Consider the following 472,500-nt stretch of genomic DNA (forward strand, 5'->3'; position numbering starts at 1 on the left):
AAAAGTACACTGAACTAATAAATTCCTACATTATCTTGATTTTACAGTAATTCAAATATCATCTATTAACTGTACACACCTGAAAATATTTCTATTTATTGCAAGTAGTGCTATTTAGATTCCCAACTCCAGCAAATTTTGGTTATACCTCTGCTCACACACACCTGAGTCAACTCATCTGTTAATTGCCAGGTTTAAGGGGTGTGTTTTAGCAGAGCAATCACCAAACTTTGCTGGATACCGGCCTTCCCGGACTGGAGTCGGGCACCCCTGCTTTAGGCCAGAACCCAAGTCTAGCAACTTAAAAATCTAATCAGTTTACAGATGTGTGCGAACATCAGTGTTAAGAGTCTTGTCCAAGGACTCATGATATCGCTGTAGAATGTTGGGGTAGGGAACTGAACTCTGGTTTGCTACGCTGAAGTGTTAGCCACAACATCGATCAAATGTGTGGGTAATGTCTTATTTCAGCAGTCATTTGCACGAAAGTTGAGCTATTTTACAGTGTACCAAAGTAAGAAACCTGTGCTGAGATCAGTTGTTACTTATTATAGCATCATGAATGCAAACATATGGACACATTGGATCTGATCCAAACTCAGCACTCTCCCATCAGGGCTAGATTTAATGGGTGTGGTTTACAACACATAAAAAATATATGAAGTAAATAAAAATCCCACTCTAAAACCATTTGGGTTAATATTGTTACACCCTTAAAATGGTGGTCTAATGATGGTAGAAGCGCCAAGACCTTAACACGTTTTTTGGTGTGAAATGTCTAATGAAATTTAATAGTTAATTGTAGAGAAACGTGCCGAGTTTGATGTCTTCACAGTGATGGTGATAGGAACCAGGGGTCACCGTGTCTAGACCTGAGCTACTGCCATTTTATATACAGTCCAAAACCATCAGTGAGCCTACTCGTTTCTTCTTTTCAAAATGAAGTAATGTAATGCTGATAACACTCTGTACAAATCTATCTATCATGGACGGACATAAAACTCGTGGTTCATACCACCACCACCGTGACCGTGACTCAGTAAACAGAGTATCACAGGCAACCACTCTGAGTGAATTCATTATGCATATCCTAAACTCTGGAACAGGTTGTCATTCAATTGGCATTATCAACGTTAAACACAATACTGAGTCTCACACTCAAGATGTGGCCAATAAGAGAATTCCTCTCTGATCCATTCGTACCGGTGGCAGTTTTATACGTATTCTTTGTACTCTTTGTACTAAATGGGGTGTAACAGGATCCTGGCACAGCACTCTTGTTTGGACAGGTTTGATTAGATGGGACCAAGTACTGTGACAAGATGGCTGCTAAAGATAAAGGAATATTTCCATGACACTACATTGACTTTAAACCTTGACAGCAGAATAAGCCTCTGGTGTGGATGACATGTATCTCTTGATGAGAGCAAGGTTTCCAAAGTACTTCCAAATCCATGTGTCTGCGTTCGACAAGGTGACAGTTTCTCCAATGATTCTCAGGGCTGGATGGTCACCCACGTTCAGCGTCTGTTTCTGCCCTTGGCCTTTGCTCACCAAGACTTCCCCTGAATCCCTGAAGCTTTTCGTGAGCTTATTATGAACTGTGTATGATGAAAGAGATGGTAAGCATTGGTAAACGTTCTGTTTGGTCAAAACACTGCCCTTTGAGGCACTGACTGATGAGACAGGGGCTACCTTCTGTTTCAGACACAGCCTCTGTCCTTTCAGAGTTCTCCCGCTCCTAGTTCACCTGATTCAACTCTTTACAAGTGAATCCGCCATGTCAGAGCCTGGGGAATATGGAACGTTCCCAGGACCGAAGCAGAGAAAAAAGTCATTTGTCCCTTCATCTTTTCCCCCTAAGTCCTGGTTGACCAAATTGCCGTTTATGTCATGGCCTGCTTTTAGACGACGTGAGTCACCCGCTCTAAGTCTGCAGCGAAGGAGCCGGAGTGCTGTGTGATTCCTACGCTCCAGGCTTTTCTTGGACTGTGCACAGGCTTTTTCGGAATTGTTCTCCTTCCTGTGCCTCAGCTGGCCCTTTGTCTCCGGAGCGCCGGTTGCTAATTACGGAATTCCGTCAGCACTCGGAGTTCTCTTGACTCTGCTCCTGTAACAGCACGGGTGCAGGGGATATTTTTGGCTCCAGCTGTTTTGTGCTGTTTCCTTGGCATAACATGACAGAGGCGGAATGTAAATCATGCCACTGCAAAATGGCACATGTAACATTCCACAATTGACTACTTAATGATATAATACATTATGATATTTGACCAGTTTTGGGCACTGAGATGTCTTCGTCTGTCATCTGAATATTCTAAAAGCAGATCATTCAAAATGGAAGTGGTTGTAATAACCTAATAAACTACAGGCTTATGATTCAAATATAAACCATTTTAAAAATGCAGTAAGAACTTTCTAGAGAAGTGTTCATGTGAAATGTCCATCTTTCCATTGTGAGAAGACACTATGAGAACTATGGGTCTGAAAGTATTAGGTGTACAAGTGGTGTAATATCAAACTGACAATACATATAGGATACACAAAACTCATTTAAATCAAGCAAAGTTCAATGAAGTGGCCACCCCAGAGCCCAGAATTCAATATAACCGAATTTGATTATCAACAAATTGAATATCAGTGTGAAAAAAACTTTTCTGAAAAATCTCATTCTGAAAAATGTGAAAATATGAAATTTGGAAAATGATTTCAGCAATTTTTCCTGATTTTGAAACATAAGCTTAGCTTGGAATTATATACACGTTTACTCAATTAGTTTTTTGGTGCCGTACACTTATGGCAGTTGTAATTTTGCTACTTATTTCAGTAATAAGTCAATATCTCAGTGCATTAATTACTGCAAATATCAGTGTGTTCGTGGTGATTCAGTCTGAGGGTGGCCGGCATGAAAACCTCCAGTTCCTCTGAGTATGAGTGTGCTGCTGTGTGGAAAAAGTGTGTGTGTATGTGTGAGAGAGTGGAGAGTGTGTAGAGTGTTGCAGAGACCCGCTTGCCACTTTTATACTCACCCTCAAAATAACTGCTCTCCTATTGGCTGAGAAGAATTACACACACACTCTCTCATTGAATCACACATAACCAATTAGACAGCAACGCTTCCTGCCCAGCGAAAAGATGTTTCCTGATGATAATAGGTGATAGAGAGAGAGAGAGAGAGAGAGAGAGAGAGAGAGAGAGAGAGAGAGAGAGAGAGTTGAAACATGTCTATGTTTCCCAAACCTTTGCCACTATAACGGAAACCCTTACGCTGGTCTGAGAGAGTCATGTCCCAGGGATGTAAACACAGAGTTAAAGCTGATTCAGGATCAGTGATTATGGCCACAGTCGCTAATCTTATAAACACACCACCAACATAGCACTGATGCTAATTCCTTGCCTTATTCTTATCAAGTCATTATAGACAACAAGACTGTAGTTGGTTCTCAACTAAGAGATAAGAGCGTTTTAGTTAATAGCTAATTTTCTCAAAGCACATGTCTTAACGTACATTTACTGAGGCACATGCTAGCCTTGCTAGTTTTGCTTGATGTGAGGAGAGTTTACTCTCCATAACTGAATGTTTCACACTTATGAAATGTTCTTTTGCACCTAGCAGTGGTCAGCAAAATATGCTGAACATGACAAGGAAGACGTTAACTAATTTAGTTAATTTATTACGTAAGTACTGTACAAATATTCTATATGTAGAGCACATTTGCATATTATGTGAAAAGTTTAATGTAATCATTAACTAAATATGATACTGTGTGATACCTCTCACGTTCAAAGTGCTCCACCAGGGGCACTATTTAGTTTGTCACTCCAGTGACCGTGTTTATCTGTGTTTTTTTTTATAGAATGGTTAATAAGGTAATGTTTTTAATGTCTTCAATGTAGTCTGAACAAATGTAATGTTGTCAACAATCAGTGGAGTTAAAGAACTTCCGAGGGTGTGGAAAGAGCTGTGATTGTAGCTCAGTGGCAAGTTGGATCTAATCCATAACCACAAGGTTGCAACTAAACCAAGGGGAAATGAAAATGAAAATCTTCCTACTGCAGGTTATAAAACCTCAGCATTCCCACTATAGGTGTGGTGACATAAGAACACTGAATTAATGTTAAAAGGACCCCTATATTCAATTAACCTTCTCTGAAATTTTTGTTCTTAGGAAATCGAAATGAAACGCCACAGTCATTCTAGGTCCTAAACATCTGGGATATACAAAGGGTTTCCCACATACAGTAGTAGGGCTAATCCTGTATTATATATTTTTTATTTATTCATATGATATGCTGGCTCTGATCCACTAAAGTCGGTGATGCAATTTCATTAAACAAGTTTTCCAGTGTATATCTCTCAATGAAATTAACTAAAGTTTGTCCATCAAATTTGGCCTTCATTCTCCCATGGATTGTAATGATAATGAAATAAGCTTAAAATTACATAGAAGCTTACTGAGTGTCGAGTTACAGAATCATCAGGTGATGGCTGATGGAATGAGGAGCAGCTCTATAGGTGTGAGAAAGCAATATTAGTACACAACTCCAGTTCTTTGCTCAAGTAGCTGCTAATTATGCTAAAATGGCACACTAGAAACTAAAAGTCATAATTGTATGTCCACATGCATATTCATAATTGGAATAAAAAATCTACAACAAAATATATTAATAAAATTAAAGACGTGTCCTATTACACAGTTAACTGTTAGTTTTTATTCTACTTCTATTTACTAAAGCTTGCAATGCAGTAGTCATCTGACACTAAGGCTGTGTTCAGGTGTTTATCAGAAGGACGTATATATCAGCTGGTTAAGTAGTAAATACACTCCATTCAGGTGCTTGGCTGAAGATCTGCCCACTGTACACAACATGTCCCAAAAATGATTTATCATTAAATAACAACTAATTGCTCATATTTTTTTCCTTTCAAAAACATACATAATGAGACAATACACAAGCAAACATGCACTTTCACCGGGAGAAGAGTTAAAAGGTTGAGATTTTACCATTTGGATGCTATTTACAAGTGGGAAAATTGGTATTTCCTGGTTTTCAACATCACTCAAATGCAGCATAAGTTGTGTCCCATCTATTGGCCACGCTGGTCGAAATATTGTGGATTTGTCACCGTTTAAGTAACCACAAAGGAATGCTAGAAAGAAAATCAGTGTAATACAAATAGTAATCAAATACAGAGATTATTAAAGAGTTAATTAAAGTTTGTAGAGAAATGTGTTTTTCTGAAACCAGTATAATTTCTTCTGTTAAGCCTCTAGGGCTAGCTATGTTCACAAAACAATGCCCTCCCCTGGGGTCTGTTTGCATAATGCAAATGACTGGCTATTCACTTTCATGCATTGTTAGCAACATTAGCTTTTAACTGATTTCTTTAAATGCTGAAAAGCAAATTATAAACACACTGTATCTCTCAGGGTCCTATTGAGTTCACAGTCAGGGAGCGTCTGGCGTCTGGAAGGAAAAGTACCGTCAGCTGAATTCGGCATGCTTCAGGAAAAAGACAAACACACACACTAACATGGATGTGCTCTGAGGGCTAGTCATGTGCCCAGACGTACACATACACACAAAGAGAAAAATGGCACCATTTCGCACCGCCATTTCCTGTGTTTTCATAGAGTCGTGGAATGGAGTTCACTGGGCGAAGTGAACAAAACAAACACAGCGTGCTGGAAAGAGCTAATGATTCCTTCCCTTGAGCCCAGGCCCCATCCATCAGTGTTCCTCCACCTTTAACGCTAATGTCTACATGCTCAATGCTAACATGCTTCTACACGCTTGTTTCTTTAAGACAGATCAAAGAAGAGAATGAAGACTAGATTTGGTGCCAGGACCAATTTACAAGAGCCCTCAAAAATGTAGAGCAGTATATAAACTGCTCTCTCTATTTGTCCTGGTTGTGTCTTCATTATTTTACTTAACTGGAGTGCTCATATCCATGATGATGTTTGTACATCTATAAGACTTAAAACACATTAGCTTGTGTTTACTGGGTTTATTTGCAGAAGTAAGCTAACTTCCATCTAACAGAACCGGGATATGCCAGAAGCCAAGCCAAGCTAACAGAAGTATAATAATCTTAGCCAGACAACCCAGGCCAAACTGAGTTATTTAGATAAATTCAACTTTATAGTAGTTTTTCCAAAAGTTCTACCTTCTACATTCAACTTATATTTTCAGAACAGAGCTTTTCTTATCCCCTTCCTTCCTTAAGTTGAAAATCACAATAGAGGACACTGCAGAACCACAATAGGATATAAGTAACACATTTTACCATAGATAATCTCTTATCTGTGTGCCTTTAATAAGAGACTTATCTCTCTCTATATATATATACACACACACACTTAGTACACCTAATTGCATTCAAAATAATCATTTGGATTTAATCAAAACAATATTAATACATAGAATCACCACTATTTAGTTGGGCAAGATAATGGAGCTGTTGTAGGCTAAATAACCAGGTTCTGATGAAAGGTCTTGGATGAAGGGTATGGGATAAAAAGGGCCACAGTCAGCCGTAGCAGGCTTTTAACAGGAAACGCTGGAGTCAGGAATAGCTTGGGATTGTGAACCTCTCACAATATGTCATAGTGTACGAGTAAGAGTGGCCACACAGAGCCCACTGTATGGTCCTTACACCAGACACATTCCTCTCCTAGCGTTTTAAAGTGGCAGGAACCAAACACCTTTGTGTGCAAGAATGAGATGTTATTGCAAATTTTCTCGTCACTGAAGAGAGTGGTATTAAAGGCAGTTGTGTGTTACTATTACTACTGTCTACATGGCTACGTGGTAGTAATCTAGTATGCAGATATACAAGAATATAATAAACAATTACTGGGATTTTAATACAATATAAAGCACATTAACATGGTTTTAATTGTTAGAAATTAATATGAACCACTCACTAATGTATTATTACTAATCCTATGTAGATATACAGATATGTACTCAATAGTAACTGGGATTTTAAAGCTATAAAATTGTGGGACAGTCATTGCTATATTTCAACAGCCGTTGTTATTCTATAAAACAATGAGATGTTATTCCAGCTATGTTGTGGCTACAGGGGAACGGTAATGATGTTGTGTGTTTAGACGCAGCAGAATTAGAAGAATGAATGGCAGGCCATGGTTAAAGCTGTAGGATCTGCTTCAGTTCTCCTGAACCAAAGACGGATTTTACCTCTAAACCCTGACATTGATGCCTTGTGTTTACAGTGCACCGTTCAGCGCTTGAGCCTTGAGAAAATATGAAATCATTTCTTCATTATCCCTTGCAATCTCACTTCATGAACTTTTGAACTTTGTAGCTTATTTCCAATGTGTGAACTTTGATTGGCTTTTACTGTTACGAATGCAGAGTGTATGAAAACATACGATGCTGAAATCTTCACTGTTCCTCTTAAATCAAAATGAATCCACACGAGAAATATCTGATCTGAGTAATCAGTAAATGAATATGACTCTATGGAAGAAAGTCATAGACGCTTCATGTTAATCTATAATTGATGTTTCTCAATCAGCTACTTGGAAGGGGTTCACGCTGTTTCTGGGAATGGTTTTCAACTCTTAAACCAAACCAAATGAACCCATACGTAAATTTAAAATTGATTGACACAGGCTCCGCCCACAAACACGTTCTTTCATAGCACATATTTCTTAGGAATATTATAGCAGCTAACATTCCGGTTTTAGGTCTACATCAACTGCAATGAATGCCAAGCAAGAAAACATATATACCATTTACTGTAGTTACTGTCAATTAATTATCATTGGATTACAGTAAAATTACTGTACAAATGCGTATAGTGTAATTCAATACACTATTTTAGCAATAAATACTGTCATTTCTAAAGTATTGTTAAGTGTAGATATGACTGTAGTTTCTATTGTTACTGAGACAGAATAGCTAGCTATTACTGTTATTACTATATGAGCAGTGCAAGCACATTCTGGGCCATGGCGGCCTGGGATTGGTTCCTGTTTTAGATCGGTGTGTTCTTGCACATCCATTACCCAGGCATTGATCCTGATGCAGGTTCCGGGCCAGCTGTGTGTATTAACAACCAGTTTGCTATGTTGACCCCTACTATACTTACTTCAGTGTATTGCAACACTGAATGGTAGAATATTAATGCTAAACTCAAGGGACTTGAGATGAATTACAGAAGCCTGGGCTGTTGGGGGAGGTTAAGAAATCACCAGTTGTACAACATGTGATTATGTATGATGACCGGAACTGATATACATGTTACAGTATGTGCTATAGAGTAGATGTGTCAAAGCAGCGTGACGATGATTCTCAGCTGAACTGCAGCCTGCGTGGACTTCCAGAGAACAGATTCTCTTATAGAAGAGCAGAAGTAGAGATGTGCAGATGTTTTGCGCAATAAAACATGTCCTTAAAATCACTGCTGCTTTTCTGACTCACACATAATCAAGACGACCTCCTGTCCTCACTCCTTTTCCTTGGTACCAGGGTTTTCTGTGGTTTTACTTCACAAACCACTATCTACAGCTACCTGAATGTCTGCCGGTAAAGGAATAACCCCAGGTTTTATTGATAATAGGTCTTGTGGCTTTTAGTATGTTCTTTGACCACTGTAAATTAGCCCAAAATATTTGAGAGTTGCTTTATATTTTTACATTTTTCCTATTAAGTGCAATTCACATGATGAAGATCAAACGGTCACTGTTTTAACACAAACCTTAATTTGCATATTGTTTCTTCTTTGCTTGTTTGTTTTGTTTTGGTTTCTTTTAGCCTTCAGCACAGAAATTGTAAGTGCTCCTGTGGTTGTTTATCACATGCCCACTGGCTTTTATTTGACCATAAATCAACATTTCTTTTTGCTTTCCTTAGTACAAGAAACAGGTCAATAACAATAAATTGTGGCAAATTATCCTATGATACAGATGAAGATAATATGTATTACATAATATTAGAATATCCCTTTAATCTACATGAGGGACAGGTCTGTTTTAATAGATAATGACCTATTCACGGAGCTGGTCATGTTGGTGATTAGTGATCACACAGTGCATAGAGTCAGTACTGGTGTTACATCATTTCCATAATCACCAAAACTCATCAGTCTGTTATCAGTAGCATTATGATCAAAGACAATGTTGAGAAGAATATAAAAGTAAATTTGAGTAAAATCAAGAAAAGATTTAACAAACGTATATTTAACAAATTCGTTCCTCAAAAATATGCCCATAATATGAATATATATTTTAACTAGAAACCAATGATAAAGGATTAATATCTCAATTGTACAGTACTATAAATAAAACATTAGTATTAGTAGGAAATAGAAAAAATAGTAGTGGTCTTAATAGTAACTGTAGTATGTATGTAATGAGTAGTAGTAGTAGAAATAGCAGTAGTTAGCATTAGCAGATTAGCATTAGTGGACGTAATAGTAAAAGTTATAGTAGAAATAGTAGTAGTGGGTGTTTGTAGAAGTAGTAGAGGGCAACAGTAGTAGTAGAAGTTTTAGTCAAAGTAGCAGGTGTTATTAGAAGTAATAGTTGCTGTTGTAGTAGCAGTAATGCTAATTACTTTTATGCAATGCTTTATACAAAACAAGCTGCATATGAAGTGTGTTTTCGCATTTTTCATTACTATAGCTCTAACAGTAACCCTTGTATGCAGCGCTCGCTATCCCTGAACAAACCGCTATCCCTTTACAAACAGCAATTGCTCAACAGCAATTGCTTAAGACACCTCATTTCAGCGAAATGAATGCATACCCTTGTTCCATATATAGTGGTTTTTCACTTCTGGTCAGCAGCATTTCTTTGGCTCATAGAGTGGAGTTAGGAGCTTTCTGATCTGGGTTAAGGCCCTGCTGTGCTTGTTTGTGGCCTGCCCTCGATCGAGCCACCGGCCTTCGCTATGTCCACATATCCTCAGTGTCCACACACACACTGACCTCAATCTCACCTCAGTGTCACAGACAAGCATTCAACACATTTGGGAATTTTTTCAACCTGTAGCCGGAAGAGTGTGTCTTCCTGTTTTATTGCTGTTTATACATTATTATATTTCAAATGGTTTTTGTTGATTTTGTTTAAATAATACAGTGGATCCTCTAACTATGAACTTGATCCGTTCCGTGACGCGGTTCGTAAGTGGAAAAGTTCATTTCTCGAGTCAATTTTCCCCATTAAAAATAATGGAAAAGCAATTAATGCGTTCCAGCCCCCACCCCGAGAGTCACCCTTTTTGCACTGATATATGTTTACAACACTCTCAAATTAGTAAAAAAATACATGTAGCGTTACTAGTAATAAAAAAGAAATACAGTGGTAACAGTAATAAAAAAGAAATAAAGTTGTAAGTGGTTACACATCGCTACCTTGAAGACGTGACGACTGGCTGGAGGAGTAACACAGGCACTGGCTGTATGACGGGAGGTGGGGAGGGGGTGGAATAACGGAGAGTAGGTGGTGAATGTGGGGAGACGAAGCGTAGATACGGCTTAACTTAGCACGATGTCTGCTAATTACACTAAAGCAAAATTGCTAAAGCTACAATGTGCTAATCTTAAAAGCTCACTCAAGTCTGGTCACTCAGGTCAGTGGCCATTTCCAGCCGCCGGCTCGGCGGAGGCTCGGGTTCATGGTTGAGCCTTGATTTGGGTCTCTACATTTCGATTGTTGTGTGGGATGGCCCTCTCTAATCCCCAATACTCAGCATGATGCCAGCCACTGCAGGCATCTTTGAGCCGACATAATAGAGAAGGGCTGTTAGTGTTCTCCTGCAAGCGTGCTGAGCCCTGTGAAATCTTTGAATAATGAATACTTTCAGTCACTTTTCCTGTTTCTGAAATTAATCTACTCTTAGATTTTCTCACTTTGCTCAAATATCACTAGCAGGGAAACTAAATCATTTAACTTTTTAAATAATGAACTCTCAATTAATATATATATTAAGGAGATATATAAATCTGAAGGAGAAAATGATGCTATATTATGTTAAAGTTAACAAATGTATGTGAAACACTGCTCATAGATTCAGTGATGTCTCATTAATGCAATATTGAGAGCGGCTCTATTTCTCATGGGACGATGAAGAAAGACAATTTTCCTTTGGGAAGATCCTCAGAACACCACATTCTGAGCCGTTTTTCCTTTGGGAAACACTCTAAATGTATATCTAAAGGTTATGATTGCTCTTTAGCCTTTGTATTTTGTGTTTGAAGGCCTGAGTTGGGGGGTAGTGTAAAGTGTATTTTTTTCCAAGCCAGTCCCCCTTCTCTGTAATCCCTACAATTATGGTAAGAAGAGGATATAATTAAGAAGTGAATCCAAGCCACGGACACATGTGCAACAGCTGGATGTTTAAATTTCATCTCTAAATTTGCTTTTATGGGTCCGGCGACTCGAGTTTGTTTAGTTGGGAATAAAGACGGAGTGGTCGTGTTTTTATAATGTCACCCAAATGTGCAGGACTGGCATCAGTTTTGCTCTGCGTGTGTGTGTGTGTGTGTGTGTGTGTGTTAGAGAGAGAGAGAGAGGGAGAGTTCACACTAGTCGCACTTGTATTAAAATTTATGAAATGTTAGGGCAAGGTCAATACAAGGGCTGGGCCATTTTTATTATGATCTCATGCAAATAAAATCCTACAAAATAGCCCTCTTGATTAGTTCTTTGTGATATCAGATTCATGCACTTGTCCTTACACGTGCTCGCAAACAGGTTTTCTGTAATGAGAGCATAGCTGCTGATGAGTAAATGATTCTCTGTGTGGATTTACACTTCATAACAATTCAAAACAAGACAAGGACAATCAATGCTACGTAAACTGCACTGCATTGCTAGCTCCTTCAGCATTTTACCCCAAATCAAGTGTATTCATAGGGCATCTGTTTGCCTTTTGTTGCAGTCATTGTTGTGAGCATTTGATTGCATTCAGGTACTGACCTTTTAAGGTTAGTTCTGGACGATAAAGAACTATGTGACATTTTTGTATTAGCAAAAATGGTTCTTTATGGAACCAAAAGAGGTTCTTCTATGGCATCGCTTGAAAAAACGTTTGGTAGAAACTTTACTTTTAAGAGTGTATCATCATGTGTTTTTGGAGTGTGAGAGGAAACAGCAGCACCCGGAGAAAACCCACACAGACACGGGGAGAACACACAACCCCAGGGTCCTGGAGCTGTGGGACAGTGACACTAACTGTTGCGTCACCGTGCTGCCTGTACGTGTAGTGTATTCATTCATTGCTTAGTCTATTGATTTATTTTGCTTTATTGATTCTGTTGATTGCTTTGGCCCAGGTGGCCTTATGGATAGAGGTCCAGTGGCCTAATGGATAAGGCATCTACCTCCAGAGCTGGGTTGATATTAATTTTGAGGGCAGGCATGGAGTTTAGAGAAGCGAGTTTGAGAACGGAGGATCTCCAGTTCAATTCCCAGGACCGGCAAGAAAAAAGCACCCTGCTCTGGTTGTGTGTGTGTTCACTGCCCCTCCTAATGTTTGTGAAGAAATGTTCACTAGTGTGTGTTTGTGTGTGTTTACTACCACGGCATCAATACAGGTGTTTCTTCTCCTTCTTCTTCTGAATATGTTAGCAATAATTAAAACTTAAATATATAATCACACATTTAAAATCTACGATTGTGGGGAAAAAATCTGGTTTGTTTACGTTCAGCCACGTCTTTTAAGGTGTAATGGTATTTTTGGGGGGAAACACTGCTTTATTTTAACCATTTACAGACTCTGTGAACATATTAGACTGGTTTCAAGCGTGCAGACAGACTGGAGAGTTAACAAATAGTGAGGAAACCTCCTTAGAATGTTATAAAAAGTGTTTGATTAAAGTCCTGGATGTTGTCTTTAATGATAGAGTAGTACACAATGACATTTTCCATTTTAGTGTTTGTGTGTGTTAAAATTTGTGTGTGTTAAAGCTTATCATCAAGCTGCACTACCTCTCTGAATAAGAAATTTGTGTGTGTGTGTGTGTGTTTTCATGCTGAGTAAATCTCCATCTGTCATAAAGCCATGCTCTCAGGGTCTCAGAGTGAGTGTGCTGTGAGTCCATGATAAAAGAGATTTGTTCTATAATTAATTTCCTAGTTACAGTTTGTGTGTGTGTGTGTGTGTGTGTGTGTGTGTGTGTGTGTGTATACTCATAAGAGATAGTAAGAGAGCCCCTCCCTTGGTCAGTCCACAAGGCTTTGACCTCTGAAGGATCTCAGCTCATTCCACAGAAACTGGAAAGAGAAATCACGCACACACACCCACACACCAGCACAACCGTACATAAACACAAACACACACCTGTCTTCAATCACATCCTCTCCATCACCACATCCCACTCACCTTCTCAGTGCTGCACCAGAGCACCAGACACACACACACACACACACGCACACACACATAAAGCCTGGAATGTTGTGAATAGAGCCACTGGCACAGCTCAGCTGGCACGCTCCTGTCTCCTGTCAGCTCTGTACACATTTACTGTGTTTAACTGGCTGGAAATGTTCATGCCTTGTCCTGTCCATGTTACCAGCTTCAGCATGTTGTTGTGTGCAAAAGTATGGGCACTGCAGCTCAAACTAAATTTGCTGTTGATTTTATTAAACTGCACGGTGGCGCAGCAGGTTAGTGTCGCAGTCACACAGCTCCAGGGACCTGGAGGTTGTGCGTTCGATTCACGCTCCGGGTGACTGTCTGTGAGGAGTGTGGTGTGTTCTCCCTGTGTCTGCGTGGGTTTCCTCCGGGTGACTGTCTGTGAGGAGTGTGGTGTGTTCTCCCTGTGTCTGCGTGGGTTTCCTCCGGGTGACTGTCTGTGAGGAGTGTGGTGTGTTCTCCCTGTGTCTGCATGGGTTTCCTCCGGGTGACTGTCTGTGAGGAGTTTGTTGTGTTCTCCCTGTGTCTGCGTGGGTTTCCTCCGGGTGACTGTCTGTGAGGAGTGTGGTGTGTTCTCCCTGTGTCTGCGTGGGTTTCCTCCGGGTGACTGTCTGTGAGGAGTGTGGTGTGTTCTCCCTGTGTCTGCGTGGGTTTCCTCCGGGTGACTGTCTGTGAGGAGTGTGGTGTGTTCTCACTGTGTCTGCGTGGGTTTCCTCCGGGTGACTGTCTGTTAGGAGTGTGGTGTGTTCTCTCCGTGTCAGCGTGGGTTTCCTCCGGGTGACTGTCTGTGAGGAGTGTGGTGTGTTCTCTCCGTGTCTGCGTGGGTTTCCTCTGGGTGACTGTCTGTGAGGAGTGTGGTGTGTTCTCCCTGTGTCTGCGTGGGTTTCCTCCGGGTGATTGTCTGTGAGGAGTGTGGTGTGTTCTCCCTGTGTCTGCGTGGGTTTCCTCCGGGTGACTGTCTGTGAGAAGTGTGGTGTGTTCTCCATGTGTCTGCGTGGGTTTCCGGTTTTCTCCCACCGTCCAAAAACACATGTTGGTAGGTGGATTGGCGACTCAAAAGTGTCTGTAAGTGTGAATGTGTGTGTCTGTGTTGCCCTGTGAAGGACTGGCACCCCCTCCAGGGTGTATTCCCGCCTTGCACCCAATGATTCCAGGTAGACTCTGGACCCACCGCGACCCTGAACTGGATAAACAGTTACAGATAATGAATGAATGAATAATGCCAATAAGTACATTAAGAAAAATAATAAATAAACAGACGTTGCATATTTCCCTTGTATTTACGTCATATTATTTTGAACATTCCCATTTTTTAGCACTATTAGCACACGCTAGCTAATACGCCCCTGAACTTGCAGCCCTCCATTTTGTCTCGTACTATCCTAACGCTCTTCCCAAACTGAACACTAATGTCTGTGACAGAAATGTAGAAATCCTGTATTTTTTTGTGGCTTTGATATCTACGCACAGGGCACTTGTGTAAGGAAGAGCAATTTTACATTCTCTGTCAACATGACAAACTGGACAACTCAGTGTATTATTCCAGATAGGGTTTAATTACCAGAAGAGGTTGTGGAGGAGGTCTGAGTGGTTGATGCATACAAGATTAAGTATTTGTGTAATTTCCTCAAAATCAGCCCCGATTGCAAGGTCATAGCTGGGATATTCGTCATGAAACACAATTAATACCACATTCATCCAATTATTAACCACATTTATTATTTTAAAAAAAGTTAAAATATTGATTAATAATGGATTTAAAACCTGCAATTTTCCGATAATCACTGATGTTCCAGTGCTTGGATTTCACATGTGAATACTTTAAATGTTACTCTTCATGTGAAAAAAGCGAATTATTATTGGCGAATTCAGCAATTTTAAGGTGTACAAATTGGGGACGCAGATATACGGTTGTGCACACACCCTTTGTATAATCTCCAAAGTAAAGCATACATTAAAATGGCATGCTCTGATGCAGCTACACAAGAGCCTAGGGATATTATGCATATGCATTGGACAGAAAGATATGAAGCACCCTAGACACTGTGATCTGTGGTGTTTACGGTCTAGTGTTATTTACCAAAAAACCATTACATTAACTTCAGCTCCAAGTTGAGGTTTTTTTGGTTTAATGACTTTGCTGTGGTTTTGCTGTGACATTTCTGTAAGGCCAGGTGAAACCAGTCTAGCTTCAAATCATCTTATCATGTCAAGTGAAGATTTTTTATTCTGAACCATCACAGCACATTACAGTCTGAGTGAGCTGGAGGGCAGCAATAACTGGAGGCGCGGTGGAGATGAGCAAGAGCTTTTTTTCCCAGGCTCACGCCTTTGTGTACGGGTATTTGGAGGCCTGGCCAAGCCAGTATTGCAGGTATATGTGTGTGTGTGTGTGTGTTTGACTTGTGTTCTGTGGATGGATGAGTGAGTCATGTACATTTTGGATGGGAAACGTTTACAAAAAGAAAAAAAAGCTTCTGCTCTTGTAGCTGTGGAATGAGTCACTGGTGTCACAAGGACATATTTTACAATAAGCCCGAGGCTCACCGGGAACACAAGGTGAGCCTATGTTGGTGTGAGTGTGTGCATGAGGCCAGTACAGTTTGTGCGTATTCAGTATCCCTTTCCTCATTTCCAGGACAACGTTTGTCTTCGGGGCTTTTCCCCAAATGGAGCAACGCTTGCAAGAAATTCAAGGCTGTCAAAATGACTCAATTAAACGACCTTACTCAACTTTAAAAGGATTGCTTTAAATAAATGCAGTGGTTCGACACGGGTTTGCATGGTGACTGTGAACAAAGTCACTTTCCAAAAGTGTATCTGTCAAAATTTGCATATCCAACAAAAACGCCACTGGGGTTCTCAGAGCACTGAGCTGTGGACTGGTCGCCCTAGACTCCGCACCCCAGCATCATTCAAAGTGTTTGGGACTTCTTGGATCTTGCGAACAAAAAATGCAACCTATTTCTTAGAGTAAACTTTTAAAGAACAGAGAAACATTGCTGTAGATTTTCAAACAACTGAAAGCAAAGGTACAATAAACAATAAAAGTATTATAAGCACGGATGCCATCTCTGGCTTGTGTCTTGTTTACTGCCACTTCACCAGACTATGAGCCATAATTTCAGACATTCTGACGATCATCTTATCACTATCAGACTGCTTTCCATCTGTGACACTACACACACACACACATACACACACACATTCATGAAGAGATAAAGACCATAATAAAAATTGAATGATTGACTGATAACTGTCTGTTTAATGACACTCAGTAATTACAATATGCATTGTGCCCACTGCAGTTCCAACCAGCACACACACCCACAGTTTTATAAACCTCAAAACAGTGTGATACCTATTTGGATTAAATATATCTGCACCCTAGAGCTCCCATGCTTTTGGGAGAACCTTGCTTTCCATTTCTCATCGTTCCATTATCTGCTCAGAGAACAGCAGAAGTGTCTTTGATTTGCACATTACCTGTGCTTTTGTCTTTTCATTGTCCCCTTAACAGCTTCTTAACAGCAACAAATCATTCCATACCCAAGGCACTGAGTAGACTTATCACAGCAATCGGATGGACACACACACGCAGATCTGAAGTGGTGTGGAGTGGAGCTTGTCCATTTTGGTAGCTTTCCAAGCATGGTTCCTGTTCTCTAAGAACATTTAATACATGTTTTTAAACTCCGGTTTCTTTGTCCCTTGTCGTTCGTACACTTTCTTCCTCCTTATGCAAGTGAATTATCTCTTAAATAATCTCAGCAGAAGTATCTGCTTATTACTTATTAATGCAAATTTAAAAGTGTGTGTGTGTGTGTGTGTGCCCTCTAAAGTGGAACGTTGTTTCAGTTCTCTTTCATTGGCCAAAAGGTCTTACACTGTGGCTGTTTTAAAATATGTAACGATGTCTGTAAGTCATGATTTTCCCAAAAAATACTAAGAAACAAAAGGCTGACATCATAAAAAAAGACCATTCTGTTCATTTTGGATCAATACATTTTATGGTACCATACCAATGCTCTGCCAACGAGTTCAATACGCTCTCAAACTGTAGCTGTCTGCAAGGAAACTCATCACAGCGTCTACGATAAGAAAATCATTCCTCCTTTTCTCTGAGAAGGACTGACGTTCTTGCTTTTTTACTATTGACACAGCTTTCTGGAAAGAGCTGCTTTGTTTGCTTTCCTCACACATGCGCTCGACGTATTATCTGACCCAGGTATTTGGGAGAGAAATCTGACTTGAACATGAGCAAAAGTTGTGGCTTGTCGCTGATGACTGCTGCTAACAAGACTTCACGGGCATTGCATTATTCACAGTTCAGTGCTGTGTTCCAAACTGTGGGCAAGTGAAAGACAGGATAAAGCTTGTTAACTTAATTCACGAGGGTTCCAGCTTTATCCCTCTTCAGCTGTATTTGTGAATTGGCGTTTTCTTCAATGAACATCTTCAAAAAGCAGGACAGGAACAGACTAGTGCACAGTTGGATCAGTGTTTCCTCGCCTCGCTACTACAGAGCTTTGCCACAATTTCAGGGCTCTTGTTTCAACCCGCCACTGTCAGTTTTCTTCTTGGCGTAACGATTGTCCGCCAACACACTTGTACTTGATCATGGGTTGCCAGATTAAAGGCGTCCACTGACCCCACATTAGGGTTTAAGCTGCGAAGATCTGACAACCCTTATGCTGTTTATTTATTTGATTGTCCTAATCTGTGTTGTCTAGGCAACTGGTCCCCAATGGAACAGCAATGGAATGATGTGCATTCACTGCTGACGTGTTTTGGATGCTGAGAGATGGATTGTTTTCTTTCTTTAAAGATGAATAATCACAGCCTTTGACAGCCATTATTGATGTGGCCTCACCTTCCTATTTATAGAAACAGTCTTTCGTAATGAGTCACTAGTATTTAAGCTAACGGACTACATCCAGTGCTGTTGCATAAAGTCGTAAGCTCATTAAAGATGGCGTCTTTCAGCTCTGTTTCTTCAACGGTCGGATTTTACATCAATCATGACATTTCACCTTTTGCAGATGGTTTGCACTGATTTCATGTGCAAATGTTTTCCTTTTCTCTTGACTGTGGTTGAAACTTTAACCTACTTTAGTCTTTGATATCAATGTATACACAGTCCTTCTGATACTAGTATCTAAATTTGCTTCTCTATCAGAAGGTACACAAAGATATTAATGTATTTATACTGGAGAACCAGGAGCCACACACCTGTAAGGTCTGAGAGGGTGCACAAGGAATATATTTGCAAGAGCTCTTTGCTAATAAACACACTATGGCCGATGTCTGTGAAATTGGGGGGGATGTCTTCCCTTTTCTACTCTTCTAGGAAGGCTTTATACTAGATGTTGGACCACCTTTTTGTGGAGTTGATGGCATTTAGCCAGGAGAGCATTAGTAGGGTCAGGCTCTGATGTTTCGGATGATTAGTTCTGGGTCATAAACACCACTCCAACTCATTCCAAATGCTCTGAGTGGAGCATCATCGCTCCAGGAAACATAGCCAAACGCTTACGGTCTTCATACTCCTCTAGCGAATGTTTGGCACTGGGCATCATGGCCTTAAACTGGCATTGCTTTTCCATGGAAGTTATACAAACTGTGCGCTGGATATCTGTGAAAACAGTGGGTGCATCTTAAATGTCTGAGGTTAGTTTGTGCTGCAGTATTTTGAGTCATTGAGTCAACCCTCTGAATGACATTTAAACTTTCTACAAATTTAACTCCTTTTTGCGAATAACTTGTCTTTTTCATGACTGTGGAATCTTGGAGGGTGCTCAATGTTTTCCACTCCGGACTCTCGGAGATAGAGCATCCGCCCATGTTCTCCTGCGATAGTGTGATGGATGAGTCACTTGGTGCTGGTGCACTTGGGGTGAGGCATTTGCTTTCAGACATTTGTGTGTGTGTGTGTATGTGTTTTCGCTGACTTTAGCCTTAGTGTTGGCTTTATGGCTCGTGCAGTTACGGCTCAATTGAGGACCCATTAGCAGCAGTTTGATAAGATAAATGGCGCTCCTGATACGACGGCGTTATCGTGAATGCCCACAGTGATAGAGGAGCAGGGGCTCACTCCAGATACAATGGTGTACACACACCTACGCAGGAGATTGTGGCTCAGCGCAGTTGCATGCTATTGGCCATGCTTGACATGATTCACCACAGGGTGCGACGATTTGCATCAAATGCAGCTTATGGTGGTGGTCTGTTTGCAAAAGCTAAAAAGTCAAATTCCCAAGTTCCTAAGTGGTAAGAGTTTGGCCTGAAGAGAGTGGACAGAATATATTTGGTTTTCTCAATGGAAATCCTTGGGCAAGACTCCTAACACTGCCTACACGTGTGATAGGTTTAAATATTTAAATCCTTCTGGATAATCATAAAGGCAACTTGGGCTGTTGGAACGTAGCGGAATGCATTGTGGGTAACGTTAAACAACAGAGGAATTAAACACACAGATAAGACACAGGGAAGAACCAATAAATATAAACCGCTTTACATATGAGCAGACAAGTACCTTGGTCTTCCTTTACCATCTGGTCAGTGTGCGGAGTGTAACTAACACACACGAACCCATTTACTGTGTTGTCACAAATATGATAAGCTAAAGAAGGCACTTCTCAGGAAGACCATACACATAGGGAACTGTTTTACTTTACTTATGTTGTTGTGTAATGAATAACATACCCCCCCTAGGCTCTTTTACAGTGGCCAGTGTCTCCATGGTTTGCTCATTCCTGATCAGGATCATGGTGGGTCTGTGGAGTCACTGTGGACAACACTTGTGTACAGTTTAAAACACTGGAACCTGACTAGATTTCCTTCTTTGTAAGTGCTTTTGTTGTATTTAAATGCTACATTCAGTTGGTGTTCAGCAGCTCATCACAGACTCAAATCATTGCACACTCGTGCCAAGAGTGTCCTAACAGATCTGTTTACAGGAAACACTTTTCTTTTCTAATATTACAACTAATGAGAAGTTTGCTGCACAGATGTGGTTCATGATTGCAGCAGCGATCTCATTATTTTATTTATTTTTTTGTCTATGCTCAGGATCATTCCAACAATTCCTCTGGATTCCCAAAAGAAAACACAAACACAGAGTTGCCAGAGCTGTGGAGAGCTGTTGCAAAACTCCTTTTACATTCCTCACATCATCCTGTCAGAGGCAGACACACCCACTAAAACGTGACTGGTGATGCAGGCAATTTGTATGTCTGTGTTTGTGTGTGTGTGTGTGTGTGTGTGTGTGTGTGTGGTTAAAGAAACACAACAACACTCCTACAAAATTCTTTTACAGAGGTTTTCATTACAAGACTTAAGACTACATGACTATTCAGTAGATTTATTTACTAAAATAGGCCTTTGCTGGAACACACTCAGTGAGAATAAGACTATAATTAATCCTCTGTAATGTGTAGAATGTCATTTTAATAAAATAACTTTTATTGACATCTACATTTACATGCACCCTTTGCAGACATTAGAAGAGGGCACTCTGGAGCAGCTGCACATGAGCCCAATGTCACCACACCCATTGTAACGTGTTGACTAGAGCCAAAATCAGTACCTGAATTCACTTTCACTAATGTTTATGTGGCTGAATGCTATCAAATCCTCACAGAAATGATCCAATGTCTAGTGAGACGTTTTCCACAATGGCTTTAACTGAGTATCAGCAGGTGGTCTCCAGTCTCTACATCAGCAAGGTGCAGCCCTAAGGTAGGGGTTTCTGATAAAGTGGCAGGGTGTTTTCCAAAGCATAGTTCATATGATAAAGTCTCACTGGGTATAAGTTCAATTTCTTCCAAGAATGAGAGAAAGAGAGTCTTAAAAGCTGTGCACATGTGACGTACGAGGCCAGCAATAAGATTAGCTTTACAGAAAGGCCTCAGATTAGACGTATTGATCGAGCGCAGAGAGATAAGGCCTGCAATTTGCCACACTCAGATACGAAATGCCAACACACATCTCTGTCCCTGTTTCCACACACTCTGGCTTTGCGTCTCTGTGGTTTCACACCTGTGTTTGGTCAGTCAGGCCTGTCACTTATAGGCCATTTGGAGTGAATGGTGGCTGATTGAAATCTAGAAGTGTGGAGTGTTTGTTTTCCCCAGCAGTGCCACGCTTGTGCGACAAGCCAGAAGCCTATCACACTCCCTGACAAAGGCCTGTGTTTGCTCTCTACACATTTATCTGCTGTGTGCTTGCCTGTACGAGCCGCCTCTGGTGCTTTGAGGCTGATCAGAGTCAACACTTCCTCAAGTATCAAAAGTTGGAACACCTCTAATTTTCTAGTAGCATCATGACATTAATGAATATAAATAGAAATAATGCCCACATTCCAAAAATGTACCCAGTTGTGATTTGACTATGAATAAATGAAGGGCTACTTCTGGCGTTTGCACTCTGATGTACATACACAGTATGTAAAACAAAATGCAGAGCAGGAGAACACTCAGGCCGGCTCAGGTCAAAGTTCTTCACAGTCTCTGAAGGAGGAGGACAGTGTAGGCGGCTTTCTTTCAGTCTCTGAGTCACGAAACAGTGTGTGAGGACACTCACGTCTGCGAAAGGCCAACGTCCACCTGAGGAGACTCTGTAGACGCTGGGGTCATTAAGATGTGTCCTGGGCCACTGCTGTCTGACTCGGACTGATGTCACCTCCGCCACTGTCCCACAGGGCAACGCGCAGAGTCACTGCTGGACTTTGGATAGATCTGAAGCCACTCCTTAGTTTGGTTAAGAATGTAATTTAAACAATCGTCTTTAACTCCTGCTAATTATGCTGATAGTTAATTTAACATGTAAGGCCTTCTGTTCAGCTCCTGAAGTCCTGCCCATTAGGGGAACTCACAATTCATTCATTCTGTAACATTATTAATAATATATTAGCATATTAATAGTTGAAAAATGTATTACATCTCTGTAGTCATCCACACTGTACCTCTCTGTCTCCGGGTGACCCACAGGAGCACGGCCTCCAGGCCCAGACGGCTGCCCTGAGGCACTCCTCTGAGTTTGGTGCCCAGCTCTGAGCTCACCTGCTGGGCCACTCAGCCGGGACAATGAGCTCTGCTCCACCTGACACAGAGCAGACACTGGGGCACTGGGTCTGAAAGGAGAGAAAGCTGAGAGAGGAGCCGAGGTGAACTAGGTGAACACACAGCCCCCAACGGTGCATCCCCTGGGGGACAGTATTCATAGACTATAACAACAATGCTAAACAATAAAGGGGGGGGGGGCACTCTCTCTTTTCTCCTTTTTTGCCAGTTTCCCTCCAAGATTGTTGTCTACTGGGCCCCTAAACCCATTTCTTTCAGGGTCCACTTTTTTCTAAATCCAGTTCTTTTCTCAATACCATTATTACCCTTTTAACTCCTATTTTAGTCATTTTTAAACCTTAACTGAGGGCAGTTTACTTTTGAAAGTAACTCTTGCCTCTGATTAATGAAATGTAATTAACTCAATAAGAGAAATGTTTATATAAGATATGATTAATATGATAGATGCATTTTACAGCGACAACGCATCTGTGGCAGTGAACACACACAAACACACAAACAAGTGCACTCGGGGCGATAAGAACACCACCCAGGAAGCAGGCATCCCCAGTGGCCAGGGGGCAGCAAGGACAGTTATGCTGTGAATGTTGAGGGAGAAGAAAGCACTGTTCCTTCATTCCTCTGCTCTCAGTTTCCTGCTCATCCTGGGAATCGTACCGGCGACCTTCCAGGCCCAATCCCGCTTTTCTAACTATTAGGCCATGAGTCTTTCAACCTTCTGAAAAACTCTAACCAAAATATAGAGCAGGAAATAATCCCCCATGATTTATTGCTAATTAATAATTAGTAAATAAGACACGTTTTCTCAAAAATCTGACTCAGTAACTCAATACAATCTGAACATTTGGAGTTATTTAGTTCATTATATTTTGTAGTTAATTATTAGTATTATTAGAATTTAATTTCAGAGGTTTATTTATTTGTTTTTCAATAAATAAATAAAAAATCTTGATATTTATAACAATAACAATTTTTTTTTTCGATAGCTGCAACTTCCTCAATCACACATAATGTCACCAACCAGGCACCACACGTTCCTCTCACACGTTACACCAACCACAGCTCCTTTACACTGCCATTCACACAATACCACTGCACAGTTCACCAACTGCACAACAGCCAACAGACACTCACACTGGATACACAGCACACAACGTGATGATGAGGGAAGCCTGGCCATCTCACGTCTCTCTCTCTCTGTCTCTCTCTCTCTCTCTCTCTCTCTCTCTCTCTCTCTCTGTCTCTCTCTCTCTCTGTCTCTCTCTCTCTCTCTCTCTCTCTCTGTCTCTCTCTCTGTCTCTGTCTCTCTCTCTGTCTCACACACACACACACACATTCACCCATCCTGTGCCTCTATTACAGAGGCTTGCGCCTTTAGTTTGTGCAGCAGTTGCCACTCAGCAGATGTTAAGGTGCTGGTTACACAGATTACTGCCTTTAGGGCCTTGATTACAGTCATGAGGAGGGAGAGCTGCACATTAAGGCTTGTTTGGGGGTGTATTTAGGGGTGTTTAGTGTTACTGTAACAACAGGACAGAGACGTCACACCAAGGCCTAACTCACTTTGCCTCAGAGAGTACATACTAACTCCAGCTCATCCCCCTTGGATCTCGGTGGGCTTTCTTTTCATGCGGTCACTTGTATGTATTCAAGCATCTCACACGTCTGCTCTCAGGCTCCAGGTTCAAGTTGGTTTTACTCTGAGAGGAGGTGAGGAGGGAGAGGTTTAATGGATGTTCTTTAATGGACAGTGGTTATTCATCTGTCCCACGTGTCCAAGGATTAAAGACCTGAAGCGCTTCAAGTCTGCCAAGAGCGGGGGCAGGGGATTCCTCAGATGCAGTTGAAGCAGCCTTTAACAAATGTAACATTTGGTATTCAGAGTTGTATGCGATGTTTTAGGCACATATACTTTAGGAAAAAATACAACAACTTACTTCATAAATACTCTAAAATTACGTTTTAATTAATTAAACATCCCAGTAAATATTTAGCCGTTGATTCAACGTTGAAATAACGTAATGACTGCCGTCTAATCAACGTTCTCTTAAGGTTGAAAATGAAAGTTGAAAAGACGTCCAAACACAGACATAGAAAAGACGACTGTTAGATGTATTTTGGACGTCCACTGACGTTATCGATTGGTCACCACTTAACTAACTTATTAAGATGGATTTTGGACGTCCATTGACGTTTAAAATACGTCATTGACGAACAGACTACTTTTAGACCTATTTTGAACGTCCAGGGACGTTCCTTGTTTACTGGGGTCAGTTACGTTAAAGAAATGAAATTGGTCAGCACCTGAATGCCTGACTGACTCGCCCAGTCCAGTAAATCCCAAAGCAACATTCCTTCTGCTGTCGTGCACATCATATTCTTCAACGTTCTCCATGGTTTCAGAGGAACCAAAACAAAGAGTAGGTAAAACGTTTCAAGTTCAAATGATAACCGCGAGTTCTTTGGAAATGATGCGATCTTTGTTTTCCAGACAGTTCCACGGAACTCGTCTTGGGCCTTGACTGTGACATGATGCTCAAGTGTTGTGACGGGACGGTGTTATGATGGAAGTATTTGTGTATATATACCTCCGAGATGCAGAGTTGTTTCATTATAGCCCCTATAGTACAGATTTAATGGTGCAGGACTTCCTAGGAATTACAGAGAATATCTACTACAATATGCATTTTAGTGGAACGTTGATGGATAAGTATTTACAAATCTGAACATGATCATAAGCTTTCCCGAATGTGTGATTGTCGACACTTCCCCGAATGTTTCATTTCCACTTTATTAAGGTTAACATTTTTTTCTGTAATCAAATGTATTCATCTAGAATCAGCCCCCAACCTTCTCTCTAAGTCAGTGAATATGAGTAAGTGATCAGTCTACACTACGAGGGGGTGGCTGCTATTTCCCAGCACAGCTGTGATAGCAGTGATAAAAGCAGATACCAACCCCAAACCAAAATATTATTAATGCTGTTGTGTTTTATGCCCCAATGTGACTTTCCGGCCCTGAGCTGTGTATTTAAAGCCTATGTCAACTATTTATGCCCACTCGTGTGTGTTTGCCATTCCTTTGAACTTGAGCTGAGACTGGCATCAACTCATGAGAGGAAATGGCTACAGAGGCATGTTTACTAATTAAGATGGGGGAAAAACCAGGCAGGAATCTACTGAACTAAGCTTGTGTACCAGATCAGGCTCCTGTCTTTTTTGAAAGGGGAGAGATTATTAAATTATATGTAATTATATTGATGTTTAAATCAGCAAAAGTAAAGCGCATTTTTTTGATTGTGTTGAATCTATGCTAGTGCTGTGTAGCCATGTACTCTACACTGTACCTTACACAGTAGTCTATTGCGCACCTCATCAGAAATGTAACTACGCGTAATGGTGACACACACCACAATAAAAGTGATTGGTTGTCCATTAGATGAACATGGGTCAAGTTGATGAAAGATTAATTGAGGAAGTCCAGAAATATTAGGTCCTCTTCGCCACATTACAAAGACGGATAGATAGGGTGACCAAATCTGAGATGGTGAAAAAGAGGACATGCTCCGGGGAGGGGGGGGGAGTGATGAGCTCTCGCCCCTCGCTTCCGTTATATGCTTAGCTGAACCTATGTGTGCTTTTTGGTCCTTTACACCATTATTACACATGGGAAAACATGGGAATTTCTTTTTTAATTCATCCGAGAACTTTCATTTACGTTTCGTCATAGCTGCTCGAGCTGAGGATAGGTACATGAGCTTTGCCTGACGTAAACAAGGACTACTGACCTGCAGACTGACCAATTAAATGTTTGCAGAGGTTATCGACCAATAACGGTAGCTCTACAGTCAGACCGTCCAATCAGAAGATTTTAGGCTACTTCACTACGCCCCCTTCTCACTCAAGTGAACCAATCGGAGTAGGGGAGGGCGGGACTAGTTTGTGAACGAAACTTCTCGAAGTTCTATGTAAGCTCTAGAGGAACAAAATCCTGGATGTTTGTGAAATTCCGCCCAGACATTTCATGTCTAAAAAAGAGGACATGTCCGGGTAAAAGAGGACGTCTGGTCACCCTACGGATAGAAGGTAGCAAATTCATGGCAAGGGATTTCCTCATACATCAATTTGGACGATTTGGACAAAATTGGATTGAGACGAACTTTGTTGCATGACGTGTGATGTAAGCTTCCATGTTTTGTTAGCTTTAGCCTTGTAGCTTCCGTGCAAAACTAAAGATGCAAATCTGAGTAAAATAGTTCCTGGCTAATCAGCTAGGAGCAATAAGAAGTAAACTGTATATGCTTGAGTTTTACCGTGCTATAATTGTGAACACTCAGTACTGTATTCTTTTATTTATTCAATAAGGCTGTGTTGTAACCTGTGGACAGTGTGCAAAGCATCCGCTGCTCCTGTTACAAAGAGACTGTAGCATAGCAGGAGATGAGAAAACAATGGACACGCTGCATTGTGTTGCATGGGAATGGGGACAGTTGGAAATCTATCCACACAGACACACACACACAAACAGATGTTTGCATCAGAATTATGGGAGACATCAAAGATCAGCTTTTGTTAGTGAAGAGCAGAGCATGGAGCTCCCATTGAGCCAGGAAGTCACCTTTATGCTATCTAATTGATTACAAAAGAGCCATAACACTGACGTCAAAGCAGGGAGACCTTCCATGTGTTAGGTTTCCCCTCAGCTTTCATTTGTGCTATTCTGAGACGCTAAGAACAACAAGCTATTCAGCATTAGCTGTAGCATAATCCTCTTACGATACCCATTGCTATAATGTGAGAATGGGGTGGTAATAAGCTTGTTATATGCAGGCAGGACCCTCATGTAACAGGATCTGATGAGTCAATACAAAGCTCATGTCCAGTTAGAATGAGAGCAAATTATGCTATGGGGTTAAATAGGGCTTATAATGGAAACAGCACCTTTTAGTTTAGCACTCTATGGCCAAAATTCTCCACAGTGGTTGTGCCATAAAATAGGTGTATGTACAAATATTTGGACACAGTGTATGTGAGGTTTTCTGCACTTCAGAATATCATCTTCAAGCTATCTCCAGCTAGCTAAAGTTAGCCATTTTGGGGAATTTTTGCAAATTAGCCAGTGGTGGATCTAGGGGTGTAGCCTAAATGGCATTTGCCATAGTCGAAAAGATTTGCCCCAGACACGTCCCCATCTTGACACTTAATTGGTTGAATCTTGAACACATTTATTTGACATCCATTTCAAGCATGTTCTCTACCTAGATTCCTTCTGCAGTGCATACAACAGCCAGGCTGCTAACATGACCAAGCATTTTTTTCACTAACCACAGATCTATGGTGAGTTAGTTTAACATGTCAGCAGTGCTTCATTAGAATAAATATGTAAGGCCCTAAGCCCTAAAAACAAGCTTAAGACAACAATGAGAGATTAGCATTTGAGACATCTTGCAGTTCTGAGAATTGGATCTCAACAAATTTGATGAGTTTGTGACACTTTTCAGCAGCAAACCTGTGTCTGGATATTCCTCAAATATAGTGAGCTATTATGTTACTATTGATCATAGTCACATGGATATCATTTATATTTCTTGAGCATTGAATGAATCCAGAATGTTAAATATATAAATTTATATTAAAAATAAAATAACGTGTCCATGTTAAACTTAAAATATTGTGTTTGGGAAGATAAGAAAAGTTCCACCCATGCGTTTAACAAAGCAATAAACAATTTCAGTACACAATGTGAATGGAGTTTTATTATGTTTGGAAACTTACGTAAGCCAAGTATAAAAATTGTGGGGTTTATTTTCACCTATGTCAGAAGTTACACTTTAATCTGTATATGCAATCTAGCTAGCTAGCTATGCTAGCTTACATATTTGGGACTGTAATACCACAGCAAAAACAATGTCAACAATCTAGGCTACCAAAAGGTAAATGGAACGTGTAGAACATTAATAAACAGTGGCACAAAGCAAAGGAATTATGCTAAGCTTCACAAGATAGACTAGCATTCTTTCCCTTGCTAACATTTAGTAAAACACTCTGGGCAGTGCTCTAGGATCATTCCTCAGAGGATTTCCCACTGTCTTCTTGGGTTTCTGAGGTAAACTTTGCCGTAACAAATTCCAGTGACAGCATTCAATGACACTTAACTACCTGAACTGTGAAATGCTGCTCTCAGGGCAAGGAAGACTGTGCTAAAACAAGTTTCATGCCTTTGGTTAAGATCTGTTTTCTTTTCATCAGCCCATAATTGAGAAGCTCTAACCAGAGATTCACCTGCAAGCTGCAATGGAGGAAGTTATGGGATCTTCTCAATACAGGAAATACAGGATAGCACGAGAGGTTTTACATTTCAAAGCGTTTACATGTTGAGACTGAGTTGTTACAGCTCATTTCAAGCAGTTAGCACAGGTAGTTGTATAACTGTATTGTTAGGTGTGCTTTTCAAGGTACTTGGAGGTATGTGCAAACATGAGAACACAGAATAGCTGCACTGTACAGCCAAAAGTTTGCAGACACCCGCTCATTTCTGCAATTTCTTCCGACATCAGTCGGTTTGTTATGTAGTCTGCCCCCTTGCAGAACTACAAGTCTCTTCTTTTCCTAAAAGGTATTACACTTGTTCATGTTGAAATGTGCCTGTGAGGATGCAGTGGTATTCGGAAAAACATTAGGGAGGTCAGGTGACGTTGGATTATTATTACAGGATCACAAAAGCCATTTCCATTGTGTAATGTGTTTTTAATTAATATTAATCAACAACACGTCCATTAGTGTAGAATTAACTGGGTGGGGGCTTGTAAATCAACAAAGTAGCAACATGATTCTTTTATCCTTGAGGTCATTTTAGAGCATTTATTCGTCATGAAATGTTCACAGAAATTTAAAATCCGTGGTATTTCAACAAGAGGAGAGGAAAAACAAACAACAAAAAACAGCTTAATTTGAATGTAATCTTTGTTGTTATTTGTTTACCCAAGGCTCATATTTACAGCTTTTTTTTTTAAAGGCTCATTTGCATTTCTTTTGAAGCTGTATGAGCAGTGTGTGATTAAAGGGTCTCTATCATTAGTTCTGCTTAAGAGTCTCGTACACATCCATCACAAACCCACACACACACACACACACACACACACACTGCCCTAAGCTGTATACCTGCTCACACTCTGTGATCATCAGCTGGAACTTCAAAGCTGTGAAGTGATTAACAGAAAAGAGAAAAGGGTGAGAGAGTGATTAGTGGTCTCTGAGTAAGAGAGAGAGAGAGAGAGAGAGAGAGAGAGGGAGAGATAAAGATTGTGTGTGTGATATTTAATCATTGGTGTTTACCTACAAGTATTGTTTAGATGTAATTGAAGAGCTCAGTCAGTCACCCCCCCCCCTCGATCCTCTATCCTTTCCTCTTTCTATTTTATCTTTCTTTCTCTTTCACAATTTTCCCCATTCCTATCTCTTCTTACTTTCTGTATCTCTCACTCTATTCGATTTCAACATTTCACTTTTCCATTGTCCATAGCTGAACATTGCAGAGCATTAAAAATAACTGCAACATTCTGGCGCATGTTCATTTTTGCCAAAATGATGTCTCCATGCTCGTCCAAAAATGTCCTAACGAATACTAATGTATCTAAGTGATGTGTCTTTGTTTCCTGAATAAACAAGCCCTATTTCTGGCACCTTCTCAAGTACTGAAGGTACAAAATGTATGGAATTGTAATTCATGAATATTTGTATAGTACAAGTACTGTACATGATGTTCATGATAATGAGCCTTATATCATTAAGGTGCGTTTTTGTTTTTTCTCTCGTGGGCGTTGTCATGCGCCTGGAGCAGGTATTCTGGATTAACCGCACAGTTACTGTACTCTTCCTTCAGTGGATGTTCTTATGTAACCACAGTGTTTGGGAATCATTGCAAAAAGCTGGCCAAGTTACTGATTTTATTTTCTCCTTTGGCCCCGAAACCACACATACACCGTTTTCCATTTCATTTAGACAGAACGTATGAATAATAACTTCTTGGAATCTGCTGTTTGCTCTTACTCCTGCAGGGGTTTGTTGACAGGGCTGGCATTCGCACCCATTTTCATAAAACACCCTGGCACCGCACGGGCTCTAAATCAATGCACACATATCAGAAGCGGAGCAGCGATAAGGCTTATCTCATCCAAAGCAACTTTCCAAGAAAGAGCTTTAAAGCTGGCATGTTCCACCACTTTTCCAGCTCTGTCAAACACATCCTGTTAGGAGGAGAGTGAGGAAGAAGGGGCTTCTGTTTTGGAAAGGGAAAGGGTTGGTTAGGGCTCTTCCCCTTTTCATGGTGAGACAGGCATTGGAATGTTATTCTGAAAGTGAAACTTTGTGTGTACGTACAGTCTCACTAATACAATATTAAGGAACAGTGGTATTGTGATAGTAAAACTGGTTACAAAGCCGCCAAATGTTCAATCCCAATTAAAATTGACTCATCAGTCTACTATTCCAGATGTTTGAAATCTGTACCGAGGATACACTGATGTCGTTACTGTGCATTGATATTAAATATCATTGTGCTGTGTATTTTCATCGCTGAGATGCTTGGCAAGCATTGCCTACTGTTAATGAATTTCTTTGCTTGGCTAAAGAGGCTAACAACACCCCACGGTTAAACCACTGTAATGTGTGGCTTCTTGGTTTACTGACTGTGTATAGGGTCAGGTCAGGGTTAATGTTAATATTAGGGTCAGGTTTAAGTCCTGGCAATACTGCCCCAGCAGGTCCATATGTGGCTTTATTAGTAGGCCCACTCTGTGTGTGTATGTGAGTGTGTGAGTGGTGTCTGTGAATCCATGTGTGTGAGGAAATATAAAAGTGTTGATGTCTTTGCAGCTTGTTCCCTGCACTCATACTGTAAAACACACTGTGACGCATTCAGTGGTTAAGAGCTCCCTGCAAGTTCCCATTAAACAGCACTCCATCATTAAATAAAAAAAACGGCCTTTGCACTCTCTCTCTCTCTCTCTCTCGCTCTCTCTCTCGCTCCTTTCGCCCCCTCTTTCTTCAGTAAGCTGCATTTATAAGAACTGAACGTCCACTGAACTCGGAGGCAATCACATCTGAAACCAAAATACATAAACATTTATGTCACAGACACACGTATACACACACACTAGGTGGTACTATGTAATATTTCATATACATCTATGTAATACCTATGCATATAAATGTCGTAGATATATTGCTGTACTCTGCATAAAATGGAGACTCTCCTTTTATTTAATTTGCCTTTTTTTTCACAGTATGTTTATAATGTTGTCTTATTATTAACAGCGCACACAAACATTCAGAGCCATTACATAGACTTCCATTCATTTTGTGGAGACTTCCCCTGGTATTATCTATTAGTACTAATGGCCTAACCCTGTCCCTTACACCAGCCCTAACCATAAACACATCTCCACCTTAAAATGGAATGATTTACATTTTGGAGATACATTTTGCTTGTGGTCCCCACAATTAAGACAAGCCCCCACAATGTCAGTGTCTAAACAGGTTTTGGTCCCTACAACGAGAGTAAAAACTGCTACACACACACACACACACAGAGTTGATAAGATGGTCTGTTTTTAATCAGCCGTGTAGCGGTTTCTGGTCACGTAGCTCGGCCAAATGCAGCTGTGACAATGCAACAAGCCAGTGCTGTTTTCTTTTTCCCTTTTTTCCAAAGAGCTAATTGCATGTTTACCTATTTCAGACAAACCCAATTCATTCTCTTTGAAAGCACAAAACTGATGCCAGGGCGCATAATAAAACATGTGCTGTGATGAGAAAGTCACTAAAAGTGTCCTTTAACAGTGAAATGTGGCACTGTGGCATTGCTTTTGTGTGAAGTTACTATATTATACAACAGTGCCATCAGAGTGATGTGGAACATGCATGGCTCAGATTTATCACAGAATAAGGGTCTAATTTACTTGCCAGGTGAAGTAAAGGGTCTTTGTGTTTGACTGGCACTGTACAGACGTTAATAAACTTTGCAGTGATCAAATCTAAATGATTTATTCGTCATTGTATAGAACGTTTTTTTTTAAATGTCAAAGTCCTGTTAAACCTGATCTACTTCATATTTGCTAGAACGCATGTATGGGTGGAGCATGAATGGGGTAATTAATTGTAAACTCATTGTTCCTAACTGTACAGAACAAGCTGTGCGATCAAAATGAATTTAATGTATTTATTTACACGTGACTCTTTTGGAAACACTCAGTTCTTCACCTTCCTTTTACACGGAATGGGAACATGGGGTTCTTTCACATGTAAAGATCTCTAGGGCATGTCATGGGTGTTTGTGAGTGTGTGTGTATTGTGTGTAGGTCCAGGTTTGAGTTGTACAATCAAATTGTCTTTCTGGGTACATGAAGAACGGATAAACAACACACGTCAGTTATAATCAGAAGGTGAAAATGATGTGAATTATACTTTCCCTGTCCTTTCATTAGCACTGAGTGAGTTGACTGGCGTGTAAGGACAGAGTGTTAGAGGATTAGAGAGAGTGGCACTCACCTGCTGCACACACACACACACACACACACATTCAGCCACACTCACACATCTCTTCATGTGAACCCAGTACACCTGACATGTGTTAAATACTTTATGAGACCTTTGGTAAACAAAGCTATATCTGTAACAGTGTCTCCTTACTGGAGTTAATCTGCAGCCAAATGTATCTGTGTGTGTGTGTGTGTGTGTGTGTGTGTGTGTGTGTGTGTGTGTGGTGTGTGTGTGTGTGCGTGTCTATACAGGTCTCTCTGGCTGATGCTAATGCCCTGAGTCTCGCCACTGTAAATCCTAACCCATATCAACAGACTCATTTCATCACAACAGTAAAACAAAACCAATACCTGCCTGAAATTCAGGATCTCTATCATCTACAGTTTATGAAAGAGAACTGCAGGACAGTTCTGTTATATGGAATCAAAAATATGTAAATTGGTATCAAATTATAAGTTTTATTTAAAAATACTACCATTGAAACTCTCTGATGTTGAAAAGTCCTAACATTTTGGAGGATTAGGTGAAAAAAACACTGTGGAGCTGGAAAACTACAGCTATGCTAGGAACCCTAAATATGAAAAGAAAAAAACTCCTCACACTTCTCACAGACAGTCACCCAGAGGAAACCCACGCAGACACAGAGAGAACACACCACACTTCTCACAGACAGTCAACCTGGAGTAAACCCACGCAGACACAGGGAGAACACACCACACTCCTCACAGAGTCACTCGGAGGAAACCCACGCAGACACAGAGAACACACCACACTCCTCACAGACAGTCACCTGGAGTAAACCCACGCAGACACAGGGAGAACACACCAAACTCCTCACAGACAGTCACCCAGAGGAAACCCACGCAGACACAGGGAGAACACACCACTCTCCTCACAGACAGTCACCTGGAGGAAACCCATGCAGACACAGGGAGAACACACCACACTCCTCACAGAGTCACTCGGAGGAAACCCACGCAGACACAGAGAACACACCACACTCCTCACAGACAGTCACCTGGAGGAAACCCACGCAGACACAGGGAGAACACACCACACTCCTCACAGAGTCACTCGGAGGAAACCCACGCAGACACAGAGAACACACCACACTTCTCACAGACAGTCACCGGGAGGAAACCCACGCAGACACAGGGAGAACACACCACACTCCTCACAGAGAGTCACCCGGAGGAAACCCACGCAGACACAGGGAGAACACACCACACTCCTCACAGACAGTAACCGGAGCGGGAATCAAACCCATAACCTCCAGGTCCCTGGAGCTGTGTGACTGCGACACTAACCTGCTGCGCCACCGTGCCGCCCTCAACCACATTAGCTTTATATTATTACAAACACAGAAGTAATCTTTTTATAAAGTATACATCACTGTTGGAAAAGTTGTCACTTTCTTATAGTATTTTTTAAAAACAATACTAAAATGTTGATGCAAAGTTTGTGTGGGCAGTAACAAAGCGTGGATGCACTGCACATTTTCAGAAAAAAAAGGTACTGTGCAAGTACATTATGTCAGTTAAGGGACAAACAGTGTGAAGATACCTTTAACGTTACAAAAGTGGTGTTAAAGTCCAGTTGTGTTCTTTAAAAGTACATTAAATTATCTTTTCCATTAAGAACACAAACCCTAGAGAAACTGGAGTGTGAAATGAACAAAACTGTAAAACTTACAATTAATATAGAACACGGGACAATTATATTCCCTACATATAGTGAACACGTACCAGTGAGGGCACCACCACAGTGTACCGAGTGCAGTGTGCTGATATTTAACCTAAAAGACAGACAGAATTCCTATGTAAAGTTTAACTCCAGGGTCAGCAGCAAGTGCAGTGAGATGCTCCGACTTTAAAAACTGACCAGGCTTAGACTGGAACATGCTGAAACCATCCTGGAACTCTGCTCCTCAAAAGTCCACAGCCAAAACTCAAACATTTACAAAGCCTAAAAATAAATGTTTTCTGCAGATTGTATAATTACATGGTGGAGGGCACGGATACGAGAGAGTGGTGTAATGCGATGCCTCTTTTCACTGAGTCTGTGTGTGTGTGTGTGTGTGTAGAGGGAAGGGGGTCTGGAGAGGGGAGGGCACTGTGGTATTATATAATTAAAGCAGGATGGCCTGCCAGACTGCACTGCACTTGTTATTGTAAATGCAAACTGAAAGTTAAAGTGTTATAAAGAAGACACGAAAATAGCCAGTGGATCCTGAGAAATGAGAGAAATCCTGCCTTCACATGCCGCTCTACCGGAATGCAGGAGATTTCAGAAGCTTCCCAGTGAAGTCGTGAAGAAGCAGAGATGGGAATAAGAGAGGAACTGTGTTGTTTCTTCTCTGAAAATCACATTAAATTACCTTTACAGGAAAGAAAAGTAACTTCTTGAACATCTAGTGGTGGTTTCCCAGACAAGGAACAAGCCTAGTCCTCAGGCCTCGTTTACAGTATATACCTGCATCTCATCTTAAATTAGTTCTAGAGGTAAGTTTGCAAGGAAATTATCTAAAATAACTCACTGAAATGCCTATGGCGCAGACGGTCAACATTCATCAATCCTGGGTTTTCACGTACATCAAACTCACATTTAATAAATCACTACTTTTTAGATTCTTTTAAAATGAAATCTGTTCAAACGTCATATAAATAAGGCCCTGAATACAGAAACTCTATCTGTAAATGCTAGTTACCCCTCAACAATCCAACTCTGTAAGAAAAGTAACTATTCATTAATAACATTTAAAGAACCTTCACAGACATTATGTACAAGTTCAAGACCATGAGAACTTTATGAAGCTTTGTTATTAAGAATGCTGTTAAAGTGTTTCCAGGGGACTGTGAGAACTTAAACTGTAATAATATTTGTGGAGAAATCGGATGGAGGTCGAAAAATGTCAAAAATGTAGCTTTTACTATGGGTTCAAAAACACAAAAGTCACCTTAGGCAGTGGTGTTATTTTTGGGGGGAGGTGGTGGTGGTCAGGGCCCCCTCCGAATGTTGCGCTGTCATTAACCGAGTTATTTTATTGAAGTGGCGGTGTGCTGGACGTTAAATGAAAGCGGCCGGGGGAATGTACAGGGGATGTGTGGTGTATGTGTGTGCGCAGAAAGAGCTCATTCAGAGCCCACGGCCGCCTCAATGCCTGCATTTGTCCCTCAGTGTAAACAGTGATGCTGGAATTCCTCTAATGTGGTGGCTGTGGACTTCGTGCCTTCAGTGTATCACTACAAACAGTTTGGATGCTCCAACATCGCTGCATTTGCCCTGGAGACAGCGGGCCAGAAATGGCAGGGAACATGAATGTAGGCTCTTAAAGGCTTTAGAGGCTGTTTGAGATGTAGTTTGATGATGAAGGGCCAGTAGAAATAAGCTCAGAGATACACTTTACAGAGTCATTATTAAACTTGTTTAAGCCACATTAAAAGGCTTTAAAGGGTGTAAGCTTTCTACAAAATCAAAACAGGATGATTGTAAAAACCTGAACTGGGTTATTAAGAAGAGTACAGTTTTTTAATGTGTTTGTACAGGTGCGAATTTGAACTTCCAACAGATTTGGTATAAAACTGATTACCCGAGATTGTGGGCAAACCCAGTTCTCTCTAGTTGTTTACATTCAGAAGCAAAGTGTCTTTTAATGTGGAAAAGTGTGTTTGAGGGGAAATAAAAACGTCTGTTGTTTGTACGCGGCTGTAACTTTTTATTTGAATTTCTATGTTTGAATTACCATAGAAACTCATTTGTTTAGTTTGGTAGCACTTTCGTTAATGCAGTTAGCTATCTCCCGATGTTTGGAGACATTTCCACCTTACGTGATCAGAAACAGCGAATATAAGTAAATATTACTCACCTGTGGAGCAGGAATCATTTCGGTTCATGGTTTTCAGTGTTTCAATGAGGTTCTCTCCATTGTCTAAAAATACTCCATACACCTCTGCCATGAGCAGAGAGAGAGTAAAAGACTAGCATACCAGACCAAGCCAGTTTGTCTTTTCACTCACGTACAGACACAGGGCTTCGTAGACACATCAGAGCACGTAAACAGACTGAGCTCGTAAATGTTAACTAAATTTTATTTGATTACAATCATGAATTTAAAGCGTAGCTTGATTCAGGAATTATCCTAGCAGCGTTTCCTTGTAACCACGGTTACCGTGTAAGCAAATCAGAATGTAGCTTTAAAGCGTAGCTTGATTCAGGAATTATCCTAGCAGCGTTTCCTTGTAACCACGGTTACCGTGTAAGCAAATCAGAATGTAGCTTTAAAGCGTAGCTTGATTCAGGAATTATCCTAGCAGCGTTTCCTTGTAACCACGGTTACCGTGTAAGCAAATGAGAACGTAGCTTTAAAGCGTAGCTTGATTCAGGAATTATCCTGGCAGCGTTTCCTTGTAACCACGGTTACCGTGTAAGCAAATCAGAATGTAGCTTTAAAGCGTAGCTTGATTCAGGAATTATCCTAGCAGTGTTTCCTTGTAACCACGATTACCGTGTAAGCAAATCAGAATGTAGCTTTAAAGCGTAGCTTAATCCAGGAATTATCCTAGCAGCGTTTCCTTGTAACCACGGTTACCGTGTAAGCAAATCAGAACGGTTTGTTTTGAAATGCTCTGTTCTAGAAAAGAGTTGGAAATGTTCACACTGATGTTGATTGGAACCAGACATCCCAAACATTTAGGTCTGAGATGGAACTGTAATGGAGGGGTACACGCAGGGCACTGTAAGGCAAAACATTCCTCAAACCTATCCCAAAGCATTCCAAGTGTACTACTAATATTTGATCCTGCTGGTCATGTCGCCTTATAAATTAAATGGCTGTATTAGTTTAAAACCTTTAAACCCCAGTCACCACTTCTGTAAAGAGAGAGTTGATTCTGTGCTTCACACTGAAAAACTGTCAAATCGACTGATATTAAAAACCAGAATAAGTCTAATACGTCCCTAATCTTATCCTGCTTTAATGAGAAAACAAAGTTGGCATGGATAAATAAATAGGCAACTTTATCCAAAAACAAATGTCTGATAATCCGATGTGTCGTGCAGGTCTTCAGGAGGAATGTCAACAAAACACACTGTCATTCCTGATAAAATCAAGAAGACAATGGTGTCACGAGCAATTAAATGTCTGCTCACACTCCCTACCTTTAAACAAGATGTTTTAGATACAACAGGAATGTTTGCTCCATTGAAATATCTGCATGTGACCGTGGGCATCTTCGCAGTCAAAACTAAATCTGTGTGGCTTTTTCCACTGAGAAGTTTCCTATTCAGAGTAGGCGTGTCACAAATAGCTGCTTAGCATATTTCTCCATATTCTCACAGCGCTAGATTAAACTTGTCTTTTGTGTGGTTCACTCGTTCCCACGTGTGGGCGCTCGGCCAGACAGTTCCCAGCTATTCAGTCTCCATCAGCCGTGACTATCGCCCTGAACTCGTGAGGAACACATCTCCTTAACGTCCGCCAAACATGCGTTACACGCGCATCACATCTACGGAAGCTGAAACTAAATGACCTTGGTTGATTCTGGAGATGTGGATATCTAACCTGAACTTGACTGTTTTCTTATTAGCCACATTACACCACTGCCACTGCTGATGTTGTAATCCTTCTAGAAGTTATGGAACCGTGCCTGATCAAGCAACCTCACTGTTTACACGGGCCGCTATCATGAAGCTATTGGAAAAGCCCCTGGTCCATTGCCACTTTTCATGCTGTAAATCTGTGATGTTCATGTACAGATATTTGTAATCAGTTTGTGCACTTCTTCTTCAAAAGTAGCTGGGGTTTGGTGAATGTCTGAGGGCAGACTGCCTCATAAATCTGTGTGTACAATCCAAAACCAGTTTAATCCCCAGTGCTTAGAGCTTGTAGTGAAACTCACTCATCTTGAGCAATGTAGCTATTGTGTTTTTCGACAAAGTCGCTACGTAGTGGCTAAAGGATGCGTTGCAACCTGTTTGAGTAAACAAAGTACACGTGAGATGGAGAGACGGAGGATTTTGGTGAATGAGTTCTTCGTCTGCTTGCTCAAGCGGCGGCACCACGTTTGCTCAACGAGTGGAAGGAAGATTGGTTGGTTGCATTTCTCACACGAATATTCAGCAGCAAACATTGCAACCTGCTCAGGAGGGTGGGCATAATTACGGTACATGACCAAAAGCTTGTGGAAACCCACTCATCTAATGTTTCTTCGGAATTTAAGTTTATCATCTGAGCGTTGGCCATCCTCCAAACCCCCACCCTCTCCCCTCTGCTTGAGTAACAGCCTCTACTCTTCTGAGAATGATTTACAGTAGACATTGGAACATTTTAGTGAGGATTTGACTGCATTCAAATACAACTGAACTGCAATTCCCACAGGTGTAAGATGGCAATCCATCATTCCAGGAGACACTGCCAGTTCCATTACTCTTTGTCCAGTGCTGGGGGATGTATATCCCTCTAACCCATGCTTGTAATCGTAGGTTCATGTGCTGCCGCTCCAGTGCTTTGCATTCAGCTGGCACTGCTTTTCTGCGTGCACACAAATTGAACACCTGTCTCAGCAATGGGTGCAACCTCTGAATATGTCGTGCTATTTTATGCCTCAGCCTGACTGTGTCTTGATGTTTTTGCTTGAGAGATTGTACAAATTTGCCCACATGCTGCGTGTTTGCATTTATTTTTGCAAGCGAACCAAAATAACCCATAACAACCTTTACTTTGCGCTGCCTCGTTCAAAAAAAGAGATAGTTTGCTATAAAAATGTAGGTTGGAGCCGGGACGTAAACACAAATTAGAACATCAGACTGAGCGAGGTGTAATGTTTGGTTTGGGATCCTTTACTGAGGTTGGAGTCCATTTTGAAGGCTATGCCGTTGACCGCGGGTTGGTTCCACCACAAAAACTGATACAAAAGTTGTTGTTTTTTTTTTTTTTTAAGACTTTATTGTGCAAAACCTCACTCTGTGAAGTCAGGCCTATTTACACCCCAGCTCCTGAAGCAGGTCACATGCTGTAATGTAAACAGGGTCTATTGTGAATGCCACGTAATGCTCTTTTTGAAGAGCCTTTGTCTTAGGCTTGTGGCTTCTCTTTTGTTCCACACTGCGGCTTGACTGGAGAAACCTAGCCTTGTTACGGTGCATTGCGTCTTGTCGATACCAGATCTTTTCTAGCTTTCTAGAATTTTCTGCTCTAACCCCACCTCCGACTCCCAGTCCCCTTCCAATTCCAGTTCTTGCAGTGGGTTTTGGTCTGTATTGTTTAGGATGTCCATCAACGTCTAAATCATGCTAATTGTAGGGAGGGGTGGGTCTGCATGCTGTAATTTAAAAGGAATATATGCCGTATTTAGCCGAAATGGTGGTTAGGGGGCAAATGTACAGAAAAGGCAGAATTCCGGGCGCTGATTGGTCGTGTTTGTGCGAAGAGCCGGGGCCTTTCCACTGGTCGCGACCGTGGCCTGTGATGTGGCTGACCGCTGGGGCCCAGCATGGCCCTGATGACGGGTTGTGATGTGTTCTGTGACCCAGACCATAATGCGCAACTTTTGCTCGCCGGAAGAAAATTATAGCCCTTGCAGGAATGTTGCAGTTGTTATTATTTTTCCGTCTTATAAAATGCAGAGAAAACGTTCCTGCAGCCCTGGAAAACAAGGATGTGCTTCAAGAAACCAGCACCAGGGAAGTTCTCTAGAGAAATGCTTAGACCATCAAAAAAAAAACAAAAAAATAACACGAATACCAGTGCAAAGATGGGCTGGTTTGATCGAGAATGGCCATAAATCAGGCTGCTTCCAGTACTGGGATCTGGTAAAGCCTACACTGCTCAACATCCAGAGGCCTAGTGTAAGAGTCCATTTGAAAATTGAATTTAAAAATGAAGTCAATTAAAAGTAAGTAAGTTTATGGTAAACATTACGAATTGTTCAGAACATCACTAACTACTAACAGAACTAACATCACTTACTGAACTCACCTGTGAGTGTGTGTGCATGCGAACGGCTTCAGGAAGAGAGGCGGGGGTTGGTGGGTAGGAGAGAGTGGATTATACCATGTGGTTGGGAGGAGGGGCAGGGGGATGGCTCTATTTTCCTTGTTATATTTTGTTTAAACCATATGTATTTTATATGGATTTTTGTTTTTTTTGGTTATGAGAGCTTATGAGAGATAAACTTACATATATTTATGGGTACTTAGGACTCAAATTTGGGGTGCTTCAGCACCCATGAAAATGGGCTATGACTGGTTCTATTCAAAGGGGCTCACTCAGACTTTACTTATTGTATTAGTGAGCTGCCAGGATAAAGTCCAGGTAATGTTTATTGTTATGGACATTTGTGTTCATACATACAGCTCCTCTGGGTAATGGCTAGAAATGTCTGGGTTAATATACATGTGTAAGGCTTTGGCATTATTAGGGTTCCATTAGCTACATTAGCAAGTTAACAGAATGTACATTAACAGAATGTAATCCACAACTGTAGATTCAGTAGAGAACTGCCATGCTTGTCATTCTAAAACATCCATCCATTATCTGTAACCGCTTATCCACTTCAGGGTCACGGTAGGTCCAGAGCCTACCTGGAATCACTGGGCGCAAGGCGGGAATACACCCTGGAGGGGGCGCCAGTCCTTCAAAGGGCAACACACACACTCACATTCACGGACACTTTTTGAGTCGCCAATTCACTACCAACATGTGTTTTGGACTGTGGGAGGAAACTGGAGCACCTGGAGGAAACCCACGCAAACACAGGGAGAACACACCAACTCCTCACAGACAGTCGCCCGGAGTGGGAATCGAACCCACAACCTCCAGGCCCCTGGAGCTGTGTGACTGAGACACTACCTGCTGCACCACCGTGCCGCCCCATTCTAAAACAACAAAATAGAAATGTAATATTAAAGGCATTTTAGCTAAGAATAATTAGCCAGACCCTTAATTGGGTCCTCGGTCTGAAAAGCAGAGACTGTTTAAATACAGCAGAGCTCAGTATTTAATAGGAATAAAACAAAAAAAACTCAATTTTAAGTAAGCTTAAGTTTAAATATAGTTAAAAATCAACTACAAATACACAATGATACCCAAGAAATGTTAGATCACACGTAGACTTAAATGACAGTGTAAACGTATACCTCAGATTATGTTCTAACCCCAGTGAAAATGCTGAAGCTATCTTATACTGAACAAAGCAGTATGACCCTACAGGGTTGGATTTACTCGACTCTACTTAAAGGATTTCCAAATAGGAATTCCCATTGACAGTGTAATTGAGTCCAAGATCCAGCTAAAAGTGAGGTTGGAAAACAGTTAAACGTGTCAAAGAGAATTATCTGAATATGGAAATGGCTTTAAAAGCCTCAAGGGCCAAATTCTCCCACTGGGATTGTAGAGTTAAAAATAATTATACCTCAAAAGTAGCACATTAAAATGGTGATAACGTTAGTGTGGCTCTGCTTCTGAAGTCTGAAATGACCAAGTAATAAAATAATCTCAAAGTCAAAAAGTGACTAAAATGCCTCGATTCCACTGTTGGGCAGATTAAGGGAACAGTGTGAGATATTGAATTTATTAAGAAGTGAGAATGAAAATGCAGAACTCACGGTGGCTTTGACAAATCATACATTTTGAAAATGACTCTTTTTCAAAACAGAACAGACGTGTTGTCACCTAAATCTGCTGGGATGACTTCATAAATGCTCCGTGTATCATCTCCAATGGCTGGATATTTTTGGACTGCGGAGAGCAGAGATAAATTAATTTTATAGGGGCTGCATGAGCTAAACGCTCTCACCACGAAGGTCGACGGCGAGAGTGAATCTGGTTTGGCCCGGCAAAGCTTCACATCTGGGGAATTACTAAAGACTTACACCATCTCGCTCTCTTATTCAAGGCTCTTTTGCCAGAAATGCTTTTACAGATGACTGTGGCAGGTGCTTTTGACTAGTTATTCTGTCCGATCCAAAGCCACAAGGCTGAGGAAACCTCCAGACTTAGATGTAGCATTAGCTACATGGGATCTCCCAGGCTCCAGCCAATCCTTTGAGTCAGCCAAAGGGTTTGGTGGTCTTTTCAGCCTTGAAGGCCCTTGATGAGAGATAATGATCAGAGCGATCTCCACTGGCTTTAATTGTGTCACTGCTGGAGGGGGGCTAAGAGGCTGTGAAGTGAAGCCACTGATACCATCTGATTTACAGGATCAAAGCTGCAGCTATAGCCTGGAGACATGCTAATGACAGCCCTTCTGTGATCTCCAGTACATCTCTCTCTTACACACACACACACACACACAGAGAGAGAGCGAGTGAGAGAGAGAGAGAGAGAGAGAGAGAGAGAGAGTCACACATGAGTGAAGCCTAAAGAGGTTGTGAATGTCTATTAAAAAACATATAAACAGTGAGCATGCTAACAGCTACTGCATTAGAGGATTAGCCATAACAAGTAGTGCCACTGTTCCAGGGTTGTGGATTCAAATCATATCTTGGGTCACTGTATATGAGAGGTTTGGTGTGTTCTCCCTTTTTTTTTGGTGTGTATTTGTGCTTAAGGAAGTCTAGCACGACTTTTAATCTGGATGAATAATGGCTGATATTGAGACAGGAGGAAATGAAGGTGCGTGAGGAGCAGAGGGAGTGTAGCTGGCTCAGAGCCTGGTGACTAATAATGGATCAATATTTACTTCTGTGCATGAAGGCCACCATAGCCATGCCTCTGGCACCCTTCACACTCAGTGGTACCAGGCTCAGAAAGGGCTGGCAAGCGTGGCAATGACGCAAGGCGACACTCCCCCGGTATGACCTGTGGCACAATGAGTGAAGCATTTCTGAAAGACTGCTCCAGTTCCTTCAACTTTCCTGTCTTTATTTATTACTATTTTTATGTAGTTTGCCAACCACGCCATGAACTAGGTCTCCCCCAATTACATATAATGCTACCAAGCTGGGAATAAGAGTACAAGAGGCTTCTTCTGAGACACGTGACACCAAATACCACTTGTAAGACCCAGGCCAGTTGTGATCTCTTGGACTCCTGGTCTCAGATGGCTCTCATCAGCCTCTTTCTAGTGACCCTCTCTATGGCCCCAACACTCCAACATCTCCAGCATGATCAGTCTTCGTTTGAGCTTTGGGCGCTGCGTTCCCTCGTTGACTTCGGCCCCTAGAGCCGAAAGGAACTGAATTGTAACTGATGCATCCAAACTCTGAGCAGATAGTGAGATACTGAGATAGAGAGTGCATTACGGCCGCTACTTAAAGCACTTGAAAGGAGAAGACTTAATTTGGTCAGAACACCTGTGTGACATGTGACGTGTGCATGAACTGCTTTTGACCCCGAGTAGAAAGTTCACCAAGTCGTCAGCCAACAAGCTTTCTGTTCAAATCCTGAAGACTGTGATGTTCCAGCTTTGTCTCAATTTACTTGCTGTACCTTATTGTAACTGTCAAATAAAAACAGGACTTTATTCTCAGGATTTTAAACCACTTTAGTGTCATCAAATACTGTCTCAGGCAGCAGTGGAGCAAACATTGCATTATTTTATACTGAAATGTAGAGACGTGAAAGAAAATCTCTGAAAATGTAGAAGCAATTTAGTAAAGAGATGTTACAATTTATCACCTACATGGAGTATGTTACTGACCACCATTGAAAGCCAATGAAAATCCCTTATTTATTTCAGTGTAATCCAGTTAAATTACAGGAATATGGACTGGTTTAATGAAATGATTGAAGATGATAGAAATGTCACAAGGCATGACTAATTCCAGGACTCTTCCAGGAACAATTCCAAGACACATTCTATGAACTTCGCAGTCACTTTACACTTGCAGTGAGTTTTCTGGAACCTGAGTAGGTCTGGGAAGTTGGGGAGGTAACATGACTTTGCTTTTCTTATCTGGTCTAACAGGTGCTGATATATTCCTTCAGTGTGTCACATGGGGCCATAGCATGATATAGGAACTCACATGCATCTAAACTATACTGACCACGCTCATCAGAGAAAGAGAGTTGATGACTTGGCATTGAACTTTGACCTTTGGTGTTCACCTTTAGGCCAGACTGGACCTTCTGACCCTGATATATTACAAAACAACAGTTTCTGAACTGACAGAAATTTCTGGAGTTTTATCCGGGAATCAGTCGATTGAAGAAGACCTCCACGGGGGATTATTCTTCAAGCGATATACCCTTCCCTCATAAAAGGCCCTTTTTTTTGCAGCCATGTCGGTAGACCCCAAGCTTGAGGCGCCTGATCATAAATAGCCTTTTTTGTGGGCGCTATTTAAGGAGATCCTCCTGATGTGGCTTGGATTTTTCTATTTTCGCTTCACCCTTGAATTTGCCTTGACCAGAGAAATATCTGTTACCCCTCTGACCGACCTCTCAAACATAATTACCCCGTTCTGAGCAAATCGTCTATAGATTGCTACTTTCTTTGTGCATTATCAAAACAGCAGTGAGTGAACGGGGGAATCTGGTTGGGTTGGTGGGGGGAGGAGGGGAGGGGGGAGTGATGGGAGCAATGCCCCTACTCTTGCCAAAACCCCATCAAATGAGAAGCATGTGTCTCTGGGGGTTATTTTCGCTGGGTTCTGGGGGCTCTGTGGCACACGCTCGGCAGTGGAGAGGCGCGGGGCTTCAATTATGGCGGCCGTACACATGTCGCTCAGGCAGTTAACTTTGCTGTCATGTGGTGGAGGGACTCAGGACTATAAAAGAAACAGATGGGGAGAGGGACTGCAGAGAGAAAGAGAGAGAGAGCTTTAAACTTTATGACTATTTATTTTATGCGAATTTCAGTTATGGGGCAGACAAACTTTTGATTTAAAAGACTTTGGTGAGCTCTTACTATTTGCTGGAATATTAATGATGACAGCAATAAACAATAAACATGAATTGCACAGATCTGTGGTCTATTCCAGAAAGCAGAATTTATGAGTCAGAGACAACTTAAGCCCAGATTTGAGGAACGTCCCTCCGCTCTTGTCGTATTGGACACATCTAACTCGAGGCATAGGTTATCTGAATAAACTTTAAAAGCCTGCTTTGAAGAACACCTCAGATGAGGTTTTGTGTTTCTATGCCAATAACACACACGCTGTTTGATTTGAGGGAGAAAAGAAAGAGAAAGAGAACTGAAAATATACTTTTAGAAACGTTGACAGCTCTGTGCTGCTTCCACTGAAGATGACTAATTTGGCAGAGAGATGAATAACATCTGGATTTCTTAAGTCTAAAATATACTTTTGTTATCATTTATCACAAAGCCATTGCAGGTTTCTGTCACCAGTTTTCACATTGCATTCCAAAGTAAACTGGCTAAAAGGCTCAAATTTCTGATTTGCTCCTTCACAATTGGTGATGGTCATCTCGGAATGGTCGTTATTCATGCAGGGATTGACTCGGATGTCTCATTTTTCTCCAGCAGGCCTGTTCAGTGTCACCGCTGGACGTCTCGCTCAGCCAGGTTGGCCTGTTTTGTATGTGCTGTGTATAAAATTAGTAGGTTGACAGTGGTCAATTTACTTGTGATTTTGTTCCAAAAATAACTTCCTGATTGTACCTTTAAAATACCCCAGTGTACCACCAATGAAAGGCAGACAGCGTGGATACACTCACGGCAAGGGAATGATACGATCCACAGCAGTGACTCACTTATGGGAATCCAAATAAATCTGTGACCATAAGTGTGTGGCGTGATTTCCTAAAGTTCAGCTACAGCACCGATGTTGCAAAAAAAAAAAAGACTGGTTTATTATTTTATGCTGCAATGGAATAATACACCCCCAGAAAGACATAAATTGGTTGGTGCTGGTGTCAGTTAAACGAGTTTCACGCAGCTAAAAATGACATGCAATGTTTTATTGCTAACGGCTAACAACTCGCCAATGCCTCAACTGATTTAAGCCTTTGTCTGGTCAAGCTGAAGGGACAGAGACCTTCTGAACCAGCTCTGAGGAATAGGCCTTAACTTAAATCATTCCCAGCAAAATGTTTCTATATCATTTTGGCCAACCTGCTGTTTTCAGTTCACTTCAATTTCTATCGATCCTCTGTTGTTAAATGTGGCTAGAGGGGCACAGAGCTCCCTGGACAACTAATTAGAAAAAGTCCTGCAGTGTCCATGCAGGCCGGCGAGGTCTCAGGCCTGTCCCTGATGTCAAACACATGTGTCTTGGGCACGCTACAGAAACAAACAGGCCTATTTCAGGGCCTGGTTTAGCATGCTGCGTCCCCACGCCGCCTGTTTGCAATCTTCCAGCCGCAGCGGCTTTTTACACCATCAGTAATTCACAAAAGTGGTCGGGGCAAGAATTCGTCCACCCTCTCGTCTGTTTTGCTGTTGCTATGCACTTGTGCTAAAATATCACCAGGGGTTTTGTGAAAGAAGAGAGAAGGGGAGGAGAAAAAAAAAAGAAAATCCCAAAGAAATTCTGCAGAAGGAAAGCAGTATGAAGAAGTATGTCGGATGCCATCCAAGGCCAATCACATTTCCCAAGCGGAAAAGCAGGGGGGGAAAAGAATCTCTGCCGGTAGCAATGAGTAAAAACCAAAAAAGCGATTTTGCGGCCCATTGGAGAGTGAATTAGGGGTTTTGACAAGTGACTGAGTCTCCTCCAGCTGTCGAACTGCTCATAGCTTCCAGCTGGAGAAGAATAGGCCGAGATCCGTCCTAATAAGAGCGCTGAATGGTGGTTAGGCCCCTGATCAGAACAGGCATACAGGCTTTTACAAGCTAGCTGCTGTTTGAGTGCAAAAGAAGGGCAAATTGTGATTGACTCAGACACTCATTCTTGGCCAGGGCTTCAAATGTCCTGGAAAAGCTGGAATACCAAGCCAGATCCAGCCTTTCCCAGGCCTACTGTTCAAATTTGAATGTGTCTCACATCTCATCTGCATATGAAACATGGTTATGTGTGCATGTTTTATGAAAACATGCCAAAAAATAATATTTTCTACACAGAGCGTGATCTACCCAGTGCTTAAGCATTGAAAATTAGGAAACCCAGTTCAAATTTAAACGTCTGAAGTCTGGACTGGCTGCACCTTGGATCTTTCATTCGACACAGCTCTGGTGCTCTTGCTCTCTTCGTAGTTTACCGTGTAGCAAACTAGCATTAGTGAAATCTCTTAGCTTATGGAAGTCTTACTGAGTCTTAGTAAAATTGCGTGTAATGACCACAGATTAACAGTGTGCTTGTCTGAGGTTTAAGATCTTTAACATGTTGCAATGTGTCTACTGCCGTCTAATGACCATGCATTCTAATAACTTCCTAGCCAGGTGTGTCTGGCAGACAGATGTTTGATCATATTCAATTGTCCAGTACAGAAATGATAAAAGCTGTGCATACGAGATGCGCCTGCTTCAGCAGTGGGCAGACCCTAACAACAGTTCACTTGACTGAAATCCTAGTCCAATCAGTGATTAAACTGTACTGTAATCTGTAAACTGTACACAACACAGTGGCAAATGGTAATGCTGGAGTAATTCAGTCATTCATGTTGAAACCAGAAACCACCAAACAAAAGGTCTGTCCCAAAACCTAGTGTGCTGTCTAACTACACTGTAAAAAATTTCTTGTAAATTTTACAGTAAAATACTAGCAGCAGAGTTCTGAGGCATTTACCATATTTTTACAGGAACACTACTGTATTTCAAATTTACAGCATATTACTGTAATTGAATAATACAATAATTTACTGTAAATACTGTGACTTACAGTAAAATACTGTAGCTGTAAATTTACAGCAATTTCTTACAGTGTAAAGGGCATTTTACGTCAGTGTGCGTGCTGGTGACATGTAGGCTGTCCCGGTTCTTAGATACCACATTATGCTGCCTACTAAAATATCTTAATCCGGCTGTATTTAAAGGCAGCATGGAACCCTTCCTCCAAGAAGGCAATCCCATGATGCAACGCCAGAACAACTCCCGTCCATTTCGCTGTCCTCCCAGAGCGAGCAAAAATAATTAAAATCAGGAAGATTAGAATCCACCACGCTGAAGAGACGCTAGCCCCCAAGGTTAAAAAAATAAACACCGGTTGCGTGCGGTGGGCGGGAACATACCGTGATGCAATTGCTCTCTAACTAGAGCACCTCAATAATCTGCATCATGAAGAACGCTGCCAAATTAAACAGCTGTCTATGCAGTCAGTTCCTACATAGGCAGCTGACTAGATTTTGGGAGAGGCCTACAGTCTGGGGAAAAGTTCCATGAAAGTTACACAAACAAAGCCCTTAAACTCACTAACTCACTTCTCCTTCAGCAACTTTGCACCTGAAAAAAAACACGTCTCTTCCAACGTTTTAAAAGTACTCAAACTTCGCTTGCAAATGCTCTCCTCTGGCTTCTCCACACTAGCATTCTGCTAATCATATGGAAATCAATTCCCACAGCTGGTTTATAATTGTTTATGACGTAAGAAACCCTGATTGTTTGATTTCTCCCATTCGAGTTTTTGGAACACTGCAGATTGTTAGTGGAAATGCTCAGACATGAAGTGGAGTGTCCAGGGTGTGTTCCTGTCATGCACCCAGTGATTCCAAGTAGGCCCCGGACCAGCAATGAATGGAGGAATGGAGTGGACTGCTTATCCCTCTTGGCATACATCTATGTGTAAACAACATATTTACATATTGACAAAGTAAAAAGTTGTTTTGTTTTGGGTTTTTTTTTCCATTGGGAGTGGTCTTTAAAATATATTTGAGCAAACGGTGTATAACATTGTTCCTTGTAATTCAGGGGTTCTTGTGAGATTGAAAACAGTTTGAGCCTCTTCCCGGATTTCCTTATATGGGTATTGTGTCAACAGCAGAATTAGTGTGACACTACGTCTATAAACTATTTGTGTTTGTAGCTGTAACCTGCTGAGTGTGGGAGTAAAAGTTGTGCTAATCAGTCAAGTCACCTGATAAAAAAAATAGCCTCCTTAAGGGCCATAAACCTGTTTATGGACCGGAAGGCTTGCGAAAGCGGGCAATGCAGTGAGTGGCATAGCGTTATCTCCAAGCACACGGAAGCCCCATTTTTGTGTGTGTTTGTGTTTGTGTTCATGCTCCTGTTGCCTAGCAACGCTCTGAGGGAAGCCCCGCGTGCCTGAGGCTTAGCCACTCTAAGCTCCATCGTGACGTCAGCAGCAAGGGCCCTGGAGTAAAGGGGGAGGGAAGTCTCTCACCTGTCTCTGCTGAGAAGATAAAGACTGGCAGAAGGATTCATGACTCACTTAAAAAGTAGCCTGAGAAAATGGTGTCGTTTGAGGTCTGTCTGGAAGAAGAATGTTCTTCTGTAGGCAACAGGTGGACAACCCCTCATTTACCGCGTGCTGTGTGGAGAATTCTGGCGTGGGATTGAAAGGCTCTGCCTTAGGGGACAGTGCTCACTGACGTGGGTCTTCACTGTGAAGTAGTGTGCTGGGGCTAATCCTGCTACATTATAGTTTAACAGGATGTCTGTCATGGTTTTAAACACTATTTATTTAAGCAAACCACCTTAAATAATGCCATAGCAATAGGCATACTCTCACTATCATTACAAACACTCGGTTTTTATCTCCCTCTGGTAATTCATTTGAAATATCTGAGCTAAGTACAGTTCTATAAAAGCCTAGCATTACAAGAGACCATTACAAATGGGATTTTAAATCTTATATTACATATTTGTAACTCAACAGAAGAAACATTGCACAGCAGTACAATGAAATTTGGACATGCACACGGTGGGAAGCAGCCTTGTTCAAAGGTACTTCAGCCATGGATGTTGAGGGAGGACAAAGCACTGTTCCTTCACCCCCACACCCCCAGCCCATTGACCTTTTGGTCCCAAGCCCCCATCTCATACCTTAAGACCAATGACAGATAGTTCGGTCATAGTTCAGATAACCCAGTGGATCTCAAACTAGTGGTACATGAAGCAGCAGGTGTGACTACAAAATATTTCATGGTTTTCATAAATCAAAATGTTTCATAATTAAGCTTAGTTTGCGTAAAGTCAAATACAGCATGCGCTAAGAATAAACAATATGTCAAAAGCCCAGTTTCAGTTTCTTAATTAATGTAAGCAAAGGCAAGGGACTGACGTGAGTAATTTTGATTTTATTGCAAAAACAGCAACATGGAAACGAGAAAAACAACCTGAGACCAACCCCACGAAATGCTCCTAAGCCCAGAAGGATTAATCTAGAGGCATAAATAGAGAAAACACTTAACCGAAGGAAAAGGATGTGGCCAATCTGTGTGTCATTAGAGTCCTAAAACACTGTTTAACAGCACCACGCCTCCTTCACCTACTGATACAAGTGCTGGGAGCCGCTGGGAGCACCTGTTTCAAGCGCCACTCTGTTTTCACCTATTGTATATGTGCTCATAAATGTATAATTGTGTTTAAATCATTCGGTTTATGCCTAATTATTTGTATTCGCTCTATATTTTGTGTAAGACATAGGATTGATAGGTTGTACGTGGAGGCTTTGATTTGACAGTATGTGGTACTTGGTCTAAAAACTTTGAGAACCACTGACATAACCCACTCCATTGAGTTTTTTCCTTTAATATCATATCATTGCATTCCAATCAAAAACATGCATCTCCTTTATTTATTTATTTATTTTTTTAACTCTGCAGTGTTTCTGCAGCTGGTTTCTTCCAGGTGGGTGTGGCCAGACCCACAGGTCAAGGAGCATCTACGCAAGTTCACAGTGATATCGGCCTGATTTCATTCATTCATTCATTATCTGTAAGCGCTTATCCAGTTCAGGGTCGCGGTAGGTCCAGAGCCTACCTGGAATCATTGGGCGCAAGGCGGGGTATACACCCTGGAGGGGGCGCCAGTCCTTCACAGGGCAACACAGACACACACACACACACACACATTCACTCACACCTACGGACACTTTGGAGTCACCAATCCACCTACCAACGTGTGTTTTTGGACCGTGGGAGGAAACCCACGCAGACACAGGGAGAACACACCACACTCCTCACAGACAGTCACCAGGAGTGGGAATCGAACCCACAACCTCCAGGTCGCTGGAGCTGTGTGACTGCGACACTACCTGCTGCGCCGGCCTGATTTCAAATAGGGTTCAAATAGGTAGACACCTCTCCACTCAGCGTTGCTGTATTTATGCCCCTTTAGTGTTTCCACACAGTGTATGTTTTGATTAGCCGTTGCCTTGGGAACCAAAGGGCAGGGCTGGGACTCCGCGTGTTGCAGGGTTTGTGACGTGAAAAAGGCAGAGCCGTAGGGGACTCCTTTGTACGAAAATCCTCACGATAGCACATACCTTAACATCACTTCCAGCCTGTCGTGCAATACTAGGCCTAATCCGCAAACAAGCATCAGGTTACTTAAAAAAACTGCAATGCACAAAAGCTTTAAAACGATCTGAAGCATTGTTTGGCTGGTCACGGTCTTTTTATGCAGCTCTGCCAAAAGAAACCGAGTTAGACCACATAGCCAAACAAATAGCCACATTGACGTGTTACCAAAACTGTTGCCAGTCCAGTTTTCATATGACTCTACTATGTGCACTTAATCACTTTCAGGTTAGCCATGCTGTAACCTGCACTGTGTACAGTTGCGTGTGTGTAAACTATGGAAAAAGTGACGTTTCTAGAACGGCTGTTGTGTAATCTGCAGGGCCATGCTGTAGCGCTCTGTTTATATTTGATATGTCTCCATGGAAATGGAGATATCCTCCATAAACTCATAGTCTACAATACGTTTCCCGTCTGGCTTAAACTCTGACCTGGCCTTTGACTTACTTTAACTAGTAATGACCTGAGATGGGTTTCTATTACCCGAGTGTAACACAGTGCCATTCACAGTTCAGATAATGAAGAACACTGATATTGAGGCCGCACCGTACAATGTTCAGATACTGAACACTTTTTAACAAACCTTTAACTTTAGATCACCATCTGTAACATAGGGGAGTTGATTTATTTAATTGCAACTCATCATCCAACATCAGTAACTATGACTGGAAAGTCATTTTGTGTTGCCTTATGTAAAGCTGTAAATGTTGTGTGATAAAGATGGTAAACAAGTTTATTACGTTTTATTCAACATGTAATTAATAATCATACATTGTTATTTTAGTGGAATATTTGTAGCACAGACTAAATTGAAGCCCCCTTTTAAGAGGCATGTTTATTTCAGATAGTTTCTACAGCACAAAGGAGAATGCGTTTGAATAACGTTAAACTATAACTATTTAACGAACTTAATGTCAATATTGGCAGCAGAACTTTACTGAGTTCTCTTTAAGCTAAAGTTTCTCAGAACATTTTCACAATTTAATGTGGAGGCAAAAGCATTTATAAACACCTATAGAACCATTTAAGGTAGAACGGGGCTCTTCACGATTTAAGATGGGATGGGTGGCTAGCCTGTAATTCTGGCTAGAATGCGTTCATTTTAAATGCATGCGTGTTGTCAGACGTTAAAAATAAAAGGAATTGAATAAAACAGCACAGTTCTACAGCCACGTATGTGTTTACAACTCTATCAACATCAGTAGCCCATTAGCTTACCCTTCAGTCTTCAGTAGCATGCTAATACTATTCTAATGCTATGCTAGGCTAATAATATTGAGGTGAATACTAACTGTAGTTTACCAAGAAACCGGTGGCATTTTCATGTCTAGTAACTACATTATAAGGGCCTCTTTGGTGGCTCGTGGAGTCTAAGGAGTTACTTATATTTTTTATTTAAAAAAAAAAAAAAACAGCTCTGGATACACATGCCTACAGGACTTGTACATGTTTAAACAGTGTTTTTACTATGTAAATCAAATTAGGCCAGTGTTATTCCAGCCATATTCCATGCCATATTTTTTTTTCTTCTCTAGTATTTGCCAAATGTACTTTGCCAAGCATCACAAAGTCACAGTCAGAGTTCCAGTCCCTTATTGCTGGTTAAAGTGTAGCCAGAAGGGTCTGCATTGTTGTGGGCTTGAATGTGTAACCTTGTATTATATCATTTAGTGGGGACCAGATATCCCTATGATTATAGAGAACCAGAGCTTTGGCATGAGGACTCTATGAGATAAAAGACATGTTTTTCAGGTTTCTATCTGTAGGTATTTGTATTTTTAGGATTCATGTTTAAGAGCAAAGTCAAAGTGTATTGCATTCATTGTATTCCTCGGCTGCTGTTGTATAGGAAGTATAACACTATACAAAGTTTGGGTGTGTTTGTGCCATAAGAACTTTGGCCCACTTGGATCCAACATGAACACAAGCTATAAACATCTTGCACAAACATCATGTACTCAAGGTCTATCTGCGCAGCACAGGTGAAGATACCTTTCTCCTTATTCACACCCACACACTGTCTGCTACTAGAACAGGTGCAAATGGGTGCAGCTGCTCTTTCATAAACGCTTCACTTTCCTGCTGATGATTGGCAGTTGACCTTTGGTGGAATAGTCATATTTTTAAAGAAGTATGTGAAATATTTTTCAGTGTAATTCTCTCAACCTGCTGAGCCAAGCCCTGGGCAGTGCTTGTGTTAGTCTCAGTCCATGGGAACTAACTACAGCATTCATTACATAGATCTGAGAATTGTATTAGGACTGCGTCCAATCCAAACTATAAAAAATTTGAATCATGTACACATTATTGCCACTTGCTCAATAAAGGGTATTAACAGCCCTGTGAGCACTGATAGTGAAGGATTAATGGATAATAAATACCTCTGCAATTCATCCCAGAGGCACAGGATTGAACTCCAGGATTGTCACCCCAGACAACACAGGTTCCACTGCTTGAGGACACAACGCTGAGAGGCTAAACACTCCTTTATTCCACACCTGGCAATGGGCATACTGACCTTAGGCTCATGTGCAGCTGCTCCAGATCACCCCACTTCATTTCCAAGCAATCTCAGGTTGTCCAGTGTGACTTTATAAATGTTTTATTCAAAAATATTCCATGAAAATTTGCATTTCCTTAAAACCAATGGTGCCACAACACCTCCCCCAACGTCTCTGTTTTCCAAAGTCACAATCCCCCACGGCATTTGAAGGATTCTACAAAACACAAGCGTCATCAGACAACCGCAACTGCGTTCTTGGCTTTAAAACATGGCTACGGTGTACAATATAAATGTTTGTTTATTTATTTTTATTACCTCTATTTGGCAGAACATTTATTATTTTACTTTGTTGGAGGGAAAAGATTCCAGATAAAAGTCCGTAAATCCAATAGAACATGTACCGCCAGTCTGTTCACATTTTTATTCTAACCACCAAACACACCCAACCCAAGTAATAAAGAACCATAGAATACTGGTAATGATTCAAGTCAATCTGAACACAACAAGAGATGAAGCGGGGCTCAAGGACTGAACTGAGAACCCGCTGCTTTTGAACATGATGTGCATTCCAGGTTGATTTGCTTTGGCTTGTAATACTGAAAGCTGTGCACAGATTACAGGTGCGGTGGAGCCAAGCATCAGGAACAATGGCAGAAGTGAGAAACTCCTGGATCTTCCTTGGCTGAAGTAACCGAAAGGGTTCATCCAAGGAAAGGATTGTACCTCTTCAAATTCTTTTCATTTTATGTCTACAGTTACTCAGATTTACTCAATGGAAATGATCGGAGTCCTGATTTAAGAGTTCAAAAGAATGGAATGGAAATTTTTACAGGGGGGGGGAATGAAAAAAGTGAAAACGGGTTTTCCCTCTGCATTCAAGAACCAGATCATCACATCAGCGTAATAAACACCCACATTTAAATGTGTGCCTTTTTTTTTAAAGAAAAATAAAGTGTTGTCAATCAAAGACAAGTCTGAGTGACGTCAGGACGTTGGCGTCCAGCAAGACAGCTGCCAAGTGTGTTGCCCCAATGAGTACATTTCCTCATGAGCCAAATTCCACACAAAATATGGAGTCTGCAATTATATCTGGTCTACAAGTGAAAACTCCTGGTCACAGAGGGCTGATACTGTGATCAATGAGGGACACGAGTGTCAAATATCTCTGTCGCCATCAAAACACGGCCTAGAGCAAAACTAAAAGATCGGTAACAGTGATGTTCATGTGATAATTATGTCTTGTCAATCAAAAGATGCATTACAGTGAATAAAGATAGTCATTTATAAAAGTAGCTGTCTGTACAGCATGTTACAGGCCAAGTTCAAAAGGAAACACGCCTCGCAGGTGGATACATGTGGCTTTAAAACAAGATTAACCCCACACTGCAAAAATTGCCAGTTAGATATAAAACACATGTTCCATAAAGAATCTTCCAATGGATTGATGCACCAACTTTAACAGTTCCTGACTAAATAATGAGGTTTGATGCGCGGGGGCCATTTTGGTGCTCACCAATGCTAACGCTAACGTATGCAGCAGTTCGAAAAGAAGGATGCGGCTGGCTTCACATGCCTTGGAGGAAGCAGATCGTTGCTGTTCAAAGAAAATCATGTTTATTTTTATATATATCAAATGCCTATACTAACGAACTTTCCAAGATACGAACCGGGCATTTGAATATTTTCCACCAACGAACCATGACTCTAGAAACGAACCCGAGCCTCCTCCGAGCCGGCGGCTGGAAATGGCCACTGACCCCAATAGGCGAGTCTCCCAGCGCCCCCAGACTGGAGTGAGCTTTTAAGATTAGCAAATTGTAGCTTTAGCAATTTAGCATTAGTGTAAATAGCAGACATCGAAATTCGTGCTAAGTTAAACCGTATCTACGCTTCGTCTCCCCACATTCACCCACCACCCACCTCCCGTCATACAGCCAGTGCCTGTGTTACTCCTCCAGCCAGTCGTCACGATAGCGATATGTAACCACTGTATATGTAAATCTTTTTTATTTCTTTTTATTACTGTAACCACTGTATTTCTTTTTTATTTTTAGTAATGCTACATGTACTTTTTTACTAATTTGAGAGTGTTGTAAACATATATCAGTGTAAAAAGGGTGACTTTCGGGGTGAGGGCTGGAACACATTAATTGCTTTTCCATTATTTTAAATGGGGAAAATTGACTCGCGAAACGAACTTTTCTACTTACGAACCGGGTCATGGAACGGATCAAGTTCGTAGGTAGAGGTTCCACTGTGTGTGTGTGTATATATATATATATATATATATATTACTTTGTGTACTACACCAGCTGTCTTTCAGTGTTCAAATTAAAAGTTGAATGGACCAATAGAAATGCTCCAAAATTACTTTGAATCATTTTTTTTTTTTACATTGACTTTCACTGAAATTTAAGAATTGTTTTTCCCTCTTCTGCTGTCAAGTTACTATTTTGGAGATACATGCTTTTCTTTGGACAGCGACAATATGCAGCCTTCCAGCTTAGTAGCACTGTGTGATTTGGAGAGAGCTTGCTACTAGGTGGAATTAGCAATGACTAAAATTGTACAGACAATAGACAATGACAAAAGCCTGGAGCTGCTACTGAGATGTGGGAATGTGAAGAGCAAAGTTTAAAGAACGTCCACAGATCATAACCGTCTTATACTGATTAAACATTTTTAAACTATAAATCTAAAATACATTTTCAAACAATTCAAACATTTGAATTATCAATGTTTTTAAATAGATCACGATGTTCTTTTTATAGACCACAACGTCCTTTACTCATCTAAAAGAACAGCTGCATTCTTTCCCCAGGCCTGGAGAGCTAACTTTAACAAATATTCCAACTACTAGAGCAGAGCCAAAGAGGATTGTCCATAAGACAAAGGTGCGTGTTTGGGGGGTGGGGGGGGGTGACGGTAAATTACATCAAAAGCCTTGAGCTACTATTGTCCAACAGCTGCTCATGGCCTGGAAAGAAGAATGACCTCATGGCAGACCTGAGTCCAGCAGCGTGTGAACAATGTACGTTCTTATAGAGGACGTCCCACCACTGCTTGACTAAGATGCCATTCTTCTAAACTTCCCTTTTGCTGCTACACTTCATGTCTTAGATTAGAAAGTGATGTAATTAAATGACACAAGAATTCAGATAAAGTCAGACCCCACTGTGAATACTAAAGCACACTAATTCTGGAAGTGAGTAATTTACATTATTCAATATATGAGGTCAACCAACAAAAATGTCATTCATATTTTTTCATGCAGCCACTGTTTAGACGTCTTAGGAAATCTAGTTATGACATTGGCCTCTAGAATTCTGATGTGACTATACAGTAACTATTCAATTATACAGTTATACCCGACATTCGTTTTCAGTTAAATTACATTACAATAGAGGACAGGTGTTTCTACAAACATGGCACCCATCTCTGATTAAGGGACTGCATTTTTAACAAAAATCCCTGGCTTGTTTTTAACCAAGCTCCATCTGAGGAATAAGACTGAAGAATATATTCAATGTATTTTTTAAACCCAATTTTCCCAACAATTGAATCTTGGTCGATTCCCAAATTTGAACAAATCTCCATCACACACTGCTACAGCAGTTCCTCTCAGACATGTAAAGTGGCACAGAAGCCTTCTGCTACCTCAAAGTTATCGCTGTACAGTTGAGTAGCTCCACAGCTCAAAAAATACACCTTCTAAAAGTCGAAGAATGAATCAGCATTTTACATTCTGATTTAGATGATCATTTTAAACATAACGGTGAGGACCAAACACGATTAGACACGGAATATTGTGAAAAGAGCTTTATCTTAGTTTCAGATCTACAGACATAATGTTTCAGAGACATGAAAAATACAGAACAATGCCTTTCAGGTTTGAATTCAGCTGCCAAACAGAGGGCATGCGCTATTCGTCGTAGCTGTTTTAACATTTCCCATATTTAGGACTGTGGATAGATCAGGAGAAGTTGTATTGTCAGCTCAAATGTGTGCGGCACCACGTAGACATAGATATACATATAGCTAGCGCCGCTAATTTGTAACAGAGTGCGCAGGAAAAGAAAGAAAGAAAAATTTAATATAATCATAAATCCTAAATGTTGACATGGCACTACTATGTTGTTTCTTTTTAATGGCAGCGAAAACCCATTTATTTTGTGAATAATTGTATTGTCAAGATTAGAAGTAAACATAAGGGTGGCACTGTCAATGGTGACAACAAAATATTATTAATAATAATAATAATAAACTTCACCTCCCCTACCTGCAGTAATACTGGAACCAAAAAATACTTGAAATAATTAAAATAACTAATAAACACAGTGTAACCACAATAAACAAAACATGAAAAATACATTAGGAGAATACTATGAGAAAATTGGTATCTGACGATTGCATGCAAATGCGACTAACTGACATACACGCTGATTATCTGTAACCGTGAGACAACGGAAGTCTCACATTTCTCCAAACGGACTGATTGATTTCTACACTGCTATAATGGCCGTTTATTTTTAACCGAATAATCTTACACTAGCAGGAGAATGTGGACGTAGGACCCTTGGTATATGCTTAGTTCTGCCCTCCTGAAATAGCATCGTATACAGTTCTGTAAAGTGTAGAAGTAAATGATAAAAGGCCCTAACCATTGCCACTGAAATGTTGCAGAGAATGTTACTGTATTGTTTTGAACTGCATCTTAGATGAGGCTAAGATACAGTCTAATCATAAATGAACATGATATCCGCTGACTGACACACAGAGAAAGACACTGGTGGTCCAGGAAACAGTCTGAGCCACAGCAGCCCTGAGATACTTGCAGTGTTTGAGGGACTTCTGAGCAGGAACATGAAAATGTGACTACTGTGGTCACACAGGTACAAATGCCCCATTAAGATCTGTGGTATTCTGTCTCTTTTCTATTTAGGCAGGTCATTGTTGACACACAAACCTTCAATTGATTTATTTCCTGTATCTTATTAGGCTTATTAACCAAAGGGGAATATTTTACAGTGTGTCCCTCCCCTGTATGTAATGAAAGGGGGGAAATGTCTAATTTAAAAACACATGTAATATATCCTAGAGGACATATGCTGTATTTTCCACTCAACGCTGTTTGTCCGTTTACAAACAAAGTGTAGCATTCAGATATCTTACTTTGAAAAAACAAAACCACTTGTTTCCCCTCCTCAAACACTGCAGAGACAGTAGTAGCTCAGGTCTAGACAGCAGCACAGACAATGAATGAATAAAAGACGGGGGGTTGGAAGAGAGAGAGAGAGAGAGAGAGAGAGAGAGAGAGAGAGAGAGAGAGAGATACATCCAGGCCCACAGACTGCTGCAGGAGACGGCTGAGGTTCTACTACTGGGTCCGGAGTTGATAGTCTGCAAAGAAACAAGGAAATGAGCCATGTTTAATTAAAGTGTTCAGAATGGCAGGAAATCGAGGGGTGGGGGAGAGAGGGGGGGCTGGTTTAAAAAGTTAATTGTAGCAGCTGAGCTTTTCCACCCAGCCGTCCAAGAACACACTGCAAAATAAGACTGGGTTTTGAGACACAAGATAACCTGATGATACTGGCTTCAATTCAGGATATGAGAGGTGGGTAACAAAGGCAAGAGGAAACAAGCTGCATCTGCCTCAACTCTGATGATTATGCTGATGCTTTTTTATTATTGTATTACGTGTCTAAGGAGGTTCCAATTTTTAAATGCAAGTATTTGTTCCAGCAGAAAACAACATGGAGTTGTGATGCACAGATAATGACAATAACTCCTTCCAGAGCTTATCATTTAGTTTCATGTTAAATTCTTATGATTGATTACATTTTAAACAGCTTTTAAATTTACTGTTAAAATCAGAGCATTAACATTTCACAGTAAGATGAGAAACCTTACATTTATTACTAGAGGGTTTTGAATGAAGTAAAAACGCTGACATTTCAGGACCAGAGCTGTCTAAACATCCTCAACTGCTCGTCCAGGGAACAAGAGCCATTTTAAATATCATTAAAATTGCTTTGAAATATCAGAAATATGTCCATAATGGCATTAAATATGAGATACATCTCTTACAACAATTTATTGGTTAATTTAATTATCTGCCGACACCAAGCTGATTCTAAAGCCTTGTATATATTATTTAAACATTGAAGGCTTGGTATTTTCTTTCTAGAGTAATTCTCTCTGAGACAAATGATCTTTCATGAACAGTGCCTTATTTATTCAATCTGTCATTTCTGTCAAATTGCACAAGGTACAAAATTTACTTTCTTACTCCATCTTTTAAACATCTGTCAGCATGGCACCGCTGCAGGGCCCAGAACTCTACCTCTGTCTCAAACATCCTCTTTTCACAGAACATTACATCTCAGAGTTTAACTATCATTTGACTTTTACCAAATTGCTTAATTGTTGCCCAATACCTGCAACACTCTTAAAAACAATGACAAATATAGATCTGGAGAAAGTTGAGCGTGAGAAATGGTACATGCATAGGAGGATGTGTTTGTAGTAAGCACCTTTTCACACTCTGCATTACACGAAAAATAAAACATTATTCGCGCATTATATCTAATATAAACATGAGCGGACTGAAAAATTCACAGCTCTGTCCTCTAGAACCGGCGTTTTGTTTTGGTTTTTGCTTTATCAGGAATCTTGTTGTGATACGAGGAGTGAATTATCTAATCTTTATCTGATATGAGGAGGATTGTGTCAGAGTGAGCACATGAGCATGTGAGCAAATCCATTCTGCTTACCTCCATTCTGGGTGATGTATCGTACCCACGGAAGTGCCTGATATCCGCTCTTCTCAATGATCTTCAAGTAACGCACCTGTTGAATATAAACCACTTCAATAAGAACCCTATTTACAAGTCAAATCAACAGCATATTGCATTACAATAAGTACCTTATATGTTTAGTCACGTATGAATTAAACCTGATATATTAAGTGTTGAGCTTGTGAACTTCGATACGGACACATTACGCATTCAAGCTCTCCAACAATGCGGGTGTGATTGAGCTTGACTTACAGAAAATAATATAATAAAATGTCAACACTGGCCAAAAACTGCCATTAAACATTTTCCTCTGAATTGCAATAACACTATAAATGATAATTTGTTTTTTCAGGAACTCAAAGACTATGCATCAACGTGGATTGTGTGTACTCAAAGAAACATCCTTTAGTGGCCATGACACTGGCACTGGCACGAGAGCCTGGGAAAATAGTACAAATGTGTACGAGCAGAGGAAGTGTTTGAAGAAGTGAGATTGAGGAAATGGCACCTTCTCTGTACAGAGATATTGAGACACCCACAGTGCCCTTCCAGCCATGCGTTGCATCACTGGAGTAGTTGCACAATTGGCCCAAACAGGGGAAGAAAAAAATTAAAATGCTGAAAAGGCAATATGAAGCTTGGGAAGAGCTGACAAACAAATTCATGATGGAGTAAATGGATCCCGAGTCAAGAACAGAAGGCATTTTGAGAGAATTGTTGGATAAAGAGAGATTTTCAATGTCCTTCCAAGACATATGCATGCTCTGTCATCTGTAGAAAAGTTTGAGGCTGGGATGTTTGTGTTTGTCCTTGGAGAATATAGCCCAAGCGTCTGAAATAGCATCTATATGGGCAAAATAGCTACAAGGACTTTCTGGGGCGAAAAAAAAAAATCCATATTCTCAGTATGCATCAATACAGGGCTTTAAAAAGGCCAGTTTAAATATGGCCTTTCTCAGGACTATTTCCAATCAAAACTGGAGGAGAACCCTGGACAACCACCTCCGCGGAGACACTCTGGCGTATATTTTGGGCTGGCTGTGCACGGAGTAGAGTGGGTCGGAGCAGTGCCACCCTTGGGTGCAGTGGGGCACTATTTAAAACTTAACGGGCCTCCCTTTTTAACCTACAAGTGGAATGGCATGGTGGCCATACAACTCTAAATATCTAAATGTAGCTTTCACTTTCACGGCATTTTGGGCCAGAGTGTATGTGAATGTAGCGGTTAGGTCCTCTAGGTTCTCGGCAGGCAGCGTTTGGGTCATGGCTCCACTCAGGTCCTGTAGTCCTGTGCCAAGTTTGTGCTGGGGTTACAAGAAAAAGCCATGAGGTACACTGTCAAAAGGACTCCAGAGGATTAAGTCTGACTTTACTGGAATTCTCCATACAAGACAAGCTCAGGGACACTGTGTGTAGCCCTTAAGGTGGCTTGGCTAAGACTGTGTGTGTGTTTACTGTGCACCGGTCTCTCATTAGCGCGGCATGTCTTAGTAGACGCTGCGGCCTACAGAGCATGCTCGCAGTCGGGAGAGAGACCGCCAGACTGTCACTGTCCCAACGGTCACAGACAGGCAGTCTAGTCACTCATACATATACTCCCAAAAGCCTGTGCTTGTAAATCTCCACCTCAGCACTGGAGAATACTGCTGCTGAGTCAGCGTTCTAGGGCTGCTTGTGTATGGCCAGTGGGTAGAGGCTATTTAAGAGATGGCCCAAGTTCTAGACACTATAAATCAATGTTCGCAGTAAAAGTAAGCCTGTAAAACACAGCTACACTGTTTAAAACATGTCTAAAAAGAAAACTGTTTACAGTGTGTAGCTAATATTACTGTCATAAAAATTCATCTGGACTTAAGAGATGTCATCTATAGTATGATTACTAACTAAGGCATAAGTAATACAGTGACTAAAGTGACATCATCCATTAGACCCAAGAATCGGGACCAAAAAAAAAAAAAAAAGCACAGAGGCATGGGAGGGCGCAGCGGGGCAAATGAATGAAGCATGTTGGAGCATCTACTGCACTGTGTCAGAGTGGGGGGGCCTCATTCTTATTTACAAAATGGAGAGACAAAAAAAAAGTTTGGAAACTACTTGATTTGTACATCTACTAGTTGACATTGTATGTAGTAATGAGCCAGTTGGAGGAAGGAAAATAAATAAATAAACAAATAAAGACTGCATGATGAATGAGTCTAACTCTGGTCACTTCCAGCCTCTTAATTATTCCCATCTTTAATTGAGTTTGTCAATCTGCCTCTTCTCCTAGCGTGCTGGAGAGGATCAACTGCAGTTGCATCATCCAGGTGGGTGATGAACACTGGTAGCATTGGGGAGTCCCTTTTGATAACCACTAAAGGCATTTTTATTTGGGCAGCAACAGTTCGCTACTCGATGTGTTAAGTTACATTCAAGTACAATAAAAGCACCTCTGCAATGATTAAACCCAACAGTGTATAACCACTAACAATGGTAACAATATGGAACACACTAAAACGGACTGGAAGGCCTCACCCGCTCATGGTTCATATCAGATGAAAAACAACGATTCTGAAAGTCAGTTGAGTGTGTTTTGTTGACAGCACAGGAAAGAGACTTGATTCCTGTTTAATAATATAACATTAATATCACTACTGTTTGGTGTTGTACTATCCACTGAGGAAGAACAAAAGGCCTTGTGTAAATGTACCTTTGCACCTTTATTTGTTTGTCACTTTTTAGAGTGGAGCCTTAGGACACAGTTTATGTTATAGTCTGTGTTTAGGCTGTTCATTTAAATATGAATAACTGCACTAACAAGAAACCTTTGTGTTTATTTATGGAGATGTTGACTAGGTGCCTTTTAAAAATGTCTAGTTGTGCAGTCAATATAAAATTTACCTGAATGCAATAAAGGGGAAAAATGGAAAAGTATTTATACTAGTTAAGGCAGTCAAGGTGCCCTGGGGTTTCAGTGGCCAAACTTTAACCTCAGACCAGCGCATAAAAAAAGCAATTAAGATGTCGAATCTTAAAATGCATGTTTAAAACCCCATTGCGTTTTTCAGCAACTGCACGAAAATGACAGGTCTCTAATCTAAAGCCAGTCTCAGCCCTGGAGACTGATTAGCTGCTAAGGGTGACGTCTCACTGTGTGAGAGAAACTGTCATTTACCACATTTTTGTCCTGTCTGCCCTCACCAACGAGACCAATCGGTAGCTCAGTGTGGGGAAAAACCTTGCCAATCGCTTAAAGCAGTATCATGAATTTAAGACCTATTCTGCCTCGCACTGTTGTTACGGGATCAGTAAAATGCCACCCATAAAGATTTTAACCTGCACTCGCACGCCCACAGAGAAAGCAGGTTAAATATAGTAAGGTTTGGAAGAAAATAATTCAAAGAAAAGAGAAAAAAAAAAACCTAGCCTGTAGTCAGTGTCTGCTGATGTACGAGCATGTGTTTGTGTGTTCAAGAGCCAAGCGAAAACACCAGTAAAGGTCCCAGGACATGTCAGACACCAGCGTCAACCAGTCTCCTCGGTTCAGTTAGTGCAGGGCCTGTGGCCTGCATGCTAACCCCAGACGGGACGCTCTATCTCAGGCCACTTCAAGGCCAAAAAGGCTGGGGCCTTGACGCCTGGCCTCTGGTTTAGTGGCTGGCCAGGAGAACGCCGCCTCAGGAGCGCTCCGGCGGCTCGCGGGTGGGTGCGGCAAAGGCCGGGAACGAGAGAGGGCAGACAGACGTGCTGACCGCAAGAGAGAGAGACAGAAACAGAAAGAGTGTAAAAGGGGTAGAACACTAAAAGAGGCAAAGAGAGACGAAAGACAGAGGGAGAGAGAGAGTGTATATGAGTGTAAGGGTTATCAAAGCATCCCTGAGGTTTCATCTCATTCCACTCTCATGGGAACGGGGCAAGTCAGCAAGTTCACACTGGAGAGCGCTGCCATGGCGACCTTGGTGAACCTGCCAAGGTTGTGGCAAACACAAGGTAAAGAACTTGGCCTTAAAAGGCCAGAGGTCTCAAGCACAACGGTACAAAGTACTTTGATGTGTTATTACAGTGATGATTCAGTGAAAAGATTCATTTGCACAATTGTCAAACAAAACATGCTTGGCGTCCTAAGTATTCTTTTTAAGTTTTTGCCCTGGAGCTGAGATGATAAAGGAGCTAACAAGCTTACTGGATTAGCCTTGTGCAAACTGCACGCCTAAATTATCACTTGCCTCTAACCAAGTCACATCTCAAACAACTTTATGTAGTTAGAGCAGTGACACTGCAGCTGATTACATTATCTAGAAATGTCAAATCAAATTACATGCCCATCATTCCCCTCAGAGTAACATTAAACATAAAATTACATTTGTACAGAAAAGTACGTGAAGTATGTGGAGCATATCCTAAAGACGAATTGTGAGTAAGAGTCGCACGACAATTCTAGGAGGTACTTCACTTCTTAAAACTTTCCTACAAGGACAGGCCCATATTTCATTTGCCCAAAGTAAAGGTAAGCAATGGCTGCTTCAATCTGAAATATCATAAAAGAAAAACAGAACAGACGAGCACAACAGGCAGCTGAGAGCGTATAGTGGAAAACAGCAATAAATGAAGATTGGAAAAATTAGGAAGAGGAAATCTCACATAAGTTAACTGCTTTATTAGATTTGACAAATGACTGATTTTCCCCCTCATAATCCTGCTCATTGATGGGAGAAAATCAAGTTAACAGAGAGGTTTGGTGACTTTGAGTTCCGTGTGGGATGCTTAATACAACTTGGTCCACAAAAGAGAGGAAATCTCCTCTGGCTCCCCAATTCATTCATTCCCTTTCAAAATCACATAAAATCAACTCTAATTGTGTTGGTGGAGGAAGATCAGCCGCAGCAGCAGATCGGTTGGCTCCTTTAAGATGATCATACAGAACTCTATAGAGTGAGGCAGGGCAAACAGGGTTCAGCCAAACTTTCAGCTGCAGACTCACAATCAGTCTTCATGATCAATGACTGCAGCTTTGGCTGGGGGTCACTATAACATTCTTCTTTACTCCATTCATCCATTTGTCACATTTATAACAGCCCTAAACCTTAGTATGCTGTACAGCTACAAAATGTGTTGTTTGTTCATAATTACTGAGACATCTGCAACTATGATACTAATATTGCCAAGGGCTATAGCATGCAGCCACTATTAGTACGAATGGGCAACACTATATCGATCACTAGGTTTCGTTTTTCTAAGGCTAAGGATAATATACGGTTCTACATTTAATTTTTTTAAAAATTCACATTTCTCATACTGTATAACACAATCAAATCAACAAATATATTCTTCAATTTTTAATTTTAGCTACCATTAAAGTCTTATCTAGTTTTAAATAGGAACAGTTAGCTTATGTATAAGTGTGTGCCCAGTCAGACGCACACAAACCTAATTACAATCTAAATCACTATTGCAACAAAGGTCAGAAAAATCACCAAATTACTAGAATATTTTAAGAAATGAATTCTAAAAGATAAAATAAGTGCCCATCTAAACAACAACAAACAAACAACTTGGGGCTGGCTCAAACTGCTCTTAAAGCACTCTCACATTCTTTAGTATTTCTAAATACTTAAATACACGTCCTCAAAGTATGTCCATTAGTCTAGTTTTAAATATATCCAGTCGACTGAATCAATCAAAGCAGTGCTGGTGGAAGCTCAGCTGCTTACAAGCTGTATGCTGATATAGAAACATGTACTATTGTCCTCTCCTTCAAAAGCAGCTTTTATTATTCAAACCTCTAGTCTTTTTACTTCAAGAATCACATAGAATGTAGTACAGCGTGTCGTGTCTAAAGGCAATGACATGAACGGTGAAACTAAGCTACAATAAGTTTCCAAAATAAATACACAATGTGATTTTGTCATTTTAAAGGTTTAGATTAGGCCACAACTACCTTTGAATAATTTGCAGAGAACCAAAAACCCACATACTACTCTGTTATGATAAACCAAGTTATTCATGTACTTCAACAAATGGTAATTATATTCACCAAAATACCACAGGCTGATCTTTAACCATGTCACGCTGCTGAGTCAACACCACATCTTTAAAACATTACAAAATAATCACAAAATAATCAAAAGGTCATTGATACTTTTGCTCATAATGTGCTGCTCTCATTCAGGTTACAGAAGAGTAAGTAAGAGTGTCTACAGGAACCGGCCTATTATTCAAGCTCTGTAATAGAAGGACGAGTGGATAATTGGTTTAGTGCCAGCAGTATGGATCATCACTCGTCTCTTGTTGCGTGAGTTTGGGTCAGTAGTTGTCACCTGCGGCTAAACCAAAAGAGTTCATGTGGTTCATAGCAACAGCCTGCGAACATTTACCACTAAGACCGACTTCATCACCTTAAATACACCCATGGAACACGTGCCACAGAGATTATGTAATATTACAGCTGACTGAGGCTTGTTACAAGATGTCTTTTAGCAAACGTTTAAATCTGCCAAGAGAACCTGTAAAGACAAGATATAGATGAAAGGTGTCTGCCAAATCTTTCCTGTTTATCACACGATGAGAGACATCTCGAACTTTTGCTCAGGGAACACGCATACAAAGCCGTCGTCAGACCAACTAAACATCGGGACTATATCTAAAACTTATTTCTATAATAATGAATAATTCTGTGAACTATTATTTGGTTAATAACGTAATCAAACCATTAAGCCCCTTTCCTTTGCTGTGAAATGAAACAGTCCATGTCATTCCTATGATTCCTGTAGCATTCCTGTTGGATTGACAGTGAGTATCATATGAATATTACACATCATTACAAAACACTTTACTCACACCACAGCTGACAGCACTGACGACTGTTCACAAATCATCCAATTAAACAGTGCACCGACTGCTCTTAGAAGTCATTTGTTATTTTAATCCAACAGTTCTTACAGGTTTCAACTCAAGTACCTAAATGAGAGAGCTCACATTAAACTGATCCAAGCAGAAAATCATTACTTATCATGTACAGGTAAATTAACTAACCAAATGTGTCTTGCTACTTTACATCACATCACTGTTGTCTCCCTTGTGTTGATGGGCCGATGAATGGATTCATATAATACGCTTGATATATTTCACCATGAAACTTTGCAAGCAATCCCAAAGTGAGGGAATCCTTAGCAGTAACAGCAACAAACTTCTAAAACTCATGGACAAAGTGCAACAAACCTCAAAACTCTAAGCATTAAAAAAAAGTAAATAAACCCTAGGGATAAACATGTGGTTCTGATTGTTCTGATGTTTAAGGCATCCATAACAAAACATATATGCCACTGGGCCTGGTTACATTTTTTTTTTTTTTAATATAAACAGAGCTTGAGAGTTTCAGGCCAGGTCTGAAAAAACAGCATTAACATGCCTGTGTACACTTTAAGAACTTCATCTATGTTTCCTTGGTCTTCAGAGATCTGTGTAAAGAAGCCCATTAATCATCGCAAAATTCACCCATGGGCAACGTACTGCCATTCCTCACCTGGGTCATGACCAACAGTTAATAAGCACAGTTTAAGACAATTCACATCTCGCTTATTTAAAAGGAAAAAGTATTAGCACCTGCTGCATAAGGAAATGAATAGAAAAAGTGAAAGTTTTCTAAAATAATTAAAATTTTAGAACAGCAACAAATAACATTTACTCTTTTACTGTTCACTACTTCCATTGTAATATTAGAAAGAAAGATCCTAAAGAAAGCAGAGGCATCCTTGGGCTTTAAGCTAGCTGACACTGCCAAAGCTAGACTGGAAAAAGGCAGCATATGCAGATTCCCTGAAAGCAACGTACGAAGGATTTAAGAGAAAATTCTAAAGTTCATCTGAACTGCCATAAAGCCACTGCAGTGGAGGAGTCTCCTAACAGTCAGTTCAAACATGCTCCCAAACTAGATAATTTCACAGCGGTGTAATTTTCTGAAGCCGGGCAGGACACAAACTTGGCTCAGGCATATAAACACACACAGACTTACAGACAGAGAGAGCTCTTCTGAGCAGCATCAGAATGAGCAGTGCAGCAGCGTTTCAATACTCAGGGCTTCCAGGCCTCACACTGTGCCTAAGGTACAACGGCACCTGCCACAAGATCAAGCGGCACATTTGCTTAAACAAAATGGGCTAGGGTTTCAGGCTAAAAAAGATTTGATAGTCTCAAATCTATCTATTATCTCGAAGCCTGCCAAACATACTGCACACCAAACATGTTATAAAGTAACATTCCAGTTTCTGCTTGTATAAAACTCAGTGAAATGCACTAAACACAATGGGAGACTCACAAGGAAATGCAAGGAGTTTAAAGCTCACTAAGTGTTGTCTAGAAAAGTACAAAGCCCTCCAGCATTGAGCTTTAGAGCAGTCACACTGTGTTCTCTAGAGTGAATATGTTAATAACATTTAATACCTTTGGGACAAGTGGGAGCGTCCTTTGTGATCCAAAATTACACATCCAATATTAGTACCTGACCTCACTAATGTTTATGTTGATCAATTAAATCTAGTTAAAAGCCTACAGAGGAGTACCTGTTGTTAATGAAGCAACCCACTGCTTAACAGCTTTCATTTCAAAAGAAACACTAGGTGTGCAACCTTTTACAAACATTGACTCTTATGATATATAAGAAATCTGCTGCAACGTGGTCACGGGTAAATCTTTAAAAGCTGATTCCAGTGCTTATAAAACAGCCAGATTAGCACAGTCCAGGAAAAGACTTGCTTTCTGTCTGGGAAACTAAACCATGATGCGTCTGATTTTCAGAGCAATGACTGGTCAGATGTGCCTAAGCCCAGAGGGCAGAGAAGTTGACCTATGCCATCTAGTGATGCCAAACATAAGATCACTACACTCCTATTTCATAGTTGTCCTACTGTGATCCACTCGCGACACACAAAGAATGAGACAACGGGCTATGGCGCCCTCTTCTGTCAGATAAAGAAAAATAAATCCACTACAGATGGCTGAATGAGACTAGTATTTGTGACACACACCTGTATTCCAGAAGTGGTGAAGTAGGGGATCTCAAACTTGACACTGATTGGCGGCTTTCCTTCTTTATCCTCCGCTTCCACACTTGGTAAACCAAAATGAGCTCTCATCAGATACTCCTTACCACCCTGCGAGAGTTTGAAAATAAATTAACAGACCTCAAACTTCACTAGTAAATCACAATCCTTTGTGAGAATGAAAACTATTTATATTAAGCCTACATTAAAAATATACATTAAAGACAGAATGTGATTAATAGTTAATAAAAAGAGGAATTGTAATGAACAGTTTTCCCAAACACATCTGTATTACATGCACAAGATAAACACATTTCATTCCTGTTTATTTTAATGCAGAAACACAAACACTTCATTTGCTGAATTTAAAAAACTTATATATGTGGTCTATACAAGAAGTATGGCTGAATGGATGTACAGAAATAAGCACTTATCTCAAACTTATCTTAAAAGTGTTTGTGTGTGTGTGTACTCACAGGAAAAGATTTGATGGACCAGACAATTTCACTGTTCTCTGGGACCCACTTCACGCTGCCCACGGTGGTCTTAAACTTGGGCGAGTCTGCATCTGTGGGCACAGGGATATGGATCTCCACATTGTTGGCTGTGGAGCGCCGCTTAAACTGAGACTTGGCCTAAAAGAGAAGAAAAGAGAATCAATCAAATATATTTAAAAATATTTATTTAGTTAAAAAAAATAAACAAAATCTAAAACAAAAACCCTGAATTGTAAGACAATAAGAGATCACAGAGCACAAACTGACTTTTATCATGTACTCGATTCTGCTGTGCGAATGCTTCTCAATCACTGACTCGATCCAGATCAGTGGCTTTACCTGGAAAACAGAGTACAGCACTTTATCAGCGTGTGTGAGCAGTTTGAAGAAGGGCATGAATCAAAATCTGATGTAGAATTTCGCTTAAAAAGCTTAGGCAATTCAAATTTGAACTTGCTTTATACTCCAAACAAGCTGCAGAGCAACACAACATCCCCCTGACTCTAACTGACAGCAATCATCACAATTTTCACTGTGAGGCGTCCTCCTAGCTGATTGGTTATAATGCAACTCAACTGCTGATTTGTGATTGGTCCACTACACAAGAGTGTCTTCTACTGGTGCTGAGACCTTCAAAAGTGCATTTTAAGCAAATTTATGACTGTATACTCAGTAGTAGTTCAGTTCATTCATTGTTTAAAATTTACTGCCAGCTTTAACCTTCACTAAAAGCACATAATGCACAGATGAACAAAGTTGTGGTTGTATGATACCATTGTATTTCGTTGGCCTCAAAAGTCATTAATCACAGAAACACCAATTGCCATAGTTTTAATGACCATATAAATGGCCAGTATATATAGCATACGAGCATGTGTGAGGGATGGGGGATTTGTCTGAAACTTAGCCCACGCAGTGTATGTCGGTGTGCTTAATTGGCAGGGATACCCACGTGTGTGTTAAGGCGGTAAGACATGAGTTCAAACTCTCCGTCTGGAGGGATGAAGGAGATGGTGCGATCATTCTCGAAGCGGGAAAGCCGCACGCACTGATGGAACTTCACGTCCTCCAGCTCCACAGACTTACTCTTCCCTCCTGAAATTGCCAAAATAAACATATGTATTTTAGTAAAGAACAATAACATTTCAATAGCTCACTAAAACCTAAACAAGAAGCTTATATTACACTTATTAGCACTAAGTAAACTCAGTGTCAACGTCCTAACACACTATGGAATCAAAACTATGGAATCAAAAAGGCTAAAGGTTCTTTGAAATCAATTTAGAGGGCAAAAGCCTTGATAGATATGATTGTTTTCATTGTCAGGCCATCCACTACTACATTATCAAACATAATCTTACAAGCTAAAACAGAATGGTCAAAATACATAAATAAATAAAGAAATCTTTTTATTTTTAACTTACGCCCGGTGTTTTCGAATAAAACCTTGTCATTGAGTCCCAGGCGTAACTCAGGCATGCCTGAGAGGAACACCCGCATCTTTATAGAGCCTACAATCTCACTCCGCAGGACATTTCCGTTGGCACTCACCTGGAAATTTATATCAGAATGAAACAAATTTTACTGCACAGCTCTCAGTGATGGAAGCACATAATGAAATTCTTTCAGCCAAAAAAAATATAGGACTGCTGACACCACAAGAGGATCAAATACATGGAGCATCCTACTAAATATGTTTCTGCTCAATTATTAAAAATAATTTAAATATATATATTATAATATAAATATATACATAAACCTGTGAATTGTTTTAATTTGGTACCATCACAGTAAAGACACTACACCAACGTACATCTAAAAGAGAGGGACTGTTGGAAAGATTCCAGCCAATTCAGGAGGAGAAAACTAAGCACAGATTGTGGCCACTTGGTCTGTTACACAATACACAATACTACAAGCTTCTCTCCGTTTACTTTCCTCTCCAGTACAAAAACAGCAGTGTCCACTTTGTTGTGATGGATTTCTGTGTTTGTTTAGACTGTGAAGGCTTTCTAAATACAGCGTTCCTACCAGCAGGTTGACAGACTCAATGACGTCCAGGAAAACCTCATTCTTCCTGTACTTTATGCCCTCTGACCTCCAGGAGACAGCATTGGTCACTGTAGCAGGAGGCCGTGGGGCACCTGTGTCCAACTTGTGCCCTTCTTGTGTTATATATCTGAATGCAAGTTAAAAAAAAAATCCATAAATATCCAAAAGTCTATGCACAACTTCCCAAAATACTTCACAGCTAATATCGCTGACGTGGAAAAAGTTTAAAAAGGATCTTCCGTTACTTGTCAGCTACATTTGCCTCAACGCTCAAAAGCTAAACTAAAGAAGCAAACATGTTGCAGGTGGTGTTCATTTAGAGGGAAAACCCTTCACAGAACTATTTTAAAATACTGACTCCTGAAGGATCTTGCTGTCTGTTGTTTGTGGGTAGCCAAAGTCCATCAGCTCATCCAGCAGCTCATAAATAATGACAAAGTTATCTCTGATACTCTCCTCCTCCAGCTCCTTAAAATACTCCGAGAACACCTGCGAACAGAAGCAACAGTTAGACATTTAGAGCCAGTAAGAGGCATTAGTCCTAGTTTCAGGCCACTTGTCTTCACCATTAAAAATCATGCTTAGGCTAGGCATAATCAGTCTAGGCTTAACTTTAATCTTTGTTTAGGAAACTGGACCACAAGGCTAAGGCATTATTTTAAACTCATGACATGGAGATCTCATAACCTACGCTTACCAAGCAAACTGGTACCAAACATTGGATGACTCATTGGGAAATAATGTTTCTCTTTGGATCCAAAATTAAAAGAGGTGTTTTCATTCATTATCTGTAACCCTTATCCAGTTCATGGTCACGGTGGACACAGGGAAAACACACCACACTCCTCAGACAGCCACAAGTAACAGGAATCGAACCCACAACCTCCAGGCCCCTGGAGCTGTGTGACTGCGACACTACCTGCTGCGCCACCGTGCCGTGTAGTTTTATTACTCCAAAATATTAATGATCATTTTCAGGCAAATGTGTCTAATAATAGTAATACTTTTATTTCAATTGCAAGTAGTTTCTATAAATTAAAATCCAGTTTTATTTTAATATTCAAACCAACAAGGTACTGAACACTGAATATAGAGAGCTAGACTCATTATTTGGGCTTCATTTAATGTAAACAACAACGTTTTTCACTGCCCCTGATTGGTGTAACTCTCAGATTTAAGAAGAATATCTCCATTTTTTCTTTGTTAATGTATCCTAAAAATTTAAGTTGCAGATAGTGCTATTTGAAATCTGCAGCTCAAATTTCAATTTCAGTATAAAAAGCTATTCATCTTTCAGCCCTAATTTCTACTTAAACAAAACAGAATTGTTGATATTAATGTAAACATACCTGCACAATTTTATACAAGAAGGAAAAAACCAAGGAAACCGAGGCGTTTTTCTTAGATGTAGCAACAACTAGAAGCCAGAGTTAAGGGAAATCACAGCATCCTCCTGAAAATATACATTAGCAATTAAGCTGAATATAAATCAACACTCCAGGTCTCCAGGCACTTGGAGATGGACTAACAGAGGAAGGATACGGTAGAGGTTGTTGTGTTTAATCCACATGAATCTCACTCCTCCATGGGCAAGGATAGGAGACAGAGTTCCCTCTTCTTCTTTATCCATCAGGAGTGTCATGAAGTGCTCAATCTCAGACATGTCCACATCACCACGGTAGTTACGGCAGATGAGGACCTAAACAGACAGACAGACAGAAAGAGAGAGAGAGAGAAAGAGAAAGAGAGAAAGAAAGAGAGAAAGATCACATGAAACAAAACTCCAGCCCTGTTCATAAACATGAGAGCTGAATGTAGAGTGTCAGACTGTCATTTATTTAGTGATTTAATGAACACAGGCCACTGTTTGGTTGCCTCAGTTTTTAAAGTAAATATCCTTGTTTAAAGCTTAGGAAACTGTTCTTGATAAGGTAGTCTATAATGTAACAAAAATAAATAAATAAAACATGCAGCGCTCGTAATTAGAAAACTGCAATCTTTAAATTTCTATATGAAAACTATTTATCTTTCAGTCCTAAACGTGTCCAGTATAAACAATGTACTAAGGATTGGGGATGTGTGTCTCTTTATTAGGGGGAAAAAAGAACAAACTTCAAAGAAAAGTGGCTGCACAAACACCATCTGTGGTCACAAGACTCACAATCCTGCTTCAGTCAGAACAGTCACAGCTTGAACTGACCTTGATTTATTGGGTCAGCAGTGCAAGGAACTATGCAAAACAATAGAGTAACCACAGTGATATATGGCAAACAAACCAGCATGGGCAGTTTATCACTACCGTGGGTCCAGAGCCTACCTGGAATCATTGGGCGCAAGGCAGGAAAACACCCTGGAGGTGTTTATTTTAAATAAGTGTTAAATATATGAGGTTTGTCCCACACAGTGGAGTTCCAGATTATACTTTGTGGCTTTTTTGAAGTTGTTTTGTTGGCAGTGACTCTTGGCAGTCTCACATGCCTAGATAGATGTATCATTTATAAGTTGCATGTATTTTCCTTTAATTGGACTGCAAGTGGGGCGGCACGGTGGCGCAGCAGGTGGTGTCGCAGTCACACAGCTCCAGGGACCTGGAGGTTGTGGGTTCGATTTCCGCTCCGGGTGACTGTCTGTGAGGTGTGTTCTCCCTGTGTCGGCGTGGGTTTCCTCCGGGTGCTCCGGTTTCCTCCCACAGACCAAAAACACACATTGGTAGGTGTATTGGCGACTCAAAAGTGTCCGTAGGTGTGACTGTGTGAGTGTGTGTTGCCCTGTGAAGGACTGGCGCCCCCTCAAGGGTGTATTCCCACCTTGCGCCCAATGATTCCAGACACACCGATTCTGGACACTTACAGATAATGAATGAATGAATGTACTGCAAGTTTAGGAAGATATTTGGAGGCAAACTGTTGCAAATTTTATAGAATATCTCAGAATATAATTACTACCATAAAACCCTGCCCCTCAGCCAGATACTTTTGACGCGGTGTGTTTACAGTGAAACTGTAGTGTAACTCTAAACCTTTGCCTCCACTCAGTGATCTATTCATCAGGGATCTATGAATTTGTAATTAGTCTCCGTCTCTATCTCCACTCCACCGCACACCTGCAGCTCAGAAGTCCCAATCCGCAGGTTGAGGAGGTTTGTAATGTCCTTCTGAATTCACCCATTTGAAAGCTTTTGGAACACTGCAGTTTGAAAGTGGAAATGTTTAACCATGATGTCGACTGCTTATTTCACACGTCTTTAAGTACGTAAAGAACATAACAGTGATATGTTAACACGGTTCAACATTTGATTTTCACTGGAGGGGAACTGTATTGATCTACTGAGGAAACTACTTAAGACTAATATATTAAATATGTGTTTTAATCCTGTAACATTTGGATTTTTCCTTACTGAAAATACTACATCAAAATTACATGTCAAAAACTAAAGGTAATATTAAGATTTTGATCTGCTGAAACGTTAAAACAAAAACAAAAATGCGTTAAAGGCTTCCACCACACAGTAATGCGTTTTGCGTGTGCTTTTTGTGACTCATTTTACCAGAAAAATGAGGAAGAAATGTCAGCTAACGTTAGCGCCGCTAGCCAGTGGGTAACGGACCGTTATGCTACAAATTTACCTCAGCGAGACTCTGTATGTAGAGACGCCGTCTCTAATATGCAAGTCAATGGAATAAAAACACAAAACTAAAAGTACATAGTGGTTGAAGACGCTTATCCTGTTTCTACAAAAGCAGCAGTTTGTGTCTGTGCGAGTTAACAGCGTTCCGTTATCTCACCTTCCCCTTTAGATCCAGCACATACACCGCGCTCGCCGACATGGTGCCGCTACTGTCCGCTCCTCAGCGAAGCGCGGGATTCAGCTCCAAATGCTCGAATGTCTTCTTTCCTAATTCATACAGATGTGTTAGCCTTTCAATCTGGACTCGGACAAATCTCTGAATCAGTAAATGTTGGGATTTTGGGGGCCACCGGTTTACAGTCTTCTGTACCGGCTTCTTGTGCTGCCCCCTGCCGCCGCGGAGGACTCAGTGAGCGGCCAACATTCGATAGTTAACCTGTTTTTAACCTGTAACTCATTTCTGAAGTAGCAAACTTATGCTAGCTCTGTTAAAGTCTGATGTCTTGCACCCATTAAAAAGTATAATCATGTAAGCAATGTAATTTGTTCTGTTATAAGCACACTTAATATATTATATGTGTCTATTCATGACTTTGGAAAAGACGTCAACAAGAGTGTGTGTTTTGTTTGTTTGGTTTTTTGTTTTGTTTTGTTTACTTACCATTTGTTCACCTTACTGATCTTTTTTAATAGGTAATAATCTCTTGAGTAAGTTGCCATGTTTCACCATTAGGTGTCACCTAAAGTTCAGTTTTCTTGATTTAAAGCCCTTGAAAACGTGTCTGTGTGGTATTGTTCATAAACTAGACGACATATAAAGGAATAAAGCAATCAGTGCCATTTCTAAACATTAACATTATTAACTGCAGTGTTACAAGACCATCTCCAATGGAAGAATTTAGACAGGGTTTCTTAGGTCACAAACCCTAGGAATGAGTTAAATCACTTAACACCTAGGCAGTATCTTTTAAACTAACGCTGTCCATTCCAACCTTTCTGACCTTTCTGACATTCATTCATTGTCTGTAAGCGCTTATCTAGTTCAGGGTCGCGGTGGGTCCAGAGCCTACCCGGAATCACTGGGCGCAAGGCAGGAATACACCCTGCAGGTGGCGCCAGTCCTTCACAGGGCAACACACACACACATGTTTAATCACACCTATGCACATATTTGAGCCACCAATCCACCTACTGACCTAGCAGGACTTGAACCCAAAACCTCCAGGTCCCTGGAGTTGTGACTGCTGTGCCACTGTGCCACACGTGAATTTCAGCAGTTTCTGCAAAAGGCTGTTTCGGAACAGAATGCTATCTCAAGTTTTACGCAGTTTTCTTCTAAACATCTTTGTGTAATATCTTCCTGTGCTTGTGTAACAAGTGTTCAGTGTGAGACGTTTGGATCCTGTCACCATCACTTTGAATAGTTCTGTCTGAAAACCACATTACATCTTAGAATGGATCATTCAGTTGTGAGAAATCAGTAAAATTCTCTAAGTTGTTTTATGTCAGTGGAAGAATCAGTGTACACTCTGAACTATCTGGGCGCCAGCGGTCAAGTGGTGTGCATGCAATTGTTCAGAATAAGTTACTTGTCTGAAGTCAGAGGTGATTTGTGGGATTCAGGATTTTGTAAGCATTCGTTAACAACTTTACCTGACTGTACATGCCGACTTAAATTGGCACAACAGTAACTTCAAACATAGATAACACAGTAAAGACTAACATTTATTCATTTATTCATTCATTATCTGTAAGCGCTTATCCAGTTTAGGGTCGCAGTGGGTCCAGAGCCTACCTGGAATCATTGGGCGCAAGGCAGGAATACACCCTGGAGGGGGCGCCAGTCCTTCACAGGGCAACACAGACACTCACACACTCACACCTATGGACACTTTTGAGTCACCAATCCACCTACCAACATGTCTTTTTGGACTTTGGAAGGAAACCGGAGCACCCGGCGGAAACCCATGCAGACACAGGGAGAACACACCACACTCCTCACAGACAGTCACCCGGAGGAAACCCACGCAGACACAGGGAGAACACACCACACTCCTCACAGACAGTCACCTGGAGGAAACACACGCAGAAACAGGGAGAACACACCACACTCCTCACAGACAGTCACCCGGAGCGGGAATCGAACCCACAACCTCCAGGTCCCTGGAGCTGTGTGACTGCGACACTACCTGCTTCACCACCGTTCCGCCCACTAACATTTATGTGAAACTTAAACTCATTTATTCAGTTGTGCTTTCAAGTAACAAAATGAGCCACTGTTGCTTTAATCCGGCTTAGAGCACTAAGTCTTTGGCTTCGTAACGGTTTTCAAAACTTAGCGCAGCATACAGCAGGTATTTGTTCTTGCATTAGGAAACTAAAATGACTAAGAAGGGACCTTTCCCTGCACTGTTTCTCAAAGACCATGTATGGCCAGCATGTCCACACCTTAAAGACCTAGTCTACAGTATAGGAGAAGACCTTTCTGGTTTTGTCACGTTATTATAGCTGTGCTCAGCCAAATTTCAAAGGGAATGATACTAGGAACATATAGGGCACTAGTTTTCAGGATCTTAGATTTTTTTCAATGTGAGGTGCATTATTTTCACTTCTCTAGAATAGAAGACACACACCAGATGTTTGATTTCAACAGTGTGTTCTTACTGTGTGTTTAATTATCTCCAAAACAATGGCTCAGATAATCTCTTTAAGAAGCCATGTATGCAACTTCAACAGGTCTGGTCAATATATTGGCCTATTTCTCCTTCTGCAGGTGTAGACCTGTCAGAATAATCAACAACAAGGTATATTTAAGCACGTGTCCCACGACACAAAATGGAAGCTGGATTCCTATTTCATGTGTTACTTAGAGCACAGTGGTGTTTTCCAGTGAAATATGACCTGCTAAGTCATCAGAACATTTTAATTGGAAGTGAAAGTCAACGGAAATAAGTCATGTGGCATTATATTGTGTGGTTATCTTCAGAACACGAACTGACTCAGCCTGCTCATTATGAAAAAACCATGTGATAAAATTTAAATATATTTATGGTTTTTTTGGGAGATGTGTCATTGTGAAAACACTATTTAAAGTTTTAAAGGAAGCAAACAATTCAAACAGCTATAAGAACTGACCCAATCATGCTCCAAATGTGTTTTTATAGAAATGTTGCCAGACTGCACAAGCTTTCCAGAATGTTGGCAAAATAAAAAAAAAATCATAATTGCATTATTGTAACTACTGTCTGTGAGGAGTGTGGTGTGTTCTCCCTGTGTCCGTGTGGGTTTCCTCCGGGTGACTGTCTGTGAGGAGTGCAGTGTGTTCTCCCTGTGTCTGCGTGGGTTTCCTCCGGGTGACTGTCTGTGAGGAGTGCAGTGTGTTCTCCCTGTGTCTGCGTGGGTTTCCTCCGGGTGACTGTCTGTGAGGAGTGCAGTGTGTTCTCCCTGTGTCTGCGTGGGTTTCCTCCGGGTGACTGTCTGTGAGGAGTGTGGTGTGTTCTCCCTGTGTCCGTGTGGGTTTCCTCCGGGTGACTGTCTGTGAGGAGTGCAGTGTGTTCTCCCTGTGTCTGCGTGGGTTTCCTCCGGGTGACTGTCTGTGAGGAGTGCAGTGTGTTCTCCCTGTGTCTGCGTGGGTTTCCTCCGGGTGACTGTCTGTGAGGAGTGCAGTGTGTTCTCCCTGTGTCTGCGTGGGTTTCCTCCGGGTGACTGTCTGTGAGGAGTGTGGTGTGTTCTCCTTGTGTCTGCGTGGGTTTCCTCCGGGTGACTGTCTGTGAGGAGTGTGGTGTGTTCTCCTTGTGTCCGTGTGGGTTTCCTTCGGGTGACTGTCTGTGAAGAGTGTGGTGTGTTCTCCCTGTGTCCATGTGGGTTTCCTCCGGGTGACTGTCTGTGAAGAGTGTGGTGTGTTCTCCCTGTGTCCGTGTGGGTTTCCTCCAGGTGACTGTCTGTGAGGAGTGTGGTGTGTTCTCCCTGTGTCTGCGTGGGTTTCCTCCGGGTGACTTTCTGTGAGGAGTGTGGTGTGTTCTCCCTGTGTCTGTGTGGGTTTCCTCCGGTTGATTGTCTGTGAGGAGTGTGGTGTGTTCTCCCTGTGTCTGCGTGGGTTTCCTCCGGGTGACTTTCTGTGAGGAGTGTGGTGTGTTCTCCCTGTGTCCGTGTGGGTTTCCTCCAGGTGCTCCTACGGTCCAAAAACACACGTTGGTAGGTCGACCGGCGACTCAAAAGTGTCATAGGTGTGAGTGTGTGAGTGAATGTGTGAGTGTGTTTTGCCCTGCAAAGGACTGACGCCCCCTCCAGGGTGTGTTCCTGCCCTGTGTCCAGTGATTCCGTGTAGGCTCCAGCCCCACCGTGACCCTGAACTGGATAAACAGTTACAGACAATGAATGAACGAATGAATTGATTAAACTGCTTTTACTTAGAAGACTGATGTTCTAAAGCACTGTTGTTCCTTCTCTAGTTGTGTGAATCCAGTCAGATCACCCAGAAACCCAAAATAAATGGGAACAACTCCTAGTGAACTACTTGCCATTGAACTTGTCATGTACAAACTGTCTAAAAGCCAGCCTGCCTCTCTCTCTTTCACCCTATCACTCTCTCTCCCTTTTTGACCTCTCCCCTTGTTTTGAGGCCCATGGCGTGACTAAAAAATCTGCCCCCATTACCCAACGCCCTTTAGACCTCAGTAGGTCACCAACACCTCTAATTTGGGGAGCTATGGGAAATTTGGTATTCCTTTTACTAGTAATGGTGTTTTATCAAATAAAAAAGGAAACTGCATTAAGAAAACAGTCAAAGTCCCGGTAGCAGGCTGTACTCTTCTGGGAAATCATACACAAGCTGCTAGAACATTGCTGTGAGGATTTGACTGGTACTGATGTTGGAAGATTAGTTTTGTATCATAAAAGCCAACTCCTCCCAGAGGTACTACACGGAGCTCCATCATTTCAGAGATCACACTTCCACTGCTCTACAGTTTAATGTTGTAGGGCTTTACAATAAAGAAGCATACCTCTGACATTAACCAGTTTTACCCTTCCATTGCAGCATTAGACCTCTGGTGCAACATTAGCCTCCCTGTCTGTGGCCAGCAATTTCGTGGATGTGTGTCCATCCTCTCACCAGCTTTCCTAAGGCCCTTGAGGGTGGGGGAAGTGATAAGAGAGAAGCAAACTAGAACAAAATCTGATAGCAGCTACAGACAACATGGTGATGGATTGATGGAAGCATTGCACACACATTCCAGTGCCAGCAGCTGTGGCCTGCTGAGAAATACAGCAAGGTAAAATGTTCAAGATTGTATGACATACTCTAAGTGTCACCAGAATGTACAATTATATTATAAATACATAAAATATATTTTATAAAGTATTTATCTGGGCAGTAAATAACATTAGCTTCAAACATGTACATAATTTCCACAATTAATTTCAGATTTGCATTAGGGATTTAGGGATTTGTTTGGACAATATAATGCATCTTGGGACCCCTAGCAACCACATATCAACATCTTAGCAACCACCTGGGATGCTACTGCAACCTCCTCACAATATCATTCTGAAAATGGTTTAAGTTGCAAAAACACTGCATATTCTTTAGGAAAGGCATTTTCAAGTTACTGAATAATGTTTATGAGAGTGTCTGCATGTGCGTCGCACTGAGGAATGAAACGTGCCATTCATGTTTCAGCTCTCACATTGTAGACTGACCACCTGTTCCACAGACACACCCCCAGAACACACACACAAACACACACTAAATTCCAACCTGCTTCCTGAACCTTCTACTAAAGCCTCATATGTACATCAACACAAGCAAATGTGCCAGTTTTGTACGAACTTACGTTCTGTTTCTACTGAGCATTCACTCAGACAACAGCTGTGAATTTACAACAGTTAACCATAGCACATGAGATTTCACTTAGTTTCCTTTTCCTTTTCCCTTCCCCTTTCAAGTGCTAGCAGATATATGTCATATCTAATCTCCTCAGATATATTCCCTGAAAATGAATTCCATGTATTTATTGGCTTTGATTGGTGGATATTTTACTACTACATATGCATGTGTGTATATGCATAATTTGACCCGAAGAATCCAAACATTTTTAACTTATACACACATATGAAACCTATGTGCAAATCCATGTCCTCACATACTTTCAAAACAAGTGTGTGTGCCCCACATACCCCACACATGCGTCCCCATCACACACACACCCAAATCCCCTCATACACTATGTAACTGCTTGAGTGCAGTGACAGCACACATGCTGAATGGAATCACAGGCGTGTGAAATTCTCAAGAAAAACAGAGGGAGCATTCATCCGTACATTCCTTTATTCTCACACACACGCAAATACTACACACACATCTGAGCATGTGGAGGGCTTTCTGAAAACCAAAATTATAGCAAAGAAATGTGGCCTGTTGATGAAAAAATGGTATGGTGTATTTTACATTTGATGTTCTTTCACCCCCAATATTTTAAAAGCTGCCGAATCATTGGAATAGAACTCTAAAATGACTTTGAATGTGAGGTCCACTTCTGACCTAGTGTTTTCTTACATTGCCATGAAAAGAAAATGTTGTTCAGTATGTTGATGTATGAACATGATGTTCAGGTGAATGTAAAACATTCATTCATTCATTATCTGTAAGCGCTTATCCAGATCGGTGGGTCCAGAGCCTACCTGGAATCATTGGGCGCAAGGCAGGAATACACCCTGGAGGGGGCGCCAGTCCTTCACAGGGCAACACAGACACTCACACACACACACATTCTCTCACACCTACGGACACTTTTGAGTCGCCAATCCATCTACCAACTTGTGTTTTTGGACTGTGGGAGGAAACCGGAGCACCCGGAGGAAACCCACACAGACACAGGGAGAACACACCACACTCCTCACAGACAGTCACCCGGAGGAAACCCACACAGACACAGAGAGAACACACCACACTCCTCACAGACAGTCACCCGGAGGAAACCCACACAGACACAGGGAGAACACACCACACTCCTCACAGACAGTCACCCGGAGGAAACCCACACAGACACAGGGAGAACACACCACACTCCTCACAGACAGTCACCCGGAGGAAACCCACACAGACACAAAGAGAACACACCACACTCCTCACAGACAGTCACTCGGAGGAAACCCACACAGACACAGGGAGAACACACCAACTCCTCACAGACAGTCACCCAGAGCGAGAATCAAACCCAAAACCTCCAGGCTCCTGGAGCTGTGTGACTGCGACATCTACCTGCTGCGTCACCGTGCCGCCCTGAATGTAAAACAAATTTTGTTCATTGTGTTTTTGTCATTTTTCCCATCAGTGTGTGTCCTGTGTAATATTGTGTATTCATGTTGAAATTAGGTGCACATTTAAATCTAATAAATTCAGTGCATTGTTATTAAGTGGTGGATTAGGTGGATTGGCGACTCAAAAGTGTCCGTAAGTTTGTGTGTGTGAGTGAATGTGTAAGAGTGTGTTGCCCTGTGAAGGACTGGCGCCCCCTCCAGGGTGTATTCCCGCCTTACGCCCAATGATTCCAGGTAGGCTCTGGACCCACCGCGACCCTGAACTGGATAAGGGTTACAGATAATGAATGAATGAATGTTATTAAGTGCAGTGTATTCTGGTGTCCAGCTGGAGTTTCTGTGGCATTTCTGGAAATATAACATGTCCATATAGATATAGCATGGTTAAAGTTGTCTAGCTTTATTCACAGTTCAAATATATAGGTATACATATGCACTAAGAAGATATTAAATATGTAGCTATCAGGTGTTTTAATCATTTGTGGTCACATAGAAATCTATGCAAAATGAGTGTGTTAGGATTAGACCAATGACCATAAAACGTCCTGTAATAAAATCTATAGCAATCTATAACACATTACGTTTGAGACCTGTACGTATATTTTTCAAGAACCACGTTAAATATTTTATAAATATCAAATATAGAAACCCCAGTTTTATCCATTTAGAATGAACATATTTACATCAAAGAAACATGGTTGGAGTACAAATATATATTACAGATATATTACACAGATAACATCATACATTATACATGTCATGAGCAGAAGACACTCTACTATTAGAGTTGATTGTACTGATATTGATAACTCAATAATAACATTCAAAATTTGGAATCACCATCAAAAATATTTAAAATGTATATTTTCCCTAATATAAATATCTGATACACAGTAATGTTTAGTTTTAATAGGGTTTGAATGATAAAATGATATGACCTCAGTGACCTATTAAGCAGAGGTAGCAACAGTTACATATTGAATTGTTTACATAACATATACCAACTTTGTTGGTTGATATGAAGAGATTTGAGTGGAACATGGAGAGTGCATTGTATGATGTTTAAATAATAGGATGTAATGTGTAATATATAATACTAAATACCTAAAATAGTTTTCTAACAATCTTTCATTTTTTGCAAAAGCTGCCATTAAGTTCAAACTGTCATGCTGACTCCCACACAGACATGCAGCAAGAAACGTACTTCTGTGTCTAATTTCAAGGTTCACCACACCGTCTTCTGAGAGAATGTGTCTGAAGTAATGTCTTTAATCTGACTGCAAATGGTGTCAAAATTCACAGCAATTATTAAGACACTAATCATGATCTGATCAATCAGCATCAAAAAATGTCCTTCTTGTGGTCACAACTACCATTTTCTCTGTTGACATTTCTTCAATTGGCTTAGTAACTAGCTCTTTATCCCCACATCTGGAGTTAAGTCTGTGTCCTGTTTGAAGAAGCTGCCATTCATTTTCAGCCTGTGAATCCTGAAAGGAAAGAAATCCATTATTTGCAAAACTGTAAAATTTGAAGTTTACAAAATTGAACATTTCAAACAATGAAACACTGTAAAATTGAAACGTAAAAATTCCATATTCTAATACTGTCCTAAAAGGTGTTCATCTGAAAAACTGCACAATAAGAAACATTATTCAATATTACCTTTCCTTTCTCCTGCTGTGTTGATTCTCACTGGATTTCACGAAGATCACAGAACCACTGCCCTGTATCAGGTGCGCAAACTCTGTATCTTTGGGTCTGAAAACCACCCTGGAAGGTAAAGGCAAACAAAGCAAGCATAAACTACTAGAGTACTGTCTGTTCAGCTGGAACACAGGTTTTTAAGACTTTTAAGGTTGTTACACATTGTCCATTTATGGGGTTTCTGACACATCCAAATATATCACTATAAACATAACACCCAACAATCTATCGGTAGATTGATCGGTAGATTTGATTCCTTGTTAAGTGTTAAGCCTTGTTTAATGTTTAGTGTTTAGCTTTGTTTAATGGTTAGCGTTTAGCTGTTTAGTGTTTAGCTTTGTTTAATGGTTAGTGTTTAGCTGTTTAGCTTTGTTTAATGGTTAGTGTTTAGCTGTTTAGTGTTTAGCTTTGTTTAATGGTTAGCGTTTAGCTGTTTAGTGTTTAGCTTTGTTTAATGGTTAGTGTTTAGCTGGTTAGTGTTTAGCTTTGTTTAATGGTTAGCGTTTAGCTGTTTAGTGTTTAGCTTTGTTTAATGGTTAGAGTTTAGCTGGTTAGTGTTTAGCTTTGTTTAATGGTTAGTGTTTAGCTTTGTTTAATGGTTAGTATTTAGCTGGTTAATGTTTAGCTTTGTTTAATGGTTAGTGTTTAGCTTTGTTTAGTGGTTAGTATTTAGCTGGTTAGTGTTTAGCTTTGTTTAATGGTTAGTGTTTATCCCTGCTTATAGTTTAGCCCTTGTGTTTAGTGTCCCTCTGTCTAGTTTCCTTTTAGGTATTGTAATAAAGCATCCTGCATATACCTCCATCCCTTACTCCTACACACACAGTATTATTACATTTTGTTGGTCAAGGGTGCTGCATATACGTTTTGAAATATTGTTTTTTATGACTTGCCGTGTTCTCTTGTTGTTCAGGAACATTTTTCCTAATGTATTTTTAAGATGAGTGTATTACTGCTCTTTTATACTTTGAGTGTCTAGATGCATTGACATAATAAAAATATATCTCAATATATTCAATAACTCCATTCAATTCTCTAGAACACACAACTGAAAAAATCATACAGTGGTAGATTCTTAAGGTACTCCAAAGAGGTTCTTCAAAATGTATTTAAAAAAAAGTGTTATTTAGTTTAGAGAGATAAACATAGATAATGATATTAAATATAAGACTATGACACCTTAAAGCAGTTGGCCATTAACGATAAGTGTACTCACTTGCTTTGTGTCTCGCCTGATTTAATTCTCATTCTGCGGATCTGGAACTCATTGGTGCTAAAGAAGTTAGGCAGATATGAATCCATCTCCCACTGGATCAGCAGCCGCATCACCTCTCCTACGTCCACATCCGACGTCACTAGGAAGGAGATGGTGGAATTGGTGACCATACTCGGCCTAAAGAAGAACACAAGGTGAAGGTTTGAGTCGTATAAGGTAAGGAATAATGTATTACCAGTGATATCAATATTACTGGTTAATGATTAATGAGACATGTAAAAAGAGAAAAAAAAATACTGCAATCTCACACAACTACGGGGATATCTTCTCTCTCACTGAGAGTTCCATACAGAGAGATCTTTAATGGTTGGGTTTCCATTGTCATATTTTTCTGGCTGAAGAGATGCAGTTTAATCTGGTAATGAAACACTGCAGGGAGACAGATGCTAAATTAATTGACTGTGTTACACAAGTCCACAGAGGAAAGAGTACACGTCTGCTACTACAGATTTGTGCCGTCCAAAAGTGGGGGACCATCAAGTATTTAATTTCCATTGCACAGAGGTTTCTGTCCACAATTCAGCTGTAACAACTCAGTACTATGAGTCTGAAAGGATGTTTAACTGACAAGAAGCTCTTACTAAGAAAATGATGGCGCTGCTGGTGTTTTTACAATAATGGAGTGGCCACCCAGAACGCAACCTCAGTTTTTAATTACTTGGATCTTCAGAAGCAGAAAATGCAAACCACATCTAAGATTTACGTTTTCTGGGTTTCCCCCTGGTGCTGAATGTTTTATCAGAAAAGTATGACCACATAATGCTTGAAATCTCCCACACTCACCCTTGTAAGGCATTATCTCGCGTGTTTTGAGGTACATCTTGACGCTCCTGGTTGTCCGGACCTTGTTGACGTTGTATCCTAGTTTGTTGCAGCGGTTCTTGCGGCAGCTCAGGCAGAGGCCCTTGTAGAAAGCCTCTCTGGAGCTACAGCGAAAAGCCATGCTTGCTTGATCCTGATTAACCAAGGAGTCGATGAACAAGTGCACTGAGCGCTCATGAGAGCACTTCACCAGCTGGTCCATGTCTGTTTACAAGGCAGAAGAGACACAAATGTTAGTACTCTTTCTGACTTAACTTTTATCACCTTAACAACTAGTTTACATTTGCCTTCAGTGATTAAAACAGTCTTCTGAAACATCTGGGAGTTCTGGGAATGCTCATACAACATGGTAAAGGACACTATATAAAATCAATGCAGTGTTTTGCATGTTTCAGCCTTCATATGACTATAAATAAGGCCTGATAACAGAAATTACTATAAATTATTTGGTTAGTGTTATGATACTCATCTCTAAACTCTGAGTTCTGAGTGTGAGGAGCTTTAAATGAAACTTTAATGTGGAGGACAGCTGCTGTGTTCAAATTAAAACTGAAAATCCACAAAAATGGAAAGATATTTTTCTTTGGATAGCAACTTCATGCTTCTCTGGAGTGAAGAACACTGTCCACTTCTGATTTTGTGGTCATATTAGAGCCTGAACTCACATGTGCCCACTCTTTTCAGTTAGGTGTGTCATACTGAGATTACTGAGCTGATTAGGGTGTAAACTGAAAAAAGAAAATCCCATTAGATACTGATCAATAGGAGCAAAAGAAAAAAACCACATACTTGAAAAGCCGTAGGTGGCAATCATCCTCATGGTGTTTTGTAGGCTGCACCCAGGCTGGAAGGTGCCCCCATTGGGGTAAATGTCCACATGGCCCACTGTTCTTTGGATGCCGATGCTCAAGTCTGGACTGCCTCTGGTGTTTGTGTGTAAGACGTCCACAAATCTGGCATCGTCTGGAGACAAACGTTTCAGAGAATCTGCATGCTCAAAGGTCGGGCCAGCTGGGTCAAGACCTGTGGTTCAAAAGTCAAGAAATCAGTGCGTGCACGTCTGAGAAACTCATGCACCTGGAGGGCATTAAAATTACTATCGGGCGAGAGGCTTTCTGGTGTGTTGTATTTTCTACCAAACCAGATGTTTGCATCACGTGATCATGTGATCTCTTTACAACATGGTGTCCAAATGTGTGAAAGGACACTGAGATAGAGAAGAGATGCCAGGTTCCAGGTTCATTATCATGAAGTACGGGAGTCATTACGGACAAACGTGCAAGATGCGTGCCGCCGTCCATGACTATGGCTGGTGTAATGTGTGTAATGACTCCTTGAAATTAAAGTAAAATGAACAAGAACATGGAATTTGAAAGTTCTCTTACATTGAAGAAACTGATACTGTCTTTGGTAGGAAACTTCAGCAGTTTCATTTATTTAATGTTAGTAAATCTGCTTGCGTTTTTCACAAAGTAGGAAGGAGAAAAACACCAACATGAGATATCCAGATGGATATAAAATCACAGAGGAGCACATTTTCCTGTCTGAAAAATACTTTGAGTAACCTACTGAAGTATATCTGTGCCACATGTATGTTACATGGTGATTTTTCGGATGCAATCATCAATTCATTCATTCATTCATTATCTGTAAGCGCTTATCCAGTTCAGGGTCACGGTGGGTCCAGGGTCTACCTGGAATCATTGGGCGCAAGGCGGGAATACACCCTGGAGGGGGCGCTAGTCCTTCACAGGGCAACACACACTCACACATTCACTCACACACACTTTAGAGTCGCCAATCCACCTACCAACGTGTGTTTTTGGACTGTGGAAGGAAACCGGAGCACCCGGAGGAAACCCACACAGACACAGGGAGAACACACCAAACTCCTCACAGACACTCACCCGGAGTGGGACTTGAACCCACAACCTCCAGGTTCCTGGAGCTGTGTGACTGCAACACTACCTGCTGCACCACTGTGTCGCCCATCATCAATCCAATGACCTTTAAATATGCAATATCCTTAAGGAAATTCAAACAACAATTTAGAGAAAAATGCAATATATTTGTTTCTCTAAAACAAAAAAGCCTTTAATCATGTTTAAGGCTGATGTTAACTGATGGTGCTGACCTGTGATTCTGTTCACTTTGTTGTTGCTGAGGTTTCCGGCAATGCCTGCCACGTGGGCACCTAGACTATAACCCAAAACATGCAGCTTCTCAAGTGGATAACCTATACTCTGTACAGCAAAACAAAAGATTCACAAGAGATTACACAAGAGAACACAACAGAAATTATGAGACAATTACAGCCATCAGCAAATGTGCTCAAAGATAAGTTGGTAATGTAGTATTTTATATCCATGCAAAAGGGTTGTACACAAATTCAGTACATCCGTTTAGTTTAGAAACTGAACCTCTCCTAATCTGTTTACCTCCAGCCAGTTAATGAGCTTGGCCACATCTTGCCCCACCAGTCGGGTGTTCTCCGCTGAGGTGTGGTAGTGTTGGCTGCCTCTGTCCAGCCAGTCCACCACCACGACATTGGCATTGTGCTCACGCACAAACAGAGCAGACACCAGTTTATGGATCCAGCTTTCAAACAGGCCTGCAACCTGAGAGAAAGGGAGAGAGAGAGAGAGATACTTATTACTACTTATAATAGTAGTTATTATGAACGTATCATGTAGCATATCATGAACGTCAGTAGTAATAAAGAAAATTGAGTCATTGTTATTGGAGTGCATTGGAAAATTAATAATGAATAGAAATCATTGCATTGGGTTCTAAATAGTTTTAAAATATGCCTTTCCAATGCAATGTAAGATGAATGTACTGTGGAATGGAATGTGTATCTTGGAAAGGTTGTGATTGTAGGTTTAAATCCAGAAGATGTCTCAATCATCTGAGGCCAAGAGACCTAGACAAAACAATTGGCCATGTCCTCTTAGTGGGTCAGCGGTCTTTCACCCCCATAGGTGCGAGATAGCTTGGCCTCTGTCAGCTGATGTGACATATCTTGACAGTTTGCATTCTCCTATGACCTGCTAAACCCGTCAGTGTTGTTGCATCAGCGGCATTTCAAAAAGAATCAGTGAAATGTCTTCGTGTATCTCAGAGGTAGCCTATATTCGCCTCCACCTTCCCAAGGCTGCTCCAGCACTGTGTGCCAGTGAAAAATTGGAACTGGAGCAACTAATAATTGGGGAGAACATTTGGCAAAACTCGAGATTAAAAAAAAAACATTTAAATATGTGTTTTTTAGTGTTATGACACTTTTGCTGCCAGCCTTTTCAACAAGCAAAGAGCTGCAATCTGTACTAAACTCACCGACCAGCCATGGATGACCAGAAATGTTGGGCCGTCAATTTTGAAGTTACAGTCTGAGAGAGTGGTTTTAATTCCCGGAATAAGGTAGCACAGATCCTCATCTGGAAACTCAGGATGTCGCACTGAGAACTTAGTGTCAATGTTACTGTAGTCTTCAATCCAGTCAGTTGTGTTATCTAATACATATAAAAATTAAACAAGACATAATTAGTCACACCTGGGGGTGACATGAATGGCTTCTTTACAGCTAAACTTGAGTGACCTCATTACAATATGGTGACCAAAATGTGCACGAGCTGACCACAGAGCTAATATCCAAACAGGAATATAAATAGTGGGTCAAATAATAGTGACATTCATGGTGTGCAAAAATTAACAAATTTTTCACCGCAGGGGAAAGTTTTTTGAATTTATTTTGAACTTAATGTATAAACAACATGTTCTTGCACAATAAAAATTGGCCACTAAAATTAGTAGGTAATTATTCGACATTAGGTTTGTTACCTGCTAGTTACATCCCTTTATAATAACCTTAAACGTGAGAATGTCTTAATAATAAGTGTGAACCATTTATTAGGGTATTGGAATACGTTATTAGATATGGGAACCCGTTATTTATTGCGTGGGAACGAGTTATGTACACAGTAGCGCAGTTTAATTATATCACGGAAGTGTGTCACTGGCAGGACTCCGTAGCTCCAAGTAGGAATTTTTTTATTTTTTTTTTTAATTAAAGGAAAAAACATACGTTTATACCATAAAACCTGTATACAATTTGTACATATTATAAAGCAGTCATTTTAAAAACTGTGAGCAAGACTGGCGTAATTAAAAATAAAAATATAATAAATAATTAAAAACAAGACAATAAATAAACTTACTTGAAAAAGGAGCCTGAGTAGAATTAGAGAAAGAATCACATGAAATGAGAGAAAATCCGATGACCAGCAGCCAGACACTTTCTTTTCCCATAGTATAGTGTGCGAACGGGTTAACGGAGCTTTACACTTAGGATTGAAACCACAGTAAATCAACGCGCGTTTCAAACCTAACTCTCCAACAGAATAATAACCTCTGGGGAACCTACTGCTGCCCCCCTCTGATTTATACCAAACAAGCGGCTCGTTCTCGCTCCCGATTGGACCAAATTGAGTAGGGGGCGTGGATAAGCATCCCGAAAACCCAAGTGCCAGCAAAGGGTAGCTGCCTAAAGACAAACAGCAGCAGCAAGGCACGGTCACGTTCACTCCAGTTCGACGCTGCTATAAATACGTCATAAACAAAATTAGCACTATTTATCAACAGCATTCGTTTAAAAGCCTTACACTTCATCACTACATTGCCAAAAGTTACTAAACAATTACTCATCCAGTATGTCTTCTGTAATCAATAGTGTCAGTGAGTTTGTAAGCATCCCTCACTCTGGACACAGACCTTCTGCACATGGTATAAAGTCCTCCAGGACCAAGCTGTGGAGCACTGGAACTGTCTTAAAACACTGCAGCACTCTCCACCAACCAATACGTTTGGGATGAACTGGGCAGACATTTGTGAGCCAAGATGTTACCCAACATTAACGCCCTGTCTGACTAATGCTTTTCTTAATGAACGCAATCGAATCTTCACAACAATGTGGTGAAAGGTAGTGTATGGCTGTACCACACCACAACAACAAAAAAGCTGTTACTGCATAATAAATAAAAGCCCAATTCATCTATTGATACTCTTAATTTCAGAAGAAAGAATGGATGGTGTCCACAAACCTTTGGCCATATAGTGTCTCTGTGTTTCACTTGTTTATCTATTTCAATTTCCATTCCTGTGCCTCTGATTCTGTACCAAGGGTTGCCCCTGACATCCAATAATTTCACATTCAGTTTAGGTTCAGTTTATCATGTGGTCCTTCCTTGTCACGCACATGTGCAGAGTGAGACATTCCATAAAAACATATTGTACTATTTTTGCCATTGCTGACATCATACACAATAAATAACCAATGAGATTTTAGGTCTACTTATAAAGGCTATGTGATTTATATTCATGTAGTTATTTAAAATGTTTTTTACTCATATGTTTTGGCCTAAACTACTACATTAGTTTCACAATGTAAAGAATGTGTACCTCAAATTTCTTACTTTTCTAAGAAAACAGGAAACACTGCATGCACAGCATTCTTTAAAGAAACCATATCTTACTTTTTGTTTGCATTATTGCCCCTGCAGTTCACAATGACGTTTGTGTGTCAAAAAACACCAGCAATAATTTTTGTAGATTATTTCATCAAGTTCTGATGGATAGGCACCTTTGTCAGCTGTGTGTTCCTGCTTGCACCCAGTGAATCCAGGGGGCTCCAGACCCACCAGGACCCTAGTGGGGATGAAGTGGTTACAGAAGATGAATAAAAGAATCTCTCTCTTATGGTGCCACATATATACTCATTAGGGCAGCACGGTGAAGCACAGCTCTAGGGACCCGGGGTTGTGGGTTTGATCTCCGCTCAGTTTGTGAGGAGTTTGGTGTGTTCTCCCTGTGTCCGCGCGGGTTTACTCAGGTTGCTCCCATAGTCCAAAGACACACATTGGTAGGTGAATTGGCTACTCAGACATATGCCAACCAAAAAGCATTAACCCCATAAGAGTTTAATCTTCTCAAAAATAGCAAATGTATAGAAGAAGACAATCATCTTCTCAAATTTCAAAGGAAGTCAATGTAAAATTATTTGATGTAATATTATATACTAAACTACAAATGGTCAAAAATGCAGATACACGTTTTTCATTGCAGATGTAACCCAGAGTTGGCAAATCATTAGGAAATCAAATGCGGCTATGTTTCCTGATGTTCCTTTATGTGTTTTTTCAGCAGTACCTGGAAAGATTGAGTAATCGCGTTCAGTGAAGAACACACTGAGTTCCAGTGGTATCTGGAGGGCCCCAGCCCTGTCAATCAAAGATCTCCTATCCAATAAGATAAAAGGAATAGGCCTCTACCCCTGCCCCTCCTTCACATCACATGAACACAATGAGCACATTTCAGACAAAGCCCCCCAACTGTTCTCAGAACACCTTCAACTGAGTGTAGAAGTGGCCAAAACCCACCACCAAAACAGACAAGCGTTGGAAAGTCTCTGTTGGAAAGAACACTCAGGGGGTTAAGTCAAACTTGAACTGGATGACCTGAATAACTCAGTAGCGCTGTGTTGTTGAACTCTCCCATTAAAACTGATGTTTGTCAGTGTGCTATATACAGACAGTCAGACAAGAAAACAAATATTCATTAAAAATGCTCAGACTTGACTCTGCGGTTTATTTAATGCTGAGTTACTGTGAAATGAAACATTTAACAACATTTGACATATATATGAAACCTTGGCAAAGTGCTGGATGAAGTCTAAGCAGGTGGTGAAATGTTTTGGATACGTATTTACAAATAATTCTTATACAAGTTAGCAATGTTAGCCTTGGAAAATTGTTAATTATTTCTGAAATATTCCTGCACATGGCCCTTGTGGCAGTTATTAGGCTATACACATTTTATAAACCTTATTAATAAATCTATTATGTTAACAAAGACAAGCACATCCTCACAAAAACAAAATCTAGCTTGTGCTATTAGCCTTTAGCATATTCCTGTTAGCCTCACAGAAGCACATTTCTGTGATGAAATGAAGGAGCTGTGCCAATCACTGTAAGCAGCAGTTTATTTCATAACTGATAAAGACAGTCGTGAAAGATTGCAATCCACATTGCAATGCTAGTGTCCAGACCCAGTCTACTATAAATCATGATCCAGAGCATTTATTGCTAACAACTGTCATTAAATCAAACTGAAATTGAATCCAACTAAATGTGGCAGCTAGCAGAATACGATTTATATACAATTTGTTAATAAATTTCATATAAATGTACTGCTGGCAAAACACAAACACACACACAGTCACTGTTACAACAGCTGGGGCCTGTTCGCCGGTAGAACATGTTTATAGAAGAGGGTCCTTATTTATTCAGTAAATGTAAAGAGTGGAGAGGTGGAAACCTCAAACCAGAGGTTAACCCGTGGTTGGTGTTAAACCACTACCTCAGTTCTTCAAAATACACTGAAGTTAAAAGGAGGAAGGAAACACCACCATCGATGATGTTTCCTTCATGTCATCTGTCATGGCCCACCCACAGAGCACTGAGTAATAATGCTTTATAAAAATGGGCTATTCAAATATTCTAAGTAAAAATAACGCTTCCATATTAGATAATGTCAGGCTATAATTGTTCCCAGGCTTGGTGCATGTCTTTAAAGGGACACTGTATAAGGGTCATATAAAATACAAAGCCAGTTATCCACATGAAAGCATTGTATTTCACAGATTTCAGCCAGGTTCCCTCAGAACAAAATGAACCCTACACTAAGACTACTGTGAACTACACTATACATCCAAAAGCCTGTAGCTTTTAGGGATTTATCTGTGCACAAACAGCTTGAATAATCTCCACAGAAGAGCATGAAACAAAGTGAATGCTCTGAAGCAGCTGCACATGAGCCAACATCACTATGCACTGTCAGAAAAACAGTCACTGTGGTGGTACTAACCAGCCATAATATTATGATCACTTCCTTGTTTCTACAGGAGCACTTTGTAGTTCTACAGTAGACAGTAGTCCTTCTGCTTTGAAAGCCTTTTAGCCCTCTTTCACCCCTGATTTTCAATGGTCACAGGGTCTCCACAGCAGCTACAATTTGGCTGGTGGATCATTATCAGTGTTGCATTGACATGGTGGTGGTGGCGTGTTAGAACTGCTGTGTCTGATCCACTCCTACCAGTGCAACACACACTCAAATAACTTTTTTCAACTTAAATGTGATTAAGTTCAGACTTCAGTTTAATGGAGAATGTTTTATATATAATTCAATGTATAATATTTTTAAAAAGTGTTCTATATAGCTTCAAAAAGTGTTGTGCTCTTTTGCTAATGTGCTAATGATGTGCTAATGATGTCAAGCATGTAGCAATGAATGCTCATGGTTCTAGATAAAACTAAAGAACCTTTGAAGAACTAGCTTTATAGTGGATAGCAGAAGGCTAAAAGTTTTGCATGAGACAACGTGAACGGTCCGGCACTGTTTATCCTGTGGCGCCACCTGCTGGGCTGTATTATATGAAACGTACATAACTGGTTTAAAAATAGTAAAAAAAATATCATCTGCTCATTAAATTCCTTATTTTATATGAATTATATAATTATTATCATTGGTTGATTCACTGAAAGCTAAAAAAAAGGAAACAAGCCCGTGCTCAGTAAACATTTAGCCGTTGATTCAACGTTGAAATAACGTAATGACTTCCGTCTAATCAACGTTCTCTTATAGTTGAAAATAAACGTTGAAAAGACGTCCAAACACAGACATTGAAAAGACGACTATTAGACGTATTATGGACGTCCACAGATGTTATTAATTGGTCCCGAAATAAATTACTTGTATAAAACGCATTTTGGACGTCCACTGACGTTATCGATTGGTCACCACTTAACTAACTTATTAAATTGGATTTTGGACGTCCATTGGACGCTTAAAATATGTCCTTGACGGACAGACTATTTTTAGACCTATTTTGAACGTCCAGGGACGTTCCTTGTTTACTGGGTGCGAATTAGAGAAAATTGTTGGTTTATATTTCACCACTAGACGGCGTCAGACATTTGGACTAAATTGAGGGTAAAGCACGAGGTCCTACACCAGGGGTCACTTGATTTACGAATGAAGTCATGGGGAAACGGATAGTGTCCACACCATTTTATGCATTAATATTTTCAAAACTGCTTTTATTAATATTTTGTAAAAGATTAATCTACATCAGTGTACACAGATCCTAGACTGAATCATTGAGCACAAGGTAGGAATGTACCCTGGACAGGGTGCCAGTCCACCACAGAAAATCACACACTCTCACCAATCACTCACACACTCACCTGTGGATAATCGGACACCTCCATTTAATCTTACAACGTGTGTTTTTGGACTGTGGGAAGAAACCGTGGAGGAGGAAACCCACGCAAGCACAGGGAAAATACACCATTCAAACCTGGACCTGAGACTCTGGAGCTAGGAGACACTGACATGCCCTTCAGGACCACCATGCCATACTCAGCTGCAGATATACTTTAGTAAATACAAGATCTGAAATAGGAAAAAATGTGGGATAATAACATAGGGTCACAGAATACTTACAAATGGGGTCATTTTCTTAAAAAATTGCTCCTGCGCTAAAGGAACATGGCAGAAAAGGATTGGTAGTGGTCAAAACTGATTTAACCCTCCACTGATGAACCAGAACTAGGCCGAAACATACTGACAGCAAATGAATAAGAAAATGTATGTGTACACTTACTGATGTTGCATTGGAGTCTATAAGCTCCCCTTGCCTTTTATAACTCAGATGAAATACTAGGATAGTACTCATATGATAAATAAACTAACCCAAGGCTTGTACTGAGCTTAATGAGTCTAATGTGGAACTGTATCCTAAGGTTTATGCTCCCGTGAGGCTGTGGGGCCAGACATCCAAAGCTCTGCCTTAGTCTGCGCTGACAGCTGCTGCTACTGTGAAGGATTTGGCTGTGACAAGCGCATGTTTATGAGACCGGCCTATTTCTGCTGGACACGGGAATCCCAATTCTCCTTCAGGGACAGACAGCGATGGGGCGATGATTTCAGCACAGTGCACTCCTCACTCTACAGCACATCCATCCTGAAATAGGCCTGATTAGAAAGAGAGAGAGAGAGATAGAGAGAGAGAGAGAGAGAGAGAGAGAGAGAGAGAGAGAGACTAGTGGAGAGTGTTACAGACAGAAAACACTGCTGTGAAGTGTTGTAGAGAAATAATTCTAAGCTCATTACATTTCAGTTCAGTTCAACAATTTACAAAACCCTATAATCTCTTTCAACCCTCATGTAGTCAAATGTGACTAGATTAACTGGTTACATGAAGTCTAAATATTGATAGCAGAGACAATTCAAACTTATACTTGTGAAAATAACATTAGAATTTGATGTCCTGGGCTGTTTGGTGGCGATGCAGGTAGTGCTTCTGCCACACAGCTCCAATGTTCTGGGGTTGAGGATTCAGTCCCTGCCTCAGGTCACTGTCTGTGAGGAGTTGTGTGTTCTCTCTGTGTCTGCTTGGGCTTCCTCCATGTGCTCCAGCTTACCTCTCACAGTCCAAAATAAACATTTGTAGTTGGATTGGCCTTGGGAAAGTGTACACAGGTGTGAGGATGTGAGTGACTGGGAGAGTGTGTTGCCCTGAAGTGGGCTGGTACCCTCTCCATAGTTCATAATATATGCATATATGGGTGGGCCATTTATATGGATACACCTTAATAAAACGGGAATGGTTGGTGATATTAACTCCCTGTTTGTGGCACATTAGTATATGGGAGGGTGGAAACTGTTTAAGATGGGTGGTGACCATGGCGGTCATTTTGAAGTTGACAATTTTGGATCCAACTTTTGTATTTTCAATGGGAAGAGGGTCATGTGACACATCAAATTTATTGTTTATTGGAATTTCACGAGAAAAACAATGGTTTGCTTGGTTTTAATGTAACTTTATTCTTTCATGAGTTATTTACAAGTTTCTGACCGCTTATAAAATGTGTTCAATGTGCTGCCCATTGTGTTGGATTGTCAATGCAACCCTCTTCTCCCACTATATATATATATATATATATATATATATATATATATATAGAGAGAGAGAGAGAGAGAGAGAGAGAGAGAGAGAGAGAGAGAGAGACGATTATTGTGTATGTACGTATATTAGTGTTGCTAATGTTAGCGTTGAATCCAATTGTCCATCCAGACTTACCAGCAGAAAGAAGAAAAGCGGTATGTTATGGTAAGGGAACCTGGCACATCATTGTGTTTTTCTGGGGTGTCCATACTTATTTTTAACATGACCGTTCTTGAGGTTTACAGAATTACCATGATCTAATCATGCTAAAACAGCCCAGTTACAGAATACATTTGGAGTGAGGACAGTGGGTGTATTCTGCGACCCTCTAAAAACACTTATGAGGGTAACTTGAAGATGCTCTTAGCGGCAGTGAGCTTTGAGGCAAGACGTCCCTGTGGGGGTTTCTTCTGATAGATGTCTTCTCTAATGTAACTCTAGCCCCTTGCTCTCTGAATCAGAGGCTACACAAGGAGATCACCACACTCCTCTGGAATGCCTGGAGCAATGTTAGCCTTCACTAAAGCCTTCACACACTAACTGCTGTTCTCTTGTGTGAGGTATGATCAGCGGTGTTAGGCATGATGTACAACACAAGCCTGTGTTTTATGTCAGAGCTTAAACTTGAAGATTCACAGGGAGGAATTCATTCTTAAAGCATGTGTTTGATTCGATATTCAACCCCTGGACAAGCAGACATGAGTAATAGATCTGCCACTGGAGCTTCTCTGTAGAGTTCAGCCAGCGCTTTCCCTCTTCACATGGAATGTGGGAGGAAGTCCTTGTTGAAACTTGGATTTGAAAGGATCCATCTGGAGTGTTCTGTGGACTGCTGCATGTTGGAGTCCATCAGCAAACAATCTGACATAAAACCACAGGTCAAGACACAAATATATTAATGTATTGTGCAGTTATTTGTCATTGTACAATGTACGAACTGTATCTATGAACGAAATGTCTCTTCCCCATTTAACCCATCTGTAGTAGTGAACACATACACACTCTAGTGCACTAAGGCCTGTGAACACACACCTAGATTGGGAGTGTTTCGGGGTTCAGAACCCTGCTCAAGAGCACTTCAGCCATGGATGTTCCTGTCAGTCCTGGAGATCGAGCAGGCAACCCTTGGGTATATATATATCTTACTTACATATATGAATACAGTATATATGTACATGTATTTTGATATATATGCCCCTTCCTTTAAGATATATGTGCAGATATAGTCATATAACCTGTCTCCACATGGCTACAGACAGCCTTTGTGCTGCAGATACATTTTAGGGCTCTGTTACAGCTCCTGTCTTTACAAGTATCCTCCTAGAGTTCATTCCACCAAAACAAGACTCTAACCTCATTTATTATGTTACGTCATGAAGCCTGATTTGCTCTTATTTGGGTCTGGAAGCAGAATTTGGTCCAAAAGGCCTATTTACTGGTTGCAGGGAGTAAGAAGGCTGGACAAGATAATACTATCTGATCTCTGCTGCGTGGATCCCAGTGACATGTTTATGACTGATCTACCATCTTTGATTTCCTCCCTCCAGGCGTCTTCTGTCTGTGTCTGCCTGGGAAATACTCTCTTAATTTAACACCATTACTTATTTAAACCTGTAACCAGCGAGAAACAGCCAAAAAAATACAAAGTTAAAATAAAATAGGAAGTGGTATAAACCCCCCAGGCTTTAGGATGTGTGGCAGTGGAACCGAATTCTTCATACATTTGGGATGAGCTGGGGACGGAAATTGTGATCCATAACTAATAATCATCACCATTATAAATCACTAATGTTCCCCCTGGCGGAATGCCATTAAATCCTCACAGAAATTATCCAGCTGTCTAAGATCTTCTTGGAAATGTAACGATAATAAAAACAAAGCATTTATTTCAGAAGAAATGCTGGTTGCGCAAGTGTCAACAAACCTCGGGTCGTGTAGTACAGGCTGAGATTTTGGAGGTATTGCATATATCAGACATCTGGTTCTTATCAGCACTGCTGTGAAGAATTCTGGCTCTAAGATCCTTTATATCAAAGCACTCAGAATGACTTTATTTGTATGTCAACATTTGATTATTGTATCTAAAAATTAGAATTTTTTTGAAAATAGTTTGAATTCTCCTTAAAAAGAGGACTGTTTTTCACCGTGTCGGGGTTCCACTTTATATGCTGTGGTCTGTTCTCAGGACCTATGAGTTGCTCTTTACTCTGCTTATCCTTACTCTGCACAGTATTCCCAGGATGATTGGACACTTTTTAGGGAATTTTGGCCTTAAAAGGAAACAAGGAATAGGGCAGCACTTCCTGTGGGAGGTCTTTCTCTCCCTTCTCTACCCTCTCTCCTTTACAGCAATGATTTCTTTACATTCTCTCTCTCTCTCTCTCTCTCTCTCTCTCTTTCTGTTTGTACCCTCATTCATTCTTTCCCTCCTTTCCCTTTCTTGATTCTGTTCCCCTTTCTGCATTTTACAGTTATTTCCCACACTCTCTTGCAGGGAAGGTGTCGTCTAATGAACAAATCTGTGGGTCAATGGGAACTGCTACTCTTAATCTATCACATCAGACAGCTACCAATGATGATGTAATGTAGCCTAAGATCAGGTCTGTGCCTAGAACTGTCTGGATTTAACGAATACTTGTCAGCCAAGACATGCTTAGTGATCTGAAGAGGTTTCTTAATTTTGCACTGGAGCTTTATGGTTAATGCAGCTAAAAGCATTTAGCTAGGGTGACCAGACGTCCTCTTTTACCCAGATTTAACGTCCGGGATTTTGTTTTTCTAGAGCTTACATAGAATTAAGAGGAGCGTTTCGTTCACAAATTAGTCCCGCCCTCCCCTACTCCGATTGGTTCGCTTGAGTGAGAAGGGGGCGTGGTGAAGTAGCCTAAAATCTTCTGATTGGACGGTCTGACTGTAGAGCTACCGTTATTGGTCGATAACCTTCTCTGTAAACATTTAATTGGTCAGTCTGCACGTCAGTGGTCCTTGTTTACGTCAGGCAAAGCTCATGTACCTACCCTCATCTCGAGCAGCTATGGAACGTAAATGTAAGTTCTCGCGAGAGCTCATCCGAGACGTGTCCTCTTTCACCATCTCAGATCTGGTCACCCAAATTTAGCATACCACCTTAATTTGTGAATTTATCTTAATGATACTTGATTATGTGGTTTCTGACACTGTCTCATACATACACACCTCTGCAGTTTAATTCTGTATTCATATCCAGGTCAGGTTAAAGCACACTGTATGAGAAAACAGAAATAGTGTTTAGAAATCATATTAAATCAGGTTTATTGTCACGTCATATATAGCACAAGTGTAAGGGGAGTGAAAAAAAAACTCCATCACACATTGTATAAAACAAAATTGTTTTGTGTCGAATGTCATTTGATTCTCTGACTTATTAAGTCATTTGAGCAGTCAAAATATGAATAATGCTACATCAATGCTACAAGCTAAGCTAACACACACTGAAGTGGCACTACTCTTACACTGTGGACTGTTGTTACTGTTGTCAAAGCAACTTAGATATCACACTGGATAAAGTTGCTTTTGTGTTTGGTATCATGGCAAGTTTTATGATGTCATAGTGCAATGTGCAATAGCGTTGACCTTATTGACCTGGCATAAATCTGTTTTAGGGACATGCAGTGGAAAATGTCAACACGACAAAACATATCAAACATATATTGTCTATAAGAATTCATTTTGGGTAATGCAAATATTGTCAAAATGGTTTTGGCCAATACCCCTTTTTATGCATGTCACTTTTTAATGAAGTCTGAGGACGCATTATTATTCAATTTAATACTGGTATGTTTTAAGTGTATTTGTCTTGCTAAGATTTAATTGAAGCCAAAGAGTTCTGTGTCTTCCTCTTGTTACTGATGCATCTCTTGGGTCATCTGATACGTTTGGGTCTGATCCATCAAATACATCCCATAAAAAAAAAAAAACAGAATAAACAAATATCAGCTGCTCTCTGACTTATGGAGTATATTTCTAAACAAGGAAGAACTTGTTTGTAGTTGGAACCATTAGCTGACCTCAAGATATAAACTGTATTCCAAAGTTAGTTTTATGGACATTTTATTACTAAACACATGTTTGTCTTTATTAATGTTTATGTGCAAGGACCTAGCATAGTTGCTACATTAGCTCCTGTGGAAGAGAACTGGATTCCCTAATTGTTGGATTATCTTTAAAAACTAATTTCAAACCCATGAACTGCATGTTTGTAAGAACACCCCTTCATAAATGCTTATTCATTAATTAATTAATTCATTATCTGTAACCTTTATCCAGTTCAGGGTCCAGAGCCTACCTGGAATCATTGGGCGCAAGGCGGGAATACACCCTGGAGGGCGCGCCAGTCCTTCACAGGGCAACACACACACACATTCACACACACACTCACACCTATGGTCACTTTTGAGTTGCCAATCCACCTACCAACGTGTGTTTTTGGACTGTGGGAGGAAGCCGGAGCACCCGGAGGAAACCCACGCAGACAAAGAGAGAACACACCACACTGCTCACAGACAGTCACCCGGAGGAAACCCACGCAGACACAGGGCACAAGCATTATGCTAATAAATTTATGCTGTTTCTGATTCGCTTACATTCTCTCTTTGCATAAACATCTACAGAAACCAGGTTCAATCATAAAATAATTGTTGGAATATTCCAACAGTCATTTATTCATTCATAGAATTCTATAACCACTTCCTCTTGATCAGGGTCATGGTGGGTTAGGAGCCTATAATTGGGTGTAAGCATGAACACACCCTGGAGAGGGCACTAGCTCTCTCACACAGGCTTCACACTTACCCAGACACTCTATGTTGACAGCGTTACACAGCCACTCCACTAACAACAACCTATTCAGACATGGGCAGAACACAACAAACTCCTAACAGACAGTGTAAGGCAAGGATCAAACCCAGGGCCCTGAGACCCTGGAGCAATGCAGCAGCGAATGACCAGGCACTGCACAAATTTGCTATATTAAAAGGTTCTTTATGGAAGCAAGACTTTTTACAGGGCATCGATCTAAACATTTTAGACTTCTTTTCAGTTGTTTGTGGTCCAGGGCCATAAGCATCCCATGTCCTGGTAACTGAATCTGGATGAAGCTCACACAACTACAACTTGATAAGCATGTGCTGAGATGTTTTCGGGAATGAAAGGCCATGATAACACTGGTTGCATTTAGGGATTTTCATACAGTATAATAACAGCTGTGTACCACAATGGATACTTAGCTGGGAATAGGATTTTTGAAAGATGTAGAAGCTTATAACATCTCATTCATTTTTATTATGGGCCCTATTTTAGGAGCTAGCAGCTGCTGAGCTGTGGACCAGGCAAAAACCCCTGATAACAGTCCCTCCAAATCCCTGACTGTTCAACAGCTCCCGAGATTACCCTTAGATTAACCCTTAGAGTTCAAAGTTATTGCAAGCTTTAAATAAAGTGTGGTGTGATTTTATTTCTGTTATTTCTACCTTATAGAACGTTGAATGAAACAGAGAAATTCCATCAGAAGTGCAGAATCTGGGAGGCCATTGGGTACATTGGTCTCAACGTTGACCCTGTCATCAGGAGATCACTGTTTCAGTCGACAGCGACGAGGAGGGTGGGGGGATTCAGCACAAGTGACTTTGCTCTCACTGATGTAGCACATCTGGGCTGTTGCATTCTCCTCCCACATGTTAGCTGTCCAGTGGTGTAGCAATAGTTGCAGTTCAAAAAGATTTGGTGGCTGGCATTACGTCTCAAAGGAAGCATGCGCTTGCCTTTGCCGTTTCAGGTTGCTGGCATTGTGTGTGACTGGAGTGGCACAGTGGTGCAGCAGGTAGTGTCGCAGTCACTCCAGGGGCCTGGAGGTTGTGGGTTTGATTCCCACTCGGGGTGACTGTCTGTGAGGAGTTGGTGTGTTCTCCCTGTGTCCACGTGGGTTTCCTCCGGGTGCTCCGGTTTCCTCCAACCGTCCAAAAACACACATTGGTAGGTGGATTGGCGACTCAAAAGTGTCCATAGGTGTGAGTGTGTGAGTGAATGTGTGTGTGTGTGTTGCCTTGTGAAGGACTGGCGCCCCCTACAGGGTGTATTCCCACCTTGCGCCCAATGTTTCCAGGTAGGCTCTGGACCCACCGTGACCCTGAACTGGATAAGGGTTACAGATAATGAATGAATGAATAAATGAATAGGGAGGATTAGCCAGCTATCAAATGGAGTTCACAATGATTAATAACTGGGGATAACAACTGCAAATTCTAAATATATTGAGACCACTATTTATTTATTTAATGTCTTTGGTTCATTTGCAAATTTTCTCATTTTTTGTATGCTTCCGCTTTTTTTGTCGGTGATGGCTCCACATCCTTGCAGACCCTTAGCTGACCTCTCACAGTGGAATGATAAACAGAAACACCTGTGGGTTTTCAGATCTGAAGCAAGCGTGGGGCATGATCTTACCTCTCTCTCCAAAATGGAAGCATTTACGTACTGTTTAACTGATGGGGAATGTTTCTGTGGTCTACCAGACCTTGCATGGCTGTTAGAAGTCTTGATTTTTAAATACCTTTTAGTCATTTCTTTAACACAAGGAAACTCTGTGTCATCTGATAATGTGCAGTAAGTTTATTAACAGGCGCTATTGTGAAAGATCCGGCATCAATAAAGCTTCCAGAATGTGAATGATTAATCACAAATGAACTCTTTGCCTCCGGGACAGAGTGAAGAACAATATGGTAGTGGTTGATGAAAACCTCACATCTCAGACTTTTCCTTGGCATGCTCTGCCTCTTTTTCCATCCGCTCTTAAGTCCCACTGAAGCAGAAACTGGGGGAAAAAATCACCTCTGACCAACCCAGCTATTAACATACATTTATACATTCCTTCATGAATCCACCAGCATGTGAACAACTCAGAATTTGCAGCTATTCACTTATTTCACGGATTTACACCAGTGTTGAAAAGAAACATTGATGTAATTATTTGAAAACAAACTTTGTTGATTCCGAAAAACTGCCCAAGCTTTGATTTCTCATTGTTTGCAATGGTATTAAATCTATTTCAGATAAATGTCTAACTTCACTTTAAATTCACCACAAAAACATACATAAACTTGTAAACAGTTATGGAAGGTAATAACTCAAAATATATGAATTATTAAATGAAATATTCCTTTATTCATTCATCATTTAGAACTGATTCATCTTATCCAGGGTCACAGGGTTCTTAAGCAATGACGGCCAATAGAAAACAGCTAATATATACACAATATATACTCATAATATTATATATTATTTTGTGTAGACACCATAAAACAATAAATAAATCCATAAATTGCATCATATGTGATGTTAATGTGATAATGTCAGTAGTTTATTTATTCAGAAATTGACCCTAAAGTGACCTCACACAACAACAAGAACAAGCACCCTGAAAGGCCTTAGCCTCCAAATATGGAGATTGGTTGTGAGAGAGGTTTTGGATGAGGGCTTGAGCTCTGGGGGCTGCATGTTCGAAGAGTAGTGTAAGTGTGTGTGTGTTTAGAGGGGTATGAACAGGGAGGGGGTGTCGCCAGGGAGCAAGGGCTAATCTCCAGGACCTCAGGTTTAAACCCTCCTCAGCAGCGCTGCTTTCCACTCGGAGTGCTCCCATCTCTCTCTTCTCTCCTCTTCTCCACTGCTTCTCTCTCTCCTTCTCTTTCTCATTCTTCATCTCCCGGTTTCACGGAGGAAAGCCGCTATCCTCTCTCTCTCTCTGCTTGCCATCGAAACACTTTTATAACTCTTGTTCGTTTAGAGTTCGTTTAAAGTCCAATCACAGTTGGTAAAAATGGAGGCAATAAAGAAGAAAATGCAGATGCTGAAGCTGGACAAGGAAAACGCCATCGACCGAGCAGAACAGGCTGAATCAGATAAGAAAGCAGCAGAGGACAAGTGTAAGCTGGTGAGATATGGAGAAGGGGTGGATATGGATGGGGGTGGTGTTTGGAGAGGTGGATGGATGACTGTATGGAGCGATAGATGATAAATGGATGCTAGGATGAATAGGTGAATGTTTGGATGGATGGATGAAGGTTAGAATGGATCAGTATGGATGGATGGATAGCTGATGGATGTATAAGTGAATGTTAGGATGAACTGATGGCTGGCTGAAATAATGAATGATGGTTTGAAGGGTCCTGGTTTGGATGTATTGATGGATGGATGGCTTATTTTTCAATGAATGCACAAATAGATGTTAATGGGTAGATGTTCAGATGGATGGGTAGATGCATGAACAAATGGAAGAACTGATAGATTAACGTTTGGAAGTAAGGTTTTAATGGATGAGCTAATGAAGCACTCTATGATATGGTTTTAGGAATGTAATATTCTTTTTTCCACGTGTGAACACAGGTCTGGTGTCTCAATGAAGCATCTGTGACATGTGTTGGTCAAAATACCACAAGGATCAAACACGACAGCAGCGTCCTCTCCCTGTCTAAATAGCCTTGTTCAGAACAGCCGATTTCAGCATCTGTTGAGAATGCGGGGGCACAAGGATTGTTTTTTGTCTTTTTTTTGTTTTTGTTGTATTTAATCAGTGCTCGTATTTCTCATTGTTCTTTCACAGTGTGTGATTAGGCAGAAACTCCACATCCTCAAATAAATGGGTCAAAATTAAGTTTTTATTTATTTTAATAATTTGTCGCCTTCATTATTAATAATGAGACATGCTGTATAATGTCTGGGACCTCCCCCCAACTCTCTGCTTTGGAGAAACCCAAACATGGCAGACCAAATCTCTGCTGCTGAACCACTCCTAATGAAGAATACCAGTGGAGAAACAGAGCGGCGAGTGTACAGTTCCCAGGAACTTGGCATCGCCAAATCCCACTAGGGAGAGGGCAGGGAGATCACCAGGAATAACCCTAAGATATGTCAAATGCCCACTGGTTCACTGGTGTTACTTACAAGGCTCCAGGGTGCCCTTAATAATCCCTTAATAATTCCCATCGAACTTTTTAGAAGTTCTCTCATCCATAATGATGTCACCTCTGTGTACTGCGTGTTAGGACATGTTGTGTTTTGAATGCTGGTATAATGGTCAACCTGCATTACCCTGCACCAACATGAACTGCAAGGACTTCGTGCTGATCCATGCAATTTTTTTCAGCACAGAGTTTCCTTTAATAGCAGCCAAAATAAGGGACAGCAGCCATTTTGTCATCATTTTAAGATGAGCCCCGCTTCCAAATGTAATTCTCCATTAATGATTTGAGAACTCTGATGCTGAGGTTGGAGCTGGTGGGTGTGATGGAATGAGTGTGAAGAGAGGAATCTGAGTGTCTGGAGAAAAACAGATACCATATGACTTACCAGCTCATATCTAAAATTCCATCTGATCTCCATTAGGTCAGATAGGAGGGTACCGCCATTCCATGGTGACCATCTGGAGATTAATTACTCTGATGACTTCCAGTTGTCTCTGACTCCTGTACCAGAATTAGGTAGTGCTGGTCGGGCTGGGATTAAATGTGCCTCTACAGAGAACCGAGCATAACACAGCAAACGGCGTCATGTTGATGAGCAGGGTGTTGATATTTTGGACCTGTGAGGTTTGGGGCTTGGGGATTGAGGCAGGCAACAGTGTGACTGGGCACTATAAATACATCTATCTGTCCTCACCTGAACATCTTGCCCCTGAACCCTTTGGAAAGGGCAGGGTACATTTCTGTCTAAGATTTTTGATGTTAAGGTTTAAATCAGTCAGACAGACTTCAGTGCATTGACATTTGGCACATTCAGAGACTGGGAGTCCAAGGGAGCACAATTGGTCTTGCCCTTTCAGGGTAGATAGGCTGGCCCCTCCTCTCTTCTCATCACTCAACACAATGCTAGCCAGCATGTGCATCTGTTATAGCTGATATATCAGATCTGGGCAGTTTGCATTCCCCTCCAAGAGTACTGAGCTCTCTATTAGTGCTGTTTTAGAAAAGAAGTTATGGCTAGCTTCAAATGTGCTTTATTACAACTGTGTGATTGGAGAAGTGTTAGCTAATAGGTGGAATTAGCCCTGCTTAAATTGGGGAGAATACTGGGTACATTTTTTTATTATTATTGAGGAGTAATATCAAGTGTGAAACACAAACACAGTGGTGACAACAAAATGTCACCTACAAAGTCATAACCTGGGTATAATAAAAAATAAAAAACAACAACACTCTTTAAAATCTGTAATGTTGTTGTACAAACCTGACATTCGTATGTGTGTGTGACTGTATTGTTGTTGTGTTGTGGTCAGTTAGAGGACGAGCTGCTAGCGCTTCAGAAGAAGCTGAAGTCAACTGAGGACGAACTGGACAAATACTCAGAGGCCCTCAAAGATGCCCAGGAGAAGCTGGAACTGTCTGAAAAGAAGGCCACAGATGTGAGTATCAGAACATTATACAGGAAGTCATTATGGCCGGTATGAGATACTGTATCTTTATCAATATAAAGATGAGTATGACAGTGATAGTTATGATGAAGATAATGATAATGATGATGATGGTGGTAGTGAAAAAGATAATGTGTGTATAATAATGTATGAAACATATGGCAAGTTGTAAATGTATGTATGGGATGGAAGGAAAGAAATCTGTTCACAAACTATATATTACATTTTCCTATTCTGTTCATGTTTTTTTTGTCCCAAATATTCCTTAGCTAAGGAAATGGCACCAGAACACGTCTATTGTTTCCTTGTTTGCTACATGCAACATAAGCTGCTGAGCTTTTAAACTTCAGAATGGTTATAAATCCTTCTGAGGTTATGCAGACAGCTCTTCTGCAGAAAAACTGTGGTTTTTAACAGTGAGATGCACCTTTGAGGCCTGCAGAGAGATAAATTACAGACTGTGAGCAGACACAGTTGACTGCCAGCACATGACTCAAGGGGACAGTTATAAAAGAAAACAGTCTGGACATGACGTCCACTGCAGTTAGTGTCATTCATTCAGAGCAGAGTTTGAATAGAGTTTGTTTGTTCAATTCAAGCTCAAAATCACTGGTAAGGATTTGTTAAGCCTTAATTTGTGCCATTAAACAACTATGATAATGTAAAGGGGTTATTTGTATTTGCATAATAATGCACATATATTTTTTAGATTATATACCTGATGAGTATTAAACATGTATAAGAAAGTATATGTAATAACTTTTGTCAGGTTTGTCATGTGTTTAACACATATACAAGTGTGAATATTGGTAGCTTATATATAAATGTTGAACATTTTCTTTAATAAAACAATCATTTTTACTAAAACTATACCAAGCACACAACTGACTTCGACTGGAATCAGTACCAGAAGGTCTATTACTTGTATTAATTATTTTAAGAAATGGTTTCCTTTTGGTTCACTGGGATATGCCACCCCCCCCCCCCCCACACACACACACACATAGAGGGACAGACCCCAGTGGGTCATGCAGTGGCCCAGGAATGGTTGGAATGTGTCTAAAGCAAACAGTGAAATCTCCCCTCCAGAGTGTAATGAAGCCTTTCCGCTGGGGGGAGAAAGCACATTCACACACACATTCCTGTTTTCCCGCAGCTCCCATAACCAACCACACACACACACACACACACACACGTTCAAACCCATACACCTTCTAAAGAAAAATAGCATATTAGAAGCAAAATTCCATATTTTTACAAGCATTAATCCACACCAAGTCTCAATTATTGGTTCAATTATAGATGCTATTTTAACTTCAAAATGGCTGCTGCTACATCATTCATTCAATCATTCATTCATTGTCTGTAACCTCTACCCAGAATCACTGGGAACAAGGCAGGAACACACCGTAGACATGGCGCCAGTCCCTCTCAGCTACTGCTACTTTTTAGATGTTAGGTGATTTTAGCATATGTTAATTGCTAATAATCTTTTTTAGCTAAATTCACCTCAACTTCGGTGCAACCAAGGAAACAAACTTCATACACTAAACATTTTTCCATTGACTGGCTGAATTTAGTTTGAAGGGAAAATTCAGTACTGAAGGAGTACCTCGGTAAATATTTTTTTGTGAAGTAGAAACCGTAACTCATTCAAGCCACTGCCAAAAGTGGATCATAGAGTGGCTTAGTAACCACTTAAATGCAATTCACCCTTGTCTAAACAAGAAGACAGAGGGAATTCACCGGGCATCCCAAAGTAAACAGAGCTGGGACTTGATAATAAAGGGGAGTTGTGGGTCACGGCACCATGACCATGAGTTATGTCAGCCACTGAGGCCTATTAACATTCCATTAGTTTAGAAGTACAACTGCCAGGAGGGTATACATGTTCACAGTGCAGCAGTGATTGCTGATACTAGCAGGCTAAGTGGTGAGCGAAATCCCACTGCCAGCTTTCAGCCAGGTCATTTGTCAAGGTGACGGCTCCAAAGCCACCTTTGTTTCACAGAGTGCACTTCACTTTGTGCACTTCAGTCCTGCAATCTTGCAAAGCCCTGGTGGGCATTCACTGCACATTAAAAGGTTCCTGGGTAACAGTCTTTTTAAACAGCTCTCTTTATTGAATCATGTGAATCCATTCAAACGTTCGCATGCAATTGATTCAAAAGAATTTTTTCCATCCAGAAATAAGGCTGCCTTTGAGTCTTCTAAGTTCTAAGGTAGTAATTATGACATGATATGAGTTCCAGTGGTTTTAGGTCAGGAAAAAAGAATGTCATGAAGAAACCTATTTGGTTTTTATTTTAGGTTTGTAAGTTTATATGCCTTACTGAAAGAAAATGAAGTGAATAGTACCCTCATTGGATGAGTAATATTTTTTATCCCGTTAGAATCACATATAGACTATTATGATTTTTGCATATTGTTTTGACTAGCTTTGTTGCTAATAAACATTAACATAGTCACATATATAGGGGATTGCAATTCGTGACATAGTCGCATATTTTCGACATTTTATGCGGCAATATCACAATCATAAGTGAATGGGTAATTACCAAACAAACCGTCATATCAGTGCCTCGTGTTATGCGACAGTAACACGACAACTCTTCCCCATTAAGGCGTCATTACCATCCGTTAATAGCACCGTCTTAGTTTTATTTACAGAAAATATAACCTTACTAGTTCATTCATTATCTGTAACCACTTATCCAATTCAGGGTCACGGTGGGTCCAGAGCCTACCTGGAATCATTGGGCACAAGGCAGGGATACACCCTGGAGGGGGCGCCAGTCCTTCACAGAGCCACACACACAGACATTCACTCACACACGAACACTTTTGAACACATACCAATGTGTGTTTTTGGACTGTGGGAGGAAACTGGAGCACCCGGAGGAAACCCCACGCAGACACGGGGAGAACACACCAACTCCTCACAGACAGTCACCCGGAGCGGGAATCGAACCCACAACCTCCAGGCCCCTGGAGCTGTGTGACTGCGACACCTACCTGCTGCACCACCGTGCTGCCCTTACTAGTTCATTATTTGCTAAAATATCAAAGCAAATAATGGCTACAGAAATGTCCTTTTCAGTATTAACCTTTCGTGAAAGAAATGTTCTCGTTAGAGTTAAAGCTAATGTAGGACACCATTAATAAGCATTGCTTAGGGGAAATATAATAAAATACTTTATGCCTTTGTTGGAATAAGAACCTATGATCTGTAATGACGCCTGTAATGAGGAAGAGTTTTTGTGTTACTGTCACATAGTGTTTCTATGGTAATTACCCATTCACTTATGATTGTGATATTGTCGCATAAAATGTCAAAACTATGTCTCCTATATATGTGACTATATCACGAATAGGTGTGAGACCAGGTTGTAACATAAGTGGTGCACAAAATACATACAAGCTTAAAATGTATACTTAATGCAAACTTATTTGTGTTATTTTTTCATAATTCTCATAAAATGATTCAAAAATTTAATTTACACTTTAAATGTAAATATAATGTGTATTCGCGTTAAAATAAAAAAAATATTTTCTTTTTTTTCACGGGAGTTGTAAGACTATCACTTACACAAGCAGTCAAAATTCAACCAAATTTCTTTTTAAATAAATCTCCAGAATTTTTATAAATCTGCAAAAATGGATGCAGCACTTTATTGGGGTAGGACAGGTGGTGGGTCAGTGTAAAGAGTCTATGTCAAATTATGACTTATGGTGGCCTTAAAACAAATTAATTTTAGAGTTTTGGGGCACTCTCATCCTCTTGACTGTTTGGTGTTTTTGTACCATTTTTAGCAGTCTTAAATAAGTTTTTGCAAAATCACAGCCTGTGTCTAAAAATGTATTTTCTTTAAAAGTCTTCTAGTGGTCAGCATTACTTTAAACTACAACTTTAATTATATTAATGGTCAAACCCTTATGATCTTTTCCAGCTCTCTGATTCCCAGTATTATAGTTTGATTTTAAGATCAAATTTTATCAAAAGTGTTTTAGTTCTGTTCTATTCGTATGAATAATCGTAAATAAAACATCGTACTCCAGCATTTTGTGAATTACTCCTATTCAAAACATCCATCATTAAATCAGACGTTCGATTCATTTAAAACCAAGAGTCGGTTCATTAAGTCGACTCCCTCGCTCATTGCCTACAGCTGTGAATCATTTATGGGGGGATACTACCCCCTCCTGCGGGCGGGATGTCTCCAGAAATGAGCTTCTTCCCAGGATTGGAGGATTTTTAGTAACTTTTCCTCAATCCTATTTCCCCCCCCTTTTCCCTCAGGCTTCCTCATTCCTTCCATTTCAGACTGAATGGGAGTGGGACAGTGAACTCTGACGGGGACGCGTGAAGAACAGTCGAAACAAAGTCCGTTAAATCACAGAGTTTTGAGTTTAACGGTTGGTGAGGATTCTGAGGGTTATTGTCCAGTTTTGACAAAGGTTAGTCGTGAAAGCTTCGGGGGTTGTTCGGTTTGAAGAGCTGGTGCTCAAAGGAGGGTTTTAAAAAAAACGTTATTCTTTTAAAGAGGGTTTGTTGTGCGGATATCTCGGTGTAATGTCGGTAAACTCGTTAGACTCGGTGAAGAGAAAGATCCAGGCGCTGCAGCAGCAGGCAGACGATGCCGAGGACAGAGCTCAGCTGCTGCAGAGAGAGCTGGACGATGAGAGGGACCTCCGGGAAAAAGTGAGTGAAACTTAACTCTGCTGCAGTTTCTCTTTTCTTTCACCCTTCCGTGGAAATGCTCAGCTTGTTTTACGAGGATGAACTCGCCTTCCTATTCCTATTTATTTCCAGCTCCACCTTAAGTCACTACAGAAGAATATGGTAAAGGCCTGTTAAGAGTCGCCTAAATGCATAGTCTACTCAGGTAAAACCTCCCTGAGTGAAATAACGGCACAAATACATGTATTGCTATCGTTAAATTAAAGATTCAGGTAAAAGTTATCTTACTTGGTTAAAATATTCATGTAAATAGGTCACAATCATGTTATTTGTTGTGCAGAATCACCAGTGAATCCCCACAGGTCTGAAGTGTAAGTTGAATCTGTAGAATGGATGTGTTTTTAAATTGTGTTTTATGCCCAATCCTTTAAAGATTAACTAGAATTAATTAATATCTCAAGTAACAAGTAGTGTATTTTAAGCTATTTTATGTAATATCAGACTGCACTATAAACGTTTCCGAAATCCGGTTCCATTCACCACTACTGTGAGCAGTTCTTAAAAGCATTTCACGTACACACACACACACACACACAGGCACGGTGGCGCAGTCACACATCTCCAGGGACCTGGAGGTTGTGGGTTCGATTCCTGCTCCAGGTGACTGTCTGTGAGGAGTTGATGTGTTCTCCCAGTATCCGCGTGGGTTTCCTCCGGGTGCTCCGGTTTCCTCCCAGTCCAAAAACACACGTTGGTAGGTGGATTGGCGACTCAAAAGTGTTCGTAGGTGTGAGTGAATGTGTGTGTGTGTTGCCCTGTGAAGGACTGGCGCCCCCTCCAGGGTGTATTCCCGCCTTGCGCTCAATGATTCCAGGTAGGCTCTGGACCCACCGCGACCCTGAACTGGATAAGGGTTACAGATAATGAATGAATGAATGAAAAGTAAGGGACAATTAACTTGATTCATGAAAATTTAATTTCAGCATTGATTTTTACAATAGGTTTTTTGCACTGAAATCACATTCTTAGCTCTCTTACAAAACTATACACACTGTTTAAGTTCTGTTCTGTTCTGCATGGACACACATTTCAGATCTGAATCCAGACTTAATGAGTGTGGACTTGCTACCCAATGTGGCACTGAGCTCTGTGAGATGTAGTGAAGAGGTGGTGTGTGTTTATGCGTATGAGACGTCTCCTCAGGAGGCTGAGTGGAGAAAAAAGGAACCAATTTCCTGTGTGGAAAATCTCACAGAATCTTCCACCTGTTCCCTCCTCAAAGCTGCTGCCTTCTTAGACCTTTTTCTTTTCCACTGGAGGGAAAATCTGAGTTGAGTTGACACGTGGGAGTGGATTTTAACAAAATTCCTTGCAATACAACAATGTTTATTCTCAATTATAGGAATTTGACTTAATATCCTGTTCTAAACGTTCTGAAAATCATCAGTGTTTTTCCGTGTGCCACAGTTTTGGGGGTTTTATGTATTAACTTTTAATAATGTTACAGTTTGATGGAAAACTGTATGATTTTCAAAACCAGAGGGTGATCAAAAGTGAGCTATCAAGTTATTATATTATAAAAGTAGTTTATACACATATATTCAGATGTATGCTTTCTGCTCCCAGCACAGCTGTCTTGGTGCAAATTGTTGTCACAGCAGGGGATCCTCACCTCTCCCTTTTCACACCTCATTGCTCCCTAGTAGCTCAACAGTCACTGATTACAGCATAAAGTATTGCCATATTACCAATTACTAGGCCTTGCTGAATCTGTGTTATGTTTGACATGTGTAGTACACGAGTGGGATAAAAGTCATTTATTTGCCTGCGTTTGTAAAGCTGTGAATCATTCATTCAAGTTAAACAGATCTACTTGCATTAGAATAGAATTAGAATAGATGTATTATGTACATTAGAATTTACGTGCATCTGAAAGGGCTGATAAACCAAGCAATTTTTTCAACAGAAATAGACCACTAACGCAGCCACTACAGCAGCCCCCTTCCTGGAAACGGTGTCCACGGGAAGTATGGGATGTGACGCCTTCTACACACTACTTTTTTCACTTCCTGCCATTTGTACCACTAAACACTTTGCAGTTTCACTCTGTTTGCATTTGAACAACAACCAACCTCGTCTTTTGTATGATGATAAGCAATAATAGATAATACCATAGCAACATAACAATATAACGGCCCACAGATTACATAAGTGTGCAAATATAAGCTTTAATAACCTGACTTTGTTGCCTTTAAATTTGCAGGCCACAGGGAGTATCTTATCAGCCATAATGATTTTGACTTTCATTTCCTCATAATCACTGGAAACATTGGATTGTTTTGGTCTTTGCGGAAGAGACAACACACAGGTTGTTTGTGCTTTGAATGTATCCCTAATGAGAACATTTCCATGTGTGGGTTTTTTTTTTCTTTTCTCCCCCCCCCCCCTCTCTCTTCATTCAGGTGAATTTCTCTATGACTCATGGGTTTAAAATTAGTTGTTTATATCATGGCTCCACTAGTGTGGAATGGGCTGCTTCAGGAATCTGATTTTATATACCCTGATCATCCACAGATTAAACCCACCTGCTTAATATTTAGTCGTCCCCCTCATGGAGCCAAAACAACTCTTGTTAAGGCATGGACTCCAAGACCTCTGAAGGTGTCTGAGGTATCTGGCACCAAGATATCAGTAGCAGATGTTGTAAGTCCTGAATTTGCAAGGCTGGGCCTCCATCCATCTGACTTGTTTTTCAAGCACATCCTATAAATGCTTGATTAGATTGAGATCTGAGGCTCAAACAATGATTCAACAAATTATTCCTCAGATCACTCCTGAATAGTTTTTGCAGGGTGCCACACAGGACACATCCTGCTGAAAGAGGCACTGGCATAAAGGAACGTTGATGTTATGAGGTGTATTTCATCTGCCATATGCAGAAATGTCATACACTCTACTGACTGACTCTTCACACCCAGCCTAATCTATCCCACCCCTTGATAGTTGTTGTTCAATGCTGTCACCTCACCTGTCAGTGGTATTATTTAAGTGGCTGATCTTTTTGCTAGTGTGGTAAACCAAAAGATGATGGTTTAAACCACAGGTTGCCTTGCATTTCAATTCAAACTGAATTGTGAAGTCATGAACCCTCACAAGATCAAGCCCTTATTTACTTCCCAGATAGAGCTTGCCAAAGTCAGTATAACACTTCACGTAAACACTAAGTGGATCAAGTATGCGTCTGTGAGAATACTCTCTCTGATTTCTGTATTGTTTTGTCAGTTAGCTTGGCTTATGTTAAGTTTCCATGTATTTTTCAGTATCAGCAGAAGTGCCTCCAATAAAGCACAGATAGCATAGTGAGTAAGTGGTGTTGTAAGGTACAGCAGGTAATAAACATTACATTTTCTCTTGCTATGAGACTTAAGTCTTGAGTTTCTACTACATGAGCTTAACATTCATCGGACATCTGTTATATTTGAGCACGTATTAGGTTTAATTTCGGGAACATTCTGTGTAACTAAAGCTATTAGTCTTTCACGTTTGTCTGTGTACAGTTACACTGGAATATCTTTTTTACTTTTTATTTATTGATTGATTCATTTATTCATTGTCTGTAACCACTTATTCAGTTCAGGGTCCAGGTGGGTCCTGAGCCTACCTGGAAATACTGAGCGCAAGGCAGGAACACACCCTGTAGGGGGCACCAGTCACATTCACTCACACCTGTGGACACTTTTGAGTCACCAATCCACCTACTAATGTGTGGGGGTTTTTTTGACTGTGGGAGGAAACCCACACGGACACAGAGAGGACACTGTTTACTTTTTAGCTCTTTAAAAATGGTCTCTAACTTGTTTGGTGTTGGCACTAATTTGGAAGTACAGACAGAGCAAAGAGAAATCAACCAACATGACCTTGAGGAAAAAGCAAATAGTCGTTTCTGTGATCATGCCAGACTGTTGTTGACTTAGTGGGTGGTGCTAGACTGGTTATATATTGTATTTTACCTACCTCTGACACATTCCCATTGACTACACATGTTCATACTTAAGAAATGATTAGATGAATGAAGTTTGTCTGCTGCTTAAAATATATTCTAGACACAATCTAAACCCAAACCCCCATTTTTATGTTGGGAATGTATTTTATTTCCAAGTCTAAGCAGTCTATTGTTCAAAAATGTGTATTAGGAACTTTTTTATTTTGGTTGAGACTATGGCACACATGGGAAAGCTATCAGTAAAACTCCATAAATACAGTTCTAAACCAATTCTTATAAAGGCCCATTCATTCATTTATTATCTGTAACCCTTATCCAGTTCATGGTTGCGCTGGTTCCAGAGCCTGGAGGGGGCGCCAGTCCTTCACAGGGCATCACACACTAGCACATTCACTCACACACTCACTATAAAGGCCCAGATGGTCATAATTATTGCCCCAACCAAATTCACAACACATTGTGGATACAGGAAAAATAGGGACAATAAATAAACTATATATACATGTTTAAATTAACACACACTATGACACTACTAAATGCGGTTTTTATTCCTGATTAAGCACAGGCAAGTGATTTGAGATGAATCAGCTTTTCTTGTTCATCTAACACCTAAGTTATTTTGATCATACCGCGGCAGGCCTGTCTTTGACCATGCACAGTATTGTTTTGCAGGTGAGTTGCAGTGTACTACTATCATAATATATTGTAATACAATGGCTGAACTAGTAGTTTTCTTTCAAATTAATTGTGCTGCTGTATAGCCTCACTTACTTCCTTACTAATCTTTCAATTTCAAAACTCTATTCCATGTGGGAGATGATTTCATGCTATAGAATAGTCTTGTGTTCCTTTACCGCCTTATATGGCTTCAGGCCTGTTCGAATGAAGAGTTCAGTGTGGGAGGAAAGGGGTGTGGCGAGGACACAACTTTTAGATACCCATAGTCAGGCTTTGTGGTGACCACACAAAGCCTGTAAGAGGATGTAGAACAAACAACTATCTACACTACAAGGAGAAACCTCAAGGCTCACTCCATGTTTTGAATTTCTCATTGTTCTCCTGTTTAGTTGCAGCTGTAGGTTACTGCAGGACTGAGGATATGAAAAGGCCAGCACTCTTCTTGCAATAAAATGCATTTTTATTTTGTAGTCTTTGTTAAATTTGCAACTACATTTTGCCATTATAATTTTTGCTCGGTTTGAGTGAGCTATTTTAAAAATTTAAAAATATTGAGCCTATATTTTTCCATATATTAACATTATCAATGAAGGTCTCTTAGAATTATTTTTATGGTACTGAGTCTATCAAAATACTTCTGTACCACAAGGTATCAAAAATGACATGGAGACAGGAAGAGGATGTTGGCCACTTCGGACAAAGACGTGGCACTGCTGGCCGACTGATTCACTGTCTCTGTGAAACGGAGCAACCCACATATTGGAAATATTCATACAAAATAGATCTGACCCACTTCTAGCAAGGGATTGCTGTGGCAAAGTAGGTGGGAGCCAAAGTTGGCCCACAAAATGACTTTGGCTGATTTGGTGTTTGTGCCCCTCGTGTGCCAAGTGGGAGTTCCATCCCCGTTCCATGATGTGGGATGTGAGCCAGACCATGAGCAGAAATATTATTATGTTTTCGATGTGAGCTCAAGTACAAACTAAGTGAAGAAACCTGGAAGGACTTTGTGTATAGAATATTCAGATTGATGAAAGCTATTGAATTGTATGTTGGGGATTGGAGCACTGGTCTGCTACATATGGGAGATTTATGTATCTGGACTTAAGTATATACCAGTTGACTGTAAGAAGTTGTAGTATAAATTAAAGTGGTGGGTAACGGTATTAGTGTCCAGTGGAAAATTTGGAGACTTTAGAAAGGGCTATGAATTACCCCAGAGGAATTTTAATGAGGAAAAATTGTTTCATCTGGCTCTGGTATCCTATTGTGGGAGAAAAACTATATTTTGTTCTGACACACGTAGACTATCTTTATTTGGGATAGATCTGCCATACACGTGTGTGTGTGTGTATACATAAATACAGACACACACAGACCTGTCATTCATTGGCTAGATGTAATGTTTCAATGTAAACATACATTTCAATTGAAAAACATTGCCTAATAAATACTTAAGTGAGTTTTTTATTTTTTATTTTATTTTTTTGTGCAAGACTCAAATATAAATCATGAGTTTATGTTGTAATATCTTGAAAATAGCAAGACATTAAAAACACATTACTATCCAAAAGAGTATTACTGGTCTCTGTCTCCCTCTGGGATGACCTTCCATCTCCTGTTACTCAATATAGTGCTTAGGAAATCTGACAAAATCCAGGGTCCAGTTATGTGGAAAACTGAAAAAATGCAGGAACACATCACATGTCTCAGTGGATGCCTTCACCCTCCCAGTTTGGTAGATAGTAAACTCCTAGCTAGGAGATCCCCTGACTACAGTGAGAAGGTAAAATGACACATTTATGAATATTTGAAGTGGCATAGCCAAAGACTGACCTGCAGTATTTTTATTAAAATAATATACGTTTGCTGGATCACAGGAATGCCTTATGACCTACAGGGTTATCTGTGATCAGTCAGAGCACAGCTCATAGCACAGCAGAAGTGTGTTAATTCAAAGGTGAGTACCACCTTTATATTGACAAATTGTGTGTGTGTGTGTGTGTGTAGGCTGAAGGTGAGGTGGCTGCTCTGAACCGTAGGATTCAGCTGATTGAGGAGGAGTTGGACCGAGCTCAAGAGAGACTGGCAACTGCGCTTCAGAAACTAGAGGAAGCAGAGAAAGCAGCCGATGAAAGTGAGAGGTTAGTATTCAACCACACACTCGATTAAACTAGAAAAGTGTGCTCTGATATTGTGAAATCTACAAAAATGCACCTGCAGCCCATTGGACAATGAAACGGTTTAAGCAAAGTGTGGTGTGTGTTCAAACACAGAGGTATGAAGGTGATTGAGAACCGGGCTATGAAAGATGAAGAGAAGATGGAGATTCAGGAGATGCAACTGAAGGAGGCCAAACACATTGCAGAGGATGCTGATCGTAAATATGAAGAGGTGAGGAGAGCGCACACACTGTTTCAGAATCTCTCGTGTGTCCCTCTGCACCAGCAGGCAGATGAAAAACTGTCAGCAGCTCTGTCATAGCCTCACCATACTCTAAGAAACTAAGTGTAGTGGTGTGTATGTTGCAGGTCGCTCGTAAGCTGGTCATACTGGAAGGGGAACTAGAGAGAGCAGAGGAGAGAGCGGAGATATCTGAGCTGTGAGTGCACGGTTTTCTTCAGTTTCTTCTGAGCTTTCTTCGATTATACTGTAATCCATTTTTTTTTTTCCTTCAGCAAATGTGGTGATATGGAGGAGGAACTTAAGAATGTAACAAACAACCTGAAGTCCCTTGAAGCCCAGTCAGAGAAGGTAGGCCTAAATTCAATGTGTGTGAATTTATCGGTGTGTATTTATATAGAACAAGCCACGTGGGTGTTTGTGTATGTTCCATCACTTGACCTTTTTGTGCGGTTTCTGTCTGCAGTACTCGGAGAAAGAAGACAAATATGAGGAGGAGATAAAGGTTCTCACTGACAAACTGAAAGAGGTGAGATGCTATAACCTCATAGATTCTAATACGAAGAATTATGAAAAATGTGGATACCACACATCCCTATTAATAGAATTTTAGATGTCATTTTATTTGTATTTTTGTAACTTGTCAACAATTAATCCACAAGTAGATACCCTTTAAGAAAGTCTATTTGAGATGATCACACTCACCTCCAACTACATAATGTATGCATGCAGTAATTAGCATAATTAGGTGTGGTGTGTGTGTGTTATAACAAACATGAGCAATTGGTGTTCTCATCAACGTGTATCATGTTACACGTTGGTAACAGTAACATGGTAGCAGTTTGAAAAGATAATTAATGTCTCAGAAGAAGCATTTAGCTTTTGGGGAAAACACAATGGGGAAAACAACACTGGGAACAAAAACGGAGTAAAACCCCCACCCATAAAACTATAAAATAAATAATGTATACCTGATTTTCTTCAGTAAGCTATTGATTCACTGTGCTTTTACTGATTCTCTCGCTCTCTCTCTCTGTGTCTCTCTCTGTGTCTGTCTGTCTCTCTCTCTCTCTCTCGCTCTCTGTCTCTCATATTTTCTCGTGGCAGGCAGAGACTCGTGCTGAGTTTTCAGAGAGATCTGTAGCCAAACTGGAAAAGACCATTGATGACCTCGAGGGTAAGCCCCATTTAACACCATGACTCCTTCACTCTCTGTGCACTCCTTCCTCAGGAGTGACTGTGGTGTAATTAGTAGCATTTAACACAGGGCAGTGTATCAGCTGGAATTTAACCTTTGTCTTCTTATGTTGTCTCTGCCTGCTGGATGACATTTTATTGTCATGAAGGAGCAGAGATTAAGATCTTAGACCCACCCTAGTGTACAGAAGAAATTCCTACTTAAGAAGCATTAATTGACGTGTCTACACTGTGCACTGCACTACAATGCTGAATTGTGTCTTAGCAGAGGTTAATCCGACATTTTTGCCTTGTTTAGAAGCACACCTTCAGTATATTCCTCACATCCTTACTGTCTTTCGCTGTCCTCTGATCTATCTTCTGTTTCTTCCCTTCCCTTTCCATTTCCTTTCCACCTGCTTCCCTATCTGATGACCCTCCTTTCTGCTGGGATCTCAACCTCCAGATGAACTGTACACTCAGAAGCTGAGGTTCAAAGCGATTAGTGAGGAACTGGATCATGCCCTTAATGACATGACCTCCATGTAGATGCATCTCCTTCACTCTCACTATCTCTTCCATCATCAGCAGCTTGCTGTGGAAGATCCAAGTGCCTAAAGCCCTCTTTATCTATTTGTTCCATTAAAAAAAATATGCATTATAAACAATGCTAGTGCTTCTGAAGCATTAAGACACTAGGCTGATGACAGTTCACAAACTGCTCTGCTGTGTTGAATAAACTCTTTGATTTTTCCAACATCGTGCTTCTCTTCTTTCTCTTCTCTGTTTTTAAAGTCTGTATTTCTTTTACATTGTGTTTAGGAAAGATTTTTATTAGATTAGCGCTATCAAATTTAATGCATAAATAAGGTGTTAATGCAATCAATTATAAACATTAATTGTACACATTAATGGTTTAAAACATGCTGCTTTTACTGATTTTTCTACCATTATTAACTGGCCAGCTCCACTGATGCCACACTTGATCACGTATATCCAGATACTGCTGTGCCATGAATTTATTTATTTTACTGATGTAGGTTGAGCTTTGCTCTACTATGTATAGACACACACTGGTTGGGTCGAGAAACCACTGCAGATCTCACTAGAAATAGGTGATGAACATGGAAAAACAACACATTTTAATTATTTATCTATCCATCTGTCTGATGAGGGATGTCTGTCTGTCTGAGAGGCTCTCAATATGTATTTCAAGCCTTAAAACCTTGTGTAACTTCTTCTTAGTGCATCCATCAACACAGAAATCCAATCTATTCGATTACATTAGAACCCTTGTGTTTTTGGGTCAGTTTTGTCGAGGGCAGAACAGTAAACAAGGAATTATATTGCTACTAAATGTGAACGTCTAATATGCAGCTGAATAAAATGTAGATGATATTACTCAGTATCACACAAGTAGAAGTTTAAGTATTTGTAAATATGCAGGCGTTAATTCTTGAATGTTTTGCTTTAGTACATGTGACTGTGTAAGTATTTACCACCCACCTGTGGTGTGATTTTATGTATTAGAAATGACAAACTATTTAAACATTTTTATAAACATTTCTTTGCAGAATCTCTAGGGAACGCAAAACAGGAGAATCTTAATCTGAACCAAGTCCTGGACCAAACTCTTCAGGAGCTCAACAGCTTGTGAATATCACAAAGTGGAGACGTCTTCACAGCAAGCAACATTCCACCCGTGTGTGTGTGTGTGTGAGAGAGAGACAGTGTGTGTGTGTGGTTAAATCATATTGTACCACTGTATTGTCATGACTTCTATTTTTGTTCCACAACATTCCTCTCATTCCCTCCGTAGTAAAGTATAACTTTGCCAAATGATTTTTTTAATGGATTATGTTCTGAGCTGTAATATGTAAAAATGTTAAGTATCACCACCCGTGTCAAATTGTGTCCATTCAATCTTTCCATATTTTATTTATTTTTTTTAGCCAAAAGAAAATGGCGGGTCTACACACAACTATTAAAAATCACTTAACGTGTTTAAACAAAGGGTTATGCACACTAATATAGAATATACACATTAGATCATGTGTTTTTGTAGTAGTTTATTATGTTCAGGGCATTTTGCTATTGTATTTTTTTTTTTTTTGAAGTCACTCACAACACTACAGGTTTCACATGTGCATGTAGTTTTCTAGTTTTTCTTTTTTCTTGTATTTTTAGCACATTTTTTTAAACTGCTTTCAAAACTGTTAAATATGATTTGTTCTTTAACTCATAATAAACTTTTATATATTTGCACAAAGCTGTTGTTACTTAGTGATGTTAAAGATTTGCACAGTGGTTATATTTCTTATTGCGTGAATTAAATTAATATTTTGGTTGGGTTTCTAATCTGCAAATACCATCAAGAATACATTGATATGTGTAATAGCTTCTGACAAATGACTTTAAACTACGTTTATAAAGTATTTACCAATTGCTGCTTAATGATGAAACTCTGAGTAGAGAAGAGTATTTCAGTGCTCTTGTTAAATTCAACATTCAAAAGTCATAGTTATCTGAAAACACCAGGAAGTAATGTGTGAGCGGTCCAGAACATGGCTGCCATATTGGATCAAGTGCAGGTTTTTTCAATTGGAAGGTGGTGACCTGAGACTTTTGATTCACTCTGTACAAGTGCCTTATGTGATTGTTCCATTCTATTTTTTGGGAATTTGTAAATGTGCATTCATCTCAGGCGTTTCTTATCTATATCAGACATATAATGCATGTTGTGATCGCGCCCCTAGCCTTGTATATATCTGGTGCTGCAACAATTCCTTTGAGGTTCAGTAAAGCTACCTAGTTATTCATCCATCTATTATCTATCTGTCCATTCCTCCCTCTGTCTACCATCCATTTATGCATCATTTCTGTATACTGCTAATATCCTTTCCTCTGTTCCTCCATCCATCCATTATCTGTAATCATCCATCCATCCATTGAGCCTACCTGGAATCATCGGGCGCAAGGCGGGAATACACCCTGGAGGGGACGCCAGTCCTTCACAGGGCAACACAGACACACACACACACACACACACATTAACACCTACGGACACTTTAGAGTCGCCAATCCACCTGCAACGTGTGTTTTTTTGGACTGTGGGAGGAAACCGGAGCACCCGGAGGAAACCCACGCGGACACGGGGAGAACACACCAACTCCTCACAGACAGTCACCCGGAGCGGGAATCGAACCCACAACCTCCAGGTCCCTGGAGCTGTGTGACTGCGACACCTACCTGCTGCGCCACCGTGCCGCCCCTCTGTTCCTCCATTAATTCGCCAAACCCTCTATCCATCCTTCCTTTTATCTGTCCCTCTATCCACCATTCATTCGTTTGTCCATATCTTTATGCCTCTACCTGTCCATCGGTCCGTTTCTCTCTCTGTACAACTGTCCATGTTTCCATCCATCCATCAAACCCCAGAATTGAAGAATCTGAGTCGATTCATTTGTGAATAAAAATAACCCGATTCATGGCGAGTCGACTCCCCATCACTATCAGCGCTGTGTCTACGCGGCGCTCAGTGACCGGGCGGGATTTCCGCAATATCAAGTATGGCGAAGACTTACGATTATTTGTTTAAACTGCTGTTAATCGGGGACTCGGGAGTGGGGAAGACCTGCGTGCTGTTCAGATTCTCAGAGGACGCCTTTAACTCCACGTTTATCTCAACAATAGGTGCATTAACCTTTCAATTACTCTTTAATAGAGTCTAGTGACAGTGAAATGAGCCGCGGAAACGTTTAGCTTGAGCCGCTAAAGCTGAGGGCTTTCTTACGGGTCGCCGGTGTCGTTAACAACAGCTCTCTTTGGCTAAAAACCGACCGAATACTACAAATATATTCAATATTTCTGGGGTTCTTTAAGAACGGTTTTATTTCTACAGACGGCAGTAAGTGCAGTTGTAATGGTGTGTATTCGTCAAGTTAGCATTAGCTGAGTTGTTAGTTATTAGCCCCTTGTTGCGAAGATTGTTTATTTGCTTTTAGTGTTTGTGTTTATGCCAGACTTGGTCATAATAGTTCCAGGGTATATTACTGAATCCTAAAGTAGCTGGTGGTTAATCAAATTGGCTCAGGGTGAAACATTAGTAGGTTAACCTTAGCACCGTTGCCTGTATAACAGCATTATGTTTCCTCTGCGTACAGCTGCAGCTAAGAGGCTATGTGGTCGAATAACGTCGGCTAAACTGAGTCTAACGGGCTGCCTTTACGTCTAAAACGTCTAAAGATGTATTCCTGTTTGTATCGTTACGTTAATGGCGCGTCTTACTGCTGTTACCTGTGGCTTGTTCAAGTAAACGTAGCTAAGCTAACTCTTACACAGCAGCCCTTACACTTTCACATACGCTTTAAGAAGCTTATTAGCTATTACACTACGCTATTATTCCGTCATAGTGGACATTGTTAGTCTTTCTGAGTCGATAGTAATAGCAGTGCTGTTTATTGCTGTTTTGTTTGTTCGAAGCTGGTATCGGTCAAAGCAACGATCTTTTTCACCGGCCATAGAGGAAGTGACAAATGCTTACGTTAAAGATATAGTTCACCTCCATAGAAGACTTTTAATGTTGCCATTTAGTAACTTTCATTATGTAGTTAGTGTCATAATTATGATTTCCTGTTTCATATCAACGACTAGGCATTATAATACGTAGGTTTACGTATGTTTGAGTTAACATAGCAAGTCAAAATTGAAATGCCTTAATCATAAGACCCCTGGGTGAGATATTCAATTATAAATATGGGTTGCTGTGTCATAGAAAATCATAATTATGAGGTGCCAGAAATTGAATTGAATCTTCTTATTATTATTAGATGCCTAAATCATAACATCTCCTTATTGAGATGTCTCAAATTTATGGCTCAGATTATTATACTATAGCATCTCATAGAACGTTTCTAATTATTTTGAACTAGAAAGATCATACCTCTTTGTCATGGTTTATTAAGTGGCTGTACATATGTTGGAAACTGGCTTCCTTGTTCTACTTTGTCATCTGTAAACTATTAATAGATTGAATATTTATATCCGTGTTGTTGACCTGTGTGCTTTGTTTCTTGCAGGAATTGACTTCAAGATTAGGACGATAGAGTTAGATGGGAAGAAAATCAAGTTACAGATATGGTAAATTGCTCCACTTCTCTCTTCTTCAAAGGCCTTTCTGTCTTATGTGGTCTAGGTCAAGTGGTGTTTGTGGAACAGAACAAGTCCACTGTCAAAGTAACAGTGTTCCTCACTTGATCTTGTAATACCATTGCTTATCTGATAAAAATGAGCAAAGGAGTATATCTACATCTTCACTTATGTGTTTTTTTTAGGGACACAGCAGGACAGGAACGATTCCGAACAATCACAACAGCATATTACAGAGGCGCAATGGTGAGTTAGTGGTTGGGGGTGGGGGGGCTTCACCACAGTATGTGCATTGCAACACTAGAATTTAATGTCTGAATAATGTCTAGACGTGCTCATTTAATCTTCTTAAAACCAGTCATGCTTGTATTGCATTGTGTTGCATTCTTTGCTCTTAATGCTTTAGTGCCTCTATATTTGAGCTGGTTGCTCTATTTATCTTAATCTCAGGGCATTATGTTGGTGTATGACATCACTAATGAGAAGTCCTTTGACAACATCAAAAACTGGATCAGGAACATTGAGGAGGTGGGTGTCTTGATGAATTTGTCTCTTCAGTTGTAAGTGAATGGATGTGGTTCACGGTAAATTGTGAGAGACAGGTATAATGATAGGTTCTGTCTTCCCCAGCATGCCTCAGCAGATGTGGAGAAGATGATACTGGGGAACAAATGTGACATCAATGAAAAGCGACAAGTGTCCAAAGAACGAGGGGAGAAGGTGAGAGGGCTGTTTTTCTCCTAAATATCCAAACTTCAGAATCTTCCCTGTTTTATTTATGTGCGGTTTTGTGTGTGCAAATAAATTCTGTCAAAATAAGCACCTTTAAATTTATCCTGTGTCAAGTTGATATTGCATGTTCGATGTATTAATCAGTGGCTATCTTTTTAAATCACTCTTCAGCTGGCGTTAGAGTATGGAATCAAATTCATGGAGACGAGTGCGAAGGCCAACATCAACGTAGAGAATGTGAGTGGAATTAATTGTAGTTAGGTTAACTTATTTTTTATATTTGTTTATTTTTTTATTGTTTTTTATTTTTGTTGTATGCCTCCCATAGGTTTCCATAAATGTCTTTTTTTTCTCTCTCTCTCCTTTTCCTTATAATGTGTTTAAAATTTTCTTGCACTCTATTTATAGGCATTTTTAACACTTGCAAGAGACATCAAAGCAAAGATGGACACAAAATTGGTAAGACACTGTCCTGTCTTAGTGCATTTTTTCTTTCCTCAATAGATGTACAGTGGAACCTGTACTAACGAACGCCTATACTAACGAACTTTCCAAGATACGAATCGGGCATTTGAATATTTCTTGCCTCCACTAACAAACCACAACTCTAGAAACGAACCCGAGCTGGCGGCTGGAAATGGCTACTGACCCCAATAGGCGAGTCTCCCTGCGCCCAGACTTGAGTGAGCTTTTAAGATTAGCAAATTGTAGCTTTAGCAATTTAGCATTAGTGTAAATAGCAGACATCGAAATTCGTGCTAAGTTAAACCGTAACTACGCTTCGTCTCCCCACATTCACCGCCTACTCTCCGTTATTCCACCCCCCCCCCCCCCCCCACCTCCCGTCATACAGCCAGTCCCTGTGTTACTCCTCCAGCCAGTCGTCATGTCTTCAATGTGTAACCACTTACAACTTTATTTCTTTTTTATTACTGTCACCACTGTATTTCCCTTTTATTTTTAGTAACGCTACATGTATTTTTTTTTTTTTACTAATTTGAGACTGTTGTAAACATATATCAGTGCAAAAAGGGTGACTTTTGGGGTGGGGGCTGGAACACATTAATTGCTTTTCCATTATTTTAAATGGGGAAAATTGACTCGAGAAACAAACTTTTTTACTTACGAACCGCGTCATGGAACGGATCAAGTTCGTAGGTAGAGGTTCCACTGTAGTTTAGTTTATAGATTATTTATTCAACAGTTCAGAACTGAATGAGAACCAAATGCTTGGCACTTTTTAATGCTGTTTTTTTGGTTTTCTCTTTAGGAGGGTAACAATCCCCAGGGCAGTAATCATGGAGTGAAGATCACCACCGAGCAACAGAAAAAGAGCAGTTTCTTCCGCTGTGTTCTACTGTGAAGACAAAAGCCTTACCGTCCACCACCCTGGGGCTGGACTTGACTGGACTGTGCTCTCGTTTTCAGCACTTTCAAGCTTTCTCTATTCTCTCCTTATCTTTCTTTCTCTCTCTGAGTATTCCTCTTCTTCCAGCCCTAGAACATTTGGAGGGCCCAGCTCCTCTCTTCTGCTTCCACTGACATGTTGGCAATGCGGTTTCTTCCCACATATGACCCCTTTTCCTGATGAGGCCGTGGTAGGCTGGTGCTGCTTTCTTCATCAAGGTTGAAGAGCTAAGTGGAGAAATGTTTGATTCACAGGAATAAAACATGCCTGTTATGTCTAGAAAGATTTCAAAGATGCGTCTCAACTGCACAGTCTCAAATCTATTTTCTTGCTTCTAGGTTCTGACAGGTTGGGCCAAATTTGAGAGCCATTCCTTTATCATTCCATTGTATTCTTCCCTCATGCTTTCTTCGACAATCACTTTACCTCACTCTGCTTATAGGAGCCTTGCAATTTGCCTTTTATAAAACATAAATTCTATTTTAAATTTTTTTGATTAGATTTTCGTCTTCTGAATTATTATTTTTTTCTTCTTCTTCCATTGACAGCCATTTTCTGGTTCTTCTTGCTCAATGTTATTTTACATCTTTACTCATGCAGTAGAGCCAGATGCACAGATGTAAAATAAGGTATTTTGATTATATCCAAATTAAAAATTGAATATTTTTTTTGTTATTGCGCTGGATCACTGCCTCTGTGAAACTAACACAACAGATTGAATGGACTTTCTGCCCCACATCATAAATTTTCTCAAGACTTTAACATAAACCAAATGGATATTGTTTCTTCCAAAAGGTTAAAATTTAAAACATTAAAATGTATTGCTTTTTTTTAGGTCTGACCTGAAGAATACAATCAAACCTTGTTTGTGGGAATTGGAGTACAATGACTATATTTAATTTTTATCCCTACCTATATGTTTAAAGACAACGCCGCTCAAAAGCACAGTCCTTCACGCTTCATGAGTGACCTCTGTGTTTTAGTTAGTAGTGTTTTATAATGTGGGAAACCCTGTGTTGGTTTATTCAGATCCTATCTAATTAATATTTAATAGGTTTCATTTAAATATGGTTTTATCAAATCTGTAAAGATCTGTAAAGATGACCTTGTTGCACTAGCCAGTTTTTGAAATGTGAAGCCTTGATGTTAAAGCTGTAGTCTGCATTTAAACAATTCTACACAGTCACCCAAAGTTTGAAGAGAGCGGCTCTTCCCACATTTCTCTGAAAATTAAACGTATAAATAGGGAGTCACAAGAAAGGCTTTTCACTCAAGTGTTTAGTGTCTAGCCTTTCCAGAAGTGTAGGCGCTATAAGAATCAACAAGGTTAGTTACTGATGTTGAATAATACATTGTAGATCTCAAAGGTCACACCAACTCATTCCTAAGGTGTCAGATATTGCTCCATCGCTTCAAAGAAATTTTCCACTGTTCCGCAGTTCAATGATGGGCCCTTAGTAACCCATAGCTGACTGCTGACATTCGCTATAGTGAGATTAGCTGCTTCATTTCATCCTATTTGATGCTTTTCTGTGGAGATTATACAAGCTGCGTGCGCACAACTGAACAGCTGACACAATGACTACAATGGGGGGAAAATCTTAAGTGATACCCGCATTGTGTGTAGTTTGTAAAATTGAGTCACTCCCTGTTTTAGACCATAGGTGGCATCATGTGCCCTACAAGACTTCACGTCACTCACTAATACCCACAGTGTGTAAATTAGCTTCATGTGACTGGGCTAATCTGGCCAGAGAACCGCTGATCCACTTCACTTTCCTATAAGTAGTCTCATAAATTGTCATGCTCTTTATGTGAGATGAAAATGCAATGCACGTCACATCATTTTTGCCAGTCGGCTTTTTCTTAAGCTTTAGTGATGTTATTTTTTTTCTTAACATGATCTTATTATTTGGCCTAGCAGCTTCACAATAGACCACATCAGTTATTAATTACCAGCGTTAATAAGCACCCATACCTTGTAAAGGAACAATTGTTCATTCATTAGGAGATTGAAAGTAGAAGCACAGTGTTTTTCCCATTTTGTTTCTGAGAAATAGACCTTTTTTCTTTCTCTCTCTTGCAGCAAACTCTAAAAGGGTCTAGTCTCATTTGTTTTTGCTTTGTTCTGTTTAAATAGCAATGAAAGCTTAGGGGAATAATGAGGAAAACCACACTTGTTTTAAATTTTACTGCACCTTTTTTGTCCATCTACTCCCAAAGATTTTCTGTGTCCACTCAAAGTTTGGATTGTCCAGCTTTTCAGTCCAAATCAACGGCCCCATTAATTCCCCCTGCCTTCTTCACCTTTCCCTAAACGTCCTGCCATTTGTCTTAAGTGCTAATACTTGATCTTTCATTTTGGATCTATGCATCATGAAGGTGACATTTCTGACCTCCTGTATTTTGCATTTTTTTCCCTCTCTTTGAGACTGCAGTAGTCACTCGTTTTTTTTCCTCTCTTAGTTTATAGCCTCTCCCTGTTGTAGCTGCCCTCTTTCCTTTTTTTGTGCAATTCAAAGGCCCTCTGAAAGAGCCTTGTATATACTGTACTGAGTCAGTAAAAGCAATGTCACTGTTCAGTGTGTCTGTTATGGTGGACCTATAAAGCAGCAATTAATCAGGCATTGTTAACAGTGTGGGTTTGATCCTTTTGTCGTTTTTCAGTCTCAGTACTTGTGCACTCTGTGCAAGTATTAGAAACTGTTTATAAAAAAAAAAAAAAAAAAAATAGTAGACAGGCAGTGCTTCCTGAATTGTTGTCAGTTTCAAAAACCGCATCAAGTTGTGTAGCGTTGACTCGAGCAGTAATAACATCTCGCTGTCAATTCTCTTTGTTCCTCTTTTGAAATCGCTGTGTGATGCATATCATTTCCATTCCTTTTATATGACCAGTTTTCATTTAATTGTCGATTGTGAGGTGAACGGGGAGAAGAACGTTGTTACATTTTTTGAAAAAACAAATAATACAAAAAAAGCAATTGTAAATAACACTCTACAAGAGAGATCTACTTAAATTGTACTGTACTTTCTAAAAACAAATCATATTGAAAAATTTGTCTGCAGTTTTGTAGATATCAGTACTTTTGATTTATTAAAATAAGAATCTTTTAAAAAGTCATCTGGGTGTTCATTTGGAGCAGTGTTGCATGATATTGAGATATTTCTTGCAATACGTGAAAAATATTTTAACGCACTTTTGATGTGACAGTTATTTAGTCGGCTAAATTTAAGCTTTGTTCTAACCCTGGAATCCCAGGCTATATTGGGGATGCGGTGGTGACGAATCAGTTGAAGAACATTTATTAGAGGAAGCAAACCAAACTACAGGGTGCAGTGGTGCCATCTTTACTTAATTACCATTATAATGGTAATATTTGGAATGAAGATTTGGAAATTCATACAGAAAAGTGGCCTTCACACAAGTTTATTACATACGGCAGTGCTAGCATTCCACAATTATTAAAAAGTCATTGGAAATATGAAAATATACATAAAAAATGCCCAGAGGGAATGTGTCAATGCTTCAGGGATTGAAAAATTTGTAGTTGTTATGAGACAGCTCAATGATTTCTTCTGATCTCTTCATACTGACCCAAGATTTTCATCCCATGATATGTTCTGCTCTTTTTAGCGCCTTTCCTCAGCTCATATTCGGATGTGGAATGTGCTGAGAAGGAAAAAAATACACATTTACAACACGTTTACAATTTACAACTGATTATTTTATGATGATTTTCATTTGATTCCAGGTAGGCTCTGGACCCCCCGCGACCCTAAATTGGATAAGCGGTTACAGATAATGGATGGAGGGATGGATTTTCATTTGTAGCTTGAAAAAATACATAATTGACCAGTTTAAGTAGCTTTTAGGAATGTTTTAGTGTTTATATGAATATCATTCATTCATTATCTGTAACCCTTATCCAGTTCAGGGTCGCAGTGGGTCCAGAGCCTACCTGGAATCATTCGGCGCAAGGCGGGAATACACCCTGGAGGGGGCGCCAGTCCTTCACAGGGCAACACAGACGCACACACACATTCACTCACACCTACGGACACTTTTGAGTCGCCAATCCACCTACCAACGTGTGTTTTCGGACTGTGGGAGGAAACCCACGCGGACACGGCGAGAACACACCAACTCCTCACAGTATATGAATATCAGCATTTCTCAATAATTTAACAAATTTTCCCCCATATATTATTTTGAATTTACAAGCTGTTGTTTGCACTGAGGACATCAACACATGCCACCAACGTAAAATGCCCTAATGTCTGTTTCATTTCAAATTATCGTTTGGAATTTTTTCTTTATATTTGATGGAAAATCTTTAAAAATGAACACATATGAAGACATATTGATCACAGACTTGTTTGCTCTAACCTTAGGAAGTCAGGGGCCCTCAGTATCATGTGCTGGAAATCCTCCAGTGAAAGGCGTCCGTCATTGTCCAGATCAGCTTCATCAATCACCTTCTCACACACCATCCTCACCTCGTCCTCAGTCAGCTCGTTCCTCGTCAGCTTGTTCAGAGTCTTCTCCAGGTCCGATTTACAGATGAAGTCATCATCGTTGAAGTCTTTGAACAAAATGGGATCCAAGTTATGTGTAAGCTCACATTACAGAAGTTCAGTATACACCGAATATTTTGGTCGCTGTTCACTTATGCCATTTTATCAGAAACACCTCCCCTACAGGTGCAATTAAAGGGATTAGAAAGTAAATCTGACTATGGCTCATCAAAACATCAGCCCCCTTTTTACCCTGCCCATTAATGGCATGATTGATTTTGACACTCTCAAGCAACAGCACATGGGCCTATGGTCAGCGTGACTGATGTCGGGTGTCAGAGGTTGTTTTTTAAATACTGTGTCCACTCACTTTCTGTGTACCCTGTTAGACACACATCCCTTGCTGGTCCACTTCGTGGCTGTAAAGTCAGAGACAGTAGCTCATCTACAGTTTGTGTCGGCCGTCCTCTAGTCCATCAGTGGACACAGGATGCTGTCGGCTGGATGTTTTTGGTTGATGGACTGTTCTCAGTCCTGCAGTGATACTGAGGGCTTTAAAAACTCTAGTAGCCCTGCTGAGTCTGATCCACTCAAACCAGCACAACACACACTTAGGCACTGAGAATAATCCATCACACAAATCATACCTGCTCTGAGAGGGTCCTGACTATTGAAGAGAAGGGTGAAATGAGGATACAGAGAAACAGGTGGACTACAGGTTGTAATTGTAGAACTACAAAGTGCTCATGTATGGTCAGTGGAGCTGATAAAATGGGCAGTAAGTGTAGATACAAGGCAGGTTTTGTGACATCTCCAGTAGAACAGTGTATATGACGCTAGGTTTTGATAGCAAAGCGTGGGTCTCATTCTGACCCACATCACAGGCTTCAATAATTCAGTTTAATTTGATTAAATTAAATTAAATGCATAACTGCCTTTCAGACTTGCATTTCCATCAGCCATGCCTGCAGCACAACTGCCTTTGTTTACTTCTGTAAATAATAAATGAAAACTTTCTCTTGACCCTTGGCAGCAGTGGAGCATGTACTGCTGTGAAATGTCAGATTTGGATCGCATGTTTAATAAGACAGCTTTGAGCACTCACACACTTCTTTTCAGAGATAGAACCCACTCTAATGAATGCCTGCATTATTTAGTTCTTCCCTTAAAGGACTGTACAAGATTAGCACGATAGAAAATCTATGATCTTTGCTACAGTGTGCCCGAGCTAGTAATTCTAAACCATATACACTATAATAGACCACACAGCTAATGGTCTGTGTGCACCTGCTCGTCCATCATTTCTTCTGCAATGAAGAATATTAACAGGGACTGTGTCCTGCTTTGCTGAAGAAACAGCCTTTATTTGAGCAAGGTATTGGACTAGCTGTTAAAACATTAACCAACAAAAACATTAGTGTTGTCACATGCTGATATTGGAGGAGTAATTCTGGATCACTCCAATACATCTCAAATAAATTGTTGGAGGTCAGTAGAATTCCAGAGAATGCAGCCTAATGCTAGATTCCTTTATACCTCTCTGTAGTCCACACTTGGCATTGGGCATGGTGAGCTTAGTCTCACGTGCAGCAGATCCACAAACGTGGACCTACGTGACTGCTAATTGGAGAAAAAAAAAAGATCTCTGAATCTGATCTTTCACCAATCAATTCCTTGAAGACTGACCGTAGATTTTGAATGCATAGTAAGCCTTCAGATCTCGTGGTGCCATTTCACTCAGCACTGAGAACATGTCCAAGAAGTCGTCCAACGTCATATTTCCTTCACCATCTTCTGAAAAGACCTCTGCAATCCTCTGTCTGAAGGGGTTATCCTGAACGAGAGATCCAAACAGCAACATTTTTGTACACTCCTGGTATTACGTATTTATATAATTTGCCCAAGATAGTGGAGCATTGTTGTGAGGGTTTGATTGCATTCAGTCATACGAGTATTAGTGAGGTCAGATAATTCAAATAATCCCAAATTTACTCTAGAGAATTCAGTTATGCTCCTCCACAGCCCATAGCTGGGGTTCTTCATTTCCCTCTGGCTCATGCTTGGCACTAGGCTCATGTGCAGCCCCTTCTATTAACTATGTGTTCTGTGGAGATCAGTATTATTATGACAATGTTTATGTGTGTTGGAATGTTGATTCAAGTGGATCAGACACAGCAATGATGCTAGAGTCTTGAAACACTGTTCATAGCTGTCCACTGAATTAAATACACTTATCTTGATGTTCCACCTTGTAGATGTAAAGTCAGAGACAGTATCACATCTGTTGCTGCAATTTAGGTCAGCCATTCTCTAGTACTTCATTTGTGGTTACAGCATGCCAGTCATTGACCAATGCTGCGTGCATATTGTTGGTTGGGGGACTAAGGAGTTAAAAAAACTCCACATCATATGTATCATTGCAATGCTAGTTATACTACCTGTTCTGGGTGGGTTCTCTGGACATCCTGATCTATGAAGGTCTAACTAAGTATGCAGAGCAACTTAATGCACCAATACGGTACATAAGGCAGACAAAATAAACACTAAGTGTGGGAACTAGAAGGTCAAACTGTGCCAAGCTGAATGCCTGTGTGAGCAATGGATGCTACTTAGCAGTAATCACTCATTAGAAACAGCTTCTACAAATCATAAGGTCATAGTTTTTCTAAAATGACAACCATGAGACCATGACCTGTTGTACTCTATGGTTTCTGTTGTGACAGACGGTTAGCGAGCAGCACCAATGCCATTGCTGTGTGGAGTGGTGTATAATGAACTTGGATAGGCTAAAGGCCCCCTGGACTTCCCTGCTAGCTCCAGTTCAGGGGATCTGATGACACTTGGAGAGCTCTCCAAGACTGCTATCAATTAGTAGGGGATACATAATTGATAAGGAACAAGGCGTGAGCGGCACTGTGTTTTGTTTGATAGACTGCACCTTCAGCTCCGGCATGCTGCCAATCAGCTCATAGGGCAAACGCACATCTGGCTGATTAGTGTAGTCCAGTGGAACGAGCTGAGGAGCCAAATCCCGATACCTATGGAAGAGCCTAGAAAGAAACAGTCATGGGCACATTAATTCAGTAAAGACATGGCAAATCGTGTGCACAAAATTTGAAATGGGTATCTCAAGCTAATCAAATTAACCTGTAGGTCTTACCCAGCATACAAGGAACGTCCCTGGACGTTCAAAATAGGTCTAAAAGTAGTCTGTCCGTTAAGGACATATTTTAAGCGTCAATGGACGTCCAAAATCCATCTTAATTAGTTAAGTGGTGACCAATCGATAACGTCAGTGGACGTCCAAAACGCGTTTTATACAAGTAATTTATTTTGGGACCAATTAATAACGTCAATGGACGTCCAAAACACGTCTAATAGTCGTCTTTTTAATGTCTGTGTTTGGACGTCTTTTCAACTTTCATTTTCAACTATAAGAGAACGTTGATTAGACGGCAGTCATTACGTTATTTCAACGTTGAATCAACGGCTAATTGTTTACTGGGCACCAATTCCCCCACAGCAAAAGTTTGGATTTTCTGTTTTCAGAATATAAAACTAATGTAACTGCAGATAGATGAACTAATAAAAATATTTTCATATGATGCCAGTTAAAAAAATGTGACTCATTGACCAATACCACCACCAGGCCTATAGGACTTATAGGTATACTATAAGTATGTGTAGATAGCTTTGTAGCATAGCATGTATATAAACCAGTTAATGAAGAAAGTACATTCAATTACCTTAAGATTTCCTTTCTGGTGAAGTATGTGCAGTCCTGTGAATCAAATAAAATTAGAGCCAAGGGTAAAAAATTGATTATTTACTCCATACATATTTCAATGCAAACTGCAGTCAATCCTATGTCAATATTAACATATTGGAAACAGCCAAAACATAAAAAGGTCCTACAAATTTTGCATAGTAGTTTTTTCAAAGTTAAAAATGAACAAATAAATCATATAATTTACTTATTATAATGTCATTTGAAAAGGGGTGCACAACATTTTGTATATGTGTAAAATAAAGTAGGTGCAATAATTATTTTCATGGACCATGCAACAATTCCAGGGACTTGTTATTTATAGATTTATGTTTATATTCGGTAAACTAAATGCATAACAAATATAGTAGCATTTAAGATACTTTATAGTCCATGTGAGGATTTTTCTTGGACTTCACATAGCTTCGTTTGCTGCATCATTTACAAGACACACATTCACATATACAATATCTTTATTATATGTTATGTAATTGTTATTTAATTACTATTTCATATATTATAAACAGTAAATACACTGTTAAATACAAATTACTCCACACTGACCTGATATGCGTCCAGCTGCTGAGCAGTGAAGATGGTCTGCTTGTTTCCCATTCCTGCTCAAACAAAATGAGCCTCAGAGCCATTCAAGTGTTAGTGTATAAAAGAAAGGTGTGTGAGTCGATATTTCAGATATGAAATGCCTGGAACAATGGAGAGAGGATCAGGTGTCCCCCGCCAGGCCCTTACCTCGACATTATAATGGAGGCATTTCATTGTTTGCATTGCCCTGAATGGCAGGTATTTTTGGACCTGAATGCGGCTGTCGGTCAGCTGGAGTGCCAGTGGCAGCGAGCCCCCTCAGAGAGAGGGGGTGACACCTCGCCCGGGGTCCGATTACACCTGCTTTACCTGCCTTATAACACACACAGTCTTTCCAGCGACATAAACCAGCAATAAATGCCCTGCATGAAACACAAATTCAAACACAAGTGATTCATTTTTAAGTTTGTCTCAAAATTACATTGACAGCACACTAATTACAGTACATTTAGTTACTGTAAGGTGCCCCCATTTGTGGATGCAAATGTTTAAATGTGCACAAACAGCTTCTATAATCATATAATCAATAAAAAATCATGGAAAAAATATTAGCCCAAGCACTTCATGTTTAATGCCAATTTTTTTTGGCTGGAGGGGCAAAAATTGATGTCACTCTGACTCTCCAGAGAATGCGGTTCTGAGGCAGGGGGACACTTGGTTTTGCAGCAGTGGAACTGTTTTTTAAGACGTGATAGAGTATTGTCCAGAAACCTCTGGGATGAGCTAGAGCTGGGTTTTGTAATCTAGAACTATCCATCCATCCATTATCTGTAAGTGCTTATCCAGTTCAGGGTCACGGTGGGTCCAGAGCCTACCTGGAATCATTGGGCGCAAGGTAGGAATATACCCTGGAGGGGGCGCCATTCCTTCACAGGGCAACACACACTCACACATTCACTCACACCTACGGACACTTTTGAGCCACCAATCCACCTACCAACGTGTGTTTTTGGACTGTAGGAGGAAACTGGAGCACCCGGAGGAAACCCACGCGGACACAGGGAGAACACACCAACTGCTCACAGTCAGTGGGAATCAAACCCAAAATCTCCAGGCCCCTGGGGCTGTGTGACTGCGACACTACCTGCTGCACCACCGTGCCGCCCTAATCTAGAACTATCCATCCATCCATTATCTGTAACCGCTTGTCCAATTTAGGGTCGCGGGGGGTCCAGAGCCTACCTGGAATCATCGGGCGCAAGGCAGGAATACACCCTGGAGGGGACGCCAGTCCTTCACAGGGCAACACAGACACACACACATTCAATCTAGAACTAATCATCTAAAATTAGTACCAAAACTGAGTTAGAGATCCTGGACTGATGCTTGATGTGCTGGGGTGTTCCACTATAGCTGTATGAGAAACTCAGGAGGGAAACAGAACACCATAGCTGAGCATTTCTCCATGAAGCTTCAGTTTACAAACGGGTGGATTAAGACCACCAGGGTTTCTTATGTCATAAACCTAAGTAATGAATCATGGTGGGGCTTTTGAGCTGCAGGTGTGATGGAGGTGATAGAAATATTAATTGCCTACTCCTAGACCTGAGAGTACTGAATGAAAGGCATTGTAAAACTGGGGGAATTATTTATTAAAATCAGAAACTGCGTTTCATAGGTTATATGTTGTGCTTTAGTGCCTAGGAGGCAGATTTTCATAAAGTGGATTTTGTTTAAATTTAAGACGTATGCTGAATGAAATGTAGGCTAAAAAGTTTATTTAGTAAAATGCGTTGGAAATATTAAAAGAGCCGTGCAGAAGCTGTTTTTTCACGGTTACAGTACGACAAACTTGTTGAGAGTGTTTTCCCAGTAACAGCACTGTGTGTCTCCTGTGCTGTAGACGGCGGTGTGTCGAGCTCCAGTTGTGTTTTGGAGAGAACCGAAACAGTGCCGAAGTGCCAACTGAGTAAATAAAGGGCTGAAATGGACTCTAATGACGCAGGTAAACGATACAAATACGATAAACCACCGTGGTTTACGTATTTAACGTTGAATATTCCAATTTCGGTCCTCTGCGCATAGAGAATCTTATCTCTGAGGGGAGCCTCTGTGTTAGCCTGACAGAAGCTAGCGCATTAGCCACTAGAGCCATAGCCTAACCGACAACAGTCAGGAGTAATATAGCTACAGACATGTATTATCACATATATGTGAATAGAATTAGTTGTGGTTGTTGTTGGTTATTTTGCCGTTAAATAACGGACAAGGCCTTTACGTTATCGGTTCTCACGGTAGTCCCTGTACCTCAGGGTTTTCGGAGAGGTTTATGCTGCGTTCGAGTGATGTCGGTAACGGGGAAATACCATTTTCCGACTTATTTAAATTACACCCGAACGGCGGACAAAGTCGTATTCATCCACTGGTAAACTCGGGGTTCTAGATGATACACGAGTTTACGAGATGTGGGGTATATCGCGACCTTTTACCTCTTCCCCAGAAAAAATGGCAAATATGCATTTGAAAAGAACCCATACCTCATTGAATAGAAACCATACCTCATTGAGTAGAACCCGTACCTCATTGAGTAGAAACCGTACCTCATTGAGTAGAACCCATACCTCATTGAATAGAACCCATATCTCATTGAATAGAACCCATACCTCATTGAGTAGAACCCATATCTCATTGAATAGAACCCATATCTCATTGAATAGAACCCATACCTCATTGAGTAGAACCCATATCTCATTGAATAGAACCCATATCTCATTGAATAGAACCCATACCTCATTGAGTAGAACCCATATCTCATTGAATAGAACCCATATCTCATTGAGTAGAACCCATATCTCATTGAGTAGAACCCATACCTCATTGAGTAGAACCCATATCTCATTGAATAGAACCCATACCTCATTGAGTAGAACCCATATCTCATTGAATAGAACCCATACCTCATTGAGTAGAACCCATATCTCATTGAATAGAACCCATATCTCATTGAATAGAACCCATACCTCATTGAGTAGAACCCATATCTCATTGAATAGAACCCATATCTCATTGAATAGAACCCATACCTCATTGAGTAGAACCCATACCTCATTGAATAGAAACCATACCTCATTGAGTAGAACCCGTACCTCATTGAGTAGAAACCGTACCTCATTGAGTAGAACCCATACCTCATTGAATAGAACCCATATCTCATTGAATAGAACCCATACCTCATTGAGTAGAACCCATATCTCATTGAATAGAACCCATACCTCATTGAGTAGAACCCATATCTCATTGAATAGAACCCATACCTCATTGAATAGAACCCATACCTCATTGAGTAGAACCCATACCACATTGAAAAGAACCCATACCTAGCAATATCCATATCATTGTTTTTATTTAATTCTGTAAACATGTGATTAGTCCTATTTACCAATAAATAAATAGATAACGGTAAGTATTTTTACCACAGTCAATTCCATCCTCTATTTATTATTTAGAATTAGGCTACGCAAACTGTTTACGGTGTCTTTATGACTGATATATCTATGTAAATAAGCTCATATAAAAGTCAGAATTTCAGTGCGACTGGCCAGAATTAATCTGCTGCAATGTAAAAAATTTGGTCTCGTGACATTTATCAAAAACAAACGAGAATTACAAATGATAGTTTGACATTTTTGTCTAGCATATACCTCACTGCACCGAATGTAATGTCTTGTACACTACTGCTGGGATCATGTTAATAGTGTCTTCTCTTTCCTTAGGTCGAGGAGGATGGAAGAATAATAACAATAATAAATTTGGACAGAAGAGCAAGATCAATGTTATTATGAGGCAGGAGGAACTGATTGCTCAGAAAAAGCGAGAGATAGAAGCGAAGATGGCAGAGCAAGCCAAAAGGAACATACCGACTCCTAGCAAGCCACTACCACAAAGGTAACTTGGTTGCTACTAATTTACTAAAGCCTTATTGGTATACACCTCCTATGCCTTTCAAAACTAAGATTTATTTAATGATGCTTTTCCAGCACCCCACCTTCACAGGATTCAACCTCCCAAGGGTCAACCTCAAACAAGTTTGTGAATGACGGAAGCTTCCTGCAGCAATTCTTGAAGATGCAGAAGGAGAAGTCCAGCACAGATTCAGGTTTGAAACTCTTTTCAGACTAACCTCTTTAACCATGATTATATATGTATGTAATGACCTCACCTGAAGCCTGAGAGCAGTCATGTCATTCAGAATAATGTTGTAATTTTGTCCAGCGTAACAATGACAATGTGTAATGTATTGACTGATGCTATTTCACACAGGATCCAACAGTCATCCCAAAAGCTCCACCCCCTCTTCTCAAAGCCAAAAGAAGAGCATTCTGGTCGGGAAACGGCCTGGTTTGGGGGTTAGCAGCATGCTCAGCCAGTTTAAGAACTACTCACAGACCAAAAAGACCCCACTACAAATCCCTCGACCAAGTGTCTTTAGCTCCCCAGATGAGGACGAGGACGTGGAGGAGGATGATGCACAGTACCTGGAGGTCAAAGGTATACTCTTGACTTATTTTCTGGCAAAATTACCTCTGTCCTGTTTTAATATATTGTGGTTAAGGTAGTCGTTTATCTGCGCTCCTGTCAGTTCTTTTAGCGCAATGAGCAACACTGTCAAAACCTGGATATTTTACAGAATACCAGTGAGTTGTTCATATGCACTGTCCATAATGATTCCAGATGTTTTAAATTAGAAGGATGGCAAGCCATAGGGTCCTAGGTTCTCCAGAACAATATTTGCTACAGTGCTGCAGTTTTTGATTTATTGATTGTTGCAGGAGTAAGCAGCTAATATTTTGAACCCCCAAAAAGCCTGTTGTTTTGTGTTTAGTGATGTAGGCTTGACCAAAGCTGATGAAACATGCTGCATTTAAGGATACTGCATGTTTCACAGCCTCCCATTTCCCAATGTTCTGTCTTATTAGTACGCAGTTGTGAATGTGTGAGTTATGGTGGAGTACTCATAGCCTGCTTAAAGTTTCCCCCCCAGAGGATGAAGACTTGGTCCTCATCATCAATCGGATGGCGTCTTTCGTTGCTGAAGGGGGGCCAGAGCTTGAAAGGAAAGCTATAGAAGATTACAAGGACAATCCCCTTTTCTCGTAAGTAACTGAATGTGTAGCAGCAGCATATCACACACAGTATGTATCCTGTCTTTTCATAGCAAAATAACGTAAGCCGTGTCTGCTTAAACAGATTCCTGACTGAGAGGAACGGCCAGGAGCATCTGTATTTCCGCAAGAGAGTAGCTCAGCTGAGGCAACAGAGCCAGCAGAAAGACTCACCTGCACAATTAGATGGTAAGAGTTCATGTCCTGTTTAATTGTTCTCTAATTTCTTTACCAGTACAAAGGGGGGTTGTTTTAAGAGAAGCTGTATTTTTAAGAGGAACAAAACATTCGGAACAAATGTCTCACTTTGAAAATATATCTAAGCAAATAAAAATCCTTCTAAAATCATTTGAATCTTGTTAGAATGCTACTTGGAGCTCATTCTTTGAAAAATAGAGCTTTGCCATGGGTACCTGTTCCAAGTTGCAAAAAATTACCTTCCTCCTGCCCCTCCCTCTCTTATTCCCTTACCTGCAGTAGACTGATAAGATGCAGTTGAGTAGTAGTTTGAGTTGAGTCCCAGTACTGATAGGCTGCTTAAAGTCTTCTCCTCAGTGGACGAGGAAACGAAGAAAGTGGCTGAGAAGCTGGCCCGCTTCGTGGCCGATGGAGGGCCAGAGGTGGAGGCCATCGCTGTCAAGCACAACCATGACAATCCTTCCTTCAGGTAAGACTTTTCAAACGTGCTCAGATGAAGAGGCTACATCTGTAAGAATGTTCATGTAACACTTTTCAGCATCACCACCATGTTCTCTTCTGCTGTGCTACTGGAGTGTAAAATTAGAATGGGAATTATTCAGTTGTTGAAGCTGCATTGTGAGATCAAAATACGTTTATTGTAGATCTTAGTTGCTCTTTAGACAATGGCAAACATTTTTTTTTATTTGTATTTGCACATCTACTAAAATAGACCCATTTTAAAATGTCCACATTCTTTCAGAGTCTCTGTTTTAAAAAAAAATTAAAAATACTTTGTTATTAATGTCAGTCATTTATGTAAATGTTAGGTTCACATTTTGGACTGATTGATGGCATTATTGCATTATAACTCATTTTCTCTGCCAGATTTCTGTACGAACACCAGGACCCAGCTCACCACTTCTACAAGGCCAAATTGGAGGAGTACAGTGACGTCAAAAACATATCTGCAGCTCCCCCTAGTGATGAGTCGGCTTCCAGCAAAAAGCAGCCTATTGCCTCTTCACCAGCTTCAGGCCCCATCACCCCCAGCCTAGCCCAAACAGAGCCCCAGTGCCAGGACCCTGGCCCCTCGAGTGCCAAACGAAAGAGAAAGAGTCGCTGGGGTTCTGAGGATGACAGAGTGGACCTGCCAGTCCCCCCAGTAGTCATTCCTCAAATTGATAAGACTGATCCTGACACTCCATCCCTTTCTGGTATTGTACAATATTTGTATGTGTTTCAATGAACATCATTTAGTGTTAGGATACTGTGTATTAGAATTTATTTTTTTATACTGTAGGTATATAATCAGACACAATTACTGTAATTACAAGACTAAAAGACTAGGATTGCATATGATTGTCAGTAGTGAAAAACTCTTCCATACCTCAGTGTAGCTGTATCACTAACTGTAGAGGTGTCTAAACAGACATATGTTTTTATGAACTACTTAATATTTCCAGTATGAGCTATAACAGTCAGTTGGGAAATGGGGACATGCGAAAGAGCAACTAACAAAATCATCCAAACCCAGAATTTAATGATTGCTTATTTTTGTAATTGAATGCTTGTGTGAATGTGTTACAGAGCAGGAGCTGAGGGGCCTAGGTTACAAAAAAGGAAAGCCAGTTGGTCTAGTGGGTGTCACAGAGCTCTCTGAGGACCAGAAAAAACAGCTCAAAGAACAGCAGGAAGTATGAAATGAGCTGAGATTTATGTATGAAATGAGTAATTAATAAATATTTCTTTTAGCGTCAGTGGGATTTGCTTTATTTCTGTGTGTTCATGTGTGTAAGTTTAGTCCCTCAGCAATTGTGTTTGTGTTGTGTTACAAGATGCAAGAAATGTTTGATATGATCATGAAGCACAAGCGGGCAATGCAGGAGATGCAGCTAATGTGGGAGAAGGCTGTGCGAGACCATCAGCATGATTATGACAGTGATGAAGAGATTGACGCTCAGGCGGGCACTTGGGAACACAGGCTCAGAAAAATGGAGATGGAAAAAACAAGAGGTTTGTAACTATTTAATTATTGTTTTAACAGAGGACAGAAGGGATGATAAATGGGTTGCAAGTACAGTTGGGGATTGTATTGTTAGGGATGTTAGGATTTTATTGGCCTAAACAACAAACAACAACCCTGTGGTCAAAGGAACGTTACTGGGACATAAATAACTTCTTAACACTCACCCATAGTTGCAATAAGCTATGCAATCTCACAATAACTCACAGTACGTTATCATCATGAGGTGTTTGTGTTCCTGAGCAGAGTGGGCAGAGCAGCTGACTGAGATGGGGAAAGGAAAGCATTTTATTGGTGACTTTCTACCACCTGATGAACTGGAGAAGTTTATGGAAACATTTAAAGCTCTAAAGGTGAGCAATTATGAATAAACCTGCCCTGATAAAAATACTTTGAAATATCTCAGATCTAATTTTAATTAAAGCAACCAATTTGTTTTGCCGCTCTGATGTGCAGGAGGGCAGAGATCCTGACTACTCTGAGTATAAAGAGTTCAAGCTGACAGTGGAAAACATTGGATTCAAGATGCTTATGAAGATGGGCTGGAAGGAGGGAGAGGGTCTGGGTTCAGATGGCCAGGGCATCAAGAACCCTGTGAACAGGTGAAGAGTAAAACTAACAGTAATTAAATTTAGTAACATACTGTTAAAGCAGGGCTTTGGCTCATTGGTCTAGGGGTATGATTCTCGCTTTGGGTGCGAGAGGTCCCTGGTTCAAATCCCGGACGTGCCCTGTTTCTCCGACCTGTGTTTGGGGCGGCACGGTGGTGAAGCAGGTAGTGTCGCAGTCACACATCTCCTGGAGGTTGTGGGTTCGATTCCCGCTCCGGGTGACTGTCTTTGAGGAGTTGGTGTGTTCTCCCTGTGTCTGCGTGGGTTTCCGCCGGGTGCTTCGGTTTCCTCCCACAGTCCAAAAACACACGTTGGTAGGTGGATTGGCGACTCAAAAGTGTCCGTAGGTGTGAATGAATGTGTATGTGTGTCTGTGTTACCCTGTGAAGGACTGGCGCCCCCTCCAGGGTGTGTTCCTGCCTTGCGCACAATGATTCCAGGTAGGCTCTGGACCCACTGCGGCCCTAAATGGGATAAGCGCTTACAGATAATGAATGAATGTTTGTAAGATCCTTTCTTTGATGCGGAGTTTAGGAATCAAACCGTACTTGCTTGATATTTGAACAACAACAAAAACAGTAGTCTTACAGTATCTGCTTGTTTTCCAGAGGCACCACTGCAATAGATGGTGCAGGGTTTGGAGTGGACCGACCTGCTGAACTCAATAAAGGTGATGATGAGTATGACGCCTTCCGCAAGAGGATGATGCTGGCTTACCGCTTCAGACCTAATCCTCTGGTCAGTAATGGACAACTAAACCTGTGTGAATTAATTATACAAGGGCTAAGTCTGCTCTGTCACTCTATTCTATATATAGCAAACAGGTCAAGAATTAATGTCGTCATGAACTGGTGCTCATGATGTGCAGATTTATATTTGCATTTCTCTAATACAATGTGATTATCACAGGCGAATCCGATGTCTTATATTGGTAGTTCCTTGTTGAGGGTTAATTTAAACATTTAAAAATGTTTGGTCAAAAATGTTGAAATTGAAATCTTTTACATTTGGGAGGTTGAGGTGAGAAGAATTTCAAGAAAATTTGAACCCAGCCCAAGTCAAACACAGCTTTGGTAGAGATGTCTGGCTTCTGTGAGTTTCAAACAAATATCCCAAGCTCTGGACCCCAAGAATCAGGCTGAGAACCACTCAATAAAAGTGATATGTTGAATATTTAAACAGGCACAGGTGTCATTTGCTTTTACACTCGTGAAATTATGGAGTTTCTGTTCTGTTTCTCTAATTATGTTTCTGGACTGAAAATTCCATTGTAAATGATTATATAATCTCCTGAATTTAACTGCATCTTTTTTCTTTCCAGAATAATCCGAGAAGGCCATACTACTGAAGGGGTGGTACCTGCATTGTACTGCCATTTTTTTTTTTTTTTTTTTTTTTTATCTTTTCTTTGGTGTGTTGTTTTCAAAAAAGCGCTCCATGACATCATTGCAATGTACTATGCTTTTTCAGAATTTGAAAATGTCTTGTTCTTCTGCTTTAATAGACCTTGTTCAACCAGTTGAGAGGGAACTGCGACTCCAACACTCTTCTTTAAACATTTTCAAATCAGCTTCATAGACACAGTCCCTGTTAAGATGGGAAAACTTTACACGGATGTGCATTTTCTAGATATTTTAACTGAAGACTCACTTTGGCTCTTGAGATGCACTGATTGTCTTTACAGTATGTTAACTCATCAGTACAATGTAGAAAATGGTTTCTCTTGTTTGATGTCTTAGCCCAAATCAATGTGTTATTTAGAGATGAAATAAAAAAAATATATAAATGATCCTTGAATACCATTTTGTGTGTTTGTGCTTCACTGGAAACTTCAATGATTTGTATATCAAATTCTTCTTTCATACGAAAAAAATAATAATCTGCTACCGCATACCGCGACCCTTAACTAGATAAGCGGGAACAGATAATGAATGAATGCTATTTTCATAGATTCAGATTAAGCCTGATATCTACTAAACTAAAAAAGAATTGATTGCAGTGGTGGTAAAATTTTGTCTAAGTCTTAACTTATAGGTGTGGTTTCCCAGACAGTGTTTGTAAGACATTTCCTGGACTACAGCCTCCTTTCAAAAGAAAATCACAATTCAAAATGTTGCATAGGCCAGGACTAGGCTTAATCGCTGTCTGAGAAACCACCCTTAATGTATTGTGAGTCAGAAGTAAATTCTGAAGGGATGGTAATAGTTTTATTACTAGTATTTATTGTATTTGCATGTTTGCTCTAATACAAACTCCTATTGGAGAATGTGGCAGATTTTACATTATTATAATCTTAAAAATTATGGAAAGGCAATAGAATTTATGATTTGTGGATGACTGTGTGGTCTCTGATTTGAGGATCAATTTGTTATGACTTTAAATATCTTGATTAGCATGCTATATGTCTAAATTTTAATGAGGATCATTTTGTTAATTGTTTTTATGCATTTTATGTGGTTTCTGATTTTAGAACCAATTTTAATGGCTTTTACATAATATATAGCACACTGTGGTCTCTTGATTTTAAGACCACTTTTAATTACTTGTATCCACACAGTGCCCTACATATGATGTGGACCAATTTTAATATCCAACAATTTACAGTAATTGTAGTCACTTGACATGAGGATAATTCGAATGACTTTGAAATCCTCCAGAGTACAGTATAGGAGGGTTTTATGCAACATAAGATCGCCAAAAATACAAATGTATGACCAGAAGTATATCCTGTTCTGGAGGTAGGGGGTCACTGAGGGGGGTTTGAAACAGCAAATAGATGTGCTGCGCAGGTAAAGGAAATTTAAAGACATCGTTAACGTCCATTACGTGATAATTTACAAGTTGTCAGTACACTGTAATGGACTGAAGATGAAAACCCAAGTGTCTCTCGTCCCCTGAGCCCTCGGGAGTGGAGTGTGTCGGAGTGTGTGCGGCGGCTCCGTTGAGGCCGCGGTTGTTTTTGTTGTTATTGTCGTCAAAATGGCGACTGGCGCTGAGGCCCCGGAGTCCTGGTACCTCGCTCTGCTCGGTTTCGCAGAACATTTTCGGACGTCGAGCCCGCCTAAAATCCGCTTGTGTGTGCACTGTCTTCAGGCTGTGTTTCAGTTTAAGCCGCCGCAGAGAGTAGAAGCGCGAACTCACCTCCAGCTCGGCTCGGTCTTATATCACCACACCAAGAACAGCGACCTGGCCCGGAGTCATCTTGAAAAGGCGGTAAGAGCTGTGCAGGAAACACCGAGGATGCGGCAGAGTGCCGAACACATAGGCCTCAGAAATGAAAGGGTTTTAAAACATTTGTGTACATTGTTAAACTTAGCTATGAACACGTACAAATCAGCTAGAGGTTGTGTATTCACCGTTGTTCATTTTAAAGTATTAGCTTTATGTGATAAACTAATACGTAGCTTTATGCTTTTCACTGTGTAGCCAGCGTTAGCTTTATACGAAAGTCAACCGTAAATACAACCTTAAATAACAGTATCTACTTTCTCTTGTTATTTTATTTTCGGTCACTACGTATTACACAGTTTACAGTTTCTTTATTAAACATCACTATTCAGTTTCTGTGTGAAATTTGTATTCGGGACGGTATGCTAATAATCTCTCTTTCTCTTTCAGTGGTGTATCTCGCAACAAGTATCCTTTTCCCACATCTACAACGGAGAAACCTCCATTAATTTGGTCGAATAAGTGTCTTTTATATTGAATGTATTTATTATACGTTTATGTAACCTGTCAGATAAGTTCCAGATTCACTACCTACCCCAGGACAGTAAGAGATTATGGCTGAACTTTTTGAGCAGTAGCTATCTTTTAATGTGTTTTGAGTTGTGGCCGAACAAGATGTTAAGTTTGTAGGAAAAAATTCCCCTTAACCAATATTACAAGGTCCCACAGTTTGAAGATGTCAAATTTGAGGCTGCCAGTCTCCTCTCAGAGCTCTATTGCCAACAAGTAAGTGTTTTGGGTTTTTCATTTATTCATGTATTTTATTTGTTTGTTTATAAATATGTATACATTTTTCACTTTTAAAACTACATTCCAGGTGAAGATTTTTTCTGTGTTTAGTTTCAATGGAAAATCTCAATTTAAAAACACTGCTGTTTAGGACTAGATTTAACCTCTGTCCAGGTATCCAGCATAATAAATTTATCAGTATTTCTTACACGGGTGTTAACATGTGCCATGAGGTAGTCTGCATAATAAAGTAATTAAAATATAAAATAATGCACTGTAGTAGCGTAAGATCACCATGCCCAGTGTGCTAGAGGAATATAGAGCCTCCAGCACTGGGTTGTGAGACAGTGTAACTTATAACAATGGAACACTGTTCTTTACTGTGGCTGTCATTTGCGTTCATTATCATCCAACACCAGTACCTGATCTTACTAATACACTTGTGGTTAAATGCAGTTAAATCCTATACCGATTTAAGAAGAACTGACTGATCTAGTGTTTATGCGCTTTAAGTTGCTGTTCAATGTAGAGAGAATGAGAATAATTCCATATAATTCATCTTTTCTCTTTTTTTTTCTTCATAGAACTTGGTTGATTCTGCTAAGCCTTTACTACGCAAAGCCATCCAGATCTCCCAGCAGACTCCTTACTGGCACTGCAGATTGTTATTCCAGCTAGCAGTAAGTAACGGCAGACGTTGCTTGAAACGAAAATCCTAAATACGTTCCTTAATTTTCCTGAGCATGTGTGTTTATTTCTATTTTCTTGTAGCAATTGCACACGCTAGAGAAGGACTTGGTGTCTGCATGTGACCTGTTGGGTGTAGGTGCTGAATATGCCAGAGTCGTGGGATCTGAATATACCAGGCATGTATATATCATTCTAGAAAAGGAAATTATTTTTATGTAGCACAAGTTAGGTTGATGTTAATTTGCTTCTTTACTATTTTTCATGAACCCCCGCCCTTAACAGAGCTCTTTTTCTTCTGAGCAAAGGGATGGTGAGTATTTTTGTTTGGTGTATTCATTATTATAAATAATTTTGTCTGTTTACTTTGTGCCTTGTGTTTCTTAAGAATATATTCCTGTGTAATTAAAGAATGATAAGTATTGTATTAATACTTAAGCTTACTATCAAATACCTTTTAATTAGTAAATACTTTGTCAATTTAATTCATTTTCTGACTATATTTTCTGGTGTACTTGTGTCTAGTTGCTTCTGATGGAGCGGAAGCTGCAGGAGGTACATCCTTTGCTCACATTGTGTGGGCAGATTGTAGAGAATTGGCAGGGAAACCCCATACAGAAGGAGTCTCTCCGGGTGTTTTTCCTGGTACTGCAGGTTACGCATTACCTAGATGCTGGACAGGTCAGTGTTTCGTTAAAAGCAAAAGACAAATCATGCTACAGGGAAAATTCTCATATTTCATTGGTCAAAATGTCTTAATATGTACTTAATATGCACGCTGTAGATCGTTCGGTGATATGCCACTCTAGAGAAACTAGTCACAAATGTCAATTTAGCTTCACAACATAAACAAACAAACACAATTAAGAGATGCAATTTATTCCACCTACAAGCCTAAACTCTTGCCTTTGCTTCACTTATTATTAATTTAGTTTGTAAGTCTCATGAAGCAAATGTAAATTAATTGCACCAGGATTAACTACAGCTTAACAATTTTATTTGGCAATTTCATTAAGAATTCTTGAAGCATTGTAATTTAAATTGTGAAATGCAAAATAAGCCTGATCATGTTGTTAAAAGAAACATCCAAAATAAATATGTTCTATGTGTGCATGCTTGTATTTTTCAGGTGAAGAGTGTAAAGCCGTGCTTAAAACAGCTGCAGCAGTGTATCCAGACCATCTCAACACTTCATGATGATGAGATCCTGCCAAGTAACCCTGCAGATCTTTTCCATTGGCTACCGAAGGAGCATATGTGTGTGCTAGTCTACCTGGTAAGTTTCTCATATAAACACACACTCCTGTGGACAAGGAATGTTTTCAGAGCACCCTCTGCCTTTTGCATTTAAGGAATGGTTTGAGATGACGTTACAGTTTTCAAAAGTTTAACATGTTCTTATGTTTAAGCTGCACTTTGGTCAAATATGGTTTTACTGTCTGAAAGTCTGAAGTTCAGAAAACGCTCATTATGTAATTCATGTTCTGCAATTGAGCAAATAATCTTACAGTATTCTTGAATATTCAATTCAATATTCAAATAATCTTTTTGTTTGTAGGTTACTGTCATGCACTCGATGCAGGCTGGATACTTGGAGAAGGCACAGAAGTACACAGACAAAGCCCTCATGCAACTAGAGAAACTAAAGAGTGAGTCGACGTTGGAAAATTATTATACACTTTATGGCTTTGCTTTGAATGTAAGAAATGTAGAAAGGAGGTTTACACTGTTCAGTAATATGGTGTAATTATGTCAGTATTTCTCTTAAGGAGACTATCCCTGTGTGAAATTCCTACAGTTAAAAATGTGTTATTCATTTAACTTATCTGCAATAAACATGTAATATCATTCTTTTTTTTTTGTAACTTTTAACGTAAGGGATATTACACTTTATTTCACTCATATTTGTGTTTTTGTCATGAAGCTATCAGTAAATGGCACTGCAGAAATTAGCACTGTTGTAGACAATAACTTCAGGCTGATAATGGACCAATGCTGTCCACATGATTATATTTAGCAGTCTTGGTGAGCATTGCAATATAATTACTGGGATATGGTCACACAGCTTTAACATGCTTTGTGCTTTTCAGTGTTGGACTGCAGTCCCATTCTCTCTTCATTCCAAGTCATCCTGCTCGAGCACATAATAATGTGCCGCCTGGTAACCGGCCACAAAGCGACGGCGCTGCAGGAGGTTGGCTCACAGTTCCTTCTCTGTTGTACTGTTTTTATGTTGTTGGTTTATTTGTTTGGCACTAACAGGTTTTGTGATTTGAATAGATATCTCAGGTGTGTCAGCTGTGCCAGCAGTCTCCTCGTCTGTTCTCCAACCATGCTGCTCAGCTTCATACTCTTTTAGTGAGTGCACAACTTATTAATATTGTTTGCTCACCTAGATGTACAGTATTTTCTGTTTGATGATGTGAAAATTGAACATGAAATTAAGTGTACATCCAACATTACATTTTTAAATTCTGTTGCTTTAATGGATCTGATGTAGTGTGAAGTTTGCATGTCCATTCTCACTCTGTATGCTTCTCAAAATATTATCTTATTCTGTATTTTCAGGGATTATACTGCATTTCTGTGAACTGTATGGACAATGCAGAAGCTCAATTCACTACAGCTTTGCGGGTGAGTGACATTGTGTAGGTCATAGGTCATCTATAACATTAATAAACTTGGAAGGACATATCATTTAAGCAGTTTTATGTATGATTAATTTATACACGGTTCCTGAAAAACAAACTGACTATTCATTTTAAGGGTTACACTGCTGGTATTCCAAAGACAGTGGTCTAATTTCCCAAGTGAATGGAGGGTCGTACTCAAAGGACAGTTGCAGCATTTGTAAAGTGTGTCAGTACAGGTTGTAAACTTTGTGACTTACCTCCTCTCTCTGTCTGTCTTTGTCTTTTTCTTTCTTGTCCAGCTCACTACACACCAGGAACTCTGGACCTTCATTGTGACCAACCTGGCCAGTGTCTACATCAGAGAGGGCAACAGGCACCAGGAAGTCAGTCAGCCCCGATTACTCTATACACTTTACATTGTCCTTCAAAAATGTACTTGTTATTTTTAACCTGTCTTTATTCTGCTTTACAGCTTTATAGTCTACTAGAGAGGATAAACCCTGACCACAACTTTCCTGTGAGGTAAGAGATGTTATTTAATTCTGTTTCTCATATTCTGTATACGTTTTAGAAAGACAAGTCATTACCCCAGTATTATTGAATGTATTAAAGAAATCCCTTTGAAGTTGCTTTCATTGCAACCTGGAGATAATATAAATTGTGTTCAAATATATAAAATGTAATATAAACTAAAGCATTTGCTTTTCTTCCCCTCATATTATCTCGGCAGTTCTCATTGTCTGCGAGCTGCAGCCTTTTATATTCGTGGCCTCCTCTCCTTCTTCCAGGGACGCTACAACGAGGCCAAGTAAGTTCACAATTTGACTTTTTATTATTATTATTATTATTATTATTATTATTATTATTTTATTAATTTGTGTGTCAATGTGTCATTTTATTAAATAAGATATTTGGTCTGTGCTTTTAGAAAATAATGTTTTTAAATGGCAAAAATATTAGAAACACTAAGTGCTCCTTTATGTGTGTGTGTGTTTGCGTGCGTGTGTGTGGGCACCTAGACGTTTCCTCCGTGAGACTTTAAAGATGTCAAATGCCGAAGATCTGAATCGACTGACTGCATGCTCCCTTGTACTTCTTGGACACATTTTTTACGTTCTGGGAAACCACAGAGTAAGTTGACTTTTTAGCCATGAGTATTATTTACATGTTTGTATACAGTGAAATGTACATTATTGGGCTTCTCTTCTTAAATAAGGTCTACCTCCTCAGGGACTAACTGCATAAATGCTTCTTTTATATGAGAAACAAGCAGTGTGTTTTGGCCATTGGTGTGTTTGGATAGATAACAACAAACCATGTTGATCTTTGGCAGGAGAGCAACAACATGGTGGTTCCAGCGATGCAGCTGGCCAGCAAGATTCCTGACATGTCTGTTCAGTTGTGGTCTTCTGCTCTGCTCAAAGGTAAACCAGTAAAATCATTCATCACCTCTGAACCATGCCATTCCAGGCCTTAGCAAAACCCTACACCAAAGGATTCTAGGCGTATTTTCAAATATGTTTCAAACAAATCCAATGATGATGCGTGCACTGTAACTAAACTTTCATGACAAGTGTCTTTGGAATTTGAAAATATTTTTGCACCAATGTTTCTCTGTTTAGATCTAAACAAAGCCTGTGGGAACACGATAGATGCGCATGAGGCAGCTCAGATGCACCAGAATTTCTCCCAACAGCTCCTGCAGGATCACATAGCTGCCTGCAGCTTGCCTGAACACAACCTCATAAGTGTAAGTGCCTTCATGCCTTTTATGGACCATGTTAATGTTCTGAAGATTCATATTAGGCTGAGCAATTTGCAGCAGAAAAATAATGCTTAATAATGGACTCCAGTGAGGCAAACCATTAGTCCTTAGCTGTCAAGTGTAACGTTCATTTGACTGTACTACTCCGATGCAATTTCTAGGTCTGCTAAAGAGCTGCATTTTGTTATAACAATATGAATGTCAAATATCCTTCCTCAGAATGTGTTTTTAAACCAGTTCCCTCTTTTCATATATAGTGTCAATTGAGAGCAGCTGAACACTACTTATCAATTGAAAGTTAAACATCTGTACATCCTGCAGAATTTCTTTCATTGTTACCTTGACCTCTGACTTCTAATCTTACTGGTCAATAGTAATTTACTTGTGTAATCAGCTTGTGTTGTGAGTCCATTCAGTTTTGTTTGTGTCTGTATTACAGTGGACAGATGGACCTCCACCAGTGCAAATTCAAGCTCAGAATGGACCCACAACCAGCCTGGCCAGCCTACTTTGAATACACAACACTTACACACATACAACTTCTCACTCACTGTGAGCACACAAATTGTATATATAGGTCAGCCTCCTCTGAGCCCTCACACACATGTATACATACACACACACACACACACACACACATCCACACAACTCAAAAGGAGAGAGGACTCCTCTGCCTTTGACTTGCATATTTTATCTTGTATTGTTCAGATTTTAACTTATTCTTATTGAACATGGTTGCTGTTGGGGCAGTGGGATTTTTCATTCAGTCTTGGAGGATAGCTGGAGCGTAAGTCACTAAGGACACTATTAGTGTAATATAGTGCTTATGAACTTCCACACGTGGCAAAAAAAGCCTGTTTTAATGAAACCGAGATGTGATTTTGAAAGTAGGGAGTCTCTGATTTTTACACTTAATGTCTTTGACTGATTGAGTACCAGGCCTCAGCTGGTTATTTTCTGTGGCCGTCTTTAGCAAAGCTACTTCTGACGTGAGAACTCTAATTTTGTCAGATTTGGCTTTTTCTGCCAAGTGTGCAGGTTCATGTACAAACTCAACTGGAGGATACTTCCAACAGACCAGTGTTCTTTTTTGTATGCTTTTTTTTTCTCTCTCCATAAATTCTCAGAATTATTAACCTTTCTTAATTTAATTCCATGACCTTTAACCAGTTTAAGAAACATACTGAGGTGTGTGTTGGGTTTGCATTGAAACAATAGAGTGACCCGGTGAGGGGAGGTGCTCATTTATGCTGTACCTGAAAGACCTAATATATTGGTTAGCAGGCCAACTTTTGTTCTTTTAAATTAGTCTACAACTGATAAGTAATCTCTGCGTTTCACATCCGTATTAAGGCTGTTCACGTCAAGAATTAAGAAGCAAATCAGTGCTGTCTTTCTCATCAAGTCAGACACTGACACACTGCAACACTGCTTAAAGATTATTACCAGAAGAAGCTCAATTTTCTGCGTTGTACCGATGCATAAATATGAGACTGATAAAACATTGTGCATCACAATAACGGCAGCACAGTTCAGCTTCCTGCAGCTTTGAATCAATGTTGAATATATGTGGGACCATAGCTAAAAGGCTGGAGAAGAATGGCCAAAATGGTTAGTGGGTGTGAATACTTTTATACCGTGGGTTACTGTAGTCAGTAACTTTGCAGTGTTTGTCTGTACGTAAGTGAGAATCTCTTTCTCTAGCAGTAAACTGACTTGTTAAAGAAGCCTTTAGCGTCACTCCATTGGCAAAAAGATGACTGTTTTGAATAAATGCGTCTTCGTTCTTGATCGTCTGATTACAGATGTGTTGGACAGGGATTATGTAGGAGAGTGGTGGGAGTATTCCTTAAACAAATTCAGTGAGTTGGCCTGTTGACCCACAAATTTTAGCTCCGTAGTCATTAAGTCCCCCATACTTATAAAATGTTTATTAGCGCTCCAGAGCGGAAAGCAGTGTTGCCTAGTCAGAATAGGAGTAGAGATACCGTGGCCAAAGGTAATGGCTGGTTTCAGTCAAATGTCAAATGAGAAAGCTTTTAGGGCAGCTAAGAGCTCAGTATGGAATCTAACAATATTTCAGTTGCACATAGGGTCAGTGAGAGTCTCCTGTAATGCTGTCTAAACCACATCTCTCAGTATTGTTTCAGCATTATTGTGAGATTTTTTTTTTTTTTTTGTCCTATTTCATTATTTTTTTAAAAACTGTATCTAAAATGAGTAACTAAATGCATAGTAACCTTTTTTTCTTTTTGCAATTATTGTCTTGTAAGGGGTATTCTGAAATATGTATAGAATTTTTCTATTTTGAATGCTGCAGCTATTTTGGCAGCATCTTAAATTTCTTTACCAATGACAGTTTTAGTAAATAAAAATAAAAAAAAACATTTTGGCAGTGCGGTTTAGGAATACTGTCTTATGTAAAATACTCTACAGGTTTGGTTTTTGATTGATAATAGGAAACAACTGTTCATAAGCCTTTTAATGAGCAACGTTCTCAGTACAGCAACTTGCCTACAAGCACCAGCACATTATATCTTATCTAACTGGCCTTCATCTTTTGGTTAAACAGTTTTCTTCCTCTCCGTTGATTTGTTAGCTGGTATTTATTGGTAAAACATTGGTTAAGGTTGCAAGATGATGTATATCATTCACACTGAAACACTGCTATGGGTTAGCAACCAAAAGGTGAGGTTTGAGATTGAACACGGCCAGTGTTGGATTGTGTTTGTGTACACAATGCAAACAACAGAGGGCACTGTGGGGTTGTATGTGAGTAGATCCGCAGGCTAATGTCTGATCTACAGCAGTCATTTATGGATTGTTTTTCGTGGATCCATTTCTTACCACAAAATGCCACCTAAACTCAACACTCCAGTCCTGAGGAAAAGGAAAATCCAGGTCCAATATCATATTTGACCCCTTCCTGTGTACAAAATCTGTCTGGGCAATAAGTGATATCTCAAACATGTTATACTCTGTATAATTTGTTATATACTTAATTATGACTGAAGCCCCTGAGATCACTAGATTATCTTTGTATTTGTTCCTCCCCCTGGTTTCATATTTCTCTCAAGACACTGTATTTCTTTTCTTTTCAAGTACTGATGCAAGTCACTTTTTTTTTTTTTTTTTTTTTTTTTTTTTTTTTTTTATAAATAAACACTGTACAAATCCAATTAAGAGTTTCTTAAAGTATTCACCCCCTTTTCTTTGTAGTTTTAACAAATAAATTCATTTATTACATTTTTTTGTAAAGTTTGAATATTTATGTACCACATTTATTCGTATTATAATTTTTGTCATTATTTTGATTCATCAGGTTTTACAAACCCTTTGCATAAATGTTACAAAAAAAAAGTCACACTGTGTTAAGTTCTTGCCTCATGGTTTGAATGCGATGTGATGAATAGTTTAGGTTTAGAAAAAACTGGCAGTTAACGAATAAATGCTTAGAGTGGATTTTACAGAAATGTATATTACTGTTTTATAAAGTTAGGGCCGTATTTAAGGGATGCTAATCACATTGTGTAATTAAACATAAATAGGTAATGTCTTGGCTTCCTAATCAATTAGGACTTCTTTATACAATGCAAGAATAAATTAAAGGTATTTTGAAAAAAATGTTGAAAGATAATTTTTTTTTATCCTGAGAACACAATTCTTGCTCCAGAAAACTGAAAAGTGTCGGAATATTGAGAATGTTCCAAATTGAATTAAAGTTAGGTTCATTAACTCACATTGAAATGAATGTTTCCTATGTATATGATTTACATATGTACATATATATAATATACACAGTGTATTTGTTTAAATTAGGGGGACAATAGTTCCAGCGAATACCACATGTATTTTTACTAAGTTAACTTTCTGCTGTATACTATTCTCCATTTACACTGCTCGTTCCAAATTAAAGACCACCTAATATGATTCAAGGAATGTAGGTGAAGTATATTTCAAATGTTCTATATCACATTACTTAAATGTAAAATGTGAAGAAGCTTAGAATATTAGAGAACAGTAGGAATTCTAGCTGAAAATAAGCTTAGAAATAAACATTTTGGATGGTTACAGATTTTAGAAATTAGTAAGAAGAATAGAGGCCCTTGTTTTTAATGACTTCAGCACTGTGCTCGCAATTTCTCACACTGAAGATTTGATGTCTGATACTGTATGACACCTTGTTATCTATAAATGGATAAAAGTACATATCATAGCTAAAATTAGTAGCTGCAGCCATCTTGAAACCTGAGTATCATCCAGTGTTAGAAACCATGCATGTCTTGTGATGATTTAGAAATGGACTTTGCCCAGTGCTAATCTCTGGGGTATGAGGTTCCATGATTTAGCAACATTAGCCTTTTAGCTCCAGTGCAAAACAAAAACAAATTACAGATGCTAAATGTGTGTTGGTTGGTTGTTAATCTGTTAAACGGTGTTTTTAATGAAGAAATGGTGTTAACTGGGATCTAGACAATGTTCTGCAAGATTCATAAATTCCCTGAAATTCTATGTTTACCGACATTACACAATCACTTCTAGCTTTCAGTGCTGTTAGCATGAGTTTTTTAAATGAGAGCACAGACTCAGTGATGGGGTATGCTAATGTATAATTGATAATTTTTCTTGTTAAATGTAAATTCATTTAAGGAGAGACCTGCAGACGCGTGTGGTGTGCTGTGATATAACACACATACCAAAATAAATGGTTACTTATTTGCATGACAGGAAATAGCTTTTCAAAGAAAATGACAGTTTGTTTTACAGTTTCAAAATGGTTCTTAAGGAACCTAATTGGTTCTTCAGAGACACGACTGCCCAAAACTGGCCTAATAGATTATTTGATTTGGCCCATCCGAATTAATCAATCAAGCATATGTTCCAGCATATTTGTTATTCAAGCCTTATTTTGTTTTTAATTTATTTTCTCCTGCATTTTAATATATATATATAAATGCTCAACATTATACGTACTGACCAGTACTCATGCTTATGCTATTGGTATAATTTATAGGTTAATATTAGTTTGTTTGCGTATAATTTTTTAACAAAATTCATATAAACTTGAAGCTACTTGTGTACACTGCATGTCCATTTGCTCATGGAATGTCTCCATGTTTTGGAAGGTCTTTAAGGGTGTGACTGCATATTTGTGTGTGCGTGTGTGCCCTGCCCTTGAAGAGAGCATAAAAGTCCTGATCTCCAGTAATGGTGGAGCTGTGTGGGACTGTGTGTGCCTGTGTGTTTCTGCAGGGCTCTGTGCCAACTCTGAGGTCAGCTTGCCGGCCTGGTCACATGACTGTCTTTATTTTCTAATCTGCCGAGCAGTGTGCCTGTGACATTCCTGTGATAAGACGTGAAGTCCAGAGGAACACATCCTAGACCTAATTCTCCTCAAAACGGCTCTTCCACACAGTAATACACCCACTTGACCTTCAACTTTGTCTTTAAAGTGGTTAAGAAAGATGTTGTGAGGAGGGGCTGAAAAATACTGCTGCTAACTAAGTGATGCTTTTTAGGTAATAGGTGTCAGAGCAGAGCTGAGTGAGGAGACTTCCTGCCAAATAGTGAGCCAGGCCTGATGGGGACTGGGAGGGCCGCTTCCTGCATTGTTACTGTACTTACATGGGGATTAAGTTCACACTGTCATGTTGTTAGTGGCAGCCATTGCTGCCTCTATTTAGAGCAAGAAGACAGAAGAAGGAAGAAAGAGAGAGAGAGAGAAACAGAGAGCGTGACAGAGCTTGGGTGCCTTGACCATGGCGTGGTGTATTTTACTTTCTCTTTCTTTTCAAGAACAGGAAAAAAATGCTCAGAGTTGCCTTTAGATGCATTAAAGGCCAAACTTACATAAAATCTTCACTTTTTGTATTCGTTATGTTGTGCATTGTTGCTGTAGGAACAAAAAAACAAACAAACAAACAAACAAAAACTAGCTATTTTGGACATTTCTAAGACTACATTTCTTGTGAAATTGTAACGCAGCTCAAACAATGGCTGATCTTTTTGAATTCTCTGAGGAAAATTTTATAAAATTACAAAAATTGAGGTACACAGTTTTGTAGCATTAGTGACATTATATTCTCCACACAGTAATCTATGCCCTAGTTTGTTGCCATGTAGTCAGAGGAGGGCATTGCATGGTAATATGAAAAAAAAAAATGTGAAGACCTCTTAGTCTCACACTATCATCAGAGAACTGACTCTAGACCAGTTTTCAGACTTTTCAGATTCGTTAGTGCTCTATTTTCCATATGATGTTAAATTCAGCCCAGCTCAGTGACTGAAATAATCCTGCAGAACATTTCCTGTGCACATCCAATAAAAGACTGATAATTAAAATGTTTTTTAAAAAGTTTTAATAGACCATAATAGGTAATAAATATACAAATGAATAAAAGTGTGGCTGGATACATTTTCCTACACTGTCTCTCTGAATAAAAATTTATTTATTTATTTATTTATTTATGGCCCAGTATTAATGTATAGTATTAAATGTATTAAAGGTGCTATATATGATTTTGGAGAATGATGTTTAAGCTGGATGCCATGCTAATGTACCCGTCTTTAGTGCGTCTTCAAAACTTGTTTCTTGGTATGTGTCATTTATGTGTCCCATTGCCGAGGGAACGGGAATCCCAGGGCTGTGTACAAATGTTTTTGGAGCGTACAAACAGCCCGGACAGCTAGCGAACTATGAGGAAACATTTACTGAATCTGAAAAAAAAGTGTATAGATTGAAGAGAAAATGTAATAATCCATTTATTATTTCATTAAATAAATCCATACAACAAAGTGTATTTACAGTATGAAAATTATTTCATTTTCATTAGGAAACCAAAGTCCAAGCACATACTGTCAGAAGAAAACTTCTACTTCAAATCAAGATAACTTAATGGAAAAGTGTGTAAACACCTGATTATGTTTTAATAAATGTCAGTGTAACAAAGATTATTTGGGGGCAATTGTTGGTGCATTTGGCATGAAATTTTGACAGCTGGGATGTTCAGAGACATCAAAATGGAGGTACAAGCTTTGTAACACATGGCTTTTAATGATAATAATTCTTCAAAATGTGAAACACTGGATTTTTTTTATTGAATTATCCAAGTACTGCTGTGCTAAGCACAACGTCTGTTACAGTAATATGTCACTGGTACACTGTCCCAAGTGACAGGAGATTGCCATTCTCTCTTCATCAATCAATAACATTCTGCTATTTTGTGACTGAGTCTGTTCCCCACATCAGGCTGACCGCCTGTACACAATATACACATTGTGAGTGGGCATTTTCTACTTTTTGGCCTTTTAGGAGGTATTTGACAGATGCAGGCCTTAAATAAATGCAATATTTTACATCGTGTTGCATTTACGCGTACATAATCATTATCAAATTCATTATCATGTAAACATGGGCTACTACACTTCTGTAATGGGGACAGAAAGTAGGCTCAGATCATGCTCGTGTCTTCTATGCTGATTAAGGATCTACATTTGATTGACCCTTTATAAAACAGATTTTGTCTGTGTGTGTTGTGTGTGTGTGTGTGTGTGTTTGCCATGTGTAATTCACAAGGGATTTATAATCCCCCTACAATGAGCCAAACAACCCCCACAATGCAATCAGCCATCTCCCCCTCTCTGTACTGTCCCGCCCCACATATACAGTTACATGCAAAAGTTTGGGGACCCTAGATCTAATGAGCTTTTGTTGATTTTCAAAGTGAAAAATCATGGTTTATTTTGTGCAAGTTACAAAAAAAAAAAAAAAAAAACATATTTTATATTTGTTCTCTGTTAAAAAATAGAAGTGTACACTCCTCAACCCAGTGTTTCAAAATGCTTTGGTCTACCTAATTAGCATAATAATGACCATTAGCATGTGAGGCCGTTTACATGTCTTTATTATACAATAGGTGTTAATATTTACCTGTATCTGTGAAGGTGAAGAGGGTGGTGTGTATGTGTGTTAGAATAGTGGTCACTTATACTGTTCTGTGAGTGTTGTGCTGTTGTTGGTGGTGGTCAGTGAAAGTGCTCTGTGAGTGTTGGATAGGGGTTGGTGGTGGTCAGTGATAGTGCTCTGTATATATTGGACTGGTGGTGGTGGTTGTGGTCAGTGATAGACAGTGTTCTGTAAGTGTTGGGCTGGTGTTGGTGCTAGTCAGTGATAGTGCTCTGTATATATTGGACTGGTGGTGGTGGTGGTCAGTGATAAACAGTGTTCTGTGAGTGTTGGACTTGTGTTGGTGGTGGTCAGTGATTGTGTTCTGTGAGTGTTTTACTGGTGTTGGTGGAGGTCAGTGAAAGTGCTCTGTGAGTGTTGGATAGGGGTTGGTGGTGGTCAGTGATAGTGCTCTATCAGTGTTGGGCTGTTGTTAGTAGTGGTCAGTAATAGTGTTCTATGAGTGTTGGATAGGGGCTGGTGGTGGTCAGTGATAGTGCTCTGTGAGTGTTGTACTGGTGTTAGTAGTGGTCTGTGATTGTGTTCTGTGAGTGCTGTACTGGTGTTGGTGTTGGTCAGTAATAGTGCTCTGTGAGTGTTGTACTGGTGTTGGTGGTAGTCAGTGATAGTGCTCTGTGAGTGTTGTACCTGTGTTTGTGGTGGTCAGTGATAGTGCTCTGTGAGTGTTGTACTGGTGTTGGTCAGTGATAGTGCTCTGTGAGTGTTGGACTGGCGTTAGTAATGGTCAGTGATAGTGCTCTGTGAGTGTTGGACTGGCGTTAGTAGTGGTCAGTGATAGTGCTCTGTGAGTGTTGGACTGGTGTTAGTAGTGGTCAGTGATAGTGCTCTGTGAGTGTTGTACTGGTGTTGGTGGTGGTCAGTGATAGTGCTCTGTGAGTGTTGGACTGGCGTTAGTAGTGGTTCAGTGATAGTGCTCTGTGAGTGTTGGACTGGCGTTAGTAGTGGTCAGTGATAGTGCTCTGTGAGTGTTGGACTGGTGTTAGTAGTGGTCAGTGATAGTGCTCTATGAGTGTTGAACTGGCGTTAGTAATGGTCAGTGATAGTGCTCTGTGAGTGTTGTACTGGTGTTGGTGGTGGTCAGTGATAGTGCTCTGTGAGTGTTGGACTGGCGTTAGTAGTGGTCAGTGATAGTGCTCTGTGAGTGTTGGACTGGTGTTAGTAGTGGTCAGTGATAGTGCTCTATGAGTGTTGAACTGGCGTTAGTAATGGTCAGTGATAGTGCTCTGTGAGTGTTGTACTGGTGTTGGTGGTGGTCAGTGATAGTGCTCTGTGAGTGTTGGACTGGCGTTAGTAGTGGTCAGTGATAGTGCTCTGTGAGTGTTGGACTGGTGTTAGTAGTGGTCAGTGATAGTGCTCTATGAGTGTTGAACTGGCGTTAGTAGTGGTCAGTGATTGTGCTCTGTGAGTGTTGGACTGGTGTTGGTGGTGGTCAGTGATAGTGCTCTGTGAGTGTTGGACTGGTGTTGGTGGTGGTCAGTAATAGTGCTCTGTGAGTGTTGGACTGGTGTTGGTGGTGGTCAGTAATAGTGCTCTGTGAGTGTTGTACTGGTGTTGGTGGTGGTCAATGATAGTATTCTATCAGTGTTGGACTGGTGTTGGTGGTGGTCAGTGAAAGTGCTCTGTGAGTATTGTACTGGTGTTAGTGGTGGTCAGTTATAGTGTGTGCGTGCACGCGCAGCTGCGCGCATGCCCACTGCGCTGACGCCGCGGCTCCATGTGTGTGAGGCGCATTATTTGGCAGCGGAGCCGAGGCGGCGGAGCGGGGAGGGCTGAGGGTATCCCCGGGATTTTTTTGTGTGTGTGTATGTATGTGTGTAAGTGTGAGTGTGTGCGCGATTACGTCGAAAAATCAGACTTAAGTGACACTCAAAACCTCCAGCAAAAGCCGGTGAGTGGAAAAGAAAAGAAAGAAAGCAAAGCCGTGTGTGAAGTTTTGTGACGAAGAGGAGGAAGAGGAGGAGGAAGAGGGGGGTCTGTCTATCTATCTATCTCTATCTCTCTCGGGGAGAATCCGCTTTATTCGGATTTAAGTCTTAAAGAGAGTCCCCGATTTTCCTCCCCCTGTCCGTGTGTATGTATATATTTGTACAGCGGCGTCACATTAACGATAATGTGTCTGTTTCGAAGTGCACTTTTTCTTCAGGACAGAAAAATAAAGCAGCAATTAACACGTCCAAGGCGAATGATCGGGGGGATTAAACCAGTACAAATGGTCGTGGTTGTGCATTAAAGTTTTTCAAAGACGCCTTTTGAAAGTGTATTTTTGTGGCAGTTTTGGCGTTTCCCGTTTTACCGACATGGAGCCGATGTAAACGCCGCCGCACAAACAAGTTACAGAGAGTCACTTGAGGGAGTTGGGCTTCTTTTGAGGGTCTATTCGCGGTATCTACCGAATCGCCTCATATCGCTCCCTCATCCAAACGAGTCTATTTGGAGTCCCGAACGTTGCCGGTGTGGTTTTTTGGCTCCTTCTTGTCTTCAAAGTTTAAATTTTGCGCTGTCCCCCCCTCTCCCGAAACGCTAGCAAGTTAACATTAGCCTGCTAACGTTTCAGCCCTTGATTGGCTTGAACTGTGATGCGAGTGCCAGGTCGCTCTTGTTGTTGTTGTTATTAAATATATTACTAAATGTATTATTGTTATGGCCTTAGAAATGAAGTCGGAAAAGTTTGCTTTCCGAATGCTTGTGGTTCTGTTTGTGTTGGGTAAAATTCTGCCCACTTTGTCTTGTAACGTTACACCGAAAAGGGTCCACGGCTGAAGTTGGTGAGGTTTGGTCACTCAGGTAACGTTAGCCTGTGCTAATGATAAACGGTCATTATGAAGCGCCGTGTGTTTACGCGTTTTATAAAGCCACTTTCGACTCTATGTAAACGTAGCCGGTCCAATAATCGGTACCGGCGCGAGTATGAACAGTGAATTCGTATTTTCGAAAAATAATTCGGATGTTTCGGTGTTTTACGGTGGGCGAGGGGAGGGGAGTGGGGGGGTCAGTGAAGGGGTAATAATGGTGGACGTTGTGCCTCGGTTTTTAGCCCCCAGTCGTGGCACTTAACCCGACTGGCTGCCAATTTTTCTGTCGTATCACAATAAAAGTCCCTACGCTGTGATCTTCCTCCTCACAGGACTGACTATACTCTCTTCTTCATCCTCTTAAAGCTGTACGCAGGCTTTCTTTAGCCTGTCATCATTACAGTAACTCCTGTGTGTGTGTGTGTGTGTGAGAGAGAGAGAGAGCGAGCGAGAGAGATAGAAAGAAAGAAAGAAAGAAGTGTTAGTCTCCAGCTGCATTTGTACTTCTTTCGCTCAGTTCAGTGAATTATGTCACTTTTTTATATTGCACCACTCAGTGCTGTGTTAGGCCCACCCATGATTTATTTCAAGCAGGACTGTCTGCCTTCTTTATACACGCAGACTCACTTTAAAGGGGAACTTCATTTTAAAAATGATATACAGAAATGGTGACAACGTGAACAGTCACCCTGAGTGGTCTGATGTGAGATGCCCTGTACTAGTGTAACCTAAGAACACAGGATGGTCGCAAAGAGGGTTGAGAGCACCCTAAAAGCTATACCACTCTGAGGTGTTGCACGTCATATTTCTGGGTATTCTGCCAGAATACTGACGTTTGATTTGCCCTATATAATTTTGATCTGTTCCTGTATATTGCATTAATATTCTAACAGTCTGTGGTTTTGTTGATTGATCAGGAATATCAAAATTGACAGAACTACCTTTTAGCATTGCATAGTAACCTTGGATCTTTGGTGTTCTCATAACTTATTACAGTTATCTCTGGGAAGCATCTTTTGTTGGTTGGATATCTGTTATATCTAGACTCAAATCATTTCTGGTTTGGACATGTGATGCAAGAAGTTTCTTTACCTTTACATTTCTGAACCGTGGTACAGGCGTCAGAACCGCTTGCTTGCGTTATGATAGGAACTAGGCTATATGTCTATTAATTAATACCACCACAAAACATAATGGAACACTTAGTGATTATGAATACACTGTTTTAGTTTTGAAGTGTTGGCATTGTGGCTGTACTATTTGTTGTGATCCAAGTTTCCTACCAGCCCCATTATTAATTCTCTGCACCATTTTGAACAAACAGACCCTGAATTAATTAACTGAATTCTGCAAATAAATTAATATACAGTGATTTTGTCTTCTTATGACTGTAGATATTCATAATGGTTGGCCTAATTGTTTTAAGATTCAGCTGTAATCTAAAGTGTTTAATTGAACATGGATGTTGGGATTTTGATGGGTTGCTCCTTTCATATTTGGTGTGTTAAATAGTTCTTCTGGTTGTCACCTTATTCCCAAAAGAACTGGATCAAAAAGCCATTGAGATCACATGGGGTTTGTTATCTGGAGTTACGCTGGAACACGAGCCATATGGACTTTTTCAAGTTGTGGCCTAAGCAAGTCTGGTTGTTTGACCCCGGGTACTAAGTCGATAAAAGGCTGATTGGTCAGCTATGTTACAGCTGTGGTAGAGCTTGGATTAGTGATTTCCATCATGGTGTCTTTGTGGAGTTAAAGTAGACACTTTTCTCCTTAATTTGCTTTTCAGTAATAAACTAAGCACATGTTATACTTTTAGGGTTCTGGCATGATCTTTGTTCACCTAAACAATGACATTTGAATTTCTTTGTAAGCTGTTGTGTCACATGGCTGCTTTGATGAGACGTTAACCACAGGGAGTCCATCTGTTAGGACCTTATAGGTGCCTCAGTGCTGCCTGTGGAGAAAAAAAAAACCTCTGCAGCACATCTTTTTAGCCCAATCGGTTCCTTTGTCTTCTGCCGTAGTGCTTGTAGACTGTCATTAGTTGGTGTCAAATTAAAAAATTTGTTGTTAGGATTCTACTACACCTTAGAACAAAGCATCACAATCTCTGCAACCCGTTTACAACCATCACAGAAATAAATTGGGGAAAGCAAAGTTCCAAAGCCAAAGAAACAGCCTGTATTTCAGCAAATAATTCACTGCAAGGGATGCTGATTAGGGTGTGCCAGGGCAGACTTTTATCCAGGGCATTAGACCACTATGAGCACTAGATTCCTAGAACACAATTCCCCACTGAGTACAGTATCCTCTTAAGTGTAATAAATGGCTTTCCTCAGAAGAAGTGACTGCATTGTGCTCTAGATAGTGTTACGTATCCCTCTATGTCTCAGGCACTTTGCATATATGGTCCAACCAGTAATTCACCTGAGATTATTGGTATCTGAGATGGAAAAGGTCCAGGCTAAGGCTGCTGGGAATTGGGCTTGGAGGGGATAGACATATTTGTTGTTTGTAGCTAAGTATCTAAGGACTGGAGTCAAGATGCTTGGGTGTTGCTAAGCAGCCTTGGATAACAGAGCAGTGTCAAACAGAGGTGTCTTCCCAGGTACTTGCCTTCCTTCTGCACTACATGTGGATTTTACCTCCAGGTTAAAGTTTCATGTGCCTTTTCATTTTAAGTGTCATTTGAGAATTATCTTTCACATTGATGCATTACATTGAATTCAGTAGCTCTGTTAATGTAACAGTTCATTTTTGGTATGGCTCTTAAAGAAGCACTGGATGTAAACCTGGAGGTCAGTCAGGTTTCAGAAACAGAACTATGCATTTTATGGCTGATATTTTGATGTGAGTTGACCTTAGCTGACTTTATTAAATAATATCATCGTATATACATATATAGTGCATAAAATAGCTTTCAGTACTTCTGAGTGTGTATGGCATGGGTTGTGTTTACTGTTGAACTCTTGACTCTTGAAGATCTTGAAACTGCACTCTGAGCTCTGTTAGCTGGGTTTGTAACAGATTAAAAAAGAGTTAACACCAGCATATTCAACAGAATGTTTTTGGTCCAGAGAATCTACCAAAGGCACCTTTCTGTTTAATATCAGGCTCTTTTTGGGCACATGATGCTACATTTGGGACCAGGCCGTAGTGTAGATTGCAGGCTCTAGAGATGATCTCTGGTAGCTCTTTCACAAGTTTCTTCTGTTTAATTCAGGGAGGTGGTGGTCCAGATACTATTGGCAATCATTTTGCTATGATAACTGCATTAAAGTAAATTCCACTTGTGTTCAGCTATTAATTTTAGATGCTACACCTGTGATTGTATTAATGACAAGACAGACTTTTTAAAATAAGTATGTTTTAAGGCAGTATGGCTTATATCTGCCTTATATATCAGACCCGTTTGGAAGCACGATGATATCGTAAAGACCTTGGCTGAAATCTGCTTTAAAATGAGAGGATAATACTCTAATCTCTCTTGAAATGTTTTGAATCAATATCAAATCTTCATTATTAGATATTTAATTGGACCTTTTAACTGGAAAATGTTGTATAATGCTTCAGCTTCATAAATGACAGGAATATACTAATATGCAGGCTGTAGAAATAACAAAAATCTTTGAGAATCAGTCTCAGGCATCCAGCATTAACAGTGTATCAATTCCCTAGGTGTCTGGAGAATCCATCCCCACACTTTTGGTAACTTTAAGTGATTACATTCCAGTCATATGAACTGACTATGACAAAATTGTAGTCGTTGTAGACATCAGCAGGTCCTGAACCCCCACACTTCCATTCTCAGAGATCAGCTGTTATTAGTCAGTACTACAACGTGTCATTGAATACTAGAACAGAGATTAAGTAATGGATATCCTACACTGTCTCAGACTTGTTGAGCATGAATTTTATTTTTTTGATTTGTCTGATCTTTTTCCAAATGATGTTCTTTTAATCTGTTTTGGTTATATCAGCTTGCCTTTAGCATCATAAACAAAGCACATACAAAATGGCAGTACAATGAAGGTTCACCCTTCTTTCATTTGTCATTATCAACTATCAAAGCCAGCTTTGTTTACACCAGGGAGACATGAGGGAGAAGCTGTAATCCTTGTTGATATTGTAATGTTTTAGGATCATACTGAAGGCATTGCTTACTTGTTAAACAAGTGACTTCCCCTTAGCACCACGTTCTCAGAATTTGACACAGTACCACAACACAGTCAGGAGTTAGTCAGGGATACGCAGTATCAGTATACAGTGCTAAATAATGTCAGATATTTACAGTTTACTATTAATAGGCAAAAGTATTCAGACTTCAACTGGAACAAACTTGTCATTATGCAAACTATGCAGCCTATGTATTTAAAAAAATAATAGGCTGTAACATCTTTATCATCTGTCACTTTTTGTCCAGAACTCTTATTGTGTATTATTGACTGGCTAGCAAAATAGATCACCTGACGATAAGAGCTTCGCTTAGCTTAGCTTGCACATATGAACAGAAACATGGTCCTGATCTGGGGGGTTTCTGTCTTTATCCATGGGTCCATAAGCAGCCTTAAAGGCTAAGCACCACTTAATGGACCTCCATGAATATTTCACATTATTTTAGTTACTGACAGATATAAGTATGAATTAAAATGAAAATAGCAGCTTAATTTGCTTTAAAACTGACAATTTTATTAAAATTGACGGAAAAACCCGAGCTCGCTACGGAAATTCTTGAACACAACCGTGACGTCACTGGTGGACAACAGCTGAACAACGCCGCGGTAAAACACCGTTATGACTGACTGTTATGACAGTATCTAGATAAATAACCAACATTATTCATGACAATAGCCTAGCAATAAGCTAAACTCAAATGTAGAGGTACAGTTATTCTTGTAAATGTGATCGAAGTCGAACTCGAATTCATCCGACACTATAAACCTCCGTAATGCAGCTACGTAGCCGAGTATAATCTGAGCCACCGAGTTTAGCAAGTCAAGCTAACGTTAACTAACACCAACTAAAACAGGCGAAGTGAGTGTCCTTACCCTGTTTACCTCCATGTTACAGAGGCTCTTGAACACCTTTCGTTGGTGTCCTTACATGCCCATATTGTTGGAAAAGCGCCAGTGAAATGAGCTACAGATAACGGAGTGAGCGGATGGTCCTTTCCAAAGTGCCAGTTTAAAGTTGACAAATTTAGTCCATTTTCTGGATATTTTGGGATCTTTGGGCCATTTGTGCGCAGATGTCCCACTGTACATTGAATGATTGCAGCCAAAAACAACACACCTTTTCGTCATTTAGCATTAAATTAAGTGCAGCTTCTAGAGTTGTTGTCCACCATCTACGTCACAGGCAAGACGCCTATTAGAGTTTCCCAACACCGTTGGGGGGGGGACCAACGATCTTTTAAACCTTATTCCTTCAAATAGTAAGAAACAACATGTTTTCTGACTCTCAATAAACACACGTTAGGAACACAAATTCCACTGTATTTATTTGTTTGACACTTTCATATAGCCGGTGCTTAGCCTTTAAATCAATTATGGTAAATTTGTTCTAAATTTTATTGTAATAAAAATAAAATAAGCCAACATTACTAAATTGGACAGTTTAAAATAAGCAAATGTCTTATGAGTATAAAGATACATTTTTGTAATGCACTGTCACCTATGTTTAAAATCTTTATTTTTCATTTCTGGAACTGTCCATCTTTTATTTAGCATTTTCCCACATTACACCACCAATAATTAGAATTTCCCTCTGGGATCAATAACGTATATCTATAAATTAGTAACATAAGATGCAACAAGTTCTTGATTTGCACTTGAACAGTGTTGTACGATAACGACTGGGAAGTTCCACACATGGCAGTGTTTATTTATTGGCAGTGATTATTTAAGAGCAGCAGCCTGATTTTTGGTGTCGGATCCAATTAAAAATTAATTAAAATTATTTAGTTTGAGAAAAAACCAAGTCAGGCAACAAACAGTGCTCTCACAAACGGAAAACATTTCCCAGGAGGAAAATACACTTTGAGGACTTTATCCTGTCGGCCCCCTAGTACAAAGTCCTGGTAATGTCTGAGTGAGCCTATATGTGAATAGAGCAGGTAATGTTCCAAAGAATTGACAGTGAATTCATGCTGTGCCACCCGCTCGCACAACACAGATGTCAATTCATGCCTAAACCACAGAGAACATTACCAGCTGTGAGAACACGTCAGTCTGAAAATGGTTTTAGAGTCCTTTATTTAATTATGAAATTTGATTGAAATGGCCATTTCCTACCTTCAGCTTCTTTTTAGGTTTTTGCTAATGGCCTGTAAAGCTTGACTGACCTTAATGTTGCACCTGTAGATACATTTTTGGGTGGAGCAGGGAAGCTGATGCTTGTATTTATGTGTTTATAAAGATTTTGAATGTTTTGCACTGGTCCAGCCAATCGCATTTTAGATATGAATCTATCCCTTTTATAAATGTAAGATTCTTGTCAAGCCCCATGACTTTCGGTGTAAGCATACGTTCAGATGTACTTTGCCCTGTTGGAGAATTACTGTTTCCTCCTTAAGAACCAACAGTACCAAGAATCTTAATGCAGTAAAGCGTTCGTGTTTTGTTTGAGTATGCCAGTCATGCATTGTGTTGGACGTTTGGGATTTTGATGTGCCTGGCTTGAGCTGTACAGCGCCTTCTGACGACTGTTGAAAAATTAAGGATGGCTTTTGATAAGTGTCTCTGGGGTCCAGTCAGCTATGACACACTCGTTTATGAGCAATCTGCCTCATAATCCTCTCATAAAACAAATGAAAACAAAAAAACAGTGTTCATATTTATATATGCATCTTTACGTATATGTGTGCGTGTATAATGGGATGCTTAGGGAGATGTAAACCCCTCCAACACTCAAATACGCATTCACGCAGGCAGGCACGCACACATTGCTGAGTTAAACCCCTGTAGGGGAGGTCATTACATCAGTAGCTATAAATAAACTACGTGGAAAAGCTTCCTTTGGCCTGGCAGGGGCATCCGCTCCATGAGAGAGGAGAGAAAAGTGGCAGATCCGAGATATTTCTCTCTTAAGACTCTCTCTGAAGAGGAGGAGAAGTTAGTGTAGGGACAGTTGAGAGGCTGCCTATGTCGTTTATTATATTTATATATGTGGTTTAGTCATGCAGAGCCTTGCAAATATTTACTAGAAAATATGAGGGGGAAAAGATCAACTCTGAAGGTAATTTTGGAGGAAAGAGGTGGGGGGAGGCATGTTGCAAATTACACCAAGACCATTTTTTAATTATTTGAGTTTGGTCAATAATTATGTACACCATTTTGTTTGTAATTTAACAGCGTTGCTCTGTTTTTGTTACCAACACTGAAACACACTTGCCAAACCTAAGGTACATACTGTATTCACTATGGAACTAAATGCATAATTAAATACATTGAGCAGTTAAGTCAATCTCAATCTTTTATGTTTTATACATAGACTGTTTTAAACCACATAAGTGATGTGTGATGATCCAGCTACACTGAAACTGTTAGTGTGTTCATAGGTGTTTTGTCATATACCGTAATGTTGGTCATTGCTGGAAAGTCCCTGAGAGTAAACTTCCCCTCTTATGTATGTAGTTTCGATTTATCAAGGAATATCCTTGACCAGTACAGAACATAAGCAACAATACAAAACCCTCGGGCCACGCAAGCAGTCCTGATCCCCTCCCCATCCCCCACCCGATCAGCAGGGATTTAATGAACCCCGCCATTATCACTGTATCTCAGCTGCCCTAGACGTACTGACTGAATAGTGATCTGTATGTATTCACTTATTACGCTGTATGTTTTCATATATGTACTTGCACTGCAGTACTCCAGTGTACTATGGAATGGGTGGATGGTGCCAATCAGGGTAGAAGAATATAATTAGGATAGCTATTATAGTGATTAACTAAGTCCAGTCCTAGGCTTGTGTTTCGATTGTGTTTTAGCCCAGGCCTAGTCTTCTGAACCTTATTTTGGTGCAATATCATTTACAGACCATATTGCTCACCCCCGTAAACTGGACATTCATTAACTCGATAATAAAAAGCATGTATAACATAATGACTTCAAAAGATTACAGTGTACATGGCACATATAGAGCTATGTTAACAGCAGTGTGGTAATATATGATTATTAATATAATAATTTATTCCTAAGTTTGGTTTATTGCTTAGTTTTGTGGCCCTTTTTTGCATAGTCTAATTTACTAATGTATAATATATGCGGTGTAGCTGCATTCTCCCCCAGAGCCAAACGTAATAATCAGAGTGATTTAGTAAGGCTCTGTTCTTTCTTCTTTAAGTCTGAAGATTTCAGCCTACTCAGGTGATGCACGACTCTAAGCTGCTCTAATGCTGTTATCTCCTGTGCTTCAGAAAGCAAGCCTTATCCGTGCAGTCTGCACCATGCTTCAGAACTGCAGGATTAATCACCTGCTGTAGCATCAGAATCACCATACTGCAAAAGTTTTCACTGTTTCTACTGTTAATAAATAACATGAAAATATGGCCCTCAGTTGCAATCAACTCATCTGAAGATACAGGATAGCCCTGTTGCCACCGCTACCCTGAAATGGATGAGTGGAAAAGATGATGATGATGATGCCTGTGACTGTTAGGCCATGTCATGTAAAATTGTGTCCAAAATCACATCACCATCTGCTAAGTCTTTTTGAGATGCCCTGTATATAGAAGAAAATTCATTTCTTTTAAAAGTGGCATCAGCACATGACACGCTAACTCCAGCAGACGAAAGCGCTAGTGATTTGGGTGGGATTTGGGAAATGAAACCTCTGACAGCTAGGTAGGTGAAATAGAACATCACAGACAGGCACTCTGGCCAGATTGACTAATGTGCCCTTTTAAATGTGAATTTACACTTTATGGACAAATTCATCTGCTTATCCCACATATTTCTTTTGAAAGCAATGGTAACAAGAAGTAAATTCTCAGAGATTTTAATGCCATTCAGCTACAAGAGCATTAGCAAGGTCAGATACCAACGTTGGATGTTGAATTCTGGATAACAAACATGACTCCAAACATGTCCTAAAGGTGTCTGCTGCTTGGCATTGGTCATGATGACATTATACTCATGTGCAGCTCCAGAGCGTTTTATTTCTTCTTTGTCCTTTTTGTGGAAATTACATGAGCTGTGTGCACAATTTGAGCGTTTTGCTTGGACATGGTGTAGTTTTAGAGGCATATCTTTACAAGCTGCACCACAAAAGGGGCTGTACAAATTATGCTTTTTAAAAAGATACAGGAAAACAGAGGATCCCAGTGTTTTTGGGATGCACAATAATGGAAGGCTCTCCTGTTTGGTAGCAGACTAGCGCTGTTAGCACCAGAGGGCATCACTGCCTTGAATAAAAGCAACCGATAGACTGAATATAAATGTGTTTCAGGGTCTGTACAGTAAAGTCTAACATGACACTACAGCTTTCTGAGCCACACAAACAAAACAGTACAAGTACAAATGTTAAGTCAACTCCACCGCTTCATCAGGGTTACGCCCCGGCTACATATTTGCCAGAGCAGTTAGTGTGTATTCACTAGTGATTGTGAATGTTTTACAGCTGGGTTATGTTGAGTTTCCAGCATAACTGCACTGAATCCCTTTCAGCTTGTGATCAAAATGAAAGCTTTATAACAGCATGGAGATTGCCCTCCTTTTATGAGGTCATGTCGTGTGCTCAATGCTGATTGGTTGCTTTGCATGCTAGAGTGTGTCATACAGCCAATGACGTGACAGTTACTGTCTGAAAGATGTGACCTACTGGAATGTTTGCTTTAAATGTACTTTGAGTATGTAATAAAGCATACAGCCTCAAGAACATTAGTGAGGGCTGCTGAACAACTGGTTTTGGATCACAGAAGCCTCTACCAGTCATCCTAAAAGTACGGGTTATAGCTCCATCATCACCCCAAAGAGCAGCTTTACAGGAAGTCTTTAAAGCCCTCAAGCAAATGCTTTCCATTAAGGATGGTATCATGGTATAGACCCATGTGCAGTTGCTCTAGAGCATTCCATTCTGTTGTTCAGTGCTGTTCTGTGGAGTTTATACAACCAGTTTGTGCATGTGGACAGCTGTGACAGTAAAGTGTGCACAGACCTTTGGACATATAGTGTATTTACCATACAGTTACCAACTGACCTGACTTCTAATATTGCTTTAAAATTTAGACCTCACCAGTTTCTCGGCTCTGGATTTCAACTGAATGCCATCTTTGCAAATCCGATTATTAGCAAAAAGGCAGTGATAACATCTCCAGATACATCCACCAGCTCAGTATGCAAAACCCTGGTCGGACTGTAGCAGAGGAGAAAGTCTTTACTCTGTACTGGAGAGTAGATTGTCACCGGAGAACGTTGCATGTTCCTCAGCATTTATTGCCCAAATAAAAATGTACATTATAATCAATCCAAATTTTGTATTTGTACAGTTAAATAGTTAATGTATTGTTTGTGTAGCCTACAGTACCTTTCATTCCTTTCTGTTCTATATTCGATTAACTGTATAAAGGAAAGTCTTCGGCTTTGCATTATACCAGAACTTTAATTAAATGACCGTAATTGTTAGTTAGGGAACATAATTATAGCACATTCTGTAATCATTGAAAATTTTGAAGTTGTGTTGATTTCATACGACCAATTATTAAAGGTACATTTATGCTGTTTGTTCTTTTAGTGACAACAATGTACAATATTTTTTTTTTTCTGAGAGCATGGGGGAAAGTACACATAAGCAGTATACTTCAAACTAACAGTGGTGTTCGTTACCAAAAGGCTTACTAACTAAAGGTACTAAATATGTCCCCTTGAGGGCATGACCACAATGACCGTTTTTCTGAGGGTGCAGAAACGATGTACTCTTGTAGAGTCAAAGTTGAGTCAAAATAGTGTAACGTCGCTAATAAGGAATTAAAACTTGTGTGGTTAGTTGCTGTATTCTTTAATCAGACCCGACGCGCGAATGTGTTGTAAAGTCTCTCAGAGATGATGCTTACACGTGTAATTGATTTATTCAGTGCCATTTTGTCTGAGCCATCTTCAGGCGACACAAGTGTTAGATTTTTGGTAATTGCTTTTGCTTCGTCTCACACACTAACACTGCCTATACACCCATGTGTGTCATTAGTTTGTGTGTGGGAGGATGTGCCTTGTTTGAGAGGCAGATTTATGTACACTGCCCCAGGGACATGAAATCTGATCCCTCGCTGCCATTTTAGCCTTAACCGACACTCTGCACGTTCACTGCAACATGTGGACCCATTCTCTCTGTCTCTTACTCGCTCTCCACCATATGACTCTTGGTGCTTTTGGCAGTTCGGATGAGCAGCCGTTATAACCGCTGGGCCGGGGTCAGTCGATTGGCTCTGAGCATGGTTGTTGAGGGCAAGTCTGTCCCAGAACAATCAGATCTGAGATCAGTCCGATCCTTTGAGTTGACCATTATGGCTTTGTGTGGGATGACTCACTTGTTTACCATTTCCTTGTCCCTAGAATGGAATGTTGAGGCGAGTTGTTCTGTGAAGGAACAGAAGCCCACATCGACTGAGCAGGAGGCAGCATGACAGGGTTATTGTTGGTGCTCTTTCTTAAAGGAGCTCATCTACAGTCTGCATGTTCTCTCTGAAAGAAACTGGCTAAATGCTAAAGTTATATATTTTTTTATTATTATTTATATGTACAGATTTGTCTCAACAAATGATATAGATTTCAGATATGTCTGAGGACACACAGATATAGTGACACACTGATGCATATAATTCTTTCCTAAAAATGAAAACCATATTGGTGCAAAAACAACCGCAATTCATATTCTGCTGTTGCAGCCCTACTGTGTGTTAACGCCATAGTTGATCAGGGGTTATTCTCCTTTGTGTCTTCCTGAGCACCTTGCCAAGAGGCTTGCCTCCTACTTCTTTTATAACTAATTGGCTGAAGTCAAATTTCAAGTTCAAAGTCCAGTTTATTTAAGGTCAGACTGTCCAAAAGCTAAACAGGAGAGCTTGGTGGCGGGCAGAAAAACAGAGCAAGACTTGCAGGGTTCACGCACAAATCACGTTAAATTTTGTGTGAAGAATACTAACATCTTGCTGAGCTCAGAGATTCACAGCTTATAACTTTAGAACAGTCAGACCGTGGCTCACGTTTCAGACCTTGAGTACATACACAGACAGAAAACCCACAGTGAATTCTACAGGAGTCTCACTGTGTTACTAGGTTCTTGTGTTTCAATTTGTCTCAGTTGAATCCTAGTAAGTAGCCTAACTGGACATAAACTACGTTGATGTTTTGCCCCTTATAAATGTGTTTAAATGATGACAAAACGATGTAATTATGACTACTTTGATGCAAAATGCTGTTGTTTTACTAGTACATATACTATAGGAATGGGAGACCTAATCTCTGTTTACATCTGTTTCATTCTAACTGTAATATCAGTTGTACCTATTCATACCTGGTAAGTGTTTACAAGAAGATGGCTGTTTGAAATTGGTTCCTAACAGACATGTACTTCAGAATTGAAATACTCGTACTAATATAGTTTTGATAACTGAAGTTGGGTTGAGATTTACTGGTTTTAACACTGTTTTTAAAAGCTAAGCACCACTTAATGGACCTCCATGAATATTCCACATTATTTTAGTTACTGACATATATAAGTATGAATTAAAATGAAAATAGCAGCTTAATTCACTTTAAAACTGACAATTTTATTAAATTGACGGAAAAACCCGAGCTCGCTACGGAAATTCTTGAATGCAACCGTGACATCACTGGTGGACAACAGCTGAGCAACGCTGCGGTAAAACACCGTTATGACTGACTGTTATGACAGTATCTAGCTAAATAACTAACATCATTCATGACAATAGCCTAGCAATAAGCTAAACTCACATTTAGATGTACAGTTATTCTTGTAAATGTGATCAAAGTCGAACTCGAATTCATCCGACACTATAAACCTCCGTAATGCAGCTACGTAGCCGAGTATAATCTGAGACACCGAGTTTAGCGAGTCAAGCTAACGTTAACTAACACCAACTAAAACAGGCAAAGTGAGTGTCCTTACCCTGTTTACCTCCATGTTACAGAGGCTCTTGAACACCTTTCGTTGGTGCCCATATTGTTGGAAAAGCGCCAGTGAAATGAGCTACAGATAACGGAGTGAGCGGATGGTCCTTTCCAAAGTGCCCGTTTAAAGTTGACAAATTTAGTCCATTTTCTGGATATTTTGGGATCTTTGGGCCATTTGTGCACAGATGTCCCACTGTACATTGAATGATTGCAGCCAAAAACAACACACCTTTTCGTCATTTTGCATTAAATTAATTGCAGCTTCTAGAGTTGTTGTCCACCATCTACGTCACAGGCAAGACACCTATTAGAGTTTCCCAACACCGTTGGGGGGGGGGCAACGGTCTTTTAAACCTTATTCCTTGAATTAGTAAGAAATAACATGTTTTCTGACTATCAATAAACACAAGTTAGGAACTCAAATTCCACTGTGTTTATTTGTTTGACACTTTCATATCGCTGGCGCTTAGCCTTTAAGGGACTTGATAATTTATGCAGAAAAGAATATATATGGTGATACTTTTAGCTGGGGATGTTGGTTGGTTGCAGATATTCCCATGCATTTAGCCTTTACCCAATAAATTCCAAATATATTATTTTTGTTTTTGTTTAGCAGTACTGTTTAGGCTTATTCTCACTTTCACAAATAATAAACAAACAGAAATATATTCAAGGTGTCTTTCACACCAAATCTGAATCTGACAGACAGTGATGCTGTGCAAGTTTTTTAACTCAGTTGTCTGCACTTTACAGATGTGTTAATGTGTTAAAATCACATTGACCAATCAGAGCTCGGCTGTCATGGTGGCAGAACAGCTCATTTTGTATTTAGAAGAACACAAGTTTATATGACAAGCAAAACACTGACTATAAAAGTTTATAGAAAATATGCGGCTTTTATGAAGCCTGTTCTTCTGGTTCTGGTGCCTTCATGCAATTTCAAAGTGTTTAGACAAAATATGTGGTGTACTTGGTGCCAAGTGTTTAAAAATTGGATAAGCGGTTTTCTTTTGTGTGTGTGTGTGTGTGTGTGTGTGTGTGTGTGTACATTTGAAAACAGTTGTGGGTTATAATTGTATTAACTTATGATCTCATTTCTTTTTTACATTTAATTCAATAAATAAATATTTAAATTTGACAGTTAATTTTGACACGTTTTTTTTGCTGTCAGATAACAGTCTTCTAAAGAAATTGCCACAAGCCTTTTGCCATATTTTCCTTTTAATAACCGTGAGTGGTGCAGCACGTCATAGAATGGCAGTAAGAAAGTACAATTTCTTTTTTGTTTTGCGTTTTATTGAATTGTAGTTAGCAGGTGTTTCATCTCAGTATTTGGTACAATGTTCAGCTCAGTGAAATAGGTGCAAATCATTTGCCGGAAAAAGGAAAAATGCTGATTCTTAACAATTATTTCAGTAAAACTGTGGCAGGAGGTGTGTCAGAATATAAGAGGGGGTCACAGTATTGCTCCTTTCACACGTGTACGTTAATATAGAAATGTTCTGGAAAAACAGGGGACTGCACCACAGCCTCCTCTTTAACTGTGAGATTTACTTCAGCCATCTATACTCCATCTTCACGAATCGCAACTCCAGACCTTATGACTCACAACTCGACTCAGACTCCTTAGCTTTTGAATCACAACTTGACTCAGACTCCTTAGCTTATGAATCACAACTTGACTCAGACTCCTTAGCTTATGAATCACAACTTGACTCAGACTCCTTAGCTTGTGAATCACAACTTGACTCACACTCCTTAGCCTTTGAATCACAACTTGACTCAGACTCCTTAGCTTATGAATCACAACTTGACTCAGACTCCTTAGCTTATGAATCACAACTTGACTCAGACTCCTTAGCTTATGAATCACAACTTGACTCAGACTCCTTAGCTTATGAATCACAACTTGACTCAGACTCCTTAGCTTATGAATCACAACTTGACTCAGACTCCTTAGCTTATGAATCACAACTTGACTCAGACTCCTTAGCTTTTGAATCACAACTTGACTCAGACTCCTTAGCTTATAAATCACAACTTGACTCAGACTCCTTAGCTTATGAATCACAACTTGACTCAGACTCCTTAGCTTATGAATCACAACTTGACTCAGACTCCTTAGCCTTTGAATCACAACTTGACTCAGACTCCTTAGCCTTTGAATCACAACTTGACTCAGACTCCTTAGCTTATGAATCACAACTTAACTCAGACTCCTTAGCCTATGAACCACAACTTGACTCAGACTCTTTAACTAATGACTCATAACTCGACTCAGACTCCTTAGCTTATGACTCACAACTCGACTCAGACTCTGTTGCTTATGAATCACAACTTGACACAGACTCCTTAGCTTAGGAATCACAGCTTGACTCTCTAACTTTACCCAAAGGCGCACTATGTGTGAACGTGACCACCCCGCAACCTTCGTCCCCGATTTTACCCCTGATTTTATCCAAGTAGTGCTCTATTAAAGACTCCTGGTGAAAACTGATTCTGAGTTTCTGGAGTTTCTCCTGCACATGCTGAACAGGTACTACTCCACGCCTAAAGCATGTGTTTATATCACTACGGGACATCGCCACAACCAACACTCCACAGTTCCTAGAAATTCTAGATATAGAGTTACTTTTAAATGTGTCTTACATGAATAACAGCAGCAGCCAAAGAGACGTAAAAGCACATTAGAAGATCATAAAAATTCACTATGATTTAATGTGTGTGTATAATTTAATAATTTATTTTGGGTGCTTTTTACATAAGAGTGCATGCATTTAATTGTACAAGTGTGTCTTTGTGAATATGAGAGGAAACCAGAACGACCTGGAGTTTTTTGTCATGCTTGACCTTTAGGTTTCGTGTTCAGAATTGCTGATGTGCTACTCTTGCAGCACGTTTGTTCTAAAGGTGACATTAGCACTCTCTGGTTTCTTTATTTGTCCTCGGTCAGACAAAGAATTTACACCTGCATTCACTACATTAATCTGACCTCACAACCACTCACTGTGATTTAGTTCCTTTAGGAGCAATTTGGTGTACGATGACAGCTCAGATTTCACCATAATATCATTGAGAGATCCGTTAGGACTGGGTATCGCAATCCCATGCTTTTATTATACTGACCTAAGCATGGTTGTTTCAGACTGCCATTGACTGGCTCTGTGAACTCAATTATAGATACATGATATTAACATCGGGGCTTCTTGATTAGCCTGGAATACTTTTCAGTTTGCAACAAGGATGGGTGAAGTTATATTTTGTCATTAATAATGATTTGATTTGGTCATCTGTTTTTAGTTTTTATGCTGAAGGAACTTCTACAGCACTTAGCAAAGTTTTTAAATATTTGTCGACAACTTGCAGGTGTGTACTTCATTGAATATCACGAGTCAGTTTGTTCATTCATTCTGAAATCAATATGATTGAATCACTATGTTCAGATCAATGTAAGACGACATATTCAACCTCAGTATTCAGTCTGTCTCTGTCAAATGGTGTTGAATATGTTGTGTCTATTACATTCCAATGATGATTTTCCAGACTTAATGGGCAAGTGGACTTTGACCTAAGATCAGCAACTTTCTCCTGACCCAGTCCGTATGAGGCGACTGCACTGGAAATAGTGTTGATCTAAGCTGTGTGCTATATACAGAGATCATCCAATGTAAGTTGTAAAGTGTTGTGGAGCTCGAAGTGCTCAGAAAGGTCTAGGCTGTGGTAATTTGTTGCTGTTACCACGCTGTTGTCTGTATATTGCCCTTCCCTTCATAGAAGCGGGTGCTTGGGCAAATCTGAGGCCTTACATAGAATAAAAAGTAAAGATGGTGATTAATCTCATATTCAAATGAGGATGATTTCCATTCACGTGCCTGCCCTTTATCTCACAGGTTGAACAGGAAACAGTGTTTTTGCTATGAAAACTAAACATACAGACCAAAGACTCCTTCAGGTTTCTCTGAACCTATGAACGCAGCTTTCCTTCCCCAGTGATAGTCTTTCGTCACCTAAGTCAAAATTTCTTTATAACTTTTTCTTATCCTTTTGAATTACAATAATCACAAGCCTCTGAACTGAAGAAAAAAAACACAATTGCCTTTTCAGAGCACAGCTGGATTATGGCTGGAATAAAATATAGAACTAGGAGTGAGCCAGAGTTTATTCTCTTTTTGATAAAAGCATACAACAGCCCTTGACATTTTCTCCTTTCACAGCTGAAGATAGTTAGATTAATGAAATATTTTAATTAAATGACTGAACTTGTAATTGAGATGATTTGTGGTTAAATCAGAATGTAATTATATATAGCATTGAATGAATGTACATTAGTGTCCATCAGGCTGGGTTTTTTTTAAGGGCTCTGACACACAAAGCCAATGTCAAGAACTAACACCAATTAATAGTTATATATTTATAGACATTACGATATATTAAGGATTTATAATCATGAGTACAGGGGGTCCTCGACTTACGACGTTTATCCGTTCCTACGTCGCGTCGTAAACCCATTTTTGGTGTAAGTCGGTACATACGTACATACTGTACGTAAATAACATACTGTTAACATAATGAAGGGCAAAAAGTTCACAAAATCAAACACACGTGCACACGTGAGAGAGAACAACGTAGCAGCAAGCTAAACGTTTGCGTTACGACGTTTACGACGCAAAACCACTTAAGTCGAAACAAGGCTTTATACAGTAAATGGGAGATGTGCCGTAACCACGAAACATCGTAACTCGGGACTGACGTAACCAGAGGACCTCCTGTACTTTTTTTTTCCTTGAGTAAATTTTTTTTGTTATCTTTCCATATATGGCATATATGTGTGATTTGCTACAGTGTATTCAAAATTTCTTAAGATATGATGTAATAGCCTTTCCTTGGTACGTAACACTCTACTGTAAGTTTATGATCATGTACATTTCTGCTGACAAACCCAAGTGCTTTCTTAGAGCAGTATCTTTTTAGATTGATGGTATTGGAGTTGGTATTAGGAACGTTCAAGTGGGACTAGTGCAATGGCCGTTTTGATTAACGTGTGCTATATTCTTGAGCCGTACAGTGAACCTCTGCGTGAATAAATGCAGAGGTCCAGTAAAATAAAAAAAAAAGTTCAGTAAGCCAGATTTATCGTAATTGTGTTCAAGTCCTTAAATATTATTTGATGAGTGCTGTCTCTTTAAGAATCAGAGCCAACAGTAAGAGAGTAGCCTCAGTTTTCTCCTCTTCCTCACCCCCCCCCCACCCCACCACAACCAACACCCCGTTTCTTAAGAGGACTTGTGTTTGGGAATGCCATGTGGTGTCTGTCTCTCTCTCGGACATAACCAACCATTTGTGTGCATGTGTGTATGTAAGTGAGACACATTGTATGTCTTTGTCTCTTTCTCTCTCTAGCACGCAAAGGGTTAAAACCTGCCTCAGCCTCACTCTCACTCACGCACGCACACACACACACACCGGTTTAAACCGGTTCTCAGGAAAGTGCTTTGTGTGGCCCGTTGAATCCTGGGAAGGGTCATGTGTGGCTCGGTGATGTCACAGGGTGAGAGAGAGAGAGTGTCTAAGAACTTGAGTCAGCTCTTCTTTATCAAGTGTGTGTGTTTTTGTTGATCAACAGGTACAGTGTTAAATTGTGTGGTGGAAGAGTTCATTGTTGTGCTTTAAGACCTGAGCCATAACTCTTCTCTAGGGGTGTGTGTGTGTTTAGCTTTTTTTTTTTTTTTTTTTTTGTCGTCAGTGCTGAAGCTTCCTGTTATGCATCAGTGAGCAGATGAGGCTCCAAAAAGTTCAGCATTTTCACTATAGGGTCCCACTCTCCCCTAATGGAGGGCAGACTATAGCCGTGTCCAAAATATGACCTATTGACTAGGACTGGACAGTAATATGGGCCAATATTTAACATCATAGTGCTCTAGAATAGAATTCTGAAATTCATGTCAGCGCTGGTCATTTTGCTCTGCTTCCCTCATCAATTTTATTGTAATGCATATCATGTATCGTGGCATTTTGGAGCTATGGTCATTACAATATTGTTTTATTTTTCCTACATTGCTCATTAACATACTGTATACACCAAAATATATGTGGAAATATGTTCATGTCCCGTACATTGGTAACGTAGGTAGCGTCTCTGCTACACAGCTGCAGGATCTCTTTTCTCCTTGGGTTCCTGTGAGAAGTTTGGTGTATTCTCTCTATGTCTTCCCACAATCCAAAAACACTTGTTGGAAGGTGAATTGGTTATGAAACATTACACAGAGGCATGAGCATATGGTGCCCTGTGATAGAGTAGTACCCTGTGCAGGGTGTGTTCCTGCCTTGTAGGCTCTGGATCCAGCATGATCCTGATCAGCGACTGAACATGAAACATTTCTCTTGATGTTAAGGCCATTAACATATCAGCTTGTGGTCAGTCTGAAATCACTGATTAAGAGCAATTTGCATACCTTTCATGCCAAACCAAATTGGCCAAAATATGCTGAACAACCATAGCATAGCCATAAAATACAAAACATTGGTTATATTGTTACAAAAGCACCTGTGGGCGGCACGGTTCTGTCGCAGTCACACAGCTCCAGGGACCTGGAGGTTGTGGGTTCGATTGCTGCTCCGGGTGACTGTCTGTGAGGAGTGTGGTGTGTTCTCCCTGTGTCTGCGTGGGTTTCCTCCGGGTGACTGTCTGTGAGGAGTGTGGTGTGTTCTCCCTGTGTCTGCGTGGGTTTCCTCCGGGTGACTGTCTGTGAGGAGTGTGGTGTGTTCTCCCTGTGTCTGCGTGGGTTTCCTCCGGGTGACTGTCTGTGAGGAGTGTGGTGTGTTCTCCCTGTGTCTGGGTGGGTTTCCTCCGGGTGACTGTCTGTGAGGAGTGTGGTGTGTTCTTCCTGTGTCTGCGTGGGTTTGCTCCGGGTGACTGTCTGTGAGGAGTGTGGTGTGTTCTCCCTGTGTCTGCGTGGGTTTCCTCCGGGTGCTTGGGTTTAATCCCACAGTCCAAAAACACACGTTGGTAGGTGGATTTGCAACTCCAAAGTGTCTGTAGGTGTGAATGTGTGACTGTGTGTGTGTTGCCCTGTGAAGGACTGGCGCCCCCTACAGGGTGTATTCCCGCCTTGCGCCAAATGATTCCAGGTAGGCTCTGGACCCACCGCGACCCTGAATTGGATAAGCGCTTACAGATAATGAATGAATGAATGAAAAGCACCTGTCCTGGGCTTACCTACATTATGCAGTGAGCGAAGTCAGTTCCTGAAGATAATGTCTTGGAAGCAGGGAAAATGTGTGCACGAATAAGGATGTTGAGCCACTTTGCGATCACTATGGCAATGACTAGACTACTTGATTAAAGCATCCATCCTGAAAACGGCAAGTGTTGTAGAATGTTCCTGGATTTTAGTGATTCGTACCTACCCAAATTGGTCTAACAGTTGGTACAACTGATGAACTGGCATCATGGTTATGGGTGCCCAGGGTTTGAGGAGCAAAGCCTAGCCAATCTGTTTCTGTTCCACTGAAGAGCTTCTGTTACACAAATTGGAGAGAAAATGAATGCTGCCTATGTTAGAAAGATGTCAGAACACACAGTCCAGCGCAGCTAGCGGTGCATGGGGCTGCATAGCCACAGACTGGTCAGAGTGCCCATGTCAGCTCACAGCCTGACATGACCTCTAAATTCACCAGGTCTCAATCTAATGAAGTTGGGATGTGAAAATAAAAAAAACGGCAACATGTTTTATGCATGAAAGCCCTGCTTTGCAACTAGGATTACATTAGATGCTCTATTGATCCCAGAGGGAAATTTAGGAAAAGTTCTGTATAGAAAGGTGGACTTTGTACAGGACCTCTCTTTACAGGACGTTAAATATCTGCTGCACCTTTAGAGGCAGGATTGTTTTCTATGTTATGGCTGATCAGTGAATACTTTAACACAATCTGACATTTAAACAGATTGCTCACTGTGAATTGCTCTGCGGTCAAATCAGTGGGGTATTGATCCACTTCAGTCAGTCCAATTCTAACTGATGTGACGATATTTGATTATCAACTCAGTACGTGTACAGTAATCCCTCGCTACTTTGCGGTTCATCTTTCGCGGATTCGCTACTTCGCAGGGGGCGTATGGCCGCTATATCGTGGATATTGAGGGACAATCTAGGAAAACCGTGAAAGATGAATAGCCAAAGTTTAATTATTATTTACATGTATTAGACTGGGCCTGAAGTTGACAAAATATATCATTTAAAAGTATTTCTTACGTACAGCACATGTATTGTTCATGTCCACATCCGAGTGAAATTTACTGACGCTAAATCACAGCTTAGGAATGACTCTATTAAAGAAACTGGTGGGATATCACATGTAGTTCCAGCTGAAAAACATTATAGAATGACTGTTTAATGCAAAGGGTGGGTTGTTAACAGTAACAGGGAGGGTTTTAAAAGTCCAAATACTCGTTAAATACATTAAAAATATATCTTTCCTCTACTTCGTTTTTCGCAGGTGGTCTTGGCACACATCAACCGTGAAAAACGAGGGATCACTGTAATTACAAAATGTATTTGTTATTTTATCTTTGGCTACAGTATAAACTCCTTCAGGGCTCATTCAGTTGGTGTGTTTCTATGAACATTAGCTTGTATCTAGACAAGCCGTGTTGGTGTTTTCCTTCATTGCACCATCAGTCTTCATCCATAATCCCTACATTGATGTGGCGTCATGTTTCAGTACTGGCTGTTTTGATGCGGTCAGCTTGTGAACATGCCAAATGAGGCTAATTTGTCCACTTCCCCACCTCTCAATTTTATCATCCAATTTACCTAGTCTTTGTGAACAGATGTTTTTTTAATACCCACCTCTCTGAATATCCTGAGGATATGAGGACAGCAAATATTTACACTATGACGTTTTTGGTCTTTAACTTTCCCGTCATCTCTTGCCCCCACCTAAGGGGTGACAATGCCACATTTCCTCAAGGATGGCCATTGAGGCATTTGACCTTCTTGTGCACTTTGTGCTGTTGATGTCTACGCTTTATCAAGGTGGTCCATTACTCTGGATTATGCCCTCGTTTTGCTCTTGCACGGGTCATGGGTTACAGTGATGTCATTGTGTTTGTATGGTTTTCTAATTGGGTTGAGTGTAATAGCCTTAGTATTGATTTTCCATCTCTCTTTTTGTCCCTCTCACACCCTCCCCCCCTCGTCTCTCCAGGTGTGGCCATGTCTGATGAGGCAGTGCGTCAGACCCGGAGTCAGAAGCGGGCACTGGAGCGGGACTCTCTGCCCGTGGACCTGGACGTGAAGAAGGTAAAATTGGAGACCGGCGGAGAGAATTATGACCGTCCAGTCCTGCGACCAAGGCCTGACCCGTCCTCCCGGGCGTCCAACATCCTCAACGCTGGTGAGGTGAAGGCCACTATTAAAGTGGAAGTGCAGGCCAAAGAGGAGCCTGTGGACATGAGCACCACCAAAAGGTGAGAGGAGGAGGAGAAGAATATATATTAGACACACACACACACATACAAAACAGAAGAACTAATCACAGGTCCCTTAATTTCTCATTATTTTCCATTATTTACAAACCTCATCTGCACTTCTAATTAGCACTCTTGTTTCCACCTCGAAAGGCGCAGTAGTTACAAGCATTTACCAGCTTTCCGTTACTAATTATATGGGGCAGCATTGCCATTCTGGTGCCTAAAGAACTGTCCAATCCACCTTAATAGGAGCTAAAGTTACTGTAAATAATGTTTTTAAAATGCCAATTCTGGGGAAAATAAATGTGCCAATATTTGGCGAGGCTAGAATTAGCCACTTGAGATGGAACCTCAGTTTAGAGGAGAAAAATGAAACTGAAATTGCTTTGCTGTAGAAAACATATGGGAGAAGGTAGAGCAGCACATCATACTGAACTTTTACAGAAATTAGGTCCTTGACCTGTGACTGGGAGGAAGCACATTAGTAGGATTGTGGCATAATAGTCATGATCCCATCGTGCAGCTAACTATCCATGAAAATGAAATACAATATCAGGTCACACCTGATAATGGCAAAAACTCAATATAAAATGCCTCTCTGTGGGACCCATGATCAGGAAGCATTGTGAGTAGGTCCAGTACAGCCATATACCATTCTTAAAAGTGGCTTGTTTCACAGCATTATGGATCTGGACATGCTTTATATGAAACTATAGGAATCGATTCAATTGCTCTGTTCATGGAAATCCACTATTAATGTATTTGTTAAGTCTCTGGATATTGGTAACCATGGCATATCCAAGGTGATTTCTCCCTTCTGAGTAAATGTATACAGGCAAGGCCAACAATAATCGCCCGACCTGAAAAGGCAGACTTAAGATTCTAATCTGGGCAGATTGTGGGTAGTAAGGCTGCTGGAGTGTGTGTAGATATTTATTTCAGCTTCAGTAATGGGCCCTTAACAAAGAAACAACCTAGTTAGTGGTTATTTACAGGACTGGAACAGCTCATACAGCTCAATACAGTCAATACAGAGCCTGAAATGACTGTGAAGTGACCACAAACCCAAGTGGGTATGGTACTGTAATGCTTTCAAGACACTGAACTATGAACTCAACTGCAAAAACCTGAACACCCATAGTCACGTTTTATAGGATTTATAACAGAAGTGTACATTTACATACAACTCTAGCAAAAGCAGGACAAATAAATGATCTGTCCACATATAGAATTGTCCCCAAGATGGAAAGTATCTGTATAGAGATTGTAGGCACGTGTCAGTTTAGATATTCACCATATGCCCAAATCAGCAGCCGCTGGTCCTCAGAGGTTTCCGTCCCTCAACCTGCTCTTCATTCGTTGTTACCTCTCAGATGCTCCAAGTTTTTTTTCCATTGTTGTTACTGGAGTGGGAATGTGCATATCTTAGTGACAGTTGATGAACATTTTTTCCATGATTTTTATTTAGCCTCATCCTTTGGAACGCCAAGGACTAAACACCTCTGTGACAGCAGCCATTCTTTTTATTCCAGTAATATCATGCAATTAAGAAATATGACCTCATGTGACAGCTCTATACTACATTATTTTAAGATTGCAGTTGAAAATGCTTACACTCCCAAGCTGGATTTTGGTGTTGTAGCTGTGTCCGTGACCGCAGCACACCACCGAATTGCTCCGTCTTGTGTATTATTGCTTAATCATAAACTCGTATGTCTGTTTGGTATACACATTCTATTGCACAATATTTTGAGGTCTGTAACAAAACAGTTGAAAAAAACTCGCCCAAAAAAAAAAAATAACAAAAAAAAAAAAATATATATATATATTCATGCCATAAACCTGCATGCGTTATTTTTACCAGGCTTTCCGATCCCTTGCAACAAGGAGCCATATATGCCAATTCATTTTTCGACAGTAAAGATTACCTTTAAAGCAAAAAAGAAAAAGCCTAAGAAAATGCTTTGGTGTCTCCTTTATTATAAATGGGCACATTTTACATTTAAATACATTCAGAACTTTGTTTTAAGATTTAAGATTTATTCAGTTGTTCATTGCATGAGATGTGCTGACGATACACATCATGTATTGTGACGTTTTTTTAGTTTTAAATGATAACACGCCATTAAATTGAGCTGCTTCTTAGAGCCCATTTTGTAAATGTACAAATTAATTCATTATCTGTAAGCGTTTATCCAGTTCAGGGTCGCGGTGGGTCCAGAGCCTACCTGGAATCATTGCGCGCAAGGCGGAAATACACCCTGGAGGGGGCGCCAGTCCTTCACAAGGCAACACACACACACACACATACACATTCACTCACACCTATGGAGACTTTTTTGAGTTGCCAATCCACCTACCAACGTGTGTTTTTGGACCGTGGGAGGAAACCGGAGCACCCGGAGGAAACCCACGCAGACACAGAGAGAACACACCACACTCCTCACAGACAGTCACCCGGAGGAAACCCACGCAGACACAGGGAGAACACACCACACTCCTCACAGACAGTCACCCGGAGGAAACCCAAGCAGACACAGAGAGAACACACCACACTCCTCACAGACAGTCAACCGGAGGAAACCCACGCAGACACAGGGAGAACACGCCACACTCCTCACAGACAGTCACCCGGAGGAAACCCACGCAGACACAGGGAGAACACACCACACTCCTCACAGACAGTCACCCGGAGGAAACCCACGCAGACACAGGGAGAACACACCACACTCCTCACAGACAGTCACCCGGAGGAAACCCATGCAGACACAGGGAGAACACACCACACTCCTCACAGACAGTCACCCGGAGGAAACCCACGCAGACACAGGGAGAACACACCACACTCCTCACAGGGAATCAAACCCACAACCTCCAGGCCCCAGGTGCTGTGTGACTGCGACATTACCTGCTGTGCCACCGTGCCGCCCCAAATTAAATCTTATTAATATCTTCCCTCTCTTCTGCCATCTCTTTAAAGCTCAACATTTTTAACATAAGATGTTAACTTAAGATGATTTAAATGTTGCTGAACATTTCACATAAGGTTGACTATGATACAAAATACAAACTAACAAAAAAAAGGTCAACATCTCACAATAGCCGTTTTCACATGTGAACTCGGGTAAAATGTCTGGAGAATCAGGAGTTGCCCTTTCACACATGTAGCCAACAGCAGGAGATTGCCTGTGTCACACATGTTCTCACAGCTGGAAATTGTCTGCATGTTTCAGGCCAGAGATGCAGCATGATTCTCCAGAACATTACTGGCACTATTCACAAAGTTGTTATGAACATTTGGGTTCACACACAGCTGGATTACTGTGCGTATGTGAAACGTGCTAACTTTTAAATTAAAAAACATTGCTAGTTTTTGAATAAAAAAACACTTTTTCTAAAACTCAGAAGATGTTTTCTCACCATTTGCTGCTCTCCAGACTGTCTGCGTGCTCAAAACCGGTCTAATGTATTTACGAAGCCCTCGTGTCTGTAAATGAGTACATAAACAAACTATCTCAGTCCGGAATGCTAGGCCTTCACTCTCTCTCCGCTCATGGCAGAGGCATCTGGAGAGTTTTTAGACAATGGAGAGAACTCCAAACATGCAGGAACAAAAATCAGGATATTGCTCTATTGCTGCTCCATATGTGGGTAATACTGACTTACAGGGGTTGGACAATGAAACTGAAACACCTGTCATTTTAGTGTGGGATGTTTCATGGCTAAATTGGAGCAGCCTGGTGGCCAATCTTCATTAATTCCACATTGCACCAGTAAGAGCAGAGTGTGAAGGTTCAGTTAGCGGAGGGTAAGAGCACAGTTTTGCTCAAAATATTGCAATGCACACAACATTATGGGTGACATACCAGAGTTCAAAAGAGGACAAGTTGTTGGTGCACGTCTTGCTGCCGCATCTGTGACCAAGACAGCACGTCTTTGTGATTTATTAAGAGCCACGGTATCCAGGGTGATGTCAGCACACCACCAAGAAGGACGAAACACATCCAACAGGATTAACTGTGGACGCAAGAGGAAGCTGTCTGAAAGGGATGTTCGGGTGCTGACCCGGATTGTATCCAAAAAACATAAAACCACGGCTGCCCAAATCATGACAGAATTAAATGTGCACCTCGACTCTCCTGTTTCCACCAGAACTGTCCGTCAGTAGCTCCACAGGGTCAATATACACGGCCGGGCTGCTATAGCCAAACCTTTGCTCACTCATGCCAACGCCAAACGTCGGTTTCACTGGTGCAAGGAGCGCAAATCTTGGGCTGTGTGAAACATGTATTGTTCTCTGATGAGTCCACCTTTACTGTTTTCCCCACATCCGGGAGAGTTACGGTTAGGAGAAGCCCCAAAGAAGCGTACCACCCAGACTGTTGCATGCCCAGAGTGAAGCATGGGGGTGGATCAGTGATGGTTTGGGCTGCCGTATCATGGCATTCCCTCGACCCAATACTTGTGCTAGATAGGCGCGTCACTGCCAAGGACTACCGAACCATTCTGGAGGACCATGTGCATTCAATGGTTCAAACATTGTGTCCTGAAGGCGGTGCCGTGTATCAGGACGACAATGCACCAATACACACAGCAAGACTGGTGAAAGACTGGTTTGATGAACATGAAAGTGAAGTTGAACATCTCCCATGGCCTGCACAGTCACCAGATCTGAATATTATTGAGCCACTTTGGGGTGTTTTGGAGGAGCGAGTCAGGAAACGTTTTCCTCCACCAGCATCACGTAGTGACCTGGCCACTATCCTGCAAGAAGAACGGCTTACAATCCCTCTGACCACTGTGCAGGACTTGTGTATGTCATTCCCAAGACGAACTGACGCTGTATTGGCCGCAAAAGGAGGCCCTACACCGTACTAATAAATTATTGTGGTCTAAAACCAGGTGTTTCAGTTTCATAGTCCAACCCCTGTATATTTGCTGTTTCTTATCACTTAAGGTGGAAATGTCTCCAGACTTCGGAGACAGCTAGCTACATTACCGAAAGTGCTACAAAACTACACAAATTGAGTTACAAATTTCTGAGAAAATTCAAACAGTAAATAAACATTTGAGCCTCATACAAATAGTTGCTATTTTCCCTCAAACCCACCGTTCAACCTTAAAAGACGTGGCGCTTAGAACTGCGAATCCCCACAGTCGTAGATGTCCGTTATAACGAGAAACACCAGTTTTTCAAAATTCTTTATTTCAGATATTAAACTGTGTGCATGGCTATTTGATGTGGTTTGATGTAAAACAGTAAATTGTTGAAAAATTTGCGAAATTCCAGTGATGATTCCAAACTTAGAGTCAGTTTATTCTAGTGTCCTGTGCACTCCTTTTAGCCACGACTGGATTTTAAATTAAACAAAACTATCATTCAACCGTGACTCATATGTCGCACAGTACATATCTGATGGACCCATGTGGCAGTGGGAGGTTAGTCAGTAATGTTTTTGTTTTTTTAACCCACAGGAAGTCTAATAGCTAGTTAGGTGTTGAACCATTTATATCAACAGTTTTTATAGTTTGACACAGGAAGTGAGTGTATGTGTATGCTCTCTGAGTGTCCCCTTTTCTCTCTCTCTCTCTTCTCTTCTCTTTCTCAGAAGTTTTTTTTTTTTTTTTTTAAGGCGGCACTCCATTTTCTCCGGCACCTGAACCCTACTGCACTTCACAAAATGAAGGCCATGTGTCACAAACTGGTTCCAGCCGGCTGGTTGCCATGGTTTCCACTTTGGAAGGAACACAGAAGGGAGGGAGGGGAGGGGGAGGGTCACGTGACACAGAGGCAAAAACGCTGTGGGTCACGTGACTTGTTTAGTAGAGTGATTAATGTACAGGAAATGGGTGACTGTAGGACGAAGAGCATCTCGGAGACAAGGAGCAAGAAAGATGCTATTAACTCTGCAGGGCCCTTCCCTTACCCTCAGCCATGTAAACAGACCCCTCACTTGTTTTTTTTTTGTGACAAAAACTTTCTTTTAAGTTCATCCGGGTCCATGATGTTAAATGAGGTCGAGTGGCTAGTTAACACCTCAGCAAAGACATGTTTCTCCCGCTCAAAACACGAACGACTGCGGTTTGCACAGGAAACGTGACCACATACACGGCCTTTGTCTTAATTGCCTTTTAAGGTTAGTACGGGAATGACATGTTGTGCTGGAAGTGGTTTTGCCTGTGCACCCATGGTCTGCTTTTGCCTTTATGCTAAATTCCTGTTTTCAGAAACTCAACATGTCTCATGTCGTTTTCTGATTTTTTGTCTCTGAGAGTGAAAGATCACGATTAGAGCCCGATATATATTTTTGTTTTAGGGTTTGGAGTCATGAGAATGAATCAGAAAGACTAGGAGAGTTATAACAACAATGAACCATACAGTTCCTATATGATCTCTTTCTACAGTTTGGCCTTTGGCTGGTTATCACTTTCATTTGGCAGAGTTTATGTACTCGAGTATGTAGCCTGTATTTTCACATTTGTACTCGTACCTCATTCACTCCCTGGTCACGAGTTAGGCTCGATTAGGTTGGATTAAGCTTGATTGTTGCAATTATATGTTGACATGCTGTGATATCCGTTGCTCCGCACAAACACACAGTGGGGAAACGTTATTTTGTCAATTTATTATTTACCACTGTTTACCACATCCCTGGTTTCCTCCCACAGTCCAAAAACACACATTGGTAGGTGGATTGGCGACTCAAAAAGTGTCCGTAGGTGAGTGTGTGTTGTCCTGTGAAAGACTAGCGCCCCCTCCAGGGTGTATTCCCGCATTGCGCCCAATGATTCCGGGTAGGCTCTGGATCCACCGCGACCCTGAACTGAATAAGCGCTTACAGATAATGAATGAATGTTTACCACATTCCATCAAAACTCCAAGGACATCGAGATCAAGGAGATCAAGGGATGGTTAGCTACTGCACCTTGTTAACTCCTTGTTTTATGTAAAACCTTAATTCATGTAGTGGTATTAACAATTATATTTTGATGCTGATGAAGTAAACAGTTGTTTCAAAACCAGACGTTCAGAGCCATTCGTGGTTCGCTTACTGAGTTTTGTTGCTCTCATACGTAATAAATATTTGCTCACTTAGATTTCCCCAAAAAAATGCAATCACAAGTGTTTTGTTTTGCTGCCGGACCGTTCTTCACTTGAGCTTGCGTTTCCAGTTCAGTAAGTCCTCGGCCAATCAGAAAACACTATGGATTTTGACCAATGAAATTGTGACCCATTTTCATTGCTTGAGAACAGCACAGTGAACACACCCACATCTCCAGCCTGCCACAGCGGCCTCTGATTCTCAGGAAAGAAAGCGGAGAAATGTTAACTGTGCTGAAAATCCAAGCGCGAGCACAAAATGGTTTGTGAGCACACACAGTAAACTGGCGCACAGGCGGTGAAAATCTGAGTGCGTGAAAACGTGAGAGTGCGTGAAGCACTAGTCTCTGCAAGCACATCGTATTTTACATGAGAACAGCGAAACTGCATGGTCCATGAATAGTGCTCCCGCACTTTAAAAATGCACTTTTCACTCCTGGCATTAACCTAATGTCTTTGAAACCTGACCTCACACAAATACGTGAATGGAAAAGGTAACAGCAACTTTAGGGCCGTTGTGGCACCTTTGATTTAATTGCAATAATTAGATATTAGATTTATTATTATTAATTAGATATATAACATAATAAGACTTATCTAAAAAAAATGTAGTTCAATATTTCTGCTGCTATTTCCCCATGCAGTATTTGGAAGATGTTGAGGCCCAGTCCCGGTCCCCGTGGTTCCAAACACCTGCTACACTCAATGCTACAGACATAACAAAATAGACAATAATTGGAGCTAAATGCCCAGACAAATACAAAGTATACTGAAATAGAAGTGTGCTTATGTGTGGACCGTAGATACAATGTGTGTGTTCTTTTACAGTAAACTTGATATAAGATAAGCCCCTGATCATCGCTTTCTTAGAACCTCATTAAGAGGTCTTTTAGCGTTTCCTCATTTGTCACACACACATTCTCACATATGCACACATGAGATAAGACGACAGACCTCTGTATGCAGACTGAGCCCTGCAGATACTGGCATGCTGATAAGACCACCATGGGTCAACCAGTCTTATGACCTCTTATGAAATAATTGCTTTAATTATAGGAAGTTTATCACAATTATCTCAAAAAAAAATTCTATGGTTTCCTATGGTTACACTATTGAGAATACAGGTAACTTAAATTAATAGGGCTTTGCATAACGAGTCTGACCTAACATGCATTTAAATATCATCCTTTAATTGTTTGTTTGGTTCATAAGCAACATCTGAATAGTTATAGGGCAGAGCTATTAGAATGATTAGTATTTGTCTCCCTCTAGTGGTGAATGGTCATTAAGGTGCACTCGAGGGACACTTTCTTTATTTTTTACTGTTCTGTTTACATGATTTCTGTTTTGATCCACTGCTAGTTACAAGTCTGTAACTGAAACGTACAGTCTTTAGATGTGATGGTGTGTCAGACTTTACTCTTTTCAAAGTCTTCAAGTGTGTGATTTGCAATAGTTCCCACGTAAGACCACAGAGATATGTACCACAGAGAAAAAGCATTCCCGGGCATCTCACAGTCTCTCTTCTTTTGCAGTGACATCAAGAAAGAGAAGCGCCCCCCGTCACCGGACGATGTCATAGTTCTGTCCGACAATGAGCCCTCCAGTCCACAGATGAACGGCGTGGGCCACTTCAAAGAGCTGGACACCGATCTGCTGATGGTTAGAAATCAGTTAGAAATTAGATGCTGGATTATGCAAATGTGTTTTTCTCCAAATCACACATGTGTTTTTCATTAGATTGGATGCCTTTTTAAGATTTAGAGATTATTAATATTATTTATACACGTACAGTGTGTCTTGTATTACATAACCACTATCTTTAACATCAAACACAGTACTCTATCAAAGTCTGAGGCCACTATTTATTAATAGTGATTCATTTTTCATCAGCAGCAGAACTAAAATGTCTGATGTTTATCTGATGAGGACAGTTTTGGTGGGGTCTATGAGGTTTTTCATGGTTATTAGGACTTTCTGCACAGTGTTTTTCAATCAGGTTCTTTCACCTTTCTTCTTTAAGCAAATGGATCTTCTATTGATTCCGGGCACATCTCTTGAAACATGAATAATTTGTACATAATGGTCATTTTTGGCTAGACATTGGACAAACTAAGGCTCACTCTAATGGTCTACACCTCTTTTTGTTTTGGTTTTTAACGTATGTCTTGGTCCCCATGTGTAGAAGAGCAGTCCTGAAGAGAGGGAGCGCATCATTAAGCAGCTGAAGGAGGAGCTTAGGTTGGAGGAGGCCAAACTGGTTCTGCTGAAGAAACTCCGCCAGAGCCAAATACACAAAGAGACCAACGTACAGAAGGTAAAAAATAAATAAATACACACACACACACACATACAGTGACATAACTATCAGGATGAAAACCTATTTCCTACTAAACCCCTCGTAAATACATTTATTTTTTAATCTCAACTGTTGTTCTCCTCAGCCTTTGGGTTCTGGTTCTGTGGCCACTCCTCCTCCATTGGTCAGAGGCTCAGTGTCCAGCAAAGGAGCTCAGCCTGTGAGTTCCAGTACAATGCCTGATTACAGTTTTTACATCACTCTGCATTTCACCACATACATTATCTACAATAGAAATGTTAACATCTGTACACAGCCAAAAATATAACTGCCCAAAATGTAGATATATTCAGAATAAATTATCTTTATTAAATGAAAGAAATGGTATTAAGGAATGTACAAACTGTGAAAGTAAACCTCTGTAATTACTGTGTTTTTGTTCACAGCAGGTTGTGTCCAGCCGGAGCTCAGGTACGGTCATCCCTCCGCCTCTGGTGCGCGGAGGTCAGATGTCCAAGCACGGATCTCAGAACTCTCAGATCATCATGCCCCCTCTGGTCAGAGGAGCTCAGGTGAGCCTCGGATAACAGTTTTGATCAGGTTATTTACTCTGTAAAAGTTTATTAGTGACAAAAATCCTTAGTTAAAGAACTTAAAGGCTAAGCACCAGTGATATGAAAGTGTCAAACAAATAAATACAGTGGAATTTGAGTTCCTAACTTGTGTTTATTGATAGTCAGAAAACATGTTATTTCTCACTAATTCAAGGAATAAGGTTTAAAAGACCGTTGGTCCCCCCCCCCACCGGTGTTGGGAAACTCTAATAGGCGTCTTGCCTGTGACGTAGATGGTGGACAACAACTCTAGAAGCTGCACTTAATTTAATGCAAAATGACGAAAAGGTGTGTTGTTTTTGGCTGCAATCATTCAATGTACAGTGGGACATCTGTGCACAAATGGCCCAAAGATCCCAAAATATCCAGAAAATGAACTAAATTTGTCAACTTTAAACGGGCACTTTGGAAAGGACCCTCCGCTCACTCCGTTATCTGTAGCTCATTTCACTGGCGCTTTTCCAACAATATGGGCATGTAAGGACACCAACGAAAGGTGTTCAAGAGCCTCTGTAACATGGAGGTAAACAGGGTAAGGACACTCACTTCCCCTGTTTTAGTTGGTGTTAGTTAACGTTAGCTTGACTCGCTAAACTCGGTGTCTCAGATTATACTCGGCTACGTAGCTGCATTACGGAGGTTTATAGTGTCGGATGAATTCGAGTTCGACTTCGATCACATTTACAAGAATAACGCTACCTCTAAATTTGAGTTTAGCTTATTGCTAGGCTATTGTCATGAATAATGTTGGTTATTTATCTAGATACTGTCATAACAGTCAGTCATAACGGTGTTTTACCGCAGCGTTGTTCAGCTGTTTTCCACCAGTGACGTCACGGTCGCGTTCAAGAATTTCCGTAGCGAGCTCGGGTTTTTCCATCAATTTAATAAAATTGTTAGTTTTAAAGCAAATTAAGCTGCTATTTTTATTTTAATTCATACTTATATCTGTCAGTCACTACAATAATGTTAAATATTCATGGAGGTCCATTAAGTGGTGCTTAGCCTTTAAAAGGGAACCCTGACTGTTGCTTGCTCCGTGGACCACAGAGAGACTAAACTTGCAGTAAACGGGCATTTAGAAGTAGAAGAGTTCCATTTGTATTACTAATAAAAGCATTAAGCTTGGTTTACACAACACAACAGTACTGTGAATAAACATATGAGGACGTGGATGTCCTAAATTATAGGGAGACTTTAATTGAATAATGAAGACTGGAAGCTGGATTTCTGAGTTCAAATTTATTTAAAAAGGAGCATATTTTTCAATTATGCTTGGGAATATGTGTGTCTCTCTCTCACTTTTTTAGCCAATCTCTGTGACTCCGCAGCAAATAGCGAGTTTGCGGCAGCAGCAGCAGCAGCAGTACTCTGGCTCAGGACCCCCACCCTTGCTCTTGGCCCCGAGGGCTTCAGTTCCAGTTCAGGGTCAGAAACTCATCCAGCCAGGACTGATCCGCGTGGCTAATGTGGCCAACACCAACCTGCTCATCAATGTAAATCAGGTCTGGATTGTTTTATATTTGTAAAATAGAGCTGCATATTGAAATTCTGTTACAGATTGTAAGTAAACCACTGATCTGATTCATATTTGACTGTTATTCTCGTCTTATTGTAGTCCACAGCCGCCAACCTCAAGACCTCAACATCTCAGAGCACATTGGTCAGTGCCAATGAGTCTCCAGCTAGTCGACAGGCTGCAGCCAAGCTGGCCCTGCGGAAACAGCTGGAAAAGACCTTGCTGGAGATTCCACCTCCCAAACCCCCAGCTCCGGAACTCAACTTCCTGCCTTCCGCAGCCAACAACGAGTTCATCTACCTGGTGGGGCTGGAGGAGGTGGTGCAGTGTCTGCTGGACACTCTGGGGAGAGGTACACCACCAGATTTTAGTCCAAAATCTGCTATAAATTAATCTACTCTGCCAATAATGTTATATTCAGTAACATAAGTGCAAACTGTTTTAGAACCATCATTTTTAAGTGTGTTCATATCAGGACCTGGGATTTTGACTTTCTCTATCTCCCTCACTGTCCCTCTCTCACACAGGTAAAATCGGTGGCGCTTTACCCACAGCATTAGCTCAGACAGAGCCTTTCACCTGCTCTCAGTGTAAGACCGACTTTACGTGCCGCTGGCGTAAGGAGAAGAGCGGGGCCATCATGTGTGAGCAGTGCATGTCCACCAGTCAAAAGAAGGCTCTGAAGGCGGAGCACACCAATCGGCTGAAAGCTGCCTTTGTGAAGGCTCTTCAGCAGGAGCAGGAGATCGAGCAGAGGATCCTTCAGCAGGCTGCCTCCCCAATCTCCCACTCTCCATCTTCCTCTTCATCATCCTCCTCATCCTCCGCCCACGGAGTGAAGGCTGAGCAGCAGGTGATCGTGTCCCAGATGAAGCAGCACTCCTCTTCCTCGCTCCAGTCTCAGCAGCACAGCAGATCCACCCAGCCAATCAGCCGCCACCATTCCAGGATCACACAGGTGAGTTTGCCTTTTCAGGATTGTTTATAGGGATGTTTACCTAAAAGAGACTTGGTTTAAGGGCATTAATTGGTGTTTAAGGGCACTTAACTTCAGAGGTCATTTGAGAGCTGAGGGGATTTGCATGAAGTGAGGGGAATGGAGGTCCAACTAGTGTCACCGTAACCTCTCTTATGTCGGTTGGAACAGTTAGGCTGCCTTACTGCTGCCTTGTCAAGACACTTGTAGAGTCATGCTCATGATCTTTTAACTCTTGTTTCCCTCAGAGCCCTCAGCTGTCCCGCAGCGTTCAGCAGTCTGTGGGGTCCCTGCGTGGGGTCCCGCACTCCTTCTCTCCGTCCTCTCAGCTCCAGAACGCCGTGGCTGCCGCCGCGCTGGTCAGCAGGCCAGGTAAGCATGCTGTGCGTCAGGGGTCAAAGGTCAACAGCAGCACCAGCAGCAGCAGTGTCGGAAGCAGGAGCCAAAACCCAGCCACCTCCTCCAACTGGAGGAAGCAGAACAGCGTGACACCAGGTAGACTCTGAGCCCCCTCATGGGTCCGACCGAACCAAAAAAAAAAAAAAGCACCCCCCCACCCCTTCCTCTTCTTCAGTTTCTTAACCTTCTCCCCCACCGTCTCTGTCCCTCCCTCTGCTTCTGACCCACCTGCTCTTCACAGAGGTGCTTTGTGAGAGTTGGGGTTCACTTCCAAATCAAAGGAGGTCCAGTTTGTTTTCTGGAAATCCAAAGAGTGGCCTCTTGATTGAAAACAAAGCGGATTTGACCCCAACTCTATCAGTAAAGTAGATCTGTGCTGTCCTAAAATAAATACTAGATTAAAGCTTGATTGAAGCACTTACTGTCCCGAAAGGTAAGTATCAGCATAATCTTTTGTTCTACTGGTTTATTTTCATTCTTCTGGTGTTGGGGCATTTGAAATGTTGCTGTTTCCCTCCGTTTCCTTCTGTTCAGTCTGTCTAATTAACCTGGACCTATGGTTAGACACATGTGGATCTTAATTGTACTACTTTACTGATGCTATTTCTAGATGAGTGTGTTTCCAACAACGTTTGGATTGAATAGAATAATTATGAAAAAGGCCCAAAAACAGAAGACTTGATTGTGCCATGCTTCATTTTCCTTGCTTTAATGTACTCTGTACACTGAGTACTACAATGTAATATCAACCCTGTCCATGGAAAGTAAGATGTAATAACAGTATGTTCTGACTTTATTATGGTTGTGAGGCCACAGACATGAACACATTTGATTAACTATCAATTCCGGCTACAGCTGTTTAGCTCTTTTCATATTAAAATAACAGAAGATTTAGATAATCAAGGTACAGTATTAACAGAGATTGTTTACATTTTGGTAAAGAGAATGTTCTAATTGGACTTTAGAGGAAAAGATCAAATACAAGAGAAATGTAGAATCTGGGCCCTTAATAAAACATTAATTTCAGTAATTAATAAGCTTTTTTGCGTGTATGAATATGTTCTCATGGCCCATGTTCCCCCTCTTTCTATCTTTTTCTTATTTCAGGTGTGACTATGGCCTACGTGAACCCCAGTCTATCCGTGCACAAGACATCCTCGGCTGTGGAGCGTCAGAGGGAGTACCTCTTAGACATGATCCCCTCCAGATCCATCTCCCAGACTGCAAACACATGGAAATAATATCCCAGTTTCACCTGAGCTTTCATCATGGCCGTAATCACAATCCCAGTCCACTTCTAGAGTCTAAGATTTCGGAATAGTCTCCAGAACCTCCCGGAACAGATTCTAGAATCTTCTTTTAATGTCAGGTTCCAGGACTCTGGAACCTCAGGCATCCTGGTGTTCAACTGAGGAACTTCTTCTAAAAATATTGCTGAGGATGAGAACGTGCTTTCGTCTTCATCTTCGACTACAGTCCTTTCTCTTCACCATCTGGGTTTTTGATTGGATTTTCCCAGGACTTATGCATATATATTTGATTTTTTTTTTTTTTTTTTTTTTTTTTTTTTTTTTGTTCTTGAAAAACTGTTTGAAATTTTTCTATTGAAGCGAACTGAAAGAATTTAAACCAGGAGGAAAAACAAAGGTTTAAGGGCTTCCACTTTTTTGCTGTTGCTGCAAGGCTGTAAACAACAGACCGAATAATGCTATGTAATCATGTTCCAGACCCTAGAACAGCTCTGACACTGAGTAGCTTCTGCTCTTGCGAATGAAGCGCTGGGACGTCCATTTTGGGTTCTTCTTGCTGGACTTTGAGCGCAGACACAAAGCAAGATACTGCGTCTGTGCTCCTGATAAATGAATCATGGGTCTACTTTGGGACCGTATAGCTTTTCAGTTCTTGGAGAAAAAAAAATAGTTAATAAAACTTTTCCTTAAAAAATAAAATAAAAATACTGAAAGACTGAAAAAAAAATCCAGAAAAAAAAAAAACATTACGAATAAATCTTCAAGATGCGAAATGAAAGCTAGTGATGCTAAATGAAGAGCCATTTGAGGCTAACGTTAAGGCTTTTTGTTTGTTTTTCTTTTGAGTTTAAGTTAAGTTATAATGCTGTCGACTCGAAGCTCGACTGGACTTACGTAAAGTGTCTCATTTAAGAATTTCTGCTTCAGAAACTGTTTCTTTTTAACAAAACAGACAGTACTTTATTTTCCTTTGCTTTTAGTCTGAAATTAGACAGCTAGACCATGCCACGGCTCTTTGAGGTGTACCGATAACATATAAACCATAAATTGGCCCTTACTGAATACCTACGATTGTTTTGGCTGACAAAATCTCCAGAGCCCCTTTTCTTTTCATTAATGGGTCATGGTGTTTTTGTGTTAGTCCCATACCTTTATTTTAATTTATTTTTTATTTTTTTTCCCCTCCCCCCTAATAAATACATTACGGTTCACAAAATCAAAAGACAAAAAAAACCATAACAACAATGCATCTTTTACACAGCAATTGTAAAATTGGCTTGTGTTCGGTCTTAGTCTATTTGAGTTGACTGCTCTTGCTTTTAAGGTTTTAGAAGTCAATTTGCTGAAAATATAGTGACTTTGTCCAAGAAGAGGTTTCCTGTTTCATGTCGCTTCATAAACTGCATTTTAATGCCTATAGTTGGAGAGTTTTCACACTCAATACTGTTGCAATACTAATATTTCATTTTAGGGTTTAATAAGACAGTGCTTTTGAGGACTGTGCTAGACACTCTCAAAGCAAAGCCAAACCTCAAAGCTTTTAAACAATCTGGAAGGTAGATGTAGTCCCAGATTTCTAAAAGCACTGCAAAGTTTAGATCCTATGACATAATTAATACAGGCCTAAAGAAATAATACTGCTTCCATTTTACAGCGATGACTATACTACCGTTTGGGAGACTGGGCCCTATTCACTATTTAACATGAGTTTTTTCCTGCTGTTATCCTGGCAGAAATGTGCTTTTAGGTTGATTGTGACAAACAAGTCTGCAGCTCTTCTATTTTTCTTCATATTTTATAGTCAGTCTTATCAAGCTTTACCTAAAGTACTTTTTATTTAATATTCCCCGGCCATTCGTTGTACATCCCTGACACTCAGCTTTGAATTTTGAAAAAAAATTTTGCACCCTCAGTATTGATGCTATTCTGCTCAACCAATAACAGACAGAGGCCAGTGTTTCCTGACCGCTGCTGTTTGATGATGTCACCACGCCGTTCTGTTGCCGTGGTAACAGCCCCACTGCACTGTACAAAGTGATGTTACTATTTGTTAGGTTTACTTTTGTTTCCCAGTTCTATAAAGTAATAATAAAAGACTTTTAACCCTTTCATTCTGTGTGTCTTGGATTAAGGCGCCGCAGGTCTGACTGATTTCTTTTAAATCAGATTATGTGAAAACACCCGCATTGTTTCTATGTACTATATATATATTATGTTGACAATATGGCATAAATATATCACCACATTTTATAATGCACTGTGTACCTTATAATGTTTACTTTGCTAAGTTGGAAATGACAAAAAGTACCAAATACTACCACACTGAGATGATTACTACAAAAACTGATTACAGTACTTGATATTAGTAATGATTCATATCCTTTAGTGAATATACAATCAAATATGGGCGGCACAGTGGCGCAGCAGGTAGCCGCAGTCACACAGCTCCAGGGACCTGGAGGTTGTGGGTTTGATTCCGGGTGACTGTCTGTGAGGAGTTGATGTGTTCTCCCCGTGTCCGTGTGGGTTTCCTCTGGGTGCTCTGGTTTCCTCCCACAGTCCAAAAACACACCTTATGACTCAAAAAGTGACCGTAGGTGTGTGTTGCCCTGTGAAGGACTGGCGCCCCCTCCAGGGTGTATTCCTGCCTTGCGCCCAATGATTCCAGGTAGGCTCTGGACCCACCGCGACCCTGAACTGGATAAGGGTTACAGATAATGGATGGACAATGAAATATATGCACTTATTGATGCTCAGACATGATATAGTTTATAACAATGTCATAAAATTTTGTCATATTGCCATTGTTTGTTTTTTGGGGCTGTGGTGAGCACAATTCAAGGCACTTTCACTATGATCTAACCCCCCCTGCTCAACACAGTGGATAAACCAGGACATTTTCCTGACTGTTTACCCATGTAACCATGTCCTGGTTAAAATAGAGAGTAGCTCTGCGAAGTGACATAACCTACGTTCTTATCAAAACGAGAGCAACATGAGGGGTGATCTACCACTACTGGATACCCTGTGTTGGCCCTGACCACTGAAGAACAGGAATATATATATATGTATATAGTGTGTGCGTATATAGGGGGCGCTCTAGCGCGCTTCAGAGACAGAAGCACTGTCCTGTTGTTGGAGAGGGACGAAGATGGCGGCGTCCAAGGTGAAGCAGGACATGCCTCCTACGGGAGGATACGGTCCCATCGACTACAAGAGAAATCTGCCCAAAAGAGGCTTCTCCGGTTAGTACCCGGTCTGTGTTTATTACAGCGGAGAAATACCGCTCACCCGCCGCTTCTCTGCTGTCTCACAGGTCACTGCTACCGTTATGCTAACAGGCTAACATTAGCACACACAACACTATGTTTACAGCGATATTGAATACATTCGCACTTTCAACAATTATAAAAATGAACAAGGACTGTTATATCTATGTGTATAAAGCCCACGCGTTTAACGTTAATTTCTTCCAGAGAGCAAAATGTTTATCTGAGTTTAAGTTGCGGCGACAGGATTAACGATGCCTCAAAATGTCGGGGACGTTAGTCATAATTGTTTCTTTCAGCTTTTAAATGTTAATGTATTTTTCATAAGGCACCAATTTCTATAAAAACAGTTCAAACAGAAGCTTGCCTCAACACAAACGTACAGCTGTTTCCCTTGAAGTCCATGGAGTTTTTATTCATGCTTGTCATGAATATAGTGTGTCATCTGAGTTATGAGATCTGTGCAGGCAGTGTATACAGTTGTAAAAGCTATTAACTATTACACTGTCTTTTCTTCACGCTGTCTTCATGATGGTGTGCTCTCGTGTGATTTGTAGGTTATGCCATGTTCGGACTGGGTATTGGAATAATGGCGTTTGGCTACTGGAGGCTGTTCAGGTGGAACAGAGAGAGGAGGTAGGGTTGGGGTTGGTGTGTTAACATGTACATAGTTAATGTAAAAGTGTTTTCAAGGCTTATACTTGTGTGTAAAACAGTAGACACTTTGACCTGTGGTACCCACTTTTGCATGCCACCATTGTTTAAATCACTAGTCACTGCTAGACATAGCATTATTTCATTAAATCAGTGTCTTACCTGATGTGTGTGTGTTTGCGCCAGGCGGTTGCATATTGAGGAGATGGAGGCTCGGATAGCACTGCTGCCTCTGCTGCAGGCTGAACATGACAGAAGGTCAGAGACTTTAAATTTTTTTTATACTCCATTCATTCATTCATTCATTCCTTTAAGGTTGGTATATTGGACCAGATTGTAAAACTGTATTTTAAAAATTCTAGCCATAATACATTATATATATATATATATTACACCCTTACTCCTTTATTTATTGTTTACGCTCCTATATTGTTCAGGACATTACGGATGCTGCGTGAGAATCTGGAAGAAGAAGCCGTCATCATGAAGGATGTCCCTGGATGGAAGGTATGTTTCTCTCTCCTTTTAATCTACTCTTACCCATTAAGATATTTATCTTATAATTGCAATTTTGGGTTGGTTCAGTGGTGCAGCAGGTAGGTGTCGCAGTCGCACAGCTCCAGGGACCTGGAGGTTGTGGGTTCGAGTCCCGCTCCGGGTGACTGTCTGTGAGGAGTTGGTGTGTTCTCCTTGTGTCTGCGTGGGTTTCCTCCGGGTGACTGTCTGTGAGGAGTGTGGTATGTTCACCCTGTGTTCTCCCTGTGTCTTTGTGGGTTTCCTCTGGGTGCTCCGGTTTCCTCCCACAGTCCAAAAACACATGTTGGTAGGTGGATTGGCGACTCAAAAGTGTCCGTGTGTGAGTGAATGAATGAATGTGTGAGTGTGTGTTGCCCTGTGAAGGGCGCCCCCTCCAGGGTGTATTCCCGCCTTGCGCCCAATGATTCCAGGTAGGCTCTGGACCCTGAACTGGATAAGGGTTACAGATAATGAATGAATGCAGTTTTTGTCAAGTCTGGTCAGGTATCTGGTTTGAACTAAAATCTGGTTAAAAGTTTTATGTTTAGTCTGTTCAAAATACAAAAATAAAATTGTTTCATTTAGACATTGGCTGATGCCAGTTATTAAGAGGTAGAAACTGGGACTAGATGCATCTTAATTATAATCACTGATTAAAAAATATATTAACACATGGTTGCAAATGTAGTAAAATGTACACAGAATTCAGACAATTTAGCAAAGTCACCAGACATGCTCCAAACCCTGCTCTTTCAGACTACAATAAATCGATAATTAATTAGGTTTGTTCATTAGCTGACACTGTTCATCCTGCATGCAAACAAGGCTGATTCTAAAGAGCTGCTGAGTTACGCTGCCTGAATGAGCGTACTTGTGATATTCTGGTTGGTTTTTCACAGCTCCGTCACATTTTCACAGTTACCTTTGAAATCAAATAATAAAAATCCAGTTCAAGCACATGCAAAGGATTCTTGGTGCTGGAGGATCTTGCAGTGAACATTAACTTAAGTGTTAAGTGTTCTCCCATCATTAGACTTCACTAGTCCTTCTCTCACAGCTAGTGCCCAGGTCAAACAACAATGCCATTAAACTGGGAAGGTGAAGAATAGCATGTATATCCCCATAAAGAAATGTATATTCCCATTCACGATGCAAATATAAACACTGACCATTATTGCTATGCACCACCTGCCACTTCCACATTCACTGTCACTGTGTAAAAACACTGCATGATACTGTGTTATGCTCAGAAATGTGTCATTGTGTAGAATCAAAATACATTATAAACAGTGAATCACATTGATTCTGAACGTTTATGAATCAGCATAGTTCTGCTGTCTGTGTCCAGGTGGGTGACAAGGTTTTCCACACAGACCGCTGGGTAACTCCACTCCCAGAGGAGCTCTTTAACCTCCGTCCTCGAGAGGAACTACTACAAAAGAAGTTTGGCTTCTTGTTGTATGTGTAAAATACTGCAGGCCTCAGACTAAGCCCACTAAGCCTCCCAGGGGACCAGCCACCTGCCCCTCAGCTCTGTAATGAGCAACCTGTTCAGATTGTAAATGTTTAAAGTATTAAATATGATTTCTTTGATTCCTAAAACATGCTGCCTCTATTTTTTTTTGAGTTTGTACACCATATATTTTCCTTTTTTTACTCTGTTATGGTGCAGCACCATGGTAATCAACAGATCTTAACAGAATCTACACACTGGCAATGTTTTTATAAATGTATATCTATACAGGGCTTAGACAATGAAACTGAAACACGTGTCATTTTAGTGTGCATCCAATGGTTCAAACATTGTGTCCTGAAGGCGGTGCCGTGTATCAGGACGACAATGCACCAATACACACAGCAAGACTGGTGAAAGACTGGTTTGATGAACATGAAAGTGAAGTTGAACATCTCCCATGGCCTGCACAGTCACCAGATGTAAATATTATTGAGACACTTTGGGGTGTTTTGGAGGAGCGAGTCAGGAAACGTTTTCCTCCACCAGCATCACGTAGAGACCTGGCCACTATCCTGCAAGAAGAATGGCTTCAAATCTCTCTGACCACTGTGCAGGACGTGTATATGTCATTCCCAAGACGAACTAACGCTGTATCGGCCGCAAAAGGAGGCCCTACACCACACTAATAAATTACTGTGGTCTAAAACCAGGTGTTTCAGTTTCATTATCCAACCCCTGTATATATATCAGGAATTTTCTGAAAGAAGGGTATTGATATGTATCTTGACTTTTGTTATTTGGTGTAGCAGCTATTATTCCCTTTAAAATGCCTTTAGATTAAATATCAGAACCTTTCTGTGAAGTGTTGATGCCAGCCACAACTTGAAGAGATGAGGTACAGATATTTTCTGCTTCATTTAAACCACTCCAGCTCATCCCACATTTCTTGGGAAAAAAAATACCCAACACCGAGGGTCTTTATAGCCCTCTAGGTGACACTTTGTTGACATTGAGCATGGTGATATTAGTCTTTCTCCTGAGAATTCCATCCTCTTTAATACTTTTCTATGGAGATTATACAATTTCAGTTTAAGGAACAAGTGCACCTTAAAGTAGCTGAATTCATGAATGATAAAGGCTTTCCAGACAAAACAGTGCCAATTTAAATGAGTTCAGAAAATGGGCTCAGGTGCCTAGGACTTTATCTAAAGCACTGTATATTGCCTTCTGTGGAAATATTCATGGAAAAATGTTCACATGTTGATTAATACATTACTATGTCACCACTGTTATTCTTACACAACAGACCACAGTCACAAGCTGTTCTGCTGCATGTATTCCCATTCAAGGAAAGGAAAACAAAGACTTGGCATCTTTCTTTCACAAAAGACTGTGATTTGCCTCTTAATTGTGTATGGCTTTCTGACCGGGTGCCCACACAGTCGCTGGCTTTCATTAACTTCCTGCTGTCCCTGCAAGAGCTAAACAAATACTCTTTCACACCTTTTCTCATAATCATCATCTCCCGTGGGAATAATTCTATTGTACTTTTGATTAATAAGGCTTATCACGGGTTAAATATACACCACTCCTCAAACATAATCAACACAGACTAAATGCCCTTTGATGTCCCTCAGCACACCGGGACCCACCTCTCAACTGCTCAGCCAATAAACAACCTTCCTTTCTGCTCTCCTCTCTTCTGATTGTTTAATTTCTTGCCAGACTGCAGCAGTAGTGCCAGCAGAAACACTACATTCCTCTGTTGACTGTAGGAGGGAGAAGTATCATTAGTGAGGGGTAAAGAGAAGCAGAAAACAGCTTTGATGTTTGAGAAAAATCAGGCAGTTTAAAGAGAAATTAGTAAGACTTAGAGGGAATCAAGGACATCCTCAAAAAGAGTTAAAGGGGAGCTCCGTCCAGTTATTTACTGAAGAGATGAACCAGAGCATTGAGTCCACTGAACCGCTGCGATATCTCAGGTAAGTGAAGGTTTGTCTGGGGTATTTTATTATCAGGAGTTAGTTTAGAACTGTCAACACATATTCAGGGTTTTTTCAGGTTAAACTCTGAAGTTAATATAGGAGCAGTCATATTGCACATTGCTATTTGCTTCTCATTTTTTGTAGTTATTTAATTTTATAATATGTTATTAGCTAACTTAATACATAGTTTGTGACACTTAATTTGTAACAGTTCATCAGCTGTTACAGCATCAATAGCTTTGAAATCTCTGAATTGACTCAACAGTTGTGAAAAGTGACTTTGAGAACAATTAAAGCTGTGGTGAGGAATTTTAATGCAACATGAGTAAGCCTCCACTTCAGAGACAGGTTCAGAAATCAAACTTTAAAGCTCTAGACTAATAATCTCTGCTCTAATAAAACCCTAATTTAACACATTCCACAAAATGAAAACCAAAGAAAGAGAAGAGAATGAAAATGAAAGAACACCTTTTAAATGTACTTTGGAATGTCATCTGATCACAAGTTAGAAACTATATAATCTACATGTAGAAACTTCAATAATCTAGGGTGACCAGATCTGAGATGGTTAAAAAGAGGACACGTCTCGGAGGGGAGGGTGATGAGGTCACGCCCCTCGCTGCCGTTGTATTCTTAGCTGAACCCATGTGTGCTTTTAGGTCCTTTACACCTTTATTTGCTTCACAAAACATGGGAGTTTCTTTTTTAATTCATCCGAGGACTTACATTTACGTTTCGGCATAGCTGCTCGAGATGAGGGTAGGTACAGGAGCTTTGCCTGACGTAAACAAGAACTACTGACGTGCAGATTGACCAATTAAATGTTTACAGAGAAGGTTATCGACCAATAACGGTAGCGCTACAGTCAGACCGTCCAATCAGAAGATTTTTGGCTACTTCACCACGCCCCCTTCTCACTCAAGCGAACCAATCGGAGTAGGGGAGGGCGGGACTAGTTTGTGAACGAAACTTCTCGAAGTTCTATGTAAGCTCCAGAAAAACAAAATCCCGGACGTTTGTGAAATTCCGCCCGGACATTTTTTAAGTCTAAAAAAGAGAACATGTCCGGGTAAAAGAGGACGTCTGGTCACCCTAAATAATCAGCGTTAGTTATTTACTATATGTCCAGGTTACATTTAATCTGAAATCAACCGTGTTAGTGCAGTTTGTCCCCCTTCGCTGCAGTAAAGCTTCTAGTCCACTAAGAATGTTGCACCCCAGAAGTTGGAACATTTCTGTGAAGACCTGATTGCATGCAGCCACACATAATGATTAGTGAGTTCAAGTACAGATGTTTGATGATTAGTGTTCTGTCACAAACTACAACCACTTCAACTCATCCCAAAGTTACAGGCTGGCACTCCATTAGTCCAAAGAACAGGGTTCCACTGTCCAACAGCCTCAAGCCAAATGTCAAAATTCAGAGGAGAAACAACCCATTTCTCCTCAGCCACATTCCACAGACCCCACCGAATTAGGACCGTCAGTACTCTTAAACGGAACTGGTCTGTTTCCTTTCAAAGAAATACCATTTCAAGGTTGATTCATAACCTGTAAAATAATTCATTTCAGAGTACATCCTTGTTTTCAAAGACAAGCAGCTTTTTTTTTTTCAAGAAATCCTCAAGTGAGCACAACATGTGCAACAACATGATTCAGTTTCATTTGCTAATGTATATGTTCAATAGTTTGTAGACACTCAGTTGTGCAAATACAATAAGATCAACGCTAATGAAAAGCACTGGCCAGAGGCTAGTAAACCCCCCCCCCCCATCATTAGTCTGTGGATATTTCATTCAGCACAAGTGCCTGACCTCAATGAATAACATCAAACCTGACAGAAATATTCCTAGTCTAGTGTTAAGTCTGTCCAGAAGTGCAGTTGCTGTTAAACCACTTAAATTATTTGGGATAATAAAGTGTTCATACACCTTTGGTCATAGAGTGAATGTCGTAGCAGTTTCCAGCAGGTTAAACTGCTCCTGGGGTTCCATGAGAAATACATTGTAAGACTTTTTAAGACCTTTTTTCATTCTAGCTGTAATGGATTTTAAGAACATTACTGGAACAGTGATTAGTAAATCAGTCACTAATAATCAAAGGAAAATTACAAAGCAACCAACTGGTGTCTGCGAAAAAACAACAAAAAAAAACAGTTGTTAAACTTGCCTTTCTCTGTTTTCACACAAAGCCGGTGAAACTAAGGGTGTCCCCTTGGTAACAGAGTTGGTTCAGCAAAGATGAAAATTTGGCAAGCATTTGTGTGCCCAGTACGTCTACAGGAAATAAACATCTGTGGTTAAATAAGCAGCACTGTTTTTGGGGTAACACACTGTAGATAAATAATTCAGGCGTAGCATATCCTGTGGTAATACACTGTTATATTGACGCTGTCCAGTCAAAAACATGTATCTCCATTTTTGTCAACTTTTAGTTTACTACATCATTTGAGTACAGCAGCTGACCTTCACACTGTGTAAATTTTCATGATGAATGAACCAATAAAAACGCTCTAGACAGCTCCAGGGCCCTGGGGTTGTGGGTTCAAGTGTGTTTTGTGTGTTCTTCCTGTGTCTGCGTGGGTTTCCTGCGGGTGACTGTCTGTGAGGAGTGTGGTGTGTTCTCCCTGTGTCTGCATGGGTTCAATTCCCGCTCCGGGTGACTGTCTGTGAGGAGTGTGGTGTGTTCTCCCTTTGTCTGTGTGGGTTTCCTCCGGGTGACTGTCTGTGAGGCGTGTAAGGTGTCCTCCCTGTGGCTGTGTAGGTTTCCTCCAGGTGTTCCGGTTTCCTCCTACGGTCCAAAAGCACATGCTGGTAGGTAGATTGACTACTCAAAAGTGTTCATAGGTGTGAGTGTGTGACAGACTGGCACCCCCTGCAGGCTGTGTTCCTGCCTTGCGCCCATTGACTCCGGGCAGGCTCCTATCCCACTGCGACCCTGAATTTGAGGTTGAAGACAATGGATAAATGAATGAATGTTTTTCATTGGACAGCAATGATACACTATTAAATAAAGAATGTGTGTCACTGGACAAAAGGATATACTTTGTTGATTTTCTAAGTGAAAATAAGTATATTTCTTCTGCAGAGAACAAACAGCTTAAATGCTGCATACAGGAAAAAAATGCTATGTAAAGGTATTCTCAATATTTTAAACTCATTAAATAAACAGATATTTTTTAACCAAAATTTACAGAAAAAAGTCATTTTTGAATATGCTCTCAGCAGATAATGCCCTAACACATTTTCAGTTAGAAAATCAGCTAAATCTGTCACTTGACTAGTGTTGTAATAAGTGTTCAAACCTTCCTCTTGTATATTAAACCTCAGGGGCTAAAAATACATTTGAAGGTCTTACATTTAAATTAATTAAATAAATATTTCTAAGACACTGGCAGATTGTCTTTGCCTTTACTCTGTCCTTATTCTGCCACACACTTCCCTCATGGCACCAGCTGGCTTGAAAGAGTGGAGGCGGATACAGCAAGCTGTCTAAGCAGCATGTGGGTACCACAGCTTCAGCACTTAATCTTATGGCACCTTTGAAAATATTACCAGCTGAGGAGTCTTGTTAATTGTTTTCATGTATTTATTTATATGAATCTGACCAATCACAGACGTCCTTGGGTGTTTGGAGGAACTGGAATGTTCATATGATCTAATAACTTTGATCAAAAATAATGCAGGGTAGTCCTTATTCATGTCACTCGTGCTTCTGTGTGTTTCATTTCATTGCTACTGTGTTATATCTCCTTTTAAAAATGTGTTTCTACTGCTGGAGATACATTAGCTGTGGCTCTGAATAGTTTGTGTGGGTAGCTCTTGTCTTCCGTTTTATGGTGGGGTTTTTTAACACTATATTTATTCATATTAGAAGCTAAAATACCAGCATTCACAATATCACTCCGCCGTATAAGGCATCCCAAACTGTTTCAGCCAAATGTAAAATGTAGCTGTATTTAAGAACTACTTGAAAGCTGTAGTGTTGTTTTAAGCCTGGAGACAACTGAACAAGACACTGAAGGGCAGACATCTGGAGCTAAAGCATGTTCTTGGAACTTTATCCTCCCCTTTGTGTGGAGCGTCTGCTGTCAAATCAATACCCAGTTTGAGCTCAGGAACTGAACAGCTCAGCTCCACTGGCACAGTGCCCTGCTCACGTCCACCCACCGATCATTTAAGGTCAGATTTAGAGGCTGAGGCCTTTATCAACATGAAGTATACTGTTACAAAAATATGTAAAGGACAAGTGAGGGACAGCAGGAAAAACTAGGCTACTATTGCTCTCATTATCATTGTTATTCCCTAATATAAAACTGTGTGTGTATATAATCTAGAATTCTAAACAACTTTTGTAACATGTCTGAAAGGAAACTGGTTATTAGAACGTGTGGATTTAGTCCAAATGTAGGCATCAGAAGGATACACAGCAGGCTTTGGGAAACTTCTAAATAAAGGAATTAACTTTACACACGAAAGCTTGCTTTATAAGTTATTACAAGTTTCTCCCCAAATGTTGCTTTATAACAATGGGATTCTTCTACAGTAAAGAAGAGGCAGTAGCCATGGAGACGGAGTTGCTAAGGGACTATCACTTTGGCTGGCAACAGCTGATGGAAATTTTGGGCCATGCGTGTGCAGTTGCTATCACTAAGGTTTGTTCTCTTTATGACATCAGTGAAGGCGACAATTTGGACACCTCTGTTGAAATGACGTTTTCTTGATTCTTTAAATGTTAAGGAGCACATCTTTTAAAATGTGCATGTTATCTTTAATGGATGTAACTAAACCTGTAAAATGTAACATATGACATTTGACAAGTGTCCACACATTTGCACAAAACTATACTTGCATTTGTTATGAAAGCCTTTACACTATTCTTGTCTCCTGCAGGCCTTCCCACTGGGCACTCTGGGAAAGAGGCAGCCCACTGTGCTTGTGGTGTGTGGGCCAGATCAGAATGGCTGCATTGGCCTGGCCTGTGCAAGGCATTTGAGGATGTTTGTAAGTAGACTACAAGCAAAAGATTAAGTTTGGTCCTTCAAGGTTGTGACACTGTTTCCAAATATATATATATATACATACATACACACACCAAGGATCTGGGGTCAGGGGTTTGAGTCCTGCTCTGGGTGACTGTCTGTGAGTAGTTTGGTGTTCTCTCTGTGTCCCCATGGGTTTCCTCCCACAGTCCAAAAACACACGTCGGTAGGTGGATTGGTGACTCAAAAGTGTCCGTAGATATGAGTGTGTTCCTGCTTTGTGCCCAGTGATTCCGGGTAGGCTCCGGACCCACCGCGACACTCAACTGGACAAGCGGCTACAGACAATGAATGAATGAACTAAGAACAATACAAACACCTCAGTCTGCACCAAGGTGTTATATAATGTAAAATATATATTTGACACTGTAAAAGTTTTCATGTCTGAACTTGGTAGTTACTACTCAGGTTTAATCCTGACAGTATATCAGACAGACGTACTGATAATAATAAAAATCATCTTAAAGACATTGTTCATCACAGAAGCACTGTTCTAAGAAGCGGATGTTACTCAACCAGTTCCAGAAGTGAAACCAACAGCTGCTTCCTCCACTCATAATTATGCAAACACCAAACAAGCTGAGGTTTAATAATGAAGTCTTCTCGTACTTTTTCTCTGTGTCTTGACAGGAATACATGCCGACTGTGTTTTACCCAAAACGTTCTTCACACAGTCTTCAGCAGGACTTCACTGCACAGTGTGAGAGAATGGACATCCCCTTCCTCTCCTACCTGCCCACAGAGGTGAACCGAACTGCATTATAACCGAATATTTGTTCCCCATGCTTTTACTCAATTTGATTATTATATGTAGTGTATCTGGAGTGTTGTTCGTGAAAACTACACTGACCAAATTTAAGGTCCTTTTAAACTGAACTAGAAATCATAAATGTTCCTTTGCTGTGATGCACTTCCTGTCTCTCTCTTGATGACGGGGGGCTTAGTAACAGGTCAGTTATATTATTATATTATATTATTATCCCCTCTACAATGGTGCTTTGTGACGTAGCCAAAACAACAGTGGAATATTATGGAAAATCCTATGATGAATTGTGTCAAAAACCACCAGGGACATGAACAGGGCCTAAAAACGTCCATTTTGATTTCCCGTTGATCTCAATCTTTACATTTACTCTGTTCCTTCATTTCAGGTTCAGCTTATAAATGAAGCATATAACCTGATTGTGGATGCTGTGCTAGGTCCAGAGACAGAGATGGAAGGAGTTGAAGAACCCTTCACCAGCATCTTACTTGCTCTCCGTGGGGTGAAAATCCCTATTGCTAGCCTTGACATCCCCTCAGGTCAGAAAATAAAAAGACATTAACAATATTGACAATGGCAAAAGGCTGGAATAATGTTTTTGTGATTTTTGCATGGTAGAATGCTATGATTTTATCATGATCAGCATCTTAAATTAAGTAGTTTGTTCCCCATGTTTAATTATTATTATTATTTAACCCATTACCATTAACCTCTGTGTAGACTGTTTTTGTGGGTCATGGTTTTTAGTTCATCTAAAGCAGACAACTACTATAATCCTGTTCATGGAGAAATCACCTCTGAAATTTTAAGTTCTGATCTCACTAATCCAGACTTTAATATCATCCAATTAAATTTAAACAAGAAAAAAAAAGAAAAACATTTTATTCCCAGTAACTTTGGAGTATTTCTTTTGGTTCATTCATCATTAAATTTTCACAAGATGTGAAAGACAGCTCGAGTTCAAATGATGTAGTAAAATACATATATAAAACCGAAAATGGAGATTAATTGGACGAGGATAATACATAAATGAGATATTTAGACATAGACTAAAACTACATTCTTTATGTTCACATGAATATATCAAGGATTACATTAATCATATTTACAGCTAAAGGCTAATGATATTAATCCAAAACACTGATTATAAACTATTTAGGACACGTTGCTCAGATGAAGCAGATTTACTGCCAAACTCCTAGGATCACCTTAAACTCAATAACTGGAAGATCCATTCCTTTTACACATCTGCCTGTGACATGAATAAATCCCTGACTGACCTGTTAACATCTGTTCTCAGGTTGGGACACTGATGAAGCCAGTGTAGATGGTATAAACCCTGCTGTCCTCATTTCACTTATGGCACCAAAGAAATGTGCCCTCACTTTCTCTGGAACTCATTTCCTGGCTGGACGTCTCCTACCCTACGACATTCAGAAGAAGTATGACCTTAATCTACCCAAGTACCTTGGGACAGAGTGCATTACTAAACTGCAATAAGAATAAATGCAGTGATGGCTTAATAGAAACAATTTTACATCTGTATTTTATTAATAATTAAGATAAGTAAAAGAAAAGCAATAGAACAGTTTTTAAATGTTGAGGTTTTTATTGAGAAAGCTAAAATAAGGCACGATTACACTTCCATTGTAAAAAAATTAATTCTGTGACCAAACGTTCCATCTGCTGCAAATATATGTTCATTAACTCAAATAATTTAAGTTAAAGTGCATTCACTTCACTTTCACTGTATGCTGTTACAATCCTCTCTGGGCCTCAAAGGCTGTCTCATCAAAACATGTTTTCCTCACATCTGGTTTGCTGTTTTGTAGTAACACATTTCCTCCATATGCCACACCTGATAACAAGAAAGGTAACGTCTTTTTATAATAATGACACAATGAAGTCTGTCATGCTGTTTCCTACCATAACGAATTGATTAAATTGCTTTGCCAGGGAGTTTTATTTTTTTTATATTCTTCAATTCTTTCTTCCATTAATAAAAGGGTTAAAGGGAAACACTGATAAATCCGCATCATTTCATTATACAGACGAGCAATACAGACCTTAAACTTCAGTCTTGGAAGTTCATCGCCACAATACCAGGTGTTCCTATCTCCACAGTAAAGACCGCTTTTCTTGAAGGCTATTTTCACCCTGTTAAATAAAAAAAGGCAAGCATCCAATTACTAAGAAAATCTCAGTATCCAATACTGTAAAAAAAAAAAAAAAAAAAGAAAGTTAGGTGAACACAGATACAGCTAAAAGTGCTAACTGAATGAGTTAAAAACTATTTGACATTGAATACTGCTCAAAGTGAAAACTACAGGCCACAAAAGGTAATGAGTCCTTAAGGGCAAGCCATATTAGTGCCCAGGTGGGTCAGAGCAAAAACCAATTTGCAGAATTTTGAGAATGGTTCAGGATGCATGAACAAGGCATGAGAATAAAAGTGGACTGGAGTCAGGTCAGATTTCTCTTGCAGCATCTGACACCCCTTGAGTGTGAATTTAAAGCCAAAAAATTTCAGGTAGGGAAACAGGTGACAAATAGGAGCTCAGGACACCATGCAGATGTGTTTTAAGAGCTTTTTTTTTTTTTAAATAATAAAAAATAAATAAAATGTCTGACATCAGTGGCATGGTGGAAAGGCAACTTGGTTTAAAAAAAAAAAAAAAAAAAAAAGGGGGGAAATTAAAAATAAACTGACATTATTTAGAGCACAATATATGAACTAACAAGGTTTTTAAGGTTGTGAACAGGAGAGCAAAGGAAGGTTACCTCACGTACACAGGCCTACTGTTTCTCCATACATCAACTAGCAGTGTAGCAGCCTTCTCCTGTTCCAATGACAGGAGCAATCACTTCGGTAGGTGCAACACTTCATTCTCCAAGGACGCAAGTGAGGGGACTTTGATGCACTCTTTATAAAAAGCAGAGCTCTTGGATGCAATGAAGCATTTTCTTTTTATAATCAGAGCCAAAGCAGAACTGTTAACCAGTGGAACTTTCCATTAGTGGCTACTTGCCAGATACATCAGAAATGCTTTCATGGTTACACTTAGTCATGTGGATATCCATTATAATTGGTTTCTTTGAGGACTTTTCTGGCCTTAACTCTTAGAGCAGCTTGTACATGATATACATTTAATCATTTTGAAGTTACACTTCTGCAGACAACACTAACCACTAAAATAAAATAGTAATAACTGGCAACAGCAGCATTGTAACGAGTTCAGATATCCTAACTTGTTTAAAATCTAGCAACTATAAAATCAGCTATTATCATTATTGGATTTAAATGAAGTAGAAGGTATTACCAACAAAACATTTTAACCATGACAGCTTAAATTCTTGAAAATACTGAAAACATTTAAGGTGATTTTGAAGTTACATATTAAATGGCTATCCCCCCCCCCCCCCCTTTAAAAATTTCCCCTCATTCTTAAGACTAAAAATGTTACATTTCAACCTGGATTCTTAACTTGCTGACTACAAACATTTCACTAGGGATGGTATACATGCTGATGTATACTAAACTAACCATTCATTGAAGCTACCTCATCCTGTTCTGGGTGGCAATGGGTCCAGTATCTACCTGAGTCACTGGGTGCAAGGCAGGAACACACGGACAGGGCACTGGTCTATCACAAGCTATCAGTCACCCCATGGACACTTGGCACACCCAATCCACCTGTCATGTTTTTGACTTGTGGGAGGAAACCCCACAGACACAGGGAGAACAGACTCCTCACAGACAGTGACTCGAGGCGGAGATTGAACCCACAACCCCAGGACCCTGGAGCTGTGTGACAGCAACACTATGTGCCGTGCCACCCGTGAACCATGATCTCAAAATGGAACTTTTAATGCCCCTCAGTCAGCGTAATTTTTTGTTAAAAGCACAAGCAAGATCAGAGCATGTTCAAGAAATCGTTTCATTTAATAGGCTCCATGAAGCCAAAAATCAAAGAAAAAAAAAAAATGAACACAACAAAAATGTAAGGAATAGAGAGTCAATGTTGATACAAACAGAGCACATTCTCCCCAGGTTTGAAAGAGCAATAGTAACAGGTTTTCAAAATGTTTATCTTCCACAGATTAGATTTTAGGTGTTTGGGTCCATCCATCATTACAGCACAGTTAAAAATGCAAAATCTTGAGCAGAGCAGATATACCTCTGGGAGAGAGGCTGAAAGTGGCAAGCTGCAGTTCAAGAACAGCACCAGTGCTGGCCACCTCACTTCAGCAGTGTTCACCAGTCTGAAAGGAATTCAATTTTTGGGATACTTGACATGGACAAAGGCTTTCCCCTACTGTCTATAAAATTTTAAAATGAAAGATTCAGTTACATTTCATCTTTCAACTCCAAGTATTTCGTTGAAACTACCAACAAGTGAACCACAGCTGCTTAAAATGCCCTTTGTGAGGTAGATGTCTGATGCAATGCAGGGAAAACCCATCACTGGAGTAAAATAGTTTAAGATCCCTTGGGCTTCAAAATATAACATGCACCATACAAATGAAAGGTGGGGCTGGACCAATAAGAGCAAAACTGGCAGCTGGTCTGAAATGGGAATTTTGGTTTCATGTGAGGCTCAGTATAGTAATTATGTCTTAGCAAAAATGCAACAGAGCAGCAATGCTCCCTGTAAATGTTAGAAACTTTCACAGCCAATACAAATAACCCCACCCCCTCAAAAAAAATTTATATATAAAAAAACAAACAAAAGAAAACTATACTGAAACAAATACAGGTTCTTGAGGAGTGCATCTTTACATAACGCACAGCCAGTGAAGTGATGGTCTTGGGCTTTACTCGTGTGCAGCTGAGGAAGAAGCAGGCACACATGAGACGATACTGAAGCATCCGAACACATTTGTCTGATACACAAAATCCCTCATAGCTATAAGCTTGAACAAAAACACTACAAAGCTGGGGGCCCTACATTCATTAGGCCTGAAGGAAGTGAAATACGTAGCCCTTACTGGCTGTGACTGATTTTGGGCTACAAGGGAGCATGAGTGAATGAACCTGGATTAAATGGGCAAGATTCCTCAAAGTCAATGTGGTTAAAAGCAAAACTCTACATTATTAAAAAAGCCTAACTTATAACTTGTATGAAAGCTACAGTAAAGTCTAAAATGTTAGGGGGTAAAAAAGGGAAAAAAATAAAAAATAAGATTACGTGTCAGGTTCAATAGCTTCCTTCAGGGCAAGTGCGCTACAACTGGGAGTTAAGGACACAGGGACTAATACGTACCACCATATCGGTCATAGCTATCTCTGTAAGAGCCACCACGATCTCCATAGCCAGAGCCCCTGAGAAAACAGTGAGAATACCATCACACGTTGACTTGAGACATCTGATGATTTAGGGGCAAGATTATATTTGTACATAAAAGCCAAAATACGTTTACATATAGTAAAACCTTACCTGTCTCTGTTGTAGTCGCCACCTCCTGATGAATAGCCACCACCACCACTCTTGTAGCCTCCGCTATAGCTCCTGTCTCCATAACTACGGTCACCACCACCATATCCCCGGTCTCCTCCCCCATAGCTCCTGTCTCCACCTCCATAGCCTCCACCACCTGATAAAATGGATTACAAATAATTATATGGGTCACTGTTCGGACACCTTGTTTTACTTGGCCAACAGCTCACATCTAAAATAAATGTTCTCACCTCTTGGTCCACCTCTCCCTCTTCCTCCTCTGAAGAATCCACCACCGCTGCCGCCTCTTCCTCCACCACCTCTGTATCCACCACCACCAGAGCGGCCACCACCTCCCTTTCCTGCTTCATCTACACGGATTGCCCTTCCATCCACAGACTAAAGAAGAAACATTTCACACTTACAATGTTCAACAATGTCCCACCCATGGCAAATTTTCCAACTGAAGTTACAACTACAAGTTTGTGAGCTGCTAGTAATAGAAGCTCATACAGCAACTAGCAAGCCATGTGCAGTTTCCTGAAGCGGTATCTGTTCCCCTCCCTCCTGTATCACTATATCTAAAAGCAAAATGTATTCCCAAATAAGTATAATATTAAAAATTACCTTTCCATTCATTCCTTCCAGAGCATCTTTTGCATCGTCAGGATTCTCAAATGTGACAAAGCCAAAACCCCTTGATTTGTTTGTCTCCCTGTTCCTTGCAACGTGGACTGAAAGAGGGATATTAATAGTTAAAAAAATGAAAACCGCACGATAAAAATCCATTAACGTTCCCTCCGTCTGAATTCAAATTTAGCATTGTTACTATATAAAAAACACGCTTAGTCAGTGTAATTTGAACTATCAATAATCTAAAAAAAAAAAAAAGATAGTACAAAGAATCACGGTTCCAAACCAAGGAAATGACAATAGTACTGCGCCACTAACATGGCGGAACAGAAAGCTTACCGTTTGTGATCGCGCCATACTTGGAGAAAGCGTCCTCTAACGACTGCTCTGTGGTGTCGAAGCTGAGACCTCCGATAAAAAGCTTTCCTTCGTCCGCCATGGCTTCGCTTCTTTAAAAAAAATACAAATAAATACGTTAACCAATATAAAACAATTCGTTAAATCCTATCAAGCCAAACCGTTCTCGAAACGGTTTTTCCCCCTCCCTCATTCCGCCTTAAACACTCCAACGGTCATTGTGCAGCCTCTGCGTCACCATTTAAGGTGGACCGAAAAATATGAACGCAAATGGCGGTATGTGGTGACCACGCTGTCCTTTTTAAGTCTCGTGAAATAGTTATTTAATTAATTCTTGATATTTACAAGAGATATAAACGTATTCCAAAGTTGATAAGTCTATAACGTGACAATTAAGGTTCTCTCGAGGTAAACCCTTAACAGTTTAGGGGATAATGCGTCAGCGCGGTCGGCTTAGAAAACTAGGTCACGGAATCGAAAAAGGATCATCACCGTGTAGCGCTCAGAACAACAAAACTCATCTTGTACGTAAACGAATGTTTATTCAAATAATCTCCTATGTGGCCTGTAATATTTGAGCTGGAAGCGCCGTTTCATTATCAATGTTGTGCACTTTAAAAAGAGCACGATGCCGTTTGGGACGCGGCCATTGTGTTTCTTCGGCTCATCGCGCCAAGCTCAGAAAGTAGGTCAAAAAGAAAAAAACCTAGCACTTACAGATAAAAGCACGATTTAGCACAATGTGTAAAATATTTATGCTTTTCAACATCAGCCATTAGTACTATATTTTACACTGCCATGTAAAGAACAAAAAAAACCGAAACTACATGCGAGACAATGGAGAAGCAGCACTAATGTAACTGCGCCATTTTCTCGCCCCTGAACACGACCTACTTGTGCTACGTTACACAGCGCGGAAAACGGGCATTCTCGACTCACAATTAAACCCAGCCGAGAAATATACACATTAAACGTACACTGTGAACAAATCAGAAAAACGTGCTACACACCTTAAATGCAAGAAACGTTCAAAGTCAACATACCTTTCTTCGAAAAAGCAGAAATGAAGCGGTCCTTCAATATGGAGGAGTGTAGGCGGTTGTCGGCTTTTAAAGGCTAACGACACCCCTCGCTTCAGCTGACTCCACCTCCATTTCAGCTCGAAGTGAAGCTCTGAAGTGGAACAGGGGCGGGATCGGCCGCGGGGCCAAAAATCGCCATTTTATCAGCTCTACTGAACATAATGGAACACTTTGTAGTTCTATAAGTACAGGCTGCAGCCAAACTGTTGGTCTGTATACATTGTTAGCTCCGCTTTACTTTGTTCTTCAGTGGCCATAGAGCCAGTGTATTTGAGGAATTTAATATCATGTGATTCAGATTGTGTGTTCGTTCATTCATTCATTCATTAAAATCAGTAACCATTTCATCTATTCAGGGCCATGGTGGATACAGAGCCTAACTGGAATCATTGGGTGCAAGGCAGGAACACACACTGGACATGGCAGAACTTAATCACAATCACTCACTCACACCAATAGACCATTATATACAGCTAATTAACCTATGGGAAGGACTGGCGCCCCCTGCAGGGTGTGTTCCTGCCTTACACCCAATGATTCCAGGTAGGCTCTGGACCCACCGTGACCCTGAACTGGGTAAGTGGTTACAGATAATGGATGGATGAACCTATGAAATTTTGTTTTTAGACTGTGCAAGTGGAACTCAGAGAGAAAATCTATGCAGACACAGGAAGAACAAACCAAACTCTTCAGAGACAGTGAGCTGAAGTGCGGTTTGAACCCACAGGCCCAGAGCCTTGGAGCTATTTGACAGTGCTGTCCTGAGTAAGTTCAGAGAAATCATTTACAGAAAGAGTAATCAAATAATTTAATATTTCCAGCATACATTATGTCATCTGGTTTATTTTACACTCATTTTCCTTTCCCAAATGTTTTGTATTTCACTAACGAATTTTTATTTCTCGATTTTCACTCATTTCGGTCTCCCACATGTAATTAATTACCACTTGTTTAAATTTGCCACCATTTTTATTATGTATATTTTAACAATTTAAATACTCACAAAATACTATAGTTTTACAAACAAATAAATAATTATATTTTTATTTCTATAAAAAAACAACACAAAACAAAACACTGCGATCCTAAACTGAATAAGCGTTTACAGACGATGAATGAATGAATGAATGAATGAATGGCTGTCATGAAAATAAGAATGTTATTTACTGTTCATAAGGACCAGTGAACATATGTTTATCTTTTGAACTATTTTTTGGGAAAACTGATGTTAATGAAATAATGGTAAAGAAATAGCAATACGTTTTATTTGGGTACTATTTAGCCTTCATCCATCCATCCATTATCTGTAACCGCTTATCCAGTTCAGGGTCACGGTGGGTCCAGAGCCTACCTGGAATCATTGGGCGCAAGGGAGGAATACACCCTGGAGGGGGCGCCAGTCTTTCACAGGGCAACACACACACATTCACACCTACGGACACTTTTGAGTCGCCAATCCACCTACAAATGTGTGATTTTGGACTGTGGGAGGAAATGGGAGCACCTAGAGGAAACCCACATGGACACAGGGAGAACACACCACACTCCTCACAGACAGTCACCCGGAGGAAACCCACACAGACACAGGGAGAACACACCACACTCCTCACAGACAGTCACCTGGAGGAAACCCACACAGACACAGGGAGAACACACCACACTCCTCACAGACAGTCACCCAGAGGAAACCCACACGGACACAGGGAGAACACACCACACTCCTCACAGACAGTCACCCGGAGGAAACCCACACGGACACAGGGAGAACACACCACACTCCTCACAGACAGTCACCCGGAGGAAACCCACACAGACACAGGGAGAACACACCACACTCCTCACAGACAGTCACCCGGAGGAAACCCACACAGACACAGGGAGAACACACCAACTCCTCACAGACAGTCACCCAGAGGAAACCCACGCAGACACAGGGAGAACACACCACACTCCTCACAGACAGTCACCCGGAGCGGGAATCGAACCCACAATCTCCAGGTCCCTGGAGCTGTGTGACTGCGACATTAACCTGCTGCTCCACCGTGCCACCCCTGACATTTATTTTTTCAATTAATATAATTGTGTGTGATTGTTTCTGTAATGCAGCTTTGTAAGCTTGTGTATCTTTACAAATCTTGTTCCTATCACTACCTTTGTGAACAGTTATAACTTCTACGTTTCACTCTGAATTATTATTTTTTCTTTACATCTTAACAAATACATTATGCAAATAAAACATCAGTGGATCTTAGCATATAGCCATTAGTTCAGCTACATATATTTGTAGTTTTATACTTTCAAGCACACGCGACATCCAACATCTGTTGGCTGATCAGCTACATTTGAGGAAAATTGTTTAAAGGGGCTGTATTATGAAAACTCACTTTTCAGATCTGGTGCAAAGAAATCTGTTTATCTGGAGCCTACCAACCCGCAAGCATTGAAATAAAACAAACCAATTCAGTTTTTATGTGGGCTAGCTAATTCAGAAAAAACGAAATTCAACAAGCTGTTATGATTTGGGTCCTCAATTGAGTAACTCCAACTTTTGTGACAGATTAACTCCAACTTTTGTGAAAGACATCAGAGAACTACCACAAAATAATGAAAATGAGTGCTTCTGCATGTTTGTTTCTCATTGCTGCACAGCCAGGGATGTGGTGAGCAGTCGTCGGCGATCTTGAATAGGACTCTCTTTAGACAAACGTGAGAATGGTGATATGATGCTTGATCCTTTTTACCAATGCATGTCACAGGCATTTTATCATAATTTCCCAGAGAAGAGTGCTATTGTGTGGAAGAGTATATCAGATTTTTCAGTAAAGCATTCCTGTACCTGCAGGGCTAGAAAACAGAAAATGACTAAAATGAAGCAGTTATTTGTCACTTGGCCTTATTTTGTGAAAGCTGACCTTAAAGAATAAAGAAGGATATAATTATTTACAGGGCAGCACTGGGTGACTGTCTGTGTCGCAGTCACACAGCTCCAGGGGCCTGGAGGTTGTGGGTTTGATTCCCGCTCCGGGTGACTGTCTGTGAGGAGTTGGTGTGTACTCCCCGTGTCCATGTGGGTTTCCTCCGGGTGCTCTGGTTTCCTCCCACAGTCCAAAAACACACGTTGGTAGGTGGATTGGCGACTCAAAAGTGTCCGTAGGTGTGAGTGTGTGAGTGAATGTGTGACTGTGTGTGTTGCCCTGTGAAGGACTGGTGCCCCCTCCAGGGTGTATTCCCGCCTTGCGCCCAGTGATTCCAGGTAGGCTCTGGACCCACCGCGACCCTGAATTGGATAAGGGTTACAGATAATGATGATAATTATTTACAGGGCGGCATGGTGGCGCAGCAGGTAGGTGTCTCAGTCACACAGCTCCAGGGGCCTGGAGGTTGTGGGTTTGATTCCCATTCCGGGTGACTGTCTGTGAGGAGTGTGGTGTGTTCTCCCTGTGTCTGCGTGGGTTTCCTCCGGGTGACTGTCTGTGAGGAGTGTGGTGTATTCTCCCTGTGTCTGCGTGGGTTTCCTCCGGGTGCTCCGGTTTCCTCCCACAGTCCAAAAACACACGTTGGTAGGTGGATTGGCGACTCAAAAGTGTCCGTAGGTGTGAGTGTGTGAGTGAATGTGTGACTGTGTGTGTTGCCCTGTGAAGGACTGGTGCCCCCTCCAGGGTGTATTCCCGCCTTGCGCCCAGTGATTCCAGGTAGGCTCTGGACCCACCGCGACCCTGAATTGGATAAGGGTTACAGATAATGATGATAATTATTTACAGGGCGGCACGGTGGCGCAGCAGGTAGGTGTCTCAGTCACACAGCTCCAGGGGCCTGGAGGTTGTGGGTTCGATTCCCACTCCGGGTGACTGTCTGTGAGGAGTTTGGTATGTTCTCCCTGTGTCTGCGTGGGTTTCCTCCGGGTGACTGTCTGTGAGGAGTGTGGTGTATTCTCCCTGTGTCTGCGTGGGTTTCCTCCGGGTGACTGTCTGTGAGGAGTGTGGTGTATTCTCCCTGTGTCTGCGTGGGTTTCCTCCGGGTGCTCCGGTTTCCTCCCACAGTCCAAAAACACACGTTGGTAGGTGGATTGGCGACTCAAAAGTGTCCATAGGTGTGAGTGTGTGAGTGAATGTGTGTGTGTGACTGTGTTGCCCTGTGAAGGACTAGCGCCCCCTCCAGGGTGTATTCCCGCCTTGCACCCAATGATTCCAGGTAGGCTCTGGACCCACCGTGACCCTGAACTGGATAAGCGGTAACAGATAATGAATTAATAAATAATTATTTACATTTTTTTTTCCTTCTGAGATTGGTCTTGCCACTAAACCAGAGCTCCAGAAACTTTTTATCAATGAAGGGTCAGAAGTAGAATGTTTGTGATTAGTAAAGGGCCACAGAGATTAATAATTCATTCATTCATTCATTCATTATCTGTAACCGTTTATCCAATTCAGGGTCGCGGTGGGTCCAGAGCCTACCTGGAATCATTGGGCGCAAGGCAGGAATACACCCTGGAATACACCACACACTCACACCTACGGACACTTTGGAGTCACCAATCCACCTGCCAACGTGTGTTTTTGGACTGTGGGAGGAAACCGGAGCACGCAGAGGAAACCCACGCAGACACAGGGAGAATACACCACACTCCTCACAGACAGTCACCCGGAGCGGGAATCGAACCCACAACCTCCAGGTCCCTGGAGCTGTGTGACTGCGACACTACCTGCTGTGCCACCGTGCCGCCCGAGATTAATAATGTACAATTTAAATAATGTATTTTACAATATTACACCAATTGTATGAAAATATACATGTTTAAACCAAGAATATAAAAATGATAATAATAAGAATTTAACAGGTTGTGTAACATAAAAAGAAGTTTGTTCTTCACCCCTTTCATTCTGTATGGAATATATTCAATATTAGTCTTAAAATATTCACTTATTCTAAGAATATTAACTTTCCTTTCTAAGTAAGTACTGTCATTACTCTCAACACATTGACTTTATTCTAAATTACGTGCATTGTTCATTTCCCAGAGTATGTCAGCACTGAGTGCATCAGCTGAAAAGAGTGCACAAACGGATGGGTTTCATTCTAATGAAGAAGGTGGTCACGCCACTATTTCACTCTGACACTGCCCCCCTCTGCCAGGTTGAAATGAAATGATGTGACCCGTTATGGATTCTCGTTTATGGATATGATCCTAATGACAAGAGGCTGTTCAGTGTGGGTGTAGGGTTAGGCTTTCTAGTGGGCCATATCAAAAGTCCACATGGGCCAGTTGTGGCCTTTGGGACTCATTTTGGTCAGCTCTGGACTAAACATTATGGTAATGTATTGAGTAGCCTCAAAAATTTAATAAAGAATTTAAACAGCAATGATGACCCAACAAAGATTCGGGTTTTCATATATTCAACATTTATCAAATTCTTTTACGAGTCCTTGATGACTACCACCACAAGGGTTTACTTTGTAAAGAAAGTAGTGACCAGCTCGTTAACTCTGGAAAACCAGAAGTGTGAAACCAATTCCTCATCCGTAATCAGTGGGGGGTTTTGTGCAAGTGACAGGGACATTGGTTTAGATAGCACTGAGTGCCAGTGAATGGCATGTTCAAGTACCCCAAACATGTCCATACAGTATAGCCTTTTGTTGGGTAGTCAGACAGAGGTGTTGGGCAGTCGTCACTATACAAGCCTGACTTAAGTGTTGTCTGGCTCCAAAATTTGTTATGTATAAATCTGAACCACCCACAGGTAAACTAGTCCCTATTCATTTTAATCAATTGAACTGCATCCATTTTGTGTTTTGTTTCTGTTTTTGTTCCTTGTTCTGTGCTCCCCTTGTCATGTGACTGTTACCCCCTGTCTGGTGTCTGCTTCCTGCTTGTTCCCTGGTCATGTGATACCCTTCCCTTGTGTTTCTAGTGTCATGTGTCTTAATTAGTACCCAGGTGTTTCTTGTTGGTGTTGTCTTTATATAGTCCTTGTCAGTGGTTCTTGTTTGTGGATTATTGTATGCATGTTTGCTTGATATTCCTTAGCCTTGCCCCTTGTGTTTTATGTTTAGATGCTGTGTTTAGCGTATAGCATTGAGCCTTGTTTTGTGTTTAGCTCCTTAGCTTCTGTGTTTTGCCCTTTTTGTTTAGCGTCCCTTTGTCTAGTTTCCTTTAAGTTATTGTAATAAAACCTCCTGCACTTACCTCCTTCCCTTACTCCTACACACCCACACTATTACACATTGAACCAGGCTATGTGTACATATTCACTATGTGGCACATGCAAATCTTTGGGTATTCTTGCTAAAATGGCATATTGTTTACTTACTAAATGAATGTCAATGAACATGATCTCCACAGATTTGTGGTTGCTCTGTTGAACACATTGGAAATAAAATATGAACTGGGCTGTATAAAACACATTTTACTTCATTAGCAAATAAATTAAAGAGTGCCAAATTCTTAAATGGAACCAAACTACCAATAGGTTATTTTTAAACTTAACCAGTAGAAGAATGAGAGATCTCAAAGAACTGCTACACAGAAAGGTAATGCCATTGCTAGAATAACTAATTTATAATAATGTTCTTCTTATTTCACAGTTTATTGGTGCTAGTTAAAAAAAAGGAATGAAATTGACTTGCTGTAATTCTTCAAATTAATTTTCTGTTGACCTTCGTGGATGGTAATAGAGGCCTATACATCACTTAAGTGGTAGAAACTTAGAAAACGAATACTTGGGTAATATGAAGTATAATGTGCTTCTGCCCCAATACAAGATGCACCCCCCACCTACGCCCTGAGTCATCTTAAACTGAGTTGAGGGTTACTACGAGGACTTTATAAAAGATTTATAAAACTGAGAGCCAGTCCATCACAGGGCATCACACACACACACACACACATTCAGTCACTCACTAATATGGACACTTTTAAATAGTCAATCAGCCTAAACACATACAGAAAACCAATGCATGAATTCATGAAAACATTAAGGGTAATCTTGTTTTGCTGCAATGTCGCCACTTAGCCACTTGAGGTCAGTGTTTTTCTTTTATTAACGCTTTATTATAAAGAATTATTATTCAAAAAATATTATTTTAATAATTGCACTAAACTTAGAGCCAGACTTCTAAAATGGCTTCTCAAATCTCTTAGTTTACATGAGCTCTGTACACACTGAGGAGAACTATAAATTCCCTTTACAAAATCTCAGCCGAGATTTGATACCACTTCGAAAGGCAATTAATGAGTCATTATTAGGTTCTAATATCTTACAGCAGAAAACGAATGTCCAAATCGTGTTTCCTAATAGGGCTCTGAGGTAGGCATTACATTTTCTGCCCTCTCCATCACATTTACAAATAATAATTTTAAGCCTTTAGGGAAGCTCCTTGAAGTATTATGTGTGTATTGTGTTACTATTGAAGTATTATGCCCTTTCTTTGAGTACTGCTTTGAACACGCCCTTGATAACCCCATTTCAACACTCATATAACATATAACATGTATGTTATACATCACATATACATTTGCAGCACAAGGGGCAGAAGAGATATCACATTTTCAACATGAGAGCACTTCATTGTTCTGTGGTGTGCTAGAGGTTTGGGGACCCATGCCCATCCTATATTTTTTCTGAAATTAAGTGTAGGTAGTCCCCCACCATTTTTGCTGGTTTGCTGGAATAACAGCCTCGACTCTTCTAGAACCCTTATCCAGTTCAGGGTCGCGGTGGGTCCGGAGCCTAATCTGAATCATTGGGCACAATGCAGGAACACACCCTGGAGGGGGCGCCAGTCCTTCATGTTGTAACATGTCTAGGAGAATTTGATGGCTTTCAGCCATGAGAACATTAGTAAGACTAGGGTCTATATCACAAAAGCCACTCCTACTTATCCTAAAGGTATTGAATGGTGCTTCATCAATCCACAGATGCAATGTTTAAGGGCTTTATACCACCATAGCCCACATATGGCATTGTGTAAAGTGCCCTTAAACTCATGTCAGATTGCTCCAGGCTGTTACAGTCTTCTGCTCAATGCTTTTCTATTGAGATCATACAACTGAATTCACTCATTATAAGGGTTATGTAGAATAAGAATGTTATACGAATATTATAGGAAAATACGGGATTATGGGCCCCAATCACTGAGTCACTTTTGTAAGCTCTCTCCTCGACTCAACCACCTCAAACTAGCCTTTGCAGACATGCAGAGACAAAGCGAAGAGACACACACAGAGTGAAATAGAAACAAAGTGAAGGAGACAGAGATGGTGAGGGCCGTGGAGGACATTTTGTTCCAGACAAAGCGAGTGGGCTCTGATCCACCCCCGCCTGTCCACCTCACCCCAACCAGCCTGTCTCCCAGCCTTAATAACACCGACAGCGCCTACTCCTGTACCAGCGGCGGCAAAAAATAACCCCACAGTCACCATGGCAACCCACGCACAACACCGGAGCTGCCGCAGATAGATAAGTGAGATCAAGAGCGCGAGATATGGGACACAGGCAGAAAGCGAGATAAGATTCAGGGAAAATATGTTAAATAAGTAGCAAAGGAGTCGAACTGAGGTTGTGGTGTTCCAGGGAAGGTAAAGGAACACAGACATGGGCCAGTGGTGTGTCACAGTTAAATATCAAATATAATAATTGCAAACTGAAAAACCTAATTAAAAATACATATTAAAAGTCATGTATTGTCATGGAAGGCACTTTTAACACTGAAGGTTAGGTACAAAATTTGAAGCTACTTGCACTGCTTTCTAGATGACGTCTTTTTCAAAACATACATTTTGACCAAACTGTTGGAGCCAATCAGAAATGGGACTTCTTCTTATTTTATTATTATTTTTTGGGGGGCATTTAAGGATTGTAAACAAAGTGAGACTGGAGAACAGAGTTGGTTAAAGACGTGTCACAATTTCACTCCGTTTTGTTCCTTTTTTCCCTCCATCCTTCTACAGTCTGTGTTTCCCTGACACAGCACTTTGCTCATACACAATGTTTTTTTTTTTTTTTCCATTTTTAATCAGAAAGTGTCCATCTACACCACAGATGTCTTGGTACACGACTCTCACTCTGCACTCTGTTCTAGAACAACCAACACGCACACACATGCAGAGTTTCTCAATTATGTGTTTGTGTGTATTAGTGTGTGTGTATGCGTGTCTCTCTCTCACATTCACCCACCCGGTGACACTATTTTTACATCTCTGCCAACTCACTGCCCATTTTAGTGCTGGCTTTTATCAGTATGTAAATTGTTTCGCAGTCGGCGGACGCTTTGGCTGCCGGACAGAAGAAATCAATTTAAGACACGTCTAACTTTGGTAGGCCCGGGCCCGCCAAACTAACTGTGATTGCGTGATGTTCTTTAGACACAGTTTATTTTGATAGTCGGCAGTGTTCTCCTGTCAACAGATGATTGCAGGAACAATCAGATTTATGCATCATTTATAGGTTCAACTTGATTTATTCATCAACTGTGTCGGATACCGATTTCAGGGTGCCCATTCCACATGGGCCTGCAAGGCAGCAGCCTATAAAAAAAGCCCAAGCTGCTGAAGGCACCATAGCCAAGCGTAGGTTCCACTTGAACACATCATGCTGAGGTACAGAATTAATTGAAGTTGTCACTGTCATGGAGTATTTTTACATTGCCAGCTGTTTAAGGTGATAGTTTGACAAAATTTCCCTTTCTTTTCTCTTGTAGTGGAGCTATGATACTTCTAACAATTAAAATCATCCAAACTCATGTCTAAATATTCACTGGCCTATCTATCTATCTATCTATCTATCTATCTATCTATCTATCTATCTATCTATCTATCTGTCTGTCTGTCTGTCTGTCCGTCTGTTTGTCTATCTATCTATCTATCTATCTATCTATCTATCTATCTATCTATCTATCTATCTGTCTGTCTGTCTGTCTGTCTGTCCGTCTGTTTGTCTATCTATCTATCTATCTATCTATCTATCTATCTATCTATCTGTCTGTGTCTGAAAATACTAAATGCTACTCAACACTGAACAGAAATCTAGCCAATAGCTTGTCAATGCACTAGATAAAGGTCACACACACACACCTACGGACACTTTTGAGTAGTCAATCCACCTACCAACATGCGTTTTGGACCGTAGGAAATATGTCAAATCTGTTAAATAATTTAACTTTTGATTTTTGCAAAAATTTACACATCAGAATCAAGTAAAATCAGTGCGCTGCTTTTTTCCCCCATGTACACACCACCTGCCATGTGACTGTAGCCCACGAGTGAAGTGAACAGTGTGGCATGTGGTGATGATGAAGCAGTGGTGATTGGCACCAGGAGAAGATAGGAAGGTTAATAATAGTCCATTTGGAGGAATATGATTCTGTTCGCCGCCCAACTGAATGCATTACAATAGAAACGCTTATGATTCATGGTAATTAATGTTAGTCCGTGGACTGGCGCTCTGCTGGCCCAGCTGGGCATGCAAGCTTCATGCAAAAGGTCGCGAGAGTAGCGAGGGAGAGGAGTGGGCCTTTCACAGTTTCACTGATTAAACAACAAGATGAGTGGGCTCAGTCAAGCCATGGCTGCAGAAAACCAGGGCTGACAGTTGGAGCACTGTGTGTTTGTGTGTGTGTGATGCCCATCAAAAAAATTTGCCACCTTGTCTTCATTCGGAATTTTGTGTTTAATGTGTGATTTTCTATATTCTACTTTTCTATTTAAAAACAAACACCAGCAAATGGATAGACTAAGCATGAAACAGCTATTCACAGAGAGAATCATGCACTGAATTTACTTAAATGTACATAAATGTAGGAATTATATGTGTTATTGCTACAGATATAATTGCATGTATAATTTTAGTTGTTTTTATTGGCCAGTTAAAAGGGTACAATAGGTGATTATAATAAAGTATCCAGTGAGCAAGTGTACAATGTTTCTAATAAAGTGGCCACTGAAAAAAAGTCTTTCTAATAATATTTCCATTGTATGAAAGTATAAAGCGGGCGGCTCACAGTCACACAGCTCCAGGGACCTGGAGGTTGTGGGTTCGATTCCCGCTCCGGGTGACTGTCTGTGAGGAGTGTGGTGTGTTCTCCCTGTGTCTGAGTGGGTTTCCTCCGGGTGACTGTCTTTGAGGAGTTGGTGTGTTCTCCCTGTGTTTGCGTGGGTTTCCTCCGGGTGACTGTCTGTGAGAAGTGTGGTGTGTTCTCCCTGTGTCTGTGTGGGTTTCCTCCGGGTGACTGTCTGTGAGGAGTGTGGTGTGTTCTCAAAAACACACGTTGGTAGGTGGATTGGCGACTAAAAAAAAAAAAACTGTCCATAGGTGTGAGTGTGTGAGTTATTGTGTGTGTGAGTGTGTGTTGCCCTGTGAAGGACTGGCGCCCCCTCCAGGGTGTATTCCTGCCTTGCGCCCAATGATTCCAGGTAGGCTCTGGACCCACCGTGACCCTGAACTGGATAAGGGTTACAGATGATGGATGGATGGAAAGTATAAAGCAGATGTTTCTAAAATGATCAGTGACAAAAAATACAGAATAGGCATTTCTATTAAAATAACCTGTATGGAAGTACAAGCAAGGTCTTTCTAAGTAAGTGGAGCTGGGTGGATGTACAAATACTGTGTTTCTGAAACATGACAAATATGAACACACCTTTTGATGCCTGTTTGTATGTGTGTGTGTGTGTGTGTGTGTGTGTGTGAGAGAGAGAGAGAGAGAGAGAGCGAAAATGTGTTTCAACATTTATATTTGTGCTAGCAGAGCCAGTTTTAGTTGTATTTTGACACTCATGGGAGGACGAAAGCTGGTAGGAAGAGGAAATGTATTCAGCTGGCTGCCCACCACTTCCTCCCACTGCCCTCCCATTCCCCCACTGCAGCGCTCACTGAGGTCAGTTGGATTAACTCCATTCCACTGACAAAATGCTAACGGCTACACAGCTTCTTAAAGGGTCCACGGGCTACATTTTTCTTGTTTTTCTTTTTGTTTTTTTGCAACCTTGGATACACTGATAGATATATGCTTTTTTGATCCTAAGGGAAAATTAGCCAAATTTAGCTTAACGCAAACATGTAATTATGTATTTAAAATTGTTTATACAACAAGTTAAAAATCAAACCCTAACTCTGATGGGATCACACTTCCAATTATCATCTGATGGCTCATTCTTGTAGATGATTACTTAATTTAAGTCAACTTAAGTTAATTTGTGTGCGAGGGGTGTTCCGCAGAAGTGTCCACAGGTATTAGTGTATGTATGTTTGTTGCGCTGTGATGGACTGGTGTCCCGTCCAGGGTGTGTTCCTGCCTTGCGCCCAGTGATTACAGGTATGCGCTGGACCCACTGTGACTCTGAACATGATGAGTGGCTACAGACTGAATGAACAAAAGAATAAATGAATAAATAAACTAATGAATGAAAATGGTGCAGGTGCCTTGATCATTTACTGACATGCTTTACCCCAGTGACTTTGCTAACATTGAAAACAATCCTTAACATTTCAGCACCAATGACCTGAAACTGGTGCAGGCTGAAAAGCTAGTGATATGTAAACATGTTCATGGTTGTGACATCACAGCCATAATGAATTCATATGGGTGCCCTTGCAGTACAATTTATTTATTCAATTCAAATATTGCATGAAAAAGCTATATTTAAAAATGTACAAATTCTCACTTAATATGTCAAACTCTTCCATGTAAAAATAGGAAATTCATTTTTCCCTTTAAGAGTGTCCTGAAAGAGCCCTGTGATTGCAGCTGCTGTGTTTTCTGCTCTGACACAACAGATTTGGCTGCATGTCATGGTTCTGATGAGCTAAACCAGGTGTACTGGAGCAAGAAAATGCTTAAACTACAGTGGTAGGTCGTTCAGTGGAAGACAATTGTGAAATTATTTGGCCTTTCAAGAATTTTTGAGCGAGACAGCAGGGAAAATGGTTCACCACAGGACCAGGAAACCAATGCCAGAAAATGATTTGCTTATAAGTCACTATTAATACCTTGCCAATTCAGCGAGCTAATGTGAATTAATTCCTTACTGAGAGCCTCCATATAATCCTACTGTTTTACGCATTTGTCTTATGTGAACGACCACCATTTTTTAAGGGGTTTTGGAAAAATAGTGAAATTCTAAATCTTCCGTATTCTAGAAACTGTGTTTTTGGAATTACTCTTGCGATAGTTGTAAATGTGAGCACCTTCATGTGATTAACCTTGTGTTCCAGGGTTTCAGTCACTTTGGAAATGACAGAGTGTACCAAAATGATTATAAGATGAATAGTTTGTCAGATATTTAAGGGAATTAGCACCAAGTTTCTGATTAGCACCAATAACTGACAAATCAAAAAAGTGTTCCCTAATTAAAAAATTGTATAAATAAAGTTAAGATGATTAATGTTAAGATATTTAAATAAGATTTAAATTTGGATGACTTTTAGGAAAATGTAAATTCTCTAGTTCTCTAGTTTTGATCTCTAACAAAGACGTTGTGATGCTAACACTAGTAGCCATTTTGAGAGCTAAAATTTGTTCATTTCTACAAATATGTAAATAAACTGTAAAACACAATTTCACGTTACAATTCAAAAAATATTTGTATCCAGGCCATATATCAGGATATTTAGGCTTTTGTGTCCATTACGCAAAAATCATTAAAAACTGTGTTTATGTACGGTGGTCAGGAGTGGACTATACGCAGTGATAGTGTTTGGCCAGCAGGGGTCTCCCACCCATCAGTCAAAGGGCATCACCTCCCACTCAGCTCAGCTGTTCTCTCTCTCTCTCTGGCATCACATCTGACTCAGTGACTTCACATTTCCATTGTATCTCTCTGAATAGCTTTTGTCTATATATAGAGCAAAGCATCGAAAATAGTGTGCAGTAGAGTGATGAACGGCAGTTTAGACATAGACGTTAGTTGCTGTTTTACTGCGCCTTTTTCCACTAATACATCCAGATAGCATCATGCATCATAGACGTCCCACAGGCCTGGCTCCAGACTATTTAGAAGCCAAGTAGAAAAACCTGCCCAACATGTATCCTTCTAATTCCTTATAATTTGTGAACTCAATTAATTTAAAGTGCACATATTACATGGACATAAACACAGTTTGTAAAGACTCTTAAGTTTAGCATTGATAAATAGAATGGGATTCTCTGAGTCAGCTGTGCTTTAACCCAACATCAACATCCTCAATGACAAGAGTCAGTTAGTGGGGTATAAAGTTGAGTAGTGGAACTGCATTCTCTATAATGATTTTGGCCCATCCAGTACTTTTGGGATGAGTGGCATGTGTCTACAACACAAAACAAACATTGCAGCAACATTACATCGAAGATAATAATATTGACTAATACATCAATGTCATTGGGTGCCATCTTTGTTATTTTGTGGCTCTTAATGAATGCCCTGACTCTGGAGGTGCTATCACAACAGTAAAGTGTTCACTTTGGTTGAAGGAGTGACATTGAAAATCAGTGACATTGATTGTTTCATTGTCTCAGTGGTTCAGTGTATCAGTGACAACCTGTATCCAATAAGAAAACAAACATTCATTCATTCATTATCTGTAACCCTTATCCAGTTCAGGGTTGCAGTGGGTCCAGAGCCTACCTGGAATCATTGGGTGCAAGGTGGGAATACACCCTGGAGGGGGCGCCAGTCCTTTACAGGGCAACACTCACACATTCACTCACACCTACCGACACTTTTTGAGTCACCAATCCACCTAAAAATATGTGTTTTTGGACTGTGGGAGGAAACCGGAGCACCCGGAAGAAACCCACACGGACACAGGGAGAACACACCACACTCCTCACAGACAGTCACCTGGAGGAAACCCACGCAGACACGGGGAGAACACACCACACTCCTCACAGACAGTCACCTGGAGTGGGAATCGAACCCACAACCTCTAGGCCCCTGGAGCTGTGTGACTGCGACACAAACACTCAATGAAAATTTAAATTTGAACACCATGTCCCCCAGAAGCCTAGGGTTTAAATCGCAGCTTGGGCAGGTGCACCTCCCTACAGCAATCAGAGCCTTTGTCCAAGAATCCTAACACTGCATTAGCTTATTAGCTTAATATACAAGCTGAAGTTTCTCTATAATAGTGTCTGCTAAATGGGATCCTGCCATAAATTATTCAGAACCTGGCCAATATTATCATTGAACACCCTGCCAGGATACTACTGCAACTAGAAAACAAAAAGCTGTTAATGAACTTTTAAGAAAACTAGCAGGTGGCGTAGTGGCGCTATGGGTAGTGTTGCTGTCACACAGCTCAAGGGTTCAAACCCAGCCTCAGGTCACTGTCTAAGAGGAGCTATGCCCTGTGAGGGGCTGACGTTCTGTCCAGGGTGAGTTTCTGCTCTGATATTCTGTGTAGGCTCAGGACTGTTACAGAAAACGAAACAAGAAAATGTACTTCATCTAAATTAGCAGCGTGTCTTTGACTAGTGAGAATATGCTGAAGACACTGGCATGTTTTTGTGCCAATATACAAAGCCTCATCTGCTTTTACTCAGCATTTCTGGAGATATCCAAGAAGAAGCAATGAAACCGAGGCCTTTCTCTGTGCTTCTGACATGATTTAGCATTTTGCCATTAGCCTTTTTCTCCACATGTTTGTGATTTAGCGCAGTCTGACCACTGCCTTCACTTCAAGGACTGTGCTGTGAGTTAAAGGTCAGGATTTCCAGGCCAAGGAATTCCTTGGAATATATATATATTTTCACTAGATTTATTGCAGGTATGACCTCTGTTAAACCGCAGTAGACAAGTTTAGCGTATTATCTTAAGGGGTTCAGCCGTCCTTTCCTCCAGTTGTGTTTTTCACTGCATGCACGATTAAGTGTTCTTGTGCATGTGTGTGTGTTATTTGTTCACGATAAAGCCTTTCTGAGTCATCAGAAGGGGATGTGAGAGAATGAGGTGATGGAACAGGTTCTGGAGAACATGTGTGTGCAAAACGGCTCTGAACTTGCGCATACCATGTGAAAAAAAAGAACATAACTCATTCCTCAAAGAGAAGCAATAGCCGAGCTTTGTCTGGTCCTGCACCCAGTTTAGTAAAAATAGGCACTCAAATCATCTCCATCCACATTTTAACGGATCAACTTTTTTTTCCCTCACTGAGAGCCCTTGATCTGTATTCAGGCCTTTATTGTGCTTTTTTTTGACTCTCTAATACGCAGCTTCCTGTGAGCCTGTGTAAAGTGATTAAAATGGGCTCCGTTCTGGATAACATGCAAATGGAAAAATGCAAATGTGTGTGCGTGCATGTGTTTATGAACGCTGTAGGCCTTTTAGTGGAAGTAACTGGAGTATTTGGACCTGTTCCTCCTTTTATTGATGAAATGTCCAAGAAGGAACTGGTATGAGACAGACATTAAGGCTAAGGGCCTCACATTTAACGGGCTTGGACAGGTTTATCCCACTGCTGAAAACTTTGAAACCCCTAAAGTTACATCTAGGTCTGGCTTAGAAATGTAAGAAGGCAGTCAATTGCTTAGAGCAAGCTGGAAAATGAGAATGTATCTTAATTAAGTACAATTTGCAATGTTGTGTTTTGCCTAATAATGCAGCATAAAGATTTATATTGTAATTTTGTATGGACTTTTTGTATACCATTCCAAATGACTATAGCATTACTAACATTATTAGCATGATTACTATTTGTTGCTAGTACCCCCTAGCAGCTCAGTCTAAAATACTCTGCACTTTTATTCTGTAACAGCACTTTAGTTCTTTATTTATCTATCTATTAAAAATCTATATTATTTTTAAACATTTAATCATTTTACTCTTTTTATGTAATTGTTTTATTGGACTTTTATTGAAGTTATGTAAAAACATTTGGGAGTAGGACCACGCCCAAACTCCTCCTCTCAGCCGTATATATATACCCCGCAAATTTACGTCATTTCCGCGTCAGACAAACTCGCTTTATTTAGTTTAGGAGACGGATCTCGACTCGACTGCTTCACTACGTCAGCTCGCTCCTCCTTCTGATCCCCGTATTCGGAGCCGTGTTCGGCCATTAACAAACCCACCGAGCCTCCTGTTTTAAACTTGCTCCCACCTCCACCTCGTCTCCACCCTTTTCTCGTATTCATTTATCCAACGGGGGAGTGGTCCAGCTTTATACGCATTTATAAGCCACTCTGACCTCCTCCACCAAAGACTTCAGAGTTCACCTCCCCGTTTCAGTCTCTGCGGGCACGGTCCGTACCGGCAAATGATTTTTATTCTGGCTTTTATTTTAAGAGGTTTTTTTTCTGTAAAGCACTTTGAGTTGCTTTTGTATGAAAGGTGCTCTATAAATAAACTTGCCTTGCCTTGTCTTCAAGCTTTCAGTTCAGGTCCCATTATCAACAAAAGATTCAAGTGTGTTTACTTATCTCCAGATCCAAAAATGAATTAAAATAACTGTATTTTAAACTTAATCCTAATCAAAATACACAGCATTATAAATTAAAAACACAGTTAATAATTACATTGGTGGCACAAAAGCTGTTGTTGCTTTCACACAGCTCCAGGTTCTTGTTGTGGGTTTGAAACCCGTAACAGGTCATTGTGAGGAGTGTGGTGTGTTCTCTCTGTGTGACTGTGTGCGTTTCCTCCGGGTGACTGTCTGTGAGGAGTGTGGTGTGTTCTCTCTGTGTCTGCATAGGTTTCCTCTGGGTGACTGTCTGTGAGGAGTGTGGTGTGTTCTCCCTGTGTCTGCATGGGTTTCCTCCGGGTGACTGTCTGTGAGGAGTGTGGTGTGTTCTCCCTGTGTCTGCATGGGTTTCCTCCGGGTGACTGTCTGTGAGGAGTGTGGTGTGTTCTCCCTGTGTCTGCATGGGTTTCCTCCAGGTGACTGTCTATGAGGAGTGTGGTGTGTTCTCCCTGTGTCTGCGTGGGTTTCCTCCGGGTGACTGTCTGTGAGGAGTGTGGTGTGTTCTCCCTGTGTCTGCATGGGTTTCCTCCGGGTGACTGTCTGTGAGGAGTGTGGTGTGTTCTCCCTGTGTCTGTGTGGGTTTCCTCCGGGTGACTGTCTGTGAGGAGTGTGGTGTGTTCTCCCTGTGTCTGTGTGCGTTTCCTCCGGGTGACTGTCTGTGAGGAGTGTGGTGTGTTCTCCCTGTGTCCGCGTGGGTTTCCTCCGGGTGACTGTCTGTGAGGAGTGTGGTGTGTTCTCCCTGTGTCTGCATGGGTTTCCTCCGGGTGACTGTCTATGAGGAGTGTGGTGTGTTCTCCCTGTGTCTGTGTGCATTTCCTCCGGGTGACTGTCTGTGAGGAGTGTGGTGTGTTCTCTCTGTGTCTGTGTGGGTTTCCTCCGGGTGCTCCGGTTTACTCCCACAGTCCAAAAACACACGTTGGTAGGTGGATTGGCGACTCAAAAGTGTCCGTAGGTGTGAGTGAATGTGTGTGTGTGTGTGTGTCGCCCTGTGAAGGAAGGGCGCCCCCTCCAGGGTGTATTCTCGCCTTCCGCCCAATGATTCCAGGTAGGCCCTGGACCCACCGCGACCCTGAACTAGATAAGCGCTTACAGACAATGAATGAATAAAAAATGAAAATTCCCATAGGTGTGAGTGAATGTGATGGACGGGTGCCCCATTCAAGCTGTGTTCCTGCCTTGCACCCTGCAGTTACAGAAAATAAATAAATGAATAAATCAATTAATTTAGTTGCTATGAAAACGAATGTAATTAATTGCAATGATTGTAATCATCTGTCAGTCATCTGCAAAACATTCATATGAATATCTAATATACATAACATGAATGTTATAGCTATAATACCAACGCAGTGGTTTACATGTTCTGGACCATAAATATGAGCCACACACTCGTTATTTCACTTGCCGTATCCTATAATTATCTGTCACTGAGCATGCTGCTGGCCTCAGGACCAGTGGGTGTGAGTGACGTGTACTGACAGTGGGCGTTTGTGTATGCGTTATGGACAGGGCGTCCTTCAGCACGCGAGACAGGTTTATTATCCTCGGCCCTGATGTGTTTACTGCTGTGAGTCACCCAGGCTCAAACCAGTCCGGCTTGTAGCAGGGGCAAGATGACTGTTAGTGGGGGCGGATGGGGGTGTGTGTTTGTATGTGTCTTGTGTGTTTGTGTGTGTGTGGGGGGGGTGGCATTGAATAGTCCTTAATCATATGTCCTTTAATGTAACATATTAACACTTGACCATTCGGTTTATTACATGTTTTAGAATGCAGTGTCAAGGCGCGAGTGTTAGACTAAGGCTAATGTGCTAATTTTTGCTAGCTAGCATTCCTTTGTAACACTAGTAGTGTGTTAGCACTAACAGCAATTCACATTGGACTAGTTTTGGATGCTCTACATAAGACATGAATATTTGAAGCTGGTAAAACATATGTATCTTTTCTATTTTGGGAAGGATTTATCCCAAAAATATTGAATCAGTTCAGAAAACACACTTCCACTGCTCCATTGCCCAGGAGCTTTACACTCCTCTATAGCCAACACTTGCCACCAAAGTGCTCCACAGCGGGTGTCCTTTTTTCTAATTTTCAGCTCTTTTACAGTCATACAGAGTCTGAGAGGTACTAAATCACACACGGTAGATTGTTTTATTGGTCAATGAACTATGTATTGCAACATTTCACAGTTTCGCAGAAAGGTAAAAACCCTTTCGAGGAATGTGTGCAGTGCTCTGTTACAGCTCGCTCTGAAATGCAGATTTGGCCGTGAGCCACTCTTCCAGCACAGTTTGAGTTAAGCAGCTGCTGTTCTTCTGAGTTTCAGCGAGAACACAGTGACATCATCAACACCTTCAAAACACACCTGCATGGAACCACCTCCAAAATCTCCTACCCACACATAATAGTGATGCGCTGAGTTATGCAGTTTACTCCCCAGCTAATACCACAGGAACATGTTCATCTACTTTGATTACAAAAATAAAATACTTGTGTCCTGGTGTAAATGGCAGGGGACATTTAATAATAAATAAAATGAAATAAATAAATAATGAAGATACAAGGTTTTGTCAAGCACCTTTAACAGTAGTTGCTGAACACATTTAAATATTAATCAATAAATTATACACCTGCAGTTTCTGGGTTTAGTGACATTTTACTGTGTCTAGGAAGTGGTTAATCTCATTATCATGAATGTGCATGGGTATTGTGTGTAGGTTGTTTGTGTGTGTGTGTGTGTGTGTGTGTGTGTGTGTTTGAGAGAGAGAGATGTGATGATGATGAGAAGTGTGGGATGTCCAGTCAGAAAGAAGGAGGAAGTGTTTCCCCTCACACGGCCTCATCATGTACTGTGTGTCATAGTGGAAGACACACACACACACAAGTCTGTTGTGACTGTGACTGTGTGTGTGTGTGAAGCAATATGAGTTGTGAAAACCGTGTATATCTACTTGTGTCGAAAAGGAGAGAGAGAAAGAAATACAGAAGGAGAAAGAAAGTGTAAAGAAGACAGTGATCGTAAGAAGGGAAGAGAAGAAAGTGCACAGTGAAAAAGAGATTAAGCAAGAGAATGAAAGAAAAGGAGAAGAAAGCAACGATATAAAAAGATAAGCAAGAAAATGAATGAGAAAAAGAGAAGAAAGGAACGAATGAAAGCAGGCTGTGAGAAAGAGAAAAGAAGTGTGTGTAAAGAGATGCAGGGAGAAAGTAAAAAAGGTAAATAGAAAAGTGTTACAGAAAATGAAGGAGAGAAAGGCAGAAGAAAAAATGAGAGAGAAAGAGAGAGAGAGAGAGAGACAGAGAGAGAGAGAGAACGAACGAACTAGGGGCCCACTTGGTGCCTGAATGCCCATGTCCTGTTTTCTCAGAAAACATTTGCATGAAGCCAACGCACTTCATATGAAGGAAGAAGAGCGTACAGTAAGGAAGTGTTAGTGACGCTGAGAGAGAGAGAGAGAGAGAGAGAGAGAGAGAGAGAGAGGAGGGGGAGGAACAGAAAAACACATACATACACAGACTTTTAAAACTTGCAAGTGGGAGAATCTAACCTCTTTAAACCAGAAGCTCTCTCTCTCTCTCTCTCTCTCTCTCTCTCTCTCTCTCTCTTCTCTGTGTGTGTGTGTTTGTGTGTGGTGAACTCATACTTCATTTCCACTCTCATTAATTACAGTTTCACACTACTTCATAACACTGAATAATAAGTTCTACAATTAATTCCTGGATATTAATCCTTCATAAATTGACGGTTAATGAAGGACTGGAGCAGGAGTGTCCAGACCTTTTCATAGTGACCCTGACAGCACCGTGTGAAAACAATGGCGGCTCATATTTGCCGGACATTTTTCATAAATCTTTTCCAAAATTCATTTTTCGAAATATGCAAAACAAAACTATGGGATGAAGGTTGTCTCCAACCGCCAACCCAAGTAATATCTGGATAGCAGGTGTCCTTCTATGGTCCTACAGCTGTTAGCTGAGGATTTACACAATGCACGTATTAACAAAGACACATGGTGTCGTTGATGCAAAATGCTATATAGCTGCTGTATATAGCTCCTTCGGAATAATTTTGTTAAATAGTGAGTGAGTGAATGAGTGAGGGGCGGCACAGTGGAGCAGCAGGTTAGTGTCGCAGTCACACAGCTCCAGGGGCCTGGAGGTTGTGGGTTTGAGTCCCGCTCCGGGTGACCGTCTGTGAGGAGTGTGGTGTGTTCTCCCTGTGTCTGCGTGTGTTTCCTCCGGGTGACTGTCTGTGAGGAGTGTGATGTGTGTTCTCCCTGTGTCTGCGTGGGTTTCCTCCGGGTGACTGTCTGTGAGGAGTGTGGTGTGTTCTTCCTGTGTCCGCGTGGGTTTCCTCCGGGTGACTGTCTGTGAGGAGTGTGATGTGTTCTTCCTGTGTCTGCGTGGGTTTCCTCCGGGTGACTGTCTGTGAGGAGTGTGGTGTGTTCTCCCAGTGTCTGCGTGGGTTTCCTCCGGGTGACTGTCTGTGAGGAGCGTGGTGTGTTTTCTCTGTGTCTGCGTGGGTTTCCTTCGGTTGCTCCGGTTTTCTCCCACAGTTCAAAAACACACTTTGGTAGGTGGATTGGTGACTCAAAAGTGTCCGTAGGTGTGAATGTGTGTGTGTGATGTGATTCCAGGTAGGCTCTGGACACACCGCGAACCTGAACTGGATAAGCGGTTACAGATAATGAATGAATGAATGAATAAATGAGTGAGGATGTGAATGACGTAGTTAGAAGGAAGTTAACTGAGGTGCAGCACATCTAACAAAAGTGAAACCACCTCCACCGTCATCACCTCCTAGTGAAACAATAACAAAGCAAGAATAATAAGAATGAAGAATGGCTCAAATAGCAAATATACAGTTAACCTAAGTCTGTCATTGAAAACAGTATGTTAACTGTATGGCCAAAAGTTATTGGACACACGCTCCTCTAATATTCCTTCTGAAAATAAATGAATTAATAGTGAGTTTATCCCCCGCTTTCTGAAGACAAAACTTCTGTTTGTAAAGGCTTTACATTAGAAGTTGGAATATTGCTCTGAAGATTTGATGGACGTTTCTGAGGTCAGATGCTTATGTTGAGTGATGGATATTAATCATCGTACAGCACTGTCAGCTCTTGCTCGAGTAAAGCCCACTCCCAGCAGTGTATATCATAACATTGTAGATGATCTTTCTCTTTTCACTGATCAAAAGCAGAGGGTGTGTCAGTGTTCAAAGTCTATTAAAACCTCTAACGTCACACCTGTCAGAAGCTGAGTTACAAGCCTTGCATGAGATATTATGTGGCAGGTGAGTAAGGGCAAGAAGAATGGTAAAACACACACACACACACACTCACACATTCATCAGTATAATTAAACAGAAAGAGACTGAGACTTAATCAACTGCTTTTAGCACCCAATGCAATAGCTCCTAATTACTTGAGTCTGTGTGTATGTGTGTGTGTGTGTGTGTGTGTGTGTGTGTGTGTATGTGTGTGTGTGTGTGTGTGTGTGTGTGTGTGTGAGAAAGAGAGAGAGAGAGAATGACAATGTGATGACTAAGTGCTGTGTGCCTATTTGAGGACAGAAGTGTAGACAATATCAATCATCCTCTGATTAATAACACCAGAAAGAGCTGGGAACACACACACACACACACACACACACACACACACACACACACACACATAGATATACCCACTCACCATTTTGAGTTGAGGACAGAACAAGTGACAGAAGTGTCACTTGTACCACTGGCATTCCGACTCTGACTAATACAACTGTGACCAGACAAACACACACACACACACACACACAAACATTACATTTTTCACCATAGTTGACTTAATTTGCTCATACAGAAACAATACAATTTCAGGGTGTGTACACCCTCCATCACTGCTGTAACAAAGCCTCATATCACCTAAGTGTCTATATAGATATATATACAGAGAATAAGTAGTCTCAGATTTACTGGGTGAATAAGATGGCCTCTGAGCATTGTTCCCGAATGAGGGCATCTTTTGGCCAGAGAGTTTGGCAGTTAGTGTCCTCAAGTGTTCGACATCATTGTGTAAGCAGACGTTTGAAGAGAAGTGCGTGGTTTGTTCCTATGTCTCAAAGTAAATAGCCTGGCCTTCACTAATCAAGGTTGCTGTGGGATCAGAGAGGCCTAGTCAAGCAAGACTGATATATTTTAGTAATTCACAGCAACAATTCAGTTAATGAAAAACTAGTTCGTAGTTACTCTTTAAATTCTAGTACATCAGGGAAAGCACAGTGGACGTGCATCGCAGCGGAACATGGTGCACAGGGGAACAATGGGTAGATGAAAATATCTCATTGATTGATACTTCCGTCTAATCAATAACTGAAAGGTCTAAAACTGTATTAATCACAGGCTGCTGATTGGGTCAGCCAGTCATCAATATTATCAGGATCAATATTATGCAGCGTGCTCTGTCCAAAGCTCTTCCCCTCCTTTTATTAAAGCAGTGAGGTAATGAGACAGAGCTGTGTCTGAGTAGTGTTGATGGTGGGTTTGGGTTGGATGGGTGAGGTTTTTCAATCCCTTTCATCATGCTACCTGCGGTGTAGTTGAAGGTCAGAGGTCAGGGGTCAGAGCTGGAGCTCTGGGGTTGTGGAGGACGCTGGGGTCAGTGGCTGTGATGTGATCGAAGGCCGTGAATGTGGCCGTCAGTGTGTGCGTGGTTCCCCTCAGGCCTCGGGGTGCAGGAGTGTGTGGAGGAGGGAAAATGCCACAGCTCCACATTCTGCGCACACACACAGCTCTGTAGATCTCGAATGCAACATGGCGACAAACCAGGTAGAGAAACAGGCCCCAGAACAGCTGTCCGTCAACAACACACACATCTCACTAGGGCTGGGATGAATAGTGATGATTCCCTATACCGCGGTATTTAAAAATGTGAATGGTATCTCAAAATGAGGGCGGTGTTTATGACGTGTGTGGGGTGTCAAATTTCAGTTCTGTGTCTTCAAGTACAAGGCCATAAAGTTGTATGTATGTGCATTTAAGAGAGCCACAAGGAGGGGGCGCTGTGGGAGCTCACTGACTGGTGACGTCACACTCTGAAAATGGGTGGGGGAAAAAAAACAAGGCCGGTAGCCCATCGCAGTATCACAGTTCTGAGTTTAGCGCCGAGTTTGGGTCAAAAGACAGAAGAATGAAGCTGAAAACAGACTAAATACTCAGAAGACTCTTCACCCGACTTTGTGACTCAGGTACAAGGTTTTGTCCTCTAATTATGTGTGTTTTGAGCGTCAGTTCACAGGAGCCATCTGAGGTGGTGTGCTAAACCACAAGTGCCTGTATGTTGCCAAATAGTGTAGAACCACCATATTTCACTTAATTTAACTTGTTGTCTCAGAAACAGGTTTTTATCATCAACACGAGATGGTGTGCACTGTCTAGCTGTGGAGCTGAACTGCTCAGTGCCGAAAACCCTTCATTCGACCCACACTCATAGATAATAGAGTCCCGCAGCCCGTGATATTATCGCCCATCCCTAAATCTCACTTTACCTTCCATTTTAACAGACTGTTGCTTACTGACCCACTTTCACGTGTACACATACAACATGTGTCAAAATTGTATATCGTAGGGTGACCAGGACACATCTGGGGGGGTGGGGTAAACAAGGACTACTGACGTGCAGACTGACCAATTAAATGTGTACAGAGAAGGTTATCGACCAATAACGGTAGCTCTACAGTCAGACCGTCCAATCAGATTTTAGGCTACTTCACCACGCCCCCTTCTCACTCAAAAGAGCCAATCGGAGTAGGGGAGGGCGGGACTAGTTTGTGAACGAAACACTTCTCGAAATTCTATGTAAGCTCTAGAAAAACAAAAAACACATTTGTGAAAATCTGCCTGGACATTTTATTAAGTCTAAAAAAGAGGACATGTCTGGGTAAAAGAGGACGTCTGGTCACCCTAGTCTATCGTATAAAATATACCTGACCCTGGAGCATTTGTCATTGTACCAGTGCCACAAGTCCACTAATGCCTCCAGCACAACCAGTATTTTAGGGTGAGGTGGAGTTGCGTTTCTGATGCAAAACCAAAAGTGAAAAGGGAACCAGGAACACTTGTTGACTATAGATTGTAGATGTTCACGTGGCTCACGGCAATGCTCTGACCTTCCCAGAAGAACAGAGTCTGCTACTGCGACAAAGGAAGGAAAATTCCCTTTTGCTACCCTTGACGTCGCCTGAAACCTTCAGTGAGCAGGTGTTCTGAAACATCTGGCCCTACAGTGTAGCTGTGTGTCATCTCAGGGCTTGTAAAAGTCTGAGCGCCTGATCTCTGGAAAACATTAGTGAATGAGTGGGTTGCTTCTTTCTCTCTCTTTCTGACCACACCTGCTATTTTTCGGTGCCAGCAAATCACAGAATTGGCCGCAAAACTATGTTTACAAACAGTTCACTCGGCTGGCCTCTACTTATGCAGCTCTGTGGTCAGCCGGTCACTCTCAGTGGACGCTGTGGCATTCCCACGAAAAGTAGGACAAAAATGGAGCGTATTACAGTACCGTTACTGCAGTATCCTTACAGTAAGTGTTCAAATCTTCACCAGCTCCTCACAGAACAGACGAAAACCCATTTGAGGGGAAAAATGAAGCACGAATAAACACTGAAATAACTGAGGTGCCTGCTGCTGACATAGAAATATATTTCCTGAGATACGGAAAAGTCAAGAATGAGAAAACAAAGGTGATGATGATGATGGTGACGGTGATAATGATCGTTATGAACTATTTCACGGTACAGGAGGTGGGAGTGTTGGGAGAGGGAGGTAAATACGATTACAATTCATTAATATTATTTTCCACTGCCTACTCGTTTTAAAGGTGAGTAAAAGTCATTTTAATGGGTTTTCTCCCCCCAGTCAAAAAAGTGCTAGTGGGTGGATTGACTGTATAAGCATCTACGGCTGTGAGTGTGTGAGTGACTGGGTGAGAATGTGAATGATGCCCTGTGATAAACCAGCACATTGTGCAGGGTGTGTTCCTACTTTGTACTCTGTGATTCTGTTGGATGTCTCTTATATTTTTAGCCACATTTGTGCAAATTGATACGAGACCAAGACAGCGTTCAGACACAGAAAAGCAATTCCTCACATTTATTTATTCTTCCATGTAACACTAAAGTCATTATATAATGTCAAAGTGTTGATGTAAACTTTGCCTTGTGCCTCTCTGCAGTAAAATTCACTGTAACACGTGGCCATTAGTGGTTCATTGACAAATTATATATTAAATAGTGTCACAGTCACACAGCTCCAGGGACCTGGAGGTTGTGGGTTCGACTCCCGCTCCGGGTGACTGTCTGTGAGGAGTGTGGTGTGTTCTCTCTGTGTCTGCGTGGGTTTCCTCCAGGTGACTGTCTGTGAGGAGTGTGGTGTGTTCTCCCTGTGTGCGTGGGTTTCCTCCAGGTGACTGTCTGTGAGGAGTGTGGTGTGTTCTCCCTGTGTCTGCGTGGGTTTCCTCCAGGTGACTGTCTGTGAGGAGTGTAGTGTGTTCTCCCTGTGTCTGCGTGGGTTTCCTCCAGGTGACTGTCTGTGAGGAGTGTAGTGTGTTCTTCCTGTGTCTGCGGGGGTTTCCTCCGGGTGACTGTCAGTGAGGAGTGTGGTGTGTTCTCCCTGTGTCTATGAGGGTTTCCTCTGGGTGACTGTGAAGAGTGTGGTGTGTTCTCCCCTTGTCTGCCTGGGTTTCCTCCGGGTGCTCCGGGTTTCCTCCCACGGTCCAATAACACACGTTGGTAGGTGGATTGGTGACTCAAAAGTGTCCGTAGGTGTGAGTGTGTGTGTGAATGTGTGTGTTGCCCTGTGAAGGACTGGCGCCCCCTCCAGGGTGTATTCCCGCCTTGTGCCCAATGATTCCAGGTAGGCTCTGGACCCACCGTGACCCTGAACTGGATAAGGGTTACAGATAATGAATGAATGAATTAATTAATTAAATATATGGTGGGTGACCATGCCACCACAGGGAAGAAGGTAATGGAAAGAAAAAGGAAATCATGCTCAGAGTGGACACGATGTCCATGTGCGCAGCTGATATAACACTCATTTGACCAAAAGAACGGAGCTCTTAGTCTGCAGCTGTAATTGGACGAGTGGGCTGCTCTTCATCTCATTCTCTCACTGTCCTTCTCCCACTTTTCTTTCATCCTTTTACCCTTGTTCTTTAATCCTTATTCAAAGTGGCCGTCCCCTGCTCTTCACATTTTGCCACCCTCAGCTTCCCCCTTCTTTTTTCCACTCTCTCTCTCTTTCTCTCTGTACCCCTTCCCTCATATCTCCACTCCTACACTCTTTTCTCTTTCTTTTGCTCTTTTCATCTTCGATGCACTTCTGCATTCCTGTCCTCCCACTCCTGAAGCGCTCTGTCTCTCTCTCTCTGTCTCTCTCTCTCTCTTTCTAAATGACTCAAGCTTTGGGGCACAGCTTGAACCTTTCTCTTTAGAAATACTACTGTTTCTTAATTCAGTCCGAGTGATATCAGACTGGCTTCAGTCATATGCAAATTTCAGTGCTCCAATCATGGGTTTAGTTGATTTAAAGTTTTGTTGAAAATAAGTAACACGTTATTTACAGTGACAACACACACACACACACACACACACACACACACACACACACACACACACACACACTCCGTCTCACAGACGCCCGAATTCTACGACTTAACTGAAATCTGTGATCTTGAATCAGTGAAATCAGATCAGTTATGACTTTCAGAGAGATATTCGTAAAATTCCCTTCCAGTTTCAGTCTGATGCATGCATTACAGTGATTTGAAACTACAAGTCTCTCAGTACAGTGGGATCCAGCGTTTTTACGTCTCTCCTGTGCTTCTATGACATTACGTATATGCAAATACAGTGTCAGTAACTCCTCTGGATAACAGAGGGAGAAGGAAGTGAGCTCTCGTGGCCACAAAAGGCCACAGACTTTCAGCAGGATGTTCCTGGACGGTATGTGTACTTATGTTTACGATCCAGATGCAGGTCTGAAAACACTTGCTGAGCCATTTGAACTGTTCCTTCCTTTTCTGGGGCTGGGAATGAACACAAGAGCAGGAAATGGAAAATACCAGAATGCGCCTCTGACAGCCCCGGTAACCTGGGAATTTTGGAGGGAGAAGAATGAGGAACAGGACAGTTCCTACAGATTGAGACCTGCAGACTTTTATTCAGGCTGCACACTATTGGCATGACATCAACACATGCCCATAATAAGCAGACGATACTAGACAGAGGGCCCCAAATATGCAGCAACATCTTTTTAGTACTGTTAGGACACAAAATGTTGGCAGGTGACTCCCGCCGTTCACGTTGTTGCCGTATAAACTCTTTCTTTATTGATATGAATGTAAATAAAGTTTATGACCAAACTTTTTTGCCATCCCTTATGATGACCTCTAGGTGCACCCATGCTCTTCAGTGCCAGGCATCAGCTACAGCGCTGGGCCATGGGCAAGTTCTCTCTGGACCATTGGAGTGTCATCAAACACGTCATGATGAGCTGGAATAAGATTTGTGAGCCATAAATAATCATCCAACGCACTACACGGGTGCCAGCCCATGCCTAAACCCCGCAGAACATTTCCTGTGGTGAGAATGCCTCTGACACGGAAACTCTGTACACTACACATGGAAGGGAAACTCTGGAAAAAGTCCAAACCTGATTCTCCAGTTTCTATATGTAGAAATGGCCACACATAGTACACTTAACCCATGTTAGCACATATCTACAGCCAGACTTGTTTTATATTAACAACAGTGAACAGTGTAAGTGATCCGTAAGTGTAAGTGAAGAATGTGCTGATTTGCTGGAACAGGATCCATGGAGTTTTATGAATGTAGAGAAATCTATAAAATCCAGAAGGTCAATGAGGGGAGGGGAGTTGATGGCGCACATTTGGAACATGTTCTCTGACACAGGGCCAGCACTTCAGAGGCCTGGAAAGCTAAAGGAAATGAGGTTGTTTTACAGAGACACACCAGGCCTGCATGAAAGCTTCTTAAAGCAGGACGTCCTCGTAAAACATCCTAAAAACAACTCTTCAAGGGCTGTGAATGTAGGGGAGTGAATCTAGTTAAATGGTCCAGTGGTTGTTCTCTTTAATGGGAAACCTGTTGTAAATTGTTATTTAAAGATAAATATGTTTCAGCCTATAGAGTAGTTCTATATAGTGCTGTAAAGGGTTCAAAATTAAGGGGAGTTACAGATCATTTTTTCAATAAATAAACATTCAAGCATCAAAAACAGAGGGATTCATACATATAAAAAAAACGAATCATGTGTTATACCTTTAATCAACACCTCCATCTGCCATTGCTCCACGAGGACTCTGCACATTAGTTGGGCTCAGCATATTTTTTTTGGTTGAACCACTCTCACTTCCCACCTGGGACCACACTGACCTCAAGGGGGTCACGACCCCAGATTAAGGACCCTTGACCTAGGAGCAGCCACTGGGAAATTGATGAAACTGCACAATTGCAACTTGCAACTTTTTTAAGTTGTAAATTGTAGGTTTGTTGTTTATAAGACAGTTTAATGTTGAGATTTTGCTATTCTACTGATTACATAATTGACCATGTTGTTTTTTCTTAATGTTATTTTTACATCAAAACAAGACAGTAAAACACAGCATAATAAAACACCTGTGCACAACATGTGCATACACACACACAAACAAAATACAATTTCATTATAATATGATCTAGAAACAAAATCCCAATGTATGCAAATTGCTTATTCATTCATTCGTTGTCTGTAAGCGTTTATCCAGTTCAGGGTTGCGGTGAGTCCTGAGCCCACCCTTCGCAGGGCAACACACACTCACACACTCACGCCTACGGACACTTTTGAGTCGTCAATCCACCTACCAACATGACTCGGAGGAAACCAGAGCACCCGGAGGAAACCCACACAGACACAGGGAGAACACACCACACTCCTCACAGACAGTCACCCGGAGGAAACCCACGCAAACACCGGGAGAACACATCAACTCCTCACAGACAGTCACCCGGAGGAAACCCACGCAGACACAGAACACACCACACTCCTCAAAGACAGTCACCTGGAGGAAACCCACGCAGACACAGGGAGAACACACCAACTCCTCACAGACAGTCACCCGGAGGAAACCCACGCGGACACAGGGAGAACACACCACACTCCTCACAGACAGTCACCCGGAGGAAACCCACGCAGACACAGAACACACCACACTCCTCAAAAACAGTCACCTGGAGGAAACCCACGCAGACACAGGGAGAACACACCAACTCCTCACAGACAGTCACCCGGAGGAAACCCACACAGACACAGGGAGAACACACCACACTCCTCACAGACAGTCACCCGGAGGAAACCCACGCAAACACCGAGAGAACACACCACACTCCTCACAGACAGTCACCCGGAGGAAACCCACGCAGACACAGGGAGAACACACCACACTCCTCACAGACAGTCACCCGGAGGAAACGCACGCAGACACAGGGAGAACACACCACACTCCTCACAGACAGTCACCCGGAGGAAACCCACGCAAACACCGGGCGAACACACCACACTCCTCACAGACAGTCACCTGGAGGAAACCCACGCAGACACAGGGAGAACACACCACACTCCTCACAGACAGTCACCCGGAGCAGGACTTGAACCCACAACCTCCAGGTCCCTGGAGCTGTGCGACTGCTAATCTACCTGCTGCGCCACCATTGGAAAAATATATTGAAATATCTTGCATTAAATATCACGTTCCCACACCTCATTAAGTCTTTCCCACGCATAATTCTATGAGGATGTGATGTCACATGCAGGGCATCATATTTTACACACACTATGAGGTGTGTGGTTTACAGTGTTGAAATATCTTACTTTCTTTATTGAGATATGAAAATACATACATTGAGATGTACAGCGTATGGTGCATAGGGGGTTTACCATCAAAGACTATGCTTAGTCAAACAGAACATGTCACTTTTCAGCTTGTCAGATGTTCAAACCCAGGTTCTTAAAATAAACTGATGATAAGGCAGATAATTAAAAATTGCCTAAGTGACTTTTAAGGGAAATTCCGCTGATTGTAAAAAATCTGCATAATGTAATGGTTGAATTGTAAGCAGTAATTTAGTGAGGTTCGTTAAGCGGTTCAGCAGAATTCATAACGCCTGGAAAGTAAATACATGCTTATTCATTCATTTTCTGTAGTGGCTTTATCCTGTTCATTGTCACCACTAACTAACCGCTAACTTGCATTACATCTTGTTGACGTCTAATTGACTGAATTTGGCAGATAAATAGAAACGACTGTGCAATACCCCTTTAAAAATGACTCTTCTGGATATTGTCATGGAAATAATTAAAGGAGCCAAATTGTGGAATTAAGTGTCGACTTCCTTATGAAGGTATCGTTCAAAAGCACAATAGTAGACTGGAAGTAATGTTCTGGGTGGAGAACTGTTTTGCTGGTTGTTTTCCTGTGAACTCTACAAAGCTCTTTGGCTTGAAGAGCTCACGGAGCCTCGAGTCTTTGGGCTGGAATGGAACTGAACCAGACTGCAGATCCTATCAGTTTAAACAGCTGTACTGCAAACAGATTGGGGTTTTTTTAGCTGTTTTACCTCACCACACCCAAATCCTTCATGACCCCATACCCTTGGAGCTTCATGGCCAATGTATATATCAGCAGGACAAAGCTTTAATGGTATGTGTGTGCTTTGAACTGGAAGGTAGTGACTGAAGAGTTCATGATCCTTAGAGGACTTTACTTGTTTACAGTTCTGTGGACATACAGACATCTGGTTGCACTTAGACACATAAACATTAGTGAGGTCAATTAGTGATTTTGGATGATTAGTTCTGGATCACTCAGACACAATGGCCTTGAAGCAATCACAGTTCATTACACACACAAAAAATGATAATGAGATAATTATGACCACTGTGTACAGGGCAGTGTGTTCACTCTGAGTCAGGGTGGAGCGGCTGTAGTGGATATGTCCACTCATTCACGACCAGGCTCCCATCTCTCTGAGCGGAGAAACACCTATGGATTAAAGTCCACAGTAACATTTTTAAAAATTGAAAACACAGATTAAAAGCAGCGCAAACAGTTTCAGTAAATAATGGCTCTTCTTCAGCCATGCAGTGTCACCCAGTTAAGGCAATATATAACTGCACAGATTAAGGTGGAACAATGAATTCAAATAAACTGGGTCTGCAAGGCTAAATTTAGCTGTGTATTTGGGATACTTTCCGAATATTAAAGTTCTTAATGAGTTTTAAGGCTAAAAATAACTATATTTTTCAGCACTGAATATTTTATATATTACATGATGACGAATAGTCGAAAAAGCAGAGGTTTAGAAATGCTCTGTTCTTTCCCTTCGAATGTGGGTCAGCGAGAGAGAGAGAGAGAGAGAGAGAGAGAGAGAGAGAGAGATAGCAAAGTTAAGAAGGAATGTAGGCCCGCTCTTCTGTTTTCCATTCTGTCTCTGACGGCAACGTTGCACTTAAACCCAAGTCACAATGCTTTTCAAGTAAAAGACAACACTGTTAGTAAAAAAAGGTTATTTTTTTATTTTTGACTTATAACACACAATATTTACAGCCACACTTTAAAATATTTTAACCCTTGATGGTGTTTTATATTTTATAAAATTATTTTTAAAGGCGACTTTCACGATTGTGATCAAAAAACCCTTTTTATAAAAATTCAGAAGATGTTTTCACACCATTTGCTGCTCTTCAGTCTGTGTGCGTGCTCAAAACCGGTCTAATGTATTTACGAAGCACCATTGTCTGTAAATGAGTAAACAAAGAAACTGTCTCTGTCTGGAATGCTAGGCTTTCACACTCTCTCTCTCTCTCTCTCTCTCTCTGCTCATGGCAGAGGCATCTGGAGTTTTTTTTAGACAATTGAGAGAACTCTAAACGTTGATAAGCACAAACAGAGATCAGGATATTGTTCTATCAGGGTGTTCTCTTAAGGTGGAAATGTCTCCAAACATTTCGGGAGACCTCGAGCTCGAGTTACAAATGAGTTGCTTTGGTGATTCAAACAGTTAATAAAAACGTACGTTAAGTTAAACATCAGCCGTGTACAAACAACATTCACTTACTTCCCCTCAAACACACCATTCCACCTTAAAAGAGGCAGAGCTTCTAAATGTAAACAATCAGAGAGAACTGAGTTTCCCTGCAATCGTAGACATACCCTTTAAAGGAGTATTCATTCACTAATTTCCAGGCAAAGCAGCCATTAAATGATTTATATTAAGCACCTTACATGAAATAACGCCACTCCTTGGCTTTGTTACAGCCTCCATTTTGTTGGTGAAGCTTGTTTCAGTTCTCCTTAGACATCTGCAGGGATAAGTTCCCACAGCTCCAAAGCGCAGTCTTATAAATGTTTGCTTCTTATGACGCCAAGTTAAATCCAAGCAACTTTTAATGTCTGCTACTGTTCTGAGAATTTCAGCAGTTTTTATTGATTCGCAAACTTTCTTCTTAAAAGTATGAGTTAATGAGTCTTCTGTGTAATTTTCTGTTACTTTTACTTTTTTTTTGTCATTTTTTTTATTGTTGCTGAAAAGAATGGAAGCTGTAATAAGTGTGGAATTCCTTGTAATTAATGATTGTTTGAACTGCAAATTCTATAAATGAAGGTCCCTGGCTTTTGCAAAGTCTAATTGCGACCTTCTGTAAGTGGAAAGGAACAAAAGAGTTTCGAGACTCGCTGCACAGTAAGGTGTATTTTTAATTTGTGGTAAACTCTTGTCTTTTTTTTTTTTTTTAAAGAAGCTGGCACACACACACACACACACACACACACACACACACATACATGCGCACAGCCCGCACCAGCTTGAAATGTGTTGCTACGGCAACTGCCCACTTGGGCCTACGCACACACCACCCACACGCGGTCAAGAATCAGATGCTTTTTTGTCTCTGTGTGTTTGTGTGTGTGTGTGTGTGTGTGTGTGTGTGTGTGCACGCTCAACAGGAAATTGGTTTGCTTCAGGATAGGCTGCAGGTCTGTGAAAGCCGCTGCGTATCCAAATAACAGTCTGTATTCACTGGAGGAACAATGTGCAGGCTCTGACATGAAAACACTCTGTGAACTCTATAAACCTCATAATTACAACTCATCACACTCTACATTTTTCACTTGCATGGCATGATGGGACATGGCTTCCAAAGGCAATGAAATACAGCTCTGTGTTACAGCAGCGGTAATAAAATCCAAATTACAAATTAACGATTAGTTCTACACGTCCCATAGGTCTAACATCGACTAACAGATCCCAGATCTTCCTGTCCAGCTAGAAATGTACTGCTCTGAAAACGCTTCTCTCAGACCCCGACCACACCCATAAAACTCTTTCTGCACGTTATAGTGAGAATGTTCTTCCTTTATTATCGTGTATCATATTCTGTGGCCCTGACCATATCCTCAGAACATCCTTTGAATGTTGCAATTATGCATTATATACAGTTATATAATAACTTTGTGTGAAGGATCACGCCCGAAAGTCTTCCTCCTACACATTATATGGCCTATATATCCTTCTCTCTCCCTTCATTTTCCAAGGATGAAAAACAATCCCACTAACACCCCATCACCTCCTTCTCTTCCATGACCGCTTTCTCCTGCTGAGTGACCGAGGGGTCTGGCTTCTGTGCCCACAGCAAAGCCGGCGAGAGCTTTACCCCATCTTTCTCAGAGTACACAGCCCCTGTCTGAAGTTTTGGGCCTGGTCTAGGAACTATATATGAAACAATACACATCATTAAAATTCTTAACATGTTTTTCTTTAAAAAATATATTTTTAAAACATTATTAGAATGTTTAGGCCACATTAGCCGACATTGTGGGGACTTTCAATTGCTTACTGGATGAGTTTTGCCTACCATTTTAAGGTAGCGATTTTTAAATCTTTAAAATTCAATATAGGTTTTATAACTGTGCCAATGGGGCAGCTCGGTGGAGCAGCAGTCACACAGCTCCAGGGACCTGGAGGTTGTGGGTTCGATTCCCGCTCCGGGTGACTGTCTGTGAGGAGTGTGGTGTGTAATCCCTGTGTCTGCGTGGGTTTCCTCCGGGTGACTGTCTGTGAGCAGTGTGGTGTGTTCTCCCTGTGTCCGCGTGGGTTTCCTCCGGGTGCTCCGGTTTCCTCCCACAGTCCAAAAACACACGTTGGTAGGTGGATTGGCGACTCAAAAGTGTCCGTAGGTGTGAGTGAATGTGTGAGTGTGTGTGTGTGTGTTACCCTGTTAAGGACTGGCGCCCCCTCCAGGATGTATTCCCGCCTTGCGCCCAATTATTCCAGGTAGGCTCTGGACCCACCGCAACCCTGAACCGGATAAGCGCTTACAGATAATGAATGAATGAACTGTGCCAATAGTAGAAATTTACATAAATGAGTTCTGGTCTGTACTAACTGACTGCACTGTATTGAGCCTTGCACTATAGTCACACTGCAAACAAAATGTTTGCTTCCCCAGCTGTTGCTCCATTGCTGGTGTGTTGCTTAAAAAGCAACAGGTTAATCTGTCCTAGAGCAAATGTATGTACAGTTGAAGCTGTGTATGTGACATATGATGACTCATTTACCAAGTGCCACTGATTTAGAAGGGGACATTCTGACATTAATTTCATTTGTTTATTAATTTAATGGTCGACTTACCATGACAGTACTGTATACATATAAACCTCTTCTCTCAATCCAAGCTACAGTCAGTGGATCAGGAAAGACTGTAAATGACGTTCGTTTCCTTGTCTATAGAGACCCTGCACGTCACTCAATTGCAACACACACTGTGTATAAATGAAGGCTTAAATCGGAGCGCGTCATGTTCTACCAGATAGATTTTCCTTGTAGACCAGTCATAGAAACGTAGAACATATAGATTTAATTTGTCTTATTTGACACTGTACATCCTTCAATGCGATCATTTTCCATGTGCAGATTGCAATGACGATCCTGAAATGATATACTGCGCAATCCTGGATTTGGAGCAGATTAAACTACTCAGAACTGGTCCCATAACAATCCACTTACATCCTCTGGATATGACTAATGGTGTACCACATGGTTCCATTTTAGGATCTTCATTTGTTCACTGGTTCCTGTCTGCTGCACTTCTTCTTTGCAGATGACACTATGCTGTAAGATTATTGTAAATTTCCTTTTAGAAAAAGCAGAAAGCTTTGACAAAACCACACCTGGTTAGACACTTCTCATTTTTGCCCATGTTACATGGTTTCTCTTAGAATGTTATTTTTATTAGTTTAAAACAAATGGTGGAAAATATGAGTAAATGAGTATAGTCACTATCACGGAATAGACTTTGGTCATGTAAAAGATATAGTTTATCCAGTCTATGTAGCTTTAGTCCCACCATTTGCACGGGGGGTTTAAAGTATGTTTCATGCTCATATAGCTTTATTAAATAAAGGTTTTTGAAAACTCCAAAAGCACTGCTGATCCACACATATCAGTGCAACACACATGACCAGAGCAACACAGAAACAGAAGGACTACAGTCTAGGAGGTCACTAATGTTCTGAATATATATATAAACACAAACACACACACACACACACACACCACCCACAATCAGTACCTTGTATAATAGTGTTTGTATTGCACAGTGCTGTAACGGCCTGCTCTGTGATGTGTGGAAGGACACAGCACATTCACTAAATATCTCCCACTGAAATGAATGAAGACTGAATGTTCTCTATAGGCAGCTCCTTCACTAATGAAACACCCACACAAGCCTACTAACCAGATGCAGTGAAAGTGAAAAATACATAGACTGAATGAAAGAGAGAGAGACAGAGAGAGAGAGAGAGAGAGAGAGAGAGAGAGAGAGAGAGATGAAAAAAAGAACCAAATAGCACTGAACACTAAAAATAAAGTAACCTTTGGGAAAAAAAGAAGGAAAAAAAAGATGAGAGCTAGTGGGAGGTTTAAAATAGAGCAGCTAACAAAAGGCCTGAATAAGTGTCTGTGTGCAGCGTTTCCCCCCAGCTTTTAAAAAGCTATTTCAGATGAGTTGCTAAGCAACTTCAAGTGATGTCCACAGCCTTCAGAGCACATGATTGTGTCAAGAGCTTTAACCAGAGGAGTCACTCTGTCCACACACACACACACACACACGCCCTACAGCATGTCTTAATGTTTTCTCAAAACATCTCAAAAAACAAGCTTCTCTCTGTCTGTCTCTCTCTTTCTCTGTCTATCTCTATCACGCGCACACACACACAGACACACACACACTTTTTCAAGTTCCTGTTTAAACAGCTTCCTTCGCCAGTGGGACAACACATTATACTGCAGAGGTCAAAGGTGAGCCCACAAAGCCTTGCTGCAGCCTTTTCATGTGGAATGAATAACGGCAAGATGGTGGAAAAGAGGCCAAGGGGAGTGTGTGGAATGGTTTGAGTCAGGGTGCCTGTAGAGATGTCACAGATATATTACATTAGTGAGTAATGAGGTCTGTTGCTCCCTGACCATTAAAACTGAGCTAGCTCTGAATAAATGTGCTAGCTAGAAATGTGCCACTGTGCTAGCCTGTAGGAATGTGCTAACTGTTAATGGCAGAAATGCTATCTCTCAGTTGTAGCATTTACTTGTTGTAAGGTCTTGCACCTTCTTACATCTAAAGACAATGTGTTTTTGCAGGAGCCTAGACTAAAAACGTGTGATAATATAAAACACGGTTAAATTTGTTCAAATGCCAAAACAAGTAAAATACTGACTTAAACTAGCTGTCCTTAGCACCACCAAATGACGAAGGATGCAACAACTAAGGCTCATGAAGGCCCAGATTCATGATTTTATTCCAACATTTGCCTGTGACAGTGAAATTATTAGAAAAGGTGTTTGATTTTTACATTTTGACATTTTTTCACACAGTATTTCTGCTTTTTAGCAGCAAGAAAGAAGTAGGCTAATTGCTAGGACGATAACAGGTTTCTCTGAGAAAAATGTAGCTTCAAGAAATTACATAACTCTCTCCTGGAAGTTAGCGTTAGCTACTAGTCTGTGTTACTGGAAATGTGCAGATGTTTCAGATTGATTACATGAAATAAATGGACAAAAATGTCGCACTTTTAAGACCAGGCAAAAAACATGGAAACTTCAAACCAAAAGATGCTGAAATGATAAAGAGTTTCAGTTGAGATATAAGGACCATGTTTGTAAATGACTGGACAACACCTCTATCCAGTGTAAAGGTTTTATTCCAAAATGATGTTTTAAAATGTACATTCAATCCAGGAACTCCAGTTAAGAGCATAGTTAATAATTGAACATACAATGGTAAAATTAAAAAGTAGTGGCCCATCTCATGATCTCTCATCTCAACCCTTTCTTTTTCACCATTCTTCTGCCACTTCCAAATATGGTGCTGCACTTCCACCCACAAGGATACCACACCTCACCGATTCCCAAACACCCTACCAGTGCTGCAGATCTGTTTCCAGTGTAATGTTTTGACCTACATCTGATGGTGTAAATGATTTCTTAAGAGGTAATTCAAGCTCCACCATCACTTATCTTTCAAAGAAGTTGTAATGAAATGCTCAAACCATTTCTACTGTGGCCCAGACAGGTCCCACCTAATGCTTCTAACAAATCAGGAAACTGACATGTCTGAACCCACCTTCTACAAATGGGATCATGTGTTAAAGCCTAGGTTTGAAAATAACATGTTTTAAAATACTCTTTAACTTCTTTATTGATTTAGATTCGTTTTTTGTCTTGTGCATGGTCACATATTATATATATATATATATATTTATATATATGTCCATGCCATATATGAAGTGTACGATTTAAATGTAGAAGCACGTGAGCTAACTAATGTCATTGGGATTCTATCACTTGAAGAGATGCGAAAGGAAAGTGATGCGTAAATAAACAACTATGTGTTACATTGCTCCTCCATCTTGCATTTACATGTAAGTGCTAATTTATAGCTTCGTAAGGTCATGTCATGCTCTTGTTCCTGAGCAAGCTCTAGTTTCGATGTTGAGAAATGACACTATTCTATAATAAGTGCTAATATGAGTAAAAGTTGCAACTTTACCAAAAAGTACAGATTTACAGTGAGAATACATTTGGCTTGCGTTCTTCATTTTGTGTATTTCTTCACACTGTTAAAAAATCCCTCACATGCTAAAAGAGAAAACCCTGCCAGACAGGATCTGCTGCATCACTGAAGAAATGGTCACTTCCTGCACCCCCCCAACAACCCCCCAACTTCCCCTGTCTTATCAACGGCGCATCAGCAGGAAGTTGGGTAAAAGAGGGGCCGAGTTTGCTTCTCTCTGGGTCACTGAGTGCGTGTAATCTGCCTTCACGACATTGACAGGAAGACACAGACGGTCCAGAGGCATCGCTTTACATCATTTCCTTCTGTGTGACGGCAGCAAGGCCCACTTCCTGACCACCTCAGAGTCTGTTTTCTCTCTCAGAGCAGGCTGTGGGGGAGGGGGAGGGCTGTATATGTGTTTCTGTGGAGGCTTTATCCCTATTGATCACCATATGGAGACGCAAATGTAATGCTGTTGTAAGCTGATTAGATCCATAGGCCACTTCTAAAGTAGCCCAAAGATTTTATTACAGATTCAGCTTTACTTGCTAGCACTTTACTTGCTAATTTGTAAGCATGACATTAGTCGTTCTGTTGTTATCTTTCCTTTGTGCACATGAGGACATGTTTGAAAATGAATTATAAAAACATAGCCACAAACTAAAGACAACATGCACATGATTTCGAGAAAAAGTTTAAGGAAAAGTTTTCATGAATAAAATAAACAATGTGTATGAATAATTACTTGCTATTTTAGGCACAGCCCCCATGGACTCTGTACTAAGCAGCTTTTGAGCAGCACAATCAACAAATAAACTGCCTACTGAGTGACATTGTGGTCATGGAAATCCTTTACTGTTAATGGACTGGAAGAAATGAAAGAACGTCACACAAAACTTAGACAGTACTTTACATTTAGGTCTAAACCTGGACTGGAGTACCACTGATTGAATGATGGGAGGCACAGTGATGCAACAGGTAGAGTCACTGTCACACAGCTCCAAAGGTTCTGGAGTTTTGGGTTCAAACACTGTCTGTGAGAAGTTTGGTGTGTTCTCCCTGTGTCTGTGTGGGTTTCCTCCGGGTGACTGTCTGTGAGGAGTGTGGTGTGTTCTCCCTGTGTCTGCGTGGGTTTCCTCCGGGTGACTGTCTGTGAGGAGTGTAGTGTGTTCTCCCGGTGTCTGCGTGGGTTTCCTCCGGGTGACTGTCTGTGAGGAGTGTGGTGTGTTCTCCCGGTGTCTGCGTGGGTTTCCTCCGGGTGACTGTCTGTGAGGAGTTTGGTGTTTTCTTCCTGTGACTGTGTGGGTTTCCTCCGGGTGACTGTCTGTGAGGAGTTTGATGTGTTCTCTCTGTGTCTGCGTGGGTTTCCTCTGGGTGACTGTCTGTGAGGAGTGTGGTGTGTTCTCCCTGTGTCTGCGTGGGTTTCCTCTGGGTGACTGTCTGTGAGGAGTGTGGTGTGTTCTCCCTGTGTCTGCGTGGGTTTCCTCTGGGTGACTGTCTGTGAGGAGTGTGGTGTGTTCTCCCTGTGTCTGCGTGGGTTTCCTCTGGGTGACTGTCTGTGAGGAGTTTGGTGTGTTCTCCCTGTGTCTGCGTGGGTTTCCTCCAGGTGCACCTATTTCCTCCAACAGACCAAAAAAAATGTTGGTAAATGGATGAACTATTCTCAGAGTATCCATATGTATAAGTGAGTGATGCCCTGTGATGGACTAGCACCCTGAATACATTTGGGTCAGCTCTAAACCCACAATGGCCCTGAACAGGATAAAGCGGTAACAGCGAATGAATATGAATGAATGATACAAAAACTGATAAGTACTACTGGTTTACACGATTCATACTATATCAATACATTACTGAATGTTATTAGAACTGACTCCAATGTTTTAACATCAGTGCAGTAATGCCTATCAATTCAATGAACCCTTTCACAATAATAGACAGGACTAAGGCTAAAATAAGCTACACTGCTATAATATAACTATAATATGACTGCACTCAATGCACAAGACCCACGACAGTCTGTCCTGCAGTTGTCCAGATGGAAATGACGTCAATTCGGTCCATTCAGTGTTGGCCTGCAGCTGGCCTTCTTGATGAGGTCTGCCCTTTGAGTGGCCAATCATGTGGGTTTGTGAGTGATGATGAAGGCAATAAGAGAATACAGGTCAGGGCGTTTGTTCAGAAGCTCATCAGAAGGAAGTACACACATCAATATGTAATATCAGCCCAACGCTGATGTGACCCATATTGATCAGGGAGGGCACAGAGGGTCCACTCCAAAGGGATCAGGGGGTGCATAGAAATCCCCCCCTTTGCCTGGTCAAGCAGGGGTCAGTGCAAGCCTAGAACCAACAATAGCCGCGTCCAGCACACCACTGGCATATCACTTTATAAATAACACTTAATTGTGAAGTGAGGAATATGTGATTAATAGGAAAGATATTTTTCTATATAAACAAAAAGTATATAGAAACAGTCGCATTCTAGTGCTTTCCCTCAGTGAAACTGCAACGGAATTGCCAAACTTGACTGAGTTGCTTAGTGAGGGATGGAATAAATTACAAGCCACGTGCACAAGGTGTGCCATGTCCGAAAACCGTCACCGGATTTTGAACTTTATATAGTGCCTGCCCTTACCACAAAGCAATATCAAGGTCAAGTCATTACATCCAATATGGCCTGTTCCAAACCTATCAGGGGGAATAGTGGTGGGGTTTGTAGCCCAGAATATTTTAACGACTTCACTTACGTCCATGTAAACAAATTTCCAAGGCAGAAAAAAGCCAATTATTTCCCAGACCACTTCAGCAGGGTCAGTCTTTGTGATTAACACTTGCTGATAAGAATGGTCACTTACAGCGTGAAACACAAGCTCAGCTCATTGCAGCGGTAAACTGCCGGCGCACTGAATTGCTTTATTATACCTAGACTGTGCATTGTCCATGCAGATAAAGTGAGTGCCGTGCTTTATGAGCAGAAAACCTGCAGCTTTGTTCGCTGGTTCATTGCTACGTGATAAACACATCGATGGTGGGTGGTGACCCTCCGGTGTTCTAGGCTAATGCAGTCATTATAAAGCACATCTCAGGCTATTGATTACTCAGATGTCTCCAAGGATCCCCCACAGCACACAATTACATCCCAAACATTCCCGTCCCTTATAACTACCACCTTAACTGGAGAAGCCTGGTGCTTTTTAAAAAAACCCTACTTGGACTTGAACAAGTTGAGCTGTGCTAGCTACACTTGAGAATTCAGACTTGATTGAAGGGTTGAGAAAATGTGTTCAAATCAATATAATAATAGTAAAGGAATATGTGTAAATAGATAGGGCACCCTGATCAAATTATTTTTTGTTGAAGTATTAGATATTGTAAGAGAAAACATAACATACCCTAGAGGGAACATATTAAATGTGGCCTTTTTTGTTATTGTTGTTGTTGTTGAAAATTTTCAGTGTATTTGCTGAGCTCAGTCTCTTTTAAATTCAATTTCCCTTTTAAATTCACAAGAAACCTCCCCTTAAACAGTTTCTGTGGTGTTAAATTATTAATTTCATTCAGAATCTTGTATTCTTTTGGACACTGTTTGTACTAGCCTGTTAGCTACGTTAGCTAGCCAACTCTGGTAAACAGTTTAAGGAACTGTTAAATGTTTTAAATCCATCAGCCATGGCATACTCTTCATGTCACACCCCCTTCCCCCAGTATTAGCTTTAAAAGAAAATGTCAGTTAATTCATTTAAACAGATGGTAGCTTTGCTACGTTAGCTAGCTATGGTGAATGTTTTTAAAGCTTTGGGATCTTTTAGAAAGGTGTTGACTTGCAGTAAATGGTGCCTTTGTGTTTTCCTGTGTTACCACACAGGGTGTGTGTTATTGTCTGTTGAAGTAATTCTCTTGGTAAATGTCTGTGGTAATCTGGAAGCGTATAAAAAAAAAAGCAGTTAGCGACTCAGTTTTTCATTTCTCTTTTAACACCCAAATGGCGCTGAGCTACGCAAAGCCACAAGCAGCCAAGGAGACTAAGTAAACCTACAACTGACATACACACACCTGCTGGTGTGTGAGTGATATCAACGGCTCAAGTACACACCTGCTTCTGTCTGTATTATGAGCAGCAACACTAGACTCAACAGGAACTACTTTTGATAACTTTTAATAAAAGAAAGCAGTTTTCAAAAAAAGGCTAATCAAGCCCAAGGTCAAAAAGTAGACCTTGTTTACTCTAAATATTGTTGGATCTACTGTGATGTAATTTGTTGTTTTCAAAGCTTGAGCTCAAGGTCTTATTCATAACAATGTCATTTTTTATTGTTAATCAATTGTGTGACATTTAAGTTTCAAGTAAAGAGCCTTTGAGAATTTAGATCAAATCTGCTCAGAACAGAATAATATATTAATAATAACATATGTAATTCAACATTTGATATTTGATGTGGCTAAAATATTAATTGCTTTAGCAAGTGAGCATTGGGTCAGAAGAACAAACACCACAATTGTATTCTCTCTCAAATTTATTACCTAAAAAGAAAAAGTTCTACAGCAAGCCACACTGAAATGTATTGCTTATGAACTAAAAAAAGTAAAGAAAAAAATACCAAAAAAAAAATATATATATATCAGTTCCCCACCCCCTTGTTTTAATAATAATACCAGGTTTAAATTTTGCACAAAAAAGAAGAAACACAGAGGGAAAAGCAATGTCAGATACCGTTTCTTCACAGTTACCAGATCGGCTTTATAAATTAAAACAGTTATAAAAAAAAAACGTGCTACACTGGCCTAGCGCAGGACCATGAGCTGAAATTCCTCACCTCCTGCTGAGAGACTGTGAGACAATACAGGCAACAGAACACACAGCAGGAACAAAAACTGGTATCACACTATCACAATTACAAAAGCAACATTTCAACAAAATGCATATGTTTCCTTATGGATTACTCATTTTATCAATTCAGCCTTTTTCAGATTAATGACATGCATTTGGCTGGTTATAATTTTGGGATTTGGTTCTGAAACGGAAGAAGTGCTTTCTTTAAATGTGTCACCATCAAATCAAGACCTTGTAACTTAAAGGAATTGTTAAATTATCGTATGTACATTTAACATTTTCTATTGCTTCTGCCAGCATTTTGACGACAGCCACAATATGCCGAAAAACTGTTGTTAGGCAGTGATTAATGGACTAAAATAAATGCTCCTAAATCTCTATGCATTATCTTAGAGCGAATGTTAAATCTGTCATGTATTTTCAAGTTTTGGTGGCGTATTTTTTTGGACACGGACCATATCTATGTGTCATAGTGGAGAGTCTGACTTTTAAACAGCAGTGACATTTTTAAAAGGCAGGATGAACAAGAGACAAAAGCTCAAACACAGGACAGACGTTACATCATGATCAAAAAAACACAGCCAGCGCACTCTTTTATGTCTCTATCCTCAGCTGAGAGCATCTTTGTGGGCCGTCTTACAACAAAAGGCAACAGACACAAAGGCTCTTGCACATAGAAAGACAGCATCTCAGTCACGTTGTCGTGGGGCCATCGCTGTCTTATCATTGCAGCAAAAAGCCTGGACACAAAAAAAGCATGATACACATAAAGGATCCACAGAAAGTCTCCAGTGCCTGTACTTTTCACCATTTTAAAGACAGGTAAGGCCACTGCACAAAAGGTCCGTCCACCTAAGATGACACAGATGAGTCTTTCCCCGATGTCATTTATCCAACGTCTTTTCTAGATCACAGATACATGGAGATGGCAATGTGTCAGAGAGGGGCAACTGTTACGGATGACATCCCCTTCATTTAATTGGCTTCATATGGTGGATAAACCAACAACTGCCATTCTTTCCTCAAAATGGTGCTACAGAGCAACACTGTGACCAAACCCACTCATGTACATCAGAGAAGCATGCATCTACTCCAGGTCATAGTACAAATGAGATGAATGACCAGATGAGACTCCTCTCCTTGGTTTATCGTCCTTCGTAGCAGCAAAAAAAAAAAAAAAAAATAAAGTTTCAGATTGTGTCATCTGTCTTCAATACAGTAAAAGGTAAACGGAGGCACTGTAATATCACCTTAATACTTTGACCAGCAGATAGTTTTACAACATGTGCACACAATTTCTAAAAAATGTGTACAATAAATGGTGGCTCCACTTATAAATTAAAAAAAAAAACACGCGAGGAAAGTGTCTAGTTGATAATGAATGCTCCGGTACATTGCGGGTTCATGAAAATAAAAATGCATGAATAAAGTCAGGTCGGTTTGTGAGTTCTCTCCTGGTGGAGTATTGAGTACTGAAAAAAAACGTTTAATGCTCAATAAAAATGCTGGAGTGTGCAAAATGTTATAAACCGGAGACGAAAACCTGAATTCTTGCTTTGTAATGCTACATGACGCATTTTGTAACAACCACAGCAACTAAAACCACCACCACGTTGAGAAGGTTAAGTATCAATGCCCAATGAAAGAAAACGGGGTGCCCTACAACAAGGGTCCCAATAACAGAAGAACGAGTCCCAGTGAGAAATCGTGGATTTCCGTTGCCAAAGTAGGTCCTGTGTGAACTGACGTTCCACTAAATGTTCCAGAGGATGCTCAGAGAGATGCTCCATAACCCCTTGGGTCCCATGCATGTTTTTCTGCCATTTATTGTGCTTTTCTTCATTAATCACAGCGCTGCTGTTGTGTTTATTTTGATATATTAAGAATCTAAGCGATCTAACAAACCCATAAATAGGAATATTCACCAAATACCAGTTGAGCTTCGATTAAACCAAATAACGAATGCAGATCTGAGCTTAGCTCTGGTAGAGCTCATGCTCTCAAAGACATGGTGCATCCAATAATAAAGGAAGCCTCATGCATCTTTTGAACAGTGATAGAAAACACAAATCAAATACTGTTTTTTTTTGCAGCTGACAAATACGCACATGTGACCACTCCTCTAGTAGCAAATTTAAAGAAACAGCTTTCTTTTTTTTTTTTTTAAAGCACAGTAACGGGTCCGTCGGGTTCATGGGATCAAGCAAACCTCACCAACCAAAAAAGAACGAGAGATGTCTTTCAGTTCAGACATATTTTTTCCTTGTTATCCAAACGGCAGTCTGTCGCTGTACCACTGAGAGGAAGATAAACGTCCTGCTCTTCCAGTCTGCAAGCATTGTTTCTGCTTTCTTCTCTTTGAGCTTCATTCTTACTTTCTTCCTCCATTTCCTTGCTCCTTTGTTCATGTACCTCAGCGTTTCCTTGTTGGTTTGGTGTTCTTCCTTTATCTCTCAGGCCAGGACGAACTCTGATCCCATGTCGGCCTGGACGTCGGGCTTCCAGAGCGTCTCGTCGAAGTCCAGGTCCAGAGAGCTCTCGCTGGACAGGCTGCTGTTGCTGTGGCTGCGAGCGGCTTTGCGGTTGGACAGCCAGTGATAGGGGCCGCGGGGCTCTCTCCTCGCCCTCCGTCGAAGCCTCCGCTGCTGCAGGAGAAGCTGCAGACGCTCCACTTTACAGCGAGTGGCCCTGTTCTCTGTCTGCCTGGTGGGCTCACCTGAGGAGAAAAAGGAATAAATACTTACAACCAATACGGTTACGTATAAATATATTACATATGTGTACCAATGTGTTAAAGGGGACGTTATTACACTGTTAACACAGATCCCTGGGGTCTTAATGAAATGTCTGGGATATGTTTTGGTCAAAATACAGCAAGGTTAAACACCATTCTTCCCCCGTCTCAACGGCCTTGTACAGAACAATGGGTTTGAGCTCCTGTTCCTTTAAATGGGAATGTGCTACAGCTCAGTTCAGGACCCACACCTTAAGAATTAGGGACACCTACGCAATAAGCCCAGTCTGTGAAACCTCCCAGTTCCCAGCCTTAAAAACAATATTTATCTTTAATCAGCCCTTTATGTAACATCTCAGGTACAGACGGCTATACAGTCATAGGGGAAATATTATGTAACACAAAACTATGGATGTGCGAAACTACACAGATACTGGCCAAATGTAAACTTTGCCTCGCCTCCCCTGTCTGCTTTTACTTTGCAAAGTTTCAACACTAGACCGTCCTGTACTTTCAATATTTTGTTTTGAGAAATTCCTCTGTGCTTTCATTATTAGGCACGAAGACAGTAGCAGAGAACAATAGCTATATTCTCAAACCATCTTTTAACACCTAGGAAGTATATTGTACATACTGTTCTAGTCTTCCTTTCACACACTTAACCAGTCTGATCAAACATAGGTCTGTCACGGCAGTTATATAATCACTGAAGTTTGTTACATTCCTCTATAGAGGGCAGAAGCGAGTAATGTTTGTTTACTTGAGCTTGGGTTGTGTTTGTCATCAATTGTATTATCAACTTGACACTTAAGTTACACGAAGGTAACTAATCAGTTAATTACAATTATATGACAAATCATTAATTGAAGAATCTAATTTTGTGATGGCTATTTTAAATAGTTACACATTTAATACATAGTTACACATACAAACCTTTAAATATGAAAGATTTAAGATTCTGAAAAGCTACTGCCAGTCAGGATCCAAACGTCTGTACCATGCACATACACACGTAACACACACCACACACACTCTCGAAATTATACATCTGACTCCCTGCTGAGAGGAGACAATAGACGCTATCTTATGGGACTGGTTCCATCCAATTCAGCAATCAACACACAGCCACAGAAAGGCAGGGACTGGTTAGGAAGCGTCCAGTGGCACAGGCCTGGGTCACGGGTCAGTGGAGGAGAGACGAGGAGGTCTGTTCTTTCCACAGCCCTTCGACCAGCCCCGCCTCATGCATCATTTAAGCTTCATCAGCATGTTTCCACTGCGCTCACACACACTATGATCCACACGTCGGGCTCCTATTGGCCCCTAGGAACCCAAATGAGCAGCTATTATGATCCAGAGCCTCTTAATAATTCACACACACACTCTCATTCTTGGAAAATGGGCACACTCAGATGTGAGTGTGTGTCTGTTCTGTCTCTCTCTTTTTCTCTGCGTGTGTGGAACAGATTAATGTTTAGCATGACAGTTGTGATCCGTAAAGATTAGATACAGAGCTAAATGTGAATGTGAAAGTGGTCACGCTCAGTCCATTCCAGCAGGGTTTGTGCTGTGTGTGTTTTTTTGCACATTTTCAGGACAGAAAACTAAGCACTAGCTGACCACGTGTTCGTAAAGTGTTGTAAATGTAAAATCGGTTTAAAGCATATGTTTTATTTTATATACATCTCATTATTACATTACAGACAATAATTTGGACAGTTGGCTTTGTCTGTAGTCACAAAAAGTCTGAAATGTGAGATATGTGCGACCCTATGTCCTGACAGTGTATAAAAACAAATGTCTCTGTGTTAGTGTGTGAGGCCAGTGAAGGATGAATCAGTGGAGTGAATGAGAAGAATGCAAACACAGAAGTGAGGCCCTGACTCCAGCCAGTCCTCTTACCTTTAACTGCTCTGTCTGCGTGTCTGTCTCTCTCTCTCTCATTTTGTACGTGTGTGTGTGTGTGTGTGTGTGTGTGTGTGTGCGCGCATGACTCAAAAGCTGTAAAGTCTAAGGCTAAATGCATTGTTGACCACAGAGCCAGGCTAACGCAACCCAAAACGCTTCAGGAATGAAACTTCACTTTGTGCTTGCTTCTTTTCTGTCAACGCCCCCACAGTGCACTTTCTGTCAGCAGCCAACGAGTGAGCGTGCGTGCGTGTGTGTGTGTATAGACTGCTCCATATAAAGGCAAAAGCACACAGGCGGGGAGTGTGCGTACGTGTTTCACAGATGAGGTTAGAGATTTGGAGCAGAAGAGTGGAAACAGCAGGAAGGTTGAGGAGAACTGTGGGAGAAAAGCCTGAACTCGAAAGTGGAACTATTTGGAAAGGGCCGTTTAGTATGTAACGTGAGTCCAACTCCCACACACACAGCAATCACCTCATTAACACACGGCTTCTAATCAAAAGCAAAGCAGCATTCCTCACTGTTAATTTGCCATTGTGCACAGTTCCTTTAACATAAAGGTATGCAGTCCAAACACACACCAATCTACACGCCAATACTTTTAAATATACAGCAGATACAGGCTTGTTTTTCTTTGCAACACCAGTGAGGTCACGTTCAATATGGAAAAATCTATGTGCACACACACTCACACACATATTTCAGGCATAGTTCTTTCCCCTACCTTTCATTAATTCCCTTACAAAAATCTAAATTAGACAGACTACAGAGTGTAACACGTTTGAGTGCTTCACATTTAAAGGTTGCCTGATCCTAGTTGTGTGCGCTGTGTGAGTATTCAGAGTCTGCATGTGTGTGTGTGTGTGTGTGTGCTTGTGCTTTTACTCACCTGTGTGTTTGCCGATGCGGCTGTGGCTGAGAGCGGCTCTGTCTGAGGTAGGTGATGGTGTTGAAGGTGAAGCTGGAGCCGATGGTAGCTGTATGGTGGGCGGTAAAGAAGGTGAAGTGGGTGAAGCTGGTGGTGTTGCTGGGGGCGATGTGGGACCCTGTGTGTGGCAGCGGAGCTGAGCCAGGGTGGATGGAGTGCCCTGATAGTGGCGTGTGGCACTCAAGAGATCGTTGAGGATCTGCAAGATGGTGGTGATGTCACGGCGAGGACGCCCCGTACTGTCCTGACAGTTTGGGTGCAAAGTGCCTGATTGAGAGAGTGAGCATTGTTATTATGTTATTAATATGCAAATATTGAAGTAGTGCTACTACATAAATATAAGATTAGCTAGGGGTTAGAGCTGGATTAATACACACTTAATAATAAAGTCCAGACTTGTGGAAGCGCTTTACCTGAAAAGGTTCCTGAGAAGACCCCAGGGGCGTGGTTAACGAAGCTTTCAATAACAGCACCTGGTTTACGACTTGGCCATGAGGTCCCACACTCACCCTGAGAGGAACACACACATGTTAATAAAAAGCATATAGAGTAGCTTTAAAGGACTGGAATCAAAATGAACCGAAGTTCACTGCAAGTTTCGCAACATATAAATAGGCAGAAAATCCCAGACAGGCCATTTTCAGTATGCGTTACCTGTGGGCAGGCTGCGGGTTGTCCTGGGACAGGGCTTCGAGCGCCTGCAGGCGAGTATAAGGGAGGAGCTGGGCCTATGGGTAGCGTGGGGCTGGAGGGGGGTGATAAGCGGGCAGGGCTAGTGTGGTGTCCAGGTGAAGCTCTCAAGTTGCTGTGTGGCATTGGTGGGATGTGGTTGTGTCTGGCTCCAGCTTCACAGGGCTCAGTAGGCATCCCTGAAGGACCCCTGGGTGTGGACTGCGGGGCGTTTGAGGTTTGTGCGGCCAACTGCAGTTGCACGAACATCATGTGGTCGCCCACGCGTAGGGCAAGGGTGAGCGGAGAGCGGCCTGACAGGAAGTCACCAACCTGGGAACGAGAAGAGGAATCGAGTTTTACTTCTCTATGATTGTGACACGAATTAGGAAACTTCCACAATGCACAGTTCCCACACAAAACTCTGTGAATGAAACACACAAGATGAACTCTGGTTATGATGAATGGGACAGTTGCACAATGAATGTCTACAAAGCAGTTTCGGTCCAGCCGGTAATCTCTGGACGACATTTTTATTGTTTTATTATAAACCAGATACTCTTAAACACAGCTGAGCTTGCCCTAGAAAACAAAAAGGTATGGCCCTGATCTGAGACCAGTGCTCTAATAGCGATCGTGGTTGTTGAGTACACACAGTTGAGTTGTGCGCAAAAATATCGGACCACTGACTCAAACACCTTCGACCACAGCTCAAGCGTCAGCAATCCGCATCAACCCCCTCCTCTACTAAAGCCCCTCCATCTCCAGCCCAGCGTGGTTTACCGATGACGAATTTACAGAATCAAGATGAAACCCTCCCTCAAAAGGCCACACTTCTTCAGCACTCCTACTTGGAGTGTCTTGAGGAGGCCTCCAGTCCCTGGAGGAGAGGATGACTTCTCGAATGGCGACCCACTGAGGGAAGCCCGGCCAGCTTTGATGTGAATGAATCACAAACCACTGCGGTGATGTCAGCGCTGGCTCACTGACGCTCATAAAAGGTCTGCTTCTCTTTCGCGACTAACCACCGCACGCAACGCTGGAGCACTGAGAGCGGCGGGAACGCTGAGAGCACATGCTCAGTTAATGAGGCCGACGGCAATAAGGAAGAGAGACACTTCAGCTCAAAAGAGCTCACGTGTCTGGGAGCTAATGAGCCTGCTTGTACAACGAGTGTTCACCGTTGATGCCACGACGATGGAATGGGTGTAAAAAGTGGATCGATAAATCGCAAAACGTTGAGTTAAATGCGACTGCAAAGATTATGACAGCTTGAATTTGTGGCATGTGGCAATTCATCCGTTCTCCTGTTTAAAATAATTAAAATAGCAAGGGATGATGGGGGAAATCAATAATCTGCTGTAATCAAGAACGACAGCAACCAAATGATACTGTGGACTGACTGATAAAAAATTACTGATATATGGATGTGAAACAGGGAAGTTCATGGTCTTCCCCACACTCCTGCAACAAAAACTGTGCTATTGTAGCTGACAGTAAATTATGGCCTGGGTGGGAACGGTGCTCTATAATAGAAGGAAATGCTGGAGAGTGGGAATGTGAAGGTGCTGTTTTTAAGCGTTCCACATGTGACGAACAACAGTGGAATATAAACAAGTATGGGGAAGGAGCACAATCCACTTTCAACTTGCTCTTTTTCGTATTTGAAGTGTGACGCAGAAGAGGCACACTCCCAGTGTTTCTGTGGAAGCCACCACATGACAAAAACACACACACACACACACACACACAGGCAGGCAGAAGACTTAAACTTTCTTACAGCATACGGGAACCCCAGGCGTAAAGGTTAGCCGCGTGTAGGTGTGTGAATGCTTAAGTGTGTGTATCTACTATGTGTGCTCTGTGTGTGTGCGTGGGCAGGTGGCCTTAAGTTTGATTGATGGCTCTCATCTCTCTGCTAAGCATCAGTCACGTTTGCAGGCGATGTGTGACACTAGAGGAGTCTGGGAAGTCTGCGGTAACCTTTTCGCCAGGCAGTTCTCGGAGGCCTTCCCACCCACTGCCGTCCTCTGCGTGTGTGTCTACTGAGCACTGACTACTCACACTCGACGGTACTGAGTATAATGCAGTCGATACAGAGGAGCCAAGTACCAAACAGAAACATTAGCTGCAAAATAACTGTGAGCAAAGTAACGCCTTAACCCCTAAATGCCTGGTAGAACTGCTGCTTTGCTGCAAGTACGAAACTAAACAAGGTTGGCTGAAGTTTTTAACATCGTTAATTGCAGGTGTCTGCATAAAGAAATGCATTTACATTTGGTTTACAATCTGCATTCGCAGGTTTAAATCTTTCAATTGTTGCATTTTAGAATGTGTTTCTTTCGTCCAAAAAAACAAGAAAATGTATAAAAAATATAAAAGATTGTTTTTGTCTTTGAGAACCGTTCAATAACAACTTTGAGTCATAAAGTAGTTCCTTTTCTACTTAGAAAGACAAATGTGGTATAAACTGAAAGTTTAAAATCTACACTTTCTCTGATTCAAAGGGGATTTCCACCGTTTATTTTCCATTTTCTTAACATGTAAACAGAGTTACGAACGGTGTTTTGATGTAAATTACACTATTCTTCAAAAAAATTAAAAACAAATAAAATTATCCCAAAATATTTACAAATCTATTGATATTTTTAAAATTTATTTTCAAGAGTTTGGCTGATTATTGTTACGTCAAACAACGTGAATGACTTTTACATCAAGGTCTGAATTCTGCAGTAATTTGGAAAGATCCCTTAGACTATAGGAACGTGAGTGAGAACCCCGCGATAGATAACTTTACCATTCAATCAGGACGCTGTAAGGAATCGGCACAGTTACATCAGGATGACTAAAACACGTTTTGGACATCTGCGGGAGGAAAGCATTCATCTGCAACAGACAGCTCGGTGTGGAAGAGCATGCTGGGTAGTGCAGACTTCTTTAAGGAGTGAGTGGAACATGAGGCAGGTTGGTGCACAGATGAGAGAAGCAGATGAAGGTGAAGGAAAACACTGTATGTGGGTGTATGCATATGTCTATGTGCATGAGAAAGTGGTGGAGAGAGGGGGGCTGCGGTGGTGGAACTAAGAAAACCCAAAGCTCTGAAATTGTTTGCAGGCATCCCTGCCTCAAAAGCTGCTTTTTTAAGAAAAAGAAAAAAAAAAGGAGGGAAGAGGAGGGGGTAAGACAAGAAAAATACCACCAAGATGAGGTGGAGCTTGGAGCTCTGACTGATTTCAACTCGGCAGATGGAGAGGAGTCCCTTTGTTTGATGCTCTCAAACAGAGGGGGAGATAAAAAAACAGCTTTCAAGCTGTAAAAATGGACAGAATTAACATGAATGAACTAAAAACATTGGTAGGGCATTGTCTTGAAGCCTGAATTCCAATTGGTCTTTTGTGAATTAAAGATAACACTGTGTTCTACACATTCAGACACCACTTGAGTGAGTGTGTTTTAGATTACTGAACAACTGTGTGCAGTGTACACCATGCTAATTAATCTAAGCTCTGATTACTAGTGCACCTCGCTAGCTCTGAAGAACAAGGTTAGTGTTGGATAAGGACAATAGTCTCATGTTTACTTCTAAAGCTCAAAAAAGTTTCTAGTAGCTTGTTTAAGTTATAAAAGCGAACAGTACAGAGGCTTCAAAATGTCCGTCTCAACATGCCATCGCGTCGTATCAGCGCCATTTTATGGCATCGGTGGAGAATCTGGCGGACAGCACACCGTGTTTGATTAGCCTGGTGAACACGGCTTGACCCCTGTAGCTGAGAAAAAGCCTCCCTCGGCATCCGGATGTGAGCCAGTTCTGTGCAAAAGGGGAATCATTAACCAGAGCTTGTCGTGAGCTCCGGGCTGTGAGTCCTCCAAAGCATGAGCTCACAGACGGGTCCAGCTTTAATCAGGGTAATTATTATGGGGGCTGCATCCCACCATCAGGCTCAAAGGGGGGGGGGGGGGGTGAACAGAGAATAGGGAGCTCTGAGTCCGTCCCCCATTCCTCCCTCTCTCTCTCTCTCTCGCTCTCGCGCTCCCTCTGTGTGGAAAAGCCCAGTCACGATGCAGACCACTTCAAGCACAAAGGCAAGTGGCGAACGAAAGCTGAAAGTGATCACGACTCAGATGACAGTCCATCTATTTACGCTGCGCCAATTTGCACGCAAGTCAACAAACTGCAACCTGACCCCCCGCAGAAAAACTTATTACACATATATCTATGATTTTAGGCATGCAATTTTATGCAACATTTTGAAGACACTGCAGTGTACAAGCTGATTTATTTCTTCATGAAAAAGAAAACTTCTGATTACATCCAACTACAACAGGTGAATAGTTTCCATTATTAAAGCCCACCCAAGGCAAGAGAGGACAGAGCCTCCACACGGCCACTCCTCCATTGATCCTGAGACCACACAGATGGCCTTCGATTCTCTCTGCCTGCACAGTGCTATTAAGAGCCAATGATTTCCAATTATAGTGGACCAAGACTGCATATTACCCCGCCAGAGACAGGGTGAAGCATAGAGGAATGAGATAAAGTCTACTCATTGCTGATGCTGGAGAGAAGATGTAACAATAGGCAATAAACAGGATGGGGGCTGAAAGGCCAGCTGTAGTGGATTTGCACTGCAGTGCGAGAGATTGACCACCCAAGACCTGAGCAGTTCCCACCAACAAACACAACAGCTGTGCTGTTAAGGCTAGAAAACCCAACACTCTAGATGTTCAATCCAGAAAATCCAACACCAGTGGTGTTTACATCAAAAAACCCAAAACGCCTGATGTTTCCAACTGTAACTCCAGCAGCAGTGATGTTTATAGGTGTAAATTCGACACCAAATCATGATTACACTAGAAAAATCCAACACTGTTCAGAACAATAACTCACTAACCAGCACTGATCACACCAGAGTACCCAACACTAACACTGTAAAGATTTACAAATACAAAGCGAATCCTAGACCAAATCCAACTCCATTCAAGACTAACAATGGTAAAGAAGAGCAATGCTGTTCAGACCAACAAACCAACACCAGTGCTATTCAGACCAAGAAGCCCAGCCCCAGGGCTATTCAGACTCCTGTTCTCAAAGCCTGTGTTTTTCACAACAACACAACAGCCATCACGGGCCGGTGTTACAATTTGTTCCAGTACTCTACATGATGCAGAGCATTGTGACATCATAAAAACAACATGATGTCACAATGCTTTCCACAACAAGACAACCAAAACAACAGACCCCAGATTTCTCTGCAGTTTATCTGTTCAGACAAAACACCAAATCTACATCGTGTCTACCCTGTGTGTTACTAATAAGGCAGCCTTTCATATCATGGTTGGATTGGAAAAGAACAGTGTAGAGGCAGTGATGACCACAATGTGTTTCATGACCTTACTGCACTCTCTTTAGCCCTCAGCTCTGAAAAAGTCAGCAGCCCATCGGAGACAATCAGAGGCAGGATGTAATCAGCAAAGAATCTATTCTGTCTGTCCTGAGGTGTGTGTGTGTGTGTGTGTGTGTGTTACTGCCACAGTGATTAAATTATCCTTGCCCTCTCCTCAGATCACCTCAGTAACAATATGGTCATTTGAACAGCTTAGAAAAGCATCTTTCTGTTACGTCTGTTCCTCCATATGGTGATCAATAAGTGTAAAGCCTACACACACATACACAGACAGACACACACAAACACACACACAACCGAGTATCGCCTGTGTAAGGAGGGTGAGGGAGAGCTGGCTCAATACAAATCACGATTGCACAAAAGCACCATTCTGTCACAGAAAGAGAGAGAATGGGACAGTAGCGCGTGTGTGTGTGTGTCTGTCCTGCACCACTAATAAAGAGGTGGGAAAAAATTCTATACTCAAAGCTCAATCACGGAGCCCTTGTACAAGTGGCGCCTTGTAAGAGAGCACATCTCTTTATTTCATCAGGAAAGCACTAGCTCGATATTTCCGGAAATCTTTTTAGACACTCCACACTCCCTTTTGTTACCATTTTAGCCGTTCGGCTTTTGTGAATCAATCAGATTCTCCAACTGAATTAGTCTAACAGAGAGAGAGAGAGAGAGAGAGAGAGAGAGGGAGAGAGAGAGAGAGAGAGAGAGAGAGAGGGTGTGCTGGCTGTTGTCTTCCATATACTAAATAGAACTATACAGAAAATATAAACAAAAGCCGCAAAGCCTGGCTATAAAAATAAAATACAGCTAGCGGATCTGTTATAATGGTGTCATGATTGCTGTATCACACTACGTCCAGTACAAGAACAAAAGGTGGAGATAAAATAGTGGAGATAAGGTCAAGACAACTGCTGTGACCTCCTGTTTTTTCACTGTGTATTTTTTTTAAAAGGTGGTGTAGCCCTGCAGTGCCCTGCCCTTCCCAGCTGAGTGTCAGTTTGTGACAAAGCTAGCTACAGGCTAACGTCCAGGCTTTCAGCTTTCATTAATGGAGACACTTATTCTACACTCTCCCTCTGTTTGTCTCTTACTGTCTGACACAGCTACGACTATGCACACATACAAGCATGCGTATGTATGTTTCACACACATTCATGCATGCACATACACACACACTTACATAGCCGTTCTCTTCTTCTGCACCTCTCTTTCCCTTATTCACTCTCTCTGCTGATGCAGTCTCTACCTCGAGCTCTCTGCTTACCTCTCTCCCTCTCTGTCTCTATCGGTTTAAAAAAAGCAATCGCAAGGTAGAGCAGAGCAAACAGCCCGGCCACAGTCAGACAGAAAAGGCACAGTTTCCTGAACTCGCCACCCCCGCACTAACCAACACACAGGCGGGCGCCCGTGCTCGCACACACACACACACACACATATATGCACGCACACACAATGAAAAAAAAGGGAAAAACAGGAAGAAACCTTTTCTCATAGATACAGGTATGCACGAGTGGTTTCAGAACAGACGTGCACCGAGTCTCTTCACAAACACACACACACACACAAACACACACACACACACACACACACACAAGCTGTGCAATTGGCTCCCACAGTTTGAGGCAGGATTTCCAGGTTATAAATATCAGCTGCTGAGGAGCTTCTCTTCAACGCTTCACCTGTGCAACCAAACCACATCTGTTAACTGACAACCACAGCAGACGCACACACACCTACTTATACACGTACACACACACAAACACAAGTAAACAGAACGCCAGGCTTCACAATACTGCCTTTACCAGCACAAAAACACATCTCTCTCAGGGCAGAGTTCATATTCCTTATATCTGTGAGACGGCAATTTGAAAAGATCACAGAAACAGACACTGAAAGGAACACTAGGTAAGACCTGGTATTTTTGCACCTGACACCCCCCCACCCACAGTGTAATTCACTTTTACAGCACTGTCCTAAAATGAAGGGGGAGGGGGGAGGAGGAGAGGGAAGGGGCGGCTTCCTACCTACCCTCCTCCAAAAGTTACATAGTGCAGGTTCTGCAGTGCTGAGCCCTGAGATGCAACAACAGAGGTTCTGTTCTCCCAGTGCAGGTTTATAAAGGAAATATTAAAGTAAAAATACTACAAACGGGGTGTTGAAGGGTTGGGTTGATCACCGCATAACGTCTTCAGTCGCTGGTCAGTTATTGCGTGAGCAGTGTTAATAATCAGTAACTAATCTGAATGCACAGTTAACCCTGAACCTGACAAGTCCAGAACAAGACCCACAGAAATAGCACATCACGGGTTAAGTGCAAGTGTAAGTGCATTCTATCAACTTCATCACACAAAGACGAAGCTTTCTGCAAAAGACACTACAAAGCCTAGTACAGGACCAAACTCTGAAAGAGAGGCCTCTCAAGTGTTTTGTTTCGGAATGATAGGTACACTGAGTGTGTGTGAAAGAGAAGTGAGAGGGCGAGAGAGGAAGAGAAAAAGAAAGTAAGCAAAAGGACAGACGGACTAGATATAATAAGAAATCTCAAGCGAGCAATTTCATGGAAATCTTTTCTTATCTACCTGAGTAACATAGCCTGACCACACACACATACGCCGCCCACCTCCCCACACACACACAAAACACACGCACACAAAGACACATAAGTAGATGTAGCTAAGCTAACTGCTCATACAGCAAAACCCAAAATGACACACAATCATAATACGTACAGGGTGGAGTGTGTCTGGGCTTGCATGATGTGCGTGTGTGCGCACACACATACACACAGTGATTTAAATGGGCTGACTGCCATATCTTTAGAAACCTGACTCACCCATCCTGTGTGATTTGCTTACATGGAAATGCTGTGCTAACTAAGAGACACAGAGATGTACATTCATGAAAAGCATAATCTTCAAGAAGATCGCACTACAGTGTATTGCACATGTGATGATGTCTGTATAAAAAGAATGGTGAAGAGTTGAGGTGGGGCAGTGTGTGTGTGTGACACTATGCATATACACCGTTGTTTGGTATCGTCCAAGAAAACAAAAAAAAAGCATTCTCCACATGTCATTTTGGACTATTTTGGTGTTTTTTTTGGCCCACTCTCATAAAATATGTCAAAAATGGATAGAGACACTCTACTGTATGTTCAATAAAGTTTGTGCCAACAGTGACTGTGTGTATTAAAGTAAAGAAGGCGTTTTTTTTAAATACATTAGTATTTCGAAGATTACAAAGAGGTTTTTCTTATGACAATAACAATGTGTGTGTGTGTTTCAGTTGGAGTCCGCTCCTGGGGATTGCCAGCTCTAAAAGCTCAGCATGTGTGTATGTTTTTCCTTTGAAGTGACTGCTGTCTGTCGGTCTGCCCGTTATGAGTGGCCGCATTGTTTCTCACCTGAGTTTCTGTCAGACTCTCCAAGGCTTGCATGATGGACTGCTCTGGTCTGGAGGCCTGAGTCTGAGAACAACAAACATAAACATGACAAACTCTCCCCAAACAACGTAAACCTGAGCTGACGCTCTCAAGCTGAGCAAACAGATGGGCGTTATAAGAGTATGGAAAGTTGTTATTAACGTTAAGATTTATATTTACGTGACCAGGAATGTGACAAGACTTCATTATTGTATTGTATGACTGCACAGAATGTGGCAACGTTACGGCACATGTGTTTTATGTTTGTTTTCTACAAAGTTACTGAGAAACCGTGCCTTAAAATGAGCAGAAAAGCTCATATTTAGTGGTTTTCACTGTGAAATATATCAAAACACGCCATTTGAAAGTTTGCACATGGCTGTACTGATGTAGCCCCACAAACAGGTCTCTGAAGAGTGTAAAGGTGCTGTTCTCGTTTCTCACAACTCAGTGGCTTACCATTAAACCTGCTTCTACTGACGGCACCAGGGTCAACTTGCTCCCATCCACGACTCCGGAGTCCTGGAGTCTTCCTGAGCTCAGCCTCCTGCACAAAGTGAAGGACAGCCGTTACTGACAAACTGCTGACTCCTGTTTCTCGCAAGAGGCATCCGGTCTGAAAGAGAACCCGTTTTATACTGCCGCTGCCGTTTACAGTCTATTTCTCAGAATGTTCCTTCCTGTAACTCAAACCCGTGAGAGTTATGTTATTACTGTTCAGTGACACGACAAAGTTGATTCTGCACAGAACTCAGGAACAGAATAGGCTTACGGAGGAGAAAACCAAGTCCGGCCTTTGTTCAGTCTTTTTCTTGTTAGAACCAGCTGCAGTCCCACACTACACTTACTCTACGTCTGGGAAACGGGCCCAGAGTTTATGATAGCAGTAGGAGGCTTTCACCACCTCTGTACTGTTCAAAAGTGTCTGCAGCAGAGCTCTGACGTCACTTGCACTCTTGACACAGAATGGTATTTTTTGATATTTCATAACAATGTTGACGTCCTGTAAAGAATTCACATTGTGAGTTTTCAAAAAGTAAGGATTGAGTTCACTGCACTTCGTAGAAGTCCAACCAATATCTAATAGTCCTTCTGTTATCTAACTATTAGGAAATGAAACAATCCAAAAGAGCCAGGTTACATACAACTTTATAAAAAGGAGTTGGGCTCAAAAATGTCCAGTGAACCTTCTTGAGGAAGTCATTAGCATATATTAATAAACAGCTAATACCTGTAACTGAGAACAAGAAAGATTAAACCTACTGTTTAAAGCCGTGAGCCCAAACCCAAACGTGGAATTTCAACACCCACTCGGCACTAAACTCTCACTGAGGTGGTACCCTAGTACCTGTAGTTAGCGGATCACAGTTCTACTGCACTGAATTACAGTTTTACTTTCTTCACTGTTCATTAACTACATAGTGTGCAGACTCCGGGCTTTGATTGGTGCACATTTAAAAGCTGAATCTTTGTTCTAATAGTGTGTGTTTTTACAGCAGAAACATGCAGAATGTGTTAGACGTGGTTTCAAAGGTTTTAATAACATCTCATGCAACTTTAGTACATTTGTGTTTGGTCACATTTTTTGTTTATTCGTTTATTGGGAAAAAAAATAAGAACTTGGTATAAATTAGTACTTTGTTTTAAAAATGTGTAGCTTGGTTTTCACAGAAGAAAAACAATGCATTTGACCATAAGTGCCCAAAGGTTTGCAGAGGACTGAACCAGGGCAGAAAAGTACGGAACACTGAGCACATACGTCTACATCTAGCCAACGATTTCTCGTTAGTTTCACGTTAAAGCCAGTAAAACAGTATAGGACTTGTATTACAGCTTTGGGGACGTGGCAAATTCGCAACACTGTTGGTTTTATGGCTTTGGAAGGTGATCTGTACATTGCTGGTCACATCTGATGTGTTCTGCACCTGTCACGTTAAATAAAGCTCTTTATAAAGAGACTAAACCCCACGTTTTGTTTTACATGTAATGTTCTGAGCCCGAGCGCCGCAGTAACTCACGTGTCTCGGTGCAGAAGCGCGAGTCTGTCTTTAGGCACGCGGAGCTTTTGGGAGAGTTTCCTCTTCAGTCCGTCCACCGTCTCCTCGGCGGAGACGCGGAGCTCGAAGCGGCTGCCCGTGGTGCTGAGGATGGACAGAGTCATGGGGGAGACCTCGGGGCGGTGGCCGAGCTCGGAGCACCGGGACCCGGCGCTGCAGCCACGAGCCTCGTGCTGCTGGTCCATCCGATAGAAACCGAGCACCGGGAACCGGAGAGAACCTCGTGAATCGACGAAAGCCGAAGCTTGGATTTACGCTCCTATTGCTTTTTAGTCCACGATGGGGAAATGAAACAGTTCCTTCCACGTTTCGGAGTAGAGAACGAGAACCGGGCGTCGCCGTTTTTGTTTGTTTCAGGGGGTAGTTCACTTATTCGCACGGGTCGTTTGCTCGCCTGCTCAGCTCTTAAGTTCATCCATAGGTCCACACCAAAACAAAAGAACCGACACCACGAAGCAGAACAGGCCAAAGCACCGCTGTGGCTACATGAACGTTATTCGTTTTTACAGAAATCAGGCGCTGATGAGGGCGAGTCCAACGAGAACGAATACAAAAACGCGTAGCGACTCGTAGGAAAACAGGTGAAAAATAAATGCTACTCGTTCCCTTGTTCCCTTGTTCTCGAATGTCGACCCGAGCCCCACGCGTGCCGCATTTGTTACGAGGCCCCACCGCGAGACCCCCCCGACAACGACTACGACCAATCAGGAGCGCTCTCAGAGTATGACCACGCCCACAGTCGTCCAATCGCATGAAATTACGCAACACCCACATGTAAAAACACTCCGCCCTTCGGCGCCGGCTCAGCCAATCACAGCGCTCCTCTCCGCCTGCCATTACCTTCTTTCTCGGATCATTCATAACAGTTCAGCGCTATAGCAACACACTCAAAAACGAAGGAGAGTGCGCGCAACCTTTACAAATGAGATGTGTAAATATGAAAAGCGATTTTAGAGTTTGCAGAACCCCCACTGAATATAGATGTTTTAGAGCGAACAGTTATTTTCGTACGTTAGCTTCACGTTAGCCTGTGGGAAGGGTTTTTATCTTATGAAAACGATCAACTATGTAAACAAAACTCTTGATCAAAACAGGTCATAGGGAAGCAAAAGGTTGGCAGCCCACAAAGAGCCTCAGTGGCACCATTTTAAAAAAGGCACTAATGAATGTCATTCTCAAGATGGAAAGAGTTTATTTGACTTGCTGTTTAGAAATACACAAAGCCTTGGTCCCTCTCAGTGTAGCTATGAAGTCGAAGGTCAAGTACCACCTTCACCTACAAAACAAATACAGGTAAATGTACAGTTAGGCTATGTTTGTATAGTTATGTTGTTTAGGCATTACTAGGAATATAGGCTACGTCCCAAGCCGCAGACTATATCAAAGTATACAAAGTAGCATTATAAGTGTGTGATACTGGAGCTGAGCTCTCCATGTAACCATAAAGTGACTTGAAGTGATATAGGATATTTATATATTATTATTATGGTTGTGTGTATTACTTAATTCTCTATTCATACTACAGCCAAATAAAAAAATATTGTATTTACTTATAAATTGGTCTATTGTGATATCAATCTTATGACAAATAATATTATTTCCTCATGTTCATTCACAAAGTATTCAAAGACTAAGAATGAGCTGTCACTGTACCAAACAAGGGTGGCACGGTGGCGCAGCAGGTAGTGTCACAATCACACATCTCCTGGAGGTTGTGGGTTTGATTCCCACTCCAGGTGACTGTCTGTGAGGAGTGTGGTGTGTTCATCCTGTGTCTGCGTGGGTTTCCTCCGGGTGACTGTCTGTGAGGAGTGTGGTGTGTTCTCCCTGTGTCTGTGTGGGTTTCCTCCGGGTGACACTCTGTGAGGAGTTTGGTGTGTTCTCCCTATGTCTGCGTGGGTTTCCTCTGGGTCATTGTCTGTGAGAAGTGTGATGTGTTCTCCCTGTGTCTGCGTGGGTTTCCTCCGGGTGACTGTCTGTGAGGAGTGTGGTGTGTTCATCCTGTGTCTGCGTGGGTTTCCTCCGGGTGACTGTCTGTGAGGAGTGTGATGTGTTCTCCCTGTGTCTGCGTGGGTTTCCTCCGAGTGAATGTCTGTGAGGAGTGTGGTGTGTTCTCCCTGTGTCTGTGTGGGTTTTCTCCGGGTGACTGTCAGAGAGGAGTGTGGTGTGTTCTCCCTGTGTCTGTGTGGGTTTCCTCCGGGTGCTCCGGTTTCCTCCCACAGTCCAAAAACACAAGATTGGTAGACGACTCAAAAAGTGAGTGTGTGAGTGAATGTGTGTGTGTGTTGCCCTGTGAAAGACTGGTGCCCCCTCCAGGGTGTATTCCCGCCTTGCGCCCAATGATTCCAGGTAGGCTCTGGATCCACCACGACCCTGAACTGGATAAGCGGTTACAGATAATGAATGAATGTACCAAACAAGAATTTCATAAAGCATCCTATTATCTGATGCTTCAAGGCACCTGAATCTACCTTATCTAAAACAGAGATTACAGTCTGAACTGGTATGTCTTGTTAAAAGAGTCAGATATTACACTTCACCTTCTGTAGCACAGTCATGAACAATGAGTCATGTGTGCCGTACCCGCTGACCTCTTGTTTACTGACATTGTAAGTAATCTCCCACCGCTAGGGTGTGTCTATCTGGCTCTCTCCACTTCCCCACGGCCCCCAGGCTTCCCTGTGATTTTAGAGACTGGCACACTCCTGTCTGCTAGTCTGCAATTGTCTTGTAAATTTGAGCTTGGCTCATATCCTTCCAAGTTCGATTCATATATTTCTCTGCAGTGTACGTCTCTGTGTGTGCGCTAGCATTGTTGTTGGGAGTTTGTGTGTGTGTGGGTGGGCTTTAAAAAGTCTTGCTCACTGTGCCAAGTCAGCTAGACAGGAATTTAGGATGTGTGCGTAATGAAAACAGCCAAAGCTCACCCATCAGCGCTCTAGAGCAGAACGTTCTGGTGTTATGAAATAAAATTCTTCTCGTGTTTGTCGTCCAGGCTGGGTGTAGCATGCCCAGGTTTTACAGTAAAGTGACTCAGTCATGTGTCACTTAGCCTGAGTGTTTTTGTAGTTTACACTGGCAGTGGAAGAAGGAAATTGGGACACAATCTGTCACTGTGCCATAGTTGGTTGGGTGGATATGTTCCTCCACACCCATTCCCCATAGGGATACACATGACTCGTTTGTCTTTGAGGCATAATTTGCTTTGCCCTGTTTGATTATGAGCTCAACTTGGCTCTTCAAAGGGAGCAGAAGGCTCATCTCCTTGCAGCAAGGTAGCTGTGAAGTTAAAGGAGACTCCAGCAGTTTTCAAATTTGATCTGCTTTATCTGTAGCATGCGGCTGAATACTAAAATGGACTCAAACAAAAACACTGTTGTAACAGAAGCCAATGGGCAGATGTTAAAGTGTTCTGAGCAGTGATGTCAGTACTATAAACACAACACTATGAATGTCACTAACTTTATTGTATTTTTTTTGTTTGACCCCTCCAATAATCCATAGTCCCAATCTGAGGCCCATACACACACACACACACACACACACACTGTTACTATGACAACTGTGGGTCTTGTACAAACACAGCTTCCGAATGCAGCTACTGCCATGTGATAAGTACATCAAGCCTAAAAGAATATTCACTAGCAAAATCTCATCTTGGCTCTTTAAAGGGAGCAGAAACCTCATCATCTTCAGAAGTCTTCACTAGACAGTACTCTAAAGAACAATGGATGAATCAATGAGCAGCTAACTGACAAAATCAAAGTGCAAAGCCACAGTTCCCCTCCAAAGACTCAAAATTGTTCCTAGGTGTGTGTGTCCGTGTGTCGCCTTGTGAAGGACTGGCGCCCACTCCAGGGTGTGTTCCTGCCTTGCACCCAGATTCCGGGTACCCACCGCGACCCTGAACTGGATAAGCGCTTACAGACAATGAATGAATGAATTACGCAATAATACACTCGAGGTTCATGCTATAACGTGAGATACTGGCACTTGTGTTCTGAGGTCGTAGGTCTGAAGTGGCGAATATCTCACGTTATAGCATGAACCTCGAGTGTATTATTGCGATTATACCACAGTTCATTATCGCCGTTTATTATTAAAATTAAATATTTTTTAATCAACCTTCCGTGAGGTAGAATAGTTCCATTCCGTCATACATTCCACATTCATTTTTGCTTTTTTCAACGAACTCTGGATCTTTATATTGTGTGATGTTGGACCCGTCCAGGATTGGTTCTCTCCAGGAGCCGGTCCGTGTTTACGCCAGATTTGTTGGGAAACAAGGCTGCATTATTCAGAGCTGCTCTCTGTTCAAATCAGGATAGAATCAGAGATAAACGCATCAAGTCAATAATACAAATCATGGTTTAACCATTGTTTACAGCGGATTTAGATCGTAGTGATATTTATAACACACTAAACGATGCTGAGGTCTCTCTGTTTACATTAAAAGTAAGTATTTTAAAAGTGAGGTTTTCTTTTGTTTACAAATCAGAAAGCAGGTAACGGTCCACAGCGCCATATCCCTTTACTCCGTTCAGAATAATGTATGTGAAAGGAAAATGAACCGGGCGACCACTGGGTGAAAAGGTCCAGGCACAGCTCTGTCTTATAAGCGCTGGTGTCGTTGCTAGGTTACATGTATTTTGCGGAGTGATACCCGAACAGCTTCGGTCAGAGTGCCATTGTTGTGTAATATTGGCACTCCTGGAACATCTCTCAGCCAATCACAATGCAGGGTAACTGTGCTAACTGTGGTATAATGAATGATATTGGGGTGACAGGCGTCAACTGCAGAAGATTAGAACATGCAGCTACTGCTGCTTTCATTGTACATCACCGATGAATATAAGAACCTGCATGTAATACTATTTTCAGCTTCCTCTCAAACTACTGAAGGTATTAAATATCTTAATTAATATATTTTAAATTCTGGTTTATTCTAATGAACGTACTACAGAAAACATTACAAGTATTCATGTGTTAACTTGGGCAGCCCAGGTTTCTCAAGGTAGTGTTTTGAAATCAGAGGGTCAGAAAGGGATAGAAGAGCAAAACGTATTCACCTTTTAATATGAATCATACAAACCAAGACTTCCAGTTCTGAGATGAGCTGCTCGCCAGAACATCTAATTAGAAAATAATGAATGGTATAATTATCTAATTATCTAGTAATTACAACTGCATGAACATGGGACCAAAAGGTGAATGGCCAACAGTAAACTGTGAGAATAAAATGCTGTCGCCTTTTATATAAAGCCTGTTGATGAGGATTCTAATGATGTTCAGTGGCAATATCAAGAGCAAATGTGGACCTGTACCAATAAAACTACGTACTCCACATTGACCATACCAGTAATATTCATTCATTCATTTATTATCTGTAACTGATTTTCCAGTTCAGGGTTGTGGTGGGTCCAGAGCCTACCTGGAGGGGGCGCCAGTCCTTCACAGGGCAACACACACACTCACACCTATGGACACTTTTGAGTCGCCAATCCACCTACTAACGTGTGTTTTTGGACTGTGGGAAGAAACCGGAGCACCCAGAGGAAACCCAAGCGGACACAGGGAGAACACACCACACTCCTCACAGAGAGTCACCCGGAGGAAACCCACACAGACACAGGGAGAACACACCACACTCCTCACAGAGAGTCACCCGGACGAAACCTACGCAGACACAGGGAGAACACACCACACTCCTCACAGACAGTCACCCGGAGGAAACCCACACAGACACAGGGAGAACACACCACACTCCTCACAGACAGTCACCCGGACGAAACCCATGCAGACACAGGGAGAACACACCACACTCCTCACAGACAGTCACCCGGAGGAAACCCACACAGACACAGGGAGAACACACCACACTCCTCACAGAGAGTCACCCGGACGAAACCTACGCAGACACAGGGAGAACACACCACACTCCTCACAGACAGTTACCCGGAGGAAACCCACGCAGACACAGGGAGAACACACCACACTCCTCACAGTCACCCGGTGGAAAACACAGATTTTGCCTAATTTTCTCACATTTCCCATCCCCCAAGAGTGTAAGAATTGAGAATAAACACCTGCTTCCTCTGAGACACTTTATGTCAATCAATGTCCCTTTCACACCGCCACTACTACAATGTCACTGGCCACTGATATAAGCACTGACTTCACAGGTCCCTTACATCAGCTGAAAGACACCTGTGCTGATTTCCACCATGTCATATCATAAGGGGAGGTGGCCATCCCTCCCACCGGAGCGTCGCTTAGGACTCCTGGCTGCGGATTGCTCAATTATCAGCAGGGATTTTTTTAGCATGCATCTGTCAATACCGACATGACTCTGGTGTAATTGTGCGTCCCTAGGCAATAGATATTCAGAGTTTAAAGACACCTGCCTGTCCTACCTTTCTTCTATCAATCCAGAAATGATCCCCCTTGGTTCTTTTGAGAAGGGTTTATGCTGGATATTGGAAACTCGCTGTGAGGATAAGATTGCTTACAGGAAAGTGAGTGAGGTCAAGTTGGATCATTAGCTCTGGATTACAGACATCAATCCTACTCATTCAAAAGGGTCTAGAAGGTTAGCTCCACCACCCCAGAGAATGCAAACCTGCTGCTATCACAGCCCAGTGCTGGGGGTCTTTAGCACACACTTGGCATTAGGGACAGTGACCTTAGGCTCATCTGAACACCCGTGTCAGCAGTGAGTGCAGCATAATGTACCCTGATCTATAAATGATGAGTGTCCATAAATGCTTGGGCATATAATATATCAGTCTTAAAGGTACAGTAATAATAAAGTATGTTAAATACGACAGATGGAGAAAGGTCATGTAAAGGTGAATCATGTCCCAAAGTGGCTTTAAAATAAAATACAAGACAATGGATGTACGCTCAGAATTGGATGCATACATAACATTACACTGTCTGTATCTCTATCTATACAATTAAGGTAATACAAGCATAGATAGAGGTCATGATCAGTTATGTGGACTGTGTGTATAAGTGTGTGTGTGTGTGTGTGAGTGAGAGAGAGACAGGGAGTGAGTGTGCAGAGGGGTTAGCCAAAGCAATGACGTAGGAAACAGCAGATACGCAGCAGCAACAATCCACTACTCCCTATTGCAGGCTTAAAATAGCCACCCCCCCCACACACCCCCCATTCTCCCTTCCTTCCAAAGGCTGCGTCAGTGCACTCACTGCCCACCCCCTCATCCTTTCTCTCTCTCCTCTCAGTCTCTTTCACTCTGTTTCTCTTCTCGCTCTCTCACTGTCGTTCTTCATGTGTATGTCTGAGTGGGTATGTGCAATCTTTTGTGTGTGTGTGTGTCTGTGTAGGATACTCTCTTTCCTCACAGTACAATCACCAGTGCTAATTAACTCCTACAACAAACTCCTACAGAGCTAAATACAGTAACTTTGCTTGTGTAGGAGTACTTACCTTTAACAGTGATTTTCCTGTTTCTCTATCTCTCTCTCTCTCTATCTCTCTCTGTACTTTCACTTTCTCGGTTGTTTTCATGTACCTCCACTTCCCATTCTCCGAAACTAGCCTTTGGATGAGGCAATGATCTTAGACACATAATGGTGTGCAATGTTATGCAAACGTCAAAGACAACTCATTCCTTTCATTTACAGTCAAAACAATCACCAATTATCTCCTCTAGTAAAGGGGTTAACCTTGTTAATATGTCTGTGTGCTGTTGTTTATTCCCTAGCCAATGAAATCATGAGTGAAATGAACAGTGCCATGGCTGAGCATTTCCTCTTTGAAACCGCAGCGTTCCAAAAGTGGGTGAATTTGGACAGTCAGGGATTCTTACGTTAAAAAAATCTAAGGAATCATTCCTGTCAACTTGCGGCGTGGGGCTTTCCAGTTCAGCCCGAGATGCAGGTGCATGGCAGAGAGGTGGCTGGAAATAGAGGTGGGGCATATTCAAATATCTCCATGTAGTGAATGAAGGCAAAGGTGAAGAGTGACGTCAAAGCCTCAAATCCACTCTTGTGGAATTAGAAGACTTATATATAGAAGAAATATATTTCTAATAAATTTGATGAACTGAGATGAGTTTGTAGGGGTCCATTGATGACTGAAGGAGGGCCATAAAGGTATTTAAAGGTATTAAAATGCAAATATAAGAAACTGCTGATGTTCTCAGAAATATAAACACAACATAACTACATTTCTTTGGGAGTATTTAGATGATGAAAAGCAGAAAATCCAGTTCTAAAGCTGAACGTTGAAGTTTGAAGGCACTTGCTCATGAATCACCTCTTCAGAATTCAGTTTTGTAAAAGGAATTTATACTTGCTCTGTTGTGTGGTAACAGCCTTTGCTCTTCCAAGAAGGATTCACTAAATGGATGACCATTAGTGAGGGCAGGTACTGATACTGGATCATAATTCTGTGTGAATTTTTACCCCTTTAGAGGACGCTTAGCAATTAGCATGGTGTTCTTTGGTGATTTTTTTGCTACTCCAGAGTGCCAATGTTTTTAAACGTAGGTTTTGCAAGCTGGTTATATGCATTTCAACAGAATGTTAGCAGTTAGCACACCTTCATTAACAAGTTCATTAACTAGAAAGAGTGTCTGGAAATGTTCATACAGCAGTTTAGCATGAATAAATTTATGCAAGAATTAAATTCACAAGCAATGTGAGGGGATATAAACATAGTCATACATTAGCATTCCAAAGAGCCATATTAGTCAGCTAAAAACAACAAATGCTAGTCAGCTAGCGCTAACTGCTATTTGTGTTTTTACTGAAAATAGTTTGCTCTGAGCTAGGAATCTCAGTCTGTCATTATTCAGTCTCTGTTTTCCCTCTGAGCTGTGTGCGCACAGGGAAGCAGCATCTAAAAACATGGCTTCATTTCTAATCAGTATTCAATAGCTCATCTAACACCAGGCTATCACTCTTCGGCCTGAAAAACACCTTATCTCACTGATGGGGTTTATAGACTGCCTTTTTTTATGGCTAGCAGCGACCTTAACCTTCCCTCTGAAAAACAGCCTCCTCATTGCTGAAACAACACACGTTCCCGCCTATGTCAGAGGCGCATGGATTTCTGGGAGGGAAGCGGGTGTCCAACCTTTCTGGCTCAAGTGGAAGCTTCACGGCTTTGACGTCAGAAGAACAGGGCCAAGCCAGATTCATGTCTCGAGCCGCACATTCTTTCAGTTTGGCCCTCCCCCTCCCCACCTCCTCTTCAGCCCTCCCCCTCCCCCACTCTCCCTCCTCCTCTGTTCAGATTTCCATGCATCTCACCGCTGTGGAATGTTGGGAACTCGCTCATTCTCGTTCGTAGTACCAAAAGATTTTTGTAGGACATGGTGTGCGCGGCTCAGATTGACCTCCGTGTCCGAATGTAATGAACTAGCCACACAGCACCAATCACTGGCGATCACTAAGAAGAAGTTTTTCTCAGTATCCTCACAAAAGGCAGAGTCAGTCATTCAGGAATGTGACCTATTTATATTAATAGCATTATATATTAGAAACGGGTCTTTTTTAGGGATATTTATTTTTACAGACATGTCCTTGAAATTAAAGGGACATGAATAAAAATCTCCTGTGTGTGACCACTGCTATACTACAGTGGTCCAAAGATTCGTGGACCCTGGTGTCCAACTGTGTATAATCTTCATAGAAAGCAATGACCAATAGGTACATAACCCTACATTTATCTGATACCTTTTTGATGATTTGTTGTATTTATGATTCAGAACAAATCATCCAACATCAGGCATGGCCAAATGCCGTCAAATCCTCACAGGAATGTTCCAATGTTTACTGTAAAGCCTACTTAGAAGATTATATCTATGACTGCTGAAAAGTGGCACAAGTTCTCTGTTAATAACTTTCATTTCAGAAGAAAGGTTTTATGAGCCATATCATACAACCTCATAGTAATGAGTTCTTGTTGACGTTACATTAATTATGTACAGCCAATACAAGCAGTAAAATCCACAACAGGAGCAACAACATCGTTCTTTGCAAAGTTTTGTACGTCAGAAAATATTAATTTAAAGGAGAATAATAATATGTTCTATTTTTTAATTTAAGCTTTCTTTTAACTTTGAAAGCCATTAAATGCTAAGCACCAGCTCTATGAAAGTGTCAAACAAATAAATACAGTGGAATTTGAGTTCCTAACTTGTGTTTATTGATAGTCAGAAAACATGTTATTTCTTACTAGTTCAAGGAATAAGGTTTAAAAGACCGTTGGTTCCCCCCCCCCACCAACGGAAACTCTAATAGGCGTCTTGCCTGTGACGTAGACGGTGGACAACAACTCTAGAAGCTGCACTTAATTTAATGCAAAATGACGAAAAGGTGTGTTGTTTTTGGCTGCAATCATTCAATGTACAGTGGGACATCTGTGCACAAATGGCCCAAAGATCCCAAAATATCCAGAAAATGGACTAAATTTGTCAACTTTAAACGGGCACTTTGGAAAGGACCCTCCGCTCACTCCGTTATCTGTAGCTCATTTCACTGGCGCTTTTCCAACAATATGGGCATGTAAGGACACCAACGAAAGGTGTTCAAGAGCCTCTGTAACATGGAGGTAAACAGGGTAAGGACACTCACTTCGCCTGTTTTAGTTGGTGTTAGTTAACGTTAGCTTGACTCGCTAAACTCGGTGGCTCAGATTATACTCGGCTACGTAGCTGCATTACGGAGGTTTATAGTGTCGGATGAATTCGAGTTCGACTTCGATCACATTTACAAGAATAACGGTACCTCTACATTTGAGTTTAGCTTATTGCTAGGCTGTTGTCATGAATAATGTTGGTTATTTAGTTAGATACTGTCATAACAGTCAGTCATAACGGTGTTTTACCGCGGCGTTGTTCAGCTGTTGTCCACCAGTGACGTCACGGTCGCGTTCAAGAATTTCCGTAGTGAGCTCGGGTTTTTCCGTCAATTTAATAAAATTGTCAGTTTTGAAGCAAATTAAGCTGCTATTTTCATTTTAATTCATACTTATATATGTCAGTAACTAAAATAATGTGAAATATTCATGGAGGTCCATTAAGTGGTGCTTAGCCTTTAAGAACAAACCCTTCCTTCATTTACTAGTCAAAGTGAACTTTAAGTTCAAGATCCTTCATCAGCAAGATTTTATTCCTGCTCTGGTTTGTCTCCGACTGTACTCCTTGGCAGTACTCACACCTGCAGTAACTCTAAAGCCAAAAAGCAACACAAACAGTCATTAGATTTGGTGCAATTAGTTAACAAACCGACTAACCAACTATAAATAGTTTAAAAAAACCACCTCTGCTAGTCTCATTGACTATATGTATATATTACATACATGCCTCTGTTTCAGTCTTGTATTACAGTAAGTCTCTGTTAAGTAACTGTGAAGTGTCTGTGATGAATGTTTTATGATCCTTGTTGTCTCTGCTGCAGTTCTGAACTCAGTTATATGTTATGATTTATATTATATTCCCGTGTTCTGAGCACTGTCATCAGTGTTTCCGATTTCACAACCCTTTTCCGTTAAAGTTAGATTCTGAAATGTACTGGTGGACATTATATCTGCTTGTGTTCTGACCGCAGCCTAACCTGACCGCGGCTGTGTGTTAACCCTAAACAAGGCATACATAGCATTTGCATCCTGCCTACTCCCCTCAGTTACAGTGTTTCAGTGTCAGAAATACATTTGTCTTTATTATAGCTCCTTGGTCTGAAGGACTTTTCTGGAGACTTGTTTTCAGATTCTGAAGAAGTCGGCAGGAATATTTCTCCACAAATTTCCTGCAAAGTTCATTCTCAGAAGTTGCATATTTCTGCTGGTTTTTGACTGGAAATTAAACCATAAACATTTGTGCAGTACATTACAACAGGATCTTATTTCTTATACAGAGTAATGCATTTCTATGTAATAACCTCATGCAAGGGATCTTTTTATAAGCTGCGAATGTTGTGACAGAGTGCCGTGCATAATTTCGATCTGACAACACTTTCAGCACATTGTGTTCACTCAAATTTCGTGAATCTACCAAACACACACACACACACACACACACACACACAATTGCTTGTTCGTACTGTTACAACTTCACCAAGTGAGGCACGGAAGAATCACACACTCTGGTGTGTCTGACACACCATCAGGCCATTCAGAGCTTTACTATCACAAGCCAAGACAAACAGCACACACAATCTCAGTCTCTCTCTCTCTCTCTCTCTCACTCTCTCTCTCTCTCTCTCACTCTCTCTCTCTCTCTCACTCTCTCTCTCTCTCTCTCTCACTCTCTCTCTCTCTCTCTCTCTCTCACTCTCTCTCTCTCTCTCTCTCTCTCTCTCTCTCTCTCTCTCTCTCTCTCACTCTCTCTCTCTCTCTCTCTCTCTCTCTCTCTCTCACTCTCTCTCTCTCTCTCACTCTCTCTCACTCTCTCTCCTACAAACTCTGCAAAATGGATAATTTAACCAATGACATCATCGTAAATATAGCCAATATTTCTAATATTTCCGATACTGACATGAATGATTTATTATAATATTACAATATTAAGCTCTATGACATTATAATAATTGATTCATTGTTTTAAGAAGTAAATCTTGAAATGCAATCACTTAAAATATGCAAAATAATTAATATTTTATCCATAACCTCACAATGAGAAATATTAAAAATATACAGTAGATATGTAGCTCTTGTAGTTCCAACACACACACACACACACTCTCTCTCTCAGTGAACTCACAGAAGATGAACTGTACAGGACCACCTGGCTGGAGAGGTCAGGTGTAATAGCATGACCATACACCACAGTTGTTGGCAAATTGTCGGGGTCTAAATAACAGCCTTGTGGTCAGTCGAGCCTGTCCACCCCCGCTTTCAGCCTTTTACAAGAAGTCTAAATATATCAGGAGAGAAGTGTGGTTAGATTAGGAGAGAACATTCTTATCATTCTTCTCATAAACCCAGGCCAAAAGAAAAACCCTTACAAACGCACATCCTTAAACCCAGGCCATGTTTCACCAAGTTGGAAACATTTCCTATTTCAGTGTTCTCTCATTTAGAACCAGTTCCACTGATAATGAAGGAAGAGCATTTCTGATGAGCATCAAAAAAATGTTTTTTGATGTCAATGAAGTAGTAACTAACAATTGTAATAATTCATTAATTCATTTATTGTCTGCAACCCTTATCCAGTTCAGGGTCGCGGTGGGTCCAGAGCCTACCTGGAATCATTGGGCGCAAGGCGGGAATACACCCTGGAGGGGGCGCCTGTCCTTCACACACACTCACACATTCACACACACTCACACCTACGGACACTTTTGAGTCGCCAATCCACCTACCAACGTGTGTTTTTGGACTGTGGGAGGAAAGCAGAGCACCCGGAGGAAACCCACGCGGACCCGGGAAGAACACACCAACTCCTCACAGACAGTCACCCGGAGGAAACCCACACAGACACAGAGAGAACACACCACACTCCTCACAGACAGTCACCCGGAGAAAACCCACGCAGACACAGGGAGAACACACCACAATCCTCACAGACAGTCACCTGGAGGAAACCCACGCAGACACAGGATGAACACATCACACTCCTCACAGACAGTGACCCAGAGGAAACCCACGCAGACACAGGATGAACACACCACACTCCTCACAGACAGTCACCTGGAGGAAACCCACGCAGACACAGGATGAACACACCACACTCCTCACAGACAGTCACCCGGAGGAAACCCACACAGACACAGAGAGAACACACCACACTCCTCACAGACAGTCACCCGGAGGAAACCCACACAGACACAGGGAGAACACACCACACTCCTCACAGACAGTCACCCGGAGGAAACCCACACAGACACAGCATGAACACACCACACTCCTCACAGACAGTCACCCGGAGGAAACCCACACAGACACAGGATGAACACACCACACTCCTCACAGACAGTGACCCGGAGGAAACCCACGCAGACACCGGATGAACACACCACACTCCTCACAGACAGTCACCCGGAGGAAACTCACGCAAACACAGGGAGAACACACCACACTCCTCACAGACAGTCACCCGGAGGAAACCCATGCAGACACAGGGAGAACACACCACACTCTTCACAGACAGTCACCTGGAGGAAACCCATGCAGACACAGGGAGAACACACCACACTCTTCACAGACAGTCACCTGGAGGAAACCCATGCAGACACAGGGAGAACACACCACACTCTTCACAGACAGTCACCCGGAGGAAACCCATGCAGACACAGAGAGAACACACCACACTCCTCACAGACAGTCACCCGGAGAAAACCCACGCAGACACAGGGAGAACACACCACAATCCTCACAGACAGTCACCTGGAGGAAACCCACGCAGACACAGGATGAACACACCACACTCCTCACAGACAGTGACCCAGAGGAAACCCACACAGACACAGGGAGAACACACCACACTCCTCACAGACAGTCACCCGGAGGAAACCCACACAGACACAGCATGAACACACCACACTCCTCACAGACAGTCACCCGGAGGAAACCCACACAGACACAGGATGAACACACCACACTCCTCACAGACAGTGACCCAGAGGAAACCCACGCAGACACAGGATGAACACACCACACTCCTCACAGACAGTCACCTGGAGGAAACCCACGCAGACACAGGATGAACACACCACACTCCTCACAGACAGTCACCCGGAGGAAACCCACACAGACACAGAGAGAACACACCACACTCCTCACAGACAGTCACCCGGAGGAAACCCACACAGACACAGGGAGAACACACCACACTCCTCACAGACAGTCACCCGGAGGAAACCCACACAGACACAGCATGAACACACCACACTCCTCACAGACAGTCACCCGGAGGAAACCCACACAGACACAGGATGAACACACCACACTCCTCACAGACAGTGACCCGGAGGAAACCCACGCAGACACCGGATGAACACACCACACTCCTCACAGACAGTCACCCGGAGGAAACTCACGCAGACACAGGGAGAACACACCACACTCCTCACAGACAGTCACCCGGAGGAAACCCATGCAGACACAGGGAGAACACACCACACTCTTCACAGACAGTCACCTGGAGGAAACCCATGCAGACACAGGGAGAACACACCACACTCTTCACAGACAGTCACCCGGAGGAAACCCATGCAGACACAGAAAGAACACACCACACTCCTCACAGACAGTCACCCGGAGGAAACCCATGCAGACACAGAGAGAACACACCACACTCCTCACAGACAGTCACCCGGAGAAAACCCACGCAGACACAGGGAGAACACACCACAATCCTCACAGACAGTCACCTGGAGGAAACCCACGCAGACACAGGATGAACACACCACACTCCTCACAGACAGTGACCCAGAGGAAACCCACACAGACACAGGGAGAACACACCACACTCCTCACAGACAGTGACCCAGAGGAAACCCACACAGACACAGGGAGAACACACCACACTCCTCACAGACAGTCACCCGGAGGAAACCCACACAGACACAGCATGAACACACCACACTCCTCACAGACAGTCACCCGGAGGAAACCCACACAGACACAGGATGAACACACCACACTCCTCACAGACAGTGACCCAGAGGAAACCCACGCAGACACAGGATGAACACACCACACTCCTCACAGACAGTCACCTGGAGGAAACCCACGCAGACACAGGATGAACACACCACACTCCTCACAGACAGTCACCCGGAGGAAACCCACACAGACACAGAGAGAACACACCACACTCCTCACAGACAGTCACCCGGAGGAAACCCACACAGACACAGGGAGAACACACCACACTCCTCACAGACAGTCACCCGGAGGAAACCCACACAGACACAGCATGAACACACCACACTCCTCACAGACAGTCACCCGGAGGAAACCCACACAGACACAGGATGAACACACCACACTCCTCACAGACAGTGACCCGGAGGAAACCCACGCAGACACCGGATGAACACACCACACTCCTCACAGACAGTCACCCGGAGGAAACTCACGCAGACACAGGGAGAACACACCACACTCCTCACAGACAGTCACCCGGAGGAAACCCATGCAGACACAGGGAGAACACACCACACTCTTCACAGACAGTCACCTGGAGGAAACCCATGCAGACACAGGGAGAACACACCACACTCTTCACAGACAGTCACCCGGAGGAAACCCATGCAGACACAGAAAGAACACACCACACTCCTCACAGACAGTCACCCGGAGGAAACCCATGCAGACACAGAGAGAACACACCACACAGACAGTCACCTGGAGCGGGAATCGAACCCACAACCTCCAGGCCCCTGGAGCTGCGTGACTATGACACTAACCTGCTGCACCACCGTGCCGCAATTGTAATAATAACAAGCATTATTTTCATATAATATGTATTATTTTAATACTAGTGCTAATACTGTAATAATTTTAGTGAATTATTATGCCCTTATTTCACATTTCTCTACTGAATCTGTAGTGTAATGTCAGTTACCAAAGTCATAGACACGAAACACAATGTTAACAGAAGCCAATGGGCAGCTGCTGAAGAATACTTTCATATGGAAGGCCTTTATGGGCAGGTAAAGGAGAAAAATCTTTCTTGTCCTTCTCCATTTCTGGCAGCAGGGTGTAAAAATATTGACTTAGTATTTCAAAATAAGAGTTTCTGTTCTTAAAATATTGACTAGCTGTGTCAAAAGAATGCCTCCTTTTCTTAAAATATTGACATAGTGTTTCAAAATAATAACTTTTTTTGTGCATGGGTGTATAAAGGAGTCCTGTAATCACACAATGGTAGCTGAGAGAGTGAAAGCCGCTAAGTGAAGGGTGAAGGTGGCATCCAACTTAATTAATACTGTTGTTGCTAACGCTACTTTTTCACAGGCTAGCATGCTTGAAGTAGGGATAATTTCTTATGACCAAGCAGCTTTAAAATTCCACAGGTTGTATTTTATGTGTGTTTCAGGTCAATAGTTTTTCTGATTTGTTCCATAGAAGTGAATAAGATACATTCCAATAGGACAAACATCAGTTCAGACTTAAGTAATTCAGCTGAGTGGTGAAATAGCTTCCATAAGTATGTAGCTGTAATGAATGCTCCAGGACAGCTCAGGCCAAAGCCCCAAAAACAAAGCTCTTATTTTGGTAACATCTGCAGGAACTGAGTGGACTCAGTGGAGGTTTGTGCTGTGTGTGGAAAAAAAGGAGAGGAAGGGCTGTAAAACCTTCGGAAGGCCAACTCGACGTCCATCTGACCAAACACGCACTGCTCCACAGCAGTTGTCTGAGCAATATTTCACCTCTTGGATGTGTGTGTGACAATGGATTTCCTGTAATGGCTCAGAGGGTCAAAGCCAAAGTGTGTTTGTGTTCGGAGACAGACTGTACACATACGGAAATTTCCAGGCACAGAGTCATGCTTTTTCTTTTAATGGAAACTATGCTATTGAGCGGTTGAGCAACTGAACGTTTGCAGCACAGTCTTACTCTCTCTCTCTCTCTCTGTGTGTGTGTGAGAAATATGTAAGGATTTTACTAACATGGATTACTGGAATTCCCACAGTGAAATCATACTGTACATTTGTTTTGAAAGCAGTACCAAGTCTGGTATAATTCAGAACTGAACTGTAATGATCAAAGGCCATGTTTCAGTTCCCAGACCTGCTGGGAAATAGTGACTATCCAATCCAACCAGTCATTTCATTAACAATCACTTTCTGAGTTAAACTGGGTGTTTTAGCCTGTGGAAAACAGTTAGGGCCTTTAAGCAGTGTGATCATTCACACGGCCTGTGTTTAAACTCTGAATGAACACAGTTATTACTTTCTCCTAATTAATTTCAAGTTTGATAGGACCCCAAACGTTTTTTTTCTGATTGGTATCTAGGCAGAACCAAGTGAGTTCTTCATTGGTTAGTCCTTCAGGAGCTGAACTGAAGGCCTACCATCAGAATAACCACTAGCATAACATCTTTAAGGCATTCTGTAAGTCCTAGATAAGTCACTACAGCAAATAGAAGCTGCAGTCTAACCAAGATTAATAAATGAATCCATGAAGCAATCAATCAATCCTCAAAAAAAAAACAAAAAACCCAACAACAATATATAACATGTAGACATGTACAGTTATGTTAGAGTTAGTCATTGGGTTTCCACCATGCATTTGCAGATTCCTTGCTAAGCCCGTAAAGGTGTGCCAAAGCACTTTTTATAAGGCCATTATGAGGCCTCATATTCCTGTAATGGCTGCTTACATTGCTTCATCTTACCTGCTTTCTTCATCTCCACTTAAAGCCAAAAAATCAGAAACTTTCACAAACTCCTTCACGCCCACGAAAACTGCTAATGAACTCTTGGTTCCTGGAGGGCCTGACTTTTGGGAAAAATGAGATAAGGATTCGGCAGATGTCTGAACAAATCTAAGCAGGAATAGCATGGCACTCACAAAGGGAAGAGGAAAAAACACTCCTGATTTGGGGTGTCTACAGTCAGATTTATTTTTTCCTCCCTAACCATCTGTTCTTTGTGTGTGTGTGTGTGTGTGTGTGGGTGGGTGTATGAGTGGGTGTGAATGCAAAAAAGAATTTTTTATTGTTGACCGAACATTCTCTGTAACAGCAAGTTACAGGAGTACATTGAAATTTAGATTATAAAGTGTGTTTTATAAAGCTTCTGAATGGCACAATTGTGTAAGCACTGACACCCTGTAATGACTATGCATTCATAGGGGGGAATCAATATAGCATGCCTTGTTTCACCCTTTCTGGGTGGATGGGAATGTCCTCTCTCTTTCACCACAATGAAATAAAAAAGCTAAGCATGCCCAAGAAATGGAAGGCAGTGTTCTCCACCAGAGGGTTTGAGCTGCCTATGACATCACAATAGTGGCATATTAAACAGAGACATTCTAAAGTGTAGCAAGTGGTAGCCAGCGGCCTTTGTTGGTATCATGTAATGGGGAGAATTAGCTTGAGGGTGGAAACTGACTTAATAAAAATAGGTAGACTATTGGAAAACACGTTTTTTATTAGCATTTTTTCCGAACCCTGTTTTCCAAAGGAAACAGCCTAAAGACAGCACAGGGAATGATGGTGTCTGACTAATCAGCATAGCACAGATGAATGACTGTATCTGGCATTATCTACAGAAGAGTTACTCTATGTGAGGCCTCTGTAATGTCTCCAGGGAAAAAAGGTGTAGCAACTTGAGAAGCTAAGATAAGACAACAAAAACAACAAAGAAAAGCTATAAATCACTCTTAGGATTGATCGTAAATCAAGACGTTCTCCTCTTAATGTGGTGAACACATGACTGGTTTAAGTGCTTCGCTCCCTCGAAGAAAATTAAGAGAGGTCTGTTATTAGGTTAATTCTGAACACAGTACAAAGGTGTCTGCTCTGCCTTTGCTAGTCACTTTAAAAGAAAATATGTGGCTATTAAAGTGTGTTTCAACTTTGCCCTTGATCAAAATGTCATGTCTGGTGCTTTCTTTGTAAGCCTACAAGGCAAAGTTGAACAAATAAGAGCTGATTTATTTAATAAATGATATCATTTGGCTTGAAACTACGCTCAAGCTAAATTCATAAACTAATGCCATTCAAATGGTTAGCAGCATGTTCTGAAAACTGAATAACAATACTGGCCCCTGGTGGTTGTGTTAGGAAATTACACGAGCTGGGACTCTAAAGACCTTCAAAGCTCAGGGAGTTTTATTTAAGAGGCTCTTTGATCCATTCCTCTTTTGTTTGTTCTCAAACAAACAACAGTGAAAAAGCCTTTTAGTTTATTTTTGTAGTTCACAAGGCTAACGTTTAAGCGATGTACAGGCACAGAGGTACGCTTCATTGCTACAGCCCGATAACGGTAAGAATATGACAAATTCATGCAATTTAAAATGTAGAGTTTAGCGTATAGCACACAGGATCATTCACTTGTTTTTTTTTTCTGCGACAAGAACTTTATTAACACATTACAACTAGTGTTTTAAAACATCTATAATAAACCAAATATGTGTTCCTGAAGACCTTACAGTTTAGTCTATATTCCATGATAATCTGTAATATTTTCATATAATTTTGCTGTTGTGTGTGTAAAACAAAAACTGTGTTGAATACTGACTCAGCAAACACCATTTGGGACACTTCAGACACAGTGAGTGTCATTTATGCAAAGCTCAACAGCACCCCCTGTGGATCAGTTCCTAAAAGTGAGTGATTGTTTGAGAAACAGCGCCCCTTGTGGTGCAATTCCATGAGTGTGTGTGAGTCAGTGAGTGAGTGAGTGAAAGAGAGAGAGCCTGAGATAGGAGGGTTAGGGGAAGAGTAGGAAGGGTATGGGGAAGGGTAGGAGGGGTAGAGGAGTGAAAAAGTGAGTAAGTGAGTGAGTATGAGTAAGTGTGTGTATGTAGACTGAGTGAGTGAGCAGCAGACAGTTCCATGAAGTGATTCTCACATCTAAAAATATTGTGTATTTGTGTAGCCTCTATTTAAATGTAGGTCAAACGTACTAAACATTGATTTTTCTTCTCATTGACATTTGAGATTGAGAAAAAATATATAAAGGCGGCACGGTGGTGCAGCAGGTTAGTGTCGCAGTCACACAGCTCCAGGGACCTGGAGGTTGTGGGTACAATTCCCGCTCCGGGTGACTGTCTGTGAGGAGTTGGTGTGTTCTCCCCGTGTCTGCGTGGGTTTCCTCGGGGTGACTGTCTGTGAGGAGTGTGGTGTGTTCTCCCTGTGTCTGCGTGGGTTTCCTCCGGGTGACTGTCTGTGAGGAGTGTGGTGTGTTCTCCCTGTGTCTGCGTGGGTTTCCTCCGGGTGACTGTCTGTGAGGAGTGTGGTGTGTTCTCCCTGTATCTGTGTGGGTTTCCTCCGGGTGACTGTCTGTGAGGAGTGTGGTGTGTTCTCCCTGTGTCTGCGTGGGTTTCCTCCAGGTGCTCCGGTTTCCACCCACGGTCCAAAAACACACGTTGGTAGGTGGATTGGCGAGTCAAAAAGTGTCCGTAGGTGTGAGTGAATGTGTGTGTTGCCCTGTAAAGGACTGGCGCCACCTCCAGGGTGTATTCCTGCCTTGTGCCCACCGCGACCCTGAACTGGATAAGGGTTACAGATAATGAATGAATGAATGAATATATATATATATTGCCTTAAGGCTCCATCTGATTACTTTAGATTTAAGCAGCTGTAAAAAATAATTTTAGGGTGATAAATGAAGAACTGTCACTGCAGTGGTTTCCTCAGGCGTCCATATTCAGTATCTTCAGTTAGGGAACGTCATTATGCCTTAACCTATTATAATGGGAGATTTTAAAATGGTAGTGTTTTCATACGCCCCATTTAATCTCCAGGACTTTTATTATGTTTTTTTTTCGAACATAAAAGATTATAAATCTTCACCTCTTCCTCTGGAGAAGAGAATGTAATGTACCTTTAAGACACCAAATTTGACTTTAAAGGTACATTTGTGACCAGTAATGTACCTCTACCTTACTTTATCTGTGAGGGTACGACATCATTTATAAAGAAATGTGCCAGGAGAGGGCGCCCTGCAACAGAGAGAGAGAGAGAGAGAGAGAGAGAGAGAGAGAGAGAGATGGTGTTTTCTTTTACCTCTTACGTAATGCGTACTCCGTTTCTGCATGACTGAGAAGACAGGAAGGAAAGGCAGTAATTATGTTACATGTTTATTTATTTCTGTGGATGTAATATATTCCCCAGTGCTTCCAGCGCTGCTCTCATCCCTCTCTCTCTCTGTGTGTGTGTGTGTGTGTGCGCGCAGGTACCTGTGAGAGAAAGAAGAAAAGAAAGAATGAGTGGGAACCAGAGATAGAGAGACGGGGGTGAGAAAGATGGAGAGAATGAGAGAGACGAGGTAGAAAGGGGCCAGCTACAGATTAAGAAAGGAACGTGGAAATCAGAGAGAGGGATGGAGATAGCCTGAGGGGTAGAGGGAGAGATCAAAAAGAGAGGGCTAAAGATGGGGAGAGAGGAAAGAAGAACGGACAGAAATAGAGGGATAGGGAAAGTAACAGGGAGGTAGAGAGAGAGGGGTGGGGTGGGGTGTCTCTGGGGGTTTTCAGGTTCTGGCTTCTCTTGCGTACAGAGTGACGCACTGTGTGAATAATGAGTGACTGAGGCTTTCTCACTGGAGCTGCAAACAACACACACACACACACACACACACACACACACACACAGCTCCACCTCTGTTATTACCATCACTGACAGAGGGGAGACTGCCACATGGGTCAACTACAACAACTATAATAATAATAATATTAATAATAATAACAACAATAGTCTCTTACTGTACCTAGTCGTGGTGAAATAAAACCAGAATCTGTATTTAGGTGTATTTAATGTGTCATGTACCATACACTGCACGTGCGCACAGATTACTAAATAAATAATCAATAAATATAAATATGAATGAATGGATTTAGCACTGTGCAGAAATATCTGAAATTAATGCTGAAACACGGGCAACCAACCACGGTTTCCCCTGCATTAACGCTGAGCCGCGTGCTTTTAGTTCTGCCTCTTGTGTTTGTCGGAATGACGAGAGCCGAGCGCGTGCCGTTTCTCCGCAGAGAAAGCTCGAGCCTGGTCATTCACTTCTCCGCCGGCTCCTCCGTCAGCGCGAGTCTGAATGGAGCGTCGCCGCACGACGCCCGTCACGTGACCCTCCCCGAACTGACGCACATCGCGAGGAATCCCGCTCGCGCCGCCCTTCTCCGCGTCACGTGGCCGCTCGGCTGGCCCCGCCCCCTCCTGTGGGCGTGTTCTCGGTCGCCGACTTTCATTCATAACTCCGTTTCGGTCTCTCGCCTGCTTCAGCTTCTCCGTTTCTGTCAGGACCGGAGATGAAACGGCACGGCGCGAGCGCGGGACGCTAGGAGCGCGTGAAGCGGACCTGGGTGAGTGACCCTCCCCTCAGAGTCTCACGCTTTTCACGCTTTTACATTTAATGGGCCTATATTTTTTGTGTTTTTAGATGTGTTTATATATTTTAATGTAATGTATACTCAGAGAATTATTTATTTTTGTCCCCATTTTCTAAGCATATATTTATATATATATAATCCCTCATTATTTTTTACATCTACTTTCTGTTTTGCAGAGTGTCTGAAAACATTAACCTTTATCTGTTGTGTCTGAAAGCTAAAAAAATAAAATAAAAATAAAATTTAAAAAGAATAAAAAAAAAAATAATTAAACCTAGAAAATGCCTCTTTTAAGAGTCATTGAAGCTAAATAAAGCTCCGGTAGCAGAAACAGCACGCTCGCCTTTGCAGCGGTAAACGCTCGTGCAGCTCGGCGATGCTGCATGTGGCTTATGCGCGACGGAATTTCTGCACCCGCGGCTGAAAACGCACCTGTAATTATCACAACATTAGCTATAATAATCTCAGTAACAGCTGGGGTAGCGTGCTGATGGTGTACACGCTGCTGTTGTTGAAAACACGGCCATGGCGCTGTGTGTGCGCGTGCAGCTGTGTGGCTGGAAATGGGTATGTGTGTTTCCGTCGTGCATCTCTCTCGGCGAAAAACTCCGTGCCCCCCTTGGCCGTGATGGCGGGATTTTAGGTTAAACACCTCGTCCCGAGCGCAGACCCCAAGAAGCGCGGTGATGTATTTCTCTGTGTCTCTTTATGGCGCGAATGCTGCAGGGTTGCCAGATGTTGCAGGATAGTTCCAGCTGGCTGAGAGTGAAGCAGTGAGTGAAGGTGATTAGAAAAAACCCGAACAAAAGTAGCTTGTGTGATCAGAAAAGCACTTTCTTTCCGAGCTTGTGTTTTAAAGATACAAATTTCCATACAAAAGAAAACAAAACCACTTTTCCATTGTTCCTTATTTTGTTCCTCCATTGTCCCTGTAAACCTTTTTTAAAAAAAAATTAAAACATGCCACTCACCCCAGTCCAGAATCGTAAACCAAGCTGCACGAAGCCATTTTAAGTTGTCACAAAACCCCTACACACTTGCAAGTCTAACACTGTGTCAACACAGTCTAAATCTGTGTAGCCCCGCCCATTCACACTGACGTTATAAGGAGTGTTTCTAGCTGGAGTGATTTTTCCTATTAAATACAATACACGGCAGCCAGTCACGAAATAAATTTAAAAAATATATAATATATGGTTATTAAAGCTCTTTTCTGATTGGCTGCCCTCTATAACCCAGTAAACATTTAGCCGTTAATTCAACATTAAAATAACGTAATGATTGCCGTCTAATCAACGTTCTCTTAAGGTTGAAAATGAAAGTTGAAAAGACGAGTATTAGACGTATTTTGGACGTCCATTGACATTTATTAATTGGTCCCGAAATAAATTACCTGTATAAAACACGTTTTGGACGTCCACTGACGTTATCGATTGGTCACCACTTAACTAACTTATTAAGATGGATTTTAGACGTCCATTGACGTTTAAAATATGTCTTTGAAGGACAGACTACTTTTAGACCTATTTTGAACGTCCAGGAACGTTCCTTGTTTACTGGGACATAATATTATGAAAAGATGACATGACTTCAGAGGTATGTTAGAAGGTACTCCAGTTAGTACTCAATTTAGCAGATGCTAAGTACAGAACAATGATACTTTTGGACATTGACTGCCTTTGGCGACTGATCAGAGAACGCTCCTTTAAGCAAACAAACTCACTAACCCCATTTGATGGACGACAGAATCTGTTGAAAATAAAATGCCAGTGGAGATCAGATACAGACAAAAGTTCATCAGTGCAGATAAAGAGAGGTAGAGCACCTCGCTAACTCTCCTCCAGTCCTGAAGCATGGTTACATAAACACACTCCCACTAGCCTTAACCATCCATACACCTCCCACCTGCTGCCAAAGCCAAAAACCCATCTCCACTCAGGATAACACAAACCTCCTGCTTTCGCCTTCAAACACACTGTACCTCAGGCCTTCTGCAGGAACAGCAGAGGAAGGTGCGTGCTAGAAAGGGTGTGAGTGTGTTAGCGTGCATGTGCATGAATGTGTGTGTGTATGGGAAGGCCTCTGGGGTGCTTTTCAGAGCTGTTGAGATTTTTATTCCTCATGAATACACAATGGCCCGGTTCAGAGCTGTACATTGCACATGCTCGGGAGCCATTACGGCAGTGCTTAATGGAGACTGTATACGTGGGGGCAAGAACAGGGACTTGTTAATGCCTTTTAATGAGTCGGGCCCAAAATGACCTGGATGTGTGAAGATAATTCCAGGTAGAGAGGTTTTTAACACTTTAAACTTCCCCTATGCTCCCTCGATAAAGTAGGAGTGACAGATTTGTTCTTTGCAGAAGGCTCCGGAAGTCGTGTCGTCATTCAGTAGTTTAGGTCCTGCCCAAATAATGCACTTTGCAACAGAGCTGTTTTTCTCTTTGGAAAAAATAAAAACCACTACTAGTGCAGCCATTAAAAATATTTTAAACACAATATATTTGTATTATTATATGTTCTTCTCAGAATCATATTTTGTATATTTTTTATAGAGAGGAATACATGTACACAGAATATATCAACTTATTGTTCTCCACATTGTGTGACCGCAGTTTTTATTTTTGGAGTTCCTATTTAGGTATGATTAACATCTGTTTTCTTTGTATCGCTAGAGGTGTAGCGATTTCCAAATGTGGTCCACCTTTATCCATGTGTAAAATGTTTTAAGAAAACATAGTTTGGTTTTCGGAATATTAGCTAGTAGATCATTTTTTAAATTTTATTTCATTTTATTTATTTATTTTTGGGTTTCACCGCGACCCTGAAATGGAGAAGCGGAAAAGAAAATGTATGTATGTAAGTATTTTTTTTTTTTTTTTTCTGTGACCATATGCTAATGTAGCACTTAAACCAGACTTTGTCCTCACAGCTTTCGTTGCCATGGTGAGGCAGTAGTGAATTTGACAGCATATATTAGCACAAACGGCTAATGTTAGCCAGTAGTTCTTTAGGCAATTAATGAAGCCTAAAACTGTAATAATTAGCGTTAGTGTTCTATATTTATACACTATAATTAGTGTTCTATATCTTGTTTCTACAGAAATGTTAAAGTAGATATTTGTCGTGTTAGCATATCTCTCCTGACTGTTTTGCTAAATTAGCTAGTGTTGTTATGGACAGGCTGTTAGCATTTGCCTCAGGGTGACTGAGCAGTTGAAAAGAAAATGGCAAATGTTTCATATGAGATCTTTGTCAGAACAAGAAAAAGTACTTAACATCATGATTGGGTTTTTGGCATTTTAACTTGAAATTGACACGTACTGTTTTTAAAGCCTGCATTTGGTCTTGCTAATTAATAACTAGCAGGGAAAACAATGCAAAATGATTGAGTAGAAAGTCCTGACCTACAGAATGCTTTATGAAGGTTAAAATCTTTTTATTATGACTAGTGTGTGTGCACCACTGCGTGAGATTTTACTGGAGTCTAAAGCAGCATAATACATAATGTATTAATTGTTGTCACAGTATAATATTGACCTTGGCAGTACTGAATTGCACATGGCTGCAGTATACAAATGAGATCTGTAATGTCTTTAATATACACTGTAATGTCCAAATGAAGCCAGTATATATTGTTAATGCTGTACAGTCACGGTACTAACATTTTGTAACTGTAGTGCAGCTCTGCTATAGTAACGTAGTCAACTACATTTGTTAGTTCGTGACTCAAGCTGTTCTGAAGGACATCTGAGAGAACGAATATTTTTCTCTTTGGCATTCAAAGACCAAAGACAAACACACACACATTTCCCAACTCTCTGTACTTTTACTGAACATATCACATAGCTTTAAAACCATCCACCAATTTCTGTGCCATAATCTGTACCTAGACATAGAAACACTTGTTCTCAGCCTTCAGTTTAAAAGCTTTCTCATTCCACACAGCAGCTGTAAAGGGAACTGGGTGTATTACATAACATCCCATTGATACCTAAGCCCGGTCGCAACCCACCCGTATGAATGAAAAATGTACTGGGATCTGACATACCATATTTTTTATGAAGATCTGTTAACTGAAAAAAAAAGGATAAACCACAGCTTGCATCCTCGGCCACATACTAATCCACCGTGGTTTAGACAACCACAAGGAGCTTAGCAGTGCTGAGAGCTTGGGATTGATCTTAACTGGAGAGATTTTAACATCTCATAGTGCTGCCTTTCCACCAGAGATTGAAAGATTGAAGTATATGGTACAAACCAGTCTTCCAGTAGAGGCCAGTGGTTTTCTCTACTAAACCTACCATCCCTCAGTCCTTATTTACGTAGAACATTTTCAGCATTTGTTTTGCTGTTCCACACTGAAAGGTATGACAGAAATAAACCCTTGAGTAACAATTTAGCAAGAATTTGAGATTTTAGAGGATCATGTCCAATGGAAGAAGAGGAGGGGAGAGAGAGAGAGAGAAGGGAAACATAGAACAGACTAGGTGGAGACAGATGCCAATACAAAGGGTGAGAGAGAGCAGTAAAGAGAAAGAACAGAAAGAATGGTGCTAACAGATGTGATTAGAAAGAATGAAAAGAGGGAGATGAGAGAGTGAAAGAAGAGAGAGGATAAAAACAGAACAGAAAGATTGGTAGAGAGAGAGAGGGAAAGAGAAGCTGAGAGCGCTTTAGTGTTTTTGTTCGAGATGAGAGAATGAATGATGAGTGTAATCAGGACAGGTGAGCTGTGAAATGCTTTTTTTAGTGTAGAGCTTTGTTTTCTTCCTTTTGATGTGGTTGTGTGTGTGTGTGTGTGTGTGTGTGTGTGTGTGAGAGTGTATTTGTGGTGTCACAGATGCAGCTTCTTACAGCAGGGGCATGGTCCAATGCACAGCACATGACTCCAGAGCAAGGGCTGGGAGAACACACACACACACACACACACACAAACAGCACTGCACAGTACTAATGAGAGAATGGAGAATCTGTTCCTTCTCCCAGGATACATTTCATCCCGCATCTTACATGGCAGCACACACACATGCATGGACAAACACACACACAGACTAACTGTCTCTCTCTCTCCCTCTCTCTCTCTCTCTCTCTCTCTCTCTTTTTATGTGGCTACATCTAACCCTGGAAGTATGTACATTATCAGGCAGGGTGATTTATGTTAGGTTTATAATTTAACAAACCCACAAATGAATGTATGTTGTGTATTTGCCACACATTTTGATTCACCAAATTAATATTTTTGTTTTCTTGTGTCAAATAACATATTGTTACAGCCCAATTTGGTCATAAATATAAAGGAGTTTCTTTCAGCTAGAGTTGGGTAGACAGAGGTTATTACACAGCACTGGTTTCTGGTCAGTACTCAGTATCAACCAGTGTTAGCATTGGTATCAGAACAAAAAAGTGGGAACCCTAAAAAGTGTGAGATTTAGTCCACAAAATACAGACAAGAAGGAACCACAGTAAAAAGAACACCCAGCTCTGGATGAGTGATAAGAAGAGAAGGAAGTGACTGGATCCCTCAAGGTCTACCTCATGGAATGTTTTGTCTTCCCTTTCTGCTCTTGCTAAGCCTCTGTCCTTCCCATGAGTACAAATCTGATCTGACAGGGAGTTCATGTCTCCAATAACTTGCTCCTAAATCGACATCAATGCTCTCTACTTGCTTAAACGAATATACAAATAATAAACACAATCAGATTAAACGTAGTGAATCAGCAAAGAAGTGTTAGAAGTGCAAAAACAGCTGTAGCTGCAAGGCTAGTTTTGCTAACGCAAACAGATGTCAGTAGTCACTAATGTCTTTTCCATTTCTTTCTTTCAATCCACTAAAGCCTCCTTCGGGTCTTCGTTGAGCTTGATTTATCGTGTTGACATGATTTAGGACAAAGTATGACCTTAACTACAAAAAGGGACAAATCTTCACCGTGTAGCTGAATGCTAAGAGCAGCCATTTTAGACATCACCTCTAATAGTCAAATCTAATGGTCAAACCTAATGAGACTGGAACAGTTTTGAAGGATGTATCATATATGATCACACAGAAAATAATGTTTATGTCTTATAGTGTTTGTTAGCATTGTAGCTTCAAATGCCATATTTAAGCTAACATTAGACCCCACCTTTTTTGGCTGATTTCCTACATTTAGATTATGTGTAAAACTGTCAAACTGGACTTTTCACCATTGCTAATTTTAATCCTTGTTGTCACTGTTATATTAAACATGCTATAACAACTTATCTGCACTATGTTTTAAAACAACCACAACAATCCAAGGTCTTTGTCTCACAATCCTGTTTGAGCAAAATTAAAAACATGTTGGACACAAAGCGTCTGGCCTATCAGTCGGATGTTTTGGCACCTCTTGGCGTCTGTGTTCATGAGACAATGCCAACAGCCAGAGGGGAGCTGAGAGAAAAGAGGAAGAGGGAAAGATCCCAGCCAAATGGCAGTGATGCGGCCGGCTGCAGTTTAGCCGAGTCAGCGAAGCAGGCGGAAGGGGGTTTGATGAATGAAAAGTAGCCGTCTATCTGATTGCCTGTCATATCTGTGTCTTTCCTTGTGCAGGAAGCGCACACCCCTTGCCAGGACCATGAGCGATGAGCCGCCTCTGCTGACCAGCCTCACGGAGAACGCCACCGTAAGTACTTAACACACGCTTACAACAGGAGAACCTCTAGAGCAGTGGTTCTCAAATCTGGGTCTGGAGCAGTGAGGTCCTACGTATTTCAGCTTTTCCCGACTTCAACTCAGAAAGAACTTGCTAATTTTTTGTTTACACCACAGAGTGATAGCAACAAGCATGTCTAATGAGTCCCTTATGAACCTCTCAGTGTATAGTTTTATAAAGAACTGTTTTTGTAAATCATCGTTCTCCAATGAAAAACAGGTATTTTCCATTGATGATATGTATTCCATTGATAAATGTGAATTTTCCTCCATGACTATATCTGTGCTGCTTAGTCCAAGCCTTGGCGTAGTCTCTAACCAAGAGACCAGCCATATGTGGGCGATTGTTTACCGTTCAGGGATAAAAACATGCTAAATTTGGGAACTCATAAACAAGACATCTAGATTCATTCTTGTGAATGAATGAAGCCCCATATTGAACTTGCTTGTGACTCACTCATTCATATACTCACTCTTGTTTAACAACCTGCTCCACTAGGGGTGCTACTCAATGCTTTGGATCAATGAAATCACTTTTTACAGTACTCTATAGGAGTAATGTAGAAGCTTGCAGTGTTTCTGCTGTAAACAAAACTTAACCTTTAACATTTTATTGTATCTCAAAATTGATTTTGTAATGTAGAAAGGATGTTGGAAGTGTGGAGACACTTTCAGCACTTCAAGTGACTTGTCCAGGTTATCGCAGTGAGAATGGTCAAATCAGAACCTATGTGTATTCAAGTATTTCGGGGTTCAAAGTGGCTGTCTTTTGGTAAAGGCTGCATGAGTAACATAGCAGAGTGCGTGTCCCAACTGGATGCTTTCAAACCCAGTGCTCTTTACGTCGGTTGCCATAGAGATCTACCCATTGTTAACACCTGGGTACCAACTTGAAAGCATACTGCATGAGAATGGCGCAGCAGGTTAGTTTCGCAGTCACACAGCTCCAGGGACTTTGAGGTTGTGGGTTCAAGTCCCGCTCTGGGTGACTGTCTATGTGGAGTTTTGTGTGTTCTCCCCGTGTCTGCATGGGTTTGCATGGCGACTCAAAATAAGTGTCCGTAGGTGTAAGTGTGTCGCCCTGTGAAGGGCTGCTGCCCCCTCCAGGGTGTGTTCTTTCCTTGCGCCCAGTGATTCCGGGTAGGCTCTGGACCCACAGAAAACCGTCTCATGTGGATCATGCTTGTGATGTTGATTTCATTACTCTATCCATCTGGATTAGCATAAAAGCTGGATTTTAGAACGTCCACATTATAAGTTTGGTCTGTATTTTCAGACTGAAGTGGCACTTGATTGCATATAAGCACTATATCTGCTGCTCAACAATCCAAAGCCAACACTCCAGCTAACACTTAGCATTGAGAATGGTGACCTTAGACTCATAGTAGGGCTGGACAATAATTCAATATCGATATATATCACAATATAAAATGTTTCAATAACAATGATATGATTTTTAAACAAATTTTCAATATTTCAGTGTACATTATTTACAACATCTGTCATCAGTTTAGCGCACTTAATTTAATTTTAGTTTAAAAATATTAATAAGGACAAAGCCAATAGGTTTATGTTTGCTGGTAAAGTCATGGTTCTTTTTTGTGCTTGGAAGGTTTTCAGTGGATTGTATGCTGTTCATATCGATATCGGAATTATATCGTATCGACCAAAATTAAGAAGTATATCACGATTTAAATTTTGGCCGTATCGTCCAGCCCTGACTCAAAGCATCCCAATCTATTGCCATTGTTTTTCTATAAATCGTGTACAAGGTATGTGCACAAATGGAGTGCCCGGACACAATATATAAATACCCTACCCTATATCTAACCTGATTCTTCCACTCGCGCTCTTGTACTTGCAGCGCATACTGAACCATCCTTACATATATAGGAGTAACAGCTATTGCAGCCTCAAAGGAAAGTCCGTGCTAAGCATTTTGCTGAGAAAAAGCACACCCCATCTCCGTTCCCTGCTTTTCAAAGTCTTTTGATGCTGCGAGGAGCCGCATCACTCCAAGGCAGAGTGGCTGAAAATGCTGGAAAATGGCCTGGAAGAATCCCTCTCCCTCCATATGCCAGCATTTCTTTCTTTGTTGTTCTTTGGTTATTCTCGACCAAGGCCCCTGTCGGAAATATCATCTACGTCAGTCTTCAACACGCAGTGTTATCCTTCAACGGCACATTCTCTGTGGCCGATAAAGGCTGCTGGATGATCTCTTTGCTGAGATAGGTGATTCAGATGGTCTCAGATTTCCAGTGGCATAATATGGAATGTTGTAGCGGAGCTTAAATAATAGTAATTCCATTCCTTTAATAACAATAGATTCTGCTGTCCCAAATCCTTTGCTGCAGATAATCACAATCCATTTCCAGAGGGCCAGTACATATTTGTGGTCTGTTTCTGTTTAAAAAAAAATCTCTCCAGGTCAATATAGGCTTCTAGAATGATTGGGATCCTTCATGAAAATAAGCTAAAAATAATGTATTAAAAAAATACATTATGTGCATGACATATATGAGAGTGGGCGGCACGGTGGCGCAGCAGGTAGGACTGTCTGTGAGGAGTTGGTGTGTTCTCCCTGTGTCCGCGTGGGTTTCCTCCGGGTGACTGTCTGTGAGGAGTTGGTGTGTTCTCCCTGTGTCCGCGTGGGTTTCCTCCGGGTGACTGTCTGTGAGGAGTTGGTGTGTTCTCCCTGTGTCCGCGTGGGTTTCCTCCGGGTGACTGTCTGTGAGGAGTTGGTGTGTTCTCCCTGTGTCCGCGTGGGTTTCCTCCGGGTGACTGTCTGTGAGGAGTTGGTGTGTTCTCCTTGTGTCCGCGTGGGTTTCCTGCGGGTGACTGTCTTTGAGGAGTTGGTGTGTTCTCCCTGTGTCCGCGTGGGTTTCCTGCGGGTGACTGTTTTTGAGGAGTTGGTGTGTTCTCCGTGTCCGCGTGGGTTTCCTCCGGGTGACTGTCTGTGAGGAGTTGGTGTGTTCTCCCTGTGTCCGCGTGGGTTTCCTCCGGGTGACTGTCTGTGAGGAGTTGGTGTGTTCTCCCTGTGTCCGTGTGGGTTTCCTCCCACGGTCCAAAAACACACGTTGGTTGGTGGATTGGCGACTCAAAAGTGACCGTAGGTGTGTGTGTGTTGCCCTGTGAAGGACTGGCGCCCCCTCCAGTGTGTATTCTCACCTTGCGCCCAATGATTCCAGGTAGGCTCTGGACCCACCGTGACCCTGAACTGGATAAGGGTTACAGATAATGAATGAATGAATGGATATATGAGAGTTAAACCAAATTGTACACAGTCATGGCACCACCATTGTTTATATTTGGGGAAGCCTCTCCTGCTGAGACTATGGTAAAGAACATGGAGAATGCTGCTAAGGAATCTTGGACCACTCCTCCATGCAGAACTATTCCAGATGTTTGATATGGTCCTTGATGATACACAGTATGTAGCCTCATATTTATACCCCAGGGAAACTGTTAATGGTTAGAGGCAGGAGTACTTACCGCATGGAACATACACATACACACCCACACACACATATATAGGCTGTGTCTGAAATATTCTTAATGCTGTCTACTGAGATGGTATTCTGAGGAGAAATGCCAAAATGCATGTCAAAATGCTGCATTCTTAGGCACTGAATCATGAGTCAACATGAGCGTCTAGAGTGCCATCTTCTGTATCAGAGTCCTTTTCTCTCTCTCTCGCTCTCTCTCTCTCACCCGTAGTTAGAACTGCACCACAAGGGGGTGCTATTTCTCACATACCTTTAGGGACTGATCCATAAGGGGGTGCAATTATGTTTTGCATTAATGAGACTTTGGCTTTATATTAAATATCATTTTTGTCATATGATGTATCTGTATGTTCGCATGGCTGTGGATAGGCTCAGTTTGAACTGTATGTAATGTACACAAGGCTATATGCTTTGTATATGTTGGTGTGTGTGTGTGGCTGTAATAAGGGAGAGGGGCCCAGAAGGACTGACCTTTGCCTGGAGAATATCCCTTGTGTTAAAGCCTATGAGTGAGTGGAATACTCTCCTCTCAGGAATAAGGCGTTTGCTGCAGAACCGGCCGTTAACTCTGCTTCAAATTCTGTTCATACTGTATCTGCTGAAGGTGGAGTAGAAGGTCATTGAATGATCCTGTGGCTGTAGAGGAAAGATAATCACAGCATGTGTGATTCCATTCATTTTAAAGTATCACTGAACTGTAATTTCTGATCAATTTATTGCTGTATTCAGGAGAATATAAACTCATCCGTGTCCATCATGTTCTTGAAGCTAATGCAGATTGAGGTTATTCTCTCCTCAAAAAGGCAGCAGCGTACACACACAAACACACACACTTGAGAAGTTGAAAACCAAGCATTGAGTTCTGACGTTTCTGGCTTGGCTCCTTGGCTTCGCTGGCGACAGCATCCTCCAAATGAAAGCCCCTTATTCCGCAGCTAATTTTAGTAGGCGCTGCCCTCTTTTTCCATTCAAATGAGCTCTGAAAATTGAATTAAGTATCTCATTGCCGTTTTGATTATGGACCAGAGGCTCAGACTCACCAGCCAGAACATATTAATCAAGCGTCTCCCACAAACTTAATTGTACTTTTTAGTGCTGTCAGGATTTGTTGGACCTCTAAGCCATTAACTGTACGATCGTAGAAGTGTTTCCGCGGCGGAGAATGAGGTCAGTAGCTGTTTTCTATTTCTCACATTTCCACACAGGGTTCAAACCTGGCGTTGTGGATTCTTCATCATGTGTCTGTTGTTGTTATTGTACTGTTTTCTGAAACCTTAAAACTCATTAAGAATATAAAGATAAATGAGAGAAAGCGAGACAGAGAGACAGACAGAGAGAGAGAGAGACCGAGAGAGAGAGAGACCGAGAGAGAGAGAGACCGAGAGAGACAGAGAGAGAGACAGAGAGAGAGAGAGACAGAGAGAGACAGAGAGAGAGAGAGAGACACCGAGAGAGAGAGAGACACCGAGAGAGAGATGACTGAGCAGTAAAATGACACAGTGACGGAAAAATAAAACATAGCGTTATAACATCAATAATAAGAAAATAAAATGGAGAATGTTCTTATTTTTAACTTTTAATTCGTGATATATATATATATATATATTTTTTGAATGGTCCATTCCACCTTAAATGAGGATGTTTAGAGGCTGATGTTTGCTTCTTTTCCTTTTCAGTCTGCACTTTTCCAGAACCACATGTGCACTGCCACCTTTACACCACACAGTAGTGCGTTTCCTTTTCCCTTTCTCTGTCTCACACACACTGTCTGTGTCTGGAATGTGTTTCCACACACACAGGCTGGTAGGTGCAGTCACAGGATAAGAGTTGGGTTAATACACTGATAGACAGTCACTGCCATTCTTCTGTTCTTCCTGAAGACAACAGTGTAGAGTGTGTAGAAGCTGTGGGCATTCCCCCTACTAACATTTTTTATCCCCTAATTTCAGGCGTATGCATTTTAAAGGTCACCACTTGATTGATACAGAATCTTATTAAGTATAATATTAAATACACACACACATATATATATATATGTTGTCAAGTGTTTCTGTATGATGTGCATATATTAAAGTGCCAATGTATTTCAGAAGACTTCAAAGTTCAGTCTTAGAAGTTGGTTGTATTCTCAGTTTCATTGGAATAAATGTGGTTGAAAATTACTTGGGATGAATTCTCATTACATGATTTTATATTCAATTTATGAATTCCCTTCTCCTCCTGTACAATTGTATGTTACATGAATAATATGAAGAATGTATTTTCATACGTGGCTGTTGTTCATCAGCATGTGTTATCTTGTGTGTGTGTTATCTTGTGTGTGTGTGTGTGTGTGTGTGTGTATAGGATGTACCGGTGGCGTCAGGCAGACAGGATAACTATGTTCTGCTGCTGGTGATGCTGTGTGTGTTCGCCGGAGGAACGTTAGTCCTGCTCTCGGTTCTCCTCATCTTCTGCCATCGCTGCTGTCAGAGTGGACGCCGCTACTCCAGGTGTCCAAACCTGTCCTCCTCTCAGTGGTTATTACTGCTGTATTGTGAACACATATTTATGTACAGAATCTTGTTTTTATAACGAATAGACCGATGAAAATGCTCCAAACTGACTGAGAGCTGAGAATAAGACCAGGTTCCGTTCAGTTCCATTCAAAATAAAAGTTGTTTCTTCTATTCCCACAAACCTTTGCTCGGACATAATGAATTACATTTCTAATTGGTATGAATGGGAGGAACCATGTTTAAAGTTTTACATAAACTCTGTGGTGGTGGTATGTTAGTGTGTGTTGCGCTGGTGTGAGTGGATCAGACACAGCAGAGCTGCTGGAGTTTTTATACACTGTGTCCACTCACTGTCCATTCAATTAGACACACCTACCCTGTCATATTTTTAGGGTACTTCTGTTCAACCACACAGACTGTTATCTCAAACCCCAAAAATAGAAATGCAGCAATATATTTTGCAGCAAAGTGAGCTGTTCCCCTTTTGTGGAACTCTGCAAAAAATAGTGTCCGAAACTACACAACCAGCAGAAACTACGCATGTAGGCTTTTCAGAGTATCCATGATAATACACTAAGCTCGTGAAGCTCTTTTGATGTCCAAACGAGAGCTGTCCCGCCCACACTGAGAAAACAAAACCAACTTTGATACGGATGGAAAAATCAAAGGCTTACAGAAGTCATTGGCTCAGTTGAGTCACAGGTTAAGAACCCTGTGTGCCTTCGCTGTTCGACACACAATGGAAAATCATGTCTGGTTTTTGGCTCTTCTAATGGTGGACCCACCCTGACACAGTTTTCTGAGTTAAGGACAGCCTCCATGAGCCTCTTAGCAAAAATTTTATATATTTTAGGCTGAGGGATTATCACACTCAAGCCAAAGTCATTACGATCAAGTGGATTACAAGTTCTCCATGAAATAATCAAAAAAGGAGATTTAGGTTATATTTTAGCACACATGATCGTCCTCTTCCTGTTCTTACAATCCTTCTCATCAACCGTAACATCATAACATCAATTCCCAGGTTAATTGCTTCCTTAACACAGGTGTGAGTGTGTTATGACCTGCATTGTACTTGCACACAATGAAGATTCCTTAGTTGAACTATGCAAAATGGAAATACTTTCACAGCTGAGGATTCTCACACCTCCTTTTTCACCCCTCATTGCTCACTAGCTGCTCAACATCAAGCTTGTAACACTTCACACACTGAAAGCCGACATATTCAATTTTAAACTTTGTGTGTAATAACTTAGGGCCAGCGATGACCTGGAGAAAACCAACACCACATATGTGGAAGAGAGTCAGCCTACACAAGGTAAAACCTAAAGATTTATACATTAACTGAATACTTTTAATGTTTATGTTGTAATGTCTAAACAGTAGGATTTTATCTTTATGTCAGTGTGGTTTGTAGGAGTTAGTCAGTTTTACAGGGTGGGCCATTTATACGGATACACCTTAATAAAATTGGAATGGTTGGTGATATTAACTTCCTGTTTGTGGCACATTAGTATATGGGTGGTGACCATGGTGGCCATTTTGAAGTCGGACATTTTGGATCCAACATTTTTTGTTTCAATGGCAATAGGGTCATGTGACACATCAAACTTATTGAGAATTTCACAAGAAAAACAATGGTGCGCTTGGTCTTAACATAACTTCATTCTTTCATAAGATATTTACAAGTTTCTGACCACTTATAAAATGTGTTCAAAGTGCTGCCCATTGTGTTGGATTGTCAATGCAACCCTCTTCTCCCACTCTTCACACACTGATAGCAACACCGCAGGAGAAAAGCTAGCACAGGCTTCCAGTACCCGTAGTTTCAGGTGCTGCACGTCTCGTATCTTCACAGCATAGACAATTGCCTTCAGATGACCCCAAAGATAAAAATCTAAGGGGGTCAGATCGGGAGCACTTGGGGACCATTCAACTGGCCCACGACGACCAATCCACTTTCCAGGACACTTCATCTAGGAATGCTCGAACCTGACACCCATAATGTGGTGGTACACCATCTTGCTGGAAAAACTCAGGGAACGTGCCAGCTTCAGTGCATAAAGAGGAAAACACATCATCATGTAGCAATTTCGCATATCCAGTGGCCTTGAGCTTTCCATTGATGGAAGAATGGCCACACTATCTTTGTACCACAGCATACCACCAAGATGTGCAGCACCTGAAACTACGGATACTGGAAGCCTGTGCTAGCTTTTCTCCTGCGGTGTTGCTATCAGTGTGTGAAGAGTGGGAGAAGAGGGTTGCATTGACAATCCAACACAATGGGCAGCACTTTGAACACATTTTATAAGTGGTCTTAAACTTGTAAATAACTCATGAAAGAAGTTGAATAAAGAAGAATGAAGAATAAAGTTAAGTTAAAACCAAATTCCCAATAAGTTTGATGTGTCACATGACCCTCTTCCCATTGAAAAAACAAAAGTTGGATCCAAATGGCCGACTTCAAAATGGCCGCCATGGTCACCACCCATCTTGAAAAGTTTCCCCCCTCCCATATACTAATGTGCCACAAACAGGAAGTTAATATCTCCAACCATTCCCATTTTATTAAGGTGTATCCATATAAAAGGCCCACCCTGTAGATAAGAAAAGGAGGAAAAAAGTTACAGAACATGAATGAATAAATAATACAGAGTTTTACGTGCCTGATACCGAGCTTGAATTTTAGCATTGTTAATTAAAGCAGGCGGCCAAGGTGAACAATGTCTATGAAAGAGGAGAACCACAGAGAAACTTGGATTTTGGAGGGAGCCATGAACAGGCTGTACTTCTCTTTGCTGCTGTTAATCCTTAAAAAAGAGGTGCTTTTAAGGTTTAGTTATACTTGCCTAATTACAGATATCACCATTCGGCTTGAGAGTACGGACTCTCTCTCCACCGCAAGCTGTCACGGTGACGTAGACACGGAGCGCTTCCAGACCTCAGTGTATACAGGCCGCCGGGTGTCCTTCAATGAGACGGCCATCTATGAACAGAGCAAGAAGAACCAGGAGAAAGGCAGAAGGTCAGAGAATGTAAATTAGATTTTTAGCTTTTGTAAATCCCTTTAATCACGGTACTGTCAGAAAACAAAATGCAGACCTGTGACATTTGCACAAATCTACTCTCGCATGTAAAATATAATAACTGACAACAAATATGGAGTAGCCTATTGCAGAAAGGCTTTAGAGTATCAAGCTAGTCATAATACCCAGGGAGTAGGTGGGGGTTAGGTGTCTTGCTCAAGGGCACTTCAGCTCTGAATGTTGAGGGAGGAGAATGTCTGTTTCTTCACTCCCACACCCCCATTTTAAAATGGTAACCTTCCAGTCCCAAGTCTGCTGCAGTAACATTTAGGCCATAGGTGAACATTTAGGCCACGTCTCACTTAAAGTTACTTCATTTATTCTTTTATTTTTATTAAATTCTTAAAACTCGAGCCTAATGTTATGCTCCTATTTGTGTTAAAACAGAGAAAGATACTAATATAGCACTAATCCCTTAATGCCATTTCAAGAATGACACTCTTGACTTGCCAATATTGTGGCTCTGTCGGAAATGCGCAAACACAGAATTAAAGTCTTAAATAAACATGTTAAAGGCTTGGCTGATAGTTTGCACTATACTAAAATTGAGATGGAACTCCATGGTGTTGGTGGTGCGAATAAGAACCTGGCAGGGATTTTTAGCACCAAAGATATCATCACCAAGTGTGAATAAGACATGAATCATTTATCGTCATGTTTACTTCTTTGAAAGGCCTGCTTCTGGTGGCTGTTATTGTTTTTATGATGCTATTTATACTTATTAACTTGTCAAGCTTTCCCTCTGCTTCTTAAAGAATTGGCATAGAATTTAGTTAGTTATGGGACTATTCAGTGTGTTTACCCCAGTTATGAGCTTGGGTTCAGGTGAAGTTCAGGAGGAATCTGAGCTAACAAAACTGGACAAGGGATAGTGGAATTATGATGCATGTAGACAGCTGTCTCTCACTGTCAAAGTAGATGTCGTCTGATGAATAAGTCATCGTTCCTCTCTTTCTCTCAGGTACACTCTTACAGAGGGAGACTTCCATCATCTGAAGAAGGCTCGTCTGACCCACCTGCACATCGCCCCTCCAGCCATGAACATCCTGACAATTATGGAGTGTGACTCACCTGAGAACAGCATCACCCTGCGAGAACAGACACAACACAAACCTTCCTTGTCGATATTTCAGGTAACCCATTCACTCTCTAGCTCACGGGTTATGTGTATTGTGCGTTTCCAAGCCAATGTTAGAGTACAGGGGTTGGTTAGTGATGTGGATAACACTGCTACGATAGCGTTCGAGGAATGAGACGCATTACGTTGGTAGAGTCCTAAGTAATCATCCTCTACAGAGGACACATTTTATGCAGGTTGTTCCCTGTAGATGATGAGCATCTATATTCACTTTGAAAATAAACAAAACATAATTAGTCTGAGGCGCCCAAACTTTTGCATAAGAATGCGTCATCCTCAAGCTTTCCCCAAGGGTTTATACTGCTGTTGTACAACTGTTAATGAAATGTGAGTCACAACATTTCTGTGATAAACAAGTGAAGTGGTAGCGATTCAAATGGTAGTGATAATTTGGAAATTAGCTTGATAATAATCATTTTAATGTTCCACCTGGTCTTTCTTCTCTGTGTGTGTGTGTGTGTGTGTGTGTGTAGCCCAGTGAGAGCGGTCTCCCTGATTCTCCTGTGTCCTGGAGCAGCCAGAGCCCAAGTTGTGCTCTTCCTGGAGACACATTCAACTCCACATTGGACAACAGCTTCACTCCCAGCGCTGGCGAACACATCACTGAACCGCCGCGATCCAGAACTGTGAGTAATACTCACATTATCAAACTGTCACAGGAGACTATCTAATGTCAGTGACCAACTTGTCTGTGTTTTGCAATTTGATTCCTGCCACATGCCAAAGAAGTTGAGACAATGGCATGATTTCTATTGTATTATGACAGCTTTCGTTTTATTGAATTTATTTTAAGAATTTGGGAACTGGGCTACAATTTCTGCCATTTTTAAGAATTGAATTATTGTCTATTGTTGTTTGATACAAGACCTAAGTTGTCATTGTTGATTCTTCTATTCATAATGCGCCATAGGACGCAGGTCTCGCCTACAAACAGTAAGTCAACCACACAGTGCTGAAATAACCATGGGCTTTCCAGGAAAACATGATGCCTCTCTATGTTTCTATGTCTTATACGTCTCTCTAAATTCCAAGTATACACAAGTCACCCATGCCGTGGGCACTGTTTCACCATTGCATACCATAAGAGATGCTGTTCCTTTTTTCTGAAAATCAGCTGAAAGATGGACTCATCTGACTACAGCACGTTTCCACTGTCTCTCTCAACATCTGAGAACTGGGCTACAATTTTTGTCATTTTTAGCCAGTCTGTGTCTAGGAAGCCCCACTGTTGTAGCATTTGCAGAATGATGACTCACATTGGTGCTGAAATAACCGTGGGCTTTCCAGGAAAACATGATGCCTCTCTGTTTCTATGTCTTATACGTCTCTCTAAATTCCAAGTATACACATGTCACCCATGCCGTGGGCACTGTTTCACCATTGCATACCGTAAGAGATGCTGGCTTTTGGACTTTACACTGATGTGGATGCATCCGTTCATCTTCGGCTAAGAGAATGTGTTCCTTTTTTCTGAAAATAAGCTGAAAGATGGACTCATCTGACTACTGCATGTTTTCACGGTCTCTCTCAACATCTGAGATAAGCTTGAAAAGCTTGGAAAGAAGTGTGGATGTTTCCATGGACAGATTTTAATGAGGGGAACCAAATCAACAAAGCCTCTGACTGTATCCATAGAGATACCATAAGGTTGAGGTTCCCTAACGTTACATATTTTCCTTGTTGTCCACACCCAGTCTATTGTTGCTGAACCCAATGCACTTTGAGTGTAGTGACGTTTGATCTTTAAAAAATCAGAATACAAAGAAACACAACAGCACAAGTAAAAGTCTCCTTAAGAAGTGACTCGGAACAAACTGAAACCACTCGATCCACAGGCCATCACTGCCCCAGAGCCCATGCCATCAACCTGTCAACCTGTCAATGCAATAAAAACAGAAGCACAGATCTACTGCTGTCACTACATTTCCATCTTTCTTTCCAGTCATGCATAAGAGAGACTCCAGGCGTGGAAAAGAGATGAAGACTTAACAACAAGCAAAGAATAATAAATTCCCTTAGCAATAACTGTAACCTCACTTATGATTATGTGTGTAGGGTTGGGTATATTTCTAAGGCGCCAATTCTCGTATCATCTTGAATATCTAAACCATGAAGGTACTATGTGTAACCAGTGTGTACACATCAGGTGTACGTAAGTGTACTAAACATAAGAGAGTGTAGTCTTTCTGGGTCGGTTGCATAGCACTCCTCGCCCTCATCAAGCGTTCTCCTCCGAGCGTGTTGAGGCTCAGGTGTCTTGGAGGAAGATTGATAGATTTCATGCTCCTAGAATCACCACTGGTTTTATTTTCATCACATACCACAGCAGCTTTGGTCTTATGCCAAAGATGTTAATAGCTTTAAGAAGTTAGTAGCTAGAAGCTACTCAAGTTAATCCAACTAATTCCTTTTCAAAAAACAATCAATACCCAGTCCCCCTTGTGTGTGAACGCTTTCTGATTTTATTGTGAGATGAGCAATACTCCATTCTCTGTTTCTCAGATGGAGGTGATAGGAAGTGCTGGTATGAGGATGGAAGGCGATGCTGGATCCTCTGCAGTGATGGTGGGAGTTGGTGCAGCTGGAGTAGGAGGTGGAAGTTCAGGCTCAGGGCAGGGCACAGTGCTTCACTTCTTGTCCCGGCTCAGACGCCACGCCAGCCTGGAGGGGGCCAGCCCCTACTTCACCATCAAAAAATGGAAGTTTGACAGCAGTCACAGAGCAGCCAGTCTGGACATGAGAGGTAAGAGTGTCGTTCTTCAGTCATATTCCAACAGGTTGCATGTACAATTTAGTTATCCTGTAACTATTTAAGGGTGTAATAAGTAGCGTAGCGTAATAAGAACCAGCACCGGGATCTTGGGGTTGAGGGTTTGAGCCCTCTCTCGGGTCACTGACTATCAGGAGTTGGACGTGTTCTCACTGTGTCCGCTTGGGTTTCTTCCTACATTCCATAAAACAAATGTTAGTAGGTGGCTTGGCTGTGCAAAAGTGTTCATAGGTGTGAATGTGTGCCCTGTGATGGACTGGTGTCCTGTCCAGGGTGTGTTCCTGCCCTGTTCCGCCCAGTGATTCTTGAATTCTCAGTTCTCAGTGAATGAATGACTACAACTATTTAAAGAGAAGCTAAGATAAATGGTTATATTTGATTTTAAAAAGTGACAAATTATATAAATGCCATGGTAAATCTGCTTAATTACAATTTGGGAAAATGTATTCCAATGTCATATTTTAATTGATAAGGACTTACAGTGACATTATTTCACGTTTTTCTTTTTGTCTCGTTCGAATATAATTAAATATATTGTAAATGTACCACTTTTAATTTGTGCTGGAGAATGCCTCATTCACTACTGTTTACTCGAGAGTGACACATGACATCCACAGGAAAGCCAGCCTTAAGCACTGCGTAGGGCTCAATGAACAGGCCTTTGGAGACCAATCAATACTGGATCAATAGGTGTGTTGGTGGAGTAGCTCGGCCGATAAGACTGAGTGAAGGCTGACTGCGAGTTGGGAATGACTCAGAAGGGGCTGCAGACAGAGGGGAAGATGGAGGGATGCTGCCTGCTAAATTAATGATGTAATAATTGCATTATCCTTCACCTGACGTGAAAGGTCAGCGAGTGTGGCATGTTCATTTCCTCCTAATGAGCCCTAGATCCCATTACATCCTGTTATTACTGCAGCACGGGTGCACTGGACAACCCACCGCCTGGACACGGTGACCTCCCTGTGTTTCGCCATTCTATTGTGTACATACTCTGGTTTCTTTGTTTCTGTTCTTCTATCTTTCTGTCTAGAGCAGTTGTGACAAGAATTATCGTCAATACACCTTGTCTGCAACAAGCAATCCATGTCAGTAAATGCTGTTTCAGTATCCATAAAACTACAGGGAGTTAAAAAACAAATATTATAAGAGAGGTAGGCTCAGGGCATGGTGGTAAGTTCAAAGTATTTCACGCTAGGATTTGTACGAGTAAAATAATCCATGTGCAACCCAATTCTACACATACACATCAGCTCTCAGAGCAAAAATAATCCCAGCCTTTTCAGCTTTGAGAAAACTCAAACATAGCAATGCTTGAAAAACGTAAAGAAAATCCTAACTTTGAGGAGTTCCCACGGTGTTGGCTGGGGGTTCCCTCCATGTGCTTGAGTTTCCTTCCACAGTCCATAAACACATGTTGGTACGTGGATTGGCTGTTCAAAAATGTCCATATTTGCAATGCACTGGCACCAAATCCAAGTTGTGTCCCCGCCTTGTGCCCAGTTATTTTGAGCAGGTTTTGGATTGGCCAAAATGAAGAGAAAATGAATTAATTACAACTACTTCTGCTATGCACCTCTCTCTCTCTCAGGTTCTCCACGGAGACGGACATTTCAGAGGCAGAGAGCAGCAAGTGAAACTCTAGATCAAGAGGAAGAGGACTCTCCACGACTTGGGGCGAGTGGGGGCAGTGACTTCCTGCTGTGTGCCCTTCCCTCTCAGTCACAGTCTGACCCCCCTAGGCGACTGTCTGCTGGCTCCTTGGAGCCGTCCACTACAAGCTGTCCACCCCCACCAGTTGCCCTCAGCAGGTATAGCCTTGCTCCAAATCCTTTGTTCACACCGAGTAATTTTCTGTGCCTTGAACCTATGCGTTCTGCGCTTTACTCGCTGGAAGTCAGGGCTGAGTACAAAATATAAATCTCGTAAATTGTCACACAAGGACAATACATTGCTGTCTTTCTCATATCATTATATTTCCACCACATGTTGAAGACTGGATGCTGAAATGCTTTTTCTATATTTACGTGAACTGAGCACTTAATTGATTTGTACTTGTGAGTTATTTTGGGCTCAGTACCATTTATCCTCCATTCACCAAATGAGAAATTACTCACAACAGTAATGTACCCAAAGGTCTGAGCAGAATGCAATCGATAGTTGTGGCGTCCCATTTCATAGTCCAGTTTAAAAGGCCTACAATAGATGCATTATCATTGAGAATTGTGTTGTGAAGCAGTTCCCACTGTAACAATAATTTACTTTAACTTGGATCTTCTGTAGGTTAGAGATTCAAGCTGTCTTGGAAGTGAGTCGAGAAACAGAGGAAATTACTACTCCACCATCCCACAAGCTCCCAGAATCTGTCAGGCCTCAGAGGGAGGAAGAGGTCGAGGATGGAGATGGAGAGCTCATGTTAGGAGCAACAGGAGGAGAAGGCACTGGTGCCGAAGGATGTGCTGAATTTGGCTTGGGGAGCAGGCAGGAGAGCCTGGAGCAGCCCAACCTTTACCGGGATATCTGGAGCCTACGTGCATCTCTGGAACAGTATGCATCATCTGACTTGAGCAGCAATGACAGAGATTCCACACGCAGTGATGCAGACAGTGTCTGTTCACTAGGTGCTGCTGGGATCTCCCGAACAGGTGTGCCCAGTTACCAATCCCAGGATATTGACGATGAGATTGATGGTGAGCTACCATTTGATGACATTGGGAAGGATGTGGGAGCAAGGAGGAATGGCAGGGACAGTGTGGATTCCGAAAGAGGCAGCGATAGTGAAGCAGGGAGTAGGAAGCTTCTGCAGATGGACAGTGGCTATGCCTCCATCGAGGCTCCTTGCAAGGCCCCGGAGGAACTTCGATTGTTCGGAAGTACATCTGGCAAGACGGCGTCAGAACGCAGGCGGTTCTTCACTAACGCTGGTCGGAAGGGAACAGTGTGCGAGAGCTTTGAGACCCGGCTGTTCAAAGAGGAGCTAGAAGAAGAAGCTTCAGAGAGCAGCGTTAGCGTAGAGTCAGATGCTCTTGTTACTGAACCCCAAAGTAGACCCAGTGTCTCGCCCAGAGAAACATGCGAACAGTCGCAGACTAAGCCCAGGCCACGTTTCCGTCGCAGAGACTACAGCATTGATGAAAAGACGGATGCCCTTTTTAACGAATTTCTGCGGCACGATCCTCAATTTGACCAACAGGGATCGCCCTCCCTTCGGCATCGGCATCGATCAAGGATCCATCTGCGCAAACAGTGGCAGCGTGCCAAGCAGTACAGCGACCCAGGAGGAGCACGCTATTCGCCGTCCCTTGAGAGACAGCGCAGTTATGCCCTGCGGAGGGGTGACAGTGCCAGTTACCCATTGGACACGCGGTACCACAGCACTCTGCCACGTATCGCTAGTGCTGCAGATGAGGAGGCTAGTGAAGGAGTGGCCAGCGAGGGAGCAGCCAGTGAAGGTACTGCTAGTACCACAGATTCACCCGATGCCCACAGTGCTGGGCCAGCACCTGAAGACAATGCCAACAACAGCAGCAACAACAGCAGTCCTGTAATAAAATCAGCAAAAGAGGGTCGTCCTACGGCGTTCTTTTTCAGCCCTTCGCAAGACAGCACTGTAGAAGGAAGTGAGATGCTGGAGGACTGCGTGAGTGCTGAGCACCCTACGGAGACACACGGATGGTCAGGGATGGCAGTCACGGACAGCAGTCCATCAAAGATGGGTATCAGACAACAACACACGCATACAGACACTGTCATTCGTATTCCAGAAAACCTTCATCACGTGGACCAGAACCCTATGGACAAAGGCTACGTGCACACAGTAGTGGACATAACTCCATCAGATAAACTAGTGAGCAATCTGAATGAGCGGCTGTACACCAGCCTGAGGAGGACTCAGGGCAGCCAGGAGTGCATGGTGGCAGTCACTCGCACTTCTCCAGACTTTCAGGACTAGGAGCAAGAACAATAGTGGCACTTCGACCAATCAGAGACATGAGTAGATGGTCTATTTCAACAGGACATCTTAGAGTATGGAAGAGATGAATTACACAAGCTTGTACCCTTGAGATCTGAAGGCAAGACTTAACGACTCTATCATATTCTCAGCTGTCCTCAGATAAATAATGCATCTGGGATATTGATGGCAACTCTGATCCCTTAGGCAGGGGTTACTGGACAACCTCGAACTAGAGAAAACGTAGTAAAAACACTATCCCAAGGACAACTGTGTCAAAAGGTGACAAAGTAGTTGTTTTCTTAAAGAGGTTAATGTTATCCCTCCTTGCACATTGCACTGTGAAACAAAGTAAAGTTGGGTGCTTCTGAAAACATACAATCGCGGGGCAAGTTAAAGAATAATCCGGCAGTAAGAAATAACTGCATAAGTCAAATTGCACTTTCGCTAATTACAACAAATGGTAAGGAATCAGGGCAAAGCTTCATTCCCTCTCGAAATAAGAAGTAGGCTATAAGAGATACTTCTACTCAAGTATCCTAAAGTGGCTCCTCAGTAAATTAATTATGACTGAATGAAGCCCAAAGAGTCTCCAGATCCTCTCTGCACTATTTTGAGACTTCAGCTCTATTCCAATTTGGTCCTAAGACTCTTGCCCTATCAGTGAGTTTCTGGCAATAGTGATAAAGAAAAAAAATATATATAATCCTCTTTTCTCATCCATGTCTGAGATGGAAGGAGTTCATCCATGGTATAATTCCCCATTTGACACTTAGCTCGACGTTTAATGAGTCTAATTTTTGCTAAAGTCCCTTATCAACGCTTGCTTTGGCTTTGTTGATGTTAACACGGCATGTCATGCTTGTGAAGAGCAGCGTCATCTTAATGTCAACAGCATACATTTAAAATGAGGATGGAAGGATGGAAAAGAAAACTGCACTTTTGATCAAGAGGGGTCGACTTTAACGCTCTCTTAGATTAATTCTCATCATCTCATTTTTCAAGTGTCCTTGTTTGTATGGTTTCCACTTGACACTGAGATCAATTTTGGGAGGGGCTTGGAGAAAGAAATGTTTCAAGTGTCGGAACAAGAAATCAAATAGTCACTTTCCTTGTTTTGTACTTTAATATTATTTATTGATTTTGTAGGTTTAATTAATTAATTCTGGAATTGATCAATGTCTGTTCATTTCTTAGAACTGCAAACGTGTTTTGTAAATCTGTAAAGAGTGTACAGAAGGCAGGAGACAGAGTAAGCACTTGTCAGAACTGAGTGCGTTGGCAAAAGTCTTAGCGTTCTTGGGGGCTGTAACAGAATGTGATAGGTTTCCAAATCATGTTCAAGGTCACTTTATGTACATTCCAAAGTGTCTTGATGATCTTGAATTTTATAGAATTGCTCCAGGTGCCAAAAGGGTTCTCCGGAGTGATGCCATTGAGCTAACTAACGTATACAGGTCTCCTGAGTGGTGCAACGTTGGAAGACCACCATTGTACCCCCCACAAAGGCACAACTGGTCTCACAATCTTATTAGCATGATGCTAGCCAACTCTGCTTTCTATTCAATAGTGTAAAAGAATTAGCAGTGTCCTCCTCCTAGCATACTGATGTTTGTTTGTCAGTGGTTTGTAAGATATGCTTCAAATGACCCGTAGAAAGCATTGAAGGAGACTCAGCTAGCAGATGGAATTGGAGATGCCTAATGGAGGTTTTATCATACACTACTCTACTCTACTCAACTCTGCTCAAGCTTTTTGGTTTTCCATTAGGCAAATTTGGTACCTGATACCTGGAACTGGGTATTTTTTTTTAGTACCGCCTCGCTCATGGTTCTGAGTAACCCAAGTAGGGACTAAAATGTGTTTAAATGTTAAATTTGCAAACTGTTGACAGGCCAGAAAGACTTACATTTACAACATTACAAAAAGCAGACATCCAGCACAGACTATTTGTAGGTAAAGCTACAGTAGAGATCACATTTCTTTTAAATATTCTAATGCACAATGACCGCTCATGCCATTGTTGCAGTTCCAAAAGCCTGCGGTTCCTGTTAAAGACAGTGCTATGTGATGTCACTGGCTACATTTCAGGGGGAGCTTTGGTAGTGGAAAACCAACCAGGTACAAAAACTTGAATAAGGTTTAAGTGGAGATGTCATGCGGTGGAAAAGTGCCATAAACTGGGTAGAAAAACAGAAGTAAATAATTTAATTATTCCATGTTCATGGATTTTGTATGACAGTAGTTGGTGGGACTGGAGAACTGAAGACCCCGTCAGTGCAAGAACTCATTTGGGTCCCTCTATGGCAGTGGTTCCCAACCCTCTTCCTGGAGTTCCTCCTGCTGTACACCTTTGAGTGTCATTAATGCTCCTAACACACCGGATTCAGTTTAAAAAGCCAGCCTTTCACTGATGGGGGTGTATCCACTAAAATATGGCGGACACTAGCTCTCAGACCAGGACTGGAAAACATGGGCATTGGCGTTACTTAAATGGACTTTGGTTGGGGAAGCGTACACAACACTGGAAAGGTATACAGACTCAAACGGCAGTATTAGCTTATCACAGAACTAAACATATCATAGCATTATAAAACCATCTACAGAATGGTTAGACATTTCACTCAGCACTGCCATTCTTAATAAACCTTGTCTGAAGTTGTTGTTGTTCACCACTGCTTCCCAGTTACTCAGTCCTTTATCCTTCGCTCGGTAGTGCAGTTTGTATCCTACAAGAAGGCCCCATGGCGGTTCTGTTACACAATAGGCATCTGGGCATTTTAAATGCATCTTAAATATGTGCGTGCACTGAGATCGTGTCCCGACGGACATAAAATTGTCAGTGAGAGATTGATAATCATCCCATCTCTCATTTTTTTCCCCTTCTGGAGTCTTCTTTTCTCATATTACATATTGATTAGAGGCAGGGAAAGCCTGGCTTAACCAGCAGAGTGCTGAGAGAAGACATATAAGCCTTGTTTGGCTGATTGAGGTTTAGTTGATGCTGCGAGAGCACGTTAAGTGGCCCTGAAACAGTGCCAGTCATCAAATAATTCATAAGGTGCTATTAACCAGAAGTTTGACAAGCGGGATTATGGCCTTCACATCACACTGAGCTTTCAGACCCACACAGCTATCAATTCACAGTGTGATTACGGAACGTCTGTAAGCTTCTGCATCCCTGCCTCTAATGCGCCCTTCAGAACGAAGGTTCCTAAATGGTTCTAGCTTGGTTCTAGAGAAAAGAAAGTGGAGTAATTATTTCTCATTCATTTCATTTCCAAGAACGGGTTCTTTGGAGAATGGTCCATTAAAATGTTCATTGGGGGAGCTAAAAGTGGTAGAAGGAGTTATTTATATCGTATTGTGATAAGGTCAGAGAGTGCTCTCACAACCAGTAATTTTGTTATAATTGTTAGCATTTTAGGGCATCGTACCGAGAGGGATATAAGAGGGATAATGGTACATTGAAAATAAAAATCCTGACAACTGACCAAGGCCTGGAACACCACCGAAACCATCTGATTAGAAAAGAGAAATGAAAGGTGGCAGCATATGGAATAAATTCAACAATGTGGAGCCACCAGTTACCTACACAGAGGTCAGACACTGGGCAAACGACCCTGATTTTGCTGAGTGAACATGAAGCTTTTCCTTCCTCTTTTGCTTTACTCATATTTTCCATTTTAAAGCATCAACCCAAAGAGTGCTGAGGTTAAAATAACACTGGGTATGCTACACAGAACTGGAGGTTAAAATAACACTCGGTATGCTACACAGAACTGGAGGTTAAAATAACAGTAGGATACAGTGAGAACTAAGAAGTTCAGAAGCTACCTCAGACTAGAATGTGGCTTTATGAATAAGGGAAACTGCTTTTATTTGAATGTGCTGCTCTATTTTTGGTGTTTGCTGGCATCTATATATTTTTTTGTTTCAAATGTAATGTTTCCAACACACTGCCAGGGTCCATGTTTGAATATCTGAAGCAATAGACTACCATTTATGCCATTAATGTGTGCGACATCATATCTTTTTCTCTCTCCAATGCAACATCGGTGTACAAATATCTGAATGTGATCCATGTGTGTGGCCACATCCCATTATGTGAGGTAGAATAGTGGCTGGTCTTTGTGTTTGTAGCCTGTGGCTAACTGGCTTACTGACTCCACTGTTGCATGTGAGAACAAACGACAACATGCTACCTTCCATTTTCTGTAGCTTCGATGCTGTTTAGCATTTGAGCCCCCTTTATCATCTCCCTTCTCTGAATAAATGGTTATGAATTCCTACTTTTTTTGTTCAGGGGCTTATTTGTAAAGCTCTGATAACTAAATATTTAAATTTTCTCTTTTCTTTTGTGCTAACGACCTTGTCACTTTATAAGGGCAACGCACTATGAGTTAATAACAGGAAATGACAATGTATACAGTTTTAATTTTACGTTCTCTCAACTGAATAAAAAGAGAAGCAGGTATCACACACTTAACCAAACACAATCATGATTTGGGAGTGGCTGAATCCATATTCTGTTAGCTTCCAAGCCTGACTACCTTTCATTTGCTTTAAATACCACTAGCTAGCTCATTTATTGCTCACAGATGAGTCTACTTGTCTCTTATAACTAATTAGCATCATGACTTGACAGCCCTCTTTAAGCTTACCTATAATGGCAAGCTACCCCCAGCTTATGCTCTACATTGGGCCACACCCTGCTAGCTTAGATGTCATGGTGAGCTAACCCTGAGCTAGCATACTTTTTTGCAGCAAGCTAGCATACAAAGAAACAGCACTTACCGGTTGAAATAACATACAGGAGCCAGTTTTGGGTTCCTAGTAGGCATGTGTTTGAATAATGGTGTGAGTGAAGATGATTAATTAGCTTTTTAATTTATTTATTGATTGATTTTTACAAAATATACTGGATGGAGGCAGTTGGTTTTTAAAGAAAAATATTTACTGGGTTGAAACTTCAGCATGTCAGATGGGCTTATGAGAGTTTGGTTTCTTCTCTACGATCCAAAATGGACTCTTGAAGCTGCTGGAACAAAGGGAGATGAACCTTCCCTTTTTTAAAACAAATATGCTGCTTGTGTTGGCTTCTGCTATTTAAGTTAGCGAGCCCCACGCTTTATCTGTCCATCTTGCTTGCACTCTGATGCATATGACTCAAAGGTTACATTACTCCTCAACCCATCTTTAGTTCCTAAGGTCAGTAACTCATCTTATTCCGACACTGCCCCGGATCTGACAGCTATTCAAGCTTCTCCATTCTCCTTTGATGAGGAACAGGGTTTCCAGCGTGGGTGTTCTGGCTATAAATTGCACTGTCTTTGCAGCGACCAAGAGAATTTCAGGTGCCCTTCAACAGGGTAATTGTCACTTGTGGGCTGACTTTAGGAGCTTATCTGTATGAGACATTTGATTTGCAACAAACACATGTCAGGTGTTAACAATCAGATTTTACTGAGCCACCACTGACACGTGGATATCAGTGCGGTCTCCATGCAATATTAAAGATTACAGTTATACTTCTAACCATCACGCCAACCATTTTGTGGTCTCTGAGACAGTGCTGACTAGCTTCAAGATGACTAGCTCAAACTACCGTTATGCCCTAATGAAATATTTAATATTACAGAGAGTAACATGTTCCAGAAAAAAAAAACACTTTAGTACCTCAGATTGACTGTAAAATAACTAACTTGAAAGTGATAACCCAGTAAACAAGGAACATCCCTGGACGTTCAAAATAGGTCTAAAAGTAGCCTGTCCGTCAAGGACATATTTTAAACGTCAATGGACGTCCAAAACAAATATGCTGCTTGTGTTGGCTTCTGCTATTTAAGTTAGCAAGCCGCACGTTTTATCTGTCCATCTTGTCCAATCTGTCCCCCTATTTTAAACGTCAATGGACGTCCAAAATCCATCTTAATTAGTTAGTTAAGTGGTGACCAATCGATAACGTCAGTGGACGTCCAAAATGCGTTTTATACAAGTAATTTATTTCGGGACCAATTCATAACGTCAATGGACGTCCAAAACACGTCTAATAGTCGTCTTTTCAACGTCTGTGTTTGGACGTCTCTTCAACTTTCATTTTCAACCTTAAGAGAACGTTGATTAGACGGCAGTCATTACGTTATTTCAACGTTGAATCAACGGCTAAATGTTTACTGGGAAGGCTACTGTAAAACAATGTATAGTCATCAGTCTAGAATTGTTTTTGGGATAAATTACTTTTGCAAAAGCATTTTATACGCAAATGTTGTGCAAGAGGAAAAATGCTTAATTGAGAGTCTGAAAATAAAAGTTCCTCTGCTTGATGTTTTCCTGACACAATGAATTTAACACATTTCTAAGTATTACTTCAATTTCCAAATTCTATTTTTGGATCCACTGTATGTGAAATCCTTAGTCTTTTTTAGTCAGTGTCAGAAAGCGAGTCTACTTCAGATTATTTAACAGCTTGACATGGTTTGAGGCAAGTGTGAGATGATGTATGCACACAGCCTGCTTTCATGCAGTAACGTGTGGGCTCGAGAGGGAAGCATTAACACTCCTGACACAGTGCTGTGGAGGCTCTGCCTGGCCCTCTGCCCTTCTGATCGCGGATCGGTCATAAGTGTAAGTGTGTGTTCACTGCAGCAGAACCTGAGTCGTGAAAGGAGCAGCTCCTCATCCCCTGTGGGCCGTCACAGGGATCAAAACCAGGGTGAGTCAGCGCAGCAGTGGCATAACTGGTGTCTTTGGAGCACAAAACAAATGGAGCAAAAAAGCCTTCCCCTCGATATAAAAAACACCAGTTCATGGAGAAACATCAACATTTGTTTGTTTACTCAGTATTAAACATAGTATGTCCAAAACCTTTGTAAACCACCCTAAAAAATCTGTTTGTTCAGCTCCTTTTACGTCCACTCACTGTGAATGCAGAACTCTGCAGCTGCTGCACATGAGCTAAAGGTCACCCTGCTCAATGACACGTGTTGAAATAATCCCCATCCTGTCCCGGGCTGTGAAACTACGTTTTTATTTTAATAATGAAGCCACCATTCAGTACCTTTGAGATGAGTTTGAGTGATCCAAATCTAATTATCCATCAAATCCTCACATCACATTCCAGCCTCTACTGTAAAGCTGTTCCAGAAGGACAGAAGCAATTGTGGCAGCAACTAGGGGGCAAAGGAAAAGTCATTTTAGATTATGTCCCCAAATTGTTGGCCACACCGTGGATTGGCTAAACGTTTACATGTGTTTTTATAAATGCCTCAACACTGCTAATAAAGGATTCTTTAGGGATTTACACTGTACAGGGGGTCCTCGACTCACGACGTTGATCCGTTCCTACGTCGCGTCTTAACACGATTTTCGGTGTAAGTCGGAACATACGTACATACTGTACGCTAATAACATCCTGTAAGCACTTATCCTATCCTAACACCTATCCTCCTCGGTCCCGAGCCGCGTAACCGTGTATTCTTCCGCCGCGCACACCAAACACGAAGTTCACGTTACGACGCAAAACCACTTAAGTCGAAACAAGACTTTACAGTAAATGGGAGATGTGTCGTAACCACGAAACATCGTAACTCGGAATTGATGTAACCCGATGACCTCCTGTACTTAGGTTTGACATATTTTTATGTGATGGTGGCATGACAACTGTTTGGTAAAAAGTGTGATAATATCCCAGTAAACAAGGAACGTCCCTAGACGTTCAAAATCCATCTTAATAAGTTGGTTAAGTGGTGACCAATCGATAACATCAGCGGACGTCCAAAACGCGTTTTATACAAGTAACAAGTAATTTATTTCGGGACCAATTAATAACGTCAATGGACGTCCAAAATACGTCTAATAGTCGTCTTTTCAATGTCTGTGTTTGGACGTCTCTTCAATTTTCATTTTCAACCTTAAGAGAACCTTGATTAGATGGCAGTCATTACGTTATTTCAACGTTGAATCAACGGCTGATTGTTTACTGGGATACCATTGGCCAGTGGAAAACTGACCGGCATCAAAGCAGCAACAAACACACAGGACTACCACACTTTGGTTCAGTTGGGATGTTTTATATAAATAATAATAAAAAAAATATATATTTGTTGGAGGGGGGCAAAAAAAAGCTAATGAAAAAAGCAAAACAAAATAAACAAAAACCATAACCAAGACATACTGCATTGAGCAGGTGTCAGTAACTTTTGCCTTGCACTGATCAGATCAGAGACTCCTTTTCCCCCCAAATTTCTTCACAGCATGCAGATTTTTTTCATGTGGGTATTATTTTCATTAGCATTCTCACCATAGCTTCTATAATAATGACTGATATCTTTTATCATTTTTGTCATTCTTTTACATAAGTGAAAGTGCATCTTAACCTGCAACTAATTACTAAAATTAAAAGATCATCTAATGAACTAAACAGGTCAGATTTGATGGGCACCAGCTGCCCAGCGCGATGAGAGGGGGTACAAAACCAGGCCACGTTTTTTTTGGGGGGGGTTGAGATTTGTGGCAGAACCCATGGATGTAGAAACAGAGTGAGGAGAACTACAGTGAGAAAGAACTAAAAGATAGGGCAGAGAGAGAGAGAGAGAGAATGAGAATGAATTTATTAATTTAAGGAAAAAGACAGGAGTTTCCTCCTTACAGCATTCCCAACTTAGTCCGTCCTTTCCAGGGAAAGTAAGTGCACAAAAAAAGCAAAGAAAGAAAGAAAAAACTCCACACTTCCTGGCAACGTTTCCGTTAGGGTTCAAAGTCCATTGCAAAGTGTGTCAGGAACTGTGGTATTCATGGCTGGGAATCCAAAAGAGAGGACGGGAAAAATAACAAACCTGTAACAGAGCACAGAGAAATCATTACCAGCACTTTATGGTAATAGCTTTAAGATGAACTGTCCATTCATAATTATGATAATCATTATCACCCAAGCATGACCACAGAGAAAGACTCAATGTTACATCGTAAAACTCGTATTAAATATAACACTACGGTATTTGAACCTTATCTCCACCTGCTGCATCTGTAATTTACATTGAATGAACACACTGTAAAAAATTTTGTAAATTTTACAGTAAAATACTGACAGCAGAGTTCCCAGTCATTTACTGTATTTTTACAGGAACACTACTGTATTTCAAATTTACAGCATATTACTGTAATTGAATAATACAATAATTTACTGTAAATACTGCGATTTACAGTAAAATACTGACAGCAGAGTTCCCAGTCATTTACTGTATTTTTACAGGAACACTACTGTATTTCAAATTTACAGCATATTACTGTAATTGAGTAATACAATAATTTACTGTAAATACTGCGATTTACAGTAAATTACTGTAGCAGACTCGCTGTAAATTTACAGCAATTTTTTATAGTGCCATCTATTTACATATACTTTTTATTTGGGGAAGAAACATTAACTGTTGTTCTATTCCAATGTCATTTAACATCTGGACATCTATAATCGTAGGTTTTCTTTTCCTCAGTTTGGTAGGGGAGGGGGAAAAAAAATGTTACACTACAGTGACTGGGCTGAAAAATGCTGCATTATGCCATATGGTGATAATCATGGCTGTAAACAGTGATACAAGGGGTTTGATAACATCAACATACAGGCACCCCACTCTATGGGTTGTTGTGCGACTGCAAACAGAAAAACGCATCAAAATGACTCCCTGCAGTAACCATCAGGATGCTACAGACAGCAGAGAGAGATTGGGTCAGTATACACTGGAAAACTCCTTTATTAGCGTGTGCTGGTTGGCGTATGCTGTCTGTGCACCATGTTCAAATAAACAGTCGTCATTATTTATGACTATTCCTTGGGATAATGCGCTCAAAGCAACATTCAAACCTTTGCTTGTTTTCTCCCCCTCTTTTTAAAGTCGCCTAATTTCTTGGTCACCACCTGCAAAACTGCTCAGATCAAACCCAACTGGCCCGATCCGGTATGGTGCAAAAATATGAAAGCGATTTCTGGATCCTATATTTAGCCTGGCCATTGGTGATGCAGGACTCAGTGATGAAACCCTGCCTTTCTCCCGCCCCTTATTTCTCTCTCACTCCCACCACCACCTTTTATCACTATGTGAAGGGTCTGAGTCATCACCAGCTAAACACGTAACCGCGTTAATACTCTGCCTCTCTGCAGTGTGAGAGGAATCAGAATGGAGCCCACGCAGTCTCCCCAACACCCCCGCCTACGGGAGAAACCCTGGGGGAAACGACAGGAGGGAGAAGGGGCATGCAGAGGGGATGACAGAGAGAGAGAGGGAGAAAATGGGAGGGGGAAAAAGAGAAAAGGAGGGAGAGTGTTGTATGGTGAGGGAGTGAGTCATCACGACTTGGTGCTGCTGTAGCTCATCAGTGTGAGAGAGGCTATAGTCCAGTGTAGCACCCTGCTTTTCATTTATTGTGACTCTCTCTCACTCACTTTAGCTCACCCCTTTTGCAATCGTGTCTTATATAAAAACACATTTCGCAGCTGCACTTCGCCTGGTTCATTAATGCCCTAATTTTACACACTGCAGTCAGTCATTTTCATTGTTTTCCTTTAGTCGGAAAACTACAATACCCAACTTGTAGACCATGTTTAGCATGATCCAGGACTACAGCTCTGTCCAAATTGTCTGACAGGAGTGAAGGGAACCTATGGTATCTTCTAATTATTCAATATTTTCAACAGTTTTGGCTGGAAAACGTATCATTTTAGGCTTAAAACTTGAGTGAATTCCTAGTACTTAGCAATTACATCCCATTTAGAACATCCATTTCCCAACTCTGTACACGCATGCCTTTTTTGTCTTGTCTGCACACACACACACACACCCCCACACACACCTGCAGAAGGCTTCATATTTGCATCTTAACCACAGAGGGCTGCTTTCATGGGATACACATTGAGTGTACAAGTGTGATCAACTCATCAGGCAGGAAATGTTACAGCAGGACACTCACCACCACCTCCACAACACCAGTGCTGACGAGTCACCATCACTACATACATTCACCCTCAAACTGCTCTCAAAGTCATTTGCCCAGACAGCCAAAAATGACTCAATAGCCTGGACAGCCTCCACCTTCTCAATTAATTCAAACTAAATATTCAAAGTTTGTGTCACAATGCTTCTGAAAAGCTCACACTTTGGTGTGGATGTTCACATGTTTTTAATCAGCCATGCTGGCTCTCACCGGGCCCCCACTGATTTCTGGAACCAACCGGGACGTTTTCGGTGTTGTGAGGAACTCGCAGAGGAAAGCAGTTCCAGACAGCGAGTTGTGGAGAAAATACAAACCAGCGGAGCGATTCAGGCTCTGCAGCCAGGGTACCAGCTGTGAGAGCCATTCAGAATTCAGACAAAAGAAGTCGGCTACCACTTTTGCACATTGAGGTTCGTGTCTCAGGCTTGATAGCGATTCTACGATTAACCCAGTGCTACTGCCAAGTCTTATTTCACCAAATTATAGAGTGCCCTGCAGTAGGCACGAGTAAAGAGGCTTTGAGTAGTCAAGGAAGTTAAAAACGGGTAGATTGGAATATTAAACATGCAAAATGGCCTTCTGACTAACGTGAAACTGTCCCGTATTTAAAAGCCAAAGAGATGTCTATTTTACATGCCATCAGAGGCAGCGTGGAGCCGGTGTTTAACATTTTGTCAAAGGTTTAAATGCGTTGAAGGCTACTGTAGCTTTTTAAAGGCTACATGCTGAATTGATTTTTAAATACCTTAGAAATCAGAACATCAAACGAGCCGTTTCCTACACTACAGCCCCTCCCATTCCCCCATGTGTGTATGAGCAGAATTGACAAGGATTGAAATTCATTTGTTTATAACAGTTTATTTGTTTAGGCATTTTAGGATGTAAACAATCAAAACTTAAAAATACTAGTGTTGTATCTTCAGAGAAATATACACCACGTGAATGAGGCTTAACAAGCTCCTTCCCCTTTGAGCTCACCTGTACAGAGTAAGAGGCAGGTGTGGAGGTGAAGGGGAAGGGGCAGGGTCATTGTTGTTTGCAGGTGGAGAGTTTGCGGATCTTGCTGGCGGTGGACAGTCCCTTCCGTGATGGATTGGAGGAGGAGCTGGAGCGCCTCTCTGATTTGGGCTTCAGAGCCCCGGTCTCTGTCCCATTCACACAAACCGGCTTCGCCACTGCACAGCTCCGCTCCGGGGCGGGCTCTTCCTCCTCCTCCTGTCCAACATGGCCTGTGGAAGGTCATGCAAATACAATTTAGGCCTTGAGCATTCCCAATATATGAATCTTGTGCTTTTAATTTGTAGTCCTACAGTTGTACAATTGTTCCACTAAAAGGAGGATAACGTCCTGGACTGGGCTTAATTCTTGTAAGGGAAGCCACCGCATTAGATGTGAACAGAGAGTGAGACTTGTATGTTGGCTCAAACATTATGGCAGACGTTTTCTCAACATTTTTAAAGCTGCACGTTTACACCTCTAGGTTCTGTGCTAGTTAATGTACACACACAGCTTCTCTACCTGGCACTGTGAAGTCCTGAGTATAGATGATGTCATCCTCTCCATCAAACAGCTCATCCTCCTCCACGTCCTCACCGTAACCATGGAGATCCTCCAGGTAGGGCACCACGGTCATGCTCCTCCAGACGTCGCGGGTCTCTGCGCTGGGTGGGATGGGCACAGGTGGTTCAGAGGGAGAGTGTTTCTTCCTTACCCAACTAAATCACGTAAAATAAGAGGGGAAAAAAAGATAAGTTCTCGAAACAGATATGCAAGGCAGAATTAACGTTTGTTTTTCAAGCAATTATCCTACTCCAGCCCTTGTTGACCTGTCTTAAACCTACTAGAGTCGGAAACAGAAAAGGTTTGGGTCCTGTTTGGTTGTTGAGGAGTGGGTGAAGAACCTCGGATGAGGTACTTTTAGTTAGAGGGAAATGATAATAATGGGACCATCCAGACTGGACTATTTGGCAAAGAGCTAATACTCATAAATCCAAAGTACTGCGTTGGAGGAGAAGAACACAATAGAAATATATCGTTATTTTTCTGTTTTTAGAAGATGGATTATTTAGAACATACACATATTAGCTTGTTTACAGAACAGTCGTGTTACGTCTAAATTACATGTTGTATTTCTTTCTTTGCTTGGCCCTGTTCTCCTTTTCCTTTACTTTTCCCCTCTTTAAGGTCCTTTGACCCGTAAACATTCACTCTTTCCTCCGCCACTAACAGTTGACAGTAAAAATTACAATAAAGGTGTGCATGTGTATGTTTGACTCAATGAGCACTGACAAACTGCAAAAAGAGCTAAATTAGTGCTTAAAAATATTTAGAAGTGCAGCATAAAAAATAATCATATTTTCAGGGTTTAGATTATGTTTAGATCCATGTGTGAAGATTCAGGCATGATTATGAACAGTGCTAAGTTTAGAGCTAATAGCTAATGCTAATTGGCATACATTAGCTTCATAGCTCCAGTGCAAAATTAATGTCCTGGTTGATCTGTAATACTGCCTGGGAATCTGTCACCTGACTCATTATTAACCATAAGTGCAGCTTTACAGCCACATAAGACCTCATTTTGGGGAATGTGACAGGTTCTCGCTCGCTTGCTCTCTGAACTGACATGCTTATTCTGAACTCCTCTTTACCAGCCTCTCTGTTCTCCCACTTCTCCCTTCTTTCTCTCACTCTGTTTAATCTCCTCTCCTCCTACCTAGCTTCCTTTGCTCCATTCCTCTCCCACATTTTACATCTTGCTTTCCTATGCCTCCCCACCTCAGTATAATCTTGAGCTGTTTTCCCTCCTTTTTTCTCTTTTCCACATTATGATATGCTCCCACTCCTTCCTTCTATCCTTGCCACACTATTTCCTAACCCATTCTTTCCCCCTCTATTTTTTCCACCCATCATTCCAGCGCACAATATGAATGGCATCACTACACAGCTGCTCCGCTCACACAATTAAATTTGTTACTGTATTTCCCGTCCTAGCTTTATGAGCCACTACAATCCCTTCTTCTTAAAAGGAGATCCCCTTGAAGTGTGTTTAAGTGCTGGTAGTATTCATCGCCAAGTGGTGTTACAGTACGTTTCTTATATTTATGCTTTGAAATTTGAGAAAATAAGAGAAGGAGATGTCTCTTTACACTTGTACTTCTCTGAAATGTGCAGACTTACTTGTGTTGCCTAATTTGCTGTATTGAGAATCTCTTCACAGGATCATATTCTAGCATTCCTGGGGGGGGGGGAAACAAAAAAAACGAATATGAGAGAAGATCCTATAATAAATCTACTAGAAGAACATATGCTTTCAGAAAGCAATCAGAGCTGCAGGTGCATGGACTTGGATGAATTATCAGAGTGAAGGAGCCTTTGGCTACTTTCCGCAGTGAGTGGATAAGTGCGGGATGGGCTGGGGTGATATTGAACGAGCAAAAGAGAGAGTGAACAAGAAATCCTGGGGAGGTTTTAAGTCAGGGGATGAAAGAGAGGAACAATAGATAAAAGAGAGCAAGAAAGAAATGAATGGAGAAAGAATAGAACAAGAAATAAAGAAAGAAATGAAAAATAAATGAAACAAAAAATTGTGGAGAGAATATGAAAGAAACAGAGAAAGAAAGAAAGAAAAAGTAAGGTATAACATGGTAAAGATGGCAAAATATTTGAAATATATAAAGAGAGAAAAAAAGGCTGATAAATGTCAGCAAGTGAAGCTTTCATTGAAGAGGATATTAGTTTTAGTTTAAATATTCCTTTAAGCTGAAACTGAATGGTTTCCAAAATAAGTTTCACTACATATATGAACATTCACATTATATCTACATAGATCTCAGAACTCATCTTTAGGTTTCAGCTACTTAGAGTTAAATCTCCACCAAGAGGCTTTCTGGAAACCTACAGAGGCAGAGAATACTCAAACAGTAACGTGATGGCACAGCACCATCTGCTGCACAAACCAAGAAAACTGCAGCCAGTTTCATCTACACATGGACTAGGCTGGGCTTTATCCAACTCATTAAATGGGAAACTTAAAAAACAGCAGTCAGAGTTTTAGAGGAGTTTAGTTCTGTTTTACTATTCCACATGTACTTTGATTAAATATCAAAATATGGAACAGAATACAGAACATTCAACTTGCAAACCCCATTTCCAAAAATGTTGGGACATGGCGCAAAATGGAAATACAAAGTTGTGTAACTCATTTAAACCCTATATTTAATTGAAATAGTACAAAGAAATAAGAACATTTATTATATTTTTGCAAAGTATTTGCCCATTTTTACTTTGATGCCAACAACACATTCTAAAAAAAGCTAGGCCAAGGACATGTTTACCACTGTTTTGCATCACCTCTCCTTTTAAAATGTTTGGGAACCAAGGAGACCAATAGCTGTAGTTTTAAAAGTGAAAAGTTTTTCCACTCTCAATTATTCTAGGATTTCAGCTGCTTAAAAATGTAGGGGTTTCATTAGTGTTTTTTTTCTTCCGCATAATGCCTCTACTGTTTTTCAGTGGGTGGCGAGTGATGGGTCTGGTCTAGTTTAGCACCCAGACTCTTTACTATGGAGCCATACTGTCATAATCCATGCAGAATATGGATTGACCTTGCCTTACTGATGTAAGCCAGGGCTTCAAAGTAAAAGACTTTGTCTGGATGGCAACATGTTGCTCCAAATATCACTTTCACAGATGTGCATGTCACCGATGGCATGTGCACAGCGATGTTTTTCCACTTCACATTTATCTTAAATGAGCTCAGGCCCAGAGACGCCTACAGTATTTCTAGATTCTCTTTATATATGGTTTCATTTTTGTGTTTTTTGAAATTTAACTAGCATTTGTGGATGCAGCCATATTGCTGCTGATTTCTACTGAGAAATGACAAATTATGTTAAAGCTTTTCATAAAACAACTATATTCACATCAATAACTACTCACCAAATTTAAATGTCATACTCAAATAGCCCCTCTAACATACAAATGTGGTTACATTTAATAATTGCTTGCTGGACTTTTTTTATTTAAAAAAAAAAAAAAAAAAAGGCTTTCTTTAAGACAGTATTAATATAAAACCTTTGGACTGTCCATAAAGCACTGTTAACCTCTCTCCCTCATAACCCATATGAACATTAATTTTTTCTATATAGACTAACTCATGTCTAGCTGAGGTATAACACACCTTCTAAAACAATATATCACAATTGACAGGGAACTACATTGTTTGGAGCTGATGTCAACAGTCTGCATTACCTTTCAAAAGGTCTGTCAGCAGCGGGCCACACTCTTCTGGAATAGAGTAATCTCCCTTGCCAATGTTTTCAAATAGCTTATAGATGTTATCCCCCTCAAATGGGTACAGGCTCGTCGTTATATTGTATCTGTGAGGAAGAAAAGAATGATGATGTAGTGCTACGGATCAGTCAAGATGGTTGTGTCATTGTTATGGTTATGTAACAAATTTCTGCCATTTCCATTAATGTTCTGCAACAACTGCAAGTGTATACATTTTTTTTTTTTTTTTTAAATATTGTAATCGTTGGGTTCGTTTTAAAATAAATAAATATTCCAGCATAGGTTTTGCAACGTTTCTGGTGACATCAACAATTTCCTGCTTACGTTGCCTGCATTGTCAATGTTTTCAAATCGTCAAAGACATTTTCACAATCAATCTTTTGCATGAAAACTAAGAAATGTATTTGTATAACAATATGTTGTAGTATTACATCAACATAACCATTCTTATACATTTTGAGACTACACAGTTTAGCTGGGACACTGCAAATATACTTAGTTCTTTTCTAAAAAAAATAAATAAATAAAAAATAAAATTAAAAATCATCTTCAGGTGGTGTAGATGTTCTATAAATAGAGACAGCGTAGTCAGGGTTTGAAACACTAGTATTTAGACAGTTGGGTGTGCTGTGTCTTGTTTGGTTTTCAGTAGTGGATATATTCGTCAAAAGTCATCTGCAGGTCACTGCCTTTGTTCTCTGATTTTATCTGTTCTCGGATAAGCATGAATACAAATTTGCAGAAAGCACATAACAATGAAGGCTTGTTTTAGGTTTAAATAACACCCCACATTCTTAACATTAGACAATTTAAAGTCTATGTATAGTAACATTTAGTGTGCTTGACTGAGTCAAATAAAACCCTGTATACTGAGGTATTTCAGAGTGCTCCAGGTTTGTCAACAGGTCTCACTTTAATTGAATACTTCAGGTTATAAATAAAATCTAGTATTCAACGATTAAATAGTCATTGCCCATTTTACAGCAGCACTGAAAATGTCTCATGTTTTACAACCAAAACTATACATTCCGTAATTGTAAATAAAAACTCTTGCAGTTAAGTTCACATTTTTGAATACTCAAAAGGCTCTGCACTGTTTGTTAAATCAATCTTTTTTTCATGATTATAATAATTGTTATAAAACTTTGTTGAAATAATTAGCAGCACAACATACAGTGGCTAAGAAAAATATAGCTGCAGAGGTAGGTTCACTGCCCACCATTCCTTTTCTTCTACTCACAGTGTGACACCAGCAGACCAGATGTCCACTTTAAACCCTGAAAAAGTGTCCAGGCCATTGGCGATCTCTGGCGGCTGGAATGCTGGTGAGCCCTGACTTGTGCGGCATGTGTCGTCCTCTGCAAACGGGTGAAGAGCCTAGGGCAGAGGGCAGAAAATGATCAACAAACCTCAATCTGACTTCAGCAGGGTAGACAAGTGTCCCACTTTGTGACATAAATGCAAAATGCTTATGGTGGGGGAATGACTCATATGAGTGGGAGAATAAAGATTCTTCTTCTGGAGGACTTCTGGCAGCATGGACACCAATTAGCAGCAAATTAGCACTGTGTGGATTACACATCTTAGCTCAAATGTTAGACATTAAGCTACTTTGTCCCCAATGATGATCATTTAGTTCCCCATTCGAAAGGTCAACCAAGCAGTGGGTACCCTTTCAGGATGATCTATGATCAGTATCCATCCACCGCAATATCATTAATCTCACCTCTGCTACGCCCAAGTCTGAGATCTTTAGAGCCCCATCTGTGGTCAGCAGCAAATTCCCTGGTTTAATGTCTTTGTGAACGATTCCCTGGCTGTGCAAATATTCAAGGCCATCCAAGAGCTGGCAAAAGTACCTGAGACACAACAAGAACAGCTACATAAATATTTTCAATAATGAACCAAGTTAGTGATTTGTTTCATGATGTTTTACAAATTGCATGAATAATAACAGAAGACAATGATAAACAAAAACACAAACAAATTCTACATATCTCTGTTAATTTAAAAAACTGTACTTAAGCTATGTTCAGCTGTATTGAGAGGCATCTTACCCGTGAGCTTGAAATACTGGAAACCTTTTCTCGGGAACACTGTCCAACATCTCTTGCATGCCACAAACGCAGTACTCCATTACCATATACGTGTCGTGTAGTCAAAGAAGAATTGGAGCCATTGTGGTGTGTAACAAAATTTAAACAGAGAAAACAAGCAAAAACCTTGGAGTGAATCTACAGCACTGCATAACTGAATAGCTGTAGCTTATGATTTGAGGTGAGCGCGAATATCCAGAGAACTGTGAACAAGGGAACTGTGAGTATTGCCAAAAAGAATGGAAAAAACTCAACACACACAGGAGCATGGTTTTTAATAAACCAAGAGACAATACAAACGTTTCTGATGTAAAGTTCTGTAGCAGGGTCTGGTTATAAATGATATAGGATTTCCCCAGCAAGACACTGTTATCAGCATAATTTAATGCAGCTGTTGTCTGTATAAAAATTAACCTTTGGTAAATACTTGCTGAGCAAAAGTGCAAGCAGACCTTTCTGAGAACAAATAAAAAAAAAAATACTAAAACAGAAAAACAAGGCATGGGCCTTTATAATTAGAGGCTAGTCCTTTTAATGAAGCGTTAACAGAATAGGTTTTAATCATTTATTGTTATCCTATAATTCTAATTATGACTTGCCTGAGGCAGCTCTTAGTGGTTCATTGCACAGAACATGTTCCAATCTTCACTACATATCCCACTGTCAGAACTGACTGCATAATAAAAAAAAACTATCATAACAGAGACCTGAAAGAGATAGGTCAGTCAATTTATGTAAACCATTCTACAGCTTAATCCTTTCTTTGACCATGCCATGCAATCTGTAGCCTGATATTAGCAGCAGTGTCTAAATACAATATCCTCTTACATGGTCCTCCCTATTATTAAAACACCCACAAGAAAAGTATTGTTCTGTATTTTATAAGCTCTCTCAGCCTATTTTGTACTAAAATATAGGGCATTGCTATATTAAAGTAACTTCAATAACCACTCACCCTGACTTAACTTATTAATTAACTGGTTAATTCTGAATTTCACAGATCTCATTAAGCCTCATTAAGAGTCTCTGCAGTTTTTGCCTGTCAGGTACCTAATGCAGACAGTGTTTATTTAAGAGGAAATGCATTTTCAGCGTATATTATGCTTACCACTTTGCTCACCAGTCATTCTGATGTAAGAGCTGTTTCTAGATAGTAACAGCTCACTGACATGCTACCTTCAGGCGAGGGCATTTTAAAGTAAGTTTGAGGTAAAGTAAGTGTATATAAATAACAGAATCTCAAACTCCTGTGTGACTACATACTTCAGGAAGCAGAGAGAGAGAGAGAAAAAGAGAGAGAGAAAAAGAGAAAGAGAGAAAAAGAGAAAAAGAGAGAGAGAGAAAAAGAGAGAGAAAGAGAGAAAAAGAGAGAGAGGAAGAGAGAAAAAGAGAAAAAGAGAGAGAGAAAGAGAAAAAGAGAGAGAGAGAAAAAGAGAAAAGCAATGAGATCACATTTGCGTCAGAAGGTGAGGGGAAGAGAGACTTAGCAGGAAACACAATAAAGGATATATTTTCTGCTTCTCTTCATTGTACAACACATCCACCAACTGGATCACATTTTTATGCTGTAGTCTTCGTAGCAGCTGAATCTCCCTAAGGAAAGAACACATTAAAACAAACATTAAATTAAATTCCTGCCTAAAACTAAGACATAGGAATCATGGCTTTGTTCTTCACACAGAGACTGGTCCTGACTGAACAATTGGCCCAGTTATGTTTCTGTCTATCACTACCATTTACTGTGATTTAACGCAGTGCTAAAATCAGTCTATACCAAGAACAGCAGCCAAGGGTGTTGTTAAAATATCATTGATATTCATTAATTCAAGATTTTTTTTTTTGTTTAATTAGTTCAAACGGTACAAATCAAAGCTCATATTAAGCCGATATCTGATGCAATTAAAACCATTTAAGAAATATCCCAGGGGGTCTGAGAAAACCTCTTTAGATGATGAATGACTGTGTGGGGACATAAATGAGAGAGGAGACATGTTTGTGTGTGTGTGTGTGTGTGTGTGTACACGCAAATTGAGTGAAAAGGCCACATTTAGAGCGCCGCTGCAAGAACGTCAAGTCTCATTTAGATGCAACCATGTTTAAACTGTACTCTGTTCAAACTAAGCCCCTTAGGTTTTGCCCGCTGACACGATGCTTTCTGTTTTGTTTAGCGACAGTAGAGCTTAGTGTCTTAAAGAGATATTTCAGCTGGCCAAACCACATACACAGTCTTAATTCCTGTAAGTTCTACAAACTTCTGTTGCCAGTTTGAGCAGGCTGGCAAATCCTGAACGTTCTCTGCAGCATTCACAGGCAATCATGCAGCAAATCCATTCATAATGCCCTGTCTTAAAGTAGACCATGTGGAAATACCACATGTCCACTAATGTATTCTTCTTTAAAGTAATCACAGCGCCAGTATACGTTTATGTAACAGCACATGGGGCAGTGTAATCATACTGTGGAACATCCCACATGTCAACCAAGGTATCACAACAGCCCTAGTCTATACATTTATGTAACTGCACCCATTCAGCAGAGTAATCATACTGTGATGTTGCAATCTGCCCAGTGTCTTTATACAAAGATATTGAGGATGTTAACGATAACCTTGGTTTCAAGTGCCTTCTTCAGTCATTGCATGCAGAAGCCCTGAATGATCAAGAGAACTGAATATATTTTAATTCTCATTAGTGATTTGCTGGTATTGTTCTTAGGTTCATGTGGTATAATTTCCTAATTTACACGAATGCACAGTAGAACACCTTGAGGAGAGAAAACAATCCTTAAATGGCTAATACAGTGCAACAGTAAGCACCAAACCTCTGCTTTGCTTTTAGAGCTTTTACATCTATTTTACTAAATCACATCCTCATAAGAGTCGCAAAACCAGCACTAATCCACCAGCTTTACCCGAGTCTTCACAGACTTGAAAAAACAAGGCCTTTTGTTTTGAAACCAAAATGTTCAGTTTGGTCTGGTTGACAGTTTTAATCTGAGAAAGATATATTTGAACATAAAATAATTGAAATGTCAGTTTAATAAGAAACTGAGTAGTCTAAGAAAGACAAATCAGCAAAAAGAGACAGAACAATAAAAACAAAGCATTTCATTCATTCATTCATAACAGTTTATCCAGTTCAGGCTTTAAGTCCAACGTGTGTTTTTGGACTGTGGGAGGACACCAGAGCACCCAGAGGAAACCCACACAGACACAGGAAGAACACACCACACTCCTCAAAGACAGTCACCCGGAGCGGGAATCGAACCCAAAACCTCCAGGCCCCTGGAGCTGTGTGACTGCGACACTACCTGCTGCGCCACCGTGACGCCCCAAAGCATTTCAGATAATTACAAAATTAACATGAATTAAATGAAAGCTTTAAGGAGATTTTAATTCCTGTATTATACAGCGTGAGTCAAAGGTCACAGAACACCCTTTTATCCAAATACCCCAGCAAGTAATGTGTGAGTGAGCATATTTTTTAGGCTGTCTGGAACTTGGCCGCCATCTTGGATGTAGAGCAAGCCGTCCCACCCCCCACAATGGGAAAGTGGTCATGTAGCATAATCAAAAATTAAATAAATAAAATGGTGCTCTGTGACTTGTCACACACCCTGTACATATTTTAAGTAAATATACTTGGCTGGAGTATCACTCAGATCTAAAATTTAGCCCAATTCTAAATGTTATGATTTTTACATCAACATGATCAAGAGACAAGCAGAGGAATGTAAACTATCATTCAAAGCACCAAACAACCCTGCTGACTGACAGCGAGTTATGTTTCCTCCTTATGAAATAATCCATTAAAGTGAAGGACAATCTGAGAATGTTTGTGTTTGAATCACAGTAATCATACTGTGTCTGAAAAGCAGTTTGTCATTAGATCCGTTTTGTTTTTGTTTGTTAATAATGCCTTAAAACCCTACAGCTGAAATCACAAAAAGGCAGAAAGGCAACAGGTAGAAATTAATTAATTCAATAATGGCAGACTGACAATAAGATCCGAGATTAGTATACAAGGGTTCTACAGTGGCACAGAAAATGTGTAATAAATACTCAGAAGGTGTACATCAAATATCAGAGCAGCAAAATTTCATACGACTGTTGAAAATGGCATGTCCAAATCATGAGTGAAAAGCAGCCTATCCTCTTACCACATAAACAACGTAACTCACATATACAGCTACGGCTTCTTTGTGCTTCAACAGTGTAATAATAAATTCAGGTTCGCAAAAGAGTGGCAAATCAGAAGGTGTTGGCAGGCAGAATAATAAATGAACCTTTACTCGTACAGCAATGAGAAGACACAAGAAAGACCTGCAAAACTGACAAATACTCAGTAGAAAGAAAACAGCAGGTTGTATATAATATAGATCCTAATGTTCTGTTAAATATTCAAGTATGTAATAGATTTTTCAAAAAATAACGAGACAAAGAACTCAAGCAGATGTATTCACAGTTCTCAATGTAGATTCCATTTCCACAATCCAAAAATAGTCACAAGGGGAAAGGGGAGGTGTTGATTTGTGTCTATTAGTGAGCCCTGTCTCTTCGTGTAACTGATAATAAAGTGGAAAGAGAAAAAGGCAGGAAACAGTGACAGGTAGCAATCTATTAGGTGTGTGAATAAGTTTAAAAGCTTGTGTGTGTATTAAGGTTGGGCGGTATAACGATAATACCGTGGTATTTAAAAATGTGGGCGGAATTTATGACGTGTGTGAGGTGTGTCAGATTTGTTGTGTCTTTAAAAGTCGGTTAAAGTGTTGATGTGCATTTAAGAGAGCCACAGGGAGGGGGCGCTGTTGGAGCTCAATGACTGCTGATGTCACAGTCTGAAAACGTGTGGAGAAAAGAACAAAGCACAATAGCACACCGCAGCACAGAGTTTGGGTTAAAAGAGAGAGGAAGAAAACTGTAAACAGACAAAACTCTCAGAAAATCCTTCACTCAACTTTGTGCTCTTAGGTACATGTCTTTATCTTCAAAATATGTGTGTTTTGAGCCTCAGTTCAATGAAAAATCTGCTGTGGTGTGCTAAACCACAAGTGCCTGTTAGCACCAGCTGTGCTTCTAAACAGTGTACACTGCCTTATTTTACTATTTTTTTTTTTTAACTTTTCTGTTGCTTCAGCACCAGTTGCTGAAATTTGCTCTCTCAGAAAAAGCTTTTTAATCGTCAAACCCTGTGGTAGCTACATTCACTTGACTTTGTGCTCACAGATATAAGGCTAAGCGCAGCCTGACAGAGCACCCGCTCCTCACGGTAATACCGTACACCGCGATAATATTTTGACGGTATGAAAAATGTGGATATCACCCTTCCCTTGTGCGTATAGTAAAATAGTAATTCAAAATGACACACCACTCTGCTGTCATTTTTTGGTAACTGTTGCACAGTATTATAATAAACTACAATTTTTATAATAATAATTTAAAGCTACGTTAACAATCACCACCATCAAAATCTATCAATTGAAACCGTCTAAACCATGTACTTTTTGATACAGTATTTTCCCCCAAGCACAGAACAAACTGATGCGTATGCTTTTGTACTGCTTTTTCGTTGATGGCACTCTGGACAAATACATTCTTCTCACTTGCCATTTTCAAAAAAAAAAACTTCCTGAGAAGTTCAGGTAAGAAATATAATCTCCCTCCCTTGCCCTAGTCTACTGACCTCAATCATTCTGGTCAAGGCTAGAAGCTCTGCTCCCCCTTGGCATTCCTCAGACATGACTATGGGAACAGGAGCAATCCACTTCCTCTCCAAAATGTGTATACGCATGTTTGTACGTGTGAGAGTGTTTGTGTGTGCCAGTCAGGGCATGCAGTCTCTAAAAGAGGAATTCTAATTGCTGCTGTGAATGAGGAGACTACTATGGTATCTCATCAGAGCCCATATAAGGCCAAGGGAAGGGCACATGCTTCTTTCCACTTCTTCCCGCTCATTCTGCCTTTGACTCTGAACCAGATGATACTGGTTCATATCACTAGATCACAGTTTGGAATAATAGAATACCTACGGTACCCAAGTTAGTGAGTACAGCACAACTTGATAGGAGAACGATACTACTCATTTCTGTAATGATAGCTAACAGACATCTGCCCTGGCTAGCATCACACTGAGTGATGAGAAGAGGGAGGGCCATCTTACTCACCCAATGGGAGTGTGCTCTATTGGACTAACTCCCTCATATTTATCTGAGGCATCACACTTGATTGAACTCTGAATCTCCCTATGACCGAGTGAAGCTTAGACAAATACACCTCTCCAGATAGAGATTCATTGATTGCTTTTACATATTTTGGTAATATTCCTTCAAAACAATATTTTGTATCCAGCAAAAAATACTGCAGTCAAATGTCAGATACCTGGTAACCTGCATCTTACATTTTGTTCAGAGGTTTTACTGTGGATGAAAGCATAAAAAGACTGCTGAAGCTGTAAAAAAACAAACAAACAGCATATACTGGATGTGAATGGCCACATTGTGCAGCACTCTACACTTACACAAGTATCTGATATTTATCAGAGAAGTCATTGTTAATTAGGCTTGGTTATTACAAAAAATTTTAACAGAGCAATTTTAGAAATCCTCTGGAATATTGGTGTTCATTCATTATCTGTAACCCTTATCCAGTTCAGGGTCGCCGTGGGTCCAGAGCCTACCTGGAATCATTGAGCGCACGGTGGGAATACATCCTGGAGGGGGCGCCAGTCCTTCACAGGGGGAACACACACATTCACACCTATAGACACTTTTGAGTCGCCAATCCACCTACCAGCGTGTGTTTTTGGACTGTGGGAGGAAACCAGAGCACCCGGAGGAAACCCACGCAGACACAGAGAGAACACACCACACTCCTCACAGACAGTCACCCGGAGGAAACCCACGCGGACACAGGGAGAACACACCACACCCCTCACAGACAGTCACCCGGAGGAAACCCACACAGACACAGGGAGAGCACACCACACTCCTCACAGACAGTCACCCGGAGGAAACCCACGTGGACACGGGGAGAACATCTAATGTGTATTTGAGTATATCAAACAAATACACATAAAAAAGGTTAAAGCTATGCTGTAAGTGTCAGTTGATTATCTTAACAGTGCATTGCTCTCTGACACTATGTACCAACCAATTAGGTATAGGAAACAGTAAATAAATAAATAAATAAATAAATAAATAAAAACAAAAACCCAAAGCCTGGATCAGCTCATCCACGGCTTAGACCACCTACCAAAAACAAAACAGTGCACACTATCTCTCAACAGTCCTTGAGCAACTCTCCTTGTCTGAGAGACGATACAGATAAACAGGGAACACACACAAATATGAGCAAAAGAGGATTTCGAATGTAGGTCCAAAGCCTCAGTGCTATATAAAGATTCACCCTGAGGCTCCACACTGCAGCGTTTTAATTAAGCTGCATGATGTGATTAAATAAAATAATCAAATAGCTCTTCACAAAAAGAGAAGGGACTAAAAAGACATCACAAACCTCAGGAAATAAATCATGAGCAGGCCTAAAAAAAGAATTCTCTGGCTTTTGAAGAAAAAGCCTTTGAATTAAATGGAAGCGTCACAATATACGGCTTGTGAATAATCCCAAATAAATAATTAAATACAAGACTAGATTACTTGGCAAAGGGAAGTGACCAATCACGTCGACTGTCTGATGATTTAAGGTGTTTATAAGTTCCAACAAATGTGTTACACTATTTTACACGTAGCAATGTTATATTATTTTTAAACCAATAATTAGCTCTATAATAATGGATTTTGTCATCAAAATGTCAGCATATTAAACTGTGGCAGTGTAAGAGATTAAAAAGACATGGGAAAAGAACTCTTTCAGTGGCAGACATGGTCTAAGCAGTTTTATATTTGCTTGTCTGTCCCTCTAATCACCATTGCAGGTTACTGCACTGCAATAATAAACTGCTCAAATAAAGGCATTTTCCCAGCCAGTGGACAACCGTGTACTTCCTGCCCTCCAACGCTAATCACTTTTCTGAATACTTCAGCAATTAGAAAAACAAATCTACTTATTGCTCATTCAGATTTTGGATTATAACTGAATCACACATTCAGTGCATATGCTGTATAATATGTGGTCAATCCCTATCAGCTTCTATAAGTCTAAACACAAAGTTGAGAGATTATATTCACAGAGACATGCCAGACACAAAGCTGGCTAAAGACTATTATGAAATAACAGCTCAGGTCTGGTCCAGTAACTTGCTTTGGGGAAAATAACGTGTGAATTGTGTCACCTTCCTACTTCACATTTTCTCCTGTAACAGACAGCATAATTGTCCTGTTGTGATAGAAGTGCTGAAATGTGATTTTTTTTTTTTAGAAACAGTGCAGCCACCAAGTAGCAGACTGCAGTAACTTGAAAAACATAAGGGAAGAGGGATTGAAAGATTGACAGAATGATGTCAAAACTAATGAGTGTGTGTGTGAGAGAGAGAGAGAGAGAGATAAAAAGGATAGAGGGAGAGACAGAAAAAGTTAGAGAGGAAGAGAAAGAAAGAACTGATTGACAAAATGGAAGTAAAAAAGTTAATCAAATAAAGAAAAAGCCAGGAAAGAATGATATCAAGCAAGCTCAAAAATGTGCTCAGTGCTGTACTCACTTTTTCACATTGGCCTCTCCATTTGGGATCCTCCTGAGCTTCTTCTTCTTGAGGATCTTCACGGCTCTCCGGCACAAAGTCTCTGAGTCCAGCATCTCCTTCACCTTGCCATAGGAGCCCTCGCCCAGCAGGTCTCCCATCAGGTACTTTCCGATCAGCTTGGCGCGCTTGCGCCGCGGCTGGTAAATGACCTCAGTTGAGTCAATGCGATGGATGAAAGTGTCCATGCCCATAAGCTCATTCTCAGTTAGGTAGTCCAGATGCTGAAGCTCACCGACGCTCATCTTCTCTCCTGACCCCCGCCCTTTTACCCCCCCCCTCTCACTCAGTACACGCTGGTGCAAGTTGACCACTGCTGGCCACCAGTTTCTACCGTAGAGTGAGGTTTGTCCCTGGGAGGTCACTTCTTACTGGGGGTAGGGGGGAGATGAAGTACCCAATAGATGAGCATCAGAGATGATTCATGCCCGAGCAAGGGCAGAAACAGCACTGCTTTCAAACAGGCTCAGATGCAGAGAGACTGTAAACATGAGTGGCAGTAGTACTAGGGGGTGGGGGGAGGCAGGGCACAGCAGAGTTTCCACTGGGAGAGCAGCCAGGGAGGTCCAGTGCAAAAAAATAGGAGAATAAATTAAAAAAAATTGTAAGGGGAGAGAGGGGGGGAAAAAAAATAAAAAACAAAAAAAACAAACAAAAAAAAAATAAACAAAACTCCTGTTTTTTGTGCTCAAAAGACTTAGTCCAATCTCAGTCAGGCTGCTATTAGCCTACATTTGGTATGACAGGACCCTTATTCATCTCTGACAACATATTCACCACAAACAAATCAGTTTCAGAGCGGAGGATCCGGCCTTGGGCCTGCAGCCTGTTCCCTCTGCACAATGTGATCTCTAGAGCATTGAGCAAATCAAACTTAGACACATCTTCACAGTCTGAGAGCAAAACTGTAAGTGTAGGTCCAGCACAAGGAGGGCAAGCGCATCTTTGGTAAGTTTTGTTGTAGATTCTTCAAGATGATCACGTATTTCTAATCACCATAGGAAACCACAACCAGTGTTCAAACCCAAGGTACCTGCAACAGGGAAAACAATAATTACAAGTGTAAAAAAACAGTTGAAAAAAGGTGTGCAACATAAGCTAACATTTCTAAGCATACAGCATTACGGGTCTACTGTGGTTTTGCGTCGTAAACGTCGTAACGTGAACTTCGTGTTTCGTGTGCGTGGCGGAAGAACACACCGTTACGCGGCTCGGGACCGAGGAGGATAGGTGTTAGGATAGGATAAGTGCTCACAGTATGTTATTTACGTACAGTACGTACGTATGTTCCGACTTACACCGAAAATCGGTTTACGATGCGACGTAGGAACGGATCAACGTCGTAAGTCGAGGACCCCTCTGTGTGTGTGTATATATTATATATATATATATATATATATATATATATATATATATATATATATATATATATATAGAATTGCATTCATCAGAGGCAAACAAACACTGTTGTGCTCAATTCTGATGTTTTGTTTTTTATTTGCCTGAATGTGACTGATACTCAAAAAAACAACTTTTTTTCCCCCTAGAGCTGTGTGAACTGTGTAAATACTAATCATCATTTTTGGGCATTTGACTAAATGAGAGACTCTACTTTGTGAAGAAGTACCCTTCTGAAGTAAATGAAAAGTAAATACAACAGTCAACAGAAGGGTGTCTGCTCGTTGTAAACACATTTACACTGTCTGTATTTTCACAACAGATATTAGAACAGAAACAGTCATTTCTGCAGCTTTGCTTCTATGGACTGGGAAGTAGCCAGTACATTTAAAAACAATGCTCATATACTACATTAAATTCTGACTTTTAAATGTAAACTACTTGATTTGGTGTTTGAACAAGCTGTGTTAGCATTGAGCCAACCTGCATGTCGCATTTTCAGTTATTTCATTATTGCATCAAAATGATGACTTCAATGATGTCAAAATACTTCCATGGAATATCAAATGAATGACTTAGCATCTCAACACTTGAACTATGTGGAAGAAATGTCTGCAATATATTAAAATATTTAATTAGCATCTCGAAATACATGTTTACATAAACTATAGTATAAAGGGCAATCACTTAAAAGTCCCCCTGCAGTCATTTTTTAAACCTTTAAATATCAAAATTACAAACAAACCAGACAAAAAGTTCCCCAAAGCCTTAGAAACTGCTTAGATGTAACAGTACACCTTCGCCTTCATTTAGCAACGCATCCACCACTAACTTACAGCTCGAAAGCTCTGCAGAAACACAGGATTGGTTCCTTGGGTTTATGATGTAATAAACCCTGGCTGTCTGAATTTTCTCGCTTAAGACAGAGCAGAAATGCTATGATACCTCTTCAAGTGTATAAGCAAAACATTGACATCCCAAATATATAAGTTCACTGCGTCAAAACAACGACTTACACTCTCAGAATATTAACTTGCTACGTCGAAGTAACGACGTATTTCCACAAACTTTATCCTGGATATTTTCTCGTTATTGGATATCTCTACATTTGGCATAACAAGTCGGAATTTCCAATTAACAGCTCAACTAATTAAACAAAAGAAGAACTTATTTCGAGCTAGGATATTAGAACTTTTAAAAAATCCATATTTCAAAAAATGCAAAGTGAAATCGATACAATGTTGGGGAAGGTGAAGGTTATGGAGCTAATCCCAAAGCATTACGTTTAAACTCCGAGGGAGAAGCGGCGGCTAACCGCTATAACGCCGAGTACTTGTCCGTCGCTATGCGGCCAAACACGACAAAGACTTACAAAACTGGCACAGCTGTAAAATAAATCGCATGTATTACCCAAACAACTCGTTTGTTTTTTTCACAGCGCAAAAAGAGTGAACATAACGGTTTGTAATAGAAAGTAAAGTCCCAGGCCAGCCGGAATGTGCGGTGTGTAATGTCAATGCTAACCGGCCTCAGTGTCAGTGAATAGAGCCCAGCTAAGCTAACCGCTAGTCAACAGTCTCTCAACACAAACCTAACACTCAGGTCTTACCTCAGCACAAAGACACTAACAAGTCCGGACCCCAAATAACTCATACACACACAGCTCCAACCCGGCTCCTTTAGTACTGTCACCGCAGTCAGCTCTGAATCTATCCGCTCCAGGTTTTATTGATGCAGCTGCTTCAAGGCTGTCGCCATCTTGTTTACCTCCCCCTCCTACCCTCTCTCTCTCTCTCTCTCTCTCTCTCTCTCTCTCTCACTCACTCACTCACTCACTCAACACTACCTTACATCTTTCCTTTTTCTTCTCTGTCCTTTCCTTTATCACTGTCTCCGGTTCTCCTTTTCCGTCACTTTTTTATGTCTCTTTATATTCCCCTTACTTTTTTCTGTCCTTTCCTGTATCTGTCTCCCCTTCACTCAAAATGTTCATATTTTCCTACTCTCTCTCTCTCTCTCTCTCTCTCTCTCTCTCTCTGCCTCTATGTCTGTCTAGTAATTTTTTCCCCACGTTTTGGTCTTTTTTTGTATCTCGTCTTCTTGGTTCACTTTTCGTTCGGGGCCCCTCACTCTCATTGTGCTAACATTGCTTTTACATTTTACCTGCATACTCTGGATATTGTTTATTTAAGTTTCAAATCCAGCCTTCCTTATATACATACCAGCTGTTTTCTGCAAAGCAGCAAGCAGAATAGAAAAGTGTGATTTGATGAGGTAGCTGGTGAGTTCTGGGTGGTTTAAACACTTTCTTTGCAAACTTCTGCAATGGCCTTTTACATTGAGTTTATGAGAACATGAATTAGTACAAGGTCTCTAAGAAAAAATAGAGCCCCCTCTGTGCTTTAAAGTGCAGCCTTGGTGTTGTCTGGATGGTATCTCCATTGGCCTCCAACTAAAGAACCTTCTGTCAGTTTAATATTTTGATAGATATATTTATTTATATATATTTGTTATTTATTTAAGGAACGTGCTCAAAGTGTACTGGTGTACAGTGCAATGCAAATACTCTTGGGGACACCTAATGTATTATTTTATGGCATTTTTCAGCCCACAGGTTTTCTAAGTTTGAACAAATGAAAGGACATTTTCAAATTTGCCAGGCACGAGAAACCTGGGGTAATTGAATTATTTGGACAAGAGGAGTAGAGCTTCTACTGACACATCAAGTCAGAATTGCAAAGTCATCATAAACCTGCCATTTCAGTGCCAGGCCTAAGCAGCTGTGCTGGCTCTGCCAGCACCAGGCTCACTGCTGCACTTTCGCTGGCTCCTTTTGCTTAGCTAGCCAATCTGTGTTATTTTTAACAAGCGTAAACCCTGGGGAATGGCAAGCTGAAGCTCCAATTACAGGCTTGTCATCATAGAGTGTAGCCTTAAGGGAGATGGCCTGTACTGTGGCCTTCACTGGGAAGGTTGCAGGTCAGTGGGTGGTGCCATATGGAGTTGTATAAACTAGGTTTGGTCACCAAATAAACTGGTCTGAAGTCAGTGAAGGACAGAAAGGAAACAAGTTACTATGAATATCTATCCTCTTTCATTCATTGATTAACCTGCATGTTAGTCTATGATGTTATTAATGATTGATGTTGGAGAAATTGTTTTTAAATGATGTGCATTAGCAGCCTGTTACAGTGTCTTATTCTTAGAAGTCTTGTTAATATGTCTAACAAAGACTTTTATAATGGTTGAGTACATTTTACAAGGTTCTACAAATTATGCTATATTTAGCTAGGGTTAATGTGCAAGCCATTTAATTACTGAGTATTTATGTGCCATATTCACTCCCCAGCTGCATTTTGATTTCCCATATCTGTCTCCCTCTATGGGTGACTTCTAGTACAGCAAAACTGCAGACCGCAGTGTTACATAGGTTTATGGCATCAAAGTCATTTCTAAACCTTAGCTAAGCTCCACTACAGTAAGATTCAGTTGAAACCCAAAATAATAGTCTACTTTCTTTGAGGAGTTTAGCTGAAAACTAAAGGTTGGAGAGAAAAGTTTTAAATTTAAAATCAGCAAGAAACATTTACCCAAAATGAATATGTACACAGTTTTATCATTCATTCATTCATTCATTATCTGTAAGCGCTTATCCAATTCAGGGTCGCGGTGGGTCCAGAGCCTACCTGGAATCATTGGGCGCAAGGCAGGAATACACCCTGGAGGGGGCGCCAGTCCTTCACAGGGCAACACAGACACACACATTCACTCACACCTATGGACACTTTTGAGTCGCCAATCCACCTGCACTGTGGGAGGAAACCGGAGCACCCGGAGGAAACCCACGCGGACACGGGGAGAACACACCAACTCCTCACAGACAGTCACCCGGAGCGGGAATGGAACCCACAACCTCCAGGTCCCTGGAGCTGTGTGACTCCGACACTACCTGCTGCGCCACCGTGCCGCCCCACAGTTTTATCTTTAAATGTAATCCATCAGCCAAGAAACAGACCTGTTTTTAAGGTTAATTACAATGAATGAAAAGTATTGCAAATCTCATGCTTCAGGATGGCTGCTGTTATCATTTTTAAAATAGATAATGTTTAATCCACTTAGTCAGAAACTACATAAGAACGTCTAGTTTGTGAACAAAACGTTTCTCGAAATTATATGTAAGCCCTTGAAAAACAAAATTTGTGAAAAACATTTGTGAAATTCCGCCCGGACATTTTTTTAAGTCTAAAAAAGAGGACATGTCCAGGTAAAAAAGGACGTCTGGTCACCCTAGTTTAAGTATATTGCGCATAATGCTAACATGGCTATAAGCTTACTTGTTAGCAATAATAGCCTCAGAGCTTCAGTGCAAAACTGAAAAAATAAAAAACCCAAACAAACCAGACATGTTTTCAAGTACATTTGTGATAAGGGGGAACATTTGTGTGGCAGAATCATGATTTTGATATTGTGGGTGTGACCTTTGCAATGATGTTACAGAGGGATTTTAAGCTTAGCATTAGCAAGATCAACGCACAACCAACCAACCAACAAAGAAACATTCATTTTATGGCCTGGTGTTGTTCTGTGGACATTGTTCTTTGAGCATTGCGCCACATTTTTACTGTTCTTTCTGTTCTGTTTATGTGTACTGTAGATATCTGCTGAAGTTCAAAAACCTAAACCCTGGCTGAGGACCTGAATTTAATGCTGACCCCACAGGCACATTACAGGACTTGCAGCTATGAAAATTGTTAGCCTGTAGATATGTGAAAGTTCAGAAGTTCAGATACTGTTTTGCTTGTTGCTTAAGGCTTTAGTTATTCGTAACTAGACCATGTGTGTTCAATTTGGATGTGGTCTCTCCTCTCCAATTGTATTTGCATTGTGTTTGCTCTGTTTTGAATACGAGATATGGCAGCTTTAGTAGAGAGATTGGGAACGTGAGAAAGTGCAAGAGAACTTTTTATGCTTTATGCTGCTGGACTAATGATTTACTACACCACAAGAGGAAAGAGGAAATTAATTTCCAGTTTGGTCTTCTGTCCAACCAGCAAATACATTTGTGCTCGTGTCAACAATAGCAGTGATCTGCAGATTTGTCACTAGATGGAGTCATTTCACTGTGCATGAGGTTTAAATATTCTTCTCACACCCTGTTGGGAAGACGTGGGATTTTGTATTTCACATAAATTGATATTTATGAATTTAGCAGCCTCATTTCTACTTTTTAAATATAGTGTCCCTGTGATTCCTATCTATTTCATCTAGTTCCCTTCTTTCCCTGTGTTTGATAAAAAACAAAAAAAACAAAAAAAACAAGCCATCATTTTCATTGGTGTAGCATTGTTGGATTGTAATATACAAACATTTATTGGTTGTTTTGCTTTTCCATTTCATGAATGTATTCCTGTTTAATATAATTAAAAAAGTACAGTAATTAAAAAAGTCAATTAATTCAATTAACTGAATTAAGACATCTTAAAAAAACAATATGCTAATCACACAATACTATGTTATCCCTCTTTCATATAAGCCCGTTCCTGTTGACCTTTGTGGTTGCTGAAAATAGCTCAGATTTTGAAGTGAGGGGCATTCCAGAGGTTCCCTTACAGTCAGTTTTAGGAATTGGTGTTGGCCTGCAATCCATGGGAGAGACCACAGCAGATCTTTGCTGTTTATAAAGAGACCATTAACCACAATAGTATAGTTTTGGCCAGCAATTACTTAATAAAATATTGAATTGAATTTAATTGCATTTATTGTCACATTACATATTGTCAGGCTCCCTCATATATTTTTATCATAAACAAATAATAATGATTCTGTGAGGATTTTGGTGTGTTCTCCCTGTGTCTGTGTGGGGTTCCTCCGGGTGACTGTATGTGAGGAGTGTGGTGTGTTCTCCCTGTGTCTGTGTGGATTTCCTCCAGGTGACTGTATGTGAGGAGTGTGGTGTGTTCTCCCTGTGTCCACGTGGGTTTCCCCCAGGTGACTGTCTGTGAGGAGTGTGGTGTGTTCTCCCTGTGCCCACGTGGGTTTCCCCCGGGTGACTGTCTGTGAGGAGTGTGGTGTGTTCTCCCTGTGCCCGCGTGGGTTCCTCTGGTTGACTGTCTGTGAGGAGTGTGGTGTGTTCTCCCTGTGTCCATGTGGGTTTCCTCCAGGTGACTGTCTGTGAGGAGTGTGGTGTGTTCTCCCTGTGTCTGCGTGGGTTTCCTCCGGGTGAATGTCTGTGAGGAGTGTGGTGTGTTCTCCCTGTGTCTGCGTGGGTTTCCTCCGGGTGCTCCGGTTTCCTCCCACAGTCCAAAAACACACGTTGGTAGGTGGATTGGCGACTCAAAAGTGTCCGTAGGTGTGAGTGTGTGAGTGAATATATGTGTGTTGCCCTGTGAAGGACTGGCGCCCCCTCCAGGGTGTGTTCCCCCCTTGCGCCCAATGATTCCAGGTAGGCTCTGGACCCACCGCGACCCTGAACTGAATAAGGGTTACAGATAATGAATGAATGAATGAATGAATAATAATATATCTGTAGTATATTTAATCAGTGAGTAGGGTCATGGTGTATGATCACAATACCACGGTCCAAAACACAATAAATATTCTTGCAGATGATCAGCATGTTAACTTTCCTTGCTACTAACCACATTCAAATCTTAATATGTGGAACTATGCTTCCTTTATTGCAGAAATTAGCTTAATATTTGTCAAATAAAAGAACAAAATAAAACCTTAGTTCAGTATAATTATATATTTTTAATTTAGCTGTGAATATTAAATTAAATTAGTACTATTATAATGAATATTATAAAGGACAATATTGTGCTTTTGCAATATTAGTTTCAAAGTGGTATTTTTTTATATCTACTGCCAGTGATGTCTCATAAAAGATTATGATATTTAAGGGGTTTTGTTTCTTGCCAGGAAACATGTATTTCACCCCAATAAATAATTTTATATGCTAATTCATTTAATTGCTTTCTTCCAGTGAGCTAGGGTGTTGGCCAAGTCTGTTAGGACAAAGCAACAATGCAATTGTTTTCTGTAGGTCAAAGGACAAAAACCAACACTAACTGAACTCTTTTGTTTCCTATTGAAGCCCTCACATAACCTGTAACTAAAGAAATGGGTGGGGATGTATATGCCCGTGTACCATATATTCTACATTTAAGAGAAAATATTAAATTTCATGAAAAAAAGAACAGCATTATTCCTCTAAAGTCTGCATAATTTATTAAAGACTGAGTTAACTTAGACTAAAGCTACTTTGACTCTGTTTATATTTTGTTGACAGCACTAGCAGTTTACTTGTTGCATACTGGGTTGTGTAGTGAAAGAGCACTGCTATAAATGGAAACAAATTATCATTACAGGATAGAAATAAAACAGCTATTAGCCATTTACTAGCATGAATATCCACAAATCTGTCAAGCTTTTTTATTTTGCATTGTTTGTAGACAAAACCACAAGGTGTATTTGAAGCAAGTCAGCTTAAATCTATTGGACTGGAAAAGCTGCTCAGAATTAGGAACGTGTGTTTTGATAACTTGGGTGGGGGCATGACTTATTAGGAAACAGTGTTGTTTTTTGGGCAGTTTGTTCTTCAAGAGTGGTACAATCTAATAAAGCCCTCGCTTTATTAGATTGTACCACTCTTGAAGAACAAACTAAGTTTAGTAGGAGCAATATCTCTACAGTAGGTCGGAGGTGGAGAACTGCCCATAAGTAAGTAAGTGTCATCGTGAACGCGCCCAGCAGCGGCGTATGGCCGTGAGTGCGCGTTCACGAGCAGGTTCGGCTCTCTCCGCTGATCCACAGCAGCAGAAACATGTCCAAACTGGAGCAAGTCCTTATCCTCGATCCTCCGAGCGACCTCAAATTCAGAGGTAAGATCGCAGCGCTGCCGGTGACTCATTCGTTCACCCGTTCAAGATTTGCAGCCGTAATTACGGTGAGACGGAGCTGTTTCACTCTAGAGTTTCAGCGACCGCATCGCCCGCCATTTTGAGGCAGGGATCGGAGGCCGCGGCGGAGCCTCGGGCTCGAGTAGCGGAGGCGACCGCTTTGGCCGCCACTTTGAAGATGTGCTTGCCGCGTACCTTCCAGATTAATACTACATACAAGCTGCCTTGTTATTTTGCAGTGGTGGTAGTAGCCTAACCGCAACGTTAGATCGAAAACACTTTCTCTTTTTCGGTTTCTACCTTTTCCGACTGTTCCCCTCTGTCTCAGTTTCGCATTCACATCAAGCCTGCCGTTGCCCAGATGCTAACTAGTCTTAGCGTAGCCGTTAGCACTAGCCTCGGCGTTGAGTTTCATTGGCGACGTGGATGTTGCTAAGCGCGCTAACGTTAGCAGGTGCTGATGAAGCTGATGGAGTTAGAGAGAGAGCTGCGCAACTTAAAACCAACTAGTTGCACTGTTGATATACCGAGCTCGATTTAAGCAAGACAATATCCTGGAAACCCTAGTTAGCCTCATCTAGCTTAAATATTATTGTTTGATGTATTATTCAAATTGTTTTAAAACATTATTCACCCCACACTTTACAGTGAATATATGGAAACTAAGCGTTAATACAGCCACAAAAACCCAAATGCCTTCAAGGTTATACATGCCAGTTCATTAATTAATGCTTAAGTTATAAGGAGTGTTTCAGCCTGGTCTGCTTTTCGTATAAACCATTACTCAGTCCAAACAAATATACCAAAGATAGTTTGTGTCAGCCTTAACTGTACAACCTTTTTAATCAAAATGGACAATGACAGGTAAGTGTTTCAACACAGATGCCTTTTTGAATTAGCCACAGTTCAGGGGAATCAATCAGAGCAGAGCTTATTTGCATAGATTTGGTCTTAAAGATAAAGTAACAAAAATGTCCTGTTTACTTCTAACAGATAAAGTGGGGACACTCAGAATTAAATTATGATGATTTTTGGAGCCTAAGCCCACACTGATTTTACTATATACTCTTTTACAGTGTCTAGTCTTTTTGTCTAAATGGTTGACTTGAAGAGGTTGTTAGCTGAAACATAAATATTTGATGCTATTCCAAGCAAAGTGCACTAAATAAAGCAATGTGTTAAGTACACTCTCTGTTGGCTGTGTCTTTTTGAAGTTTGCTGGCTGTCAAACCTCATGTTTTAATTGTTATGTAGCAATCTTAATTGTTTGGTGAATCTTAAAAAAAACAAAAATAAATAAAACCCTGGATTTTTATGCACAGTGATATATGGATGAATCCGGCAAACCCGGCCACAAAGTAGTGTTTTTTCTTATAGAGGGTGGGGGGTCTTCAGCTAAATGGGTTTAGCACTGAACTAGGTTGTGTACACAAATCAATTCTGCATTATCAGCTCTGTCCTTCAGACTTCTCATGCACTGTACAATCAGCAGCTTTGAGTGGTGTTAAATTATGCAGGACATGCGTTCTGGAATAAAACCCACATGAGTGTGAACTCAGTGACCAATCTAACATCATTAGCATCCCAGCTTTCATTAAAAGGAGCCACTATATTTGTGTATGTAAGTGTATATGGGATGGTAGCAGGTGGTCTGGAAAAATATAACGTCCTGACACTACTATAGCTTTTGTTCATTGTTTAGGTTCATAGTTAGAATAGATAACAGTCATATGACAGGTCCTGTCAGTGCAGTGATTTTAACATTATAAAGATTAACCTTTGCTTCATGAATATTCTCCAGCAGAGTTTACTTTGATTAAGCTGTCTGTAGTTTGTTTCTATTTAAAATGTTACCAAAGGAAATCTTAAGTTCTGTTCAGTCAGGATTAATGTAACATGACGGGATGGAGGAATGCAGTCTACACATCTACATTTGGGAATATTTATGACCCCTTTGGCAAAGGAAAAAATTAAATTCTTATAAATGTCAAAGATGGGGGTGGCTACACTACATTCATCACACCATACACATCTCAAAGCACAAGAAAAAATTAATCCTTAATTTCATTTAACTGTGATTTTATGTGTTCTTATAGAAGACACACAGATTTATTTAATTTAGTTCTTGTTACCACCATTGTTATTAGCATGGACATTTATGCTAACAGTTAGAATTAGAGCTTATAATCAAACCACTTGTGGTCAGTCTACCTGTTTTATTTTTTAGGGTGCTACACCTGAGGTTTGACGATACATAGATTGATTTGAGCATTCATTTGAAATAATAACGAAAGCTACGTTTCCATAAGATTCGACAGACATTTAACAGATACAGCCATTCACACAGGATTCTTGTACCTTAGGCTTATTTCTACAGCTCTTTCTCTCATAGATAAATCCATTTTAATGGCTTCTGTGGGATTGTGCTTCCCAATATATGATGGATGTTTCCAGATTTTGGGCAGGACTGAAGTCACCACCACTGTCGGACAAAACATTTACCATGTATTGAAAATGTCACGCTGACTCTGAATACTGTTAAAGGAAATAAACATATCGTTATCATTGAAATATTTGTGGTTTTTAACGTAGGCCTCTTCTTTTAAAATAATCGGATGTAAGTAAATCATTGTAGATGATGTGTAGTTCAGCACGACTTATCCATACGCTTGTATTAGAACATTTAGAACGTAATGGAATTTGCATAGAACTCATAAACACAATGTTTACACCATTACAGATTGTGGTGATGTTAGTGTGTATTCCCTGGCATTAGTGTGTGTTCCCTGACCTCATATTATTGGCGTGACTCTAACGTTTCTAACTATTTTTAATTTCAGAGCGCCCTAAAAGATTATATGTTATGTAATAGGGAGAATGTTCATGTGGGCATCATTTGTTCCTACTCCTCTTCACATAAATGGTCTGGCCAGGTCACTGATCAGGTCTCGAGACGCGTAGTCTCCTTGGCCAAAGAATGTTTGTGTGTTTAGTTCTGATTTAGTACTTTTTTACAAATTAATTCAATGATCGAAATAGGGCTGTGTTCCAGTCATTTTCTTAAAGAGTAGAGGTCGTACTACTGTGTTGCATTGTTTGAGTTACAGCTGCACTATCCTGTCTGTTGCAGTTGGGAAATGTGGAAAGTTCTAAGGATGTTTATGATCATTCGTAACTTATGTCATGAGCAAATGGTTAGAAATGAGATAATGCTGCATCTTTTCAAGCTGTGACCTCAGTTCACTGTTTTTTTCTCTATTAGCTTAGCCTGACCTGCTCAGGTTGTTTTTGACTGCAAGTCATAAACATCTCCAATGGCCTGTTTACACCTTGTTGTAATTTGTGGCTGTCAATAATCATTGATAAATCTTTAAAGGCTCCTAGACTTGCTAAAAGCCAAGCTCCATCATGCCTGCTAGACTCTGACAGGATGTGGCCAGATGCCTGGTTTTGGCTTCTGGCAGTGAATAGTATTATTGCATAATGCAATTTCCTTGTAAGTGTGCTGGTTGATGCATCCTTTTTTGTAAGCTCACAACAGCTTGCAGGTGCATGTCAAATCCCAGAATCTTCCAGAAACCTGGTTCTGACAGAGCTGTACATGACAGTCACAGTACATGAGCCCTGACATCCTCTTGTTTTAGTTTCTGTTCACCAGTTCTGTTTTTAGTTTCAGTACCAAAACTAATTGGCTGTGGAGTGGTAAAGGGAGCCATGGAGATTACAGCCGAGCTGCAGGCCTCATAAAGGCCACGGCAGGATGGAGGTCTGTCTCTGCCGAGCTAAAAACAGCCGCCAGCATCTAAACACTGCTCCCTGCTCTGCTACTTAATCTCTACTGGGATTCTTCAACTGCAAAAAGCCTACATGCTCTCTCTCTCTTATCTCTATCTCTATCCATATCTCTCCTGTCTTTCATGTTTTCTGTCACTTCCATTTCTTTCCTTCAGTCTTTTTTGTTCTCTTTTGCTTTTTCCTGTTCTCACCCACTTTGTTGGCATCTCTTGTTCACTTACACACTTTTTTTTCTTTCTCACTCTTTCTTTTCTTCTTTACTCTCCCTCTTTTTTTTCTCCCCACATCCCTCTCTCCTGTCTCTCAATTCTGTCACTTCCAATTCTGTCCAGTCCTCATCTTGCTCTCTTGCTTCTCTCACGCTGTTGTTCTCTATTGCTCAATCCCTGTTTCTTATTCTCTCTCTCTCTCTCTCTCTCTCTCTCTCTCTCTGTTTTCATCACTTCTATAACTCTTCTACTTCTCATTTTTGTGTTGTTTTCTTCTTCCTGTCATTCTCTCAGGCTGTCTCCTGCTTTCTCATTGCCTTTCGCTTCTACTACTTTCTCTCTGTTTGTGCTGCCTCTCTCGCCATGTCTTTCTCCGTCTCTCCCTACTCATGTTATTTATAGTGGCAGGAGGAGTGGGAGACTGGTACGGACAGAAAGTGGAGGCGATAGGGAAGCTGCAGCAGGGGAAAGATGACCCTGCCTAGTACAAGCCTTTTCTTCCTCTTTTCTCTTTGAGAACAAATGTAAAGTGAACGCTTTTAAGGAGTATCCATAGGTTAAATGTAAGGAGGGGAAATCGTATCTTTGTAATTGCACTCGTGACCAAGACGAAAGAGCTTTCAGAGTCCCACTGAGATTCAGTAAGAGATCTGAACTGCTCAGATTTGTTAACTGATACAGTAGGCCATGTCCATGATTAACTGAATTCACATGCTTTTACAGAGCCAGCATGATGCTAGATGTCATTTAAGTGAGTAGCGCACACACAGCTCTCTTTAAAAGTGAAATTAAATTTGACGTCACATATTTTTAGTGTTCATGATTCTGCCGAAGGCCTTTCAGCAACTAAATAGGACTTCTAGGAACTAGACAGACAGACAGACAGACAGACATCTTGTTAGACATATATAAATAATAAATCAATACGTGGAGCTTTTTAACCTCTGGACTATTGCTTTTTTTTCCTTTTGTTACGTTATGTATCAGTAACCGATATATTATTTTCTTTCAAATGGTAATTATCTAATATTGGAATTGCAGCTAATCATTACTACAGACAGTTTAGGATTTGTCATTTTATGCGCTGTTAAAAATATATATAATTACTATGTGTTTTCAATTTTTCAACTCTTTCAAACGGAGCATAGTATATTAACTCTGGAATGCCAGCTGCTATATAGTGTATTATGCAGGCTTTGTGACAATTTACCATTGTGAATGGCACTGGGAAAAAGCTGAACGTAAAGGTTTACAGTAGCTGTAAACTTTAACTATTCATTTTATATGGGAATGGTTGATATTGGGGCTGTGTCATATATCGTTCACAATAATATCATAATTCATTATTGTGAGAATAGTGATATTCTGACTTATCAGATGTACAATAAATCAGGGTATTATGTTAAAAATTAAAGAAGGCTTCAAAATTATATATAAATGTAGTATATGTTTAATGGCACGGTGGCGCAGCAGGTTAGTGTCACAGTCACACATCTCCAGGGACCTGGAGGTTGTGGGTTCGAGTCCTGCTCCGGGTGACTGTCTGTGAGGAGTGTGGTGTGTTCTCCCTGTGTCTGCGTGGGTTTCCTCCGGGTGACTGTCTGTGAGGAGTGTGGTGTGTTCTCCCTGTGTCTGTGTGGGTTTCCTCCGGGTGACTGTCTGTGAGGAGTGTGGTGTGTTCTCTCTGTGTCTGTGTGGGTTTCCTCCGGGTGACTGTCTGTGAGGAGTGTGGTGTGTTCTCCCTGTGTCTGCGTGGGTTTCCTTCAGGTGACTGTCTGTGAGGAGTGTGGTGCGTTCTCCCTGTGTCTGCGTGGTTTCCTTCGGGTGCTCCGGTTTCCTACCACAGTCCAAAAACACACATTGGTAGATGGATTGGCGACTCAAAAAGTGTCCGTAGGGGTGTGTGTGGGTGTTGCCCTGTGGAGGACTGTCGCCCCCTCCAGGGTGTATTCCCTCCTTGCGCCCAGTGATTCCAGGTAGGCTCTGGACCCACCGCGACCCTGAACTGGATAAACGCTTACAGATAATGAATGGATGGAAATATTAAATTAAATATATAATTTAGTTATAATTTTTAATTCATTTGTCATATCGGAAAGAATTTTTTTTTATCACCAAAACACCCTGAAAGTTTGTGATATTATTTTAGGGCCATATCGTCCACCCCTAGTTGATACCTGAATTTTCTCTGAAAGGGTTCACAACCTTATGTTGGCCATTTTATTTATAAGCCTTTATTAATATGAACATGCAAGAAAAAAATATTAGCCACAAAAAGGTTGTGAGCCCTTCCAGAGTAAAATCATAAATCAACCATTTCCATTTTTAGTTGCACTGCTTTTTCCACTTTTTCATTTGGAGATAAACAGTTCAGCATGCTTTTATAACTGAAGGATACAGCATAATAAATAGAAGGAATGCTTCAGTGACTTTTATTTAAAATGGAGTGATTCAAACAACATTTTAGAATCGTTTTAGTCTTTAGAGGTGTTTATCAGATAAATATCACGTGCGTTTCTTTGATACAAGGGCTCAGTGATTTATTATCAGACCTGAAATTCCGTTTAGTGCATCTCTGTTTTACCTCATCTTACAGTACAACAGCAGATAGTCCAGGGTCTGTTCGTATGTTCTGTTAGAGTTGAAAGGATTGAACTTGGTCAGATGATTAAAATGACTGAACTTAGATGGATCTGATCCTAGATTAAATTACAAATGTTCAATCTAAAAACCTCATAAATGGTTAAAAATTGCGACGTTTAACATAATATTTCATGGAAATGTGCAAAACTCATAAACTGTTAACGTAGGACTGCTATTAAAATTAATGAAATAATATAAAAATTTCATTTGATCAAAAATTGTTTTCTTTCTGTTGGAAGGATGGCTCATATGATGCTGTAATTCCATTATGTTCTATCTGATGTTCTTCAGTACATTCATTTAGTGCTTGGGCAGGACACAGCCGTCCTTGTTCTCTTGGACTTAGTTGACAAAGGTAAACATCTGGCCTCCTGCTCTCTTTACAGAACATATCTGATTTTGCTTGATCCTTTTAGAGCACTCCTGACAGGGCCTAATATGCTAATATGAGACATACTTGGTCATAAGATCTCAAGCTTTGGTCTCAATGCCCATCTCTCCCCTTTTCAGCTGTGACCTCTGAGCAAACTAATGGTGGATGTGCAGCTGTGTCTGTGAATGAAAGCTAAATTCCACGAGTTCTTTGCAAGAGAGTAGTCTGTAAAATCATTATGAAGAGAGAGACAACTTAAATCGTTTAAAATACTGCGAAAATATTTGAAAATTAAGAATTTCCTGGTAAGTTGCGTTGTATGGGGATTTTTTTCCTTAAATTGCTTACATACGATTTGAAAAGTTCAAGATGAACGGATTAACCTAATTTGTTTAGGTACAGAAGCAAATTTTAGGTATTAGGTCTCATAATGTAGTATAGCATTGATGTTTAGGGCACAGCTTGACTAGTGATATCACTAGCGAGTCACAGGACACTATCTAATAGAGCAGGGTTCATTCAGATAAGCAAAGCTTATCCTGTACAACTTGTAAATTAATTATAGAATAAAAAAAAGGTGTATTACGTATAAAGTAATAATCAAAGAAACTGGTAGAGGATTGCTATTAACATTTGTTATTAACGACATAAGTGGCTGATGAGCAAAATTATTTGGCGACACATCTCATATACTAGATGAGCCCATGTGCCTCTGGCAGGAACTGCATGGTTTTCACCAGTGAAACATGGTAGTCTTACAGGGGATTTCATGTTTCTAAACTGCTTATTGATATCAGCTTATATTCACATGTTGAAAGCTTGGTTATCAGTATTTTATGTTCACTTCCCTTGTGTGTTTTCTCACTGTGTGTCAGGTGACTGGTGCCACGCAGGCAGGTCACATTCTGATGTCACTCTCCTTACACAATGCTGCCTTGTAGGATTGTGCACATTTAAGCCACCTCTCCTCTGACACTCCCGCCTGTAAAGCTAGAACACAATGGAGCTGACCGTAACTGAACGGCAGATATGGTTTATCTGTAACTTGCTGAACACCTACAGAGTGCGTCCAATAACCTGTAACCTAGAATGAAAGATGAGTGATCAGTAGGAAGGGCGTTATTGAGTAATCTCTTGTACGTTTGTACATTTGTAGTTGTCAACAGCTGGCGTTACTTTTGAATAAAAGGTTATTTATAGGATGCAAAATTGTGAGAAAGAGCTTCTAGATACTTAGACAAAGTATATATTATTTCATGAGTTTATAGCATGAGTGGGGGAACTGTAATTTGTAGGCAATATATGGCTCACCAATCCACCACATACAGCCCACTTTTTGTTGCCTAGTTTGTTTGTTTTTTTTAGCATTCATGCAGTTGCTATTGGTGTTTGTGCCAATAAATGTTTACTTTTTTACAATTGTGAGAATGAAGATAGTATCTCCCCCGAATAGCCTTGTCTCTGGAATCAGCTAGGTCCGGTTTTGCAAAAACAGCTGAGAAACGGAAAGTTATTCTCGATAGAATTGGAAGGAAAGTCAATATGCTTCATTGGTGGAGCAGCCCTCCCTGTTCAGGTGAAAGGCAATATTGGAATTAAAGAACTGCACAGCAAGCTTCTTTGCATGGACAATGAACTGATGGCGTAAAAGCTGAGGCTGGATACTGAGGGAGTGTTATTAGTTAGTATATGTAACTTTATTATAGTCTGTGGCCCACGACAAGATCCATAAATAATAATTCTGTCCCTGGTGATGAAAAATGTTCCCCACCTCTTGGCTTAGTGTAATGTGTACCTGGGCTTTTAACATGCAATTTTACTCTGTGTTAAATTGGCTGGGCAAAAGTTTAACTCTGCTCCACCTTAAAATAAGTGAGCGTGTTAATGCATCATCCAGAAAGTATTTACCAGAATAAATTCAACTCCAATCAACCAGTGAATGTTGCATAATGAAGTGTAAACATGTTAAACCTGAACCACCTCTCACATGTTTTGTCAGCTCTCCTAAATTCTCCCACTGCATTTCATTGGTCCCTCTGATGGCGTGGCTTTATGAAGCTTCAGAGTAAGGACATTGCAGATTTAACCATTACACCTGTTTAGAAGAACTCCGAGTGTAGGCACTGATATGAATAGGCTGAAAATTGAGATTTCACGGACAAGATGCAATTATGTAATTCAATATTCATGGCCAGCTCTGATCTGTTAAAGAACAAGGCCACAGTATCCCGCAGTTTTCCCCCTCAAAGACTTTGACTGTTTTTACGTCATCGTCCTGCATAGCGTAGTGACCGCTTGAAATAAGGGGGCTCTTAAATGATTAACTAATCCACTTATGGATAAAAAAAAACAGATTAAACTCAATTGTTTGACATTTGAAGGAAGTCAGAACAAAGTAGGCTTTGTGCTCTCAAATTATAGGCATTTTTACTATGTCTTTTTTAAAATACCAGAGACGACTTACAGAACAGAACCTTTTAATCACTTGGAGGAATAAACGGTTTCATCTTAGAGAGACGCAAAAGCTGACTTCTGACTTACGACTTAAGAGTGTTTGTAGTTATCTGTCAGTCCAAACCTGTCTCACCACATTCACTAGTTCTTGTGTTGTAGTACAGGCTGATTTACAATCCATACAGTGATGTGAAGGACCGAATCATATCTGCGCCTCATTATTAGGAATGGTGTTTATTGTTGAATATTGAAGCTTATGTTTGCTCTTGGGGATGTGCACTGTTTCTCCTCTGGTGTAGTGTAGTGTTTAGAAAGCTGTAGTAGTCTTGGTGTTTCATTGGTATTTGAAGTAAACAGATGATAAACTCAAGAGCCAGGCTCTGCACGGCCCTCTCATGGAGTGTACAGTTCAGACATCTCATTCTACAATGACAGCGTATCATTTTTTTTTGCATATAAAGGATCGGAATGTGTTTTTCTTTTTTAACTTTCGTGACACTTTGAATATACAGGAGGTCCTCAGGTTACGTCAGTCCCGAGTTACGATGTTTCGTGGTTACGACACATCTCCCATTTACTGTATAAAGCCTTGTTTCGACTTGTGGTTTTGTGTCGTAAACGTCGTAACGTGAACTTCGTGTGTGGTGTGCGCGGCGGAAGAATACACGGTTACGCGTGTACAGGTTACACGGCTCGGGACCGAGGAGGATAGGTGTTAGGATAGGATAAGTGCTCACAGTATGTTATTTACGTACAGTATGTACGTATGTTCTGACTTGCACCGAAAATTGGGTTACGACGCCACGTAGGAATGGTTCAACGTCGTAAGACAAGGACCCCCTGTATTTAGAAACCTTATGTGCATATTTAGTACTAGACATCAATGCTGAGAAGTGGTTTTAAATGCAACATGTAAATAAGTCTTTAATGATTCCTGGCGTCTTTTACTGCATGCTTTTCTGCATGAATATTGTGACAAATCATTGTTTAAGGTGCATGCTTCTGTGTGTAAAAATAACCCAAATGAGAGTTCACCACTTTGTTTTAATGTTGCAAGGTGTTTAGTCAAATAATTACCGTACTAATACAAGTGTGGTGGTTCTAAACTTGAAACGCTTTGCCTTTCTCAGTCAACTTCTTACTCTCTCTGTCCTCCAAGGTCCGTTCACAGACGTCGTCACAGCTACCCTGAAGCTGACGAACCCGTCAGACAGGAAAGTATGTTTCAAAGTAAAGACCACAGCTCCACGCAGGTACTGTGTACGGCCTAACAGCGGCACTATCGACCCAGGCGCCTTCCTCACTATCTCTGGTAAGCTTTACTTCAGTAAAATATACGCAAGTTTCCCTTGAATACCTGCATTAAAGTTAAACATGGCCAGCTAATATGCATGTATAATATGCTCCTGTGCAATCTCACCTTCGCCACATAACTTTCCAGCTAAAGCTCCTCTTTAGGTCCCTGGAAAGAGTTGAAAGAGTTAGCTGTGCAGTCAGATTATCTTTGAGTGTCTTTTTTTTTTATCTCCGTATATCATTCTTTATAAAGTGGTGTGATGTGTTTCAATACTCCTTCTCTTAAGAACAAGGAGGGCTTCTCCACAAACTAAACATTATATAAAATGATGCCATTTTAAAAGACGATTCATAACTTAGAAATTTTGCAATCCAGACTGTAATTGATGGGTTGTTTTGTTGACTTGGATGTCAAGGTTGTTTGTTGGCCCTTGACTGAGGAAAATGCTTGGTATAGTGACACACTCATAGCAGGAGTCAGCTGAAGTGTTGTTCTGTGGCAGTTTTAATTCTGAGCATCACAGAACTCATTTCTGCAGAACTCAATAAGTTTGTTTTTTAGAGTAAACATTGCACTAGGGATGCAGTGATCTCAGATTCCTGTTGATGTGGGCAGATATGTGCTTTAAAACAATAACAGGCAGATGTTAAATTTGACAAATATAATTTTTTCAAATTAATATTTATATATAAAGAGTAACTAACTGCTGCATTTTGTTAATTTAACTGCATCTGTAAGCCAACAGAAACATATTTTTTTGTACATAAATATTTGTTGGTGTTGGCATTAATATAGGGCAAGACAAAATTGGATCATGAAGTTTGCCCAAAATTTTTACAAAATTAACACAACATTTCTACTCACAAACAGTAAAAATAATGATTTGTAGTCTTTTTTTTCCCCCCTCTTCCTTAGTGTTTTTTATTTATTTCAAATTATTATGTGAAAGGACATTATGTCCACATTCATTTGTGGATCTGAAACCTACTCAACAACGAGGTCTTTAGAGGCCTCCTAAATTCAGAAAACCTGGGATAAAACGAGTTAATTTGATTTTGCGCTGTTTCAAACATGAAGTGCAGTATTGTCCCTCCTCCTAATCCGAGTCTCTCCAATCACAGCTCGGGACCATACATAAATTTAACAGGAGCAAAATGAATACAATGAGCGTGGAGCATGTGGTGTTTGATCCTTGTGGTGTTTTGACCAAAGCACGTCACAGACATTTCATGTAGAGTTTAAATGCAGAATACAGAAAAGTTGTATAATACGTCCCTCTTATATTTGAAGGCTGAAATCTTAATATATGTAAACACTGTTTTGGGTTTTCTTTTTGCAGTAATGCTACAGCCATTTGACTACGACCCAAATGAGAAAAGTAAACACAAATTCATGGTGCAGACCATCTTTGCACCAGCCTCCACTGGAGACACAGAAACCATGGTAGGAGTCGCTCTGAGTCAGAGTTATCATACATTCACACTTTACTCCATTCAGGGGTTCGTTCTGTCAAACATTGATTCAGATCTGATGTCAGGTGATTTTCTGTGAACGTATTTTATTCTGACTTCTTGTTTGGTTGAACCACGCATGTAAAATGTGTGAAAGAGCAGACTGTTTGTGCTGTTCATGCATCACATGCCTCTTTTTGATTCAGCAGAGGGCAGCAAAGTCACTGTGATTCCATAGTCCAGTGTTTTCTAATCCATGTCTTGGTCCAGGGTGTTTAGTCAGGGTCACAATAAACAGTGGTTGATGCTTGTGTTCAGGTTATGCCTTTTCTTGTTCAGAAAGATAGAATGTTTTACTTTATATCCTGCTCTTTACACATTTATCAAAAATAATTATCAAAAAGTTAAATTTTGTACAGTTTTACATTTTAATAGTCAGTGTAGTCTTATTTACTTATTAATTTTGTTACGTTTTGAGACTTTTGTCTAATTGTAATGAAAATATTAGTGTTTCACTGCTAGAGAGTGTGAGTGTGTGTGTGTGTGTGAGAGATATGGCTCCAGCTGCTTGTCATTTAGGCTGATGAATCGCTTGCCTATTTTTCATCCACACAGTGGAAAGAGGCAAAACCCGATGAGCTCATGGATTCCAAACTCAGATGCGTGTTTGAGCTGCCTTCTGAAAACGATAAAATGGTGAGTATACGGGAAGAAGTGGGTGACAGAATGCAAGGACATCAGGATGGCTGAAAGACTCTCCATGTGAGCGGTTCCCAAGTGTTTTTTAATGGGTTTGACCTACTAGTTGTGACTGTTTTACATTTATTATGATAAGTAACCGGATAGATAAATGTACACACGTTGTTGATGGCGTGAATTTGTCAGCGGTACAAGTGCACAAAACTATCGCCTGCTACATTTTGAAGGAATACAGTGAATGTTATTTGCTTGTTTAGCTGCTATTGCTGTGCCCCGGTTGAGCTTGTGCTCGAAAGTAGGTTCAGTTTTGTAATGAAGTTGTGGTAACTAGTAACCAGTTCACAGCCTTCTTTTACCACACCGTACTGACACCGCTGACTGTACACACCCTCTCGCTTCATATTTGCATGTTTCAAAGTCCTTTTATCTCAATCCCAGTCCATAAAGTTAGGGTTGGGCACTCCTGTGCATGGAAGCCTGTCCATGCTCTTTGCTTGGGGCCCAGGCACAAACAGTAGATGTATTCACTTGATGCCTCATCACTCAGCCACACCAAACTCTAGTAGGGTCCTGTTCCGCACCCCTCTGCAGTCTCGCCCCCCGTTACCCCTTACTCCCAGCAACCTTGGCAACAGGAGTGACCTCCAGGGCTTCAGGACAGCACCCAGTTCAGAGGTCAAGGTCCAAAGAAAAACATGTATCTTATTGGAGTAGGAACAAAAGCTTAACTTTTAGTGGAAGTCAGTGTATGAGTTTTGTCAGGTCACTGATAGTGATGAGTTTTGTGTGTTCTCCCTGTGTCGGTTTGGGTTTCCTCTGGGTGTTCCAGTTTCCTCCCACAGTCCAAACACACAGGTTGGTAGATGGACTGCCTGTTTGTGTGTGGGAGGGAGGTATGGACGGATGATGCCTTGCAATGGACTGGTGCCCTCTCCAGGGTGTGTTCCTGCCTTGCGCTCAGTGATTGCTAGTCAACTCCAGACTCACCGCGAGGATCAGGATGAAGTGATTATGGAAGATGAATGAATAATTGCGTCTTAAACATTTTTAAATGACCTGAAATTATTCTGTATTTTGTTTTGCGTCTAAACCCTAACCAAAAAGGGATCTGCCATGGGTTTGTGTTTTATGCTTTGTAGATTTTCTTTTAATTCAGTTTGACGTCATGCACTTAGACGGCGTGGCTATTATTACTGCTTTTAAAGACGGCTTTTGACAAAGCATCAACACCACTTCTGTTTTTACCCACAATTCACATACCATCCCGTAAGTCCTTCCCCACAAACTTCAGCCGTCCCAGCCCCTTTTCATTGACGTGATGTCATCACCGTTGTCACCGCTGGCGATGGCCCACTTCAAGCCGCAACTGAAGCTTTTTGCGCTAGCGCTAGTGCTGCGCTCCCACAGTCAGTGACAGATTATATTCAGCCTCTCTGTGATGTGGTAGACTTGGGACTCCTTGAGATGAGGTTGTGTCTCTTTCGACAGTAGCGTTAAGTCTGCTTTGGGTTTCAGCTTGGCTCACGAATGGCCCTGATATGGTTTAAACAGGCTGTTGTTACGCTCTCCTCGTCGTATCAAAGGAGCAGTCTGTTTTTTTACTGCTACAAATGAAACAATATAAATGAAAGCGATTTTTATATTATTTTTTAATTAATTTTCTATAAAAGGCTTGCTTTGTAGTCACTGGGAAAAACAGAGTATGCGTCATAGAGTGGCGCTGAAAATGAAAGCCATATTAAAAACGGATTCTGTGATGCATCCAGCCGTCGGTACAATGGCTGAATGAATGATTCCCTGCATGTCTCTCCATGAGCCTAACGCTGAGGTTTTGACGTACAATCGCAGAATGACGTGGACGCAGTCAGCAAGGCCGCTCCGGTGCTCAACTCCTCCAAGGTGGACGGTCCAGTGGCGGCCAAGTCGACCAGCGCCGCCCTGGACGAGCCAGAGATGAAGAAGGTGGTGGAAGAGTGCAAGAGGCTGCAGATGGAAGTGAGCAAGCTGCAGGAGGACAACAGGCAGCTGAAGGTAACCTGTCCCATTCTGTAGGGAAGGAGTAGGCTGTAGGAGTGTACTGGAAAAGCAACGTTGTTTGTCTCTGGTAGAGTTTACGGTACAGGACACACATTTCAACTTCCAAAGACCTAGGCCGAGACTCCTGTTTGACAGATTCAGTGCACTGTGAAATTTGCTTTAGAAAGTTTATGGAATCTCCTCTTGTAAATCATAACAATTTAAAGCTTGTTTGTCTGGCACTTTTTCTAATTTTAACATGCCCACAGCTCAAAGACTGTTTTCATGTTTCTGCTTTATTTCTGGACGTTATCGGGACGGGGCAATAACAACGCGAGTAAAGCCTTAAAATACTTTTTGGTACAAATTAAAATCGGGAGGCTTTTAAAAAGACTAGAGAGAATTTCGTTCTCAGTTCCTCGGTTCTTGCGTAATTAAAAGGTTCTAACCAAGTCACTCAGGGTGGTTTTGCTCTGTTTTCAGATGTGGTCAAAGTTAAAAGTAAAATAAACCCTTTCCAGGATTTCCTTCCAACTCCCTGGCTTCTGTAATCCATCTCAAAGCAGCCTCGGAGGTGTCAGGGAGTTGTAACAGAATTCTGGGAAGGATTTTCACTTTCTGGATTTGAATTCACCACCTCTGCGTGTTTTATGGGTCTTACTGAGTTGTAGTTGTTCGTTGTGGTGCCGACCAGAGCCAAACGTCAAGTATGAATGTGTCATCTGATGCTGGGCGTTATTTTACAGTGTTTTGGAAATTGTTTGAACGCAGAGCTTTGTTTCTGTGTACCGTCACTTTTTGGCTCTACCACTGTTTTACCAGCTTTAAGTTCCCGTTAAATACAAAACTCACAAGGCGTGACAGCGCACCTGCAGTGGACCCCATGTGTTTTCATGCTCGAGTGGCTAATCCCTGCTGTTTCGTTGTGGTCAGTTGTAATCGATGACTTGTTTTTGCTCGTCTTCAGGACGAAGGCCTGAGATTGAGGAAGCCCCAGCGGCCCGAACACACAGCCTACAACTCCAGCTCTCTGATGGGCCGAGAGGTGACCACCAGCTCCCTGCCATCGCTCCTGGTCGTCATAGCAGCCATCTTCATCGGATTCTTCCTCGGCAAGTTCATCCTGTAGATGGACCGGGGAGTGGGGGGAAGTCTTAACATGTCTGCCTGCCTGTCAACCGGTTCCAGAGAGAAAAAGAGAGAGAGAGAAATGGAGAGATCACATGGCCTGGATGAAAGGAGGATGTCTTTCTGTTGACTTTGCCATATCATTGGTAGTTGGGCCAGCGGCAGCACGCACATATTTGCGGCATCATAATGTGGGCCTCACCTTCTTCAGCCACACACACGGTTAGTTCAACGAGAGAGAGAGAGAGATGGAGGGAGAGAGACCAGCGCAGCTCGGGAGCTTCAGACAGGATCTCGCCTCTCTCTCTCTTCATTATTGTTTTGTACTGTTCTTTTCTCTGTGCGATGGACAGAATAATGAAGCGAACAGGTTTCTGACACAGCTGTGACGTGTGAGAGTAGGTTCACCATCACACGAGAAAAGACACATCCGAGACGTTTGCGTAGAAATGTGAGCATTTTTCATCCCCCCACTCCTCACTCTCTTTTTCTCGTTTTATTAAAAGTTCAATGGAATATTAGGTGTCTTGTAAATGTAATTTTAATCCTTTTTAAGAAAAGGAAAAAAGAAACTTCCATCAAAACCAACACACAATTTTAGGAACCCTGTGACCCTTTTTTGTTGGGTGGCCTCGGGGGGGGGGGACAAAAAATCTGGCAGATATTTCTACCCTTGGCTGCCTCTCCATGTCAACACTCGGGCTGGAAAAAAGATGCCCCCTTTTGTACATTGTCTTTTTTTCCTATCCCTAACAGTACCAATGCAGACTTTTATTACTGTTATCACATTATTGTTAATATTATTATTATTATTATTATTAATGTTCTTTATTTTTCTCAGTACAAAGCATTTATCCCTATTTGAGGCAAACGTTGACTGAAGTTCAAGTCTACACCTCTCCTGTCCTGTCCCATGCTATTCAACATTTGAAAAAATAAATAATAAAAGTGAAAAAACCATCCATTTGTACAGCTGTGGATCTGTTCCTTTATGTTCGCTGATGTTCTCTGACGTCCACACACCGTCCAAACCATCGTGTTAGTTTCCAGAGGGCTTTCAGAGGGCTGTGTTGAGTCTCTGGATTCTGGTGTAAAACCTCAAGCCATCTGTTTAATTTAGCTCCAGAAGCATTTACAGTGCAGGAGAGAACTGACTCTCAAACGCTTTCCTAAGAAACACCCGTGGAAGAATCCTGAGGCAAAAACTGAGTTTATTACAATGCTACACAATATTTACTTCAGTTAAAGATTATATTTTAAAGGCTAAGCACCACTTAATGGACCTCCATGAATATTTCACATTATTTTAGTTACTGACAGATATAAGTATGAATTAAAATGAAAATAGCAGCTTAATTTGCTTTAAAACTGACAATTTTATTAAATTGACGGCAAAACCCGAGCTCGCTACGGAAATTCTTGAACGCGACCGTGACGTCACTGGTGGACAACAGCTGAACAACGCCGCGGTAAAACACCGTTATGACTGACTGTTATGACAGTATCTAGCTAAATAACCAACGTTATTCATGGCAATAGCTTAGCAACAAGCTAAACTCAAATGTAGAGGTACCGTTATTCTTGTAAATGTGATCGAAGTCGAACTCGAATTCACCCGACACTATAAACCTCCGTAATGCAGCTACGTAGCCGAGTATAATCTGAGCCACCGAGTTTAGCGAGTCAAGCTAACGTTAACTAACACCAACTAAAACAGGCGAAGTGAGTGTCCTTACCCTGTTTACCTCCATGTTACAGAGGCTCTTGAACACCTTTCGTTGGTGTCCTTACATGCCCATATTGTTGGAAAAGCGCCAGTGAAATGAGCTACAGATAACGGAGTGAGCGGATGGTCCTTTCCAAAGTGCCCGTTTAAAGTTGACAAATTTAGTCCATTTTCTGGATATTTTGGGATCTTTGGGCCATTTGTTCACAGATGTCCCACTGTACAATGAATGATTGCAGCCAAAAACAACACACCTTTTCGTCATTTTGCATTAAATTAAGTGCAGCTTCTAGAGTTGTTGTCCACCATCTACGTCACAGGCAAGACGCCTATTAGAGTTTCCCAACACCGTTGTGGGGGGGGGGGGACAACGTTCTTTTAAACCTTATTCCTTCAATTAGTAAGAAATAACATGTTTTCTGACTCTCAATAAACACAAGTTAGGAACTCAAACTCCACTGTGTTTATTGGTGCTTAGCCTTTAAATATTTAGTGTGAAACTGAGCTAAGATACAAAACAACATAAGAAGTGGTGGAAAAGAAAATGGCCACAAGGAAAAGTAAGGAATAATAATGAACTGTTTTTATGCTTTAGGAAAAAAAACATTACTTAGGCGACTAAAATAAAATGTTTATTTAGTTTTTATTGTCAATATTTAAGAGACTTGTAAGATCTAATCTTGAATTAAAAGACCGTTGTGGATGCAGACCTCTGTCACGGGTCAAAGCCGTTCTCTTTGACTGAGGCACAGCCAGTGGAAAAAGTCTTGAGTAAACATGAGGGTTAGGATGGTTATTTTGGAGACACTGCTGATGCATTAGTTTTCCTTTCATTAGTAGTCAGATTAACGTGGTGAAAAACACAAGACGTGTTCCATATAATGAATCGAAATATTTAATTTGTTTTTACAGTCCAGTTATTAGTACAATGTTATTGAGGCGTGTGGTCAGCTGTGATTCAGTAACACAATGAGACTCTTGTAACAAACAACACACGAATGAATCTGCCTCAGACAATGTTGGGCTATACTTTTGGTGTTTGTTTTTTTTTAGGCACTGGGAATAGAGTCCACGCCACTGCAGGAAATGAACATTTCCATTCCATTTCCAGTTCAGTTCTCGATCAAACTCTGACAAACTGGCACAGAGCAGCCATTCCTGGTGGGCTGTGTGAAACCAAAATTGCTTTTAAGTGTTCTGCGTGCCATAGCATCATACAGCAAGCCGAACGATAGTTTCCAGCACATATGTGGACACGATGAAAGAGACCATCAGGTAAACAAAACTGGCACAATACCCCAGCCCCTACTTCCCTGTCTGGATCCAAACACACCTTACAGGTTTATAAAAGTCTGTCTTTCATTTATAAACACAGAGGTTCACTTCCTGTTGTCCTTTGTTTTGGTCGTGTATTCTGCTAATGAGTATCTCTCAGTGGTAATGAAGTGTGTAGAAGTTCCCTTTGATTCGCTGTAGCCCTGAAATAGTTCATTTTGTCATTACAAATACACTTCTGCAGTCCACACACACACGAAACAAAATGCCTCTTTTGTTAGTGTGTATTCCTACAGTATATAGCTTTATTCGCTTTAGAAAAAAGACAAGGGAGGAAAGAGGGAACACTTCCTGGAGCCTGGTGTAAAAAAAAAAACGAGGTTTTTATAAATCAAATGACTAAAGTGCCAATGTGGTGCAGCAGTGTTTGTTGGAGTCGGAGTCTGGAGAGCAGTTCAGAACAGATCTTCTTCCCTTTAATTTCTCCGTCTCCTTTCCATCCTGCTTCTGTGGATCAGAGCCCAGGGAAATCGAAAGAGCTGAATGCCCAAGTGCGTCAAGTAAACTTCCTCCCAGCCGACCAGGGCGCTGTCCTGAGCCGCTCCGGTCACTTTTGCGTCAGTATGTACAGAGATGTACAGAAATTACAGCTTTTTTTGTGGTCAAGTCAAGTCAGCCAAGTAGTCCCATAACCAGCACATTCAGCGCCACGAGAGCTGCGGCCCGCGATACGGAGCTCCGGCCACTGCCCCGGCTGCCGTTACTTGGTTTTCGCGTCTGGTCGGCGTGGTGGCTGAGGCTGACTTCCGGCCTCTGGCTGCTGGAGGAGCACTGGACCAGGGGCATCTGGTAGGAAGTGGCCCGCTTCTCCGGCCGGTCGGGACTGGAGCCGTCACTGGGCCGCTGACCGTTGTAGAGCAGGTAGCGTCCGTGAGGGTCCTGCTCCATCCGGAACAGCTCGTACTCTGTGTGGGGCAGGCGGATCCCTAATGCCACGCAGCCGTCGGTCTGTGTGACGTCCTGCTCCACTCCCACCTGCCACGAGCCCTGAGCACCACATTCGTTCCCGTTAAAGACGTTGAGAAGCGACGTGGTGGCTATGTCCATCGGCGTCACACGCATGTGGTTCACTGCACACGGAAAGCGAAAGAGGGGCTGTTATTTTATGTATAGTTCACATATAAAGGTCTATGAATGTAGAGCGTAACGCAGTTCTCACACGTACCCTTAAACACGAACTCCGTTCCCCCCATCACTCGTGTGGAGTGGACTCCGCGGCTGTAGCGCCCCCTGGCGTAGATGCTGAAGGTGGGGTGCTTGCAGACGGGGTCTGAGTAGTGGTAGTAATGCCCCTCCCAGGTGTTGTTGTTGTCGTGAAAGATGAAGTGACGAGTGAGGAAGAGCACCTCTGGACGCACCTCGCAGCGCTGGGACACCCACTGCCCGTGCAGTCCCACCGTCAGGTCGGCTCTCGGGGGCAGGATGGGTGGGTGGAGCTCGTCAGATCGCGAGATGATCCTGCAGGCGATGCAGCTCTGATCGTGGCTCTGAGGAGAGAAAGTGTCATTAGCAGCATTCAGTCTAAAGTGTAAAGCACAAAAGACGTCACAAGATGGAGCAAGTGGTCAACAGCCAAAATCCACACAGCGCATTGTTAGAGGGATGCTTTGGCTTGGAGCTAGAATTGAAATTGTGTTGCGCAAAGGCACCTGTCGGCTATAGTACACACAGTATACTTTTATACAAACACTTTTCTAACGCTGCAAAAAGCCCACCATCAACCACTGAGCCTCTGAGCTACGAGCTAATAACTAAATACAATCAAGCTAACATTAGTTCAGTTAACTGCTGCTGCTTCTGTCAACACCATCCACAATCTGCTTAAAAAAGCTGTAACTCTAATGAGAAACTGTCCAACTGTAAACATAAAGAAAATTATAATAAATACAACTGGCCACAACTTTCTCCCATAATTCACTTGTTTTACAGAGTTTCAGAATTATTTTTGGGGTAAACAATTATATCTCATAATTAACTTTCACTCTTACCATCTCTCTCTCTCTTACACACACACACACACGCACACACACACACCAATCACCTACAAATGTGTGTTTTTTTGGACTGCGGGAGGAACTCTGAGCGCCCGGAGGAAACCCACATGGAGAACACACCAAGCAGACAAGTCACCCTGAGCGGGGCTCGAACCCACAACCCCAGGACCCTGGAGCTGTGTGAGAGTGAAACCACCTGCTGCGACACCGTGCCGCCTGACTGTTAAAACTAGCATTTCGATTTACGATTAGTCACGATAAAACAGAATGTTGTTGTGATTATTCATTCATTCATTCATTCATTATCTGTAACCCTTATCCAGTTCAGGGTCACGGTGGGTCCCTGAAACCCACACAGACACGGAGAACACACCACACTCCTCACAGACAGTCACCCGGAGGAAACCCACGCAGACACAGGGAGAACACACCACACTCCTCACAGACAGTCACCCGGAGGAAACCCACGCAGACACAGGGAGAACACACCACACTCCTCACAGGCAGTCACCCGGAGGAAACCCACGCAGACACAGGGAGAACACACCACACTCCTCACAGACAGTCACCCGGAGCGGGAATCGAACCCACAACCTCCAGGTCCCTGGAGCTGTGTGACTGCGACACTACCCGCTGCACCACCGTCTAATAATAATATACTATTATTTAAAATTCTGACGCATAAATACAGTGGTGGCTTGTGTTAGAGTGAATACCAGCGGAAAGCTGACATAGATCAACTAAATGTTTCTACGTGTTGAGGCACAAGTAGGTGTTTACTAGCCGAAGGCTCCGGAGTCCCTGCTTCACCCCGAGACCTATGAAGATGAATGGTCACTTCTTGCTACAGTGCTTCAGTGTACTGCTCTGCTGGACACACACACACTCCTGTGTCTGGGAGAAAAAGCGTGTGTTTTAGATACGTTCCGAGCTGGAAATACCGTGGTGTTCACTGGGCCTTGCCTCGGTTCCACTTCTGGATTGTGTTAGTACTTGTAGGTTCCTCTATGTACCTTATCTTTAGTTTAATTACAGTTTTTCCTGCCAAAATGTTTGAACCAAACACTTCTTTTCCTCTGTGTCTTTCACATTTACGAAGCATTTTAATGACAGTGAGTGGTGCACAGAGACATGGCTGTAATTTCCACAACGGTACGAGATCTTTTCATTTCAGAATTAGTGCGGTTTGTGAAAAGGATCAGCTGGAGCTGTAAGGAGATGAAATCGTAATCACTCATTGGACGATAATGATACGTCGAGTCAAAATCAAATGAAAGGAGAGGAGCGAGAGCGTAATCATGTGCTGGAACAAGACGCCTCCACAGCTCCACTGCGGCTTCAACGCAGAAAGAAAAAAAAAAGAGAAAGAAGAAAGGAGGCGCTGCATGTGTGGACAAGATGTTTTCAGCCCGTCGTCTCAGCCTGAAGATTTCACTTTATGAGGCGCTGACCTTCTGACTGGCCCCGGGCTTAGCAAAGTAACGTATTCAGCACCTCTCTCTCTCTCTCTCTCTCTCTCTTTCGTCTCTGTCTCACCCTCCCTTCTTTCTCCTGGCTCCAATTTCCCTTTCATTCAACCCAATTCATCCAAAGTGGTTTGGTGGTTTCAATCACTGCAGAAGAGATCAAAGTATAGAAGTAAAACAGGGGAAATTAGGCCTGTGCTTTCTATTCTTTCCTACAGTTGAAAGCAAATGTTTGGGTGCTCCTGGTTAAATGAGGTTTTGTGAAAGAACAACACACTCGTGCACATTTTGATGTTCAATTAATGTTTGTGAATTAAACACAGTGGAACATAAATAAAAGAGGAAATGTCCTGCACCAGGAACTCCCTTCACACGTTTGCACACGGGCAACAAAACACTCCAGAAGTATTTATATTTTTGTGGATGACCACATTTATTTACGTAAGTCCACACACCAAAGAATACCACGCGCACTGACGTATAGTTTGCGAGACAAATGAATAAAACGTTTCTAAAAGCTCCATTTCTCGTCCGAATGTGGGTTCTGAGCCATGATTTGGAAAAGCCAATGGTTCTGTGTATTGTCTAATCAGTTGTGCCCATCAATAACGGCTCCCTCCCGCAGGACCAGTCTGATCCGGTTTGGGACGGGATGACGGAAAGCTGTGGCGGGGGGAACTGGAAAGGAGAGAAAAACATCATGGTTGATGCTGGTCTTCAAGCACGCAGCTCAGATCCACCCAATAACCACAAATGAACAGACTGGCACTCTGAAGTCCTCTGGAAGAGGCCCAGCAGCTGGGCACGGGTGGCTATTTGTAATTCATGGATGGAATTGTCATCACAGCAATAAAGCATCTAAATCAGGAAGGATCACTCCTCCTCTGGATGGTGGGGTTGTTAATTAAACGACTGTTATTTTATTCGTTGTTGTTTAGTTGCCGTATTTGGCTGATGCGGTCGTAATGCATCAAAGTGTAGAATAAATCTTTGGCCTTGATTCAAATGAAAACGAGTGCCACATGCTTTTTTTTTTTTCCTGTTGTTGCTCAAACGTAAACTTGTGGCTTATTCTCCGGGGCTCCCTTGTTCAGACTCGAGCCCATTTTTAATAGCGAGGGCTTAAGCAAAATTCTGTAAGGATGGTTTTCTATATTAAAATCTTTTACAGCCTCAGTCAAGCAGAACTGTCTCAAATTATGGCAGACGTGTGTATGACAAAAGTTATGTCTTTTAAGGCAAGTGGAGGCTTAAAAAATATATTTTCCATGTATTAAAAAAATGTCCAGTGGCAGGCGGCTCGTTTGTGGTCACCTCTGCTTTGTTTCTAAAGCGTTCCTTTAAAACTGGAACACATCAAAGGCATTCTATTCCCAAAATGTACAACGCTGCCTGAAAGGATGCTATTATTTTACGTTGTGGAGTGAAAGCGACTGTAAGCAAGGCAGGAGGAAAAAAAGAAAAAGAGAAAGGGCTGGAGAACAGAGAAGCCACGGCTCAAGTGAACTTTCCGATACCGCCTCAGGCATGCATGAAATCACTCCTGGAATGCGCTCGGCCGAATAATTCATAAGGCTGCGTGATTCCGAATTCTGGGAATACCGCATGGTGATCGTTGGAGGAGCTGGATCCCGTTTCGCTTTTCGTGGCCAGGTCATGGCGGGGCTTAACGCTGTAATACTCAGGCATTAGCCCCCTGTGGGAGAGCGTCTGATCATCAGACGTGTAAAAGTACATCGATTAGAATAATATTCAACACACTCTGCATTCGTTTTTTTAACCTAAATTCTCAGACGTCTTTTGAACACAAACGAGAAAAAAATCTTGCGTGCATTACGTCCCACTCCTGTGAAATTATTCCTCCACTCACGTTCATTTGTTTAGTACTGAGTACATTCGACTCAGAGCAGGCTACAACTGCTTAGTTCTGCATGGGAAACGCACACTTTCCATTTTCACACATGTAAGAACAGACACATACATGTGAATTCCATCTGATCTGTGATATTAAAACTCATGCACTCTGGTGCAATGTCAAGCCAGTCTATAATTCTCCCCTAAAGCGTTTTATAAGCACATATGGAAAGACACATGAGTGGATGTGCTCATGCACACAGATGCTCTCCTCAGACTCAGGGCTTCAGTTGTGCTGGATCCAAGTCCTAGATATAATCCAGATTTATTTTGGTGAATCCAACACCTTGTACATGTGAAATAAACATAGTGCACTGGGGCAGTGAACGCACTGGATGGCATGCGGCCTTCTCCACCTCCTTGGGAGCATTTAGGACTTCAGCTGTGGATGTTGAAGGAGGATACAGTGCTGCCCCCAGTTTTCCATCGTGGGGATCCAACCCACGACCTTTCAGTCCTAAGTCAACTTCTCTCTAACCATTCGGCCACGGTGTGTAATAGGAATGCTGGCTGTGTTACTATGACAACTCCGGAGAAGTGCGTACAGCTGCGTAGAACAACGACATTCTATTGTTTTTTTGTTTCGTCTGTTGGACGATTAGCTGGATGTGAAATGGCTAGCGGAGAGATCAAGGCTGAGCTGGTACAACCAAAATCATCCTCGCGTCCATCTCCATTTGGGAATATTTCGGTTTCCCAGTCAATTACAACAAAGATGGGAAAAGAAAGGTGGTAACTGTGTGTAAACTTTGCTCAAATCAAGTATCAAACACTGGTTCTTATACCTCCATCCAACCGCGTCACTTACCGGCGCAAGAAGAAGCCACGAATCACTGCAGCTGGTTCTTCTGAAAGCATTTAAGCAGCCACTAACAGTTTATTCCCTTTCACACTCATTTTACCCACTTTACTCAGGTTATCATACTTAGGCTTGTAGGTTTTTGGGGTTTTTTTTTCTTATGAAAATTTCTGGTACCAGTCATCATTTCCAAACTCTACCTTCTAACATGGGAAAACCTACCATTGAGCTGCCTTTCCTACACAGTATCCTGACTCCTGGCCCCATTCAGCCTGCTGGATCCATCACTACAGTCTGGCAAATATCTCACAACCGACAAATTAACCAGTACCCACACTGCTCTTGCACTGACCTTGGCATTCTGCAAGGCGGGCTGATAGCTTGAGGGCCTGTAATACATCCTCTGCGCTGGCTCCGTGTGGATATCCCCCAGAAAGAGCTCCTCTACCAGATGGTCCAGGTTGTGATGCAGGTATTGCTTCTCCACTCTGAGCAACTGCAACTCATGCATGGCAAAGTTGAGCCCTCTGGAGCAGTCGCAGCCGCCCTCCTCGCTCCACAACTCGTACATGACATTGGGTTCCCAGGGGCCCAGGTCTTTGGCTCCGACGCAGCTCCTCTCCAACCTCTGGGTCAGCTCCTTAGCTGTGGCTGTGGTGTGACAAACAGCCTGGATGCGGTGGATCTGGTAATCGGCCTCGGTCCCTCCGCGGATGATCCAGGAGGCCTGACGCAGACGGACCCGGCCCCGGACCACCAGCGTGTACGCAGGCGCTGTGCAGTGGTTGTCTGTGTAATAAAACTGGTGGGCCTGGAAAGTGTGGTTGTGGTAGAAGCGGTAGGAGCGAGTGATGAACTCTGGCCCAGGACGCACCTCGCAGCTGTGATGGTAACAGAGGATTAGAAAGGTCACATTACAACATTTGCAGAGTGAGGGAGCTTTCACACATGAAAGTCTAGACCAAGGTCCGAACCAAAGTTACACTGTATTCTTTGGTCCAACAAGGTTTGGTTTCATTAAAGGACTTTATTTTAAGGTCGTCATCTACTTCTAAACTTTCTAAATCTAAATCTTCACCTACATTGCTAACTATTTCAATGTTTACTAATTTAGCAGCTCCTTATTCTTATATTTAGGGCTGGACAACAATTCAATATCGATATATTATCGCAATATAAAATATTTAACAACAATGTTATTTTTAAACACATTTTCAATATTTCAATATACATTATTTACAACATCTCTCACTGACTGACGGTCATTAGGGGGCGCTGTTGTCAGTTCGGCTTTCTCAATTACAAATTCGGTTTAAAAATATTAAAATTTACACAGCCTTATGTTTGATGGAGATGTCATGTTTCTTGTTTGTACTTGTAAGTTTCCCGTGAACTTTACACTGTTCATATCGATTATCGGATGTACAGGAGGTCCTCGGGTTTCGTCAGTCCCGAGTTACGATGTTTTGTGGTTACGACACATCTCCAATTTACTGTATAAAGCCTTGTTTCGACTTAAGTGGTTTTGTGTCGTAAATGTCGTAACGTGAACTTCGTGTTTGGTGTGCGCTGCGCGGCGGAAGAATACACGGTTACGTGGCTCGGGACCGAGGAGGATAGGTGTTACGATAGGATAAGTGCTCACAGTATGTTATTTACGTACAGCATGTACGCACCGAAAATCGGTTTATGACGCGACGTAGGAACGGATCAAAGTCGTAAGTCGAGTCATCATATTGACCAAACTTAAGAAATATATCATGATATAAATATATATATTGTCCAGCCCAGGTTCCACCATAAATGCTTGAACACGTTGCGCTTGCTTCCACTTCATATTCTACACTGTTGAGCACCCTTCTGATAATGATGCAGTATTTTTTATAACCTCCTTCTTTTAGCTTTTATTTATAACATTATTTACAACATAAAAACTGCAACAGTGGATATGTGAGAATATAGAGTGGGATGTGTTATTTTTCCCCATACATACACAGGGGGGAGCCGTGTCCCGGCAGGCCATAACTGAAGTGTTCAAACCCCCAACTGTTCCTCGGGTGCCGTGGCTAGGGCTGCCCACCGCCCTGGGCATGTGTGCTCACTGCCCCCTAGTGTTCACTAGTGTGTGTGTGTTTAAATGTGTGTTTCACTGCACGGATTGGGTTAAATGCGGAGAACAAATTCCTCTGTGTTCAAACACTGGCCAATAAAGTGATTCTTTAATAACATTCTAATTTTAACTCTAAATATTAAAACATACAAAAACACTGATATAATTTTTAAATCAAGTGATGTTCACTGCTCACTGCTAATTTTCACTAAAGGCAGCATGGTATGTTAATGGTAACAAATGTACAGTTCGAGTAAAAGGTTTTGCATGTTTCCTATATGTTTTACAAGTTTCAAAGCAACGAAGGCAGTGAGTAAAATCCCCCGTCACGCCAGTCTCTGTCCCTGTGATGGGTCCTAAATTCCAAACCATCAAAAAAGTGTTTTCCAACTGCACACAAACTGGACTTTGGTTCAATTTCATTTGAAGTGAGACCACCTCTTTTCACACTTCCCATTTTGATTTGGACCAAACTGAAGAGACAGAAAATCTAGACCAAACAAGGCATGCGTGAAAGCACCCTAAGAGTGTGACATAGACATTCAACAGAAATATATATATGAGAAAAACACATATTCAGTGTGGCTAACCTGGTGGAGACCCAGTGACCCTCTATGCTGGGAGGCATCTGTACGGTGATGCGCGCACCATTACGGAGATGCTTCAGCATGTGTTGGCACTGCATGTCTTTGGGTGGCCAGCTTAAACTCTTCTCCAGGGCCAGTCGAGGGGAGCGGCCATCTGACGCGTACAGAGACAAACTCTCCGTCCAGCCTAGAACACACCGCAAACACAGCAACAGGACACACTTAGCAGAATGTGTGAAGTCTGATCATCAAATCTACCGTTGCAAATGCTGTTGAAAAGCAACATTCAGAGCGATGCATGAATCCTCAGTAGAGCGCGATGCTCATTACTCATCAGATATACACCTGTTTTTTGAAAACAGCTGTGTAAAAGCTCAAAAACACTGACAGATGTTTGAGACCGTTTTACACTGACACTGATGTCACACTCATCTGGGTTCGAACAGGCTACTATTCCAACTTGTGTTTGTATGAGGTGGAAAATAGTCCTGATTACGCTGTTGTTGGTTAAATTGGCTACAGTGCTACTTCCCACTGGGAGATTATGTAAGCAATGCACTTTAATGGCCTCGTAAGAGCACTCTGTTGATGTTTTAGAAATGTTAGCTGGAGAGGAGTGAACGGAGAAAAGTGTAGTCGTTAATTATTCACTTAAACGTGTGAAAGTTAGTGTGATACATGTAAGAAGTGTGTTGATATAGATAACACCTACAGAAAGATAACTCTAAACACATTCTTAGACACATGTTTCCATAAGCCTTCAATATGGACTCCGAGTGAGACAACAAAAGAGTTACTAGGCTATAAAAAATAGAAGAAATCCTGAGCTTAAGGATCTTGGACAGCATTCCATGATGCATTTAGAGTGAGGAGGATTTCTCTCACACACCCTGACCATTTGCAGATTGAGAATCTTTCTTAACAATGGCCAGTGCCAGTAGAAACCAAAGTTATTTTATTTACACTGCTCCCAGGTTCCTCTGGTCTTTTGGGCATTAATGTTTCCACAAAACAATCATGATAAAAACACACAGTTAAAAGTGTCGGGTCACTCTTAAACGTCTAAAACTTGAAGCTCTGGCCTTTAAACTTTGGTCCACCACGGGGCTAAATTTTCACTGTTTCTGAAGCTGAGTCGCCACAATGAACTTTCTGAGGTGGAACAGAGCATTCTCCATGGGGTCAGTGTGGTGTAAAACGGATGAAATTTCCTCAGCTCAGCTGGAATCATTAGTGATGCTTCGCTGCTCCAACGAGACTTCAATAACACTGAAGCCCATGCTGGGTCCCAAATTTCATAGCATGCTAGACACTTGTAACCATAGTGGTGTGTTCCTATACTGGGAAATGCAAGGGAATGTAGTTAAAACCCATGATCAGGAACCACCATAAAACAGACTGATAGTGACTGGAACAACAGTTTGGATAGAAACGGTTTCCTATGTATTTTAATTGCTCGAGTCTAATAAGTACAGAGAATAATACGATTTGATACGATGCATTTTTACACTCCTCAGTCAACTGTCATTTCCATTTAGTCCAAAACATTTGTCATTTTAAGGAGATACAAATATCCTATAAAAGTCATTGTGTTAGATATTTAATAACGTCTAAAATGGCTTTGTAAAATCAAATTGGTTAAAATTCTTTAGGAAAGAATTGCACAAATGGGACGAGGGACCATTTACACAGTGCACTGTAGTTGAATACACACAATACCTGTCTGAAAATAACCCATAAATCATAGTTTGGCTAAAAGATATTACTCAAATATTGTTTAATATTATAATAATATTAAATAGCTCCAGGGACCTGGAGGTTGTGGGTTCGATTCCCACTCCGGGTGACTGTCTGTGAGGAGTTGGTGTGTTCTCTCTGTGTCTGTGTGGGTTTCCTCCAGGTGACTGTCTGTGAGGAGTTGGTGCGTTCTCCCTGTGTCCGCGTGGGTTTCCTCCGGGTGCTCCAGTTTCCTCCCACAGTCCAAAAACACACGTTTGGTAGGTGGATTGGCGACTCAAAAGTGTCCGTAGGTGTGAGTGAATGTGTGTGTGTGTCTGTGTTGCCCTGTGAAGAACTGGCGCCCCCTCCAGGGTGTATTCCCGCCTTGTGCCCAATGATTCCAGGTAGGCTCTGGACCCACTGCGACCCTGAATTGGATAAGGGTTACAGATAATGAATGAATGAATAACTGTAATGTTCAGAAATGACAGAATTAAGCTCATTACCTCAATTAATCTCTGTACTCTACCAATGTACTGACGCATTTACATTCTGCTACAATTTAATATGACAGTGTAGTGTACAGTGTCTTAACTGAGCCTCAGAGCGCTCACTTCCCAGAAAACACACAGGCTGCATTTGCACCTGCGTTCCGTCTCGTCCAGCACACTGACCGCCTGCCAAGGGCTTGTTTTCAGACTCTGATACCTGAAACGCCCTTGGACAGGCCTAGTCACGGATAACATGGAGAGTTCTGTTATGTAAACAAAAGCAAGCTGACATGTCCGCTTTTGTGAGATTTTCTAATGGCTCGTGTTAGCACCCGGCCATTTCTCATCTTTCCTAGGCCGTCTGTCCAAGATTTTTATAAAATAATCCAGGATTTACGCAGCACGATGTTTTGGAGAGAGACACCCATAGTTACTCCAGAGCTGGATTAAGTTTGAGGTTAGACAGAGACTGCTTGTCCAGAGCCAAAATGCTGAATTTGAACCGAACTGACTCAAATATGAAGTGGTGCCTAGTCCGATTAATGTAAACTGATACAGGCAGGATATAGTAAAAATAGTACACCCATGAGTGGAGGATAGCACAGATAACTAAATGAAACATTCCACTCAAAACATCTGCGGCTGCACGTGAATCTTCTGGAATCTTTTGTTTGTTCCTGCTTCACTCATTGGCTTCTGAGCTTTGGCTCACTTTTCATGGTTGGAAGTGTCTTGAATTTCCACTGGTCAACAGAGTTTGGATTGACAGGGGCTCTGAAATCTGGTCTGGTTCATTCACACAGCAGCAAGTATACAGAAATTTAGCATTAAAATTTCTTTATAAATGATGTAATTAATGGCCACATGTCCGCGTGGGTTTCCTCCGGGTGCTACACGTTGGTAGGTGGATTAGCGACTCAAAAGTGTCCGTAGGTGTGAGTGTGTGAGTGAATGTGTGAGTGTGTGTCACCCTGCGAAGGACTGGCGCCCCCTCCAGGGTGTGTTCCCGCCTTGTGGCCAGTGATTCCGGGTACCCACCGCAACACTGAACTGGATAAGCGGTTTCAGACAATGAATGAATGAATAATGGCTGACTGGTTTGTAGAAATTGTATATTGCACAGGGGGTCCTCGACTTACGACGTTGATCCATTCCTACGTGGCGTCGTAAACCGATTTTCTGTGTAAGTTGGAACATACGTACATACTGTACGTAAATAACATACTGTAAGCACTTATCCTAACACCTATCCTCCTCGGTCCCGAGCCGCATAACCATGTATTCTTCCGCCGCGCACACCACACACGAAGTTCACGTTACGACGTTTACGACGCAAAACCACTAAAGTCGAAACAAGGCTTTATACAGTAAATGGGAGATGTGTCGTAACCATGAAACATCGTAACTCGGGACTGATGTAACCCGAGGACCTCCTGTACTGATTTGTACTCATATTTCTAGCCTAAGCGAATAAGGGTGTCACTAGCGAGGTGTGTTATAAGTTGTAGCCGAGGTTTCAGGGCCACTGTCAATGCAAACTCAGCTGAACAATGGAGAGTCAAGGTGAAAGCCTTCTACTAAGACCCTCCCACTCATAAAAAGTGAGCTATAACAAAGATACAAAAAAAATAAAAAATAGTAGAACAGTAGAAGCCATCCATAAAAAAAGAAAATCAAAATGAAAGCAAACTTACAAAGGCAAATAATCTTTTAAAAACATGTATTTTTTTCTATTTTGCATTCACAACGTATATTTTGTTTTGATTTGTTTTGGAGATTTTTATTTAGTGTAACACCTCTGGCACAAAATTCACTCATTAGTTATAACCCCATGAGTTTTCTGCAGCTTTGTTAGAAACTACAGATCATCGTTGGACAATGTATCTAAAGATCGATGCATCTTCAAAACTACAGTGTGTCAAAGAAGTCCAATAATCGAGCTTTCATTACTTTCATATTTAATCGACATAGTCCAGCATTACAGCTCTGAATTCTGTCTATAATTCTGTCAAAATGTGCACGCAATTAAAGTAATACATTCTAAAAAGTATTACTCAGAATTGGAAACATTTGGCTTTTGTAGGTCTTTTTTTTTTTTTAAATAGGCTTCTTTTTTTAACCCTTCCCATGTTAACTGTCAAGCCTTTATGCCTGGAAGCCAAGCAGCCTCCTCTGCTTTAGCCTGAGGTCCATAACTGCTTTTTCCCAAGCTATAGCCGTCTATCTAATTCAAAGGACCAACTCAGCTCCCCGTGCTCCAACCACCATGAACATTTCCAGTTGGCTGGATCCCATCAGTGAGCTAACGGTTCTGGGACGGCTGACAAAGCGGACAAGCTCCAGAATTGCCCTGCGCTGGAGAAAAGCAGAACTTTGGTGACAAGCCGCCTCCATCGATTCCTAAAACTCTTTACCATGCCTCGCTTTTTCTCCGTATCTGCCGTGTCTGAGGGCCAGCCTCTCCCTGACAGACCGCTCACAGAGCAGCTTTTATTAGCCCCTCGTTAATACAGATTATATACGTGATCTTTATAAGGCCGTAGGCATTTTAATGGACACTTAAATGAAAAGAAATGGGGTTTAATGGGAGCAGGAGTAAGTGTGCGTGTTCAGTTACTGCATTACTTTGATTTCGCTAGGTGTGTGATGAGATTTGGATCCAACGTTATTAAATATTCCTTCAACAAGTTGCATGTGCAGAGCCTAATTTCAGACATTTCCATTCATACTTTGAAGTCAATTGCTTGTGCTAGGTACCAAACGGCGAGAGGAATTAAAGCTCGATTGAGGTGTGAGCTCAACTAAAGATGTTCTGATTTAATGGAACAATATTCTGATTACTACATGGTATCTTAGTTATTAAGATTAGATTAGAACATTCATTCATTCATTATCTGTAACCCTTATCCAGTTCAGGGTCGCGGTGGGTCCAGAGCCTACCTGGAATCATTGGGCGCAAGGCAGGAATACACCCTGGAGGGGGCGCCAGTCCTTCACAGGGCAACACAGACACACACTCACACCTACGGACACTTTGGATTCACCAATCCACCTACCAACGTGTGTTTTTGGACCGTGGGAGGAAACCGGAGCACCCGGAGGAAACCCACGTGGACACGGGGAGAACACTAGATTAGAACAGTTTTTCCCAAACTTTTTTTCCACCAAACGTGCCCCATATTGGAAACCACTGCAGTAGGATTTTGAACATTGTTGTAAGCTGATGAAAATAAAGCTGGATTCACACAGTGAAGCACTGAAAATAAAGTCAAACACAACTGCCATTTGACAAAACACAATTAAACACAGTTATTCAGAAACATGTTAATCATGAGCCATTTGCTTTGTTCATGATTTCTGAGGGAGTGCTCTTTGAATGTGACCATTCTGTAGGTGTTTGCATCTCTAATGTGTTTTTCACCTTACACCCAGGTCTGGACTCCACACACCGAGCTCAGTCTGGAGTCCTGTCTCTCTGCACAACATGACGCTGAGCTTTAGGTTCCTGCTTTGGTTTTCCTTTGACCTCATCCTGAGGTTTTCCCCCCCATAAATTTACAGCGTGCTCTAATCTGGCTTGACGTCGGCAGTTTTACGGCTGCTAGGAAAGGCTGCAATAACGCGCCACTTAATTGAACGTTAGATTCGTTTAAACACACTCGAGAGTTTAAGTGGATATGAAAATATCGTTTTTATCTCCGGGCCCCATTTGAAGTGGCAGCCAAGCGTTGGCCTCCACTGTCATTTCTGGCAGATGGAACGGGTCAGGGGCGGTCCAGTAATCTACACTTCCCCTCTGTGCCAGGTCCGAGCCACGGAGGACTTAGATGAAGCCCTACACTCCAGAACAACCCTCATCTGCACAAGTGTCCCAGGGAGTGCACTTTATTGCCTTCCCTTTCTCTCTCACTCTGTCTCAGAAATGATTTTAACATAATCTCACCACTGAACCTTCACATTACAACAGGCCCTAAATTTGTCCTTCCAAACCCAGGCTGCACATCTTTTCAAAAATGGGCCTCAGCAGCCATATGGGAAAATAACGATTACTGAAATAATGTGCTTTGTGTTTTGTGAGGAACGGCTCCAGTGGGAGAAAAATTAAACACAGGTCAAGACCAAAGTAGTTTGAAATGATCTGAGTTGGTCCTTTAAGTCAACTTCTTACCAGTAATGAGCTTAATACATGTCATAAATGTAAGATTAAATGTATGATGATGTGTATTCATCAGTTGGGATGAAACCAACGTTTATAAAATAAATGTAAATAAACAAAATGTATGTATAAAAACATGAAAACATGTCTAGCATGTGGCTAGAGCTATTGGACGTTCAGAAGGAAGCGGTGAAGTGGTGAGTAGTGTTTGTTCATTTGAGCTTGAGCTGTGTCTGTTGTTAGTTGAGAGTTTACAAAGCTTCAAAGGCTTGGAAGCAAGATTCGTCAGTTTACATTTAGGCTTCATCTGGAGTGACGATGAATAACAAGAATTTAGTCTTCAGATAAAATGCCTGGACGGATTCTAATGACATGGATATACAGATGCACTGATCAGCAAAAACGTTACGTAGCCTCCTTGTTTTAGCTTAAAGTCCAAGTTATCAGCCCCACAAACCCTTGACTAGAATTGTAGTTTTACAGTTACACACAGGAGTGCACCTGCTGTCCTGCATGCGTTGTATGTTTGCCCTCTTTCACTGTGTTCTTCACGGGTCAGGACCCTCAGGACCAGCAAAAAGCAGGTATGATTTGGGTGGTGGACCGTTCTCAGCGCCATTCGCAGTGACACCGACGTGGTGCTGGTACGAGTGGATCAGACATAGCAGTGCTGAGAATAGTCTAGAAACCAAAATTCACCAGGGAACAGCATCCTGTGTCCACTGATGAAAGACAGGGAGACCTACACAATCTGTGCAGCAACAGATTAAGCGACTCTCTCTGACTTTACATCTACAAGGTGGACCAACACAGCAGGCGTGTCTAACGGTGGACAGTGAGTGGATCACTGAGGAACAAGGTGAAAGGGGGCGAACAACGTGAACAGGGTGAAGCTGATGAAATGGACAATGGGTGTGAAACATGGAGGCAATTTTACTGTTATAACTGACCAGTGTATATCAATCAATTTATAAAATAAAAAAGGGGAAGGAATCCACTATCGCTATAAATTAAATTAAATCAAATCAAATAAAAAAGATGAAAGCAAAACAAACCAACAAACAAAAATAAACACCCATTCATATGCAAATTAGACTAGACATGTCAAAGTATGCAAATTTAAAGTAGAGTTATGTTAATTTTGTTTGTCAGATACAACAAGACACTTATTTTACTGCTGATATAACTGCATTTAGGAAGTTTATGCCTTAATATTCTTTAAAAAATGACGTATTAACGGTTCTTAAAGCACTGTATAGAATTAGACCTTTTAAAAACCACACTGATGAACACTAAAGAGTTAACAGTACTCACCGAAGGTCAACAGCAGCAGTAGAGTAGAAATGCCCATTCTCAGGTCCACCGAGTAATTACTACAGTAAAAAAAAAAAGAGACTCCTGTCCAGCGCCGTTATTCTTCACGGGTCCTGACGCTCATCTCGGGGGTCACGCGCGCCGAACGTGCGCCGGAGGACGTTAGAACACATTTGAATTAGGTTCCGAACGCTTTTCGGCACGAAAAAAAAACCGTTAAACTTTACCGTTAATGTCCGCAGCGTTTCTGACACATCACCGTTTTCCTCAGAGGTCCTGTTTGTTAGCCGTGTGTTGAGCGAATTCACACTGGAAACGTCAGTCCCTCCTCGTCTCTCTCATCACTGAAACTCCTGTGTGGAGCTGAGGGGCATGTTGTCCTTCTCCAGGGCGTTCTTTGCCTTTTTTTTCCCCGCCCGTTTTCAGGAAGGTCCCGCCTTCCTGCGCAGGGATTGGCTGCTTTGTTGGGCGATATGTTTAAAGAGAAATTTAGCCTGCAAACGTACCAGCTAAAGGTTTTCTGGCATTTTATCATTTAGAAAATGTATTAACACGCTAAAGGATTCCTGCCTTTATTCATTCATTTATACAAAACAGTCAGCTAGCATTAGCTAAGCCATGCTGGGACTGTGTTTTTTGAAAAAAAGAAAAACACTATCCAATACCACTGGAATGAGTTGTAGTGGTATTTCTGGTACAAAACCCATGAACTATATCTGACCTCACAAATGTTGGTACTACCCCAGTAAACAAGGAACGTCCCTGGACGTTCAAAATAGGTCTAAAAGTAGTCTGTCCGTCAAGGACATATTTTAAACCTCAACGGACGTCCAAAATCCATCTTAATAAGTTAGTTAAGTGGTGACCAATCGATAACGTCAGTGGACGTCCAAAATGCGTCTAATAGTCGTCTTTCAATGTCTGTATTTTAAACTTTCATTTTCAACCTTAAGAGAACGTTGATAAGACGGCAGTCATTACGTTATTTCAACGTTGAATCAACGGTTAAATGTTTACTGGGACAGAATACCATCAAAACCTCACAGAATATCCAGAAGGTGTTTCTACAACAATGGGATCAAAGATAGACTTGATAAACAATTGGGCCTTATGTTGTGTTTAAGGAAATTCACATCTCCTCTTCACAACTACACAACTGAATTTTGATTTGATCTGATGTTTACAGTGTAGTGTCCTGGTGTATCGGTATATTTTCATGTTCCACATTATATTTGATTCTGAGATCAGTTTTTTAAAAGTTGATTTAATCTGGTATTTTAAACAGTTGTTTACAATGTCTTGGCTGATAAAAACAACCAATTTAGAAAACAAAATATTGCAAAATCCACTATCTGACCCATAAACAAAACACAAATCAAGAGAGTGCTCCCATAATCCTGGCTTCTCATGACTAAGGGTAATGTACAGAACTTATATATGATATAGATATTGATGTACAATATTCATTCATTCATTCATTATCTGTAACCCTTATCCAGTTCAGGGTCGCGGTGGGTCCAGAGCCTACCTGGAATTATTGGGCGCAAGGTGGGAATACACCCTGGAGGGGGCGCCAGTCCTTCACAGGGCAACACACACACACACACACACACCTACAGACACTTTATTTTGAGTCGCCAATCCACCTACCAACGTGTGTTTTTGGACTGTGGGAGGAAACCGGAGCACCCAGAGGAAACCCACGCAGACACAGGAAGAACACACCACACTCCTCACAGACAGTCACCCGGAGGAAACCCACGCAGACACAGGGAGAACACACCACACTCCTCACAGACAGTCACCCGGAGGAAACCCACGCAGACACAGAGAGAACACACCACACTCCTCACAGACAGTCACCCGGAGGAAATCCACGCAGACACAGGGAGAACACACCACACTCCTCACAGACAGTCACCCGGAGGAAACCCACGCAGACACAGGGAGAACACACCAACTCCTCACAGACAGTCACCTGGAGCGGGAATCGAAACCACAACCTCCAGGTCCCTGGAGCTGTGTGACTGCGACACTACCTGCTGCGCCACCACGCTGCCCATGTTCAATATTTTTAATTAAAATTATTTTTCATTTATACTGCATTGAAAGTGCCATTTTAGCCAGTAGCTTTTTTTTAATGTAAAACAGTGTTTGGCTGGAAAACAGTGCAATTTCCTGTGAGGACGTAGCTATTCATTTAACAGTTATGATTACTGTGTCACCATATGGAACGAAAAACTCACACTCTGGGTTTGGTTTCTGTGAAGTTTAATCTCTTGGTTTTGTACTCAATCAGACTCTCTCTCTCTCTCTCTCTCTCTCTCTCTCTCTCTCTCTCTCAGCAGCTGTAAAAGTGTGGAAATTGGGAGCCTATGCAGCGGTGACTTCATACATATCAGTTTCTTTAAAACACTGCCCTTCTCTCTCTCACTCTCGCCATTGTTCTAAGTAAACGTTCTCTACTTTAAAACCATAGGTTACGTTACTGCAAATGGTTTACACCCCCTGACACACACAGGGGCACATCGTGCGCACACACACACACACACACACTTCTCTGAGGAGTAGCAGCCTGCGATCACAGGCTTCATGGACTCAGTAAGTAGAGACAAGCTTAGATAAGAAATCCCACTTGGTGGGGATGAAAAGAACACAGTACACAGTTATTATCGGTGGATTTCCATTGACCTCACCCCGATATGAGCTAACCTCAGTGTGGAGGAGTTCTCCTTACAAACAGAAAGAGCCTGGTTTGGCCTGTAGTGATAAATCAGTGGGTATATGTCTTTGATTGTAGCAAACCAGCAAATTCATTGCAGTTTCTCGATATATTTAGAAACATTTCAGCACACACATATTATATTGGAATAATTGGAAGTTAATGTCAGGGGATTTCTTTTCCATGTAAACGTGGAACCTACTGACGGCCCTCTTCACCAGGAGATTAATACAGAACCGACTGAGCGTGGGGATGTGGTTGTGAGTGTTAGACTTTAACCGTATCAGATTTCTGTGGGGTTCTTAACACCTGCATGACAACAATACCATGAACCCCCCAAAAAATCAAAACACACCACACTGTGTCATGACCTTTGACCTTCTCGTCTTTGAGCTTGTGTGTTTGTTTTTAAACAATATGAGGACAAAAATGTTCAGGGCACGTAAGAAAAAAATAATAACAACACTGCTAACCGACAGATGTATATTCCAGATTTTGTTCAATGTTTCTTTTTTTTTTAAATAGAGCAGGACTCAAACCCTAAACCCCAGATCCCTGGAGCCTTGTGACTGCGACACTACCTGCTGCGCCACCGAGCCACCCTTGAACATGAATTTACTTAATAATAAAAATGAACTAAGGGCGGCACGGTGGTGCAGCAGGTTAGTGTCGCAGTCACACAGCTCCAGGGGCCTGGAGGTTGTGGGTTTGATTCCCGCTTCGGGTGACTGTCTGTGAGGAGTGTAGTGTGTTCTCCCTGTGTCTGCGTGGGTTTCCTCCGGGTGACTGTCTGTGTGGTGTGTTCTCCCTGTGTCTGTGTGGGTTTCCTCCGGGTGACTGTCTGTGAGGAGTGTGGTGTGTTCTCCCTGTGTCTGCATGGGTTTCCTCCGGGTGTCTGTCTGTGAGGAGTGTGGTGTGTTCTCCCTGTGTCTGCGTGGGTTTACTCCGGGTGTCTGTCTGTGAGGAGTGTGGTGTGTTCTCCCTGTGTCTGCGTGGGTTTCCTCCGGGTGACTGTCTGTGAGGAGTGTGGTGTGTTCTCCCTGTGTCTGCGTGGGTTTCCTCCGGGTGACTGTCTGTGAGGAGTGTGGTGTGTTCTCCCTGTGTCTGCGTGGGTTTCCTCCGGGTGCTCCGGTTTCCTCCCACAGTCCAAAAACACATGTTGGTGTTTTTGAGTGAATGTGTGAGTGTGTGTGTTGCCCTGTGAAGGACTGGCGCCCCCTCCAGGGTGTATTCCCGCCTTGCGCCCAATGATTCCAGGTAGGCTCTGGACCCACCGTGACCCTGAACTGGATAAGGGTTACAGATAATGAATAAAAATGATCTTTAAAGACTGTAAACAGAGGCCAACAAAGATATTAATACAATGTGCAACAATTACACACACAGCAAATTTATCAGTTTATTGATGCAAAATATCCAAAACCGATGTTGTTTTGTTTCCCAGTGAGTCTTTAGCCTTGAGGTGGAACAGGTTTAGAGGCTTTGTATGTTATGTAGAGGTTTTTGCACCCTTTAAAAAGAGCCTTTCAAAGGTCTGCAAGTACAAACAAGAGAACCATGATGACTCTCAAAACAACGTGAATGTAGGTAATATGGTTAAATAGTTCTTCATTATGATGGGGAACATGTTGTAGGTTGTTCTCTGAGGAACCTTTAAAACAGTTATATACACATTTAACATGCTCCACTACTGCCACACGACAGAAAACGTTCATAAAACTCATTTTTGACGAGAGTGAATATCAGACGGTCTCTCTATGTCTCTGTGGGTTTATCTGTTTCTCTGATTGCATGATTTTTGTGGGTCTGCTGTCCGTCTCGCTCTGCATTTCTCTGCCTGTCTGTCTGTCTGTATATTCCTTCTCATAAAGTCATGATTAAGTGATTTTGGCCCACCACCAGAGTCTCTAATTAATCTCATTGTTTGGGGGATTTCCTCTCCGTGTTGCGTTTCCATGGAGGTTGCCTCAGTGTTACTCCCTGATCTGTGTAATCCGGCTGCTATGGCCTACAAACCCCAGCTCTCTCTCTCTCTCTCTCTCCTTCATCCTCATACCGTTTCTTTTTCCAGATTCCGGATAGGCAGAGGTCAGGCTCTGGAACAGCGCTCTCAGAGACAGAAGGGATTTACCATTTTGGCTTAGAAATGAGAGAAGAGAAGGAGCGAGAGAGAGAGTGGGGGTGCTGAGAGACAGAGAGGTCACGGTGAGTTAGCCATGTCTGTGGTCACTAATCAAAGCCACTCTGGTGCCCCTTTCAGAATCAGGATGTGCTTAAAGCGCTCTTACCAGAAGACCCCTAATAAAATATCATTCAGAATGGCGCCTTAGTGCTGCTTCAGAAGGCTTTGAATCGCTGGGGCTCGACCCGTTGTTTGCTCATAACGTTATGACAAAAACAGTATAAGAGGAATGTAAGTAAAACAAAGGGCCTAGCTGTTTGCTAATTTATGTTAGCGGCTCCGTCAATATGGAGTAGTTTTCTAAAGCAAAGTGAGTAGAGACTGGGTTTAATATAGTGTTAGAGTATCGTGTATGTGTCGTAGTCTTGGTAACAGGAGATTTCGTTACTCTGCCTCTGAACCTCTTCTGTGTAAGTAATTATGTCTGTTGAGTTCCAATTGTTTTAGTTATTCATTCATTCATTATCTGTAACCCTTATCCAGTTCAGGGTCGTGGTGGGTCCAGAGCCTACCTGGAATCATTGGGCGCAAGGTGGGCATACACCCTGGAGGGGGCGCCAGTCCTTCACAGGGCAACACACACACTCAGACATTCACTCACACACTCACACCTACTGACACTTTTGAGTCACCCATCCACCTACCAACGTGTGTTTTTGGATCATGGGAGGAAACCGGAGCAACCGGAGGAAACCCACGCAGACACAGGGAGAACACACCACACTCCTCACAGACAGTCACGTGTGTTTTTGGACTGAACATTCGAACCAGAAAACATCCAGCTGACGAGTCAATAACATTTCGATAGTGAAACCCCTGCTGCATCCTTCTCCAACAATGCGAGAGAGATCTTGAGCAGACGCTTTGCGGGTGACATTTCTCCCACTCTTATTGTCCTGCTTTTAATTAAGATCATGCAGTGAATATTTTTTGATAAATTTGTTATTTTTTTGCATTCATTCTTTCGTCGTCCCTTTGGGCGCATGTGTCATTAAAAACCCACATTATTTTCCAGAGAAGCCATCTGTTTAAATGAGTATTACAGATACGCATATCTGGTGATGATTACAAACTATGAAACATGGGCCATTACTTCTCTGTGAATCCGTATTGACTCATGTTCTGCCAAAGTTATATTTCGTAACAGTTTACAGTGACACAGCTTTTATTCATCACCAGCTCCTTATTCACAAACCACACCGCTGTTTTTTTATTTATTGTAATGTGTTTTCTATTGTTTGGTGTCAAATGAGTATTTAACTGAAGCAAGAGAGAATGTGTACAATATGCGTAAATAACACCAACTTAAAATTTATTGAAGTTCCAGTCAGAACGACCGGTCTGTTTTTAAGGTTTTGTTCAAAGGAAGTGAAAACACATGTCTCCGAAACTGGAGTTTAAAAAAATTATTAAAAGACCCAGAGAAAACCAGACCCCGAAAATTGGGTCTGTAAATATGTGGAACACGCAAAAAGCCCTCAATGAGATAAGAAATAGGCAAAAAAGGATATAATTTAGGAGTTAAACAAAGATAAGCAACATACAGACTGCCAAAGAGCCCAGACCTTAAGAGGTTGCGATTCCTTGGATCACGAGAAGCCGAAAATGTAACAGCATTCATTTATTCATTGTCTTTAAGTGCTTATCCAGTTCAGGGTCATGGAGGGTCCAGAGCCTACCTGGAATCAATGGGCGCAAGGCGGGAATACACCCTGGAGGGGGCGCCAGTCCTTCACAGGGCAACACAGACACACACACACACATTCACTCACACCTACAGACACTTTTGAGTTGCCAATCCACCTGCAACGTGTGTTTTTGGACTGGAGCACCCAGAGGAGCACCCAGAGGAAACCCACGCAGACACAGGGAGAACACACCACACTCCTCACAGACAGTCACCCGGAGGAAACCCACACAGACACAGGGAGGACACACCACAGTCCTCACAGACAGTCACCCGGAGGAAACCCACGCAGACAAAGAGAGAACACACCACACTCCTCACAGACAGTCACCCGGAGGAAACCCACGCAGACACAGGGAGAACACACCACACTTCCCACAGACAGTCACCCGGAGGAAACCCACACAGACACAGGGAGAACACACCACACTCCTCACAGACAGTCACCCGGAGGAAACCCACACAGACACAGGGAGAACACACCACACTCCTCACAGACAGTCACCCGGTGGAAACCCACACAGACACAGGGAGAACACACCACACTCCCCACAGACAGTGACCCGGAGGAAACCCACACAGACACAGGGAGAACACACCACACTCCCCACAGACAGTCACCCGGAGGAAACCCACACAGACACAGGGAGAACACACCACACTCCCCACAGACAGTCACCCGGAGGAAACCCACACAGACACAGGGAGAACACACCACACTCCCCACAGACAGTCACCCGGAGCGGGAATCAAACCCACAACCTCCAGGTCCCTGGAGCTATGTGACTGCGACATTAATCTGCTGCGCCACCGTGCCGCCCCTGGAACACATCCTAAGACTATTAATAACAACATCTATTACAGAGATGTGAATACGTCTCCTCAGATTTCTTAGAAAAACTGAAAGCATGACATGCTGATGTCTATAAAACTGTACGTACTGCGCTAATAATCTTCACGTACTTTACTGAAATGAGGGAGGGATAGAGTGATAGAGAGAGTGAATAGTAGCTGGAATTCCTCTGTATTGTAGCCACAGTCCCACAATGCCCTGCCACTGCTCTGCAAGGTCAGACCTCCGTGGGCGAGAGAGCTTTTGTCAAAGCATGTCTGTCTCTCTCGCTCTCTCTTTTGATGTTAATATTCAGTCAAAGGCTGGATCTGGCGTCTAAGCGAAGAGAAAAGAGCAGTGAAAAGAACATGAACAGGTGATACTGTTCATGACAAACATGAAAGGCACTTGCACGGTTGTAGAACCCCAGCGTTCTCTCCACTGTTTAACACACAGCTGAACTCTGATTAAACCGAACTGATTAGTCGTAAGACTGGGATTTTTAGTGAAAGCCGTACTCAGAGTTAAGGAAGCGTGGCAGGCGTAGTGCAGTGGGTAACACGGCTGTCTTGTAGGCCGCAAACTAGGGTTCATATCCCTGCTGTGATAACTACACCATGCTGCACCAATAAGAGTCCCTGGGCAAGACTCCCAACACTACATTCGCTGTAACATGATTAAACAGTAAGTAAAATAATCCCACTACAGCATCAGATACGTAAGAGTAATTTGCCGTGGATTAGAGTTTTGAATTCTAACTACAAAACTAAACACAGCGTAAAGGCCTCTGAGGATTTACTCTTTGTGCTGAGTTCTAACGCGTGGATGTCAAACATGCTCTTCTTCTGCTCTTTAGGTCTTTAAACAGCTCCTTTCTGTCAGGAATTTACTCCAATCCGTCAGTGACATGTCTCCCCTGAGATCAAAGTGTCGGACATGCCGGGAGGAAGAGGAAACACTTCTCTGAAATTACACCGATGTCAGCCCCACAACATTCCACACACACACACACACACACACACACTTACTCTTCTGCCTGGATGATGAGTAACATTTATAATGCAAAGGGAACTGATTCATCTCTGCAGGAAGGTTAAATAAAGTATCGAGTTTCTTTAATCACTACTGTTTACCCTCATTGATCCCTAGCAGCTCAACAATATTCAAATTTCCACAGAAAGTACAGATAATGTCCTGGTTAATTTGATACCAAAGTCCTTTTTTATTCTGTTGGTGGAACGGCCCTTAAAAGGAACATCTATGATTGTGGGTAATTGCAGTTCTCTCTGGTTGTTTACATTCAGAAGCTTCTTAAGGTGGAACGGTGTGTTTAAGGGAAAATAACAACTGTTGTTGGTACGTGGTTGAAGTTTAACTTACTGTAATGCAGTTAACCGTCTCCAGTGTCTCTAAGCAGATTGTGTAGTGCTGAATATATATTTGTTAAAAAAATATATGAACTGTGTAAATCCATGTGTGTATGTGTGCCTCATTTGTGTCGGCATGGTGCTAGTGTCAGGATTCAGTCTCAAACGTATCAGAAGATGAAGGTTCCACTCCAGACAGAAAGATGACAGAGCTTGGGCGTAACTGATCCTTCAGTCAACTCTGTAATAACTCCCCAACATCTTCCAAATGTAAGTACCCCACACATCACTCTCCATTTGATATGGCTTCTGCATTTGTGTAATTACAGTGTGTATGACAGGTGAGCAGGCGGGGACCTGTAACCAGCTCGGGGTGTCTTTGTGTGTGTGTGTGTGTGTGTGTGTGGGCGGGGGGGGGGGTGGTCTATACTAGTTTTAGAGCATTTAAATCAAGGAAAATTATGTGACACAAACTCCTTTCTACATTCAGACTGATGTATTCATGGTGGGACGTTCATTCAGATGTTGGTTTTATGCTGCATCTGTTGTTTATAAAGAATATTTCACCCCTCATTGCTTGCTAGCAGCTCAACTAAAACAAGTTTTAACATTTCACAGAGACAACAGGGTGCTACTTTTAGGGCGTTAGATTTAAGCCAAAACTTATATATTTATACGTGGCATATATTACATTTTGAAAGTTATTGAAGTGAGTAATTTAGGGGTCTTAGGTGATTTAGTTTGCATTTTTTTAATGTTCATTCATTCAGCTCAGCTCGTACAGGTTTGTAATTCAGTTTACCACGTCCCAACATCTGGCTGCTCCCAGAATCACAACTGTACCGTGAGTCTTGAAATCTGTATCTCTGATAAACTCTGAATTGTAGAAGTGTTACAGTTTGTAAATGTGAAAGTAAAAAAGGCAGATTTCAACATTAAACATATTTCACATGAACTTTCAGGGTTTTGCATCTCATTTCCTCACATACAGAGTTCCGACTGCTACTGCAGCTCTTTCTGAATCATAAACATACAGCTCAGAGACGTGTGTGAAGTGTTTTCTCCAGAAAGAAATGCATTAAATATTAAAAACACTGCTGCCACATCTAAAATGCTCAGTTCAGTTATAGGACCAACAGCGGCTTATGTGTGGAGTGCCATCTTCACACAGTTCTAACTCCATACACTTTACCTGGTAGCAGAATAAAGACAATGTTATTTCATATTAAATTAATTCCATATGTGATATCGGTTCCTGATATTGTTGTAGAGTTTTTGAACCCGTGACTTTATGCCTTTTCTCATGTCACTGATCAAAAGCTCAACAAACTCATTGTTCTCCTGAAGCTTCCATTTGCTTCCCATTTCCAGAGTTAAAAAAAAGAAGTGTCAGATTTGATGTGAGGATCCAGTGAACGTTGCATATGGTCTGAATAGGCCTCAGGAGTGTGTGGGTGTGGGTGGGTGTATCTGCTCAAGGCCGTTGGAGGGGTTCAAAGCCAATCAGCGCATGTCAAGTGGCACAGGCTTCTGGGATTTATCGATTCACAGTGTGACCCAAATGATGTGTGCCACAATTGCTTCCATAAGCGAAGTCAGATTGCGGTCTGAGAGTGAGAGAAGATTTCTCCCAGACTTCTCTCTTCCTTCCTGTCCCTGTTTCTCTCTCTCTCTCTCTCTTTCTCTCTTTCTCTCAGCAGTGCCACAGCAGTAGAGGTTAGACCGCAGTGTCCGGCTGCTGCTGGAGGCCTCTAGTCTACATACATAAATATAAAACAGCCTTTGTGCCAACACAGTTTACTCCACAAAAAGTGATCCCACGCTGCAGCGTACACCGTTTCTGTATGCGTTCGCATGCAAGAGCGAGGAAACTGACATAGATTTTACATAGTTAGGACAGTTTATGAAACTAACAAACAGCCCATTTTGAATTTGCTGCTTGTGTGATGTCACAAAAACCAATGCATGCTGATGACAACAACATTTCAGACCTTCATCCACCATGTCTTCAATCAAGGATGTTTATATTGTGGGAGCAAACCCGAAGCACCGAAGGAAACCCATGCAGATACAAGGAAAACACATCCTCACAGACAGGTGCTCGAAGCCAGCCTTAATAAAATATAAACATGTCAGACTGTGCTTTACGGTCATCGTGCGGCAGTACAACCAAATTTGTATTCCATCTGTGGCAGTGAACACACACACATTGGGTTAGGTGCCGAACCGGCGAGCTTCCAGTTACAAATCCCAAACTTCTGCTTAACCCTACCCCCCTCCATGCTGTAGCCATGGAAACCGAACATTTTTAACGTAAAGCAAATATTATCGTCTATCGCCCGTCTTTTTCGGCTTCCAGAATTCCTGCAGAAACTCAGTGTCACACAGAGTCGGTGTAAACTGTGGAAGGCTGGAAACCGTCCATTAGGAAAATGGAGATCCGGGTTTTATTGGATCATGTGTTATCTTTGTCCTTTTTATTTGAGAGATGAGGTTACTCTACATCAGAGAGAAAAAGAGAGAGAGAGAGAGAGAGAGAGAGAGATGAAGTGACCACTTGTTTCATCTGAGTCCAAAACTGACCATTTAAGTAAAAGAAGGAAAAAGACTTAGAAGAAATTTAAGCAAGTGGAGGAAGGAAAAAACTAACACAGAATCTCTGGAGGAACTCATCCAAGTCGTCTCTCTCTCTCTCTCTCTCTCTGTGTGTGTGTTTAGGAAGTCCATTCTAAACTCTCATTACTGTATGATTTGTAGCTCTCTGCTGACACTGTAATGTTGTTGCTACAGTCAGGAAGCAGTAGATTACTGTCCATAGACTGACCAAAAAGACCACCGACCTCAGCAGGGCAGAGAGAGAGAGAGAGAGAGAGAGAGAGAGAGGGGGAGGTAGAGGGAGTGAGAGAGAGAGCAAGAGAGAGAGAGAGGGAGAAGAGAGAGAGAGAGAGGGAGAAGAGAGAGAGAGAGAGAGAGAGAGAGAGAGAGAGAGAGAAAGAGGTAGAGGGAATGAGAAGAGAGAGAGAAAGAGAGAGAGAGAGAGAGAGAAAGAGGTAGAGGGAGTGAGAAGAGAGAGAGAGAGAGAGAAAAGAGAGAGAGGGAGACGAGAGAGAGAGAGAGTGATAGAGAGAGAAAGGTAGAGGGAGTGAGAAGAGAGAGCGAGAGAAACGAGAGAGAGAGGGAGATGAGAGAGAGAGAGAGTGAGAGAGAGAGCAAAAAAAACTTTAGTAGAGAGAAAAAGAAGCAGGAAGAGAGAAGAATAGAGAGTGGCGGTGACAAAGCAAGAGAGAGAGAGATTAAGGCTTCAGTCCATTTCAGTTACAAGGCGTTTGTAAAGAAATCCAGGTGAAAGGCTCTGATCTTTGTTGGAGGTGGAGCTCAGTGACTCTGCAGTGTAAAATGGGATTAACACACGGCTCTAAATCACCCATTTTTGGTGTTGTCCAGGACTTTGGAGACAGTTATCTATGATCAAATGGACTGATTTTGAAATAACTAGGTGATCACTGAAGCAAGTGTGAACCTCCAGGAACTCCACCAGGCTGCGATGATAACAACAGTATTCTGAGTGAAGTTACATCGTAAATGTTAACAAAGCTAGCTTTCCCAAATGTTATTCATTCTGTAGCTTGACTTCGAGGACAGTGCACTATACGCTGACTCCACACACATTTTCTGGAAGCCTCTCCTTCCCCAGGAGACAACAGGACGGTTGTCATTTTCAAAAAATGCTTCAAACTCAATGTGAACAATATGTGTTCAGAGCCCGGAGCCCTAGTGGAGGAATGCAGAATCTGCATCTTATTAAGACTGGGTTATAAACTTATCAAGAAGGGAAAGACAGCTCAGTAAATCACTGTATGTGCTGGATGAAATTATGGATACGGGCAACGTGTCTTTGCTGCTCTGTGACCTGCGCCGGGCTTTAAATGCCAACACATGCCATGACGTCACTCTTAGAGTTCAGAAGATTTATTAGTTTCGTGATAAATTACACTGTGCGTCCAAACATTTGTGGCCACTCTTTCAAACGAAAACTCAGCTATTTTAAGGTGCAGTCTGGGTTAAAATGCACATATAGATTGTCTAATCTGCACAGAAAAGCTTTGACCAGTAGGATGGGATACTCTGGAGAAGCTGCACATGATACCAAGCAATACCAAGCACGGGCAAAAGGAATAAGAAGCCCACTAGAACTGGCTTGTGGAGCAGGTAGTTTGTGTATCTTTGCTGCAGTAGGATCCTCTTCTCTTGGCTTTAGGGGACAGCTTTAGAGTAGATGTTGGAACCCTGCTGTGAGAATTTGATGGAACTGCGATGTGAGAGCATCAGTGAGGTCAGATATTGATGTTGAACTGCTACAATCCCGTAGGAATTGGATGGAGTTTCATCTGTCCAGAGATCACAGTTCCTTTCTCCACACCCCTCTAGCCAACACTTAGCATTGGGGATTATGACCTAGGCTTTACAGTTTGAACTTGGTCTTGGACTTTTTATAGTGTGTGAATTAAGTAAAGACACTATCTGGAAAGTCGTTGGCTACATGTTTAAACCCTCTCCGACATCCACTTATCCAGTGATTATTTCCCTGAGGACAGTGTAATTGTAGCATAGTTTAAGGCCACCCTCCCCCTTAAAGCTGGTCTCCTTTAAATTCTTATCTGTGCAAACAGAGCGTGTATGGTGACGTATGGGGTGTTAGCACTCAGGGTTTAAAGAGAAAAGGATGGCTGGACAGCCCTTTACCCTTCCCTGGGCCTCCCCAAAGTGTCAAACAGTCTGGTTACTGATGAGCTGCGAGGCTGCGCTCTCCGCCGTCCTGCTGTTTTTTTCCCTTCTTCTTCGTCAGCTGACAGTTTCTTTTCTGTCTCTTGCCTCAATGTGTTTCCCACTGGTGACACCACTGACGTGAGGAAGAAGAAGTGCAGGCTGGACTGTAAAAGACCTCCTAAAAGCAGCTTGAGCTAAAAGCGTTACTGCAATGAATTGACGACCAAAAGCATCTTGTAAAAAAAAAAATGCCTGCTCCAAAAACTTGTGATTATGGTGCAACCGTTTTAGACAGAGACGCACTGTATAATCTCCACATAATCTCCACAGAAAGGCATGCAATGAAATTAGGTGCTTTAAGGCAGCTGCACATACGCTTAAGGTCACCATGCCCAATGCTAAATGGTGGCTAGTGGATTCTAAAGCCCACCCAGCACTGGGCTGTAAAACCAATGGCCCAGTGAGCGAAAAACATTCCTAAAAAGTATAAACGAACAACTTAGGGGACGTCCACAGTGTGTATGAGGACAGAGTGACACTAGAGTCTCTCTCTCTCTCACACAAGGGCACTAGATTTTTAAGTAAAATGGACCAATGACTATTGCAAAGTAATGAACATTTTTGGATGGCGAGTTATTTGTGTTGTGTTGTGTTTAAAGAAAAAAAAAAAAAAAACCAAAAACCCATATCATATCATCACCTAAGCTCACTAATCTGTTAGGTGTCTGTTAGGCCCATCCACATGCTTTGAGAGAAGCCCCCCCTAGCTTGGTAACATTATGTCAATAGACCAAATGTAGGAAGTGGGTTAAATTTAAATGGGGGAGGGGTGCACTGAGCAGTAATTCACTTTTTTAAAAAACAGGGTAAAAACTCCCCACAAAAGTATAATAACAATATACAGTTTACTAACATATAAATCCTACTATATTTACGTATATATTAAATAACTGGCTGTAGATTTTCTCCTGTGTGATGCTAAAATCTGCTTTTACTTTGTATTACAGGTTGTTATAAACTCTAGACAGGAAGAAACAGATTAAGAAGTAGGCAACAGCAACAGAGCGCTGAGGATCGAGTGAGTGGAGCCAAATGGAAAGAGATTTGATTTCACTTCAGTGGGTCAATTCTGATAAGACCAGCTATGCAATGTAGGGCTAAACATTAAACACGTCACATAACTCTACACCATGTGTTCCACGCTGATTACGAGAGAGAGAGAGAGAGAGAGAGAGAATGAGTGCTTACAAAACAACTTTTCCAACTTTATCATTGCCAGATGTTCACCAAGCAGGTTTGAACCCATCAGAACCTCAGAAATGGAGAAAGAGAGAGAGAGAGAGAGAGAGAGAGAGAAAGACATTTTGAGAGGAGCCCAAGCCAGACAAGTTGAGACGATGAAATGGGATTTAATAAAACTGTATGTCAAAAGAGAGACAGATGGAAAAATGAATTCATTTAGTGCCACAGAGAGTTACCCACTGTATGATTTGGGTGTGCCAACCGTAAAGCCTTGGTAAGTCTTTTCCTAAACATGTTTATGTGGTTTTTCATGGAAAAAGCAAATTAGAACGCAGGAAAAAATGAAAATACAGTATATTTCACATCATCAACTTAAGTGTTTGGTAAATAAACAATTAATATCAGTAAGAACAGTCTTTTTAGTCGTGTTCATCTGATGGCATCTTAATGGCAGCCATATTGGAAAGATCTATATTCTTCCAAATGTAATCAGTCCTCCAAAACGTTGATTAAATACATGTAAACATCATGAAATTCATACAGAAGTGCTACATAGCTAAAGACAGCGGTAGCGGCATCTTGAAACCTGTGTTTGTCAGCTACATTAGCTTCGTAGCACTGAAGCAAAAATAAAAAAAAGCACAGTGAAGCGTATAATGTGTAAAATGACTTCCATATCCATTTCTATATTCATTTTCTGCTTAAATTATTTGAAACCTTTATTGGCCACTAGAATGATGGCCGACCAGTATGATCCTGCTGGGCCAGCTACGCCACCTCCAGACTAGCATAAACTAGAACAGTATTTACGCTAGCTTAATCTGTTTTTCCCAGAGGCTAGTTAGTGATGTAAAGCTAACTGTCCTCTGGACATGGTCACCAGAAACCAGCATTTTATGTTTTGGACACTGCTATGCTAGTCTACAAGCATGGCTCTGCTAATGACAGGCTAATGTAGCTAAGGCATAACGTAGCAACATACGTAGCAACATAAAGCCAATGCGCCCTTCTGATAAATCTGAAGTGTTTGTGTATTAAATGATGCCATATTTAGCACACGTCTGCGGGTTAAAGGTTCTTTGTGTCTCCTTATGAAGTGTGCTTTGTGCTTGGTATCTCTGAGTGTCCTCTGCGCGTGGCGGTGAAGTATGGAGTTGTGTTTGGGCTGCCTGTGGTTCTGGTGCTGACAGGGAGCTCGATAGCATCTCGGGGAGCTGAAGAGAGGCTCTGTGCCTGACATGCTCTATACAAGCACGGCCTTGTCTCTGTCCCAGGATCAGGCCTCGGTTACAGATACCCAATACAATGCAGGCCTGGATTAAACATGTCATATTTCAGACCTGTTTGTCATCGAGGGTGGATGACATCTCTTGCTGGGGAGTATTAACCACTACAGCACAAAAGCACATCCAGGGCCAGCGGTTCCAGCCCAAATACTGTTCTAAAGCAAGAGGATGAGCTTATGACACTCATATTGCGTTCGTATAATAAAGTACACAAATGTATTTATTAAACTCTTAACACCCACTGCTCAGTTTCATAACTTTGGCTTGCACTGTTGGATAAGATGCTATAAACGAGGCTAAGGCCTGATTGATAAATCCAACCCGGTCTCACACATTCTCGTGATATAGTCACATATGTAGGACACTGCTATTCGTGACATAGTTGTACAATTTCGACATTTTATGCGACAATATAACAATCATAAGTGAATGGGTAATTACCATAGAAACACTATGCGACAGTAACACGACAACTCTTCCCCATTAAGGCGTCATTACCATCCGTTAATATCACCGTTTAATTTTATCTACGGAAAATATAACCTTACTAGTTCGTTATTTGCTAAAATATCGAAGCAAATAACGGCTAGAGAAATGTCCTTTTCAACATTAGCCTTTAGCCGAAAATTAGCCAAAATAACGTTAAGTGAAAGACATTTTCTCGTTAGAGTTAAAGCTAAAGTAGGACACCAATAATAAGCATTGCTCAGGGGAAATATTATAATAAAATACTTTATGCCTTTGTTGGAATAAGAACCTATGATCTGTAATGACGCCTGTAATGAGGAGTTTTCGTGTTACTGTCGCATAGTGTTTCTATGGTAACTACCCATTCACTTACGATTGTGATATTGTCGCATAAAATGTCGAAATTATACGACTATGTCACGAATTGCAGTCTCCTATATATCAGTTTGCTGATTATTTTGCTAATATTAGCCACCCTCAGTATTATAAGTATTGTCTGATAACATCATTAACAATTTTCCAAACTCTGATTGTCCCAGTAACCGGGAAAAACACAGAGCATTTTGCTGTTAGGCAGCTCATTATGATACGATACATTACAAAACTAAAATATATTTAAATTCGACTGTTTACTGAAACTAGTGGAGTATAAAATTAAAACCTAATTTCTAAATAAAATATTTCATTCTATCGGTTACAGGATGATTGCCTGTAGATTTTGTTGATATTAGTTTCAGTTTCAATATTTTCAAATCAATCTGGGCCCAATACAAAGACAATGCACTGTGAAAAAAACAGAACATCAGAACGTGGTCTGGTTCAAATACAGGTGTGTGTGTGTGTGTGTGTGTGTGGCTACAGTCAGGCCTGCATTCATTCACAAACAACTACACTATTGTTAGATGTGACAGTGGTGAAGAGCGAGCTGGAGGTGGAGAGATAAGTCCTCAGTGAAAGGACACACTCCTCATCAAATCTTATCAAATCCTTACTCCACAGAGAGAGAGAGAGAGAGAGAGAGAGAGAGAGAGAGAGAGAGAGAGAATGAGAGACAGAGAGAGAGAGACAGAGAGAGAATGAGAGAGAGAGAGAGAAAGAGAGAGAAAGAAAGAGAGATAGAGAGAGAGAAAGAGAGAGAGAGAGAGAAAAAAGAGAGAGAAAGAAAGAGAGAGAGAGAGATAGAGAGAAAGAGAGAGAGAGAGAGAAAAAAGAGAGAGAAAGAAACAGAGAGAGATAGAGAGAAAGAGAGAGAGAGAGAAAAAAGAGAGAGAAAGAAAGAGAGAGAGAGAGATAGAGAGAAAGAGAGAGAGAGAGAGAAAGAAAGAGAGAGAGAGAGAGAAAGAGAAAGAGAGAGAGAAAGAAAGAGAGAGAGAGAGAGAGAGAGAGAGAGAGAGAATGCAAAAAAAAGCAATGGCCAAAATAATTATAATAATAAATAATACTACCGTGAATGTTAATTAAACTCACACATAAACACACATTTGTTTTCATACATTGTGTGCCATTACCTAGACTTCCATTCTTTCTGTGGAAACCTTACCCCTAAATACTATTAGCCTAGAAAACCTTACCCTAACTTTGTCTTTACCTTATATTTAATGTTTAATATGATGCTCACAAGTAAGAGATGTTTTTACAAAATCAGTGTGTCAGTACATTTTGTTCCCCACAATGAGATATATACCTGCTACACACACACAAAGTTACAGACCGACAGAGAAAGAAGAATGTAAAAACTACAGGCAATGAAAGAAAAAGCATCTTTGCTTATTGACTACAATAAAGACTATCCATTTCTGTAACATCATTACTCCACATCTCATCAACACACATCCTCACAGAAAACAGGGACTCTCAGAACTGTGTATAGCGTTATAGTGTGAGTGGCTGTGTGTTATAATGCAGACCAGTCTCCAAAACCACCGCATGGAGAAATGAGTGATGGAAAGGCACTGGACGGCATTAGACTTGTCTTTCTGGACGCTGGGTCCTGATTGGACACAGATACGATGAAAGGCCGTGAGCGCACAGGCCATGATAACCGACTGTCTGATAAATCATCACTGCACCTTAAAATACCATCCATAAAACTGAGAGTGCAACCCATCTACAGTCGAATACGAAACACCGATTTACAGCGGACCTCCCTGCTGTGGGTCGGTTCTGTACCGGAGTATGGGTCCATTCATACACAGAGAAAGGCTGTTTGATACAGTAACACCCCCCTGATCTCCATCACCAGCTCTGAAGTGGTTATGGGATTAATAACATGTCTGGGCTTGTGTAGGTTGTTAGTAAAATGTGCCACTGTGAGTGTGTGTGTGTGTGTGTGTGTGTGTGTGTGTGTGTGTGTGTGTGTGTGAGAGAATGTTATTATTTGTGTCTGTATTTTGTGTGTGTAATGTCTCTCTCTGGGATAATCAGCATTTGTCTTTGTTACTCTTTAAAACAAAGCTAGAAGTTGAAAGGGAATGAAATCTTGGCTTAGTCTGAATCTTTTGAAGCTTTTGCTTGTGGTTCTTTTATCTGATTAAAGGAAGACATTTCGAATACTTTTCTTGGCTTCACCCAAACCAAAGCAAAAGACCTCAGAAGAGAAAAAAAATGGCCATTCTGCCTCTTCTCTCTCTCTCTCTGTGTTTCCATGTCATCACTGATATTCCTAATGATATTCACACGCAGGAAGAACACCTGAGTCTTACTGCAGTAATTATCCCCATGGCAACATACTCAGTGTAACCACAGGAATCTATAAGTGTCGTTATAGGAGTCCTGACCACAAAGGCATTTTCTTTAAAGGGGGCGGGGGAGATATACAGTGCCAGTCAAAAGTTTGGAGACACCCCAGTAGTCGTTGGTGGAATAGGGATAGTCACTGTACAGAACTGTGTACCAGCCCCTACCTCTGCACAGCCCAGGGTATCAGGGTCTCAGACACATTCAGAAGGTGAACAGTTCTACAAATTAACTCTTGATGAGGCCACAGCTGTTCATTGAAAACCGTTCCAGGTGACGACCTCATGAAGCCGACTCAGAGAACGCTGAGAGTGCGCAAAGCTCTCATCAAAGCCAAAGGGGGCTACTTTGAAGAATCTAAAGTATAAAACATATTCAGGTTTGTTTAACATTTTTGTTTACTACATAATTCCACACGTGTTCCTTCATAGTTTTAATGTCTTTCATATTCATTTACAACGTAGAAAATAGTAAAAATCAAAGATAAACGATTGAATAGATGTAGAGTAGATGTGTCCAAACTTTTGACTGGTTCTGTGCATTCACAAAATGTGGAAAATGGCCCAAAACAAAGGAAACACTCCCTGCTCAGGAACTGCACGATTACAGATGATTTCATAATGTAAAATAGGTCATTAATTCATTATCTGTAACTCTTATCAAGTTCAGGGTCGCGGTGGGTCCAGAGCCTACCTGGAATCATTGGGCGCAAGGCGAGAATACACCCTGGAGGGGGCGCCAGTCCTTCACAGGGCAACACACACACACACATTCACTCACACACTCACACCTACGGACACTTTTGAGTCACCAATCCACCTATCAACGTGTGTTCTTGGACTGTGGGAGGAAACCGGAGCACCCGGAGGAAACCCACGCGGACACAGGGAGAACACACTCCTCACAGACAGTCACCCAGAGCGGGAATCGAACCCACAACCTCCTGCATGAGATGTGTGTGTGTGTGTGTGTGTGTGTGTATACGGGCTGGGGGCGGGGGCACTGGGGTAAATAGTAGAAATGTGCATCAGTATCAGTGTTTGGTGTGTCACAGTACCTCATTAAGTCATTAGAATGAATTCAGGAGATATGTAATAGATAGATACACAGGGAGAGAACTTTTTTTAGCAGTAATATCATTATGACAGTCTGCATCAGCTCAGTGGGCAAAAAGCCAGTCTTCCTTTCAACACACCAGACCACCCAGTATGGACCCTGTCCTCTGTGCCTCTCTCTCTCTCTCTCTCTCTCCCTTTTCTCTGCTCTCAAGTTACACAGCTTCAGTGGGCGTGAAAGGAAAATGTCACCAAAAAGAAGAAAAAAAAAAAAAGGAACTTGAACTTCAAACGGAGGCTAATCTGAGGGAGCCACAGTTAATCGCCTGCATCTGTTCTTCAGAGAGAAGAAGGGAGAGAGAGAGAGAGAGAGAGAGAGAGAGAGAGGGAGAGAGAGAGAGAAAGAGAGAGAGAGAGAGAGAAAGAGAGAAAGAGAAAGAGAGAGAGACAGAGACAGAAAGAGAGAGAGAGAAAGACAGAGAGAGATAAAGAGAGAGAGAAAGAGAGATAGAGAGAAAGAGAGACAGAGAGAGAGAAAGAGAGAGAGACACACAGAGAGAGAGAGAGAAAGAGAGAAAAAGAGAGAGACAGAGATAGAAAGAGAGAGAGATAAAGAGAGAGACAGAGACAGAGAGAGAAAGAGAGAGACACAGAGAGAGAAAGAGAGAGACAAAGAGAGAGAGACACAGAGAGAGAATGGTCTACTGACTCTTTCATTCACAGTTCCTCTGGAAAGTGGAGAGAGCTGCATTGTGTTGTTTACTGTTTGAAAAAAGACTTTAGGAGACTTCTAAACAGAAGTAAACAGAGGCGCTTCCACAGTTTGTGATTTTTATTGGTAAAACCCCAGATAAAACTGCCAGAGTCTCGTATTCGTTTCATCTCTGAACCTCCATATTGCTCTTCATGTTTTTTACAGCTTTGTTGATTGTTTACTTGTTTCCCACAAAAAACACCACACGAACGCTTTTGTAAAAGTGTTTGTTATTGATCTAATTGAATACTTCCGTTCTTATTTGTTCTCTGACCAAACAAATAGCATTTGTATCTTGTTTTTAGATGTAATTATTTGCTTTTTTATTTAAGCACTCAAACATATTTGAATCTCTGAACTTGAACTGCTGTTTTTTTTACACAGGCTTTGAATTTAATGAAGAATGGACCAATAGAAATGCTCCAACATTTTTTTGAACTGTACTGGACTGGACCTCTTGGTCAGGAAAAAAAGAACCTTCTCTTAGTTCGACTCTCTCTCTCTCTCTCTCTCTCTCTCACACACACACACACACACACAGCCATCCAGATGGTTTCAGTGTGTGTATATAGGTGTGTATACGCCATAAACGTTCCAAGCCAGCCGCAGGAAGCCATGGTTTGTTAATATCCTCCTTTAGATCCTCTAACACGACCGGACAGTTCGAATTCTGCAGCATGTCACAAAGGAACATGACTAACCTCTATAATCTCCTCAAGCAAAATGTTTTACATTTATCCGTTTCCATAGCAACACATTACAACAACAACAAACTTTAAAATGTTTGGGTTCCGCCTGTAGTTTCTGATCATTGGTAAAATGCAGATGTGTCGCGAATGTGGCTCCGTTTAAATCAGTTACAGCTACATGGCGCTTATACACGTGTTTAGAAAAGTTCCTGCACGAGTACGACCTGAAACATCATCGGATCGCCAAACAAGTCCGCAGAATAGACGAAGAGAAACCAATTACACAATGAAAATGATCAATGAACCTGAGGAAAAGGCTGGAAATGGCTACAAACTCATCTCTAAAGAGTCTGGACTCCACCAATCCACAGGCAGAATGAGTGTGTTCAAAACGGAAGACAATAAAGACCATTGTTACCCACCCCAGGAGTGACCGACCAACAGAGATCACCCCAAGAGCAAGATGTGTAATAGTCCGTGAGGTCACACAGTAACCCAGGGTCCCCCCCCTCAGCAGCTAAAGGCCTCTCACATTGGCTACTGTTAAAGCCACCTCCAGAAGGACACTGAACACCGGTATTTTTCTTCAAATTCAGAATGTAAAGTGTAGTAGACATAGCTCAGTGCTTCTACTCTGCTTTCATGACTCCAGTTAGTAGCCTACAACGGGGTCAGGCCAGGGCTGATGTCAGATTAGGGCCATGGACTGTTTCTCTAGCTCGACGCCTGCATATTTTTTTGTCTCTTCCACCATCCCTCACTCCCTGTGTCCTTCCCTGCAAGTGTCTGCATTCTTTCACTGCTGGACAGAGGCTATCGAGTTTCACTGATAGTAGCTATGCCCCTGGTGGCCTTGAAGGCAGCTCAGAAACATACGCGTCAACCTGACAGTGAGATGAAGACAGAGGCAAAGAGACAGAACAGATGGACAGAGAGAGAGAGAGAGAGATGGAAATACAGCTGGACAGAGACTCAGAAAGACATCGACAGACTGAAAGGCAGACAGAGACTCAGAGAGACAGGAAGAAAGATGGGTAGTAAGACACACACACACAGAGAGAGAGACACACACACACACACACACACACACACAAGTATTCCCCCTCGGGGTCACCCCCACACGGCTGTTGGAGATGATTAGGGAGATGGTAGAATCAAAGGGAGCAATCGGCCAAATTAGAAGGCAGCCTAAACACTGATCCCCCTCGAGCCCCTCCTTCTCTCTCGTCCCGTCCCGTCCAGAACAGAGGAATGAAGCTGCCTTTCATTTCAGCAGCCTCTCTAATTTAGCTCCTCTTCTTCAGAAGCGAGGGGGGAGGGCCGAGCGAGCGGTGGTCTAATGTTACAGAAGGACGGCGGGTGGAAGTGTTTAACAGCATTTCCATACATTAGTTCTGCAGTTTAAAGCCAGGGCCCAGGGAGTCATGTTATGTTATCTTCACTCTCATAGATGTTCACTTTCAGCTCAGGCCTTCTGGGTTTCTCCCGGGGACATCCGGCACGTCGCACACGAGAACGGATTTAACCAAGTACACTGAGGGAGTGTTATTTATCGTTTACAGTTACGGCATTTGGTAGATGCTCTAATCCAGAGCTACTCACGGTTTTTTAATCGTGTAGCAGAGGGAGGCCGTGTTAGGAGTCTTACCCAGGGACGATTATTGGTGTAACGTGTTGTGCTTACCCTGGATGGGGAACTGAAGCCAGGTCTGCTGTGTTGGACTCAGTGGTGTTACCCACTAAACTACACTCTTCATCACCAAACCCAACATTTGCTCTACAGCCTCCACTCTTCTGGGTACATTGCTGAACGTGCGGGACGTTAGTGGACATAGTATAAATAGCTACAACCTCTGTGTAAAGTTCAAGTTGTGATCTCACCCCATCTTCCACAACCACTTCATCCTGCTCTGGGTCCTACTCAGAATCACTGGGTGTATGGTGGGAACACACTCTTAATGGAGCACCAGACGATCTCAGGTTATCACACACTCACCCAGTCACTCACACCTGTGAACAGTTTCACACACTCACCCAGTCACTCACACACGTGAACAGTTTCACACACTCACACCTGTGAACAGTTTAACACACTCACCCAGTCACTCACACCTGTGAACAGTTACACACACTCACTCAGACACTCACACCTGTGAACAGTTACACACACTCACTCAGACACTCACACCTGTGAACAGTTACACACACTCACTCAGACACTCACACCTGTGAACAGTTACACACACTCACTCAGACACTCACACCTGTGAACAGTTACACACACTCACTCAGACACTCACACCTGTGAACAGTTACACACACTCACTCAGACACTCACACCTGTGAACAGTTACACACACTCACACCTGTGAACAGTTACACACACTCACACCTGTGAACAGTTACACACACTCACTCAGACACTCACACCTGTGAACAGTTACACACACTCACCCAGTCACTCACACCTGTGAAGTTTCACACACCCAGTCACTCACACCTGTGAACAGTTTCACACACTCACCCAGTCACTCACACCTGTGAACAGTTTCACACACTCACCCAGTCACTCACACCTGTGAAGTTTCACACACTCACCCAGTCACTCACACCTGTGAACAGTTACACATACTCACTCAGTCACTCACACCTGTGAACAGTTACACATACTCACTCAGTCACTCACACCTGTGAACAGTTTCACACACTCACCCAGTCACTCACACCTGTGAACAGTTTCACACACTCACCCAGTCACTCACACCTGTGAACAGTTACACATACTCACTCAGTCACTCACACCTGTGAACAGTTTCACACACTCACCCAGTCACTCACACCTGTGAACAGTTTCACACACTCACTCAGTCACTCACACCTGTGAACAGTTACACACACTCACCCAGTCACTCACACCTGTGAACAGTTACACATACTCACTCAGTCACTCACACCTGTGAACAGTTTCATACACTCACCCAGTCACTCACACCTGTGAACAGTTTCACACACTCACCCAGTCACCAGTTTCACACACTCACCCAGTCACTCACACCTGTGAACAGTTTAACACACTAACCCAGTCACTCACACACGTGGACAGTTTAACACACTCACACAGTCACTCACACACTCACACAGACACTCACACCTGTGAACAGTTTCACACACTAACCCAGTCACTCACACCTGTGAACAGTTTCACACACTCACACACTCACACCTGTGAACAGTTTCACACACTCTCACAGTTACTCACACACGTGAACAGTTTCACACACTCACCCAGTCACTCACACACTCACACCTGTGAACAGTTTCACACACTCACTCAGACACTCACACCTGTGAACAGTTTAACACACTCACCCAGTCACTCACACCTGTGAACAGTTACACACACTCATTCAGACACTCACACCTGTGAACAGTTACACACACTCACTCAGTCACTCACACCTGTGAACAGTTACACACACTCACTCAGTCACTCACACCTGTGAACAGTTACACACACTCACTCAGACACTCACACCTGTGAACAGTTACACACACTCACTCAGACACCCACACCTGTGAACAGTTACACACACTCACTCAGTCACTCACACCTGTGAACAGTTTCACACACTCACCCAGTCACTCACACCTGTGAACAGTTTCATACACTCACCCAGTCACTCACACCTGTGAACAGTTTCACACACTCACCCAGTCACTCACACCTGTGAACAGTTTCACACACTCACCCAGTCACTCACACCTGTGAACAGTTTCACACACTCACCCAGTCACTCACACCTGTGAACAGTTTCACACACTCACCCAGTCACTCACACCTGTGAACAGTTACACACACTCACCCAGTCACTCACACCTGTGAACAGTTTCACACACTCACCCAGTCACTCACACCTGTGAACAGTTTCACACACTCACCCAGTCACTCACACCTGTGAACAGTTTCACACACTCACCCAGTCACTCACACCTGTGAACAGTTTCACACACTCACCCAGTCACTCACACCTGTGAACAGTTTCACACACTCACCCAGTCACTCACACCTGTGAACAGTTTCACACACTCACCCAGTCACTCACACCTGTGAACAGTTTCACACACTCACCCAGTCACTCACACCTGTGAACAGTTTCACACACTCACCCAGTCACTCACACCTGTGAACAGTTACACATACTCACTCAGTCACTCACACCTGTGAACAGTTACACACACTCATTCAGACACTCACACCTGTGAACAGTTACACACACTCACTCAGACACTCACACCTGTGAACAGTTACACACACTCACCCAGTCACTCACACCTGTGAACAGTTACACACACTCACCCAGTCACTCACACCTGTGAACAGTTACACACACTCACCCAGTCACTCACACCTGTGAACAGTTACACACACTCACCCAGTCACTCACACCTGTGAACAGTTTCACACACTCACCCAGTCACTCACACCTGTGAACAGTTTCACACACTCACCCAGTCACTCACACCTGTGAACAGTTTCACACACTCACCCAGTCACTCACACCTGTGAACAATTTCACACACTCACCCAGTCACTCACACCTGTGAACAGTTACACATACTCACTCAGTCACTCACACCTGTGAACAGTTACACATACTCACTCAGTCACTCACACCTGTGAACAGTTTCACACACTCACCCAGTCACTCACACCTGTGAACAGTTTCACACACTCACTCAGTCACTCACACCTGTGAACAGTTTCACACACTCACTCAGTCACTCACACCTGTGAACAGTTTCACACACTCACCCAGTCACTCACACCTGTGAACAGTTACACATACTCACTCAGTCACTCACACCTGTGAACAGTTTCACACACTCACCCAGTCACCAGTTTCACACACTCACCCAGTCACTCACACCTGTGAACAGTTTAACACACTAACCCAGTCACTCAGACACGTGGACAGTTTAAAACACTAACCCAGTCACTCACACACGTGGACAGTTTAACACACTCACACAGTCACTCACACACTCACACAGTCACTCACACACTCACACCTGTGAACAGTTTCACACACTAACCCAGTCACTCACACACGTGGACAGTTACACACACTCACACCTGTGAACAGTTACACACACTCACACCTGTGAACAGTTACACACACTCACTCAGACACTCACACCTGTGAACAGTTACACACACTCACCCAGTCACTCACACCTGTGAACAGTTTCACACACTCACTCAGTCACTCACACCTGTGAACAGTTTCACACACTCACCCAGTCACTCACACCTGTGAACAGTTTCACACACTCACTCAGTCACTCACACCTGTGAACAGTTTCACACACTCACCCAGTCACTCACACCTGTGAACAGTTACACATACTCACTCAGTCACTCACACCTGTGAACAGTTTCACACACTCACTCAGTCACTCACACCTGTGAACAGTTACACACACTCACCCAGTCACTCACACCTGTGAACAGTTTCACACACTCACTCAGTCACTCACACCTGTGAACAGTTTCACACACTCACCCAGTCACTCACACCTGTGAACAGTTACACATACTCACTCAGTCACTCACACCTGTGAACAGTTTAACACACTAACCCAGTCACTCAGACACGTGGACAGTTTAAAACACTAACCCAGTCACTCACACACGTGGACAGTTTAACACACTCACACAGTCACTCACACACTCACACAGTCACTCACACACTCACACCTGTGAACAGTTTCACACACTAACCCAGTCACTCACACACGTGGACAGTTACACACACTCACACCTGTGAACAGTTACACACACTCACACCTGTGAACAGTTACACACACTCACTCAGACACTCACACCTGTGAACAGTTACACACACTCACCCAGTCACTCACACCTGTGAACAGTTACACACACTCACTCACACCTGTGAACAGTTTCACACACTCACTCACACCTGTGAACAGTTTCACACACTCACACCTGTGAACAGTTTCACACACTCTCACAGTCACTCACACCTGTGAACAGTTTCACACACTCACTCAGACACTCACACCTGTGAACAGTTTAACACACTCACCCAGTCACTCACACCTGTGAACAGTTACACACACTCACTCAGACACTCACACCTGTGAACAGTTACACACACTCACTCAGTCACTCACACCTGTGAACAGTTACACACACTCACTCAGACACTCACACCTGTGAACAGTTACACACACTCACACATGTGAACAGTTACACACACTCACTCAGACACTCACACCTGTGAACAGTTACACACACTCACACCTGTGAACAGTTACACACTCACACCTGTGAACAGTTACACACACTCACACCTGTGAACAATTTCATACACTCACCCAGTCACTCACACCTGTGAACAGTTTCACACACTCACCCAGTCACCAGTTTCACACACTCACTCAGACACTCACACCTGTGAACAGTTACACACACTCACACATGTGAACAGTTACACACACTCACTCAGACACTCACACCTGTGAACAGTTACACACACTCACACCTGTGAACAGTTACACACACTCACTCAGACACTCACCCAGTCACTCACACCTGTGAACAGTTACACACACTCACCCAGTCACTCACACCTGTGAACAGTTTAACAAACTAACCCAGTCACTCACACACGTAGACAGTTTAACACACTAACCCAGTCACTCACACACGTGGACAGTTTCACACACTAACCAGTCACTCACACACTCACACCTGTGAACAGTTTCACACACTAACCCAGTCACTCACACACGTGGACAGTTTAACACACTCACACAGTCACTCACACCTGTGAACAGTTTCACACACTCACACAGTCACTCACACATTCACACCTGTGAACAGTTTCACACACTCTCACAGTCACTCACACACGTGAAGTTTCACACACTCACCCAGTCACTCACACACTCACACCTGTGAACAGTTTCACACACTCACTCAGACACTCACACCTGTGAACAGTTTAACACACTCACCCAGTCACTCACACCTGTGAACAGTTACACACACTCACTCAGACACTCACACCTGTGAACAGTTACACACACTCACTCAGACACTCACACCTGTGAACAGTTACACACACTCACTCAGACACTCACACCTGTGAACAGTTACACACACTCACACATGTGAACAGTTACACACACTCACTCAGTCACTCACACCTGTGAACAGTTACACACACTCACTCAGACACTCACACCTGTGAACAGTTACACACACTCACTCAGACACTCACACCTGTGAACAGTTACACACACTCACACCTGTGAACAGTTACACACACTCACTCAGACACTCACACCTGTGAACAGTTACACACACTCACCCAGTCACTCACACCTGTGAACAGTTACACACACTCACCCAGTCACTCACACCTGTGAACAGTTACACACACTCACTCAGACACTCACACCTATGAACAGTTACACACACTCACACCTGTGAACAGTTACACACACTCACTCAGACACTCACACCTGTGAACAGTTACACACACTCACTCAGACACTCACACCTGTGAACAGTTTAACACACTCACTCAGTCACTCACACCTGTGAAGTTACACACACTCACTCAGTCACTCACACCTGTGAACAGTTACACACACTCACTCAGTCACTCACACCTGTGAACAGTTACACACACTCACACCTGTGAACAGTTACACACACTCACTCAGACACTCACACCTGTGAACAGTTACACACACTCACACCTGTGAACAGTTACACACACTCACTCAGACACTCACACCTGTGAACAGTTTAACACACTCACTCAGTCACTCACACCTGTGAACAGTTTAACACACTCACTCAGTCACTCACTCACTCACACCTGAATCCCTGAATTATCCTTTTAACCCGATGACTATCCATGAATGGCATCCAGTTTCCCGTCTGTCTGCACCTGAACTGTTATGTGTTCCAGTGGAGAGCAGGGCAGACAGACTCTAACTCAAACACTGAGTGTAATCAGCCCAGAGAGCAGAAGCTGTTCCTGGTCTGCACTCTACTACTGAATGACTGAGATAGACGGAGGAAAGGTTAAAGGCTAAAACAGTGGAGAAATCAGCCTGACCCACCTCCCAACTGACCAGACACACACACACACACACACGTATATATCAATATATATATATATATATTTATTTTATTTTTAAGAAGATTCATAAATATGTATAAGACAATCCAAGAGCTGATGGAGAAAGAAAAATAGAAAAGTGTTCTCAGGACAAAAGGACTGACCAAAGAAGAGTCCAGTTCTCAGGGTATTTGAATGTATTTGGGATTACAGCAGACAAAATGTAACCTTTTGCAGGGAATGTGCAGCAGATTTCTCGGAGGAAACCCACGCAGACACAGGGAGAACACACCAAAATCCTCACAGACAGTCACCCGGAGGAAACCCACACAGACACAGGGAGGACACACCACAGTCCTCACAGACAGTCACCCGGAGGAAACCCACGCAGACAAAGAGAGAACACACCACACTCCTCTACCAAAAAAAAAAAAAAAAAAAAATTAATGACATAATAAAGGCTGAGTGGATAAAAGAAAGGCTTGTTTTAATAAAAATATTCATACAGCATTTGGTTGTTGCAATATACTGCTCCGTCCCACACCAAAAGCCAAAAAGTGTTTCTGATCACTGCTTTTCAAATGGCCGCTAACACAATGTGTTGGACCTCAATACACTTGGAGGAGAACACTACCTGTTCAAAAATACACACACACAGACACGCACACGCCTACATGTTAACAAAGAAAGCATTCTAAACTGCTCTGGCCCCTGGTGTGTGAGAGGGTGCTGGAGCTGATCTGGGGGGAGCGTGTATTGAATGGTGAAATATTATTACACTGAGCACAACGCTGTAAAAACTGCTGATAGATGAGCGTCAACAGAAAAGAGAAAATATTAGCTTTGGCAAAAGAGCTGAGAACCACACTGTGCTCTAATACTGCCACACACACACACACACTTCAGGCACATGACCCCATGCGTTTGATGTGAAGTGTTTCCTGTCTGTCTGTCAGCACAGCAAACGGTGATTTATCACTGACCCACACAGTGTCCTTCACTTTTTCCTCTCTCTCTCCATCTCTGTCTATCATACGCACACACACACACACACTTTTTCTGTGACATGTCCTGACACACCATACACACACTCCTCTCTCCTTTGTTAAAATTCAGTTCATCCACACAAACAAACTCTGACTCTCTCTCTCTCTCTCTCTCCCTCTCTCTCTCTCAGACAGACAGTCAGACACACACACACACAAAATCCCCTCAGAGGAAAATCTAAAGCTCAACACCTCGCTGACCCAACACCACCACACCACACAGTTTACACACACACACTGTATGAAGGCCCGTCTTGTGCTGTGTCTTAACCAAGACTTTAGATAGTTCATATCCTGGCCAATGAAAACGCTTATACACACACACACACACACACACACACTATGTCCAAAAGTGTGTAGGCACCACTAATAAAGCCACTGTGAATTCAGCTACTTTAAGGTGAACCCACAGTGGACACAGACGTCCAGTTGTCCGCACACACAGCTTGTGTAATCTCCATAGAAAAACACAAAACAGCACGGGAGGCTCAGGAGGAGTTTCACTCGAGGTTAAGGTCACGAAGCCCAGTGCCAAGACCTGGCCACAGTGACATACAGCCCCCAGCACTGGGCTGTGAAACAGCTGAGGTCCACACATCAACACATGAATCAACGCATTTGGGATGGGGTTTAGGATCCAGAAATGTCATCTAAAAACAGCACCTGACTTCACAGATGTTCTTGTGGCTGGATGCAATCAAATCCTCACAGAAATGATCAACACTTAGTGTAAAGTCTTCCCAGAAAAGTAGAATGTGTTACTTTATCAAATGTATTTTTTATTTATTTATTTAACATTACACTTATATAACGCCTTTCTAGAAACCCAAGGACGCTTTACAATCAACACTCAACATTCAACCACCCCCCCCCCCCACACACACACACACACACACTAGTGAGAAGCGTCAGCCTAACGCACACAGTGTACTCTGACCAGGAACGACTGTCCACCTGGAGAAGTGCACTGGGCACTAGGGCTTCACCCAGGACACAGTGCCAATCTGTGTCTGGGCACACACACATACAAACATTCATTCACATGCACACTCACACCATTATTAGAGAAGTCAATTCACCCAACATGTTTCTGGACTGGGGGCGGAAACCAGAGACTCCAGAGGAAACCCACGCAGACACAAGGAGAACATGGAAACTGTGAGAGTGAGTGACTGGGTGAGTGCGTATGTCACTGGGTGAGTGTGTGTGTGTGTGTGTGTGACTGGGTGAGTGTGTGTGTGTGTGTGTGTGACTGGGTGAGTGTGTGTGTGTGTGTGTGTGTGTGTGTGTGAGACTGGGTGAGTGTGTGTGTGTGTGTGAGACTGGGTGAGTGTGTGTGTGTGAGACTGGGTGAGTGTGTGTGTGTGTGTGTGACTGGGTGAGTGTGTGTGTGTGTGTGTGTGTGTGTGTGTGACTGGGTGAGTGTGTGTGTGTGTGTGTGTGTGTGAGACTGGGTGAGTGTGTGTGTGTGTGTGTGACTGGGTGAGTGTGTGTGTGTGTGAGAGACTGGGTGAGTGTGTGTGTGAGTGTGTGTGTGTGACTGGATGACTGGGTGAGTGTGTGTGTGTGACTGGATGACTGGGTATGTGTGTGACTGGATGACTGGGTGAGTGTGTGATGCCCTGTGAGGACTGGCAGCCTGTCCACTGTGTGTTCCTGCCTGGTGCCTGATTATTCCACTAGACTCACTATTACCTTGAAAGCAATGAAGCAATTAAATGAATGAATGAATTTTAGCAGGTCTCTGCATGTGGACACAAATGTGTAATCATATAAAACGATCTGCCAGTGCAGAAATATTGTGTAGGACCTTAAAAATAAACAAGGTTCACTCTAAAATCTAGCCTCCTGTGGGGGTCAGCTCCATGGAAGTCTTTCAACTGTACTGTTTTTCCATTGTTTATATGAATCAAGTTTAAAGCTGTCAGTGCAATGGCAGTGTAATATGTGTGTTTGTTTATTTTATCATCTCCTTCCCTTTGTCTCGGTGTAATTAGGCTGGAGTTTGATGCGCTGGATTAATAACAGCAGGCTTTCTGTGGCTCTTGATGAATGTTAATGTGAAGCAGGCGTGGTGCAGACAGAGAGTCTGCAGTGAGAAATGAGAAATGTGCTTTATTTAATCTTGTGCGAGTGAAAGAATGGCTCTGATAAACACTTTGAAAACACTGTCTAAAGTCCGGCCTACATTTCTAACATTGCCAAAGAAGAGGGATCGGGAAATAACAAATACACTTCGATTTTACTGCCACTTTCTAAGAGTTGTTCTCTCAGAGCCAGTTACACATTAGCCGTACACTTCACGTACACAGCCAAGACGTTCCATGCCCTAAAGACTGTAAACACACTTTCTACAATAGTCTCGGTGCTGAAGCCATTTTAAGAGAATGGGACGTTCTGTAGCAGTCACAGAAGAGCCTAAGGTCACTATTCTCAATGCCAAGTGTTGACTAGAGGGGTGCAGAATATTGAGAAATGCTTTTTGGACTTAAACCAGACTGAAAAGTGAGTGATTTAGAAGTGAAAGAGATATATGGTTACAGACAATGAATAGTTCATTCATTCATTCATTATCTGTAACCCTTATCCAGTTCAGGGTCGCGGTGGGTCCAGAGCCTACCTGGAATCATTGGGCGCAAGGCAGGAATACACCCTGGAGGGGGCGCCAGTCCTTCACAGGACAACACAGACACACACACACACACACGTACACTTTTTAGTCGCCAATCCACTTACCGGAGCATCCGGAGGAAACCCACGCAGACAAAGAGAGAACACACCACACTCCCCACAGACAGTCACCCGGAGGAAACCCACGCAGACACAGGGAGAACACACCACACTCCTCACAGACAGTCACCCGGAGGAAACCGACGCAGACACAGGGAGAGCACACCACACTCCTCACAGACACTCACCCGGAGGAAACCGACGCAGACACAGGGAGAACACACCACACTCCTCACAGACAGTCAGCCGGAGGAAACCGATGCAGACACAGGGAGAATACACCACACTCCTCACAGTCAGTCACCCAGAGCGGGAATCGAACCCACAACCTCCAGGTCCCTGGAGCTGTGTGACTGCGACACTTGAATAGTGTTTAAAAAAAATCTTTCCTATAACTGAGTGTTCTCGTTTACAAATTTGAATTACTCAGTCCAGGAACACACCCTGGACAGGACACCAGACACACACTGCTTCATGTCTCTCACACACTCACACCTGTGGACAATTTCACACAGCCGATTCACCTAAAAATGCGTTGTATTGTGGGAGGAAACTGGCAACCAGAGTAAACCTATGCAGCTACAGGGAGAACACAACAAACGCCTCACCGACCGTGACCCGAGGTGATGACCAAACCCAGGACCCCTGGAGCCTGGAGCTGTGTGGCTGGGACACTAACTGCCATTAACATCAGTACAAACTTCAAAATGCTTCATAAACTGATATTAAACTTTGCAAGACCATGTCTTCATATTAATGATTTTAAAGATCAGTCACAACCAACAATCTATAAAGCCTTTAAGATTTCACAGTCCACGTTTGTGTTGATTCAGATGGTTCGAGGGGTGAGATGTTGGGGGGTGAAGATGGACACTGACTGCATGCAGACTATAGAGGTCACGTTCATTAGACCTTCAACTCAGACCAAAAAATCACAAGGCAGGAGCGTTGGAAAAGCATGTGGAAAACAGCAGGACCATGAGGACAGAGACAGAAGATACGCTTTAATGTTTATTCCCTCTCAGTGGGACAGCAGCTGGACAGAGGGTTTATATTAACCAGCCACAAACACAACAGTCTCATAATCTTCGAGAAGAAACACAGGAAATTGTTTTTAAAACTAGTCGAAGGATTGTGGTGAAAGTGTAGTTTTGAAATTTTAAACTGGACAATGTTTGAAAAGGTACTGCTGTTCATACAGCGTATATAATCACCATAGAAAAGCAGTGAGCAATAGAATGGGGGATGCTAGTAAAGCCACATATGAGCCTAAGGTCATCGTGCTCAATGGCAAGTGTGGGCTAGAGGATAGAAAGCCTGGGCTAGAGGCTGTGGAGAAATGGAACGGTTTCATCTAGAGTGATGGAGCACTAAGTGGTATCATTGGGATGAGATGCAGTGTGATTGTGGTCCAGAACCAATCCTCCAGCACCAGAATATGGCTTCACTAGTGGTGGAAAGAAAGTAAGAAACAGAGAGGCAGAGAGAGAAAGAGCGAGAGATGGTGCTTTTCCACTGCAAGGTACCTACTTGGCTTGGCTTGGTCTTTCTGCTTTTCCATTGGTACCTAGTACAAAGAGCCTGTACATTCTTTAGTCCTTGTTTGCTAGCAGTTCAAAGCAAGTTGAACAAGGACTAAATGACCTGTAAACCTTGCAGAGCACTGACTGGCCAGAGAGGCATGTAATGAAATGCAGACCTCCAGCACCAACTCTACAAAATATCAGAGCCTCAGTAGAGATTTATGCAACTTTTTTTAACGGCAGCTTGTAAAATTACACTGTGGTTTTTTGAAATGGTTCAGACACTCCAGGGATTGGTGGCCAACAAAAAACTCCAGTAAGAGATGGATGTGCAACAAGGACCATTAAAAACTACTGATCTGTGAGAACTTCAGTTCCTCGTGGGGCGCCATCAGTCTCTAAAAACAACAACATGTGAATACACAATGAGTAAACAGCACTCACCATTACTGCTGCTATTGTTGTGGTTTTCAAAGCCTGTGGTTCCTCTTAGAGATGGTGTTTTGCAACATCACTGGCTACATTTCAATGGGGGCATGGGGGGGGGGGGTGATGATTTGCATCGTCAGACGCTCTAAGGAGATTCTAGTGCCTTTGGCCAAGTAACATGGCCAAGAACCACCTACTGCTGCGGGTAAAGCAATTTCACGGACACTCAAAAAGACCAATCAGAAGTCTGCTGTTTTGGCATGACGTGTATAAATAGGATTCATGTCGGACCAGTACCAGAGCCAGTACAGCTTAACGCACCGACGGTATCAGACTCTCCGTCGACTTGTGAATGGAGCATCTCAGACCAAAGGAAAAGTGACCAGGGACCAAGAACTGAAAAGTGAGTCGGGCCGTGCCAAGTCAAGCCAAGTGTCTACCATGCAAAGGAAAAGCACCAAAAGAGAGAGAATGTAGTAAACAGTGTTTGAGGGAAAGAAATATAGAAAGAGACAGGGGGATTAAGACAGAGAGAAAGGGTTAGGTTTAGAGATTAAAGCTTCAGTCCATTTCAGTTACACAGTGTATGTAGAGATCTGAGGGAAAGGCTCTGATCTTTGTTGGAGGTGGAGCTCAGTGACTCTAAGTGGGACTAACACACAGCTCTAAATCCCCCATTTTTTGGTTTTGTCCAGAACTATGTAGATGTGGTTATCTGTGATCCAGTGGAATAGCTTCGAAATAACTGGGTCCTCATTGAAAATCCTCAAATCTCTCTTTCTTCCTCTGAACTCCTGCTGAGATCCTCAACAGAGCCTGTATTATTTCTAATGTTAACGTCCACATTGTTTTAAGATTTAATTACCGCTCTGTATTAGGCCCTGGGCAGCGGGTCTTTCTTGCTGAGAGCTTTGTGTTGATCTTGAGATCAGCTCGGCGGGTGCTGGATCTCTTTATTGTGCTCTTGTACCAGCATCACAGGGACTTTGACTGTATAATAACCAGCCTTTCTTTAATACTTGATATGACAGATCTGCAGGAGAAGATCTCATTAGACTTGCTCTGTCCTGGTCAGATGTTCACTGATATGAACCACGCTGAGAGAAGCAGCACTCGATATTAAGAAAAAACAAGATTGTTTGAACCCTTTTTGGGGGGTTTTGAAAATAAATTTGAAAGATTTTTTCATTCATTTATGGTATATAACCCTTATCCAGTTCAGGGTCGCGGTGGATCCAGACACACACTCACATCCTTCATGGACACGGGGAGAACACACCAAACTCCTCTAAGACAGTCCCCCAAAGCAGGGCTCGAACCCACCATCGCAGGACCCTGGAGCTGTGTTAACTAATGATTTATATTTCAAATCATATGTATGCAGCGGGGCAGCACGGTGGCGCAACAGGTCAGTGTCGCAGTCACACAGCTCCAGGGGCCTGGAGGTTGTGAGTTCGATTCCCGCTCCGGGTGGCTGTCTGTGACGAGTTGGTGTGTTCTCCCCGTGTCTGCGTGGGTTTCCTCTGGGTGCTCCGGTTTCCTCCCACAGTCCAAAAACACACGTTGGTAGGTGGATTGGAGACTCAAAAGTGTCCGTAGGTGTGAGTGCGTGTGTTGCCCTGTAAAGGACTGGTGCCCCCTCCAGGGTGTATTCCCGCCTTGTGCCCAATGATTCCAGGTAGGCTCTGGACCCACCGCGACCCTGAACTGGATAAGGGTTACAGATAATGAATGAATGAATGAATGTATGCAGTGGGGGGCCGGTTTCAATCCACGCCTTGGGTCACTGCCTGTGAGGAGTTGTTTTCTCCCAGTGTCTACATTCAGTCAGTTCAGCGTTCTTCTATGCGCTCTGGTTTCTTCCCATAGTCCGAAAAATGCTGGTCCCAAAACCTGAACGAATGAGAGGGTTGTGTCAGGAAGGACATCTGGCTTAAAAAACACATGCCAAGTTGAATCTGTGGATTATAATGATCGGCTGTTGGGCTCCTAAGTGGTGCAGTGCTCCAAGTGTTAGCCCTATAATCAGGAGATCACTGGTTTGGTCCCCAGTCATTCGAAGCTGGGGGTCCTAGAGAACACAGTCCTCACTCTCTTGGTGGATAGGATGGCCCCTCCTTTGCCCTCATATTTCTGCACATGGTGCGGGCCAGCACAGGCATCAGTCCGCTGATGTGACAGATCTAAGCAGTTTGCTTTCTCCTCTGATGCATTAAAACTGTTCAGTAGTCTTGCTTTAGCAGTAGCCTCATGTGTCTTGGAGGAAATGTGTTTGACCCCACCCTCCTGATATTTATATGGGTAATATATCTCCATATTCTATATCTTTATTCTTTATACTATTTCCAAGCCTAGAACCGCTGTACATGACACAAAGACCAGGAGAAAAACCTACAGACGTTAAATGAGAGTAGAGCGATGACAAGAGACGAGACAAGCAGAGATGAGAAGAAGTGAAGCCTGAAGAAAGAGGAGATCTAAAAGAAGAGAAGGCTGTGAGCTGATTACTGTGTGTTCATTCATATCTGGAGCTGATTACTGCACGATGACGGCTGGAGATGAGAGAAACTCTTCCCAGAACTGCTTTTAATGACATTAGAGCATTTAGCATGCTCAGGGGCATTAAATCAAGTTTGTCTTCAGAGGGCACTTAAGTCCTCAAAGCCACAGTAAGAAAGCCTGGATTCAGGGCAGATCTGCAGAGCCAAGGACAGTGTGTGAACCATGGCAAGGACAGAAGACATGTGGCACTCATAACAAGCACACAGAGAAAATTAGGGCCAGTAAGGGTTGGCAATATGGCAAAAGATATAACAACACGATACAAGTAAACACATACAAAGATGGCTTCTTTGAAAATGCGAGAGTGTCAAAAACAATGCTACCAGCGCCCCCTTTTGGAAAGTCCTCAGCCTGCTAAACACGAATGAGTGAGTGAGTGCTAGGCAAACACAAGACACTTTGCATCTAAACTTTTGAGGTAGAAATTTGGGAACTAAATAAAACTACACTGTAGGTGACTCATAGTCATAGCCAAAAACTGGTAGGTACCTGCTCACCCAATCATTGAGGTCAAGGGTATTGAAGGGGAGTTTGTTAGATTGCAAATGTACTGCCTGGAGATCCATCACTGGAGTTCCACTAGATAAAAGAGTAAAAGGGAGACCCTTTTGACCCTCCTGCAAAAGTTACATAGTGCCGTTTCTGCAGTTTCAAGCCTGGACAAGGACAAACAGAGGCTGTATTCTCTCTGTTACAGAACAGTGGAGCATCACAGTGCCTTTGAAGTTGTAATTTTAAGGTAAAAAATATACTACCTAGTGTTCCTTTAAAACGTAATGACTGACTTTGAGGGGACCAGCAGAATCCACACAGTGTGAGTGTGTAAACAAGTTTTGGTCCCCACAAAGTGATATATACCTGGTAAACACACACGGCTCAGCTTCTGAGTGATTTAGGAGATAGAGAATGAGAAGCTGAGGAATTTAATTAAACTGAGTTATGCACCACAGATCACACACACATGGAGACAGTTGCAGCCATGAACTGCTTAAGTGTGTGTGTGTGTGTGTGCTTATGTGGTATGCTGTTCTAGACACATATGGCTTTGTGTCCTCGCAAGAACAAAGGTAGCCTCATACCAGCTCCCACTACAATACTATAGAAACTGCCCATATCCATTATGTGTAGTTATTATTCATAATTATTGCCATTAGCTTTGAATGGAAAGTAATTGTCTGCTCCGGAGCAACCGCACAAGGCTAAGGTCACCATGCTCAATGCCAAGTGTCGACCCCACTGGGCTATAAACCCCACAACGTTGTGCTGGGAGCAGAGGGACTTTGTTCTGTGGAGTGACAGAACTCTCCTCAGTTCCTCTGAGATGAGACGGAACGGTGTTGGTACGTGGCCTAATCAAAGCTTTTGTTTTGGGCTGAATGCACTTAAGTTGTATACATCATTAAAAACGAATGTGCTTTTATTGTGGAAGCGCATACACTTGCTCACACACATGCACACAGATGTTATCAGGTCATCACTGCTGACCCTGGAGACTAGAGGGAATGTGAAACAGCTAATAAACCCCAAGCAGGTCTCTCTCTCTCTCTACTCAACACCAGATGTTTCATCTTACTGATAGCCATCTTATCTGGAAGTATCTTTAGCATTAAAACACAAGCCTAGAGCTTTATTCGTGTCTAATGAGCTGCAACAGCAACAAGCCAGTGATGTCTACAAGTGCTCGTATCTGCAAGAACACACTGTGGTTTATTTTATTTCAACCTAAGGGTTAAAGGACACCTACTCAGTCAACAGTTCTTCTGAAATTAAGTGGATTAATAAGGAGTTTACACACATCGGGGCTTGGTGTGTACATTTTATGGGTTTTAAAAACATTAAAACTAAAATGTATATGTACACGGCATATACACAGGAAAATACCAGATGTGTGTGTTCCCTGCAGAGGGCGTTTTCACTTATCTTCACATAGAAATACTTACTGTTCAAACAAATGGAGAACAGTCTGAAGCAGCATTGTTGGGAATTGTAGGTCAGTAACAGAGTAGTGTAGTATTCAGGGACGCCTGAGGCTCTATGGCTCTGGAGAGCGGAGGCGAGGAGGAGTGTGGTCTGGCACAGAGGGAACGACCTCCTGCTAATGAAAACCGGCTGAAAAATACACACACACACACAGGGATAATGATTGAAATACAGGTACTCTCTTCCACAACTGCTCTACATAATCCTACACTGCTACAGACTCTACTTGGGGATACAAGGAACGGTACATTATTATTATGCCTTTTCAAGCCAAGAATGAGGCCATATTCCAGAACGAGAGTGCACACACACACACACTTAACCCAGACTATGTCACTTATTACCACGAACACTAGGGTGGGATAGAAAGGGATAAAGAAATGCAGAAAGCAGACTTGCGGTACACTGTAATGCACTGCCACTCTGTGTAACTCAGAAAGCAGATCTGTGGTAGAACACACTGCCACCAGCCATGCTTTAACTAACCCTCCATCCACCGGAGCCTGACATCACTTTTCCACACGGTTCATTTATAATTTCACATCAGAACCTTAAACTGTGACTTGAATTGAGTAGGTTTAGTTCATCTTTAAAAAGTGCCTAATTAATCCTCGTATTCCTATCTCTTTCGCCTAAATATTGTTAAAGGCAGCGTCCAATTACTCGCACTTGCACCCTTGCTTACTGTACACTGGCCTATTAAGTGTGCAGGGCTGTAGCCGTCCCATTTTACCACATTCTCCCCAACAGTGGTGGTCATGGGTCCTTCACCCACAATCCACTGCAGTCCCATGATGTTTCATCCACAGAACAGGCGAGGTGATCATTGATCTGATGACACTGATGCTACTTAGGTACAAAACCCTAAGAACGTCTATAACAGGCCTTCGGTTCGAGTGATGTGAGAGTTCCTCTCGTCCAAAGTCAATAGTCCATACCACTGCCTCATAACACTGTCCTTGCAGAACGGTTGGTATTGGGTCATAATTAAAAAACATATGTAGAAGGTCTCCCAAAGGGTCTCGCTCTAAACCGTCTTCATTCATTTCAGTTTCACTCAAAGGAGAACTGAATCATTCTTTAAAGCACTACACCACCTAGTGGCCACAACTCCAACAACAGTCCAGCTGTTTGTCCACTCCCTCTCATCCCACAAAGACTCCCGAATTTCCCTTTAAAAAAAGAATTGAACAAAACGCTCCTATTACCGACATTTTTAAGAAATGTATTCCGCTGGAAATCTCAGTTGATTTCAATGATATTTTATTCAAAAATAAAACAAACAAAACAAAACAAAAATAAATCACATTATTTGAATGTCATTGGTATAACAGAGGCTGTGTTTAGGAGTAAGAAGAGGACTACGGGATTGGTTCTGTCCCGACTTTTGACACATGGGACCAGGTCAAGAAAAGCCCGAATGCACTGAAGCACCATTTCTAGCCGCACATCACATTCTGGTCCATTCTGTGTCTCAGCCAGGGCAAAAACAAGGGAGGGGATTTAAAAACAAGCAAACAAACAAACAAAAGAAAACAGTTAGGTTTTGCTGGTTATCACGAAAACCAGAAGAAGCCCTTCAAATAGTGGCATAGTCTCTTTCTAGTACTTTGCTGCTGTTTATAAATTTACCACTCGGTGAGAAAGGAAAATAAAAGCTTGTGATGAAAGTAGAAACATTTCCATGCGGAGAATTAACGTGGTTTCAGTTTACAAGCAGAGACTCAGTTGGTTTCCCTAGTCACAGAGCTCAACGTCGTCTGTTAAAAACCACTAGGTTAATTAAGGGTCAGCATAAGTGGCTCTCACTGGAGAAAGACCTGGAACAATGTAGCGAAGGGGGTGGGTTGTTATAATGCAGTTGGCACGGAGTTACTGCCTGCAGTTTTGCATAACCTCATTTGAAACACCTCCCACATGTTGAAACACCTTTCCCTAACAGTCCCCGATGTTTAAGCTGGAGTGCTTGACTATAAATATATTTAAGTTGCATAAATTAAACACTATGATTAAAAACATCTGATTAAGGCAGTCGAACGGATCGTGTTTGAGTGCTGGATGAGTCTGTGGCCTGTTGACGTTATTGCTGGTAGCGGTGAAGTTTTAGCATGCCATCGAGAAGCAGAGCTGGCGTCCTCATCCTGTGGATGGCTCAGATGTGGAATGGCACGAGGCTGAGGCGTAGAGTGGGTCTGAATGGTTATTCCCCACTGTCCCGGCACGTGAGGATTCGTTCCACTGTTGTCTGAGGGTCGAGGTCATGACTCAGAGGAGGGAGGCGTCCATTTTGATGGCACGGCGAAAGACGGAACTGTCCTCTCTCTCTCTCAGACTGGCCCTTAGTCCTAAATGCAAAATTAGAGAGTGGTCAGCGTATGTGGAGGTAAACGTAAGTCAAATAAACCGGCGGCGAGGGGAAACGCTACATGGATGTCTTATTAAAGAGCATTCTGAGAAACATGGCGGTCCAACATCAGCACAAAAGCTATGACTAGTGCAGGAACACTCCCTTGTTTTGTAATCTAATCTCCATTTACTGCTTCGGTATAATGCTGTCGGTTACCACATATTTCCATGTAACTACAGAAGAGAACTCACTCAGAACTTAAATAGAAGTCAATGGCACGTTGCTCAACTCTGTGTGCAAGACTTTATAACGCATTACATTGAATAGTTTTCTTATTACTTTTGATTTATTACTTCAGAAGCTTCTGTCCTTTTCCATATACTGGAAAACAGGTTTCAAGCCTTGTTCAAGTCTTAATCGACAAGAGCCATAGACCACAGATGTGGCAGCGAGAGATTAGATTAAAAAAGTGTTGAAGTGTCCTTTAAAGTGCGTCTAGACCAGGGGTCGGCAACCTTTACCACTCAACGAGCCGTTTGGACCTGTTTCACACAGTAAAGAAAACACTGGGAGCCACAAAACCCTTTTGAAGTTTTAAATGAAATAACACTGTGCCTTTGTGCTGTGTATAAACAAACTATACTGTGTTACATTTATGAAATTAATGAACGATTGCAGAGAAAATTAAATAACATTTCTGCATGCAACAAAACATTTTTAACTCCGAAAAAAAAAGACGTTGTGTTGATGGTTAAGTAAAATACTCAATGTCTGAAAAAAAACTTAATTATTAAATAAATTATCCACTGGCAGTAAACAAAAACGCCGTCCTCTCTCTGCGTGCTGTCATTATTTTACTAGCGCCGTGCAGTCAGCTGTCAAAAAGTTCAAGAAACCGCACACTGGCGGGTGTCGCACGTTGGAAGTTGTGACGTGTATTAAGAGCAAAAAAAATATCTTAAACATTAAAATATTTTAGATGTTACAAGATCGCAATAATCTTCATAGAACTACATTTTGAAAATGAACAAAACAAAATAAAATACATTTTAATTAAATACTCATTAATTATTTTCAAAAGCTGAGCCGCATCAGAGGGATCAAAGAGCCGCGGGTTGCCGACCCCTGGTCTAGACTAAAGTCAAAGTCTACAGACGTACGCAAATCATTCAGAACCAGGACTCAAGACTTTAGCATGCAGATAGAGACTCTCCACACACAACACACCATAACCAGCCCATATTCACATTGACAGAATAAAGCGTTTTTAAAAAATAAGGGTGGTATAGATCAGGAAGCCCCACTGTTCTCAGGTCAGTCATAAACAGGTCATGTTTCACTCATTCATACAGCATTAGAGGTTGTTGTTTTTTTTTAATTATTATTATCATTATTATTTTTATTAATCCAAAGGCAACAGAAGAATGTTAGTGAGAAATAGCACACAAAGGTAAACAGTGTGCCGTTCATACACTGGAAACAAGAGAAAAAAAAGCAATAAGTGATGGTGGTGCAGCAACAAAAGCAGACCTTGATGAGGAGAGAGACGAAACACAGGTAGAAGCCCATGCATCCAGAAAGCTTCCTATTTCCAAAGCCAACCTTGCATGCACACACTAATGGCTGTAAAGTTAACGGCTCCTACACACCCCTCTTTAAAAGTTCAGTCTCAGAAGTTGGTTGTAAAAACGAGACTGATCAGTCCACCTCACTCCACATGTCAGACGGCTTCTTTAACTGATCTATCACAAAGGCATCTTTGCTGTCTATTTCCTTTTCTCAGGAACAGCTTGTTTCAGACTCATGGCATAGAGCTGTCTACACAAAGTAGAAGCATGTACTGAAACAAGATCTGAAACACGAGCGGAGCTTGACTTTCTCCTCAGTCTCAAAGATTAAAGCTTCAAGTACTAGTCATTTGAAGATAACAGCTTCAGTGGTCTACCAGGTCTAGTACAAGTGTAGGGCCTATATTTTCTTTATCTTTTAATACTTATTTGATTAAAAGTACTCTTGGTTTTTCAGTTTCCTCTTTCTTACGCAAGCAGACAGTCTTTTATCTTCACAACATGCCTCCTGAGGAATAAATCATTTAATAGCCATTTATAGTGGAAGTCTAATAAATGGTGTACTGGTTTGAATCAGTTGAGGAGTTGGTCATTTAATTTTTAAATTAATGCGCACCATTCAGCTCTATTAAAAATGTCCCTCCATTGTGAGGCAACCTTAAATTAGATGAGAAATAACAATAACAAGCAAAAGCAGACCACCCTGCTACAGAGCACAGCTGTGCATCAAACCACACACAAACACAGAATGCAAAAAAAAAAAAACAGCTAAAAAGAGCAGAGAGCTGAAATGAGCATGCCGAGTCCACCATGTATTAACACACCTGTGTCCCCCCTTACCTCTGTCACTGGCCACTGTCACCAGGTGAGATCTCCGTCTCTTTATGAACCACTACCTTGGTGACTGACATGTCTGGGTGCTGCTCTTTAGCCTCTTTTATAGCCTGAGCCAGAGCCTAGCTCAGAGCAATCCCATGCAAGAAAACCAGGGGGAGACAGAGGACACAGCGCACACAGGAGGATCATCAGAATAAGGCAAGAAAGAATAATCAGTCATTGAATTAACAATGTTAATGATCCATTTGTTCAATTTCAACATGCAATGTGGAGCGTTCTTTTCAAATTATTCAAAAGCCCATAAATTAGGTTTGGACGAGGAAAGTATACAAGTGTCAGACAGATTCCGTACCTGGTCATGATCAATATTTGCATCTCCTGTGATGACAATCCTCTTCTCAATTCGTGTCTCTGAGATGCCTCCCTTCACTGTCTAAAAGGAGGGAGAGAGAGAGAGAGAGAGAGAGAGAGAAAGAGAGAGAAAGAGAGAAAAGAGAGAAAGAGAAAAAGAGAGAAGAGAGAGAAAGAGAAAAAGAGAGAGAAGAGAGAAAGAGAGAAAAGAGAGAAAGAGAGAGAAGAGAGAAAAAGAGAGAGAAGAGAGAAAAAGAGAGAGAAGAGAAAGAGAGAGAGAGGGAGAAGAGAGAAAAAGAGAGAGAGAAAAAGAGAGAGAAGAGAGAGGAGAGAAAGAGAGAGAGAAAGCTGAGTTAAAACATGGCTGTAGTTAATATGCAGAGGGTATGCACAGGGTTCAGGGCACTGACCTTTGTGATGTGTGTGGTGGTTGTGGTGCTGTTGTTCTCAGATGTGATGGTCTGTGCACTCATCAGGACTCCAGGGTCTGTGTCACCATTGGCATCGACCTACACGTTTCCCAAGAGTGAGCGATTTCAAATAATCTCCAAACATTTAAAGGAACACTAAGCATGCTTTGATTTTTTTTGCACTGAGGCTCCCCCTACAGTTGCAGGCCGTAATTCACCTTTACAGCACTATCCTATAATCAAGAGGGAGGGAGGGAGATAGTTTCGTACTCTCCCCCAATTGTTACATAGTGCAGTGTCTGCAGTGCTGAGCCTAAAGCAGAAATGACAGAGGCTCTGTTCTCTCTATTACAGGTCAGAGAAGTATCACAAGGACTTTGAAACTGTAATTTAAAGGTAAAAATACTACCTAGTGTTCCTTTAACTTATTCATTCATTCATTATCTTTAAGCGCTTCTCCAGTTCAGGGTCGCGGTGGGTCCAGAGCCTACCTGGAATCAATGGGCGCAAGGCCAGTCCTTCACAGGGAAACACAGACACACCTACGGACACTTTTGAGTCGCCAGTCCACCTACCAACGTGTGTTTTTGGACTGTGGGAGGAAACCGGAGCACCCGGAGGAAACCCACGCAGACACAGGGAGAACACAGACAGTCACCCGGAGCGGGAATCGAACCCACAACCTCCAGGTCCCTGGAGCTGTGTGACTGCGACACTAACCTGCTGCGCCACCTGCGCCCTTGTTCCTTTAACTGATTCGTCATTTTGTTGACGCATGTCTTGACACATCCCAAATGTAAATTCCCTTAGAAAACTCAATTTTACATCAGCATTAGATAATGATGCTAATACTTGTAAATGGCACTGTACCTCAGCAGATTCATACGTGATGGTTTTGGTCTCGGTATGAACTACAGGCACCTCTGTGGTCATCACTGGTTGCGCTGGTTCTTCAGACTGCTGCACAGATAGTGGAGATCAGTCAGAGACATGGAACAAGACGATACCGAAACATCCTTCAATCACAGTCTTAATTTAATTACTAATACTCCGGATTCTTCCCTCAAACACCTTCATTTTAGAAGACATCACACGTAATGCATGCCACAACATGCATCCTGACAACACTCTTCAGGGTTCAATATTAACTTCAGGCCCAACCTACCCACTGAAAGTCTTACGCTACACCATTTGAATACGGAAACCAGACAAGGCACTTTACAACGCTGCTGTCTAACCATGTATTTTACACACCCCTGGTAACTGAGCAGTTGTTAATGTTCAACCCTGCACAAACCCATGCAAAACACCATGCAGGCTTTTCATTTACGTTCATCATGGAAACACAGCAGACTTATTAAATGTCATGCTATTGTGTCACGGTTAAACAATCCTGTGATCCAAATGTGGTCATGCAAACGTGAGCACTGTGGGAAAACTGTAAACAGTGACGGTTATCATTTCTCTTGAAGTCTACAGTGATCACTTGGAGTCAGAAATCAGAGCTAAGGAGAGTGAGAGAAGTCCCTCTGGAGTCCGGTATTAGTCAAGAGCTGGTGCCAGGCATCGAGAAAGACTCAGTGAATGGTTAAAGTCATCCAGGAGCCTCAGGGTCTGGTTACCTCTAGGAGAGGCATTGCAGCAGCACTAACTGGGTTCATTTCCTCCTTCATCCTCTCCATTTCCTGTGGATCCTCCTCTACATCCTTCTTATCGTTTGGTTTCTCTTTGTTTTCACAGACTACTCCTCGTGTCTCTAGTGGTGCAGAGCTTCCAAATCCTTCCTCACTTTCCTCGCCAACTTCGGTATCTGGTGGCAATTGTTCTTCCATGACGTCCTTTTGCATGTCCTCTTGAGATGGCACAAGTTGCACTAAAGTGGTACAAGTTCCCAATGTTGATAGATCACTTTCTTCATTCAGATCTTCTAGCTCCTCAGTGGATGAGCCAAGATAATTATCAGTGCTAATCTCTTCTGAAATCTCTCTCTCTTCGTGATTGAAGCTATCAACATCTTCAGAGATTAACCTTATGGTAGGGGTAGAGCTTCCTGAACTTGTGGACTGTTCCTTCTCTTCCAGCACATCCTGACTGTTCTCAGAACACAAGGGATCTTCTTCAATGGTGGGACTTGATGATTTGTCATACATCATATACATACATTGACTTTCCGCAAGAGATAAATCTCCTATTTCTCCATCATCATCTCCCATGCACTGGGCAGCAAGTGACAGCACAGAGTCCATCTCTCCCGCTGTCACCATAGCCTCCATTTGCACAGCATCACCTTCCTTCATTGTCACAATCTCAGGCAACCACCTGTTTGTCTCTAACTCTTCATCGGTTTCTTCTGTCTTCTCCAAAGGGATATGAGCAGAAAGGTCATCCTCCTCGATACAAGTCTGAGGAGCCAGCACTGGAGCAGCATCAGCAAAGTCAGGTTGGATAAGATCCTGCTCTGCCATGTATATCTGAGCTTCACCAGAAGGGGGAGCCATTGCAGAATTTTCAGCATTCTCTTGGGCTCTACATACCAGGCCAGCTGTGCTCTGATTGGTTGACTCTGGCAACATGCTTTCAAATACTGTGGTCTGCTCTCCCATTTCCCTTTTAATGGTGTTTCCAAATCGAGCGTTGAGTGGCAACAATTCTTCCATAACAGCACAAACAACCTCATCTATAAACCGCTCTACAATGTTACGGTCCTCACAGAGTGGGAGGGACTGCATCGTAGTGCTGTGATTTCCCAATTCTGACAACTGGATTTCATTTTTAGCTTGTTCTAACCCATTAGCTGGTGACTGTAACTCTTCAGCCAAGCATTGAGTTACTGGTGAACAATCTTTTCTGTCATTTATGGCATTCTCTAGTGTTTCTGATGACTTCACTTTCTGTGCCTCATATATAGCATCTTCATATGGAGGTGACATCTCTGCCTCGCAAGGAGCTACATTTTCCTCAGGGTCACAGTGAGGTGATTTCTCCTCGGCCTCATATTGAGGTGATTTCTCCTCAGCCTCATACTGAAGTGACTGCTCCTCAGCCTCACAGTGAGGAGACTTCTCCTCGGCCTCACAAGGAGCTACATTTTCCTCAGGGTCACCGTGAGGCGACTCCTCCTCGGCCTCACAGCGAGGCGACTTCTCGGCCTCACAAGGAGCTACATTTTCCTCAGGGTCACAGTGAGGCGACTCCTCCTCGGCCTCATATTGAGGTGATTTCTCCTCAGCCTCACGAGAAGGCGACTTCTCCTCAGCCTCACGAGAAGGCGACTTCTCCTCAGCCTCACGAGAAGGCGACTTCTCCTCAGCCTCACGAGAAGGCGACTTCTCCTCAGCCTCACGAGAAGGCGACTTCTCCTCAGCCTCACGAGAAGGCGACTTCTCCTCAGCCTCACGAGAAGGCGACTTCTCCTCAGCCTCACGAGAAGGCGACTTCTCCTCAGCCTCACGAGAAGGCGACTTCTCCTCAGCCTCACGAGAAGGCGACTTCTCCTCAGCCTCACGAGAAGGCGACTTCTCCTCAGCCTCACGAGAAGGCGACTTCTCCTCAGCCTCACGAGAAGGCGACTTCTCCTCAGCCTCACGAGAAGGCGACTTCTCCTCAGCCTCACGAGAAGGCGACTTCTCCTCAGCCTCACGAGAAGGCGACTTCTCCTCAGCCTCACGAGAAGGCGACTTCTCCTCAGCCTCACGAGAAGGCGACTTCTCCTCAGCCTCACGAGAAGGCGACTTCTCCTCAGCCTCACGAGAAGGCGACTTCTCCTCAGCCTCACAAGGATGTGACTTCTCCTCCGTCTCATATGCAGGTGACTTCTCCTCAGCCTCACAAGGATGTGGCTTATCAGCCTCATAAAGAACTAACTTCTCACAGTCTCCATAAGGTGATGAGACCTCCTCCTGTGCCTCAGTAAAAGGAGATTTCTCCGGAGTATAACAAGAAGCTAACTTTTCCTCTTCATCCTCATATGTAGGTGGCTGATCCTTATCAGTCTGTCTGGCATCCTCATCCTCCAGCACCTCCTTTAAAACTGCAGGATGTAAGTCTTGTTTGACACCTGAACTCTGTGAGATGCAAAGGATACTTTACACTTTATAAGTTTTCTATTATACATAACAGAAAAACACACTACATAACTTGTAGAAAGCACCTGTACCTAATAAAATAATACACAATTCACAGATCTGGCAGTACTTTCAAGTGGACAACGTGAGAGAACTGATAGAACATAGCATAAAAGTGACAGAATGGAATGGCTTGTGACGTTTCTACTCTGAAAATAAGTATTGACTAATACCACCTTGTGACATTTTTCTAATCAGGTTTTTTAGTTTTTAAGATAATCATTTAATAATCCCACGGTGAGGATATTTACAGGACTCAAGCTTGTTTAAGGGTTTTTTTAAAGGACCCAAGCTGCCCCTCCATCCGATTGCCCTCATCTTGCCTTAAAAGCAAATCGCTGTTTCAGTTGCAGCTCTAATTTAAAACACTGCTATTCAGTAAGTTCTCAGTTCTGTTCTGGGTTCTTGCTCAAACCAATAAAGACTAATAATAATTCTACATATTTGTTTTGGTATTTTTATTTTTAGTGTGTCAACAGAAGTGGGGGCATCTTGTCATGAACAAAAATAAAAATGAATAATAAAAATGTTCAGGTATTAACAGAGAGCTAAGAGATCAAACAACACTCTTGACACTGTATAAAATGGTCTGTGGGAATGTACTAAAGACTTCAGTATCGTTGACACATCCACAAAGCATGTGTTTTCCATTCCATATCGTGATGTATGGGCCTCTGCACCATGTACGCGACTACAATTTGTGTCATGGTCTTCATGATGTCCATACTGCAGTCAGACTGCTCCTTCATTGGCTTGATGTTTAGGTCTTGCTTTGGTCTACTATCGCCTGCCTGGTCATTTCTGGTGGCTGTTGATGCTGTATTAGTTGATGCAAACATTAGTTTGTTGCAAGTGATGTTGGGAGTTACTCTAAACACCCTGCAACAGACCTTCTCCAAAACTGATTACTCCACTACAGATTATAATAATGATTTAGCTTAGTCATGAGGCTGTTGACCTCCAACAGGGGCATTGTTTGACCGTTGGAGGAGCAAATTAACCACGAGTACCCACCCAGCCCACATGTAACATTTGTTTAACAAAGACAAGATGCCACTAACAGGTCCTCTGGGAGAATCATCCATCATAGCAGTACAGTTTTCCTCTCATGGTAGCAAAGTGGAGCTTGTCCAAGAGATTAAACGATAATATGCATGCTAAAGAAAAAGAATTCAGAGCTAAATATAGCACAGCACCCAAGCGAAAGGCAACATTAATAACTTGGTCCTAAGAGTATTTACAGACACAGAAGCAATTGCTTCTTATGGTGAGAATTGGATTTTGTCCCAAAACAATTTCCAGGCATGAGTATGATATAATGCTAAAGATATTCTGTGGTTTTCAACAACAACAACTCTAAGCAAACGGGAAAAATGGTGGGAAAACGGGAAAACTTCAGCATCTGCCCTCCCCCGCAGTGTCTAGACTACATTCTTGTTCCAGACATGGCCATTACACGAGCAAATTCCAAACCCAAATATCACATGAGATCAAGGCCAATGAAACTAGCAGTGATGCAGAACACATCGTGCTTGGACAGTACAATAACGGCTAAGGCATTAGGGCTACCTCAGTGGTGCTGGCCTCCTGTAGCTCAGGCTTTTCTTCTGAATCATCCTGAGGAGGTTCTGCTTTGGCATCTTCTGCAGGCTAAAGAGGAAGACAGAAAAGGTGTCAGTTTATACCACTTTGGTGAAAACCTAAAGTACAAGTGTCAAGATTGTTAAAGCTTTAGGTGGGTGTTGAACATGGTCCGTATGGTACATGAGTCATGAGAAAAATCATGCAAGCTGCAAGACAAATCCTAAATAAGGCAAAATCTGCACTGATGGCTTAAAACAAGCAAAATCTTGGCTCAAGATCTGCTCAAGCTTGATAATTAGCTTAGGGAATAAGCAAAACCCTCACTTAGCCCCAGCTAAGCCCTGTATTTGTTCAGCTACTGAAGAATTACTAATTATAATCCAGTTAAACTTACTCAAGTATTTCAAACAAACAATACCCACTAATATTTGGGGAAATCAGAAGTGGTGTTAAACGCTGTTGTCTTGTAACATGCCAAATGTCTAGAACGTTCTACAAAGCCAAAATATGCTAATCGCTCTGCAGTGAGCCAATCCAATAGCAGCTGTTACAGTGAGCTGTCCCTCTCACTCTTCATGCATGTGCTACACTTCCAGTGTCACACACAGGTCTTACTTCCTGTAAGGGCATGAGAGGTTGTACGGTGGGTGTGTTGTCCCGGTGCGGAGAGCGAGCAGGGGAAGAGGACAGTCTCCTGTCCCATTCGCTGTCTCCTGACTCAGGACGAGTCTCCAAAAATGACCTCTTCAACTGGTTGAGGTTTGTCTGCCTCTTGAGCAGCTCCTCTGGAGTGTCAGTCTCCTGACCACCCACCAATCACAGACAGGAGGAAAAGGTAAGGTACACAAACATGTGGTGTCCAGTAGGGATGCACAGTAAAGAATTTCTGGGCCAATATTACCATCTTTTAAATATGAGTGACATTTAATGACCATTTTTTTCTGGTTAACCATAAAACACTCAAATTTTTAAAAAGCAAGTAAACTGGCCACAGACTTATCATGCACCATTAGTGTTTTGATTAGTTGTCGGAAAGTTTATTCACAACATTTCTGTAGTGTTTTAATTACTGCAGTATCGATACATATCAAAGATATTAACGCTTCCAAACTCAGTAGGTTTGGGTTTAAACATTTGACTGACAAAACCTGATCAGAGGTTACAACAACCAGTCACATATAGTGATGCACAAAAACAGAAATAACTGAGAATGAAGAGGGGAAATTAAATGAAAATAGAAGGTAACTGTTGACAAGTGTTACAGTATGTAGAGAAGAGGACGTGACATACAATTCAACATCTTCAGCAAAAAAAAAAAAAAAAAAAAATTTAGTGATATTAACATTATATTTTATTTGGTGCTTTGCCCTTTAGTGCCTTCAATTGCGTTTTTTAAAAGCAACTTTTTAAAAGCTGGCTACCTAGAGGCGCAAAGAGTTGGAACGACCATCAGGAGGTTGCAAGGGACTCATTTTCAAAATAAATTGGGGCTGTTATCTGCTTTCAGTGTATCCTCTATCACATATGTCAACCATGGGTTTCTTGAGCACTCCATATGCCCAATACCCATTACTTCCTGGCATATTGCACTTAATGTAAGGTAATTTGTATAAATTGTACTGTACTTTGAATGTTAGATCCTCTTTTGTAAATCGCTTTGGATAAAAGCGTCTGCCAAATGCATAAATGTAAATATAAATAGGCACTCGGGTTTCCTCGATAACTAGCAATTAGAATCCACACCATTGTTAGACAATTGTTAATGAACTCTGTGCCAATTCAAAAGGACCATATGCATTCACTTCTATAGTAATGAGGTGATGTTTAGTTTTCTAGTCCAAAACATATGAACAATCAGTGTCTGTCTCTTCTCTTGTGTGATTTTATGTCATGTGGATAAGCCTTGAGGTTCAACACAAAAGTCAGTGTCTGTAATCTAAGCTCAAGCAGGTAGCGCTTTACAAACCTCCAACATGAGATTACTGTGTTTGACAAAGACATTGTCGCCCTTTATCTGCCTTACAAAGCTATTCTGTAGAGAGAGAGTACAAATGAATAGTTAAGAAAATTGACTCTATCATATCTAACAAAAGGGGCAATGTCTAGTTCAGATACAGATGAAGTACTTTTCAAGTGAGGTGAGTGCTTTTCTGCCCAAGAGAAGAAAAAAAATGTTTTATCAAATGTCAATGATAAACAAAAATACACCAACCAGTTTGTGAAAAGTTCGTGTAGATAACGCCACATATTTTCAATGAATAAAATTACAAATGACAAGATGAGAGATGTTGCATCACAGTGTGATCAAACAAATAAATAAGGGTAAAGAAATGATCACCATGACCATTATGGTGTGTCTGAATGGGCATTATGACATCACAAAGGGCATTATGACATCACAGTGCAGTACCTGTTTCATCACTTCAGACTCCTCTGGTTCAGACTTAAGGCCAATGTTATGAAGGTTTACGAAGGAAGAACAAACAAAAACAATTATCAATAATTATTAACTCAGAAATGGCTCCCAAACCTTTAATGTTTTCATTAGTTTCATTTGGGTAAATGATTTGTTGGTATCATACATGGCCAAAGTTTGCAAGGCACCAATGGAAACACACCTCAGTCGCTGTTGACTCATCTTCGCAGCCAAAGTCGGTCTGCTCACTGTCTGTCTGTCTCATATTTGACAACAGCCAGGACAGTTTCCATTGGAAAAGCAGCAGTGGAGAAAAGACCAATCACATTATGAACAATACTAAAGTGTAGCAATATAAATGTACCAACACGAATGCAGATAGAGATTTGTAGTGAATGTGAACACACGGGAGACCATATGGAGAATAAAAGTGACAAATCAAAAGTAAGTGAGGGAAAAAAAAAATGTGACTAAAATGAATGGGATCAAACATCTCCAATTTTGGAAAAATATGAATACTTGTAGTGTAGACATCAGGGACAAGTATATGCAGTCAGGAAAATGATAAATGACACTTAATGATAACCATAGTGAACACAGTGACTAATGTAGACGCTGTACAGTAGCTCATTCATGGGAAAAATCATCCTTTGCTGCCCACACTCAAATTCTAGGACAGAAAATCAACCTGAGAATTTGTTGTTTCCATTGGCTTGGTTCTCTTGCACCCAGTCCAGTGATTCCACTGACTATATCTGAAGTAGCTAAATAAAGACAACGTTTGTTGCCATGGACTTGCTTAAGTGTACATAGACTGTGTTGAGTTTACACAGACTGACTTGTGCTTACACGGTGCGTGTTAAGTTTACACAGAAAGATCTAAAAATATGTGACCACAACAAAAGCATTTCAGACGTTCTACTGCTGCTCTGTCCTTGAGTTTCCCCATTTCAGATTTCTTCTGCCATAGACTGGACCATCATGCAACTCTTGATTTTTGCATGCATGTGCGGAGGACAAACACATACTGAATGGTGGAATGCTGAATAAAGTGGCGAAGAGGAGATGATTTCAATGAACAAAATATTTCATAGTGAATCTATGTGGACTGAGCCTCATCAGCTCAGGAGTGCTACAATGCACAGACACAGTACCAGTCTAAAGCTCGGACACGTCAAACTGAATGTGTTTTCATGATGTTAAAGATATTTTGACTTACATTTAAATGATTCTGTGACTATGTATGAATTTATTTGAGATGCCAATGTATTAACTTTACATTTATTTCATGCTTTCATAACCCATATACTACAATATTGTCATGTCCTACTCAGTGTGTCATAATCAGCTCCATGTATTTTAGAATCTAACTAGCTCAAAAAACATATACTAATTCTAATAACGGAACACTCTTTTAATGTCATTCAAATAGGATTTTTACACAATGTTTCCTAGAAATGTGAGGTGCAGATTAATTCTGAGGTTTATTTGACTTTTATTGTGACAATCATAAAAACAAGAAAAATAATTTAGATGCTTCAACATGATTGAACTTTAGTCTTGTACCGTGTACACACACACACACACACACACACCTCGTCATCCGAGCTGTCCTGGAAGGTGTGAGTGAGTGAGGCTCCGAGTGATGCTGCCTTGGGCTCCAGGTAGCAGAGGCAGAGTGCCAGAGGGAAAGAGAGAGTGAGCGCATAGGGCACTGAGAAGGAGGTGGACAGGAGGAAGAAGAAGATGAAGAGGAAGCAGGGCACGAGTGACGGTGATTTGATGGGAAGAAAGTGCTGGAAGCTTTCGGGGAGGAAGTTGAGCTCAGACAGGTCGGGGAAGCTCAGGTAGCCATCCTCGTCCAGCAGGGAGGACAGGTCAGGCAGGTGCAGGGAGAAGGAGAACAGGGTTCCTCCTCTGGGATGGTGGTTCTGGTCCAGTCTTTGCTTGCGGGCAGACAGGAGGAGAGCTCGTTCCTCCAGCAGGGCGGCGGTACGTTCGGCCCGTGCCTGACGTCTCTGCTGCTGCTGGAGCCCCGCCGCGGTTTTCACCGGGCTGACTGAAGACGCTCGCTTGCGACTGCTCCCTCTGCGTCTCCGACGCACCTTGGTGGAGGAGACTGGAGTGGAAGGGAGGGACAGCTCTGAGCCCAAACAGGGCGAGCGCTGACCGGGAGGAACGAGGACGGAAGTGGGGGAATGAAGGCCGAGGGGCCAATAGACGAGCACAAATGGAAAAGGGACGATATGAACGAACGTGTATATGAACATGACGGAAGATCAAGAAGCGAGAAAGGAAAAGCTAATTAGTCAAACATTAAAAATGAGACTTCTTGCCCACACTGTACTACAGTGAATATTTAAAATTATATTCAGACAGCACCGAACGGCAGCATTATCCAGAATACATTCAATTACCAAGCGAGGAAATGCTAATTCAGTCACTCCCCGTGTCAGCAAGGTACACTTGAATGATAACGATGAGTCACAGTGTTCCCATCTGTGCCTTTAAAAGGTGTGGAAAGAGGAAAGCATGACTACCTTGACGACAGGAGTGGGAGCAGCAGGTTCAGATGCTTCTGCAGCAGCGATCGTCTCTTCCTCTGCAGCTTTTTCTTCCTCTGCCTTTTTCTCTGGAGTTACGGTTGTGATGAGGCTACCTGTAGTAGTGGGTTTAGTGTCCTTCATCAGGCTGTCACTGTTAGCCATGGCTGGTGCTGGAAGACAGTGGAGGGTTAGTAATTTGTTCGATGCTCAAAAGAAGACAGTAAACCCTGCTACATATTCTGAACCCACAGTTTAGGGTAGCTGCAGGGCTAATATAAACAATTAGTGGGAATGTGGGAACAGTCAAAACTCTCTACAGCGACATACCTCCGTCCAGACTGCGGGAGGTGGTGTGTCGTTTGCTGCAGGAGCGCTGGAAATGGGGAGCTGGTCTGGAGATCTGGGAGCTAGCGTGGCGCGTCTGTGCCTGTGTACGCCCACTATAACGGAACTTAGAGCCCAGAGACAGGAACTTCTTAGGAGGAGCTTCTGGGGAGACCAGCCTGTGAAGGAAACACCAACAGAAGGGGGTACAGCAACCTATTTCCAAATTCAAGTAAAAGAATTGGTACTCCAGTAAAATGAAGCCTCAAAAACCACTTGAGCACAAGTGCAAATGTAGGAGCTCACAAAATAAAGTAACACATAGAAGTGCAGCGGAACTTATCAGCAGAGAAACTGAAATCTGTGGTGTGTTCTCTCTGTGTCTGCGTGGGTTTCCTCCGGGTGACTGTCTGTGAGGAGTGTGGTGTGTTCTCTCTGTGTCTGCGTGGGTTTCCTCCGGGTGACTGTCTGTGAGGAGTGTGGTGTGTTCTCCCTGTGTCTGCGTGGGTTACCTCCGAGTGACTGTCTGTGAGGAGTGTGGTGTGTTCTCTCTGTGTCTGCGTGGGTTTCCTCCGTGTGACTGTCTGTGAGGAGTGTGGCGTGTTCTCCCTGTGTCTACGTGGGTTTCCTCCGGGTGCTCCGGTTTCCTCCCCCAGTCCAAAAACACACGCTGGTAGGTGGATTGGCGACTCAAAAGTGTCTGTAGGTGTGAGTGAATGTGTGTGTGTGTGTGTGTGTCTGTATTACCCTGTGAAGGACTGGCGCCCCCTCCAGGGTGTATTCCCGCCTTGCGCCCAATGATTCCAGGTAGGCGCCGCACCCACCGCGACCCTGAATTGGATAAGCGCTTACAGATAATGAATGAATGAATGAATGAATGAAACGCGTTTACCTGAAAAAAGTGTGATGCTCCACGCAAACCTTCCACAGTCGCTTTGCAGCTTTGTGATTTGGAAGTTTGAAACCAATTGTGCTGTCAAACTGTTCAAACTGTTCAAAAATAGAAAGATGGAACCAGAAATTGATAAAAACCACTGCAAAATAGTATATAAAAACAATAACATAAGAAATCTAGACAATATGTTTAAAACATCTTATTACGAGCCTGCTGAAGACTAGCAGAACTTCTGGTTATAACTTATTTTATTGGGAGAAATGGTCTCATTCTATTGGCTTGAAATTAGGCTTCTTTCAAGGCAACGCCATTTAGAGAACCGCAAGACAATGCTTGAAGCTGTTATTATTCGAACGTAATCTGTTTCAATAGATAAAATTCTTCTGGACTGAAGAAAGAGATACTTCTTGAGACACATAAGAACCGCTCCTTCTCTCACCTCTCCAGGACGGATCTTGATGAAGAAGTTGTTCCTCTTGTAGGAGATTTTAAGGATTTTGGGCCAGGCGAAACGATTGATGCGCAGGCGGTCTCTGTAGATCAGGAGGCCACTGGCACACACACCCAGCATAATCTCCACGCCCTCAGAGTCCTGCAGACAGAGAGAGAGAGAGATTAATGAGGGTATGACAATGAGAGAGTTTAACAAGGGACATGTACATCAATTAGAGTAAATCACAACTGACCTCCCACTCTGTTCTACACAGGACAGATGGAGAGACACAGAGAGAGGAGGGTAGGGAGAGAGATACGGGAAGAGACTGGGTCAGACAGATGAGATGCTGCCTAACACACACACACTAACTCAGTGACATACACCATAAAAAACAAGGCAGGGGATTTATGGAGGAGACACCAGAACTAAACATTTTAGGAGGCTTTGAGGAAAAATATTTACATAAAACTGAGGAAAAGATGCAAGAATAAAATGCAAGATTGCACAACATTTAAGCTCCTGAAAATAGGGAAATCCTCTACCACACACACACACACTATTTGAAGAGCATAACTGAGATTTTCTGCATGACTTAATCTCCATCTTCTTATAATTTAACAGACTATGACTATGATTTAAGGCCTTCATAAAACTGTCACAACAAGGTCAATTTCCAAAACGGAATAATGTCTGTGCACTCGAGACATCACGCTCCAGCCCTAACCTAGCTAAACTATTATCTTTATTCCTATACGCACTGGAAAGAAATGTTTAAGAATTTGCTGAAAATTAACGAAACCTACAGTGAAGCTCATATGAGGAATGTGTTGAAAGCCAAGCACAGCACTGCAATGCAGCATAAAGTGAATGAGCCTCTCTATGCTACTCATTAACTTGCTCACTGAGAGAACAAGCACATTCACACACACACACTGAGAAACGTTACAGTAAATACCCAAATGAATATGCCACAAACCATTGCATGTACAAGCAGGAGTCATATAAAATAAAGGACACTTTACACTTGCACTGTCAACACTAATCTGAACAGCCAATAAACTAGCAGCAAATCATACAAACACAAACACACACATATAAACACATACATGCAAAGCAGAGCACATCAGAGCCTCTTACCTCATCCTTAGCTGCTGCTAAGCACTCAAAGAGCCTCCCTACCAACTACGTCATTGATAAGGAAAGGAAAATAGAGAGAGAGAGAGAGAGAGAGAGAGAGAGAGTTGCGCAGAGTGACTGGAGCCAAGAGCAGGGAGCAATGAGGACATGCATTTACATTTAGAAGAAGCAGAGCTATGCATTTTCTCAGTCAGTTAAAATGAAGCTTTGCTTTTCTTTACATCTTTTTCTTACAAATTTCCCCATGTACAGTATGACAGTGGTTGAGCGGGGACAATAGTTTTCATTCATTCATTATCTGTAACCGCTTATCCAAGTCAGGGTCGCGGTGGGTCCAGAGCCTACCTGGAATCATTGGGCGCAAGGCTGGAATACACCCTGGAGGGGGCGCCAGTCCTTCACAGGGCAACACACACATTCACACCTACGGACACTTGAGTCGCCAATCCACCTACCAACGTGTGTTTTTGGACTGTGGGAGGAAACCGGAGCACCCGGAGGAAACCCACGCAGACACAGGGAGAACACACCACACTCCTCACAGACAGTCACCCGGAGCAAGAATTGAACCCACAACCTCCAGGTTCCTGGAGCTGTGTGACTGCGACACACAGCTCTTTAAAAGTTAAAAGTAAATATATTTTAGGAACATCACTGTGCCAAATATGTGGTGAAAATATGCTTGGTGCCCATCTTGGTTTTTCATTTCCTTTATTTGACACGGCAAGTGCTAGATTTAGCTGAATTCGAATACAGTCTACAGGCATCTTCCAGCATCTTTACCTTTATGCCATTTGGCAAATGCATAAAGGTACATTACAAATTTAACAATGAACACCAGTGTGGCGTTCCTGCCCAAGCTGGGAACTGAACACTTGTCTGAAGTGAGGAGAGTGATGTTACCATTGTTTATAAAATCCTAAAACAAGGTTTGTTCTTGTTTGAGTCACTACTTAATGATTTTACTTAATTCTTTAGTGATGGTTATTATTATAAACGGTCTTAAGTAGGATTAATTAATGTACCCTTATTGCAAAGTGTTACCAATATCTCCTTGTTGTTCTCATAAAGTATGAACAGCCATATCAGTGTGTAGCACTAAGGCAGCAGCAGATCAGCAGCCAGTGACACCAGCACAGAGTTCTAGCGTCCAGTGTGAGGGCACGTTAATTCAACATACTCATTTGCAACACATCATTTAGCACCCTCAGTTCTCTCACTTCTTGAGCACGTTCCCTCAGCACATTCATTTCGCAAACTTGGTTAACACACTCCACCAAAACAACTTTTAACAGCAGGCTGTGAGGCTCTGATCAGGTTTGGTTTTCAGGTTTTTCTTCAAACCAAGGTTTAATTATTTGTTCGAATTGAATAAAAACAACAAAAAGAGATTCAACTGTCAGTGTAAAGTATTGTTACATCATTTGTCATCCTAATCTCCATCTGCAGAATCTGTTGCATTTTAATTCATAATAATTGCAATGGGTTTCCCTGTGCTTAGAAAAGAACAGAAAACTGATAGAAAAATTGACAATATCGAAAAATGTGGCAGACAGAGATCAGATTAAAAATAAACAAGAATATTCCTATAAAAAAAGTTGTGTGACTTCTATGAATTACAGTCTTACACCAAGTCTTTCTCCTTCTATCTCCCATTCAGTCTTTTCAATTTCACCCCCCCCACACACACTCTTACACACCTTGGCATGATGCAGGTCTACACCATACATGGACAGCTTCTTGGCGTTTTCCAAGAACATCATCTCAGCCTCAGCAGGAGTCATTCCTCTGAAAAACGAGAGTCATAGAGCTTATTACATAATGGAAACTCACAGCAAGGATAATTAGAAGCCCAAGAAGGTAATCTATAATTAGGATCAGTAAGCTGCACGTTTGTTATCTAGTAAAGGATAGTCAGGAACATTTCGTATTAAACAATATAAAATGTCAGTGCATGTTTATGCAAGCAACAGTGGGGCTACAGCACAGAGTCCTCACTTGTGTTTGTGATAATATGGACTCCTCCCAGAACAAAGCAGTGGACTGTATATAGACTGGGACACTGGGAAAACCTCAGTGCAGCTTTGTGTAATCAGACATTCAGTTGCACTTATCCATTCATGAATAACTGAATGAGGCACTTATTCTTTCAGCTGAACGCACACAAAGCACAGTCCTCACGTGCCGTCCGTGTGAAAAGGCCTGTGGTTAGGGCAAACACAGAGGGCTGGATCCGATCTACTGGACTTAGCCCTTGTGCTATTGAAGTGAATGCAGTTTCATGTCTGGCAAATCTACCAGAACAATTTTGACCATAAAGACTATGGTGCATTTGATTATTATAGTCATATAATTAGGGCTGTCCCGAATACCATTTTTTGGGCTTCAGAGCTTCATTTGGGATATTTGGGCGAATATACGAACACTCGGGGCGTGGGGTGGTGTATATTGTTGTCATTAACAAAATCCCTCTCTGCGCCATGGCTCAAAGCGCAGCTTCGCTTCGTACCTATTCTCGCTAACCTGCTAACTAGCTCGCTAACTAAGGGCACAGAAGTGACGTCGCCTCGCTTCGTCGTGTGTTGTTTTAGCATGTTATGTTGTTTTATATGACTGAGTTTTAGGCTTCATTCACACAAAGACATTATTTATGTTGAACCTGAATACGGGTGGAGTGGGGAGAGCACTGTTTTTACTGCTGGAGCATTGCCTTTATCGATAATCACATTTATCTAAAAATATCCGAATTTCAAAATTAGAAACTACATAGATACCCAATGAACAAATCTGAATATCTGAATATTTGGGGCCAGCTACAGTTCAGAATATCAGCTCTCAGCATCCGCTGTAAAATTAAAGCTGCACTTTGGTTCTCAGCATAGCTCTGCTCACTGAGTCATTCGCCAACTCATACATACACAGTGCCACTAAGAGCACGGAGTGTACACAAATAAACCAGAGTTTCTTTGAGGTGTAAAGCTGACAAAAATAAAGTGTAGCTTTGAAAGTTTTGTTTAGGTTGCTGTAGTGATGGGCTGTTTTAGGCTTAGTTCAAAACTTATGTTGACAAGGCTGAATACATGTGGAGTGGAGGGTTGCCTTTTTCGCCACACTTTATATATATAAAAATAAAACAAATTTACGAATCGCTAAATTATAAACGGAATACCTACCCAACGAACGAATATCCGAATATTGCGGGCCAGCCCTACATATAATAGATTATTACAGACCGGAATGTTTCAAAAATAAAGCTGATAAATCATCATCTTCATACTGAAACATCATACTTCCATCTCTGCTGAGAAGTATAACACTCACTTGTAGCTGCGATGCAGGTCCATGACCTTCTCCTCCAGCTCTTTGGTCTGATTTGGGGCAAAGCGGAGTTCACTGAGGTAATCGCTACCCAACTCCTCTGGATCATAGTCTCCAACCTCGGACTGAGCAATGTAGGATCCCAGCAGTGTGTGAGTCGCAAACGAGCACGGCAAACGACCAGACACAACATCATCTCTCAGCTGCAGACACAGGTAGTATCTAACAAAGACACAGAGAGGGAACTCTTAGTTAAAACTGTTATATAGTGACGCTAAGTAGATGCACGTCTAAGGAATGAAGTTAATTCAAACGAAATGTTTAAAACATACAAAAGCATAGCACAATTAAGCACTGAATCATCCTCAAGTTAAATAATACTTAATCTGATCTAGTAGCATTGCTACAAGACCAACTGTATTACAGACTAACAATAAATATATTTTAGTATTAAGAGGCAGCTGTTAGACTGAACGCAGCTTTCCCAAACCTTACCTGGTGATATCCTCGCAAAGCTGTGCTGGGTCTGGAGGGTAGAACTTCACACTGAAGCCAAAGTTCCAGGGGCCAGCTAACGGACACATGGACAGACACAGGTATCACTAACCTTTAGCATCCATGCTTCTCAGAGCACACCAAGACATGTTCAGTGCTTTAATAACATGACAGTCTACAAACATAAAGCAAAAGAGTGCAACCTACTTCTGACTTGCTTCTTCAGCTCTTTGGCAGGGTCCAACCAGCTCTAGAGAGGAACCATAAAGATTTCAAATTGAGATGTAAATTAAAAACAATTAGAAATGACCAGTCATTAGAGAGACGTAAAAGAAATAAATGTAAATCCAGGGCTTGTACCTTCTGGTTTTCTGCATCACGGTATGTGAGGCCAAAGTAGTCCTTCTCCAGAAGATTGAGGTGGTCACATACTTTATCAAAAATGATCTGACCTTTCGCTTTTTTCTGTTGACAAGAGTATAGAACAGAGTGCAGGGTTAATAATACAGAAATAAATAATCTGACTGCACTTTGAAAATCTGTCCGTCAAACTTCAGTGAAGCCAACACTACTCTTCCTTTGCTCCATATATATTTCAGGAAATGTATTTGTTTCGTAAGCTACAGGATTTGTTCAAAGCATGCCTCCGGTTTGTCTAGCTGTTGCTTCACACACTTCAGTTGTTGACCTTTGTGACAAAGTCAAAGTTGAGGCTTCCTTTGGATGACTTTTCCACGCAGATCATGTTTGTTTAAACAACACAACACTGCAGAACACTACACCACCGGTCCTGTGTCAGCTATACATTCCTGCAAGCCCTTTTCTGTCATACGGGGGACCTGCTGTGCATTTCTGGCTATGATATGACCAGTTGTACATTTAGAGTAAAGCACAAAATAGGTATACAGGAGGTCCTTGGGTTACGTCAGTACCGAGTCACGATGTTTCGTGGTTACGACACATCTCCCATTTACTGTATAAAGCCTTGTTTCGACTTAAGTGGTTTTGCGTCGTAAACGTTGTAACGCGAACTTCGTGTTTCGTGTGCGCAGCGGAAGAATACACGGTTACGCGGCTCGGGACCGAGGAGGATAGGTGTTAGGATAGGATAAGTGCTTACAGTATGTTATTTACGTACAGTATGTACGTATGTTCCGACTTACACCGAAAATCGGTTTACGACACGACGTAGGAACGGATCAACATCGTAAGTCGAGGACCCCCTGTATATTCTAGTGTGGTGTAACCATGTCTTACACTCATTGGGGCATTGGTGCTAGCATAAGATACAGGACACAATGTTCAGTGTCTCAATCACGTCCCCCAAGTCGTTCTACATGCTAGTCTAGTACAATAGGTCTTTTTCTTCTAACCCAGCACTGAGTAATAGCTTCCTTACAAGCGTCCAGGAATATATCTCTTATATAACCCTTCAGAGGCTGCTCCAAATGAACGACACCTCTACATTAAAACCCGAAATCTTAGAAACTAATCTCCCCGTCTCGTCCCAGTTCCCCAAATCTGACAGAGCTAGGTTCTGTGAGAGCAGCACCATGATCCCTCCAACGACAGAGCTGCTCATATATTGAATAAACATTCAAGTATGCGACATTACAGTCAAATATACTCCACACCAGTACCTTACGACCGCTCATACTGTTGCTATCACTGAAGTCAATCGCAAAGCAGCATCACAGCAAACAGGACACAGTTGTGTTTTGGTTTATCCTGCTCATTGAACAGCACAAGAGTCAATCAATTTAACAGTGCTGCTAGAGAGAATCCTACTCATGAAACTGGGACAATGTCGCTGATTGTGCTCAAAACTGCCAGCAGTAATTTGGGATATCAGAGCTAACAGTGGGAGAAAAACAGTGGGATTCCAAACAAAGGCTGGCTTGGCAGATTAGACTTCATGCATTTGTTCAGGCTTAAAAAATGTGGTAGTGCTTTTCTGTTGGAGAAGGGTTTGATTATTTTTAATGACTTTCAAGATATACTCATACCATCAATATCTGCACTATGAAAATTCCCACCGATAGCTGTCTGTTATAATAGCTTTTTAAAGCAACATTTACATCCTTCAGTGCATTAAAATATATTCCATTTGTAGCAAGACAAATGCTATACAATATTTTGTTGTTAGTGCACTGGGCTGAACTAACTGTAGCTATGTAATAAACATTTGATTATTCAACCACATGTCAGTTCCAGCACCGTATCAGTCAGTTCAACAGCTAGAGCCTCAACTCTAAGCTAAACACAGAGGCTAAACCTCAATATCAAAGTATTTTACGTCGTTCCAAAGCCAAACCCCTGACTCTCAAAGTCTCACGAACACTCAGTAATCTCCTGCTGAAATCCACCCTGGCGCTAAGGAGATCTGAGTTAAGCACTGCTTAGCGTACCCACCTCTTAACCCCTACTGCGCTGCAATTGCTTTTTTCCTCCCAACAAACATCAATAAGCTGTTAAGTCAACGGTGCCAGTGCATTAAAAGCTACAAAGAGTCAAAGTATCTTGAATTTGCATTAGAGCCAAACTCTGAACTTACAAGGCAGTAGTATTACGAAGGTCAGTGTTTGCACTTCTGTTAAACACCTAAACCCATTAAGCTAATTCCCAAGCCCTTCAGGAGTTGCCTCTAGGGCATTAGAACAGAGAAAACATATTAAGAAGGACACAGTGTATCTGAGATGAAGCACCCTTTGTGAAGCATTTTCTAAACCCAAGTGAGTATGTAGAGTGATTGAGTTACAAGCCAGTAACTTTAAAGACTAAGCACCAATGGACCTCCATGAATATTTTACATTATTGTAGTTACTGACAGATATAAGTATGAATTAAAATGAAAATAGCAGCTTAATCGGCTTTAAAACTGACAATTTTTTAAACTGACGGAAAAACCCGAGCTCGCTACGGAAATTCTTGAACGCGACCGTGACGTCACTGGTGGACAACATCTGAACAACGCCGCGGTAAAACACCGTTATGACTGACTGTTATGACAGTATCTAGCTAAATAACCAACATTATTCTTGTAAATGTGATCGAAGTCAAACTCGAATTCATCCGACACTATAAACCTCCGTAATGCAGCTACGTAGCCGAGTATAATCTGAGACACCGAGTTTAGCGAGTCAAGCTAACGTTAACTAACACCAACTAAAACAGGCGAAGTAAGTGTCCTTACCCTGTTTACCTCCATGTTACAGAGGCTCTTGAACACCTTTCGTTGGTGTCCTTACATGCCCATATTGTTGGAAAAGCGCCAGTGAAATGAGCTACAGATAACGGAGTGAGCGATTGGTCCTTTCCAAAGTGCCCGTTTAAAGTTGACAAATTTAGTCCATTTTCTGGATATTTTGGGATCTTTGGGCCATTTGTGCACAGATGTCCCACTGTACATTGAATGATTGCAGCCAAAAACAACACACCTTTTCGTCATTTTGCATTAAATTAAGTGCAGCTTCTAGAGTTGTTGTCCACCATCTACTATCTTCTGACTATCAATAAACACAAGTTAGGAACTCAAATTCCACTGTATTTATTTGTTTGACACTTTCATATCACTGGTGCTTAGCCTTTAAGAGCTTCGCATCCAATACATCAACCAAACGACCACATTTTAACTATAACATCTTCCATATTTTGAAGAAACTTCTGTTCGGTTTTCCAGAGAAATCAGAGGGATACTTTTTTCCCTCCCACACTTTGAAAGCTCCATCTCAGAAGCTGAATGCATGTTCTCATAATCCAAGTACGTGTGAGCCTTTTAAGTGATGCTGAGGCGGCCTGTCAATTGTTCCGAGAACCCAAGCAGCTTCTTTTTTTAATTTGCAAATTCTCTTTTTTTTGTCTAGTTCCTAACTCAGTATTAGACAGACAGTTACACAACCTTTAATATCTAGTGTTGAGTCTTCTTCTGAAACAGGAAGGACATAAATAAACACCTATGGACGTTTTCTTTAGATTTGACACAAAAGAGGAATCTGTACTTAAGCCTAAAGTACAACACATTCAAAAACTACCCACTTATATATTCTTGTACGTAGCTTTTTGTTTGGACCATGATGTGCCCATCTTCCAGAGAAGGCCCCCGTGCCCCTGTCCACACCGCCCACCTCACTCACCTCAACTGTGCAGGTGTAGTCAGAGCCGTCTAACAAGGTGATCCGGCACTGCATTTTATAGCCTTTGGGTGCTGCCTAAAGAGGTCCTGGAATGCCTGCTTCTCAAAGACTTCTGGGATATGTAGTCTTCTGCTCTGCTTTGCTGAAGAGACATCATGCATTAATACATTATTAATACATTTTGGACATTTAACTCTAAATAATTTATATCAATTTTACGAAGTCAAAGCTCATTTAAGATTGTAGTCCGTACATGCGCCATTCCAACACCTTTATAGTACAGACATCAGGCCTTAGTGAGTGCTGCTTCATTATGGGAGTTTATGGACGTGCCCTTGCCTGGGCTGCCAAATTACAGTCAAAAGGGATTTAGCAAATCAAGTTACGTAATTTAGTGTTTGTAATCTGGAGAGATCTAGAAACAGCATGCTATGAGAGGGATTAAATTCAGGCACAGTCTGTGAGTACATTTCACTGTGACAGTGTCCTACTTTCTCCCTAAATCATAGTAAATCATTTGATTATACAACATTAATTAAATGTGTGTTAGTATTATACAGCACTATGAAAAACTGAAAAAAGGGTGCAAAGCAGCTACACACACTGAAGAGGGTGCAATTCATAACAGGGCACCACACACACACACGCTCTCACACACACACGCTCTCTCACACACACACGCTCTCTCACACACACAAACACGCTCTCTCACACACACAAACACGCTCTCACACACAAACACGCTCTCTCACACACACAAACACGCTCTCTCACACACACAAACACGCTCTCTCACACACACAAACACAAACACACGCTCTCTCTCACACACACACACGTTCTCTCACACACACACACACGCTCTCTCTCTCACACACACACGCTCTCTCTCTCTCACACACACACACACACACACACGCGCTCTCACACACACACACGCTCT

General features: G+C 41.5%; 17 protein-coding genes across 34 annotated transcripts in view; 9 read left to right on the forward strand and 8 right to left on the reverse strand.

The window, feature by feature from the left end:
• Positions 1-58,651: 58,651 nt before the first annotated feature.
• LOC136677622 (AP-1 complex subunit mu-1) lies at positions 58,652-77,204 on the reverse strand. Its single transcript, XM_066655196.1, has 12 exons — positions 76,986-77,204; positions 74,743-74,899; positions 74,550-74,617; positions 73,559-73,689; positions 73,180-73,327; positions 72,573-72,699; positions 72,101-72,243; positions 71,416-71,487; positions 71,128-71,286; positions 70,637-70,762; positions 61,611-61,686; positions 58,652-60,237 (listed from the first exon to the last, which is right to left on the reverse strand). The coding sequence occupies exons 1-12, from the start codon at positions 77,025-77,027 to the stop codon at positions 60,215-60,217; spliced, it is 1,272 nt and encodes a 423-aa protein (XP_066511293.1). The 5' UTR covers positions 77,028-77,204; the 3' UTR covers positions 58,652-60,214.
• A 7,347-nt stretch (positions 77,205-84,551) lies between these two features.
• On the reverse strand, positions 84,552-92,343 carry LOC136677620 (lipoprotein lipase-like). The gene is made up of 10 exons (XM_066655195.1): positions 92,165-92,343; positions 91,284-91,459; positions 90,389-90,568; positions 90,085-90,193; positions 88,740-88,973; positions 87,912-88,154; positions 87,377-87,497; positions 87,069-87,245; positions 85,814-85,921; positions 84,552-85,638 (listed from the first exon to the last, which is right to left on the reverse strand). The coding sequence occupies exons 1-10, from the start codon at positions 92,253-92,255 to the stop codon at positions 85,560-85,562; spliced, it is 1,518 nt and encodes a 505-aa protein (XP_066511292.1). The 5' UTR covers positions 92,256-92,343; the 3' UTR covers positions 84,552-85,559.
• Positions 92,344-106,661: 14,318 nt separating this feature from the next.
• Positions 106,662-124,657, forward strand: LOC136677698 (tropomyosin alpha-1 chain). Of its 4 annotated transcripts, none has more exons than XM_066655295.1 (9): positions 106,662-106,972; positions 109,313-109,438; positions 120,820-120,953; positions 121,086-121,203; positions 121,341-121,411; positions 121,488-121,563; positions 121,679-121,741; positions 122,320-122,389; positions 122,855-123,047. In XM_066655295.1, the coding sequence occupies exons 1-9, from the start codon at positions 106,859-106,861 to the stop codon at positions 122,935-122,937; spliced, it is 855 nt and encodes a 284-aa protein (XP_066511392.1). In that variant the 5' UTR covers positions 106,662-106,858; the 3' UTR covers positions 122,938-123,047. The 4 variants fall into 4 exon arrangements, with proteins under 4 accessions (XP_066511392.1, XP_066511391.1, XP_066511393.1 ...); XM_066655294.1 differs by lacking the exon at positions 122,855-123,047 and adding an exon at positions 123,963-124,657 and having other exon boundaries at positions 106,667-106,972; XM_066655296.1 differs by lacking the exons at positions 106,662-106,972; positions 109,313-109,438; positions 122,855-123,047 and adding exons at positions 113,639-114,149; positions 123,963-124,657.
• A 1,213-nt stretch (positions 124,658-125,870) lies between these two features.
• LOC136678158 (ras-related protein Rab-8A) lies at positions 125,871-132,793 on the forward strand. 2 transcript variants are annotated; one of them, XM_066656073.1, is made up of 8 exons: positions 125,871-126,081; positions 127,467-127,527; positions 127,722-127,782; positions 127,987-128,064; positions 128,167-128,256; positions 128,440-128,505; positions 128,677-128,727; positions 129,539-132,793. In XM_066656073.1, exons 1-8 carry the CDS (start codon positions 125,958-125,960, stop codon positions 129,629-129,631), a joined length of 624 nt encoding a protein of 207 aa, XP_066512170.1. In that variant the 5' UTR covers positions 125,871-125,957; the 3' UTR covers positions 129,632-132,793. The 2 variants fall into 2 exon arrangements, with proteins under 2 accessions (XP_066512170.1, XP_066512171.1); XM_066656074.1 differs by lacking the exon at positions 125,871-126,081 and adding an exon at positions 126,151-126,295.
• A 443-nt stretch (positions 132,794-133,236) lies between these two features.
• LOC136678553 (calcium and integrin-binding family member 3-like) lies at positions 133,237-138,572 on the reverse strand. The gene is made up of 6 exons (XM_066656598.1): positions 138,522-138,572; positions 137,938-137,972; positions 137,130-137,241; positions 135,878-136,025; positions 134,064-134,259; positions 133,237-133,346 (listed from the first exon to the last, which is right to left on the reverse strand). The coding sequence occupies exons 1-6, from the start codon at positions 138,570-138,572 to the stop codon at positions 133,325-133,327; spliced, it is 564 nt and encodes a 187-aa protein (XP_066512695.1). The 3' UTR covers positions 133,237-133,324.
• Positions 138,573-140,400: 1,828 nt separating this feature from the next.
• Positions 140,401-148,258, forward strand: LOC136678178 (SURP and G-patch domain-containing protein 1-like). Of its 2 annotated transcripts, none has more exons than XM_066656108.1 (14): positions 140,401-140,505; positions 142,274-142,445; positions 142,538-142,656; positions 142,821-143,048; positions 143,530-143,653; positions 143,748-143,851; positions 144,206-144,329; positions 144,728-145,056; positions 145,430-145,536; positions 145,678-145,855; positions 146,112-146,218; positions 146,322-146,467; positions 147,085-147,214; positions 147,798-148,258. In XM_066656108.1, exons 1-14 carry the CDS (start codon positions 140,487-140,489, stop codon positions 147,822-147,824), a joined length of 1,914 nt encoding a protein of 637 aa, XP_066512205.1. In that variant the 5' UTR covers positions 140,401-140,486; the 3' UTR covers positions 147,825-148,258. The 2 variants fall into 2 exon arrangements, with proteins under 2 accessions (XP_066512205.1, XP_066512206.1); XM_066656109.1 differs by having other exon boundaries at positions 144,218-144,329.
• Positions 148,259-149,084: 826 nt separating this feature from the next.
• Positions 149,085-159,122, forward strand: LOC136679521 (MAU2 chromatid cohesion factor homolog). The gene is made up of 19 exons (XM_066658105.1): positions 149,085-149,689; positions 150,095-150,112; positions 150,365-150,430; positions 151,018-151,113; positions 151,205-151,299; positions 151,406-151,433; positions 151,646-151,801; positions 152,250-152,396; positions 152,679-152,769; positions 153,211-153,314; positions 153,401-153,478; positions 153,689-153,754; positions 154,053-154,136; positions 154,226-154,275; positions 154,484-154,561; positions 154,773-154,884; positions 155,087-155,177; positions 155,376-155,503; positions 155,958-159,122. The coding sequence occupies exons 1-19, from the start codon at positions 149,456-149,458 to the stop codon at positions 156,030-156,032; spliced, it is 1,797 nt and encodes a 598-aa protein (XP_066514202.1). The 5' UTR covers positions 149,085-149,455; the 3' UTR covers positions 156,033-159,122.
• Positions 159,123-165,235: 6,113 nt separating this feature from the next.
• On the forward strand, positions 165,236-205,140 carry LOC136679631 (transcriptional repressor p66-alpha-like). Of its 5 annotated transcripts, none has more exons than XM_066658269.1 (11): positions 165,236-165,372; positions 188,617-188,878; positions 197,519-197,645; positions 198,169-198,300; positions 198,428-198,502; positions 198,729-198,854; positions 200,207-200,401; positions 200,515-200,767; positions 200,943-201,373; positions 201,640-201,886; positions 202,898-205,140. In XM_066658269.1, exons 2-11 carry the CDS (start codon positions 188,625-188,627, stop codon positions 203,029-203,031), a joined length of 1,974 nt encoding a protein of 657 aa, XP_066514366.1. In that variant the 5' UTR covers positions 165,236-165,372; positions 188,617-188,624; the 3' UTR covers positions 203,032-205,140. The 5 variants fall into 5 exon arrangements, with proteins under 5 accessions (XP_066514366.1, XP_066514369.1, XP_066514368.1 ...); XM_066658272.1 differs by having other exon boundaries at positions 200,228-200,401; XM_066658271.1 differs by having other exon boundaries at positions 198,732-198,854.
• A 995-nt stretch (positions 205,141-206,135) lies between these two features.
• LOC136678882 (NADH dehydrogenase [ubiquinone] 1 alpha subcomplex subunit 13-like) lies at positions 206,136-209,069 on the forward strand. Its single transcript, XM_066657057.1, has 5 exons — positions 206,136-206,285; positions 206,867-206,945; positions 207,150-207,221; positions 207,401-207,470; positions 208,828-209,069. Exons 1-5 carry the CDS (start codon positions 206,192-206,194, stop codon positions 208,945-208,947), a joined length of 435 nt encoding a protein of 144 aa, XP_066513154.1. The 5' UTR covers positions 206,136-206,191; the 3' UTR covers positions 208,948-209,069.
• A 549-nt stretch (positions 209,070-209,618) lies between these two features.
• Positions 209,619-218,336, forward strand: LOC136679448 (yjeF N-terminal domain-containing 3-like). The gene is made up of 6 exons (XM_066657967.1): positions 209,619-210,917; positions 215,466-215,574; positions 215,813-215,923; positions 216,592-216,705; positions 217,113-217,263; positions 218,025-218,336. The coding sequence occupies exons 1-6, from the start codon at positions 210,874-210,876 to the stop codon at positions 218,222-218,224; spliced, it is 729 nt and encodes a 242-aa protein (XP_066514064.1). The 5' UTR covers positions 209,619-210,873; the 3' UTR covers positions 218,225-218,336.
• A 43-nt stretch (positions 218,337-218,379) lies between these two features.
• LOC136679449 (cold-inducible RNA-binding protein B-like) lies at positions 218,380-224,347 on the reverse strand. 2 transcript variants are annotated; one of them, XR_010796553.1, is made up of 8 exons: positions 224,196-224,347; positions 223,135-223,244; positions 222,790-222,896; positions 222,414-222,561; positions 222,163-222,319; positions 221,989-222,047; positions 218,791-218,881; positions 218,380-218,582 (listed from the first exon to the last, which is right to left on the reverse strand). XR_010796553.1 is itself a non-coding variant. In XM_066657968.1 (7 exons), the coding sequence occupies exons 2-7, from the start codon at positions 223,232-223,234 to the stop codon at positions 221,540-221,542; spliced, it is 585 nt and encodes a 194-aa protein (XP_066514065.1). In that variant the 5' UTR covers positions 223,235-223,244; positions 224,196-224,345; the 3' UTR covers positions 220,649-221,539. The 2 variants fall into 2 exon arrangements, 1 of the variants encoding a protein (XP_066514065.1); XM_066657968.1 differs by lacking the exons at positions 218,380-218,582; positions 218,791-218,881 and adding an exon at positions 220,649-221,553 and having other exon boundaries at positions 224,196-224,345.
• LOC136679447 (voltage-dependent calcium channel beta subunit-associated regulatory protein-like) lies at positions 223,278-336,650 on the forward strand. 3 transcript variants are annotated; one of them, XM_066657966.1, is made up of 12 exons: positions 223,278-223,428; positions 224,862-224,999; positions 253,100-253,288; positions 315,324-315,396; positions 321,278-321,423; positions 322,686-322,747; positions 324,292-324,457; positions 325,480-325,651; positions 326,130-326,282; positions 328,159-328,399; positions 330,018-330,237; positions 330,710-336,650. In XM_066657966.1, the coding sequence occupies exons 4-12, from the start codon at positions 315,349-315,351 to the stop codon at positions 332,376-332,378; spliced, it is 2,877 nt and encodes a 958-aa protein (XP_066514063.1). In that variant the 5' UTR covers positions 223,278-223,428; positions 224,862-224,999; positions 253,100-253,288; positions 315,324-315,348; the 3' UTR covers positions 332,379-336,650. The 3 variants fall into 3 exon arrangements, with proteins under 3 accessions (XP_066514063.1, XP_066514061.1, XP_066514062.1); XM_066657964.1 differs by having other exon boundaries at positions 223,407-223,676; XM_066657965.1 differs by lacking the exons at positions 223,278-223,428; positions 224,862-224,999; positions 253,100-253,288 and adding an exon at positions 308,635-308,725.
• Positions 268,170-298,598, reverse strand: LOC136678954 (midnolin-like). Of its 2 annotated transcripts, none has more exons than XM_066657162.1 (7): positions 298,494-298,598; positions 284,165-284,252; positions 283,688-283,750; positions 274,868-275,215; positions 274,627-274,723; positions 274,175-274,480; positions 268,170-271,359 (listed from the first exon to the last, which is right to left on the reverse strand). In XM_066657162.1, the coding sequence occupies exons 1-7, from the start codon at positions 298,550-298,552 to the stop codon at positions 271,097-271,099; spliced, it is 1,224 nt and encodes a 407-aa protein (XP_066513259.1). In that variant the 5' UTR covers positions 298,553-298,598; the 3' UTR covers positions 268,170-271,096. The 2 variants fall into 2 exon arrangements, with proteins under 2 accessions (XP_066513259.1, XP_066513258.1); XM_066657161.1 differs by lacking the exon at positions 298,494-298,598 and adding an exon at positions 285,724-286,377.
• A 3,802-nt stretch (positions 336,651-340,452) lies between the features above and the next one.
• Positions 340,453-362,621, reverse strand: LOC136678740 (serine/threonine-protein kinase STK11-like). 2 transcript variants are annotated; one of them, XM_066656863.1, is made up of 11 exons: positions 362,453-362,621; positions 359,407-360,478; positions 352,265-352,348; positions 350,717-350,806; positions 350,386-350,518; positions 349,900-350,036; positions 348,618-348,745; positions 346,545-346,602; positions 344,886-345,082; positions 344,346-344,596; positions 340,453-341,215 (listed from the first exon to the last, which is right to left on the reverse strand). In XM_066656863.1, the coding sequence occupies exons 2-10, from the start codon at positions 359,688-359,690 to the stop codon at positions 344,394-344,396; spliced, it is 1,314 nt and encodes a 437-aa protein (XP_066512960.1). In that variant the 5' UTR covers positions 359,691-360,478; positions 362,453-362,621; the 3' UTR covers positions 340,453-341,215; positions 344,346-344,393. The 2 variants fall into 2 exon arrangements, with proteins under 2 accessions (XP_066512960.1, XP_066512961.1); XM_066656864.1 differs by lacking the exon at positions 362,453-362,621 and adding an exon at positions 361,860-361,976.
• A 5,903-nt stretch (positions 362,622-368,524) lies between these two features.
• Positions 368,525-385,760, forward strand: LOC136679376 (vesicle-associated membrane protein-associated protein A-like). The gene is made up of 6 exons (XM_066657872.1): positions 368,525-368,723; positions 379,375-379,527; positions 380,852-380,955; positions 381,579-381,659; positions 383,511-383,693; positions 384,646-385,760. The coding sequence occupies exons 1-6, from the start codon at positions 368,666-368,668 to the stop codon at positions 384,805-384,807; spliced, it is 741 nt and encodes a 246-aa protein (XP_066513969.1). The 5' UTR covers positions 368,525-368,665; the 3' UTR covers positions 384,808-385,760.
• A 1,476-nt stretch (positions 385,761-387,236) lies between these two features.
• LOC136679096 (protein APCDD1-like) lies at positions 387,237-404,755 on the reverse strand. Its single transcript, XM_066657391.1, has 5 exons — positions 404,418-404,755; positions 396,741-396,924; positions 394,393-394,921; positions 389,033-389,354; positions 387,237-388,937 (listed from the first exon to the last, which is right to left on the reverse strand). The coding sequence occupies exons 1-5, from the start codon at positions 404,452-404,454 to the stop codon at positions 388,480-388,482; spliced, it is 1,530 nt and encodes a 509-aa protein (XP_066513488.1). The 5' UTR covers positions 404,455-404,755; the 3' UTR covers positions 387,237-388,479.
• Positions 404,756-445,889: 41,134 nt separating this feature from the next.
• LOC136677639 (band 4.1-like protein 3) overlaps positions 445,890-472,500 on the reverse strand; it is a 50,432-nt gene continuing 23,821 nt past the window's right edge. For 2 of the 4 annotated variants that reach the window (XM_066655216.1, XM_066655215.1), the window contains exons 3-22: positions 471,558-471,699; positions 467,785-467,889; positions 467,632-467,674; positions 467,425-467,500; positions 466,933-467,151; positions 465,312-465,399; positions 462,478-462,630; positions 462,036-462,133; positions 461,147-461,322; positions 460,814-460,989; positions 459,869-460,438; positions 458,476-458,529; positions 458,268-458,300; positions 456,473-456,658; positions 455,843-455,923; positions 451,020-451,109; positions 450,150-450,248; positions 449,741-449,821; positions 449,392-449,507; positions 445,890-446,981 (exon numbers count right to left, since the gene is read on the reverse strand). In XM_066655216.1, coding sequence (XP_066511313.1) covers positions 449,397-449,507; positions 449,741-449,821; positions 450,150-450,248; positions 451,020-451,109; positions 455,843-455,923; positions 456,473-456,658; positions 458,268-458,300; positions 458,476-458,529; positions 459,869-460,438; positions 460,814-460,989; positions 461,147-461,322; positions 462,036-462,133; positions 462,478-462,630; positions 465,312-465,399; positions 466,933-467,151; positions 467,425-467,500; positions 467,632-467,674; positions 467,785-467,889; positions 471,558-471,611 — 2,493 coding nt within the window. In that variant the 5' untranslated portion in view covers positions 471,612-471,699 and the 3' untranslated portion in view covers positions 445,890-446,981; positions 449,392-449,396. The remainder of the gene's footprint in view (positions 446,982-449,391; positions 449,508-449,740; positions 449,822-450,149; positions 450,249-451,019; positions 451,110-455,842; positions 455,924-456,472; positions 456,659-458,267; positions 458,301-458,475; positions 458,530-459,868; positions 460,439-460,813; positions 460,990-461,146; positions 461,323-462,035; positions 462,134-462,477; positions 462,631-465,311; positions 465,400-466,932; positions 467,152-467,424; positions 467,501-467,631; positions 467,675-467,784; positions 467,890-471,557; positions 471,700-472,500) is intronic. The other 2 variants (XM_066655217.1, XM_066655218.1) reach the window with 2 other exon arrangements.

The sequence above is a fragment of the Hoplias malabaricus genome, chromosome Y (assembly GCF_029633855.1).
Source record: "Hoplias malabaricus isolate fHopMal1 chromosome Y, fHopMal1.hap1, whole genome shotgun sequence".
Taxonomy (NCBI): domain Eukaryota; kingdom Metazoa; phylum Chordata; class Actinopteri; order Characiformes; family Erythrinidae; genus Hoplias; species Hoplias malabaricus.

Excerpts from the sequence above, each read along its gene's own strand:
- LOC136677622 (XM_066655196.1), bottom strand. The coding sequence starts at position 77,027 with ATGTCGGCGAGCGCGGTGTATGTGCTGGATCTAAAGGGGAAG. Across the intron at positions 70,763-71,127 it reads GGTCCATCAAATCTTTTCCT|GGTGGTAAGGAGTATCTGAT; the intron begins GTGAGTACACAC and ends AAACTCTCGCAG. Across the intron at positions 61,687-70,636 it reads TCACCACTTCTGGAATACAG|GTGCGTTACTTGAAGATCAT; the intron begins GTGTGTGTCACA and ends TATATTCAACAG.
- LOC136677620 (XM_066655195.1), bottom strand. The coding sequence starts at position 92,255 with ATGGGAAAAGAAAGTGTCTGGCTGCTGGTCATCGGATTTTCTCTCATT. Across the intron at positions 90,569-91,283 it reads TGGTCATCCATGGCTGGTCG|GTTGCAGGCCTGTTTGAAAG; the intron begins GTGAGTTTAGTA and ends CCTTTCTCTCAG. Across the intron at positions 87,246-87,376 it reads GAAGATATCCCCGTAGTTGT|GCCGAGTATGGTCACCAATT; the intron begins GTGAGATTGCAG and ends GTTCTTCTTTAG.
- LOC136677698 (XM_066655295.1), top strand. The coding sequence starts at position 106,859 with ATGGAGGCAATAAAGAAGAAAATGCAGATGCTGAAGCTGGACAAGGAA. Across the intron at positions 121,564-121,678 it reads TTGAAGCCCAGTCAGAGAAG|TACTCGGAGAAAGAAGACAA; the intron begins GTAGGCCTAAAT and ends TTCTGTCTGCAG. Across the intron at positions 122,390-122,854 it reads GACCATTGATGACCTCGAGG|ATGAACTGTACACTCAGAAG; the intron begins GTAAGCCCCATT and ends CTCAACCTCCAG.
- LOC136678158 (XM_066656073.1), top strand. The coding sequence starts at position 125,958 with ATGGCGAAGACTTACGATTATTTGTTTAAACTGCTGTTAATCGGGGAC. Across the intron at positions 126,082-127,466 it reads CACGTTTATCTCAACAATAG|GAATTGACTTCAAGATTAGG; the intron begins GTGCATTAACCT and ends TGTTTCTTGCAG. Across the intron at positions 128,728-129,538 it reads CAAAGATGGACACAAAATTG|GAGGGTAACAATCCCCAGGG; the intron begins GTAAGACACTGT and ends TTTTCTCTTTAG.
- LOC136678553 (XM_066656598.1), bottom strand. The coding sequence starts at position 138,572 with ATGGGAAACAAGCAGACCATCTTCACTGCTCAGCAGCTGGACGCATAT. Across the intron at positions 136,026-137,129 it reads GCAGCATGCCGGAGCTGAAG|GATAACCCCTTCAGACAGAG; the intron begins GTGCAGTCTATC and ends TCTCTCGTTCAG. Across the intron at positions 133,347-134,063 it reads AGGGCCCCTGACTTCCTAAG|CACATTCCACATCCGAATAT; the intron begins GTTAGAGCAAAC and ends TTTCCTTCTCAG.
- LOC136678178 (XM_066656108.1), top strand. Across the intron at positions 143,852-144,205 it reads CTCACCTGCACAATTAGATG|TCTTCTCCTCAGTGGACGAG; the intron begins GTAAGAGTTCAT and ends GGCTGCTTAAAG. Across the intron at positions 145,537-145,677 it reads AGCTCAAAGAACAGCAGGAA|ATGCAAGAAATGTTTGATAT; the intron begins GTATGAAATGAG and ends TTGTGTTACAAG.
- LOC136679521 (XM_066658105.1), top strand. The coding sequence starts at position 149,456 with ATGGCGACTGGCGCTGAGGCCCCGGAGTCCTGGTACCTCGCTCTGCTC. Across the intron at positions 150,431-151,017 it reads CAGAGCTCTATTGCCAACAA|AACTTGGTTGATTCTGCTAA; the intron begins GTAAGTGTTTTG and ends TTTTCTTCATAG. Across the intron at positions 155,178-155,375 it reads GTCTTCTGCTCTGCTCAAAG|ATCTAAACAAAGCCTGTGGG; the intron begins GTAAACCAGTAA and ends TTCTCTGTTTAG.
- LOC136679631 (XM_066658269.1), top strand. The coding sequence starts at position 188,625 with ATGTCTGATGAGGCAGTGCGTCAGACCCGGAGTCAGAAGCGGGCACTG. Across the intron at positions 200,402-200,514 it reads TGCTCATCAATGTAAATCAG|TCCACAGCCGCCAACCTCAA; the intron begins GTCTGGATTGTT and ends GTCTTATTGTAG. Across the intron at positions 201,887-202,897 it reads GCAGAACAGCGTGACACCAG|GTGTGACTATGGCCTACGTG; the intron begins GTAGACTCTGAG and ends TTCTTATTTCAG.
- LOC136678882 (XM_066657057.1), top strand. The coding sequence starts at position 206,192 with ATGGCGGCGTCCAAGGTGAAGCAGGACATGCCTCCTACGGGAGGATAC. Across the intron at positions 206,286-206,866 it reads GCCCAAAAGAGGCTTCTCCG|GTTATGCCATGTTCGGACTG; the intron begins GTTAGTACCCGG and ends TGTGATTTGTAG. Across the intron at positions 207,222-207,400 it reads CAGGCTGAACATGACAGAAG|GACATTACGGATGCTGCGTG; the intron begins GTCAGAGACTTT and ends TATATTGTTCAG.
- LOC136679448 (XM_066657967.1), top strand. The coding sequence starts at position 210,874 with ATGAACCAGAGCATTGAGTCCACTGAACCGCTGCGATATCTCAG. Across the intron at positions 215,575-215,812 it reads GTGCAGTTGCTATCACTAAG|GCCTTCCCACTGGGCACTCT; the intron begins GTTTGTTCTCTT and ends TGTCTCCTGCAG. Across the intron at positions 215,924-216,591 it reads CAAGGCATTTGAGGATGTTT|GAATACATGCCGACTGTGTT; the intron begins GTAAGTAGACTA and ends GTGTCTTGACAG.
- LOC136679449 (XM_066657968.1), bottom strand. The coding sequence starts at position 223,234 with ATGGCGGACGAAGGAAAGCTTTTTATCGGAGGTCTCAGCTTCGACACC. Across the intron at positions 222,897-223,134 it reads GTATGGCGCGATCACAAACG|TCCACGTTGCAAGGAACAGG; the intron begins GTAAGCTTTCTG and ends TCCCTCTTTCAG. Across the intron at positions 222,048-222,162 it reads GGCGACTACAACAGAGACAG|GGGCTCTGGCTATGGAGATC; the intron begins GTAAGGTTTTAC and ends CTGTTTTCTCAG.
- LOC136678954 (XM_066657161.1), bottom strand. The coding sequence starts at position 285,947 with ATGGACCAGCAGCACGAGGCTCGTGGCTGCAGCGCCGGGTCCCGGTGC. Across the intron at positions 275,216-283,687 it reads AGAGTCTGACAGAAACTCAG|GTTGGTGACTTCCTGTCAGG; the intron begins GTGAGAAACAAT and ends TCTCGTTCCCAG. Across the intron at positions 271,360-274,174 it reads CCGCATCGGCAAACACACAG|GTGAGCCCACCAGGCAGACA; the intron begins GTGAGTAAAAGC and ends TTTTCTCCTCAG.
- LOC136679447 (XM_066657966.1), top strand. The coding sequence starts at position 315,349 with ATGAGCGATGAGCCGCCTCTGCTGACCAGCCTCACGGAGAACGCCACC. Across the intron at positions 324,458-325,479 it reads AACCAGGAGAAAGGCAGAAG|GTACACTCTTACAGAGGGAG; the intron begins GTCAGAGAATGT and ends TCTTTCTCTCAG. Across the intron at positions 326,283-328,158 it reads AACCGCCGCGATCCAGAACT|ATGGAGGTGATAGGAAGTGC; the intron begins GTGAGTAATACT and ends TCTGTTTCTCAG.
- LOC136678740 (XM_066656863.1), bottom strand. The coding sequence starts at position 359,690 with ATGAGCGTCGGTGAGCTTCAGCATCTGGACTACCTAACTGAGAATGAG. Across the intron at positions 346,603-348,617 it reads GCTGACAGACCTTTTGAAAG|GAATGCTAGAATATGATCCT; the intron begins GTAATGCAGACT and ends CCCCCCCCCCAG. Across the intron at positions 344,597-344,885 it reads TCAGGACTTCACAGTGCCAG|GCCATGTTGGACAGGAGGAG; the intron begins GTAGAGAAGCTG and ends GACCTTCCACAG.
- LOC136679376 (XM_066657872.1), top strand. The coding sequence starts at position 368,666 with ATGTCCAAACTGGAGCAAGTCCTTATCCTCGATCCTCCGAGCGACCTC. Across the intron at positions 379,528-380,851 it reads CGCCTTCCTCACTATCTCTG|TAATGCTACAGCCATTTGAC; the intron begins GTAAGCTTTACT and ends TTCTTTTTGCAG. Across the intron at positions 383,694-384,645 it reads AGGACAACAGGCAGCTGAAG|GACGAAGGCCTGAGATTGAG; the intron begins GTAACCTGTCCC and ends GCTCGTCTTCAG.
- LOC136679096 (XM_066657391.1), bottom strand. The coding sequence starts at position 404,454 with ATGGGCATTTCTACTCTACTGCTGCTGTTGACCTTCG. Across the intron at positions 396,925-404,417 it reads ACTGCTGCTGTTGACCTTCG|GCTGGACGGAGAGTTTGTCT; the intron begins GTGAGTACTGTT and ends GGTGTGTTCTAG. Across the intron at positions 394,922-396,740 it reads GGTCACTGGGTCTCCACCAG|CTGCGAGGTGCGTCCTGGGC; the intron begins GTTAGCCACACT and ends TTACCATCACAG.